Here is a 487,587-nt window from a genome sequence, read left to right on the forward strand (position 1 = left end):
GGTTTAAATGGCTATTTCGTTTTTGTTTTTTTTGTTTTTTTTTAATTAACTAGTTTTAAAAATGGAAAAAATAGTAAGTGCACATGGTAGAAAATTCAAACGGTACAGAAGCCTCTTCCCCTTTCAGACCAGGCAGCCACTGCTAATATTTTCTTTTGATTCCTTCCAGAACACAAGTATATGGCTATCTCCTTTCAAATGTGTCGCCATCCCCAAATTGGGTCATCTGCCCTCCCGCCTCAGCTCCCCCTTTATCATGTATCTTGGAGATGACCTCACATCAGCATGTGTGGATGTACGGCATTCTTTTAGATGGCTGCCTGGTGTTCTGTGTGTTATACCGGCACCCCGTAATTATTCTATCGGCCACGATGGAAGGATATGGCGGTTGTTTCCAGTCTTTTGCTGTGACGAACAATTCTGCAGTGAACATCTGTGTGTATGTCTTTGAGTACGTGTGCAACCATGTCTATAGAACACATTCCTAGAAGTGGAATTATCTCCTTGAAAAATATTTGCATTTAAAATTTTATAGATTTTGCCAATTGACCACCAAAGGTGGTACCTATTGATACTCTCATCAGTGACTGCCCCCCATTTCCCTCGTTGTTCACACTAGGTTTATTGCACTTTTAAAATATTTGCCAAGGTGAGCAATAGGCTTTAAAAGTAGAATTTCATTCTAATTTTCATCTTTTAAATTTTGAGTACAATTTATTCTTTTCCACATGAAAAAAGAGCTACTTGAATTCTATGAGCAGATGGTTCACATCGTTTTCCTATTTCTATTGGATTATTGGTCTTTTTCTTATGGATTGCAAATGATTTTTATCCTTCTTGCACATGACCAGTTAATCTCTGGTTATAATATGCCAGGACCCCATAGATTCTGTGCCTTCCTTCGATATCTTTCTGAAATAATTCATACTTTTTGCACGTAAAAGAAGCAAGTCAAAATTCTAGTTCCTTAATTCCTTACAGTTTTCATCTTCTAGTGCTGGCCTCGGCCCTACTTTTTTTTTTTTTTTTGAAATGGGTTCTCGCTCTGTCGCCCAGGCTGGAGTGCAGTGGCGTGATCTCGGCTCACTGCAACCTCTGCCTCCCAGGTTCAAGTGATTCTCCTGCCTCAGCCTCTTGAGTTGCTGGGACTATAGTTGTGTGCCACTGCGCCTAGCTAATTTTTGTATTTTTAGTAGAGATGGGGTTTTGCCATGGTCGCCAGGCTGGTCTTGAATTCCTGACCTCAAGTGATCTACCCGTCTCAGCTTCCGAAAGTGTTGGGATTACAGGCATAAGCCATTATGCCCAGCTTCTCTGCCCTACCTTTTAAAATGTGTAAATCTCGGCCGGGCACGATGGCTCACGCCTGTAATCCCCGCACTTTGGGAGGCCGAGGCGGGTGGATCATCTGAGGTCAGGAGTTCGAGACCAGCTTGGCCGACATGGTGAAACCCTGTCTGTACTAAAAATACAAAAATTAGCTGGGCGTGGTGACAGGTGCCGGTAATCCCAGCTACTCAGGAGGCTGAGGCACGAGAATCACTTGAACCCGGTGGTGGAGGTTGCAGTGAGCCGAGATCGTGCCACTGCACTCCAGCCTGGGCAACAGAGCAAGACTCTGTCTCAAAAAAAAAAAAAAAAAAATGAAAAGTGTAAATCTCTTAGGCTCACAGTGAGAAACTACAAGCTGTATTGCTTGTGCATTTATAAAGGACCTCAGAGACCATTTACCAATCCCTTCATTTACAAGTGAGGAAGCTGAGGCTCAGAGATCTTAGGTGCCCCACCCAGGATCATGGCTCAGCTACATGAGGTGGCACAAGATTTACATTTTATTTTTCTGTTTGTTTGAGACGGTCTTGCTCTGATGCCCAGACTGGAGTGCAGTGGCCTGAACACAACTCACTGTAGCCTCGACCTTCTGGGCTCAAGCAATCCTCCTGCTTCAGCCTCTTGAGTAGCTGGGACCACAGAGGTGTGCCACCATGCCTGGCTAACTTTTAAAATTTTTTGTAGAGATGGGCTCTCACCATGTTGCCCAAGCTGGTCTCAAACTCCTGGGTTCCAGCAATCCTCCTGCCTCTGCCTCCCAAAGTGCTGGGATTACAGGTGTGAGCCACCGTACTTGGCCCATATTGGATTTTTTTTTGTTACCCATTATTTAATTGCACATTTTTTCTTTACTGCCAACTTTTAAGGTGAATTGGCCATTACTAGCTGTGATTGTAGAATTTTTGAATAGAGACACGCTTCTTAGAAAGCTGGCTGTGCCAAATGCCCAGCTGCAGAGGAAATCTCAACTCCACATATAGAGTTCTGATCTTCCCTTTCTAGTTCTACCATTAGCACTGAAAAGATTCCTTTAAGAATTTCCTTTCTTGTCTACCGTTCTGCTACAAGGAGTATAATTTTACACTGAGTTTTTGCCTTAGATACTCATCAGACTTTTATTCTATTTGTCATTGAGAAAACAGAACTTTTTGTTAACTCAATATTTTTCTAACTCTTTAAAATTTTATTTTTATTTTTTCAATAAACATTATTGTGTATATATGAGGTTTACAACATGATGTTATGGGATACCTGTAGATAGTAAAACAGTTACTATAGTGAAGCAGATTAATGTATCTATTACTTCACATAGTTACTTTTTTGGTGACAATAGCTAAAATTTACTTATTTGACAAAAATTTCTAATACAATACAACTTTAATACCCATAATCCTCATGTTGTACTTTAGATTTCTAGACTTGTTCATTCACTAAATCTGCTACTTTTTTTTTTTTTCTTTGAGAGAGGGTCTTGCTCTGTAGCTCAGGGTGCAGTGCAGTAGTGTTAATAAGGCTCACTGTAGCCTTGACTTCTGTGCTCAAGCAGTCCTCTCACCTTAGCCTCCTGAGTAGCTGAGACTACAGGTGTGTGCTGCCACACATGGCTAATTTTTATATTTTTTGTAGAGATTGGGTCTCGCTATGTCTTGAACTACTGGGCTTAAGTGGTCCTCCCACCTTGGGCTCCCAAAATGCTGAGATTACAGGCTATGAGCATATCTGCTACTTTGTATCCTTTGACCTACATCGCCCCATTTCCCCCCATCCCACCCAACATGCATGGTAGCCACTGTTTTATTCTCTATCTCTGTATAGTTGACCTTTTTTTTTTTTTTCCTAGATTCTACATATAAGTGAGAGCATGCAATATTTTTGTTTCTGTGTCTGGCTTATTTTACTTAGCATAAGGTCCTCCAGGTCCATCCATGTTGTGACAAATGGCAGGATCTCCTTTTTTAAGGCTGAATAATATTCCATTATGTATACATACCGTATTTTCTTTATCCATTCATCAGTCAGTAGATGCTAAGGTTGTTTCCATATTTTGGCTATTGCGAATGATGCTGCAACGAATGTAGGAGTGCAGATATATTTATGTGGTGGTGATTTCATCTCCTTTGGGTATATATCCAAAAGAGGGATTGCAGAGTCGTATGATAGTTCTATTTCTAATTTTTTTTTTTAGGAACCTCCATACTGTTTTCCATAATGGCTGTACCAATCTATATCTCCACCATCAGTGTACTAAGGTTCCCTTTTCTCCACACCCTTGCCAGAATTTTTTATCTCTTGCCCTTTTTTTTTTTTTTTTTTTTTTTTTTTGAGACAGGGCCTTACTCTGTCACCCAGGCTGGAGTGCAGTGGCACAATCTCGGCTCACTCCAACCTCCGCCTCACAGGTTCAAGCAATTCTCCTGCTTCAGCCTCCTGAGTAGCTGGGATTACAGGCATGGGCTACCACGCCTGGCTAATTTTTATATTTTTGGTAGAGACGAGGTTTTGCCATATAGGACAGGCTGGCTTGAACTCCTGGTCTCAAGTGATCCACTGTGTCTCAGCCTCCCAAAGTGCTGGGATTATAGGTGTTAGCCACCTCACCCGGCCTTGACTTTTTGATAACAGCCATTCTAACAGGAGTGAGACAATATCTCATAGTGGTTTTAACTTGCATTTCCCTGATGACTGGTGATGTTGAGCACCTTCCCATATATCTGTTGGCCATTTTTATGTCTTCTTTGGAGAAATGTCTGTTCAGGTCCTTTGCCCATTTTTAAATTAGGTTGTTTGTTTTTCTGCTATTGAGTTGTAAGACTGTGAATTCCCTTTATGAGGCCTTTCACTTACAGTATAAAATAATGCTTTAGACAAACATTATGAGAGCTTTAGAGTCATTTATCTAATTGTCTAGAAGATAAGTATAGTTAAAAACACTTGGATTCTAGACATGTTATATAGAATAGACACACAGTTGCGAGAATCTTTTTCTTTCTATAGGGTCTCATTCTGTCACCCAGGTTGGAGTGCAGTGGCATAGGCATGGCTCACTGCAGCCTTGAACTCCTGAGCTCTAATGATCCTCTCCCCTCAGCCTCCCAAGTAGCTGGGGCTACAGGCGCAAGCTACCATGCCTGGCTAATTTTCATGTTCTTTTTGGACAAGAACTCAGCAAGGTTAGTTTGGTAAAGCTCAGCTGGTTGGAAATTTGAGGAATTTGAAGTTGATTTGTTTTGATCCTTGCTCTCTCTTGGACTGACACCATTAGCACAAGTTCTTCTCCCTTTTACTTCCCCTAGCAGATTTTGCAGATAACTCTTGACTTTACTTTGACATAGAATAAAGCATTTCTTTTTTAGAAGAAAAGGTTTAGGAAATTACTTTTATTCTGGACTTGGCTTCGGATGAATTGTATGACCTTGGGGGAAATTCCATATAACAAATTCCTTGTGCCTCCTTTTCCTGAAGAACAAATAGGATATTCTACTTTAAACTAATATTTAGAATATTAAAATATAAACTTTAATTTTGGATCTTAAATGAGGCTGATATTCACAATCATGGAATGGGTTTTTAAACCTCCAGTGAGAAAATGGTGATACTAATTAGCTAGGACCCTTTAGGTTGCAAGGGAAAGAAAACCAGCAAAATCCAGTTTAAGCCACAAAGGGAAATTTATTGACTCATACAAATGAGAAATCCAAGTGGGTGATTATGGCTTCAAACATGGCTGAGTCAGGAATTCAGGTGATGTTATCAGCTCTATCCCTCACCCTCCATTTTTCAACTCTTGTTTACCTCTGCCTGGCTTTATTCAAGCCTTCATGATCTATATAGCTCAAGATCCTAGAGGAAGAGAGGCAACATTTCCCTTTTAGTGCCCATGTGTCAGATCTTAGGGAAGATTTGGATTGGTCCAGCTTAGGACACTTGCCTATACCTCAACTAATAACCGTGGCTTGGAGAACGGGGTGCTCCAGTGGGCCAGCCAGTGTGTGGGCCCATCTCTTTGACAGAGGGAGATTTGGGGCACCATGATAGACAACTGCTCCAGGATCCTATGGAGTCAGATGAGGATACTTCTGTTGTTTCTAGACAAAGAGGAAGGGATGCTGACCAGGCCAGACCAATAGAGGTCCACTTTAAAGGCTTTTGGGTGAAATATGAGTGTATCAGCTATCTATTTATTCAATGTTTATACACGTTTTTGTCTGCCTCCATAAATCAAACTTGTACATCTGCTCACCTTTAATTTTTTTTCACTATAAAGCTTAATCCCCATTGTGTAGAAGCAGCACCTAATATGCCTGCCAAGATATGGTATTAATATAGAAATGTGTATTAGGCTAGAGAGGTAGAAGTAAGAAGATGATTTTTATTTTTAGCTTCTGGTAGCATAGAGACATATTTATAATAGTTTTTCTTGGCCTCATTCATCATATAATTTAGAAAAGGTCTTAACTATTTTTAAAAATTATGCAAGTAGTACAAAAGGGCAAAAAGTGAAAATGAAACTCCCTCTATCCCTCCCATCCCCAGGAATAAGACAGTTACTTCTATTTAATATAGCATTCCAGAAACATCCTTTGTATTTGCAAGAATATACGTATACTTTACATAAACCTATGGGCTCATTCTCTTATGTCTGCTGTGCACTTTGCTTTTTTCACCTAGTACCATATTATGGAGGTGACCTCCCTTGTCAGCACAGTAGAGCACCTTCATTCTTTTTAACACACAATGTTCTATAGTGTGAATGTGACCAGATTTATGTAAATCATTCCTCATCAGAGAACTTTAAGGCACTTTACAATGCGTTCCTCCTTTTTCTTCTCTCCTCTCTGCAGCAAACCTGGCATGACCAGAGGACCTGCGGCTTTGAGTTGGGCCAGGCATTGCCCATTGATGGTAGATGCAGCAGATGCAGCCATGAGGGATTTCCCAGAAGGAGCAACATTTCTCCAAGGCTGAGTTAGAGCCAGAGTCTGGTCCTGAGACTGCCCCACCCACAGCCCTCCCTGTGGTTAACCAGGAAGGTGGCTCATTGTTGGGTGGTTTGGCAAGTGTCTGAGAAAATCGCAAGGTGTAATGACCTCCTCTCTAGCTTGTGGCCACACACTAGGGTACCTATACTAATTTCACAAGATGACAGCAGCAGCTTCTGGTCTCTAGCTCTGTGAGTTGGCTCTCTGGTGTTACTTTTTATTTTATTTTATTTTATTAATTTATTTATTTGAGACAGAGTCTCACTCTGTTGCCCAGGCTGCAGTGCAGTGGTGCAGTGGTATCTCTGCTGAATGTGCAACTTCTGCCTCATGGGTTCAAGTGATTCTTGTGCCTCAGCCTCTTGAGTAGCTGGGGTTACAGGCATGTGCCACCATGCCCAGCTTTTTGTAATTTTTGTAGAGGCTGCCTTTCCAGACAGTCTTATTTCAAGTCTTTATTTCAATAAGCAAAGCCATAAGGAGAGAGCAATGCAGAGAGAGGAATCTGAGGAAAACCAAGAGAAATGAGACAGCTTCTGGTCTTTTTACCTAGGTCATCTCAACTCTAGCTGACATCCAGCCAGGAGACTCTAGGAGCTGGGGCATCTTTCCTTTGGCCTGAAAGCTGAAGGGAGTGAAGCAGGGAAGGGAGTAGGAAGGACTATTTAGAGAAATAGTTTCACCATGTTGGCCAGGCTGGTCTTGAACTCCTGGCCTCAAGTTATCCTCATGCCTTGGCCTCCCAAAGTGCTGGGATTACAGGTGTGGGCCACTGTGCCTGGCCCCTGGTGTCCTTTATCTGTTTGCAAATATCAGCACAGATTTCTGGACTATGGTGATGGCAGGGGAACTAACTGACATTTAGTTTGAAAATGCTCATATCCGATGTAATTCCCTCAAGTGTCTGTCTGTTTCTTGTCACCTAATCCCTAAGACTGTCTGAAAAAGGCAGCAGGTTAGAGAGATAGTGACCGGGATGGGCTGACAGGGCAGCCCTAAGGCCAATGAGTCAAGAAGGCATCATAATTCTTCCTTCTCTCTGACCTCTGCCTCCGAATAGTCCTTCCCATGCTCGTCCTTGCTTCACTCTCTTCAGCTTTCAGGCCAAAGGAAAGATGCCCCTGCTCCTGGAGTCTCCTGGCCAGATGTCAGCTAGAGTTGAGATGACCTAAGTAAAAAGACCAGAAACTGTCTCATTTCTCTTGGTTTTCCTCAGATTCCTCTCTCTGCATTGCTTTCTCCTCATGGCTTTGCTTATTGAAATTCTTGTCTTTCTTCTTCTTCTTTTTTTTTTTTTTTTTTTTTTTTGAGACAGAGTCTCACTCTGTCGCCCAGGCTGGAGTGCAGTGGCACGATCCCAGCTCACTTCAACCTGTGCCTCCTGGGTTCAAGCAGTTCTCCTGCCTCAGCCTTCCCCCAGTAGCTGGGATTACAGGCACCCACCATCATGCCCAGCTAATTATTTTTTTGGTACTTTTGTAGAGATGGGGTTTCACTATGTTGGCCAGGCTGGTCTTGAACTCCTGATGTCAGGTGATCCACCTGCCTTGCCTCCCAAAGTGCTGGGATTACAGGCGTGAGCCACAGTGCCTGGCCAAAATTCTTGTCCTTCTAAACACAGCTCTGATGCCCCCATGATGGTGTCTCTGGTCATCTAAGTGAAAAGGGGGTCCTTCATCTTTGCTGCATGTGTTGCTGCCCATTGTTCCCTCACTGGAGCCCTGGACGTTCTTGGAGGTGCGGGATAGATAAGCTTTGTCTCTTCCATACTGGACCATCCTACCTCCCCTAAGTGAGGCTCAGCAGGTGCCGTATTCTTGGCCCATAGCAGATATTCAATATATTTGTTGAAACAGTGAATCTGTCTGGTTCAAGATCTGCTGTGGAGACTTGGACTTAGTTTCACAATTAAATTGCTAACTTTTTAAAAAGTCATTCATTTATTTCCTGTGTTGCTGTTTGACTTCTGGGGATGCTTTCACATTAAAAAAAAATTGTCTTTTCAAATAGAGCCAGGCATGGCAGCTTGTGCCTGTAGTCCCAGCTACTGGGGAGGCTCAGGCTGGAGGACTGCTTGAGCCCAGGAATTTGAGTCCAAAATAGTGATACCCCTTCTCTAAAAAACAAAACAAAACATAACAGAACAAAACACCCTCCACCCAATCCCCTAGTAGATCTTAAAACCTTCAGATCTTAGGGGATGTAACTGCAGGAACAGGTTGTATGTAAGTCTAAAATGTTTTGTAAATTCTAAAGTCAGAGGAAAAAGAAAAAAAACGTAAAAAGACCCCAGGAAATAGCATCTTGCCCTGTGAGGGGCTGGGCCAATCCCCATCTTACCGCAATATAGTTTTGGGTCCTGGAAGCCCTCCTGAGTATCTCTCCAGCATAAGGAAGAAGCTGCAATTATGACAACAATGGCACTACTTTATCTCCCTAGGCTGAGCACAGAGATCTCAGGGAGGCTGAGGGGCAGGCGGAGCAATGCACGTGGGTGTGGGTTGTGTACTGGAATGTGCGCCATAAAAAAGGTTCTGTTTGTTTTCTTTCTTGACACAGATGCAAATGGCAGCCCTTGAGGCCTTTGTTAAAGCAGACATTTACTCCCGGGGTTCTCTGTCTGGGACATTGCCTCCTTCTGCTCCCTGGATGATGCCTGAAACATGCCACAAAAGCTGTCTTTGGCTTTTGATTGTCTTCTGAAAACACTCCAACCCTTTTATTTGGGTTTTTGAGACCTCCCCCACCAACCCAACCCTGGCTCTGATAATGGTTAGAATGGTAAGTGTAGAAAGCAACAGGAAAATCTGCTTGCTATTCTTGTAAGTGAAAAGGATCATGATTTCTCTTATTTCCACAGACCTCTCGCAAAATTTCTGTGACTTCTATTTGGAGACCAATTTCTGTTTATGATAGCTCTCCCCTTAGGGAAGTTCTAATTGACCTTCACATCTTCACTTTCTTTATGAAAGCCATCATGTGGTTTAGGGCCTTTTCCCTTTATTTATTCTTTTAAGACCTTATATGTAACTAAACTTTTTCTCCCCTCCAGAAAAAAGTACATGCTCATTAAAGAAAATTAGGAAAAACAAATAAGTTTAATGAAAATAAAACCAGTCATAATTTTAAAACACTTTAAAAATATTTTGGGGTATTTATTTTTGAATATTATTACTTAATTATTATTTTCACACTGGTTTGTATCTTGCTTTCTTCTCTACTCAGCTTGACATTTGAGAGCATTTTCTTTTTGAGACCGGGGTCTCACTCTGTTGCCTAGGCTGGAGTGCAGTGTTGCAATCATGGCTCACTGCAGCCTTGATTGCATCACTGCAGCCTTGATCTCCTGGGCTCATACAATCCTCTCACCTCAGCCTCCCAAGTAGCTGGGACTACAGGCGTGTGCCATCACACCTGGCTAATTTTTGTATTTTTTGTAGAGACGGGGGTCTCATCATGTTGCCCAGGCTGGTCTTCAACTCCTGGTCTCAAGCAATCCACTAGCCTCGGCCTCCCAAAGTGGTAGGTGTGAGCCACTGTGCCTGGTCAAGAGTGTTTTCCACCTCAATAAGATACTTTATTAACACTTTAGATGTTGCAGAGTGTTCAATCCATAAGAAGTTGTATGGCTTACTTTAAACTTTCCCCTTTTGCTAGACATTTAGATAGTTTTCATGCTTGCCACTAAATCTTTGCTTTTTCTCTTTCCTTGGGATTCAGTCTCAAAATTGGATTACTAGGTAAGAGAGAATAGCAGTCTTTTTATATTGCGATAAAATATACATAACATAAAACTTACTATTTTAGCCATTTTTAAGTGTACTTTTCAGTGGCATTAAGTATATTCACATTATTCAACAATCATTACCATCATCTATCCCCATAAATTTTTCATCTTCTCAAACTGAAACACTATACCAATTAAACAATAACTCCCCATTTCCTTCTTTCCCCAGCCCCTGGCAAGCACCATTCTACTTTTTGTCTCTATGAATTTGACTACTTCACATAAGTGGGATCACACAATATTTGTGCTTTTGTAACTGGCTTATTTCACTTACATAATGTCTTCAAGGTTCATCCATGTTGTAGAATGTGTCAGAATTTCACTCCTTTTTAGGATGAATGATATTCCATTGTATGTATATACCATGAATGGACACTTAGATTGTTTTCACCTGTTGGCTATTGTGAATAATGCTGCTATGAACATTACTGTACAAATATCCAGGCCCTTACTTTCAATTCATTCACCCAAAAGTCACAACACTTCCTCTTAAGTAAGAAGTGTATACCCAAAAGTAGAGTTGCTGGAACAGATGGTAATTCTATGTTTAATTTATCCATGAACCTCCACACTGTTTTCCACAGTGGCTGCACCATTTCCCATTCTCTCCAGCAATGTATGAGGGGTCCAATTGCTCCATATGCTTGCCAATACTTGTTATTTTATGTGTGTTTTATATTTTTTTGGTAATAGCCATTCTAATAGGTGTGAAGTGATATCTCATTGTGGTTTTGATTAGCATTTCCCTAATAATTAATGATATTGAGCATCTTTTCATGTGCTTATTGACATCTGTATATCTTCTTTGGAGAAATGTTTATTCAATTTTTTTTTTTGAGACATGGTCTTGTTCTGTCACCCAGGCTAAAGTACAGGAGTGCCATCATGGTTCACTGCAGCCTTGACCTCCTGGGCCCAAGTGATCTTCCCATCTCAGCCTCCCAAGTAGCTGGGACACAGGCATGCACCACCACACCTGGCTAAATTTTTTTATTTTATGTAGAGACTGGGTCTTGCTGTATTGTCCAGGCTGGTCTTGAAATCCCGGGCTCGAGTGATTCCCTTGCCTTGGCCTCCCAAAGTGCTGGGATTATAGGTGGGAGCCACTGAGCCTGGCCTAAGTTTTTTGCCCATTTTTTCACCAAGACATTTACATGTATAAATTTAATATTTAAGAGATTAAAATGTATAACACAAACATTCATATAAATGAGAAATGGACATATTAAAAAGCATATTAGATAGCATTAAACTATTATAACATCAAACTTCTGGTATACAACAAATAATGAATATAGAGAGTGTTAAATACCTTTGTTAGAAAGTTTGATGAGTTAATCAGGTAAACGAACAGAATTTATGACAGGTAAACATAGTGCACATGTTATTTTTAAATTCCAGACAAAAGCATTTAAAAGAAAAAGTTTTAGGCCTAAAAATGTCAGTAACTTTATGAAAGTAGAAATCTGACAGACCATATTTTCCAAACTCTGTGAAATGACAGTAGAAATGTCAGTAAAAGTGAAATCAACAAGTAATATCTAGCCACATGGAAATTTTATTTAAGATCAACTTAAGTAACTATTGGGTTAATATGAAAATTAAAGCTAAGAATATTTTACAAAGTCATGGAAGTACTTAAGAGGAAGTCTTGTGACTGGAGTGAAAAGACTTTAATTCATTTAATTACTTCTTTTTAAAAAAATTTTAATTTTATTTTGGGTTCAGAGGTACACATGCAGGTTTTGTTACATGGATATATTGTATAATGCTGAGGTTTGGGGTAGAAATGATCCTGCTACCCAGATAGTGAGCATAGTACCCAATAGGTAGTTTTTCAAGTCTCTCTCCCCTCCCTCCTTCTGTAGTAGTTGCCAGTGTCCATTGTTTCCATATGTGTACTCAATGTTTAGTTCCCACTTGTAAGTGAGAACATGCAGTATTTGGTTTTCTGTTCCTGTCTTAATTCATTTAGGATAATGGCCTCCATCTGCTTCCATGTTGCTGCAAAGGACATGATTTCATTCTTTTTTATGGCTGCATAATATTCCATGGTGTGTATGTGCCATGTTTTCTTTATCCAATCCACCACTAATGGGCATCTAGATTGATTCCATGTCTTTGCTATTATGAGTAGGGTGGTGACGAACACACAAGTGCATGTGTCTTTTGGTTGAATGATTTATTTTCTTTTGGGTATACACCCAGTAATGGGATTGCTGGGTCAAATGGTAGTTCTGTTTTCAGTTCTTTGAGAAATCTCCAAACTGCTTTCCATAGAAGTTGTACTAATTTACATTCCCACCAACAGTGCACAAGCATTCCCTTTTCTCCGCAACCTCACCAACATCTGTTATTTTTTGACTTTTTAGTAATAGTCATTCTGATTGGTGTGAGATGGTATCTCATTGTGGTTTTAATTTGCATTTCTCTAATGATTAATGATGTGGAGCATTTTTTCATGTTTGTTGGCCACTTGTATGTCTTCTTTTGAGAAGTGTCTGTTCATGTCCTTTGCCCACTTTTTAATGAGGTTGTTTTTTGCTTTTTGAATTAAGTTTTTTATAGATTCTGGATATTAGACCTTTGTCTGATGCATAGTTTGTGAATATTTTCTCTCATTCTGTAGGTTGTCTGTTTACTCTGTTGATAGTTGTTTTTTTTTGTTTTTTTTTTTTTTGCCATGAAGAAGCTCTTGAGTTTAATTAGGTCCCACTTGTCTATTCTTGGTTTTGTTGCAATTGCTTTTCAAAACTTCATCATAAAATCTTTGCCAAGGCCTATGTCCAGAATGGCACTTCCTAGGTTTTCCTCTAAGATTTTTATATTTTTAGGTCTTACAGTTAAGTCTTTAACCCATCTTGAGTTGATTTTTGTATATGGCAAAAGGTAGGAGTCCAGTTTCATTCTTTTGTGTATGGCCAGCCAGTTAGCCCAGCACCATTTATTGAATAAGAATGTATTGCTTATTTTTGTTGACTTTGTGAAGATCAGATGGTTACAGGTGTGTGGCTTTATTTCTAGGTTGTCTGTCCTGTTCCATTGGTCTATGTGTCTGTTTTTGTGCCAGTACCATGCTGTTTTGGTTACTGTAGCCTTGTAGTGTAGTTTGAAGTTGTGTAATTTGATACCTCTGGCTTTATTCTTTTTGCTTATTTGCCCATTTTTGAATTGAGTTTGTTGTTGTCATTGTTGTTGCTATTGTTGTTAAATTGTAATTCCTTATATATTCTGGATATTATCTCCTTATCAGGTATATGATTTGCAAATATTTTCTCCACATTGCAGGTTACATTTTCACTCTGTTGATAGTGTCCTTTTGTTTATTACAAACAAAATATTTAATTTTGATGAAGTCCAATTTATCTGTTTTTTTTCTTGTGTTGTCTGTGCTTTTCATGTCATATCCAAGAAGTCATTGCCAAATCTAATGTCATGAAAATTTTTCCCCTGTTTTCTTCTAGAGTTTTATAGTTTAAATTCTTATGTTTTGGTGTTTGATCCATTTTTGGTTAATTTTTGTATATGGTATAAGGTAAGGATCCCACTTCATTCTTTTGCATGTGGATATTTAGTTTTTCCAGCATCATTTGTTGAAAAGACTGTTGTTTCCCCATTAAATAGTCTTGACACCCTTGTCAAAAATTATTTGATTATTTATTAAAGGGATTATTTCTGGGATATCAATTATTTTCCATTGGTCTTTATGTCTGTCCTTATGTCAAAATCATATTGTTTTCATTACTGTCGCTTTGTAGTATGTTTTGAAATCAGGAAGTGTAGGTCCTTTAACTTTGTTCTTCTTTTTCAAGATTGTTTTGGCTATTTAGGATCTGTTGATATTTCATATGAATTTTAGGATTTTTCTTCCTCCTTCATTTTTGAAGGATAATTTTGTAGATATAAAATTCTTGGTTAATGGTCTTTTTCTTTTGTCACTTTAAATATGTCATCCCACTGCCTTCTGGCCCCCATGATTTCTGATGAGAAATCCGCTGTTAATCTTATTGCAGATCCATTGTAGATGATGTGTGGCTTTTCCTGCTTTCAAAATTCTCTTTGTCTTTTGAAAATTTGGTGATAATGTGTCTAGGTGCAGGTCTCTTTGAATTTATTCTACTTGAATTTTGTGAAGCTTCTTGAATGTGTAGGTTAATGTTTTTCATAAAATTTAGACATTTTAGCTATTATTTTATCAAATATTCTTTCCATCTCTTTCTTCCCTCTTCTGAGACTTCCAGTGGGTGCATATTGGTATACTTGATGGCACTCCACATGTCGCTGAAGTTCTGTTCATTTTTGTTGTTCTTTCTGTTCCTCAAATTGTATAATCTTAATTGACTTACCTTCAAGTTTACTGTTCTTTCTTCTGCCTGACCAAATCTGATGTTAAGTCCCTCTAATGAATTTTTTATTTCAGTTATTGTACTTTTCAACTCTAGAATTTCTATTTTTTTTTTGTTTGTTTGTTTTTACTATTTCTAGCTCTCTCTCTCTTTTTTTTAATTTTAATTTTTTAGATAGAGTGTCACTCCAGCCTGCGTGACAGAGTGAGACTCCGTCTCAAAAAAAAGGAAAAGAAGAGAAAGAAAATGGTTAAATCTCAGTAACAACAGCAAGCTTTGTGGCATTTTAACTTGCCTTAGTCTCATTCCTCTATCCCCATACTCATGGTTGCTCTGAAAACTAATAGCCACACACTGCAGCCTCCACCTTTCGGGTTCAAGCAATTTTCCTGCCTGATTTCTAGCTCCTTATTGATCATTCTTATATTTTTCTTTAGACATGGTTTCCTGTAGTTCTTTGCATATATTTAAAATAGTTGATGTAATGTCTTTATCTATTAATAGTAAATCTAATGTATCAACTTCCTTCCAAGGTCAGCCAGAGGTAAGAACTTAAGGTCTTTTTGGGTCTTTCCTGGGCATTTACATAGTACCGGGTATGTGCACATCCCTATGCACATGTAATCTTCTAGTTTCCAGAGAATATGTGGAGCTTTTCAAACCACCAATGGATATCTCATTTGCCAGCTTTTCCTTTTAATTTTTTTGGTTCACATATTGCTTGTTTGTTTGCCCCAACTGTTATCACTGCCTCAGACAGCTGTGATCTTAAACAATTGCTACTATTTTTGACAAATGTTCCAGGGCAAAGGCTATTTGCACTGAGATCTGAGACTGGTCAAAGATAAAAACTCTGAGTGGGTTTTTCCAGATAACTTCCAGGTAGGTAAAATAATGACAGTTCTATGTGAATTAAGATTTGGAGAAGCTCCAACCTTTTTCTGTGCCCTTTAGAGGCTGCTAGGCTACTGTTTTTCACAATAATTGTGTGGCTATTGGTTTTCAGAGCAACCATGAGTATGGGGATAGAGGAATGAGACGAAGGCAAGTTAAAATGCCACAAAGCTTGCTGTTGTTATTGAGGTTTAACCATTTTCTTTCTTTTCCTTTTTTTTTGAGATGGAGTCTCACTCTGTTGCTCAGGCTGGAGTTCAGTGGTGCAATCTCAGCTCACTGCAACCTCTGCCTCCTGGGTTCATGCGATTCTTCTCCCTCAGCCTTCCAAGTAGCTGGGACTACAGGTGCATGCCACCATGCCTGGCTAATTTTTGTATTTTTAGTAGAGACGGGGTTTCACCATATTGGCCAGGCTGGTCTTGAACTCCTGACCTCATGATCCACTCGCCTCAGCTTCCCAAAGTGCTGGGATTACAGGTGTGAGCCACCATGCCTGGTCTTAACCATTTTCTTAAATAAACACTCCCCAGATTATTGCAAGCCTTTGGTTAATTACCAGGTTCTGAAAAAGTTGGTTTTGACAATTTTTGGTGTTCTTATGGTATTTATATAGAGGGGAAGATTTCCAGAGGTCCTTGCTCTGTCATTTCTGCTGATGTTACTGCTTCCATTGCTTCTTGAAATTTGTTTGTTGACAGGAAATCAGATGGTAATTTGATTCTTGTTAATTTTAGGTACTTTGTTTTTAGGCATTATGAACTTTTACCATATGTCCAGGTTGGTCCTTTCATTCAAGGACACGTGCATTTCCTCAGCTGTAGGAAATTTTCTTCTATCATTTCTTTAATGAGTTCCTCTCTTAGATTCTCTTTCTTCTGGATGTACCCTGCATATCTTTGTTATACGTTTAATCTCTTTATCCTGTTATTTTTTCTGGAGGAGTTTCTCTACTCTACCTCTTTGCTAAGTCTGTCTTATGCTGTGTCTATCTGCTGTTCAGCCCACCTGCTGGGTTTTGATGACTTTCATTTTTGAAGGTTAGTTCTTTTCTTAGTTGTAATTCATCCTCTCTGTCACAGTAAGGGTTTTCTTCAGATCTTTGGTGGTTTATGATTGTGTATTCCTTTCTGATTTGAGAGGCCCAGAAGGTGTGTCTGAGAATGCACTGCCTCTGGCGGTAGGGCAGGACGTGGGGCCGGGCAGGTGAGTCAGTGGAGTCTTCTGGCCAAGATGCTTCCCCTCCTTTTGGGTGAGGCCAACCACCAGAAGCATTGCCCTCTTTCTCTGTGCAAACACTAGGTGTGGACGCCTCTGGGGCTTGCTGTGCCTACTGTTTGGCCTGCATGTGCATGTGTGTGTTTGTGTACATGTGTGTTTGTGTGCTTGTGCATGAGAGCACCTGCCCGACGGTCCTACTGTGATGTCCCACCAGCTGTGATCGTGGCCCAGAACCACCCTGGTCTGCACAAGCTCCCAATATCCTCTTCATCTGATTTAAGGAGTCATCCCCACTCCATGCAACTGCCTCTCTTGGATGTGATTTGTATTCATTACTCTGATTTGATCTGTCTTCTGTCTTTCAGGAATGGCTCATTATTTCTGGCTAGATGCTGCCTTTCTTTATTTACCTTCACTGTTTCCAATTCACTTATTTAAAATTATTTTCTGTTATTTCTAGTGACTTGGTGTGGGAGAGTATAGGCTGTGGCGTGTCTTCAGTCACCCTTCTTTATTCACCCTTCTCAGGTGATTTTGTCAAAGTCATTTGAGGTTTTCCTGTGGACTATGAATTCAGAGAAACTACTCATTGATAATCAGAGGAGGAGATAACTTTTGCCCCCAATATCTTTGTAAATGTTGAGAATTTCAAACCTGAAGGCAGAGAAAGCATGGCTTTGGGCCATCCACTTCACTAAAATGCAAACTTTCCTTATCCACAGTTAAGGGCTACTTTCCCTCAGAAGCTTCTCTTGCTGCCGACTACCTCGTTGCTGAAGAACTTCAGTGGCCTAACCTAAGACGGCACCTCCTTGGCTGAGGGCCACTGTTTTAAAGCTTTGCAATTTTCGGGAGCGGTCTGGGTGGAGTCTTGTAACTGCACCCCGAAAGATTTCCCACGCACTGGCTGCATTGATGGCTGTTGGTGTCTGCGGTTCTCTGTTTCGGCCCATGAAGGCAGAAGCATTGCTTGTGTTGAGAAAGCCCTGACTCACCCCGCAGCCTCTGGCTGTGGTTTGCTCACCTGTGTTTCTAGACCTCTGGGGCTTGCATTTTTGTGAATTATTTCAAGTTCATTCCTGTTCCTCGGGCTCACCTCTGTGCAAGTGCTTGCTTGCCCTGCATGCCTAAAATGGCAGAAGGACCTCAACTCCACCTGATAAACTTGTCAGTAATTGTTTGTTCTAGGCTTTTCCGGCACTACTGCATTATCATCTCCATGTTTGTGCAACGTAGTCATAAAGATACGTTGTACTTCTCTGGAACTTTCCCCTGAGGAACTTCTGAACATCTAAAGAGGATAGTTTTGTAATCCTTGTAATTTTCCAGTCTGAGGTAAATGTTTCTTTGTTAATTTTTAAGGAAATGACTATGACTTTGATGATAGCACCCTGAGCTTTTAATTTTACCGTGAAACAGAAGAACTCTGTATCCTGAGCCTGTGTAGAAATGAGGCATATCATACTTATAGGTGTCTGGATATGTGTACAGGCATCTTTCACTTAATGATATTTTGGCAAAGTTGACTACAGGCTATTTGTCATAAAACTTATTCTATTTCCTGAAATATTTTTTTATATGAAATTAAAGATATATTTTTCCAGAAGAAAAACTTCTAACAGAAAATGTCCAGATTTTGTGAGGCAGGACTAAGGAGAGAGTTTAGCTCTATGGTGTCTAAAATGGTAGTTCTTGTTTTTGTTCTTATTTTTATTTTGAGATGGCGTTTCGCTCTTGTTGCCCAGGCTGGCATGCAGTGATGTGATTTCAGCTCACTGCAACCTCTGTCTCCTAGATTCAAGTGATTCTCCTGCCTCAGCCTCCCAAGTAACCGGGATTACAGGCACTCACCACCATGCCCGGGCAATTTTGTATTTTTAGTAGAGTTGGGGTTTCACCATGTTGGTCAGGCTGGTCTTGAACTCCTCACCTCAAGTGATCTGCCCACCTCGGCCTCCCAAAGTGCTAGGATTACAGGTGTGAGCCATGGGACCAGGCCTAGAATGGTAGTTCTTAGCCATGTCTGCACACTAGAATCACTTGGAAAGCTTTTTGAAAAATAGCGGTGCTTGCAATCTTCAAAGACTGGGAGCAGACCAGTGCTGCCTGGGTCTGGGGTAAGGATGGGGGCTAACTACACATTGGCACTAGGAGACTTGTTGGGGAGAAGGGAAGGTTCTACATATTCTAGATTGTGCTGCTGGTTGTACAACTATATATCTTAATAAAAAATCATTACACTTACAAGGGTGAATTTTATGGTATGCAAATTATATCTCAAAAAAACTCATAAAAAAGCCTGCCTAGGTGTCACTTCAGAGTAATTAAGTCAGAATCTCTACAGGTAGAACCTTGGCAATTTTTTCAAAAGTTTCCTAAGTGCAGCCTGGGGAGGAATAACCACTAGCCTAAAACCTTGTTTGCCTTAGTAAGACAATCCTGCCCTAAGGCCAAGAACCTTCCAAACAAATACTACTTAGTAATGCAATGTGGTTTCTTTGAGTATCCCTTAGAGTAATTAAGGCTCCTAAGACTTAGATATGAAGATGGCTGATGCATTCGGGGGAAACTCCACTTCTCACGTGCCTGGTGATTATCTGCCTAGTCAGGGCCAGGATGAGGGTAAGGCAAGTGAAACACTCACTTTGGGCACAAAATTTAAGGGGGATACCAAAAAAAGCTCAATAAATGAGGTAAATACTATTGTAGGGCAATCAAAATTGGTAAAAAAAAAATATTGATGAGGAACAGAATATCAACATATTAAATAAAGGCAGGATCCTTCTAGTCTCCCCAAGAAGGTGTGGTATCTGTCCTCTCCTCCTCAGAGTCAGGGCCACATTTAGCTGGTTCTGTAAGAAGGGCCTGATGGCTGTCTGGGCCTGAAACAGGAGGACTCACCCCCAGTCCTTGCTGCTGCTGTTGTGCCTGTGGGCGCACAGATGTCCTGTCTTTCTTCTTGTTGGAAGATAAGGAAGCCAGCTTTCTGGGGACCCATGGGTTTCTGAAATACCACAAATGTGCACTGAGCCCTGACTGGGTAGTAAGAAACAATTCCTTACTCTCCTTTTTTCTCCCCAGGGCACAGGAGAGTGGGCGTGGTCTTCAAGGTTGTCTGTGCTTCTGTCTGTGTTCTGTAGGCCTCTGTCTCTCTATAAAGAATCCCTTCTTGGTATCCAAACTTGGAGCTAGAAAATAAGTCTCTATTTAATAAATTTATGATCTCATCCAGGGGATAGATCTAGGTTTTCTGGAATGTGAAGCCTATCTCATTTTGGAGGGTTTCCTTAAGAAAAAGAATACAAATTTATAAATACAAAATTAAATTTGGGGCTTTGGAAGGGGCCCCTTGCAAATGAAGGGCACTTAAGCTACATTACCCTTATGGCAAAATTGTCTCCGATCTCACCTTAATATTTTATTTTCCTTATAGCATTGCAGGATTTCTTTCTGCAATTCACAGCTCCATCTGCCCAGAGACCTTAGGAGTATGTCTCAAGTCTTGTCTTTCGATTTCTTTTTTTCTTTTTTCTTTTTTTTTTTTTGAGATGGAGTCTCGCTCTGTGGCCCAGGCTGGAGTGCAGTGGCGTGATCTCAGCTCACTGCAACCTCCGCCTCCCAGGTTCACACCATTCTCCTGCCTCAGCCTCTCCAATTAGCTGGGACTACAGGCGCCTGCCACCACGCCCGGCTGATTTTTTTGTATTTTTAGTAGAGATGGGGTTTCACCGTGGTCTCAATCTCCTGACCTCGTGATCCACCCGCCTCAGCCTCCCGGATGGCTGGGATTACAAGCATGAGCCACCGTGCCTGGCTGTCTTTCAATTTCATAATTCCAAAAGCCCTAGTATTTTTTCTTTTGTGAGATAGTGAAATACTTCAGAGAACTAGTTACAGCATCAAACTGGCTGATTTTATATCCTGGCTCTGCCAAACTACTTGTATGAGTTGGGAAAATTATTTAGTCTTTTTGCCTCTATTTTGGGCTCTGATCTTACCTCATAGGTTTTGTTGGGGAAGGACTAAATGAGATAATGTGTATGTGGGGTGAAGAACAATCCTGGACAGATAGAAGACAATAAATGTTAGGTAGTGTATTAGCCAGGATTCTTGGTTGTAGGCAACAGAAACTTACTCTGGTTTCCTTAAGTGGAAAAGGAAATTATTGGATGGATGTTAGTTCACAGAATTGACAGGAAGTTTGGAAAAGCAGATGCTGAAAATAGGCAAGTACTAAGAGAGGCCAGGCAGCAGAAATAATCTGATGAAGGCATTCTGTTGCTGCTGCTGGACCCACATACCACTGCTGGATTCTGCCATTGCTGCAACCCTAATTTACCCACCTCTTCTTCATGGGGTCCCTTACTTAAGATTCAAAATCAATGGTAATCCCAACTTGCTGAGTCCCAAGGTTAGAGAGATGCAGTTCTCTCCACGTTAAATTCTGTAGTAGAAGTTGGGGTGTCTTACAGTGAGGGATTCTACCCAAATAGGAAGATGGTGTGGTTGTTAGGGAACAGAAATCCCCCAAACTAATCCTATTGTTTCTGTAGTGATTCCGTTACTGTATTATTAATAGTTAATGCCTAATAGAACTATGCTGCAGTATGAGATTCTGCCAGTAGGTGCCACTCTTTGACATGAGCATGTACCTTAACCTCTTAACTCCTCAAAAGTAATTGGCTATTTTTTCCACTGAAATCAAACTGTGATGATCAATTCTTAGGTTACAGAAAATGGATTCAGATGGTCTATTCTTAGGTTACAGAAAGTGGATTAAGTTCTCTTAAGTGAAAGCTTGCTGTCCATAAATTTATGTTAATTCTTTGGTACCTATTGCTATTTACCTGACAATAAATAAGAGCATCTAATAAATTAAACAGTGGAAAATCACAGTACAGCTAATTTTTTTATGATGTGCTTTCAGAATTATAATATTATATTGCTTCTATATAAAATATTATTTTCTGCTAGAAGTATTTTCCTGGAACATGATGGAATTAGATCAGTGAAACATGGCATTTCCCAAAGGCCAGGCATAGGTTGGTGTTATTTGAAGAGCACTGTGAAAACATAAGTTCTCCAAAGGCGAGTATTCCATCTCCTGTTTATCAGTGCATACTCTGCGTAGTTCTCAATACATAGTAGGTACACAGTTAGCTGTTAAATAAATGGGGGAAGGAAGGAATGAGCATCGAAGGTTGTAGGTGCAGTACTGCCTGGTCCCATGTGAGAATCATTGCCAGTCTGAAAAGTCCTTAACCTTGAGCTTTGACTCAGGTCCCAGTTTATGGGTGTGATTTCTTTCCATTCATTTATTTGTTTGCTATTTTTTTCATATCTTCAACCAAAATACACTGATTACTTACCAGACAGCAGCACTATGCTGAGTACAGCTGGGAGGATTTGTCAGCAGAGTCTCTTGCCTTTGTAGATTTCATGTTTGAGTTTAGGAACAGACACACAAAGAGAACTACAAAACAGTGGGGTCAACTCAAGGATAGAAATATGTAAATGGTATTAGGACAATTCAGAAGAAGGGTGCCTCCCCCAGCCTGGGAGGGTCAGAGATGATCTTTAGGAGGATAGAAACCTAAACTGAATTTTAAAGGGATTCTTCAAAATATCTGACATGTACATAAAAATCAATGTACATTTTAATTGGTCTCATAGGTTTGATATTGTAGACATCACTATGAAGTGAAGAACCTAGTGCAGTGCCTGGAACATGGTAGCTGCTCAGTAATGAACAGTTGTGGGTTAGTTAATTAATTAAAGAATACTTGTACTATCTAGGCTGGTGTAATCCACAGCATGCTTTTAAATATGGGATTGATTTTCTAGTACACATGAATTGAAACTTATGGATTTAATTCCCACATCATCTGGTTAGTTATACACACAGGAAAAGCTTCTGTTTTAAGGTCACAAAATTGAACCTCAAAGCCCATCTGATCCCAAGAACGCAGCAGTAGAGTGCAATGGCTTATGACAAATCTATCATCAGTACTAGAAAAAGTGAGGAACGGTGTGGGTGTCCCTATCCTCGTCAGGTTCCCATCTATGTGGGCATCGGTGTGGAAGATATTCTTTATTTCGAAGACAGAAAATCAACAAATAGCTATGCTGGAAGGGCCAACTAGAATACTTATTAATTAGATTAAGATTACATTTTTATTCCCTACAATGAATGCTTACATCTATTCCTACAATAAAGAGCCCCCAAAGAAATCTTGATTAAAATCTATTAGCATATGGAAGTATATTTGCCTTGCTGCAAAGGGAAAATGTTGTCTTAAAGTTTTTTCTTTTGATATATGAAAAAATGCTAAACATTACTAATCATTAGAGAAATGCAAATTAAAACCACAATGAGATATCATCTCACACCAGTCATTATGTTTATTACTAAAAAGTCAAAAAGCAACAGATGTTGGGGAGGATGCGAACAAAAGGGAATGCTTATACTCTGTTGGTAGGAATATAAATGAGTCCAACCTTTATGGAAAACAGTATGGAGATTTCTCAAAGAACTGAAAATAGATCTACCATTGGATCCAGCAATCCTGCTGCTGAGTATCTACCAAAGGAAAATAAACCATTATGTAAAAAAGTTACATGCACTTGTGTGTTCATTGCAGCACTATTCACAATAGCAAAACTATGGAATCAGGCTGTGTGTAGTGGCTCATGCCTGTAATCTCAGCACTTTGGGAGACCAAAGTGGAAGGATCCCTTGAAGCCAGGAGTTCAAGACCAGTCTGGGCAACTGAACAAGACTTTATCTCTATAAAAAATAAAAGATTAGCTGGGTGTGGTGGCCCATACCTGTAGTCCTATACCTGTAGCCCTAGCTGCTTGGGAAGCTGAAGCAGAAGGATTGCTTGAGCTTGGGAGTTCAAGGTTATAGTGAGCTATATTCAGGGCACTGCACTCCAGCCTGGGCAACAGAGTGAGACCTTTTCTTTAAAAAAAAAAAAAAAAAAAAAATCAGCCGGGTGCGGTGGCTCACGCCTGTAAACCCAGCACTTTGGGAGGCCGAGGTGGGCAGATCACAAGGTCAGGAGATCGAGACCATCCTGGCTAACACGGTGAAACCCCATCTCTACTAAAAATACAAAAAATTAGCTGGGCATGGTGGTGGGCACCTGTAGTCCCAGCTACTCAAAAGGCTGAGGCAGGAGAATGGTGTGAACCTGGGAGGCGGAGCTTGCAGTGAGCCGAGATCGCACCACCGCACTCCAGCATGGGCAACAGAGCGAGACTCTGTCTCAAAAAAAAAAAAAAAAAAAAATCAATCAACTTTAGTGTCCATCAACAGATGATTGGATATAAAGAAAATGTGGTATATATATATAATGGAATACTATTCAGCCATAAAAAAAGAATGAAATCATGTTTTTGTGGCAGCATAGATGGACCTGGTATACTCAGCACAGAGTTATGCTCAAGTGTTTCATAATGATAGAATAATAATAGCTATCAGCATTGGAAAAATACCATTACCTGGAGAGATATAATACATTTTTGTGATTATTTCCAATTATATGTAATATCAGATTATTTCCTGTATTTATTTGTTTTGAGTGAAGAGAGCTGTTTTAAAAGCAAGAGAATACTCCCTCCTTCATTGTATTTAAAGTCTCTTGGCATTAACTACTATCTCCTGATGACTTTCAAATTCATATTTCTAACACAGGCCTCTCTCACCAACTCCAGGCTCCTCTACTCAACTGCCCTATCCATTTTTTTTTTTTTTTGGAGATAGAGTCTCACTCTGTCGCCCAAGCTGGAGTACAGTGGTGCAATCTCGGCTCACTGCAACCATCTGCCTCCTGGATTCAAGCAATTCTACTGCCTCAGCCTCCCGTGTAGCTGGGATTACAGACGGCACCACCACGTCTGGCTAATTTTTTTGTATTTTTAGTAGAGTTGGGGTTTCACTATGTTGGCCAGGCTGGTCTCGAACTCCTAACCTCAAGTGATCCACCCACCTCGGCCTCCCAAAGTGCTGGGATTACAGGCATGAGCCACTGCGCTTGGCCCCTTATCCAACATTTCTATCTGGATGCTGGCCTTAAACTTCACATGTCGGTATAAAATCTTATTCCACCCACAGCCTTCCCCATGTCCGTTGCTAGAAATTGTCTTTTTGGTTGCATTTGGAAACCCCTTTCCTTCCTTGTATCTCACATCCAACCCATCCAGAAAGCCTGTTGGCCCTCCCTTCCAAGTTTATGTATAGTCTGACCACTGGTCACTTCTCCACTGCAGCCACCCTGGCCCCAGCCTTTATTGCCTCCAGCCTAGCTTACTGGTCTCCCTGCATCTGGCCTCCGACTGCATTCTTAACAGAATTCAGAGTGAGCTTTTAAAAACACACATCGGATTGCGTCACTCTTCTGATATATCATCCTTCTGTTCAGGGTTTTTGCACTGTTCATTCGCTTTGCCGGGAAATCTCTTTGCCCTGATATCCCTGTAGCTAACTCCCTCACTTCCTTCAAGCTTTTGCTCATCGGTCAGGTTTTCAATGAGGCCTATTTTAAATTGCAGCCACTTTCCCTCAAGCACTCCCAGTCTCCCTCGCCCTGCTCTGCCTTCCACAGCACTTGTGCCCCCCTAAACCACGATATAATTGCTGAATTTCTGTGCTCGTTGTTTGCTGCCTGCTCTCTCTCATACACAGTATGCTCCCCAAGGACATGAGCCCTTATCTCTTGCAGTCACTGATGCAGTCCAAGCTCCAGGAATGGTCCCTGCCACCTAGTAAGCACTCAGTCAGTACTGAGCAGCAAAGTGAATGAATGAATAAAGGGGATGCCCCTGAAGGGGAAATATGAAGACATGGAAACCCAAGGACATGAAGGGGAAACTGCTTACTTGGCAGTTTTGCAGTCTTGGTAGGTGCACAGACAAAAGAAGTTCTTCAAATTGTCTCAGTCCTTCCTGAGTGATGCTCATCCTAGAGAAACCGTGGCTTGAAGTGGCTTGATATTCATGGCCTGTGCCCCAGTTTAGGAGACTCCACAGAGTTGTCCCTCCAGCTCATGTGATCTGCCCTCATCTGTCACCTGGAGCTTGCACTGTGCTTGGGCAGGGCTTGAAATGGGGAGTCCTGGGACACCGTTCTTTTTTTATGAGGCTTTGGGATGGTTCCCATTTGTTTGACAAGCAGAGATAAACAGCTATTGCCTTAAATAAGTTCCAATTAGTGAGGGAGAAAGAAACCATTATAATTCAGGGACATGAGTGCCCTGTAGCACGAGGAAAATTGATTGCAGTGTGTGATGGAACACAGCAAGGGCTGGCACTAACAGACCCTGGGGAGGCCAGCAGCGTCTCCCAGGGATGTGATGTCCCAGCAGGGTCTTGGAGCACAAATGAGAACAAGTCAGACAAAGAAGGATGGGAAAGGCATCTCAGATAAAGTGAGCGGCATATGCAAAGACAGGAGATGCCAGCAAGGGGGTGGGACCACAAGCAGCCCAGGCAGATGGCTGGCGCAGGGTGGAAGGAGAGGGTGGTCAGACCTGAGGCTGAGAGGGGGGCAGGCCATGTCCTGGGGGGCCTTGTTTGTCTTTCTAAGGAGCCAGGACCTGGTACTATGGAAAGCCACTGCAGAATTGTAGGCAAGGGAGGGACACGGTCAAATTTGGTTTTAGAAAGATCATTTTGGACAAGCTAGATTTGGTTAGGACGTGATCAATGTCTGAATTAAGATAATAGCAAGGGAAACAGAGAAGCAGAGATATCTGGAGATATTATGCAGGTAGAATTGGTAGGACAGTGTACTCTGTCTGTCCGATACAGGCCATGAGGGAAAGAAGAGTCAAGTATGACCCCCAGGTGTCTGGCTTGGGTAACAGAATAGATTTCTGAATTAGGAGAAGGAAAGGGCTTCACGGAAAGATGCTGAGGTCAGTTTGTAACATGTGGACTTCAAAATGCAATGAGTGGCCAGGCACACTGGCTCACACCTGTAATCTCCACACTTTGGGAGGCTGAGGCAAGAGGATTACCTGAGGTCAGGAGTTCGAGACCAGCCTGGCCAACATGGTGAAACCCCGTCCCTACTAAAAATACAAAAATTAGCCGGGGCATGGTGGCATGTGCCTGTAATCCCAGCTACTTGGGAGGCCGAGGCAGGAGAATCCCTTGAACCCAGGAGGCGGAGGTTGGAGTGCGCCTAGATCACTCCACTGCACTCCAGCCTAGGTGACAGAGGGAGACTATGTCAAAATAACAAAACAAACAAAAAAGCCAACAACAACAAGTAATGGGGCATCTGTCTTAGTCTGTTTGGGCTGCTCTAACAAAAGGCCATAAGCAGAATGCCTTGTCACCAACAGAAATAGATTTCTCACAGTTCTGAAGCCTGGGAAGTTCAAAATCAAGGCAGATTTGGGGTCTGCTGAGGGCCTACATTCTAGTTCACAGATGGCGCCTTCTAGCTGTGTCTGTACATGGTGAGAGAGTGAGTTAGTTCTCTGGGGTCCCCCGTCTTTTTTTTTTTTTTTTGAGATGGAGTTTTGCTTCTCTTGCCCAGGCTGGAGTGCAATGGTGCAATCTCGGCTCACTGCAACCTCCACCTCCCAGATACAAGTGATTCTTCTGTCTCAGCCTCCCAAGTATCTCAGATTACAGGCATGCGCCACCCATGCCTGGCTATTTTTTTCTGTATTTAGTAGAGATGGGGTTTCACCATGTTAGTTAGGCTGGTTGAGAACTCCTGACCTCAGGTGATCCATTGGCCTCAGCCTCCCAAAGTGCTAGGATAACAGGCGTGTGCCACCACGCCTGGCCTGGGGTCCCTTTTATAATGACATGAATCCTATTCACTTCCCAAAGACCCCATCTTTTAATAATATCACATTAGGGGTTAGAATTTTAACATATGAATTTTTGGGGGGGATATAAACATTCAGACCGTAGCAACGTCCATCTTGAAATATCCAGCAGGAAGTGGGGTCTTTGAGGGGGACCCCGCTTCCTTGGGGGAGTAGGGTCCTTCCTCAAAGGGGGAGTCTGGGTGGAGGAGTAGGTGGGCTCACTGATGGAGAAAGCCTCTGGGACTACTGAGTCTCTTCCTGTCCATCATTCCTAAGGCATAACAGGGTAACCTGGGCCTCCTTCACAAATGTTGGCTTGCTCTGGCCTCACTGATTCTGCTTCATCTTGGCTTCTGACACTGCCTGACTAAGATCTTGCTTGGGGACATGGGGGAAAGTGAGGTTCCAGAATGTGGGAGAGGGAAATCCACTGGTGATCTCTTAGCTTGCCTAACCCCTCTGTCTGGAAAGCTCCTCACTCAAATATCTCTGTAGCTCATTCCCCATCTCCTTCTTCTTCTTATTTATTTATTTATTTATTTTTGAAATGGAGTCTTGTTCCCAGGATGGAATGCAGTGGCATGATCTCGGCTCACTGCAAACTTTGCCTCCCAGGTTCAAGCAGTTCTCCTGCCTCAGCCTCCTGAGTAGCTGGGATTACAGTGTGCGCCACCACACCCGGCTAATTTTTGTATTTTTAGTAGAAACTATTGGCCAGGCTGGTCTCGAACTCCTAGCCTCAAGTGATCCACCCGCCTTGGCCTCCCAGAGTGCTGGGATTACAGGCGTGAGCCACTGTGCCTGGCCTCATTCCCCAACCTCTTTCAAGCTTTGGGTCAGAAGTCATGTTTTCAATGAGGCCTGGGTTAAATGGGGTTATTAGAAAGCCTGCAGTTGTCAGGAGCTATAGTGACTTGAGGCTCTGCTAGTCCCCATTAATACACCTTTTTTTTGGTAAATAGAGTATTTTTACAGATAGAGTTCTCTGAGAGGGACTTGGTGGTGGGGGAATTCTGTGAGTTCCATCCATTTCATCATAACTCAAGGGGTGAAAGTTGAGACAAACATATAACAGCCGTGTACTCAGCTGGCAGCTGCTTGGGTCATCATTACAGCCCCCTACCTGAGCTTTCTCCCTTGGTAGGTTAATGGCTGAGGGGTGTGTGGCCTTGTGCCCTGCAAGTGAGCTTTGATCCATTTTTATAGCAATGTATTTCTACCCTGGAAAGTTCCGTAGCTCTCCAGTTCCACACTAGCAGGAAGGGCTCCGATTGCTGAAGACAGGTGGGAACTCTTGACTTAGAGCCAGATATCCTTCTCCACTCCTGTCCCTCTCCTGTTCCCTAATTGGGAATTTCCTGGGGGTTTATCTTGGTAGGTTAGTGTCACAGGTGACATCTTGTATGAGGACAAATTAGTATAGGAGGGAGAAGTATATATCTTTCACAGTATATTCACTGTAGCAATGGCCTCCTTAAGATATAGCTACACATCTTTATGTAATTTTCTTTCCAGGGGCAATACCCACCTCCCTCACTGACACTGTCAATGGCGTCTCCAGTTAGTTATTTCCCACTCCACGTCACAGCAGTGAGGATGGGCTCCTCTGCCATCTGTTTTCTTCACCAGGTACATGGGAGAAGCAATGTGGGTGATCCCAGTGCTGTCCTTCAGTGGAGCTCATGAAGGGGCTGACAGATGAATTCTAGATCCACCAGGAGGGATTTTGGTTAAAAGGAGGGCTGCATTATCAGTCAGAGTTGTTAGTCCTGAGGAGGCTGTGGGCTTCTTTTTCTCTAGACCTTGACAAATAAAATAGCTTATTATTAGATAGGAATGCATACTCCCCTCTGAGAGCTGGAAGAAGGCTTGAAGGATCTCTTTGGGAACACTGCTCCCCTGTGGCTATTTTTGTTTTTGTTTTGACTTAAGGGAGCCAACGTTCAGCAAAGGCTGAGGTAGCAGAAGAATCTATTTATGGCACGTATGTTGTGAAAAACAGAATCAGGGCAAGAGCAGATTTTCTCCTCTGGAATGGCAGTTTTCAAGGCTGTAAATTGTGAAATAGCCTAAAGAAGGAAGTGCCCTCAGTTTGATTCATATCTAAACCCTCTTTCCGTGCTTATAAAAGATGATGAGCCCAGGGTCAGGGCAAAGGATGGCTTTTGGCTTGATGACACAGTTGTCAAATATTTTGTACAGGTTACAGGACATGCTTGGTGCAGCTTTCAAAGGTTCCTGACCCGCTAAATTCCATTCCTCGCTCTTGCTAAACAGTCCCAGAGAAAGCACAGGAATATGAAAATCGTAGGCTAGAGGGAGGCAAGCACTGCTGAGCAGTGGATAGAGCCAGAGCCAAACGAGAGGATTTTTCTGTACTGCCTGAGTAAACTATTTTTCTTGATGAAACTTTGAGATTATTCCAGCCCTTACCAATCTTTCTGACGAATTTTTATTAGCTGTTGCTTCAAAGTTTTAAATTTGTTTTTACACTCTAAAATGAAATGTTGTGAAAAACCCAGGAGAACAATGAGCAGAAGCCCGCGTGCTTCCTGGCCACTCTCTGTCTGCGCCATGCTGTTGGATGGTATATTACACATTGAGATGAACTGCTGTATGGGAAAGGCCACCTCATCAGTGGCGTGGAAAGAGCTCAGGGAGGTTTGAAATCATCTGAGCCTGGGGTAGTCAGGTCTGGGCAGGAGGGATTTGAGCTGGGCTTTAATAGGGCGTCTTTGGTCCAGAGGAAGTGAACGAGGAAGGCCTTTGAAGAAATGGGGATGTTTTAAGTGAAAGCACAGAGGTGGGAAAGCGAAGGGTTGACTTAGGCAGTAATGAATGGCCAAGAACAGTGGAGGATGAGGCTGGAATAGTAAATTGGACCAGGCAGACGGTCTCAAAGGCCAAGAGTTTGGTCTTTAGCACACAGGTAGGGAAAGCTAATGAGAGGTTTCTGAATAGGGGATTGCCTCCACGGTGCTCAGACATTTCGTGTTGAGGTAGTCTCTGAAGTTCCTTCCTTCCCTAGATACCCTGGTTGTCCTTATCCTCAAGAGGTGGAGTCTATTTCCCTTCTCATCTGGGTTGGCCTTTGTGACTTTCTTTACTGTTGCAGAAATTACATTCTAGGACTTCTTTTTTTTTTTTTTTTTTTGAGATGGAGTTTTGCTCTGTCACCCAGGCTGGAGTGCAGTGGTGCAATCTTGGCTCACTGCAACCTCTGCCTCGTGGGCTCAAGCGATTTTCGTTGCTCAGTGTCTCAAGTAGCTGGGATTACAGGCTTGTGCCACCATGCCTGGCTAATTTTTGCATTTTTAGTAGAGACGGCATTTTGCCATGTTGGCCAGGCTGGTCTCAAACTCCTGGCTTCAAGTGATCCGCCTACCTCAGCCTCCCAAAGTGTTGGGATTACAGGCGTGAGCCACCACACCCGGCCTATATTCTAGGACTTCTAAGACCAGGTCATAAGAAGCCTTGCAGCTCCCTCCTAGGTCCCTCTGAATGCTCAATCTGGGGATGCTCCGTCTTGGAACCCGGCCACCCTGGGAGAAGCCCAAGACATATGGAGAGGACATGTGTTTATGCTCCGGTTGACAGCTTTATCTGAGCTCCTCCGCCATCCCAGTGCAGAGTGAAAGACAGAAACTGGATCCTTGATTATATACTCAAGTCACTAAATAAAATTTGACCCCAACTTCCAGTTACAGGAGCTAGTGGATCAGTTTTATTGTTTCCAGCCAGTTTGGGTTTATTTTTCTGTTTCTTGCAACTACATGCATTCTAAATGATACAAAGTAGTACTGGTTATAAACCCAAGTGCCAGTTCTCACCTCTTAACTGTGTGATGAGGAAATGTCTCTGGACTGGCTTCCTTATTGCTCTATCTTTAAGGGATGTTTTATGTGGCTGATTTTCAGTTGCCCTAAAATATTCCATTTATTTTGCTCCAGATAAAAGTACTTATCCCTCTGAAACCTTGTTCTGTGCAAGGTTCAAGAAGTTTCTCTCCTTGAACTGTCAACTATTAACACAACATTTTAGAACTACTTCCTTTTTATTTGCTTTATGCATTAAAGTCATCTCACCCTTCATTTCACATATAATACTTATTCTCAAATGTCTACTTTTTCTCAATAATGCCAATCTCACTAAAAAACAAACAAACGAATGAAATCCTCCATATAGAGGAAGGATGTCCTTGTTTGAAAATACAAGTGTCTAATCATAGGAAAATTTTTACCCAATTTAAGCCAATAAATTAGATCTTAGTTAAAAATCAATGTTGACAGAATTTGGATATAGTAAGTTTGGATGACGATCCCTTGGGTCTAATTAATTGTGGTTAAGCTGACTTTTAAGGCTGTGAACTTGCAACCCTGGGATCTGTCTCTGAATCCCTAATAACTTACCAAGATAGGCATCCAGTGACACCTAGATGCTGAGCTCTCTCCTGAACTTCCTGGACTCCCCCTCTCCAGGGATTTTTAAGGAGGTGTATTAGTCTGTTTTGCATTGCTATAAAGGAATGCCTGAGACTGGGTAATTTATAAAGAAAAGAGGTTTATTTGGCTCCAGGTTCTGCAGGCTGTACAACAAGCATGGCATGAGCATCTGCTTCTGGTGAGTCCCCAGGAAACTTACAATCATGGCAGAAAGTGAAGGAGGAGCAGGCTGTCACGTGGTGAGAGAGGGAGCAAGAGAGGTGGCACGGTCTTTTAAACAACCAGCTCTCACGTGACCTAATAGAGCAAGAACTCATTACCACAAGGAAAGCACTAACACATTCATCATGGGTCCACCCTCATGACCCAAACACTTCCCACTAGGCCCACCTCCAACATGAAGGATCACATTTCAACGTGAGATTTGTAGAGGACAGATATCCAAACTATATTAGGAGGTATCTGGGAATTTTCTCAATTCTGCAACATAGTAAATTAAAAGATGTGTGGGTCTTATGAAATATAACAAATCTCATGTCCAAAACAGTTACTAGGCTAGAAAAAATATTGTCTTGGGCCTCTGAGACGTTCTGCAATTGCCATCCTTTGTAGTCATACCTGGAGTGCTAGAAACCCTCATTCTCTCATTTTCCCTGCACTGTGAAGGAAGGGGCAGGGGTCAGTGCCATGGTTAGGAAGCTCTCGTTTAGAGACAGAAACCTCACAAATTCAGATGCCAAGTCCTGACACATCTGTCCATCTCCATCCTGCCGCAGGGCTTCTTCTGTATTCCATCTTCGTGTTAAGGGAATCAGAACTGCACCTCCTTGAAAGCTTCCCTCCTGTAAATACATTCTAGTTCAATCTCAGAGCATTTAGGAGCAGGGGACTTGAGTTCTAGGGAATCTGACTTTTCAGCCCCTTGAATTTGGGAAAGTCACTTGATATAGTTTTCATACATGTAAAATAATCTCTACCTCCCCAGGGCTGTGGGATGAAATAAATAAGGCACTTTGAAAACTGGGAAGCACTAGGTCTGCATCTCAGCCACTTTGTGTTCTCTTCACTTTTTCAAAGAGGAACATTTTTGATGAATGCTTGAAACCATTAAAAGTGAACACCCATTAAAACAAAAGCCAGCTTTGGCTCATTGCAAGTAAATCGTTTTTATAAATCATAGGCCCAGATGGCCTATCTCCTCTTACTAGCCCGAGTAATTTTTGAAGGGAAAAGGACGAAGGAGTAAATAGCAAGGTATGGAGAAAGGAGGAGTAAAAGGAGGAGAAGCCCCCAGTAGCTGCTCTGCAGCTTGTCTGCACATTAGGTTGGCAACTCAGAAATTATTTGGTTAATTTGGTGGTTGTAGACAGACACCAGATAATTACAAGGGGGAACATTAGCTTTGGGACATGAGTTGCCCAGATTGGCTGTCTAGAATGATCTAATTATCAAGCAAAGCAGCAACTTTTCATTTCACTTGAGGCTACAGAGAGTTATAGTTTGTTTTGTGTCACTGAGATCAATGTTTAGAAACATACAGTGTATTTCTGGTTTAGTGCTAGAAGAGTTTTTTTTGTTTTGTTTTGTTTTTAATGGAGTTTTCCTTAGCAAGTTCAGTTTAGAGAGAATACTGCAGCAAATTTCTAGGCCCTCATTTTATTTCCATCACAGAATGTATGCTTTTGATGTTGCCCATGCATTTAGTTATGGATTATTTAACACCACCATATATTCTAAACTTTCCCTTCCTCTCATTTCATTAGTGATGGGAGGAAGATTACAGCCTACAATCACAGTCTTCATAAAAAAGAAAAGGGAAATTGGTTGCTTCCTCTCTTATTTATTCATCTTCTCTGACTTCTTACATTTCCCAAATTACCTTCTGGGTTGTGTGCCCACCGGGGTGGTTAGCATTCTATTGATGTGGGAGTCCATTTCCTGCTTGCTGGGCCTTCTAACTGGAGTGCCACATTGCTTTCTTTAAATCAAACCTCTTAGAGCAGTCCAGCTAAGAGTAGGAGTAGCAGTACTTACGGGCCTGACTTGCATTCAACTTAAATTCACTGCAGCTACATGTTCTGTGCCGTTAAAATGGCGGCCTATTATTCCAAGGGTCGGAGAAAGCACAGCAGAAAGCAGCAACATAAAGTAACTCTGCAGTGTATTGTTCTCCGGGCAAAAGGGTTTCGAATCCAAGGGCACAACAAAAGAGTAGAGAGAAAGTGCTTTTTGTCACCCTGGAGAAAAAACTCCCCTCTTTGCCAAAACTCCCCTCTACTTGGAAAGGATGAAGAGCTTTTACGATGTTGATAAAAGAGCAAGGAAATATGGTTCCATTCCCATGTCAGGACCTGCTATTTCTTGGTGGGTGCGGAAGGGCACTTGTGTGCATTCAGTCAATTATAGGAAAGGAGCATTTACCAGCAGAAGTGTGGCATGCTCGGAAGAGGCATACAGCCTTCCTTTCCCACCAAACATAAAATGGACAGTTTGGTAGAGGGGAATTTGTTCATTTTAACAGGACAGTAGCCGCAGTGTTCTAATTTCCATTGTATTCTTGATTTAAATTACCCTCCCTTAATAAGAAAAGCCTGCCCAATGTAATGAGTAATGAAATCATTGGCATTAGAAGGACTGTAGATTTCAGATTGCAGGGAGGTCCAGGATTTAAATTAAAATTTAGGTCATTAGAGAAAAGCCCAATAATATGTTTCACATGGATCAGTCTCGGTTTTTTCTTTTTTAGCACAGTGGTTCTCAAACCTTACGTACGCCAGAATCACTTGGGGGTCTTATTAAAACACAAATGGAAGGAGAATGTTAGTGTCTACTTCACAGATCAGTAGCTCTCAAAACTTTGGTGTGCATCAGAAACACCTGGAGGGCTTGCTAACCCACAGGTTACTGAGACCCTCCTGCCACTGTTTGTTTCAGCAGGGCTGAGGTAGGGCCTGGGAATTTGCTTTTCTAACAAGTTCTCAGGTGAGGCTGCTGTTACTGACGTGGGAAACATTTGAGAAACATTGACAGGGCAGGGCTAGTTAAAACATCTGAAACCCTGCCCTGACTTGTATGAAATCTGCTATAAAGTAAAAAGTGGAGTTTTTGGCCGACTGCTTGCTAGTTGGACTTAAGAAGACTGGCATGTGTTGGTCAAGCTGATAGACTCAGTTCACATTTGAATTCCAATTGCTACAAACAATGTCAGAGAAAAGATTCTTTTACACACCCTGGGAAAGAGATACAAGGAAAAATATATTTTATATGTATGTCTATATTTTTATAAAATTCATAAATATATATTTATAAATATGTAAAAATATATATTTGGGGTATATTTATAAATATGTAAACATATATATTGGGGGGCTTTGAGAATGGTAAAGATATAAATTGGCACAATAATTTCATATAAGCCCTGTGCAATAGAAACGTTTTCTTCTCCTAATTTTCCCTTCATAATTTTGAATTATTTGAATCTACAAATAACTTATTTATAAGTAGGGTTAGATTTGAGAATGTATTATACTCTGTGCTGTTCCTAGGATAAGCCTTGGGGTTTTTTGTTCCTAAAATGCCTCTTCAGTTAACAGAATACCCCTCTGCACCAGGTCTCAGGAATTTGGAGATTTGTATCTCTGGCTAAATTGTAACAAAGGCAGGCAGAGAATATGCCCAGAATTTGGCCTTCCACAATGCACACTGTAGTATCATAGCATGATGGGAGTGGAAGAAGACTAGAGGCCATCTCTTTCAATCTGCTCTTTCCACAGATAGGTAGACCCAGCCTGGAGTGTTTGAAGGAGGTGTCTTTGTGGCAAACTGCATGGTTCTCACATGGCCCACTGGTGATGGGTCTGGACACAGGGAGAAATGCGGTATAAAGGGCCAGCCCGTCCTGCTGCCCTGCTCGTGCTGGCGCCACATTCGACACATGGCCGTGCCTGTGCAACCTGGTGTGTGGAGGCAGGGCATTCAGGTTTTGAGAAGAGAACATCATTGGATCTGGCAGCGAAAACGTGAAACACCATCCCTCGGGCTTCTCTGAGTCTGTAGTCTCATCGGGAGGCCAGCCAACTTGCTGTCTGCTATTGAGTGTGGGCGAGGAAGTGGGAGGAAAGCACTGGGTGATGAGAGAGTGGGAGGACAGAGAAAGCCTGAGGAGTGGAAAATGTGTTGAAGAGGGTGAGGAAAAGGCAAGAGAGCCCCAACTTAAAATACACAACTTAAAAGACTCTGCCACCAGCAGTGGACCAACTCCTAACAATCCTTACTGGCTCTGGGCCTGCTGGCCCTCAGGTATAGCCCCTGCTTTGTGCCACAGAGAGTCAACCCGCAGGGCGCATTTCCCAGGCTGCCTCTGCATGGCGTGTCCACTGGTGGGATTGAAAGGTTGGGGGAAAGGAGGGGCCAGGGAATCCCACTTCCCCTCCCCAGGTGGCCGCTCCGGCAGGTACCAGACGAGACCTTAGAGACTCAGCCTCCTCAGGCTGCCCTGGACTTCCACAATTCCAGCTCCTCTCTTTGTCTTCCACCCCATGGTTGGTAGCCGCTTTTTCCTGAGCTCAGTTCCCTCTTCATCTGTAGAAATAATTCCCGGCATTAAGCTCTTTCTATTGTAAATACTTAAAATAGTTACTGTTTTATTGGTTAGATCCTGACTGATACAGGTTAGAATTATTATTTTCAGTGAATTTATGAGGAAACAGGATTATATAGGTTAAGTAACTTGTCCAAGGTCATCACAACTAGCAAATGATGGAATCAGTATCAAAATATAAGACTGCAGAGCTCATACTCTCAACACAATACTCTGTGGCCTCTCACAGTGAGTTTGAGGGAATTCAGAAAAAGGAAGACAAGAAATATCTTTATGTATAAAACAGTGGTAATAAAAACAGTGGTGTGAAAACGTTGCTTTGACCTCAAGAAATTAGGTAATCTCTGTGTTAAGGTGGGTGTACGTGTCTGTGCCCGGTGTTCCAGGGTCCTAAATCTTGAGGAATTAATTCAGCTCAGGCATTGGTGCTAGTCTTTTATTATTCCTCATTTTCTCAGTTGATCACAAAGGGTTACTTATTTCCACTTATCTAGTTGCAGTTTGTGAAAATGTGGCCTGAACCTTGCTTTGGAACTCAGGTTGCTATAGAAACCTTTGACTGGAGGTGAGGGATCACGAAGATTTATTAATGAGAATTTCCCCGCTTTACCTCTGGGCTCAGTCTATGTGAGATTCCCAGAAAGGCTCATTAGTTTTTGTATTAGGGTCCTCCAGAGAGACAGAACCAATTGTGCGTGTGTGTGTGCAGGGGCGCGTGTGTGTGCGCGTATGTGTGTGTGTGTATGTGTGTTTTTAAAGGAATTGGCTCATGTGATTATCGAGGCCGACAAGTCATAAGATGTGCAGTTGGCAAGCTGGAGACCCAGGTGAGCTGATGGTGTAGTTCCAGACAGAATGCCGGCAGGCTTGAGACCCAGAAAGAGCTGATGTTTAGTTTGAGTCTGAAGGCAGGAAAGAACTGATGTCCCAGCTCAAGGCATTTAGGAAGGAGGAGTTCCTTTTTATTCTCTGTTGGGTCAGCTTGTTTGCTCTGTTTCAATTGATAGGATGAGGCCCACCCATGTTGGGAAGGGCAACCCACTTTACTCAGTCTACCCATTTCAATGTTAATCTCATCTGGAAACACCTTCACAGATAGAACCAGAATAAGACTTGACCAAATGTATGGGCACCCTGAGGCCAGGCAAGTTGACACCATTAATCATCACAGTTTTCATTACAGAAGGCTAACTTTTCAGCCAAGTAGTTTTGTAACAAAAGCTGATGATTCTGTCCTCAATCAACCCTACAGAACTCTGGTCTTCAGGCTTCAGAGGAGAGCATATACTTGAGTTAATTGCTGCCTGGCTCCTTCCTTGAGCCCTGTCTTGAATTGATGGGTATCAGAGTCACTTGATATTTGAAAGATAGAGGGCAGTGGTTCTCAAGGAGCAGTCCCCAGAGCAGCAGCATCAGTTTAAGAATTTTTAGAAATGCACATTCTTGGGACTTACCCAGACCTACTGAAACAGAAATCCTGTTAAGTTGGGCCCAGCACTCTGTGTCTTAACAAGCCCTCCCAATTGATTCTGATGCATGTGCAAATTAAAAACCCAGTGGTCCAGGCTATGGCAGTGTTTCTCAAACCAGAAGGTCAGCAAATGCATTTTTGGGGAAATGAAATTTTGCTAACAGAATAAAAAATGAAATGTTAAATTTTTTTTTGTTTGTTTTTTAAAGATAGCATCTGGCTATAGTTCCCAGGCTGGACTTGAATTTCTGGGTTCAGGTGATCCTCCCACCTCAGCCTCCCAAGTAGCTGGGACTGCAGGCATGTGCCAGCACACCTGGCTGAAAATGAAATGTTTTATTTTTGGCAAAAATCCCCAAAAGTGAATATAAATATATTCTAGGTAACCTAAAATGATCAGTTAATAAACAACTACTGCCATATTTTTCCTTTTCCATAGTTTGTGTGTGTACTTCTTTTTGTGCTGGTATAGAGTAGAATTACTTTGCCATAGGTTAATGAGCCTCATTTGTGCTAAGTGAAGACTGGGTGAATAATGTTGTTGCAGGTGTTTGAACTTATAAAAGTGATGGAAAATTGAGGCATCACCTAGTTTGACACTATATGCACGTCAAACATGAGTGACCTGTGCCATAGCTATCAATGTTTTTGCAAGTGTGATTTGGTTTCAGCAAATAGCATCATTTCCCATACCAATTTAATGTTTGTAGCTTGATTTTATTGATTTTGCAGTTTTGAATATGTTTAATTTGTAAGGTTATTTTGACTTTATTATTACTTGTATATCTAAGCCTAAAGACCTTACACTGAAATTTCTATGTGCATATATTTAAGTAATATATAATGAAAATAATTTAAATTAACTTTGGAGTCTATATAAATTTGTTTTTGTTTCTTTTTAAAGGAATCTGTTTTGGTATCAGTAAGGATGGGATAACTTATATAGCAATATACAAACAAATTTCAGTTACTTAACTCAATAGCAGTTGAGGGAATTTTGCTAATTGAGGTCACTCAGTGACCCAGGCTGACTGAGGCTTCATTTTGACTTGAACATTCTTTTAAAAAATATTGCATTCAAATATAATCCACACATAGTCACAATATGCCACAATAAAGGGTATAATTCAGTGTTGCTTAGTATATTCACATAGGTATACAATCTAATCTCTCACTGCTGTCTAATTTGAGAACATTTTTGTCATCCTGAAAAGAAGCCCTGTGGCTACTGGCAGTTACTCTCTATTTTCCCTACTCCCTAACCCCTAGCAACCACTAATTTGCTTTCTGTCTCTGTGGATTTACCTATTCTGGATATTTCACATAAATGAAAGCATACAACACATGGCCTCTTATGTCTGGCTTCTTCTACCTAGAATAATGGTTTCAAGGCTCATCTATGTGTTGTTTTGTTTTTTGAGACAGAGTCTTGGTCTGTCACCCAAGCTGGTGTACAGTGGAGTGATCTCAGCTCACAGCAACCTTTGCCTCCCAGGTTCAAGCAATTCTCCTGCCTCAGCCTCTGTAGTAGCTGGGATTACAGGCATGCGCCACCACGCCCCGCTTAATTTTCGTATTTTCAGTAAAGTCGAAGTTTCACCATGTTGGCCATGGTGGTCTCAAACTGAGCTCAGGTGATCCACCTGCCTTGGCCTCCCAGAGTGCTGGGATCACAGGCATGAGCCACTGCACCCACCCTAAATCTCATCTATGTTATAGCATGGATGAGGACTTCATTCCCTTTTTATTGCTAAATAATATTTCATCTTATTGATGCACCACATTTTGTTTATCCTCATTTATCAATTGATGGACATTTGGGTTGTTTCCACCTTTTGGCTATTGTGAATAATGCTGCTATGAACATTCATGTGTACATTTTGTGCAAACTTATGTTCTTAATTCTCTTGGGTATATACCTGGGGTGAAATTGCTGAGTCATAAGATAATTCTACTTTTGAGGAACTGCCAAACTGTTTTCTACAGTGGCTGCACCATTTTACATCAGCAGTGCATAAAGGCTCTAATTTCCCTACATCCTCTCCGATAGCTGTTGTTGTCCTTTTTGATTATAGTCATCTTAGTAAGTGTGGTTTTGATTTGCATTTCCCTAATAACGAATGATGTTAAACAACTTTTCATGTGCTTATTGGCCATTTATATATTTTCTTGGGATAAATCACCATTCAGATCCTCTTGTTTATTTTTTAATTGGGTTAACCTGTGAGATTTAAAAAAATATATATATATGTTCTGGATGGTAGATCCTTATCAGACATGATTTGAAAATTCTTTCTGTAGGCTGTCTTTTCACTTTGTTGATAGTGTCCTTTGATGCACAGAAGTTTTTAATTTTTACGAAGTCCAGTGTATTTTTAATTTGGTTGCTTATGTTTTAGGTGTCATAGCTAAGAAACTTGTTAAGCATCTTTGATAAATGTTATGGCAAAATGTACCCTGGTTTTGAAGCTTCCACCTGGTAGCTCCACGTATTACTGATGATCACATTTTGTTGGCCACAGAATGCCACATAGTTTCACCTAAAAGGGCAGAGAAGCACAAATCTTGACATGTTTCTGGAAATGGGGAAACTACAAATATTTGGTAAATAGCCCCCTAGTGACTGCCATGATTTAGCTCATGTTTTGGAATCATCAAAATTGGAATCACCTAAAAACAACATATCTGGTTTATATTAGAATCAAAAGATTTGTCTTCACTGAAATACTAGATCTAATGTCTTTGCCTTTTCTCAAGGGCCTTTAGGATAAATGGTCAAATGAAAAGTTTTATATCTTCAGCAAGTTTGGCCCAAAGTATACTCTTTGTTGTGTTACTTGGTGCCTCTTATGTAAGGAAATGCATGGCAATTCTTCTTAGAATTTAGCAACAGGAAGATATTTATTTCTAGATAAACTTATGTGCTTTCCTTTTGTTTTAGAATGGGAAATACGCTTCTATTTTTACTTTTGTTGCTAGGAAGCTCAGAGCTGAAATTAATGACCACCTCATATCTTCCCAGTATAGCTAACACCCTCTTCTGAAATATTAAGATCTTTTTTTCTTATACATTTAACTGTCTGTCATGCTTTTATTCTGCACTACCTCATTTTTTTTGGTTAGTATATAAATCATAAATAAATTACAAATTTGATTACATTTTACAAATACTACTTGGAGAAATATGCTTAATTTTCAAATTTACAGCTTATTCTGCTATGTGTATCAAAAATACAATAATTTAAGATGCAAAAATGCAACATGACTAAGGGTTTGAGAAAATGGATAGAGGCATCTTTTAGAGTAGACAATTTGTATAATACTCTCAATTTACACTTTTGTGTATATGGGGTAGTTTGGTAATTATAAGTCTCAAAAATGTGCATGCCTTTAGACTCAAAATTGAACTTCTGGGTATTTATCTTAAGAAATAATTTGGAATGTGGGCAAAAATTAAAGACTAATAGCAATATAGTAGCTAATGCTTTTTAAGCTCCTAGTGGCCAGGCGCGGTGGCTCACGCTTGTAATCCCAGCACTTTGGGAGGCTGAGGCAGGCGGATCACTTGAGGTCGGGAGTTTGAGACCAGCCTGGCCAACATGGTGAAACCCTGTCTCTACTAAAAATACAGAAATTAGCCGGGTGTGGTTGCACACGACTGTAATCCCAGCTACTTGGGAGGCTGCGGCACGAGTATTGCTTGAACCTGAGAGGCGGAGGTTGCAGTGAGCTGAGATGTCATGCCACTGCCCTCCAGCCTAAGCCATAGAATTAATAAGCTACTAGTTAGTGCTTTATATGTATTGTATCATTTAAAATGTAGGCACCACTATTATCCCATTTAACACACGAGAAACCCAAGGCTCAAAGAAGTTAAACTCATCTCTTCATTCTAGTACTGAGTTCCAAGTCCCAGGAAACCCCCCAGTCCTGAGCAAGTGGAATGGCTGGTCACCTGTTCCTGCTCTGGTGGGCACTCTCATCTCATGCCCTCCACTCAGGCTCTGAGCCAAAGCAGTGCCAACCTTTCCAGGTGAGCTCTGCTTTTCATAACCACCTAACCCAGTGTGGGGAGGGAAGGGGGAAGCAAACTACATCAGTGTCTTCTCCAGGGCTAAAGTACCAAGGAGAAATATTTTTCCTTTTTCCATGCCTTTTGTTTGGAAGAAGGAAGATAGCTCTAAGCCCGATGGTATCATGATTTCTCTTTTATTTTGCTCTGAGCTGTCCAAATGGCCTTATATATGTTCAATGTTCTAATCTATGGGAGAGTTATGGGTAATCTTGCTGAGTAGTACATTTATTTAATGTTCCTGAACCATAATATATGTCTGTATGTTAGAGGCCTGCCAGCCAGCTTCTCAATGTGACTTACCTTCCGTGGGGTTTTGTGAAAAGTTGACCTGGATTTTGCTTAAATGGCTTTAGAAATGGAATCCATCAAAAATATATTTCTTCCTGTCTCTCTCTTTCTAAATTACTGTTTGATCTTGTCATAGTCTGCTAAATCTTGGCACTTGCTTCAAGTTGCACATCACCCTTTTTACATGGTTTGACAGATATAACCAACTTTCATTTGAAATACATACAATATATCAAACATTATTGGTTATATATAACACCATTGCACATATGTAACTCATTTTTTAAATTTAGTGCATCAACATAAAAAGGAATGAATTAACGGCATTTGCAGTGACCTGGATGAGATTGGAGACTATTATTCTAAGCGAAGTAACTCAGGAATGGAAAACCAAACATCATATGTTCTCACTGATATGTGGGAGCTAAGCTATGAGGACGCAAAGGCATAAGAATGATACAGTGGACTTTGGGGACTTGGGAAGCATGGGAGGGGGGCGAGGGATAAAAGACTACCAATATGGTGCAGTGTATACTGCTTGGGTGATGGGTGCACCAAAATATCACAAATCACCACTAAAGAACTTACTCGTGTAACCAGGCCATGTGTGGTGGCTCATGCCTGTAATCCCAGAACTTTGGGAGGCCAAGGCGGGTGGATCACTTGAAGTCAGGAGTTCAAGACCAGCCTGGCCAACATGGCAAAACCCTGTCTCTACTAAAAATACAAAAATTGGCTGGGTGGCGCTTGCCTGTAGTCCCAGCTATTTGGGAGGCTGAGGCAGGTGAATCGCTTGAACCCAGAAGGCAGAGATTGCAGTGAGCCAAGATCGTGCAACTGCACTCCAGCCTGGGCAACAGAGAGAGACTCTGTCTCAAAAAAAAAAAAAAGAAAAAGAAAAAAGGAACTTACTCAAGTAACCAAATACCACCTGTACCCCCAATAACCTGTGGAAAAATAAAAAATAAATAAATTTAGTGGATCAAAAGTTTATCTATTCATTTGCAAAAATGCCATCTTTACCCATCAATTCCCACTGAATGATACACAGCTGACCCAAATTATTTAAACAAAAGTGTCTTTGATCTGTTAAAAAAGCATAAGAACCAAAGCTCCATTCCCAAGCTGCAGTAAGATCTAGTTTGTCAGACAGAACTAAAGATTCAAGGCCAAGGGTTGTGTTAGGGATGATAGGATTGTATATTCTCTTTACAAAAACAGAAATTAGCCAGGGCACAGTGGCTCACACCTGTAATCCCAACACTATGTGAGGCCAAGGTGAGAGGATTGCTTGAGGCCAGGAGTTTGAGACTAGCTTAGGCAACATAGCAAGACCCTGTCTCTGTAAAAAATTTAATAATTAGCCAGAGATGGTGGTGGGCACCTGTAGTCCTAGCTACTTAGGAGGTTGAGGCAGGAGGATTGCTTGAGTCCAGGAGTTTGAGGTTGCAGTGAATTATGATCATGCCACTGCACTCCAGCCTGGGCGACAGAGCGAGACCCTGTCTCTGGAAAAAAAAAAAAGAAAGAAAAGAAAAAAAGACACTGGACATCATAATTGACCAGAATGGGACTAAACATTTGCCCTCCTTTTGCTATAGCTACTCACTTGGGAAAAACTGATTTCATTAGGCAGAATTTCCCCAGCCCTGTACTTTCTTCAGATAGCCTTGGTATGTTAGGAAATGTTTGTATTTACCAGAGACTAAATGGCTGTTTTTTCTCTAAAACTTGTAACATTTCCTTCAAAAGGTGAATGCAAGACAACTAGCCCCTCCCTGCAATTTGCTGAGCTAGTGTACTGGTAATATGGGCCAAAGACTGTGATCTCGTTCTAGAAACACCTGGCTGGTTACAGACACACAGGAAGAAAAATTGGGTAAACACAACTAGCTTTCCGTCAAGTTCTGGTGGGGGCCACCCTCACCACTTCGACTGAGAAGACACAGTTTCCTCCCAGAAAGTTCTGGGGGGTAGAGGAGTGAGTATCCTGGAACTTGGAACCATTGGCACCTCTCTTACCTGCGCCCTTAAGAAACGTTTCTCTTCCATTTCCGGTTCCTTTTGGAGGAATGCTGTGGTTTTAATGCTAATGACTCAGCAAACATTAATTCTTTTCCTTAGTTATGGATGCTTTTGCTCCTTTTAATTTCTAATCTTATTTCCCAAAGATTTTCCCCACCTCAGCCCCCCACCACAGCAGGAATAACTTTATTTAGAAAAAATATTGGGGACGGGCACGGTGGCTCACACCTGTAATCCCAGCACGTTGGAAGGCCGAGGCGGGCAGATCATGAGGTCAGCAGTTCGAGGCCAGCCTGGCCAACATAGTGAAACTTTGTCTTTACTAAAAATACAAAAAAATTAGCCGGGCATGGTGGCAGGTGCCTGTAGTCCCAGCTACTTGGGAGGCTGTGGCAGGAGAATTGCTTGAAGTCAGGAGGCGGAGGTTGCAGTGAGCTGAGACTGCGCCATTGCACTCTAGCCTGGGTGACAGAGAAAGACTGTCTCAAAACAAAAAAAAGAAAAACTACTGGGTACTTTCTAAATGAGTAAGATCTACTTTATATCTTTAAACCTTCACTGTCGGCAGACCTTGTCCAGTTACCGAGAGTGAGGCCACCTAACCTGATGGCCTTCTTTCTACCCACCTGAAAATCTCTTTTGTTACCCATTTCCTCTCCCCTCCTCATATCTGAGGAGCAGAAGTGTCCATCTTCTTTACATAGTTAATATTTTCCTCTGGATCTTCTGTCATCTCCCACCACGCCTCTTTTGGACCTTGCAGAGTCCCTTTTCTCTGTATCTTTAGTCTCGTGTTTTCATTCTTTCCTTCTCCACTGAGTCCTCATCCTACAAACAAGTTCCAGCCTCCAACTTTTATATTTTTTAATTTTTTTTTTCAAGGCAAGGTCTGTCTTTGTCACCCAGGCTGGAGGGCAGTGTCATGATCACAGGTCACCATAGCTTTGACCTCCCAGGCTCAAGCGATTCTCCCACCTCAGCCTCCGGAGTAGCTAGGACCACAGGTCTGTGCCACCATGCCTGGGTAATTTACTTTTACTTTCTGTAGAGACAGCGTCTCCTTGTGTTGCCCAGGCTGGTCTCAAACTCCTGGGCTGAAGTGATCCTCCAGCCTCAGCCTCCCAAAGTGCTGAAATTACAGGTGTGAGCCACTGCATCTGGCCAGCTTTCACATTTTAAGGAAGTCACCTGCTCCATTGTTGCTGCCCTTTCAAGCTACTCCCCTTCCCTTCATTGCCAATCTTCTCCCTGTGTTATCTGGAACATTCCATCCTTCCAGACCCTGCTCAATTGCTCAAAAGCCTCCAGGTGGGAAGGACCTTGTGCTGCTGCTCTCTGCTCCCTCTTTACCAAAATCTCTCTTCCTCCACAGGAAAAACTCATCCTCAAGACAGCCTGCCCGTCCCCCAGTCCTTATGACAGTGTGCTAAATCCAAGAGGAAAAACCCAAGGTCAAGTTTTCCCTTAGTAGAGCCACCAATGGGAACAGTAGTCTGTCTGATCCCTGCATTGGTTGACCTGTTCAACTTAGGCGTCTTCCAAGGACAGATGCTAGTTGGGGATGAGGTTGGTGAATAGTTAAATCTGAAATTACATTAAGAAAAGAAACAGTAACTCCTTTAGCAAGGAATCTAGTCCAGTTTCAGGGAGTTACTAGGCTTCCTGTATCATGTGGCTTAGCATTTGGTTTCTATCCATTTAATTTCTATCTTGGGTCTGGCTGTGGTGGGTAGGGGAAGGATCTCCCAGTATAAAAGAGGAGCTACACTGGTCTTTAATGGATCTTTTGTTACTCAAAGAAGGGCTCTGGGCATTCTGTTAAATATTAAGATTCTTTCTGTTTCATTTAATTGCTGTTTCTCAGCATCCTGTGACCCTATAATTTGTTCAGGACAGTTCTTCCTTGACCACTATAGGATGTCAGGTATCCTTGTTTTCCTCATGTCTCAGTGGCCCCTTTGGGGCCGCTGACAACAATGGTTGAGAAGACACTATTTTCCCATAAATGTTTACATGCTGTGGCAGGCAGAATTCTCAGATGACCCCCAATGACCCACCCCAGTATGTAGTCTGCTCTCCCTGAGTGTGGGAAGCACCTGTGAGTATGATGCTATTATGATTGTATTCTATGAGATGGTAAAAGGGAGAGTATCCTGGTGGACTTGATCTAATCTGATGAGCCCTCTAAAAGCAGAGAGTTTTCTCTGGCTCGTTCCGAAAAACAAACTCAGATTTGAAACAAAAGAAGAATTTGACACGGAATTGCTTATTTGAAGGTAGAGGCCACATGGCAATGGATGTAGGTGGCTCTCTGGGAGCTGAGAGCTGGACCCCAGTCTTACAAGAAAATAAATTCTGCCAATAACCAGTGAGCTTAGGCAAGGACTCTGAGCCCCAGATAAGAGGTGAACAGACAACCTTGTTCTATGCCTGGACTTCTGGCCTACAGAACTGTGAGATAATAAGTTTGTGGTAACTTGTTGCACAGCAACAGAAAACTAACACCTATGTGTTTGTCTTTTAAAAGCATACAGATTTCTTCAATACATTGTAATGTTCTCAATTGTCAGATTGGCCTTTGCTTCATGATGGTGTCTATCACCATGCCCCGGGTGATGTCTAGTGGCAGAACTCAGCTAATACTTGTCTAGTGAATGAATGACATTTTAAGGTTCACCTGGGTGGAGAAGGCGGGGGTGGGGGTGGGGGTGGGGGAGAGTAATAAACATTCTTTAAAGTTATCCCAATTCAGCTGAACAACATTTGTTTAGTATCTACTTCATTCAAGGCACTAATTTAATGTGTTTCATCCTGATTTCTTTCAGCGGCTGCAGGTTTTTCATTAAAATTGATTTTTCCTGGACTTTCCTGAAAGGTTTCTTTCTTTGGCAAGGATTTAACAAGAGCCATATCAGCATATAATTTTATTTGTGTTGTCTTATCAACACCCTGCAGCATGTGTACAGTCTACCAGACTGTTTGAAATGGCAAAGTAATCGCTTTTTTTTTTTTTTTTTGGAGACAGCGTCTCTGTCTGTTGCCCAGGCTGGAGTGCAATGGCGTGATCTTGGCTCACTGCAACCTCCACCTCCTGTGATCAAGCGATTCTCCTGCCTCAGCCTTTCTAGTGGCTGGGATTACAGGGGCCCGCCACCACGCCCGGCTAATTTTTGTATTTTTAGTAGAGATGGGGTTTTGCCGTGTTGGCCAGGCTGGTCTCGAATTCCTGACCTCAGGTGATCTGCCTGCCTCAGCATCCCAAAGTGCTGGGATTACAGGCTTGAGCCACTGTGCTCAGCCCAATAACTTTATCATTGTTTTTTCTAATTCCCACTGTAGACTCAGGGCCCTGCGGCAGGACAGAAAGCCAATGGTATCTGAGGCGATGACTGACCATGAATTTGGCCACACCACTGCTCCTCATCCTTGGACATGGTATGGAGTGATTTAGGGTTTGATCCTGGAGTTAGAGTGCTTCAATTCCAGTTGCTGCTCTACTCCATACTGGGACATGCCTTTGCTTCCCTACTTGAGCAATGGAATAATAGTATTACCTCAGGGCATGGCTGAGGAGTAAGCGAGGTCATGCAATGTAGAGAGTTTAGCATAGTGCCTGGCATAAGGTAGCTCTCAAATATTAGCTATTATTGCTCTTATAAAATGTGAAAAGTTGATTCTTGTAAATTCCAAGAACTGAGCTTTTGCTTCTATAGTTGGTACTGCAAAAGCAATAGGTGTTTGGTTTTCCAAATATAAAATGGCATATTAATTACACTTTTTCAAATGAAACATCCTTTTGGATTTTCTCATACCAGCTCCTCTTAGGAGGGGCAGGCTCCCTTGCTTGAGAATCACTGGTCCTGGGCCTGGATAAGAGTAACTGTAACTGCCTCCAGAGTCATCCAAGTTTCCAGGTCACCAGGACCTTCCCCCAGCCCTGGAGCTCAAACTAACGAAACCAGTCTGTTAGGAAACTAGAGGGGGCTGTCTTTTACAGATGTGGGTAGCCTGGGGAATTTTGGCTTGTCCAGAGGAAACCAGGTTCAGGCTGTTGGCCCTAAGTTCTTGCAAAATCAAGTGCTGCCTTTTGTGGGTATGTGGTGTGGATGTTCTTAGAGATAAGAGCCAGGTAGGAGAGGCCATGCAGAAATCCGGTTTCAGAACTCCATAAGAACTAGGGGAGGCTGCTCTTCTCAGGAGAGTGAAACAGTCTTCCCACAGAAGGTGAGCTGGAGGCTGAGTGTCATGCCTTACACCTGTAATCCCAACACTTTGGGAAGCCGAGATGGGAGGATTGCTTGAGGATGGGACTTTGAGACCAGCCTGGGCAACAACAAAGGGGGACCCCCATCTCTACAAAAACTAAACAATTAGCTGGGTATGATGGTATGCACCTGTAGTCCCGGCTAGTCAGGAGGCCGAGGCGGGAAGACTGCTTGAGACTAGGAGGTCAAGACTGGAGTGACCCATGATCTTGTCACTGCACTCCAGCCTGGGTGACAGAGTGAGACCTTGTCTCAGAAAAAAAGAAGGCAAGCTGGGAACATTGTGAGGTTTGTTTCTCTGTAGAGCATGGAGGAAGGGAAATAATTTGGTGCCAGGGAAACACGCTTACTGCTCTTTCAGAACTTTGTTTTGAAATGGCATCTAGATTTCAGCAACGTGCTCGCACTTGAAAAATGAAAACATTGGACAGAGTTGGTGTTTACGAGTGTGAACTTGCTCTGGCATTTAGTGTAATTTTTTTGGCTACGTAACTGCCATTCTTCCCATCTGCTCCCCGAAGCAAATCTTTGCGAAAGAGGAGTTCCAGCTGGAGGAGATTTTAGTTGCTTGGTTCAAAATATGCTGCTGGTGGGAGAGGGAAGGGGTTTCCCTGTCTCCATCTGAGAAGTGTTACATGGAGACTTACCTGTTAACAGGAATGAAGAAAGGAACTATGAATTTGCAACCACAGAGATCAATGTGATGTGGACACATTTGGATTTTTCTTGGGGGTAATTAGGGTTTAGCCCAGGCTCCTCCTGGTGGGAGGATGCTCTCACCAAGCCCCAAGCAAGGGCTTTAGAAGTGTGTGCTTACTTTCCCTGGGTCTTAATTAGGGGCCTAGGTGGCTTGTTAAATCCCAAATACCTTCTGTGTAATAGTTTCTGACCTTCACTAGAATGCTTGTTTTTTGAAGAGAGAAGTGCTGTATTGGGGGCCCTTGTAGGGGTTACTGAAATTCAGGTAATCGACAAGTAATATTTTAGAATAAGCATTCACAAGATTGCATGTGACATACTTGTACTACAAAAAAAATCCACTGTTGATCTGAAATTTGAATTTAACTTGGGTCCTGTTCTGTTTTGTTTTGGCTGAATCTGGCAACACTAGTTCCGTGGGGCCAGGTGACCTGAGCTGGGGTGAGGTAGCAAATGCCAGGATGATAGAGTTCATTTCCTGGCAGTTTCTGATGGTGGCTTGTGATAAGAAAGTGGCACCAAGGAGCTGCCTTCCTGAGAAGTCTGCTAAATTACACAAAGCTGTTTGGAATAAGAAAGGAGCCAATAACCTGATTAAGAGCACCCTTGCATTTCTTCCACATCGGGCAATGGGAAATTGCCTGGGAGGATCCAGCCTTTACCATCAACCTTTCCTTCTTGGAGGACCAGCTCCAGTGGCTTTGACCAGTTGTGTGGTGGCCTGGCATGCTGTCATCTGTGCTAGCCACTTTCCTATAATGTCTGCTCTCATGCTTCCAGCGAAGAGGGGGGAACCAAAATGTTGTTGTTTTGAGGGCTGATAGCAGGGAGTCAAATCAGAAATCCTGTGTGAAGGTTAGTGTAACTGGGATATTGAAGAATGTAGTGAGAAGGGAAACTCCATAGCCAGACAGACCTGGTTTCAAAGACTGGGACCAGCACTTGCTGGTTGTTGGATCTTGGAACAAGGGCTCAGTTTTCTGGTCTCTGAAATGGGGTTGCTAGTGATGCTTACCTCACAAGGTTGTGCTGAGGGTTAAAAGAGCTAGTATAGTCAAGGCTTTACATAGTGTGTGTTATTCGGTACAAGACGAATTAATGACAGTGCTTCCTCATCAACATGTGAGTTCTAGGTACTCCATGTCACCTACATGCTCATGTTTGTCTTTTAAATCTTGCCACTTGCCCATTGAAATAGGATATCTTGCATGCCTCCTTTTTGACGGAGAGCTGGCTGGCCTCTGAGGCTCCTTCTAGAAGGACTCTGGAGTTTCTTGGCATCATAATCAATGGCTGCACTTGACCTTATTGGCGGCAGCTCCAATATGGGGGTAGGGTTTTGGGTTCCTCATTATTTCATGACCTTCTACTCCAAACCTCTACATATCAACATTAAATATCAGTACATGCAGCGTGATTGCTCTGCAAAGCCAGCTTCAGACAAGCTCCTAAGCTCCCAGTCGGACTGCGGCCCCAGGTCCCTGAGTAAAGATCTTGGGAGCCACCACTGGGCCAGATGAGAAGTACTTGAGAGACCCCGCATGACCAGCCTCTCCTGGCAGGAGTCCCCAAAGTCTTTGGAGCACAGACTGTGTAAGAACGCAAATAAAACAAATACAGAAGCCATTCTGCACGTGTCAGCATTTACAAGAATGGTACTCTTAATATTCTATAGATGGCTCTGTGGCTCATGGAATGTGTCGATGTATGTATTGCAATAAAGGAAGCATGGGTAGATTAAAGGGCAGATTTAATGGAATGGCTAGGCTTTTAGAAAGGAAGTTAAAAGAAAGTTCCAGTGAGATTTTCACATAATTGATTACACACGAGGATGGAGGAGGCTTGTTTAGTGGGCTGGCACACAGGCTGTGGGCCGTAGAGGCCGAGGCTGCCCAGGAATTCAGGCCCTGGGAGAGGCAGTGCCGGTGCAGGTCCCTCGGCCTCATCGGCCTATTCCTTTACCTGGCAGCTGCATCCAGCCTTGCTGCTCGGCCTGCCGCTGCCCCCAGAGAGTCAGCTGGCTGGTGGGTTGGCTGACAGCAGTGTTGTGTGCTGAATTCCTTTCCAAGGAGGAGGAGGAGATGCCAGCTATTCCATACATCATCCTCTGCCACCTGCCAAGGAGGCGAGATACTGCTGGGGAGAAAACAGCTTTTACTCATTCCTTTGTATTTGGGCCTGAATACCAGCCAGAAGCAGTGGGGTTTGGTTAATAAGTCAGTCGCAAATCATGCTAATGGAAGTGCTGTGTAGAACATCAGGGCTGGGGAGTGTGTGATTGTTGAGAATTTCAGGCAGGGTGTTATCCTCCCCAGTGTTCCACTTAAGGAGCTCCTCTGCTGCAATCACATCATTGTGGCTGGGTGTGAGCAGCCTGCTCTGACAGGAAAGGACAGGCAAGGTTCAGGGTGGGGAGCACTCGGAGGTCTGTTAGCAGAGGGTTAGCAGGGACAAGCTGTTGGCCTGGTCTCTTGAGTAGTGAACCCAGATGGTAGAGACAGTTTGCTGAATGCACAAAGACCAAGAAGAGCAGGACAGTTACAAGTGCCACCCTCAAACTCCATCAGACGGTGCTAGGTGAGGTTTCCCTTGGACTTATACCATCTGACAAGATGGCCAAATTAGACATCATACGCAAAGAAAGGGCCCACCATGTTCAGGGAGAAATCTTTCAGTCCTGGGGCATAGAGGTTTGCCATTGTGTTCCCTCTGCCTGACTTTGGTGCGTCCTGGCACTCAGCTCTCACAGGTGGCCAAGGTCTGAGTTTCATGTTGCTCCCATCTGTCCCTTTCGCCTGGAGAACCTATTATACTCCATGACCTGCTGACATTCTCCTCCAGCAGGTAATGTGTGGTGCTAGAGGGCCTTGATTTTATCAGTGATATCAGAGGTGTACTGGAGACAGAAGAGTCGCCCATAGCAGAATGGCTCATGGCGAAACCTGCAGAGGTTATCTGAATGATTCCTTCCTGGTTTACATGAGCTATCTTTAGGAAAGCAGGGGCTTTCATTTTTCCACTAACCATTGCCCAAATGCCTCTCCTTTCCCACCTTGCCCCAAACACACACCTGCACCCCTCCTTGGCTCCCTTCTTCTCTCCCTAGGCGACTAGATTAGTAAATCTGAGTTAAATACACTTGAAAGGGCCTTGGTGTTTTTTAAGCCGTGGTGCTGAACCAGCTTCTCCTGCTGCCTGCCCTCCTGAGTCATTGCCCGGCCTAGCTGCCAGTAAGAGTTGGGAGGAGGGAAAGGTGACTAATAACAAGCACGGGGGAATCTTTAGCCTGGAGAGCGATTTTCCTGCTTTCTTTACACCAAGTCATTGTGTGGAAGGAATGTGTGTGTGTGTGTGTGTGTGTGTGTGTGTGTACGTGCTGGGTCCTTTTCCAAAAGCAAGTGCTTTCTCAGCATCACCTGGGGCCCTTGCCACAGGAGGATGTTCTGAGGTCATGCTCTTTTCCTTCTTGTTGTCAGACTCAAGTCCAACATTAGCTTTGTTGTTCTAGCCAGATGAGGAAGGAGACCATTTGGAAGTCATTTTTCACCATGTTCTTGGGCTTACTAATCCGATCATCTCTCTGGTCAGATCAAAGGTGATCATTAAGTGTACCAAATTCTTCACACAGGACTTTTGCCCTTTTTTCAAATTTCTGTTTCTCCAAAACTGTAAAAATGAGCATAGTTGCCTTCAAAATGAAAGTCCCTCCACAAATAACCCTAATGGAAAGGAAAACAACATCCTTCGGTACACTCCTTGCTTTCTGGGCCCTCAGAGAAGGGATCGGTTTGGGAGAAAGGGATTGTGTATCCAAACTGGACACCTCCAGCCAGAAAAGAGGATCTGTGCCTTTATTTATACTGTATTTACACAACTCGGTGACCATTGAAGAAGTCTGTTTAATGAAATGCTGGACTCGTTTTTAGATGGGCCTGTTGGAATCATTATGAGTAAAAACGTGTAGAGATTTATTTTCCTTCTCCCAGAGGTCTCTTGGAGGTCCCTGAAGATAAATATTTGCATGGTTTCCAGTTTATACTTCCCCAGCCTAATGTGGTGCTGAGGCAAGTGGTTTGCCTCCTTTCACTGAGCTTGTTAACATGCACAGGACCCCTGTCCTCCCAGGGTGGGCTGTGACATTCTAACCCTGCCTCAGAGACAGTGCCTGGGTGGGCAGCCACTTGGCCAACCTATAGGCTAGTGCAGGCATGGGCTTGTTGCTGTTCCAAGCAACCACACGTGGTAGTTGGTGGAGTGGACCAGCTTGAATCTGATGGTTTACCTTGCGTTCGTGAAGCCAAGTCCTGCGTGAATCTGCATGGCTGCCCCAGTGTTATGGAATGTGGGGGCAGTGGACATAATTATCAAGTGTCCTGAGAAATGCAAATCTCTGGAATTCTCAGTGTTCTCTTTGGGAAGCTGATTTACACTTTCTTTTCAATTGTTTTCCCTTCAGACCCTTAATCCAAAACCAGGAGATGTTACCAAAGACATGGTTTAAACAATTTTTTTGATTGGTCTTTGTCTCCTTTCTTGGTTTAAAGTGAGGGGACAAGGAATTGCAGGGTGTTTCATGTTTATACTATATGCATTTTATTTAACTACAAATTAGGAAAGTAGATCCAAGGTTACTGCATAAAAGACATGACTGGTTATTTTAGAGTATGTTATTAGCATAAAATGGGGTGAGGAAGAGGTCTGGGACTGTTCAATTTATTTTGTGGCTCCCTACTGGAGCACAGCACAGATCTTAGAAATTGATGTCTGAATAAATTTAAGAAATATTTTCATCCCAGAGTCAAAATGTTCTTTACCATAAGGTAGCGATAGTATTTAACCTAAGAAATACAATATGCTCATGTCTAATCTTCAGTTGGGTACACAAATTCATGGACAGGCTTAAGGAAGACTGAAGTCACCTTTCATTCAGGGATTTGGGAAAAGGTTATGGCAGCTTTAATTCAGCATTATAGATATGTCAGTCTAACTATGTATTGCCCCTGCAAGCATGGCTACTGCATCTTGCAAGATTTCGCAGCTGACTTTTTTAGCTTGTTGTTGGATATCCAGGGCTGAATGCTGTCATGAAATTCTGCTCCTTGGTAGCTCACCATCCACTGTATGTGAATTGTCCCTAAGCGAGAAAACAGAGTGCAGCAGGCCAGTGGACATTTTGAGAAACTGGCTGACCAGCAGACATTCTGGCGCCAGCAGGACACCAGTGGGAACTGAAGGTCTTTGTACCAGGAATAAAACAGTGCTTCTTCCTTGAAGGAGAGGGAGCCTTGGCACTTGGAAAACCCTTGGTAGGAATTGGGTAATGAAACTTGAGGGAAGGGCCTGGAGACTGGTGAGTAGCTCTATGTGTAACCCGGGAGAGGAATTTCTTCTCCTGGGTGAAACAAGGGATGTAGGGATGAGACGAGAGTGGGGACAATAGCTGAAAGTGTCGGTCAAGAGGTGTCCTCTCTGGGTGGAAACCCTCTCGTTTTCAGTGAAATCTCTGAGGAAGTGCTTCATGGCAGCAGATTTTGAGAACCAGTGAAAGGGCTGCGTTTTGCATCAGAGTCGGTGGGGCAACTAAAAGAATCACAGGCAGATGCAGGGCCTGGGAATTGGCACGATTCAGGGGTAGGGGAGTGAGGAGGAGTTTCGGACATTCCTAGACTGCAGAATTGGTGGATTCAAGACAATTTCACCCAGATCTTACAGGGCAAAGAGATCCACACCTGACATGCCGGTCATGTGTTTGAAACAAGGTCCACAAGCAACCCCGTGGGTCCATTCTGTTTTCCCCGAAGAATACTGAATGGGACGGGAGGTTCCCGGGGAGCGTGCTTTGACCCTGGGACAGCGCATGGGAGGAAGGCCCGGCACAGTCTGGCTGCCCGGGGGTCTTGTCGTCTGGGGGCGGCGGAGAGCGCCAAGGCAGCCAAAAGAAGCGTGTGTCGTGGAGCAGCGGTGGGCACGGGGGACACTGGGGGGAGCAGCGGCGGGCATCTGGAGGCATTGGGGGACAGCGGGGGACATTGAGGGGCAGTGAGGGCAGTGGGGGCGGCCGCGTTGTCGGCGGTGGGCGGCGCCGGGGGAGCCGCGCTCGGGGACAGCTGGCGGCTCAATGGCAGCATCGAGAACGGTGACGAATTCTGCAAATAACAGCTGCGGAGCAATCGTTATGTTTGGACAACGTGGGAAGGGCCATTGTTCACAAATTGTTCTCTTCAACAACACCTGCATGCACAGATAATAATCCATTGTCGGTCTCCGGCTTCAAAGACAAAAGGCAGCCGCGGAGGGAGGAGTCAGCAGAGCCTGGAGATAACAGGACCACCTCAGGACCATTTTGCAACGGGGGAGAGTGCAAACGAGGACTCCAAGTCGCGTCCCGGGTCTGCCGCGACGGTCGCTCACCGCAGGGGTCTCCTTCCTTTGCTGGCAGCGAGTGCGACCTCTTTTATCCTAGCAGGCCACCACCTTCGCAGCAGCAAACATCATTTCCTATGCAGTTGCAAAGCGTGCTCCCTTGCAATCAGCGATCAATACTGGCAAAGTGGCTCCAGGATAGGAAAGGTCGCACGTGTGTTTGTAAATCGAAAGGTTTATGAGGCGCAGGTGGTCGTGCTCCGCGGAGATTGTGGTATTAGCATGTCAAAGACAAAACGGAACCAACGTATACAGGCACAGAGGCTCTTCCTGGGGCTCCGGGAAAGCTTGGCACAACCCTCTTGAGCCTTCCGTTTAAAATGAAACGCTGGCGCCAGATGTGGCCACCACATTGCTGATAAATCCAGTACCTTCCGTTTGTGCAATGCTTTGTGATTTAAGCTTAAGTAGTTTTGCTTACTTCTCTCATTTGAGCCTTATAAAGACAGTGTGAAGTCTGTAGTGAGTAAAAGCCCTATTTTAACAGAAAAGGAACCAAGGGACCAAGTTGGAACTTGAATCTGGGGTCTACTGATGTTCCATTCACTACCCTACTTGGTATAACTGCACATCAGGTTATTTGGATTTTATTTTTTTCTTTTTCAGCCTTTATTCAGTAGCTACTACCAGATTAGGTAATAGGCACATAGAGACATGAGACATATATTCCCTACCTTGCTATGCTGTTCAACATAGTAGCACATGGTAATTTAAATTTAATGAAAATTCAATAAAATTTAAAATTAAGTTTCTCAGTACGACTAACCATATTTAAAGTGCTCAGAAGCCATATGTGCCTAGTGGCTACTGTATTGGGCAGGGCAGAAAGTTCTACCGGGCTGCACTGTGTCTAGAGGCTAACAATCTAATGAAGATTAAAGACAGTCTCACTTCTTTTCTGTCCTATTTGCTACATCCTTGCAGTTCATTTGTTCCTTGGTACATGTGTGCCTCTTACTTTCTAAAAGACAGCCTGAGCAGTTTCCGGCTTTATTGAGGTCAAATGTACATGCAATGGATGCATCCATTCTCATGCACAAGTCAATGAGTTTTGACTCGTGAACAGTTGTGTGAACACCACCATAATCGAGACACAGGACATTTATATTTTAGCAAAATATTCCCTGTGTCCTTTCCCACTCATTCTGTTACCGGAAAGGGGTCCCGATCCAGACCCCAAGAGAGGGTTCTTGGATCTCGCACAAGGAAGAATTCAGGGCAGGTCCGTAAAGTGAAAGCAAGTTTATTGAGAAAGTAAAAGAATAAAAGAATGGCTACTCCATAGAGCAGCCCCGAGGGCTGCTGATTGCCCATTTTTATGGTTATTTCTTGATTATATGCTAAACAAGGGGTGGATTATTCAGGCCTCCCCTTTATAGACCATATAGGGTAACTTCTGACGTTGTGGTGGCATTTGTAAACTTATGGCACAGGTAGGAGCGTAGCAGTGTGGACTCCCAGAGGTCACTCTCCTAGTCATCTTGGTTTTGGTGGGTTTTGGCCAGCTTCTTTACTGCAACCCGTTTTATTAGCAAGCTCTTTATGACCTGTATCTTATGCTGACATCCTGTCTCATTCTGTGACCTAGAATGCTTTAACTATCTGGGAATGCAGCCCAGCAGGTCTCAGCTTCATTTCTACCCAGTCTCTATTCAAGATGGAGTTGCTCTGGTTCAAATACCTCTGACAATTCCTCCCCCCAACCGTTGTTCAGGCAAGACTGCCCTATTTTCTGTCATTATATATTAAATTTTAGTTTCTAGAGTTTTAAATAAATGGAATTATATAATATTTATTCTTTTATCTGGCTTATTTCCCTCAGCATAATGTTTTTGAGATTCATCCATGTTGTTGCATGTATCAGGAGTACCTTTTTATTGCTGAGTAATATTCTTTTGTATGGATATATCACAATTTGTTTATTCACTCACCTGTTGATAGACATTGGGGTCGTTTCCAGTTTTGGCTATTATGAATAAAGTTGTTATGAACATTTACATACCAGCTTTGTGAGGACATGTTTCCATTTCCTAAGAGTGGAATTGCTGGGTCATATGGTAAATATATGTTTACCTGCATAAGAAACTACCAAACTGTTTCCAAAATGGCTATGACATTTTGCCTCCTGTTTGGCAAGGCTGCAGGATACAAGGTCAACATATAAAAATCAATTCTATTTCTATATGATAGCTATGAACTGTCTATTTCAGAAATAGAATTTTTAAAAGCATCATTTATAGAAGCATAAAAATATGCAATAGGGTGAAATTTAGCAAAATATGTGTATGCTCTGAACATTGAAAATGACAAAATACTACTGAGAAAAATTTTAAAAGACCTAAATAAGTGGAGAGAAATATACTGTGCTCACAAATTGGAAAGTTGATCTTCTTTTTATTTTTTTACTCATTGAGAGAGGGTTCTTGCTATGTTGTCCAGGCGGGTCTCAAACTTCTGGACTCCAGCAATCTTCCCACTTCTGGCTCCTGAGTAGTTAGGATCACAGGTGTGAGCCAACACACATAGCCCTAAAACTTGATCATCTTTTTTTTTTTGTTCTTTCTTTCCATGACAGGGTCTCACTCTATCTCCCAGGCTGGAGTACAGTGGCACTCTCATGGCTCACTGCAGCCTCAACCTCCCAGGATCAAGCAGTCCTCCCACCTCAGCTTCCCGAGTAGCTGGGACCACGGGCATGTGCCACCATACCCAGTTAATTATTTTTATTTTTGGTAAAGATGGGATTTCACTATGTTGCCCAGGCTGGTCTTGAATTCCTGGGCTCAAATGATCCACCCACCTCAGCCTCCCAAAGTGCTGAGATTATAGGCATGAACCGCTGCACCTGGCCTTGATATTTTTAAGACGTCATTTCTCCTCAGATTTTTTTTTTTTTTTTTTGGTGAAACTGACAAACTGTTTCTAAAGTTTACATGGAAATCCAAAGTCTCTAAAATAGTCAAAAAAAGAAAAGAACAAAGTTGGGAGATTTACAGGGCTGAATCTGAAGACAGAAAGCTATGATAATAAAAATGGTATGGTTCTGGTACAAAGAGATTCTAGACAGAAGGTATTGGAGGAGAGCTGGAGGAGGAAAAGATATAGTTCTATGGGAGAGAATAAAAACAGCAGCTTTGGGCTGGGGATTTGTGGGGAGAACAGAAAGGCGTAATAGGGATTTTTACTAATTTGCTTGCTGTCTCTGGTATGTGATATAATTCTTCCTCTGGTGACAACCCTAAATCTTCAGTAAAGTTCTTAAGGTCAGAGGATGCTTAGGTTAAGTAAAATTTCCATAGAAATCCACGGAAGGTAGAACCAAGATAGTAGACTCAGATGAAGGAAGGGGGATTGAGGGGCAGGGAATATCAAGAAGACATAATAAGATCCAGAAGTATAAATACCATAGTAAGTAAGTGCCTGAAGTAAGATGAGGCATTTTATAAAAGCATGGGAAGGCTTTTGAATGTTCCAAGCTGTGGAAGGAGAGTTAATACCATAGTCAGCCAGGTTCTCTATGTCTAGGTGAAAACTTTTTTTTTCTTTTCTTTTTTGAGACAGAGACTCACTCTGTCATCCAGGCTAAAGTGCAGTGGCGTGATTTCGGCTCACTGCAACCTCCATCTCCCAGGTTCAAGTTTCTCCTGCTTCAGCTACCTGAGTAGCTGGAATTACAGGCGCCTGCCACCATGCCCCACTAATTTTTGTATTTTTAGTAGAGACGGGGTTTCACCATGTTGGCCAGGCTGGTCTTGAACTCCTGACCTCAATTGATCCGCTCGCCTCAGCCTCCCAAAGTGCTGGGATTACAGGCGTGAGCCACCGCGCCCGGCCAGACCTGTTCTTATGTGAAGAAGAATTTCTGAATCCAGGGCTGGTATCTTACAACTCTAGGGCCACCATTTTCAGGTTCTCTGAATTCCAGTGAAAGCTGGTCCCCGGAGATGTGCAGCCCACCTCAGCAGCCCACGTTGACTGAGTCTGAGAGCGAGCATTTTACAAAAGGTTATGGAGTGTGAAGTTTATAGTACAATCTTCAGAATTACATATTGTCTCTTTTATGTTCCTCAGCTGTGTCCCTAAAATACGTTCCTTACTTTCCAAACTTCTCAAAGACCCACCAGGAAGTACAGGGAAGGGACACAGTGTGGCCATATTATAAAATGGGGCTCACAAAAGGAATGATCTTTTTTACCTTCAATCTTCTCCAATTTGAGGAGTCAGAAAAAGGAAGGAGCTCTCTTATTGACACAGCCTGGATTAAACTGCATGTCTAGTTCTATTGTACATAGGTTTCAATTTCGTATTTCAAACCACTTACGAAGTGTTCTCCATCTGGACATTCCAAATAACGAGGTATGTCCAATGCAGAAAGTAAAGCACTTTTACTGCTTTTCAATATTCAGCATTCTTTTCTCCTTCTATAGGGTCGGTACCCTGATTTCCCTCTGGAGAATCACCCTCACCCTCACTCCTGGTGGAGCTGGCTCTTCTTCCAGTACTGAAGTGGCTCACTGCCACTTGGCCCAGGGACAACGGGCGTTATATTCCTTGGCTTTTCTGACTGGTTCCCAGGTGGGCACATGACCTAAGTTGGGCCAATCAGAGCTTATCTCATAACTCTGTGGAAAAGACTTCCTGGAAAGCCACGCTAAACTGAGAAGCATTGTCAATAACTCCTTTCTCCCCCTTTAAGTTAGTTTAGGTCCAGTTTTGTATTACTTCAAAACAAAACAACTCTAGCTGAAACACTGAACTTTTTAGCACCTCCTCTAAACCCATCCCAACTCCCTGTATTTGTTGTTAAAGTGGCATGACTATTGTTTGGGTCTTGGGATAAGTTAACTGCCAAAACAAATGACTCCAAAAAGTGAGCAGCTTACCACAGTAAGCCATGGAAAGCTTCAGTGGTGTTCCTGTTTTGTGGGCAGGCTTCCATGCAGTCATTCGGGGACCCAGGCTACTTCAGTCTTGTGGATATGGCCTTCTCTTCAGCCTCAGCAACCTCTTCATCAGGAGAATGGGGAAGGAGAGCAGAGAAGCATGTGTGGGAGGGTGTCATGGACCAGGCCTGGATGGGGAGCACATTACTTCTGTTCACAGTCTTTGCTCAGAACTCAATTATATGGTACATCCAATCTCATGGGAGGCTGGAAGAAGTGTCCTTGCTGTGGGCCCAGGAGGGAGCAGGAACTAAAGCTGCAAGATATGTGTAGTCATTGTTATTTGTTCCCCTACTTGAGTTATTGTATTCAGCCAGCCACCAAGTCCTGTTAGTTTTTACTTAGCAATGTCTCTGTCATCTTTGCTTTCTCCCCGCCACTTCCTGAATCCAGCCCAATGCTTTCTCTCCTCTGTTTCATCCCATTCTGCATTCCCCTCTGCCAGACTCCTCAAGGGCAGCTGCTGCATTTTCCAGCTTTGTATTCTCAGTTGCTTGCAGGCACCTCATAAGCATCAAGAAATATTTGCGCTGTGAAAACCTGACAGACTCATCTTCCTTAAACACCAATTTCAGCATGTCATTCCCTTGCTGAGAAATCTTCAGGAGATCTTGTATGTGCCCATCAACCCCATATTTGTCTGCCTGCCTTTAAGGATGCAGGCTCTTCCTTGCATCGTACTCTACAACCTTCTCCTCTGCACCCCGGGCCCAACTCCAAACCAAGTGGGTCCTGGCTTCTGGGAGCCTGAACGCATCACTATGCCTCTCCTGAAATACTCTCCTCATTTTCCTCCTCCCTCTGTCATTCCAAATACCATCTTCTCTCGAGGCCTGCCCAAGCCTTGCCTCCTCCACAAAGGTTTCCCTTTATGTTCCTGCTTTCTCTAACAGCCCCTCCTCTGAACTCTGGCAGCCGGTATTGTTGGTAACCAGGATACTCTGTCTTGACTTTGAGAGAGCCCTGAATGCAAATGATGTGCCCTGTTGCTAGACTCTTTGGACTCAGATGCCTGACATGAAAAAGAGACGAAGAAGGAGCTGCCTCGATTGCAGGGATGTGGGCAGAGATCAGTCCTTTAGTACCACACCTCCTGCTCCAGTATCTTCTTGCAGCCCTCTGAAGAGTAGAGTTTAAAAACTATTGATTAAATCCAATCCTTTCATTTTACAGATGAAGAAACTGAGGTATTCAGAGAGGCAAACTTGCCTAAGATCCTGGTTGCTTAGTGTCAGAATCAGAACCTATACCTCCTGACTCTTAGTGCTGGTCTTCTTTCCTACCAGCTGCCTCCTCTATATTCTAGCTTGCTTTTGGTCTCTGGTACACTGTGTAAGAGACAATAAACACTATAGGGCATAACTTGCCTGGTAGCCGTATCCATGGCTGAAATTTACACGATAGTGAATGCCTCATTCATACTTGTTGATTTGAATTCATAACAGAGGGTTTGAAATCTAGTGAAGTTAGCCAAGGTCTGTGACTAAAACTATGAACTCATTTTATATACATATAGACAAAGATTAGAAGGGAACACAGAAAAAAACTAATTAGATATCTGGCAGGACCCCAGGTGAGTTTCTTTTATTTGTGCCAGATGTAAGGTAACAATGTAATGAAATTAACTGGGGTCCAAATATTCTCTATGCTTTTTTTTTTTCTTTTTTTTTTTTTTTTGAGACGGGGTCTCGCTCTGTCTCCCAGGCTGGAGTGCAGTGGCGGCGCCATCTCGGCTCACTGCAAGCTCCACCTCCCAGGTTCATGCCATTCTCCTGCCTCAGCCTCTCCGAGTAGCTGGGACTACAGGCGCCCGCCACCATGTCCGGCTAATTTTTTTTGTATTTTTAGTAGAGACGGGGTTTCACCATGGTCTCGATCTCCTGACCTCATGATCTGCCCACCTCGGCCTCCCAAAGTGCTGGGATTACAAGCGTGAGCCACCGCGCCTGGCCTTCTCTATGCTTTTAATGCAACTGAGGAGAGCCTTTTTTTCTTTTGCTCTGATTTCAGAGTTTACTGATTCCAGTATTCTATCTTCTCTGAAGTTTCCCTCTAATCTTTCTTTTTTCCATTCAAAACCTCCTCAGGCATTTGACAGTCTAATTCATACCAGAAATTTATGATTAATAATATCAGTAAAATGAAACTTGTAATTATTTACACCATAATTTTAAACATGGTGAAGCATTTGCAAAAGCAAGGACTTTGCCTGAAGGGTTTTAATGTGCAGACTCCACATCGATATGCAACATGAATAAATCCCTTTAGATAAGATGGCTGTTGGATCTCAAAGGTGGAAAATTCTTCAGTTATGTCCAGTAATAATATAAATCAATTTTTCAAAGAGAGAACATCCCCCAAAGGACAGAGAACAAAGGCAAGAAGGAGGCTGCTTTGAAAACTGGCTCAAAAGAGATATGGGCTAGGCATGGCATGTGTCTGAGAACAGGCCATGCTCAAGCCAAGGGGTATGAAGATGCTGGCATCTCAGAGCTGACAACTTTGGAAACAGAAGATTCCATGCTTTTTCTTCACTAGAATCTGGGACAAGGACCTGGAGCTGAATGTCTGAGAGAGAGATTGGCTTGATGTATTTTTTCTTAACTCTTTTTTTTCTGGAGACAGAGCCTCAATCTGTTGCCCAGGCTGGAGTGCAGTGGTGTCATCATGACTCACTGCAGCTGTGACCTCCTGGGCTCAAGCGATCCTCCCACTTCAGCCTCCCAGGTAGCTGGAACTACAGGCATGGGCCACCATGCCCCACCTCTCAATTCTTAAGAGGCAAGTTTGAAGAGCTATTATAAGGAAAATTCGCCAGATCACAATCTGGTACCAAAGGGGCAGGGGTGGGAAATACTACTTTCAAATACTTTAAATCACAAGGAAACTGAAAAGTCATCTACAAGTACTTCTTATGGTCCTTGTTTAGAATCTTGTTGCAGAGACCTTGCTGGATGGGAGCCAAGGCTGCATGGGAGGTTGGGCAGTTTGTGTACTGCACAGAGGCCCAAGCTGAGGTAGTGAGTACAAAGTGAAATCCAGCCTGGTTCCACCTACTAGGTGGCATGAGGCTGTCTCAGCCCAAAGGAAGGGCAATTTCTTTTCAATTTATTCAAAGTTGGTTTGCTAAGCCAAGTACCCACATGATGTAATCTTTTTAAATTTGTGCAAAGGCACTGAGTAAACTCATAGTAGCCCAGAAAAGGGAAGGGGAAGCAGAAAAACATCCCCAAGCTAATGAAAGGCCAGAGGTGAACATTTGTTTTTTAATTTTTTTAGAGGTGGGATCTCACTGTATTGCCTAGGCTGGTCTTGAACTCCTGGCCTCAAGTGATTTTTCCTACCTCAGCCTCCCAAATAGTTGCTATTACAGGTGTGAGCCACTGTGCGCAGCTCTCAGAGGTAAACATTTGACCTAAGCTCAATCAAGCCATTGGCTGACTGTGACCTATATAGCCCGCTCAAAAAGTTTAGCTGGGTCTATCACGTGTTACTTGGGAATTTGAAGTCCAAAACATGGTAAGAAGTTACTAGTCGGAGCAGGGGAAAAAGGTGAAAAGATGCTAGGTGATAGTTCCAGGACCCTAGCCTGCTAAATCATGGATAAATTGCTGAAGTTAAAAGCCTGCAAAGCTATGAGTGAGCAGGGGAGGCCAGCTCACAGAGATGGAGAAAGCAGCAGAAACATGGAGGGGAACAGCTCTATTTAGTGGCGGGGACCAAACAGAGGGAAGCTTGAGACTTTCTGCTGCTAATGACTCTAAGGCCACCTCAGATACAGAACATGCTGAAGCTCTAGTTCCCATGAGGATTGGCTGTGCTATGATTCAGTTGCCAGATCTTGTGACATCCCTGCATTCTTCCTTACTACTTATTTATTCTTAGAGCAGCTCTGCCCCTTCTTCCCTTCACCCCTCTGCCCCGACAATCAAGTTCAGTGGATCTCTGTTCTTTCCACCCCAACAATGTGACCCATAGTAGGGGTCTGAATAGTACTCCTTGAATTGAACTGGTAAAATCTGTAAATATCATAGGAATTTTTTTTTAAAAGGGAAAGTACAATGTAATTTGCTGTGGTCAAGTAAGGCTTCATAGAAGAACTAGAACTTTAAGGTAGGGGAAGGGAAGAGGGAGATGTTCCAGGCCTGAGATGGAGCACGCTAAATTATTCTAGGTCATGCCAAGAAAAAGGCTGGTTAGACAGCAGTAATTTGAGATTGCTTGGGAATGCTGAAGGCCTGAGAGTCCTCTCTTGATTCTTCTGGCTGCCAACAACAACCCCCCTCCCATCTCCCCAAGTCATCATCTGGATTAGTCTGACCCCCAAACTCAGAAAAGACAAAGAGTGACTACTAAAGAAATCTCACTATGCCATGGAAGATGGAAAGGTAAAATTGTGCTGTAATAATCCTGCAGACAGAATAAGTGTTGTAGTGGATTATTATGTTGTCTAAAAACAGTCTTTGTGAATAGTGAATGACATTTGTGAAATTTTCGGCTATTTACTTTGCAGTGCTTCCATTTCCATTCTATTTGGAGTGATGGTTTCTCTTTTCCGACACCTCCCCTCTTCCTTCAACTTGGCAGTGGGGGATAACCTGACAGGGTGTATTGAGGAATCCTTTCAAGGTACAGCCACTCAAAGTTCTCCAGAATTCTGGAAAATTCCACTTCTTCAGTTGCATATGAGTGTGCATGTGACAGGAGGAGAGAGAGAGAGAGAGAATGAGACTGAATGAGAGTTAGAAAGACAGAACATCACTGGCCAGCTGGCATGGAGAGAAACATTTGTGAAGAGGCATTTGTGAAGAAACAGCCCAAGGGTTGGGGAAATACTTGAGGATAAAGTAAAATCCTTTAATGTGCTTCAGCTTTGCAGAGCAAACCTCAGTGTGCTGGTGCAGCCTTCTAAAACCTCAACTTTCACAGCATCTTAATTTTTAATATTTCATGCCAAAAAATAGGTCATATACCCTTGGTACAATATTTAATATTTCTATGTGTTCATCATGAATACTAAATGGCTTTTTCACTCCTATGTCCCAGCCCGTCAGGATCTTTCTTTGGAGACAACTTTTCTTTTTTTTTTTTTCACTTAACTTCCAAAGATTGTATCAACCAGCATGTGTGTCCTTTTTCTTTTCCTTTTAAATGCAAATGACAGCATGCTGTGTACATCATTTTATACTGACATTTATGTTTTTACTACTTTATATATATCTTGGAGATAAGTTCAGGATTTATAGTTTTTTGTTTTGTTTTGTTTTGTTTTTAACAACTACATGGTATTCCATTCTGTGAATGTGCCATCATTTGTTTAACTTGTTTCTGTTGGGAGCTATGGACTGAAGTGTGTACTTCCCAAAATTCATATGTTGAAGTTCTTACCACTAGTTCTTCAGAATAAGACTGTATTTGAAGATAGGTCTTTAAAGAGGTAACTAAGGTTAAATTAGGTGATTGAGTGGCCCCTAGTCCAGTATGACTGGTGTCCTTTTAAGAAGAGGAGATTAGGACACAGGCACACACAGAGGAAAGACCATGTGAAGACACAGGAAGATGCTGATCTATAAGCCAAGAAGAGATGTCGGCATATTAATGGAAGGCTGTGCCTGAGTCCACAAGAAGACTGGCTGATCCCAGATTCAGAGCATTGTTGAGTTTGCCTTGACTGAGGTTTCATTGCAAAAATATTGTAGGTGTACCTAGAGACATCATCCACCTTTACAGGAACAGAGTGTATGACTGATTCTGTGCAGTTTGCAAAGAATGTTGTGTGTCTGAGAGTTGCTTTTGTAGAAACATAACACTGTTTGTGCAGGTTATTGTGGGAAGAGACAGAAAGCTCCCACCCACCTTTGAGAATGGCAGGCCACTGATACCCGGAACACATGTTGAATGGCAGGTTGCCTTTGATCATTTTGGATCTTTCTCCTGAAGTTGCACAGCATGTGGCAGAATTGGAAAGGGAAACACAGCCTGCTGGACTTCAAAGTGTGTGTTCTCAGCCACCTCATTTTACTGCTTGGTGATAAAAATAACCTAGGATACTTCTGATTATTCAGTCCAGAGCACTGTCATGTAAAATGGCAAAAAAAAAGTATTATAAAAGATTGCTAGTTTCCCTAAGATAGGAGTTTTTCTACCCAGGCATCAAGGATCCCAAGAATCCTTGAAAATTGCATATAACATTTGGGTTTATGTTAATATCTGGAATTGTTTTTTCATGATCAGAGCCCCTAACTTCCCATAGAATTGTAAAGGGTCCATCTGTGCCTATTGCCCAGAAATGTTTAGTGCTGTTTCAGAAAACCAACTGTAGATCCTCCCTTTTCCCTCCTAGGCCATTTTCCAAGACATCAACATGTAAGTTTTATTTAAACATTTATTTAGATGTAAATAGAAACTGTCATTGTTCTCATTTTGCTCTACAAGGAATGGAAGTGCAAAGAGGTTAAGATGATTCAGCACCAGTGTGTTCGTCCGTTTGCATTGCTATAAAGGAATATCGGACTCTGGGTAATTTATAAAGAAAAGCGGTATATTTGGCTCACAGTTCTGAGGGCTGTACAAACAAGGCACCAGCATCTGTTTGGCTTCTGGTGAGGCGCAGGGAGCTCTTAGTCATGGTGGAAGGGAAGGGGAACAGGAATGTCACATGGTAAGAAAGGAAGCGAGAGAGGGAGGGAGGAGGTGCTAGTCTCTTTTTGGTAGAGTCTTTTTTTTTTAAATTATTATACTTTAGGTTTTAGGATACATGTGCACAATGTGCAGGTTTGTTACATATGTATCCATGTGCCATGTTGTTTTGCTGCACCCATTAACTCGTCATTTAGCATTAGGTATATCTCCTAATGCTGTCCCTCCCCCCTCCCCCCACCCCACAACAGTCCCCGGAGTGTGATGTTCCCCTTCCTGTGTCCATGAGTTCTCATTGTTCAATTCCCACCTATGAGTGAGAACATACAGTGTTTGGTTTTTTGTCCTTGCGATAGTTTACTGAGAATGATGGTTTCCAGTTTCATCCATGTCCCTACAAAGGACATGAGCTCATCATTTTTTATGGCTGCATAGTATTCCATGGTGTATATGTGCCACATTTTCTTAATCCAGTCTATCGTTGTTGGACATTTGGGTTGGTTCCAAGTCTTTGATATTGTGAATAGTGCCACAATAAACATACGTGTGCATGTGTCTTTATAGCAGCATGATTTATAGTCCTTTGGGTATATACCCAGTAATGGGATGGCTGGGTCAAATGGCATTTCTAGTTCTAGATCCCTGAGGAATTGCCACACTGACTTCCACAGTGGTTGAACTAGTTTACAGTCCCACCAACAGTGTAAAAGTGTTCCTGTTTCTCCACATCCTCTCCAGCACCTGTTGTTTCCTGACTTTTTAATGATGGCCATTCTAACTGGTGTGAGATGGTATCTCACTGTGGTTTTGATTTGCATTTCTCTGATGGCCAGTGATGATGAGCATTTTTTCATGTGTTTTTTGGCTGCATAAATGTCTCCTTCTGAGAAGTGTCTGTTCATGTCGTTCGCCCACTTTTTGATGGGGTTGTTTGTTTTTTTCTTGTAAATTTGTTTGAGTTCATTGTAGATTCTGGATATTAGCCCTTTGTCAGATGAGTAGGTTGGCTAGTCTCTTTTAAACAACCAATCTCATTACAGCAGGGAGGGCACCGAGTGCCTATGAGGGATCTGCCCCCATGACCCAAACACCTCCCACCAGGCCCCACCTCCAACATTGCGGATTACATATCAACATGAGATTTGCAGGGGACAGAGATCTAAAATGTTTCAACTAGGAATCCTGGTGCATGGTCCTGCCTCTGAAACTGCTCTTTGCCCAGGGTCTGTCATCTCTACTTGTAAACTCTTGGTTACATTTTCTGGCCAGGCTTCCAACTCTTCCTAAAAGTGCCTCCCATTTTTCTGCCTTTGTGCTTTCTGCTCGAGCCATTTGCTTTTGGGAGCTTTTCAATTCTACCCACCCTGCGAGGCCCAGCCAGGGCTGACGTCCTCTGAGCAGCTTCTGTAACTATTCCAGTGGAAAGTGTTCTTCTCTTCCTCCATATTAGGATGGTACCTAACTCTATATGAGCTGTCACAGCATGAACCTTGAGTCATTTCTCACATTCTTTTCTAAAGCCATCACCTGTACCTTGTGTTTGTAGCCGGTGATTGCCAGGCACAGCCATCAGGGCTTTGTGGAAAGGGAACAATGAGTATCATATTTCTTAGGCTCCTGCTGAGGCAGGTCCCTCTATCTCCCTTGAGGTCACCCTTGTTTCCGAGAGTCCCTGGGGTGGCTCGTGTGTGGCCTGCGCAGGGTCCCCTTCCTCCTGCCCTGACTCTGGCTGGTGGTGGGGGCTCCTCCTGAGGCCCCCCGGCTCCCAGAGCTCTGGGAACTTGCTGCCTGATGACAGCACCAGGGCCGCCCTGAGCTGAGGCCGCTTTGCCTGTTCTACTCATGCTGCAGCAGTCCCTCGGCAGGCTGACCCAAGTTGGCCTCTCAGCTGGGTCGGGGGGAATCCCTGATCTTCACCTCTGTTTTGTTCTTTGTTTCATGGGTTCAGAGCAGTGAGACCTGGCTCCCAATGGCTTACAAATTTTTAGGCCAACCACTCTTTCCATCTTATTTGGTGTTCCTAGAATGCAGCTGGTTGTCCAGGGCACTATATCCTCTGATTCCAGGTCTCAGTCACTGATCCAGGTTATATATGCCTAACTCTCTTTCTCTTCGGGCGGACTCTTTCCTAGGAGACCTATTGGTAATAATATGCTGGGGGCAGGCACTGGCTATAGGCTTTGCCCCTTGACCTTACAGAAACCTTGCAATAACCTTATGAAGTCGATAGAAGGAGGAAGCACTAGGCTGGGGATCGGGAAGCCTGGAAGCCCTCTGGTAGCTTTCCAGTTGCTGTTGTTTTTAGTTTAATATATTACTTTCTTCAACTGAAATGATTCAAGAAGCCCAGCATATAAAACAAATATGGCTGGAGCTGCTCTGGATGCAAACAGGGTCAATGTGAGGACTCCTACAACTCAGCCACCCTTTCCCTGGGCAGCTGGGCCCTGAGTTTTTTCTGGGGAAGTACAGCCAAAACACAGCTCCCAGAGCACCCAGTCTCACCCAGAACACAGGGGAGCTCCTGGGTACATCAGAGGGTACATTACCCACCCAGAAGGGATGCAAGTTCATTTTCACACAGGCCAACAAGAAACCCAGTTTTATCTGGTGGTGATTTACTCTTTCTCTCTCTCCCCAGCCACTTCTCTTGAGCAGAGTCTCCAGCCTCTGTGGGTTTAATCTCTTACTCATCCTCCACCTCCCCTCCAGCTCCTTTAGCTGACACTCTTTCCTCCTGGCAGATGATCACCACAAGCCTTTAAGGGGTGATAAAATGAGCCGGGAAATAATCAGAGGCCCCAAGGCTGCTTTAGGTGATGTTTGTTGGGTCTCACCCCCACTTCCTCGGAGCTTCAGGTTTTCCATTCAAGCCCACGGATGCCACACCCGGGGCATTCCAGCTGAGCTCTCTGTAGCTAGCTGAGCCAGAGTTTGTAGACAGCTGGAGAAAAAAATGTGCTGAAGAAGCAAGACCTCCATGCTGTCATCCTGTTGAGACTCACCCCAATAGCCTCAGCAGGCTCTAGCTTTAGTGGGTGCTGAGATGGTCTGCCCTGAGCAGTGAAAAATGTCGGGGGAGTGAGCAACAACAAAAGCCTGTGTCCTTTCGCTCATTCCATCCCGGAGTTGAGAATGACTGCAGAATGAGCAACTATCCAGGATACAGGATATACTTGTCAAAGTGAGAAAGGTACCTATAGGCCATTTGGAATGACTCATGAGATTCCTACCTGATAAAGGAATGTCTCCGCCCTTCCTGGATATGTATTAGGGGATGCTTAACTCTAGAAAACCCTCCTCAAATGCCACAGATGGCAAACTCCAGGCTGTGTGTGTTTTCCAAGTAGGGAAAACCAAGGATATAGAAGGCGAGCTGCATTCTAAAATGATACTGAGACACATGTTTTCAAGTGCAGATTCTGGATTAAAATAGTATTAAATGAAATAAGCAGGAGGCTATTGGCTTGAGGCTAAGTCTGTACTTTGAGTCTCTAATTAACAAACTGCAACCTAGTTTAGTAAGTAAACAAATTGGAAATCTAATATGAGCATAACAGTGGAGTCTCAGCCAATCACAAGCAGCCATGCTTTAGCCAATCACAGGAAGCTGATTGATCAGACCATGTCCAAACAAGACTAATGCTGAGATGTAACCAATAAAGCTCTTTCTGTCCTTTACTTCCTGTTCTGTTTATAAATACTGCCCACAGTGCAGAGTGAAGTTCTCTGAATCTCTTCTAGTTGAGTGCTGCCCAATTCATGGATCATTCTTTGCTTCCAAAAACTCTGTTAAATTTAATTTATCAAAAGCTTTTCTTTTAAAAATGTCTGTTGGCTGGGCGCAGTGGCTCATGCCTGTAATCTCAGCAGTTTGGAGGCTGAGGTGGGCGGATAATGAGGTCAGGAGATCAAGACCATCCTAGCCAGCATGGTGAAACCCTGTCTCTACTAAAAATACAAAAAAATTAGGCAGGTGTGGTGGCACACACCTGTAGTCCCACCTATTCGGGAGGCTGAGGCAGGAGAATTGCTTGAACCTGGGAGGTGGAGGCTGCAGTGACCTGAGATCACACCACTGCACTGCAGCCTGGTGACAGTGAGACTCTGTCTCAACAAACAAACAAACAAACAAACAAAAAAGCTGTTGACTCTGGCGAGACTGTTCTTAAGAGTGTGGCCACTTGTCTGCTCTTCCTGAAACTCCATGACTGATGATGCTTTTCATGGCCCCTCCTTGGCTGGAAGCTCTGGGCCCTTGATGAGTAACCATAAGTCACATTTCCATAGCAGTTTGTAGTTCTAGAAGCGCTTTCTCATATTTACTGGGCAGTGTTAAGTGCAGATAATGGAGATCACTTAAGTAGTTTAAGCAGAAAAGGACTGATATAAGGAATTAGGTACTTACAACATGGCTGTAAGGGCTGGAGGAGCAGGCTTCCGCATGGGCCTCCAGGATGATTCCCACAGCTGTGTTCCAGAACTGGCCTGCCATGACAGCATCTGCCTCTGCCACAATCAGGAAGCCACTGCCAGAAATGTTGGGTCCAAGAATGCATTACCTATGTTTTGAGTTGGAGATCAGTGCTGTTGGCTCCATAGCCATGTGACTGCAGCTCTGATCTATACTAGCAGAATGCATACTTCATCCCTGCCCCTCTCCCTTCTCAGCTATCTACATTTCAGCCCTGTTCAAGGATATTTGATTGGTAGAACCCAAATCACCTAGGAGACGTAGTTGCAAGGGAGTATGGAAACTAGGTTTTAGCCTGCTAGTCTCTTCAGTACAGGAAGGTACACTAGAAAGCTGGACTAGACATACATTCTGCATCTGCCATCCCATAGATACCTCACTTAATATTTGCAGAAAATCTAGAGAGCGACAGGAGAGGTGTTAGCCTCATTCAGCACATGAATAAAGAGGGGAGTAATGAGACTAGAAGAGAATGGCAGGGAGACAGAAAGACCCAGACTGTTGCTTTGAGCAAATGATATTCGTGTTGGGGGTTGAAGAGTGTTAGGGGTTAAACTAGATGAAGGGCTGAGCAGGAACAATATTCTAGGCAGGAGGAATGCTTGCACGTAAAGGTGCTGAGACTGGAGGGAACATGATACAGTCATGGAACTGAAAGACAAAGGGGGCGTGACTGTAGAGGGGGCAAAGTGGCTGCAAAATGAGGCTAGAGAAGCACCAGAGAGAGACAGGCAAGCACCAGAGAGAGAAAGGCAAGCCCCATTAAGAATTTGGTCTTTTTCCTAGCGCAATGGGAAGGCATTCAAAGGTTTATAGATGGGAAAGCTGTGTATGGGACTCGATCATGTTTGCACTACAGGGTCACTGGCTGTTCTGTGTCTCCTGACTCCATGCATGTACTCACCATAGTCCACAATTTGTCACCAAACGGTCACTCTCCTGTATTACTAAAGTGGTTTCATTTTTGCATCATTCCCACTTCTTTACTCCAAGCAACAGGAGGAAAAAACAACAGCAAGAGAAGGTCTACAAATCTGGGAAGGTATAAATAGGAGTTTTTGCATTTGTATAAATAAAAGCCTCTGAAGGAAACCATTAATTTCCTCTGTAGCTGCTTTGGAATGTTAGTGAGGGCATTTTGGTGTGAACTGTTTGAAAATGCTTCTACATATTGTTCTGTGGGTGGAGATCAACGAGGTATGGAAATGAATCAGCAAGCAGGGCCTCTGATGGTGCTTCTGGTCCTGCAAAAATTGACTGGTTGCTGGGCTGCCTCGGCTCTCCACCGTGAGGGACAGGTGCTGTTTCAGCTTGGTGGAGTGGCTTCTCTCCTCCTGCCAGTCAGCAACCCAGGGGCTTGGGAACATATGGTTGAGGCCTGTTTCAAAGAGATAAAAAATCAGAAATTTTAAAAACCTGTCAGATGTACAACTTTACTCCGAAAAGGTCGCACCTTTTTGAAGGAACCTGCCCCTGAGAGTCTCAGGACTCAGCTTCCACCTGAAGCTAGCCAACTCTGCTAGCACCTTCTTCACCAAGTATGAACGCAGTGTATGAACACGGTATCCGGCACAGTTTCACCTAGCTGGGGACCTAGGCTCTGAGTCCTAGCTTCCTAACCAGGCTGTGAGCGCTTTGAAGGAAGGGCTCACTCCATTTATATCTTCATATTCCTTAAACACCTAGGTCAGTGGATTCATAGTCTGAGCTCAGAATATTCACTAATCCCGAGACTGTTGGCTTTCTGTGGTCATGGTTGCCATTGGGTGGGGCGTCCATGGACCCCAGGCTAAGCACTTTGTTTACGCTAAGTTCCCAACAGTGCTGCTCAGCAGTGGACCTCTTTCTGATTCTCTCGAGCCTGTACACTGAGGGGTTGTCCACATTGCCCCTGAGAGCAGTGGGCAGGCACAGGAAGTGTGCTTTGTGAGGTCACCCGTGGGGACAGTGAGTGGAAGCAGCTGCAGTCCTCATGGGCCGCCAGCCTCCCGCTTCCTGCAGAGGCGCCCAGAACTGGAGCTGCTCTGCGCATGCACTTGGAGGCACGGTATGAACAACCGCAGAAATGCCGGCCAACTATGCCAGTTCCCAGAGCCCAGCGTTCTCCCCGCTGCTCTTTCATTGGTTTCCCAGGAAAGCTGCTGAGGGCGGGAGCCCCAGATGCACAGTTTGGCTCATAAGCGGGCTGCCTTTCACATCCACCACTACCCACCCAGGGAGAGCACTGGATTGTGGCAAATGGGAGCTCTTTGTGTGAGCAACCAAGGTGTGTTGGGTTTGGTGCCCCAAGGCAAACTTCTTTGCTCAACTGAAACAGCCCCCTGGTCATCTCTGCTTCTCTATCTATAGCCACCCTGTGAGAATAAAAACTCCAGAGAGTACTTTCTATTTATATTTAGGGAATTCTAAAAGAAATGTACAGGAAGCCAAAGGATTATCCGTGTTTGTCCTTAGACAAAGAGATAACAATGAAATTTTTAAAACCCTAAAAGATTAATGAAATAAAACGTTATAGATAGATACAGCAGTCAAATTCAAAGAAACAGTCAATAGTGGTTACCAGGGTCTGGGGGAGAGGGGAATGGGGAGCTATTATTTAATGAATATGAACTTTGAGTTTGGAAAGATGAAAAATTTCTGAAGATGGATAGTGGTGATGTTTGCACAGCAGTGTGAATGGACTTAATGCCGCTGAACTATACACTTAAAAACAGTTAAAATAGTAAATTGTATGTTGTGTATATTTTCCCATAATAAAAAATTTTTCAGAAACCATTATGAACAGAGCATTGTCTCAATGAGGAGACACTAAGCTTGTTCACTTTTATCTTGGGTGCTGTCTGTGTATGTGTATTTATATTAAAAGTAACCAGTTTCCTGAAAACACAAAACCCATTCCTGGCCAACAGGCTCTTTTCCTGTGCTTTTGTGCATTCTGAAGCTGTCTCCATAGTGTGTTGGTCAGGAAGTGGGTGACTCATGGGGCCTTTATGACAGACCCTTGAGTCACACACACACACACACACACACACACACACACACACACACACACACACGTGAGTCACCCCTACAGGCTTCTAGGACAGGCAGCGATTCAGATGCCAGAGTGATGTGCCTGGGGCATGGTGGGAGGCAGCCTGGGGCCCATTGCCAGGCACATTCCTGGGGAGCCTCTCCCATGGTTTAGTAATAAATGGAAGCTGTGGCCACAGCCCCCAGCTCCAGGCCCAGCAATAGCTGTTTCTCTGGCTTTTTAAGGACAACCTGAATGGTGGCAGTAGGGGAGAGCAGTTGGTATTGGAAATGCCCAGTGGCCCCTGGGCTGCTGTGAGTGGCACCTGTTTCACGAGCCTCTCCACACCCTGGCCATGTGAGTGGCACTGGGTGTAGGCCTCTGAATCTGCTGGTGTGTGGTGGCAAGAGCACGTCAATCACAGGGTGGTCTTACATCTTCCTGGGGGTTGTCAGTCGGGTTGGGAGCCACCCGATATATATGAATATATTGTTCATATATTATATGAACAAATGGAGGACTGGTCTAGACCTTAGGAGACCTGGTTTAGACTTTGATCTGCCACTAGCTTGTTTTGTTACCATGGTGAATCACATAAACTCTCTGGCCTTGGGTTCCTTGTCTTTAAAGTGAGGGAGTTGGGCTAGATCAGGATTGGCTGGCACACAGCTCCTGTGCCACCCGTCCCTCCAGTTCCTGAGGCAACAATGTTCACTGCCCTCTGAGCCCACACGGCAGCTCCTGGTCCTTCTTAGACGGCCTTCTGTTTCTATTCTCAGTTGGAGTTAGCATCGGAAATGACACCTATTTGCTATCCTAAAAGCTGATGTGTTGGTTTTCAACCTTGCCTATAAATTAGAATCACTGAAGAGCTTTTACCAAATACAGGTGTCTGAATCCTACCCATATGGATTCTGATTTAATTATTCTGGGATGAGACCCAGGCATTGATAAATTTTAAAAGCTCTCTAGGTGATTCCAGTGTGTAGCCAGGAATGAGGGCCACTGGACGAGATGACCACTACAGGGGCCTAAAAGTCAATCACTTTGTGATCAGCTGTTGGCATGAAGATGACAGGAATGATTGGGCTGGTTGAGCCGAGCTCTGCTGGCAAGAACATTAGGGGATCAGGAGACCTGGTTCTCATTTCTAGTTTGCATTCCTAATTTGCTTGTGATTTTGGGTGAGTTATTTATTCTTTTTAGCTTTAGTTGCCACATGTATAAACTGGGAGTAATAATCTCTTCAGCTTCCTACCTCACCATATTCTTAAGAGGAAGAAAGAAATGTTAATAGATGTATAAGAGAAAAGTGCTACAGAAAGTGCTACGTAAATTATTCCATTTTTATAACCCACATACCCCAAAATACTCTTCTAAAATTTGAAATATAAAAGTTTGAATCCATCCCTTGTGGGGAATTATGAAGATTCAGTGAGGTGGCATATATGACAGTCCCTAGCACAATGCCTGGTAGGTGTGCAAGCAATGCTTGTTTGAATGAACATTTTGATGGAGGTTACTGAAACAACAAATCACAAATAGAGTTCTGTGTGCCTTCAAAGGAAGAGGAAGCTCATTTCTGAGGCTGTTTTGTTAGAACTGGTCTTTTATTTGAGTTTTCTAATGTAAAAAATTATGCATGTAATGCCTGAAATATTCTCAGTATGAAATATCCAGGCTGGGCACAGTGGCTCATGCACTTTGGGAGGCTGAGGCAGGCAGATCTTCTGAGCGCAGGAGTTCAAGACCAGCCTGGGCAACATGGCCAAACCCTGTTTCTACAAAAAATTAGCTGGGTGTGATGGTGCACGCCTGTAGTCCCAGCTACTCAGGAGGCTGAGCTGGAAAGATTGCTTGAGCTGCCCAGGAGGTGGATATTGCAGTGAGCCACGACTGCACCACTGTACGGCAGCCTGGGCAATGGAGTGAGACCCTGTCTGAAAAAAAAATCAAATGATAAATAAAAAGGGCAAAATTTGAAAGCCCTCTTAACCTCCTCCACCCCACCACTCCCCTCTCCAGAAGCAATCACTGATGGTGATTGAAGTGTATCTGTTCAAGCTCTGTATGTTTACAATACACAGCCCCATATTAAATATTTTTAGAAATGGGATCGTACTGTTATTCTGCATTTTGCTTAACAATATGTTTTAGGGCTCTTTCCATGATCTCTGGCAAGTTACTTAATCCTTCATGCCTTAGTTTCCGCATCTGTAAATGGGGATAATAATATAAGATCATTATAACGATTTGTAAAGTGCTTAAAATAGTGACTACCACTATTCCATGGTTAAGCTCACAATAACTCTTACAGAAATTTTCTTCCCCTCAATAAATGTCTATTAGGTAACAATTTAAAAATAAAAATTTCTGTATTCTCATTTGTGCTGGACTTAGATCGGATTGTAAAAAATACCATCAAGTCGAAATTTGGTAAAGAGTTTGTTTTGAAAGTAGGTAGATAGGTTACTGACCTTTCATATTTCACATAATGAATGATGGACCCAAGAGCATCCTTAGAGACCTTCATTCAACTTCTGCAGCTCGGTTTCTCTGCTGGAAAGTGAGGTATGATATTATCCACTAGGCAAGAGGTGCCGGGGAAACTGGACTCAAAGTGGTGACCAGCTCACGGTGGGCAGCTGGTGATGCCCCAAAGCATTGGCCTGCATGGCTGTAGAGCATTAGGTCGTGACCTTGTTTCCAACCTCTCTCGGGGTTTTCTGAGGGAAGGTACAAAAGAGGTGAAAGTGTTGGCATTTTGCCTCTAGGAAGAATTTTGATTAAGGATAAACATATTCCAAGATGCTGTGAAGTTGAAGTCACATGAATGCTAAGTGATTTCTTGGCATCAGAAATCAATCTCTTTCATGTCAGTCCTAAAAAAATAAACACTTTTACCTTCTTTGGTACCAGGAATAGCCAGAGAGGCTTCAGCTATTACAGCAAAAGCTTTTAAAATAATTACTTCTAGAATACGATAATATTAATGATTAGCTTTGTGTGAAAATTGAAGAGATAAGTAGTTAAATACTAGGAATAATAAATCTTGGAAGTGTCATTGTGTAATAAGTTTGCCCTTTAAAAGTATCACTTTTCAATGATTTTGTTCATAGTGAATCGTTCAGAAAAAATTAAATTCTTCACTGAATCCTTTTTCTATGATTAAGGTGACTTCTTAAAGTGATCTTTGATTTTCATACATTAGAGTCAGATTCCTTCAAAACAAGATTTTGTTTTAAATGGTAATTGCACTCTCATTTATGTCAGTCCTAAAATAGTGCTTAAATAGTACCTTTCTATGTTCTGGCCACTATGCATGCACAATCTTATTAACTCTGCAAATAGCCCTATGGAGTGAGTATCACTATTACCACCCCATACTAGAGACGGAGAAACTGAGGCTTAAAGAGGTTAAGAAAGCCAGATCTGCCTATTTGGGAACAAAATTTTCTAACTGGTTGTTCCATGAGCCAGAGAATTATGTTAATGAGATAAATTACTGCAAGGGTCTGGATTTGCCACATTGTCAGATTAACCCCCTGAATCACCAGTTATGTACAGTAAAAAGTGTGTGTGTAAACAAATGAAGGATAAATGGGGTGGGAGGAATGGAAATCTGGTAGACCTTAAAAAATACAACTGTACTGGAAAAGCTGCCTCTCCAAGTGACTTGCTTTTCCCGGGGCACAGATTGGCTCAGAGAGGGTGGAGGCAGCTGGCAGCTTCTCTCGGCAAACAGGGCTGGCTGTGGGGAGGCCCTTGGGAAGAGCAAATCCCTGTCTGCTGGGAATGTTGGTTTTGTAATTAAATTAAGGGTAAGGGAAACTATACTGAAAATTCTGCTTGGTGGTTCAGAATTTGAACTTCACTGCTTCTGTTCATTGTTGCTGCAGCTAGTATAATAAAATCAGAATTTTTTTTGTGTTTTTTTTTTTTTGAGACCAGAGTCTCGCTTTGTTGCCCAGGCTGGAGTGCAGTGGCACGATCTCAGCTCACTGCAAACTCAGCCTCCTGGGTTCACGCCATTCTCCTGCCTCAGCCTCCCGAGTAGCAGGGACTACAGGCACCTGCCACCACGCCCAGCTAATTTCTTTTTGTATTTTTAGTAGAGACGGGGTTTCACCACATTAGCCAGGATGGTCTCAATCTCCTGACCTCGTGATCTGCCCGCCTCGGCCTCCCAAAGTGCTGGGATTACAGGCATGAGCCACCGCACCCAGCCTCAACAGACTGTTTTCTAATTTTAAATTCATGAGACTCAGTTGAGACAGTCAAGTGACCTAGCTGGCATTTTTTATATATGTATTATTTACATGCAAATATAAATGTAGAATGGTATGCCATAAAATTCATGTAAGTACATGATAAGAACATTTAAATGATTTTAAAAAGTACAAAGTAACAAGAGAAGTTCCTTTGTTAATGGTGACAACATTAACAGGTTTTTGTGTTCTATCCTGAAACATTTATGTATATACCAGCCATATCCATCTCCATGTTTAACAAAAGGAGCCGGGCAATGAAAGGCACAGACGCTGTGGTCCAGTAAGGGGCAATTCCCAGGGCAGAATGAACCTTGCAGTTTTTCCTGGCTTGATGAACATCGCATGTGACTGCTTTCCATCCCTGTTGTGAGAAGCCTTCATGGGCTTGTATTGAGAAGGCAGCCTTTTGCTACTAATATCAACCAAGGGCAATGTACATGATATTACCTAATCAAATATAACTCTTATGGGGTTGATTAGAGAAAACTGGTAGTCAATTAACTCTGAGAAGCATTTAACGAAGCACAAGATTATAAGCTGAACTCAGGAATGGCAGCCTTTGCTGAAAGGGTTAGGATGGTTTCCTTTTTTTTTTCCCCCCGAAAAACCTCAGGCTCTCTTTAAAAATATGATAAAATTCATGACATAAAATTTACCATCAGAGACATTTAGTACATTCTCAATGGTGTGCAACCATCAGTGTGATCTAGTTCCAAAATATTTTCATCACCCCAAAAGGAAACCTTGTATCTGTTAGGAGTCACTCTGATTTCTCTCTCCCCTCAGTCCTTGTTAACCAGGAATCTGCTTCTATCTCTGTGGATTTGCCGATTTGGCATTTCACAGAATCATACAATATGTGGCCTTCTGTGACTTGAAAACACATAATATTTTCAAGCTTCATCAATGTTGTTGCATGTCTCAGCACTTTATTCCTTTTCCTGGCTGAAAAGTGTGGCTAAATGTGGCATGGATAGCCACCTTGTAAAATCCATTAATCAGTCGATGGCCTATTTCTAAATATTGCTGTAAACCTTGGATTGAAGGGAGCCTCCTGCATGGGAGTTTTAAAATCACAAAATCATGAACTGTCAACAATCTCCTTAGGTCAGCAATTAAGTATGCCAAAAAATAAATTGTTTAAAAATCATCAGGTCCCTGCTACTAACAGCCGATAGTGCTCTGAAAGGTAAAAGGCGGAAGGACTTGACCAGAATGTAGGGGCTTTAGGATTTGTGACAATAGTGATCTGTCTTCTTACACCACTAACCTCCCCTGCAGCCCCTCTTGGGTGATAGGCCCTGAAACAACCAAGCTGCTGAAATAATCCCCTGAGTCTTGAGTCAGATGGAGCAGAATGGTCGCTCCTTACAGGGCAGCTTATGGAAGGGGCAGCCACAGGCACCTCAGGTGATGCTGGCTCCCTCGTTACTGCAGAGATGTGCTTCCCTTTTCTGTGTATCATTAGAAAAAAACCCAGAAAACATCCTCCTCTTTGAACAAAAGATTTAAGAATTTCTCTTGTGAATAAGATATTGCTGGCTGCTTACTTCAACCTAGATCTTTACTGTGGTTGTATGTGTGTTTAGAACCATCTAGACGGGGATTAGCAAGAAACTCTTTAAGAATTCATGTGCTGGCTAATGATGGAAAATCCCAGGATTTAAAAGGATCAGGGGAAAAACCGCCTGACTTGCTTTCCAGACAGATGCAAAATCTTCACCTTCCCTAAAATTAAAGTGTTGAGTCCCGTGGTGGGGCAGGGAGTGAAGGAAGGCCAAGCCCTGGGAGCAGGAAGATATGTCAAATTGCTGAGACCTCGGTGGCCCTGAGCATTGTTTGAGAGAAGAAACCTGACAAGGAATAATTGATTGCCCCCTCTTCCTCCCCAGCTTGTCTCAGCTTTTCCATACTTAGCATTTTAAAGACTTGAACAAGAAAGGAGAGCCTGCAGGGAGCCGAAATCAGTGTAGCTGGCCTTTCATATCCTCGAGTTCTGCATCCCTGGATTCAACCAACCGAGGATTGAAAATATTTGAAAAAGAGAACTGTGTCTATACTGAACATGTACAGACTTTTTTCCTAGTCATTATTTCCCAAACAATATACTACAACTATTTACACAGCATTGACATTGTAATAGGTATTGTAAGTAATCCAGAGATGATTTAAAGTATACGAGAGGATGTATATATGTTATATGCAAATACTACACCATTTTATAGAGGGAACTTAAGCATCCTTGAATTTTGGTATCTGAGGTTGCGGGTCCAGGAAACGATCAGACAGTGAGGGATGACTGTCTAGGCAACAAGAAAAAGGGCATCCTGAAAGGGGGCCTAAGGCCTGCTTTCTGTACTTTTGATGGTGTAAATCTGATGCTCTGGAGAGATTGTTTTTTGTTTCCCCAGCCAACTGTGCCCTCCTCACCCACGTCCATTTCTCTCTCTTGTCATTTATCCACCCCTTCTTTTCCTTTCAAGTCCTTCTCAAAATCCTGACAGTTACATCCCTCCTTGGCTAAGATATTCACTAGCAGGTGGGGCTTTCTTCCTTCTCCATGGATCACAGCTGCCCATGACCAATACATCAAGTTCCATATCCGTTGTCTTTCCAAGGCCTCTAGGTCAAGGCCAGCTAGTGCAGAAGGAGGAAAATACTTTCTGGTTACCTGTCTTTAGCTTTAAAGTTTCTGGAATATTAAAAACAATCAGCACAGGCTTTTGTACAGCATGTTTTTGAGACCCACTTGAGAATTTAGGTGGGGTTCGAAGAAACCAAATGTCTGGCCTATCCCAGGGGATATTAGTCACCCAAATGATGTTTCAGGATATAAAAACATATTAGACAAGTTCATACATGGGAGTGTCAGACTGGCCACTCCTTGTTGAAGCTTGAGGTTTTGAAATTCTGATCTACTTTCTCAAAGAGTTTGTTTGTTTTAAAACTAAAAAGGCCAATGGAGAAGAATTCTGGGAACTTTTTGAAAGTAACTTTTTTACTAAGGTGTAATAACAATTGAGAAAAAGGGAAGGGGAGTGCAAGAAAAAGGTAGGCATGACAAATATAGGCGTAGACCCCAAACATCATCTCTGCATTAACTTGTGCACCATCTGCAGTTGGACGGCTGGGTTGGACTCTGGTCTTTGTATGTCAGGAGAGACTGAGAAAAATTTTAGAGAAAGACAAGCCTGGAGCCAAAGGGGCCATGGGGCTTTGGTATATACAAAAGGGGTTGCATTAGTATAATCTCAAGTTCTGAAAAGTTGGGCCTCTTCACAGAGTAAATTGCTGGACTTATTAAAGGCTATGAAGCAAATCAGTTGCCCCAAAGGCCCTGGAAAAGTTGACAGGCTCTTAGTCACCAAATTCCAGAAGACTCAAGCAAGAAAGCCCTTGAGTCCTGATGGGACTAGATTCAGCCAATTAGAAAAAATGTTTCTGTGTATAGAGACTGCTCAAATGTAAACGAAAAGATCCCAAATAATTGTGCAGGTTGGACAAGGAGACCTTCTAAAAGAAAAAGTGGCTTTTATTAAAAAAAAAAAAAAAAAAGAAAAAAGCTTATATTCTCCCAAGTCAGCATTGAGAGATGATTCCAGCAGCTAATGTTCCCGTTCCTCTGGAGTTGCACCATCCATTATGGAAGCCATTAGCCACACATAGTTACTGAGCACTCCAAATTGATGTGCATTGTGAGTATAATATACACACTGGATTTCAAAGACTTACCATGAAAAAAAAGAACGTAAGATGTCTCATCAATAATTTTTTCATGTGGATTTGTTAAAGTAACATTTTAGAAATACTGGGTAAAAACTATACTAAGATTAATTTCACCCCTTAAGTTATTTTAACATGGCTACCAGAAAATGTAAGACTTACTTATGTGGCTTATGTTATATTCTTATTGAACAGCATTGCTTTAGAGTCCTTTGTTAATAATCACTCATAGTCATGCTTAAGGGGAATGCTTCTCCTTTGTTAACATCAACACAAGCATGTGTAGTATGGGCCTACAGCATGTCTAGAATGCCTGAAAGTTGATTTACTGAAGGTCAGGGTCATGCCACTAGGGCAGAAACACAGAGGGTCTTGTTGATGAAAGCAATGGATTTTAACCTTTCTGGAGCTGCTTTAATTATGAGCCAGCTCCCCTCGCTTGCAGGGTTCTAGTAAGAGAAGTATCTAATAGTAGCATTGGGTTCTATCATTTATAGTACCTAGAACAGTGTCCATAGTAGACACTTTATAAGCATTCACTATTACACTTTTCTCAATAAAAATGAAACTCTATATAAATGGGTTTCCCTGACACTAATAGAATTCCCCATGAGTGTTTTTGCCCCAGTTTTTAAATGTAGGGAACAATGGCCTCTACTTTGCCTATCTATGAGCTGTCAGGGCCTGCTATTGACTGAGTCTGGTACTTGAACCAATGCTGGAATGCAGATGCTCTTTCTAGGGAGTAAGATTTGGACACAGTCTGTGGTTCCCCATTCCACTCGCTGGGTGCCTGGGATGGATCTTATTTCTGGGGCACTTACTTAAGCATTTGATGTAGTCTCCTTGTCTTACTTCCCTCATGTCCTCTCTGAGACCCTTGTCCTTTTTTGCTCTGGACATGTTGGGTCATGGTGTTTGTCATGCTTTGGATCCCCCTTTAGCTGAAATGCCACCCCACCAATCACATGGCCCCTGCTCAATAAATGTGGCCATGTCCAATGGCAATTAATTTAAAATAATACAGAAATTTGGTTTTTAGCCAGCTATTAGTAACTAGGTACTGTGGATCTCAACCATTCACCAACTATTAAGATCATCCAGAGCAGTGGCTCTGAATGAGAGAGAAACTTTGTAATGACCTGGGTGCATCTTCAAAGGACCCATTCTTAGAAATCCCGGGACCCATTCTTAGAAATCCTGATTTCATGGGTCTGGGGTGCTACCTTGGGATCTGTACTTTTAAAAAGATCCCAAAGGCCGGGTGTGGTGCCTCATACGTATAATACCAGCACTTTGGGAGGCCAAGGTGGGAGGATTACTTGAGCCCAGGAGTTCAAGACTAGCCTGGGCAACATGATGAAACCTTGTCTCTGCTAAAAATACAAAAAATTAGCTGGGTGTGGTATTGCATGCCTGTAGTCCCAGCTACTCGGGAGGCTGAGGTAGGAGGATCACTTGAGCCTGGGAGGCAAAGGTTGCAGTGAGCTGAGATAGCATCACTGCACACCAGCATGGGTGACAGATGAGACCATGTCTCAACAACAACAACAACAACAACAAAAATCTCCCAATATGACTCAGGTGAATGCACTTGATTAAGAATTACAAGTGAGATAACAATGGGAATACATATTTTCTATCATTTTGGGTGTTAAATAATTTTTGGTGTGAAGATTAGATGGCTAATATTTTAGTTCAAACTTCACAGCATAACCATTTGTAGATTTTATAAATTAGCATACTCCCTGGCACATAGCAAGCAATAACTAAAAGATTGCTGAATTGATGACTGTCTTAGTCCATTTGCACTGCTGTAACAAAATGACTGAGACTGGGCAATTTGTAAAGAACAGAAATTTATTTCTCACATTTCTGGAGACTGGGAAGTCCAAGATCAGAACAGCAGTGAATTTGGTGTCTGGTGAGGATCTTCTTACTGAGTCCTCACGTGGTAGAAGAGTGGAAGAGCAAAAAGTGGACTAGGCTAGTTCCATTCAGCCCTTTATAAGGCACTAATCCATTCATGAGCCCTCACTGAAGTGGCATCATTGTCTGGAGTAAATACCTGGGGTTCATCCTCTCATGCAGAGAAAGTTAATAACATGGACGTACACACATGGAGTGACTTAAAGAGTAGAAAGTTTAATAGGCAGAAGAAAGGGGAGAGGAGAGTAGCTCTCTTTCTTGTGAAAGAAAGCTCTCTGATAGGGAAAAGTGGCAGACTGCATCAGATTTTATAGGCAAGGTTGAGGAGGCAGTGTCTGATTTACATAGGGCCCACAGATTGGTTCAACCCGGTGTCACGTTTGTTTATTATTATTTTTTTAATTATACTTTAAGTTCTAGGGTACATATGCACAACGTGCAGGTTTGTTACATAGGTATACATATGCCATGTTGGTTTGCTGCACCCATCAACTCATCATTTACATTAGGTATTTCTCCTAATGCTATCCCTCCCCCAAACCCCTACCCCCCGACAGGCCCCGGTGTGTGATGTTCCCCACCCTGTGTCCAAGTGTTCTCATTGTTTAATTCCCACCTATGAGTGAGAACATGCGATGTTTGATTTTCTGTCCTTGTGATAGTTTGTGGAGAATGATGGTTTCCAGCTTCATCCATGTCCCTACAAAGGACATGAACTCATCCTTTTCTATGGCTGCATAGTATTCCATGGTGTATGTGTGCCACATTTTCTTAATCCAGTCTATCATTGATAGACATTTGGGTTGGTTCCAAGTCTTTGCTATTGTGAATAGTGCTGCAATAAACATATGCGTGCATGTGTCTTTAGAGTAGCATGATTTATAATCCTTTGGGTATATACCCAGTAATGGGATTGCTGAGTCAAATGGTATTTCTAGTTCTGGATCCTTGAGGAATCGCCACACTGTCTTCCACAATGGTTGAACTAATTTACACTCCCACCAACAGTGTAAAAGTGTTCGTATTTCTCCACATCCACTCCAGCATCTGTTGTTTCCTGACTTTTTAATGATTGCCATTCTAACTGGTGTGAGATGGTATCTCATTGTGGTTTTGATTTGCATTTCTCTGATGATCAGTGATGATGGGCATTTTTTCATGTGTCCGTTGGCACATAAATGTCTTCTTTTGAGAAGTATCTTTTCATATCCTTTGCCCACTTTTTGATGGGGCTGTTTGTTTTTTTCGTGTAAATTTGTTTAAGTTTTTTGTAGATTCTGGATATTAGCCCTTTGTCAGATGGGTAGATTGCAAAAATTTTCTCCCATTCTGTAGGTTGCCTGTTCACTCTGATGGTAGTTTCTTTTGCTGTGCAGAAGCTCTTTAGTTTAATTAGATCCCATCTGTCGATTTTGGCTTTTGTTGCCATTGTTTTGGTGTTTTAGTCATGAAGACTTTGCCCATGCTTATGTCCTGAATGGTATTGCCTAGGTTTTCTTCTATGGTTTTTATGGTTTTAGATCAACATTTAAGTCTTTAATCCATCTTGAATTAATTTTTGTATAAGTTGTAAGGAAGGGATCGGGTTTCAGCTTTCTACATATGGCTAGCCAGTTTTCCCAGCACCATTTATTAAATAGGGAATCCTTTCCCATTGTTGTTTTTGTCAGGTTTGTCAAAGATCAGATGGTTGTAGATGTGTGGTGTTATTTCTGAGGCCTCTGTTCTGTTCCATTGATCTATATCTCTGTTTTGGTACAAGTACCATGCTGTTTTGGTTACTGTAGCCTTGTAGTATAGTTTGAAGTCAGGTAGCGTGATGCCTCCAGCTTTGTTCTTTTCGCTTAGGATTGTCTTGGCAATGCGGGCTCTTTTTTGGCTCCATATGAACTTTAAAGTAGTTTTTTCCAATTCTGTGAAGAAAGTCATTGGTAGCTTGATGGGGATGGCATTGAATCTATAAATTACCTTGGGCAGTATGGCCATTTTCACAATATTGATTCTTCCTATCCATGAGCATGGAACGTTCTTCCATTTGTTCGTGTCCTCTTTTATTTCATTGAGCAGTGGTTTGTAGTTCTCCTTGAAGAGGTCCTTCACATCCCTTGTAAGTTGCATTCCTAGGTATTTTATTCTCTTTGTAGCAATTGTGAATGGGAGTTCACTCATGATTTGGCTCTCTGTCTGTCATTGGTGTATCAGAATGCTTGTGATTTTTGCACATTGATTTTGTATCCTGAGACTTTGCTGAAGTTGCTTATCAGCTTAAGGAGATACTGGGCTGAGACAATGGGGTTTTCTAGATATACAATCATGTCATATGCAAACAGAAACAATTTGGCTACCTCTTTTCCTAATTGAATACCCTTTATTTCTTTCTCTTGCCTGATTGCCCTGGCCAGAACTTCCAACACTATGTTGAATAGGAGTGGTGAGAGAGGGCATCCCTGTCTTTTGCCAGTTTTCAAATGGAATGCTTCCAGTTTTTGCCCATTCAGTATGATATTGGCTGTGGGTTTGTCATAAATAGTTCTTATTATTTTGAAATATGTTCCATCAATACCTAGTTTATTGAGAGTTTTTAGCATGAAGGGCTGTTGAATTTTGTCAAAGGCCTTTTCTGCATCTATTGAGATGACATGTGTTTTTTGTCATTGGTTCTGTTTATGTGATGGATTATGTTTATTGATTTGCATATGTTGAACCAGCCTTGCATCCCAGGGATGAAGCCAACTTGATCGTGGTGGATAAGCTTTTTGATGTGCTGCTGGATTCGGTTTGCCAGTATTTTATTGAGGATTTTTGCATCGATGTTCATCAGGGATATTGGTCTAAAATTCTCTTTTTTTTGTTGTGTCTCTGCCAGGCTTTGGTATCAGGATGATGCTGGCCTCATAAAATGAGTTAGGGAGGATTCCCTCTTTTTCTATTGATTGGAATAGTTTCAGAAGGAATGGTACCAGCTCCTCTTTGTACCTCTGATAGAATTTGGCTGTGAATCCATCTGGTCCTGGACTTTTTTTGGTTGGTAGGCTATTAATTATTGCCTCAATTTCAGAGCCTGTTATTGGTCTATTCAGAGATTCAACTTCTTCCTGGCTTAGTCTTGGGAGGGTGTATGTGTCCAGGAATTTATCCATTTCTTCTAGATGTTCTAGTTTATTTGCATGGAGGTGTTTATAGTATTCTCTGATAGTAGTTTGTATTTCTGTGGGATCGGTGGTGATATCCCCTTTATCATTTTTTATTGCATCTATATGAGTCTTCTCTCTTTTCTCCTTTATTAGTCTTGCTAGTGGTCTATCAGTTTTGTTGATCTTTTCAAAAAATCAGCTTCTGGATTCATTGATTTTTTTTGAAGGGTTTTTTGTGTCTCTATCTCCTTCAGTTCTGCTCTGATCTTAGTTATTTCTTGCCTTCTGCTAGCTTTTGAATTTGTTTGCTCTTGCTTCTCTAGTTCTTTTAATTGTGATATTAAGGTGTCAATTTTTAGATCTTTCCTGCTTTCCCTTGTGGGCATTTAGTGCTACAAATTTCCCTCTACACACTGCTTTAAATGTGTCCCAGAGATTCTGATACGTTGTGTCTTTGTTCTCATTGGTTTCAAAGAACATCTTTATTTCTACCTTCATTTTGTTATTTACCCACTAGTCATTCAGGAGCAGGTTGTTCAGTTTCCATGTACTTGTGTGGTTTTGAGTGAGTTTCTTAATCCTGAGTTCTAGTTTGATTGCACTGTGGTCTGAGAGACAGTTTGTTGTGATTTCTGTTCTTTTACATTTGTTGAGGAGTGCTTTACTTCCAATTATGTGGTCAACTTTAGATTAAATGTGATGTGGTGCTGAGAAGAATGTATATTCTGTTGATTTGGGGTGGAGAGTTCTGTAGAGGTCTATTAGGTCTGCTTTGTGCAGAGCTGAGTTCAAGTCCTGGATATTCTTGTTAACCTTCTGTCTCATCGATCTCATATTAACAGTGGGGTGTTAAAGTCTCCCATTATTATTGTGTAGGAGTCTAAGTCTCTTTGTAGGTCTCTTAGGACTTGCTTTATGAATCTAGGTGCTCCTGTATTGGGTGCATATATATTTAGGATAGTTAGCTCTTCTTGTTGAATTGATCCCTTTACCATTATGTAACGGCCTTCTTTGTCTCTTTTGATCTTTGTTGGTTTAAAGTCTGTTTTATCAGAGACTAGGATTGTAACCCCTCCTTTTTTTTGCTTTCCATTTGTTTGGTAGATCTTCCTGCATTCCTTTATTTTGAGCCTATGTGTGTCTGCACATGAGATGGGTCTCCCGAGTATAGCACACTGATGTGTCTTGACTCTTTATCCAATTTGCCAGTCTGTGTCTATTAAAAGACATTAAATGCCCCCATTAAAGGGGGCATTTAGCCCGTTTACATTTAAGGTTAATATTGTTATGTTTTAATTTGATCCTGTCATTATGATGTTAGCTGGTTATTTTGCCCATTAATTGATGCAGTTTCTTAATAGCATTGATGGCCTTTACCATGTGGCATGTTTTTGCAATGGCTAGTACCGGTTTTTCCCTTCCATGTGCTTCCTTCAGGAGCTCTTGTAAGGCAGGCCTGGTGGTGACAAAAGCTCTCAGCATTTGCTTGTCTGTAAAGGATTTTATTTCTCCTTCACTTATGAAGCTTAGTTTGGCTGGATATGAAATTCTGGGTTGAAAATTCTTTCCTTTCAGAACGTTGAATATTGGCCCCCCACTCTCTTCTGGCTTGTAGGGTTTCTGCCGAGAGATCCGCTGTTAGTCTGATGGGCTTCCCTTTTTAGGTAAGCTGACCTTTCTTTCTGGCTGTGCTTAACATTTTTTCCTTCATCTCAACTTTGGTCAATCTGACAATTATGTGTCTTGGGGTTGCTCTTCTTGAGGAGTATCTTTGTGGTGTTCTCTGTATTACCTGGATTTGAATGTTGGCCTGCCTTGCTAGGTTGGGGAAGTTCTCCTGGATAATACCCTGCGGAGTGTTTTCCAACCTGGTTCCATTCTCCCCATCACTTTCAGGTACACCAATCAAATGTAGATTTGGTTTGTTCACATAGTCCCATATTTCTTGGAGGCTTTGTTCATTTCTTTTTACTCTTTTTTTCTCTAATCTTGTCCTCTCACTTTATTTCATTCATTTGATCTTCAATCACTGATATCCTTTCTTCCATTTGATCAAATCGTCTATTGAAGCTTGTGCATGTGTCCTGAAGTTCTCGTGCCATAGTTTTCAGCTCCATCAGGTTATTTAAGTTATTCTCTACACTGTTTATTCTAGTTAGCCATTTGTCTAACCTTTTTTTGAAGATTTTTAGCTTCCTTGTGATGGGTTAAAACATGCTTCTTTAGCTCAGAGAAGTTTGTTATTACCTACCTTCTGAAGCCTATTTCTGTCAACTCGTCATTTTCCGTCCAGCTTTGTTCCGTTGCTGGCAAGGAGCTGCAATCCTTTGGAAGAGAAGAAGTGTTCTAGTTTTTACAATTTTCAGCTTTTCTGCTCTGGTTTTTCCCCATCTTTGTGGTTTTATCTACCTTTGGTCTTTGATGATAGTGACCTACAGATGGGGTTTTGGTGTGGATGTCCTTTTTGTTAATGTTGATGCTATTCCTTTCTGTTTGTTAGTTTTCCTTCTAACAGTCAGGTCCCTCAGCTGCAGGTCTGTTGGAGTTTGCTGGAGGTCCACTCCAGTCCCTGTTTGCCTGGGTATCACCAGTGGAGGCTGCAGAACAGCAAATATTGCAGATCAGCAAATACTGCAGAACAGCAAATATTGCTGCCTGATTCTTCCTCTGGAAGCTTCATCCCAGAGGGGCACCCACCTATATTAGGTGTCTGTCGGCTCCTACTGGGAGGTGTCTCCCAGTTAGGCTACATGGGGGTCAGGGACCCACTTGAGGAGGCAGTCTGTCCATTCTCAGAGCTCAAACACTTGTGCTGGGAGAACCACTGCTCTCTTCAGAGTTGTCAGACAGGGATGTTTAAGTCTGCAGAAGTTGTCTGCTGCCTTTTGTTCAGCTATGCCCTGCCCACAGAGGTGGAGTCTATAGAGGCAGTAGGCCTTGCTGAGCTGTGGTGGGCTCTGCCCAGTTCGAGCTTCCCGGCCACTTTGTTTACCTACTCAAGCCTCAGCAATGGTGGATGCCCCTCGCCCCACCAGGCTGCAACCTCACAGGTTGATCTCAGAGTGCTGCACTAGCAGTGAGCAGGGCTCCATGGATGTGGGACTTACCACGCCAGGCATGGGAGAGAATCTCCTGGTCTGCTGGTTGCTAAGACCATGGGAAAAGTGCAGTATTTGTGGGAGTGTACCAATTTTCCAGGTCCAGTCTGTCATGGCTTCCCTTGACTAGGAAAGGGAAATCCCCTGACCCCTGTGCTTCCTGGGTGAGGTGACGCCCTGCCCTGCTTCTCTTTGCCCTCCGTGGGCTGCACCCACTGTCCAACCAGTTTCAATGAGATGAACCAGTTACCTCAGTTGGAAGCACAGAAATCACCCCTCTTCTGTGTCGATCATGCTGGGAGCTGCAGACCCGAGCTGTTCCTATTCGGCCATCTTGGTATGTTTATATATGGAGCAGTGAAGGCTGGTCATCCCCATCCTAATTTTATTATGCAAATGGGCTTTCCACTTGGCTGGTGCCACCTTGTCTGCTCCTTACTGTACATATGGCTGGCAAAGAGAAGATGGAGCCACCATTTTGATCATGCTTAGTCCCAGATAGCATTTTTTTCCTATTGGCACAACCATGAGCATTCGCCTGTGCAAGCCTCCAGCTTGCTTGTTTATGTCTACAGCTCAATTTTACAGGCTTCTCTTTGTTAGAAAAGAAAATGATTTGGGGACTGCTTTTCATTAAAAGGAAAACCTTACTGAGGACTTCCTTACCCTCACTATCTGCCTAAATAATTTCTTTTTAACTCCTGTATCATGATGACTTAATCACTTCCCAGAAGGCCCCTTCTCTTAACACCACCAAAGGGGGATTACATTTCCATCCAGGAATTTTGGGGCAGATTCAGACAATAGCAATAAATGTGAATATCAAGTACATATTTGTAGAGAAAATATTTTTAAAATGTATTTTATAAAGTGTTTTTCAAGATACCTTTTTAAAATTTATTTTTAATTTTTATAGATTTAGTGAGTATAATGGCAGATATCTTTTTTCTTTTTCTTTTTTTTTTTTTTTTTTTTTTTCCCGAGACAGAGTCTTGCTCTGTTGCCCAGGCTGGAGTGCAGTGGCACGATCTTGGCTCACTGCAACCTCTGCCTCCCAGGTCCAAGTGATTCTCCTGCCTCAGCCTCCAGAGTACCTGGGACTACAGGCGTGTGCCACCATGCCCAGCAAATTTTTGTATTTTTAGTAGAGATGGGGTTTCACCGTGTTAGCCAGGATGGTCTTGATCTCCTGACCTTGTGATCTGCCTGCCTTGGCCTCCCAAAGTGCTGGGATTACAGGTGTGAGCCACTGCACCCAGCTAGATTTCTTTGATGTGCAGATTTCTTACATTTCTCCTGCCCTTCTGCCTTTTGGAGTCTCTAGTGTCTATTATTCCACTCTGCATGTCCATGTATGCCCATCATTTAGCTCCCACTTACAAGTGAAAACGTGCAGCATTTGCTGTCTGTTTCTGTTATTTCACTTAGGATAATGGCCTCCAATCCCATCTATGTTGCTGCAAAGTACATGATTTCTTTCTTTTTTATGGCTGAGTAGTATTCCATAGCATATATATATATATATATATATATATAAAATGTAATTTAAATATCATATATATATATTACATTTAAAAATTATTTTATTTTAATTTTAAGTTCTGGGATACATGTGCAGGATGTGCAGGTTTGTTACATAGGTAAACGTGTGCCATGGTGGTTTGTGCACCTATCAACCCAATACCTAGGTATTAAGCAGCCTGCACGCATTAGCTATTTATCCTGATGCTCCCTCTCCCCCAACCCCGATAGGCCCCAGTGTGTGGTGTTCCCCTCGCTGTGTCCATATGTTCTCATTGTTTAGCTCTCACTTATAAGTGAGAATATGAGTATATACTACATTTTTAAAATTCAGTCCTCCATTGATGGATACTTAGATTGATTCCATATCTTTGCTATTGTGAATAGTGCTGTGATAAACATGCAAGTGTGGAATTTTTTTGATATAATGATTTTTCCCCCTTTGGGTATATACCCAGTATTGGGATTGCTGGATAGAATAGTGGTTCTATTTTTAGTTCTTTGAGAAGTCTCCATACTGTTTTACATAAAGGTTGTACCAATTTACATTCCCACAAAGAGAGTAAAAGTTCCTTTTTCTCTGCATCTTTACCAACATCTGTTGTTTTTTTCAACTTCTTAATGATAGTCATTCTGACTGGTGTAGTATGTTATCTTATTGTGGTTTTAATTTGCATTTCTCTGATCATTAGTGATGAGCGTTTCTTCATGTTTGTTGGCTGCTTATATGCCTTCTTTTGAAAAATGTTTGTTCTTGTCCTCTGGCCCACCTTTTAGTGGTGCTATTTGTTTTTTCTTGTTGAGTTCCTTGTAGATTCTGGATATTAGCCCTTTGTTGGATGCATAGTTTGCAAATATTTTTTCCCATTTTGCAGGTTGTCTCTTTATTCTGCTGATTGCTTCTTTTGCTGTGCAGAAGCTTTTTAACTTAATTAAGTCTCATTTGTCTATTTTTGTTTTTGTTGTGTTTGCTTTTGAGGACTTAGTCATAAATTCTTTGCCTACAGCCAATGTCCAGAAGAGTTTTTCCTAAGCTTTTGTCTAGGAATTTTAGTCTTGGGCCTTAAATTCTTCTTGAGTTAATTTTTGTCTATGGTGAGAGGTATGGGTCCAGTTTCATTCTTCTGCATATGGCTATCCAATCTTCCCAGTACCATCTATTGAACAGGGTATCCTTTTTCCAGTGTGTATTTTTGTTGACTTTGTCGAAGATCTGTTGGTTGTAGGTAGGTGGCTTTATTTTTGGGTTCTCTATTCTGTTCCATTGATCTATGTGTCTATTTTTATACCAGTACCATGCTGTTTTGGTTACTATAGCCTTGTAATATAATTTGAAATCAGGTAATTTGATTTTGATGCCTTCAGCTTTACTCTTTTTTCTTAGGATTGCTTAGGAGCTATTTGAGTTCTTTTTTGGTTCCATATGAATTTGAGGTTTCTTTTCTCTTTCTTTTTTTTTTGAGACAGAGTCTTGCTCTGTCACCCAGGCTGGAGTGCAGTGGCACGATCTCAGCTCACTGCAAGCTCCGCCTTCCGGGTTCATGCCATTCTCCTGCCTCAGCCTCCCGAGTAGCTGGGACTACAGGCACCCACCACCACACCTGGCTAATTTTTTTTGTATTTTTAGTAGAGATGGGGTTTCACCACGTTAGCCAGGATGGTCTCTATCTCCTGACCTCATGATCCGCCCGTCTCGGCCTCCCGAAGTGCTGGGATTACAGGCGTGAGCCACCGCGCCCAGACGAGGATTCTTTTTTCTAATTCTGTGAAACATGATGTTGGTAATTTGATAGGGATTGCATTGAATCTGTAGATTGCTTTGGACAGTATGGTCACTTTAACAATGATTTCAAGATATCTTTAGCTTTAAAAATGTATTAAGCATGTAACTATAGTTAATAATAATGAATTGTATTTTTCAAAATTGCTAAGAGAGTAGATTTTAAATGTTCCCACCATAAAAAAATGCTAAGCAGATGAGGTGATGGATATACTAATTAGTTTGATTTACTCATTCCATAATGTATACATATATCAAAGTATTGCATTGTACCCCATGAATATATATATTATTTGTCAATTAAAAATAAAAATTTAAATATGTATTGAATGTTTCCATCAAATTTCATATGCCTTAAATAAGTGAGAACTGTGCCTCTGAAGAGTCTGGCAGGTGGCCCCTTGGAGGAGGCCACCTTCAGAGCTGTCTCCTCAAAGAAGACGTGGATGGGATAGTTCATTTGTTTTTGAACACAGAAAGGATACAGCTGTAGGGGGGGCCTTATCAACAAGCAGTCCCACTCTGCAGCAGTTAATTGCCACTTCCTGTCTAGAGAATGCAGCACAATAGACTGAGCCCATCTGCTGTTTGCATCCCCCATGCCACCCACATGGGCATTGTTTAAGGTGGTGGAGGTCTAACAAGCAAGACTGACAGGGAGTCTGCCAGTGGGAGACTGGTCCCTGGGTCTCTGTTAGCCCCAGGAATGGTTTCCACAGGTCAGGCTGACCTTCTGTGGCTGCCCTGCAAAGGGCCACACCTGTGCCTGCAAATACAGCTGCTGGCGTCTTCACACGGCTCAGCTCCCTGACCTGTAAACCTCTAACCGGAATGTTCTTTGGTGGTTAGGTCTGATGTTTCTGTTACAGGAAAAGGTTCCCAGTCCAGACCCCAAGAGAGGGTTCTTGGATCTTGTGCAAGAGAGAATTCAGGGCGAGTCTGCAGTGCAAAGTGAAAGCAAGTTTATTAAGAAAGTAAAATAATAAAAGAATGGCTATTCCATAGACATAGCAGCCTCGAGAGCCGCTGGTTGCCCATTTTTATGGTTATTTCTTGATGATATGCTGCACAAGGGATGGATTATTCATGCCTCCCCTATTTAGACCATATAGGGCAACCTCCTGATGTTGCCATGGCATTTGTAAACTGTCATGGCACTGGTGGGAGTGTAGCAGTGAGGACGCCCAGAGGTCACTCTCGTCACTATTTTGGTTTTGGTAGCTTTTGGCCAGCTCCTTAACTGCAACCTGTTTTATCAGCAAGGTCTTCATGATCTGTATTTTGTGCTGACCTCCTATCTCATCCTGTGACTTAGAATGCCTTAACCACCTGGAAATGCAGCCCGGTAGACGTCAGCCTCACTTTACCCAGCTCCTATTCAAGATGGAGCTGCTCTGGTTCACATGCCTCTGACATTTCCAGGCTGCTTTGTGTAGACTTTTAAAGAACAAACAACCCACGAACCTATCTAAAAACAGTTGAACTGATGCAAATTCTAAAAATGACTGAAAAATATCCTTTATGGGGTAGGAGCCCTGTCCAAAGCAGTGCTTTCAAGGGCCCTGTGGGAAATCCACACCCACGTAGTTAGCTGGTTGCATCTCTTTACCCACATTAGATGGTGATTTTAATTTGTTTTTAACTTAGCAAGAATTTGTTCAGTGATGTTTCACTTTCACCAACCTCCATGTCAGAGAAGGAAGACGGGTCACGTTCTCAAATTGTCCTTCCTTTTTACTCTTTCATAAACGTCCTGTTGTCCCCTTCCCTTTCTCCCCTGCTCAGCCATGTCCTTGCTCCCTTCCAAGCCTTCAGGAGTCTTTGTATCTGCAAAGAAATGGGAGCTCAAATTAGTTAGGCAGGTCAACAGAGGCAGAATGAGGAACAGGGGTGGGCAGAGTTTCCACAAGTGGCTTTGCACGTCCCTGAGCTGCACCTTGCACCAGCAATCCCCTACCTATGCTTCACTGCCAATGACAGCGGGTCAGTGCAAAATAATCCAGGAACCACTGGCTGCCCAGGGGCTGCTGCTGCCTTTTGCTCAAATGAACATTATTCTCTGCTGGGAGCAGGGAGTCTACAAGCATGGATGAAAACATCATGTCTCAGATTCAGAATTTGAGAAGGAGCAAGAAAGGAAGTCATCACAGACACAGAAGTATTGGGAACCTGAACGAACTTATGTAGTGGACATTGGAGCATTCTTTCTTTTGGTGCTGGCATTCCCAGTTTTAGAAGGGACACTGTTGAGTCAACATATTTATCAGGTACTAGCTATGTGTCAGGCTTCTGTGCTAGCTGCTGAGGTGCTGTGAGTGACAGTCCTGCTTTCACAGAGCTCATAGTTGAGAGCAGTAGTCTCCAAACGTTAGTCATTTTACATCCCTATAGGCAAAACATTGAGCTGAACTATTCTGTTTTTTATTTACAAATTATGTAATATATTGCTATATTATGCATATCAAGTAAAATGATTTGTGTACATTACAAAATGGACAGGCAAAATAAATTAATCCAGAGGAGATACAAATGTCTATATCTATATAAATTTCTAATATTTTCTTCTCACCCTCCAATGGCTTATTTTGCACAAGTTCTGGGATGCAGGCACCCACTGTAGAGATGACAGATGGGATTAAGAGTGTGATCTAGTGTGAGATTTTCTGAGTTCTGATTTTGGCTCCAGCCCATACTTTTTGTGTGACCTAGGATGTGTTTCTTAAGTGCTCAGTCTAAGTTTCTCCATGTATAAAACAGGTTTTATAATAATACTTTCGTTAGGGTTTTAGTGAAGATGGAATGAGGTGATGCATGTAAAGTGCTTAGTAGTCTTCCTGGCATTTGGAAAGAGTGCAATAAATGTTATTATTTTGATTATTACAGTCTCTTCAGAGAGAAAAACACTAACCAACTAAGTAATTTCAACTGTGGTGAGTACCATGCAGGGCTAGTCTAGGATGCCAGGAGGGTGTATTGGAAAGACTTCACCTAGTCAGTTTTGAGCTGTGTTTGGAGTTCAGGAGGGAGCCAGGGTTAGAGCAGGGGCAGAACATTCCCAGCTGAGAAACAGCACCTGCGAAGGCTGAGGCAGGAGATAACTTAACTCCTTGGGGGAGGAGACAAGGGCCAGTGAGAAGGGAAGAACACTAACAGGTCCAATAGGAGAAGCAGGCTGGCTGGAGACCATGCAGGGCTTCGTGGACATTGTATCCATGAAGGATCTGTTACTAAAGCCAAAACCCATTCGCAGTCATTTCAGCAGAAAAAGGAGTTTATCAGAGGATATGAGGATACTTTCAAAATTTCTAGAGGGCCAGAAAGTCAGGCTTGTAGGCCAGGAGGTCAGAACAAGGCTCAAACCAACCACACCCTGGGAGTGAGTCAGAAAGGGTCTCTGCAGCTGCCTCCAAGTCTAGACCCCCTCAGCACAGCTCATGCCATTGTTGCCCCTAGGAGCTGGACACACCACTGCCACCCTTTCTAGCAAATGGATTCTGCACAGTTGGCTTGCTCATGGGCTCAATTCCAAATGAAGCTGTTTGTTAGACTATCTGATTGGCAGAGCCTGGGTCACATGGTGAGGTCTAGCTGCAAGGGAATCAGGGAAAGTCAGTTTTCTGGCTTCAGCTGTGGGGAGGTAAGAACCCCTAAGGTGTGAAAGTCCCCAAATATGGGAATGATGTCAAGGATTTTGGGCTTAACTGCTTTCACATCATCACATGGTCTGCTGTGGTCAGGAGGGCTGGAGAGGGGCAGAGAGGGTCAATCATCTTTGTAGAAATAAAAAAGAATAAACAAGCCTCAAAAAACCAAACCCCAAACCCAGCCATTTGGGAAATTAAAAAATGCTACCTCCTGAAAACTTTGTCCATTTATTTGCAATAAGTCTAACAAACCCTCTCAAGAGGTGGTGCTCAAGAGAGCTGTGCAGTGGGTTTGGATGAATGTGCAACCAACGCTGAACAAATATCCCTATTAAAGGGCGTGTTGTTCCAGGTTACAGTTTCTCTCAAGCTAAGGGCAGATCCTTTCTCTCAAAGACACAAACTGGAAAGCCCTGACTCAGGTGCCCAAATTAGGTTTGTAGGGTCAAGGATTGGAAGGACCCAACAGGACAGAAGTATGAGATGGAAGCATTTTGGCATGTCCAGAGGGAGATGGGTTAAGGAAGCAAGATGAAGGTCGGGCAGAGAAGCTGCTTTCTTAAGAAAAAGCTGGCAGGCACAGTGGCTCATGCCTATAATCCCAGCACTTTGGGAGGCCGAGGCTGGTGGATCACCTGAGGTCAAGAGTTTGAGACCAGCCTGACCAACATGGAGAAACCTTGTCTCTATTAAAAATACAAAATTAGTCGGGCGTGGTGGCACATGCCTGTTATCCCAGCTAATTGGGAGGCTGAAGCAAGAGAATTGCTTGAACCTGGGAAGCAGAGGTTGCGGTGAGCTGAGACTGTGCCATTGCACTCCAGCCTGGGCAACAAGAGCAAAATTCCATCTCAGAAAAAAAAAAAAAAAGAAGAAAAAGCTGCATTTTTTCTTAAAGCAACTCCTAATGAGATCATGATTTTCATTGATACAAGAAGCTGGTTGAGTTGGCAGAGTGTTTTTTTGTATTAACAGAAACAAATTACAGCTTAATTCAGATAATAAATAATGCACTTCTAAACACAAAGCAAAATGTACTAAACAAATGGCTGTGGAATAGAAGGTCAAAATGAAACTGTGGTAAGATGATTTCTATGCAGCTCAATATTTTCTGTTTATAGCCTGACTTGGAGCCAAAAATAGGATTCTCATTCAGTTGTATTATTAAAAATAAAATGATCTAGTAATTTAAAAATGGAAGTCTGATGAATCCTCTAGTATTATGTATATAATACAGGCATGTCAAGAGAGAAGATCTTAACTATTTTAACGATTTAATAAAAACCAGAATTTCTTAACTGATTATCTAGCAAGTTAAAAACATTGCACACCACTTAAACGTAACAAACTTTTTCTTATCCACATACCTACACACATGCCACCTGACATCATTTGACTGTGTTTTTGGTATCAGCATCCCTCTGAGACTTGTACTAATTTTATTTCAGTGCTTTTCTTCTAAAACGGTGGTTCTTAAACTTTTGGGGAGCTCATAAATCCCTTTAGTATTTGACTGTCTCCCTTAAAAATTGCAGTCTCATCTTACTCCTGCAACAAATTTCAAGGAGTTTCATGGACCCCCAATTAAACTTCTGCCTTAAACCTCAGCTTTCTCCCCATAAATCATGTCAAAGAGAGACAGGGAGCTCAGGCTGGTGTTGGTGATGATACCTGCAAGGATGGAAAGTCCCCACTGGGACTGCTTGTATGTAGTCCCCTGAAATACTGGATTCAGTGGTGCCAGCTTAATGGCCAGGAGAAGTTTTGTACCAGGAACTAACCGATTAGTTTTTTTTGTTCGTTTTTTTTCTTTGAAACAGGGTCTTGTTCTGTCACCCATGCTGGAGTACAGTGTACAATCTTGGCTCACTGCAGCTTCAGCCCCCTGGGCTCAAGCGATCCTCCCACCTCAGCCTCCCAACTAGCTGGGACTGCAGGCATGCACCACCAAGCCCAGCTAATTTTTGTATTTTTTGCAGAGACAAGATTTGCCATGTTGTCCAGGCTGGTCTCAAATGCCTAAGCTCAAGCGATCTACCCACCTCGGCCTCCCAAAGTGCTGGGATTATAGGCCTGAGACACTGCACTGGCCTGATTAGTTTTTAATAAATATAGTGTGCTAGGTAGAATGGAAGTGGAAATGGCTACAGCACTGCTGCCTTCTGGCTGCCTGGGACCCTCTATGTCTGCCCCACCTCCATAACAAAACAGACCCTGCCAGCACCACTACAACGCCTTCCCCCTAGGAATCCTGCGGTGTTAGTGCTTTTGAAACATACATTCTTGTTAAGTTCTTAATGATGAAGAATAGCTTCCTCATTGAGTTTCTACTTCTAAGTATACACATGCATTTTGAGAGGAAAGAGCTTTTATGTTTTAACTCAAAGGGTGTCTAATGGCAAAGTCCTCTCTGACTGGTCTGGGCACAGGGGACAGCAATTGGGAGCAGAGTTTGGGGATGGGTCCTTTCTAAAATCCCTAAAACTCCTGAACAGAAGATAGTCATTTAATTGCAAAATTACACATAAGGATGAAAATGAAATACCTTTTTGGAGGATTAACAGGAAATATAAATTTCTATAAGGAGGTAGTGGATGTTCTTTTCCAAAGAGGTTGTGGTAAGGCTTCAAGGTTTCAGGTAAAAAGTCTGGTTCTAATCCTGATTCTGCATTTTACTAATTCAGTAGAGATAGAGGAAATTTAAAAGGGCTCCTCAAAAAGTTCAGGCCTCACTTTGTGGCTTTAAGTTTTGAATATTGCCAGTGTAGCCATGGCAGTAATTTTGGGAAAATTTCCAACTTCCTGAGCCCACTTTCCTCATCTGTAAAATGACACACCTGCCTCCCAGTGTTGTTATGTGGAATTAAGGAAATAATACCTGCTATGTATTTAATCAGGTCTAAGGTTCTTATTTCCACCCATACTTTAGAAAGTTCTCTGAAATTGGGATGGCATCCAGGGGTCTAGACAACCCCAGTTTTATGGGGCCTGAACTTTATATTATTCAGGGACCTTTATAAAAAAGATAAAATAATACGTGCAAAATTAGGTAAGAACATGAATATTTGTTTAAATGGGAAAATCACAACAAACCACAAATTTTAAAAAGCTGATATAAATCACAAACAACATAAAATACCATAAAAATACCATAATATTTGTAAAAATTAACTGCCTGGCCCACTTCTGTTATACTTCTTTGCCCTGCATTTTTGGAGGGGAGTGGGCTGTATGACAATGAATTCATTATGTCTGTTTTCTATAGAGAGAATAGACAGTTCAGTCTTCCTTCTCAATGGTTGATGAAAATTTATTTTTTACTATCAACAGTAAAATGTGTGTTTTCCAGCTTCACAACTATTTTTGGTAATGTCATATAAATCTTGAGAGTTTTTTTGTTAAATTTGGGGAAAACCTCTATGAAGTTTCTTTCCTATATGAACTATGAGATTTGGGAAAATTCTCCACAGACCAGCTTCTGGCTTACACACTTCACACCTTGTTTATTTTCTGCTACCCAGGCCATATGCTGCTGGCGAGTGTGGTGGGATGTGTTTATATTGGATGCAACCTGGAGCCCTGCACCAGAGCATCTTACTGCCAGGAGAGCTGGTGTGGTGGAGGGGAGAAGCAGTGAAGCCATTTCTATCCCAGCATGCCCAGCAGTAAGTTAACTGCACAGACCACATGGAAACGTCCCACTAAACCCAGAGTAAATGTATCCCCAGCTCAACTTCCCCTTTAATAGGATCCCCAAGTTGCCCATGGCCACTCCAGTGCCACCCTCGTAAGGGGAAGTGTGACAGAGGGGAAGTCAGAGTGGAAAGAGACCGTGGTCTAACCGATTGCAGTTAAAATATCTTTTGCAAATTTTACAAAAATATATGGCCACGTGAACACACTGCTGGCCCCTCTCCCAGAACATTGGAAGGGCTCATGCAAATGAGGGGCCCTGAGGCTGAAACTCTCTTAGCTTCCCAGTAAATACACCCTGGATGGCATCCTTCAATTAATCGGCAGTAGGTTTGCTCTCCTGCTGGGCGTGTTACAGTTGGTGGCAACTTAGATTTGGTATCATATATGTAAAGCACCCCATACGGTGCCTGGCACACACTGGAGGCTCACTAAGTGTTCCTTCCTCCCTTCCCTTGGTGAAAAATCAGCAAACAGAGCTCCATCCCTGGCAGGGGACTATGTCCTTCAAGTGTGTTATTGAAGAATCAGCCTTGTAGAATTTGGTATTCCATTAGTTTGCCTATAAAAATTTTAAATTGCAGTTTTTGAATTTATGGATCTTAGTTCAAGGTCAATAAAAAGTGATTGATGGGTAACCAGCGTGTGCCCAGGGACAGAAGTTGTCCTCCTGTTGCTTTGTCAGTGGTCGATGATAATGTACTCGTTTCCAGCCAACCACTAAAAAGGCAAGCCCATCTCTAAGAAACAGAAGAAAAAAGAACAAAATGGACTACGCTGTATTAAAGACACCCGAGTTCTGTAGAAGAGAGTTTTCCCAGAATCAGCCCAACACTGCCCTATCACCTACCTGAGGGGCATGTGCCAGACAGTCTGAGCTCATCAGATTCAGGACATGAGGAAAGTCGTCTTGGTTTTCCTTTCTATTCTCCCTTCTTCCCTTCACTCTTTCCTTTCCTCCATCTTGTCCACATTTTCTAGGTTGCTTACTGTCACTTTCTGAAACAAGAAAAAGATTCCACTTTTCATTGCTTGTTAATGTTGAATGACTCCCCATTCCCTCGAAGCTATTAATAAAGAAGTAGGGCACGGAGTGCTGAAATGCAGCTGTGTGTCACTTAACGATGTAGATATGTTCTATGAAGTGCATTGTCAGGCGATTTCTTTGTGCAAACATCATAGAGTGTACTTGCATAGCTCTAGATGGTACTGCCTACTACACACCTGGGCTATGTGGTATAGCCTATTGCTCCTAGGCTATAAAACTGTACAGCATGTTACTGTACTGAATATACTATAGGCAGTTGTAACACAATGATCAGTATTTGTGTGTCTAAACAGAAAAGGTTATAGTATAAAAGATAAAAAATGATATACTTGTAAGGACACTTAACCATGAGTGGAGCTTACAGGACTGGAAGTTGCTCTGGGTGAGTCAGTGAGTAAGTGGTGAGTGATTGTGAGGGCCTGGGACATTACTGTACATTACTGTAGACTTTATAAACACAGCACACTCAGGCTACACTAAATTCATTTTACTTTTTTTTTGAGACAGTCTCACTCTGTCGTTCAGGCTGGAGTGCAGTGGCATGATCTTGGCTCACTGCAACCTCTGCCTCCTGGGTTCAAGTGATTCTCCTGCCTCACCCTCTGCAGCAGCTGGGCTTACAGTTGCCCACCACCATGCCTGGCTAATTTTTGTATTTTTAGTAGAAATGAGGTTTCACCATGTTGGCCAGGCTTGTCTCAAACTCTTGAACTCAAGTGATCTGCCTGCCTTAGCCTCCCAAAATGCTGGGATTACAGGCGTGAGCCACTGTGCCTGGCCTAAATTTATTTTAAAACTCTTCTTTCTTCAATAATAAATTAACCTTAGCTTACTGTAACTTTTTCACTTTATAAACTTTTTAATGTTTTAAACTTCTTTTGGAATAACATTTAGCTTTAAACACAAAGGCATTGTACAGCTTTGCAAAAATATTTTCTTTATATCCTTATTCTATACATTTTTTCATTAAATAATTTATTATTATTATTTTTACTTTTAAACTTTTTTGTTAAAAACTAAGACAACTACACACACATTAGCCTAGGCCTAATCATCGGGGTCAGGATCATCAATATGTCATCAGGGGATAGGAATTTTTCAGCTCTATTCTAATCTTATGGCATCACCATCATACATGCAGTCTGTTGTTGCCTGATGTCATTGCGTGGCACATGACTGCAGGGGGTGTGGGAAGCCCATTTCTGAGTCAGTTAGAAGGCATATATATTTTCTTCCTTTGCTGTCACTTTATGTTTGTAATTCTGAGGCTCTCTACACGGTTCACTTGGGACTGTATGTTAAGACTGCTGTTAACTATAAAACAGGTTAAACTGTATTTCAGAGTAGGCATAATTTATGAGGGTGTTATTTCAGGAACAATGATAGGGATTGTGAATAGTCAAGATTCATTCTAGAATGAGCAAGAAATTTGCTGGAAAAAAGAGGTGTAATGAAAAAGGAAGCCTCTTTCTACTTCTGATGAGGAGCTTGGTATGTCTGTAATTTGATTTTGTAACAATTGTTTTCCCTGAAGTAATTTGGATGCTACATTAGTCTGATTATTATGATTTCCTGTTTAGAACCCAGATACCTTCTCAATATGTCCCCAATAGCATATTTCTGGAAATGACTTCAACCAATTACATTAGCTCTCATCCCCTTGGTTTCTATGTGGTTCACCAGACAGGAATCAGGCTGCCCGAGTGTGCAACCCAGATAGCAAGAGGCAGTTGGTAGAGAGAGTTTGAAATTGCCCTGAGATACTGTGTGGTCTGCAGGTGGGTCCAAGTGAAGGAATGTGATGCAGCTGAGGCCTCAGGGCTGGGGCCGGGGGGCATATTTTTGATGTCTGAAATATCTTGACCAACTGGTCTTTCAGGGATAATTTTGATGACCATGTTTCATCTGGTGCCGGGTCTACTTCTGGTGCTTGACTCATGAAGGTATCAGTGGTGACAAGGATAATGAAATTTATCTTCAAACCTACTCCCCTTCAATGTAGTAGATGTAAGCACTGGGACAAATCTGAGAAGAGTCTTCAGCATCTCCTTAAGGTTACTACTATTATGGGTAACAGTGCTGTATCATTTACAAAACCGTAGCCATATTGTGCAGCAGTTATTATTATTCCTGTTTTACAGATTTGTAAACTGAGGCACAGAGAGGTTCAGATATATACTAATTTTGCCTACTGAGTGAGCAGTGGAGGTGGGATTTGACCCCAAATCAAATCATCCAAATCATCCCGTGCCCAACTTCTCCGCTAATGATGTCATGCCCTGTGCTGCATCGGTGGAGGGGCTTTATGGGAGAGTGACAGGAGCCTTCAGCCCCTTCTGTGGTACCCCTTGCACTCTGTGAATCCACCAAGGGAGGAACACACTCCAAGACTGCCCCAAAGGGGTATGTGCCCTTGTCTGCACAGATGCTGGCTGTCACAGGACTGAGGAATTTCCCCAGGGGGAGATTTTCCCAACCACTACATTAACCTGTTCAAAGATCCTGTCCAACTCTGCAAGATTAGCCGAGATCTGAGGCATTTAGCATGGAGAGAACACATTCTTCTAAAGAGTCATTTCAGCCATTCTACCTGTGCACGTCTGAGTTTAAAAAAGGTGAGAGAAAGAGGGCAAACCTACTTCAAAGCGGCCTATTTGGCAGTTGACCATTGGAAAGCTAATGATGACAAAAACTGAAAACAGGAGGCACTCTCTTATCTTGTCTTGTCTTCTAGATGTGCATAAGAAATGCAAAGGCACTATGGAACTCGATAAAACACTCAGCCTGCAAGAATGTAGTGGGGGACAAGATACTCAGAAAGTAGAGACTGTCTTATTTATGGGATGAGGTCTCACTTTGCTCCCCAGGCTGGAGTGCAGTGGTGCAATCATAGCTCGCTGTAGCCATGAACTCCTAGGCTCAAGTGATTCTCCTACACCAGCCTCATGAGTAGCTAGGACTACAGTGCATGCCACCATGGCCACTAATTTTTTAATAAATATTTTGTAGAGACAGGGTCCTGCTCTATTGTCTAGACTGGCTTCAAACTCCTGGCCTCAAGCGATCCTCCTGCCTCAGCTTGGTTGCTGAGGCAACAGGGGCACGACACTGGTCTTGGCCAACATTTTAAACTATTTGGCAAAACCAATTCTTTTGCTACTTCCCTACTGCACTCAGGATGGGGACACAGGAGCTGGGAGAAATTTCACCAAGGAAGAAGTGGTTATGTACAGCACAGACAATAGGCTGGCAGGTTTCATTTCCCCCCAGTCCTATAAAAGAAAGCATGTAACTTGAAACCAGTTTAATGAAGTAACTCCAGGATTCCAGTAGCTGGTTACTCTGGGCCAGAAAGCCTGGAACCACCAAGATTCCTAAGGATGTGGTGGACAGGGGCTGGGCACCCACGAGGCTGCAGCAGCTGTCAGCCATTATCCCTAAAATAATGCTCTTCCAGGCCTGGGAGCACAGAGGCCTTTGAGAAGGTCAGTGAGTGCAGCTGCCAGTCACAGCTTCAGTGGCTTTGCGCAGCTGGGCTCCACTCTGGAATCTGGAATCCTCAGTGCAAACTGTCAGGGCTAAGTGTCTGTGCTGGGGCTGCTGAGAGGCAAAATGAGTCCTTTGGGATTTGAAATCTAGCAGTTTTGGATTAGGTGAGACTAGGAGTTCTCTGGTTTTAGCTGAGTCCAAGGTGCTTATGTATGGGCAAGAAGTTCTCCCTTCCAATGAATGAAACCTGTGCATTGCCCCATCCTGCCCTTCCACAGGGGCACAAAAGGCTGCTGGCACAACATGCTGTTGGTGTGGGTGAGGTCGGGGATTTTGGAGTCAGATCAGCCTGGTTTCAAATCCTGCGGTCCCTCCACTTCTGTGATCTCGGCAAATTACTTAACTAGTTTTGTACTATTGTTTCTTTCCTTCCTTCCTTTTGATCTCTGTAAATCACTTAAATTTTTTTGAACTACTGTTTCATTTCCTTCCTTCCTTCCTTCCTTCCTTCCTTCCTTCCTTCCTTCCTTCCTTCCTTCCTTCCTCTCTCTCTGTCACTCTCTCGCTCACTCTCTCTCTCTCGTCTCACTCTTCACCCAGGCTGGAGCGCAGTGGCATGATCTTGGTTCACTGCAACCTCCTCCTCCCAGGCTCAAGCCATTCTCATGCCTCAGCTGCCCCTCCGACACAACAGCTGGTTAATTTTTGTATTTCAGTAGAGACGGGGTTTCACCATGTTGGCCAGGCTGGTCTGGAAATCCCGACCTCAAGTGATCTGCCCACCTCAGCCTCCCAAAGTGCTGGAATTACAGGCGTGAGCGACCGCACCCGGCTGATCAGGTTTATATTCTGTAAATGGGACGCCTTCTAATTATTGCTTGTAAACTGTGGAATGACTGAAGTGATCTTAACATTTCAGTTAACCAACGCAACAAGTAATGCAGCTGTGTGATTTTGAGACAAGTTACTTAGCCCCTCTGTGCCTCAGTTTCCTTATCTGTTCATAAAACAAGTATTTTAGACTAGAGATTATTTTCATTCCTAAATTTTGTGATGTTATAGGGCTGTGTCTGAGTGAAATTTCACAGAGGAAAGGATGTGCCTCTCAATGGCTGCCATAGCTCATATTGTGGCTTTTATATTTGAAAAGAGACTTTCATTTTGGAAGGTGGGCGTGGTGGTGGTGATGTCCTGCAGTTTGAAGGAACAGGGCTAACCATCAGAGGGCCTGGATTAGGTACTGGCTCCACTATTTAGTGGCCAGAAAACCTTATAGGCAGCATCGTTCCCTGGAAATAAAGCTCCCCTGGATACTATCTGTTCTGTATGAGCATCTGTTCCTCTTCCATGAAATGGACATAACTGTCAGTACCTTATCTGTTGACTTCCCAAGGTGGAGTGAGAATCACATTAAATCGTTTACTGAGCTTGCGCTATGCAGAAGATTTTTGGCATTTTGGTGATATAAACCATAGGTGTGCATTTAGCTCAAAAGATTCTATGCTATGATTCTAATGAACTCTTAAACTCTTTAGATCCCAATTTTACACTGGAGCAGTGACTGTGCTTCTTGGCTGATCTCTTGGCTCTCCCTCTCCTCCATGTCCTTCCTCCACCTTCTAAAGGACGAACTCTTCCTTGCTTAATAGCAACCACAGTCCACAATTTATATTCCAGAGCTTTTCTCACTTGCTAATAAATAACTTCCATTGTTTCTATAACAAGGGAAGTAAGCAAATGACTTGAGGGGCACAGAGGTGAGTTCCAAGTTCAGTATAGGCCTGCCAGGAGTTGGCTTTCCATGAGCAAAACCCAAATTTTCATTCAGATAAGAGTATTAGCTCAGAAATCAGAACAGCTACTGATCCTCAGTGGGCAACATGAATTAGGCATAAATAAATAAATAGGCTGATGGTTTTAGTTTTTAAATCAAAAGGAAATAATGACTATTTCAAACTAAATGTATGGACTCTTCCTGTTTTTTTCCTCTGATATAAAATTCCATAGGTCTTGCTCATTCTTGTTGGTGATCCAATTTGAAGTACCAATAGATTAAATGATTTTCCTAAACTGGTGAGTGTCTCTCACAAAATCCATCAGAGCTGGGGCCTGATCCCTGGGCTCTGTTCCTAATGACCATCCTACATGTCTCTATAAATAGACCATTATCAAATGCTTTTTACTGAGCTTGGATTGGATGACAATCATGACTCTCAATTTTCCTTCCTTCCCTCTCATCTGATTTTAAATTATCTCTGACAGTCAGGATGTGATAAGTCTACTGTGTTCAGAGTTCAGAGTTCTGAACACAATTTTCCAACATAAGGAAGGCTAGAAATACATATTTCAGACAAAACGTGGAAATCCTACCAACTGCTGGTGAATTCCCTTTGAGTTTCTCTCTTCCCTTTCAGGAAACGTTCCTTGGGTCTCCTGTCCTTGTTAGCACCAGCTTCTCCGGTCTGGTTCCAAATGATCACCTTGGCAACATCACTTCCCACGGTACACAAAGCTTTGGACAGCCAGTCTCTATTTTGCCTTAATCGCCTATATGTTGGCCAGTAGGGTACAGAAGTCCATGACCTTGCTCATCCCAGCTTTGTTTTGTCCAACCTCTTTTGTGCAAAGAGGAAAACCAGGATTTTAAATCATGCACTGGGCTGTGCTGACACAGTGCCCAGCAAAATAAATCACAACCCCTTTATTTTAGAGCAGCCGGAAATGGACACTTTTAATGGACAGGGGAGTCTGGCCAAAACAGGACTGGGATGAGACAGGATCATCATTTTAGAATGCTGATTTTGGAGGGAGAATGTCACTTCTCTGTTTTTATACATCCTGAGTTTTCTTCCCTTATAGGCAGTTGCTGAGCTGAAGGTGTTTCAGCAGCAAGCATCCCACTCTGATCTGCATGCTGACTGCACAGACTGGGCAAAGTCTGTATCTTTCCAATCTGTGTGCAGACAGGCTAATTTGTCATTAGCTCTGCAAAAGTCATGAGAGGAGGTTTAATTTAATAAATTAAAATATAATCCCCAAACACAAGTTTATAACCAACATTTTCATGTGCATCGAGCAAGGCTTTTTCACTTAGTTGTAAAGGGGAAAAGGACTAACACTTATACTGAGGGCCCACTAAGTCTCACAACATTATGAGACAGGTATTATTTTGTCCCAACACTTAGCTCTTCTGGGCATTGTGCCAAATGGTGGTGGTGATGATGGGTGTTGATACTGGCAAGCAGCAGGAAAGGGGTTTCAAAGACTGCCTGCCACTGAGTCATCCTGGGAGGCATCTCTGGATAAATGGGTATGACCAACAGCACTGTGATGGTCAAGGGTACCAGCATGACACCCATATAACTCCATCAAATTATGTTGGACTCAATTTTGTGCCTACGTTGAGGGATAATGTTGATTCAATCACTCATATCTTGCAGTAACATCTTTTTTTTTTTTTTTTTTGAGACAGAGTCTTGCTTTGTTGCCAGGCTGGAGTGCAGTGGCGCGATCTCGGCTCAGTGCAACCTCCACCTCCTGGGTTCAAGGGATTCCCCTGCCTCAGCCTCCCGAGTAGCTGGGACTACAAGCACGTGCCAACACGCCTGGCTAATTTTTTGTATTTTAGTAGAGATGGGGTTTCACCATGTTGGCCAGGATGGTCTCAATCTCCTGACCTGGTGATCCGCCCGCCTCGGCCTCCTAAAGTGCTGAGATTACAGGCGTGAGCCACCACACCCGGTCACACCATGATTTTTAAAATAAGATCAGGTTTCAATGTCTCTGAGGGTATCAGATTCATCAAAGGGGCTTGGACACTTGAGTATGGATGCACCCATGAAACCTGACTTTCCATTTTGTCTGGCTGATAACAGCTTGGGGGTGGGAGAAAAAGATCATCCTCTGCAGAAAAGATCTACACCCAAGAGGCAGTAAGGTATAGCAGTTATAAGCACAGATTTAGGGTATAGAATTTGGATTCAGATTGAGGTTTATCATCCAAATTCTCTTACTTATTTCATGTGTGACATTAGGTGAGTTATTTAACCTCTTGATGCCTCACTTTCTTCAGCTATGAAACTGAGATGATATATATAGTGCTTATCTTCCATAGGAGTTACAAATATTAAGTGAATTAATATATATAAAACATTTAAAGCAGTGCCTGGGCAGCCAGTCTCTATTTTTCCTTTATTGGCTATATGTTAGCCAATAGGGTACAGAAGTCCATGACCCTACTCATTCCAGCTTTGTTTTGTCCAAACTCTTGTGCAAAGAGGATAACCAGGATTTTAAATTATGTGCTGAGTTGTGCTGGCATAGTACCCGGCAAAATAAATCACAACTCCTTTATTTCAGAGCAGCCGGAAATGGACACCTTTAATGGACAGGGGAGTCCATTTAGCAACATCAATATGTATTTGCTATTATTGTTGTTATGACACCGGTATCAGTTTACTGGGGCTCCCACAGACTAGGTGGCTTAAATAATATAAATTGTTTTTGCACAGTTTTGAAGACTAGGCATCCAAGATCAATGTGTCAATAGGGTTGGTTCCTTTAAGGGTCCACAAGAGAAGGATGTGTTCCAAGCCTTTCTCCTTGGCTTGAAGATGACCATCTTTCCCTGTCTTTTCATATCATCTTTCTTCTGCATGCATCAGTGTCCCAATTTCCTCTTCTTATAAGGACACCAGTCATATTGGATTTGGGCTCACTCTTGACCCTATCTTCAGAAAGGTCACATTTTGAGGTACTAAGGTTTAAGACCCCAATGTATGAATCTTTGGGGTACGTAATTCTGCCTGTAATAGTGCCTAAGCAAGGCTTTTGGTGAAACTCACTTTCAGAGTAAATTTTGTTCTTACAGTGTTGCCTGTTTTTTCCTTTTTTGAGTAATCATTGTAAATTTTCTGCCTTTCTCATATTATCCCCTACTTTTAAACTATTTAAAAAAATCTAAATAAGTATCTTGGTCAAAGTTCTATAGATGCTGAGCTGGGTGTGGTTTTGGCATCTGTAGTCCCAGTTACTTGGGAGGCTGAGGTGGGAGGATCTCTTGAGCCCAGGGGTCCAAGAGCAGCCTGGGCAACATAGTGAGAGCTTATCTCTTAAAAAGAAAACAAACATTCTATGGATGTTGAATAGAATGGATTCAATGGTATCTTCCCCATAGGAAAAAATCCATGAAATGGATTTTTTTTTTTTTTACCATTCAGATGGTAACCTAATATCAAAATTTAGGGACAGGGTCATTTTAGTACATTTAAACTTTTTTGTTGGATCCAGCTTTATTATGTTATTATTGATAAGAACCATAAGTAATCACTTTTTCAATGGATTTCTTAATTAATTCAGTTAAAAAATGCTATGTCACTCCAGTCACTAAATGTTGGTGGCCTGCATGATTCATTACCTGTGTTTGTGAGCAGGGACTGGTCAGGTCTGGCGAGTACTAGGGGAATTCACCTGGGATTTGACTGGTCCACAGATTAGCCACTCAGGCTGTGTGTGTTAGGTAAGAGTTTTTGAGTGGCAAATATCAGAAATCAACTCCAGTTAGCTTAAGCAGAAAAAGGACTATATTGGGAGGATACTGGGAAATCTCACTGAATCCCAGGAATCACTAAAGTCCCAGGCCCCCAGGAGGCTGAGGACCAGGGTAGGAGTTTTGGGCGTTTGTCGGGTCTCTTCCATTTGTCCCTCCAGCTCCACTCTCTTTCTTTCTCTCCTGCTCGGTGCTTCCATGGACTGTATTGATGGGCGTTATGAACTGTAGCAATAGGCTCCTGTGCCCTTTGACTTCTGGTTGTGTTTGGGCAGTGATGTGTTTTGTCAGGAGATCAGAGGAAGAAAGGGGAGTGAGGCCAACAGTTCATCTCCTACCTTGGCTCCTACCTTGGGTAATGCCTTGGGCTAGTCAAGTCCCTTGGCCAGTAGTCACAGGTTGTCTGCAGATGGCCTTCTGGGCATGACTTTCTCCTTCCAAGCTCTAGTAACCACTCCTGTGTTTTATCCCTTTGGCCCTAGATGTGATAACAGCTCTGCTTTTCCCATCCCCAGGGTACTGTACTATCCCTTATGGTTTCTCTACACCTTGATTAGTTCTATGCTGGGCTATGTTGGAGCTTGAAGCAAAAGGAAGTATCAGTGATATGGTTTGGATCAGTGTCCCTACCCAAATCTCATGTTCAACTGTAATCCCAAGTATTGGAGGTGGGGACTGGTGGGAGGTGATTGGGTCATGGGGGTGGAGTTCTCATGAATGGGTTAGCACTGTCCCCTCAGTGCTGTTCTCATGACAGTGACTGGGTGAGTTATGAGATCTGGTTGTTTAAAAGTTTATGGCACCTCCCCTCTCTCTTCCTTCTGCACTCGTCCTGTGAAGTGCGTTGCTCTCCCTTCACCTTCCACCATGACTGAAAGTTTCCTGAGGCCTCCCCAGAAGTTGAACAGAGGCCAGCCTCATGCTTCCTGTACAGCCCACAGAACTGTGAGCCAATTAAACCTCTTTTCTTTATAAATTATCCAGTCTCAAGTATTTCTTTATAGCAATGTGAGAATAGACAAGTACAATCAGTAATACTAATCCTTTGTTTAAAATGTTAATATTTTGTTCATCATAGATTTTTAAAAGTAATTTTGACTTTAAAAAATTATTACATTGAAGTATTATTTATCTTGATTGCTAAAATTTTTGGTGTCCCCTTAAAATTTTTTACCTTGCAGCAATTACATCACTCACTTTACTGTAGTCCTAGACTGGCACTACACTTTTGTAAATCATCCCTTTATAAAACCCTCCTCTCCTGTGAGCTATGATCACACCACTGCACTCCAGGCTTGGCAACAAAGCGAGACCTCATCTCTAAAAAAACTAAACAAAAACGCTTCTCTCTGAGCAAGCAATTTGTTTACTGATAGGACTCTGATTGATATAAATGTCTTCTCTCAAAAGCATAGATTGTAAATCATTGGCCCTTAGGCAATATTTTATCAAGAGACATAATTTATTTGGCCTGTACAGTTTTGAAATTTAGTTGATCACTTTTAAAAGTCAGAGACCTTCATATAAAAATCTAGATTTCTGGTTTCTCTTGAAAAAAGAAAAAGTCAGACAACATGGCAACACAGATTCCTTTCCTGCATGGCAACAATTGGGAGAAGCTGAGTAGCAGCTTCTTTGGCCTGAGCACGTCTCTCCAAATGGACGTAGTCCCCACCACTCCCTATTACCTCCCCACAACACTGAGACTTACTGTTAGTCAACATTTTTTTTTAATCACAGTGGTTCTGTTTTTTTTTATTATTATTATTATCATGCCTGGCCTGCTTGCCTAGCTGACTCCTATAGGCTGCTGAGTTTGAGACACTTGCTCTAGTTCTTTGCTGTTATTAGGACTCCATTCCCAACCTATGCAACTTCCAGCTCAAGTTCTACCTTCCCAGGATGATGAATCAGATTGGCTCAACTTGAGGCAGATATCCATTTCAGCACCAAGCAACAAACCCAGGGGCCAGGATCTTGTGTGAGCACCTGCTAGGGGCCCACCCTTGATAGTGGAGAGTGGGGATTTCCAGAAGAGAGGAATTGTATCTGTAGGCCATAGGAGAGGGACCTACCACACTGCAGTGCTGGCTCTTGAACAAAAGTGTAATAGTGGATGCATTTTATAATTTATTTAATCTTGAATTGTTCAGAGTAAATACCAGATAATGTCCCATTCAGCAGATTCTGCAGATTAAATGCTTCCAAGTACAAAAATGGTAAAAATGAATGCAATTTAAAATGTATTCTTTCTGTAAGCAACATCTGTAAGAAGGGAGTAGGGACGTATTCACAAGCCACAGTCTGGTCCTCGAAAAGTCCATGTAAGACAGATCTATTTTGGTCTAGTTTGAGGCTGATGGTCTAATATGGCTCTTGCGCATCTGCCATACCCAGGCTAAAGATGGTCAACGTGTGGACCCATGAATCCATCTCTTGCCTGGCTCATTGCAGACATTGCTAATATGCTGCAGAACTCCTTACTACTAAGCTTCAGGATTCTTCTCAACACAGTTTTCCAAGCCACCAGTACTGAGCAGGTGGCACATGAAGTGAAACCCATTTGCCACCCCTGCCTGGAGGCTTCCGGGGTGACTTATCATGGAGCTTCCTTGAGCTACTGGAGCCAGCATTTTATTGCATGTGTGAAAACCGGGATGGAGGCTGCTCTGCTGAGCAGATTAGAAGCAGCTCCCCCTCAAGTCCTCAAGATAACGCCCCCATCTGTGATCTTGTTACAAACCCAAGGAGCCTGCTCTAAACCCTTTCCCCTGAGAAGCCTCAATTGGACACAGGATGACTTCTTGTTTAGTTCTAAGGCAGGGAAGCGATTCTCTTGGGCCACAGTTGGGAAGGCATGCGAACAACCACAGGCCTCTGGAGTCAGACAGCCCCTAAGGGGACTTTTCAGGTCCAGAAAGCATTTATTCCTGAGTCCTGAGCAGGGGCCAGCCAAGGAAACACCAACGGCAAAGGCTGTTTTCTTCATTCCCAGTTCCCCAGGCCTCCATCCACTGCAGTGCAGTGGCTGACTGACTCGGCAGGCTTCCAGACACCAATATTGCAAAACTGGTTATAAAGCCAAGCCTGATCTCTTTATGCCTTCCCTCCTCTCGACTCCCTGCTTCCTGATAGTTTAGTAAATAATCAAATTTAGATGGATTTTGTTTGAATGAGGAACCTCAGAATTAAACGTTTGCTCCCCCTTAGGGCTTTTGTGTGGGAAGATGTCCTATTATTTAGGGGTCACCTTTTGACTTCATCAATGCCCTTTCATGTCAGCTGCTCCATACCCTCTGCTTTGAGAAAGAGCCTGGAACAGACATGAGGAGACCTGAGCTGCCTCCACCAGGCTGGGTGCCCTGTGCCAGCCCCTGGCCTCTCCAGCATTCAGGCATCTTGTCTTTAAAATGGAGGGGTGAAGATTGCTGGTGCCTAAGTTCCCTTTCAGCTCTCAAAGCTATCATTCTAAGCTCTGACCCTTCTCCATCACTTAAAAGTAAGGATAAACAATACTGAGACTTCCTGTGTGCTTGGAAGGGCACTAGGAGTTTTACATACATTCTTTCACTTAGTTCTTACAGAAAAAAATGAAGCAGTTACTTCACGTTATACCCATGTATCAGGTAGTATTTGGTGCAGCTGCTTACACAGAATGCCCTGAAAAATAGTGGCTTAGATAAGATAGAAGGGTTTTTTTTCTCCCCCACTGGAGGCTTTTTATTTAAAAAGAAAAAAAAATAGAGTTTTTCTCCTATGTGAAAAACAAAACGTCTGGAGGTGGGCCCGGCCACTGTTGTTTCAATGGCTCCACAGTGTCATCAAGACGTCTACCTTTCTCCTTCACCATCCTTGGCATGTAACTTCAAGGTTACTTCTTGGTCCAAGATAGCAGCAGTAGCTGTAGTCATCACATCTCTGTTTCAGGTAGCAGAAAGCAGGAAGGGATGGTAAAAGGGCCATCTTCTTTTGTTCCTAGAAATCCGAATACTTCGGCTTACATTTCATTGGTCAGAACTCACATGTTACGTATTCATATCTAGCTGCAAAGAGAGGCTGAGAAATGCAGTCTTATTGCTTCTCAGTCACAATGTAACACAGGTAAATATTTGAGTTCTGTCATAAGACAAAAAAATGAGAGTAGATATTAGAATAGATACCACCAGTTTCTTCACATTACCTTTGACCAATGAGGAAGCAGGGTACACAGAGGTTAAACAACTAGCCCTTTATTTTATTTATTTTTTATTTCAACAGCTTTTGGGGAACAGGTGGTTTTGGGTAACATGGATAAGTTCTTTAGTGGTGATTTCTGAGATTTTGGTACACCCATCACCCAAGCAGTGTACACTGTACCCAGTATGTAGTCTTTTATCCCTCACTCCCCTCCCCCCACCCTGAGTCCCTGAAGTCCATTATATCATTCTTTTGCCTTTGCATCCTCATAGCTTAGCTCCCACTTAGAAATGAGAACATATGATGTTTGGTTTTCCATTCCTAAGTTACTTCACTTAGAATAACGGTCTCCAGCTCCATCCAGGTTGCTGCAAATGCCATTATTTGGTTCTGTTTTATGGCCCATTAGTATTCCATGGTGTATGTATACCACATTTTCTTTATCCACTCGCTGACAACCAGCCTTTTAGAGATGTGCTTGGTGGCTGAGGCAGGTGTGGCCCCGGGCAGCCTACGTCCAGAGCCTGTGCTCTTACGTGCTGCGCCATTTGTCCTCCCTGGCGTTCCCTTGCTGCTGCTTTTCCCTTCTTATCAGAAGCTTCATGCAGTCTCCTTGGCTCTAAATTTAGTTCTCCCTCTCTATCAGGAAAGCCTTATTGAGGCTTCATGTTCAACCACCTCCAAAAGGCAGGAAAATTGGGCAGGACTACAAGCCCACAGTGTGACTGCCCTTCAGCCAGGGTCCTCCTGTTACCTGTGGAAGGTACAGTACACCTGTGGAGTCTCCTCTGGCCCCCAGGCTCAGTCCTCATTCCAGATATCCTTGGTCCCTCCCCAGTTCCGCATCCCTTAGTTCCCTCCATGATGTTCCCAAACACTGCGGAGTGCTCTCAATTCTGGTCCTGGAATAAATTGTTGCCTCTCTTCTTGAGGCGCTCTTATTTGAGAAGATGAAGGGATAATTTTTCTGACTAAAATTTTAGGTGGCAGGGTTTCCCCCCCTTTTTGTAAGTTGGGGATGCTTCCCAAATTAAGCTCTTAAAATCATGTTACAGAGGACTCCTAGTCAGGTTGGTTTGTCACTAAAGCCACTGCCAGGAGCGGTCTCCTCCCTGTCTCTTCCTGTCTATTCAGTGTGATCTAAGAGCTAGACACGCAGAATGTGTTAGGGGACCGGCAGCATCTGCATTACCTGGGAGTTACTAGGAATGTAGGATTTCAGCACCCCACACCGGGCTCCCTCCCTCCCACCTCCTCCTGGACCTACTGAACCAAACCTGCAGTTTTACAGGGTCCCCAGGTGATTTTTATATACATCACAGGCTTGAAAAACACTGACCCAGAAAATCTAGGCAGTTGGATTTCTAATGAGTCGTTATGAACTAAAAAAATTCACCTAAGAGTATGCTTATTAAATTCATTGTTTGTTTTAGAAGACACTGAATTGAGAAAAAGAGCAAGTAAAAATTAGGTACTGAGATTTAAAAATTGCTGTTTATGGTACAGTCTTGGTCCTCATGATCTATCCAGTGTATTATGCAAATATCAGCAGTTCATTGACTGATTGATATATTAGGATGCAGAACCAGAAGAGAGTAGATAGAAATTCTCATGCTTACATTTCACCTTAAGATTCCCTTGTAAAATTACCCAAATCAGTGCACTTTTCAGTCTCCAAATGACTTTTGCAAACCATATAAGCTTGGCATTTGGGGTTCAGGTAATTGGCCAGTTTTGCTAGGAGACTGCCTAAAGCACCATTGTCTAAACAACTATTTTAGTTTAAGGATACAATCTAGATTTAAAAGCCAACATGTGACTCACTTTAAGATTGTTAAAAGCTCAGAGGAGAGAGCTGTTGTACTCTTGATCTTGTTATTTTTGTATCCTATCATGGATTTCAGACAACTGAAAGAACAACAGAGCTATTTATTTCTATGAGCCCAGGCTTAAATTGTGGAGAGCCTCAAAGAATTTCATTTGACACTTTAAAAATACTTCCCCCACCCCAGATTCTTCATGAACTGAGAGGCTTATGCAGAGATTTTATACTTACGCAGGCAGCAGGCTGTAGTGGTTAAAAGCATGGGCTGCAGAATCTGACCGTCTGGGTTTAAACCCAACTTTTATCAACTCTGCAAGGTGGGGAAAATAACCTACCGTCTCTAGGGCTGTCGTGATAATTGAGTGAATAAAGACTAACCCAGGTGGTGGCTGCCCTGTCGTAAGCATTTGCTGTTACTACATCTTCCTACAATACCTAAATGTCTGGCTCCCTCTTTTTATTTTGCACATGAGGACATGGAGAAGGAGAGGTTCAAGGTCCGTCTGCTGCCTGGCCTGGGAGGGATCCTTCCTTGCCAGCACTCCCTGTTCTCCCAGGGCAGCTCTGTGCTGAGTCAGCACCCACCCAGCAGCTGTGTGGGAATTCTTTCCCTCCCACTGCATTTCACACAAATGTCCTTGGGTCCCCAGGTAGGGCCAATGACAAGAACAGAATCTGAGGTTGATTCAGGTGCCGTTTGAACATTGACATCCCCCCTCCCACTCTGCTTACCTGGAGCTGTTTTCACCTTTTCACCCTGGGTGGGTGGTGTATGGTCTGGGATGTTGCTGGAAACCCAGCTGGTCTGTGACATCTGAGAGACAAGGACGGCTACCTCAGCTGTCATTAACAGCAGAACACTTCTAATTGACTACAAACTACTCCTTCCCCAGGGTTTTGATAATTCCTCCCACCAATTATAGCACTTTACTCAGATTAACTAATTAATCCTCACCATATGCCCCAGAGACAAAATTAAAGATAATTCTTTCATAACTGTAAAGCACCTTTTATCTAAGGATTACTAACACTGATGCATTTGTCTCCCATGACAACATCGCAAGTTTCAGAGATGACAAGGAAAATCTTCATTACCATTTCAAGAACTGGGAACAAAGAAAAATACCGTTCCGGGACACAGAGGGGGAGATGCGGGTAGCTGAACAGAAACTTTTGAAGATTACCATGGGAATACACCTGTGAACTTCCAGGTGGGGCTATGTCCGCATCTGGTCCGTTTTCTTTATGTTGTTTACAATTTCCAGGGATCGTATCCATGATAAGGAACAAGAGCTGGTTCACAGGCTAGTGAAGCATATGTTTGACTTCCTAAAGAACCTTCTGTTTTCTACTTGCCCACTGGTCCCCATCACGCTGTTGCCCTGTCGTCTGCATTTGCCAAAGTTCTGTTTGTGATCTAGATGAAATGAAGCTGATAGCCACATGCTACGGGAAGGAGAGAACCTGAAAAAGACATTATAAACTGAGAATCCTTAAAGAGGAGAGTGGGAGAGGCAGGGTGGAGAATGGGAGAGAGGAAGGGAAAGAAGTCAGTCTGCCAAAGTTCTGGAATCCTCATTTGGGGTAAACGAAGGGAAAAGAGGGGTCTGCACTCTGTAGCCCAATATTAGGTTTGCTATGATTTCTTTGTAATTCCCTTGGCAGCAGATTAATTTTACTTGACTTGGCAGCACAGACAGCTGCTACTGAGCTGCAGCCGAGGCTGGGAACTACATCATTGTGCATTATACCATGGGCGCTTCATAAAGGGGATCTCAAAAACACTCAGGGAGGCACAAATGGTCATTTTAGATACACTTCTCTCATTTTGGCCAAGCAGTTGCATTTGTTCTAAGATTATTGGTGCAAACAACATGCTGGGTGTTGGTAGTGATTTGCTGGTTTCTCTTCATGACCGACAGCTGTGACTGGAGCTCAGCACCCTGGACCTTCAGGATCTGGTGCTGGTGAGTTTGCTGCAGCCGACAAGCAGCTTGACAGGAGCTTTCTCCAGGCCTCTTGGGAATAGGAGTATCAGAAGGAAGAGCTCTTGATCAACTTCAAATTCAAGAAAGAGAAGTGAACAAATAAATAAAACTTAAACTTTACACTTTTCTAGGGATTTAAAATGGTATCATAGGTCCATGATCTCATTTGAGCCTCATGACAAGCAGATGAGGCTGCACAGTGAATGAACACCTCTTATTTTGCCAGCCCAGTATCCCTTTCTTTTGGATACTGACTTTTCCCCCATTGTGTTCTGGTGGGGCTGCCAGTCACAGGACAGTCCCACCTCTGGGATCCCTTCCCTCCCCCACCCCCAACGTTGAGCAGATGGCTCCGGCTAGGCCACTGAATTCTTTTTGCTGGGTATTTGAATCTTACGGAGAGATGCCCTGGGAGAGAAAGATGTTGGAGTTGTGTATAGAGAATGCCTAGAGCCTGGCTGTTCAGCTCTTCCTTCCATTCTGTGAGTTATTTTAGTTTCCTTCCAGTAAAATTGCCTGAGTTCATGTGGGCTCCCGTCTAGAAATGAAACCCAAATTATAAACACCCCTTAGTTTCCAATTGCCAGGTGTTGAGCCCAGGTCCTCTTATCCCAAGTCAGTGACTCTTCATGATGCTAGGTAAATGCAAAGTCGCACGGGAAATTTAAGGAAGGAAAGAGAGAGAACTGAGAAGTTGAGCAATGCTGGCAATGAAGCCTTTTTTTTTTTTTTTTTTAAAGAAGTCAAGCATCTTTCCCAATAGTGTCATGTCAGGATTCATCCCTGGGAATGCAATTCATTTTTAATGGCAGTTGTGTGAGTTGGCATGTATCCAAGTTCACCCACAGCCAACATGGTCAGGCCAAGCCTCTTTTTAGTTTTATTCTTGTTATGCTTTCGTAGGATGTGTGTTTGCTGGTAGGCTGATTCTTAAGTATATTTACCTACGAGTGTGTCTTTGTGTTTTCTCGACTCTATTGATTTGGCAAACAATCAAAAGTAGCTGGTGCAGTTCAGATGGAGAGGGAGGGAGGTTGTTGGGTGTGGTTAGCAAAAATTTAGCAGCAGGTAAAATTTTGGCAGGTAGGAGAAATCTTTTCAGGTAGTATATATGCTGAGACATATGACTTTGCTTTTTACTGGTTCATATCAAATAAAATTCCAGATTCTGTGCTTATGAATATACATGAATTCTATGTTAAAGGCACAAGGCTCTCTCTCCCTCTTGAGGCTGTTCTGGTACTTTCTGCAGTGGCATGAAATTAAGTGTGGAAGATCTCTTTTGTGAGAGGGATCTCTTCTAGGTAAAACTAAGAGGTACCAAACTGCTGAACTATTAGCCTATTTAGATTATTTCCAGCCGAGGACTTACATCCTAAAGGAAGCCACAGGTAATCTTAAGGCTTTTGGAGTTTCTCATACATGATGGTTGAATGGCTGAGTGAATGAATAAATGGGATAAAGAGTGAGAGGAAGCCTAGAAGCCTAGAATGCTGCAACTAAAAGGGAACCTGGTGGTCACCCAATACAACCCTGCACTAGTTATTCATAGCTGCATAACAGATCACTTCAAATTTCAGTAGCTCAAAACAACAATAATCATTTACTATTTCTCTTATGGTTTCTCTGGGTCAGGAGTTCAGAGCAACTTGGCTGGATAGTCCTGTGTCGAGGTCTCTTATATGGTTGCAGTCATATGTCAGCTGGGCTGTGGTCATCTGAAGGCTTGAATGGGGCTGGGAGCTCTGATTCCCAGGTGGTTCACTCATATAGCTGGCCAGTTGGCACAGGCTGTTGGTGGGAAGTTTCAGCTCCTCTCCATGTGGGCCTCTTCATAGGGCCTCTTCAAAGAGCTGCGGGTGTCCTTCGGTGTGGCAGACAGCTTTCCCTTGGGCAAGTGATGCAAGAGAACAAGCCAGAAGCTGCAATGTCTTTTATGACCCAGTGTTGGATGTCACATACCATCACTTAAACAGCCTTCTATTGTTCAGGCACCCCTGGTATGCGGGAGGGAACTACACAGGGTGCAAACACCAAGCCAGGATCACCAGGACTATCTTGGAGGCTGACTACCACAACCCCTTCTCTTTCTTCCAGTTTTATTGAGGTATAATTAACAAACAAAATTGTGTCTATTTAAGGTGTACAATGTGATGACTTGATAAGTGTATACATTTTGAAATGATTACTACAGTCAAGTTAGTTAGCACATCTATCATTCACATAGTTATTATTTTTGCATGTGTGGTGAGAACATTTAAGAGCAACTCTCTTAGCAAATTTCAAGTATACAATACAATATTATTAATTATAGTCACAATGCTGTACATGAGATCCCCAGAATATATTCATCTTACAACTGATAGTTTGTACCTTTTGACCAACATGTCCCCATTCCCCCTACCTTCTATGAGTTCTCCATGAGTTTGACTCTTTTAGATTATAAATATAAATGAGATCATGCAATATTTGTCTTTCTCTGACTTATTTCACTTAGCATAATGCCTTCCATCTCATCCATGTTGTTACAAATGATAGGATTTCCTTCTTTTTTATGGCAGAATAATGTTTTCATGACATAAGTATATCATGGAACATAATATTTTAAGACAGATAAAAAGGATAAAGAAATAAAATTGATACATATATACTCACCACCCTGTTCAAGAAATAAAAGAGTATCAATTCAGTTGACCGCCCCCACCCCATATACCTGCCCTGATTGCATCTCCCTCTTCCTCCATCCCTTTATCCTTAGGAAACCATGTTCTGAATTTTGTGTTTAGGCTGCTGTGCATTCTTTTATACTTCCACTACAAGTTTATGTATCTTTATATGTGGTGTTGTTTGGCATATTTTGAAACTTTCTGTATGGCATCATCCTGTATGATTCTTTCACAACCTACTGTTTTTATTCAGAACTATATCTGTGATATCCATCTATGCTAATCTATATAGCTCTAATGTATTTTTTATTTATATTTTTATGTTTCAAAGACAGGGTCTCACTCTGTAGCCCAGGCTGGAGTGCAGCAGTGCAATCATAGCTCACTGAAGCCTCAAACTCCTGAGCTCAAGCAATCCTCCTTCCTCAGCCTCCCAAGTAGCTGGGACTGCAAGCTAATTCATTTATTTTAATGACTATACAAGTGGTCCCCAACTTACAGTGGTTTGACTTTGGATGTTTTAATTTAGGATGGTATGAAGGCAATATACATTCATTATGCTCCTCGACTACGATGAAGTTACATCTAGTCAAACCCATCATAAACTGAGAATATCGTAAGTTGAAAATGCACTCTTATGATATTTTCAACCCAATAATGGCTTTATCAAGATGTAATCCCATCATAAGTTGAGGAGCATCTGTATAGTATTTCACTGTATGAACAAATAATTTGTTTATCCATTCTCCAGCTGATTGACATTCAGGTTGCATATAATTGTTTTTGCAATTACACACATTAATTACTACGAGTGTTCTTGTAAACTCTCCTTGTAGCCTTGTACAAGAGTTTTTCTAGGGTATAGGTCTAAATGTGGAATGGATGGATCATATGATATGCACAGCTTCAGCTTTACTCAGTCGTGTCAGTTTGTTTTCCAAAATGGTTGCACTCATTTATACAACTACCAGTAGTGATGGAATTCCATTGCTCTTGATTCTAGTAATGTTAAACTAAAAATTTCATGCAAAGCTGATGGATATGAAATGGTATCTATTTATGGTTTTAATTTCCTTTTCCCTGACTATTAATGAGGCTCAGCATTTTTTTCCCTTACATTTGGCCATTTGGGTTTCTTCTTCTGAGCAATTTTTGTTTATATATTTTGCAAATTTTTCTATTACAATTTTTTTCTTATTCTTTTGAAAGAATTATTCATAGATCCTGGATACTACTTTTTGTCAGTTATATATGTTACCAACATTTTTTCCTGTTTGATGCTTGTCCTTTTTACTTTTTTGTTGTCTTTGTTGAGTAAAATTTTAAAGTTAATGCAATTAAATATATCAGTCTTTTCCTTTAGGGGTTGTTTACTATGGCAGAGACTACTGGTGTTCACTCAAATTCACCCCTTCTTTCTTTTATAGTAGAGTGAAGCGGACTGTGGCTGTGGAGTACGTCTGGAAGTAATGTGTGCAAAGTCTACTTCACTTGTATCAGAGGAAATCTCTTTCTAAATGTCCACTCTTTCTCCCTGCAGTGGCCTGAAATGGCAGCAACCAGAGAGCCTGGGAAACCTCACACTGAGGTACTCAGAGCTGCCAGCCACCTGCATCTGCCACTACCTGCAACTGCTGGCCCGGAGGCCTTTGCTGAACTGGGAGGGAGATGTAACTGCCTTTGTTTTCTCAGCTGTTGAATTATGGGGTCTTTCAGTTATTGCAGCTTAGCCTACTGAGGTCACAAAGACATTTTCTGTTTTCTTCCGAGAATTTGAAGTTTTGCTTCTTACATTTGGGTCTTTAATCTGCCTGGAGTTGATTCTCATTATGGTCAAAAGTTATACTTTTAAAAAAATGGATTACCAACTGTTCCAGTACCCAATATTTTTCTTTTTTTCTCCCAGATGAATGAGGCCCAGAGAGGTTAAGACACTTTGTCAAGATCACACAGCTGGTTAGTGAATTATAGGTTGTATGGAGAGCTGGCATTTATGATAGTCTTCCCCAAAGCCTTACAAAGCAGGAATTATCATTAGTATTTGATTTTACATAGAAGAAAATCAATGCCATACTGACAAGGTGAGCAAGTCATCTCCATGCCCTGGCTCCTCCTGTTGTGCCCTTTTACTGTGTGACCATGCCATGGAGAGATAATTAAACCTAATCAAATCTAGTAAGTATTTATTAAGCACCTCCCATATGCAAAGCTCTGTGATAAGTGCTGTAGGCACACCAAGGTGAGTAAGGCACAGGGACACAGCCACTGATCCAGGGACCTTACAATCTGGTCAGAAATAAGGCAGAGCCACTTAGGAGTCTGAGAGAGAAAAAGGAGCTGTGGAGTTTGGGTTGTGTGTGTGAGAACGCGTTCTGCTCAGGGGATGAGGAAAGTCCTTGTGATATTTGAGAGCCCATCAGGCAGTCTGGGGGAAGAGTTTCCTAGGGGCAAGGAACTGTTTGAACAAAAGCACACAGGCCGGGTTGGGTGCAGTACTCCTGGCACTGTAATTACGCGTGTAATCCCAGTACTTTGGGAGGCCGAGGCGGGCGGATCACCTGCGATCAGGAGTTCAAGACCAGCCTGGCCAACATGGTGAAACCCCGTCTCTACTAAAATACAAAAATTAGCTGGGTGTGGTGGCACCCGCCTGTAGTCCCAGCTACTTGGGAAGCTGAGGCAGGAGAATCACTTGAGCCCAGGAGGTGGAGGTTGCAGTGAACCAAGATCGCACCACTGCACTCCAGCCTGGGTGACAAAACAAGACTCCATCTCAAAAAAGAAAAAAAGAAAAGCACACAGGCTGGAAAGCCCAAGGCATGCTTAGGGTACTGGCAGGAGTTGAGTTTGATTGGAGCGAGGTTGGGTGAGGGGCTGTGGGAGGTGAAGCTGGACTGGACCCAGCTGCATCTACCATCCAGCTGTTTCTATGAAAAAGCGGTAATGGCGACCAGGCATGTGGGCACCTCAGGTTACAGGGATTGCAGGTAAAAAACTTGTGGGAGTCAGTAAAATCATTTTTGCTTTAATCACCTTTTAAAATGTTAGTACAGCGTCTATATCACTATATTTGGGTAGGGTTTTCAAACTTTATAGAACCTTATATGAAAAGCAATTCAGGAGGTTGCAAAAGACATGATCGTCTTAGGAATCCTTTCCCAGAGCCAGCATCACCTCTTGTGGAGCTGGCATTATGTGTGTCCATTCACAGACCTTTAGAGACATGGCTATATCTCAAGCTTAGTATCAGTTCCTTCCAGCAGATTTTCATAGCTCTCTGAATTTCTTCACCATCTTGTGCTTATAAACTTTATAACTTGACTGGTATTCTTCAGAAAAAGCCTTATTCATTGTTAGGTCCCCAAAGCCTGTGTCCCCTACCAGGCACAGAGCAGGTGCTCACACACATTTGGGGAATGAGTAGCAGATGTTGGGAGGGACTAAGGAATGAATTCCTCAATGCTGCATGTGGCGACTGCTGTGGAGCAGCTGTGCACAGGACAGGCAAGACAGGATGCCCACGTGACTGCCTTCTGCTGACATGGCAGGAGGCCAGAAAGAATTCCTGAAACTCTTTGTTTGTTTGTTTGTTTGTTTGAGACGGAGTCTCACTTTGTTGCCCAGGCTGCAGCGCAATGGTGTGATCTCGGCTCACTGTAACCTCTGCTTCCTGGGTTTAAGTGATTCTCCTGCCTCAGCCTCCTGAATAGCTGGGATTATAGGCGCTCGCCACCATGCCCAGCTAATTTTTGTATTTTTAGTAGAGACGGGATTTCACCACGTTGGCCAGGCTGGTCTCGAACTCCTGACCTCAGGTGATTTGCCTGCCTTGGCCTTCCAAAGTGCTGGGATTACAGGTGGAGCCACTGCACCTGGCTGAGTTCCTGAAACTCGGCGTTAATTCAGATCCACATCCAGGTGCTATCACAGAGACTTGGCCTATACAACATAGAGGTTTATTTCTCTTCCACGTTGAAGTCCAAGGCAGTCTGCGGCTTGGCTTGCTAGAGTTGTCAGAGACCTAGGCTCCTTGTACTCTGTGGCTCCGCCATCCTGGGGGGTGTCGCCTTACCCACAAACTGCTCCATCACATCCACATTCTAGGCAAAAAGAAGGGGGAGAGGAGGAAGGGAAGGACATGATGCTTGTAGTAAGTGCACATCTTGGAGGTGCACATATCCCTTCTGCTCATACCCTGTTAGCCAGAACCTAGTCATGTGGCTACGCCTCACTGCAAAGGAAGATGGGAGATGTGTAGTTTTTTTCTGGATGGCCAGTATCAAGTAAATGATCCAAGTTATGGATTATTCCTTGGAAAGGGGGAATAGATATCCATGAACAACTTGCCATTCCCACCACAAGCTGATTTTATCTAATGTAGTTCAGATGCATGTACTCAAGTAGGCAGAGAGGCAGATAGTCTAGTCTGGTTGGATAGAAAGGATTTACTTGAACACATGTTTCAGTTTTGGCTAAAAGCCACAGCCTGCAATGCACCAAAAGTAGCATTGTCTTCAAATACAAAGATCAGTGGCTGTTCTTATTAGTTTGGTTTGGTCATTACGAATCTTCCAGCACCTCCCAAGAGTAAAGGAAATGGTCAGTCGCATAGGCTGGTGCATCACGACCTTAAGAACAATAGTGACGTGAAGGAGGAGAAACAGCATTTCAGAACTTGTGTAAGTGTATCATTGGGCGTATTCCTTTTTGTGTGATTGGTCCTCTCGTGACATTTTCTACTTAAGGGGGCACAGCACAACCAGTATTGGTAGTTGTCCACCAACTCTGGTCTCCTCTTCCTTTCGGCTACGATTCCACGTGGTGGAATTTCATGCTGCCATTAAAATTTTACACTGTTGAAGAAAATGTATTGAAGTAGGGAAATGCTCACAATATAACAGTAAGTGCAACAAAGCAGAATACTCAGGGGCCTGCAGGCCTTCTGTGACCTGAGTCTCTCCAATCCCCAACTCTCACCCCATTTCTGACCACATTGCCCCTTATTCACTCCACTCCAGCCACCCTGGACTCCTGAACGTTTCTCCAACATGTCCAGTCTTTGCAGCCCTGGGACTTGGCTCTTGCTGGTCCCCTCTGTCTGAAACAGTGCCCTGAGATACTGCATGGCTGCTCCTTCACTTTCTTCAGTCTCTGTTTGCATCTCACTTTATCAGCAAGGTGGTCCCTAACTAGTCCATATAAAGATAGTAACCTCGCCTCACCTGATCTGCTGTACCCCATGCTCCAGCCTTTTACCCTGCCTTTTTACCCTACTCTCTATCGCCACCTGGCACATGACATACACTCATGTTTATTCACTTATCCTCTATCTTCCCATGAGGATTGCAGCTCCCTGAGGACAGGAACTTTGTTCGTTTTTGTATCTGTAACACATGGTAGGCCATCAATCAACATTGTGAGATAGATGGATAACATATGTGACTATGATCAACAATAGTATAAGACTTTTGTACAAAAACCTCATTCCAACGAACGAGGAGGTGATATACCAGATGTTAACTGTGGTTGCTCTTGGATGGCTGGATTGCTGATGATTTTGATTTTTTCATTACACTTTTCTACAGTTTTGAAACTTTTATGGTAAATACGTTATAATGAGAGAGAAATCAATATGTTGTTATTATTTTAAAATTCCACTATTTACAACAATCACTAATACCTATGCTGGTCAAATGTTCAAAATTGTAGAACAATTTTTTTTTTTTTTTAAGAGAGAGTCTTGCACTGTCACACAGGCTGGAGTACAGCGATGTGATCAGAGCTCACTACAGCCTCAGACTCCTGGGCTCAAGTGATCCTTCTGTCTCGGCCTCCTGATTAGCTGGGACTATAGGTGTGCATCACTACACCCTGCTAATTTTTTAATTTTAATTTTTTACAGACAGGATCTCACTACGTTGCCCAGGCTGGTCTTGAATGCCTGGCCTCAAGCAATCCTCCCAAAGTGCTGGGATTACAAGTGTGAGCCAACACATCCAGCTGCAATTCTATTTTTTTTTTTAGAAGTTCTCACTTTTTCCATTTGACAAATCTGGTGACTCTTCCACAGAGCTACATTTTATCAGCTACTGCCTCCTGGTATTTCCTTCCTCTGCCTGTTCCACTTCAACAAGCACCTCGAGGCTGCGAAATTTCTTTCTGGGCTCTACATCATTTACAAAAGAGGCTTATTACTCTCTGCATCTAGTGTGTTTGGCCCAGTGCCAGAGAGATCTGCCAAGCCTTCCTTCTCCTCGTTCTCCCCAGCCCAGCCTCTTCCTGGAGTTCCTTCCTGGGACCTGCAGTGCCAGGTGCTGGGGGAGATGAGGGAGTGGCCTTTCAAGTCCATCAGGCCTCCAAGGCAGAAGGTGAAGGTTACTTGCGGGGATTAGCTGAAAACAGAGGAGCCTGATTTGGGACAATGCATTAATTCCCTGAAGAGAGTTTATCACAGGAGCTACCTCCACAAAGTCCCACCTGCATTGGGATCTGCAGCTAGCCCTGAGAGGAAAACATATCCCAGCAGCCATGCGAACTGAGAGAATCTTTCCTTAAAAGAGAAGTGACTCTTGGCTCAAAACCTTAGGGTTCCCTTTATGGGTCTCCTCACATTTCTTCCTAGTGTGGAATACCCAGCCACACAAGGTGAACGAAGGGTTATCATTCAGAACAGACACTATTGTTTCACTTGCCACAGCACCTCATTTATTTAAAAATAATGATCTAAATACAAAGAGTAGCCATCCTCTTGAAAACTAGACGCACATCCATAATGACCAGCGGGTGCACAGGCCTGGGCTTGAAGGAAGGAAATCATCAGAAACAACAGGATAATGCTCCTCCCTCAGGGCATGGGTAGTGGTGAGCATTTTCAAGGTGAGGTGGATGACATTCAGTTATTATTTATAGACCCAGTGGGGAGGGCTTTGGGGCTGCTAGGAAGCCTGTGGCAGTCGGGGACAGCATGGGCTTTGTTTGAGCAAAGATACCTAAGCCCTGGGTATTGGGATGGAGTACCCGCCCCAGGCCAGCAGCTCCAGTGCACGCCCAGGAGGAAGCTTCCTCTTGCTGGCCTCTTAAACATGGCTTGCAATAGCAATAGTTGTGCCTTCTTAGAATGTTCAGCAGTGTGCTTAGGAATCTTGGGTGTCTGAACCATAGCTGCCCAGAAAAGAACTTCAACATGCACCCTTTGTCCTAGGCCAATCTCTACTTCCATTTCAAAATCCACAGACCTCCAAATTGGGTCCCTCCTCTGCAGTCTGAACACAGTGGGGTATGTCTTTATTTATCACCCTCCATATTGTATAAGAATGATCAGATCAGGTGTCTGTTTCCCTTACTAGAGAGCAGAGTCCTTAGAAGTAGCACCTGATGTTAACTCATATTTGTAGATCTAGTGCCTGGCACACATAGGTGCTCAGTTAATAGTTCATGAATCGATTTGTGGAGTCTGTCTTTGAAAAGCTCATTTTAAAACATTCCAAATGATGGTGATTCCTTAGAAAAGTTGCTTTCCTTTTTCTTTCCTTTTTTTTTTTTTTGAGACAGAGTCTCACTCTGTCACCAGGCTGGAGTGCAGGGGCGTGATCTTGGCTCACTGCAATCTCCGCCTCCCGGGTTCACGCCATTCTCCTGCCTCAGCCTCCCGAGTAGCTGGGACTACAGGCACCCACCACCACGCCCAGCTAATTTTTTGTATTTTTAGTAGAGAGGGGATTTCACCATGTTAGCCAGGATGATGTCGATTTCCTGACCTCATGATCTGCCTGCCTCAGCCTCCCAAAGTGCTGGGATTACAGGCACGAGCCACTGCATGCCTGGCCATTTTCCTTTTTCTTTTGAGACGGGGTGTCGCTCTGTTGCCTAAGCTGGAGTGCAGTGGCGCAATCATAGTTCATGGCAGCCTCAACTTTCCGGGCTCAAGTATCCTCCTACCATGCCTGGCTAATTTTTGTATTTTTTGTAGAGACAGGGTTTTGCCACGTTTCCCAGGCTGGTCTCAAACTCCCGAACTCAAGCGATCTACCTGCCTTGGCCTTCCAAAGTGCTGGTATTATAGGCATGAGCCACTGCCTCCAGCCTGGAAAAGTTTTTTATTTAGGGCAACATTCATGGGGCTATTTCTCAGGAATTATCTAGTTCTGAATCTTTAAATGCTGAAGAGGGAGAGGATCTCTAGGTCATCGGGACACTCAGGACCTCAGATGGGGTTTGTTAGTATTATTTGATACAATGATTATCACAATAGAAATTTCTTACGTCTTCAGCACTTCACAATTTATTATTTATTTTTACTTATTTATTTGTTTATTTATTTTTGAGACAGAGTCTTGCTCTGTGGCCCAAGCTAGAGTGCAGTGGCCTGATCCTGGCTCACTGCAGCCTTGAACTCCTGGGCTCAAACAGATCCTCCCACCTTAGCCTCCCAAGTATCTGAGGCTACAGGTACACACCACCATGCCCTGCTAATTTTTAAATTTTTTTTTTTGTAGAAACAGGGTTTCTAAACATACAAAAATTAGCATGTTTCCCATACTAATTTCAAACTCCTGGGCTCAAGTGATCTCCTGCTTTGGCCTCCCAAGTGCTGGGATTACAGGTATGAACCACCACGCCTGGCCTACTTGACAATTTAAAACCCTTTCAATTTTATTGTCACATATTATCAAGTGTACTTCTAATCTCTATGTCTGGCGAGACATATTTTTAAATCTTATAAAAATCAGATGACCTTGGCAAAATGTGGTGGCTCACAATTTTGGGAGGCCGAAGCTTGAGCCCAGGAGTTCAAGACCAGTCTGGGCACTGTAGGGAGAACTCATCTCTATTTAAAAAAAAAGAAAAAGAAAAAGCTGGGTGTGGTGGTATGCTCCTATAGTCCCAGCTGCTCAGGAGGCTGAAGTGAGATGATAGATTGAGCCCAGGAGTTTGAGGCTGCAGTGAGCTATGATCGTGCCACCGTACTCTAGCCTGTGTGACAAAGTGAGACCCTGTCTCAAAAAGAAAAAAAAAATAGGCTTTGTGACTTGTCTGAAAGCTATATTTTTAGAATTAAGTACCACGTTGCATGCACTTGACACATTTATTGCATACCTACTATATGCTAGGCACTGTGGAAGGCACTGGAGATACAGAGATGGAAAATTATGATCCTTCTCATATTCAGTGCATCGATACAAAGTGATGAGGACTCTATTAAAGGTGTCATTAATGACTCTAGGAGCAATAAGCAAGAGGGCTTGATAATGCCTGGAGAGATATGAGGGAGGTGTTAGACCAAGATGATGGTAATGTGGATGAAGATGGGGATGGGGATGATCTCATCAGCAATATACAGTGCTTACCAAGTGCCAGGCACTGTTCTGGGCGTTTGCACATATTAACTCACTTGATCCTCACAACCACCCTATGAGATAGGGGCTCTTAATATTTCCATTTTACAGATAAGGAAAAATGAGGCATGCAGAGAGTAGGTAAATTGCTCAAGATTGCACCAGCAAGTGGTAGATATTGTCTACTATTTCTTGAATTTCTGAAACTCAAGAGCAAAACAGCAATGATAATACTGGCAAAGAATGGGGCCATCTGCTGCCGCCAAAACCCACTTTCCCTGGTCCCCTTCCTGAGATGCAGCCCATTTATTTCTTGAGCCAATCCTTGAGTTTGGCAGGGCCCTTCCTGTCCACACAGTGAACCTGGTTTGTGGCACTGGCCCCAGGTATCCAAACGGTCCACCGTGGATAGAGGGTCATGGTTAAGATCTGGGATTTCAAATCAGACAAACTTGGGCTGGACTTCTGGCTCTGTCCATTCTCAGCTATATGACCTCTGAGCCTTAGCTTTACCATCTATAAAATAGAGATAACAGCCATGTCTGTGCCTCTATGGCCTCTCATGTCAGCAGCTTTTTGCCCACCCCACACCCCTCACACAAGACGAGGCCCCTGAACTAAACAGACACTGAAAGGAAGCCAACCTGGAGGCCTGCGGAGCTCCCTGGCATGATTGGAGCCATTGTTCTGTCGCTGGGGAGGGCCTTCTGGAAGAGAGGGCAGAGGGCTGCAGCGCCTTCGGCAGACATCTGCCTCAGAGATTTCCTCTGCCTTGCTGTTTGGAGACATAAGCTTTTCCTTCAGAGGGTGAAGTACGTGGAGTTGAAAGAAACTACTTCACGGAAACAACAGTTGTGACTGGCAGGAGGGCTGGCAAGAGGCCTGGAAGCGGGCTCAGCCCAGGGTTGCGTCCCTGGGGTGCACCTCAGAGAACTTGGGCCAACAGCATGCTCTCTGTTTATTCAGGGGTTTCCTCACTGAACCCTCTGAGGAAACAGCTTTGTAAGGAAAGGGAAAACATATGGGTGAGACAAGGTACTCGGTGGCCCAACGGAGCCCAAGTGGCTGCCTACAAATTGGCTCCTATCTTGATACCAAGGGGGGAGAGGATCTCTCCAGTTCCTGCCCTGCGTGGGCTCAGGGCCAGTTATACAGTGCCAGGCCCTTGTGAGTGGCTGGCCTATGGCCACTGCCTTCTGGGAGACCTGGTACCTTTAGGGAGGTCCATTTACTCTTCCAGGCCTTTCAGGCCCCTTCAGTCATTTCTGAGAGGCATTAACTTGCCTGTTTGTAACAGAAATATCCATCTCTTCACTCACTTTGCTCCACCTCTTCTTCATCCTTGGTGGGAAGAGGTTTTTAAAGCATAAAAATATACCAAAATTATGCTGCGAAAGGTTATAATATTAGCAGGTGAGATGTTTGTTTTTCTAATAAGGGCTTTACTTGGAGAAAAGAATTGGCTGGGCGTGGTGGCTCACACCTGTAATCCCAGCACTTTGGGAGGCCAAGGTGGGTGGATCGCCTGAGACCAGGAGTTCGAGACCAGCCTGGCCAATGTGAAACCCCGTTTCTATTAAAAATACAAAAATTAGCCGGGCGTGATGGGGAGTGCCTGTAATCTCAGCTCAGGAGGGTGAAGCAGGAGAATTGCTTGAACCCCAGAGGCAGAGATTGCAGTGAGCTGAGATCACGCCATTGCACTCCAGCTTGGGTGACAGGGCAAGACTTCATCTCAAAAAAATAAATAAATAAAATTTATGCCTCTTTCCCAGAACAAAGGGCAGGCTTCAGGGACCTCATGGCTGTGAGGTCTTGGTGATGCTGGTGATGAGTTAGGTAGGCATGAGCAAAGCTGAGGGTGAAAGGAGGGAGGGAGACTAAGGAAGCAGGACTTGCTCATATTCAGAGTTTGACCCCATATGGACTGCAGTAAGTCCATCCTTACTGGAAGTCCATACTTACTGGAAATTATTTTACCATCCTCTGGGCACTCAGCTACCTGTGATCAGCTACAGAAAACATTGGGTTCTTTCGGGAATTGGACTGTGGTGTCTAGGGGAGGATGGAACAGCACGGTCTCTCTTGATTCAACATCCCTGGTGTCTCCCACATGCCAGCAGCACGCTTCATGCGAGAAGAGACCAAGGAGCTGAGTGCCTCACGCTCTTGCTGAGGAGACAGTAACCACAGTAACAGTCACAGCAGCGATTGAAGGGTGATAGAAGTGAGAGCTTCCAGTGGGGGTGGTCAAGAGAGACTTCACAGAGAGGCAGGTCTTCCCCTGGCCTCAAAGAATGGCAGGACAGAAATGGAATGGGACGCAGTGCCCGGACAGGGAGAGGATCTCCAGGGACACAGCTGCCTAGAGCTGGTTTTAAGTGTGGCTGTAGCAAGGTCTCTGAGGGAGAGCTTAACTCTGCCTTGAGATCCTTCTTTCACCATGGACTACTGGCCCTTGATCAATCAGTGCACACGACTGGACCCAGGACTCAAGGCTCAACTGAAGGGCCTGGGCCAGCCTGGGTTTTAGGGGCCAGGAGATTCTCTGGGCTCTGGGCTTCTTGGCATCCTGTTATAGAAGCACCATTTATACATTTATATTGAAAAATAAGCGCAACGGAGGGAGATCTGATGCCCTCAACAAAGCTCAGAAAGACTTTTCTGGTTGAAGAAATAAGCATTGCACACACCACAAGTGCAAAGCCTTCTGCCCAGACCCTTTGATGGAGAGCTGTGCTGAGCAGAGGGCAGGGGGTTGTGGTACAGGCTGGGCTGCGATCGGCTGGGCTCAGTATGCAGCAGTGTTCCGAGAGTGTGGGTTCTGCTGGTGCCCAGATGGCTTCGGGGCTCCTGGTAAACTTCTCCAGCTCTGATTTTCAGGTCTGCAATCCTCTTGCTGCCCCCTTCAAGGGCTTCCACCAGAGGCGGCACAACGTAGCCTGGACTGTTCTACTCTGGGCCTCACCTCCCACTCCACCCACCTTGTTTATCCGACGTTCTTCCCACGGGGACATTAAACCTCCCAGAAATATTAATATGTTTGATTTTTTTCTCCTTTGTAGCTATTTAAAAAATGTTCTCCTTTTTGTTTTCTCCTTTAAGAATTTATGGGAAAGAAGGATCTTGGAATGGTTGGTGCAGATAATGAGAAAAGATTGGGAGCTTGTTACAATGTCAGGAAATTGGGAAGAAGAAATACTTCTTTCTCTTTGTCATTACAGCCAGTGGAGAAACAGTTTACAGCCATTCCGAGAAATGTGAGCAATGTGGAGGGATTTATGCAGCTCAGTAGCCGGGTGCATCCTATACATACCTCATAAGGTATACTGTAGAAATCTTCACCAGAAGATTTTATAAATAATCAGGAATATCATTTTGAAATGAGAGAAATGTGCCAGAGATGGATCTTACACTATTTGAGCTAGGATTTGCTATGATGCCTACAGTGTACATGGCAAAGTTGGTGTCAGAACTGAGAATACTCTGGTCTACAGGATCCAAGGGGAAGAATCCAGAGAGGAAGGATTTTTCACCAGTTGAACAGTGGTCCTTGGGTCCAGTGCTTGATTCTGCTTTAATAAGACCATTATTGCCATGTTCTCCTACACTGTGGACTGTTTAGAATTTACAAAGTGTGCTTCTAATAACACATTTAATGTGTGCTCTGATAACACATTATTCCATTTCTAGGTTTCTTTTTGAAATCTGAGCATGTTTAACTCAATTTCTCTGTGTAGGATCTGTGTTAAGGTCTTTGCATGTTTAGTAGAATTCTATTTCCAACTGGAAAAATATTTTTAGCAGAATCTTTTTTTTTTTTTTTTTAAGACAGAGTCTTGCTCTGTTGCTCAGGCTGGAGTGCAGTGGCGCGATCTTGGCTCACTGCAATCTCCGCCTCCCGGGTTCACACCATTCTCCTGCCTCAGACTCCTGAGTAGCTGGGACTACAGGCGCCCGCCACTAAGCCCGGCTAATTTTTTTGTATTTTTAGTAGAGATGGGGTTTCACCGTGTTAGCCAGGATGGTCTCGATTTCCTGACCTCATGATCTGCCCACCTTGGCCTCCCAAAGTGCTAGGATTACAGGCTTGAGCCACCGCACCCGGCGGCAGAATCTTTTCTTTGTCTTCCTTTTATTAAAAAAAATCAAAATGAAGCCTTTTCAGTGCAAAATTTTCAGAAAAATAGCTCTCTTTTCCATTGCCACATTGTGCAGAGAACATGCATGTCTTGAATCTGCCTCTACTCTTCAATGCATGGCAGCTACCTTAGTTCTGGTTCTTATCATCTCTTTCATTATTGTAATTACATGGCTACTTTTCTTACCTCCATTCTCATTCCCCTTCCTATACATCAACCACACTATTGTTAAATTGAACTTTGAAAGTACAGGTCTAAGAAAGTTGACAACACACAGCCAATGATGTGTAGAAGCAAGCAATCTCATAGATGTTGCAGGAATGAATTAGCGCAGCCTCTTCGAAAGGCAATATAGTAATGTCTATCAAAGGTACAAGTATGGTCACCCTTTGACTCAAAGTTCCACTTCTAGGAAATTATTTTACAGATATTCTTGTACCTGAAAAGATGTATGTGTAAGGATGTTCATTACAGCATTGTTTATAATGACAAAATATTGGGAACAAGGTAAAGGACCATTGGTAGGAGCTATCCAACTTGGGAGTTGGATAATGGAATTTGCAAAGGCCATCTACTGGTTGCTACCCCAGCATTCATTCCCTCATGCTCCTCCTAAGTATTGATTGGTGTTGACCTCACTCTTATCTCCAGGGGTGGACACCAACTGGTGGAAGCCACTCACTCAATCCATCATATTTCCCTGGCCACAGTAACTGTTTCATATATAATGACAGGTCTAAGTAGAATGAATCAGAATGGATATGACGCTTGAAATAGTTGTAGCCACATGGGTAAATCCTGGAGCTTCTGGGAGGCCTGAAGTTGGAGACACTCATGGAAGCATAGCCTGCTGATGTCAAGCTGGGTGGCATGCTGACATTGGGTGAATTCCCTTTTGGTTTTGGTTTTAACTGGTGAGAAGTGAGTTGTCTTTCACAATAAAGACCCTAAGTGCTTAAAAAAAAAAAAAAAAAAAAGCCAAGTGGCCGTGAAAGAAAATTAGGTGGATCTTCTTGTGTCCCTGTGAATGATGTCCGTGATACTTTATAAAATAAAGGTATTATACAATGAATATAGAATATATTCTCTTTTATATAAATAAAGAGCTGTGAAAATGGGTGAGTGCCTATGTGTACACGTGCATGTGTGTGATGTATATAAATGGCTTCAGCTAGCCTATGTAATACCTTTGTTTTCTGATTTTTTTTTCTTTTCTTTTTTTGAGACAGAGTCTTGCTCACTCTGTCCCCCAGGCTGGAGTGCAGTGGTGCGATCTCGGCTAACTGCAACCTCTGTCTCCCGGGTTTAAGTGATTCTCTTGTCTCAGCCTCCCAAGTACCTGGGACTATAGGCGCCCATCACCACACCCAGCTTATTTTTGTACTTTTAGTAGAGACGGGGTTTCACCATGTTGGCCAGGCTGGTCTTGAACTTCTGACCTCAGGTGATCCATCTGCCTCGGCTTCCCAAAATGCTGGGACTACAGGCTTGAGCCACCATGCCCTGCCACATGTAGTACCTTTGAACAAATTAGGAAAAATGTCCTCTCTGGTATATGCAGCCCCATGCCAGTGGCAAGCAAGTGTGCAATGGATTTTAACCTCCTCTAGTCTCCTTGACTGGTGGCCTCATGCAGTATACAACCTGCACAATAGTATGCTGTGGTCATTTGTGTATAAATATATATGCCTGCCTGTGATGCTTCTGGTTGGATATATGTAAAACTAGAAAGAAAGATTGCTTCTAGGATGGGAAGATGGGGAGCTTGGTAGTAGGAGGTGGAAAGGAGGCTTATCTCCATACCCCATTTGGAGAGTGTTTAATGTTACTATGTTCACAAACTGTTTTTCAAAACTAGTTTATTTAAATAAACGAAAGGAAAGCAAACGAAAAATGACAGGTTTTTTTGTTTTGTTTTGTTTAAACCACAGGTTTGATCTCAGTTACTCCCTTACTTGAAGAAGGCTTCGATGATTCCTCATGGAGAAATCCCAGATACTTCTGCACATGATTCAAAGGTCCCTTACAACCGGCTTCAGCCTGCCTTCCAAGCCCTGTCTCTCGCCTCTCCCTTCCTTCACGCCGTGCTTCAGCGAGGTAGGAATGCTTGTGATTCGCCTTCCAGGTCAAGATGATTGGCCCCTCTGCCTTCACATACGCTGTTCCCTCTGCTGTTCCCCATGCTGCACCCAGGGAGCCACCCTTCACCCGCCAGGAACTTCCTGCCCTGGGTGAACCCATAGTGCTTTGTGCCTTTCTCTTTCTTGCCACTTGCCACATTTTACTGTAGTTATTTGTTTATAATTACAAATATAAACCTGCTACTCTAGGAGTAAGCTCTTCGAGGGACCTGTGTCTCCCTGGACCTATGACAGTCAGTGCTTGTGACACTATGGGAATAGGCGCCTCATAGCTGTTCCATGAATGAATGGAGGTGGCTTCAGATTCCAGCTGTCTTTTTACTAAGCTGCTCTATCCCTTTCAGATTTCTTTCTTTCTTCTTCTTCTTTTTTTTTTTTTTTTTTTTTTTTTTTTACAGCTGCAAATTCTTATCTATTCTTTGCCTCTCGGCCCAGTAGCAATTAACCAGGTTGTAGCAGATCTAGAGTTTCCAGCTCAGCCCGGATTGTGTTTCCTTGCCCTTAGCAGCTCAGGGGAATCTTTTTTCACTTCACGAAGGATGCATCTGAGATTCAGAGCAGGTCCAATGACCCTTTTATTAATTGTTTGTCTGCTCCGACATGCACAGTCTGTCATGAAGTATTCATCCAGTTCAGAAAATTGAAAAAGCCAGGGAGAAGAGAAAGAGAAGGGAATTTGTGAGAATAGAGTCAGTCACTTCGGCATCTATCCCACTCAGCAGTCTTGCCCCCTTGGTGAGCCTCTTAACCTAGAGACTTGTTCACGAGCTATTCCGTTGGAGCTGTCTTTCCCTTTAAATAATAATCAGGCCCAGTAGAAACCTGCGATGAGTACATGAAATCAGCGAGGCTGAGACTTTCCAGGAAACAGACTCAGGGAGGCAATGGCTAACTCATTCACACAGAGGCACTAACCAGGCTTGCCCAGGGAGGACCAAACCACCTGGGGGCTGACCACGGCTGGGAGCATCCTAGGTGATCAGGAAGACCTGGTGGTGGTTGACTGGCTGATAGATAAGGAAAATGATGAGCCACTAAACCCATTTCTGGAGCAAGGATTGGTAGAGGGTGCTCGCTGTTGAGGTCTGGGGAAGATAAGGTGGCCAAGGAGTCAAACAGCAGGTTCAGGGCTACTACTAACCTATATAGTGTCTTTGATTAAATCAGAAAAAAAGCAGCCCTTTGGGGCTGAAAGGACCCCTAGAGCACAAGGCTTGCAAGTTGGAAGCACCTCTGTCCAAAGAAAGAAGGTTCATTACTCTGGGTAGACACAGCCCCATGCCGCCAGGCACCTAGATCCCGGCTCCCATTTGCCTTTTCAGTTGGTAGCTGTTATATAGCACATCAACTGCACAACCATACCTGTGGCGTACACGGTATCGTAGTTCTGAGGGCATTGGGAAAGGAAAGGTGAGAGAAAAGTGAACTGATTATGGGTAGCAGATTATAACTAGCATTGTTTAGGGTTGTTTATTTTTAAACTGTGGAACTCCCTATTAGAATCACCTAAGATACTTGATGGGTAAGAACACATATTCCTGGGACTCACCTCAGACCAACTCGATCAGACGCTTTGAATGGTGAGGTCCAGCAGTCTGGATTTTTAACCAGCCCCCTAGGTGCTTCTAGTGCCCACTAAAGCTTAAGAACTGCTGGTGTAGCAACTCTTCCATCAGAAGTCCTTGGGGCTGGGCATGGTGGCTCAGCTTGTAATCCCAGCACTTTGGGAGGCTGAGGCGGGCGGATCACCTGAGGTCAGGAGTTCAAGACCATCCTGGCCAACATGGTGAAACCCCGTCTCTACTAAAAATACAAAAATTAACTGGGCATGGTGGCGGGTGCCTGTAGTCTCAACTACGCAGGAGGCTGAGGCAAGAGAATCGCTTGATTCTCCTGGAGAATCAAGGAGGTGGAGGTTGCAATGAGCTGAGATCGCACCACTGCACTCCAGCCTGGGTGACACAGTGAGACTCCAACTAAAAAAAAAAAAAAAGTCCTTGAGATCTGTCCATCTGGGAATCTAGAACTATCTGACTGGACCGAGAAAAAGCGATCCATCCATTCCCTGAGCTCTGCAGTGTCCACTCCTCACATGTCCTTGAGACATTTCCTAGAGGTTGCTTCTCTGGAGTTTGTGGCTGATGTAATTGTTTTTCCTGGCTCTACTGCTTTGCTATTTCTAAGAAACACCTTTAAAAGTAACAGCTTTTGGCCAGGCACTGTGGCTCATGCCTGTAATCCCAGCACTTTGGGAGGCCGTGGTGGGCAGATCACGAGGTCAAGAGATTGAGACCATCCTGGCCAACATGGTGAAACCCCGTCTCTACTAAAAATACAAAAATTAGCCGGGCATGGTGGTGTGTGCTTGTAATCCTAGCTACTCAGGAGGCTGAGGCAGGAGAATCACTTGAACCTGGGAGGCAGAGGTTGCAGTGAGCCAACATCACACCACTGCACTCCAGCCTGGATGACAGAGTGAGACTCTTGTCTCAAAAAAAAAAAAAAAAAAGTAACAGCTTTTAGGATAAAAACTCTAGGAATCTTGAAACAGAGAGTAGTACGACTTAGAATTCCACACTCACCCTTCCTTCTTTGGCTCCTTTCCTGTCTACTGGTCCTATGATAGAGAATGTTTCAAGTTGATCCATTTCAAGGAAATTGCCTGGAGATGCTGCATTTTCATTTGGTTTCCAGCCTGTATGAAAGTTAAGTTACATTTTGCTGAATTCCAAATGTCCAATTTGCTTTGTTGAACTGCTTATTTCTGCTATTTTGAGTAATGCTTGAAATATGAATGTGGGGCCGGGCTTTCGTTCCTGTAATTCCAGCACTTTGGGAGGTTGAGGTGGGCAGAGCCCTTGAGCCCAGGAGTTGGAAATCAACCTGGGCAATGTGGTAAAACCCCATCGCTACAAAAAATACCAAAATTAGCCACATATGGTGGTGCATGCCTGTAATCTCAGCTACTCGGGAGGCTGAGGCCAAGGATTGCTTGAGCCTGGGAGGTGGAGGTTGCAGTGAGCTGAGATTGCACCATTGCACTCCAGCCTGGATGACAGAGCAAGACCCTGTTTCTAAAAAATAAAAAGTATTAAAAAAATAAAGAAATACGAATGTGATCAGCCCATGCCCGGCCATCTTTCTTTTATTTAGAGAGTTTTGCTGGATCAGTGAAATTTTAGCTGAAACCATAGTGCTTACAGCTTATGTTGCAGGCACCCACTGTTCTGGGCCACAGGTCAGTGCTTATGTAACTCCCTCCCTTGGGGGATGAAGTCATTCGTAGATGCTGTTCACATTGTTGCTCTTGTGCCAAGCAGGGTACAAGATACACTAGTGTGAGAGGTTGAGCCCATGCCCTGACTTCAGGAAATTTCATCTCAGCACTTGTTTTGCAGTATGGTAGCCACCAGCCACGTGTGACTATGGAGCACTTCACATATGCTTAGTCCAGATGGAGATGTTCAGTAAGGGTCAAATACACACTGGATAACGAGGACCTAGTAGGGGGAAAAAGCATGTATAATATCTCATGAGCAATTGTTTTATATTACATGTTGAAATAATATTTTGGCTATACTAGATTAAATAAAATATATTATTAAAATTAATTTCAGGCCAGGTGCGGTGGCTCACACCTGTAATCCCAGCATTTTGGGAGGCCGAGGTAGGCAGATCACCTGAGGTCAGAAGTTCGAGAGCAGCCTGACCAACATGGAGAAACCCTGTCTCTACTAAAAATACAAAATTAGCCAGGTGTGGTGGCGCATGCCTGTAATCCCAGCTACTCGGGAGGCTGAGGCAGGAGAATCCCTTGAATCAGGGAGGAGGAGGTTGCAGTGAGCCGAGATTGCACCATTGCACTCCAGCCTGGGCAACAAGAGTGAACTCCATCTCAAAAAATAATAATAATAATAATTTCATCTGTTTTTTTCTTCTTTAATGAGACTACTAGAAAATTCAAAATTAATATATGGCTGGCACTATATTACTATTAGACCATACTTGTCTAGAGGGTGAGAAAGATAAGTCCTTGATGGTCGTGAAGCAGTGTGATTACTGTTGGGACGGGGAAGGAGAGGGTGAGCTAGGAGCAGTTCGAAAGGGCCTTAACTGAGCTTTGGCAGCTAGGGAAAGGCTTCCGGGAGGAGATGATATCTATTTCAGATGATGAGTAGGAGTGAAGTGAAGAGTGAGATGGTGAGGAGTGTAGGAGGCAGTGGGGTGCAGTGTGTTTGGGGAGCTGTAAGCAGTTCAGCATGGCTGTAGTGGAGTGTGGGGGAAGTGGGGAGAAATAGGCTGGAGGGTAGGAAGGGCCAGGCCGTGCAGATGGGAGACCCTTTCTTTCTGCTGGGGCGAGCTATGACCTCCTTTTCCTGGAAATGGGATTGGAGTTGTTAGAGATGAATGGATATTTGGTTTCCTTTCCACCTGGCCTGGGCAACCGAGTTGAGGAGGAAATGCTCAGCAGTACTGAGGGTGGGGAAAAGTGTTTAAATTTTTGCCCCTTTTCCCAAGGGTAGAACTGATGAGTTAGAGCAATTCTTACCAATGAGATGAATTCTATCTTTATGGAAGTTGGAATCTTTGGAATATTCCAAATATATTAATATTTTGAATATATTAGGTTAAATAAGATATTAAAATTAATTTCAAATTCAAATTAATTTTAAATTAATTTGATTTCATTAAAATCTGGCATATCCAGATTTTAGCCTATTTTATTGTCAGAGGAGGTGTGATTTGCAATAACAATGCTCTTAAAAAGGATTACCATCATCATCATCATCATCTTCATCATCATCATCTTCATCATCATCATCCTTTTGAAGCAAAAGAATCCAAAAGGAGTAACAGGGATGACATTTAAGGTTCAGAATTCTATAGGGATGGTATAGCCCAGGTCATAAAGCAAGGATATTGTACTATTTTATCATCTTGTAGGGTGCAATGCATCCAGAAGATAAAGGCCAAAGATTATGCATCAGAGAACCACCAGAATCTTTCTGTTCTTGCAGGGAGCATCTTTACTCACATGGCTATAGTCATCGAAATTCCAACCAAGTAATAAACTAAATGCCTGGGTGTGGGATGTTCAGAAGTTTCACTTCTGTGTGTGGTTTGGCTTTGCTCTTAACACACAGGAAAATTGTTAGCATCTGACAGTTCACTAATCTGGAAATGGTTAGTTTGCACATTGCCTTCTTTGCCTTGGGGTTTCTCTGGGGGAAGGTGGGAGGGCAGATTTTGTCCAGAGCAGTTTCCCACAGATGAATGTTCTTTGGCCCTGGAAGGCTCACAGCTGCATTACTTCTACCTAAGAAGAGGAGATTCTCCAAGGAAGGGGAAGTTTTTAGACGATTGTTCATTTATTCTTCCCATTTATTGAGCACTTACTATGTGCCAGGGCCTATACTAGTCACTGAGAATAGATAGATGAGTTAAAGGGGAGCCCTTACTCCACTGAGCTAATAATCAGGTCAGAGAGACTAACATAGAATGAAATAAGTTGGCTATGGTGTGGTTCAATGTTATAGGAAAGTTATGCACAGCAAGCTCTGCAAGCCCAAGGGAGGAAGACATTCAAATTCCATGTGGATGGGGGAGAAAGGGCAAGAGAGTCTTCACCTAGGAGGTAACATTTCAGCTGGGCCCTGAAACATGAGCAGAAGAAGGTAGACATAGTGGGAAGGCTACCGAGGTGGTATGAAAGCACAGGGCTTGCCTGGAGAGTGGTGGGCCTGTGCATAAAGTGTTGAGGGATGAGACTGGACAGATAGGGGCTGGAAGAGCCGGGAAGAACCTGGAATGGCATCCCTATGGATGTGGGCTTCTTCCAACTTTTCAGTTGGAGGGTGACAAGATCCAGTGTCTTTTTGAAAGGACTCCAGCAGTGCTGAAGCCTAAATTGGAAGGGAAGGAATACTCAACAGTCTGGGGCCAGGTGAGCTGGAAAACTACACCTGTCTGCAATTCCTTCCTCCTCTCTGGAAAATGTCCAGCAAGTCCCTTGGACCACCAGGCAAAAGTGAGATTCTTAGAGTGGAATAACCTTCTAGCTCCTTAAACAGGTAGCCTATGGGGCACGTGTCATTGGGATTCACAGACAACTTACCCTTTGTCTGCTCATGACAGACTTTCCCTTTGTCCACACTCCAGGGTTAGAAAGAGCCTTAGTCACCAAGTTGGATGGTTCATTGCATCCCACCGTCCAGCCCACTGGGGCCAAAGTTGCCTGGCCGGGGCTTGGAGAGCCTGGCCCTTTCCTGGTGCCTGTGTCTTTAGGGCTGGCTGGGAGGCTGGACTGTCTCCACTGATGTGATGCTGGCCTTTATAACCACTGCGAAGTGGCAGGAACCTTCGTGAAACGTGAAGTTTCCGTTGGCCGCCTGCCACTGTTCCCACTGCACACTGACGCTCCACCCGAGGCAGGATGCCCCACCCTGCGGAGTGGTTGGAAGTGATAAATACATTTGTTTTTGAATTAAAACCTTTCCTGGCATGGGGAGGAAATGCATCTGCAGCTGGCCTGGTCTCACTGCTCCCCAAGCCTCCCCAAGCAGGCTGCCATGCCAGCCTGCTCTCCGTGAGCCTGGCTTTTGCACTGGAGGCCTGGGTAATGATTACATTGGCTTACTAGAGCCCAATACTCCAAGGGCAGGGGCACTGGGATGAAAGGCCGTCGAAACAGCTTATCAACATCAAAGCTACCCTAATCACACCACTCCAGTTATCAAAGCCCAGCCCAACCCTGCTCCTCATGTCCCTTATTACGGCAATATGCCCTGTTTATTTCCACCCTGTGAGTGGCAGGAAGTCAGATGGTCCCCAGATACCCCTCAGGAGGCTGGACACTTACCCAGCTGGCGAAGCAACATTTATTTCACTCTTCACCTGCTTAGCAAAGTTGAGCAATCGGGTGCCTTTTTAAGAGGTTTCTGTGAACTCCAAACCCCAGATGCAGCCGTGACAGTAGGAGTGCCGATGGCAGGAGCAGGTGTGCCCAGGGAGATGGATGGGGTGGGTGAAACTAGGACAGGCCTTCCCTGGCCGCTCCACAGGGCAACTGGCTGCCTGTGTTGTGAGCACTCTTGTACAACACATCCATGGACAGGTGTTTGCTAAGCAACCTACATGTGCCAAGTACTATTGTCCATTTTGTGAGCGAGAAACTATAGTTTTAATTTAAGCTGCATTGTATGGTAATAATGAGGAAATTGTTTGGCTAGCCAATTCTCTTTGGTTGATACATACTGGCTAATTTCTGGGGAGACAGAAATTATGATATTAACAATCATTTGCTCTTTATTGTCCCAGCCTGGTAAGATATGTTATCCTTCAATGAAAAACACAACCCAAAAGTTTACCCTTAGTTGTCTGTTTAGGTATCACTTAAAGAGGGCTGAGGGCTATGGATTTGCTGAATTAACAAACAGTGTAATATTGCAGTTAAGATAGTTCAGTCTGGAGACACATCAACTGGGTTCAGATCCTCCCAAAGCTGTGTGACTTTGGGCAAGTTACTCCACTTTCTCGAAGCTCGATTTCTGCATCTGTAAAAGGGAGACACAAATATGACCAACCTCATTAGGTCATTGTGAGAATTAAAAGAAAGCCCAAGAAAAGGTACTGAATGACTATTCAGTAATATTATTAAGTGCCTACTCTGTGCTAGGAGTAATAGAGGAGAATATAGTCCCTATCTGCAGGTGTTCCAAGTCTAGTGGGAAAAATAGGTATTGACACAGGATGCTAAGCATGGAGGAAATACAGGCATGTACAAAATCCCTTCCAACCTGAGTATCTAACTTCATGGAGAAATCAAGGAGGGATTTGCAGAGAAGGCAACTTTTAGCTAAACATTGAAGGGTGGTTAGGAGTTCACCAGATGCAAAAAGATCTGAAAGAAACTTCTGGACAGTGACAACAGCTTTTACAAAGGCAAAGATGCAGGAAAGAGCATGGCCCAATCTGGGAACTGTAGGAACTGATAGAAGAGGAAAAATTTTTAAGGATAAAATTGTGATTTTCATAGAATTATAAATTGTGTATAAAATATTTTATTTAACTCAATTCATGAGAAAGCAAGTAAGATATTAGAAATAGTTCAAAGAAAAATCCAAAGATGCCCATATATAGGTGATCAGAAATGCTGAACAGAATTTAAAAATAGATGCAAAAGTGGTCCATATCTACAGGGCAATAATTTACTGCATCTTGAGGGATGCATTTATACATTTAAGGCCAAAAATCATTTGCATCACTTTCACTAATTTATAACTTCTAGTAATAAAATATAAAATGGCACAGAACAAGGGAAATTGAAGATAGCCTGGTAGGGAGCATTGGACCGGACACCCAAGAATCTTAATTTCACACTTCAAAGTCTTCCACGATTTTTCCTGACAGAGTGGGTTCTTTTTATTGGAGAACCAGAGGGCAGGGTGGGGAGGGGATGAGAGCGAATGGAGGCCTGAACTATGGGCGGGGACCAAATCACAAGGAGCCTCGCTGGCCATTCCGGGGGGTCTGAGTTTTATTCTGCAGCCCACAGTGTGAAGGATGGATGCAGTGGTGCTGAGGCTGGAAGACTGGTCCCAGGGGAGCAGTGAGGAGGTCCTGAACCAAGGTGGCAAGAATGGAGATGGAGGCATGGGGTTGAACTGGGTATGAAGCAAAGGGGATGTCCAGGGTGTCTTAGGTTTCAGGAGGAGAGGTAGATGACCAGGTCATCTGAGGGGGCTCTAAGGAAGAGCTTTTCTTTATGTGCACCCCATGGGTGATGTTTTCTTGGGAGGCCTTCATTGCATTTGTTGGAAATTTGGACCTTCAACTCTGCCCAGACTTCTCAAAGACAAGGAATTTTCTTATAGGTAGCTTTCTTGGAAAAGAATGTACATCTTGATTTTCTCTCTTGGTTTATCTAAATACTCTGATTTCCAAAATATAGCAATTTCTATCCCAAATCCATCTGGATCTCTTGATTCAAATAAAGAGATTGGAATGTTTTCTCTAATTGCCCCTGTAAATACACACACACGCACGCACGCATGCACGCACGCACGCACGCATGCACGCACGCACCCACCCTATCCATTCTCCTCCCTTCTCTGTGACTTCCCCAAATGATATCAGCTGGCTCCCTTGTCCTCTGTCCTGATTGGGTTTGGTGCCTGGAGAGTGGGATGAGAGAGAGGTTAGAGTCATGTTTATTTCGCCAGCCTCTGCCTGCTTTGGTGTTGTGCTGGCACAGCTGTGGTGGTCTCTGATGACAGCTGTTGCTGGGCTTCAGGGCTCCGGTAGGCTCCACAACACCTTCTTTTCCATCTCCTCTCAGGCTTAGGGGTATGTTACGGGTTGAATTATGTCCCACCCAAATTCATATGTTGAAGTCCTAACCCCCAGTACCTCAGAATGTGATCTTATCTGGAAACAGGGTCGTTGAAGATGTAGTTAGTTAAGATGAGGTCATTCTGGAGCAGTGTGGGCCCCAATCTTCTCTTATGAGAACTGTTATGTTCCTGGTCTTTATATGCTTATCTGAGTTGTTTTGTATTGGAATTGTTGTTTACGTAAACTTGGGAGTAGTATTATAGAGAGCAGTTTGCATTTTTTTAGCCCACAACTACTACAAATGGCAGCAGGCCAGAGCAAGAGATGGTAGTAGAAAACACACACACAACCCTACTGCTGCCTTCCAGGGTGGCGAAGCTCTTGCACGTTAATGCCTACAGTCTGGGTGACTTCCTGGGCAAGCTAGGCCCTCATACTTCCATCTCCATATTGGGACCACATCTGTGTAGGGGCCTTCACCTTAAGCTCCGGGAAAAGCAATATTAGATCTAACAGACACACTTGTCTGTCTCCAGCCTTAGCGTATTAGAAGGGCTTGTTGTATGCTGTGGAGTGTCGCATTCCAACGGCCACTGCAAGTTGAAAACACAAGTATCTCATTATCCCACAGCCCTTTTCTCTCCTTCACACTAGTGTCTGAACAAAGGTTAGACTGTATTCTTTGGCTGGGTTTCCAGATTTCTCCTCTGACCAGTAGAGAATGAAAAGATCTCTTCTTAGCTTAGTAGTCTCATTTATTTTCTCCACTCAGGAAAAGACACATCACCAGTTAATATCAGAGGTGATAAAGTGACACTTGGGCAAGGTCATACAAATGGCAGATATCCACACTGTTAATTTTCTCAGAGCTGAAATGTCACCATCTGTTCTTTTAAATGTGTGTGGCACTTTGTATTTAAAAGCCTATTCAACATATCCCATTCTAGAACTTTCTGTCTACAGAATGTTGTGCCAAACAGGTGGGTCTGTGGTGGTAAGAGAATCCTCACAGCAGTACAATACGGTACAAGACAGCAGGACAATAAAGTTTACAATAGAAATTTCTTCCATATTGGGATGTAAGCCAGCTTTTCCAGTAGTTTTCAAAATAGTTATTTTCATAAAAACTCTCTTGCCTATCAGAGTAGCATTGATCCTGCCCCAGTTTACCAGGCAGCTTTTCCCTGGCCAAGGCATTCCCTGATATATTAATATAAATATTATAATAACCAGGCAAATACTTTTTATTTTTACTTTTTATTTTTGGCAGATGATTCTGGCTTCCCATTTTGAAGAGTATAATAACACTTATGTATGTATATTTATTTTTGATAAATAATAAAATAATAATAAATATATATTTATTTTTGAGACAGGATCTCACTCTGTCATCCACGCTGGAGTACAGTGGCACAGTCCTAGCTCAGTGCAATCTCAAAGCCCTGGGCTCAAGCAGTCCTCCAGTCTCAGCCTCCCAGAAACTGGGGCTCCAAGTATGTGTCACCATGTCCAGCTAATTTTTAAATGATTTTTTATAGAGATGGGGGTCTCACCACATTGCCCTGGCTAGTCTTAAATTCCTGGGCTCAAGTGATCCTCCTACCTCAGCCTCCCAAAATGCTGGGATTACAGGCATGTGCCACCATGCTTGACCACAAAACTCTTTTTTATTCTGTGTGTGTGTGTGTGTGTGTGTGTGTGTGTGTGTGTGTGTGTGTGTGACAAAGTCTTACTCTGTCACCCAGGCTGGAGTGCAGTGGTGCAATCATGGCTCACTGCAGCCTTGAACTCCCGGGCTCAAGTGATCCTCCTGCCCCAGCCTCCTGAGTAGCTGGGACCACAGGCGCAAGCCATCATGCCGGACTAATTTTTTAACTTTTTGTGGAGATGGAATTTCACCATGTTGCCCAGGCTGGTCTCGAACTCCTGGCCTCAAGCAATCCTCCTGCCTCAGCCTCCCAAAGATCTAGGATAACTGGCATGACTCACTGTACCTGATGCTAAAATTCCTTTTAAAAGGCAGTGGTGCTATGTCCATTTGACATTTTGAAGATGGAATGACCAAAGTGTAGAAAACCCTGGTCTTTGAAAATGCAAGTGATTCTTCACTCAGCAAATAGATCCAATCCTTCACAAACAAAAATTTCAGTGCAATCCAAACAAAAGTTGAATAGAAAGAATAGTCAAAGGCATTCCCTTTTGCCCAGCCCTAACAGATCCCATGTCCTGAGCACATGGCTCAGTTCTCATGGCTGTGGCTCAGCCACACTGGCCAAACCCAGCACCCTCAGGGGTCCCTCCCCAGGCCTCATTTGCATGCCAGGGGAGAGACTGGCTTGTTCTGTGAAGCCACTGTCTACTCAGGAGCTGAGGCTGTGCCCCTCTTCTGGTGGCTCCTGGATTTACCTTAGCCCAGCCTCGTGTGTGCCAGGGGTGGAGGCAGCAGCAGATTGTACCAGGCTCTTGCACCTTCTTCACATATTTACACAGTGGACTCATTCCTTATGGCTGCCATGACAAATCACTACAAACGTGGTGGCTTAAAAACAACTGATGTTTCTTCTATCACAGTTCTGGAGGCCAGATGTCCGAAATCAAGGTATTGGCAGGGTTGGTTCCTTCTGGAGGCTCTGAGGGAGAAAGCACCCCAGGCCTCTCTCCCAGATTCTGGTGTTTGCTGTCACCCCTTGGCCTTCTTTGGCTTGTAGATGCATCACTCTGATCCCTGCTTCTGCCCTCACACAGCCTTCTCCTCCACATGTATCTACAAATTTCCCTCTTATGAGAATACCAGTCACTGGACTAGAACCCACGCTAATCCAGTGTAATCTCAAATTCACCTGATCACATGTGAAAGACCCCATTTCCAGACAAGGCATATTCACAGCTACCAGGGGTTAGGCCGTCAACATAACTTGCGGGGGGACACAGTTACACCCAGTACACACATCACAGCCTTTCTAAAGAGCCACAGCATTTTAGAATTGAAGAGCAATTTCAAACGTGTCCAAGAGTCAAATCCCGCCTCCCCACCCTCCTGGGTTAGGTGCTGATTACATTCAATCAGTTTCCTTATCAGCAGGGTGAGGGAGACAGTAGTGCCTGCCCTGTGAGTTTATGTGAGGATTAGCTGGGGCAATACACATGAAACGGCGCCTGGCACAGAGCAAGCTGCAATGCATGTTACATAATCTTCTAACAGCCTCCAGATATGTGCAGTCAGACTCACAGAAACCAGTCGGTGTTCCATAGGATCCTTGACAAGAAAAAAATGACTTTCATGCTGGTCTGGAAAACAGAATTAAGCTTTTGGGATCAAGAATAAGTGCTAGTCAGGAACAGGCATGGTGGCTCACGCCTGTAATCCCACACTTTGGGAGGCTGAGGCAGGTGGATCACGAGGTCAGGAGATCGAGACCATCCTGGCTAACACAGTGAAACTCCGTCTCTACTAAAAATACAAAAAAAATTAGCTGGGCGTGGTGGCAGGTGCCTGTAGTCCCGGCTAGTACAAAAGAAGCTGCTGGCTGCCCACCCAGTTGGTACTTTCCTTGTTAACAGGACCCCTGAGTAGTCCAAGATGCCTTTGCTAGCAGGGCTGGCTAGTGACATCCAAGCAGTAGGGATGGGGGCTTCCAAGACCACTCTTTAAAGGAAGCCTATTCATCTGACAGGGCCGTTTTACAACCAACCTACCAACCCCATCCAGAGGTGGGTGTGTGTGTGTGAGCTTTCATCTAAACACAGGGCAGGTTGGTTAATCTTTGAAGTCCCTAATTAGGAGCCTATCTTCCAGGGCATGGTGAGTACATTTGCAGGGCTCTGCTTGGAGTCCAGTCTCCAAACATGGCTGAAGACCACCACTTGAATCTACACATGGTCTGTTAATTAGCATAAGAGATTTTCATGGACAAAACGTGGGTTCGCTACAGATACTGTAAAGGTAAAGGCACCTCTCCCCTTGCATTAATGGATGGCCAGCTTAACCCCCTTTGCAGCAGTGTTGTGGAAGGGGCTGTAGTTGTGTTCTGGGCCCCAACAGATAGCAGAGGATTCAGTCAGTAACGCCACTGGAATTTGAACTGACCCTGCTGCTGGAGCTTATACGTTTTTGTGCCTGCTTATTCATAAATGTTGGTATGTGTGGCAGAATTCTGAATGAAATCTGCCTTCATTTTCACACACCTCCTCACAGTAGGTCATTGGGGAGGGGAACTGTGGCTTTTATAGACCTCTAGCTATTGAAGATGGCCATTATCTGCCAAAAATGAACCTGACAGATGTGAATAGCCAAATTGACTTGGGTCAGTTGTCAGCAGCCTGGCCGCCATGTTTGGATGGGCAACTGTCCCACAGTTGTGTTTACTTAGAGCAGAAGGGGATATTGGTCTAAGCAGTGGCAATGGTTTCTTTCTCCTGCCAGTTTGGAATTCAGGCTGAGAAATAGGAGTCTCAGGCGCTACTTACTGCTGAAGTGGAGGGAATGTAAGCCCACGAGTGATGAGGAGGCCATGTGGATGGCCAGGGAAGAAAGATGGTCTGCCGAGAGAAAAAGAGGGAGTGCACATGCAGGCAGGGATAGAGACCACGGGGCCCCACCAAGAGGGAGAGTGTGAGGGGCAGGAGTGAGGCTGCAGGGAGCTCCCGTGGCTCCTGCTGGCTTTCTGGTTCCAGGTTTTCAGCTCCTTGGGATCATCTGACTGGTCTTCCTGCCCTGAGGTTCCAGGATACACTCCTGTATCCCTACAATAAATGACTCCCTATTATTGATTAAGTCAGGTGTGCCCATCTGAACTCATTCAGGTGACCCTAATGAAGGCAGCACTAAGCTCAGAGAGCAGAGGTCACTTGGGGCCAGTTTTGTCAGGTTTAAAGAAGTAAATAAAGACTCTGAAGGTACACAACATAGTCAGTATCCAGGTAGAAAACGTGCACACCTATGGCATGCTTCATTAGAGAATAAATTAGTGGAAATATGTTTACTAAAGAGAGTAGTTTTGATTATGTATTATATTAGAGTACATAGTTAAATCATCTACTATGTTAGGTCCCAGCTCTCTTTTCTCTTGATGTAATTAGCTATTAGTTTTATGTTAAGCCTTATTGCTGTTTTGTTTTGTTTTGTTTTTAAATCCACCAGCATTTAAAGAAAAGAAAAAGCTGGGCTATAATGGAGAGAACACGAAAGATTAGGCTGTGTTGAGAACACCAAATTCTAACTAAACATCTATTCTGGGCAGCCTAGTATAGTGGAAAGCACTAATTCTGAGCTGAGAGGCCCACGTCAAGTTTTGGTTTAGTCTCTTCCTCAGAGTTCTCAGGCAAATAATTTCATCTTGTTTGGGCTTTTCTAGATGGTCTGTAAAACAAAGGGGCTGGAGTAGATATACTTTAAGATCTCCTGTAGCTCCTAAGGGCTATGATGTAGGATGTGCTGGGCATCATGCTATATTTGGTGGCCAACAGAAAAATGGGGACGATCCCAGGCCCTCATGGAGGTCAGTGTTCAGCAGGTAAAATATGCATACAACCTTATTTAGTTTACAAAGAGACAAAACACTACAGGAAAACATTTAACTTCCTCCAATAATTGTTGACTTAAAATACAAACTAAATACCTTTGAAATTGGATGCTGAGAGCTTGATCATCTAAGTAAAGAAAGATCATCTAAAATAAAGGTAAGGCAAGGGCCCAAGAATACCTCCTCTTCACAGTTAGGGACCTTAGTTTTCCTTCCTTCTGTATTCCTAAAAATAAACAACCAGATAGAACTCTTTTGCTTCCCTCCACCCCAAATCACCACATTTAACTTTTCACATGGGAGAATCAGCCATTTAATGGAAAATCTGAATTTCTCATGGAGGTTGAAACATAATAATGGGAGAATTAAATCACAAGGCACCGAACAAGTATCCTCTGCTCCCTTAGAGAGACTAGGTCTCTTTTGTGTAGAATTCATTTGAAAAATGGGATACTGTGTGCCTACCCCACTTGCTTATTATTATGAACATTAACACAATAGGCAATTTAATTCTATTAATGATAATTTAATAATTTACCAAAAAAAATTTAATGCACAGGAGCCCTCCTTTATCCCCAATTTTTACATGAAGAAATGAGGCCCAGGGAAGTGAATCAGTTAACCTAAGGCCACACATTTGGTGCCTGGCAGATCCAAGGTTAGAACCATCCATCTATATAAGCCCAGAAAATCCAGCAGACTCCATGGACTACAGGCAAGCAGATTTCTGCAGAGCACATGTGAAATCTACATAGTGGGACAAAGCTTTTGATTAAACATGGCAGACCTAAGCTTCTGCCTTCCAAAACCCCAACTAAAAATTCTAGTAGAGGAATAAAAAGGTACCAGTGCACAAAACCAGATACCAACTAAAAATTCTAGTAGAGGAATAAAAAGGTACCAGTGCACAAAACCGGATACCCTGGAAGAGGAGCTACACAGATTTTGAATTGGCTCCATGGTGTAGACAGATGGAAAGCAGGTGGAGGGGTGGTGATTGGTTTAGTCTTCAGAGGGCATTCCAAGGAGGAGTGCGCCATACCCGCCCTTTTCCTCCCAGCAGAACCTCAGAAAGGTTGAGGTTCTGGGGCACCAAATGCTGCAGGAGGCAGGAAGGAGTTGGGCAACTGAATGCAGGGGGCTGCTTAGAAGTCTGGAATTAGATCCCTAAGTATTCTCCCCAACTGGGCAACCACACAATTCCTCTCCCTCCCCTTCCTCTGCCACCTGCTTGCATAAGGCTGGAAGTTTTTCTCTAGAGATGTGGAACCAAAAAGGCTATGAACATAGCCACATTAGCACAGAGGAGGGCAGGAGTGAGGTTTGGAGCTGGTACTGGGGGAAAGTGAAAGTCAGCACTGACAATGATTGAATGGAGATGATGACACCAGCCAGCCCCTGCCTGTTTGGCAGCCAGGCAGGCATCCTCTCCAGCCAGAGAGCAGGGATTCTGTCTGCCGTGGGGGAACTGAGCTGTAGAGAGAAGACCAACCAAAGTCCATTTGGGGCCCTACTCTGAAAAGGCTGCCTCAGTATTAGGTTTCTGTTAGTGAAATTCCCAGGTGACAAGCCTGCCCATGTGTCTCAAAGCAAACCCATGAATCAGAGTTTTGGATCTTTGTCTTCAATATGAATGGGCATGTGAGGGCCACCTGATTCTGGAGGAAGGCTTCAACATAAAAGAGATCAAAATCATTCAACAGGGAAAAAATACTTAGGAGGAACAAACAATTAAAGGGAACAGAATTTATAAATTTATAAACATACAAAAACTTCTTTGATATTGGTAGGGAGATAAGAGAGGGTGTTGTACCCATGAATCCAGAATGGGATGCTTTAATTCAGAAATCATCAAAGGACAAGAAAGAAAGGTCTTAAAAGCCCTAAATAAATAAATAAATAAATAAATAATAAAAAAAAAAAAAAACTCCCAGAAAAAATGAACAAAAAATGTGGACAACAGGGAAGAAATGATAAGAAAATGAAAGGATTGGTCCTGGAGGGCTAACATTCACCTAAAAGGAATTCCAGAAAGACAAAATAAAGAAAATGAAAGTGAAAGAATGGGCAAAGAAATATTACCAGAATATTTCTTGTGAATTTGAAAAGACCCACGCCAGCTTATACCACTTTGAAATTTCAGAAACCATGAATGAAGAGAAGACTCTAAACATTTCCCTAGAGAGATAAAACAGGTTCTGTTCAGAGGAACAGAAAGTAGAAGGGCATAGGATTTCTCAGTAGCAACCCTGCATAACAAGACAAAGGAAGTAAAATTATAGTGCACTCCTGTCCTCAGCATTGAGCAATTATCTAATCATGGAAACACAGAGGATAGATTTAACCAAAAATTATAATTTGTCTATATCGAGAGAATAGAGGGAGGCAAAATATGGAGGAAGGTGTAAGAAAGAGTCTCCTAGCCTAATGGGAAGCTTATTGATGTCCCTACTGGATAAATCAATAGCAGCACAAGCATTTTATTTAGAAATTTGAAGGAGAATATAAGAAACAGCTGAAAGGGGACAGGTCAGGGGAGGAAAGCAGGAGGCTGGCTTTGTCTTTTCCATGATAAGACTTGGACTTTCTAAATCACTTGCATGGACTACATGATAAGATCCCTGTAAGGACTTTGAAGAAAAGATTCCTTTTTTAAATTCCCTGATCTGATTGCTTCGACTTCTTGGAGGACGCAGACTGACCCTCGCTATCTTACAACCTCTTCATTAATAGGGGATCTGGGTTCCCCTCGCTTGGGGGTATAGGACTTGTCTCTTGGAACAATGAGAAAAATAAGACTCCAATGGGGCCTTATGCCTGCGCTCATAAAGGCAGATAAAATATATGAACTTTGTTCATTGTTCTCATGGGGATATTTACACAGAGTTCTTTTCCCTCTTGCTGTTTATCTTTTGGCTGGGGTTCTAAGCGGAATGGACTCAGGTGGTGAGTAACGGCTGATTCTCATTGTTCCCCTCCCTTGGTGACACACCCTGAGCCTGTAACCCAGCAGCAGCTTTCGTGCCATGTCTACTGTCCAGTGGAGTAAAGCTAGTCTTGCCTTTGATGTCCTACTGGTTGTAAGGATATTTTTTTTCTTTTTTTCTTTCTTTCTTTTTTTTTTTTTTTTTTTTGAGACAGAGTCTCGCTCTGTTGCCCAGGCTGGAGTGCAGTGGTGCAATCTCAACTCACTGCAACCTGTGCCTCCTGGGTTCAAGCGATTCTCCTGCCTCAGCCTCCTGAGTAACTGGGATTACAGGCACATGCCACCATGCCCAGCTAATTTTTGTATTTTTAGTAGAGACGGGGTTTTACCATGTTGGTCAGACTGATCTCGAACTCCTGACCTCGTGATCCACCCACCTCTGCCTCCCAAAGTGCTGGGATTACAGGCGTGAGCTAGTGCGCCGGCTGATTTTTTTTTTCTTGACATTAACATGAACGTGGGTTTATAAAAATCAACGCGGGACAAATATATTATGAAGAATGAAAGCTTAGGAGTTAAATGTAATGGAAATAAATCCTTGGAAAAGTTGGAGTGAATGAGTGGGGGAAGCTAGATTAGGCAATGAATTATTGTGGTTCTCTACTGCTGTTTTGTTTTGGTTTGTGTTTTGGATTCTAAGCTATGAGAATCTTACAATTTAGATTTTAATAGACCTCTTAGAACTGCTATAGCTCAAGGAAAAGAAGGAATTAAAATATATTCTGCCAATTCTATCTCTTCGGAGTTTGTGTTCTCAAACCTACAAGCAGTGTCTCCTTCCTGTAAATCACAAATTCCTGGAATGCCTCATAAAAGGGTCATCTTCCTTGGACCTTTTATCTGGTGGGAGCCAGCCGTGTGCACCACTGAAGGGAGGAAAGGAGGATGCTGCCAACCGTGATCAGTGACCTTCGGGAGAAGCAGAGGCCACGCCTCCCAGCAAAGGAGTGGCCCTCTGCCAGGACACAGGGCTCACTGCCTTCTGCCTCGGCTTCCTTCTCCTCCCCTTGGTGCTTCCTTTCTTTTCCCATTAGAGCTTGAAGTCCATTTTCATCTGATTAAGAGAAGGAGCCCTCACAGACTGCACCTCCCAGGAATGGCCTAGGCTCCATTCCATGAGCTCCCTCCCTCTCTCTCCTCTGCTACCTCCTCCTCCTCCTCTGCCACCTCCTCTTCCTCCTCCTCCTCCAGCTCGGCTCCTCTTCCTCCTGCTTCTCCTCTTTTTCCTCCTCCTTTTCTCTCTCCCTCTCCCCCCCCCCTTTTTATAAGATCTAATAAATACATTTTTCAGTTAACTGCTGAATCGTTTAAGGAAAATAGATGTGTACCTCTATAGTTTTGTTGAGAATAGGGGAGATGGGGAATTTATATTTCCTCAACATGTTTTATTTACAATCCTCCTGGTGCTTGAGAAGAAAAACACATGAAGACTGCCCTTGGATAAGATCCGTGCTGAGTTTAATCAAGTGCACTCCGGTCTAGCTCAGCCTCAAACCAAAGTGTGTGGGAGCAGAACTTGCAGCGAAAGCCACGTTTGATTAAGAACACTCATTAACATTTGAAAAGCAAATCCGTGTCTCCACTGGGCTTCTACATGTCCGATTTCAAGAAGCTTATCCAGGCCCTGACTTTCTCTTCCGGAAGACCCCTCTCATGACTGTTTCTGCATCTGCCAACAAAATTAATTGTCCTCATCTCTTGCACACTGACAGTCTAGAAAATTCTAGAAGATGCTGATGTTTTTTGGTGTTTACCACAAACAAAAGGCCAATGCTTTCAGCAGCTGCCCAGCCAGAGGGGTTTCGGAGTAAGTTTCAACAAATCCAACTTGAATTACAGGCCACCTTCTCTCTCTGGGGCTGCCCAATCTTCTTATCAGTAACCTCAGCTTCTGAGGCCAAGTAGGGTATTTTACTTGTCAAAGTAAGTTTGCTTCCTTAAGAAAAAAGGCAAAATAATGCACCACTTTCTTACCTGATGGGAAAATAAATCTTCAGTTTGCAGTTTGGGGAAAATGGTATGGTGTTTTACATCTTGCAGAGTTTTATGTTGCATTTACAGTATTGATTATGGAATGCAAAAATTTTCTCGTTTCTTAATGCAAAGAAACTAAGGACAAGAGAAGTTCTGTCCCATTCAGTTCATACAATATTTCTTAAACATAACTGGCATCAGGATTACCTGGAATACCCAGGCATCCTGATTCCATAGGACCCCATTTAGAGAAACACTGACCCTTATAAGTGTCACAAAATTGGAAACGGCCTTGAAGGTCCTGATTCCCACCCTTCATTCTACAGAGGGAAGACTAGTCCAGAAACCCGAAGAGGTTCTCCCAGGCTCCTATATCCCACACAGCTCCTGATGCTCACCAGAGGCAGAATCAGGCCCAGATTTTGGTCCTGGGCCCTCTAGGTGTCCTGCCCTGCCCAGCAGCCCTGGCTGTTCTGCAACCTCATTTATTTCCTGCTCTCTTCCTCTCGCCCCTGCCCCACAGTTGCTTCTTCCTCCCTGGTCCCTGTTCTTAGTCTAACCAGAACCCTTAACTTGGGTCTTTCCTTTTCTCTGATTTCATCCTACTCCTGGCCCTGCCCATTTTACCATACTTTCTTATGTTATACAAAGTTGCATGGCATTGAAGTGATGAGAGCCCCCTTTCTTCTACCTGGTGAACTCCTACTTATTCTCAAAACCGAACTCAACTTTTATTTTCTTTACATTTTTTTGAGACACTGTCAAACTCGGTTAATTTGTCCCCTCTCCTAAAATTTTATGTGAAAATGGTATTTATATAGACAGCACTGTATTTAATTAATTTTTGTTTGGCTTCTAGTGGCTTCTCCACTAGAGCATGAGCTCTTTGAAGGCAGGCACCCTACCCTAATAGATCACTCTATCATTGTATTCCTCCGTGATTAGCTATTCTGGTTAAGTATTGTTGTAGGGGGAAAAAAACCCTCAAAACTTAGTGCCCTAAAACAAAAAATATTATTTAATTGGTACATGAATCTACAATGTGGGCAGGGCTCAGCAGGGATGGCTCATCTGTGCTCCATGCAGCATCAGCTGGGGCAGCTCCAGTGGGGCTGAAGTATCTCCTTTCAAAATGTCTTACCTACCTGGCTGGCAAGTTTTTGCAAATTGTCAGTTTCTCTCTGTATGGGTTTCTTCACAGGGCAGCTTGGGCTTCCTTATACGATGGTGTCTGGGTTCTAAAGGTGAGAATCCCTGGAGAAAAGGCCAAATGTCTCAAACCTTTGCAGCATCAGAAAGAGCAGTAGCTCCTGAGGGATTCTAGATTAGATTTCTTGAATTTTCTCTTTTAGATAGTTATCTATAGTTTTCTCAATTGTTTTGGATATATGAAAGTTTTCATACAATTGGGAAAGAAATGGATTCAGAGAATCCCAAGATACATTCCCTTCTTATTCTGAGACACCAGTGTGTGGGCCTTAGGCATGAAAGGAAGACTTACTTTTAACAGTTTTCCCTTTTGTACACTTTAGGTTTAGTACCATGTACAAATCCTATACAAGTATCTTTCTTTTTTTAATTATACTTTAAGTTTTAGGGTACATGTGCACAACGTGCAGGTTTGTTACATATATATACATGTGCCATGTTGGTGTGCTACACCCGTTAACTTGTCATTTAGCATTAGATATATCTCCTAATGCTATCCCTCCCCACTCCCCCCACCCCACAACAGGCCCCAGTGTGTGATGTTCTCCTTCCTGTGTCCATGTGTTCTCATTGTTCAGTTCTCACCTATGAGTGAGAGCATGCGGTGTTTGGTTTTTTTGTCCTTGCGATAGTTTGCTGAGAATGATGGTTTCCAGCTTCATCCATGTCCCTACAAAGGACATGAACTGTGGCACAAGTATCTATTTTTTAAGTGTTTAAATTATAAAATGAAATTTAAATAAAAATTGTACATAATGGGCATGATGGCTGCAACTTTCAAATGATTCAGAAAGAATAGTAAATGTGTATGAAGATTATGTACCTAGGTATACATATACACATACACAGAGAAAGAGAACGAGGCTGGTTGCAGTGGCTCATGACTAATCCCAACACTTTGGAATGCTGAAGCAGGTGGATTGCTTGAGCTCAGGAGTTGGAGACCAGCCTGGACAACATGGTGAAATGCCATCTTTACAAAAAGTATAAAAAATTAGCCAAGTGTGGTGGTGCATACCTGTAGTCCCAGCTACTTAGGGGGCTGAGGGTAGAAGGATCACTTGAGCCCAGGAGGTGAAGGCTGCATTGAGCCGAGACTGCACTACTGCACTCCAGCCTGGGTGACAAAGTGAGACCCTGTCTCAAAAAAAAAAAAAAAGAAAGAAAAAAAGAAATGAGAAAGCAAGTGGGCAAAATGTTAATGGTAGGTGAATCTGGGGAAAGGGTGCACATGTGTACTTAGTGCTATTATTCTTTGTGCCTGCAAGTTTTCTGTAAGTTTGACATTTTCCAATAAAAAGTTTTCAAAAATCACGACAAAATGAAAGTGGGCCACAGCTGCTGGGCTACCAGCATAATGGCTTGTTTTTGGGAAGGAAGAGTGTTCTGAGCCATTCTCTTTGTTACTTGCTTGATACAAATTTAGGTTTTCATTCACAGACCCTTTTAAAATCATTTCCTGGAGCAAATTCTTTGATGAGTTTAACAATAACAATAATCAGAAAATCATGGTTAATGCAATAATTATCTCAAAATTGGCAGCATCAAGTTTAGCAAGTGACATCATGAACAGTTCTATGAACTTTGAATGTGTTGAACTTTGTCTCCTTGGTTTTTAACTGGCAAATTCCGTAAGAGAGGAAAGGAAACTCACATTTACTTAGCATTTCCTAAGACAGGCACTGTGCAAAGGGTTCTAAGTAGATTATCTCATTTACTGCTCTCGAAACCCTTTCAGACAGATGTTACCATTCCCGGTTTTACAATTCAGGAAATGGAGACTCATGCAGTGGTTGTCTCAATGCTGATGCTCTTGGCTGCAAGTAAGAAACTTCCATTTGACTAACTCAAACAGCAAGGGTGTTCATTATCTCACATGACACAAGTCTAGGAGCAAGAAGAAAGGATTGAGTACATGCCAGGGATTCTGCTAGCCCCAGCAATATGAAGATGAGTAAGACCTAGCTCCTGTTCATGGGGGAACTCACATAGGGATAGAAAGGTAGGCAGATCCACAGTCTGTAGATTTGTTCATAGTGCGATTAGCTGGTAGTCTATCTTTATTTTTATAGGCACATGTGATTCTTATTAAATAAACACATGGCTTACAGACAGCTATTAAATAAGTCATTGCTTTTTAAGAGAAATATTTATTTGTGCTTCAAACCAATGATGTATTTTCTCATCAAGATTAATAATATTTCTGTATATCTACATATGACTTTATTGGCATGCATTTTGTATAATCTTACATCATCTTGCTTTTTTGGCCTTATTTGCAAATAGGGCAATTTTCTGGTCATAAGAATCATGTTCATGTTAGATCAAAAAAACAGTTTGAGTCATTTTAACACTTTTATTATGAAAAATATTTTTAAAATAAGTATTTCATCTATTTTATTGCAGATAATTCTTTCCTTTGCACAAAAACTATTATTAGTCTCATGAAAAATAGATGTGTTTAGAACTAGCCCCATGATACATCACTGTCATTCTTCAAAAGTTCACATCTGATATCCTGTTCAAATTCTTGATTTTTTTTCTCATAGTTTTCTACAAGCCTCTCTTTATTAGACTCCAGCTTTTGTTGTTTTCTACTTTTTCTTAAACTTGTGTTGTAGAAAGCACGTTGGATTAGCAACCAGGAGACTTTAATACTAGTTTTAGTTTAGTACAATTTGTTCTGCACTTTGGCCTCAGCTTAATAAAACAAGATGTTTGACCTGGGTCAGAGATGAAAAAAAAAATTTTTTTCCTCCCTGCAGCTCTAACTCTGATTGGTAGTAACTGCCTGAATGACTTGTTTGCATTTCCAGGATAAACCCTATTTGGTCATAATGCATTGTCCTTCTTATATGTTATTGGATTAAATTTGCTAAAATTTTGTTCAGAATTCTTGAGTCTTATTTATGAAGAATATGGGTCTGTAGTTTTCTTGCAGTGTCTTTCTGGATTTTGTTATTGTACTAATTCTGGCCTCATGCAGTATTGGAAAGTATTCCCTTCTCTTTACTTTTCTGGGAAAGTTTGTGTATAATTGGTATTTTTTTTTTCTTAAATGTTTGATAAAATCCCCAAGTGAAGGAATTTGAGTCTGGAGCTTTCTTTGTGGGAAGATTTTAAACTACAAATTCAATTTATTTAACAGAGCTATTTAGGTTATCTGTTTCTTCTTGAGTAAGCTTTTTTAAGTGGGACTAGGGCAGTATTTGGTCTATGGTTAATTTCACCCAGTGCCAAGTGAACGCCCTTTTGTGTAGTCTGCCTGACACCCTGTGAGTTATGAGGTCTGGCTGGTGAGAACAGGCATTGTTCCCAGCCCTAGGTGAGCTTCCTGTACTCCTTATTCCTTAATTTTTTTCAGGTAATTCTTTCCTACTCTCAGGCAGTTTCTTCTCATGTATATTGAACAAATAGTCAACTGAATATTTAGGAGGATCCTCTGCAGATTTCCAGAGTCCTCCCTCTGCAGCTCTCTCCTCTCTGGTATTCCACCCTGTGAGTTCTAGCTACCTCGGTCTCCCCAGTTTCCTCTACTCAGAGAGACAGCTGACTCCATCTGGGTTTCCCCTCCTTGCACTGTGGCCTGGAAACTCTCAATGCAGTAAGCTGGGAAAATCTTAGGGCTCATCTCATCTGTTATCCCATCTTTCAGGGATCACTGCCCTTCATTGCCTGATATCCAATGTCTTGAGAACTATTGTTTCATATATTTTGTCTGATTTTTTAGTTGTTTCGAGTAGAAGAATAAGTTCAGTTTCTGATCATCCATCTTGGTCTATAACGGACATCTCCAGATTGGATAATTTTTAGAAGTTCATTTAAAATTGTGATTCCAGACCTCCAAAATCACCTTCTTTGGGTGATTTTTAGATAGACTTTGGTTACTTAAATTATGTTTTTAATTTTGTGTTTGACAGTTTCTTCATTCTAATATCTGCTGTCCTACAGATAGGTTTTGGCATTCTGCTTGCTTCAGAAAAGTCCAGGCCGGGCGCGGTGGCTCACGCTTGTAATCCCAGCACTTTGGGAGGCCGAGGCGGGTGGATCACGAGGTCAGGAGATCGAGACCACGGTGAAACCCTGCCTCTACTAAAAAAAATACAAAAAAATTAGCCGGGCGTGGTGGCGGCTGCCTGTAGTCCCAGCTACTCGGAGAGGCTGAGGCAGGAGAATGGCGTGAACCCGGGAGGCGGAGCTTGCAGTGAGCCGAGATCGCACCACTGCACTCCAGCCTCGGCGACAGAGCGAGACTCCGTCTCAAAAACAAACAAACAAGCAAACAAACAAAAAAAAAACAACAGAAAAATCCAAAGCACTTCCACCTGTCTCTGTGTGCCCCCTGGCATGGAGGAGGGCAGACATCCACGATGTTCCACAGGTGACCCTTCTGAGGCGAGAGGAGTATGTGATTTCTTCAAGGTAGAATATTTCAGTAGTAGCAGAATTCTAGAAATTGATTAAGGTACTTGACCCTTGGGTCAGAGAACTGAACCACCCTGTTTCTGCATAAAGTCACCTTTTGGGTACCCAGGACATTTTAATCTTATTGGCATTCAGTCTGCAAATAAAGCTAACTCACAAGTAAATCCATTAAACACATTTTTAAGAGAATACTTGGAAGTTTCCTATCCTGCTGATGTCTAAAATTTCAAAATCAACTAGTCATTTATTTGGGTAAAGCAATCCTCTTCTAAGCATTTCTTCTATAATCCAGTTGCATCTCAGGGAAATAATATAAGTTAACATTCTATTTTAATTAACTACTTAGATTTTTTTTTTCCTAAAATAACAGGAACAGGTGAAAACCCTCGTGTCGGTAAGCAGGGTATAAAAGGTGGGGAAAAGCATCTGGAGATGGCTGTACCTGTGAGTCAGCTTTATTTGCAGACTGAATGCCAACAAGATTAAAATGTCCTGGGCACCCAAAAGATGACTTTATGCAGAAAGAGCACGGCTCAGGTCTCTGACTCAAGGAGTAAATCACCTTAATCAATTTTTAGAATTCTGTTGTTACTGAAATGTTCTACTTGCACAAATCACATACTTCTCTGGCCTCAAAAGGGTCATCTATGAATCAGGGTGGATGTCTGCCATCCTCCATGCCAAAGGACACACACAGACAGGTGGAAGTGCTTTGGATTCTTCAGAGGCAAGATGCAGACCCAAAATATGTGTAGGATGCATTGTCAGCTTTTTGCTCATGATTGGAACAAGGCTGCAGACTTAATAATCAAGTTTCATCCCTCCGTCAATGGATGAAGAGTCATCTTGGGGACAAGAACAAGATCTCATTTAGTTATCTAGGTATTTTGGGTGACACTTGGTTTTTTAAGGAAGGGATGATTTCTGCATTCCTGTGTACTTCTTTCTTAAAGTCAACCTGAAATGAAGTCTCAGAATCCTCATGTCATTTTGTTTTCTAAACAAGTAAAGTGGAAGTCAATAGCTCCAGGGACCTTTGCCACACAAAAAGAGACACCCAGCCAGGTGCAGGAGCTCATGCCTGTAATCCAAGCACTTTGGGAGGCCAAGGCAGGTGGATCACCTGAGGCCAGGAGTTCAAGACCAGCTTGGCCAACATGGTGAAACTCTGTCTTTACTAAAAATACAAAAATTAGCCGGGTGTGGTGGCAGGTGCCTGTAATCCCAGCTACTCTGGAGGCTGAGGCAGGAGAATCGCTTGAACCTGGGTGCCGAGATGGTGCCATTCTACTCCAGCCTAGGCAACAAGAGTGAAACTCTGTCTAAAAAAATAAATAAAAATAAAACAAGTTTTAAAAAAATCCCATATTTGTGCTCCCAAAGTGGTCACTAAACTTTGAAATCCATCTCACAGGGTTTGGTGGGGTGGGAGTGGGGGGAACTAAAATTCCATATGGAAAGGAGATGGAAGGTGGTCCATGAGCCTCTGGTTTTAGGTATCCTTCATGGGCAATTATCCTGTCTACTATTGGGGCTTGATGAGGTGAGGTGAAGTCAGAGCAGAAGAAATGGACCCCTGCCTCCAAGAAATAATAATCTTAGTCATTAAGTTAGCATTTTCACAATCTTTTACCTTTTTTGATAGAAAGCTAGAAGACAAGACCCAGAGGACACAGGGAGCACAATTATTCCGTACTGCAAGGCATAATTGAGTCAGACTCACATTGATGTACATCACATTCACTGGGGGACTTTTGTAAAACGTCGGATTTCCAGCCACTACTCCAAGAGATTCTAATTCAGAAAGGCTGGGATAGGGCCCTCAGCCTTCATTTTTAACAAAGGCCCAGTGTTTCTGATGTCTGCCTCACTTTTAGAAAGATTGACGTAGGTCTTTTAAGCTACAGTCAATGACTCTACTGGATGGTCCAAGTGTTTCCTAGGAGAGAAGCTTTTCAGGAAATGGGAGAACTGTAATAATTGAGGCACAAAAAAATTACTGAGGCTGGGCACAGTGGCTCACACCTTTAATCCCAGCACTTTGGGAGGCCAAGGCAGGCAGATCAGGAATTCGAGACCAGCCTGGCCAACGTGGTGAAACCCTGTTTCTACTAAAAATACAAAAATTAGCCAGGCGTGATGGTGCATGCCTGTAATCCCAGCTACTCGAGAGGCTGAGGCATGAAAATCACTTGAACCCTGGAGGCAGAGGTTGCAGTGAGCCGAGATCATGCCACTACACTCTAGCCTGGGCAACAGAGCGAGACTCTGTCTCAAAAAAATAATAATAAAATAAAAAGAATAACTGAAAACATCCACTGGCAGGCAAACATGGAAGGTGATTCTGTAAAGAGAAGAGGGTGCTGGGACTCTCTGATGACCACAGCTTCCTCTTCTCCTGTGGTCCTTTGTCCTCAAGCCGCAGGCATGGGCCACTCCAGGCTCTGGGTGACACAGACAATGTTAAGATGGTGCAGGTATCACAGAGAATCAGAATACCCTCTGTCTTAGTAGGAGGACTTGGAACTCGATCACGTTCATCTGCCAAACAAAAGCAAGACCTGTGACTGAAGTCACCAGCGGCCAAACTTATACAGCTCTCCTACAAAGAGAGGTGGAAGCAAGGGCAGCCAGAAAGTCATGGGAGAGCCCTGCCTGTGGATAATGAGCCAGGGTGAGGTCTGAGCTTGGCAACCTTTCTGCTGGGCACTCATGAGGCCTGTTGGCAAAACCTCGCATGCTGGGGCTGGGAGCTGGGCCAGGCTGGCCTGTTCTATTAGACTGAGAGACAAAGAAAAATCTAGCCAAGGCTAGAAGGTCTTACTTTGGACTAGGGTCATTTTTTGGCAACCACACTAGGCCTTAATTTCATATGGACATGGAGGGAGCTATATTAGAAGGGAGCTCCCTGAGGGTCCTCCATGCCATCTTGTTCTGTGATTGAATGAAATAAACAGGACAAAGTCCTTGGTGAACTGGAAGCTGCTCCTCATGTGCACATTTTCATGTCCCCAACGTGATCTCAGGGCATGTTGGTATTCAATAGGCGCCATACCCTTCTTCGGACACGTGTTGGGAGGCAATGAGGGCAACCCTCAGAACATGCGGTAGAGTGGGTGGTGCTGTGTGTGAGTCTATGTGTGTCTCTGAATGTGTGTGACTGTGTGTGTGAATGTGTGTGTGTGTTTTTAACCTAGTTTTGCTCATGAGGAGCTGCCAACAGGAAGAAGGAAGGATTATTTTGCCACAAGGAGAGCTTGAGTTACACAAAGAAATCTCTTTTTAATGCAGTTGCTGGATTTTGTTTCCAGGAATACAGGGCCTTACCCAGGCTTTGTAGCTCCTGCTCCAGTTCCTGCCACCCCCACCCCTGCTCACACACTCTCGTCACCCAGACAATTCCCTCTTGTCCCCTCAACAATTTTATTCATATGGATCCTCAAACAGGTTCCTTTCTCATGGCTCTTCTTTGAAAATCTCTGAACCACACTTGAGACCCTCAGTGGCCAGGAAGCCACTCAGGGCCTCTCTGGCTTCTCTTGCAGGCTCTGTTTGTTTCCGCATCATCTGAGGTGCGATGGTCTTCCCAAAGCAGTCTTGCCTCTTCTAGTGACTATTTGCTCAGGCTGCCATCTCTTTTGCTTGCTGCTATCAAGAAGGGCCTTTAAAAATACTATCTCCCAGGGGCCGGGCGCGGTGGCTCACCCTTGTAATCCCAGCACTTTGGGAGGCTGAGGCGGGCGGATCACCAGGTCAGGAGATCGAGACCACGGTGAAACCCCGTCTCTACTAAAAAAAAATAAAAAAAAATAGCCGGGCGTGGTGGTGGGCGCCTGTAGTCCCAGCTACTCGGAGAGGCTGAGGCAAGAGAATGGCGTGAACCTGGGAGGTGGAGCTTGCAGTGAGCCGAGATTGCGCCACTGCACTCCAGCCTGGGCAACAGAGCGAGACTCCGTCTCAAAAAAAAAAAAAAAAAAAAAATACTATCTCCCAGGAAAGATGTGTCAGGCTGAGCTTGGCATCAGTGGAGTGGCTGTGGACATTCTGGGGAGATGAGGTAGAGTGAGGAAGGGGAGAGGCGAGGCTACTCAGGCCTTGTAAGGACCAGAGAGCAGAGAGGAGCAGAGCCTGAGGCAGAACAAGGGTAATGGATGGGCTTTGCAGGTCTGGGCAAATCAGGTTAATGTTGCTGTGGGTTTGTACTTTCATCAGAGGTGTTATGAACTCCAGCAATTTAAACACACTTGTTTTACAATATCTTCCATAGCCAGAAATGGCTTATGGATTATTGACTGTTTTTGATTATCTACATCTGTTTTTATATGAACCGGGGCATGTTTATGCTCAAGTCCTCATCAAGACTGTTTGGGACGTAACAGCAAATGTACCTGAGTCAGGGGAAGAAGAAAGGGGGAATGTCTCATAGGATACAAGGCTGTATCACGATGGTAGGAATGTTGCCGAGGCCCCACAGGAGTCCAGAACCAGAAAGGACAGAGCATCCGTGGGCAGGGCAGCCATCTTCTCAGTCTCTGTGGATAGGGACACACGGGGTCTGGTGACTCTTTGTCTCTTGTTCTATTTGTCCTCCTTTTTCTTCTGAGATATAGATGGCCTACATTGCCTGGGTTTACAGGTGCTCTGAATCACAATTCAATTCTCAGGAGAGAGAATTTAGCTCAGCTTGGTTAGGTGTCCACTCCTGGTCCAACTGCCTCTGGCAGAGCGGGGGATAGGTGATGATGTGTAAATATGGCCACCGGGTGCCATAGCTGTGAGAGGAGGTATTTCTCAGAGAAAGCAGATCACTCTGGGCTGGAGAGGTATCCCAGATGTGTCTATTATAGCTGTTCAAAAATACGTGTAACCTCTGCATGCCTTTTTCTCTCTTAATACCCACATTAATCATTTGCTCAGCTGGTTTCTCCTCCATGTTGAAAGTTCCTGGAGGCCAGGGATTTGGTCTGTCCAGTGCTAGAAGCCAGCAGGTTGACTTATACGATGTTCTGCATCTTATGAGAGTTTGCAATAGAGAATATAAGCAGGATATTTAACATCTTTTCAAACTTGTGCTTCACCAAGGTTAGACACATCTTGTTCTGTTCTAAAATTTAGAATCAGTAGAATTTTAAGAGACTTGTGATTTGCACAAGGATGAGACTTGTTCCTAATCCAAAATTACAATAATATTGTAAGAGGCTTTCTCTGATACTAACCTAGGGGAAAAGGGCAGCTATTAGTAGTGACAATGTTATGAGCTTCCCCATCTGGCGGCCAGGTTCAAGGACCTCACATAACGACCTGCACCTGGAGAAATTAAGTAATGAAGAAACTAGGAGACATGCTTTTGCGGGAATTGTTGGCAGAGCTGAGACACAAAGGAGATCCTCTGCTCAGATCTTGTGCTCTGGCCTCTGGTTGGCCCCTCGTGGGTATCAGTGCAGACAAGATTGTGTTGTGAGATGTTCCTCATAGACAACAATGCCCTCATAGGCAAGAAAATCAACTTTGGGGCTGCTTGCTCTTGCAAACTGTGTGACCTTTCTAATATGATACAACCACCAGGCAAAGAGAGTTCCATTTTAGAAAAGAGACCAAATTATCGCAGCAAGCAATATTATATCACTAAAGTTGACCAAAGTTATTTGACCTTAAATATTTGTTCCCTGTAACCACTTAAAGGAGCAAGATACTATAGAGGAACGAGTTAAGCTTCATATAGCTGAGAATACACTGATAAAGTTGTTGATGGCTATTTTTTTGTTTGTTTGTTTGTTATTGGGTGGTCATCTTGCAAAAATTGTTGATGGCTATTTTTTTTTTTTTTTTGTCATTGGGTGGTCATCTTGCAGGTTGCTTCTGTCAAAAACCTTTGTTTCAAATTCTAATATTTGAGTGGTAGGCTTGGCTTATTGACCCTGTTCAAGAGAATGAATGCGTATCAGTTCCACGGAAGGCAAATTTAGATTCAGACAGCCTTAGGTCAGATCACAGCCCCTGAACATAACTATATATAGCAAAAGGCTGATATCAAGCTCTGTGCTGGTAAGGCAGGTATCTGTCTTGTCCCCAGCACCACTCCTGCATCTGGAACCCCTAGCACACTAACCCAAGGAAATGCTGACACATCTCGCTCACTCCACTACCCAGCTCACCTAAGTGACCTCAGAGGTGTCTGCTGATCCTGGAGATGGGTCGTCGTCGTCCCTGTCCCCCGCCTGTCCTGGAGGCACGCTGGAAAGCCACAAATAGGCCTTCGTAGCAGCAAGAGGCAGCAGAACAGCACCACTGCAATGTTGTCATCACTCTTGGTGTCTCAAGCTCTTTCCATCCTCAGCCACTCTGTTCAGGTTTGGGTCCTTCAAACTGATTCTCAAGTGTGGCCCCAGTGATAAGAGCCAGAGGTGTTGCTGTCTTCATTGCAGCAATTTTAAGGCAAGTCAAGAGTGATTCAGGCTCTTTCTGTTGATAGCAGGTTGTGAGGAAGATGATGTGGCAGGCACTGTGAGGGGCTGACCTTGAGGGTATCTGGAGTAGGAATGTTGTACAGCTTGTGTGCTCAGGAGCAGGCAAAGGGAAGATAAACAGAGATGAAGATGTGGTTGGTCAGGGCACAGTGATCCTCCCTGACGACCTCCATCTCTTTATACCCTATCATCAGCATCTTGAGGCAGGGAAGGGCTTGAAATGTCATATAGTCCAGTAACCTACTAGATACTTATATCCTATCTATTCCATACCTGTGGTGGAATACTTCCAGGAGTGGGCAACTCAATATCTTCCATAGCAGTCTATCTCTGGAGACGATAGCTAGAAAGTGCTACATGTCCAAAAGTAGGGGAATGGTTGAATGTGTAATGTCCATGTGGGATATTATGCAGCTGCTGAAAATAATATCTTCAAGGAATTTGAAAATGATATGTAAAGATACTATAAATACTAAGTGAGAAAACCAGGAACTAAAACTATTTATAATACACAATTCCACATTTGTGAAAATTTGTGTGTGGGTATATGTGCTTATAGAAACATATGTATATTTGCATCAGAAAGACTAAGCCAGGCTGGATGTGATGGCTCATGCCTGTAATCCCAGCATTTTGGGAGGATGAGGCAAGAGGATCGTTTGAGACCAGGAGTTGAAGACCAGCCTGGGCAAAAAAGCAAGACCCCACGTTTACAAAAAATTAAAAAATTGGCTGGGCATCATGGCACTTGGGAGGCTGAGGTGGGAGGATCACTGGAGCCCAAGAGTTTGAGGCTGCAGTGAGCTTTGGTCATGCCATTGCATTCCAGCCTGGGCAACACAGTGAGATCCTGTCTCAAAAAAAAAAAAAAAAGACTAAGCTAATCTATGGGTTGAATCACAGGTAACTTTGTTGTGGGAGACACTGTTGGGGGCAACTGAAAAGCCATCTCCTTATCCTTGCTGGTCTTCTATTGTATAGGCTGGAAAAGCAGATAGTTTTTTTCTAGCCTCTCTTGCAGCCAGAATTGGCCATATAACCCAGTGTGGCCAATGAAATATACAAGGACATCTGAGAAATTATTTTCTTTTCTTTTTTTCTTTTGAGACAGGGTCCCGTTGTTGCCCAGGCTGGAGTGCACTGGCCCAGTCATAGCTTACTGCAGCCTTGAAGTGTTGGACTCAAGTAATCCTTCCACTTTAGCCTCCCCAGTAGCTGGGACTACAGGCGCTCGCCACCACACTTGGCTAATTTTTGTATTGTGTGTAGAGACAAGTTTCTGCCATGTTGCCCAGGCTGGTCTTGAACTCCTGCACTCAGGTGATCCACCCACCTTGGGCTCCCAAAGGGTTAGGATTACAGGCGTGAGCCGCCGCCACACCTGGCCCATTTATTTTCTTTTCTGACAAAATTATAGCACCATTAAGGAAAAGGTCCTCTTTGCTACCTTGGCTACCCTCTTGCTGTCACCCTCCTCCCTCACTTTGAGTGCAGTCTTGTGCTGTTAGAACTTCAGCAGCCATCTTGTGACCATAAGGCCACAGACAGAAGGATGAGGCCAACATTGAGGATGGTGGAGAAGAAGGTTGGAGAGCCTTAACCACAGGCTACTTCTAGACTTCTTTTTAAGTAGCAAAAATTTTTCTTTGGTTAAGTCATTATTAATCAGGTTTTCTGTTACTTACAGTTAAATCAGTACTAATGGGCACATCGGGTTTCTTCATTATACATTACTCCAGTTTCTCCTTGAAGTATCCACTCACTGTCCTGAGTTCACTCCTCAGAGCCAGACATGACAAGCCCAGTCTTTCTCCATGCAGCAGAATTGTAGATGTTTATAGATAATTCTTGAGTCACTCTGAAGCTTATTGATATGGTTTCGATGTTTGTCCCCTCCAAATCTCATGTTGACATGTGATCCCAAATGTTGGAGGTCATGGTGGAGCCTGGTGGGAGGTATTTGCTTCATGGGGGTGGATCCCTCATGAACGGCTTAGTGTGCCCTCCCAGTAGTAATGCCTTCCCTTCATGTGAGATTTGATTGTTACAGAGTCTGGGATTTCCTCCTCTGTCTTGCTTTCGCCTCACCATGTGACACACCTGTTCCCTGTTTGCCTTTCACCATGATTGTAAGCTTCCTGAGGCCCTCACTCCAGAGGCAGATGCTGGTGCCATACTTCTTGTACAGTCTGTAAAACTGCGAGCCAAAATAAATCTTCTCTCCTTATAAATTACCTGGTTTCAGGTATCCCTTTTTAGCAATGCAAAATGGACTAATACTCTTGTCTTCTCCAGCTAAACAGCACTATTCCTACATTATGCAGTCCGGGGTTCTGTGAATCACACTAGCCATTTATTCTCTGAATGCACTCTGGTTTGCATCCTTCTAACTGGACAATAGGCAGACCTGAAGTTGATATTCCAGGGGTCTAACCAGGAAAAATGGAACTGATTACCTATTCCCTCCTTTGCATCTCATTTTTCTATCAGAACAGCTTCATATTCAGCTTTTCAGGTGCCCTCATCTGAGTTAAACCCCTGACCCCTTTAAATGTGTTTTGCATGGACAGTTTGTTTTATTTTGGTTTATTGATTTATTTTACTATCTCAAGTGCAGGACATTCCCTCATCCTTATTAAGTTTTCTCTTATTAAATTCAGGCTGGCATTCTAGCTTGTTGAGACTTTTGGGGATTCTAATTGGGTGTTTGCTGTTCCTTTCAGCTTCCTGTCCTCCACAAATTTGATAAGCATGCCTCCTGTGTCTTCATTTCAACTCCTTGATAACAAGTGCAACCCAGATGTCAGTTGACGTCACCCTGTCCTTTGAGATTTAAAATAAAATTAACTCGAGCCCCCGTCACACATCCTGTGGGAAGTTAGAGGCCTCCTCCCAAAGATCTTTGCAAAGCTTCAGGGCTTTCATGGTCACTTGTGGTTCCAAGGCCTCCTCCAGCTGGCCTTGGGCTCACACACACCCCACCTCTGACTGCTCTCCTCTTCAGCCCATGCCAACCAGACTCTTTCCTTGATTTCTTTAAGGAAACTGCTCGTGTAAGACATGTGGGTGGGTGGTAGACTTCACTCAGGCCTTGCAGATACAGGGTGCATTTGGAGTGAAGTTGTGGTTGCACAACATGTACTTACATTCAAGTTGTTAGGTATCCTTTTTCTGTCCTGGAAAGCTCCTCAGTAATAACAGCACCAGGACCTTCTCCCTAGCTTTCTTTTTCCAGGTGCTCCTCAAAACTGCCCAGGAAGCCCAGATCCCAAGTTTTCCCATTAACAACCCTTGCCCTGGTCAGGGTTTGGGGAGGAGAGCGGGAAATGGGAAATATAAGGGTAGACCCTGGGCAAATTTGTGAAGGAGTGTTTAAGATGCCCCCAGCCTTCCTTTTTAATTCAAAAGTAAATAATAGATTGCATTTAACCCAACATAATCAAAATATAATTTTACCATGTGTTATGGGCCGAATTGTGTTCCCTCAAGATTCATATGCTGAAGCCCTAAGCCCCAGTGCCTCAGACTGTGGCTGTATTTGAGATAGGGCCTTTAGAGAGATAATTAAGGTAAAATGGGGCTCTTAGGGTGGGCCTGGCTCCAATTTGTCTGATGTTCTTATAAGAAGAGAAAATTTGGACACACAAGAGATAGCAGGGTTGCATGCACACATGGAAAAGACCATGTGAAGAGGTAGCAAGAGGACAGCCATCTGCAGGTGAAGAAGAGAAGCCTCAGGGGCACCAACCCTGCCGGCACCTTGATCTTGGACTTCCAACCTCCTAAGTGGTGAGAAAATAAATTCCTGTTGTTTAAGCCAGCCAATCAGTGGTATTTCGTTATGGCAGTCCTAGTAAACTAATGTGACATGTGATCAACATAAAATATATATATGTTGAGTATTAATGGGTTGAAATGTGGTCCTCCAAAAGTTGTGTCCATGTCCTAACCCCTGGAACCAGTGAATGTGACCTTATTTGGAAGAAGGGTCTTTGCCGATGTAATTAAACTTAGGATCTCAAGGTGAGATCATCCTGGATTATCAGGGTGGGCCCTAAGTCCAATGACAAGTGTCCCTATAAGAGAAGAGGAGGAAATACAGAGACAGAGACGCAAAGGCCATGTGCAGACAGAGGCAGAGATGGGAATTATGCAGCCACAAGCCAGGGAATTCCTGGGGGCGTCCAAGAATTAGGAGGCTCTGTTAACATCTTGGTTTTGGACTTCTGGCCTCCAGAACTGGGAAAGAATAAGTTTTTATCATTTTAAATTACCGAATTTGTGGTTTTTGCAGCAGCCCTGGAAAACTAATATGAGGAGGGATTTTGTGTTCTTTGTTCATTCTTTGAAATGTGGTGCATGTTTTTTATTTCTAGCACAGCTCAATTCAGAATAGCCACATTTCATGCCAGTTTATTTGGGAAGTGATCCCAGGCAGTTGGAGTGAGGGAAGGGATGGAGTCATAGGGCAGGAGGCCAAGATGCACGGTCAAGTCTGCGCCAGCACACCCACCCCTCCCTTGTGCAGCTCACCTTTATGTCCTTATGCCCACAATGGCCAGCGCCTTTCAGGTACAAGGGGGCTCCTGGGGCTGTCACTTAAGCTGGAGTTCCCTCTCAGGGCGGCAACCGTTTCATCCATGTGAAACTCAGAGCCACCTGTGCAGTCTCCCTCAGGGTGCTGGCTGGTGATCCGAGCTGAGCCCTGTGGCTGGGAGGCTGGGAAGTTTCCCCAACGATGACCATATGCTGCCCTTCCCACGACGGAGGATCCGTGTCCACATTCCCACCATTCTTTCCCTCTTGCATTAGTTTTCTAGGGCTGCCGTGACAAAACGCCACAAACTGGGTGGCTTAAACAACAGAAGGTTTTTACCTCACAGTGCTGCAGGCTGGAGGGTGAAGATCAAGGTGCAGGAGCATTGGTTCCTCCCAAGGGCTGTGCAGGAAGGATCTGCTCCACACCTCTCTCCTTCTTCTCCCAGGGCCACTTCACATTGTCTTCCCTCTATGGGTGTTGATCTCCGTGTCCAAATTCTACCCCCACATTCTTTTTTTTTTTTTTTTTTTGAGACGGAGTCTCACTCTGTTGCCCAGGCTGGAGTGCAGTGGTGCCATCTCAGCTCACTGCAACCTCTGCCTCCCGGGTTCAAGCGATTCTCCTGCCTCAGCCTCCTGAGTAGCTGGGACTACAGGCGCCCACAACCACATGTGGCTAATCTTTTGTATTTTTAGTAGAGATGGGGTTTCACTGTGTTAGCCAGGATGGCCTCGCCTCGATCTCCCAACCTTGTGATCTGCCTGCCTCGGCCTCCCAAAGTGCTGGGATTATAGGTGTGAGCCACCATGCCCGGAGTAAATTCCCCCTTTTTATAAGGGTACGAGTCGTATTGGATTAGGGCTCACTTTAATGACCTCATTGTAATTTGATGACATCTGTAAAGACCCTATCTCCAAATAAGATCACATTCTAGGTAGCAGGGGTTAGGGCTTCAATATGTCTTTTTGTGGGGAACACAAATTCAACCTATAATACCTCCTTCTGGTTTCACCTCATTGTCAGACCCAGTGCCCCTGGACTTTCCCTGGAATCTATGGTCTATTTATTTCTCTAAATCTCTATATTTAGTTTCCTCACGTGTAAAATAGGGGCCATCATATTTATTTTACAGTGTTGTAAGGGTTAAATGTGATAAAATATGAGGCCATGCTATACAATATGAGCTGGTGTTCTTGTTGCTTCCCACCAGCACCCCTGCCCTTCATATACCCTGATTAAGAGGTGGGACAATGCTAGCTGGTCCCTGGAATCTGTCACCAGCAACGAAGTAGCCAAAACAGACAGTGTGACATAAATCTAAGATAAAATTGGATTTTTCTAAAGGGAATCCACCAAGGAATAAAGTTAGACAACCAAATATGCAAAACTATAGAAACAGATGAGTGTGTAGGATCCCTATAATGATTTTAACATAGGAAGAATGAGTGCAGATAGTCTTGGCTGGCATGTGGCTATAAAGTGCCCGGGGTTAGCCCATTCCCCTTGCTTCCGTCTTGCCTGCCTCACCTCCCTAATCCCCTAGTGTGGGGTCATTGGCTGGTGCTCATGGCCAAGCTCAGTTCTCCAAATCCTGTGGCCTCATGCATAGCCCGTCACCAAAGGGACTGAGCTTAGCATGGGTGCACCAGCTCGGACTGTTCCCACATCCTCCCAGGGACCAGGGCCAGCCCCTCAGAAGCCTCATGGTCCAACTCAAGGGATTTCAACAGTGCCTGCTCTGTTATGCATCCACCTAGGATCTTTTCTTGAGTGGAAGGAGAAAGTAAAATCTTTTTTTTTTTTTTTTTTTGAGACAGAGTCTCGCCCTGTTGCCAGGCTGGAGTGCAATGGCGTGATCTCGGCTCACTGCAACCTCTGCCTCCTGGGTTCAAGCGATTCTCCTGCCTCAGCCTCCCAAGTAGCTGGGATTATAGGCATGTGCCACTATGCCCAGCTAATTTTGTATTTTTAGTAGAGACATTGTTTCCTCCATGTTGGTCAGGCTGGTCTCGAACTCCCAACCTCAGGTGATCTACTTGCCTCAGACTCCCAAAGTGCTGGGATTATAGGCATGAGCCACCACGCCTGATCAATTAAGTCTCCATTTTAATCTTGTGTAACTGGGCCCATTCTCCCACCCTCACTAGCAGTATGAAAGATTGGAGAGGAGAGGGGAGCACCTGATAAGACCTTGTATGAGGAGGCATCTCTGAAAGCCTTGGGTTGCTTTGCTGTCTTCCCTGAGCTGGGGTAGAGTAGAAAGAATTAGAGGATGGGGAAATTCACTGCAGTATAAAAGCATAAACCTTTGGCCAACATGAAGATTTTCTTAATCTGATTAGGTGCCTGGCATTCAGAATCATTTAATGCCTGTTGTACAAAATGAATAAAAATGTGCTGAACTTCAGCTGCTTAATGGAACAAATAAAATTATAATTTACTAGGCTAATACATCACAAGGAATGGGGCTCTTTCTCTTTGGGGAATCTAGAGACCTGTGATTCAGAGTTCTGAGTCGAAAGACTGATTTGAACACTGAAGAATCCATAACAACAGATAACAAACAGGTCAAAATCCAGCAAAGGGCGCGCTCACCCTTCCCCAAATTCCTCCTCTGTTCTGGTATTTACCATATCTGGAACAACATCAGAACCCTAGTTCTGATGATGTTTTTATAGGATTGACTGGAATGGCAATTACCCTAGAACATTTAACTTTTATTATCCAAGCAATTCCATCTAGAATACATAAAAAGGCAGGAGAAACTGCACTCAACTCCACCTTCCCATTGCTAATTTCCTTCCTTTCTACTCAGTTAATAGGTCTCAAGAGGCTGTGTTAAGACAGTATGTTCAGAAGCTTTCAATTTTTTAAATTCCGTTTGAACATTTTCTACCCAATCTATAATATCACTTCTCCAATAGAAAAGCAACAATTATAATATGGCTATGGCTTTTCTTTGAAAAGGAAAAAGAATGGGGTGGGAGCAAGGGTGGGGCAGAGAGGGGCACGTGGGCTTGAAACTAAGTGAGTACATGTGTGGCCAATACGGACTCACAGAGAGGCAGCCAGGAATATGCTAATATCCCATCTCTCCTGTTCAGTGCCATCTAGCTCCTAGTGATGGGGAAGAGGCAGGAAAGCCTGTCATTAACCTGCTGAAAACTACACCTCAAAGATCATCTTGAACTTGATGTTGATTGAGTATTGATATTAATTTTCCCAACTTATCTTTTGGAGAAGGAGCGTGGACAAATGAACCTGAGGTTATCTTTTTTTTTTGAGACAGAATCTTGCTCTGTCACCCAGGCTGGAGTGCAATGGCATGATCTCTGTTCACTGCCACCTCCGCCTCCCAGGTTCAAGCAATTCTCCTGCCTCAGCCTCCTGAGTAGCTGGGACTACAGGCGCCCACCACCATGCCCGGCTAATTTTTGTATTTTTAGTAGAGACAGGGTATCACAATGTTGGCCAGGCTGGTCTCAAACTCCTGACCAGGTGATCCACCCGCCTCAGCCCCCCAAGGTGCTGGGATTACAGGCCTGAGCCACTGCACCCAGCTGAACCCAAGGATATCAATGGGTTTGAGCTACGGGCACCTGATTCCTGAGCACTGCACACGGATACTGTCACAAAGACACTTAGGCAAAGACAGGTACTACTTCGACACTATGGATTTCACAACCATGGACAGCCACAGAAACCTGTTGTTTGAATGTTCATTGACTAAATACGTGTTAAGAATCCCCTAGCTGATCAAACCTATTTGGGCTTTTTCTGCCTTGTTTGATAAATTCAATATCCAAGGACATTTCCTACCACTCTCCCCCTTGTGTGCTCCAGCACACAAGTAGTATCCTCGCTGTTTCTTGAACATAACCAGGGTGGCTCCCACCCGGGGCTTCTATACTTGACATTCACACCACAGTTTCCCGGAGGGGCCATCCACAGTCTTCTGAGTGGCCGTGATGGCATGGACTGTGGTCATGAGTCCTTCCATGATACCAAAGTTGTCATGGATGACCTCGGCCAGGGGTGCTAAGCAGTTGGTGGTGCAGGAGGCATTGCTGAAGATCTTGAGACTGTTGTCATGCTTCTCATGGTTCACACCCATGACGAACATGGGGGCATCAGCAGAGGGGGCAGAGATGATGACCCTTTTGGCTCCCCCCTGCAAATGAGCCCCAGCCTTCTCCATGGTGGTGAAGACTCCAGTGGACTCCATGACGTACTCAGCACCAGCATCGCCCCACTTGATTTTGGAGGGATCTCGCTCCTGGAAGATGGTGATGGGATTTCCATTGATGACAAGCTTCCCGTTCTCAGCCTTGACGGTGCCATGGAATTTGCCATGGATGGAATCATATTGGAATATGTAAACCATGCAGTTGAGGTCAATGAAGGGGCCATTGATGGCAACAATATCCACTTTACCAGAGTTAAAAGCAGCCCTGGTGACCAGGCGCCCAATACGACCAAATACGTTGACTCTGACCTTCACCTTCCCCATGGTGTCTCAGGGATGTGGCTCGGCTGCCAATGCAAAACAAGATGCGGCTGACTGTCGAACAGGAGGAGCAGAGAGCCTACTTTTGTAATTTTCATAACTACCACAAGCAATGCTTTTTTAAACACATATTTATTTCCAGGTGTAAGTAACAGAAAATAGGAAATTCATTTGATCATTTAGCAAACTTTCATTGAATATTCACTCACTGTACAATAGATCCTATGGTAGGTCTAGGGATTCAAAAATTAATTAAGACATAATTGTTGATTTCAAGGAATTTCTGGCGAGGCATGGTGGCTCATGCCTGTAATCCCAGCACTTTGGGAGACTGAGGCAGGAGGATTGTTTGAGCTCAGGAGTTTGAGACCAGCATGGGCAACATAGCAAGACCTCATCTCTACTAAAATAAAAATAAAAATAAATAGCTGGGTGTGGTGGCACATGCCTGTAGTCACAGCTACTTGGGAGGCTGAAGTGGGAGGATCACTTGAGCAGGGGAAGTCGATGATGCAGTGAGCCCTGATTGTGCCACTGCACTTCAGCCTGGGCGACAGCAAGACCCTATCTCAAAAACAAACAAGCATACAGAAAAACAAACAAAAAACTTCTACTAGGAAAAGAAAAACAAACCAAAGAAAGAACAAATAATATGTGCTATAGTGGAAACCATGTTACATTCATCAGGGTAAAAGGCTAAGCAGCTTTAACAAACAGACCCAACAATTCTGTGGCTTAAAGAAACAATGAATTTATCTTGCCTAACAGTGAGGGTGGGTAGGCAGGATGCTGTGCTTACATAGTCATTGAGGAATCCATATTGCTCCCCTTCCACCCAAAGACTTTGTCCTTCTCTGCATGATTGAGGTAGATTAGATTATTGCTCAAAAATAGTTATTTCCTCTCCTAAACCTCTATAAAAGATGTTTTCTGCTCCTCCTCTTGAATTTGGCCTCCACCATGAGACTTGCTTTGGCCAAGGCAAGGTTGGGAGCAAGTGTGTCTCAAGCAGAATTTTGACACGTGCTTGCACAGCTAGGCTCACCCTCTGCCATCCCTGCCATCACAGTAAGAAGTTCCCCTAGGTAGCTGCTGCCCCTTCAGCTTGGGTCTCAAAATGAACGCTTGTGGAACAGATCAGAACTCAACCCCAGCAAGAGTCAGGCCCTGCCAGACCCATAGCTTGAAGCAGAGCCACTTGGCCAACTCTCCAAGAGAAGAAATGATTCTTATTTTAAGCCTGGGTTTTAGGGTGGCTTGTTACCTAGTGCTAGCTCATTGATGCAATGGTGAGCACTGGGTTTCATAATACATCCATGTTCCAGCTCACAGGAAAGGGACAGAGAGCAGAAAAGCAATGCAGTGAGGTGGGAGTGGCACAAATCACATCTGCTCACGTTCCCCACATGGGCACACAGAGCTGCAAGCTGAGAGTGGGGGTGGTGTGGGAAAATCAGTCTCTGGTAGGGTGGCCATGTATTTACCTACTTCCCTGTTGTTATGGAAGACAGGGAGAATGGATTATTTATTTATTCATTTATTTATTCATTTATTTATTTACTGAGACAGAGTCTTGCTCTGTTGCCAGGCTGGAGTGTAGTGGTGTGATCTCGGCTCACTGCAACCTCCATGTCCCAGGTTCAAGCAATTCTCCTGCCTCAGCCTCCCAAGTAGCTGGGACTACAGTTGCCCGCCACCACGCCCTGCTAATTTTTGTATTTTTAGTAGAGACGGGGTTTCACCATGTTGGCCAGGATGGTCTCGATCTCTTGACCTCATGATCCACTTGCCTGGGCCTCCCAAAGTGCTGGGATTACAGGCATAAGCCACGGCGCCTGGCCAGGGAGAATGGATTTTAGGGGCTAGCTAGCAGTATGTGCTACATGCAAACAACAACCGAAATGGAGAGGTGAAAGGGACCATCGGAAGACATTTCCCAGAAAAACAAAATACTTGGGTTGAGGCCTGGGGGTGTGGAAAAGGCAGGGAGAAGAATTCCAGGCAGAAGAAGCAGTGCACACAAATGGGAAAAATATACAGGAAACTATGGCTTGATGAGGGGGCGGTAAAGAGATTGATGTGATTGGAGTGGCATCGATGGTGCTGGAAGGAGAGCCGGTGTAAGCAGAGGCCTAGCATGATTAAGACATTTGAGCAGCTGAGAGGGCACATAGTTTGTTTTACTTGACTTTCTATCCTGATAGATCTTTATGATCTTTACATAGTCACAGAAAAACATAGAACCGAGGCATAAGTTTTACAGTGTGCCAGAGCTGGTTGTGTGCGCCTTTTCTGTTCTATCTGACTTGTTTTCTCCTAGGAAATGGGAGGTGGGGGTGTGCTCCCACCTGGGTGCCCCCATGTCTTTGACATGGTCCTCACTCCTGCAGCTTCAGGAACCACAGTGCACCTTTTCCAGCTTTCTGCATTGCCAATTCAAACTTCCACCTTCCCTTCTCCAAATGCTATCTGTGAAGCACATACATTTTTCTCCCCACTTCTCTAGCTCCTAACTTCCATGCAGAAACTAAACGAAGTCAGAAGATTACGCTAGACTAAGAAATGGAGATTATAATTTTCAACACCTTAACGGTTGAACTGTAGAAATGCTATAATGCAGCCTGCTATGTGGGGTGCATTATCTGGGAATCATGTCCTGGACAGGTGGATGGATGAACTCTCTAGTCCATTATTAGATATTAGCCCTGTCTCTCGATAAGTTCTTTATGATGTGCCTTGTCTGTTTTGGACTCTGTTTCTGCTTGCTTCCTTTCTCAGTCCTGGCTAACAGAAGCTGGAGCTCACATTTTATGTGGCTTCCTGGTCTTTATTCCTTTCAAGAGCTCTCCACAGGGCAGGGCTTTATAGAGATATGAAATTTATGTGGTATCAGCAGAACCCAGTCCCAGATGTCCCAATGCTGGAAAAATTCTATCAGGCAGGTGCTGCGACGAGTCTGCTTCACTTAGGGCCTGATAAATTGCAGATGTCCAAACATTTGCAACCATCAGCATGAAGTCCGGATACTATCACTCAGGATCCCTAAACTCATCTTCTCAACACTTATAAAACTGCCCAATCTTCAGTATGCTAAGCCAGCGACATTAAGCAAATGGGGAAAATAAAACCTCCTTTTAAGCACATTATTTTCTATAAGAAAGCTATTTTCCATGTGAATTTTTGGAAAAGTTCCCCCTGACATAATGTGCCTGCAGCTATGCCAGGAAGAGGGAGTCGAGAAGCAGCCCTGCTGTCGGTGCCTTCTATAAGCGTTTTGGAAGAAACTCCTGGAAACTGGCTTTCAGACAACACTATGGGTTGGCTTCCTCTGATGATTCTTGGCGGCATCTGAGGAAGCAGAAGAAAGTGGGTTGCTTCTTGGGGGCTGATGGTGCAGCAGTGGGAACTCTAGTCCTTCCGGTCCTGGAGGTGTCCTAAGGGTCACCTGACAAATCCCTCTGCATAAGGAGGGAGGCAGCCCAAGGTGATTCCTCACCCCTCACTGATCACTCTGTGGCCCCTGAGAGCTGACTGGACTAGGAGAAGACCTGACAAAAGGGCCACTGATCTATTGGCTGGCCCATCAACCGAGTTCACCCAATAGGGATAAGGATAGAAACCAGCTGGACCAATCAAAGCCCTTTCTCTCAGGATTTGAATGTAGTAAAGCATCCTGTAAAGCAAACAAACCTGAAGAAAAGTAGAGACAGAGTGAGTGACTGTATCTCACACTGCTGGAGGCCTGGAGTAGGAACCCATGAACTCCCATCACTGAGCTGACAGAGAAATAACCTGGGGGCCAGAGCTGCATAATATTCTAGTCCAGGGCTCTAGCCAGAAAACAGGAAGGACGGCAACAGCTCCTACAGCACTTGCTGCGTGCCAGGCACCGTTCTGAGCACTTTACTTATGTGATCTCATTTAATCCTCACAATAATTCTGTGAGGTAGGTGCTTTTTATCATTCTCTTTTTAAGAGGAGGAAATTGCAAAGAAACTACCTATAGGCATGCCTCGTTTTACTACCTTTTGCTTTACTGTGCTTCACAGAGGCTGTGTTTTTTGCAAATGGACGGTTTGGGCAACTCTTTGTGGAGAAAATCTATCAGTGCCATTTTCCCAACAGCATGGGTTCACTTCATGTCTCTGAGTCACACTTTGGTAATTTTCTCAATATTTTGAACTTTTCATTATTATTATATCTATTATGGTGATCTGTGATCATGTCTTTGATGTTACTATTGTAATCGTTTGGGGGTGTCAAGACCTGTGACCATATAAAATGGCAAACTTAACTGATGAATGTTGTGTGTGTTTTCTGACTCCTCCATCAATAGGCTGTCCCCCCGCCCCCACCCCCCACCATATCTGTTCCTCTCCTCAGGCCTCCCTATTCCCTAATTAGCAATTAGGCTAATTAATAATCCTACAATGGCCTTTGAGTATTTGAGTGAAAAGAAGAGTCGCATATTTCTCCTTTTAAATCAAAACCTAGAAATGATTACGCTTAGTGAGGAAGACATGTCAAAAGCTGAGAAGGCTAAAAATTAGGCCTCTTGCACTAAACAGTTAGCCAAGTTGTGAATGCAAAGGAAAAATTCTTGAGGGAAATTAAAAGGGCTACTTAAGCAAACAAACAAATGATAAGAAAGTGAAACAGGCTTATTGCTGATATGGAGAAAGTTTTCGTGGTCTGGATAGAAGATCAAACCAACCACAACATTCCCTTAAGCCAAAGCCTAATAATCCAGTACAAGACCCTAACTCTCTTCAGTTCTTTGAAAGCTGAGAGAAGTGAGGAAGCTACAGAAGAAAAGTTAGAAGGTAGCAAAGGTTGATTCATGAGTTTTAAGGAAAGAAGCCATTTCCATAACATAATAGTGCAAATTGAAACTGTAAGTGCTGATGTAGAAGCTGCAGCAAGTGATCCAGAAGATCTAGCTAAGATGAAGGTGACTACACTCAACAATAGACTTTCAATCACAAAAACTGCAATTACTTTTGTACCAGCCTAATAGAAGAAATTGCCTTTCACTGGAAGAAGATGCCATCTAGGACTTTCATAGCCAAAGAGAAGTCAATGCCTGGTTTCAAAGCTTCAAAAGATAGGCTGACTCTATAGTTAGGAGTTAATGCATCTGGGTACTTTAAGTTGAAAGCAATGCTCATTACCATTCTGAAAATTTTTGAGCCCTTAAGAAATTATGCTAAAACTCCTCTGCCTGTGCTCTATAAATGGAACAACAAAGCCTGATGACAACACATATGTTTAAAGCATGGTTGGCTAAATATTTCAAGCCCACTGTTGAGATCTACTGCTCAGAAAGAAAGATTCCTTTCAAAATATTACTGCTCACTGACACTTTACCTAGTCACCTAAGAGCTTAATGGATATGTACAAGGAGATTAATGTTGTTTTAATGACTGCTAACACAACATCCATTCCATGGACCGTGGATCAAGGAGTTAATTTGACTTATTACTCAAGAAATACATTTTGTAAGGCTATAGCTGTCATAGATGTTTCTCTGACATATCTGGGCAAAGTAAATTAAAACCTTCTGGAGAGGATTTACAGTTCTAGATGCAATTAAGAACATTCATGATGCATGGAAAGTCAAAATATCAGCATTAATAGGAGTTTGGAAGAAGTTGATTCCAACCGTGATAGATGGCTGAGGGGGGTTCAAGACTTCATTGGAGAAAATAACTACAGATGTGGTAGAAATAGCAAGAGAACTTGAATTAGAAAGGGACCCTGAAGATGTGATGAAATTGTTGCAGTCTCATGATAAAACTTTAACAAATGAAGAGTTGTTTCTTATGGATGAAAAAATAAAGTTGGTTTCTTGATGTATAATCTATTCCTAGTGAAAATGCTGTGAATGCATTGTTGAGATGACAACAAAGGATTTAGAATATTACATAAACTTAGCTAATAAAATAGCTCCAGGATTTGACAGAATTGATTCCAATTTTCAAAGAAGTTCTACTATGGGCAAAATGCTATCAAACACTATTGCATGCTACAGATACATCTTTCATGGAAGGAAGAGTCAGTCAATGTGGCAAACTTCATTGTTATCTGATTTTAAGAAATTGCCACATCCATCCCAATTTTCAGCAACCACCACTCTGATCAGTCGGCAGCCATCAACATTGAGGTAAGACCCTCCACCAGCAAAAACATTATGATTCACTGAAGGCTCAGATGATAGTTAACACTTTTTAGCAATAAAGTGTTTTAAATTAAAATGTGTGCATTTTTTAGACAAAATGCTATTGCATACTTACTAGAGTATAACGTAAACAACTTTTTTTTGAGACAGGGTCTCGTTCTGTCACTCAGGCTGGAGTGCAGTGGCGTGATCTTGGTTCACTACAACCTCTGCTTCCTGGGCTCATGAGATTCTCCTGCCTCAGCCTCCTGAGTAGTTACAACTACAGGTATGTGCCACCAGGCCAGGCTAATTTTTGTATTGTTTTTGTAGAGGCAGGGTTTTGCCATATTGCCCAGACTGGTCTTGGACTCCTGGGCTCAAGCAATCTGACTTACTTTTGTAAAATGCAATAAAATTAATGACCTGGGAAAATAAAATAGGGAAACCAGGTATATAAAGTACATTCCCAATTTTTAAATTATTAGAGTCAATAAACATAAAATTACTTATTTGTTATATGTGTGAATTTGTTATATATGTATAATGTCATCAAGCTTTCTAAACTGCCACTTTCTGTACTTATCTTATAGTAGACTGGTAACAAATATGTAAGCACTTGACAGATTTTTCTTGCCTGCTGCACAGAAAAGCCAATTCACTGAGACAGAAGTATTGCAGTAAAGAAAGAATATAATAAATTCAAAGCTAGCCAAATGGAAAGTTGGGAGCTTATTACTCAAATCAGCCTCCCTGAGAACTCAGAGGCTAGGATTTTTATGAATAATTTGGTAGACAGAGAGCTAGGGAATGGGTTCTGCTGACTGATTGGGGATGAAATTATGAGTGTGGAAAATGGTCCTTGTATGCTGAATTAGCTTCTGGGTGGGAGCCACAGGACCATGGGAAAAATTTAGTTATCAGTCTCAGGTCCAGGTAAAGTCAGTCAGTCACAAAAAAGCAAAAGCCTGAAAAACATCTCAAAAGACCAATCTTAGGTTCTACAATAGTGATGTTATCTATAGAGGCAATGGGGGAAGTCACAAATCTTGTGAATTCTGGCCACATGACTCCTGAGCAGTAAGGGATTATAGAAAAGCAAGCTGGGAAACAATGGTTGGTTATTGTTTAATTATGCCTATATTTTAGCAGAATTCAGGCATCTCTCATTATCCTAATCTTGTGGCCTTTCATTACTCCTACAAAGGTGGTTTCAGTCCCTAAACAAGGAGGAAGTCAGTTTTAGGGAGGGACTATTATCATCGTTTCTTCAAAGTTAAACTATAAACTAAATTCTTCCCATGGCTAGCTTAGCCTATGCCCAGGAATGAACAAGGAGAGCCAGTCTTTGAGGCTAGCAACAAGATTGAGTCAGCTATGCTGGATTTCTCTCACTGTCATAATCATTGCAAAGGTGGCTTCAAATAGATTTCAAAGACACTTTTGGTAGTGTTGTGCTAGATAATATCAACACTTTCTTTCAGTGTCAGTTAAGATATCACTTCCTCCCAGAAGTCTTCCTGACAACCCTTCCCCACCCCACATCTGAAGTAGGTGGTCTCATAGAATCTTGTGTGTCCCCCTATCAGAACACGAACCAAGCTGTGTTTGAAATGGGTCTGCCTTGCTGATTTGGTGGTGCTGCCGTTACCTCTAAGTGTGTCAACCTTTTGCAAACATTCAGGGCTCCAAAGTCGGTAGTCATCACAATCCCTTCTGTAAGCCAGTTGGCCAAAGGACGTAAGTCTGTGTACGTGAAGGAAGAAATGCTGTTTGTCATTAAGTTTAAGATGCCATAATACAAAAATTAGCTGGGCATGGTGGTGGATGCCTGTAATCCCAACTACTCAGGAGGCTGAGGCAGGAAAATCGCTTGGACCCAGGAAGCGAAGGTTGAAGTGAGCCAAGACCGCACCATTGCACTCCAGCCTGGGCAACAAGAACGAAACTCCGGGCCGGGCGCAGTGGCTCACGCTTGTAATCCCAGCACTTTGGGAGGCCAAGGCGGGCGGATCACGAGGTCAGGAAATCGAGACCACGGTGAAACCCCGTCTCTACTAAAAATGCAAAAAATTAGCCAGGCGTGGTGGCGGGCGCCTGTAGTCCCAGCTACTCGGAGAGGCTGAGGCAGGAGAATGGCGTGAACCCAGGAGGCGGAGCTTGCAGTGAGCCGAGATCGTGCCACTGCATTCGAGCCTGGGTGACAGAACGAGACTCCGTCTCCAAAAAAAAAAAAAAACAAAAAAAAACTCCGTCTCAAAAAAAACAAAAAAGTCATGAATTGTAAAGTGCATCCCTAGTTCAGTAATGTGAAAATAACAATTTTAAGACATGGGGCTTGGCATGGTGGTTCAAGCCTATAATCTCAGCACTTTGGGAGGCCAAGGTGAGAGGATCCTTTGAGCCCAGGAGTCCGAGACCAGCGTGGGCAACATAGGGAGAACCTGCCTCTACAAAAAAATAATGAAAATATCAACCAAACATAGTGATGTGAACCTATGGTCCCAACTACTTGGGAGGCTCAGATGGGAGGATCACTTGAGCCTGGGAGGTTGAGCCTGCAGTGATTGTGCCACTGCACTCCAACCTGGGTGACAGAGTATTCCAGAGATGGTAAAGTATGTGTGTCTTTGAATTGATAACATGTGGGTGTTAAAATCTCAATCATCTGTCTTTTGAGTAAAGTCTCAATTGTCTGTGGAGAGAAGATTTTGTAGAAAAGGATAAAACATAAAGTATATTTACATTTACGATTATAAATACCTCTGCCAAAAGAGGGTATTTGTGGCTTCTTGTAATCCTTTGCAGATATTGTCACTAATCTCTCCTTCATTCCTCCAAATTATGCGTGTAGTTGGTATTCTTATTTCCTCATTCCCATCTTATCCCTCAAATAAGTAAAGCCCTGGATACCTGAGTTAGTTATCCAAGACTTTGCAGTGAGTGAGTCAGAGAGGAATGGAATTTCTGTTCTCCTTACCCCCAGGTAGCATTGCCTAGAGCCATGCTGGGAAGATCACTCTGTAAGACAAACCAGGAAACCTAATTAACAGGACAGGTCTGGTCCTGACTCTACATCATTTTCATCTTCATATGGATGACTGATGAGGGGTGGCTATGACAGAGCTATCTGTATTGTCTGATCTGGGAAACTGTTTCTTTGAAAAGCTCATAAATTGACCTATTAAGACTATTATCTGTGTTCCAGAACTAAATAAAAGCCACAGCTGGCGGCTCCAGTAATATGTAAACATGAATCTATATCATTTGAATGTAAAATTGCCCAGAAATCTCTTGATAGACAAATTTTGATGTATGTTTTGCTTATCTATAACTGATCTCATAGCTTCCCTTGCTTACTGGGTATCATTATATAATAATTAGTGTGTTTATATGTGTTGAAGTATCTGCTAACTAGAATGATTTGGGATTTATCCAACTTGATCCAAAAACAAATTTGGCCAGAGCTTTGATAATCCCTGCCTTCTAGGGATATCAATATATAAATAGTTCATATGAATATTTAGGAAGACAACAGACAAATGGCTGCTAAGAATGCCAGGACTTCCAGATAGACTAGTGATGCCAGAAATAACGAGTGGAATCTCAGGAGTGCAGAACATTTAGAAAATTATGGGTCTAGAAAATGTGTTATTTTCCTGATAGTAGAGAAACATGTTGCCATAGAAACAATATTAACGTGACCATTAGAGTCCCGAGTCTTCCCACAAACACTTGTGTAGCCTACATTGAAGCTACCCTCTTACCCTGATAGTACTAACCTGATTTCTGGCTGCTAGGACTCAGGGACTGGGAGGGGGAAGAAGGAGAAAGAAGGCATTTGCCTTGCACCTTCTTTTCTTCATGTCTTTCTCTTCCTGGACCCCCTTCCAGGCAGCAGTGCTCACAAGCTGCCTTATCTAGACCCTACCCAGGCTTGCTCCTTTTCCCCAAGGCCCCCAAGCATCTCAGTGACTTCCCTCCTTTTTGCCCAAATGAAACTCTTATTCCCTCTTGGCAACGGAAAGCAATCAGATTTAATTGATTGGCACCAATCTGTGTTTAACTGATTATTCCCTATATTTGTCTATTCTCTAGGTCTGAATTTTAAAAAATATTTTCCAAACTTTGTCCAGTGGGTGGACTATAGGCAGGGAAACAGTAGTGAAAAATATTTAGTGTGTGTAGAAGGAGGATGATATTTAAACACATACTCATAAACACAACAAAGTATATGAGTTATGATTTTCAGATGTCAAGCAACAGAAACAAATGCTAATTCAAACAATAGAACAAATTCAAACAACAGAAACAAATGCTAATTGATGGCTGTTGGGTAACTCACAGAATCAAAAGGAAAGTTGAACAATTAGACTTAGACAGGAATCGTGAAGTTTGAGTGGAAGAGGAAGATGTGTTCTAAGCAGAACTGATGAGTGATATCTTACCAAATCAACTCCAACAGTCATTTTATCACTTGGTTAAACATTCAGATTCCTGAAGAGCCTCGCTTGGGTCAGAGACCTTCTCCTTAGCTGGGACTGGGCAAGGCACCTTGATTGATGGTCCCAATCAAGGGGAGAAGTCGGTTCACTAGGGTAAAACTAGGGTTCCATTCCTAGAAGAGTGGATGGACACTGGTTGGATGGCTCACTCTCTGCTAAGTGCTGTAGGTGCCAATCTCCTTGACCAGCTGTGCCTGGGATGGTGTCCTCGAGTTCAATCTCCTACTCTCTACTTTTCACAGCTTCTACCCTTTTAGAACCCACAGCTGATCCAAATCAGTTCATACAACAGCTCTTACAAAACAGCAACACTGATAAAGTGCCTAGTTAGCTGGTCCTGCCCCCAGTCCCCACTGTACAGGTCACTGGAAAGTCTGACTGCTTTGTGGGAGCTAAGGGCAATGGACTGGGTTGGTATCCAGGTTGCACTTTTTATTTTGGTCCTCTGGGCAGTGTTCCAGTTAAAATGAGAAAAACAAGATTAATTCTAGTGACGTTTCATCCCCTCATAGAACTATCGAGTCCTTCCTTTGTGACTACCATGGATCTGGCCTCTTAGAATGTGGAAAAACCCTTGCTTTGCCCAAGGTAGCCTTTCTGGCGGGTGGATCTCAGAATTACTGTATTAAACAAAGTCTAATTAATGCCCAACGGAAGGAACAGTGACACAGATTAATATTTAACCTGTTGGAAAGAGTAACTGTGTGTTTGGGGTTTAGTAACAGATCTGCAGCACAGGTTGACTCAGTCTCTGCCTCATCAGCACTCCTTGGGTCACTCTGTTCCCTAGACCACAGTCTTTCCTTGACTTCATTCGCCACCCCTACTCCTCTGTGAGGAACTCAGGAGGAAACATGGAAGGCAAGCCTCAAACTGAGACTCGCTAGCCAAAGGCGGAGCTGAGTTTAAGTTTAATATTTACTCAGCCAGGAAATACTCTAATTAAGCCTTGCTCTTTAAATCTTAAAGCCCCACCCTGGAAGGACAGAAGTGAGCTCTCCCAAAGGGTTTCATCCTGGGGATGAGGAATCCTTTTTCCCCTACATCCAAATATTTCTGAGATGGGGTTAGGCAGGTCTTCTTTCCAAGTTCAAACAGCATAACTAGGATTGTGGGTTGAATTTCCATGGGATACCCAGATGGCTTCCAGAATAAGAGCTGGCTGTGTAGATCCCTAATTCCAGACAACCAGAAAGGATTCACTGAATATCTGGAGCAAAAGGAGATTTTCAATGCAGGGAGGCAGTTTAGTATAAATATAAGAGCTGAAGTCAGATGTCCTGGGTCAAATCCTGGTCCCACCACTGTTTTCTGTGTGACCTTTAAGTGTGACTCATATCTCTAAGCCTTAGTTTCCTCATGGGGAAATTGCAGTAACAGTATCTACTTCATTGGACTCTGGAGAGAATTAAACAAAATAGTCCATGTAAAGTGCTTAGTACATAGTAAGTGCTTAAAGAATATCTGCTATAAGTTATTTGACCATTCATTCAAAAAAAATGACTTGTGCCTAAAATGTACCAAATAATGTGTAAGATAATGGTACATATAAAGATATAATGGTATGTATAAAACTCCTTTTTTCTGAAGAAGCTCACAGTTTAGTGGGGAAGCTAACATAGAAGTTATTCTTCTATGTTGTAATAATTGCAACAATAAAGGTATATAAAAGTACTATTAATGTGCTTATTAAAGGAGAGGGAGTTCCTTCTATGAAGAATTTCGGGAAGCCTTCATGGTGACATTTAAGCTGTGTCTTTAAGAAAGTTTTGGAATTTTTCATACCCAGAAAAGAGGACCAACTATTCCAGAAAGAAGGAACATCCTGAGCAGAAGCACAGCAATGAGAAAAATCTCAGTGTGTTTGGGAAGCAACAGAAAATTTGGCTGGAGTACCAGGGTGCAAGGTGGGTTTGGTAGGCAATGGGGTTGGAAAGTCAAGGTTAAGGATGTCATGGGCCATGTTAAGATGTTTAGACTTTATTTTGCATGATCAGTGTTCCATTTAGGAAGATAATTTTACCGTGGCCATTATGGGGGTATTTACATCATGGGTATTGGCAAGCACTACAAACCTGGCCTTTTTATTCCACAGAGTTGGTTGTTAAACATTTACCAGCATACCACTGCATGTGTACACATGCATGTGAATGTGCACGGACACACACACAGGTACACACACACACACACACAAACACAGCCCCAGGATAGATTTCTTCAATTTTTTAAAATACAGGTGGTGTCACCTTTACCATATGTCTCAGCACAACATGTCAAGGAAAACGCTGTCATGCATGGAAACATTGTAGTATATGCATCATTCAAAATTAGAGTTTCTTACCAAGATATTTATCTGTCTCCCTTTTGCAGTAATGACATTACTAGATATATAGTACTTAGATTTCTCCCCAATCTCCCTTTAAGGAATTCCTTATTGTGAGGGGCCTCACCCAAATAAGAAACCTGTACCTACTTTCTTAAGTGTAGTATTTTTTCCCTATTTTAAGACCACAGTTAAGAGCACTTCTGGCACAGAACCAGAAGTCTTGCCAATTTCCTAGGTCCTTGAAAGAGTAATCACTCAGTAGCCAAGGATAAATTTACATTGGATGACTTTTTTGGCCTTTCTCGCTAACAGAAATATATTTATTAATTCAGTGGCTTCACTGTAATATTATTTCCTTGCTTAGTACAATTAAGCCAAGTGTAAGCTTAAAATAGAATCAAATATTGAATACATACTGTTCTAAGGCTGATGTAATATCTTTCTTTTTGCAAGCTCCAATTGAACATACATATCTAACAGACCAGCCTTACGGTGTTGGTGGGGGTGGGGGCAGCCAATGCTTTAGACTTTTAATCTACTTAATGGGAGAAAGGTTAGACATAATTAAATGTCTTTAAGCTTGAATCTTTCAGTGCAATAAGTAAATGAATTAAGTCTATCCAGGGGATAAAATAGAAACATTTGTCAAGGTAGCAATTTGGAAAGCATAAGTCTCCTTCCAGTCAAACTTAAAATGTCTTGGCAGCTTGGCCAAATGCCTGAAAGATATGTATCAGCCTTAGCATATTCTTAATAATGGCACTCATAAAAAGAGAGGATGAAAAGATGAATTCCCTCTTCTCTGAGCCCCAGGATTTTCCTTTTTATTTTTTTGGTCTCCATATTATCCTATGAACTTGCTGGAAGAATGTTGGAGGTCCCAAAAGCAGCCACACCTTGAGTGGCAAAGGTGAGGCATTCAAACTCGGGCACCCTGAAGAATTTTCTGCACCTGATAGATAGCTAAAATGCAGCATGGAGGACAGGCAAACATTGCTTTGAGAAGATTATATTTTCCTATAAGAAGAAAGCACTTGGTTCCTGAAATGATTAGGTTTCCACTTGGCCAGTAGAGCAGAATTCCAGGAAGGTGCTCGAAAGCATGACATCCTGCTGCCTCAGATCCTATCTAGAGCCACTGTCCCGAGATCCCGGTTCCAGCTCAATGTAGAATTCTCAGTGTTGGTGGAAGCTGACATCAGTCACTCTTCTCTGCTACTTTGCCTGAGAAGACTGTGGTCCAAACAGCTGCCTTTGCTAATGTAGCCTTGCATCCTGGCCCTACGCTGTTCTGCCCTGCCTCTTGACTAGGAAATAATGCATCTACTTGCTAGCCAATAAAACAAACCAGGTACACAAGATTCCTTGCAGATAATTCCCTAAGATAGTACTATGTCTGCAGAGAGATCTGCGCTGCTATGAGCAGTGATCAGAAGGCTAGAGGAAGGGAGTGAGTGATAGGGAAGAAGGGAGGGGGCTCAGTAACCAGGGCCCCACATAAAGACAAATCACATGGTGTCATGTGAAAGTAGCAAGAATTTCCATTAGCTGCTCTGATGCCTTGCCTCTAATATCCCAGAGGTCCCCTCTAACCTAAAATTTTAATGTTGGCCATTTCTTTGCTTCTTAGAATTAGGAAATGGAGGACAGATGGTGACCAAGAGATCTTTCCCCACCTCCACTGCTTGCTCAAGCTCTTGTTTTCTCGTTCTCTCTCTCCTTCTCCCTCTCCCACACATATACAAATGCACATACACATGACAGACCTACACTTGTGTGTGTGTGTGCGTGTGTGTGTGTGTGTGTATGTGTATATATATATATTTTTGTTGTTATTGTTGTTGTTGTTAGACTGAGTCTCGCTCTGTTGCCTAGGCTGGAGTGCAGTGGCATGACCTTGGCTCACCACAACCTCTGCCTCCTGGGTTCAAGCGATTCTCCTGCCTCAGTCTCCTGAGTAGCTGGGACTACAGGCATGCACCACCATGCCCAACTAATTTTTGTATTTTTGGTAGAGATGGGGTTTCACCATGTTGGCCAGGCTGGTCTCGAACTCCTGACCTCGTGATCTGCCTGCCTCGTCCTCCCAAAGTGCTGGGATTACAGGCGTGAGCCACCACTCCCAGCTTGTGTATATATTTATATAAGTCCTGATATTAGAGTTTGTTTCTGATTATGTTTTGCATGTTAACAGATATTTTTCTGGATCTCTGCTTTAAGAACACTGTATTATCCTTTCTAATGATGACCTATGTCTGTGATCTTTCACCTCCATGTTTATTTTGAGCCACTGTTTCTTGATGCTAAGTTTTTAACATTTTACATTTTCAATTCTATCAGTGTGCTCCACATAACAGAACTTGTTCGGGCCAAATACCCATAAAGAGAGTGTTTGCTTAACAATAGCGTAGATTCTCTGTTTCCCTATCGACTCACCTCAAACCCTGGTGAATGGAATATCTTGGCCTCACGAGCTACCTGGTAACCATCAAAATCACCTTATTTGACTGGGGGTACGAGGAGTGGAGGAAGAAGAATATGGTATTTAAGCTGTGATGACCAAGCCAAGGCCTTCCCTGGGCTCAAACTGTATAAGAGACAATTGTCCCAGAGGAAATGCAAGGGTATGCATTTACCATGAGATCCAGAGGATGGAGAGGCAAGTTCCTGAGTGATGCAGGGGAGGGGCAGACAGAACTGCAGTTTGAAGGTGGTTACCCAAGACCAGGGGTCTCCAGGTGGCTCCCCACATGGAAGCCAAAGGATGGCTGTTCCTTTCACCAGCTGGGGAGCTGAATGGCACTACTTTCTGCCCATTCCTGGACCAAGTGCTCCCTATGGCCAGTCCCCATGATGGCATTATCTTTGAATCCCTGGACATCCTATTTCTGGAATGTCTGCCCAGTTTCCTATGGCCTTGAGCATTTTCTTCCCTGTGTTGTAGAGAGGTAACTCAACCCAGTCATCTATTGTACCTTTCCAGCATTGTTTGTGAAGTAACAGATGAAACTAAGAAATGTGTGTGGCTGACACGGTGCCAGAGTGTCTCTGCAGCCATGCATGCCTTTGTCCAGATTAGTGGACATTGCTAGGCCTGAGATACTCGTGAAGGTCCTTGTATTAGTCCATTCTTATGCTGCTGTAAGGACATAACCTGAGACTGGGTAATTTATAAAGGAAAGAGGTTTAATTGACTCGAAGTTCCACACAGCTGGGGAGGCCTCAGGAAACTTACAATCACGGTGGAAGAGGAAGCAAACATGTCCTTCTTCATAAGGCGGCAGGAGAGAGAAGAATGTCAGCCAAGTGAAGGGGGAAGCCCCTTATAAAACCATCAGATCAGCCAGGCGCGGTGGTTCACGCCTGTAATCCCAGCACTTTGGGAGGCCGAGGTGGGTGGATCACGAGGTCAGGAGATCGAGACCATCCTGGCTAACACAGTGAAACCCCGTCTCTACTAAAAAAAAAGCACAAAAAGTTAGCTGGGCGTGGTGGCGGGCACCTGTAGTCTCAGCTACTCAGGAGGCTGAGGCAGGAGAATGGCGTGAACCTGGGAGGCGGAGCTTGCAGTGAGCCGAGATCGTGCCACTGCACTCCAGCCTGGGTGACAGAGCAAGACTCCATCTCAAAAAATAAATAATAAAATAAAACCATCAGATCTCATGAGAACTTACTCATTATCATGAGAAGAGCACGGGGAAACTGTCCCCATGATTCAATTATCTCCCACCAGGTCTCTCCCACCACATGTGGGGATTATGGGAACTACAATTCAAGATGAGATTTGAATGGGGACACAGCCAAACCATATCAGTCCTCATGGATGGGATCCCCAAGAAACAAGCCAGGGATCTGAGCTGCTGAGAATTCAGACACAGGGATGAGCCACCTCATCCTTGTTTTAACAAACCCTGAGTTTGTTAAAAGCCTATGAGAAGCTGCTCATTTCCAGCTGCAACTTTCACATATCCACTCATCCTTAAAAAAAGAGTAGATGAAACTCAAACTCAAAGAACTGGGCTCTTTCATGCCAAAAGTTCCCCAAACCTGTGAAACCCTTCCATGCAGCTTTCTCCACTGGCAGGACTTTGCACTTGGAGGTGATGACCCTGAGCTTGCATCATTTGCAATTTCTATTTAAAGGCAAACCCCAGACAGAGAAATATTTGCCATAAATTGTTACAGCAACGTGACATATGGCTTTTCTGCCACTAAGGTCACACTGCTATCGGCCTCTCACTTCCTCCTCAATTGCTTGTTCATTCCACAAGGTTTCCTCAATTTCAGCAATTCTTGTGGTGCAGATCTGCCTGCCCAGCCATTTATCACCAGTAATAACAAGGAGAGTTGTGATCTTTACATCTCTACACAATGATCTGAGTCTTGGAAGGCTTCCCAAACCCCCTTGCCTCTCTGCCTGGCCAGGAAGGGCCTCTTTTCCTTTCTTAGTGTGACATATCAGCAGTTTAGATGCAGGGCTCTCCCGCTGGGTAGGAGCTTGTAGGTCACAGCGACATCCAACAGATTCATTAACATAGCAATCGCAGGAGAGAATAGAAGGCCAGGCATTCTGGTGAATGCTGAGCCTTGTTCTAAATTCTCATATAGAATCTCCATAGAACCAGGAAGGAGCGAGAGATCTGAGGCTCTGTTTTGCAAAAGAATTTCAGAGAGCCACCAGCTTGGAAATGAAGCTTATCAGGATGGAAAGAAAGCCATGCATTGCAAAGCCCTCCTGCAAACACTCTCAGCTGTGGGGAGAAGGATATTAACTAAAATAACAGCACATGGTAGTCAACAAGTTCCCTAGCTGTAACTTCACTGAAGCAGGTGAAAGTATTTTAAAATGTTGAATGAAGTGGGGGGAGGGGAACCCAAATAAAGTCAAGAATTCCTTTACTCTCTGCCAGTGGTTCTGTGAATTATTCCGTTGGAATACTGTGCCTTCTCTCTAGCCCTGTGTTTCAGAATCAAGGGACCTTCCTGCAACCTACAGACATTTCCATAGATTTTGATGAACCTACCCTGGTGTCAGGGGTGGGAAGAAGGACTTGTTAATCAAAAACAAACAGAGAAAATGCATCTTTTGAGGAAGCAGGGCTGTGTGACTTCATCCATCTGCATCCTGCCTGTGAGTGGGCTTCTAGACAGGCACCCATAGCTGGCTGACACAGTGGCCTACGAGTGTTTGCCTGTCAGGGATAACTCTAGGGTAGTCCACAGCCAACAGAAAGCCTCCACACTTAAGGAAGGTCTGAGCAGTGGGCCATCTTGAACTCATAACCACATTTAGGGAACAAAAGCTATGCATAGAGATTTAAGGAATTAAAAACTCCAAAAAAAAGAACAACAATGGGATTGAAATGAAAGGGGACTGCTTTTTGCTACTGTCAAAGGCATGTGAACCAGAGCAGCTCCATCTTGAATAGGAGCTGGGCAAAATGAGGCTGAGACCTACTGGGCTGAATTCCCAGACAGTTAAGGCATTCTAAGTCACAGGATGAGATAGGAGGCAGCACAAGATACAGGTCATAAAGACCTTGCTGATGAAACAGTTTGCAGTAAAGAAGCCGGCTAAAACCCACCAAAACCAAGATGGCCACGAGAGTGACTTCTGATGGTCCTCACTCCTACACTCCCACCATCACCATGACAGTTTACAAATGCCATGGCAACATCAAGAGGTTACCCTATATGGCCTAAAAAGGGGAGGCATGAATAATCCACCCCTTGTTTAGCATAGCATCAAGAAATAACCATAAAAATAGGCGGCCTGGAGCGGTGGCTTACACCTATAATCCCAGCACTTTGGGAGGCCGAGAAGGGGGGCGTTGATCATGAGGTCAACAGATCAAGACCATCCTGGCCAACATGGTGAAACCCTATCTCTACTAAAAATACAAAAATTAGCCAGGTGTGGTGGCAGGTGCCTGTAGTCCCAGCTACTGGGGAGGCTGAGGCAGGAGAATCGCTTGCACCCGGGAGGTGGAGGTTGCAGTGAGCCGAGATTGTGCCACTGCACTCCAGCCTGGGTGACAGAGTGAGACTCCGTCTCAAAACAAAACAAAACAAAAATAGGCAACCAAGCTCACGCCTGTAATTCCAGCACTTTGGGAAGCCAAAGCGGGTGGATTGCCTGAGATCAGTAGTTCAAGACCAACCTGACTAACATGGTGAAACCCCATCTGTACCAAGAATACAAAAATTAGCCAGGCATGATGGCACACACCTGTAGTCCCAGCTACTGGGGAGGCTGAGGCAGGAGAATCGCTTCAACCTGGGAGGTGGAGGTTACAGTGAGCCAAGATGGCACCACTGCACTCAGCCTGCACAACAGAGCAAGACTCTGTCTCAAAAAAAATAATAATAATAAGCAACCAGCAGCCCTTGGGGCTGCTCTGTCTGTGGAGTAGTCATTCTTTTATTTCTTTACTTTCCTAATAAACTTGCTTTCACTTTACAGACTCGCCCTGAATTCTTTCTTGCATGAGATCCAAGAACCCTCTCCTGGGGTTGGGATCAGGACCCCTTTCCTGTAACATTACAACTACTTTTTTGCCCACAAATTCCAGAAAACTTATGTAACTGTCTTTTGGGTTTTTTTTAAAACTTTTATTTTAGGTTCAATGGTACATGTGCAGGTTTGTCATATAGGTAAATTCATGTCATGGAAGTTTGTTGTACAGATCATTTTGTCACCCAGGTACTAAGCCTAGTACTCAATAGTTATTTTTCTGATCTCTCCCTTTTCCCACCCTCTACCTTCAAGTAGGCCCCAGTGTGTATTGTTCCCCTCTGTGTGTCCATGTGTTCTCATCATGTAGCTCCCACTTATAAGTGAGGACATGTGGTATTTGGTTTTCTGTTCCTGCGTTAGTTTGCTAAGGATGACGGCCTCCAGCTCCATCCATGTCCCTGCAAAGGACAGGATCTCGTTCTTTTTTATGGCTGCACAGTATTCCATGGCATATATGTACTATATTTTCTTTATCCAGTCTACCACTGATGGGCATTTAGGTTGATTCCATCTCTTTGCTATTGTGAATAGTGCTGCAATGAACATACATGTGCATGTGTCTTTATAATAGAACATTGTATATTCCTTTGAGTATATACCCAGTAATGGGATTGGGCCAGCCACTTCCTACAAAAAGAGTGTACTTTACAAGTACAATATTTGGAACTTAAAAAAATCCAACAAACCAATGACCTTTCCTTACTTTGTGACTACATATAATCAAATACGCTAGAAAGTTGCATTTTTGCTTTTGAAGTCATCCTATTTCTCCCACTTTACAGTTTCTTTTGGTGGTGAGTTATTGTAAGGAAACTTGAATGATAGATGTGACTTGCTCTGTACTGGCCTTCCTTCCTTAGTACCGGCTGCTTCTTTTGATCAAAGAGCAAACCAGAGAGGAGCACAGGAGGCAGGAGCAAAGGAGGACCAAATAGCTGCCCCTGGTCCCTCCCTCGGAAGCCCTGCCTCACATTAGTCACATCTCTTTACTCAGAAGGAAGAAGAGTTACCATTTGAGAAAATAAAAGAACTTTTATCTGAGGAATGTGAGTCCTTTTAAATTATCAGGTCCAGAAAGACGTTAAAATGAGACAGCAATTACGTTCCACTACCCACTCTGAGCTATGTATTTATCTCCTGAAACTGCTTATTATTGCCACAAGTAACTATAAATTCACCTAATAGTGCCACACCAGACAGTAAACCCACACCCTATAGCTTAACAATCTATAGCCAATCACTAATCAATGTCATTTCTATAAACTATGAGAATTCCTGACAATAGCTTTGTGTCAGCCCACTCCCAGTCCCCCCTTTTCCTTTAAAAATCCACTTGTAATTGTGTATATATTGAGGGCAATTGAATCTATGCTCCCAAGTTGCAACGCTTAAGTTTGGCCCAAATAAACTACTTATGTTAATTTTGCCTGAGCTCCTTCCCTTTAGGTCGACATGTTTGTTAGTGGCTGAGAGTCGCTGTCTGCTCATGCTATTGATTTAGGTCCCTCTTGTGTCACAGCAAAGGGGGGAGTCGTGGGAGTGGGGAATCGGGGGCTGAGCAGGGTGATTCGGTGTTTGAAAATGAACAAGTTGGGCTTTCTCTTGGAAGTACAGCAAGAATGGTACACACACAAGAATGGTACATGCACAAGAATGGTACACACACAAGAATGGTACAGAGGGCTGGGCGGGTGCGGTGGCTCAAGCCTGTAATCCCAGCACTTTGGGAGGCTGAGGTGAGCGGATCACGAGGTCAGGAGATGTAGACCATCCTGGCTAACACGGTGAAACCCCGTCTCTACTAAAAATACAAAAAAAAAAAAAAAAAAAAAAAAGAATGGTACAGAGGGGTTGGGGAAGAGGAAGGCTCAGGGTCTGCAGCTGCTGAGGGCACAGTCATTCTTGCCACTGGGCCTCCCAAAGGGCCACCAAGCAGGGCTATTGTGTTGTACAACTCCAGGGACCCCATTCACCCTGGGGACTGTCACACTGGCATACTAAGTCTGTGGGTTCCCATTTGGCAGCCTGAGGGGGAGAGGTGACAAGGACAGCGAAAGCCCATAACCCTGCCCCCACCCCCCCACCTCCCTAGCTGGCTTCGACTCAGTCATGCAGCTGGCTGAGTGGCAAGGGCGAAAGTCTCTGAAGGCCGAGATGTGCCCGTGTGGGAGGGACCCTCTTCATGGCTTCACTGCATATTAAACATCTGCCATGTAATTCTATTTCCTGAATAGAGGCCGATGACCAAAAGAAGGCTCATGAATGATGTTTGGAACTTGGCCTTCGAAACTGTACTTCATGCCTTACACATTGCCCCCTAGACATTTCTTTTATACTCTTGGTGCTTCCTCATTTGCGCCAAGTCCATTCGTGTGATGACTGAGTTTGTAGTTTGGGCTCTGGGATAAAGGGCTGGTTCATCACACCCTGAGGGCCTGGAGATTCTCTCAGGTTGCCTCGAATAACAGTAGATGTAAAAACAGACATGGCGGAAAATGGGGATCCCACAAGAGCCCAGGATGGAGGACACCAGCTGCCCACAGAAGAGAGAGTAGAGTTCAGGAGTTGGAATGATCTAAATCTTCTCCAGGGCTTACTTTGTTGCTCCCTCACAGTGACAATTTTGTATCCCCACCATTACAGTGACTGAGCTCTTTTCGTTTTTCCTTGGCTTTTCCCAGCATCCACCCAGTGCCTTGCATTGTGTTTCATACCCTGTGCCTTGGCTCTGTGTCGGCACGTTCAGCTGGCCCTTCACTCAGGGAGAGCCATGGCTTCTGCTTACTTATGGCTTCGGTTCATCTGTGGACTCTCACTGCTCATTGCCAGTGAATCAGTGTTCTTATATGTTCAAACTCCACAATGACAGGCCTGGTTTAAACACCAACAATCTTCTGGATTTCATGCAAAGACACTCACCAGGGCTGGGCACAGTGGCTCATGCCTATAATCCCAGCACTTTGGGAGGCAGAGGTGGGCAGATCACAAGGTCAGGAGTTCGAGACCAGCCTGGCCAATATGGTGAAACCGCGTCTCTACTAAAAATACAAAAATTAGCCAGGCATGGTGGCACATGCCTGTAATCCCAGCTACTAGGGAGGCTGAGGCAGCAGAATTGCTTGAACTTGGAAGGCGGAGGTTGCAGTGAGCCAAGATCACACCACTGCACTCCAGCCTGGGTGACAGAGTGAGACTCCGTCTCAAAAAAAATTAAATAAAGACACTCACCAGTCTGTACATTGCCTTCCTAGACCTGTCCCTTAGCAGGGGGGTTGGGGGTCTTTTCCCTAGAATAAGACTGTGGGCTTGCAGCACTTGATGGTTCCCTCCAGTATACAAAGAAAAGTGTGAAAAGGGAGAAAATGAAATTTTCTACTATTCCACAAAACCCTGGACGCACCCCTGATGCCGAGGCGCCTTGGAAGCCTGCTCTTACAGAGGCCCCTATTACTCATGTGGCATTTCTACCAGCAGAAGATTCTGCAGGTTGTTGGCCTGAAAGCAACGGCCAGCCATCATCTGCCTGCCATTTTGTAAGAAAAAATAATAATAATAATAAAACCAAACCTTTGCTCAAGGCTGTGAATACTAAAATTTGCCAGAGAAAGTGGTGGGAGCTGCATTACTTAAATCTTTTCAAAATTGCCTGAATAAAGCATTTCACTCAGATACACAAAGAATAGACTGGCGCTGACCCTGCGGGGCATCCATAAGATGATCTCAGAGGGTTTTTTCCTGCATCTGATTTCTGTGAAGGAAAAAGGCTGGAGCTGAACCAATGAAACAAAGAAGTAAGTTCATACCCCCTCTCACCCCAAGCCCTTTAATCTCTAGTTGGGCTCTGATTCCAGATCGTTTCTACCAAAGAAGTTGTAAAAGCATCTACACATAATGTCATCCTAAAATATTGTTAGATCATCCTTTCAATTTTAAAAAGAGAAGCATTTCAAATAGCCTTTCGTGCTTCCATTTCTTCTTCCATAATTACTACAGATGTTGTCATGAATGGGCTCTGAGTAAGTCTCCCAATTCCTTCCGGTGCCTCAAAATGCCCTCTGCCTCACAGCAGTCAAAGAGAGTATAAGATATTCCCTTGCACAGCTTTTACAGCATCTGTCATTAAGTAAGGGTTGTTTGCTCTTTGAGATCCAACTAATCACATGGCAGCTTCTCAAGCAAAGCTAGAATCCCCAAAAGTTAACAGCAGAAAGAAATGGGCATCTTTTGCAGGAGGTGTAGCTTTGCTTTCTTTTCTTCTTCTTTTATTAATTCTTTCCTTAGAAAGCAGATAAGGAGGTATTATTTATTGAGAAGGAAGTGTGCGCATTAGCTACCATGGTAACTTATGTTACTATCAGCACTGCCCAGGCCAATTAAAGCCCTTTCATAATGTTCATTTTCTTTCTCTGGCCTGAGAAAGCCACTCAAGTCAGAGACAGATAAGTATCTTACAAGCACGAAGCATCAGGCTTCGTATGTCCCTCTATTGACTTTCCTGGAAATCTTACTGTGCACAATGGAGTTGCATTTTCTTCCAAGTCTCTGGGAGGACCCTGGGCCCTGGACTGTGTCCAGCTCTAGCTGTAGGCAGGGAGAGACCTTCTTATGTGGGATTCAGTCTTGCCACTATGCTCTTCTGCTGTTGCCTCCCAGTTGCTCTGCAGTTAGATTCTATGGATTTCTTCTTTCCCAGGGGTCTTTGTTTAGGCCCAGGAACCTGTTATTATAATCTCTTTGGTGCTAAAACTGCTTGTCCACTGAGATCTATCCATTTATCCATCTACCCTTCCATCTATCCATTCATCCATCCATTTATTACCTACTACATACCAGGTGTTGTATTTGGGTCAGAGATACTGAGATGGATAGGACATTGTTTCTATCCTCAAGAAACTTACAGTTTAATAGGTGAGGCAGACAAAAAAGCTGGTGATTTTATATATGAGCATATAAAATTAACATCATATGAAAGGTTTACAGTAAAATATTTTATTTTCACTTCTGTGGCGCATACCCCGGGTTCTTCTCCCAAGTAAACTTAAGAAATGAATTGACATTCTCCCAGGGCTATGTGTACATGCATATACCCAAGGTATCTGAGTTGGAGTGGACATACAGTAGATGTCTTCTGGACATGGGGACTCTAATTGAAGTGGTGAGGGTACAGAGTCACTCTAGCAGAGACCTTTTGGACCTATGTCCCAGTTTTGGTGCCCTACCAAACATGTTTTCATTCTTTCCAACTCCCATTCGCTCACCTGTGGGTTAACCCTCCTAGGTTACCAGGATATCCATGATGCCTACTAATCCCTAGTTACCTGCTCATCATAAGACTTACTGTTTTCTTAACCACTTCTTTGGAGATGATAGAAGGCACCCTAACATTTGCATTCCAGGTTCTTTGTAGGTCACTTCCATTGCTTCTTTGGGAAGGTTTGACTCCATCCTTCACACTTTATCGACTATAATGGGTATTCATCATAATGTAAAATAATGGACAGGAAGAAAGGCCACATTGGATTAAAAACATGGTTGTCCAACTTGGAGTAATGTAGCTGATGTGCCAGTGGCTTGCAGCCTGGATAAAATACACACTAATAGTGGATTTGTAGTGAATAAAAGTTTGCATACGTTCTTCTGGTATGCACTGGACAGCCGCGCTTGTTAATAGTTGGTGGATTTCTGATTACTCAGTGTCCATGCCATACGAATTCAAAACTATATCAGCTAAAAGTGTTGATATAAATAAGTACTTCAATATAAATAAGTACTTCATGGGACAGCTTTGAATAAAGCATGCCTGTATTTTATGTATTTTAATATAAGCAAGCATATATATTAGGCCTGGGATTTTAAAAGCATCTTCTGAGCCCCTTTAGCCTTTTCTTAAAGTTTCTCAGGGGTGACTTCTTGGGTAAACAATGGGGCCAAGTAGGCAGGGCATTGGTCACCCTCCTCCACTTTGTCAAAGCACCTGCTCTTTTGCGTTGGGTTCTGAGTAGGATTTCTTTTGAAGGAAGTGCTCCATTAATAAGAAAAGTGGTTGAAACTCTATGAAGGTTTTATATTAAATGGTACTCTGGTGGCATGTCTATGGAGACCATGGGGATTCTAGGGGAGGGGCACCTAATTTAGTCTTGGGGGTGTGGCATGGATTAGGAAAGGCTTTCCATAAAAGTGATTCCTGGCCGGGCCCAGTGGCTCACACCTGTAATCCCAGCACTTTGGGAGGCCAAGGCGGTAGGATCACCTGAGGTCAGGAGTTCAAGACCAACCTGACCAACATGGAGAAACCCTGTCTCTACTAAAAATACAAAGTTAGCCAGGTGTGGTGGTGCATGCCTGTAATCCCAGCTACTCGGGAGACTGAGGCAGGAGAATTGCTTCAACTCGGGAGGCGGAGGTTGCAGTGAGCTGAGATCACGCCATTGCACTCCTGCCTGGGCAACAAGAGCGAGACTCCGTCTCAAAAAAAAAAAAAAAAGGTGATTCCTGAGTGTGTGTAGAGTAGAGTAGAACAATTGTGTACCTTCCAGGCAGAGGTAGCAGCATGTGGAAAGCCCCGGAAACAAGGCAAAGAAAATTTAGCTCATTCAGAAAAGTGGCAAGTGGTTCAATATGGCTTGACAGGTTTGGTTGAAGAGAAGCCTGAAGAAGCAAGCGGAGGTTAAGCCTACATTCCTGCCCACTCCACTCTGTCAGTTTCACATCCTTCAACCAATGCTCTGGATCTGGGTGGTGCCTCCCAAACTCTGAACTTCAAACCCAATGCAGGTACCACATGTTTCTCCCTGTCCTTTCTGCACTGCTGAACTTTGACCCCAACCACATGACCTAGCCTAAAAGACTGGACATTGGATCCTGACAGCTCACCTGTCCATTTGCTTTCCGGTAGTCTGCATATACTCATCAACTTTCTGGACTCCTGAGCCCTAGCAAGCCTGAGGCCTGATTTGTCTAAACCAAGTGCTGAACTTCCACCAGAATTGAAAATGCCAGAAGTTTCCTCCCCTTGTGTGCCATTGAGCACCACGATGGCTGCCAGCAAGGGAACTTTGGATCTTCACAAAGAGCTCAGTTCAAAGTCTTTAGAAAGCCGTCCTTTCTGGTGGAGAAACCATAAGTCCTCTACTGCTTATTATGGTCTCCAAATTGTCGATTGTGACAAAGCAAGTTTTGTGTACAGGAAACAACAGCTTCCCTTCTCCTTTGGAGGATCTAAAAAAAATTGATCTTAGATAACAAGCCATAAATAATTACAGAAACACTCAGCCTTTGCCTTTTTTCTTTTAATCTCATAATGGTACTTTAGTAATAACATCAACACTACTATTTCCCTTCAGTTTTCACAGTGAAATAAAATAGCAAGAAAATGTAAATATTATAAATACTTGGTCCTTAAGACTTTGTGAGAAGACATTGTTATTATTCATTGCTGGCTCCTAATTTGCTAATTATGCATCACTGAATGCAAATTTTCCCCCCAAGGAGAAAAAAAGACCATTTTACAGGATGTCACAGGGAGCACAAATTTCCCAGGTATAGGAAGTCCTTGGGTTAAAACTGTGCTTTCCGATGTGAACTATAGATTCAATGTTTAGTTTTAAATATCTAAACTTTAAGTTGTCTCAAGCCATAAAGAAGTTAAAAGTCAAGCCACTCTCTAAACAGAGGTTGGAATTTCTAATCTGTTATTTTTTATGGGACAAAAGGAATGGCTATGCGGTATAAATGTTAAGCTGGCTTACCCTATGTAGCTTTTCTGTGGGAAGTTAGGAATAAAAATATGACCCAACAATGTGAGCAATAAATACTTGCCATGTAGTCAGTGATATTAGACATCTACTGTTTGGAAATGTTCTGGGAAAAAAAGGAGGAGTCACTTTACTGTGAAGAATAAGACTACCATTAACATGAGAAAGAATTTCCTAGATTTGAAGTGAAACATGGTTGATTTAATATTTAACATTGGTGTTATATAGATTTTTAATTTTTTGTTTTTTGTTTTTTGAGATGAAGTCTCACTCTGTAGCCCAGGCTGGAGTGCAGTGGCGTGATCTTAGCTCACCGCAACCTCTGCCTCCCGGGTACGAGCGATTCTCCTGCCACAGCCTCCAGAGTAGTAGGGATTACAGGTGCGCACCACTGTGCTTGGCTAATTTTTTGTATATTTAGTAGAGATGAGGTTTCACCATGTTGGCCAGGCTGGTCTTGAACTCCCAACCTCTGGTAATCCGCCCACTTCGGCCTCCCAAAGTGCTAGAATTACAAGCGCGAGCCACCTCGCCCGGCCTGATTTTTAATATTTTATAACCACGGCAAAACATGATTATAACTTGGATATTATAATGCTGTATAATATGCTGCGACTAAGGAAGCTCATTTTATAAAAATTTTCAAGGTGGAAGCTTCATTTAATGCTCTAAAGCAGTTGTGTAATTGTCCCTTTTATTTAATTAAGCTTATTTGCCTCATAGTAGTAGATCTGATAGCATAAACACCATCTCTATGCCTCCCTATGATGCTTTTGTCATTCATTCATAACATCTGTTGAGCACCTACAAAGGACTAAGCCACTCTGTGAAGCAGGAGAAATCTCTGATAAGTAGGCTGTTGTCTTTGCCCTCCAGAAGTAAAAGATAACTGGAATGGAATGTTTGATGTGCTCTGGTGTAAGTGTGAACAGGGTGCAGAGGAAAAACAAGGCGGTAGGGGGTTGGGTCTAGATGGACAGGGGCCTGGTGTACAGTCCTACAATGTAAGATTGACACATAAAAGATGAGAAGGTGTCATGAAGAAGGCCCTGCACTGGGAATCAGATAGCTTGAGTTTGGCTCCTTGTCCAGCTGCTTACTAGGTTTAGATTAGGACTCTGGGCAATTCACTTCAACTCCATGAGTTTTCTCAGCTATAAAATGGAAGTGATAATGGCTCCTTGGCCATCTCACAAAATGGTGGTTTTAAGGTTTAAATGAGCTGGTGCATATGAACATCTTTTTTAAAAGATTTAAAAGGCTAAGCTATGATATTTGGTAGCCTAGGTGTATTAAATACTTTTTTGACTTACAATATTTTCACCTTACAATGAGTTTATCAGTTGAAAGTGCATTTAATACACCTAACCTACTGCACATTATAGTTTAGGCTAGCCTACCTTAAACATGACACTTACATTAGCCTGTAATTGGGTGGAATCATCTAACACAAAGCCTGTGTTAGAATAAAGTATTGAATTCCCATGTAATTGATTGAACACTGTATATTTTGTTGAAATTGCAATGGTTTTGCACCATCATAAAGTTGAAATATTATAAGTTAAGCCATTACAAGTCAGAGACCATCTCTATATATACACGTGTACATATATATATGTTTACTATATAAGATACATATATATTTATATTATGGGCACTGGCGTTCCGTCCCAAGCATTGTGGCTCCTTTAGGACTTCATAATGAGAGAGGAAGATGAAGAATTTCGAGAGGACTCAGGAGAGATGGATAAGGAAGTAAAAAAAGAATAAAATGAGAAACCCAAGACACCATGTACAATAAACACAGGAAGGGCCCCAGGTGTTTCCTATCTCTACTAAGAACCAAACGAGAAGAAATGGTTTTAAATCCCAGCACAAGAGATTTGGGTCAGGAATAAGGATGATATTGTTTTCTCTAAAGAGCTGTTAAAACATTAAGATGGCCAGAAAAAAAAAATGTTCTGGTTTTCCCCTCTGGGAGCCTTTAAAAATAGGGAGAATGGGCAAGGCGTGGTGGCACATGCCTGTAATCCTAGCACTTTGGGAGGCCAAGGCGGGCAGATCACTTGAGGCCAGGAGTTCAAGATCAGACTGGCCAACATGGCAAAACCCCGTCTCTACTAAAAATACAAAAATTAGCCTGGTGTGGTAGCGTGTGCCTGTAATCCCAGCTACTTGGGAGGCTGAGGCACAAGAATCACCTGAACCAAAGAGGTGGAGATTTCAGTGAGCCAAGATCACGCCACTGGGTGACAGAGTGAGACCCTGTCTAAAAAAAAAAAAAAAAAAAATAGGAAGAATGGTGCTATCTTATGATGGGTAACTGTTCAGTGCCGAGTATATAAAACAGAGGTTAAGTACAAGAAATGCACAGAAAACACTTGGTACAACATTAAATTATTCCTTTGGGGGAGAACTGGAATCCTGAGAATCACATCAGGGCCCCACTCAGCCTCCTGGATGTGGTAGATGGGAAAGATACGCCTTCTCTTCTCTGGACTTCTGTTATTCTTTATTCCTTTGTATAACTTCAGATGTTTTATGTCATCTCTATACAGACTGAGGCCATGAAAGTCATTTGCTTCAAAATGAACCAAACGTGCAACTGCTTTCTCTTAAGCACGTGGGCTGATTTCCATTCTTGGTGGGATTCTATTATTCCATCCCATTGCAACGTAGAGCACCGTACAGGCTTAGTGGACACTGGACTAACACAAGCCTCTACATTACAGCCTTTACTTCCATGCAGTCTAGTTCAGGGATTACTGGTATGTGGCTGGCTAGAAACCAGGAACATTGGGACCTAACGAAAATTCTTAATTTGGCTGTTTTCTGGACTCTATAAAGTGAATAAAGTGAACCAGAATCTTCAAAGCAGCCAGGTACAGATGTAGTCCAAAGAGAATAACCAGCTCAAACATACCTTAAAGACATCATTTGCCCTGTTGGAATTGTTCTGGAATATTTTAGAACTGACACCATGATTAAACCTGGCTTCCATTCCAACCACAGATGAGAGGCTACAAATGGGCAGAGGCCTACGATGGGTTTGCCTGTTGTCTCTAGTGCTGCCATTGCTCCTGCCTCTGCCCTTCTTTGGCTGTGAGAGAAAGAATTCGGGGCCAGAGGATGCACCAATGGGTCCTCTTCTTTCCAGTTGTAATATTTGGATCAGACTCGTTCTTGAAATGGCAATGTTCTTCCTTAAACATATTTCCCATCTGATCACACCATAGCTTGGAGCATGGGATGCTTTTTTCCACCCTCCATGATCAGGGACTCTGCGTCTGTGTTTGTGTAGCCAGCAGAGAAAATGGCAGAAGTAAGAGGAAGTTTCTGTTGTAACTGTCTATTTTTAGTGGCTCATAAACTTCTCAATATTCCTTGGCCTGAAGCTACACATGCTTGGTTTCAGCCCAAAGGGAAGTTATTTTGGAAAGTTTGAGCAAAATCCTCTCCATTGCTGCTTGGGCTGGGTAAAGGAGACAGAAATAAATGGACTTTTGGAAAAACAGGTCTGTGACTCTGGGGCTGGTGTGGAAACTGGCCGCTGGAATCCTACCTGGTGCACCCTCCCCCAGGCTCCCGTTAGAGGAGGGTGCTGACTGAGGTCCTTTAATCAGCTGTCCTTCTAGCCACAGGAAAATGGCATCACCACTGCTGCTGAGGCGAGTTCTGATAGCAGGGTGGTCAACGGGCTACACTGTGGCATGAAAGGAGAATGAACTGGATCCAAACTCAGGAAACCTGTGATCTACACAGACAACTGGCTCTTACTAGTTGTGTGGCCTCAGACAGATCTATTCCCTTCCTCTAGGTTCAGTTGCCTCCTCTATAAAATGAAGTGGTTAGGCCAGTTCTCCAGCAGACACGTTCTAAAGTTCGAATTCTGATATGGAACAAGAGGATAGGAGTAGATTGAAAATACCCAAATAATTGGGGGGATATTCTCTTCATTCTTTGGAGGCAATGCTGGTCAGAAGCCACTGAGACCAAAAGTCAGGCTTTTCCTGAAGCCCACATGAGGGAGAATTTAAAAATTGAGGCTCTGTTTTACAAACGCATAGAATTTCTTGTTTGTGGAGGACAGAGATGCGGGAGAGATCTAAACAAAGGTGATGATTTATAGGCGGTAATTCTGTGTCATTTCCCAGAAGTAAAGCTATTTATCCATCAAAGCAGATGAAAATAAAGCTCAATTCTCCTTCTTCCAAAAATGCAAAACCATTTGTTTATTTATTCATCTATTTCTTCAAACAATAATTATTGAGTGCCCGCTAATTTTCACCTTTTCCTGTTTGAGTGGGAAAGCAAATGGACAGGGGAAGGGAAAGGTAAGGGAAAAAATGGGTTGACACAGAAGATAGAGCTTGGGGCCTAGGGAGTACATTGAACTTGAAAATGATATCCTCCAGGAAGGACCTACAGCATCACTAAACTGAGTGGCCAGATGCCCAGATTATATATTTGTACTTCCCACATGCTTCCAGGTTTCAGAGGCAAATCCCCCAACCCGGCTGACTAGCAAGATGCTGGGCAGGATGCCATCACACCTACATCAGCCTTGTCACTTCCTTGCTCTGTCATTCATTCCCAGGGGACGCTCTGAGTTCCCACACGTCCTCGGCCAGGAAGGTAGGCGTGGACACATCTGTGTGTATCACAGAGCATGGCTGATAAGCACCAGCTGCTGGACCCCATTTGGCCCACAGCACCACATCCTCTTCCCTATCAGCTACTGCAGCAAAACCACAGACCTCATCCAGAGCCAGCTTTTGAGAAAGAAAAGAAGGAATGGTGTGGGGAGCTTGACTGGGTTTCTTGCCAACCAGGCTAGACAGACCTGGTGTTGGTACTGCTGCTGTCAGAAGCTGTAGAGGAGTGGCGGCATCCTTGTTCTGAGGCTTTCGCATGAAACCAAGAGAAAGGAATACCTCTACCTTCATCCCCTGAGAAAGCGATACCAGAGCATTAGAGTGGTCCTTCTCAGGCCTTCCTGTGCATACAAATCACCTAGGGATCTTGTTAGAAGGCAAATGCTCAATCAGCAGGTCTGTGATGGCCCTGGGAGTTTCCGTTTTTAACAAGCTTCTAGGTGATGCCCAGAGAGTTGGTCCATAGACCACACTTTGACTAGCAAGGATCTATGATAGTCTCCCCACCATCCCTCCCCAGTGGTAAGAACACAATCATGAATCAAGCTGGACCAATGAAAACCTCTCAACATGGGCCAAGGGGTGGGCACATGACCCCTGGAAGGCCAATCAGAGTTGTTTTTAGAGAAAAAAAAGGTGGAGGGGTGGGTAGGGGATGGTCAATACAGAACTGAGAAGCAAAGCTCTATCCTCTAGCTGCTAAAGGGTAAGCCAGAGCCACTACTAGTAATGATTCCCATCTCAAGGAGAGAAGATGCAACAGATATGCAAGAAAAGGGGAACAGAGGAACAGAGAGGATCTTGACTGATTCAATGTCCTGGTTCTAGTTGTCCCTAAGGACAGCTCCACCTTCTTGTGGTTTTCCTCCGTGAGTTTGCAAATTGTCCTTTGTTGCTTAAACCAGTGGTTCTCAACCTGACTGCCATTGGGATCTGATGTCAGGGTCTCTCAGCTGGGGAACTGGATTCAATTGGTCTGGGTCTGGGATAGGACTTGGGCATAGGTAGGTTTTAAAGCTCCCCCGGTGATTTGAATGCACTGCCAAGATGGAGACCTGCTGAATTAAGCTCATTCAAGTTGGATATCCATCACAGCGACTGAGAGAGTCTAAAGTGGGTTCTCAGGAACCACTGATCTAGGAGAGGAGTCGGACTCAACAGGAAGGCTGGGACAGACTCCAAGAGCATAGCATCTACAGAGGGCCTGAAGAGAGGGAGGCTGTGGGCAATACTCCAGCTTTCAGTGACCTCTCTGCTCCCTAAACTCTGTGCTGAAAGATGCCCTCTCTGAATCATGTGTAGTGCTCAGTCTTATTTCGGTCTTTGTTTCCAAGGGGTTAGCTCTTGCTTCAGATCCTATGCTCCTTAAGGGCAGGGATGGTATTTGTTGCCTCTTTCCTTTCCTTTCTTCTAAAGCACCAGCCTCTGTTCATTTACTGGCATTCTCACACAGGGGATAAATGGGCATCTGAGCATGTGCCATCATTGGCTGGCTTCAGCTTTCAAACCTGTCTTCCCAACTTCCTCCTTGACTATGAAGAACTCCTAAGGCTGCTGACTGTGTTTTCAGCATGGGTTTGGAGGAGGGGAGCGGAGGCGGAGGTGAAGGCAGAGGTTTATCAAGTGCTTGTTTTATAGTTCAGACCCACATCTTAGTTCAGAGTGGATGGAACATGCCAGAAGTGGGAGATAAAGGGGTTTGTGAATTCCTTTCCCACTTAGGTTCAACAACTTGTTCTCTTGAAATAGAAATAGCTGCTAGCATTTTTTTAGTCCAAGTTCAGGCCCTTTTCTCAGAAATGCAGTTGCCTGTGGAAAACTGACACTCCCTAACGAGTCCTTAACAACTGTCAGCCCCAGAGCAATAGTAATGATTCTGCAGGCTTCTTGCTAAATTCCAGCGATGGTTTCTGCCAGGGCCTGGCAACAGATGTGCACTGGAGCTCTTTGGGTGGTATCCTCTCCCCTTCCCTTGGGAGGACTTGCCCTGGGAGGCTTCCAGGCAGACCTTCCACAGCGGTGTGTGTGAGGAGTCCCAGGGAGTGGGTGTAGAGCTCTCGGGAGCCTCAGGGCAGTTCTCCCTGAACTCAAAGAATCTTAAACGCAATAGGGTCCTGAGCTGACAGTTAAACAGACATGTGCTTTGCCAAGAAAACACACACGCATACACACACACACCTGCACGCTCATTAACATGTAGAAAATCTTCCACAAATGTAAACACTGTCGTTCATTGCATGGATGAAGGCAAGAACATACATAAGACAGCTTCCATCAAAGGTCCTCTAGGAGTCCAGAGCTTAGCTATGGTCTTCTAGACTATTATGCTACTACCCTGCTGTGTGATTTGGGATAGTTCAGTTAATTTGTCTGGGCCTCAGATTTCTCATGGCTAGATATCTGTGGTCCATTCTAGCAACAACATTTTTACAATCTGGCAAATTATTCTTTAAGGTCAATAGTCTTCAAATAATAGATGTGGGAAACTAACTACAATTATTGGAATATTAGGGGACTATTTCCAAGTGACTTGATTCTGCATAGATGTCAATTCTTTTATTTTGTGGAGACTTGGCAGAAACAAAAGGCTAATTGGGAAGAAATTGTAGCCTCCTAGTTGTAGCCTTGGTGTATTAAATAGATCCCCTTTGGCTTAGTGAGATAGAGAATTCGTTTTTTCTAGCTCATTTGAGAATTTTGGTTGTGCTTTGTTTCTCTCTCCCTCCTTCTTCCCCCCGGCTCAATGACAGCCAGAGGTGACCTGTCCCAGCACACCAGGGAAGGACATGGGAATGGGGTGGAGGGAGTCTAGTCAAGTCAACAGCTGCTTACTGCGCATGCTAAAAGGGCACTAGATAAATAGCAAGGGATACCTACCCAGAGAACTGCCCCTCCCAGGCCATTCTGGGAGAACTTCCACCTCCCAGAGGTGGAATCCAGCCAGTACTTCCTAGCTGGCTCTGAAATCGGATGCATGGTTTTCAGTTCTCAGTAGGGGGAGTACATTTAATTTCATGTTCAGAGCCCAAGTTAATTTTTATTAGTATAATCAAATTATTGGTTAATTTTCTTTCTTATAAGTAAAACTCCAAAGTCTTCTAAGATAACATGAAGTAATCCCATGATGCCCTAAATATGTAGAAGTAATAAAGCTTGTATGTTCATTTATCCATCCATAAGTATTTGTTAAATAATAAATGAATTAAAAATTAGTTCTTAATTAACAGAATATATATATTTCCTGTAACTTTCTTTGAACTTTACCATTTTTTAAAAAAAACCTTTAAATGAGAAAACACAAACCAGTGTTGTGTGTAGCACATAAATGTTAGCTATTTTAATTATTTTAATATAGATAATGAATGGAATGCTTCCCCATTCAATACAAATCTGAACCCATCCTTCTATAAGGAGCCCACTCCCAAGATAACAGCTTTAACCCATTCAAGAGGGAAGAGCCCTCATGACCTAATCACCTCTAAAAGGTCCCACCTCTGGGCTGGGCACGATGGCTCACGCCTGTAATCCCAAAACTTTAGGAGGCCGAGGCGGGTGGATCACAAGGTTGGGAGATTGAGACCATCCTGGCTAACACGGTGAAACCCCGTCTTTACTAAAAATACAAAAAATTAGCCGGGAGTGGTGGCATGTGCCTGTAGTCCCAGCTACTCAGAAAGCTGAGGTAGGAGAATTGCTTGAACCTGGGAGGCGGAGGTTGCAGTGCGCCAAGATTGTGCCACTGCACCCCAGCCTGGGCGACAGAGTGAGACTCCGTCTCAAAAAAAAAAAAAAAAGGCCCCATCTCTGAATACTGTCACAATGGCAGCTAAATTTCAACATGAGTAGGAGGAATCAAACATTCAAACCACGCAGAAGGGAAATAGGACAGGTGGTGTGCATTTCATTACTGGTGTCTTCAGAAGCCCTGAGGGTATCTGGTTAATTCCATCAGGACTGAGAGGGTTTGAGGTTGTTTTTAAGAACACTGATAAACAAGGTCTCTTTACAGGGCAGGCACTCCCCTCACCATTTACCCAACCCCTCTCCCTACCTCAACAGTGAGGACAGGGCTCCATCACCCACACTAGCTTTCCTCCTTCCCCCACGCAGGTGGCTGTCCATCTGCAGGGATTAGGCAAACTTTCTGGCTTTACGTTATCCTGGTGTCCCCAAACATGGGCACGAGAGCCACGTCCATTTTAAGGATTGTTTTGCTGTTTCTGAACAGGAAGGCAGGTGACAACCCTTATAAGGTGCATAGAGCCGGGTGATGTGACTGGGGATCAGGGTCCAAATTAGGGTGAGGCAAGTGAGGACAAGGCATGCAAGTGCAGGGCTGGATCTGATCATGTCTTTATTTAACATTTTGATATTTTGTTCATGCTGGAATTTTGCATTAAAATATTCTCTTGCTTTCTGATATTTTGGTACCCCCTTATACTTTGATGAAGTCAACGGTGTTTCAATCACCAGCACTGTCAGATTAGATTTAGTTGTTGAATTGGTGTTATTTTTAACGGTTTCAGAGCAGATCAAGGCCTTGGTATTTGTATAACATGATGATGCATCATTACTTCTGAGTTAACACAGATAAATTAACAGTGCCTGGCGCAGGTTAGGAACTCAACAAGTGTAGGTTTCCTTTCTTCCACTCTCAAGGGTAGAAACGTCTCAAAGCTTGAGGGAATCTTCTCCAGCTTAATGAATATGTCCAAGTGAAATGTGATAGGTGAGTAGGTCTCTGTGGATCTATTCTCCACTGCGATGGAAGGATTGTTTTTACTTCTGATGTAAGAAAACTGTTTGCCTGCCTGTGGCCTCCTATAGCACTTCATCTCTCATGGATTACCGCCCTTCCTCTGCTAGTGCATCTGCTCCCATGTCTGCCTCCCACAGAACTGTGAGTTTCTCTATGCAGGGATGTTGTCTTATCCTGTTTCTCCCTAGCAGTGCCCAGTCTAGACCTGCTCAATAAACGTTTATGACGTGAAGGAATCAGTTGGGTAGTGTTTCTGACATATGCAAAATGTTTTTGGGAGACACCTTATTATGGTGCTTTTTTGCTGGCCTAAACCTTTTGTACCAGAAATTCTTTAACAAATCAGAACCAAATGCATTCTGTGAACGCTATCTAGCTCTCTCTTCCTATATTTCCATTTATGAGTGTTCAATGTATGTAGGGTCTGGCCATTTAGGAAAGTCAGTTTTGGGCCAGACTGCCTGTCACTTGAAACCATTATTTTAGTGATTGAAAGTTTTCTTCAATTAATCAAGACCTTTTGGGTTTCAAGTGACAGAATCCAACTCAAATTAGCTTGAGTAAAAGTGAGAATTAGCTCAAATACCAGAAAAGTCCAGGATGGATGGCTGCTCCAGGAGTTGAAATGATGTAATCAAGCTCCATCTCTCACCTCTGGTGAAGATGGTTTCAAGTATTCTGGGGCTCACATGCAACCTGCTTAGCAACTCCCATTGAGGAAGAGCTTCTTCACGTTAAGTCCACCAGGAAAGTCCTGGGAGAGGACTAAATCATATGCTCGCATGTGAACCCATCACTGGAACCGGAGGTAATGGGCCACCTTGAACAGGCCCAAGTCCTATTCCCACACCTGTGGCAGAGGAGAGGTAAGGGTTAGCTCCAGCTGAACTGTAGGGCCTGAGCCCTCAAGGGAAAGGGGGTCTCCCTTACAGAAGAATAGGGTGGGTTCTGGGCAGGCAGAAACTACAAATGCCTACTACATTCTTGTTTTTTTTTTTTTTTTTGGAGACAGGGTCTCGCTCTGTCGCCCAGGCTGGAGTGCAGTGGCATGATCTCGGCTCCCTGCAACCTCCGCCTCCTGGGTTCCAGTGATTCTTGTGCCTCAGCTGGGACTATAGGTACATGCCACCATGCCTGCCTAATTTTTTTTATTTTTGGTAGAGACAGGATTTCATCATGTTAGCCAGGCTGGTCTCGAACTCCTGACCTCAAGTGATCCACCCGCCTCGGCTTCCCAAAATACTGGGATTACAGGCATGAGCCACCGTGCCCGGCTGCCTCCTACTTTCTTATATCAGACATTGTATTTGTTACATTTGCTTATTTTCCATTTAATTTTCATTTTTGCATTTTGTCTTATTAATGTATCTTCACTTAAGCCACTAAGTAGATTTATAATTAGAGCAGCTTTATACTTTGACTTTAATCTTTTTTTCTCTGGGGGAAATTTTTTCAGGTCTGTTCTTTTATTTTTACCTCCGTATTGATCTGCTTTTCTTGATTTGCCAGTCTCTCCCTTTTCATCCTTGGCTCAGTGGTTGATCTTCATTATCCAGGGTTGATCCTGGGCTTCTGGTTATTGACAGCAGTATCACATGTGTGCTGTGTGCATGCATGCATGCATGCATGGGTGGATGCGTGTGTGTGTGTTGTTTTGAATCTTGACCATCTTCAAATGTCACTTCTAATGACTTAAGCGAGCTGCCTTGTTCCACAAGGCCTGCTTCTGAGAACCCCCAGGTGCATGTGGTCTGGGTGCTCACTGGGGGTGTTTCGGGAAGAAATGCTGATTCTCTGTTCTCACGCCACCAAGCATTTGCATACTGTTATCTGTCTCTGAAATGCCCTTGCCCGGTCTATTTCTACTTGTCCTTCAAGTGTCTAATCAGGCCTCACTTCCTCTAGGAAGCTCCCGGGCCATCCAGTCTGGGCTGGGACAGGGTTTTTTCCTAATCAGCCAGTGCAGCCATTTATAGAGTCAATTGTTTACTGCTGGAGTCATTTCCGATTGGTGAGTTAAAGATCTTGAGTATTACCTGTGGTTACAGCCCCTCCTCTGAGCTCCACTGCATCCCATATATATCCCTATTTGCTCATTATCATGCTGTTTGGTATGCACCTGTTTGTTTATCTTGCTCTCCTAGTAACAGGTGAGCCACTTGAAAATAGGGACTTTATTCCTAGTATTGGAGCTTAATAAACCTAGATAAATGTTTGGGGAATAACCCACCACCTCCACTCAGAGCCTCTTGCACTCTGCCGCAGGTCCCTGCTGTTCCCAGCACACATCCATTCCTGCATCATTGCTATTTGTTTGTGTGTCTCATTTCCCGCACTGCATTGTAAAGTTCCCTGTGCTAACCAAATGGTCTTTATTCGTTTCTGTTATCCGGCCCATGGTACAATGCCTGGCATATGTAGAAGGTGCTAAATAAGTGTAGAAAATATATTTTTAAACTTATGTCTCTTTAACTACTCACAGTGGCAGATTATTATATCCCTTTTTGTTTGTATCTTCTGGAGTGCTTGGCTTTTTTAATGTGATTTTTGTCAACACTTGGTTTAGATATTCCTTAAACGTCCTCGGGTACCAGACTGTTTAGTTGCACAACTAGACTTCTGTTACTCTTCATATTAGGAGGAGAATAAACTCAGAGACAATGAGCACAATCTGGGCATTTTGTCGGTCCCACAGTCCTATTATGTCCTGGGATATGGCTTTATTAGGCACCTTGTGGAGAGTGCCCAAGCCTTTCAGTGAGCTGGGATTCTCAGACCTCAGATGGAATGGGGCTGGATTTGGGGTCCATCAGTGAGGGCAGTGGTAGGTCTGTATCAAGTCCACACTTGTAGGTGGAGAATCCAGAAGTGAGAAGAAGCCAGAGGGTGTCCTGAAAGGGGGTCCTGGAAAGACTCCCAGAGACAATGGGATGCAGCAAGGGCCTTGTCGCTCCACGCTCACGATTGAGTCTAGGGGTGGAGAGGGATTGTCTGGGACCATGAGTGAGCTCTGAAGTAGACAGAAGGAAGCTGGCTCTTGGCTACATGCAGTGGCAAGCCGGGGGGCCACCACAGACATGCCATGTGTGTCAGAGGATATGGATGGAGTAGGCGGAATACCCAAGACAAATGTACCCTGAACTGGTCTCAGCCAGGCTGTCTGTGGGGCCCAGGGTGGAGGCCATGCATGTAGAGACAGGCTGCAGGATAGGCATTGTTGCTCTCTTCTGTGTTCTGAGCAGCCTGGATTCTGACAACAGTGCTCCTCCTCATCCTAGAAGGAGGCAAAGCCAGCTCAAATAAATCTGATGAACAATGTGCCAGCTGCCATTCAGATAAAAGAGCACAGACCAAGCCTGGCTATCCAGTCAGTAATTCACACTCACTGAGTGGCAGTGGGCTCAAAACCTGTGCTGGACAAACTGAGGAAGATCGGGACAAAACGCTAGAGAAGAGAAGATGGGAAAGCTCGCATCTACTTTTTTATAATTGCAAGTGAGTTTAGTAAGATTTCTGAGTATGGAGAAAACAGACTTGAACCACTTTCTTCTCGGAAGGAGACACTTTCTTTCCCAGCCAGTTTACGTCAGAGTAGAAGATGAGGCTTTGATAAAACAATGTCTTTGTTTCCTATGTATATTTCTTTGTTCTGAAAAGAGCACTAATGTGTTTTCATGTTGGGTTCAAAGAAGAGATTGTCCTGGAAAAGTCACAGCTCCTTCGGAAGGGCAACCAGGATGTAAAATCATTTCTACTAAATCTTCACCCCGCCACGCTGGGAATTGAATTTCCTGAACCAGAGTGAACTCTGTGGCTCAGGTGGTTTTTAATTAAAGCAATTTATAGTCAAAGAATGTGCACACATGCAGGTTCACATAAAATCAATGAAGTCAAGAGGGGAAACAGAAAAAACTAATTGAGAAGCATTTATGTGGCAGGGCAAAAAAAATTTTTTTAATTTAATTCTTGTTTAAAATATTTGTATACATGGCCTGCTATCAGCCAAAATTCAAAATGTATTGCATGCTATTTACTATTTTCCCCCTTTCCAGCTCTACTCCTACAAAATAAGGCTAGGTTTCATCCTAGATTAGGCACTACTTGTTATTTTTTCACATTTTAACAAGTATACAGTTTGAATGTCTAACAGAACACATGGAATAATTTGCTGCCACTTTCTTTCAACCAACTCAATGGGAATGAGTTATTAATCAGTGTCCCCTGAAACAAGCTCCACCGTTTTGTCATTTTCATGAAGTTTGCTGGCATATAAATATAACCCCCACATTCTTTTATGAAATACATAAATGCAATAAAATAGTTGCTTTGGTTCTTTCCTGGAGGCAGAAGGAGAAAAATGTCAAACTCTCATTGTTCAGTGTTTCTAACAGACCCCTTTTGTATAACCAGTATGACTTTCCAGCACAAAGTTCTGAACTGCAGATAGTAGCTTAAAAGGCTATCTGAACCCATTCTGTTATGTAGATGAAAGAAAGTCTTTAAAATTAATCTATGGCATCTCTGAATAAAAAAGAAAGGGCGCTCATCCAACTCATTTCCTTGGGCCAAAACAGTGAGCAAGCAGACCAAAAATGCCAAGATTCTGCTGCTCAAAAGCCAGAGTCTGACACGGCGCAAGCACAGCAGATTAGCAACCAGATTTTTACTTCTGACCTGTCACTGTTTGGAAATATGCAACAGCGTGCTATTATTCAGTGTTATCAGTAAACTAAGAGGCAATGTAAGGCATCTGACTAAATAAAGCATAGCATATTAATTAAGAACTGTTTTGTAACAAAATATTATTTTATGAGATGTAAATATTTAATGGAGATAAAATAATCCTTATTTAAAAATTAGACCATCTGTAAGAAGACTCTCTAAACCGGAGGAAGTAACTGAAAAACTGTGTTTGTCAAATTGGGATGAACATACTGGGAAATATGCATGACACATCACACTGGAGTATCGATTTTATTAATAAAATAGTGTCTGTAAATTTATATTACAACAAATATTATATTAAGGAATTCAATGCATACATGACCAAAATGAGATATTTATTTATTATTTTTTAAATTTTTGATTCGGGGGTACATGTGCAGAGTTGTTACATGGATATATTGTTGTGATGCTGACATTTGGGATACAAATGGTCCTGTCGCCCAGGTGGTAGGCATACTACGCAATAGGTAGTTTTTCAGCCCATTCCCCATTTCCTCCCTGTCTCATCTAGTAGTCCCGTGTCTATTGTTCCCATCTTAATGTCTATGTGTAGTCAGCGTTTAGCTCCCACTTATAAGTGAGAATACATGCTATTTGATTTTCTATTCTTGCATTAATTTGCTTAGGATAATGTGACATCCATGTTGCTGGAAAGGAGATGATTTCACTTTTTTATGGCTGCATAGTATTCCATGGTGTCTATATACCACATTTTCTTTATCTGATCCAGCGTTCATGGGCACTTAGGTTGACTCCGTATCTTGGCTATTGTGAATAGCGCTGTGATGAAGATGCAAATGCACGTATCTTTTTGATAGAATAAATTATTTTCCTGTGGTTATACCCAGTCATGGGATTGCTGGGTAGAATGGTAGTTCTGTTTTAAGTTCTTTGAGAAATCCCCAAACTGCTTTCAACAGTCCCAGCTACTTGGGAGGCTGAGGCAGGAGAATGGCGTGAACCCGGGAGGCGGAGCTTGCAGTGAGCCGAGATCGCGCCACTGCACTCCAGCCTGGGCGATGGAGCAAGACTCCATCTCAAAAAAAAAAAAAAAAAAAAAAGAGCACCAAGACCCAGCTAATGCCCTCATTCAGTATTTCTCACATTTGGTTAGTTTATAGACAGCTTTTCATGGAAAAAATTATTAGCCCAAGTGATGACTCAAATTATTTTTTTAAGTAACATTACTTCATTACCATCAAACAAAACTAGTTAGATACTTCTTAGGTTTTTGACCCTTAAACATGCATAATGATAAAATGCATTTATCAATTAAATATCCATAATTATAAAAATCAGTGAAATTCAAATGAGGAATATTTTTAAAATGTGATAAATGATATGGAAACGAAATTGCTGGTGTTGGATTGAATAGGAGGAAGATGTGTTTGGTGGTTTCATGTTTCACTAGCTGGTTGATGCTTTTGATCTGGAATATGATGAGCCATTATTTGAGGTTTAATTGTTCCCATCACTATTATTTTTAGCTCTTATGTTTGTTTTTATCCATTGATCGACTATGTTGATTGTCCAATAAATTTAGTACATTGTCTTGTATACGATGTTGTGTACAGTGTTGCATATGACATTGAAAGTTTAGCACCAGTTCTCTTGGAAACACAAACACAGATAATGAACTCAAGCCAGTATTTAGTTACAAGATGGTCAGCCTGATGGGCCAGAACACTCTGATATGACTTTTCTTAGATCATAATCCAAAGAAAAGCCCCAAATTTAAAAAATTATCTCAGAACTTGTGAATCTCAGTTTGAGAAAACATTACCCTAGCTTACTTCAAGTAGTAATTGATTTAAAAAAAACTTCCAGGATAACAGAAGAAATTGGGTAGTATTTTGTGATTATTATAAGTGAGACTTTGTGACATTGATCTATATTTTCAACACCCATCTTTGGCATGGACTGGCTGATCCTCCTTTAGAGATGGGCACTGCTAAGCCTATTCTGCAGATGAATAAACTGAGGCAGAAAACAGCACTCCAGGGGCATATAGAAAATTGTGGTGAAATTTAGGTTTGAGGTCAAAGTTGTGCCTAACTGAGAGGGAAAGTGAGGGGCAATGACAAAAATTGCTCAGCCTTGGCTTGCTCTGACACTATTTAAGCTGAACCTTTTGTCTTCCTCTAGCTAACCAGGACAAGGCATCCCAGACCACAATGCAGGGAGCCTCATCAGGCACTTGTGCTAAACAGGCACTCCCTGTACCTGACCCCCTGTGTCCTATTCAGCTACAAGTGATGAAATGGAAACTAATCGCTTTTCTGAGACCATGAGAACCAGCAGTCAGCTTGCAAGACGTTATCCTCTTCTAATTATAGGTCCACAAGGGTGACTGCTTGCCAAGGGAAGCTACTATTCTTTCCCAAATGCAGGTGTCCCTTCTTGAACAGCTGCCAGGAGCCCAGCAGCCTTGGAAGCCCTTCAGATAAATAGCACCTGAGGTTACACTGCCTCAGCTGTGGCATGTAGAGACACAACCCTCAGGTATCTGGGCGTGCACTTGCTTTAGTCATAGGGAGACTAGAGAGACTTGTCCTTCAAATCAGACCAACTTATAACCACCTCCCCAAACATCAGGGGAATAGCACCCTAGCCATAGTTACTATTGTAACCAAAGGAAATAACCAGAGCGCCAGACTGTGCCAAGTAGATTCATTATGAGTGGTAAATAAGATAACATTTAGGATTAAACCGAACTTTCCTAGGCTTGAGACTTTTCTGCAACTCCACAGAATAGCACTGGAAAATAATTTCGGTTTTGTAGTTCTTATTATTAACTATGGTCAGGGCTGGAGTCCTGTTTTTAAATTACCAGATTTGACTTGTTTGCATGTTTGAGGTAACCTGCCAAAAGTGGTCACAGAAAACCAGGTTGCTCTCATTCTGCACTTACTATTTTTGTTTTTAGGACCCCAAAAGTGAGCTTAATACATTATTAATAGGAAGTTTGACATATGATCTTTAATAAGGAGCTTTAAAATGTTAGTCAAAGTTTGAAAGCCAAATACTTATAAACATGTTCCTACAGGCATAAAAGAGAGGATGTAAACCAAACTGTTAACAATGATTATCTCAAGGGAGGGGCACTGGACAGGGTGGAAAATGTCACTTTCTGTTTTATACACTTCTATTGTCTAAGTTTCTTTGTTTAATACTGAGCATGTGACTCATACTTTAACTGTTTAAAAACAGTTTTTATTTAGAATAATTTCATTCACATATGAAAAATTAAACTGGATTCACACTCATGTCACAAGCAAGCATGATTCAAGGCATATTAGAATAAGTTGATTTGATCTGATTGACTTCAGGAGGAATTTGTGGAAATAAACCAATGTAATTTAGGGTAGAGCCTCTTCCTACAGCAGGAGGGGTGATTTTTCTCAGTCTCTTCTCATCCAGACCTCTGGATTGAGAAATGGTGTGAAACCAGTCAGATTGCAAGCCCTTGTATGGAACCTTGCTGGCAGTGACTGGTGATTACTGTGCCCCATTAAGGCAGAGGATCCAGCCTCAGTGGAAGCCATGAAATTGCCTCAGCCTCTGCCAAGTGTTTGTTCTACAACTGCATGATTTGTATGCTACTGCAGAACCCTATGAATCCTAGTGTGTTGCGATGTTGAGAAGAAGAATATGCCACTCTCATTTTAATCGAGTTTTCTGGGGAAAGTGCTTGCTAGGATTAGGGAGACTCACACGCTGGGCCTGGCTCTGCCCCTTATCCTTTATGGGCCTCAGTTTCCTTAACTCTATACCTAGGAGAAGACTGAATTTTACATGATCTCTAAGGTCTCTTTTGGCACAAAAATCCTTATGACCTCTGAAGTGATTCATAAACCAAGAATTTTGAGTAGTGAGTACCGTATAGTTCCTTTCTTGTCCTTATTGATTGATGGATTGAGACAGGGTCCCAGACTGGAGTACAATGGGGTGATCATAGCTCACTGTAACGTTGAACTCCTGCGCTTAAGGGATCCTCCTGCCTCAGCCTCCTGAGTAGCTGGGACTATAGGTGCATGCCACTCTGCTCAGCTAATTTTTTTATTTAAAATTTTTTTTTTTTGTGGTAGAGTCAGAGTCTCACTAAATTTCCAGGGCTGATCTCAAACTCCTGGTCTCAAGCAGTCCTCCTGCCTTAGACTCCCAAAGTACTGGGATTATAAGCATAAGCCACCATGCCCAACCTCGTCGTTTTTTAAAAAGCCCAACTTCAAGTAAACATAGCAACTCGGTCATAGTCATATATGTAGTCATATAGGTCTATGTTGTATGTTGTATATGTACGACATGTCAGTCAAAGAAAAGTGAGCCCAACCTGCTTTATAAGGATGGGAGAGGGAGGACCAAGAGACACGGAGGGCTCAGGGTTTCTCATGAAACAAGTATGTATTTGGGATTAAGCTCTTGTACTCCATGCTCCCACATGGAGACAAGTCTGCCTTCAAGTTTCTCTTCATCAGCGCAGCACCTTAGAAATAAGGGCCATGTCACCCATTTTCCTTTAAATTACTCCTAGCTCAGGGGCAGAGGTGGTACAGGGTGGCACCCTCGGTGATGTTCTTCTGGCCAAGCCATTCCTGTTCTGATGGAGCCACTCTGGAGCGAGCGGGTGGGTTCCTGAAGTAAGCTGATGACTCACTCGGTCTTGGCCTGATTCCCTCAGATATGGAATCTGTCCCAAGGAGGTCTTGTGGAGAGTGGGGAAGGGAAACTGGACATGAAGTGCCCAAACTCCTGGTCACTCTATATGTCAGGCTCAACTTGAGTCACTTCCAAGCATGGATGTGATTTGATGATAACCAGCCCATTACATACTACATTGTACAAAATAAGAGAGGTCAGAGTGGCCTTCAGACATCATCCTGAAAGTGAATGCTAACTTGAACACCTCCTCTGACAGCCTTCCCTTCTTTGCTTGTTTCTTTTTCCTTGTTTTATCTAATCTCCAGTTCTTCCTTCTTATCTGACTCATGACTTCCCATGGCACGCATGGATGGACGTTGTGTGTTTTCCTATCTGCAGCTCAGATCCAAAGACAAAAAAACCCAACTGAGCCTTATCTGCCAACCATCCAAGTCTTCCAGGTGTTTCTAAATTCTTTTCTGAATGTCTGTCTCTACGACTAAGAAGTTCTGGGTCTTCTTTTGCAGGCTGTCAATAGATTCCCCCTCATATTTGACAGAAAATCTTTGACCAAAGCTCAGTTTTACTTCTATGAATAAAAGAGATAATTGTGATCAGTGATTAAAACCATATATATACGTGTATATCTATATACACACACATATATATACATATATACGTGTATATATACACACACATATATACATATATGTGTATAGGTATACATATACATACCTATATACATATATACGTGTGTGTGTGTGTGTGTGTGTGTATATATATATATATATTTTTTTTTTTTTTTTTTTTTTGAGAGAGAGAGGATCTTGCCCAAGCTGGAGTTTAATGGTATGATCATGGGTCACTGCTGCCTCGACTTCCCAGGCTCAAGCAACCCTCCCACCTCAGCCTCCTGAGTAGCTGGAACTACAGGAGCATGCCACCACACCCAGTTTGTTTGTTTGTTTGTTTATTAATTATTTTGTAGAGACAGAGTCTTACTATGTTGTTCAGGCTGGTCTTGAACTCCTGAGCTCACTGATCCTCCTGCCTTGACCTCCCAAAGTGCTGGGATTACAGATGTGAGATACCATGCCCAGCTTCTTCCATAGTCTTTGTTTTTGTTTTTGTTTTTTTATAAAGAGATAGAGTCTTGCTCTGTTGTCCCGGCTGGAGTGCAGGGGCATAATCTCGGCTCACTGCAGCCTTGACCTCACCAGCTCAAGCAATCCTTCCTCCCACTTCAGCCTCCCAAGTAGTTGGGACTACAGGGAAGTGCCACCATGCCCAGCTAATTTTTCCGTTTTTATGTTTTGTAGAGACAAGGTCTCACTATGTTGCTCAGGCTGGTCTTGAACACCTGCGCTTAAGCAATCCTCACACCTCAGCCAATACTCTTAAAGATAAAAAAGAAATCACCATTAACTTTCTTCTCTCTAGACCACATAACACAAACTCCCTGTGGCTTTACTTACAAGTCATACCTAATAATTTTGATTATTATTGGAACCCTTGTCAGAAGCCCTATGTGTTTTCTTAAAAGGATGACTAAGATGAGACGGTTTGCTATGTAAGATCTGAGTTTAAAGGAGCAAAAACAAAAACCCCAGCTCTTTGAAAACCATGATTTATATAATGCATTCATTTTCATATAGGCCAACATTATAATGGTTTTTTAAAACAATGTTTCCACATTAGTAGATGATTCTTAATTTTAGGTCATTTTTCTTTTTCCACATTAATATTTCCTTAACTTTTTTTTGGGTGGAAGGATTCTGCCTGAAAGTTAACCATTTTTATTCATCTACTTTTTGCATTAGGTTTTTCTGTTCACAAGGAACAAATACCGTCTTGAGTTATCTAAGCCCATGGGGCTTGTTGTAAGGGTCCTTGTGGACCACAATGGAACCGAGCACCACCAGAAATCTTGGCAGCTTGGCACAGGGCCACTGTCTGGCCTCTCATGTTCATTCATTTGTGTCTCCTCCCGTTCCCCTATTCTCTTTCATTCTGCATTTCTATCTCATTCGTCTCTCTAAAGTGACCACCTTGCTCTGCTCCCTCAAAGCTCCTGTTCTCCGTGGCCTTGGCTTGCACATGCATTTGGCCACAATGATCTCTCTTCTCCTTTCCCCATATCATAACTTTCCAACTTAAGTACTGGTTGCCAACTGGGTCATTCTCTCTTCCAAAGCAAATTCCCAAGAGTGAGGATTTGATAGGACCAGCTCATTTTCTTCATTCCAGCCTGTGGAGTGACTGAGGCTCAAGAGTGACCCAGCACCTTGGGTCAGGTGTTCACCTATGTCCCTCATCATGCTGGGCATGTGAAATTGTCATTCAAAGAACATGCATCTGGGAGCAACTGATCAGGCACTGTGATTGATAAATATCTGGTACATCTTAAGTGAACTGAATAGTTTCCATAGAACTATTCTCCCTACTTTCTGAGAGTGTATTTTCATTATCTCCCAGAATATTAACAATTCTACTAAATTTATTGTCATATAAAAATTGGGGGCATATATTCTAATGCTTTTTATCCACCTAATAAATACTGATATTAAATAAGATTGATTGTAAAAATGAACCCCATGGGACTTTCTTCTGAATATCCCAGGTGGATACTGTCCCATTGAACACTACTACCTGTTGGGTTCAATCCATAAGCCATAACTGTAACTCATACCAAAATAAAGTCAAAGAGTATACTTTTTCTTGATGGGTAACCTATAGAGGCCCAGGTTCTGGGAAGCAGTTGGGAGTGGGGTTTGCTTGCACAGGCTCTGGAGCCAGCCTGCCTAGGATCAAGTCCTGGCTTCAACACTTCTGAGCTGTATGATGTGGGGGGCTTATGTGACCCCGCTGCTCTTCACTTTTCTTGTATATAAAATGGCACCACTAAGAGTATTTATGAGACAGGCTATTATGACGATTTAAAGAATTAACGTAAGATGTTTTGAACAGTATCTACTACAAGGTAAATACTCCACAAAATAGTTACATTGTCACAATTAATTCCATAACCTTTTGTTGAATACCAACTATATAGCTTAAGCTAGTTTCAGGCAGAGTTCTGTGAATTTTACAATCACAGCAGTCTTTTTATTAAGCCATTTTAAAAATTTTATTTTTTTAAATTGACAATAATTGTACATATAACAGATATGTTTCAATACATATAATGTATCGTGGTATAGGGTAATTACCATATTCATCATATCAAACATCATTTCTTTGCTTTGGGAACATTTAATATCCTCTTTCTAGCTATTTGAATCTATATGTTATTGATTGTAGACATCCTACACTGATATAGAACACCAGAATTTATTCCTCCTATCTAGCTGTAATTTTGTATCCTTTAAAAATCTCTCCCTATGGCTGCCTTCCCCCTACTTTTCCGAGCCTCTAGTCACCTCTGCTCTATTTTTTACTTCTATGAGGTCAACTCTTTTTTAGCTTCCACATATGAGCGAGAACATGCGGTGTTTAACTTTCTAGCACAATGGTCTTAAGAAAATGCAGATGGATTTCCTAGTCACTTTCTATCAGTCTATGTGGCCATAATTTTATTATAGAAAGAAATTAGACAAGTTGCTATGCCAAGCTCTTTACAGAATCACATTTGTAATTTTCTGTCATCTTCATATGTATTATTTCATGAATTTCCTATTACGAATATTTCCAGCTGCCTGGGATCAAATTGAGAACAATAGCATTATTTTTACTGTCTTCCAGAATATTAGAGACTTAATTTAATTAATTCCAATGTAAATTTCCTTAATTCAATATAAAATATTTTACAAAGATCGTTCTGTGAATCTTACAGTGATGTTGTTCTTTGCATTTCCCCCACTGCATCACTTCTGGGTGTGGTGACTTGAAGCATAAATATATTGGTGTGAGAGTCTATACTGAAATAGACACACCAGGCCCTCTTGGATCCAAGTTCAATAAAAAAATGAAGTGTGGCGTTGCTAGTGATCATCCTGAACTAAGCTGAAAAAATTCTGCTCTAAGGTTTTGTCAAACTAAATAGACTTATATTGCTAAGTATACATATCAGGTTCACTGCCTCTAAACAGGCAGCCTCTCATAACCTAGTGGTAAACATTTTGATTAGTGAGAAGTGTTTTCACATCTGCTTATTTGAAGCACAAGTGTTTTTCTCCTCCTCACAGAAAAATTGGGATAAGGCAAATATCATCAGCTCCATTCATTTCCACTTGCAGTTTCAGCTAGTATGTAAATACAAGGCTCGGAGGACCAGAAGATGTCTTAAATTAACGCAGTATTATAACTGCGTTGCCCAATGCTAGGGACTGATGGGAAATTGGCATTCCTAATAGAGCTGTGGTGAATATTCATTTTTCCATCTGGAAACTAAGTATGTGTGAATTTAGGAGATTAAAAACTGGTGTGACTTCAGCACTATAACTATATAAACTTTATAGTCTTGAGAGTGAAATTCAAATCAAAAATGTGTTTCTGTAAAAGTATTGAATGAGAACTAGAACTGAAACTAATTAAGTCCATTTGTCAGAAGTAACATAGGGCGCAATTACATTTTAAAGAGAACACAGGTGGGGGATCCAAGACCATACTTTGATCACTATTTTAGAGACCATAGGAACTTGGAGAAGTTCTCCGCTCAGTTCCTCCACAGGATTCCAATTTCAATAAGAGTTGCCAGGATCTCCTTAGAAATACAGAATATTGGAGAAGTGGAAGGAAATAGTAACTGGAAGACACACCTTATGCCATAAATAAAATCCTGTAGTTATAGCATGGAGTGAAAACCTTCTGGGGATCGACAGCTCATTCCTCTCTTAGAATTGCTCTTTAGAAATTAATGGGCTTGGCTTTGTATCTCCAACTGTTCTTCACAAATGAACCAAACTGGGAATCAGTTGGAGTCACTGAAGCTTAACGCAACTCCAGCTATTGTTTACATGGCTCCCATGAAACCCCTGTGCCAAACTGATTAGATTTACAGTTCATTCGATAAGCCTGTCTGCTCATGGCACATAAGGCAGTGAACCTTTTCACAAAATGAAACTAGAGCTGGAGAGGGGGGAAAACACACAAAATCTTTAATGAAGAGGAAGGCTAAGAGACTTTGGTAGAAGATCTTTTAAGTTTGTAGAAGGCCTCCCTTGTATTGGAGCTTGTAGGCTCCACGTTGAATTGACACTTTCGGACTTGTCCTCCTGCCTACCAGAAACTCTACAGTGCCATTTTCAAATTCTTTGCGATCATAGATATGTTTAACGCTAATAATAACTAAGGATTGGAAAAGAATCTTTAAAATAAAGATGAAGTGGGCCAGGGAGCACTGTGTGGATCCGCGGAAGCGATTACCAACCACACAATGTCAGACAGAGCTGCTTTTGTTTCCAGCTATCTCCCATCCCCACCCTAAACAAGAGGCTTCGGGGAAGTGTGTAAAACCTATCCCAGTGGCACATGCCTTGGACCTATTATTGAGTGGTTGGGAATTAGTCATGGAGCCATAAAGTCATCACCCCCAAAACTCTTTTTAGTCCCTTTTTAGCCAGTATAACTGATCTCACTTCTCAAAAAGCATGACTCAATCACTTTGTAGACCCTGGCCTAGCACTGCAGACTTGCCCCCACTGTGACAATGGCAGAGGAAGTGGCCAGCTTCTGAATAGAAGCTGACACCCACCATCAGAAGAGTCCCTTGTGGGAATTTTACGCCATCCATTGCTTCATCACAGACTGCCCTAAAATTAGTGGCTTGAAGCAACAACCATTTTATAAATACCTCTTAATTCTGTGAGTCTGTGATTCAGGTAGGGCTTGGCTGGGTGGTTCTTCTCCATTTAGTGTCAGCGGGGGATACTCTGTTATTCAGCTGGTGGGTAGGCAGGTTTGTAGATTCCAAGATAGCTTTACTTCCACAGCCTTGGCCTGCACAGCTAGAAGGATGGGCTCAGTTGGACCTCTCCCTTTCCATGTGGCCTCATATTCACTCTACCATGGAAGCTGGGCTTCTTACATAGTGGCTCAAGGTTCAAGAATGAGTTCCCAAGAGGCCCAGGAATAAGACATAAGATTTCTTATATTTCAGTCCTGAAATTCCCAGGTCATCATGTCTGCTAATTTCTATTGGTCGAGAAAGTCACTAAGGCCAGTTCAGATTCAAGGGAAAGAGAAGTAGACCCTACTTCTTAATGAGAGGAATGTCAAAAAAATCTGTAGCCGTCTTGAATCTGCCTCACTTTCTTTTGACCTTAGAAAAATAATTCAGTATTCTAAATCAAGTCATTTTTCACATATCTTACCCAAAAATGGAAAAAAAAATAGAAAAAAAATATTCTTTAGAAAAGAAACCCTTACATAATCCCAAATTTTTTTAAAAAAGGCATATTCCTTATTCAAAAGATGCCATATTCTCTGCCAGGCTTGGTTTCTCTTAGAACATAGGCTCTAAATTTGGTTTTGTCGGTGCTCTTCTCCCCACCAACATGGCTTTTACTTTTTTTTTTTTTTTTTTGAGACAGACTCTCACTCTGTCACCCAGGCTGGAGTGCAGTGGCCTGATCTCAGCTGACTGCAACTTCTACCTCCTAAGTTCAAGCAACTGTCATGCCTCAGCCTCCCGAGTAGCTGGGATTACAGGTACCCACCATCACACCTGGCTAATTTTTTGTATTTTTAGTAGAGACGGGGTTTCACCATGTTGGCCAGGCTGGTCTCAAACTCCTGACCTCAAGTGATCTGCCCACCTCAGCCTCCCAAAGTGCTGGGATTACAGATGTGAGCCACTGCGCCTGGCCCATGGCTTTTAATTCTATCATGAACTCAGTACTTAATAATATTCAGTAACACTTGAGAGATCCATTAAATGGAATATATGACTGGGGGTAATAAACTAGCTTTCAAATGGATAACTCTTGGCTGGAAATTTTACTGTCAAGCTTGAATAAATCACAGAGAAAATTGATTAGGTAAAACAATACGTATAGCCCATAAGTATTAAATACTGGGACTCACACATTGGATGCCTCTTCCCATTCCTTGCATCATGGTCTACCATCTCATATTGTAACCATACTCCTTCACATACCTTCTATGTCTCCAGAATTCTATGTACACTATAGTTGTGGCTTTGAAGGATACCATGTCATCCTTGCAGGTGTGAACAGAGGCTGTTTCCTTCAGTCTTTTCATTTTCATTGCAATGAAAAGGCACACTCGTAGGCACACTCATAGGCACACACTTCTTCAAGCTCATAAACCTCAGCCATGTCTGCTATGATACTCAATGCATGCCTTTTCCCAAATATTTTCCTGAGAAGACCTTGCTGGCATTGAGCCTCTTACCATCTGGATATGTACAGTTGGAATAGGGAGAGGGCAGGGTGCAGAGACTGACCCAGTTATTTACCATTGGGTGGGTTGGCTGGGTTGGGCAGTGGAGGGAGAAATGGTTAGAGGAGTCTATCATCTCAACCATTTCCTTTCTAGTTCATGTCACCATGTCTTTGTATGGTGACTAAAGGATGGGACACATTGAAGATGGTAGCTTTATGAGTATCTTGGCACAGTAGACCAAAGAGTGAAACAAATACATTTTCCAGTTTAGGGAATCTACCCCTTCCAGAACCCTGCTGCTTTGTTCAAAGGGCTTCTCAATTTGCAGTCATCATGGCCCCCTTTCCAATCTACCCTCCTCTCCCCATTTTCCCTCCAACCACCCCGAAGTCCTGCTCTAGGAATTTCCATTCTAGATTATGCAGCTCATCTTAACTTTTTCCTCGATATCTTTGGATTGTTGACAGCATTATAGCACCAGAGACTTTGAGTCCAAAATGGTGCCTTGCTAATCAGCTGACTTGATGCAGTTTTTCATTTCCATGAGAATTACTCATCTGGGTAGACAGCATGTACCCTTTGGATAAAGTACACTGTACAGTATGCTCCATTTTAAGAATGTAATGCAAGGATGACACATTTTCTAAAAATAAAACAACAACAACAACAGCAACAACAAAATCCTTTCAACTTCAAAGAAGCCTTCTGGCATAAAAATGATGATTGGTAAAAACCCTTTGGTAACACAGTGATTTTTTGGTAGCTTCTGTACTCTAAGGCCAGTGTTTGGCATCAGGGATAGAAAAATGACCAAGGCATGGTCCCTACTCTGAAGGAACTAAGGATTTAATAGTAGGCATCTAAGTAGGCAAATAAATCACAGTGTCCCTCAATGTGAGATAAGAGAGAGGGATATGCAGACTGTTGACTAGGAAGGGAGAGCTGGGGCAGATGGAAAGAGCATCTACTTAATGCCCACCTTCCTCTTTGAATTTATCGTAAGTGTAACCAAACCTAGATTCTGCTACTTGCTGCCCAAAAGCCAAAACTTGAGAGGCAAGAGTTGGTGGGAGGAAAAGCAGGTTTATTCGGAGATCCAGTAAACAAAGAAGATGGTGGACTAGCATCCTAAAGTACCATATTAAGTCAGTACAAATTTCAGGCTCTTTTTAATGTTAAAGACAGAGGGAAGAAGAGAGGGTTGGGATCAAGATGTGACCAACGACCGCAGACATCTGGACGCCAATGAGGGTCTGAGGAGGTTTGTGTCCTTGGTCAGGTCACAACACTCCTATAAATCTTTAACAAAACATAGTTAATTGTTTACATACTTTTCCTTTAATCCCAGAGTTCGTTGCAAAAACTACATGATTGTTGTTTTTGCATATTTTCTCAGTGCTCTAAAATTATCCTAGCTTACGTGCAGGCTAAAGGCTCCTTAAACAAAAATGGAGTTTGCTATGTTAGTTCTTTTGCTGTTTCACTGTTACATAAGTGGCTGATGGCTGGAGTATAATCTATAGCTATAAATCCTTTTGATTAACATTTGAAAATGTTTCAACTTTGGAGCATATTTTCAAAATACACATAACTCTCAAATTATTTTCCCTGCATTTGAATTATTTTAAAAATACAGATGAGAACTGTTTATAAGCACTAAAGACATTGCTAGCTGACTGTAGTCAGCACATAAAGTCTCAGAGAAATAGATGTATTTTGGTTATTTACAGAGTATAAGTTAAGAAATTCTAAAAGCCCTCCAAAATCAAAGGGGTGACTGTCTCCCATACTCTTACCTCCTTTTCAACCAATGTGGCATTTACCCAACTGTTTCTGTAACCAACAGCAACCAGGGGTGGGTTGGCTACTTGGGGAAAGTAAACTTCTGGGGCAATGGATTGGAGGCTCTATTTCCTAGTAGGGCCCAAGGCTGAAAAAATTCACTCTGGCTTATTGGATTAAGTGGGGGCACAAATCCCCCTAAGTAGCCTTTCTGTGCTTTGCATCCTTCTGTAAGCAGGATGAACAAGTAGCATGTGTTTACGCCTGAACATCCCAACCTAACTGACAACGTGTTACTGGTGTTTTTTTTTCCCCTGCCAGAAAACACATTGGCTCAAGATCACACTTTGCAAACTGCTACAGTTCCTTGTTTGGGAAGCAGGAGATTTGGTCTCCATGGAGAATTTGTCTGCCAAGGCTGAAGAAGGGTTCAATGGAGTGGTCTGGGTTATGAAATCAGAAGTCGGGAAATCCCAAATTTTAATTTGGTCAGAGAGACTGACATTCTTTTTAGGAAAAGTCCCTGCTTTAGTGTCTCCAGATATAAAATTAGGACACTGGCTTTTGCTTTGTGGAGAGGCACTGACTTTAGGGTTTGAAAAGATTTTTGAACATGAAATGTGATGTAAGTATCTGTGAACCCATTTTTCTCCTTTTTCACCAGGGAAAGTTCAGAAATATGTCGTATAATGCAGAAACGTTTGGCCCTTCACTTTTGGGCATGTGATCTGGGACAACAAAGCCATTGCAATAGGGACATTCTTGGCTATTAGGTGGTTCAGATTTCTACGTTCTTTTCCTCCTTTCTTTGTTATTCTATAGAGTAGTGTGTTCACAGGGCAGAATTTATTGCATTGCTTCAAATGTTTTGTTAATGTGCCATAAGAAGGGACCTGTTAAATATAGTGACTATGTAACTTTTCACCTGCCAGTGTCTTGCTTTCCAGATTCAAAAATGTTGAAGAAATTTTAAAGTTCAAGATTTGATTTCCCTATCAAGTGACATGTCCTCATAACTATCCTGTCAGCTTATTTTAAGTAGTATAAGCTGCTTTAATATTAGCAGCACGATGTATTCAAGAAGATAAAGCTCCAAACAAAATAATAAGTTGGCTGTGATTTTGGATAATTCATAGTGCTAACTTTCTCCTTGGCTGAGCAGATTGTGATAAGGACGTGTTCAGTAATGTCCCTGTGCTTTTGTCTCTTTATTCCCCCCAGGCCTCCTAGCTAGCTTGTCCTCTGAACTGTTTGTCTCTTCTGAAGTTCCGGTGGACACAGAGTTTGGGACCCACTGTTACTTCTCCAAATCCTGGCAAAAGACAGAAATGGTTCAGACCCAGAGTGAAGCACCAACTTGTCTCTATGCAGACCTTGGCACCAGGAAACTATCACATGACAGAGATTATAGATGGCCCTTTAACAACATGGGTTTGAACCACGGGGGCCCACTTAAACATGGATTTAAAAAAAAAAAAACTCTCAGATTGAAAATACAGTATTTGCGGGATATGAACCCAGTGAATGCGGAGGACTGACTTTGTCTATATGCGGATTTTCAGGGCTGACTTCAGGGTTTGAGGATGCATGGATTTTGGTTATGTGCAGGGGTCCTGGAACCAATCCCTTGTGTATACCGAGGGATGACTGTATTTGCCAAGCTATAACGATAAGGAATGGTTTATGCTGACCATTTAAATGACGCGAATATGGGGCACAAGTGACCTTATTTGCATATTGCCTCTCCGTATGTTTAATCTCCATTATTTGAAGTCCCCTCGTTTTATTTTCTAGTATGCTTTCTTCACCTACATTTTCACAGCTACTATTTTATTTCAGCGTGCGTTTAATAGTAGACATTGCACTATATACCTCACTTATATAATCTCATTTAATCCTTATAACAACCTGATGAGGTAAGAATTCTGGTATTTTACAGATTAGAAAATTGAGTCTTAGGCCAGGTGAGGTGGTTCACGCCTGTAATCCCAGCACTTTGGGAGGCCAAGGCAGGCAGATCACGAGGTCAGGATTTCGAGACCATGACAAACGTGGTGAAACCCTGTCTCTACTAAAAATACAAAAATTAGCTGGGCATGGTGGCACGCGCCTGTAATCCCAGCTGCTTAGGAGGCTGAGGCAGGAGAATCGCTTGAACCCGGGAGGCGGAGGTTGCAGTGAGCTGAGATTGCACCACTGCACTCCAGCCTGGGTGACAGAGCGAGACTTACTCTAAAAAAAAAAAAAAAAAAATTGAGTCCTAAGGAAGTTGGGTAACTTGCTCCAGGCCCTCAGCCGGGAAGAGGGTGAGGCTAAACTGCCTTCCATGAGTGTTTGCCTTAATCTCACCTGATACACTCCACAGATCACTGGCTTAAGTCCTAACTCAAAATCAGCCTTTTTTTTTTTTTTTTTTCCCACAGGAGATATTTTTATAGAAAGCAATGAATTTTTCTCTTTAAATAACTTAATTTTAAAATGTCTACTCCATGTTTGGTCTTTCAAGAGTGCATTGCGTGTGGCATGAGATGTACATAGCTTCATGTTTGTTTCTAATGAAGGTGGGGATGGAAAACCAAATTTGCCAGGTGGGGATTTCACCCCAGCCTTGTGACTCAGTTTTAGATTTAACTTGATTCATTTAAGGTTGGAGTTTATTTCTGGCTGGCAAAATGTGGCTTCCTGGCTTAGAAAAATTCCCTCAAACAAACTTGAAAAAAGTTTGCCCATCTAAAATGGCAACGTGAAACACTCTACATTTTAATGAGCTCATTGTAAGTGAATCAGAAACTTTCAAATGCAATTTACTTCAAAATAGATCTAGGTGTTAAAATAAGGAACAGCTGGCAGTATGGAGTCTCCTGATCCCAACCAAAGGCAGGTTTGCCCCTATTAAATGGTCTGTGACTTAGAGCGAATGTCACTGTTTTTTTTTTTTTTAAACACAAAATCATTAAGTTTCAGTGTAGAAGAGAAAACTCTGAACCTAATATAAAAAGACAAATAAAAAAACAGTATGGGAAAACTCTATTTCTTTCTCTGGAACAAAAACTCTGCCATTGAATAGTAGAATCCCTAGTCAGAACAGTTTATTAAGTTTAGTTCATGAAACTATAAGTATATTGTGGTCAATGCATAGCTCATAAAAGCCGTTATCTTGAAAGACTGTACACAGGTGGGAGCTCTGGTTTTCATACAACATTCTAAGTGCTTTAGATAACATCAACTCTACTAATCCTTAAGAAAAGGCAACTACTGAGGGGTAGATGACATGTCATTATTTCCACTTTACAGCTGGGAAAACTGAGACATGGAGAGATTAAATGGCCTTGTGGCTAGTGTGGAGCAGAGGCAGGACCCGAAATAAAGAACTTGGGTTCCAGAGACCATGTGCTACCCACTCTCATGGATGACCTCACATTAAAGGGCTCCAGGAAATATGTAAAACTGTTGGGATAATGTAACCACAGAAAGAGAATAAAGAGATGTTTTCAATAACTAGTTTCTTGAGACGGAGTCTTGCTCTGTTGCCCAGGCTGGAGTGCAGTGGTGCGATCTCGGCTCACTGCAACCTCTGCCTCCTGGGTTCAAGCGATTCTTCTGCCTCAGCCTCCTGAGTAGCTGAAATTATGGCATCACCACCACGCCCGGCTCATTTTTATATTTTTAGTAGAGATGGGGTTTCACCAAGTTGGCCAGGCTGGTCTTGAACTCCTGACTTCAGGTGATCTGCCTGCCTCAGCCTCCAGAAGTGCTGGGATTACAGGCATGAGCCACCATGTCCGGCCTAATAACTAGTTTTTATGTTGCATGAAAAAAGCAAATATATTCTCTGCTGTTGGTGATGATGAAGTCAATATAACAGTGAACTTGATAACAAAATGATTAAAGTAGGTCTCAGGGAATGGAAAATATATTAGGCATGACATGGATTCTTTAGACTTCTCCATGAATGACCAATATTCTAAAATTATTTTGAAAGCTCTTCTACAGAGGGTGGGATATAGGACAAATAAATAATTTTATTTTGAAAAGTGTACTGGTAAAACATAAGAATTCAAAAGCTCTCACCTGAGCAAATACCTCTATTCATAGCTTTCACTGCCTTTTAATTAAAAATGTTCAGTTTATAGAAGTTTCTTCTGTGATGTGTTATTTTGTTTTCTAATCAGCCTTTTTTGTTTTTTTAGACACGGTTCTGCCAGTTAACTGGATTTGTAGGGCCCTTCTTGCACCGTGCATGTCTTGTTTTCATAGGCATGTGTGCTAGCACACACACACACATGCCCCATGCCCTATATACTCAGCACACCTTTATCACCAAGCTATCTCTCTCCCTTTGGTTCCAGACAAGTATCTTCCTGTCCCAGATTTTGTTTTCCCCATTAAAACTGTGTACTCCCTGCCCAGGTCTTTAATTTTTAGGGCTCTGAATTCTTTTATTCCTTTGGCCCCAGAGATTGATGTGTCCTCAGCAGATCCAGAATGACCTCTAAACCTCCTTTTTGTAAGATACTTTTGTAAAACACCCAACTCTGTTTTACAATGGAAATAACAACTGAGTCACAAAACTTGATTTTTTTTTTTTTTTTTTTTTTTGAGTCAGAGTCTTGCTCTGTCACCTAGTCTGGAGTGCAGTGGCGCAATCTTGGCTTACTGCAACCTCTGTCTCCCCATTTCAAGTGATTCTCGAGCCTTGGCCTCCCGAGTAGCTGGGATTACAGGCGCCCATCACTAGACCCAGCTAATTTTTGTGTTTTTAGTAGAGACGGGGTGGTGGAGTGGGAGGGTCTCACCATTTTGGCCAGGCTGGTCTCGAACCCCTGATCTCAGGTGATCTGCCCACCTCGCCTCCCAAAGTGCCAGGATTATAAGCGTGAGCCACCGCAACTGGCCAAAACTTGATTGTTATAGTCAGAAGGAGCTGACAATCTTCAAATAAATTATGTCAAGAGTGAGGGTTTGACTCCAAGTATCTTTGGCATCTATGTTAAGAGAGAGTTTGACTCAACTTCAAGTAGGTAGGAGACAGGTGGCAAGTAGGAGCGCTGAGCTAGTAAGTTTTCCATTTGCGACGGGTGCTTGACATATTCTAGAACAAGACTCCCAGCCTTGTTTTTCTTTATCGGAACCTCTTCCCACACAAGCATAATTTGCTTCAGTAATGCTATACATGTAGTTGTGATATTTAAATTTAATATTATTTAGAATTTCAATTTGAGCACAATCTGTGTTTGGGATAAAGTAAATAACTCTGGCCATTCATACATCATCCACTAAACACATCTTGGGAAGACAGGAATGAATGGTCCACAGAATTACTCTTAGAAGCAAGGGGTGATATTCAGAATATCATTTGAATGATATTCTGATGGAATGACATGGGGATACCAAGCTGGTATGACATGGGGATATCCAAGCAGAAGGAGCCCTTGCTGCACCAGGGCTTAAGGGCTTAAACTTTCATTTGCTAGGTTGTGAGGAAGTTGCTTAGTCCTAGGAAAATGGGCAGGGCAGGGATGGTTGCCCGTGAGGAGCTAAGGGCAGCAGCTTTTATCAACCAATTCAGAATATTTCAGCAACCGTTACAGCCAAATCACCGGCTCCTGGCTGAGTACACTCTGCAGTGAGGTTCATTATACTGTGGCTATAATAGTCTGGACCCCATCTCTCTGGAATAGTACCTATTTTACACGAAGGGAAAAGGCTAACTTGCAACTTATTTGCATGAAAAATCACGTTGCAAATACTTCTTAGTTTACTAGATTATTGTCTCCAATAGTTTCTCAATCTTATCAAGATGTATTTGTTAAAACTGTGCTCTCCAAAATCACCTACTGAATTTAAACCCACTGCACCCCACTTTGGACTATAATTGATTGGAGTTATTGATTGGAAAGGAACTGGTACACACCCCTAATACTGATGGACTTACTCGGACAACTGCTACCACCTGTGGGGACCCTTGATGATGTTCACGCAGCTTTTCTGAGTAGCACATGCTGTTCTCTTGAATACTCCTTGAGGTAAAGAAGAGGCCACCCCCTACCCCTGCGCACACACAGCTCCTGCTCTTTCCTGGGGCTGCACCCTGCGTGTATTTCCAATGCAGGGATGTCAGATTCCAAAGAGGGCTCCCCAGGGCATTCCAGAAGGCTTCAGGCCAGCACGTCCCAACCTTTTCATGCCATGGGACCCCTTTGGCAGGCTGCTGAAAACCATGGACCTCTTCTCAGAAGAAGGGTTTTAAATACATAAACCACAAGAGGTTACAAAAAAAGCCAATAATATTGAAATATAGTTAACAAAATGTTTTTAAAAATTTGTGCTAGAGCAATATATGTGCTTCATTATTGACATATAATATCTGGCTGATTGTCTAATAACTACTGTTATTTGAGATATTTGCAACAACTGTGATGTGATGTAAAAACCTATGGTTTCTAGTGATTACTAACTCATAAATACTTATCCTACTGCTACTGTAGTTTGTTGTCTACGTTCATAATGGCAAAACATGCTAAATGTCAGAGGTTAGTGAAAATTAAGATGTAAATTTTTTCTCATCCAAGTTCACAGTACCCTTGAATTAATTATCTCTCCTCGGATTAAGAACCCCTGCAGGATAAGGTTGCCCCTAGGGCCAACACCTCACTGGAGCCCCGCCTCATGTCCTGGAGGCAGGAGTCTTCATGCGACCCACACAGAACTCGGAGCTGTCTCTTGGCCCAGCAGTTCTCCCCACAACTAGTTCTGAAAGTCCGGGGCTAGGAAAGAACGGCATCATCGCCTGAGCTCCTGGCGCCACTTTAAACAACCCATCCTTGACTTGCGTGACTTCTTCCACGAGCTCTCCTGGTCACCTGGGCAAAATCCTAGGTGATCTGGGGGCAAGGCGGAGCTTCGGTTTTCTGAACTGCAAAAAGAAACACCTACCTCATAGGACTGTTAGGATGAATTGAGGTAATGGCTGGGTTGTGTACATTATACAGCACTATCAAGGTGTGTGCTGTGATCATTTTTGAGGGTTAGGTCTTTGAGGACCCAGAACAGTCCCCAAGTGTTGGGCACGCCTTAAGCACTCCACAAACACCTGTAGAGTATGAATGACGTATGCATCTGCACGTGGGCCCACATCTGCAAGAACAGGCTGCTCAGGCAACGAGGCCCGGTGCATCACCTGCACTTTTCTTTATAACGGGTAGTAAAGTCTCCCTCGTTCTGTGCTGCTCGGCAACCACAATTCTCTCCAGAGAGGGCGGCGCAGTGGGGCTGCTTCGCCGCGAGCTCGCCTCCGGGTCTCCCACGTCGTGGCTTCCGGGCAGGTACCGGGCCGCTGGAGACGCCAGAGTCGGCGGGTAAGGTGCGGGCGGTGTGCTGGGCCGCGGGCGCGCAAGGAGGGGCGAGAGGGTGGGGAGGGGCGGGGCCGGCGTCCTCGTCACTTGATAAAACGCCTGCTAGTCTCCAGAGAACAACGGGCTCATTCAGCGGTCGCGAGCTGCCCGCGAGGGGGAGCGGCCGGACCGAGAGCGCGACCCTTCCCGGGGGTGGGGCCGGGCGCAGCGGCGAGAGGAGGCGAAGGTGGCTGCGGCAGCAGCAGCGCGGCAGCCTCGGACCCAGCCCGGAGCGCAGGGCGGTCGCTGCAGGTTCCCGCTCCCCTCCCCGTGCATCCGCCCATGGCCGCCGCGGGGCAGCTGTGCTTGCTCTACCTGTCGGCGGGGCTCCTGCCCCGGCTCGGCGCAGCCTTCAACTTGGACACTCGGGAGGACAACGTGATCCGGAAATATGGAGACCCCGGGAGCCTCTTCGGCTTCTCGCTGGCCATGCACTGGCAACTGCAGCCCGAGGACAAGCGGCTGTGAGTTCCCCGACCCTTCCCACCCCCACCGGGGCGCCGGCCTGCGCGCGAGGAGAGGCGAGGGCGCGCCCTGTTCCCGCCGGCCCCGGGGAGGAGTTGGCCCGTGGGTCGCGCCCGGGCCGGCCGAGGCGCACCCAGCGCCCAGCGCGCTCGGCTCCCCGCCCTGACCCGCCCCGCGCGGCGTCTCACCCCATTCAGCTCGGGAAGGAGGAGAACCCGAGGGCTAGGCTGGGCCCCGGGAGAGTTTACTTTTTTTTCTGTTTTAAACAAAGTGCTTTCCGCCGGTTCTTCCCTCCGGGCATGTTTGCTGGGACCCCGGCAGGTGGCACGCTTTGCTGAGCTTCACGTGTGTGTTTGGGGCTGGGGTGGCGTGCGGGGTCACCGCAGCGCTGCTGTGGGTTTGCAGGGAGCGTAGTTCCAGGATGGTCCAGGCCTTTCCCACACTCACGGTGCACCCCGTCTCCCCAGCAGACTGGCGCGCCCCGCACAAGTTGGAAAGCCACTTTCCATGTGTCCTGCAATGACTTTCCCAGCAAGGCGGGGGCGCTCCTTAGGAGATACTTTTACATGCCTTACAAAAAGAGTGTGTGTGGGGGGGTGGGGCGGGAATTAACCAAGCACCTGTTCGCTGGACTAGATCAGCTGAGAAAACAAGTCTGAGTGATGTGCCCAGCCCCCAAAGTACTCGGCCGCACCGGAGACCCGCTCGGCTCCCGCGTTGGGCGGGCACAGCCGAGGGGTTAAAGCAAAATGTCCGATCTGAGCCTGGACTTTGCAAACAAGGTTTGTAAGGGACAGCCCCCCCACCGTAGCGGTAAACCTCCCAGGAGAAAGAGGAGACCGGCACTACTGGCCTCTCCTTTTATTTCTTAAACAGTGTTTGGTTCCCACATGATTGGCTATTTAAGCCGGAGAGGGTATTTTGGCGCTTAGTCGCCTTAATCGCTATGGGGCTGCATTCTTGATCTGTGCTACTGAAAAATAGGCTGTAGCAACAAAAGGTCTCTCCTCCCCACCCAGGCCTTAAGTTGAACCAAGGACCTTCCAGGACCAACAGACCGGAGAAAGCAAAGTGCAGCCACAGTGAAGAGATTTCGTGTTTAGGAGAGGCGAATGGGATTTCAGAACTGGAGGAAACCTCTGGATTTCAGCAGTTAACAACTTTGGAATTAGTGAATGTTGCAGTCCCTGAATTTTAGTCAGTTTTATTTTTCTGATAACACCTGCTACGTGAAGCACAGAAATTAGCTGGGGATGGGGAGGCCTAGGAGGGTGGTCTGAGGCTGTATGCCTGGCCAGCTGCTTATACTCTGCTTTCTCTCAGAAATAATTGTTGTTAAGCTATAAATCTGAAATGAAAGGTTCCTGTTAACTCAGTTAATGGATGACGTTTATTGTCTCGGAATACTTGGTGTGTAGAATTTGAGCTTGTTAGTGCAGAAATGATTGTGGGCCAGCAGAGGGAATTCATTCTCCTGGGCATTCTCTCTCTGCACCAGAGGCCCACTGAAACCGGTGGCTTCCTTGAAATACTTGTTCAAGCAAAAAGTGTGAAGGGAACGTACTGGGACAAGAAATATCCTGGCAGTGGACATTTGCAAAACGTGACTTTGCCAGGAATCTGTGTCGTGAAGGTTAGCAGCATGCTTGCTAAAACTTGTTACTGCTGCTGGGCTTCTCTGGTATTAGAGCTGAGGCAACTCCTTCCGAGGTAAGGATAAGCCTGCAGTGGGGTCTGATGCCTTCTAGAAATGCTCTTCTTAGCAGCTGACAGAGGGGAGAGGCCCCGTATAAGGAGACTGTATGTTTCCTAGAGTCCAAAGGCAGGGACCACGCTTTAAAGAGGCTATGGTTTATGTCACGTGCTGCCCACCTCCATGCTTTTGTAAAGTGTTCCAGCTTCAGGAATAGCATTGGTCTTCCCAGGAGAACCAGCACACACAGGCCATAGCACAGGTCAGTTGTCACCTTTGACAGTAAAGAATGTGGGTGTAAATGGCAGAGCCAGTAAGACTGAGAAAACTTCTGGACCAGCTTCCTAAACTCCATGGAAAAACTCAGTGGGGGTCTTTCAGGGAGCTGGTGGGAGAGAGACCTAAGCTGAGATTCCTTCTCGGCCTTTTATTAGCAGCTGTTAATTTACTTTGAGCTTTAATTTCTTTATCTGTAAAATGGAGATATTACTGCTTACTGGGGTTATTATGAGGATTAAGAGATAATATGCAAAGTGCTTAATGCCTGCCTGGCAGGGGTACTTGCTGACTAAATGGTAGCTGTTAATGATCATTTAAAAAGCAGTAATTGTGTACCTACTGTGTGTCAGGTACCTTACAAGGTGTCTTAAACATTCTGTGATTCTAAGATTGCCTGAGAGTAAAGCCAAAGGTTATTGTTTTTGGGTAATGATATTTGAAACTCAGTCATGTTTATGAAACCCATATTCAAAGCAACTTAACTTTAATAGGTCTTAATTAGAATTATAACAAAAGTGAGTTTAATGAACAGGGGACTTTGAGGAAGGAGAAGTAAAATATCACATGCATGGGACCGTCAGATAAATGTACGATCACAGAAGACCTATCATAAGTTTTTGTAGTTTAAATTTTCTATAGTGCCTTTAACTATTCAGTCACATTTTAAACTCTAGTAGTTATGACTTTATGACAGAAATAATACTGTGTCAGAGAGCCCCCAAACATGTTGGGTGTTCCTAAAGCTTTGGAGACTATAAAATTGAAGTAGATACCATAAAACTTCATCCAGGTTTTCAGGCTGTATATTAAAGAAGTTTCAGACTCCAAAAGATTACTCAATGGTCAGCCGAGTTGGTCCGCCGAGTGACCGAGGTCAGGGTCTGAGCACCTTGGACTCTTTCATTTCTCTTAGGTAGTTAAGATTGAGTCATTCCCAGAGGTGGAAGGTATGTGATGATAACTGTGGGTATATCCAGCCTATGAATCATCACTCTTAGCTCTTCTGGGAAGAGATAGATCTATATATGATCACAGGGAAGAACCTAGAAGAAGGAGATCTATAAGAGATAGTCTCATGAAGTCATTTTGGATTTCTGCCAACCCTCATTTTCTTCTTTATGGGGTCTCTCTCTGATCACCACTGTCTTCCAGAAATGCTCCAGGCCCGCTGTCTGTTCTGTTCTCACCCTTACTAGGTTTCTTCTTGACTTTTCTCAGACTTGTCATGTTCCATCTCTTAAAATCATATTTTCTGAACTAGAGATCATCTAGTCCAGCTGCCTCTCTTTACAGATGAAGAAGCTGAAGCCGAAAGTTCAGCTTGAGCAGAATCTTAACAGAATGTGGATTTGAATCTCTGACCCATGCTTGTGCCATTTTTAAATGGAAAAGCCAGAAATGTTCTTCAGACCTAGAGAAATCGGCAAGCGTCTGAATTTTGGAAGTGTACTGTATTGTGTTGATTTATCAAACTGCTTCCCATATGCATAGGTCAGGGCTATCTATTTAAATATTGGTGCCTGGACTCTTACTATTGACTCTATTCCAGCTGGCCTTGGAACAAGTTCTGGGTCCGTCCTTCTTTGCCTGCCTCCACCCTATTCCCTTCTGAAAAAGCCCAGTGAAGTGTGGCTATAGCTAGCCAAGAATCAGAGCTGTATTCAGGATGTGTACCTAAGCACTTACTTTCTTGCGTTTATTCACTCGGAGTGCCATGTGGCCCAGGGCCATCTTCCAGGGATTGCTGGGTCACCTTGAATGCTCAGAGTAGAGAAAAAGCCAAAATGGGCAGCGAGACTTACAGGAAGTCTTAGGACTCTGCAAGAAAGCAGAAATAGGCAAGTTTAACACAGGCTGGTGTGAGACCAAGTAATGACAGGGTTGGGGAAAAGAGTCAAAGTATTTATATGGTATAAATAATTTGTTGGGGAAGTCAGGTTAAATGCTTATATAAAAGGATTCCTTTATTATAAAGAAGTGGTTATTCTGTGTTCTCAGTTATATAGACTCTCTTAGCATAACAATATATTGAGATTTAATTTAAGCTTTCATAACCAAATAGTACCAGAATTATGGCGCATGGGTCCCTGAAGACCTCGGCTCAACATATTACTGTGGACAGTGAGGCCAGTGAATTATTTGGTATTTTCAAGAGGGACGGTGAGACAAAACAGAAAATACTGTCGTAAGCTTAGATGACAGGGTCAATTGTGCCTGAAACACTGATTTAGTGCTGAATCAGCCCATTTTAAGAATATAATCATAGCTTAAGAACCAGTTTAAAATTTCCCCATCCTACACTAGAGCAATGTCTTTAACTCCTTTGGATGTCTGTAGCACATTGTATCTGACAATTCTGATGTTTTGTGCTTAACTGTGATCCACTATCTTTAGGACATGATCTAATCTCTCCCAACTGGATTGTAGTTTGTGTGAGGGCAGGGGTCTTACATTCATTTCTTTGCCTCCTAGCTCCTAGCATATGCTTTGCAAATACAATAGAGTCTGATATTAAACACTCAGTTTAACCTGTGACATCAACTCCTCCTGCTGAGGGTGGAGAGAGGGAGAAATCCCTTTAACTCTTTGCCCTTCCTTGCTCAGGCCTCAGTGTCTTCTGCCTCTGAGGAAACGGAAGCTGTAAGCTTAGCAAAGAAATGCGCAAGAAGTTAATTCTTGGTTTTTGATTTTTCAAAGGCGGGGGTTCCAGCTAAGGGCTTTTCATGAGTGATTTTAAATTACACTTGGCTTTTGCCCTAAAGGCAGGCTTTAGAACCTAACCCAAGAAATACAGGCTGACCTACACTGCAGTGGGTACTCGGGACTTGCTGAGGTGGTTGGTTGTTATGAGGCTGGATAGAGAAGGATGACTGTGGAATAGATATCCTTCTGAAAGCAACTTGACAGGGGTGTGGGGGTCAAATGGAAGTGTGCAGTACATGTGTGAAGTCACTTGTGAATTGATAGCGGTAGGTTTATTTCTTCAAGGATAGTAAGGGAATCTTGGATATATTTAACTCTTTTGGTAGGATGGTGGGAAGGCTGCTTGCCTGCTTCAGGGATAAGCCTAGGAGCCATAGCATGGGATCTGGGATCTGTGTAGCACCCCCGCTGGCTCCTGGGAGGATGGTAAAGATTACGTACTGCGGCAGTGGGAAGTGGACGTAGTCTCAGCCCCCAGTGCCCATCTTCCCTTTCTGGGCTTGGGTACAACTCTGGAATCAAATAACTTTATATCTGGAAGGAAGCTTAGGGGTTCTGAAACCTGGCTGGTCTTCAGGGTAACTACTTGGGCAACCTTTTATAAAAGTGTGATTCTCAGCCCAGCCTAGTTCTATTACATCAGTTTCCATAAGTGTGCTCCAAGAATCTGTTCTTAAAGTCTTCTTCGTTTGAGTCAGACTAACTTTCCTCCTTTACACAGAAGGCAGAGTATAATGTGACTAAGAGCAGAGCCTAGAGCCAGGTGGGATCAAACCCTTTTCTGCCATTGACTAGCTATGATTTTGTGCAGGATTCCTAACCTTCCTAGGCCTTCCTGCCTTCAGCTGTGAAGCTATAGTATCCTTGCACATTAGAATAGTCCTGGTCCAGAGTGAGCATTTTATGTTTGTTAAATAGATGAGGAAACCAAGGCTGTAAGAGGTGCAGTGGCCGGGGCATGTCTAGCAAACTTGGTCTTCAATCTGCATCTTCCCTGCTTCCTGGCCTGTGCTGTGTGTGTGCTTTCTCCTTTTAGGTTTGGTTTTCATCACGTTTAAAGGTTTGGTTTTCATCACATTCTCCCTTTCTTCCATTCCATTCTCCAGTTGGAAAGTGCATCTCAGAAGAGCCGCCCGTGCCTTCTACTTAGCAGCCCTTCGTAGCCACTAAGCCATAGATAAATCCCAGTGAGGTCTCAGTGTTCAGAGATGAGTGGACAGATGGGTGCACAGATATGACAGGGCAGTGACTGCGGGCTGGATACCCATGGAGGGTGGGTGGTGCAGTTACAGGATGGGCTTACTGCTAAGGAATACCACCTGTCTGGTTTCCAGGCCTTCTTAGACCTCTGTGACCTTGAAAGCACCCCCACGCCTCCATCCCTAGGAGGCTGGATAACTTGCACAACACCCAGGGCAGGTTTGAAAACGATTTATTTTTCTTAGTTTTTTGCTTGGTACTAATGTTTGCTAGGAAGGAGCTTGTGGATTATTGGTGACAAAACTGCCTAAGGTTGGAAAGTATGTGGGCAAATATGGAAGTAGTGTTTCCTTCACAGGTTTGTTTGTTAAACTGGCATTTAGATTGGCAAACACTGATCTCTTGGAACTAAGTTAAAAGGCTAATTGTTAATTAGCCCTGAAATGGAGCAGGTAGATGGGCCTCTCACCAGTGTAGGTCCCTGTCAACCTAATAACAGGGTTTGATAACCACCATCAAATCTGCTATCTGGCTTTTCTGCTTAGATAAACAAGGCAAGACGATCTCAAACCAGCATATGGATTCCGAGGTTGGCATGTTTGTAGAAGACTGTTTGCAGGTCGCAGTGTGGCAGCAGACCCTCCCCAGTTCAGCCCTATGCCAGATTCCAACGTCGGATTCCACTATCGCTTCATCTCATCCTAAATTGGCAGAAAGACTGTTTATAAAACTAAGTCTCTAAAACCAATTAAATGGTAAAGAAGACTGTTCTGAATTAGGGGGAATGGGAGGAAGTACCACTAAACGCAAGTTACAAAGGGCAAAAACTTGTGACATGGAGCTGTGGGTATCTGCTTGCATGTTTATTTGCCAAGTGGCTAGTATATTTTGCATGTCACACAATCTGAAACTTACTTTTTTGAAAAGCCATTTCAGATATAGTATAAGAAAAGCCTTTGAGAGAAACAGGCTTTCTAAATCTGGGAGTATAGAAATAAAAATAAACTTTGCCATAATTTGAAAGGGACACACTGGTTAGTGATTTGAAGAGTAAGGAAGCACCCAGTAATGCCTCTTTACTGAGAGCTCTATTTGCTTTGCGCGGTGATATCAATGTCATTGTGTTTTCTTCATTTTGGAAAGGAAGTTCATTTGTACTGAGGTGGTTTTAAGTGTGTGTGTGTGTGTGTGTGTGATGCAAATGATAATAAACATTTCAGACCCAGAGGGTAGAATGTCACTGAACCTAAGCCTTCCTGAGCCAAATAACTCCTTTGTCCTTGCAGAATCAGGAGCCCTTCTCTTCAGGATATGCTGCCATTATGATAAAGCATTGTGATGTAAAGTTAACGAGAGGATCCTTATCCAAGTGTATCACAGCCAAGGGGTGGAATGGTTGGCCTCTGGTATGGATGCCCCATTCAGCAGCACTGAGAGTTTGGAGTTGTTCTGTTCTCCTTCCTCCTTGCTGAGGGTAGTAAGAAATCCTCCCTAGGCCCCATTCCCCTGATATATCTTGTGGGTGATGGCCTCTTACTGGCAGTGTGATTATGTATGTCCCTTTAGAACAAAGGTATCGAAACAATAAAAGTTGTGAAATGGAAATGTTTAGAATTCTACAAGGCTCCAGGGAGATTAGAGATAGGTGGGAAAAAAGCCATTGTTTTCCAGTCAAAGGTGCTGAGAACCTGTTGATTGAACCTAAGGAATCCAGCTTTGCCGGGACACAAAACCCAAGAGTTTTGTTTTTTTCTTTTTTTTTTTCTTTTTTGAGACAAGAGTCTCACTCTGTTTGCCCAACCTGGAGTGCAGTGATGCGATTTCAGCTCACTGCAGCCTTGACCTCCTTGGGCTTAGGCAATCCTCCCACCTCTGCCTCCCGAGTAGCTGGGACTACAAGTGTGCAGCACCACACCCAGCAATTTTTTTGTGTTTTTAGTAGAGTTAGAATGTTACCATGTTGGCCAGGCTGGTCTCGAACTCCTGGATTCAGGCAATCAGCCTGGCTTGGCCTCCCAAAGAGTTGGGATTACAAGCGTGAGCCACCATGCCCAGCCCCAAGAGTTTTCAAAAAAGGAAGAGTTCAAAGAGGCTCAGAAATGATCAAGTGGACATGCAGAGACATAATTTTAGGAAAGGGATATCATTAATATTTGCCAGTGAGGCCTCGTTCCTGCTGGTGAGACTAGGCCCAGGTGCCGACTTAAGACGATACTGTGAAAAAGTTGAGAGGTGGCTTAAAGACCTGGGTGATGAATGAAGAAGACTTCCATGAGTTTACAAGTGCAAAGAGATGGGTCTGGGCACTGCTGGGCCTTTTAGAGGCTCAAGGACAGTGGCCTTGGGGAAGGCTGAAGGAGACACCTATTGAATTAGATGGTGCCAAGGCTGAGGGAGGACTCTCGGGAATCCCAGACTAGAGAAGTGTTTTAATGCCAAGAACATGGGAAAGCCATTTCAGATACTGTGTCAGATAAGCCAGCTTAGAAAGAAAAGCACCTTCTAAGGCTTGCCCTATGTTTAGAAAGGGATGCTACAGAGGTTAACTGAGAAGAGGTTGTAGGAATGTGGAAAGGCATTGTGAGGATCCTCATTCAGGATGATCTGGGAGGTAAGCTCTGAGAGACAGTGATCCCTCTCTCCAAGCTTAGCAGCCATGCCAGAAGCCAGCTGAGAAGGTTTTTCAATATCATAGAATCTGTAAGCTCTGTAAGCTCGTTTATTTGTGTGTGCGTACATGTTGATTTATACTTGTTTTCTGTTTTAACCCAAAAGAAATAAGGATTTTTGTCTTTATTTGAACATGCAGGGAACATGCTCTGGACCTGCCAGAGAAACCATGGCCAGCTTTTTGGGGTTTTCCTATAGAAATTGTTCATTCAACAGATATTCACTGAGTATTTACTATGTATTTGGCACTGTTCTAGTGCTGGGGCTACAGCAGCAAACAAAATAGGCAAAATCCCTGCCTATGTTCTGATCGGGGAGACAAACCATAAACAAAAAGATGTATTATGTTAGATAGTAATAATTAATGCAGAAGTGTTAATGCAAGAGAGGGGAGAATGGTTGATGTGATCTGCAAAAATATGAAGTAGAGAGGGAACAGGGAGTGCAGATGGGGAGGGAAGTGGTCAGCAATAGGGCTGCCTGGGAAGACTTTACTGAGAAGGTGAAGCTGCATTCCTGGCAGAGAGAATGGCAAACACAAAGGCCCTGAGGCAGAAGCATGTTCAGGCAAAGCAACGAGTCTCCTTGGAGGAGGCAGATTGTATAGGGCCTTATGGCTCATCAAATGACTGGCTTTTACTCATGAATGAGATGGGGAGCATTGGAAGGTTCTGAGAAGAGTAGGACATGTCCTCACTTGGATTTTAAATGTATTTCTCTGGCCTGCTGCCTTGAGAGTAGACTGAGGACAAAGATAGAAGTAATGATACTGACTAGGAGGCTCCTGTAATAAACAGATAAGAGATGGTGATTTGGACCAATGTGGCAGCAATGAAGATAGTAAAAAGTGCTTGGATTCTGGATATGTCTTGAAAGTAGAGTCAACAGGATTTCCTGGGGACTAGGTATCAGTTGGGACAGACAGAGTAGAGAAGAATGTGTCCAAAGTTTTTGACCTGAGCAGCTGGAAGGACGGAGTTGTATTATGGTTTGGGGAGAGATGTGAGAGGAATAGATTTTGGGGGCAGGGCAGGAGTATGGTTTTAGATGTGTCAGGTTTGGAGTGTCTAGACAGCCAAGTGAGTTGTTTAGGCAGTTGAGTAAGCAGCTGAGTCAATTAAAAAAATTGAATTTAAAAGCCTGAAGTTCAGTTGGAAAGGTTTGATTGGTGATGCGAGTAGAGGAGCCTCTAGGTTGTGTTTAGAATGATGAACTGATGAGGGCACCAAGGACGGGGACCAAGGCCTGAGCCCTATGGTGTCCTTACACATGGAGGTTAGGGAGAGCCCTGGAAACTGACACCCATGGCAGGAGGAGAGATAGGAGGAGAGGGAGTGTGTGGTCCTGGAAGCCACATGATTTGGTTTCAAAAAGGAAGTGAAAGATCAGTTATATCAAATGACACTTACTGAGATTTGATCGCTAGATTGGCAATGTAGAAGCCACTGGCGACCTTGTGAGAGCACTGATGGGGAGGCGTGGGAGCAATGCCTAATTGGAGTGGGTTTGTGAGAGAACAGGAGAGAAGGAATTGGAGACCATAGGAACTCTTGAGGGGTTTTGCTGTAGAGGGGAACAGAGCCATGGCAACTGGAAGGGGAAATAGTGGGTTTTTGTTTCGTTTTGTTTAAGGTGGGAGAAGAGTATAGTGAGCTGGTTTGATGAAGATGATTCAGTCAAAAAGGAAAAGTTAATGCAAGAGAGGGGAGAACTGTTGGTGTGACCTCACCAGCCGAGTAGGTGAGAGGACGTATGTGGGGGAGCTGGCCTGATGACTGGAGCAAGGGTAGCTCATCACAGTCATGAGGAAGAAAGGCCTGATGAGGGGCGCAGATGCAGGTAGGTGGCTAATTGTCCTGGTGGAAGGGCACGAGGTTTTTCCATTGCTTCTAATTTCTCAGTGAATAATAATAAGTCATTAGCCCTGAGTTACTCAGTAGTTGTGTAAAAGTTTGCCTCATTAGGAGTACGAACTTCACTAAGGCAGATGGATGTGGATTTGAATCCCAGCTGCTTTATATTCCATTGATTTTGACGTTGGACAAATTACTTATCTTCATTGGTCAAATGGAGGTACTAATAGCACCTACCTCAAAGGGTTGTGAACATTAAAGGTGAGGATAAAGCACTTAGCAGAGTGCCCGGCATATCCAACCAACATCAGCCTTTACTGTTATGGGTCGCTTAAAGTAAAATATGAACATAATTCCCTCACACTGGGGAGTTTTTGTAGTTCTCTTATCTTTTCAGTCTGGTGGACAACAGAGGTTACCCTTTGGGGGCCAGGTCAAAGGTTAAATTTCCCTATGGAAGACTGCAACTGGAGGGCAGTCCACAGGCCGCTGTGAAGTGTACATTGTTTTGATGAAGACAGGAAGGGGAAATATGGGACTTGGAAGAAGGAAGGGAAGATGGCAACATGTCAAAACTGGCAATCTGCAGACCTTTGTGCTATATTTGAGCTACAGAGAACCATGGCTTTTTATTTTGAGTTCTTACAAGGCTCATTTTAGGTGTAGAGAGAGCTCTTCCCATGTGGGTCTGCAGCACCAGAATTGGGTAGTGCCTTGGATGGCACAGTCCTGGTGTATCCTCCAGGCTGAGTGGTCAGGAGGGTGTTGACTGGGTGTGTGTGATACAGGGTGGAAGCCAGCTCCGGGAATGCAGCAGGAGAGTCAAGGCGGTACTTCCTGTTCCTGCTGGCCTGGTTGATTTGTCTTTGTAATCCTAGTCAATGTATCCAGCGTCTCAGTGCATATATTGAATAAAAAATGACACATGGCCTTGTTGAATTGTCAGGAGTGTAGAAAATGAGGCTAAATCAGCACTTTGGGTTCTAAAATACTGTTGTTTTTCAATCTCTTCTTTCAAGATTATTGGTATAGACCTTGAGGGAAATCTGAGTCCAAAAGGAAATAGAATATCTTTGGAATTTTGCAAAAGTATGAGTCATCGGGGCTTGAGCATCCATTCCCCTGGTGTGCTGCAAATCAGATATGAAACATCTTCCTGAGGTGGCATGGTGGTGGTATAAAAGCTTCATTATAGTACAGAATGAAGTGTGTACTTATATAAAACACAAGTCTCCGAAAATATTGCAAGCTTTTGGTGGTTGCTTTGCACTATGCCTCTACATGTTCACCTGCCTCTGTCATTCAGTGCTTTTGTGAAAATGGCTGGGAAGCATTGACCAGCTCAACCTTTTCTCTCTAGAAGGAAGACTGAGACCCAGAAAAGTCAAGTGACAGTTAGTCGGTGGCAATGTGGGCCCTGAAACCTAGCTGCCCAGTGCCCAGTCCACCTGATGGTATGCCATACACATCTTCCGTTTGGTGAAATAGCCCATTCTTGGAGTTAAACTTGTGCCACATAAATCTTGCCCTTAATAGAACAGTATCTTGGGTTTTTAAATGTCCCCTACATAGTGGGCTGGGAGAGATAGCAAATACAGCCACTGTCACCCCTTCCCCTGCTTACTAGGGCACTCCAAACCACCACAGCACATTTTTTCAGTGGAGTCTCAGAATTCTTTAGGTCAACATTGGTCAGCCTTCACGGTTGTGTGGGTGTTTGCAAATAAGACAGCACCTGTTTGCCCTCCTGGCCTTGCTAAACCCCGTGCATATGGAAGGCACCCTATAAATGTATGCCTGATGGATATGAGTCCTGTTGGTTTGTGAGCTTCTTAAGAATAAGGCTGACATTTTGTTCTTTTTTGGTTCAAATCTAATACATAGAAATGGATATTCAGTAGGTATTTGTTGAGCTCTTAGATTCCCCAAATACATTAAAGGCTTTTAGAGAACAGGAACCAGGGTAACAATTTCTTTAGAATGATCTTTTACACGCTGGTACTTTGAAAAAAAAAAATTGTGGTAAAATATACATAACATAAAATTTATTTTAACCATTTTAAAGTGTATGGTTCAGCATTGTTAAGTATATTCACATCATTTCTTGCCCGGAAATGATGTTGTTTCATATTATGAGGCCATAAAGTATTGATAAGCTAAACAAACTTTAACTCAATATATGATTGTGCTATATCATTTAATACTATATTCTAATGTGTATTAGTGGCAATGAAATTTAAAGGTTAACATATTTATGATACAAGTTGAAATTTAGTCTCATAGCTTATTATGTGTTTTTCCAATCTGGTTAAGGACTGCTATGAGTTGAATTCAGCAGTTGTATACCTGGCACCAACAGCCTTTGAGAAACCAAGTAATTTAAGTTTTTAATTAACAGAAAATTGCAACTGATAAAATGCCTGGCTATATTAGCTTATTTGTCATTTTTATGTTGTTAGTGCTCCTTAACTCTTGGTAGCTTTAAGATGAAACCAAGAGTGGTTTCAGTTGCATTCTGTGTTCTGATTGAAGCTCAGGCTTGATTTGTGGCTTGAAGTTTGAAAGGAAGTGCCTGTTTGTTCAGGGAACACCAATTGGACTAACAGCTGTCCTTTGTAGTAAGGTCATCTTTAGCTTGTCTTGCAAATACTTTCCTTGTTCACTAATCCCTGCTCCCCACCCTGCTTCCTTTAGAGCCATGTTAATCTATTACCTGGGAGCAGCTCTAGATTCTTGAGTTGGTAATGACTAATTTCTCTGTTGCTCTCATCCTGTTGAGTTTAATAGGCTCTCTTTTTTCTTACTGATGTTTTCATGATGAGATTTCTAATAAGCTATTTGGGAGCTATCAGAATAGAAACTAATAAATATTAGCTATCTATTAGCTGTCAGAATAAAAGCTTACTGAGGGTCCTGAACTGTGAGGCCACTGAAGGCAGGGCCTTAGGTCTGATTTATCTGTGTTTGCCTAGAGCTTTAACAGAGCCTGACACTTGTAACTCTTAAAAATATGCTTTAAAATAAATCTAAACTCAGCCAGACATGGTGGCTCATGCCAGTGATCCCAGCACTTTGGAAGGCTGAGGTGGGAGGATGGCCGGAGCCTAGGAACTCAAGGTGAGAGTGAGCTATGATTGTGTCACTGCACTCCCGCATGGGTAACAGAGTGGAGACTCTGTCTCTTAAAAAAAAGAAAAAAAAAAAAATCGAACCTCAGTGCATAAGACACAGGTGTTTTCATCTGTGAACGAGAGTAGACACATTCTAGTAATACCCAATGTTTTTGTGAATTTCTTAACAATTGAAACTATTTTCCACTTGTAGAAGTTGGGAAGGAACTTGGGGAATGGCCTAGAAAGGTAGACCACCACCCTCATTTCATAGAACAAGAAACGGGAGACCTAGGATTTGTCATAGTCCTGTAGCCAGCTACAGGCAGAGCTGTGCCCACAACTCCCTTCTTGTCCTGAGTTGTTTCTGCTTCCTTTCCCACTAGAACCCCATCCCACCCTCACCCCTAAGCAGAGGTCCACCTAGCTAATGTGTCTGTTTTTATAAAATGTCACCAGAAGCTTAAGTACATCGGTTCATGTCCCATCAAACTTGTCCAAATCTCTTTCTCATCATAGAGAGGTACCATCCTGAGTTGCTCAGATGATGAACATTTCTCCATTAGAAACTAGGCTCGGATTTGCCTGTGGCCACAAATCCAGAAGCAGCTGTGTGTTCCCCATGTTGGTCACCAACCCCTGCATCATGTTTCTGAATAAGGAGTCCTGGTTACCGCCACACCCCTCATTCATTGCTTTAGATGAGATGAAAGGCGAGGTGCCTGAGTCAGGCCACGACTCACTGTGCTTGGGTAAACCCAGCTCCTCCCGGTAGGAAGTGATTACCCCAGGCAGGTTGAGCAGTGCCCACAGCATCCAGGACTAAAGCATTTGGACCCTGCAGCTATTTATAAACAGCACTTTACAGTGCTCTTGGTCTGAGTATTGGGACTCCCCTGGAAAGGACAGATTCAATCCTTTCTGAAAGGAGGATAGACGAAGGGTGAGGAGTTCATGTTGGACGTATTTTCATAGCTGAAAGGTTCCCCTGAATGCTGTCAGTGCCATGGATGTTTATAGGGAAGGTTAGAGTTCCTGTCTCTGATGTCATTGCATTTTATGCTGCAGCTCACTTGACTGTGGGACTCCCTAGGAAAGCTTATCTACCTTTTCAGCTGTTGCACCTCTTTTCTTCCATGTAGTTTGGCCTCTGCCTTACATTCACTCTTTATTGTAATGCCCCAGTTGCCAGCACAGTGCCTGGCGCACAGTAGGTACGTGTTTGTGAGCTTGCTTTACTGATGTGTTGTCATGCCTCTGGAACGGGCTGTAAAAATCAATCTTTGACTCTCTTTGCCAGCAACCGCCTACATAAAGAGAGCATGTGTGAGCTTGTTTTATGCAATTATAAGGTTTGCTTCATGACTTGTGGGCGCTGATTTTTTTTTTTTTAACCTCACTATCTCCATCATTTTCTCTGCAAGATTTTCAGTGACCCCCATGTCCGTGGACTGACCTCCATTTTTGAAATTTCATTTTTAATTTATTTTTGAATAGGTAGTACAGTCACATGGTACAAATATTAAAACTACGAAGATGGAATGAAAGTCAACCTCCCACCCTTGATGTCTAGGCATCCTATTATTCCTGGAGGCAACCATTGTTTTACCAGCTTACTGTGAATCTTTCAGAGCTACCTATACATTTACAAGCAAATATGTACGTAGATCTTTTTTACTCATTTGCCATGTAGATTCTTCTGCACCTTGCTCTTTTTCTCTTGGTATGTTTTAATGCCTGTTCAATCTTGTAAACAAAGAGCTTCCTTATTATTTTTAATCTCTGCATAATACTCAGTTTCGAGGATGAACTATGATTTATTTAACCAGTCTGGGTATTCAGAGAATTTCTAATCCTTTGCTGTTAAAAGCAGTGCTGCAGTGAAGAACTTTATGCTCCCCTCATTTCACCTTAAATGGAGGATCAATTAATTCCTCGTGCAGAGTGGCCTGGCCAGTGTTGTTGTTTTTTAATGGTCATGGCTGATTCTGGAGGAGTGGCTGCCCTCATTCCTTTCTATTCTAACCATCTGATAGGACCACAGGCTATGCTATCAGTGGGTTTAGTAGAGTCTTTTCAACAATAGAGTTGCCAGCCTTATGCCCAAGCTGTTGGATCCCTGAAGGCTTCAATGTTTGTGTCCTAGCTGTACTTTATGCTTGTTAAAATGTATGTGTTAAAATTAGAATGGCTTGTTGGAATGTGTAAGATTGTGTATAGTGTTTCATGATTCATCACTGTGTTAAGAGTTTACAAAGTTACTTGACGTTATTTCTTTTTTCTTTTTTCTTTTTTCTTTTTTGAGACAGGGTCTCACACTCTTGCCCAGGCTGGAGTACGAGTGGCACACTCATGGGTCACTGCAACCTCAACCTCCTGGGCTCAGGTGATCCTCCTACCTCGGCCTCCTGAGTACCTGGGACTACAGGCATGCACCACCACGCCTGGCTAATCTTTGTATTTTTTGTAAATATGAGGTTTCACCATGTTGCTCAGGCTGGTCTCAAATTCCTGGGCTCAAGTGATCCTCCCACCTTGGCCCCCAAAGTTCTGGGATTGCAGATGTGAGCCACCGTGTCCGGCTCATCGTTTCATTTGATTCTTGCAACACCCTATGAGAAAATTTAGGTAGAACGATTTCACAGATAATCCATAGTGATACTCAGCTAACGGGTGATACTGCCAGGACTTGAACCCACCATTCTTGTAACTTCCTTGGTATTTCTGATTATGGTTTTGGCCCGCCAGTTTGTTATGGAGCAGAAAAGAAGATGTAAGCTTTCTGGAGGTAGTAGCTGCTACAGGCATACGCTATATTAGCAATAGCAAGTCCAAGTAGGACTGATTCAGTATACACAAAGAAGTACTAGTTGCTAAAATATTGAAATAACTTTCATTCTGGTTGGTACAGGTTGAATATCCCAAATATGAACAACCAAAATCTGAAATGCTCCAAAGCTGGAAACTTTTTGAGTGTTTTTGAGTGCCTGCCAACATGACATGCAAGAGAAACATTCATTGGAGCATTTCGGATTTTGGATTTTTAGATTTGGGATGCTCAGTATTAATGCAAATATTCCAAAATCCCCATCCCCGCCCTCCACCAAAACCAAAAACCCAAAACACTTGTTGTCCCAAGCATTTCAGAAAAATGATACTCAACCTGTAAATAGCTTTGCCCCAAACCCCCTGAGTTTCTTTCTCTACTTCCCTGGCCACTTTTCACATAGGAACCCCCCTAATCGCCACATATTTCCCCCCACAACCCAGCAACTAAAGGAGAAATGCCCTTGTAAGCCAGGAGCCCCTGGATTGTAGCTCCCGTGCTACGGCCACCATCTGTGCTCACTAATTGGTTCCCAAGCCATACTGGTCCCTAAATATTCTTAAATCTCTAAGTGCAGGAATGGAGTAGTAAACAATTTAAACGTTTAGGCATATAACTTGATTTCTGTAGGGGTTTTTTTTTTTTTGAGAGACAGAGTCTTGCTGTCACCCAGGTGGGATCTTGGCTCACTGCAACCTCTGCCTCCCAGGTTCAAGTGATTCTTCTGTCTCAGCCTCCCGAGTAGCTGGGACTACAGGTGCCCACCACCATGCCTGGCTAATTTTTTTGTATTTTTAGTAGAGACAGGGTTTTGCTATGTTGGCCAGGCTGGTCTCGAACTTCTGACCTCAAGTGACTGCCCGCCTCAGCCTCTCAAACTGCTGAGATTACAGGCATGAGCCACTGTGCCCGGCTGGTATTTATACTTTCTAAATTGCCTTTGTTGTTCACAGTATCCTATTGCTAAATCTGTTTTTTTCTTTTCTTTTTCTTTCTTTCTTTTTTTTTTTTTTTAAAAAAAGAAAAGCCCGAAAGACCTCTTTTGGTTTTGCTTTTTGCTTTGTCTTTGTCTTGCCAGCCTCTCAAAATCTGGGTAGCTGGTCTGAGGTGTTGGGACCCAGGACTTGCTCTCTTGTTGCTCCACCATTGGAGCTTCAACCTCAAATTCAAGGTGGTGGCACCTACATTCCAGGCAGCTGAAGAAAGGAACAAAGAACCAAAGAACAGAGCCAAAGGCACATGCATGCCATCTTCTAGGGAAAATTATTGGAAGCAGCAGTGTGATGCTTTGTCACGCGTCCTATTCAGCAGGACTGAGTTGTGTGGCACATCCAGCTAAAGAGGGAGGTTCAGTTGAGTAGTAGTTATTCAGGGTGGCCTTATGCCCAGCTAAAAAGTCTTTTACTATGGGAAAGAGGAGAACTGATATTGGGTGACAGCCAGCACTCTCTGGCAGAGCTACTAAGCCTGTTGTTTCATTTATCTCATTTAGAAAATAAACTGTGACCATATTAATTTCCTTTTCAAAGCATTGAAAAATTTGTATTTCCTAAACTGTTGGAGTAGTAAAATGGGTATGGTGACCCAGCAGGTGTGAGCTCATTAAGTCTACCTTTTCTCTTCTTGTTTTTTATTTAAAATATTTTATTGAAAAATGATGGAATGTAAAGTTGCCTTTTCCTTTGCAGATGAACTATTTGATAACAGGTTTTAAGAAATGAATCTTATTTTTTGAGTTAACACTGATAATATTTATGCTTGGTACACTAGAAATATAAAAACCTGCTTGGTCACAACATGCTAGAATTTAAAATTATTAAAAGTGATGAATTAATGATAAAACTTTATTCCCATAACAGAAATTTACTAAGCATCTACTATGTGCCAAGCACTGTGCAAAGGTCAGGGATGGAAATGGTGAGCTCACAATCCAGTGTGTACAGTTTCCTAGACTTGGTTTCTTGAAAGGAAAACTCACTAGAGATTGGACTCCAAATCACAAATGTCATTTGGCAACTGATAAGTCGGGTATCTGGTAATTCAGAAGCACAGGAAATGATTAAATGCCACATTTGACAAGATCTGGCAGCTGCTTTGTGAAACTGAAAGAACAGGATTGCTTGGAGACAATTATCAGAACTTGGACTTTCATTTTTCCTTGCTGCAGTAGACAGTGTTTTATTGTGGCTCTTTAAGAGATGTCTTAGTGGTATGAATTGCTTGGTCAGCTGAAAAACTTTTCACCTAATTTTATTTTTAATTTTTTTGAGACAGAGTCTCACTCTGTTGCCCAGGCCTGGAGTGCAGTGGTGCAATCTTGGCTCACTGCAACCTCCACCACCCAGGTTCAAGCAATTCTTGTGCCTCGGCCTCCGAAGTAGCTGGGATTACAGGTGTGTGCCACCGTGCCCAGCTAATTTTTGCATTTTTAGTAGAGACCGGGTTTCGCCATGTGGGCCAGGTTGGTCTCAAACTCCTGACCTCAAGTGATCTCCTTGCCTGGGCCTCCCAAAGTGCTGGGATTATAGGTGTGAGGCACCACGCCTAGCCAAATTTTATTTTTATTTTTATTTATTTATTTTTTTATTTTGTGAGATGGAGTCTTACTCTGTCGTCCAGACTGGAGTGCAGTGGTGTGATCTCCGCCTCCCAGGTTCAAGCTATTCTCAGGCCTCAGCCTCCCGAGTAGCTGGGATTGCAGGCGTCCACCACTCCGCCCAGCTAATTTTTGTATTTTTAGTAGAGACGAGGTTTTACCATGTTGACTAGGCTGGCCTCGAACTCCTGATCTCAAGTGATTCGCCCACCTCAGCCTACCAAAGTGCTACGATTACAGGTGTGAGTCACCACACCCAGCCCTAATTTTATTTTAAAATGAGCTAGTTATATATTTATTTCTGTACTTATAAATTTCTGTTGAAGTGGAATTCTTGATCATTTTAAATGCAGGCCAGTTGCTTTTGTGATTTTTATGTTGTTGCTAATGTTATTCTTCTTTCCTTGAGGTTATTGAAATTCTTATGTTGGGAGATAACAAGCAAGTGTTGGTGGACAAGGTCACACCAAAAATAGATCCTAGGGATAGAACCAGAATTCCAGAATTCTTTTCCTGTCTCCTCCTCCATTTTCCTGATCTGACCACTCTTATTAGCGTATTCCATTTAAATAGTTGAAATTGAGGCGTGTGATTTCACATTTTTTCCCCTGGTACATGGTAAAGGCTTTGAGCTGAAGGAGTTGAAAGTTGTGGATGTTAAAAACACATTCTGCTTTGGATGTTCCTTTATTGCATGAGCTCCCTTGCTCTTAATGAGACACACCCATAGTAAAGTGCACTGAGTCAGGTTAAGAACTAGAACCCTCAGGCACAAATGTCACATGAGCATCATATTCACTAGAAAATGGGTTTAGTTCTAGCATGCTCTTTCAAGGAGGCAGGAAAGAAGGCATCTTGTGAAATTTTGGGAAGGCCAGGATAAAATTGCTGGTCTTGGGCTCCAGTAAAAGGTAACAGGTATTCTTTGCCTTTAATTTTGCCTTTAGCACAGATCTCAAAGTACTTAATAGACGTTAGTTATAACTGACCATGCTCTTGTAATAGATTTTTTTTTTAATGAGTAAACTGGGGTGTAGTGATGTCATCAAATCAAGCAGAAAGGAGACTCTCGGTGTAGTGGTTTAGAGCAAGATCTGGGAGCCCGGGAGTGCTAGGCACAACTCCTGGTTTGTCACTTAGCAGCTATGTGACCTTGGACAAGTTACTTGTCTTCTCAGTTTGTGTCCACATTTGTAAAATGGGTGATGGCAATAGTGTCTCTTACATTATTGTCTCTTATATAGTGTCTCATATTATTAGGCAGAGTACCTAATATGAGAGCATAGGAGATGATAGCTGTTGGGGCATTATTAATAATAGCTTGTTTGCCTCCTTTGAAAGTAGGCTATGTTTGCGATTTCTTAGAAGGTTATTAGAAATCTAGTCTTTTGAATGTGAAGTTGTAGTTTATAGTCAAAAGAGAGCCTCAGCCTTTTAACCAACTTTCTGTGTAAACATGAAAATTCCGGGCTGGATTTGTTCCGCTGTGAATTTTAGCTCATACTTGCCCAACTGGATTATCCAGTAAGTATAATTTAAAACTAGAGTTTGGTTTTTCTTCTCCAAACACCCTTAAGGTTACAAAAAAAAGCAGGATCTGCTTCCTGCCCTCAAGGAGTTTATAGCCTAGTAAAGTGAAATTGGGAGAAGTACTTGCCCTTGGAGATGATGAAACTTGAGTTAGGGGTCTTGAAGGCAAAATCGTAGGTAAAGCCTGGAGCTGGAGCTTGGTAATTGACCGTGTTTATAGGGTTGGGGGCAAGGTGGCAGGAAAATGTGAGCAAAGGTGTCAAAGTCCTTGTGTGCCTGGGAAGTGAGAGGAGGAGGGGCAGCTCCTGCTGGATGGCCAGGGTGTGGCTAGATGGAGGAGGAGGGCTCCCAATTGTGGTGGGAAGAATGCTGCACAGTGGGAAGGGCACTGGGCTGGAAGCCCTGCCCATGTCAGGGAATGTCTGAGCCTTGGATTTTTATTTTCTGGAATGAAGATACTTGCCCCCCAATTGCTGAGATATTTGAATAAAAGTATATGCGAAGGATTTTGTAATTATAGAATGTCCTACAAATGTGAGTAGTTCGTTTGCTACTTTTTTGGCGAAGAAAAATATTGGGATGCATGAATAATACCTACCTAAGGTTGTATTCATCCCATTTATTGAATGCCAAGGATACACCAGCTACTGCTCCAGGTGTTGTATTCAGGGAACAGAAGAAGAGTGCCTGTGCCCGTGGAGCTAACAGCATTCTAGGGGAGGAAAGATGGGCAGCTGACTTTCATGATCTCAGGTACTGATGAAGATTGTGAAGATTATTACATCGGGTGAATGTAGGGTGATTTAGAGCTGGTAGCTAGGATGTTCAAGGAAGGGCCTCTGTGAAAAAGGGGATGGTTGGCCGGGTGCGGTGGTTCACGCCTATAATCCCAGCACTTTGGGAGTTTGGGAGTTTGAGACCAGCCTGACTAGCATGGAGAAACCCCATGTCTACTAAAAATACAAAATTAGCCCGGCGTGGTGGCACATGCCTGTAATCCAGGCTACTTGGGAGGCTGAGGCGGGAGAATCACTTGAACCTGGGAGGCACAGGTTGCAGTGAGCCGAGATCATGCCACTGCACTCCAGCCTGGGCAACAAGAGTGAAACTTCCTCTCCAAAAAAAAAAAAGGGATGGTGGAGTTAGCCCTGAGGAATATGAAGGATGCAACCAGCGAAGATGTGAGTCAAGAGTGTTTGGAACCAAAGGAAGCGATTTTGGTGACTCTGAGATGGAAATGAGGCTGCTGTGTTCCAAGGACAGAAATGGAGTCAGTGCGGCAGGAGTGCACACCTGAGGGGGGCGCAGCTGGAGAGGGAGAGAAAGGGCCACTCACCATGGGCCTTGTAGAATGTGGCAGGAATTCAAATTTCATTCCATTGGCCATCGGAACCCACTGGAGGGCTGTAAGCAGAGGAGTGATGTGATACGACCTGAGATGTGCAAAGAACAGCAGTTGCTCTGTGGAGGACGGGCTGGGGTGGAACAACAGTAGAAGCAAACCAGTTAGAATGATGCTGTAGTTGTTCAGGTATGATGTGATGGTGGCTCAGGCCTTTGTTTTAGGGGTTTACAGGAGCTCAGAGCAGTGCAAGTGGCCACCTTTAGGCAAAACACAAATGAAAGGGTTGATCACAAACTGGATTAAAGTTAGCAGTGAGAATACTGAAAAGGAACTACTGAGAAGTGGTCAGAGTAAAATGTGGACGTAGAGCCTGTAGACTTTATTGATGCACTGGACGTGGGATGTAAGGGCAAGTGAAGAATCAGTGATGACTCCTAGGTTTCTGGCCTGAGCACCTGGGTAGATGGTGTACATTTAGTAAGATAGAGAAGGGGTCGGGCATGGTGGCTCAAGCCTGTAATCCCAGCACTTTGGGAGGCTGAGGCAGGTGGATCACTTGAAGCCAGGAGTTTGAGACCAGCCTGGCCAAAGTGGCAAAACTCCATCTCTACTAAATATATATATATTTTGTATGTGTGTGTGTGTGTATATATATAATATATACACATATATTATTTATGTAATTATATATAAATATATTTTTATATATTTATATAATATGCATACATATTTATATAATGTACAAATATATATTTATATTTTATATATTATATATAAATTATTTAAATTTAAATATATAAATATATTCTGTGTATATATAGTGTGTGTATATATACATATATACATATATGTATGTGTGTATATACATATATACATATATACATATACATATGTGTGTGTATATATACATATATACATATACGTATGTGTGTGTATATATATACACACACACACATAATATATATATATACATACACAAAAAAAAATTAGCTGGACGTGGTGGCGCATTCCTGTAATTCCAGCTTCTTGGGATGCTGAGGCAGGAGAATCACTTGAACCTGGGAGGCTGAGGTTGCAGTAAGCTAAGATTGCACCACTGCACTCCAGCCTGGGTGACAGAGCGAGACTCTGTCTCAAAAGAAAAAAATTTTAAAATAAAGATAGGGAAGGAGGCCGGGCACGGTGGTGCAATCCCAGCACTTTGGGAGGCCAAGGCAGGTAGATCAGTTGAGGTCAGGAGTTCAAGACAAGCCTGGCCAACATGTTGAAACCCTCTCTCTACTAAAAATACAAAAATTAGCCTGGTGTGGTGGTGGGCACCTGTAATCCCAGCTACTCGGGAGGCTGAGGCAGGAGAATTGCTTGAACTCAGGAAGCAGAGGTTGCAGTGAGCCAAGATTGCACCACTGCACTTCAGCCTGGGCAACAGAGCGAGACTATCCAAAAAAAAAAAAAAAAGATAGGTAATGCTTATGGCAAGCCTGGCTGGGGGAGAAGCTGAGTTCTATTTTGAATGTATTAAATATGAGATGTTAAGTGGAAATGTTTAGTAGGCAATTGAATATCTGAGTATGGAGTTCAGGAGAGAGGCTGGGACTGAAAAGAGGTGTTTTGAGAGTTATCAGTGAATGGATGGTGTTTCCAGCCACAGGATGAGAACGCAGCTAGAGATGAGGAAAAGGTCTAAGATCTGGTGGAAGAGAGGAGCAACCAGCAAACTCGAGGAGAAATTGGCAAGTATCGACTGACTTGTACATCCAGCCACCTTGCTGTCCTTCCTCCCACTGTTTGGTCTAGTTCCCAACTGAATCTAATTAGAGGGCCAAAAGTGAACTGGATGTGGGAAGTCACAGAGACACTTAGATCTGTCTGCTCTTAAATCAGAGCAGTGAGCCCACAATTTAAATTTCTCGTTGGCCAGGTGTGGTGGCTCATGCCTATAATCCCAGCACTTTGGGAGGCCAAGGCAGGAGAATTGCTTGAGCTCAGGAGTTTGAGACCAGCTGGGCAACATAGCAAAACTCCATCTCTACAAAAAATAGAAAAATTAGCCAGGTGTAGTGGCATGTGCCTGTAGTCCTAGCTACTAGGGAGGCTGAGGCGGGAAGATTGCTTGAGCCTGGGAGGTGGAGGTTGCAGTAGGCTGTGATCACACCACTGCACTCTAGCCTGGGTGACAGAACGAGACTGCCTAAAAAAAAAAAAATTTTTTTTTCTCGTGGGGGCAAGATAGGAATGATCATAGTGGATAGTTTCTAATCTTGCAGAATATACGGGCAGTGGTACATTTTCAGTTAGGGGAAGAAAAAATTAGAAAGGGCTCTCTGCACGGTACCCTCCTAGTGTTACCATTTGAAGCTCCAGCAGTAAAGAGGAGCCCCTGGTGTTTATTCTCACTGCTAAAGTTAATCAAGTTGGTGATCGACCCTTGTTTGTGTTTCGCCTCAAGATGGCCACTTTCACTGTCTGCTCTGAGCTCCTGCAAACTCCTAATAATCCGAGGGACAGAGGGGAGTGGTGGTGTAGTGTTCTGGTATCTACTTTTATGATTCAAAAATCTGTTCTTTTTGAAATCACATGGTACTTAAAGATATGTATATTATCTTCTCTATCGTCTTTTCCTCCATTTTTACTTTGGTAATTTTACCTATTAAGATTGTGAAGGAACTTGGCATTTTAGGGATTTCTTGTAGATGTTGTAATGAAATATGGTTTTGGAATTTGATTTAGAAAGAGGTGGAATGTAGTCCGTTTTCTTTCTCTGGCTTCCCTCAACCTTCCAGTTCTTTACAGGTGGTTCATTGCTTTGATTACCAGAGGCCTTAAATGCAGGCTGCATAGTTGACCATGCAATCTGTGAGGCTCCCTTTGAACCTTTGTCCCTATTTCTGTAAAATTAGGAGCTCAAATGAGATCAAGCTGGGCTTCCGTGATTTCTTCCAGGGAATAGGGACTGGTGGGAGTCAGTGTCAGCAAGTCTTGTCTAAAGGTGTGAGCAGCAACAAAGCAACACAGGAGGCAGGAAAGGACCAGGCTTCATTAATGGAGGTGATGCTTGAGCTGAGATGTAGAGGGGGTTGGGGGCTGGGCACGTGCTTTTTGGAGAATGGGCAGCATTGCACAGTGTGGGAGTGCAAACAGAGCCTGGTGGGCCAGCTCCAGGTGGTGACCCCATCAGTAGGTATAGGGTAATTCTCCTGCATTTTCTCATCTATAAGTAGCCATGTGGGGAATCCAAAAACCAGTTACCAACATTCAAAATTACTAGTGCTGTTAGTTCTGCAAGTGTAAAATTAGAAACAAAGTTCAAGCTTCATCTGCCAAGTTGAAGTTTCCTAAGCATTCTCTCAAAACCCATAATAATGGACTCATTTTGGCATTTGTAACCTGGTAAGTTACAGATAAGGGCATTTGCATTAACTAGAGTTGCCTTTTGAAAATCCTCAGCCCTAGCTTTGGTTTCCCAAATGTGGTGTGGGTATTTGGAGTAAACTGCTGTAAGGCTAAGCTGTTAGTAAGCATTTGATTTTGAGAGTGCTGTTTCCTTTGCAGCTCTTACAAATGCATTACTCAGTAGGAATTGCTGGAAATTAGAATGACTGCCTCCTCTAATAAGTCTAGTTAAGGTGGGGAGGTGGGCCCAGTCACAGCACAGGGCAGAGCAGTCACTTAGCAAGGAGCTCAGGAAATGTTTGCTGAATCAAAGAGTGGAGGAGTGAAAGGTCGTGTTCTCAGCCTGGCAGCTGGCATTTCTGCATCACTTTTACTCAAAGATTTGCAGACAAAACTTTTTGTTTAAAACAATGCTATGTTAATTATAATCTAACTCTTACACAATTTAAAAAAAAAAAATCACAGTACGGGGCTGGGCGCAGTGGCTTATACCTGTAATCCCAGCACTTTGGGAGGCCGAGGCAGGAGGATCGTTTAAGCTCAGGAGTTCGAGACCAGCCTGGGCAACACTGTAAAAGCCCATCTCTACTAAAAATACAAAATATTAGCCAGGTGTGGTGACACACGCCTGTAGTTCCAGCTACTCGGGCTGAGATGGGAGGATTGCTTGAGCCCAGGAGGTGGTTGCAGTGAGCCATGATTACGCACTGCCCTCCAGCCTGGGCAACAGAGCAAAACCCTGTCTCAAAAAGAAAATCACAGTATACATGGAATACAAAGGTTTTTTGTGTTTGTTTTTAAGAACTAGAGCCTTCGGCCGGGCGCGGTGGCTCACGCTTGTAATCCCAGCACTTTGGGAGGCTGAGGCGGGCAGATCACGAGGTCAGGAGATCGAGACCACGGTGAAACCCCGTCTCTACTAAAAATACAAAAAAATTAGCCGGGCTTGGTGGCGGGCGCCTGTAGTCCCAGCTACTCGGAGAGGCTGAGGCAGGAGAATGGTGTGAACCCGGGAGGCGGAGCTTGCAGTGAGCAGAGATCGCGTCACTGCACTCCAGCCTGGGTGACAGAGCGAGACTCTGTCTCAAAAAAAAAAAAAAAGAACTAGAGCTTTCGAAGGAGCATGTGGCTTACTGGTATTGGGCTGAAGGATGATTGCATGGTGCCCATCTGGATAATCCAAGATACTTTCCTGGGCAGGAGCATTGACAGGGATATTCCCTACTTTCTTCCACCTTTAGAGGATTTACTTTAGAAATGGTTTAAGGTTTCTCAAAGTTTTAAGTCTGCTATGTTGGAATTATTAATACTGGAGTTTGTCTTTTAATTGTGTAAATTACTTGGCTTGTTCATTACAAATAACCATTGAATGTCCTGTAAGTGCTAGGCACTGAGCCGGATGCTAGGTGATGCAACAGTGACGAGGACAGGTGTGGCCCCTGCCCCCACGGAGCTGACCTTCTGGGTAGGGAGAAGGACAGTGAGCAAGTGATCTCACACACAGTCGTATAATCACTAACTGTGGCCATTGCTGTGCAGGAAAGGCAAATGATAAGAGGGTGGGACCTGAACTAGCCTGGAAAGTGGGAAGGTTTTGTGTGTTTTTTTTTGTTTTTTTGTTTTTTTTTCTTTTTTTTGAGATGGAGTCTCACTCTTGCCCAGGCTGGAGTGCAGTGGTGCCATCTCGGCTCACTGCAACCTCTGCCTCCTGGGTTCAAGTGATTCTCCTGCCTCAGCCTCCTGAGTAGCTAGGACTACAGGTGCGCGCCACCATGCCCACCTGATTTTTGTATTTTTAGTAGAGATGGGGTTTCACTATGTTGGCCAGGATAGTCTCGATCTCCTGACCTCGTGATCCACCTGCCTCGGGGAAGGTTTTTAAGCAGAGACATGAAGGGGTGAGTGGGAGGATGCCTGGAGGAAAGAAGAAACTGTGCAAAGGTCCTGAGCCGGGAGAGTGCTGGTGGTTGGAGGGGTGTGAAAGAAGCCCAGTGCAGTTCAAGAGTAGAGAGTGATGGAGAGGGTTAACCCAGAACGTGCCCTTTGGAAATACTTAACCTGAAATACTTTTACCTAAGCCATTGTTAGGATCTGAGTTCTTGGTGTCTGAGCACAACTGAATGTGAATAAGAGGCTGTTTGGATTTCCTGCTGTGGATGGCAGGATGCTATTCACAAAGAAGCCTATGTCCTGACCCTCCAGACCTGCTGCTACGTTAGGTTAAATGGCAAAGGAGCATTAGGTTGCAGAAGGAATCAAGGTTGCTCATCAACTGATGTTAAAATCAGGGAAGTATCCTGGATTATCCAAATGGGCCCAGTGGTTCTTGTAATGTGGAAGAGGGAGACTTGAAGATGCTCGCCTGCTGGCTTTACAGATGAAAGAAGGAACCATGAGTCAGGGAAAGTTTTCCTGTTGGGCACTAGGCTTAGTACCTGAGTGACGAAATAATCTGTACAGCAAACCCCGGTGACATGAGTTTTCCTGCATAACAAACCGGCATGTGAACCCCCGAACCAAAAATAAAAGTTAAAAAAAAAGCTGGAAAGGGCAAGGAAACAGATCCTCCCCTAGAACCTTCAGGAAGGAATGCAGCCCAGTGAGACCTGGGTTGGCCTGTGGCCCTAAGAACTATGAGATAGTAAGATAAGATGAAGGCTATTGTAATAACTGTGTTTTAAGCCACTAAGTTTGCGGCCATTTGTTAAAGCAGCAATAGAAAACATTCTGCCTACCCAACTCATCTCGTTGCATAGGTGGGTGTTACCACCAAGTCACTTGGCAGTGACGACCTCTGGTGCTTGCTTTGCTGCTCACAGAGCAGTGGAAGAGTGGCTCTTACTAATCATGCCTCCAGGTAAATATTGCTCAGTAAATACTTATTGAGGGCCTGCCACGTGCCAGACCCTGCTCTCAAACCTTGGGATAACTCCTGGGTGAAAATGGTAAGATGTGTGCCCTCACCAAGTTTCATTCTAGATGCCTCTCAGCCCTGCCCCATGGAGAAGGGCCAGCTTGAGTATGAATTTCACGTCCAGACACCAACCCTGACTGCGACTGCTGCTAAATAGTTGTGAATAGCCGTGACTTTTCCCCGAAAAAGAAAGTCCCTTCCTTATCTTAACTACTTGTAGGAAAACATATATACTGAAATAGTTTCCTTCCAGGTTATTCTGAAATGATTCTTTGGGACTGATAAAATGGGACAAACTGAATACAATAATATTTGCTGAAGCATAGCTCATTACTGCTGGATAGAACTTGTTGTGAGTACAGAGTTCTCAGATGTCTTTTTAGATCTCCAAATCAGTCACCAAAATAAGGAAAATAGTTTTTACATAAAGTACACACACACCAACATGCATATAGGCTAGAAAGCCTGATATGAGGTGTTAGTCTGGTAGATTGATTTCTTGTTCAAAGGGAGAAGAGTTTACAGAGGCAGAGGCACAGGGTTTGGATAAAAGCACAAACAAGCTTTAACGCCTCCTCTGCTTTTCTTCACCAGGTGGAGAAGGCAGGAAAGGGGGGGACCCTTAACTAAAGAGAGGAGAGTAAAGACTGAGCAGTCAAGGCAGGCCACCAGGTTTGCTGAGGGCAGCCAGGAAGTGGTAGAGGGTGTGGACATTCCTTGTTAATCACTGGCCCTTAGAGAGCAGGCACTTCCCCCTGCAGCCAGAGGAGAGACAGTACTTCTGTCAGTGGATACCTGGAGGGTCAAGCTGTGGGAAAGGAGAGGGACTCTTATAAGGCCAGTGAGCTTTGACCAGATGAGCTTACCCTCAGGTATCTTGATCATGTGGAGACTGGCCATATGGCTTCCCAGACCAAAATAACTCACCTGTGCCTGTGAAACCATACCAGGGCCAGATGCGGCCAGATGCAGCTGCACTGTTGAGATTTGAAGCGTGGTGCTATTGAATTCAAGCTGCTGCATCAGTCAGGTTTCTTTGCCAGCTTTCTATCCAAGGCTGGGGTGACCATATCATTCATCTTGCAAACTAGGACACTTTTAATGAAAGGGAGTGGAGTGAATGTTCAATTTTTAGACAACAGGTATGACCTAGGGCTGTCCTGGGGAAACCTGGACACATGGCCAGCCTAGCTAAGGCTAGAAGCGTTAACCATTCCATAGGATGGTCTGATGACCCAAAATGGCTCAGTACAACGTAGCCTGTGTGTGGAAGGGCCCCAGCACCCCCAGGAAGAGAGGGATTGTCCCAGGTGCCCTTGCTAGCATACATGCCCATAACATAGATAGCTCTCTGATGTAGGGGGTCTAGAATAGGTGTTTTCTTTATAATCCAAATACAAAGCAAGATTTATTTTTTACCCCAAAATTATTCCCCTTGTATTTGAATGTTACAAAATTGTTCTCTTATGAGAGCTGCCCTTCTGACTACTTTATTTCGGAATGACACAGTCATCTGTTGTAAACACCTTGGCTAATCTAAAAGGACCTCAATCCATTTTAGTTGGGGATGCTGATAGAGGTTAACTTTGGTTTTAAATAAAAATTAATAATTTAAAGAAGGAGGCAGGCCACTGTGGTGGCTCACACCTATAATCCTAGCACTTTGGGAGGTTGAGGTGGGCAGATCACTTGAGGTCAGGAGTTCGAGACCAGCCTGGCCAACATGGTGAAACCCCATTTCTACTAAAAATACAAAAATTAGCCAGGCATGGTGGCGGGCACCTGTAGTCCCAGCTACTCAGGAGGCTGAAGCAAGAGAATCGATTGAACCTGGGAGGTGGAGGTTGCAGTGAGCTGAGATCACACCACTGCACTTCAGCCTGGGTGACAGAGCGAGAGTCTGTCTCCAGAAAAAAAAAGAGGCAAAGAAATTTAGCTCACATTCAGTACTCATTCCTCAGGATTTAGCATCATAATTGCAAGTACTGGATGTTACAAACTTCAAAACATCCTGGAAATGTTCTAGAAAACTGGGTTAGGCATTGCTCTCTGATGAAGTAATGTCAAAGAAACAGAGTTTGATTAAAATTGCTTGATGAAATACAAATAAGATTATTAAGTGAATGTTTAGTATGTGTGACTTTAAATGTTTGTATAAATTTAAACGATCAAATGTCAGTTGACTTCCATCTGCATTCATAAAGCTTCAATATACGTGTTAGCCAAAAAAAAAGTTTGGAATGTTTTTCCCCATTATATTCTTTTATTTAGGCATACACAATACGTGAGGAGTGGTAGTCACGATAAGAGAGACGTTGTGGTAACAGCTGGGGAAAGGCATCCCCCTTCAAACTGTGGGGGGAACTAGGCTGGGATGAAAATCTGATGCCTGCAAGAAATGATTGTATTTTGACTTGTGGTTCCAGATGGCAAACTAGGTATATGGGTTTGCTTCCTGGCTCCTCAAGGCTCCCTAATAGTTTAGAGATTATGAAGAAGCAGAAAGCAGATGAGATCTGGGCTTATGACCTTAGCAGGGGAAGGAGCCAAGTCTAGAGTTCATCATGTGCCCCTCCCCTGCCCCCCAACCAAGAGTGATCAGGTAAAGCAGGGACCAGGAGAGAGGAGTGGGTCTGGAAGTGAAGGACCACACAGGTCCACGGAGACCAGGTGATTCCATCGTTCCCTACCTCTGTCTGGAGTAGGGGTTGCTGGCACTTAACACCCTGGCTGTGGGGAAAATACCAAATCCATAGCACTTTTGGGGGCAGGGAGATAGGGGAATGTTGACATGTACGTGTTTTACAAAGCTTAAATTGATTACAATGCACAAAAATAAAGAAATTTTTTTTTTTTTTTTTTTTGAGACAGTCTTTCTCTGTCACTCAGGCTGGAGTGCAGTAGTACAATCTTGGCTCCTGAAACCTCCATCTCCGGGGTGCAAGCAATGCTTATGTCTCAGCCTCCCAGATAGCTGGGATTACAGGCGTGAGCCACCGCACCTGGCTGAGAATGAATTCTTTATAGAAGTAGATTAGGCCAAGTCATGACACTAAAAATAAAAAAAATTCCCCAAAACTAGGGCTTCTAGTGTGAATGCTGGGACCCAAGAATTAAGCTGTCCTCAGTCTGGCGTTTGAAGTGATTTGCAATCTGATAACTAGCTGGCTACCCACTCAGCCTAAAGCGAATCCCTGGAGTCAGCAGCCCTACCCAGGACTCCTTTTCAGAATTCCTGCTCAGGGTGAGAGCAAGCCAGAAATGGACCTTTTTATACAACATTCAAAACAAAAGAGAACAGGGATTATCAGGCATGTGATGAGAGCTAGCAGCATAAAAAGCAATGGCCGAAGTAAACCAGCAGAAAAACTATAAGAAACAGATAATCCAGGAACACAAAGAACTGTAGGAAAACTAGGCAAAATGCTTAGAATTTTGGGAACATGTTAAACCCACAGAATAAGATTAGGATCTGTTATGTAAAAGGCACAATCAGAACAAAGAGCTCTTGAAGACTGCAAATGTGACTACTGAAATTAAAAATTTCAGTATAAATAGCAGAAAATACAGTTGAAAAAGAACCACAGAGAAGGAGGGAAAATGAGAGAAAGGGTAGATTAACCCAGGAGGTTCACCACCTGACTAGTTAACAGAGGTTTCAGAAAGAGGACAGAAAACATACAAATGAAACGATCCACACACAATAAAAAAAGTTTCTGGGAAATTCATGTCCTAAGTCTGCGGAGTGACAGAGGTCACACATAGGCTCACCATCATGCTGTTCAGAATGCCTTGGGTAAAGTAGAGAACGTAAAAGTCACCCTCGGTGGAGCACGGTGGTTCATGCACTTTGGGAGGCTGAGGTAGCCGGGGCCTTGAGGCCAGGAGTTCAAGACCAGCCTGGTCAACATGGCAAAACCCCATCTCTAATAAAAGTACAAAAATTAGCCAGGTGTGATGGCGCATGCCTGTAATCCCAGCTACTGGGGTGGCTGAGGCATGAGAAGCATTTGAACCCAGGAGGCAGAGGTTGCAGTGGGCTGAGATCATGCCACTGTACTCCAGCCTGGGCGACAGAGGGAGACTCTGTCTCAAAAAAAAAAAAAAAAAGTTACCCTTTTGAGAATCAGACTAACACCAGAATTTCCACTGGCAACACTGGATACTAGAATTAATTACAGCAGTGCCATCAAGGTTCTGAAGAAAATGTTTTTCAACCTGGAGTTCTACACCCAAACTATCAAGAGCAGCATAAAGACATTTTTGTATATGCAGAGTCACTCAGTTTACCTGTCATATGCTATTAGGACAGTATTTAAGAAAGTAATTCAAACAAGGGGGAACATCAGATCCCAGATCAAATCCAGTCACCCCAGGATAGCCATGAAGGGCTGTTCCAGCATGATCCTGTGTAGCAGGCCTGGCAGAGCATCAGGTCTACATTGCTGCAGAAGGGTCCAGGGGCTCTGAGAAGGGAGGTGTGAGCCAAGATGAGATCCTGATTTAACGCGGGTATGGCTTGGGAGCTTAGAGAAGATTGAGGCTTGGATAAAGGTGAACAATATAAGAAAAAAGAAAGGCAATGAGAAAAGCCAAAGAAAGCAAGAGTCATGGTCCAAATGTGAAGTACACAAAGCAATTGATAGAATGTAAGAATAGCAAGTCTGTTTGACCTTAATGCTAGGAACAGTTTCCTTTGAGGCCGAGGGCTTCTGACACTGCTCCCAGACAGAAAAAGGAAAATCAGAATACAGTTTGGTTCAGCACTGAATAATATTTATTTGGCTATGTAAAAGAATAGATGACTGAATTGTGGTTAAAAGGCAAAATGTAAGTGGTAGTAATAGGTCCTGTAAATGTAAAGGTGTAGCTGGCAGATAGCAAGACATGGAGAAACTAAGAGGAAAGTTTGGAAGGAAGAATCCAAGTGCTCATAGCTTTGTCTCACTAACTAGGGAGTCAAGGTTTTTGTCAAAAGTTGAAGGGAAAATAGAGGTTTAAATCTTTAAAACTCGGAGTAGCAAATAGAGGAACTAAATCTAGTTATTAAACATAGGATGGGAAGTGGCAAGCAGTTTGTTCTTTCCTTTTCATATTATGGGGCCAAAAGTTATTGCCTAAAGCTGATAAATCAATACATATATAATAATCCAGAATTATGGAGAAGTAAATCCAGAATGAAAAGAGGTTTGTCCAGAGTATGGGGCTTGGGATGAATTTGGAATCTGTTGCTTTCTACCGTTAAGTCCTTTATTTTTTATTTCCTATCATTTGTACTTAATACTTTAGCAAAAATTAAATCCTGAGTTTGAAAATGGGTTAAATGTAGAGGTGACACAATTGCCACAGTAATGCTACTTTCTAACTTTTTAGGTCTTAATTTGGACAAACTAAGAAGGCTGTGTTTTAAATTAAGCAATAATAGTGCTCTTGTTCTAATGGTGCAATATTTCATGTTTCCTCTGACCAGCTTGCATAGCTAGGGGCAGAATCTTTAATCCTTGAGGAAATGAATTATTGCCAAAGACAGTGAAGCAAAGCTGCCATTGTCCTTGGAGTTTTAAAATGTCCCAGTGTTTAGAACTTTTGATTTGAAGTATTTATGCAAAAGTATACCATCTCTCTTTGGGGAAGAACTTGAATATATGAAACAGGAGTGTGGCTTACTGAGGAATTTTGAAATAACCTCGTGTTCATAGCACGACAGTGAGTCCTGAGTCTCTGTGCCTAGAGCTCTGATTAGACTCCAAAGACCTGAATTTATATCATATTCCCGGTTACTGTTATATCGTTAGATTTTTACATTCCATTTTAGTATCTCAGTGTTTATTTCTTATCTTTAAAGATGATATTGTGGTTTTGAGTTTTGCCTTTTAAGTGTGGGTTTCTGATATGTTGAAATCCCAAGGCAGTTTTTATTTCGGTGCAGCTTTAAAATTCAGTGGAGGTCATTGTCCACTGGCCGGTTTTGAAATGATCTTAGTTCACACCCAGATTCTTGCCCTTTGTTTAGTTTTTTTTTTTTTTTTTTTTGAGACGGAGTCTCGCTCTGTCGCCCAGGCTGGAGTGCAGTGGCACGATCTCGGCTCACTGCAAGCTCCGCCTCCCGGGTTCGCGCCATTCTCCTGCCTCAGCCTCTCCGAGTAGCTGCCTTTGTTTAGTTTTGCTTGGCCTTGACCAGATATGGGAATAGACCTCTCAGGCTCTGCTCTGTTAATTTCTATCACTTCCCTACAAAGGCCCTAACTCATATCCCTTGGTCCCTGTGGCTCTGAAGGTCGAGTTGTCACATAGCTCTTTCTTCCTTCATACGTACTGGGACGGTCAGTAATGAGTGCTGCAGCTGCCCTGGTCCTAGGAGTTGCTGTGAGCATCCTGGGCACGAGTACCTGCTTTTCACACTGAACCATCTGGGTGGCCTGGGCCCAGTTTTTAGCGTTTAAGGGCCTTGGAGGGAAAGGGGAAGAAAGCTGGAATTTGAGCATGAATTGGATTTTGTGTGGGCTGAGGGTCTTCCTAGGTGTAGACTGTCCCTCCTGGACCTATACCTACTCTGCTAGCTCAGGAGCCAACCATGTCCTGAACATCTTAAACCAGCACCCAGAGCCTAAATGACCTAGATTAGGAAGTAGATAGGTTGCTCTCTGCTGTCATGTTTGGACACAGCTCTATGTACCTTATTTATTGTTCCTGCTAGGCATAGCCTCAGCTAATGGGCTGTGATCTCCTGCCTTTAAGGCTGGTTCCCGGCAGAATTAAGAGCCTTTGCTTGTTTCCCAAACCAGGGAGGGCAGCTTTACCTTGAGGATGAAGGCGCCTCCAGTTGCTGAATGTGGTTGGGGTTACTGTGTTCTCTCATCAAGGTGTAGCTTTACCTTACCTTTCCATGATGGGTTCTGCCACCTTATCGCGGTGGGTCCCAGGAGACCGGGTGTAACCGGAGCAGGGGCGCCCTCTGCTGCTGGGCGTCGGCTCTTCCTCCCGCGGCCGCCCAGGGGATTTGCGAGGGGCAGTGGAACACCCCTGCTTCCTCCATCCCCTGCGGGACCACCCGAGGTGAAGGAAGGACAGTGCCAGGACCACGTGCAGGCGGAGCTCGCCCAGAGGCAGTGCAACAGCTAACGTTATTCTCTGTGGGTACGTTTCTCTTGTTTGCAGGTCTCTTCTCGAATCTGTTGTCCTTTTTCCCCAAACCACCCTGCTGCCCCCATCCTGCCGTGTGGTCTGCTGTCATCTGCAGTAGCCACCTCATGTAAGACACGAGGACCTCTTCTGCAACAGCTTGGTGTGGGCATTTGTGAAATTTTGTCACCACACCCCCCGTAACCAGCCAACAAATTCGAGTTAAATGTCTATTCTTTGTCCCACACATATTAGTTACAGAGAGTGGAGAATAAGTGGCAGAGAGGCTAGGGGAAGCCAACCCACTCTGAGGGACTGGGCATGTAAATGGGACAACCTCCACAGCTTTTTAAACCACAGGACACCCAAAAGCAGCTGTACCCTGCAGGACACAGCAGGCTACAGAAGCCTGGGGCTCAGAGAGTCTCTGACCCTTCGTCCTTTAGCGCTGCTGACCAGGCTGCTGATCCTCGACCCCTTCTTGTCACCCCACTGTGTCCCTCTTCTCTCTTTTCTCTGGCTCCTTCCCTTGCAGCCTTTGCATATGCTGTGTTCCTTATCTGGCCACCTCCAGCCCCGCTGTCATCTCTTAGTGACATCCTCCCTTCCTCTCCAGCAGGTGCTGGTGCCCACAGCACTCTGTTCCATCCTCTCATTGCCTTTAGCTCCCTGTGGTTTCATGACCTCATGACCTGTTCACGGATCAGGCTTCCCCAGGCCAGAGATTGAGGAGTGGGGGCAATTCCTTATTCATCCCAGGAGGCTGTTAATCAGCGTTTGTTGAGTGAATAGATGAAAGAATGTGGGAATGGGATAAACAGGAAATAAGCCTTATGCCTGCCTTAGGTAACTTAGTAGCCACCTTGGGTGTGGGTGAGAAGAGGAAGTGGTTAGGAAGACACACAGTTAAGACACTGGGACTCCTGTGCTGCTTTTTCTAGGCTTCTCTTTGCCGGTGGTTACCTTTACAGGAAATCTCTTACCCAGCCTTCACTCCACCCAACTGCAATAATGCTTTTCTTCCTTCCCTCTACTTGTCTCTATTATCTTAACTTTATCAGCATACAGAACAGTTTTGGTTGTGATGTTTTATTTGTGTAAGTTTTGCCCTTTCAACTAGGTTGTAAACTTGAAATCCCGGGTTTTACTTCCTAAGCAGCTTTGTAAAGAAATGGAGACAACATTGCACCAAGATAATTTTTGTCATGGCCACCCACTAGCTGTGAGATCTTGGGGGATGAGTCATTAAGCTCCTCAAGGCCTCTGTTTATCTGTAAAATTGGAGGACTGGTCTCTCTCAGGGGCTTCCAGTGTGAAAGTCCTGGGGTTCTGGGCCTCTGATCCTGGGACCCCATTTATCCCTTCCAGCGCCCACCACATGACTCCACCTCTGACATCTGCCAAGTACAGTAATTGAACACATTCACCTTACAGTCTAGGCCAGTTCACCTCCCAGGTACTTGTTTGTTGGCGTTCCTGGGATCAGGGACATCACTGGAATAGGTGTGGAGCAGACCTGTAGGGACCCCTGTGGCCCTGGCCTTGCCTCTGTCAAGAAGGTTCAGGCACCAAGGACACTACTCCAGTTCCTAATTTAAGTCTGTGTGTCAGTTCTGTACCTTGGTGTGTGCTGTTTTGTTCCTTCAAATGTAGGGTGGGTTTGGAGGTGGGGGCTGTGACTGTCCAGGGATCTGGGAGGAAGGACAGTGCTGGGGCTATGTGTTCTCCATGAGCCACCCCTCCTTCTCTGTCTGGGCATCATCTGGCCCCCTTCCCTGCTTTCCAGGTACACTTGCCTCCTGTGGCACCTGCTGCATGATATTGGTTTGAAAAAATATGTTAATCCTTTATTGGAATGATTCCTTTATTGGGACCCAACAGGCATGAAGGTAATAGACATTATTTGGTTTGTATTTTCATTTGTTTTGCTTTTGCTTCTGAGATTTGTGGGTTTCTTGACGGCCAGGAGTGGCTTGTTTTCTGTTGTAAGAGTTTGTTGTTTGTACAGGTTCGTGTTCCCAGTCCTTTTCCTCAGCTCCAGCCTTGTTTCCAAAACTCTCAGCTCTTGGTTTATCTCTGTCCAGTCAGGTGTGTGTTCTTTGTCTTTGTTTCTTGTCCTAGTTGTCCCATGAGTCAGCCAGGCCTCAAAGATTGTAAACCTGATGGTGAGTAAAGCTGTTAGCAAAAGAGACCTAGCAACAAGGTTGTTGGATCTCTAAAGAGCCTGTCCAGCTGTGGGATGGTGAAATTTTAAGGACTGTGGATTTGGATTGGGGGCCTCCTTATAGGAGATAAAAACACTCGGTTGGGAAGAAGAAGGAATATTACAGTGCCTAGTACATAAGTGGAACTACACCAGTTGTCCCTGAATCCTTTGTGGGAGACTGATAGGATGAGAGAGGACGAACTCTTGTAATGTGACAAAAGTACAAGGAAGTAAGAACTGACTTGGAAGAACAAATATCAACTTGTACACCTCAAATATATCTGCTTTTTATTTGTCCATTCTACCCTAATAAAACTGGCGGGGAAAAAAAAAATTGGAAAGAGGCCAAGGCTGCAAGTGAATAATTCAGTCGAGTTGTATCTTACTTACCTAAGTTAGGTTCTCTCAATCAGTATATAAACTGAAAATCTAAGATATGGTCAGAATTACCCTTGAAAACTACCTCAGGAAGGCACAGTGTTAGAAACTGACATATTATTGCTTATTACATTTAGTGTGGCCATTTTTTCCTTCCATTGTCACAGGTATTTGGTTTCTTGAGTTTCATATGATATCCCTGGCATCATAGGGGCTTAGAGGTTGTAGTCTATGAAGAGGGTGTCTTTTAAACACCAGATCATACCCAGCAAGAAATGCTCATACTGTGAGAGACAGGCCTATTTTCCTCGTTTCGGTATCCCCTCTTTGGCTTCCCCTGTTTAGTTGTGTTTGTGCGTTTTGCATGAACCAGCCACAGGACTGTACATTTGTTCTCACTCACTGCCTAAGCTGTTGAAGAATTAGTGGACTCCTAGACAAAGAATAATCCCACTATCTCCTAGTTCTGACTGATTTAAATGTTAAATGTATATTAAATTGAAATCTCCAAATTGTTTGTTTCATCAACAGGTTGCTCGTGGGGGCCCCGCGGGCAGGAGCGCTTCCACTGCAGAGAGCCAACAGGACGGGAGGGCTGTACAGCTGCGACATCACCGCCCGGGGGCCATGCACGCGGATCGAATTTGATAACGATGGTGCGTTCCTTTCCCTCACTCAGCCTTCATTCCGGCAGCTTGCCTGTACTGTTGCCATGAGGGAGGAGAGTGGGGACTAACATTTATTCTTGTAGAGAGGACCTCTTTTAATTGCATCAGACTCGACTGTTTTTTATTTGCCCTGAAAATATTTACTTAACTTTATTTAGAAAAATCATACTGGGATGCCGCGTGTTTTGCTGCTCCTCCTAAAGGTGGTTTCTAAACCGATATGGTGTAGGGATGTTGCCACCTAGTGATGTGTTGAGGTTCTGCAGGAGGTTGTGGAAAAACTGATTTCATAGCAATGAAGAGAATGAATGAGCGTATCTTGTATTCATCAGCCAAAAGTTCTCACATGCTGTTAAAATATTTGGGAGAAAGACAGTTTTAAATATCAGACCCCTTTGGAATGAGAGCTGGCTAACAGAGATAAAGTTTTCCCTACTGTCTCAGATAGAGACTTGTTTTGTTAAGGGCTCTGGATTGGTAGAAGATACCATGAGGTAGGCATATTGAAATCCAGTGTACCTGGCTTCTTGTAGGTTGAGCAGAGCAATTAGTGTACTGAGAAGCTAGAGCCAAACCTCATATGATATGTTCAGTCTAAGTAGATTTGCAGATTTGTGTTTATGTTCTTCTCTTGCTTCGTCATCTTTTAGAAATAACATTTATTGGCCAGGTGGCCATGGCTCACACCTGTAATCTTAGCATTTTGGGAGGCTGAGTTGGGTGGATCATTTGAGGTCAGGAGTTGAAGACCAGCCTGGCCAACGTGGTGAAGCCCCATCTCTACTAAAAATACAAAAATTAGCTGGGCATGGTGGTGCACGCCTGTAGTCCTAGCTACTTAGGAGGCTGAGGCATGAGAATTGTTTGAACCTGGGAGGCAGAGGCTGCAGTGAGCCAAAATCGTGCCACTGCACTCCAGCCTGGGTGACACAGCAAGATACCATCTCAAGAAAAGAAAAGAAATAACGTGTTCTTTTATTAGAAAATAATATGTGTTAATTTTAAGAAACTGGTAAAATACACAGACCTGTGAAGAATAAAAAAACCCACTGGCAATCTCAGTATCTAGACTTATTTTTTAACATTTTAGCATTTTTCCTTCTGTCTGAAGTTGTTTAGTTTCATATTTTTGTAATGTTTCAAGATTAAAACTTGTGTCTGTATTGCTACTCATGGAGGAGTGCAAAAATTTGCATATAGGTCACATAGTGGGTTTAAATTGATACCGAAATGAGCACCTGGTGGTGTTTGTGGTCCCCCTCTCTGTGACTAACAGTAACTCTCCTGTTTGGCATTGATACATTGTCAGCTACAAGATCCTAAAGTAAATCTGAGTCTTTTTCTCCCATCTCCAGTAAAGAAAAGAACATTTAATGCTGTTACATAAAAAAAAAAAATTGGGGAGTATATAGAGAAGTACCCATTTTTTGTGTTAGTTTGGATGGTAGCTGGAGTTGTGAATACTAGATTTTACATTGTTGCCTTAAGAGATGTATTTTGGAGGGCTCCCTTAGTCTTACAGTTTCACTTACCTTCTGCATTCAGGACCCTGGGTATCAAGAGAGGGCAAAGGGTATTGTTGGACAAAATAGGTGACTATATAGAGCTAAGTATTTATGTTTCAAATTTTTGAAAGATTCCAAAAACCACTTCTGTTTCCTTGAGATGACAAGTAATTTTTCTGGATTGAGTAAGTGAATTTATCGAGTAGCTGGACTCAGAGTCAAGGCCATTTGGAAACAGTTGCTTGTATTTTTGTTCAGTGATGGTTTCTGGCACGTGCAGTCACTTGGAAGGCTAACTGTGCTCCTTTCTACAGCTGACCCCACGTCAGAAAGCAAGGAAGATCAGTGGATGGGGGTCACCGTCCAGAGCCAAGGTCCAGGGGGCAAGGTCGTGGTAAGTGTAGAGACACATGTTCATCCTATAATGTTGGACTGCTGGTTACATGCCAGCACCAGGCTTACAGCAGGGGACAAAGCAGGGAGCATACATTCTAGTGAACTTATTGCTTTAAAGCAGGAATGGATGTCAAAAGGAAATCAGACTGGGCGTGGTGGCTCATGCCTGTAATCCCAGCACTTTGTGAGGCCGAGGCGGGTGGATCACCTGAGGTCAGGGGTTTGAGACCAGCCTGACCAATATGATGAAACCCCATCTCTACTAAAAATACAAAAATTGGCTGGGCATAGTGGCATGCGCCTGTAATCCCAGCTACTTGGGAGACTGAGACAGGAGAATCACTTGAACCTGGGAGGCAGAGGTTGCAAGAGCAAAACTCCATCTCAAAAAAAAAAAAAAGTAATCAAAGCCTTATGTCTCCTGTGATTCCTGATATACTTTGAAGCAATCACACAACCTACTTTTCTTTAGAACTTTCAGATTTAAATAACTTATTAAAGAACCTTTATTAAATATTCCTAAAACTCTAGATGTCTAGTTTTGTTTTGTTTTTAATACCATCATTTCTGTCCTCGGAATTTTATAGCTTTATAGATAAGTTAGTAAAAATATGGGCATGGTCTTGGAAAGTAATAACCAGGTAGTTTTAACCTCGTTATTTATTCTGAGTTTTTTCAAATAGAAGAGATAGCAAAGAAAAGAGGGTTTGTTAGGTGGATTGGGCTAGATGGTCATGGCAAGGCCTTCCTGGTTGGAATATGATCTTTTTGTTTCCTTCAAAATCTGGTTGCTGTAACGAAATTTATACAGAATTTTGAGAAAAAAAATTTAGTGAACATTGAGTTTTGATATTTAAGGAATGACATTTATGGAAAATTGATTTGATATTATATTTTTAGGCTGTGTTTACATGGAGGGTAGCCATTCATACCCTGTAGAAATTATAGAGATTATTTCTATCTCTTCTGGCCTTGTAATTCTGTCTGCCTTTTAAAAGTAGGCATATTTTGGGAAATAATCTCAGAGCTCAGGGTGTAAGTTAGGACTGATTACAAGGAAATAGTGTGGGGAAAAGGAAATGTCTTTGTTTTAGCTGTGTTTGTTTGATCCCTATGAAAACAGGTCCATGATTTCTCTCTAGAACATAATTACCCACTTTCACACTGATGCTCTGAAGGTTTATACAGCCACTAAAAGCCAATTTGAATTAAGAAAATGAAATAAGGTGTTTCTCTTTGTTTATGTGACAGGTAAATTTACAAATAAATTGCCTATGGATACAGATTGTCATTCAATATTTGGATTGGAGGATTATTCTGAGTGAGAATAAGGCACATTCTAGTTTCTATATGCCTTGATAATGGTCTCCTTAGTGCCACTTTGGGGAATATTTGCTGGTCCGGAATCCAGTCCCAAGATGAGGACATGCTTAATCATCCTCTTTAGAATTAACCTCTGTATTGACCATTTTATTCATAGGTAATTTTTTAACAACAAAGTTTATAGACAATAATGGGCTACTTTCTTCCGTCTGCTTGCAGACATGTGCTCACCGATATGAAAAAAGGCAGCATGTTAACACGAAGCAGGAATCCCGAGACATCTTTGGGCGATGTTATGTCCTGAGCCAGAATCTCAGGATTGAAGATGATATGGATGGGGGAGATTGGAGCTTTTGTGATGGGCGATTGAGAGGCCATGAGAAATTTGGCTCTTGCCAGCAAGGTGTAGCAGCTACTTTTACTAAAGACTTTCATTACATTGTATTTGGAGCCCCGGGTACTTATAACTGGAAAGGTATGACCTTTGTATTTATAGAAATAGAGATTAGAATGTCTCCCTAATTTCTGTAATATGATTTAGTACCATGATTTAGTACATTTTGAGCTAAAATGTGTTCGAAGACATTTGTGTATTATAAAAGTTGGGTAGGATACTAAAAATCTCTAAATGATACGATTTTTAAAAGCTAATAATAGTGGAATGTATGTTTTAGTGTTGACATTCTTTTCCCCTCTACCAGTACTTTACTTTAATTCAGGTAGTTAACTTTTTTTCAGTAGGAATATAATAATTAATATTAGTATTTTTTGCTGTTTTATATTTGTGTGGCTCATGAAGCTAGAAGTGTTAATTTTAAGTTAGTGATCTGAAAACTTAGGATTAAATAATGGTATATACAAATAAGTGTATTAACATGGACATTAATAACAGAGTATTAATATGGACATTTCTCTCTGTATGTGTTATTTTCAAAGGCCTGCTTTGCTAATAATTCAGTAACGTTAGAAGGGCAGATTACAGACAAATTGGGGAATTTTGAGGTATAATTTCAGATATGTGAGGAAAAGTTGTTTGATTATTGTGATGCGAGTAAATGGAGATGTGGAGAGGTAAAGAGAAAATGGCCCACATTTTTTGACTGTGTATGTATAGAAAATGCTATATCATAAAAGACAACCTAACTCTCATCCATGGCGAAGAGAACTGCATCTGATTGGGAAATAAGCCATTTTTGAGAAATTTATTAATATAAGTCACATAACACTTTCACTCATCAGGAAAACTTAGGAAAATGGTCCCTTTTCCATTCAACAATTTGTTTTAATTCTGGTTCTAAATGACTCTTGAACACCTTTCTCTGTGTGCAATCTTCAAGGGTAATTTCCCTTTGCCCCCCACCTCCACCCCAACAGAATCTTCATGTACAGTATTTCCCAGGTTATTTTGACCTAACTGAAATAACATGTTGAATTTAGTTTTATTTTAGCATGAATAAATGCCATATATAGTAAAACAAAACAAAAATACCCACCAATTATGTATATTTTAATTCATGGAAAATATGGTTTACATGCTTTATAAACCCTGACCTAAAATGTTGCCATTTAAAGCCATATAGTGATTTGGGCTTACTATATGAAATCTTATGTTTTAAATTACTAATTGTAAGAATTTTTAAAAGATGAAATCTTGGTTAAAGTGATCTAAAGAAAAGATCAATATGTCTCACTTTTACACTGCAGAAAAAAGACAAATTGAGGCGGGATTACAGAGAATGTAAAATACATATATCAAGTTCATGTCATTTAAAAATTGGTTCTCTGTAGATTTTGCTAACTAAGCAAACCTTCCGTTTTTCATCTAGTTTCATGGCATTATAAAGATAGTTCATGAAAATGCATGGGACATTTTTTTAATGACTCAAATTTCTTTCCCATAAAAATTTACACAAACATATTTAACAACCATAAAAGTCATCTCTGTCCTTCCTTTTTTTCCTCCAAATTTTTTTTCCTGTAACTAGTGATAGCATGGGGGATGTTTATTAGGAACCATTTATTTTCTTTTGTTTCATCTTCATTTTTTTGTTGTTTTTACCATTTCATTCCTTTAGGGATTGTTCGTGTAGAGCAAAAGAATAACACTTTTTTTGACATGAACATCTTTGAAGATGGGCCTTATGAAGTTGGTGGAGAGACTCAGCATGATGAAAGTCTCGTTCCTGTTCCTGCTAACAGTTACTTAGGTAGGAGCAGGCACAGATGGCTGCCTTTGCCCACCTTCTCAGATACCTTGTGTGAAACTCCCTCGCAGGGCCTATGGCCCCTGGACTTCTAGGCTGAGAAGAGGCCAGCTGGGGCCGGGACCTGTGGCCACTTTTGCTGGAATTTGATAAGCTTGGTGATCTAGAGCTGTTAACCCGACTGATGCCTGGGATCCTTTCCTTCTGACTGGGGCTCCCTCAAAGGAGGAAGAAACCTATTATCACCTAAAATCGTCCGTCCTCCCTCCTGCTCAGAAGTCTGTCTCTTGAGCTAATGACAGCCTCCATAACCTGAAACAGGCCATTCATGCAGCCATGAAAATGTGCATGGGTGTTCACAGTAAGCTGAGATCTTTGCTCAGTGCCTCTTTCCAGAGATACTCTTAAGAACTGCATTTAATAAAGTAACTCTTAAGTGGCAAGTCAAGACCTCCAGGTCCTCCCTCTGTGATTGTGGTTCTCTAAGGATTGGCCCTGCTTCTGGATTGGGACCCCATGTCACAGGGCCCCGCAGATGGATAAAAGCTTCCCAGTGGAGGTTGAGCAGTACTGCTAAAGCGGCTTTCAGGACACCTAGACTGTGTCTAAGGGCCAATTCTTAATCCTAAGGCTTGTTTGCATGACTAATGGGCGTCCTAAGTTATTTATGTGCATTATGGTAATTACACAAAGGCTTTTAAAAGCTTTAATTCTTGGTATGAGTTGACATAAAGAATAATTACTGTGCATTTTTTGGAAAAAATGTAAAAAACTTCTAAACCTAAATAGTAACCTGTTTAAAAAAAAAAAAAAAAAGTAGAGAAAAGTACCCAGATGTTAGGATATTACTGGAAGAATGGAAGGTAAAAAAAGGAAAAAACAGGTATAGATATATGAATAATTTCAAGCAATGTGCTAGTAAACACACACTAAGAAGTTGTTCAGTCCGGGCCTGGTGGCTCACGCCTGTAATCCTAACACTTTGGGAGGCTGAGGCGGGCGGATTACTTGAGGCCAGGAGTTCAAGACCAGTCTGGCCAATGCAGCAAAAACCCCTTCTCTACTAAAAATACAAAAATATTAGCCAGGTGTGGTGGTACACATCTGTAGTCCCAGCTACTCAGGAGGCTGAGGTTTGGAGAATCACTTGAGCCTGGGAGGTTGAGGTTGCAGTAAGCTGTGATTGCACCACTGCCCTCCAGTCTGGGCAACAGAGCAGGACCCTGCCTCAGAATGTTTTATTTAGGGATTACTTATGATTAAAATACTTGATTGTAATCGCACTGGCCAAGAAACCAATACTTTGGTCTTTAAGATGGATGGCTGTGGATTTTATAAATTTACTTGCTGTCAGAACATTTGAAAATATGAAGCATTTTTTTTCTCAAACACATTTGCCACTTTTAGAATGGATTTCCTCAAAAGCGAATGCCTGAGAAAGAAATCAAATTCATATTGTTACATTTGGTTTGTCCATGCTGTGTGTGAATCTGTCACTTCAAAAGATCAGAGGGTTTAGGGGAACAAAACAATCTGCTTGAGGTTTTGGAAGCTGGCAATGAGAGCAGCTTGCCGGATGCAGTGGTGGCCTCCTCATCCAGCGAGAACAGCAGTGGCTGTCCTGCCTCTTACCAAGCATAATTACTTTTTCTTCAATTTCTTCCATCCCGTGCATGCGTACAGGCCTGCTGTTTTTGACCAGCGTTTCCTATACAGATCCTGATCAGTTTGTTTATAAAACACGGCCTCCCCAGGAGCAGCCTGACACATTCCCTGATGTGATGATGAATAGCTACCTAGGTTTGTGACCTCTGTGATGACAAATAAATTGGTTGTGGTCATTAAAATTTTTTTTTTTGATCCATACAGAGCATAAATATTTTTATGTTCTATTTTGTTTCCATTGAAGCACACACAAAAGGCATGCGATGGTTGGGGCTCTGTGGCCAGATGGTTGTAAGAGCTAGATTCCATATTGCCCTCTAATCTGATGGCTCATGTTTTTCAATTCACTTCACAATTTGAGAACTGCAACGGTAGTGGTGAAGCTTTTCATAAGTAAAACCCAATAAAGGGGGTGAACTTACATTCTGCATCTGCCTCACCTTTCTATAGAAACATTTACTTAATTTGAATGGTTTTGATATGGGCACTTCTGTTTGCTTTTCACCAGATCTGTCATTTGTAATCTGACATCCTACCTGATGCTTTATAATGGGGGTGTCCTAATGTTTTCTGCCCTCTGAACAAGTGTATAACTGATACCAGTGACAACTTCCTCACCTCTGTTGTTTATACTAGGTTCTCAAATACCATATATCATCAGTCATTGTTTTGTCTGCATGTTTGTGTCTGAGAACTAAGTTGGTCCAACTCAATGAAATGCTATCTATGGTGTATTAGTGATGTTAACATTTGTTTTTGTCTTATTACCAAAGAGATTGATGCCTCTTACCAAGCTTAATTACTTTTTCTTCAATTTTATTTTATTCCTGTAAAAATACTGGTCATTACATTATAGCAGAACCCTGTAACATGCACTCAATTATGCTTCCAGTCAGGTTATATTTTCTGTGTATATGATGTAACATAACCAAATTATTCCTGGATAATTCAGTATCTAGCTTGATCTCCTTTTACCATAGTTCCAATATTAAAATAGGGTGCAAATTGATTCTTAAGATGTATGAATACTTCAAAATTCAAGTTATACGTAGGTGCTTTTCATTAAAAGTCTTAATATCCATAGAAAGCAGTAAGTTAGCTAGTCCCAGGACTTTGTCCTTGTGTCAAATCTGAACTCTGTCACTCATATTATGACTGTGATAGCTGGTGGGAAGGTCAGGAGGAGAGAGGGGTGGGAAGCCAGAGGAAGAGGTAATGATGGAGTTACCAATGTCATAGGCCTAAAATATATGGATTGATGTGAGGGGCTCTATATATTTCGTTTTTCTAGGTTTTTCTTTGGACTCAGGGAAAGGTATTGTTTCTAAAGATGAGATCACTTTTGTATCTGGTGCTCCCAGAGCCAATCACAGTGGAGCCGTGGTTTTGCTAAAGAGAGACATGAAGTCTACACATCTCCTCCCTGAGCACATATTCGATGGAGAAGGTCTGGCCTCTTCATTTGGCTATGATGTGGCAGTGGTGGACCTCAACAAGGATGGGTGAGAAAGCCTCAGGTTATATTATGCTGCAAATCATTGCTGCTTTGACTAGCTTCTATGGGACTTGAGAAGAGTCGTCCTTTCAGGTTCATTGATGTAAAGAATATTTTTACTGCCACATTTTTACCAACCTATCTTTATCATTTCTATGACGGCAGCAGACAGACATTCATATCCCTCCCCAAGGTATAGGATTATATTTTTGATTTTCAGTTTTTACTTACATGTTGGGATCATGAGTCTATGAGAATTAAAATTTGAAAAAAATTAACTCAAAACACTTGCATGATTCTGTTCTATGGTTTCATATGGGGCTGATGGAGCATCAGCTCCTGTTGAAAATAGGGATTGGTGATAAAGTAAAAAACAGATATGTGGCTGTTGGTGTCAGTTGGGGTGGGGTGGAACAGTGAGGTCTTAATGGGAGTCCTGCTGCACTATGGTTCTAACTCGAGGAACTGGCTTTGAGTTCTTGCCCTTAGTATTTTTCTTGGGGCATTTATTATAGGCTACCTTGGTTTTTAAAAAATATTATAATTGAGTCATAAATTCTGGAGTTGAGGGCCTTTCTATTATATCTCTTATGTATCCTTAGTACCTAGACTGGTGTTGCTGGTATGTTAGCTGTTGGTTCACAGCTCTTTCCCCTCATTATGTTTTTAGGTGGCAAGATATAGTTATTGGAGCGCCACAGTATTTTGATAGAGATGGAGAAGTTGGAGGTGCAGTATATGTCTACATGAACCAGCAAGGCAGATGGAATAATGTGAAGCCAATTCGTCTAAATGGAACCAAAGATTCTATGTTTGGCATTGCAGTAAAAAATATTGGAGATATTAATCAAGATGGCTACCCAGGTAGATAATAGATTATGAAATGGCTATGATTTATAGATTATTTGATTGTTTAAATAATAGCACTGCTGGGCACAGTGGCTCACGCCTGTAATCCCAGCACTTTGGGAGGCTGAGGTGGGTGGATCGCCGGAGGTCGGGAGTTCGAGACCAGCCTGACCAACATGGAGAAACTAAAAATACACATTAGCTGGGTGTGGTGGCACATGCCTGTAATACCAGCTACTCCCAGCTTTGGGAAGCTGAGACAGGAGAATTGCTTGAACCCGGGAGGCAGTGGTTGCGATGAGCTGAGATTGCGCCATTGTACTCCAGCCTGGGCAATAGGAGCGAAACTCCATCTCAAAAAAAAAAAAAAAGAAAAAAGCCAAACAAATAAATAATAGTGCTTATGTCATCTTAAAACATTTTACTGGAGTGTTTCTAAAGCGTTTGTTAAAATGTTAAAATGTGATGTTGTCAACAGATATTGCAGTTGGAGCTCCGTATGATGACTTGGGAAAGGTTTTTATCTATCATGGATCTGCAAATGGAATAAATACCAAACCAACACAGGTAACCAAATAACCGGGATTTCTACAGCTAGAGTCTCAACTTCTTGCCCTATAATAAAATATTTAGGTTTAAGTGACTTTTCACACAAATCTTATTTATAAGTCCACAATAGTATAGATTTAAAAAAATGTATTACTAGAAGATACCTTCAAAATAAATATATAAATGCAATGACTTGCTTGTTCTAACTGTAAAATTTCTTAGTTAAGTTAGGAATCAAAGTAATCCAAAGCAAAAGAATGTTATTCTACCCTGACGGCATAAAGAGAGGAAATATGGGCAAACAAAATAGATGACTGTAACTACATGGAGAATGTAGACACCAAAAATTAAAAATTTCTTTTGAGAAAAATAAGACTTGTAGGGAAGGTAGGGAGATTTAGTTTGAAATGGCCTGATTGACTTAATACAATAAACAAGCTCATCAGAAATGGGCTCTTTTCTGCTTTGAGATACTATGTAAATCGAATAACTTTTATGAAATGAAATGTATGAAGTGTTAGATCATATAGAAATTTATGACTCGTATATAATATAATTTACTTATAAGTGAACTCTCAAATTTCAGTTCAAAAGAAACTTGTGTGTCTTTTTCAAAGCATTGTTAAGAAGCTCATGTTGATAGCCTAATGTCCATTCGGATGCCCTGTGTATTTCAGGTTCTCAAGGGTACATCACCTTATTTTGGATATTCAATTGCTGGAAACATGGACCTTGATCGAAATTCCTACCCTGATGTTGCTGTTGGTTCCCTCTCAGATTCAGTAACTATTTTCAGGTCTGTTATCTATGATTTTAGTGTTAAGCATGTTCTATAATCAGGTTACACTAAAATGTTGACCTTTCGGATTGAAATTTGTCATACCTATACTTCAAAGGTTTATATGAATTGTGAAGCTATTTCTTTTTCTTTTGAAGGTAGTAAACAATGTAATAAAAACCTATTTTCTAAAATCTTTTCCTCAAATACTTTAAAACATAGATCCAAGTTAGAATTTTTACTTCATATATTTTTAAAACCTTAATTTTGATGATGAAAAAACAAAACACATATAAAATGTAACAGTACAAAGAACATACAGAAGGAAACCCCCTATAATTCACCATGCATTATTAAACTCCAAGATCTTGATTTCTATTCTTTTATTTTCTGTGATTGGACCATGTATATTTAACAAAACTAAGACCATAATTGTGCATAATTTTGTAACCTGCTTTTATCTCTTTAGGATATATAGTGGACTTTTCCTATGTCACTGAGTACTTTTCCAAAATGAAGTTAACAACTGTCTGTGAGGCATCTTCTGACAGATTCAAAGCTTATTTAACCAACTGCCGGGCTCTCACTGGATGGTTACGTTGCTTCACAATTTTTTTTTGCCCCCATGATATAAAAAGCTGTGGAAAACATTCTTACTTTTGTTTATATCCTGGATTATTTCCTTATTATAAGTTCCTGGATGTGAAATTGATATATGTGCTTCAAGACTTTTGATTCAGTTTCACCAAGATGACCTCCCGAAATGGTTCAAGATTTCCCATCCGTGGCGTTTGAGTCTCCCTTTAACCAGCGCTTTCATCACTGCTGGAAATCACCATTAAAAATTGGAGGATTTTTTTTTGTTTTTTAATTTTCAAAAAGTAGATTTATTTTTTTTTAAAGTTAATAATATAGAATTATAGAAAATCCAGTACATTATTCCCATCTTCCATAAAACTTCTGAGCATTTCTCTACTTTTAGGGTATCATCAAAAGGCTACACTGTAACTTCTGCTGTCTAATCTGGTTTTTATTTAATCTTGGGCTATCTCTCCTTGTCAATACAATAGATGACCTAACTTTTGTCATTTGAATGTTTGCCTCTGTGTGTAATTGATATTTTAATATCCTTACTTTCCTGTCCTCATAAGTAGGTTGACTGTCAACCCTGTACACTTGTTCCCTCTTTACTTGCAGATAGTATGAAAGTAAAATTCAACAACCCTTTGATAAGAAGAGGACTAACCTCCCCTTCTTTTACAAATGAGGCAACTGAGGCTCAGGACTTGGCTTGAGCTTTTAAGGCTGAAGCCTGAGAGACAGAATGTAGCACCTGAATCTTCCCGACTTGAATCCCGTGCATTTTTTCTACTAAATCGTACTAGCACTTCAGGGTAGCTAGTAAATAAACACCAATTTTAAACATGAGGCAGCCAAACTAATAAGACTTATTTTCTATGTTAAACATAATTCATGTATACTTTGCCCTCAAAATTGTGTGTTGTATGTTTAAAAAACAAATCAAAATATGTTCTAGGCAGAAATGTCTGTTAAAATACTACGATGTGTAAAATACTGTATCTGTGGCAACTGATTTTCAAATACTTGTGAATTTTTGCCTTTTAAATATGCTCTCAAAACTTGAGAATGTATCTAGTTAGTATCTTAGAACCTAGCAGCCGTCTAAATGTAAAATAAAAATAGAATGGTAAACAATAAAGGAAAATAGAAAAACAGGGAATGTGGGCAGTATTTGACCCTTTATTGGCCCCCACTTTCACCATGAATGGACTTGTGCTCTCTAGCCTACCAACAGATTGATTCCAGAAGTTTGAGCTAGCTGTTTGGGATTTGGAATGCATTTTCTTATAGAAACACTGTTCTCCAGAATGGCTGGGTTTACCACAAGCCCACCAGAGTCAGCCTAACTGAATCCACGTGGTAATGAAACCCCAGGCCCCATTCTGAGTTCTGGTGGGGAGCGATGGAGGTGGGCCTCCTCACCCACTCATACCCCTCAACCCACCGCATACCTGCATTTCTTGTGCCTGTGGCAGCAGTCGGGCCACAGACCCATGGAGACCCCTGTGGCTGCTGGGAGCAGGGCAGCCAAAACATACGAAAAGATGTTTTCAGATGGTGAACCAGAGTAGGGCATGGAATTGGATTCCAGCTTCTCGAGTGTTTGCGGGGTTGCAGTAGGCAGTGCAGAGATGGGAAGAGGTTTAAAAGTTCAAGTTTTTGGCTTGCAGAGATATTGTGGGGGTAGAAAAGTTGTCAGTCCTGGCAATAGGAAGGCAAAGACTGAAGGTTGTGGGTGGGAGACTCCAAGGGAGGCTGAAGAGTAGGGCAAGTGTTTGTACAATGGAGATTCCCAAGTTCAGGATTGCCTGTATTAATTCACATACTGTAGACACGCTGATCATGAGCATCTCTGGTATTAGGTGTTTATTGGTGTAATTCTTCCAGAGGGTATGTTGGCAAGACTACTCGTAATGAAAAATGCACATATTCTTTGACTCCAAAATTCTGCTGCTAGGAATTTATCCCACCGATAAACTCAAGTGTGTGCACAGATGATGTTTGTGAAAGCAGAAAGCTCAACAAGGTGAATGTTTACCGATTTAGGTACTGGTTAAATAAAGGATGTTACATTGATACAGTGTAACGCCATCAGGTGTGAAAAACAGTGAAGTAGATCTATGTGTATATACAGGACAAGACCTCTGAAATGAATGAGAAAAAGCCACATACAGAGCAATGGCAATTAAGTTCCCATTTAGTTGAAATTATACATATATTTTAATATTTAATTTTAGATAATTTTAACAGACATGTCTGGAAGAACATACAAGGCTACTTGGGTGTTCGGGTGGGAATGGAGACAAAATATTTACTTTGAAACTCTGAAACCGCTACATGTTGCACATGTACTCATAGTGTGTACGTTTTTAAACAAATACTGTATAATGAGGCTCTGCATTGTATACATTTATATCTATTAACAGTTTTCTTCTTCAGCAATGGGGGAAAACGTCAAGTGTATTTTTTTTCCTGTGTTTTTAAGCTGTGCTGGGCAGCTAAGGATGCCATCTAGTATGTGAATTAGTCTCACATTCAAGGTAACAAGAGGCTGAGCTTGTTTTTCACTCCTTTTGTCTTCAGATCCCGGCCTGTGATTAATATTCAGAAAACCATCACAGTAACTCCTAACAGAATTGACCTCCGCCAGAAAACAGCGTGTGGGGCGCCTAGCGGGATATGGTGAGCGTCCCTCTGTCTTGGTGGGATCCCCCTCAGTTTCCCACCTCCACTTCATGATGACTATTGTCCTGAGGAGCCACAGGGAAGATGATGGGAGTGCTGGGCAAAGGAAAGAGGGTCTGTCAAGTGTTTTTATAACATGTTGATCATCAATGGGCAGTGGGGGGACTGGAGAGCTAGGGAACATGTTGGGTTTTTTCCACTGCAATAATAGATCTTTTAAGAAATATGTGTTTGATTTTATTCAGCCTCCAGGTTAAATCCTGTTTTGAATATACTGCTAACCCCGCTGGTTATAATCCTTCAATATGTAAGTACCTACTACCTTTAAAATATGTCTATTTTCTGTCTGCCAGGTTGAAAGTTCTGCATAAATCACGGAAAAATAAAACTGCAGTGGCCAACATGGGTCTGTCAATTCTTGTGTAAAGAATTAAATGTATGTTTTGTCTCCCTTTTAATCAGGAGGGCACAGCACAGTGAGGGAGGGAAAAAACTCCACTTGGTCGCCGTTTGAGTTTTCCAGAGCAGATGGTTTAGGACAGAATGGCTTGGAAAAGTACTTATTTGCTACCACAACCGTTTCCTCCGTTTCTGTCTTTGAAAAGCAGTGTGGAAAATTGATTTTGTGGTTGTGAGGTGGTGGGTGGTGGCTGGTGGTTGTGAAAGGGCAATGGCAGGAGCCAGAGCACAGCACAGAGTTGCTGCCAGGCTGCCTTCTCTTCCCCATGCCCCCTCCTTCCCAGAACACCCGCCCTGTGTTCCCAAGAGCAAGCCCCTAGGGAATCTGCAGGCCGGCCCTGAGAGGTCAGAGACCTGGTCTCTGCTCCTGGTTTCAGCTTCGATACTGACTGACCCACAGGGCAAGTCCCTTAACATTTGAGTTTGTTTTCCTATCCGTTCAGAACAATGCCTAATAGTCATTAGTGCATACAGTTGTGCTGGAGATCAACTGAGAAGACATGAAAAGCAGTTTGTCATTTATTAGATACTGTTCTGCTTCCTTTTTTTGTAATTCAAAATAAGATTTTTTAAAATTTTTGTGGATACATAGTAGGTGTATATATTTATGGGGCAACACAGGATTTTTGACAAGAATTTTGACACCGTTAATGATACTCTTAACAATAGTGGCCATAGTAAGCTCTCCTCTGGCATGTTTTAACAGCAGCCACACTTCTTCAGCTGTGAGTCACCTGACCCCTGGCTCCAGAGTCAAGGCCAGGGGCATAGGAATTCCAAGAAAATCTTTTCTGCAAAGAGGAAGTGAAAAGAATGAGGAAATTCTCATCCCGGGTCCGGCCATGGTCCTGGCAGTTTGGGATTCTAGTGTACTGTATCTGCCACCAAGGGACACTTTGTGAAGAACAAGGTCATTCTGTCCTTTCATATGGTTGTCAGCCTTTACGATACTATGAGGTAATGAGTCCTCTGAAGTGTTCTCCCTGTTATCTAAAGTAGTACTGTTTTCTTTATTTAAAAAGATGTCCCTTAAATATTCCAGAATGTAACTTAATTCAAATAACCTAAAGTTGTTGCTTGAAACAGGAAAAAATAGCCACATAAGGACTAGGGTTGCGAGGATGGTGAAACCTCTCACACCTCACAGCTCTGTTCTTAGCTGTACTCTAATTCTTCTTTAACTTTATATGAAGTTTTATGTAACACTAATGAATGTATCCACTAAGACAACAGAATGAAGATACTGACCTGTGATAAAGTTCAATGAATTATGAAAAGGGACAGTTTAAATAAATGTACTATCTTTAATTTTTTTTAAGTCCCCCTTCACCTGATTCTCACTGTCATAAGCTCAGTTAGCCTTTATCTTTCCAGATTTCCAGCTGTCTGCAGGTGGTTTCTCCGTCTCCCCTTCTGTGGGGTCGTCTCCTGCTGTGTGGTCTCCCCGTGGGACCTGCAGACCTTGCATGAAGCATTCTTAGAGTGGATGGATTATGACTTTGTGCACAGGGGGAGCTGTGGCCTTTCGCTTTGCTTTTTGATGCAGCCGGCATTTTGTCGAATGTAGAAAGCAATTCTTTGTGTGGCTTTTAATGACAAGAAAATGTATACTGTGACTCCTCAGGATCTATCTTCCTTTCAGTATCATTTGTGTTATTTTTACCCAAATGCCATACCTTACACTAGCCCACTTGGATAATGGGCCCTTTGCCAGTGTTTGGAGTGAATTTCAGAGACAACGAGAAAACAGTGATTCTTTGCCTAGGCAGCCAGAGAAAAAGGGGAAACATTTTTATTCTATTCTGATGGCCATTTTTTCAAACCACTCTCAGTTTGACTGTAGATGTGAAATATCATCAGAGCACTCCTTGTCTTCCCCCAAATTAATCACCTATATAAAATACAGACTTTCTCCTAGCTGTAGCACAGCATTTGATGCCATGTGTATTACTTTTATGTAGCTTCTCCATTAACCAAGTGTTTATGGATGGCCTATTATGGGTGGAACTTTCCTTTGAAGACATTCAAAGAACATTTGCTTTCATTGCTTTTACTTCCACAGTAAATTCTAAATGAACTAAGACAGAACTTCTACAAAGCTACATAAGTTAATGCATCTAAAATCTTCTCCCAGTATCCAAGAATGTGAGCTTATTGTTTGACCGGGCTCTTTTAGCTCAGCAGTCCCCAGATGTGGTGCTCCATACATATAGAGATCTATGAGCCGTGATGAGTGTTCTACTTGGCTTGCCCCTCGAGTGGTTAGCAAAGGTGGCCTGCAGAGATTTTAAGATCATGTGGACTGTCGGGAAGGTTAGGGAAGGTTAGAGTGAATCTGGCAGATAAACGGTTTTCCTGCACCCACACGTCCCATACTTTTGCTGTGAGGGGCACTCAGCGTGTGAGCCTTTATCTGGTTCATTGTGAAGCTAGCAGGTCACTTATAAATGGATGATGTCAAGGCTGCAGAGGGCCTAAAATGGGGGAGCATTCCATTTGGTAGCTGTAACATTTAGGAATTCTCCAGATGGACACAAAAATTACTACTGAAACTGTCAGTGTTTCTAAATTTTGGTCTGAATAGCTCACATTCAGCATAAGAATGTCACATCATTTGTGTGTGCGTGTGTGTGCAAGTGGGGAACCAGTTACTCCCACTTCTGTTCATCTGTTCTATAAATCATATGTCTATCAGGTGTTGTGCTAGTTGCTGGGGACTGTGGTGGGGAATAAGACTGATGTGATCCTTGTCCTCGGCTTTGCCCCACTGTCGGAGACAATCAGGAAATGACAGCGTAGTGGGCCTAAGTGTAGAGACTGGAGAGATGGAATACTGTAGGATCGCGAGGAGAGGCCAGGACAGGCTTCCTGGAGGAGGTGAGGTCCAAGCTGAAATCTGAAGGGGAAGGGAGGGCTTAGCCAAGCAGGCCAACACTGCTGGGAAGTGGAAGGGAGAAGAAGGGAAAGACAGCCGGCTGAGGGAAGGAGTGACTCCTGCGGTGGTTAGGAGGCAAGTGAGACCTGGGCATCTAAGACCCTGTAGAAAGCAATTACCTTTTGTGTTTGTGATAGAGACTTAGAAGCTGGTGCTGCCTCTGTCCCTCTCAGTATGACCCCAAGCCTCCCCAGAAAAGGTCTCTTCCAACTCTAAAGTGAATATTAGAATGTGAGTTATTCATTTTCTGTGTTTTCTGTAGCAGATTTTTGTCCTGGAGGTTGCCTTCTCTAGCCCTCTGCACACTTTGGTTTGCTTTCCCTTTTGATGGTTAGTGAGTGCTCAATGAATGTAAGTAATTTAAGTATTGGCCCATGAAAAACAAAGTTAGCAGCCACATCTAATGAACCAACAAAGAATGTGTTCTGAAGTCAAAAAATGAGATTCTGATTGTCCACATCCTAGCTTCCCTCCAGGTTCCATTAGTGTAGGTTATCAAGAACAGGCTGTGCCTTCTAGCCCAGTGCAAGGTAGGCAGTTTGGTTGTGGGAGCTATATTATGTTGATTGACAGGCCCTCCATCCACTCAAAAATATATAATTTACCTTTTAATTCTTTTTTATCTTTATTATTTTTTATTTTTATTTTTTTGAGAAAGTTTTGCTCTTGTTGCCCAGGCTGGAGTGCAATGGCATGAATTTGGCTCACTGCAACCTCTGCCTCCTGGGTTCAAGCGATTCTCCTGCCTCAGCCTCCCGAGTAGCTGGATTACAGGCATGCACCACCAAGCCTAGCTAATTTTTGTATTTTTAGTAAAGACAGGGTTTCACTATGTGGGTCAGGCTGGTCTCAAACTCCTGATCTCAGGTGATCCACCCACCTTGGCCTCCCAGAGTGCTGGGATGACAGGCAGAATTCACTGCACCCGGCCTCTTTTTTATTTGTTAAGGTAAAGGTCTCATCCTACCGTCAAAAGACTTCTCCATCTCTAAAATACATTATTCCTCTGTTTAGACAACTATCCTTTATCAGTGCTTCTTAAAACTTTAATATGTATAAGAATCATCTGGTGATGCTGTTATTAATAAAACAGATTCTGGTTCCGTAGGTGTGACTGGGCCTGAGGTTCTGCATCATCACAGGCCCTCAGGAGATGCTGCTGTTCTAGAGACCTTTCCCAGATAGCAAAGGCACGAGGTCACTTGAATAAGCATTGACTGTTTAAAGGGAGAAAATCAGTTTAGGTCCTCAGGGGGAGTGTTGGATTCCTCTGCTTATCATTAGTATTCTGTGGGTTCATGAACTTCAGCCAGAAACTGATTCTTAATAACTGCTGCTGCCGAAAGGTTTTAACTTATTCTTGAGCTCCCCCAGGTGGCACAATGAAAATTTAACTTTGAAACATTGTTAACAGCAAAAGGAAGGAAAAGACAGCTTGATTTGAACCATCACAATTGTGCAAATGCATATTACCAGGAAATACGAAGAGAAACAATGGCAATGTTTTCTACAAGGAATTAAAATCTTAAAAGGAGGTCAACATGCTCGTGGCTGGATTGTGCATGAATGCACTTACGTTAATACGATTTTAATTTTATCTAGCAATTGTGGGCACACTTGAAGCTGAAAAAGAAAGAAGAAAATCTGGGCTATCCTCAAGAGTTCAGTTTCGAAACCAAGGTTCTGAGCCCAAATATACTCAAGAACTAACTCTGAAGAGGCAGAAACAGAAAGTGTGCATGGAGGAAACCCTGTGGCTACAGGTGAGGGCTGCAGATGGTCACATCTGTTTTATGAAGAGGACAGAAAAAGGTTATATGGTGATATACAGATTTCTGAAATTTATTCTAGCAACCTCTTAATCAATACAAAATCATTGTTTTGGAATTCTCCAATAGCATGTATACCCCACTTAACTCTGACTGCATGCTTTTCATGCAGGATAATATCAGAGATAAACTGCATCCCATTCCCATAACTGCTTCAGTGGAGATCCAAGAGCCAAGCTCTCGTAGGCGAGTGAATTCACTTCCAGAAGTTCTTCCAATTCTGAATTCAGATGAACCCAAGACCGCTCATATTGATGTAAGTCTCTCTGACTTTCATTTTGCCGAAGTTTTTTGCCATTTATGACGCTAAATCAAATGTCTTTGAAGGGAATAGAACTAGTGATTTGCTTTAAAGGCCATTCTTTTGTATTAATATGTTTCTAATGTATGCAAAGTTAGAGAAGACTTGTTTCCCAAATTAGCAATAAACATAAAAACATGAAATACAATTTGGGGCCAGAGCATATTTTCCTTCCTCATTTTTGGTCATTATAACTTATCGAGACTATAAATGGTAGAGCTTATATTCTAACACTGTTTCTCCTTTAGCTGTACATAGAAAGAAAAATACATTGTGTTTTATTTACCATTGAGAACACTGAAATGTAGAAAGTAATATGTTGCTAGTCAGAACATTAAAATCAAGGAATATCAAAATTCAGCAAAGCAAAAAAGTATTATTAGCATACAGTAGTCATTTAGTGCCTAATATAACCTAAGTCATCTTTGGAAGAAAAATGTATATTAGATGGCCTGCGGGATACCTCATATGAGGTGGGGTCTGTTTGCTAGGGGTTTAGGATGGTTAAGATGCAAGGCTAGCCCGGGGAGCTATGACAGCTTGATTTGGCATTATGTTCTTGCTTTCAAAATCTAATTGATGATGAACGGGTGTGGTGGCTCATGCCTGTAATCCCAGAACTTCGGGAGGCTGAGGCAGACAGGTCACTTGAGGCCAGCTTGAGACCAGCCTGGCCAACATGGTGAAACCCCGTCTCTACTGAAAATACAAAAGTTAGCGGGTATGATGGAGCATGCCTGTAATCACAGCTACTCAGGAGGCTGAGGCAGGAGAATCACTTAAACCTGGGAGGTGGAGGTTGCAGTGAGCCGAGATGGCACCACTGCACTCCAGCCTGGGCAAAAAGAGTAAGACTCTATCTCAAAAAAAAATCTAATTGCTGATGAGTGTCTGTCCACTCTGGGGCTCCTGGTACTGGTGCCTTACTGAGGCAGCTTTGCGGAAGTGAGTCCTCACTGTCTCAGGAGCTGATGCTTACATCTGCATATTGTCAATCATTTTTGTCACCAAATATAGTTCCTTATACTTCTGTATACTTTTATGTACTTTTGTTGTTATCCTGTTAATATTTCTTGTGTACATTCCCAGCTCCATAGCTAGAGATGATTTTCTGTTTATTGGTGTGATTATCAAGAACCCATTAGCATGGTGCTAGTATGCCGTTTGCTTACCTGACCTTAAGCTCTCTGTTTCATCATCTCTACAATGAGGATCATAATAATAGTATCTTTTTAGAGGCCTGTTGTGAGGATTAAATGGGTTAAGATATGTAAATCCAGTATTATAATAGTTGGCATCATTATTATTGATACTTCTTTAGAATGGTGGTATCTCCACGTTACCTATGATGAAACTTGGACTCTGAAAGGTTAAGTGACTTGCTAGCTAAGTAAGCGGTAGAGCTGGGTTTCAAACCCAAATCTGTGTGGCTGCTGGGTCACACTCTTCTATACCACACTGCCTCTATGCCCTGGTCAAAGTGTTCTTCAAACACAATTTTACTAAAGGACAGAATGGAAATTTGATGTGTGGTAAAGTACATTTAAAGCTTGAATTCTGCATTGGTAATTGTCACACAGGGAAATGAACTGTGTGGAATAGCCACACATCGATGCCTTCCTGAGTCCTGAATGGTGTAAAATGACAATAGTTTCGTTTTCCTACAGGTGCACTTCTTAAAAGAGGGATGTGGAGACGACAATGTATGTAACAGCAACCTTAAACTAGAATATAAATTTTGCACCCGAGAAGGAAATCAAGACAAATTTTCTTATTTACCGATGTAAGAATCGTTCCGTAGCACTAGCAAAAATGATTCTGGCTTCATGGTGGCTTTGTGTTAAGAAAGTTTACTGGAAATATATTGAGGACTTTGCCTTTTTGTTTTTGTTTTCTTTTTTTTTTTTTAATAGTCAAAAAGGTATACCAGAACTAGTTCTAAAAGATCAGAAGGATATTGCTTTAGAAATAACAGTGACAAACAGCCCTTCCAACCCAAGGAATCCCACAAAAGATGGCGATGATGCCCATGAGGCTAAACTGATTGCAACGTTTCCAGACACTTTGACATATTCTGCATATAGAGAACTGAGGGCTTTCCCTGTAAGTATTGTTAAGAGACCAGCTGAGAGGGGAAAAAACCAACACTGTGTGGCAAATGAGTGGATTGTGACCTAGTGCGTGTTTCTTTTGCAGGAGAAACAGTTGAGTTGTGTTGCCAACCAGAATGGCTCGCAAGCTGACTGTGAGCTTGGAAATCCTTTTAAAAGAAATTCAAGTGTAGGTGATGCCTTCATATACTGTATTTTACTGTTTTAAATACCATTGCAGTGTCTATATGCACGGCCTGTGTTAACAGCTATTTATGTTTTTTTAGGTCACTTTTTATTTGGTTTTAAGTACAACTGAAGTCACCTTTGACACCCCAGATCTGGATATTAATCTGAAGTTAGAAACGTAAGAGTTACATCAACCTCTCCATTCAGAATTATTTCATGAAAACATGGGCAGTCAATGAATTGGCCCTGATCTACCTCATAAAAGAAGTCTAATTGTAGTGAGAAAACTGACTGGTAAAATACAACCCTATTGTTTCCTTTTCATTTTCAGAACAAGCAATCAAGATAATTTGGCTCCAATTACAGCTAAAGCAAAAGTGGTTATTGAACTGCTTTTATCAGTCTCGGGGTAAGTGTTTGTGTTTAGCATAACAAATCAATGTTTGAAAGAACCATTTACAATCCTCACTAAAACTGGTGTTTTTTAATTTGACAGAGTTGCTAAACCTTCCCAGGTGTATTTTGGAGGTACAGTTGTTGGCGAGCAAGCTATGAAATCTGAAGATGAAGTGGGAAGTTTAATAGAGTATGAATTCAGGGTAAGTTGGAGCAGTTGGTCTTTTCATTATACCAAAAGCTGACATATACTAGGTATGGTCTTGGGTATGTCATTTTAATAAATCAGTAATATTAATAAGCATTATAAATAAATCATAGTTAAAAATTAGTTTGCCAGCTTTTAAAGAACATACCGGCTTATAGTAAAAATTTTATCCTCCAGGATGGAGAACAACTGTCACTGTTCAGAATCCAGTTCAGTTTAGAATGTGTTATGATTTATTCCTTCCTCCTTTATAAGGTCATCTTTCTTATTGCTTGTGGTTGAAAGAATATTAATGTATGCCTACCTTTCACAAGCCCAGTTTTGTGGTGAATGTAGATTTGGTATACGCCTGTAGGAAAGGCAGTGATTGGCTCTGAACCATTTCAAAGTAGGCAATCACAGTGACTCTCTTTCCTGTTGAATAAACATAAACACATGGTACGGAGTCCGCTCGTTAACTGACACATGGGTTTAGGTCTGTGTGGCTGAAATCACATTCCTGAAGGCATAGTGACCATTGTGGTGAAAGCCTCAAATGGCAAGCATGGGCCCACCTCTGACTCCGGCAGAATGAAGAGGCTGAATCTTCCTCTGTGTGTCTCTTAGCATTACAGACACAGCTGGGGCAGGTGGTGGTGGTGGTTATGATCTCTATGCAGGTGCAGCTGGAAAAGAAGTCTTCGGGTTCCGGAACAGTCTCGACACCAAGAGGGCTCTTACCTCCTGTGTTTGGCTTCTGCTGCAGGACGTCACTCTGTTCCCAGCTTGGACTCTCAGATTCATGGCTGTCCTAATGGTTTTGCAGAATCTCCTCTGGGACAGAGGCAGCTTCATTTTTGCAGTGGATGGGGTTTTCCAGAAGCAGGTTGTTGGTACACTGCCTTGGCTCAGGCCTTGTCATTGGCCAAGCAGGGTGGTTACAGGGCAGTTCACAAATTCACACATGATTTTCCCTGGGCATATGCTGAGAACATGGTATATCTACACTGCTGATTCTGTTGCATACAGCAGTTGTTCCTAGAACGAGTTAGCTATCATTTGTCCTTTGACCTTTTTGTTTTTATTTACAAAAATCTTTAGGCACAAGTCTTTATTTTGAATGCCCTATCTATAGTCCATTTTTGGAGCCTGTGCTTTTATTATAGGACTCCGCTAGATATTTTAGCATCTTTCTCTTGGTAATAGGAGCTGCTACTTTACATTGAGAAGATGAGACTGAGATAATATGTATTACTTTCTAACAGGTAATTAACTTAGGTAAACCTCTTACAAACCTCGGCACAGCAACCTTGAACATTCAGTGGCCAAAAGAAATTAGCAATGGCAAATGGTTGCTTTATTTGGTGAAAGTAGAATCCAAAGGATTGGAAAAGATAACTTGTGAGCCACAAAACGAGATAAACATCCTGAACCTAAAGGTATGTTGGTAGATTTATCTAATGTCTCTGTAAATGCAAATTAGAGAAACTAACTTTTTGGGGGAAAATCATTACTGTCCCTAGGAAACTGGCATATTCTGGCAGGTTGACTTTCTCTTTGGTTGTCACAATTTCTCTTTTCTAGTTGAGTAACTGAGGCAGGCTGAAGCACTTTTGCTGGTTAGTGACCATTATAGTACATAAGGCAGAGTCATTCAGTGCTTGCTGAGGCAAATGGTATTTTCTGACATTTCATCATGACCCAGTATGTTACATAATAAGGAGAACTGGGGGATGCTCCTGGGTAATAGTAGCTGCTATTACCCAGGGGCCAGCCGGTGTTCACTCCAAGTAGAACCAAACTCATTGGAAAAGATAACGGCATCTTAGCAAGTAACCTTGAAAGCTTTTTATGCTTATTTTTAAAATAGTAATTATTTATTGTGTACTCATTGTGTCTCAGGAACTATGCTAAGCATTTTGTTTTCATTTTCTCATTTCATTCTCTGGATGGTCCTGTGAGGGAGTTTCATTATCCCTACCATTTCACAGATGAGGACATTAAGATTCAGAGAGCAAGTAACTCTGTCACTCAGGTGTTGAGACAGATTCCACATTCAAGCCCTGCTCTGCCTGATGTCAAAGCCTGTACTGTTAACCCCTCTCTCTATACTGCTCCATCTTAGATAACTGGCCTATCATTTGTGTTCCAGTTTGATGAAGGTTTGCATGTTTCTTTCTTTTATTTTAAATTCTAAGGTGACTGGGTATGATCAGTGATCAGAGTTGGTGGCTTATAGCATAATCTTCTACTCATCAATGTTAAAAATCAAGATAATCCATTATTACTAATCTTTGCTATAAGGAAAATGCAATTTTAAAAGTTCTTGTATGGCTTAGTTTTCATTGCTCTGCCCTGAAAGCTATATAATGGGTCTTTTTGCTTCTTTCTCTGTTCAGTGTCACTTATTCCTTCAAGATGTGCTAACTACCATGTTTCAGGAACAGAGCTGGAGGCTAGGGATACAGGAACAAGATTTGATCTCTGATCTCAGCATGCTCACAGTTTGGTGGGGATACAGGGGAACAAAGAAAGCGTATTTCTCTTTCTCTGAGTTTTAAGGTCAGAGTGGGAATAAATTACTTAGTCCTATGAGTAAATCAATAAACTTGAATTTAGAGTGATAATACTTGCTGGTTTTACACTTCTGTGCCTTTGGCAGGAGAGAGGCAAATATTGTTGATTATGTGAACCTGGCACTGTTTGGGAGGGTATGCTCAAGAGGCTTCTGTGGTAGCGACAAAGAATTACATAAATTGGAACTATTTTGGATATAATTTTTTTCAGGAGTCTCACAAATCAAGAAAGAAACGGGAAATTACTGAAAAACAGATAGACGATAACAGAAAATTTTCTTTATTTGCTGAAAGAAAATACCAGACTCTTGTAAGTATTTGAGAGGATGAGGGGAAGGACTTCTTCAGAACAATGTCTTTTGATGACCATTCTTCCTTTTCTCTCTAGAACTGTAGCGTGAATGTGAACTGTGTGAACATCAGATGCCCGCTACGAGGGCTGGACAGCAAGGCGTCTCTTATTTTGCGCTCGAGGTTATGGAACAGCACATTTCTAGAGGTATGACCTTGGCATGAGGCTGTCCCATGGAAGTAATTTGCCTTTGCCTAGGACACTTTTCACTTCCCTAATGCATTCACTAACTGTCTCCAAACAGGAATATTCCAAACTGAACTACTTGGACATTCTCATGCGAGCCTTCATTGACGTGACTGCTGCTGCCGAAAATATCAAGCTGCCAAATGCAGGCACTCAGGTGAGAGGTTCCCCAGCTTCATTCAGGTTCAGAACATGTCTCTTTTCCCTGCACCCCACACTCATGTCCTGAAGTCATGTGCTTTGGTGCTCATTTCCCTCATAGCCCCGTTACGGAGAAAACTGTCTTAAGGTACTGGCACTGCAAGCTGTATTTTAATAGAATCATTGAAAAAAAGAAGTAAATCTAGGGTCATCCAGTTCAGCAGTGCCCATGGTAGGTTTGAGAACTATTGGCTCAATTCAGAGAATGGGTGCACCTCACAGCCCTCTAGAAACCTGTCTCCTACCATCTCTAATGCTGCAGCCATTGGCGTAATGCCCCAGTGATGGCCTGTCCCTTGGCCACCTGTAATTATTAGAAAAGATCTCTTCATAGCTGAATCCTGAACTGAACCTTGTAAGTCCCTGGTTATGCGCCTCAAACAAGTCTAAAATAAGTTCTCTCTCTTGGCCATGTAGCAGCCTCTCAAATAATTGAAGGAAATGGTCATGCCTCCTTGGATGTTTCTTATTCTTCTCAGAGCTTACGCACCCAGCTCTTGAGTTATGCGTCACATTGGGCAGAGGTGAACTGGCTGCTGGCCTCTCCCTTCCTGGGCAATGGGATTCCCACGTGGACAGAGCAGCTGAGGGTGGGGTCTGCTTGGTCCCACTTACCCTGGGGCCTTTACCTCTCAGCATCTTAGCACCACACTTCTGTCAGAGCTGCCTAAAATTTGCTTTTTCAAACCATTGCTGAGCAGCATGTTTGAATTTCTAGCAGCTGCTATTTTTCTGTTAGCGTTCTACCGAAACTGCCAGGTGTTTTCATCAGAATTTGTTGTCAAGCTGTGTTTCCAGTATCCTGTCCTTGAGCTATTTGTAAACATCTAAATGTATGCCTTTAAGTGTATCCTTACATTTTATTTGCTTTGGGTCCATTGTTTCAGTTTGCAAAGTAATTTTGAATCTTGCTTCATCATTTGCTTTCTCAACTTTCTATCCCTGAAAGTTTTAAAAACTGAGAAGCATGTTCTCTATGTCTTCATCCAGGTAATGACGAGTATGTTGAATAGGACTAGGTGTAGAACCTTGTAGTGAACCAATAGTGAAGGGTTCTCTGTGGGAGTCTAGAACCCACAGGGACTGGTATAAAGATCTCGAGGCAGAATGACTGCATGTCATGGTGGGAATCATGAATGGGAATGTTTTGCAAAAGAGACTGGAGAAAGAAATACTGCAAATTACTGTTCTTAGTTAATCTGCCAGTCTGCTTATGGAAATGTTCTGGATTCAGTCATTTAGCTAGCTGAAAATTCAGGGATCCTCCCTAATCATTCTGTTTTCTGAAATATAGCGGTCCTTATGATTTATTATCCAAATAAGAATATATTTTTGTTTTTATTTGGTTTTTTGAGATGGAGTCTTGCTCTGTTACCCAGGCTGGAGTGCACTGGTGCAAACACAGCTCACTGCAGCCTTGAATGCCTGTGCTCAAGCAATCCTCCTGTCTCACCTCCTGAGTAGCTGGGACCACAGGCATGCCACCACGCCCAGCTAGTTTTTCAGTTTTTTTGTATAGCCAGAGTCTCACCATGTTGCCCAGGCTAGTCTTTAACTCCTGGGCTCAAGCAATCCGCCTGCCTCAGCCTCCCAAAATGCTGGGATTATAGGTGTGAGCCACTGCACCCAGCCCCAGGATACATTTGCCTGAGACAAATGCTGTACTGGGCAAGCTGCTGGGATAAGTGGTATCAACCAGCACTGTCCTGGTCTCTCCAGGACATATCAACAGGCATCATAAGGGACTTTCAAATAAACCACACCTTCCCTAAGGATCCTTTCTCTGCATCTACAAAGGCAGCAGGTATAGCTTTCTATAACCGTAAATCAACAACTCTGAAAATCACTGAGATTTCAGAGCTAGACAGAGAACACTTTAGAGGGAAGGGACTAACATTAATGAAGCCTTAATAAAATGTCTACAACTTACTAGATACTTTATACTCTATCATTTAAACTTCAGAAAAATGCCAAGGGTAAACATTGTACTCATTTTACAAACAAGGAAGCAGACTCAGAGAGGGGATATAATTTGAGACCCTTGATTGAAACCCGTAATTGTCTGACTTCAGGGCTTCTGTTCTTTGACTCTGTGACACTTGGTCCCCTTAAAGTCCCCAAATCTCAAATTTAGATAAGAAAACTGAATCCAAGGAAAGCTATCTCCCCCTCATGGTCGTCCGACCAGCAAGTAGAGCTGAGACCAGACCTTGGGTCTGATGTCTCCTCTTCAAGTGCTCTCTTCTTCTGGAAGATGATGGAACTCTGGGGCCCCTCGTGTCCAGTCTAATGACTGGGTCACAAATGAAAATGAGGTTCTCTTGGGCATTTTATGTTCTTAGAGCTTAGAGAACTCATGCCTCCCAGTGGGAATTGATGTCTTCACAAATTGGTAGATTTGTGAATTGGTTACTGGTCTCATATCTAGAACCCATGTCTTTTGAAAATTGAGACATTTTCTTAACCTCTAGTCTTCTGACACCTTTTCTGTTTTCTGTGATTTCTGAAATACAATAGCTCAGATGTCATATCTGCACATTTCTTGAGTAGTTTAAGCTGTAGTTTTTCTGGGCTTTGAAGATCTAAGCTTAATTTGGCTTAAAAAAGCAAAAAAACTTTTTTGTTTCTTTATAACCCAACCAATTTCAAGAGTTTTGTGTTCACCTTTTAATAAAACACAGTTAAACTTTGGGAGGCCAAGGCAGGCGGATTGCTTGAGCCCGGGAGTTAGAGACCAGCCTGGGTAACATAGCAAAACCCTATCTCTACAAAAAAAACACAAAAATTAGCCAGGTGGGGTGGCACATGCCTGTATTCCCAGCTACTTGGGAGGCTGAGGTGAGAGATCACCTCAGCTTAGGAAGTCGAGGCTGCAGTGAGCCAAGATTGTGCCACTACACTCCAGCCAGGACAGCAGAGTGAGACCCTGTCTCAAAACAAACAATAAAAAACACTTTTAAATTAGGACACTATTATAATGAAGTCAGGGAGAGCAGCAGTCACATAATTGAGCCAGGGAAGCCATGCTATATTTTAGCATCAGTTAAATTAAATCCATCTTGTTAATAAACACCTATGAAAGACACAATGTATGCCTTCCCTGTGCTAAATGCTAGAGATGCAAAGTTGGGTAAGATACAGTGTCAACTGTTAAGAATGTCATGCTGTAAGAGACAGAACCAGGAAAACATTGTCAAATTAGCTAGGGAAATTGAGGGGGATTGTTTATTGGTTGTATTTATATTGTCCCCATTTATCCCTAAGGAGGCAAGTAGAGAGTATCCAAGCTTCCTGGCTGTCAAAAATTTTTTTTAAATGACCAAAAAAATGCATAATTCTTCAGGGGAATAAGATTTTCCCTTTTGGTTCTAAATTCGGAGAACAACTTAAGATATGGATCCTTTTATAAGATGGCCTCTTATAAACACCAAGAGTGGATGATGTCCTTAATAGATGATTTTGTAAAAGATATGAAAATCCCTTCATTGGGTGACTTCCTGTACTGAAGTTCAATGAGAACAGTGGGTGGTACATTACAGAGTTAATTTAGAGAAGGTATTTTGGCAGTTGACAAGCTAATGTGGTCTAAGCACTGCTCACTGGTAATCGAATTTAATGCATCAACAGAGCTTATATCCCTCTTCCCCTTATGGGCACATGGTGGATGAGTTTCACAGGTGTGCGTCATCCCCATGGAAATAACTACACTGTAATGAAACCAAAGGTAAGAAATTATTTTTGGAGTTGTAAAGCTCTACAGTAGTTTCCACTCACCTGTTCATCAGTAACAGCTGGTGTGACAAGACAGAACCAGGCTTGGAGCTCTGGGAATCACAGCCCACCCTTTGTCTTCCATCTTTGGCCACCTGGCTCTATGGCCAGCTTCCCCTTGTTCTCAATCCCAGCTGGAGAATGACTGTCATACCAAAAACAAAAACAAAAACAAAAAAACCTTCAGTTGACAGTTTAAGCAAACAACCAATAAAATCTTCCTGACTGGCCTCTCGCCCTCCAGAACCACAGAGCACATCTGCCCTTTAAATGTGTAGCCAACCCAGTCCCTGACTTTGGTCCTCAGTCTTTGATGCCCAGTGAGTTAACAATATGTGGAAGTTCTGGTTTGAATGGTGCCAGGCCTGGGGCTTAGAGCTTCAGCTGGATTCCCATCCACCCTGCCACTCCAGGCTGCAAAATCAAAAATTACTTTGCTCAATTGTTAACAATGTTGGATCCCAACCATTTATGGGGGTGGCTTTCCCCTATTGTCAGCTGTTTTAAAGACACTTGTGCACAGTGTCATTATAATAAAGCTGATTCTCCTTGCCGAAGACCAGTTTCCACTCTCCACTTCCAGATTTATTGGAACTTTTTCTTACAAATGAGGATGGCCCTTCCACATGACCACCTTGCCCTAAGGATACACTGTATACCTTCCTTGTGTTGGATAATAGGGCAACAAAGTTAAACAAGATACAGTTTAGGCTAATTGAAATCATCTATTTGGTTTGTTTCATTGTAGTCAGCTTACCAACCACATAACTATTCTATTGCTTCACTGGTCTGTCCCTGTTTCTTCTTCCCTTCTTTGTAGATGTCCCTGTGCTGAACCCAGTAATCTCTTCCCTGTCAGGGGAGGGAAGGAGAGGGGAAGTGAGCCATGAGGCCACTTTGGGGCTCAGAGCTTGTAGAAAACCTCATTTAGAGCATAACAGGAAACATGGTGGCTGATAAAGGTGTTTTATGCCTGCCTGTTACCATCAGTATAATTGGCTAAATCTCAAGATGTGATTGCTGTCTATTGAATGTTTAAAGAAAAGCAGTTTTACTGCTTTTAAGTATTTTTTGTAAGTCAGGTGGGGTTGAGAAACTGTTTCCTAGAAGTGGAAAGGGAAGTACTTTGATGAGAGATTTTTTTAAAGAAAAACACCACCGCATAGAAGTATTGAAGCACAGTGTAGACATAGCAGCATCCAGGGTTCAATATGGACATAGAATATTTGACTGAAAACACTTCTTAGAAGTTAAATGCTCCCCCTGAGTTTTGTTTCCCTTTACTTTACATTCTCTTAATTCAGAAATATCAGAAACTTCAAACCAGTAGATCTCTAATCAGTGTAGTTTACAAAATCATGTTCACAGTAATCACCAGGTCTTTAGCATGCTTTGAAAAATGGTTCCTGGTATCACAAAAGTTCATTTGCATTCTAAACCCATGTAACTGAGTTGTTGGAATTGCCAGAAGCAGCCTTTTAGGTTTCTGAGTAAACACTATTTCTATTTAATTGATATTTGCAAACTACCCTATGTTTAGAGTTTTAGCTTCTCAGCAGCAGGAGCAACTTAAGCGCTAAGCTGCCTCTGAGTGGGTCCAGGGTCTAGTTTGTTCATATAGCTTTTTGTAGAAGATGGCACCAAGCCATTTCAGGAAATGTTACTGTTTATGAGGGTCTTTAGTGTGATATCCTAAGAAAAAGGTAAAATGGTGTCCATCAGTCATGCAGCCCCATCCCTATTTTTGTATTTCACAACATCTTTAAAGCCCGAATGAGGAATGTTGGCTACTGGTGCCTAAACTGGCCCTTTTCTTTCCATTGCTGAAAATTAATTAAAGTATAGGCCAGGTGAGGTGGCTCATACTCATGATCCCCACACTTTGGGAGGTCAAAGCAGGAGGATCGCTTGAAGCCAGCACTTTGTGAGCAACATAGTGAGACCCTGTCTCAACAAAAAATTTTTTTAAAAATTAGCTATGCGTGGTGGCATGCGCCTGTAGTCCCAGCTATCTGGGAGGCTGAGGTGGGAGGATTACTTGAGCCTGGGAGGTTGAGGCTGCAGTGACCCATGGTCACACCACTTGCACTCCAACCTGGGCAACAGAGTGAGACCCTGTCTCCAAAAAAAAAAAATATATATGATTGTTCTCAAAAAGATACCAGGTTAGATAGAACAGACTGGCTGTTAGATCTATTTAACTGGGTATCTTTTTGAGAGCAATTTGTTTAGATAGATACACAGACTGGCTGTGTATTGATAATTGCTGGAACAGGATGATGAATACATAAGGGTTCATTATACAGTTTACTTGTGTTGATAACAAAATAAATTTTTTTTTAAGATAAATTAATGAAGTAACCACTTTGTCAGAATACAACCCAGCATTTTCAGGATTCTGGGGAAAGATCTTCAAGTAATGTCTCTTGAAGCAATATCCTGTTCAGAGAAAGGATCTTGCATCAGAAAGTCATCTCATCCATTCACAGGCTGCACTGTCCAAAATATATTCAAAAGCAGAATTAGAACCATAAACTCCTGGTGTGAACTCTTGCCGCTGCATGCAGTAATGCTGCTTTCTTTTCTGCCCTGTAGGTTCGTGTGACTGTGTTTCCCTCAAAGACTGTAGCTCAGTATTCAGGAGTACCTTGGTGGATCATCCTAGTGGCTATTCTCGCTGGGATCTTAATGCTTGCTTTATTAGTGTTTATACTATGGAAGGTAAGTCATATCTGGCATTTGAATTTCATAACAAACTTTATTTCATGTTTTAAAAAATGGGAATCAGCACCGATGGTACGTTTTCTTTTTCATTGCTTCCTTTTTTCTAACATTAGGAAACTCTTTTGACATAGCAAATTTGAGGAAAATTTTACCATGAACACCTGTATATTTACCGAATATTTTGTATTTAAAGTATATTATTTGTACACAATAAGTTTCTTCGTCTCTCATACATAATTTAGCATGTTTAGCAAATAACAAATTTAGATTTTATTACTTTAGCATTTTCTTCACCTAAGATTGAAGTCTGGATCTAAGCCAAATTGTTAGGGCGTTGTAATAATCTGAATCTGTATCCCTGCTAATTTCAGTTTCTGTGAAGAATGTTCATAGCAGCCATTGGTGTTGGTTATGCTTACAGCTAGATTCGGAAAAGAGTATGACATGAATGAAGAACTCTATCTCAAGGGGGTCATTATAGCATGTGTCAAACATAAGGAAGGTCTAGGTTCAATATGATGTTCCTCATTAGAATTTGGCCCTTTGACTGTAAATAAAATGTAATATCTTCCCCTGATTCTACCAGTGAAGAGTCTACATTATGAAAAACTGCATATGAGATGGATACAAACTCTTATTGCCCAAAGATAACAACCTAAAAATTTTAGATTATTCCCAGTGAGTGAGAGGCTTACAGTCTCTTATCTGCCATTCCAAAAAGCTCTGAAACCTTGAAGTATATAATGACTTATTTGGCAATAAAACCTGATGTGATGTGAAGAGAGACTACTTCCAAGTCTTTATCCTTTATGATTAATTTCACTTCAGAAATATTAACATTTTGATTATAGTAGCATTAGGTATGCAGTGCATTACTCTTTTTAAAGGACAAAAATTTTGGATTCTCAAACATGTCCAGTCTGGAGGGTTCTGTATGAACCATCAACCCCCTAGGATCAAACTATCCTTTTCTTTTCATTGGATCCAAAAATATAATACATAAGGGTTCGAGATAGTCTTACTTGCAAATATTGAGCATCTGTTTTTGCTTTATTTTTTCAACTGACTTTTGCCAATTTGAGATAATTTTCTGATGTCTTCTAGACACGGGATTGAAGCTTGGTATCTGCTCATGACAAAACTCCTCCTGGTATGGAGTTTTAGCCAGTTTTACCTCTAATGTTTACCTCGGGCAGTAGGTTCCTCTGGCAAACATAGCCAGTCAATATAAAACATTTTTTCAAGGAGATGCCTTGAAGAAAAAAAAAAATTTTGAGACTGGGTCTGTCACTCTGTCACCCAGGCTGGATTGCAGGGGCATGATCATGGCTCACTGCAGCCTTGACCTCCTGGGCTCAAGCAGTCCTCCCACCTCAGCCTCCTGAGTAGCTGGGACTACATGCCACCACATCTAGCTAGTATTTAAATTTTTTTTGTAAAGATGAGGCCTTGCTGTGTTGCCCAGGCTGGTCTTCAACTCCTGGGCTCAAGCAATCCTCCTGCCTTGGCCTTCCAAATTGTTGTAATCACAGATGTGGGCCATTGCACCCGGCCTTGAAAATTATTTCGATATCAAAAACTAAAGTTGGGGTTTGATATTTGAGGATGATGTTGTGTTTTCTGGAAGAGGTCATAAAGATGGTCTTTTTCAGAGCATTGGCAGCCTTTAATGAGGGTGAGACAGCAGTGGATTTAAAGTTAAGAAGCCTAAGCTGTATATAATCTTGGTCAAATCATTCCATCTCCCTGGGGCCTCTGGTTGCCTTGTCTGTTAAATAAGTTGATTGGATTATTAGATGATTTCATTATTTTGGAAGTTTTTATTTTGTTTTTGTTTTTTGAAGCTCTGAAGTATCCAGGCTGTCAAGGGGACTCTAAAATACAGACAACTTATGCAACCCCACATGAGAAGCATTTTTATTACTTTATACTTTTATTCAACTGAATAATATGTTAAAGTCATAGGATTTTAGGGTTAGAACTACACTTCAGTGGCCCTTAAATTGGATTTCGTATAACCATGTAGAGGGCAAAGCTAAACTAGGCAGGATGAAGATCCCCACTTCAACCACAGTAGTTCAGATTGTATCCATTTTAAATATCAGGATTCTGTACAGGATTTTGTTTGCAGGTGAAAAAAAAAAAAGTCCCTTGGGCTGGTCTAAATCACCTTCATTTTGCTAACAAAGATGCTCATGACCAGGCATATTAAGAATGTTGCCAGCCGGGCATGGTGGCTCATGCCTGTAATCCCAGCACTTTGGGAGGCTGTTGGCGGGTGGATCACGAGGTCAGGAGATCGAGACCATCCTGGCTAACACAGTGAAACCCTGCATCTACTAAATATACAAAAAATTAGCTGGGCTTGGTGGTGGGCACCTGTAGTCCCAGCTACTAGGGAGGCTGAGGCAGGAGAATGGTGTGAACCCAGGAGGTGGAGCTTGCAGTGAGCCGAGATCGTGCCACACTGCACTCCAGCCTGGGCAACAGAGTGAGACTCTGTCTCAAAAAAAAAAAAAAAAAGAATGTTGCCAAGTTGGAGGCAGGACCAGGCCTCTTGGTTCCTGGTTCATTCTTCTTCCCACCCTGTTTACTAGCACATATTATTGAAAGCTGCCCAACAAAACTCTGTACTGATGGAAATGTTCTGGAGCTGCAGCATCTAGTATGGTAGCCATTAGTCATGTGTGGCTGTTAGGCACGTGGAATATGGCTGGTTCAATTGAGGCATAGAGTTTTAGATGTAATTTAAATTAATTTTAATCTGAATAGCCTCACAGAGCCAGCAGCTGCCATATATTGTACAAAGTGAATCTAGGCTTTTACCTTCATGAGTTGCTGGACTAGGAATCAGAGTTTTTCAGGAGATTTTATTTGACCAGGTTAAATTTTATAAAAGACAGTTCCATGGCCTTATGAGCTAGATAAAAGTAAATAGGAAAAGTTCTCTATCATTGAAGAAAGGAAATTATAGTAGAAAGTGGAACTATACTTTTATACTCATTTAGAGTGACCTAACCTGAGGAGCATTGGGTCCCTACCATTTAAGGGTTTTATGGTGCTCAGAGTTTGGGAAAATGACAGCAATCATTCTTTCATGATGGTGTATTCGAATTTGTATTGTGATTCACCCCACAGATCCAAAGGCCTCAAGTAAATGGCATTTGTTCCATAAAATTTACTGTAAAAGGCAGAAAAATACCCACAGTATATCTATATTTTATTTGGATTTGTGCTTTTATTTAGAGAATTTATTTTCTAACATTTGTCTCAATAAACTGCCGAAGTCAATCTTTTGCCTCTTTTGAAGTTCATATTCTCCTGCAGGAAGAAACTACCCAAAGCTACAATCAGCAACGTATATACGTTTTCCCTATTAGAATGATTTTTGTCCACAAGATTTCTGTTACAAAGAGAAAAATCAATGAGCTGACTAGTGTCATCCATATAAATATTTGACCAGAGATGTATGGTGAAGGGTGTATTGAATGTGACAACGAAACAATGCAGTGGCTGTTCACTGTTGGTTGACTGAAAGTGGTCTGTTTGTAAACAAGCCACTAGTAGAAAGCAGATTAAAATTTGAGATGTTCTGTTGTTTGGCTCTTATACACAAAACTGTAAAATTGACTAAATACCTTGCTTCCTTGTAGTGTGGTTTCTTCAAGAGAAATAAGAAAGATCATTATGATGCCACATATCACAAGGCTGAGATCCATGCTCAGCCATCTGATAAAGAGAGGCTTACTTCTGATGCATAGTATTGATCTACTTCTGTAATTGGTAATTGATCAATGTTTTTTAATTGCTAGCTGTGGGACCCGCTATGGTTGTGGTGGCTAACTTTAAGAACAACAGCTTGCTATGTGTGTCCCATTAACAGATGTTTCCAAATGTCCACACTGGCTTGCCTTGCTTGGATTTGTTTTATTTTATTTCACTTGAAAGCTCAGTTTTTGTTTTTTTTTTTTTTTTAAATGCACAATCTTTCGTTGCAGGTGAGTTATTTTATGTTCTTGTTAAATATCACCCACAGCAATGAAGAAAATTTGCAATATTTGTACACACAAAATGAGGCTTTTAGCCCTCCATAGTAGCCCAGCTTGCCATGTGTTATTAATTCGGTATGTAGCATTCCACTAGGGAATTCAAAGATGCATAAGAAATCATTCTAGATTTCTTGTTCATTTTGGAATTTTCCACAGATAGAAGCTGTGTCGACCGCCTAATTAACCTGTTGCATGTTGGAAATGTTGTTTCTCTTGGTGAGGCTTCCTCACTGTCATCTTTTTGTTCTCTTTGCTATAAAGTGATGGGGTAAGGCTTGGAATGCTTTTTACTGTTGCTCAGGAATCGTTTTATGCTAGCTAAGCATGCAACTTCCATTTCCTGCATATCTCCTACAGGTCAAAGACCATTACAACAAACTATGACGGGCTTTTATGGCCAACTTCAGAAGATGATCCCTTACCAAAGTTACCTTCCATCTACAAAATTCTAGTACAAAAAATACCCTGAACAGTTTTTACTGCAATATGTTGCGATGGAGTTTGACCATATTTCATGTGTCCAGAGATTTTATCCAACCTTGGATCTCAGTTGATTTTAAATTTAAGTTTCTCTTATTTGGAAATACATGGAAATAGGAATTGCTAGTGATTCCTTTCACCATTTATGTGGGCGCATGAGAGGACAGAATTACTCCTTTAATCCTTTCCATGGCACTATCACGGTGAATCACAACATTGCCATTCAGCTTTACGTATTACCCTTAATTTCCCTCTTTGTTTAAATGGGGTAGACAGCAGTCATATATTGTAATAGATAGGTACTTCGGCTTTTTTTTCTTTTTTTGCACAGAATAATAAATGAATCCATGTAGAAATGACCTGGAACAAAACATCTTGGTCCATTTTGCCTATTGATTTAGTGATAACTATGCATATAATTTTATCTTGCTCCATGGCATTTTTATAACATTCAACATAAATGTCCTGTTACTATTGATGTCACATAATAAACACATTAATCAACCATTCTATTAATATCCTCATTCTTCTAAATTGCATTTTAAAGTTGAAAACACCTTTTTTAAAGAATATATTTCATTTAGAAATGTAATCTCAATTCAAATTTTTTCAGATATATTCTCAGTAAAAATATACTTTGGATCAGATTGAATATTTAAATGAATTTTTTATATATATACACACACACATTAACAATTTAAAGGTAAATGTATTTTTGCAAAAGAAGAGAAATTAGGGAGTGCTCTGAAATTCAGTGTAGTGATACACTTCTCAAGTCCTATGCAGCACATGATTTTTATTGCAGGAAACAGTTACTATGTGATTAATGAAATAGCTTAATTAGAAGCACAATAGCAAATCCAGGCAACATAAATGACCTCCTAGCTAATGAGAGAAGTGATATGTGTACTAGAGCCTCAGAGGAGAGAAAAAGATTATAAAGTTGACCTGTTGGAACACTGGCATATTCAAATAGTAATTTGTAAAATACTTGTGACATGATTTGCATTTTATTAGTGGGAAAGGGGCATGAAATCTTTGGTTTATGCTTTTTAAAAATTATTCTTAATCTAATCTGATAATCAGATGTTTTACATATAATATTGTGATTATTTTTAAATATGGAAGCACTGTTTTCATAAACTCTTAAATTGTTAGTAAAGAGGTAGCCTACATTTGTTAAAAAATGTAAAGAGAAGATGAAAATGGACTTTTCTTCCAGTTTTACAGCTGTTCTCTTCCGTTGATCCCCACTGGCTCTTCTTTCATTTCAACCTCTTGGTTCTTTTTTAAAAGAAAACCATGTCTTTTTCCCCTTAGTCCAGAGGTAGACATAGCTGAACAGAAAGCTTAGACATTCCCATTTAGTGTACTTGCTTCTTTGTGAGATTAATTTCTCTTTCTCTTTCCCTCTTCTCTAGTGTGGATTCTTTAAACGCTCTAGGTACGATGACAGTGTTCCCCGATACCATGCTGTAAGGATCCGGAAAGAAGAGCGAGAGATCAAAGATGAAAAGTATATTGATAACCTTGAAAAAAAACAGTGGATCACAAAGTGGAACGAAAATGAAAGCTACTCATAGGGGGGGCCTAAAAAAAAAAAAAAGCTTCACAGTACCCAAACTGCTTTTTCCAACTCAGAAATTCAATTTGGATTTAAAAGCCTGCTCAATCCCTGAGGACTGATTTTAGAGTGACTACACATAGTACGAACCTACAGTTTTAACTGTGGATATTGTTACGTAGCCTAAGGCTCCTGTTTTGCACAGCCAAATTTAAAACTGTTGGAATGGATTTTTCTTTAACTGCCTTAATTTAACTTCTGGGTTGCCTTTGTTTTTGGCGTGGCTGACTTACATGTATTGGGGAAGGGCCTGCCCAGTTGCACTCAGATAGTGTAGCTGAGGAGGCACCTACACTCACCTGCACTAACAGAGTGGCCGTCCTAACCTCGGGCCTGCTGCGCAGACATCCATCACGTTAGCTGTCCCACATCACAAGACTATGCCATTGGGGGTAGTTGTGTTTCAATGGAAAGTGCTGTCTTAAACTAAATGTGCAATAGAAGGTGATGTTGCCATCCTACTGTCTTTTCCCGTTTCCTAGCTGTGTGAATACCTGCTCACGTCAAACGCATACAGGTTTCATTCTCCCTTTCACTAAAACACACAGGTGCAACAGACTTGAATGCTAGTTATACTTATTTGTATATGGTATTTATTTTTTCTTTTCTTTACAAACCATTTTGTTATTGACTAACAGGCCAAAGAGTCTCCAGTTTACCCTTCAGGTTGGTTTAATCAATCAGAATTAGAGCATGGGAGGTCATCACTTTGACCTAAATTATTTACGGCAAAAAGAAAATCTTTATAAATGTACCAGAGAGAGTTGTTTTAATAACTTATCTATAAATTATAACCTCTCCTTCATGACAACCTCCCCTTCATGACAACCTCCACCCCACAACCCAAAAGGTTTAAGAAATAGAATTATAACTGTAAAGATGTTTATTTCAGGCATTGGATATTTTTTAGTTTAGAAGCCTGCGTAATGTTTCTGGATTTCATACTGTAACATTCAGGAATTCTTTGAGAAAATGGGTTTATTCACTGAACTCTAGTGCAGTTTACTCACTGCTGCACATACTGTATATTCAGGACTTGAAAGAAATGGTGAATACCTATGGTGGATCCAGACCGGTCCAGTATAAGACTACTGAATCTGCTACCAAAACAGTTAATCAGTGAGTCGATGTTCTATTTTTTGTTTTGTTTCCTCCCCTATCTGTATTCCCAAAAATTACTTTGGGGCTAATTTAACAAGAACTTTTGTGTTTTAATTGTAAAAATGGCAGGGGGTGGAATTATTACTCTATACATTCAACAGAGACTGAATAGTTATGAAAGCTGATTTTTTTAAATTACCATGCTTCACAATGTTAAGTTATATGGGGAGCAACAGCAAACAGGTGCTAATTTGTTTCGGATATAATATAAGCAGTGTCTGTCCAACACAGTTTGTAGTGCCACTGTTGTTTTGGGGGGCTTTTTTCTTTTCAGAAATCTTAAACCTTAAGATACTAAGGATGTTGTTTTGGTTGTACTTTGGAATTCTTATTCACAAAATATATTTTGTTTACAAAAATTTCTGCAAAACAGGTTATAACAGTGTTTAAAGTCTCAGTTTCTTGCTTGGGGAACTTGTGTCCCTAATGTGTTTAGATTGCTAAGGAGCTGATATTTTGACAGTGTTTTTAGACCTGTGTTATTAAAAAAAAAAAGATGAATGTCCCAGAAAGGGTGTCGGGAGGGTGGTTCAACAAAGAAAGATGTTATGGTGTTTAAATTTATGGTTGTTAAAAATGTCATCTCAAGTCAAGTCACTGGTCTGTTTGCATTTGATACATTTTTGTACTAACTAACTAGCATTGTAAAATTATTTCGTGATTAGAAATTACCTGTGGATATTTGTATAAAAGTGTGAAATAAATTTTTTATAAAAGTGTTCATTGTTTCATAACACAGCATTGTATATGTGAAGCAAACTCTAAAATTATAAATGACAACCTGAATTGTCTATTTCATCAAACCAAAGTTCAGTGTTTTTATTTTTGGTGTCTCATGTAATCCCAGATCAGCCAAAGATATTAGTGCCAAAGCAATGGGATTGAGGGTTTTTTTTTTTCTGTGTTCACTTTATGTAGGTGATCCTCAAGTCTTTAATTTTCCTTCTTTATGATTAAAAGAAACCTACAGGTATTTAACAACCTACAAATTGGGAGCTGTCTTTGGATTGAATCTTCCTCTTCACTGCCTGTCCTTGTAAGGATAGGGAATTGCTTAGCAATGATAACCTGGCATTAAAAAAAGTTCTGATGGCTAAGCTGCTTCCTTCTTAGAATATGTTTTGGATGTGGGAGCAGGCTAGCTGTGACATGTGTGTGGCAGAATCAACTAGTCAGAAAATATTTTCTTCAAAAGATTTTAGATTTGAGTTTCATGAAACTTCTCTAGCTGGATTATCACAACCTAATAAATACAAGAAAATATATATATATAAATATATATATAAATATATATATATATAAAATGCCTGGACAATATAGTATACCCCGGCCTGAATAAATGTCTACCATATTAGGTAATAGCTTTCCACTATACTTGGCATTACATAAAATCTTGGCCTTCTTGGTTCTTTGAAGATCAAACAGGTGTTTTACCGCCCAAAGAAATATGTGATTGGCACTTAATGATTTGGGCCAGTGGCTGTGAACCTTTTCAGCCTCAGTTCACGTATCGGATATACCCAGATTAAATCACTACAATAATATGTAATCATCATAACCTCATAGAGCCTATCAGCTGTGGTGTGACTAGGGCTATGGCATAAATAACAGACTGTAAGTCATGGCCCATCCAGTCATAGTGCCTGTGATTCCAACACTTCCCCTCCCTCTCAAAAAATACAGGAACGTCTACCAGCAATTGTATTATTACAGGGTTATCCTTGGATCTATTTGGATTCACAGAGGAATCACTGCAAACATTGATACTTCATTACTGGTTGCAAATTAGTTGCTGCAAATTCAGTGTGTCATGCATAGTTATGGTTTATGCTTTTCCCTTGTGGCTGAGAATATTCTAGCATGTGGTGTTGATATAGGTGGGGAATGCTTTAAAGATTGTCCAGACTGCCAGCCATGGTGGCTCATGCCTGTAATCCCAGCATTCTGGGAGGCTGAGGATCCTTGAGACCACAAGTTGAGACCAGCTTGAGCAACATGGCAAGACCCCATCTCTACAAAAAATTTAAAAATTAGCTGGGTGTAGTGGTGTGCACCTGTAGTCCTTGCTACTCGGGAGGCTGTGGTGGGAAGATCGCTTGAGCCTAGGAGTTTGAGGCTGCAGTGAGCTGTGATCATGCCACTGCACTCTGGCCTGGGCAACAGAGTGAGATCCTGTCTCAAAAATTGTCCAAATCAGGGAAGTAAGGATAAGATCAAGCCTTCTACTCTAAATGAAAACATCTTAATGAGAAGCTCATCTCCAGTACACTATCCCACAAAAGGACAATGTGGGAAGACAAACCGGGATTGAAAGACTTGTTTTCAAGGAGGGAAAGAGACACTGTCAGTGGTTGGGTTCCACTTAAGTACATCCACAGGGCTGAGAAAACAGAAACGTGGAAGAGTTTTTTGATCAACTTGGGTAGCATAAAGTAAGTGATTTAAAGGCAGTTCCTTAAGACCAAAGGACAGGGTCCAACCACTTGGAATGAGGAAAAGGCGAGGGTCAAAGAGGTGAAGAAAATGAACTTCAGAATGATTTCAAGAGTGGCTACTGCATGCTAGTGGGCATCTGTTCTTCCCGTAGTTTCTGATTACGGTTAATAGCAAGTTCTTTTTCCCTCCTGTACCTTAAACAGGTTTTGCCAGCTCCAAAAGGCATCTCATCCAGCTGTTGGAAGGTGGGAGAGCTGTACGTTAGGAGCTGAGACCAGGTCTGTGGAGGTGCTACCAACAGACCTCATCTAGGAGGAAAATCATGAGGGGATTCATAGCCAAATCCTCTTGACTCAGGGTAAATGAACTGTAAAACACAAACCAGAGGAAGGAAACTGGTGTGGCCCAGTGCAAGGGTGGACCAGGCACCACAAAGGGCAAAACTAACCAGGTAATGGTTGATGATTACACCAGAGTTGAGAGAGTCAAGTGGTCAAGTGCAATTTTTGTAGCAGTCAGCAAAGCATAAGTGTCTCAATCTTCTCTTGCCTTGGAGCCATCTCTCAGTCATGCTGCCTGTGCTGGGGTTATGGAAACAGTTCCATGCTAGGAGAGGTCAGATAAATTTCTTACTCTTCAGCCTTCTAAAACATGTGCCAAAAATCTCAAGAAACTACAGGGTCAGAATGTGCTACCTTTGTTATCTCAAAGCCTAGCAATCTAAGTTTTCAGTTCACCAACAATCAGTAAGTGGATTTAAGTGAGTGTTCTGTTAAGATCCTGTCATTGTGAGAGGAATGTGATGTAATCAGTATTTTCCAGTTGGAAGCAAACATGTTTAGGGATGTTAAATTAGGCTCTGGGGATATACATAAGACACTGGCTCTGACCTTTTATAGGAAGCTTATCTGAAACTACAGATGGTATTGGCAAGCAAAGTGAATTCACTTTTTACAGGTAGCAGAATTTAAAACCTTAAGATATCAATGATTGACACATAAATTCAATACCTGGCCAGGCATGGTGGCTCACGCCTGTAATCCCAGCACTTTGGGAGGCCGAGGCAGGCAGATCACATAAGGTCAGGAGATTGAGACCAGCCCAACTGACATGGTGAAACCCCGTTTCTACTAAATACAAAAAAATGAGCTGGGTGTGGTGGTGGCACATGCCTGTAATCCCAGCTACTTGGGACGCTGAGGCAGGAGAATCGCTTGGACTGGGAGGCAGAGGTTGCAGTGAGCCAAGACTGCACCACTGCAGTCCAGCCTGGGCAACAAGAGCAAAACTCTGTCTCAAAAAAATAATAATAAAGTCAATACCTGACTCTTCGTGGGCGGAACTTGCCCCTAGAACAACCCCATTCCCAGAAAATTTAGAGTCATTCTCAACCAGGTCTACACATTTAAATCACCAAAGAAATACATATATATTTATTAAAATCCTGATGGCTGGACAATCTGCCACACTGACTACATGAGAATCTGAGTGTGAGACCCAGGAATCAGCGCTGCTTAAAGCTCCCCAGCTGACTCGTAAAGTGCAGCCAGGACTGAGAACTGCTTTAGAGATTACTGGACGTTGTGAATGTTTATCAAAATAATATGCTCACTGTGTGGAATGCCTCATTCCTGTTTGTGGTACTTCCACTGCACCAGTAACAGGAGCTGAGAAGCTAGAGGGCATTTGCTATAGGCAGGGAGGCAGCTGAGCAGTGCATAAGGGCATGTCTCTGGAGCCACACTGCAGGTGTGAATTAGCTTCTCCTCTTAGAACATAACCTTGGGTGAGTTACTGATATCTCTGTGCCCAGTTTCTTGGCCTATAAAATAAGACTGGTTATAGTGCTCAGAGGTTCTTTTTTTTTTTGAGACGGAGTTTTACTCTTGTTGCCCAGGCTGGAGTGCAATGGCACGATCTTGGCTCACTGCAACCTCTGCCTTCTGGGTTCAAGCGATTCTCCTGTATCAGCCTCCCGAGTAGCTGGGATTACAGGCGCCTGCCACCACGCCTGGCTAATTTTTTGTATTTTTAGTAGAGATAGGGTTTCACCATGTTGGCCAGGCTGGTCTCGAACTCCTGACCTCAGATGATCCACCCCTGCTTCGACATCCCGAAGTGCTGGGATTACAGGTGTGAGCCACCGCACCCAGCCCAGAGGTTCTTGTAAAGAGAAAACTGGACCATCTGGAAGTGCTTATTAAATGTTACTTTTATACTTACTCTTGTTTATTATATAGAGCCATAAAATGTTAAAAGGGGAAGGAAGCATGGAAATCTAGTTCTACTTCCTCGTTTCACAGATGGGGAGACACAGTTTATTTTTATTTTCGTCTCCTCATTCTTCAGTGTCCACCAACTTAAGTCTTACTGTGGGTGTTATAACTACAAAAAAAATACGATGAACCTAACTCTTAAAGTCCTTATCAACATAGATCATTTTGAACAACGACAAGAGTGACCTTATTTCTATGTTAAATTCTGTCTCAGCCCTTAATACAGTGACCATAATGCAGTCTTCAGTTGGGGTCAGAAAGATGACAAGATAATCAACAAAGCATCTTGAAATTGCTAAGTACTGATTCTTTGTGTTTTTCCCCCCTGACATGGAAAAGTGTGAAAAGAGCAGATTCTCTTTTTGAATCTTTTCTCAGAGTTCTTTACACACCATCAATTTCTTCGGTTTCCTTTAGTGGGAAGGCAAGCCGCAGTTTTACTGCTTATTACCTTTACTGCTATGCAGAAGAGGAAATGCTCACAGAGCTCATCTTGCACCTGAGTTACACCATGTGTGTTGGAACGGAGTTTGTCACTGGAAGAACAAATTTGAAAACTCCTGCCTCCCACATGTCACAATAATGCATGAACTGCAAGACTATGTAAAGGCAAAAAACAGATATATACATGCATTCTTCCATAGGAAGACTGGGGGACTGCCTGATGCCAAGGTGTCCTCAAATTGCTGATGGAACTGAAGTTCTGGGGTTCTTACCTAACTGAGGAAGCCACTGGTGGTCAGGAAATCTCAGTTAGAGAAGTTAAGAGCAGTCTTTCTCAAAATTTAACATGCCTAAGACTCACCTGAGGATCTTGTTGAGATTCAGGTTCTGATTTAAACGGTCTGGGAAACAGCCTGAGAGTCTACATTGCTAACAAGCTCCAGGTGCTACAATACTACTGCTCTACAGACTACTCTTTGGGTATCAAGGGTCTCTACAGCCAGTCTTATTCAAGTCCCTATTGTGTCACTTTTTACTGTATGACCTGGGCAAGTTTAAATGCCTGATGCTTTAATTCCTTCACCTGTAAAATGGTATAAGGAATAAGATTATAACCTAGGCTACCAAGGATTATACACTACCTTATGTACCTCTACACAACTTCCAAACCCCTAACATGCTCAAATGTGTGGATAAGGACCAACTGGGGTGCAGTTAAGTCTTTGGTTTATCTAAATATATAGCTTTCACCATCTTGACAGGATAGCTGACATTTGTTGTAGGCTGCTCTTACAGGCCATGCTTTTAAGATTCCTGCCCTGTGAGAAGTAAAATCCCATGACAGTGAATAGCATTACAATGGAATGGGAAACAATGTGCCAGTTCTAGTAGCTGTCCCACAGAAGCAGTGACATGTTGATCTGGTTATGAAGACTTATCTAAATCAGTAACAAAACAAACACATTGAACAGGTTCAGGCTGACTTAAAGAGAAGCTTTTGCAATTTGACATTTCCTTTCTCAGGCAGCAATTATTCAGTGTTTCTTTGCCTGTGCCCACTACGAACAACCCAAGTACTCATGCCAGAAAACACATACACATAAGTTAATAAAACTCCTAAGCCACTGTGATACGTATCTGTGGACTGGCTTGCTCTATTCCATACTTTTTCTAGTTGGAAGGGCTGAGGTGCTAAAAATACCTTCCCAAACTCCCTTGCAGCTAGGGTTGTACATATGAATTTTTTATTTTTACGTATTTATTTAGAGACAGGGTCTCACTCCGTAGCCCAGGCTGGAGTGTAGTGGTGCAATCTTGGCTCACTGCAACCTCCACCTCCTGAGTTCAAGTGATTCTCTCACCTCAGCCTCCCAAGTATCAAGTAGCTGCAATTACAGGCACCCACCACCATGCACAGGGCTACCTTTATATTTTTAGTAGAGATGGGGGTTTCAGCATGTTGGCCAAGCTGGTCTCAAACTCCTGACCTCAGGTGATCTGCATGCCTCAGCGTCCCAAAGTGCTGGGATTACAAGAGTGAGCCACTGCACCCAGCCGAAATAAATTTAATTCTATGACTTGCATACCTGTTCACTTGAGATCTGAAAGATGGACTCACGGTGGCTGTTTCTCCTAGCAAGCATGGCACGGAGTCCCAGGATTCAATGTTGAGTGTCTTCCAGCTTTCTGAGCCATCATCAGAGGAGGACTGTGACCTCTTGATTCTGTTTTCTTGACCTTGGATTGCGACTTCAAGTATTTGCCTCAATCCTATTTTGAAAAATAAAAATGAAATCCTAAGCCCCCCAACCAAATAAATGGACCCCCTCTTTGCCACGGGGACCCCAGAGTAATTTTGAAAACCTGAGTTTAAGGGATGCTGCATCTCCCTTTTGTGGTTTTGACACAACAATTGACCAGCATTTCTTCCTGATAAGAGACCACTGACCATGGAGTGGCTCTGGCTAGTCTACATGTGACTGATGAAGGAGCATGAAGCTCCATTGCATATGTGCATATTTCTTCTTTTGTAAATATTCATGATTCCTATTGCTGGCCACTCTGTTCAGCATAGACTCCTGTTCCCTTTGCCCCTCCCTCAAAGTATCTGTTTCTAGCTCCTGGCCAGAGGCTATCCTTCCCAGTGTCAGAAAGGTCACCCTGCCAGTTGCAAACTTTTATGAAAAATAAAGCTCTCCTTTCCAAATTTATAAACTTTGTAACTAACGAATGGGTTCTCCTTGCCTACTGCCCAGATAGAGCCAATTTATCAAGATGGGGGATTGCAATAGAGAAAGAGTTTAATGCATGCCTCTGGGGATTCAGTCAGGATGGTGGGGAAAATTATAAGACGCAAACCTTGGAAGGCCTGGGGGAGATGCATAAGCTCCAGTAATAAACTTGGCTGAAGGCAGCCTTGTCCCCTTAGTTAAGTAAATTAAAGTAGAAACAAAGGAATGTGGGGAGTTTATCTAACTAGCTTGTTTACTCATGTGGTCCTAAGACTAACCTTTGATCAGGTGCTTAACTGCTTTCTACTCAGGAGGTCCACAATGTCAACTACCCTCTAGTGGTGTTTACTCATGACCTTTGTCAATTAATCTTTACTGAATAAATGCAAGTCTCACTGACTGATCAAGGCCGCAGTCGCAACTGTTTACAGCACTCTGCTTGTAGTCTGTAAGCAGCCTGGACGCTCAGCTGGACTGGCAAAGCAGAATATCTGTGTGTCAGTGTACTTTATTCATCCATTGTTGGGTCAGGGTCTGTGGGACAGACCCCACAGCTGGTGCCCTGTGTGGGGATTGCTGTGACGGGAGCACGACAGACCCCCAGAAATGAAGGTGGAGAGGACTGGCAGTCAAGTCAGTAAAACAGTGAGTCATTGGTGCCTGCTTGAGATTACCAAGTTTGGGGGGGATTGTCCAGGCTGAGATTTCATGATGGGACAACACTTATCAGTTCAACAGGGACAGTACATAAAAGTGTTGAAACAGTTACTTAAGGCTAGGGGAGCATCAGTTTTGCAAGCTCAATTAAGAGACCTAATGCAAACTGTTGTCTCACTTAATCCATGGTTCCCAGAAGAAGGACCGCTAGATGTAGAGGTCTGGGAACAAGTAGGGAGAAATCTTAAACAACGTTATGCACAAGGGCCCAGTAACAGCTTTTAACTGGGCTATGGGCTTTAATTAGAGCAGCCCTAGTTCCGTTATACATGGAAGAGCCCAAAAAGGGGAAGGAGGAGGAACCGTCACCTATCTTATCGCCTCCTCTTACCTCAGCCCTGATATCACTGGGCCAAAATAACAAAGAGGAAACAGAGGTTGTGCCTGAGCCACCTCCTCCAATAGATACGAAAAAAAAAAAAAAAAAACGAGATACACTACAGCTATGAAACCCTGTCTTAAGCAGGCAGCATTAAAAGGGGAGCTCTTAGCCTGCCCAATAATGCAAAATCACCAAGGCAATCAGGTACCTAAAGAGTTGTTAAAAAAAAAAGCATTAGAGGCCAAAGCCAGGCGGCTAAGCAAGCAGTAAGCAGAAGGAGAGGCTCCCCAGCGAGGAAGTTCGGCAAACCAGAGCCAGCAAGTTCTCCCAGGAACTCTGTCCACACGGGGGCAGCAGCAACAAAGAGCCCCGCGCAGCGCTCGGAAGTTAGCCTGTTAGGGGCAGGAGGCGCATGCGGGAATGTCGGCCCAGCAGGCAACAGCCACCCTGCAGCGGGGGTAGGAAGTGGCACAGGCAAAAAGCGGCACAGAAAAAAGCAGCGCTTTTGCAAGTGCAACGCAGCTGCCACCTCAGGATCCGTCTGCTCAGCGCTCCAACTCTGCAGGTGGCCCGTGGCAAAATTTCATGTGCTCCTTGTAGACGAGAGACATCCCAAATTATAATTCTATGCTAAGATTTAAGTAAAATTTAAGAATTTGAAAAACCTCTTCCTGATAATGGGCACTGTTATCTCTTTCTTACCCCTAACTGACTCTCTCCAAATCCAATTTAAGTAAAACTGTAACCTCTAAAGGGAGAGAAATTACAAACGGCCCATGAGTTAGTTAAGGAGCAATTAAAGCAAACTTTACTCCCCATTAGAAAAAAACAAAAACAAAAACAAAAAAACTTCCCGATTACAAGGTTGTTCATTTTATGGATAATATTCTACTAACAGCCCTTGGAATTCACCCAGTTTTGTCATTCCCAAAAAGTCTGGGAAATGAAGACTTGCATGACTTACGTGCTATTAATGCTAATTTGCAGCCTATGGGACCCCTTCAACAGGGCCACTCCTCCCCCGTGGTGATTCCTCAAGATTGGCCTATAATCATTATTGACTTAAAAGATTTTTATACGATTCCTCTAGCAGAACAGGACAGAGAAAAATTTGCGTTTACAATACCAGCTATCAATAATGAAAAGCCAGCTTGTCAATTTCATTGCAAAGTGCTTCCTCAAGGAATGCTAAACAGTCCTACCATGTATCAGTATCATGTAAATCAAGCTTTGCTCCCTAGTAGAAAAGAATTTCCTGATTGCAAAATTATTCATTTTATGGATGATATTCTAGCAGCACCAATGGAGCCAATACTTTTAAATTTATATTCCTCTGTCATAAAGAATACAGAACTAAGAGGTTTAATGATTGCACCTAAGAAAGTACGAATGTCCTCTCCTTGGAAATATCTTGGGTACATACTAACTTCCTGGTCAGCAAGACCTCAAAAGGTTAAATACTAGTAACGTATACACCTTAAATGATTATCAGAAATTGGGTGATATTACCTAGCTCCACCCCACTTTGAGGATTCCTACTGATAAACTACAAAATCTGTTTTCTATCTTAAAGGGCAATCCAGCCCTGGATTCTCCCAGATATTTAAGCCCTGAAGGAAAAAGGGAAACTGAGGAAATAGAGCATGCCATCTCTCAGAGGCAGCTAGATCTCATTGATCCATGGTATTCAATTCAGTTGTTTATTTTTCCCACCAAACACCCCCCTACAGGGTTAATAGGACAGATGACCCCAGGGCTACGCTTCCTATAATGGGTTTTTTGCTTACATACCAGGACTAAAACACTGTCTCCGTATATTCAGTTAATTACTAAAGTCATCTATTCAGGCAGCAAATGATGCAATCAGTTGCTAGGTTATGACCCTGATGTCATCAGGATTCCTTTAAGCAAAAAGCAATGAAAATCAGTATTGCCCTTATCAATAGATCTGCGAATAGTTTTCTCCAATTACACAGGACAAATAGAGCACATGCTTCCTGCTGATAAACTCTTTCATTTCTTATCTCATACGCAGGTAATCTTACCCACAAAAATAGTTCACTCCCCCATACCTAATGCTTTAACACTGTTTATTGATGGGTCTGGTAAACATGGAAAAGCGGCAGTCTGGTGGAGACTACACAATTCAATCACTTGATCTGGGTTTACTAGCAATCAGAGAGCTGAGATTGGGGCTCTGATACTGGCCTTGGAAACTTTTTCCACTCAGCCCACAAATATTGTAAGTGACTCGGCTTACTCAGTATATTTGCTACAAAATCTTGAAACAGCTTTAATTAAGTCCACTCTGGAGCCAGCCTTGTGTGCTTTTTTTCTCCGACTTCAGCAATTGCTAGATCAACATACACATCCTATTTTTATTAAACACATTCGAGCCCACAGCTCTCTGCCTGGCTCATTGGCTTATGGCAATGAACAAGCAGCTCTTCAGGTTATGACATCACTGCTTGACCAAGCCACCTAATCGCATCAATTTTTCCACCAAAATTAGGGAAATTTATCTAAACAATTTCAACATATACAAAGGCTGGCTAAACAAATTATCCTACAATGCCCAGATTGCCAGCTCACAGGCACATCCCCTCCTTCCACAGGTATTAACCATAGAGGACTAGAACCTAATCAGTTATGGCAAACAGGTGTTACACACGTCCCTAAATTTGGAAAACTGAGATATGTATGTATCTGTTGATACCAACACCCATTTAATTAGTGCACATGCCCTTCTGGGAGAGTCATTAAACATCGTCTTTTAATCTTTGCACTTATGGGATGGCCCACAAAAATTAAAATGGATAATGGTCCAGCTTATGCCAGCTCACAATTTCAACAATTTAGTCACATGTGGAATATCCAACATTCCACAGGGATCCCATATGACCCCCAAGGACAAGCAATAGAACGTGCCCACTCTTAAAAATATGCTCAAAAAAAACAAAAAAACAGGAAAGAAGGAGTATGGGTAAAAGACCCTGCAACACTATAGGCACAAGCCTTATTTACCCTTAATTTTTTAAATTTAATGACAAATTTCAATCAGCTGTAGAAAAACACTTTGCTAAAACTTCTCAAGGCATAAAACCTGCAGTTTGATGGAAAGATGTAAACAGTAATGTATGGTGTGGTCCAAATGAATTATTAACATGAGGAAGAGGGTATGCTTGTGTTCACACCTCCTCAGGTCCTCTTTGGATTCCAGCATTACGCATCAAACCATACCATGGCATGGCTAGGACCCAACCCGGTACCAAAAAATGAAGGAGTTAACCCTACAAGACCCACAGACCCAGAAGATGCGGCTTCTGTGGATGACACAAGCCCAGACGTTACCTGGGGGATGCTGAAGAAGACAACTCAGGGGGCTGAACAAATCCTGCTCCGGACACAGATAGCATTTACTCCAGATAATTTGTTTCTTGCTATGTTTTCTGTTGTACATTGCAACTCATGTAGGGTATTGATCCTTTTTATGCTCTCGCTTTGTTTGCAACTGGTACCCGCTACACTCTTTTGGGCTCATTATCTTAGATCCGCCTTTCTTTTGCCCTGTCACCTTGGCAGACACTCCCTTCCCAGCGTTTAATAACGTGACTGCTTCGCTAGGAGGGATAGATTTACCCCCAGTGGGGCCCCTCAATAATCTCACACACTGGACTAAAGTGCCAAATAACACTACATAACACTCCACTATCCTCCCACTGTAAGTTATAAAGGTTCTAACCCTTACTGTGTACCTGCCCAAAAACAAGTATGGCTACATCATGGCAAAGGAAATGCCTTAACATTCTTAGCTGCAGGTAGCCTCAAACCAGGCAATGCAATCAATGCTGCTTTCCCAAACATTCCTTCCTGTGCTAAAGAACAGAGCCAGAAAAGTAATGGATTCCACTTTAGCTGGGATGTCTGTCATGGGAAGCAAGCCCATAGTCTCCAGTTAGGCAATTATAACATCTTAAACTGAAGTCCCCATGGCCGATTGCAGGGCAGCCTTACTAATGTCTTCGTCCATCATAGCACCAATCAGTTTCATAGCCATGTCTTGTTGCCCTGTATTTTGGGCCAATGCGGGGATGAGATATCCCAGACCACAAGTAAAGTCCATGCCAACCCAAGGCACCTTATGGTGCCTGGGACATCACAGCACCTCCCTTAACACCTGACATTGGACATGTAATTCCCATTGCAACTATACTACAACCTTTATTCATAATCACACTGATCAATGCCTGATTTGCACTACCCATCCATATGTTTTCCTTATGGGAACCAACATTTCCATTATACCCCAAAACTCCACGTTTGTGACCCAGGTGCAGGGATAGGCTTGGTTTGCCTCATATATCACTCACCACAATATATCTAATTTAAAAATCACTAGTGTCATGGTATTAAGGAGACAATCTGAGGCATTTCTACCAGTCAATTTGACACATGATTGGCAAGGTTCCTCTGCCCTTGCCACCTTAGAACATGCTCTGTCCCAGGTCAGACACAAAAGATTCAGTTACACTTATGGCCTTTATAATCTCAGCCATAGTCATCCTGGCAACTGCTAGCATTGCTGTTGCATCTATTACTGAGTCAATATAAACAGCTAGCTTTGTAGATAATCTGGCCAAAATGTGTCTAGTGAACTTCTCTTACAGCAATGTATGGATCAAAAGATTCTTGCATGACTGTGAGCCCTTGAGGCTGCCTTAGAGTATGTGGGGGAGTGACAAGATGCACTGGCATTCCAAAAGCAATTAAACTGTGACTGGGGCATAAACATATCTGTGTCACTTCTCTACCTTGGAATCAATCAATACATAGTTGGGATGAGGTAAAACAACACCTCTGGGGGACCTTTCATGACAATTTAACAGCAGACATAAAGCAACTTAAAACTAAAATTTGAGAATCCCTTCACACCATAGATCTACACACCCAACAAACAGCCATATAGAAGGGTGTGCAAGATCATCTCTTCTGGTTAGAACCCCACACCTGGGGGTCACTCTTGGACTGGAAAGAATGTTGCTAATTGTACTCATGATTGTATTATGCTATTTGCTAATTCTAGGATGCAAAGCCAGAATAAGAGCAATGACCACCACGCCTGACAAACCTGTTGCCGCATACATGTACACTCTCCAATCAAAAAGACCCGATGCAGATAACAAAAATGGGGGAGATGTGGGGGTTCAGTCAGGATGGTGGGGAAAATTATAAGACACAAACCTTCTTGGAAGGCCTGAGGGGTTTGCATAAGCTCCAGTAATAAACTTGGCTGAAGGCAGCCTTGTCCCCTTAAATAAATTAGAGTAGAAACAAAGGAATGTGGAGAGTTTATCTAACTAGCTTGTTTACTCATGTGGTCCTAAGACTAACCTTTGATTTACCCTGGGTGCTTAACTGCTTTCTACTCAGGAGGTCCACAATGTCAATTACCCTCTAGTGGTGTTTACTCATGACCTTTGTCAATTAATCTTTAATGAATAAATGCAAGTCTGATTGAGGCCGGTTGCATGTTTACAGCACTCTGCTTGGAGTCTGTTAAGTGGCCAGTACACTCAGCTGGACTGGCAAAACAGCATATCTGTGTGTCAGTGTACTTTATTCATCCATTGGTGGATCAGTGTCTGAAGGACAGACCCCTGCGCATGCCCTGTCAGCTAAAGGGGAGATCAGAGTCATTATTCAAATTAGTCTCTCCGAAAATTTGAAGACTTCCGGAGTTTTTTAAGGATAATTTGGTGGGAAGGGGATTAGAGAGTGGAGAGTGCTAATTGGTTGGGTCAGAGATGAAATCATAGTGGGTTGAAGCAGGTTCTTCTTGCTGTCTTCTGTTCCTGGATGGGATCACAGAACTGCTTGAACCAGATTACTGGTCTGTGTGACAACAGCTGGTGCACCAGAATGTGGGGTCTCAAAAATATCTCAAACACCAGTATTAGGTTTTACAATAGTGATGTTATCTCTAGGAGCAACTGGGGAAGTCGGGAATCTTATGGCCTCTATGGACTGCGACCTCCAGTTTATATGTAGGTTCGAAGTTATACTGAGGCTTAAGAAATGCCCTGTGAGATGTGGGCCATGAAGGCTGCACCACTGTCACTCTAGATGAAAACCAGTGTTCCAAACCAAGGAATGATTTCTTTTATTAAGGCCTTAATGGCTTCAGAATCTCTTTTTGTCCAACAAAGAAAAGCCTCAACCCAAGGTATCCACAAACAAGAGTAGGTATTTCAAGTTACCTGCTATCCTTGACATCATAATCAAATCAATTTGCCAGTTCTCTATTGTTCCTCCACCCCCAGTCTGAACTCCTCTGTTAAGTGGGGAGGGCTAGTTTTTGGGTTGTTTTGGGCATAGGAGAGACATTTTTCTATAACCTTCTGAATGGCCTTGTTTATATGTGAACCAGCAACATATTTTTGTATCCATTGGAGGGTGGCATCCCTACCACACTGGGTGGAGTCATGAATACATTCAACAATATCATTCCTAAAATATGCTGGTGCCAGAATTGTTCCTCTCTCATGGTATATCCATCCATCATGAGTCCTCTGATTGGGGTCAAAACCCCAGTTGAGTGCTCTTTTTAGGTCCTCATCTGAGTATATGGGAGGCTCAGGGCCACAATCTGTTTTAGGTAGCAAAGGTATCAATAGCATTTGGGGGCCTTTATCCTTACTATTTTCTTCGTGGCCTCATCTATGCAATATTGTCCTTTGCCACCAAACTATCTGTCTGCTGGTGCCCAAGGCAATGTATTATAGTTACTTCCTGTGGGCTAAAATGGCATTTAATAGGACTAGAGTTTCTCTAGCATGTTTTGTTTTTAATTATCAGAGGTTAGTAGTCCCATTTCTTCCAGATGGCCCCATGAGCATGAAAAACAGAGAAAGCATATCTAGAGTCTGTGTACATGGCCACTTGTGCTCTGTTACCTAGATGGAGGGTTCCAATGAGGGCTCTGAGCTCCGTTTTCAGTGCTAATGTTCTGGAGGGCAGTGCTCTGGCTTCTGTAGTCTGTCAGTGGGTTACCACCACACACCTAGCTTTCTATTGTCCCTGGCCCATAAAGCTGTTCCTGTCAGTGAACATCCCTAGGTCTGGGCTGTCTATGGGTACGTCTGTCAGGTCTGGCCAGCTGGAATGAACTTCTTCAACTGTTTGTAGATAGTTGTGCACAAGTTCAGGTGGCATTCAATGAAGGAGGGGGCAGGATTTAGAGGAGAGATGGCCTTCAGCATTACATTTGGGTTGTCTGAAAGGATGACCTGATACCTGCAGAGTCTCCCAGAGGTCAGCCAGTATCCTCCCTTCTGTTCCAGCAAGGGGAGCACACAGTGGGGTGGGTGCACTGTGGTTGGCTGGCCTGATGTAAACTTTTCTGCTTCCTGGAGGAGGTCACAAGTGGAAGCAACAGCCCAAATGCAGGGAGATCATCCTTTTGTGACAATGTCCAGTTGCTTTGAGAAACAAGCAATGCGTCTTTTAATATTTCCTAGGTCCTGAGTTAACACTCCTAGGCTTATTCTTGTCTCTCAAGCACAAAGAGATCAAAGTGCTGGGGCAGTCAGCAGTTTTCCTTTGATATCAAGGAAAGTCCTCTATCAGTCTCCAGTCCATTCTAGGGGTTATCTCCTCCCCACAAAGCGTTGTACAGAGGCTTGGCAATAAGTCCAAAATTAGAAATCCATATCCAGGAAAATCTGGCCATAACTAAGAAATCTCACAACTGTTGCCAGGTGGTTGGTCTGTCTGCCCTGGTTAAGGTGTCCCGCTGGTCAGGGACCAGGTTCTTCTGCCCTTGGGAGAGCTCGAACCCAAGATATTACTGCAGGCCGAGAAATCAGAGCCTTTTTCTTGGATACCTTGTACCCTAGTTCAGCCAGAAAACTTAGATTCAATATAGTGTTTTGGTCAGACAACTCCTGTGTGGTACTGGCAATTAACATGTCATCAGCATACTGCAATAGAGTCCCATTCTTTAATTGCAAGTCTGGGAGGTCTTTAGCAAGAATTTCCTCAAAGATGGCAGGGGAGTTTTTAAACCCCTGAGGGAGAACTGTCCAACAATACTTTTACTGTGCTTTAGTATCTAGGTCTTCCCATTTAAAAGCAAACAGTTCTTGTGACTCAGGGCTCAGGGGGATGTAAAATAAGGCATCTTTTAAATCTAAGACTGTAAACCAATGGAGTTCACCATTTGGGGTTGTGAGTAAAGTATAGGGATTGGGGGCCACTGAGTAGATATCTTTTACCATTGATTGATAGCCCTCAAATCCTGAAAAAATCTATGTTTCTTAGTCCCAGGCTTCTGAACCAGCAGAATAGGCATGTTACATGAGGACTAGCAAGGCCTAATGAGCCCAAACTGAAGGAAAGCACACAGCAGAGGTTGGATGTCCCTTCTCGCTTGTTGGCTTAACAAGTATTGTTTCAAGCATGGCTACATTGTTCCCACCTGTACCTTCACTTGTACTGGATGGCTGTGTTGGCCCTTCCTGGTCTCCTATCTGCCCATGCTTCCACAGCAACCTGCAGGGCATAGGCTTGTTCTGGAGGGTACTAAAATATTTAGTCATACTGGGCCGAAAGTAACTTCGGCATTTACTTTAGTTATGAGGTCATGTCACAGCAGAGGAATGGGGCATCCAGGCATATATAGGAAGCTGTGCTTCAGGTGGGTTGGCCCAGCTGATATTCTAAGGGTTGAAGGATGGTCTTGTTAAGGTTTCTCCCAAGACCCTGGTCACTTTAACAGTTTCTGAAGAGTTTAGACAGCCAGGTATTTATCACCAAGTAACTAGCCTCAGTGTCCACCAAAAAGTCCAAAAGTTGATTTCCCACGGTCATCACGACCTGGGACTCTTTGTGGGAATATGGAGGGTGCTGCCTGAGTCAGGAGGAACCCCAGGGCCCCATCATTCACGGTCCTTATTCTAGGTATCTTTAACCTCAGACCTCTTGGCTATTTCACGCATCTGGTGAACAGGGAGCGGGTTTTCCTTAACACTGTTCTTTTTACAATGTGGATAGTCTTTCCTCCAGCAGCCTATTAGCTTGCAATAAGTGCACTGCTTGGGACCTACAGTGGGGTGTCACCCTTTGTTGGTCTGGGGCTCAGTAGGTGTCTTACCTGGGATGGAGCATCTGAAGGAGATTCACGCTGTGGTCCTGGGGCCTCTTGAGTCAGAGCCACAGCCAGAAGGTTAGCCTGATGTTTCACCTTTCATTGTTTTTTTAAAAAAATTATCTGCACTGGCAAACACTCTAAAGGTAATCTCCATTAACTGGGACAGGGACATACGCAGAGTCCCATCCATCTTCTCCAACTTTCTCCAAATGCCAGGAGCACTTTGGCTGATAAAGGTCATATTTACCATCTGTCGGTACTTCTATATCATGTCTGTATACCACCTACCCACTTTAAACATCCATTCCAAGAATTCTGAGGGGCTCTCATTAGATTTCTGCCTAACTTCCTGAAACTTATTAAGACCTTTCTAGGCTGGGTGCAGTGGCTTACACATGTAATCCCAGCACTTCGGGAGGCTGAGGCAGGTGGATCACCTGAGGTCAGGAGTTCAACACCAGCCTGGCCAACATGGTGAAACCCCATCTCTACTAAAAATACAAAAAATTAGCCAGGCGAGGTGGTGCATGCCTGTAATGCCAGTTACTCAGGAGGCTGAGGCAGGAGAATCACTTAAACCCAGGAGGCGGAGGTTGCAGTAAGCTAAGATCATGCCATTGTACTCCAGCCTGGGCAACAGAGTGAGACTCTGTCTCAAAAACAAACAAAACAAAACAAAACAAAAAAAACCTTTCTGTTTCAGCACTCCTTTGCAGAGGCCAGCCAGAATACAGTCGCAGTCTTGGTAAGACTAAACCTTGATAAAGCCTTCTCCATTTATGTTCCACTCTCGGTCTAAGGTGGGTACAGCCACCTGTGCAGCCATTCTTACCAGGTTACCTGGGACCTCGTGCATGCGACCAACCTCTTCTCTGGCCTTACCTAGGACCATTCTCTGTTCCTCTGAGGTCAATAAAATGCAAAGGAAATTTTGTATATCTGCCCAAGGTGTGACTGGGTTGCAAATATCAAGAACAAATCTTCCATCCTCCTCAGATTCTCCAAGTATGTGGGTATGTTATCTTTCCAACTAAACTAATTGAAGGTGGAAATGGAGAGTAGACCCAGATAAGCCCCACTGGCTGACCTGTGACAGCATCAATGCCCCCTATAGGAATCTGGTGAAGAGGGAATTGCCTTCCCTGAGCTAGAGGGGCACTCTGGCTGAATTTGGTTTCCTGTCAGAGATGTGGGGGTAGACCATTCCTATTGCTCCTGGATTCTATTCCTGCAAAGGTGGGGAGATCAGAGAAGATGGGGAGATCAGAGAAGATGGGGAGATCAGGGAAGATGGGGACACCGGCTCAGGTGCTCATAGAGCAGCCACAGCTGCCATAGGTAGGAGGAAGAACTGAGGAAACTATGGCCAAGTTGTGTTACAGAGAAAATAAACGGCTTACGAGTCAGTGGGTAACATCCCCAAAATTTCCATTTCTTGAGGATACATGCCAATGGGCTCTCCTCCAGTATAGCAGACATTTGGGTCCCCATACTTCTGTGTTTTTATCACAACTTTGTCTCCAATCTTCAAATAAGAGCCTCCAGTGGTTTGTAGGGACACCCCATCCATCAGATCAAGCCCAAAACAAGTTTTCCGTTTTCTTGGCCTGATAGGAAGCCCAATATGCCAGAGGGTGAACTTGATGGCTTCCCCATGGGTCAAAGAAAGCACATTAAGAGCAGGTGCAGGCATACAGGACGGATTGAGGTATTTCCCTGTTGCGGGAAGTCTGGGACCCCGAATCGAGGGACTGGCTGAACTGGCTGAAGCCATGGCAGAAGAACATAAATTGTGAAGATTTCAAGGACATTTATTAGTTCCCCAAATTAATACTTTTATAATTTCTTATGCCTGTCTTTACTGCAATCTCTGAACATAAATTATTATTTCATGGACGTTTATCACTTCCTCAATCAATACTCCTGTAATTTCCTATGCCTATCTTTAATCTCTTAATCCCGTCATCTTTGTAAGCTGAGGATGTATTTTGCCTCAGGACCCTCTGATGACTGTTATCTGTACAAATTGTTTGTAAAACATGTGTGTTTGAACAATATGAAATCTGGGCACCCTGAAAAGGAACAGGATAACAGCGATTTTCAGGGAACAAGGGAGATAACCATAAGGTCTGACTGCCTGCGGGGCTGGGCAGAACAGAGTCATATTCTTCTTATTGCAGAAAGCAAATAAGAGAAATATCACTGAATTCTTTTCCCAGCAAGGAATAACCCAGGGAAAGGACTGCATTCCCAGGGGAGGTCTATGAACTGCCACTCTGGGAGTGTCTGCCTTATGCAGTAGAAGATAAGGGATGAAATATGCCCTGGTCTCCTGCAGTGCCCTCAGACTTGCTAGCATTAGGAAATTCCAGCCTGGCGAATTCTAGTCAGACCAGTTGTCAGCTCTCAAACCCTGTTTCCCGTTAAGATGTTTATCAATGACAATGCATGCTCAGTGGGACATGGAAACTTATCAGTAATTCTAATTTCGCCCTGGCCTTGTGATCTTGCTCTGCCCCTCTGCCCTCGTGATCTTTTATTGCCTTTTGAAGCATGTGCCCTTTGTGACTTCCTCCCTCTTCATACCCCTCTCCCCTTTTGAAATTCCTAATGAAAACATGCTGGTTTTGTGGCTCATGGGGCATCACGGAACCTGCCAATATGTGATGTCACCCCCAGAGGCCCAGCTGTAAAATTTCTCTCTTTGTACTCTTTCTCTTTATTTCTCAGACTGGCCGACACTTAGGGAAAACAAAAAGGACCTACGTTGAAATATTAGGGGCTGGCCCCCAATATAAAACAGCACATAAAGAGCAGCTGCAGGCATACAAGAGGGATTGAGGTAGTCCCCCAACTGCCACATAGCACCTTATAACCACCCTCCCAAAGTGGATTCTGGAACATGTGTTCCCACTCTTGATCTCAGTATAGAAACCTCTTCACTGTCCAACAGTAGCCATAAGAGGGCGGACGCAACCAAGGTAGGGGGCCACAGTCAAAGCAAAGCAGCTACCACCCCACCACCCACACCTATCTACGGACAGGACAGGTTGAGTGAAACTCTCCAATAATAAATTTTAGATTCCCAGAAAGGCAGAAAATACACACAGAACAGTACACAGACATTAGTTTCTTTGCCAGGGTCCAAATATTGACCTAGCAAGACTAAAATTTGACCCCATTGGCCCCTATCATCTTTGATCCACTGAAGGTGGGGAGGGATGACCTCTGACCAAAAATTCAATTTGTCAGTATTACAAAGCCAGTCTGGTTCCCAGGTAAGAAGGAGATTTAGGGAAAGCACTACATCATCTTTGTTTCAAAGCTAAATTATAAATTCCTCCTATAGTTATCTCAGCCTATGCCCAGGAACGAACAAGGGTGCCTTGGAGGTTAAAGGTAAAATGGTGTTGGTTATGTTAGATCCTTTTCACTCTCTTTTGTTGTGTGTGTGTCTGTGTGTGTGTATGTGTGTGTCCTCTAGCCACATAAATCCTAAACCTGGGTTGTTTTTTTTTTTAAACTTTTAAGTTCTAAGATATATGTGCACAATGTGCAGGTTTGTTACATATGTATACATGCGCCATGTTGCTGTGCTGCACCCATTAACTCGTCATTTACATCAGGTATATCTCCTAATGCTTTCCCTCCCCACTCCCCCCACTTCACAACAGGCCCTGGCATGTGATGTTCCCCCCTTCCTGTGTCCAAGTGTTCTCATTGTTAAATTCCCACCTATGAGTGAGAACATGTGGTGTTCGGTTTTCTGTCCTTGCGATAGTTTGCTGAGAATGATGGTTTCCAGCTTCATCCATGTCCCTACAAAGGACATGAACTCATCCTTTTTTATGGCTGCATAGTATTCCATGGTGTATATGTGCCACATTTTCTTAATCTAGTCTATCATTGATGGAAATTTGGGTTAGTCCCAAGTCTTTGCTATTGTGAATTGTGCAGCAATAAACATACATGTGCATGTGTCTTTATAGCAGCATGATTTATAATCCTTTGGGTATATGCCCAGTAACGGGATGGCTGGGTCAGATGGTATTTCTAGTTCTAGATCCTTGAGGAATTGCCACACTGTCTTCCACAATGGTTGAACTAGTTTTCAGTCCCACCAAGAGTGTAAAACGGTTCTTATTTCTCCACATCCTCTCCAGCACCTGTAGTTTCCTGACTTTTTTTTTTTTTTTTTGAGACGGAGTCTTGCTCTATCCCCCAGGCTGGAGTGCACTGGCGCGATCTCAGCTCACTGCAAGCTCCGCCTCCCAGGTTCACGCCATTCTCCTGCCTCAGCCTCCCCAGTAGCTGGGACTACAGGCGCCTGCCAACACGCCTGGCTAATTTTTTGTATTTTTAGTAGAGACGGGGTTTCACCATGTTAGCCATGATGGTCTCGATCTCCTGACCTCGTGAACTGCCTGCCTCAGCCTCCCAAAGTGCTGGGATTACAGTGTCCTGACTTTTTAATGATCGCCATTCTAACTGGTGTGAGATGGTATCTCATTGTGGTTTTCATTTTCATTTCTCTGACGGCCAGTGAAGATGAGCATTTTTTCACGTGTCTGTTGGCTGCATAAATGTCTTCTTTTGAGAAGTGTCTGTTCATATCCTTCACCCACTTTTTGATGGGGTTGTTTGTTTTCTTGTAAATTTGTTTGAGTTCTTTGTAGATTCTGGATATTAGCCCTTTGTCAGATGAGTAGATTGCAAAAATTTTCTCCCATTCTGTAGGTTGACTGGTCACTCTGATGGTAGTTCCTTTTGCTGTGCAGAAGCTCTTTAGTTTAATTAGATCCCATTTCTCTATTTTGGCTTTTGTTGCCATTGCTTTTGGTGTTTCAGACATGAAGTCCTTGCCCATGCCTATGTCCTGAATGGTATTGCCTAGGTTTTCTTCTAGGGTTTTTATGGTTTTAGACCTAACATTTAAGTCTTTAATCCATCTTGAATTAATTTTTGTATAAGGTGTAAGGAAGGGATCCAGTTTCAGCTTTCTACATATAGCTAGCCAGTTTTCCCGGCACCATTTATTAAATAGGGAATCCTTTCCCACTGTTGTTTTTGTCAGATTTGTCAAAGATCAGATGGTTGTAGATGTGTGGTATTATTTGTGAGGGCTCTGTTCTGTTCCATTGGTCTATATCTCTGTTTCGGTACCAGTACCATGCTGTTTTGGCTACTGTAGCCTTGTAGTATAGTTTGAAGTCAGGTAGTATGATGCCTCCAGCTTTGTTCTTTTGGCTTAGGATTGTCTTGGCAATGCGGGCTCTTTTTTGGCTCCATATGAACTTTAGTTTTTTCCAATTCAGTGAAGAAACTAATTGGTAGCTTGATGGGGATGGCATTGAATCTATAAATTACCTTGGGCAGTATGGCCAATTTCATGATATTGATTCTTCCTATCCATGAGCATGGAATGTTCTTCCATTTGTTTGTGTCCTCTTTTATTTCACTGAGCAGTGGTTTGTAGTTCTCCTTGAAGAGGTCCTTCACATCCCTTGTAAGTTGGATTCCTAGGTATTTTACTCTCCTTGAAGCAATTGTGAATGGGAGTTCACTCATGATTTGGCTCTCTGTTTGTCTGTCATTGGTGTATCAGAATGCTTGTGATTTTTGCGCATTGATTTTGTATCCTGAGATTCTGCTGAAGTTGCTTATCAGCTTAAGGAGATTTTGGGCTGAGACAATGGGATTTTCTAAATATACAATCATGTCATCTGCAGACAGGGACAATTTGACTTCCTCTTTTCCTAATTGAATACCCTTTATTTCTTTCTCCTGCCTGACTGCACTGGCCAGAACTTCCAATACTATGTTGAATAGGAGTGGTGAGAGAGGGCATCCCTGTCTTGTGCCAGTTTTCAAAGGGAATGCTTCCAGTTTTTGCCCATTCAGTATGATATTGGCTGTGGGTTTGTCATAGATAGCTCTTATTATTTTGAGATACATCCCATCAATACCTAATTTATGACAGTTTTTAGCATGAAGTGCTGTTGAATTTTGTCAAAGGCCTTTTCTGCATCTAGTGAGATAATCATGTGGTTTTTGTCTTTGGTTCTGTTTATATGGTGGATTATGTTTATTGATTTGTGTATGTTGAACCAGCCTTGCATCCCAGGGATGAGCCCACTTGATCATGGTGGATAAGCTTTTTGATGTGCTGCTGGATTTGGTTTGCCAGTATTTTATTGGGGATTTTTGCATCAATGTCCATCAGGGATATTGGTCTAAAATTCTCTTTTTTTGTTGTGTCTTTGCCAGGCTTTGGTATCAGGATGATGCTGGCCTCATAAAAGGAGCTAGGGAGGATTCCCTCTTTTTCTATTGATTGGAATAGTTTCAGAAGGAATGGTACCAGCTCTTCCTCATACCACTGGTAGAATTCGGCTGTGAATCCATCTGGTCCTGGACTTTCTTTGGTTGGTAGGCTATTAATTATTGCCTCAATTTCAGAGCCTGTTATTGGTCTATTCAGGGATTCAACTTCTTCCTGGTTTAGTCTTGGGACGGTATGTGTTCAGGAATTTATCCATTTCTTCTAGATTTTCTAGTTTATTTGTGTAGAGGTGTTTATAGTATTCTCTGATGGTAGTTTGTATTTCTGTGGGATCGGTGGTGATATCCCCTTTATCATTTTTTATTACGTCTGTTTGATTCTTCTCTCTTTTCTTCTTTAATTGTCTTGCTAGCAGTCTATCAATTTTGTTGATCTTTCAAAAAACCAGCTCCTGGATTCACTGATTTTTTTGAAGGGTTTTTTGTGTCTCTATCTCCTTCAGCTCTACTCTGATCTTAGTTATTTCTTGCCTTCTGCTAGCTTTTGAATGTGTTTGCTCTTGCTTCTCTAGTTCTTTTAACTGTGATGTTAGGGTGTCAATTTCATATCTTTCCTCTTTTCTCTTGTGGGCATTTAGTGCTATAAATTTCCCTCTACACACTGCTTTGAATGTGTCCCAGAGATTCTGGTATGTTTTGTCTTTGTTCTCATTGGTTTCAAAGAACATCTTTATTTCTGCCTCCATTTCGTTATGTACCCAGTAGTCATTCAGGAGCAGGTTTGTTCAGTTTCCATGTAGTTGAGTGTAAACCTGGGTTTTCTAAGGATAAAAACCTCTGGGCAAGATGGAAGAGCAATCAATGGTCACCCTGAGTTAGGCCTGCTGGACTTCTCTCAGCAATTCCTTTAGGGATCCCCTCCATATATGTAAATATACAACGAAGTAATGACAAAGAGAAGGCCTTCCAAACCACAATTCCAGACCAGATTTCAAACCAGAAGAGCATTTCTTTAAACATGTTCCTTATTCTTCATCCAGCTGGGGAGAGACTGCCACAAACTGAGACTCTTCTTACAATTCCAGGGAGAGCTGGATAGTCCCTGTGATGGGGACACAGATGCCTCTAGAAAGGTCAGTAGATCAGGAGAACAAAGAAGGTTTTGGCAGCACCTGGAATACTCACCAAACCAGGTTATAAGATGTCTTCGAGGAACTATGTCTCCATTGCAATTAGATCCTTGCACTCTGGGTTGGCAGAAGCCTGCCAGCAGAGACAGCACCAGAGGTAGCCCTTAGTCCAAGAGAACTAAGCAGCCACTTGGATTGGCCTGTGGACCTCAAACTGGTGAGGGACTGCCAAACCATAAACAGATGTCCACAAGAGCTATCCCAGACGATCCCCCAGATTTGTAACTGAACAATGGATTCTCCTTGCCCACTGCCCACATAGAGACAATTTATCAAGACAAGGGAATTGAATAAAGAAAGAGTTTACTGCACACAGAGCTGGCTAAAGGGGAGAATTGTTTTATTACTCAAATCAGCCTCCCCCAAAATTCAGAGACAGAGTGTTTAAGGATAATTTGGTGGATAGGGAGTTAAGGAGTGGGAGCGCTGATTAGATGGGTTAGAGATGAAATCATAGGAGGTTCCAGGTGGGTTCTTGCCATCCTGTTCCTGGGTAGGATCACAGAACTGGCTGAACCAGATTACTGATCTGGTTGGTGCCAGCTGGTGCATCAGAATGCAGAGTTTCAAAATATCTTGAACACTTTTACAAACACTGATGTTATTTCTAGGAGCAATTGTGGAAGTCAGGAATCTTGTGGCCTCTAGCTACATAACTCCTAAACCTAACCTTGTGGCTAATTTGTTAGTCTTACAAAGATGGTCTGGTTCCCAGGCAAGAAGGAGATTTCTTTAGGGAAAGCTCTATTATCTTTGTTTCAAAGTTAAACTATAAATTCCTCCTATAGTTACCTCAGTCTACACTCAGGAATGAGCAAGGGTGGCTTGGAGGTTAAAGGTAAAATGGAGTTGGTTATGTTAGATCCCTTTCACTCTCATAATTTTTTTTTTTTTTAATTTGAGACAGAGTCTCACTCTATCACCTAGGCTGGAATGCAGTGGTTTAATCTCAGCTCACTGCAACCTCCGTCTCCTGGGTTCAGGTGATTCTCCTGCCTCAGCCTCCCAAGTAGCTGGGATTACAAGCATGCACCACCAAGCCTGGCTAATTTTTGTATTTTTTTAGAGACAGGGTTTACCATGTTGAGAAGGCTGGTGTTGAACTCCTGACTTCAAGTGATCTGCTCCTGACTTCAAGTACCTCAGCCTCCCAAAGTGCTGCGATAATAGGCATGAGCCACCGCCCACTCTCATTTTTGCAAATGCAGTTTTAACTTAATCATTTTCAGTTGGCAATTTCCAGTGACTGCCTCAGAACTCCCTAGCTGGGTTATTATTTTAGAAATTATTCTCAGTGGTACAGCCTAGACACCACTTTAGTCTATTTTGCTTACATTTAATCAATCTCAATTAAATCTCTTCATGCCAATAATATCTACAGTGGTTTCTATTTTATGCATCAAACTCTGATTGATATGGCCATCCACCCAAAGAAAATGTTATAAGATCTGGGAAATTGAAAGAGAAAATATGTAGACAAAAGGTAAAGTTGTCTTCTTCCAGCTCATTCTGAATTCAAAGAACTTTTACTGCTTTTAAGATCAACTTGATTATTCAAGATATGTCCAATAAGTTTGTTGTTGGACAATTGTGAATTGTTTCTTCTTTTTCCTAAATCTCTAAGAAGGGTGAAAATATGTGTGTACATTACTTAACTAAAAAATAATAAATGGGGTTGGGCCGAGTGGCTCACGCCTGTAATACCAGCACATTGGGAGGCAGGCAGATCACGAAGTCAGGAGTTCAAGACCAGCCTGGTCAATATGGTGAAACCCCCTCTCTACGAAAAATACAAAAATTAGCAGGTTGTGGTGGTGCGTGCCTGTAGTCCCAGCTAGTCGGGATGCTGAGGCAGTGGAATCACTTGAACCTGGGAGGCGGAGGTTGCAGTAAGCTGAGATCGCACCACTGCACTCCAGCCTGGGCAACAGAGTGAGACTCCGTTTCAAAAAATAAATAAATAATAAAAGAGACAGGGTTCAGGACATACCACCCGAAAATATGACTGTAGGAGAATATAGCACTCTAAATTTACCTTGTTAGCATAAAGATTATTTTGAGCTGATTATTTTGCAAAACAGCAGAAACAGGGGAAGCTCTGAAAACAGAGATGCTACCCTTTTGTAAGAGAAATTATACATCTATAAAGGAAATCAACACTTGTAAGGATGGCTTCCACTCTGCACTCTAAAATCACTAGAATCTAATCAATGAAGAAGGTATTGGCATAAATCTACACAACAAACCTTGCTCTTGTTTACCAGGAGTTTCCTGGCCATTATGTCATAATTGAGTCTCCCCCACACCATTGATTTGATTCAGAAAACCATAGTATTTAAGCCTAAAGTGAAAGCCACCTCTTAGAGATTTATCCATTTCTCTGGATTATCTCCCATGTATATAGGAGATGTATGTGTTAATAAACTTCTGTGTGTTTTACTCTTGTTAATCTGTCTTTTGTTCCTAGAGTCTGGGAACTCCCATCAAAAGAAGCAATCAGGAAATGAGAGGAATAAAAGTTAAGTGTAAAGAATCATTATTCTTCAAGTTTTAAAGAATGTCACATTTCGTGAATTGAATGTGTTTATTAAATCCCACTAACAAATTCCAGAAAAATTTAAAAATCTTCAGTTAGTAGAAATTTCTAAGTACAATAAAATATTTCCAGTGTGCAGAATATCAAAATTGGTGATGAATGGGTATGGTTTTTATTTGCCTAGCATCCTATGATGGAGTGTGTGTGTGTGTGTGTGTGTGTTCGTATGTGAGCTGCCTCTCTACTTATTCCCAGTTTCCAGGAGTGGAAACATGGTCCCCCCAGCCAAACAGAGACTATCCTGGTGCTTTTCAAAACTGACTTGGAAAGAGGTCCTCACTACCAAGGTTTTGCCCAGCTAGGACTACTGAAGCCTTGTGCTACTCTATCCATCCGTCATTATGAGGAAGGCAGACACCAAGGAAAGCAGAGCTGAAATAAGGAGAGGAAGCAAAGTGAGGGCAGTACACATTCTGGTGCTTTAGGTCCAACATAACTGAAGAATTTCCAGTGACACTGATAGTGCAGGAGTCAGATAAATGCCTAGAGAGATGGGGTGGGTCGCGGGGAAACCCCACCTTCATGCCAAAGACAGTTTAAAGCCTAAAAGCCAAGCCGCAAGTCAAATCCACAGATTGGATTGAGAACCTGTCTTCCCGCTTGATGCACTGGCCTCTGATCACCAACCTTCACCTATTTTACAGATACCTACCCTTCCCCAATTGGTTTTTTACACAGCCATGCACACCTTTGAGTGATGCCTTTGTTTTGAACTTTTTGCATACTCACAAAACAATCAGCATGCACTCCCCTATTCTGAGCCCCTAAAAGCCCCAGATTCAGCCACACTGGGAAAGAAACCACCCAATTTGGGGTGGGGTACCACCCCTGCATCCCCTCTGCACTAAGAGCCATTATGTTGCTCAGTACAATTCTTCTCCACCCTCCTCACCCTTCAATTGTCAGAATATCCTCATTCTTCTTCGATGCAGAACAAGAACTCGAGAACCACCAAATGCAGGTATGAGCTATAACACAGCCATATGTGCAAGCCAGGTGCAGACTGGGTGCGCTGAGCGGGCAGGTCACCTCCTGCAGCAGGCAGTATGCCCAAACGAGGCCTGGGTGGGGCGGGGGGGGGTCACCAACAGGAGGTCCCTGCTGGCAAAATGACTGAGAAAAATCCTGCATCATTTTCTGGAAACTCATCTGGGATCATCAGAAGGGTGAGTAAATGTGGACCTATGATGCTTCACTTTTTCCCAAGGCTTCTTACCCTCAGACTTTCTTCTGAGGGCAGATGAAGCACCAATCCTCTGATTAGCCAATTAAGGGCAAATGGTACAGCTACAGAGCAATGCTGGGGAGGAACCTGCCACACTCACCCCTGCCCTGTTGCACTCGGGTGTAAGGAATCCTGGCTTTGTTTCCCTTCACAAAGGTCTGGCCATCATCGGGGATCAGAATAAGGTCCTGGGGCAACTGAAGGCATCCAGCCAAGGGCACACCTCGATGTTGCCTTAAGTTCCCAGACCAGCTCCAGTTCCCAACCACCTGTTAGGGTGTCAGCCAAGACTTTGCTGTGGCATTTCCCTTCTTTCTTTCATGGATTGTAATGGCTCCTATCTCTTCTTTTATAATATTAAGGGTGCTGTTGCAAACTACAGAGATATTACTGGGTAGGATGGGCACATGGCCCAGTCATAAAAATGTAATTCAGAACAATGTGGTTTCCATTTATTCTTGGAGGCAGCGAGGAGGCAGTGATTAAGAGTTTTTTTTCCCCATTGAAGGAACTCATTTGCATAAGAGCAAGAGGCTTTTTTACCCCAGGTGCCTACACTTTCCTTGACTTCAGCTGTTTTTTTTTTTCTTTCACCATGTCAGGAGTTAACACAGACCTGCAAATACAGAGAGCTTTCCTATGTGAGAGGTTTTTTTTTTTTTTCCTTTTGGGAGGCACCTTACTGGGCCACATCCCCAAATCTTGGGACTCCCTTTCTCTCCCTTGTTAGAGAAGGATGTGGTTCCACAGCTTCACCTTAGCAGTCTGCAGAGAAACAATGGCAGAGAAACAATGGAGGAATGGCCCAGGCTGCCACTGCCAGTCACTGACTGCAGTTTTGTAAGGCCCACATGGGAGTCAATTTAATGAGTCCATGCACCCTCCTGGGGCACTTTGTTGTCCCAAACTCAATTCCAACCTTCAGGTTGAAACCCCAGAAAAGAAAACTAGATCTTAGATCAGACAACAGCAGAGGTCTAGGGGCACAGCACAGGCAAGTATGACTAATTCCTGACACTTAGGCACCTCCTGCCAGCTTCATGGAAGGAGGTTATGTGTGTATCCAAGGCATAAATGAGGTCTAGGGGACTCGAAGGTTACCAACAGCAAGAGGACAGGCCAGTGCAGATATTCCTACCCTCTAGGCTTCCCTGCTACATGGGTGAAGGCCATATTGGGACCCATGGGCAGCACCTGTCAAGGTTGGTGAAACGTGGGGATATAAGGATGGAAGAAAAAAGAGGATGCATTTTTTTTCCTCTCCCTCATGTACCCTGGGTATTTGCTGGGAAGAGAAATTAAGGGATGCCTTTTTCCCCTCTTTCCAGATGCGTAAAAACCATTTTCAGTCTGTACTTCTCTCCAGTGCATCCTGAATCGTTGGAACTCCTTTGAAAAAAAAAAAAAAAAGCCTTTTTTTCTGTTTCCTTCTCTGTCCTCTCTTTGTGGATGGTTAATCGTGTCTCCATACCACAGGAAACTCCCATTCACATGTATCCCCAAACTGGGATAAGTATAATTTCCCGAAACCTTAAACTGTTTGGCCTAAAAATGAACCAGGAAGAAATTACAGCTCTAACTGAAAAATCTCTTGAGGAGGGACAACTTTTACAGGATGTAGATAACCTCTCTGTCTGCTTCCCCTTCACAGGACTCCAGATAGGACTCCATAGCTCAGGGGAAGGGAACGCAGAAACCTTACATGCCGGCAGAAGGGTAAAAGTTCTTACCAGTGACACTTCCGGCCTCCCTCTCTCTGTAAAAATTGGATGAATGAATGGTAAAAAAAAAAAAAAAAAAAGAAAAAGAAAAAAATCAATGTTTATATAATCTGTAAAGATTTGATTAATGGAAAAAAGATTTGTGAGGCTAGTCTTAACCTATAGCTAATCTGGTATACATGGTGTGTCTTTCTGTATAGTTCTGTCATAAGGTTGAATACCTTAGAATACAACCTGGGCTTAGGATCCCATAAGCCTGCTGTTCAAGCAGGCCAGAAAACTGGATAGTTACAAACTTTGCTACAGGTCTAAGAAAAACAAAAACAAAAACAAAACAACACTGGATGAGGTCTCCATCTTGTTTTACATCCCTGGGAGTTTAACCTTGTAACCACATGGAAGTATTTTCTCTTGCTCTCTGCCATTTTACAATGGCATCCCAGGTTCAGTCCTGCCTTAGGGAATGAGTACTTTCTGGTTAATATCTGTGTGGCTTTTTTTTTTCTTTTTGAGAAGGAGTCTCTGTCACCCAGGCTGGAGTGCAGTGGCATGATCTTGGCTCACTGCAAGCTCCATCTCCCAGGTTCACACCATTCCCCTGCCTCAGCCTCCCAAGTAGCTGGGACTACAGGAGTCCACCACCACGCTCGGCTTATTTTTTGTATTTTTAGTACAGACGGGGTTTCACTGTGTTAGCTAGGATGGTCTCGATCTCCTCACCTTGTGATCCGCCCACCTCAGCCTCCCAAAGTGCTAGGCTTACAGGCGTGAGCCACCATGCCCAGCCCTATCTGTGTGACTTTTACATTTACTTATTCTGTTCTCATCCATCCACAACTTCTAGCTTCCTTTTTTAAATCTTCCTTTCTGTGAGCCACATTTAAAGATTCTAGATTTTCAAAAAACTGCTTACCATCTCTTTGAAAATAATTCATGATACTTATGGTTAAGTCATAACCTTAGTTGAGGTTTGTTAGTTTCACCTGTGAGGGTGCTTTTGGTAAAGTTCAAAAGCCAGAAATATTGGCTGCTTGACCAACTCAAGTAACAAGGGATTTGAAAATATTTCTTAAAAGAGCACCATGGTTAAAAGTCAGCTTATATTAAAAGCAGAGACTAAGTGTGGTGGCTCACGTCTGTAATCCTAGCACTTTGGGAGGTCGAGGCAGGTAGACTGCATGAGCTCAGGAGTTTAAGACCAGCCTGGCCAACATGTCAAAATCCTGTCTCTACTACGAACACAAAAAATTAGCTGGGCATGGTGGCATGCACCTGTAATGTCAGCTACTTGGGAGGCTGAGGCATGAGAATTATTTGAACCCAAGAGGTAGAAGTTGCAGTGAGCTGAGATTGTGCCACTGCACTCCAGCCAGAGCAACAGAGTGAGACTCTGTCTGAAACAAAAAAAAATTGGATATCCTAGCTATAGGTATATTTAAAACACCTTTATGTCTTTTTTTTCTCTTCTTGGATCTTGTTTGGTTGGAAAAAGGTTTTTTTCTTCTCAGTTGACTGAATTATTTTTCTCCACTCAATGCACACATGAGAAGCTTAAGATAATAAGATAGCCTGGGATTCCTTGGGAAAAACAGAGAAGGCACCACAGAATCCATTTTGGGGAAAAATCTGTTTTCCTCAGGGAACCCTAATAATTAAAGTCAGATAGATCCCTCTCAAAATCTGTTTTTGTCTTCAAGCTGTACCTACTTATTAGGCCCTAGAAACGGCATGTTTTCCTATCCCTGTTTTTTGAAGAGCTCCACCCTGGGTCCAGTAACCCAATTAGGAGATTGGCAAGTGAAAAATCTGTCAGGGCCAGGTAGCTGACACCTGTAATCCTGGAACTTTCAGAGGCTGAGGTGGGTGGATCACCTGAGGCCAGGAGTCTGAGACCACCCTGGCCAACATGGTGAAACCCAATCTCTACTAAAAATAGAAAAATTAGCTAGACATAGTGGTGGGTGCCTATAATCTCAGCTACTCAGGAGGCTGAGGCAGGAGAATCACTTGAACCCAGGAGGTGGAGGTTGCAGTGAGCTGAGATCACATCACTGCTCCCCAGCCTGAGCGACACAGTAAGACTGTGTCTCAAAAAAAAAATAAAATCTTATAACTACTGGATCTTCTTCTGTCTGTTAGTTATACATGTGATATGTGTATGATGTTTATATAAAAAAGAGCTCCAATTAATTGGATTAAGTAAAAATAAGCACTTAGATCAAATATTTTTAAAGAAAAATAGAAGCTGTAATGCCTTTTAGTTCATGTGACTTTAATCTTTGAGAAATAAGGCTGACATTAATAGTAGACTAATGTAAGGGTGGAATTTGGCTTTCTCTCTCTTAAACAAGATTTTCGTATAATATAATTAAAGGACAATGAAAGACTTTTGTTTGCCTTGCAAATAAGCTACTGAAAAAAAAGGAAGGGAGAGACAAGAAACAGACTGTTTGGAAACCTAAGTCTTCCCTCTAAATGAGTAAAGGTTTTTGCTTTTTAAAAAAATTTTTGGGCTGACTCTCTTTTCGGACTCAGCCCGCCTGTACCCAGGTCATTAAAGCTTTAATGCTCACACAAAGCCTGTTTGGTGGTCTCTTCACATGGATGTGAGTGAAATTTGGTGCTGTGACTCAGATCGGGGGACCTCCCTTGGGAGATCAATCCCCTGTCCTCCTGCTCTTTGTTCTGTGAGAAAGATCTACCTACGACCTCTGGTCCTCAGACCAACCAGCCCAAGGAACATCTCACCAATTTTAAATCCAGTAAGCGGCCTCTTTTTACTCTCTTCTACAACCTCTCTCACTATCCCTCAACCTCTTTCTCCTTTCAATCTTGGCACCACACTTCAATCTCTCCCTTCTCTTAATTTCAGTTCCTTTCCTTTTCTGGTAGAGATGAAGGAGACATGTTTTATCCGTGGACCGAAAACTCTGGCACCAGTCACAGACTGGGGAAGACAGTCTTCCCTTGGTGTTTAATCACACGGGGACACCTGCCTGATTATTCACCTATGTTTCAGAGGTGTCTGACCACGCGGGGACGCCTGCCTTGGTCCGTCACCCTTAGCAGCAAGTACCACTTTTCTGGGGGGCAAGAACCCCCCAACCCCTTCCCTCCATGTCTCTACCTCTTCTCCGCTTTTCTGGTGGGCAAGAACCCCCCAACCCCTTCTCCTTCACCCTTAGCAGCAAGTACCACTTTTCTAGGGGGCAAGAACCCCCAAACCCCTTCTCCTTCACCCTAAGCAGCAAGTACCACTTTTCTAGGGGGCAAGAACCCCCGAACCCCTTCTCTCTGTGTCTCTACCCCTTTTCTGCTTTTCTGGAGGTCAAGAACCCCCCACCCCCTTCTCTCCGTGTCTCTACTCTCTCTTTTCTCTGGGTTTGTCTCCTTTACTATGGGCAAGCTTCCACCCTCCATTCCCCCCTTCTTCTCCCTTAGCCTGTGTTCTTAAAAACCTAAAACCTCTTCAACAAACAACTGACCTAAAACCTAAATGCCTTATTTTCTTCTGCAATGCCGCTTGACCCCAATACAAACTCGACAGTGGCTCCAAATAGCCAGAAAATAGCACTTTCAATTTTTCCGTCCTACAAGATCTAAATAATTCCTGTCGTAAAATAGGCAAACGGTCTGAGGTGCCTGACGTCCAGGCATTCTTTTACACATCGGTCCCTCCCTAGTTTCTGTTCCCAATGCAACTCGTCCCAAATCTTCCTTCTTTCCCTCCCGCCTGTCCCCGCAGTCCCAACCCCAAGCGTCGCTGAGTCTTTCTAACATTTCCTTTTCTACAGACCCATCTGACCTCTCCCCTCCTCGCCAGGCCGAGCTAGGTCCCAATTCTTCCTCAGCCTCTGCTCCTCCACCCTATAATCCTTTTATCACCTCCCCTCCTCACACCAGGTTTGGCTTACAGTTTCATTCCGAGACTAGCCCTCCCCCACCTGCCCAGCAATTTCCTCTTAAAAAGTCGGCTAGAGCTAAAGGCACAATCAAGGTTAATGCTCCTTTTTCTTTATCCCAAATCAGATAGCGTTTAGGCTCTTTTCCAACAAATATAAAAACCCAGCCCAGTTCATGGCTCGTTTAGCAGCAACCCTGAGATGCCTTACAGCCCTAGACCCTAAAAGGTCAAAAGGCCATCTTCTTCTCAATATACATTTTGTTACCCAATCTGCTCCTGACATTAAATAAAACTCAAAAATTAAATTCCAGCCCTCAAACCCCACAACAGGACTTAATTAACCTCACCTTCAAGGTGTACAATAATAGAGTAGAGGCAGCCAAGTAGCAACATATTTCTGAGTTGCAATTCCTTGCCTCCACTGTGAGACAAACCCCAGCCACATCTCCAGCACACAAAAAGTTCCAAATGCCTAAACCGCAGTGGCCAGGCATTCTTCCAGGTCCACCTCCCCCAGAAGCTTGCTATAAGTGCCAGAAATCTGGCCACCAGGCCAAGGAATGCCCACAGCCCAGAATTCCTCCTAAGCTGCGTCCCATCTGTGCGGGACCCCACTGAAAATCAGACAGTTCAACTCACCTGGCAGCCACTCCCAGAGCCCCTAGAACTCTGGCCCAAGGCTCTCTGACTCCTTCCCAGATCTTCTCGGCTTAGCGGCTGAAGACTGACACTGCCCGATTACCTCAGAAGCCCCCTAGACCATCACAGACGCCGAGCTTCGGGTAACTCTCACAGTGGAAGGAGAAATTTGAACTAAGATAGAAAGGCTCATGGCAGGCCCTCGGAACCTACATCAGGGATGGACCTTTTCTGCTGTCCAGAGTCTCCTGTTGTTGTTCTTAAGATCACCAGACTGGACCCTTTGGATACTGACAGCAGCTCAGCTTGGGCCCAGCACTATTCACAATGGCAAGGACTTGGAACCAACCCAAATGCCCATCAATTATAGACTGGGTAAAGAAAATGTGGCACATATACATCATGGAATACTGTGCAGCCATAATAAAGGATGAGTTCATCTTCTTTGCAGGGACATGGATGAAACTGGAAACCATCATTCTCAGCAAAGTAACACAAGAAGAGAAAACCAAACACCACATGTTCTCACTCATAAGTGGGATTTGAACAATGAGAAGACATGGACACAGGGAGGGGAACATCACACACTGAGGCCTGTTGAGGGGTGGACGGCTGGGGGAGGGATAGCATTAGGAGAAATACCTAATGCAAATGACGAATTGATGGGTGCAGCAAACCAACACGGGACATGTACATGTATGTAACAAACCTGCACGTTGTGCATATGTACCCCAGAACTTAAAGTATAATAATAATAAAAAAGAATGGATCATATGATCAAAGAAATAAAGATACATAACATTAAAAAATTTTTGAGCCATCATTTTAGGTAAATAAATGATTTATGATAACCTGGAATTCTATTTCATAATATCAAGTGTTCTAAATCTTTAACATATTTGATAGGCTTCCCAAAATCAAACTTCAACTTCAAAATTGTCTTTCCTGACTCCTAACTTTTGGCTGCTACAGAGGGCCCCTGAAGCATCCAAAAGAGAAATAAACAGGATTATCTCAAATGTTTAGTTACACAGCATTGTCAAAATAAAAATTATGTTTAACTTCTTCAGGTTATATTTTAGTATATCATATTAAAATACATTCCAAAATTGTACTGGATTTCTAAAATTCTAATGTCTGAGTATATGCTACCAATCATAATTAGAATTACTATGTTAAGTTATTGTAAACCACAATAATAACCAAATTTCTTTGTTAATCCTGTTTTTGACTATAACTACCCTGGACATTTTGTTATTCAGAGACAACGTTGTCTTGTTTTGATCCTTTTCAAAAGACAGTTTATAATCAGCTACAGGACTTTGACAGGTGCTCTTAAAGGTTTCTGATAACTTGGGAGATTGTGACATTGGAATAGAAGAAAACAATATAGGATTCATGAAGAGCTGAACTGCAGAATAAGAGTTAACAGAATGGACTGAACTAATAGAAAACTGAAGTAATCCTTTTTAATTTTTTGCTTAAAACGTTGCTGATCCTTTTGTTTTTTCAAAGCAAGGAAAACTTTTATTTTCAGCTATTTACAACTTTTAACAATTGAGTAAGGTATACACCTGTGAACAAAATTTGGAGCATATTTGTTTCTCTCTGCCTGGTTTCTCCAAAATTTGGAAGCTAGATGTGAATATTCTTAACTTACAGCAATATAATGTTCTGCATAAGTGCAATAAGAATCCATTTTCTTTTGCAACAAGATGCAACTGGAGAAACTGGTTCTTTTACCAAGGCTTTTACTAAAAGGGTGTGGTTCCCTTTAGGGAATCAAACTTGACTTGCAGAGGCAATAAAACTTGCAAGTTTTCCCTTAGGAAAACTTGCCTCATGCCTTGTCTACACAATCTCCGTACAGGTTTGGTGAGTTAGAAATGTCACTTTCTAACAGGGCTAGGAGCCCCAAGTCATCTTGGGCCCTCAAGAAGAGACAAATGTACCCAATTCATAGGTATTTAAGAGTACAAACCCATGGCTGGGCTGGGCTTTAAAAAGTCTCAACTGAGATTCCTTAGAGAACAGGGTTTCATCAGAGCCAATTTTTAAAAGCCTATGTGAAAATAATTATTCTTGCTGCACTTTATGCAAATAATCAGGCCAAGTATGAGACTAAATTCAGTTTTGCAAACAATTCAGTCCTATCATGACTTGTTTTAACAAAAATGAGGACTGGAGAGAGAGCAATTATGTTTCAAAACTTATCATACACTTGTCATTATATTCTAGTCTCATTATTAGTAGTTTTTAAGTTTTTGTCTGCATTTTAGACTAACCCTGCTTATTCCTGGGAACTAACCAGTGATCTCTGGCTGCAGTTCAGAAGAGACAAAAGGGATGGGTAATGTAAAAATATGGATCAATTTTTAAGTTCTGGGCAATCATTCTGCAAATCCTGCCAGGTGACAGGAGTAAATAGGGTGTCTATAACCCAGCAGTTTCGTTTTTGGGAAAATAAGACCAAAGGAGCTAACCAAAGCCAAGCCCATGCACCCAAATCTTAGCAGGCATAACCATAGCCCTCAGTTATCTGGCTGTGTCAGCAGCCTCAGGATTTTGGAGCTGCCCTTAACCTCCCTGTTTTGTTTTGTTTTGATACATGTCCTCTTTTTTTCTTTTTTTTTTTTTTTTCCAAGATGGAGTCTTGCTTGCTCTGTCACCCAGACTGGAGTGCGATGGTGCAATTTCAGCTCACTGCAACCTCCGCCTCCTGGGTTCAAGCAATTCTCCTGCCTCAGCCTCCTAAGTAGCTGGGATTACAGGAATATGCCACCATGCCCAGCTAATTTTTTGTATTTTTAGTAGAGATGGGTTTTGTTTTGTTTTTTTTTTGAGATGGAGTCTTGCTCTGTCACCCAGGCTGGAGTGCAGTGGCGCGATCTTGGCTCACTGCAAGCTCTACCTCCCAGGTTCATGCCATTCTCCTGCCGCAGCCTCCCGAGTAGCTGGGACTACAGGCACCCACAACCACACCTGGCTGATTTTTTGTATTTTTAGTAGAGACGGGGTTTGACCCATGTCAGCCAGGATGGTCTCGATCTCCTGACCTCGTGATCTGCCCGCCTCGGCCTCCCAAAATGCTGGGATTACAGGTGTGAGCCACTGCGCCTGGCCAAGATGGGGTTTCACCATGATGGCCAGGCTGGTCTCAAATGCCTGACCTTATGATCTGCCCATCTCAGGCTCCCAAAGTGCTTGGATTACGGGCATGAGCCACCGTGCCTGGCCTGATATATGTCTTCTAATATGTTTCTTCTTGCCTTCAGGCTATTAAACTCCAAACTGTAATGCAACCGCAGCTTTGGACAATGGCTCCCTTTTACCCGGGACCCTTAAATAGGCCTCTGAGGGAGATCTGACTGCCATCTTCCCAAAACAGCGCCCCCTGTCGCAGGAAGCAGTTAAGATCAGTCTTCATTTCTATTCTAATGGCAGTTAGATGTACCTCCTCAGAGATGGGAATGGATAGCAGCAGGAGGCAGAAAAACACCTAGGCAGGCAGGGACACATACCTGGTGAAACCCCACCTCCAAGCCAAAGACAATTTAAAGCTTGAGAACCGAGTTACAAGTCAAATCCATGAACCAAATTAAGAACCTGTCTTCCAGTTTGGCATGCTTTCCTCTGATTTACCCCTACCCCTCATCTACTTTACATATACCTACCCCTTCCCTAATGGGTTTTTTACAGTCATGCCCACCTTTAATTCATGCCTTTGTTTTAATCTTTTTTTGCATATTCACAAACCAATCAGCACGTACTCCCCTATTCTGAGCCCATAAAAGCCCTGGACTCAGCCGCACTGGGAAAAAACCACCCAACTTCAGGTGGGGAACCACCCCCATGTCCTGCCTCCATTGAGAGCTGTTCTCTCGCTCAATACAATTCTTTTCTGCCCTCCTCACCATTCAATTGTCAGAGTATGCACATTCTTCTTGGACGCAGGACAAGAACTTGGGGACCGTTTTATGTGGGTACGAGCTATAACACAGTGGGGCTGGGGCCCAGGCTGGGTGGGTTGAGGGGCAGGCCACCTCCTAGGGGCAGGTAGTGTGCCTCACCAAAGCCTGGGAGGGAGCATCACCAGCCAGAGGTCCCCAGCTGGCAAAGTGATCGAGAAAAATCCTGCATCAACATCAGACAAAATAGCCTCCAGTTATTTAAAGACGTTTGAACTGAGTTTTTTGTGCTTGAGTGTGAAAGAGGCCTGGCAAATACAAAGCAAAAATCTGTCAACACAAATGTCAGGCCTCTGAGCCCAAGTTAAGCCATCATATCCCCTGTGACCTGGACATACACATCCAGATGGCCGGTTCCTGCCTTAACTGATGACATTCCACCACAAAAGAAGTGAAAATGGCCTGTTCCTGCCTTAACTGATGACACTGTCTTGTGAAATTCCTTCTCCTGGCTCATTCTGGCTCAAAAGCTCCCCCACTGAGTACCTTGTGACCCCCACTCCTGCCCATCAGAGAACAACCCCCCTTTGACTATAATTTTACTTTACTTACCCAAATCTTATAAAATGGCCCCACCCCTATCTCCCTTTGCTGACTCTCTTTTCAGACTCAGCCCGCCTGCACCCAGGTGATTAAAAGCTTTATTGCTCATACAAAGCCTGTTTGGTGGTCTCTTCACACAGACCGAGTGAAAACCATTGCATCTCTGAAAGGATTAACAAAATAAAATAAGTATTTGGTTATTCTGCTCCTCCTTAGTTGGTTTACCCAATGAGCTTCTCCCTTGTAAACCAAAAATAAAATTCGGCTGGGGCAGTGGCTCAGGCCTGTAGTCCCACCACTTTGGGAGGCGAGGTGGGCGAATCATTTGAAGTCGGTAGTTCAAGACCAGCCTGACCAACAGGGTGAAAACCCACCTCTACTAAAATTACAAAAATTAACCGGGTGTGGTGGCACATACCTGCAATCACAGCTACTCGGGAGGCTGAGGTTGGAGAATCACTTCAACCCAGGAGATGGAGGTTGCAGTGAGCTGAGATCATGCCACTACACTCCAGCCTGGGCAACAGAGTGAGACTCTTGTCTCAAAAAATATATATATTCTAAACCTTCCAACCAACTGAATGGACCCCTCCGTTTGGCCAAGAGCATTCCAAAGTTAACCTGAGAAACTAGTTCAGGCCACGATGGGAAGGTGGGGTCAGACATGTCTCATTATTCTCTCCTCCCTTCTGGAATTCAGGTATAGCCGACCAGCAATTAACATTAACATAGAGACTTTACGTCTGACAAAACAGACTGTTTGTAGCCTAAGATACCAACTTGACAAGGAGCAGGCTCTGCAAGAAACTAAAGATTTTATCTCAAAATATATTTCTTGACATATTTTGAAATGGCCCTGCAAAGCTGTCTCTTGTGGGGAAAATCTACATTCTATAGAGAATCCTCTTCCCTTTCCAAGTACTTTCCCTGATTCAGAAGGGAATTAACTAACTCTGGCACCTTTTTAAAGTCTGATAAGAAACATTTACAAGGTTGGGCGCAGTGGCTCATGTCTGTAATCCCAGAACTTTGGGAGGCGGAGGACTCCCAAACTCTGTAAAATATTTGAAGAGATTTATTCTGAGCCAAATATGAGTGACCATGGTCCCGTGACACAGCCCTCAGGAGGTCCTGAGAACATGTGCCCAAGGTGATTGGGGCACAGCTTGGTTTTATATGTTTTAGGGAGGCATGAGACATCAATCAAATACATTTAAGAAATACATTGGTTTAGTCCTGAAAGGTAGGACAATTCAAAGTTGGGGCTTCCAGGCTACAGGTAAATTTAAACATTTTCTGATTTACAATTGGTTGAGTTTATCTAAAGACCTGAGATCACAGAAAGGAAATGTTCAGGTTAAGATAAAGGATTGTGGAGATCAAGGTTTTTTTTGAAGTTTTATTGTGGCTGCCCTCAGAGACAACAGATAACAAACTTTCCTATTCAGATCTTTAAAAGGTGCTAGACTTTAAGTTAATCTTTTTAAGATTGGGAGGGCCTGGAAGTAAAAGATCTAGCTATGTTAATAGAGATTCTTTAATGATGCAAATTTTCCCCCACAAAAGACAGATTTGCGGGGCCATTTCAAGATATGGCAAAGAAACATGTTTTGGGGTAAAATATTTTGCCTTTTCTTCCTTGTCATGTAGTGTTATTCCAGAGTCAGGGTGAAAAGTAAGTCTTGATATATAGGGTTAAATAAAACCCATCTGATGAGAATTTATGGTTTGTAGGGCATGACTCCCCAGAATTCTTAGATAGGAATTTGGGCAAGATAAAAAAATCAGAATTTACTCCTCAGTAGCATCACATGACAGATAGCAGGTCCTGAAATAAATTGAAGTGTTTTACTCCAAAACATATTTTTTTGACATATTTTGAACTGGCCCTGCAAAGCTATTTCTTCCAGGGAAAATCTATATTCTGTAGAGGATCCCCTTCCCTTTCCAGATTTTTCCTTTTAAGGTCTGACACCTTTTCAGGTCTGATAAGAGACATTTACCATCTGTTCTCTCTGAAGTCTGCTACGTGGGGCCTTTATCTGTGTAATAAGAACCTTGGTCCCCACAACCCCTTGTCTTAACCCAGACACTCCTTTCAATTGATCCTGGGTCTTGAGATAGTAACTTAACTCTTTCAACCAATTGCCAGTCAGAAAATCTTTGACTCTCCTATAACCTGAAAGCCCCCTCCTGCCACAAGTTTCCCAACCCCCCTATATTATGTCTTAAAGTTGTCCTGCCTTTTCAGACCAAAGCAGTGTATGCTTTACATGTACTGAGTGATGTCTGCCTGCAACTTCTGTTCCCCTAAAAATGTATACAATCAAGCTATAACCCAACCACCTTGGGCACATGTTTTCAGGACCTCTTGAGACTGTGCCTCAGGCCTTGGTCACTCACATTTGGCTCGGAATAAATCTCTTGAAATATTTTACAGAGTTTGAGTCTTTTTTTTAATCAACAGTTCAAATAAATTTTTAAAACTTTTAATGTGCCCAAATTTATCTTTTAACATTACCAGTCTCAGTTTGTGAAAGTCTAGAGTTCTCCCTGTCCATGTCTGTAAATTCTTGAGGCTCATAGTCTCATTTATTGTCCCCCCACCCCACCACCACTCAGACTCTTTATGTGCAAAGTATATCTCTATTGCCACAAACTCTCATAAAAAATTCATCCTTTCCTCCAATTTTCACAAAAGCACAACACGTAAAAGATTCAGTATCCAATAATCTCTCTTTTTTTTGCAAACTTTACTGAAGGTTTGGGTTATAAGGAGCGCTCACGTTGTGAACAGTCTTTGCAATCTTCTGCTTCCTCCCCTTCCCCTTCGCTCTACAAAGTGAATTCCTCTCCTAGCTTCCTGTAAAGCTGTTCTGAGCCTTCCCTAGAGATCTCTCCTTCCACCCCAGCAGCATTTCAAAGCACTTACTCCAGATAAAAACTATGTTTTTGCTAAATAAATCCTGGTGAATAGGATGCCCTCATATCACTACACAAGTAATTACCTGAATCAAAGTACCCTTTAAACAAAGAAGGCAAATGTATATGGAGAAAAATTACGCTTCAGTGGAATATTATGTATTGTTTAGAGCACAACTTTTCAGCGTATCTGATTCTGATTCACTGTCTTTGAGCTATTTTACAACTCTGTAAATTGCAGATAAATGGTAACAACGCACATAATTCTTACCTATACATGTGCAAATAAATCTGTCAGGTAGAAGGGCAACCCTCCCTGATTCCCAAGGAAAGAGCCAGTTTTACAGCCTTTGCAAATTTTTCTGAATTCCTGTTTTTTCACTTCTCCTTTGAACTGGCTGTAATATCTTTACTGGTTCCCTCATTTAATTAATGTACTAAATAAAATTTTTGACACGTTGTTGTAGCTGCGTGAGAGTCATTATTTTACCTTTTTTGAGAATTATCTTTCCAGCATATCAAAAAGGGTTCTAGGGTAGGAAATGATAGCACACTCAAAAGCGAAATTGATTAATTGATAAAGGGACTATTTACAGGAGTGTGGGCAGAATTAAACCTCCAGGGCTGGTGAGCACCCAATCAGTAACAGGGAAAAATCAGTACTATCTCTAGGGATACTGGACAAAGGTAGGAAGCTGTGGCCACACTCAGAGGAACACAAATTATAGCTTGGAAGAAAAGAATCAGGGGGAAAAAATATCATGACTTTTCTTTCCTTTTGTCTTCCGAACCTCATGAAGCCAGAGGGTACTGGGGACAAGGTGACACAGTCTAGCTTGTTTTCTATTGCTTTTTCCATTCCTTTCAGTCACATCAGTCCAACATGGATCACAAATTCTCAGTGAATTTACAGGGGCTGGCTCATGTCTGCTATGTAAAAATTTTTTTATAGAAGCTTACAGTACGATTATACTTTATATCTACATGTGTGTCAGTCTGTTAGTGGTGCTGTAACAAAATATTTCAGTCTGGGTAATTTATAAATGACAGAAATTAGTTTTCTTACAGTTCTAGAGGCTGGGAAGTTCAAGATCAAGATGCCAGAATTCAGTGTCTCGTAAGGGCTTTCTTGCTGTGTCCTCATGTAACCATCCAATAGGTTTTTCTTGCCTGCTGCCCAGATAGAGCCAATTTATCAAGACAAAGAGTTTAGTGCATGTGGAGCTGGCTAAACAGAAGATGAGTTTTATTACTACTCAAATCAACCTCCCGAAAATTCAGGGGCTAGAGTTTTTTTTAAAGATAGTTTGGCAGACAGCAAGCTAGAGAATGGGGAATGCTGATTGGTTGGGTCAGGAATAAAATTATAGGGAGTCATAGCTGTCATCTTATGCTGAGTCAGTTTCTGGGTGGGGGCCACAAGACCAGATGTGTCATTTTACTTATCTGTGTGGTTCTAGCTGGTCCATTGGAATTCAGGATTTGAAAAATAACTCAAACACCAATGTTAGGTTTTATAATAGCAATGTTATCTATAGGAGCAATTGTGGAGGTTGGTGATCTTGTGGACTCTGGCTGCATGACTCCTGAGCTATAATTTCTAATCTTCTAGTTAATTTGTTAGTTTATTTTTTGAGACAAAGTCTCGCTCTGTCACACAGGCAGAAATGCAGTGGCAGGATCTTGGCTCACTGCAAACTACACTTCCTGGGCTGAAGTGATGCTCCCCACGAAGCACTACAGGCATGTGCCACCATGCCCAGCTAATTTTGTTCATTTTTTGTAGAGACAAGGTCTACGTTGCCCAGGCTGGTCTCGAACTCCTAGACTTATGCAATCCTCCCAATTTGGCCTCCCAAAGTGCTGGGATTACAGGCGTGAGCCATTATGCCCTGCCTAATCTGTTAGTTTAACAAAGGTGGTCTGGTCCCCAGGAAAGCTGGGGATTTGTTTCATGGAGGAGCTGTTATCATCTTTGTTTCAAAGTTAATATATAATCTAAATTCCTCCCAAAGTTAGTTTGGCCTATGCCCATGAATAAATAACGGCAGCTTGGAAGTGAGAAGCAGATGGAGTTAGTTAGGTCAGATCTCTTTCACTGTCAAAATTTTCTCACTGTTACAATTTTTCAAAGGCAGTTTCACTCACATGGTAGAAGAGATGGTAGGAACAGACTTACACCCTCAGGCCCTTTTATAAGGCTCTGCCCTCATGACTTAATTCCCTCCTAAAGGCCCCACCTCTTAATACTATCATATTGATAATTAAGTGTCAACACAGAAATTTTAGGGGACACATTCAGACCATAACAACAGAGAAGTAATACAGCTCTTTACTAAAGTCCTTAAAGGTTCTCTCCAGTTTCTGGACCCTAAGTCTTTGACTAAGCAGCAAAAGTTGACACCATTTAATATGTGTTTTTATATGCACATTCTCTGTATATTGGTTGAAGCATGGTGAATATACTTTGGAGAAAGGAAAAAGCACTTTATACAACAGTTGATTCCTTCCTGAGGGAAAAAAATCTTGCTAAAATAGTCTCAAGGTTTCTGCTGGGCCTTTGTACTTTCACGCAAATTGATGTTCAGCTGAGCATCTTGACATGCTCAGGCAGAAAGCAGCAAAATTGCAAACAGGGATTAAGGGAGCTGAATAATGCTGTGCATGATAAAGTGACAAGACTTTGGAGCTCAGGGAATAATCTAGAAGGAAGGAGATTAGAAAGGAGGAGGCAACCTGAGAGGCTGGAGTAGAGCTGTGGAAATGTTTGAGGGACTATTTTAAGAATGTGTAATATTCAACTTGAAATTGTTTTCTTCTTTCCAACTTAGGTCCCGCAGAAGAAGGGTGGGAAGAAGAAGGGGGCCATTCAGCCATCAATGAGGTGGTGACACCATCAACATTCCCAAGCACATCCCATTGAAATGGACTTCAAGAAGTGCGCCCCTCGGGCACTCAGCAAAGATATCTGGAAATTTGCCAAGAAAGAGATTGGAACTCCAGATGCACACACTGATACCAGGTTTGACGAAGCTGTCTGGGCCAAAAGAATAATGTCCCGTATGGTATCCACGTGTGGTTGTCCAGAAAAACATAATGCGGATGCAGATTCACTGAAATGTGAAAGGAAAATATCATGGGCCCCAAAATCACTGAGCTAAAGGGAAAATTCAAGCTGGGAACTGCTCAAGGCAAACCTGACTCCCATTCTATTCAAAGTCATCCCTCTGCTGAGACAGATGCATATCTGATTGCCTCCTTGGGAAAGGTTTATCAGAAACTCCAAAGACTGCAACCATTTGTCTCTCACCTACTTATAACCTGGAAGCCTTCCTCCCTGCTTCAAGTTGTCCCACCTTTCTGGCAGGAACCAATGTACTTCTTACATATAGACTGATGTCTCCTGTCTCCCTGTATAAAACCAAGCTGTGCACCCACCACCTTGGGCACGTGTCCTCAGGACTTCCTGAGGCTGTGTCACAGGCACGCGTCCTCAACCTTGTCAAGATAAACTTTATACATTAACTGAGACTTGTCTCAAACTTTCAGGGTTCACAAAACTATGTACCCGTTACACTTTCTAAAACCAACAGTTAGTGTGGGAGAAGAACTGCTGATACTCGAATACATCGAATAAAGTTATAAAACCGCCAAAACCCGTTTTCTCTCAAACTTTTGGTAAAATGTGCTTCAGGGAAAACACAGGTTAGTAGTTCTGATAAAATCTTAATAAAAAAATAATTTTAAAAAGCAATAATGGTAAAAATAAATCCCATTTATTATCTGGTATGCCCCCGGCATTGTGCTAACACAGATAGCTCTACTACCCATGTCACAGCAACTGAGACAGATATTATGCTCCTTTTTCAGGTAAAGAGACGGAGGCTCAGAGAGGTTAAACAGCTCACTCAAAGGCACACAGCCAGTACATGGCAGTACATCTCTTCTCCTGTGGCCGCCGTTGCGGTGATACTATTTAGGGCCACACGTCCCAGTGTTCAGCATTCGTATTTACGTACCACTGTTCGGCAAGCGGGGACTCCTGAAGCTCTCTGACCCTGGAAAATGTGTGGCTTGCGTCACAGAGGAGCGTTTCTGGAACGCGCTCGCAGCACCACACCGCGGTGTGTGCAAGCGGAACGCCGCCCTGTCTTTGAGCCTTTTGGCTGAGACTGGGAGGGCAGAGAAAGCAGGAGGTGGGATTTGTTTCAAAAGGGTGCGGGAAGGGGACGCTCCACACCGCCTCGCCTCTTAGTGTCCCCAGTCCCGTCACCCGACGTGTACGGGGACGGCCGACACGCGCACCCCACACCTCGGCGGCTGGGGCGGGATCTGGGCGCGGGCTGCGGCCTGGCGCGTGCTCCGCATCTCCTTCCCCGCGAGGCTGGGCGGGACTGCAGCGAGGGGGTGGGCCCCGCGAGCGCCCGCCCCTCTTCTCTCCCCGCCTCCTTCCCGCTCCGCGTCCCGCCCAGCGGCGCAGGGGGCCGGGCTCCGGCGAAAGGGTGGGGGCCGCGCCGGTGACAGCCGTCCCCCGCCCCTGCTGCCCGCCACGTCCCTCACGTACCACTCGGCAGACGCGCGGGGAAACCTGGCGCCCGGGTTGTGGCTTCTCTAGCGGGACTCGGCATGAGGCTGGCGCGGCTACTTCGCGGAGCCGCTTTGGCCGGCCCGGGCCCGGGGCTGGGCACCGCTGGCCCCAGCCGCAGCTTCAGCTCGGACTCGGGCTCCAGCCCGGCGTCCGAGCGCGGCGTTCCGGGCCAGGTGGACTTCTACGCGCGCTTCTCGCCGTCCCCGCTCTCCATGAAGCAGTTCCTGGACTTCGGTGAGTGCGGCCCGGACCTCGGGCCTTTGTGCGCGGTCCCGGGCGGGGAGCTGCGGCCGCTGCCCCAGGCCCGGTCGGCGCCGGCTAGCTCTCGCCTGAGGCGCACCCCTCCTCCTCAGCGTTTCCGCCCCCAGCGCCTTAGGTGTTTCCTTCCTCCCTCCGAGGTGCCGGCGCTGGCTGGCGGCGTAAATAACGGTGGGCGTGTGGCTTTGACGGTATTGTTGAAAACAAACCAGCTGGGCCGCCGAATGACCTCCCGCCTGCCGGCGCACGTGTGCAGGTGCGCGCTCGGCCAGGCCCCTTCCGAGGAGTCGGGCCCGGGTGGGAGGCCGAGCGTGCGCACCCCCGAGAATCGCGTTTGGATTCCGCGCAGTGATGATGAATGCCCAGTTTTGCATATGATGATTTCATAGAATTGGCGTGATAATAGGGAAGGCAGATTATAACTGGCCCAGGGTTTCTTAGAATGTTTTCCTTGCCAGTGGCTTAAAACTGCACCAACAGCACATTTCTTCATCAGCAAGTAAGTCTTGAGCACGTGTTGAGTGCATGAGGACAAGATGCTGTGAAGTTTACCACATTATCTTGGTTTTCTCTAGAAGCTGTTCAACAAATTGCAGAAGGAATTGCATAATTAGGCGTTTTAACTTTTACATCCCACTTCCCATGTGAAGGCAGTGAGGGGAAAAGGGAAAACCTTAATTCATAAACTTTGAGTACAAAGGTTATCTTCTGCATTGTGACTTCTGTATTGAATGATACCTGCATGGTTGGCAACTTTGTCTTAAAACTGTGGTAGTGGCATAATTTTTGGCTCAAAGCCTTAGGTTTTTGTTTTTACTTTAAAAAGACCCTAGTTTGAGGAAGGGGCGAATTTGGTGGTATTCATAAGTATGCCATAAAACTTTTACAAGCTGTTTTCCTTTAATATCTTAATTTCTACTGTTGACAATCTAGTTTTTGCTAACGTTTTCTCTGCTAAAGCAGCAAGAATAGTAAGTTTAAAATGCATTACTGGAATAATAAGACCTTTTAGTTTAATTTTAAATGGAGCTGTTTGCCAAAGGACATTCTACAACGATTCTACTTAGGGAGTGATATGGGATCCTGATATGGGAGTGTAGAGGGGTCAGGAGACTTTCCAGTAACCACACAATTGAATAGGACCTACTTGAAGATGGTGCCGACAGGCAGTGGTGAATTTTGCTTTCTGTTGCTTGAAAGCTTTCCTCTGCACTTTTTTTTCCCGTGTGTGTGTGTGTGTGTGTGTGTGTGTGTGTGTATGTATATATACGTATATATGTATATATTTTTTTAATAGAAATGGGGTCTCACTATGTTGCCCAGGCTGGTCTCAAACTCCTGGGCTCAAGCCGTCCTCCCACCTCCGCCTCCCAAAGTGGTGACAGGTGTGAGCCACCACGCCCGGACTGCACTTACTCTGCTTATGGTAATTAGCATTAGTGGTTCTATATGGAATCAGTGAGTCTTCCTATGCAAACATCAAAATTTTCCTCTTTCTTTTGAGACAGGGTTTTACTCTGTCACCCAGGCTGGAGTGCAGTGGTGTTATCATAGCTCACTGTAACCTCAAATTTCTGCCTGAGCCTCCCAAGGCTAGAACTACAGGCAAGCACCACCATGCCCAGCTATTTTTTATTTTCTATAAATATGAGGTCTCATTGTGTTGCCCAGGCTGGTCTTGAACCCCTCAAGCCTGGGCCTTGCAAAGTGCTAGGATTATAGGCATGAACCACTGTGCCTGGCCCCCTGCTTTTAATTTATTTTTTTTTTGAGGCTAGTCAAGTAAAGCAGTGGGAGTGGAGAAGGAACAAAGAAATCTGTAACCGGTTGTGATCAGTTAGTTGTAAATACCACTGCATTCGGACCGGCTTAAAGTTTCTGTTTCTTAGACAGGCATTTACTCTTTTTAAACCTAGAGTTAGAAAACAGATTTTCTAAATGATAGCAGCAACAGAGTGTACAGGATAGACTTTTCCAGGTTCTGCTGTTAATTTTATAAAGCCTTGCTCAGACATGCCCAGGTTACCTAACTTCTAAAATGGGTGATCACTTTAAGGATGCAAATTAGGGAGACAAGAGTATCGTAATTGCTGTACAGAGCCATTGGAATGTCAGTAATTGGAAGGTCATAAATCTGGAGACTGGGTTATCTCATCCCTCACCTCCCACAGGCAGGGATATCTTTGCCTCCTATTCCCTGCCCCATCGTGGTGATTCTGTCCCTCTGGCCTTGCCAGATAACTTCCTCTCTATTTCTGTCTGCCTCTTGCCTTCTGTTTCCTTATGGCTTTTACTTACTGCTTTACCCATCATGTTTGGTTTCAGGATCAGTGAATGCTTGTGAAAAGACCTCATTTATGTTTCTGCGGCAAGAGCTGCCTGTCAGACTGGCAAATATAATGAAAGAAATAAGTCTTCTTCCAGATAATCTTCTCAGGACACCATCCGTTCAATTGGTACAAAGCTGGTAAGATTCTCATCTTGTGTTTGCAATTCGATGGAGTTGTGGACTTTATGCAAGGTTACAGCAAATGCTTTTTTTACTCTTCGGTGGAATCTTTTTTTTTTTTTTTTTTTTTTTTTGAGACAGAGTCTTGCTCTGTCGCCCAGGTGGAGTGCAGTGGCACGATCTCGCCTAACTGCAAGCTCCGCCTCCTGGGTTCAAGCAATTCTCCTGCCTCAGCCTCCCGAGTGACTGGGATTACAGGCACCTGCCACCACGCCCAGCTAATTTTTGTATTTTTAATAGAGACGGGGTTTCACCATGTTGGCCAGGATGATCTCGGTCTCCTGACCTCATGATCCGCCCACCTCGGCCTCCCAAAGTGCTGGGATTACAGGCGTGAGCCACCGTGCCCGACCAGAATCTTAAGGTAGTAGCAGTATTCTTTTTTTGGCTGGGGGTGGGTGGGGAACAATGTATTTGGGCTTGTGCCCTGAATTGTGGACTCCACAACTCCTTGATTTTGAGAAAACCAATCAGAACTGCACTGAAATACAGATGCTAAATTTAGGATTTATGTTAATATATCTTCAAGGATGTTGTAAGAAAAATGTCTACAATTTGTTGATGACTAGGTATTTATGTATATTGCCTTTAATCCCTTCAACAACCTTGCACAGTGGGTATGATTCTCTCCATTTTATTCATTGTTATTATTTTTATTTACTTTTTTTTTTTTTTGAAATGGAGTCTTGCTCTGTTGCTCAGGCTGGAGTGCAATGGCATGATCTTGGCTCACTGCAACCTCTGTCTCCTGGGTTCAAGCGATTCTCCTGCCTTAGCCTCCAGAGTAGCTGGGATTACAGGCACCTGCCACCATGCCTGGCTAATTTTTGTATTTTTAGTAGAGACAGAGGTTTCACCATGTTGGCCAGGCTGGTCTCAAACTCCTGACCTCAGGTGATCCTCTCACCTTGGCTTCCCAAAGTGCTGGGAATTACAGGCATGAGCCACTGCTCCTGGCCTTTTTACTTATTTTTTTGAGACAGGTTCTTACTCTGTCACCCAGGTTGGAGTGCAGTGGCGATCACAGCTCAGCTCACTGCAACCTCCACCTCCCTGGCTCAGGTGATCCTCCCACCTCAGCCTCCTGAGTAGCTGGGACCACAAGCACATGCCACGCCCAGCTAATTTTTGTATTTTTTTTAGCAGAGATGGGGTTTTTCCATGTTGCCTAGCCTGGCCTCAAACTCCAGAGGTCAAGGGATTTGCCCACCTGGGCCTCTCAAAGTGCAGGGATTGTGGGCATGAGTCATTGTGCCCAGCCTGTTTATTATTTTTTAAATTAATTTATTTTCTTTTTAGAGACAGGTCTCCATCACCCAGGCTAGAGTGCAGTAGTGTGATCATGGCTCACTGCAGTCTTGACCTCCTGGGCTCAAGAGATCCTCCTGCCTTAGCCTCCCGAGCAGCTGGGACCACAGCCATGTGCCACCATACCTGACCAATTCTTTTATTTTTTTGTAGAGATGGAGGTCTCACTTTTTTGCCCAGGCAGGTTGTGAACTCCTGGGCTCAAGCAGTCCTCTCACCTTGGCTTCCCAAAGTGTTGGGATTACAGACATGAGCCACTGCACCTGGCAGGTTAACTCTGTACAGATGAGGATGCTGAGGCACATAAAGGTTAAATCTTTTGCATAAGGCAGTACCATTGATAGTGGAGTTGGGATTCAAACCCCCATTTGTCCATCTCTGCTATACCATGCTATAGTCGGAATGATGAAATATATGAAAGGTATACGTATTTTTAATAAACCGTGTTTATTGAAGGGTATCTTTTTATAAATTACAAAAGTTAAAACGTTTATTTTTCTGTTTTAAAACAATTAGAAGTTTTTGGAATTGTGTAGAAAAAGTGTGATCTCTTCCCAAAGATAAGTAGAGATGTTAAGGGTATACACTCATGGAGCCACCTATATATAGCCTTCGTTAATGTTACTGATTTAAAAGTGTTGTTCTTTTAAGCACTATACGCTTCAAACAAATGAGTTGCCCAGAGTTAAGTCTTAAATGGAAAAGGTCTAGCTGCAGGGCATTTCCCAGTTATGATTCATGGAGATTCATTTCTTTTTGTAGGCATTATAGTGTATGGGAGAAGTTGATCTAATCTCAGTTTAAAACAGCAAAATATGACTGCTATTATATATGATAATCAGATGCTATCTAGTCCACGTATGGAATAGTTATAAGTGTGGATTAAATGGGAAGCATTTGTTTAGTAATTATGATGGGATATAAAGGAGAAAATATAATATTCCATGGAAGATTTTTCCTGTTTTTAAAAAATTCTTCATTAGACGTAGAATATGCTGCTTTTTGAAGCTTATCAGTCATGAAGTCTGATCGGTGCCTGTTGTAGGTACTCAAATATCTCTTGGATGGAGAGTGTAGTTGTTCTTGCCAATTAAGAGGAAATTAAGGGTTAAAGCAAAGCAGCAGCTGGTATCAGAATCCCTTAACTTTGGAATGCAGTAAGACATATTGCTTGTCAGAAACAGCTTTCCAAACCAACAGATGGAATTACAGGTTTTTAAAGCACTTTCATTGCTCCTAGATGCCTGCTAAGTTAGGGCAGTTGCAGATAAAGTGCTTACAGCCAAGTGGAGCAGATCCCTTACACTGTCGAAGAAAGTAATTCAGTGGTAACAAGTTATTTTTAGCTCCGGCCCCACAGTGCCATTGTACTTGCCTGCAAGACCATCAGAAAATCATTTGGCCTTCCTTATTTTGCTCATTCCTTAACAGATGCTTTGATACTTTGAATTGTTAGATAAATTTAAAATCTACATTTTTATTACTTTTGTGTTTTTTGTTCAAAGAACTACGTAGTAGATTATAGGCTTTCAATAAATACTTGTTAGTTGGACATAAATATGTAAAATTAAGGTTTTAAAGCACAGATATTTAAGATACAGTCTTAGAGCAAGAGAGGCTGTCATCCTTTTACTGATAATAAGACAAATTAAGTCATTTGCCCAAGATCACATAGTTACTGGTGACAGATCTCAGCATGATCGGTATATATACTCTAATGTACAGTGGTAAATTAAAAAAAATTAAAAGCCGTTTTAGAATGTAGAACTTAGAATAGAAAATCTTAAAATTCTTAAATTTGACCTATGCTTTTAGGAGAAAATGTGCACCTTTTACCATTTGTTCCCAGCACTTTGCTTGAATGTGCATGAGTGTAAAAATTCTACTTCAACCATAATTTATAGCCGTATTCTAAATTAAAAATTATAAAATGCTAAAAATAGCTTTTGAGCTAATTTTCATGATATTGAACTTTCAGAATATAAAAGAATGAACTTACCCTACTGATCTGCATTTTAGGTATATCCAGAGTCTTCAGGAGCTTCTTGATTTTAAGGACAAAAGTGCTGAGGATGCTAAAGCTATTTATGAGTAAGTTCACTATTTTGACCCTATTCTTAAACCTATTATTAGGTCACTTGGGGGAAATTGATTAACTTTTAGGTTGCTACTACTTTAGAACATGTGATATATGTGACTATAGCAGCTCATACAGGCAGGACAAACAACAATCAGTAAATTTGACTAGGCATAAGAAATACTTCATGTTCCTCTTTAACAAAAGACAAAGTTCAGGTATGATGATCAATGGAAATGTAGGTGTGGCCTCAGTGCCAGTTGGACTGTTCACCTGGAGGGTGCATGCTCCTTCTAATGGACAACCACCTTCAGCCCCAGCTGATCTTTGCCATATGAAAATACTGCCCATATCATCTGATTGTTTTCTGATTTGAAAGGAAAGCTACAAGTCTAGATTTGTAATGTAAAATCTCTCACTTTTGAAAGATTGGCAACTAATTAAAACATTTTTTAAAACACAGAAGGCCTATAAAAACATGGTTGCAGGTCTCTAGTTTATGCTGTATGGCCTGTAAGATGATGTAAGTAATATGACAAATTTAATAACCCATATTCCAGAATTGGTAAACCAAAGTATTTGGCTTATGCAGCTACCTGTTTATTGCAGTGAAGGGTACTGAGAATGTAATGACCATCACTTGTCCTCAGTTAGTTACACATGTTTTTTGGACTGTCTTTAAAGTGAACAGTAACACTTCATTTTTTTAAACATGATTTTAATCTGAAAATAACTTCAGCAAGAGTTTACTCCTTGCCTAGGTATTGAGCAGACTTTACATGAATGATGTTTTTTAATCTTTAAAACAATTCATTGAAATAATGCTGTTTGTGCACAAAGAGGGTAAGTAGCTTAAGGTTACATAGTTAGCAAATGGTGGAATCCAAGCAGTCTTACTTTAAAAGTAAACATTATGTTATAGGTAGAGCCTTCTGAAAACAGTCATTCAGAGCTGTGGAAAATAAGTAGTCAAGCAGAATAATACAGATTTGTGTTTCTTTGAAGCAGAAAGAAATAAATTAATAAAGGAGTGACTAGAATGATGAGTTGTTTGTTGTTTTCAAAGAGTTTCCTTGTTTGTATTCTGGTTTAACAGTTGTGTTTTGAAGCTCATTACTAACTAGGAATTCCAAAAATGTTTTAAGCCGTGGAAACATCATTGGAATAAGTTAATAGTACTCAGGATGATGACTTTGAATAGGAAAGCACTCATTTGGAAGTGTAAATTCAGATGGGTTATGTTAGAAAATTGGTTTTGTTACTGCATAATTAAGACTTCTTGGGCAGGGCACGGTAGCTCACGCCTGTAATCCCCGCACTTTGGGAGGTTGAGGCAGGCGGATCATCTGAGGTCGGGAGTTCGAGACCAGCCTGACCAACATGGAGAAACCCTGTCTGTACTAAAAATACAAAATCAGCCAGGCGTGGTGGTGCATGCCTGTAATCCCAGCTACTCAGGAAGGCTGAGGCAGTAGAATTGCTTGAACTCAGGAGGTGGAGGTTGCAGTGAGCCGAGATCGCGCCATTGCACTTCAGCCTGGGCAACAAGAGCAAAATTCCATCTCAAAAAAAAAAAAAAAAACTTATTTTCTCTTTTAGTTCTTTAACCATGCAATGTCTTCTAAGTGACAGAGATGGGAAGGCTAGATGATTTGAAGATTTGTCTTTTAATACAATTGTTTACTTTTCCTCTCCCATTTTATAAACTCATAGGATGAGTGAAATGAGAATTCTTTTCTGTTTTTCTGTCCTAAGTGTTTCCTTCTCTCTCTTTGAACCCTAGGGAATAGTTCCAAAACAGGCAGGCTTTATTGGCTCATTCATCTTGATTCCTTGCAGAGCAGAGCAGGTGTTCTCTAGAGGCGAGTGCTTTGTCTTCTCCTATGCAGAATGTCTCCGGAATACCATCCTCTTAGCCAGTGCTCAGATGATCTTAGTTGATAGCAGTTAAAACCATTAACATTTTTTGGATTATGTTTTGTGGCAGCCTTACTCTTAGGAAGCCAAGAAAAGAATTAAATCTTGAAAGTTTTATTTTGGAGGTCCATATACTTTCATAGATTTGGTATATTTATGATCTGAAATACATTTAAGTAAGTATAGGAAAACATGAACTGATCTCCCTTTTACTAAATTACGGATTTTTTGTCTAGCATAGTTGGTTAAACTTATATTTTTGTATTAAGTTTACTTGTCAAAATATTTGGCTGTTTTGACAGATGGGTTTGTTTAGCTTTACAGATACTGTGATACGCATCAGAAACCGACACAATGATGTCATTCCCACAATGGCCCAGGGTGTGATTGAATACAAGGAGAGCTTTGGGGTGGATCCTGTCACCAGCCAGAATGTTCAGTACTTTTTGGATCGATTCTACATGAGTCGCATTTCAATTAGAATGTTACTCAATCAGCACTGTAAGTGTCCTGAGTCAAGAGAAGAAGCTAAATGAGATGTGTTGGCATATTTTAAATTTATTTAGGAAACTTCCCTTTAGGTAGAAAATTTAGTTTTTTATCTTTTGGCTAATTAAGAAAAGTAAATAGACTGCCATCAAGAAAGGTGTTTTTATTGAATGTAAAATACTATGTTTATCCTAAAGGAAAATATTTGTTCTTTTTGGTACAATTTAAACAGTATTCAGATTTGGAAAAGAGCATTAGGTGGTTTAGCTTATTTTATTGGTTTTTTCCTTTTTGGATAGCTTTATTGTTTGGTGGAAAAGGCAAAGGAAGTCCATCTCATCGAAAGCACATTGGAAGCATAAATCCAAACTGCAATGTAGTTGAAGTTATTAAAGGTAAATACTGACATTTCTTCTTTCAAAAAAGATACAAAAATCAAAATTATTGTTATTTCTTACTATTAAAACATCTATTTGTATCATGAGATAAAATGGTAGGCACAAATGCATGGGTTTGAAAATAACCTTATAGTATTATTTGTGCATTATGTATAGTATGACTATTTTATTGATAGAATTATTTGTTAGGCAAAGTTTGGTGATACTATAGAGGATATCTTTTTTGTTTTGTTTTGTTTTGTTTGAGACAGAGTCTCACTCTGTTGCCCAGGCTGGAGTGCAGTGGTGTGATCTCAGCTCACTGCAGCCTCTGCCTCCTGAGTTCAAGCGATTGTCTTGCCTCAGCCTCCTCAGTAGCTGGGATTACAGATGCTCAACACTACGCCTGGCTAGTTTTTGTATCTTTAGTGCAGACAGGGTTTTACCATGTTGGCCAGGCTGGTCTGGAAACTCCTGCCTGCCTGCCTGCCTCGGCCTCCCAAAGAGCTGGGATTACAGGCGTGAGCCACTGAGCCCAGCTGAGGGTATCTTTCACTTAAAAAAGAATTGAAGTCCCTACTGCCCTGTTTCTAATTCCTAACACTATGAGCAGTAATTCGTAACAATTTGGTTTGAATCATTTCACACTTTTTTCTATTTATACCACTTGTACACATACACAATTGATGTTGGTCTTACATTGTTGTTTTTAGAAAATGGGGTGCTCTATGTTTTTTTCTACAAGTTTACAGACATCTTGCTGTTCAATACATCTGGATATACTCCAAGGTTTTGAATGGCTCTATGGAATGTATCAGTATGTGTTAATTCATTCTCCTGTTGATGCACACTTAGGTTGTTTTAATTTTTTTCTGTTACCACCAATACCAGCAGTACTGCCGTGAACATCCTTAAATACGTGCTCACTTTTGCTAGTATTTCAGAGGGTGAGATTCCTAGAATTAAAAACATTTAAATGCATATAAAATTTTGGTATCTCCAGAAAGGTTTCAAACAATGGATAAGAGTGTTTCCTAACCAACTCTTAAGTTTTGTTACATAGATAGCAAATGTTTTCTCCAACCTGTTATTTTTCTTTTTTACATTGTTGTTGTTAGTGTCTTTTTAGCATACAGACTTTTACATTTTTTTTGTAGTTATATTTGTCATTCATTGTTTATAGCTATTCAGCTTTGTCATGTCACACTTAGACTTTCCCTGGGCCAGGGACAGTGGCTCATGCCTATAATCCCAGCACTTTGGGAGGCTGAGGCGAGTGGATCACCTGAGGTCAGGAGTTCGAGACCAGCCTGGCCAACATGGTGGAACCCCATCTGTACTGAAAATACAAAAATTAGCTGGGCGTGGTGACCCGCGCCTACCTGGTCCCAGCTACTTCGGAGGCTGAGGCAGGAGAATCACTTGAACCAGGGAGGTGGAGGCTGCAGTGAGCCGAGATAGCACCACCACACTCCAGCCTGGTTGACTGAGACTCCATCGCAAAGAAAAAAAAAAAAGGAAAGGCTTTCCCTGGTTGGGGGCAGTGGTTCATGCCTGTAATCCTAGCACCAAGGCAGGAGGATGGCTTGAGCCCAGGAGTTGGAGACAAACCTGAGCAATATAGCAAGACCATGTCTCTACCCAAAAAAAAAAAAAAAAAAGCAAAGACTTTCACCAAACTATCAAAGTATATTTTCTTCTCTAGAGAGTTTAAGACTTTGATTTGTCAATACTATTGCCATCTTTACGCATGAAAGCACGAAAGAGAAGTGTATTTATTAAATCCTTTTTTGTTTTGTTTTGATTCACACTAGATGGCTATGAAAATGCTAGGCGTCTGTGTGATTTGTATTATATTAACTCTCCCGAACTAGAACTTGAAGAACTAAATGGTAAGCCTGATGTTGTCTTTTTCTCAATAATTAGTGATTTGATTACTTGATAAGGGATAAGAATTTAAATGTTTTAATGGAAGATGACTTTTTCATCAACTTCTTTGGCTATGAAGGCTAAAGGATAGTAATCATGTAAAAAATGTATCTATAAACATGTAATTGAGTCAGATTCTTTACGAAAAGATTTGGCTTTTTGTGCCTCATTTTCTTTATTTTTAATTGATAACTTTGATTCTTTGCTTATTTTTTATTTTCTGTTTAGTCATAGAAAATGATGCCAAGAAAGTTACATTTGACTTTTACATGCACTTCAATAATGTAAGACTTACCCTTTTTCTACTTCCTGAGTTGTAAATAATTTTCTGTTGTTGAGGACATAGAAAGACTGGGGTTGTAAAAGAGGAAAGAAAGATGCTCATCTATTTGAGAATCTGTTTGTCTCTGATGGTTTTCTTTTTACCCTGATTAGTGCCTTTTGGACAAAAAGGGTTTAGATGCCTTGAAAGGGGATTGATGAGTCTCTTTTTCCTGAAAGCATGGTAGCTTGACAGAGAAAAACATTTCCTAAGATGACACTTTAAGAAGGTGTGGTGGGAAGAATAAAACAAAATAGGCTTTTACTAAGCTGTATTCTGGACCTTAGAGTGAGAGAGCAGTGAAGTTACACAATTGAAAATAGCATTGCTTGGTGGTTTTCTAAAGCCATATTAACTCCTTTGAGCCATGATGGTAGCATAGCATTTGGTAAATAACAATCACAATGTACAAGTGATAGTTTGCAAACCTGAACTGTTGTGAGCAATTTCCAGATGTCCCATTTTTGTTCCCAAGGGGGAGTTTATTCAGAGGAAGGTCTGATTTATTGGTTGCATTAGAATTTGAAGATATCATGAGTCTTAATCGTTTGTTCTACTAAATGTCTGTTTTACACACACTCCTATCACCACCCCCAGTGGGGCTCCTATTAAGTGTTTAAATGTAGAATTAATTACTGTCTCGAGAAATTGATGCTAGCTCATATTTTTTTATTCAGCTTTATATCCATTGAAATGCCTGAAATAAAACAATATTCCGCCCAGGTGAAACATTTTGAAAATGGCTTAAAGAATGTATGGGCTGGGCGCAGTGGCTCACGTCTATAATCCCAGCACTTTGGGAGGCCGAGGTGGGCGGCTCACAAGGTCAGGAGTTTGAGACAAGCCTGGCCAATATGGTGAAACCCCGTGTCTACTAAAAATAGAAAAATCAGCCAGGCGTGGTGGTTGGCGCCTGTAATCCCAGCTACTCGGGAGGCTGAGGCAGGAGAATTGCTTGAACCTGGGAAGTGAAGGTTGCTGTGAGCCAAGATTGCGCCACTGCACTCCAGTCTGGGCAACAGAGCAAGACTCCGTCTCAAAAAAAAAAAAAAAGAATGTATGCATGTGAATTGGACTGTGGAATTTATAGACTTTAACCTTCTCTATTTGGAAAGTAAAATTCCTACCCAAAAGTTGAGTGATCTTTAAAAAGACTTTACCATCCTAGAGAAAAATGGGCGCATGGGTTGGTTCGATTGTTATGTAGGATTGTGAGAAGTGACCACAGGACTCTTGTCATCGTCAGTTGTAAATATTTGTGGGTATGGGTTCAAACACTAATACATTGAAGAAATGGTGCGGCAGTTCTCCCCCAGATAATACTGTCCTCCATAGTTAATGTTTTCTTTTCATCACTACACAGTTTATTCTTAAAAATGCTTTAAGCACATCTCTCTGTACTTTCATATTTTTCTCTTCTGCTCTGTAGCAAAATCACCAGGACAGCCAATACAAGTGGTTTATGTACCATCCCATCTCTATCACATGGTGTTTGAACTTTTCAAGGTTTGTAAAATAGTATTACATAACCTTTACCAGTACTTTTCTGAGGTTAGGAATCTGCTCTGAAAGCCAAATATTCCACTAGGTTCTCCTATTAAGAAGTGCCATTTCATGTCAGTATCATATCACATTGCTGGAGATCAGCCTTTTATCAACACAGGGAGACACCTCCATGTAGTGGTGAGCTCAGATTATGGAGTCAGAAAGACCTGGGTTTGAATCCCAATTATGGCACTTAATATGTGTGTGACCTTGGGCAAGTCACTCAACCTCTCTGAGCCTCAGTTTCCTTTTCTGTAAAACAAGAGTACTGTCCAGGATTGTTTATGACTATTGGGAATAACATACTAAGTGTCCAGTACAGTGGCAACGTATTACATATAGGTGCTCAATAAAGTTATCTTTACGTTTTTATAAAACAATATTTAGAAGAGTGATTCTCAACTTGCTACCCTCAAAGGACCAGAATTCTTTTTTTGGTCTGGCTTTTCTTGGGAGGGGGAGGTCATTTATATTGACTTACAGGGTTTCTGCTGTTATCTTTGCTCTTTACAACAAATTTTGAAAACCAGTTATGCCAATAATATTGAGAGTATCTTTTTTCCCCGCCAATGATACTTGCTGGTTGACAGGAAAATGGGTGAGGAGTGAGGGGCACAGGTCCTGGTGGGTGAAAATGATTGCCCTCTATCAGAAGCTTGTAGTCTCTCTTTAGTTCTGTTTCATCAGCCAGCAGCAAACTAGAAGAGAGAGGGGGTGGCTTTCAATCTGATAATGTAAAGGAAAAGTGCACTGAAACACACAGAAACTGACCGAATATCTTAGAACAGCACCAGAATGTTCTTTCTTCCAAGACAGCAAAAATGTATTTAATACCTTACAAAATCTTTTTAAAAATATTTATTTTATTTTTTGTAGAGTTGAGGTCTCACTCTGTTACCCAGGCTGCCCTTGAACTCCTGGCCTCAAGCAGTCCTGCCTTGGATTCCCAAAGTGTTGGGATTACAGGCATAAACCACTGCACCTAGCCCCAAAATCTTTTTATCCAAGTGGTTAAACAAGTAGTGATGGGCACTTAAAATATTAACACGAATTTTTTCCTTGAAATTCCAGTGGCATAAAGATCTTGTGCCCCATGATTGAGGCATTCCATATTATATTGTACGTAATGTCAGTAATAATGGCTTTCACCTGGAACCTAATCTTAAACTGCCTTTGGTGGAAATGATGGAATCTCCTCCATAAGGGGACTCAATCGCAGTTGCTGTGCCAGGACCACACACTCTTACTTCCAAATTCAGATGCCTTTTTAGTTACATCTAGTTTGTATCATTTTCTACTGCAATGCTGAATGTCATGATATTGTTTAAGGCTTCTGATATGTTGGCACTGTGTACCCTATTTCCTTTAGAAATTAGTCAAAGCAGCTTTACAATGTCAGTACCCTTAATTTCAAACTAGAGATAAAGGGATTCATTGCTCCATCAAATACGATCATCGCTGTTACTACTATATGAAAAAAATTATTTTCCTTTAAAGAAATTTATGACAGTTTTTTAAATAGTTCTAAAAATAGAGCTGAAACTACATTTTCAAAAATGTTTTGCCCATCATTTACTAAAATTATAAAAGTGTTTGAACAGAGTTTTCTGCTTTAATGCAACTAATTAAAAGTGTTTTGAAGTCTGACTTTGGAAAATATGCAGAATTTAGTTGGAATCTTTAGGTCAGAATATCCTTCAAATCCCCCCCAGATTGACTCCATTAAAAAAAAAAAACTTTAAATGTGGTTATAAGAATTGTGATTCTTTGGCATATTTCCATCAAATTTAAAAACTTCAAATAGTGCATATGTACTTGAAAATTACACTTTCTCTTTTCTAAAAAGCTGTATTTTTAATACAACCCTAATATATTTCAGAATGCAATGAGAGCCACTATGGAACACCATGCCAACAGAGGTGTTTATCCCCCTATTCAAGTTCATGTCACGCTGGGTAATGAGGATTTGACTGTGAAGGTAAATGTGTTTGGTGGGTTTTTTTTTTTTTTTAATTGATGTACAGACATGCAAAGGTAATCATACGCATAATTTCTAAAAGACATAATGTACTCTCAGGGGAAAAGAATCTTGTCTGTAATAGATAATAAGCATATTGCTTCATTGAGCTGGTGAATTATAGTTATCCCTTGAGTCTTTTCTATGCAGGTCCCCCGTCAAGGTGATTCAAATTAAAATAAATCTTGGAGACAGACAATTCATCATTAATATCTCTTTGATAAGTAAGGTCTAAAATTTTTGGGTAGTTGCAGTATTATGGAGATAGTATTTAATATATAATTTAAAAAATTTTAAAACAATGCTTTTTAGTCTACTTTGTTTCGTTTGATTCAATGACGTAGGTAATTTTATCCTCCCTTACACAGGTGAGGAGACTAAGACACAGTGATTAGCTCAGGATCACACAGGGCAGAAATGCTATGGGACATGATATCCAGTCTTCTGTCCCCAGTGCTAGGCCTTTTCTATTACATTGTTCAGGTGGCTCAGTTTCTTCTTTTACATTTTATTAAAAATTGTTTTCTGTCACCCAGGCTGGAGTGCGGTGGTGTGATCATTGCTCACTGTGACCTGGAACTCCTGGGCTCAAGCGATCCTCCTCCCATAGCTTCCAGAGTAACTGGGACTGCAGGCTGTAGGCATGCAAGCCTGGCTAATTAAAAGAATTTTTTGGGAGGTAGAGACTAGGTCTCACTTTGTTGCACAGGCTGATCTCAAAACCCCTGGCCTCAAGTGATCCTCCCACCTTGGCCTCCCAAAGCACTAGTATTACAGGTGTGAGCCACTGTGCCTGGCCCCAGTTTAAGAGTATGATAGTGTTTTTCTTTTTTAATAATCATTTAAAAATTTATATTAAAGTAATAAATGCAGAGACTATAAAAATTCAAATGTATCAGTTCCTGGCCCTTTGTGGGCCTCATTATTCAGAGATTCTTAGTCTTTCTTTCTTTTTTTTTTTTTTTTTTTTTTTTTTGAGATGGAGTCTTGCTCTGTCGCCCCAGGGTGGAATGCGATAGTGTGATCTCAGCCCACTGTAACCTCTGCCTCCCGAGTTCAGGCGATTCTCCTGCCTCAGCCTCCTGAGTAGCTGGGATGACAGGCACCCGCCACTCCACCTAGCTAATTTTTTGTGTTTTAGTAAAGACAGGGTTTCACCATATTGGCCAGGCTGGTCTCGAACTCCTGACCTCGTGTTATCCGCCTGCCTCGGCCTCCCAAAGTGCTGGGATTACAGGCATGAGCTAGTGCGCCTGGCCTAATGTTTACATTTTAAACAGTAAATATTACCTTTCTGTTGTAGTAGTTGAGGAGTTAGCTCTCTTTAATAGAGCACCTGCTCCCCTCCCCTCCCCTAGCCCAAGGGCCACTTTCCCTATACTATTATCCCAATATTTAAGTTTGTATATGAAATTCGAAGTTGAGAATAATCATCTTGCAAAATTTTGAAGGCATCCATTGTTCCTTTTTTAAAAAAGGTACAATTCAGTGGAATTCATAAAGTTATTCAAGTATTGCCACTGTCTCATTTTAGAACATTTTCATCAGTCCTAAGAAAAAACACAAGTACTCCGTCAGGCACAGCGGCTCATGCCTGTAATCCCAGCACTTTAGGAGGCCAAGTCGGGCAGATTGCCTGAGGTAAGGCGTTTAAGACTAACCTGACCAACATGGTGAAACCCCATCTCTACAAAAAATACAAAAAATTAGCTGGGCGTGGTGGCAGGTGCCTGTAATCCCAGCTATTCGGGAGGCTGAGGCAAGAGAATCGCTTGAACCCAGGAGCAAAGGTTGCAGTGAGCTGAGATAGCACCACTGCACTCCAGCCTGGGTGACAGATCGAGACTCCGTCTGAAAAAAAGGAAAATACCCAGTACCTGTGAAGTCACTTCCCATTTTTCTGTCTTCTAGCACTTGGCAACCACTGATCTATTTTCCGTTTGTGTTTTTCTCTTTCTGGGCATTTGATATAAATTTAATCGTGCAGTATGTGGTCTTTTGTTACTGACTTCTTTCACTTAGTATGTTATAGTATGCATTTGTACTTCGTTCCTTTTTATGACCGAATGATATTCTGTTAAATGGATATAACACCTTTGGGTTATCCATTCATTGGTTGATAGACATTTGGTTTGTTTCTATTTTTTGGTTATTATAAATAATACGGCTATGAACGTTTGTGTACAAATTATTGTGTGAACATGTGTTTCAGTTATCTTATGTATATACCTAGGAATTGAATTGCTGAATCATAGGAAACTCTGTTTAACTTGAGAAGCTGCCAAACTGTTTTCCAAAGGACCTGCACCATTTTGCATTCTCATCAACAGTGTGTAAAGGTTCCTGTTTTTCCTCGTCCTTGTCAACAATTGTAGTCTGTCTTTTTTATTGTAGACATTATTGTGAGTGTGAAGTGGTATCTCATTGTGGTTTTTATTTGCATTTGTCTAATGACTGTGATGTTGAGCATCTTTTCATTTGCTGATTGGCCATTTGTGTATCTTTGAAGAAATGTAGATTAAGATCCTTTTTTCAGTTTTAAAATTGGCTATTTGTCTTTTATTGTTGAGTTGTAAGGGTTCTCTCTCTTATGTATATGTGTATATAGGGATTCTATGTGTGTGTCTATATATATATATACACACCCTATATATATTCTATTTGTGTGTATATATTCTATGTGTGTGTGTGTATATATATGTATATATACACCCCTATATATATATAGGGGTTACTAGTCCCTGATGAGATGTATGATTTGCATGTATATTCTCCCATTCCGTGGGTTCTTTTCACTTTCTTGATAGTGTCCTTTGAAGTACAAAGTTGTGTTTTTTTGTTTTTTGCTTTTTTAAATAGAGATGGGGTCTCGCTATGTTGTCCAGGCTGGTCTTGAACTTCTGAACTTAAGCAGTCCTCCCACCTTGGCCTCCAACAGTACTGGGATTACAGGTGTGAGCCACCACACCCAGCGAAAATTTTTAGTTTTGAAAATTTTCAATTTTTATTCACATTGCATGTGATTTCAGCTTTATGTCTAAGAAACCATTGCCTACTCCAAAGTCTTGACAATTTATGCCAATGTTTCTAAGAGTTTTATAGTTTTAGGTTTTACATATAGGTCTTTGATCCATTTTGAGTTAATTTTTGTACATGGTTTGAGGTAGAGGTTCATCTTCATTCTTTTGCATGTGGATATCCAGTTGTCCCAGTACCATTTGTGAAAAACCTATTCTTTCCCCATTCAGTTGCCCTGTCACCCTTGTCAAAAATCAATTGCTCATAAATGTATGGGGTTTATTTCTGGATTCTCAGTTCTATTTCATTGATGTGTGTATCTCTTGTTATGCAAGTACTTAATGCCTGTCTCAATGATTGTAGCTTTAATTGCAAGTGTGAGTCCTACAACTTCTTTTTCAAGATTATTTTGGCCATTATGGGTTCTTGCATTTCCATGGGTTTTAGGATCAGCTTGTCAATTTCTGCAAAAAACAATGCCAGCTAGAATTTTGATGGGCATCATTTGGGAAGTGTTGCCATCTTAGAGTTAACAATATTAACTCTTCTAATTCATGAACACAAGACATCTTTACACTTAATAACACAGGGCATCTTTATAGGTCTTCTTTGCTTTCAATAATGTTTTGTGGCTTTTAGTGTACAAGTCTTGGACTTTTAAATGTATTCCTAAGTATTATTTTTGATGCTATTGTAATGGAATTGTTCTCTTAATTCCATTTTTTGGATTGCTTATTATATCCTAGTGGATAGGAATATAACTGATTTTTTTGTACTGATCTTGTATCCTGCATCCTTGCCAGATGTCTTTATTAGCGCTAGTAAATTTTTGTGGATTACTTAGAATTTTCTATATAAATGATCATGTCTCTGCAAAAAGATGTAAGTGTGGCTAGAACCTCTAGTACAATGTTGAATAGAAGTGCTGACAGGAGACATCCTTGTCTTTTTTCTGATACTAAGGGGGAGAACTTTTTGTCTTTCACTATTAAGTATGATGTTAGCTCTGATTTTTTTCATAGATACCCTTTATCAGATTGAGGAAGTTTGCCTGTATTCTTAGTTTGAGTGTTTTTATCATGAAAGGATGTTCAATTTTGTCAAGTGCTTTTTCTGTGAAGATTAAAATGATTGTGTGGTTTGTTCTTTGTTCTATTAAGTAGTGTATTACGTTGCTTTTTCTGTATCAAACCAACCTTGCATTCTTGGGATAAGTCTCAATTTTTTTATGGTTTATGTTGTTTTGTTGAGGATTTTTACATTGATGTTCATAAGGTATGTTTATTGGTCTGTAGTTTCTTGTGATGTGTTTGGTTTTAGTATCAGGATGACACTGGCTTTATAGAATGAGTAGGGAATTTCCCTCTCTTTCTATATTTTGGAAGAGTTTTTGAAGGATTGGTATTCTTTCAATGTTTGGTAGAACACAACAGTGAAGACTTCTGGGCCTGAGCTTGTCTTTGTGGGAAGACTGTTGATTACTAGTTCAATCTCTATTTGTTATATATTCAGATTTATGGTTAGATATTTATAAATATAAATAATAGGTCAGGCACGGTGGCTTAACTCTTGTAACCTCAGCACTTTGGGAAGCCGAGGCAGGTGGATCACCTGAGGTCAGGAGTTTGAGACTAGCCTGGCCAACATGGCAAAACTCCATCTCTACTAAAAATACAAAAATTAGCCAGGCACGGTGGTGTGTGCCTGTAATCCCAGCTACTCGAGAGGCTGAGGCAGGAGAATCACTTGAATCTGGGAGGCAGAGGTTGCAGTAAGCTGAGATTGTGCCATTGCACTCTAGCCTGGGTGGCAGATCAAGACTCTGTCTCAAATAATAATTAAATAAATAAATATAAATAATACATTTGATATCTATTCAGATTGTCCATTTCTTCCTGAGCTCCTGAGCTGTGTCTATAGTTTGTGTGTGTTTTTTTGTTTGTTTGTTTTTTGAGACAGAGTCTCGCTCTGTCGCCCAGGCTGGAGTGCAGTGGCAGGATCTCAGCTCACTACAAGCTCTGCCTCCCAAGTTCACGCCATTCTCCTGCCTCAGCCTCTCGAGTAGCTAGGACTACAGGCGCCTGCCACCACGCCTGGCTAATTTTTTTATTTTTAGTAGAGACGGGGTTTCACCGTGTTAGCCAGGATGGTCTCGATCTCCTGACCTCGTGATCCGCCTGCCTTGGCCTCCCCAAAGTGCTGGGATTACAGGCATGAGCCACCACGCCCAGCCTATAGTTTGTGTTTTTATAGGAATTTGTCCATTTCATTTAAGTTACCTAATTATTACACACAATTGTTCATAGTATTCCCTAATAATCCTTTTTATTTTTGTAAGATTGGCAGTGATGTCCCCACTTTCATTCCTGGTTTTATAAATTTGAGTCTTCTTTTTTTTTTTCTTGGTCAATATAGCTAAGTATCAATTTTGTTAATCTTTCTAAAGAACCAATTTTTTATTTCATTGATTTTCTCCATTTTTCTATTCTGTATTTCATTAATTACACTCTGGGCTTTATTATAATTTCCTTCCTTCTGCTTGCTTTGGTGTTACTTTGCTCCTGTTTTTCTAGTTTCTTAAGGTGAAAGTTTTGGTTATTCATTTGGGACATTTTACAACTATAAATTTTACTCTAAGCACTGCTTTATCTATATCTTACAAGTTTTTAATGTTTTCATTTTCATTCATCTCAAAGTATTTTCTAGTTTCCTTTTGGATTTTTTCCATTGGTTAATAGGATTGTGTTGTTTAATTGCCACATACTTGTGAATTTCCCATGTTTTCTCTTAATCATTTAAATTTCATTCTGTTGTGATTGGAAACATACTTTGTATGATTTCAAGTATACATCTATTGAGATTTGTTTTATGGCCTAACATAGGGTCTGTCCTGGAGAATGTTCCATGTGTACTTGAGAAAAGTGTGCATTCTGCTGTTGTTGAATGTTCTACAGATAGCTATTAGGTTTAGTTGGTTTGCCGTGTTGTACAAGCTTGTCTTTCCTTGTTGATCTTGTAATTGTTATATCCATTGTTGAAAGTGGAGTAATGAAGTCATCTCCAATTATTGTTGAATTGTCTATTTCTCCCTTCAGTTCTATCAGTTTTGCTTCATGTATTTTGGAGCTTTGTTGAGTAGATACATGTTTTTAATTATTTTATCTTTTTTGTGTATTAACCTTATATCATTAAAAAATGTACTATTTTGTCTCGTAACAATTTTTGTTTTAAAGTATATTTTGTTTGAAGTTAGTGTAACCATCCCAACTCTTTTTGTTTCTGTTTTCATAGTGTATCTTTCCAGACTCTTACTTTAAACCTCTTTCTGCCTTTCAGTCTAAAATGTGTCTCTTTATAGCATATAGTTAGAATTTAAAACCATTCTGCCAATGTCCACCTTTTAATTGGAATGTTCAGATCAATTACATTTAGTGTAATTACTATTAATGTAATTAACAGTAATTTTGGTTTATGTTTGCCATTTTGTCTTCAATATATGTCATATCGTTTTTTATTATTTCTCCATTATCACTGTCTTTTGTTAAAATGATATTTTGTATTATATCATTTTAATTTCGTTCTTGTTTTTGTTACTATATTTCTTTGAGTTTTTAAAGTAATTATCCTTGGGGATTACAATTAACACCTTAATTTATAATCTAGTTCAGATTAATACCAATTTGCTTTCAATAGTATACACTGACTTTTGTCCTAAATAGGCCTTTTCCCCTCCCAACCCATCCTTTGTGCTGTTATTGTCATATAACATACATTTTTGTACATTGTGTGCCTGTCTACAGAGATTTATAATTATTGTTCTATTCAATTGTCTTTTAAATCAGATAGGACACAAAAAGAGTTACAAACAAAATATATACTCATATTATCCTTTATATTTACTTTTGTAATAACTTTTACTGGCACTGTTTATTTCTAAACGTGGATTCAATGTATTGTCTAATATCCGTTTGTTTCAGCCTGAAGGATTCCCTTTGGTATTTCTTGATAGCCCATGTCTGTCAGTGATGATCTCTCTCAGTTTTTGCTTATCTGGAAATGTCTTAATTTCTCCTTCATTTTTGAAGGATAGTTTTGCTGGTTATAGAATTCTTGTTGATAGTCTTTTTCTTTTAGCACTTTGGAGTATGTTATCTCACTGCCTTCCAGCCTCCATGGTTTGGATGAGAAATCAGCTGTTACAATCTTATTGAATATTGCCCATATGTGATGAGTCATTTCTCTTTCTGTTTCTGACTGGATAATTTCAGTTGACCTGTCTTCACTATCACTGATTCTTTTCTTTCACATGCTCAAACATGCTGCTGAAACCCTCTAGTGAAATTTTCATTTCATTTATTTTTCATTTCATTTATTGTACTTCTTAATTCCAGAATTTCAACTTAGTTCTCTTATATAATATCTATCCTGTTTTTTCACCTTTGCTAAATCTTGATGCATATCATTTTTATTGCCCTATATTTTATTATTGTAACATTTAAAATTTTATATTTTGAGACATCCTCATACTTTAGTTCTTTAGTGTTTGTTTACGGAGTCTGAGTTTACTGACTCAGGTATAGTTTATTGACTGATTTTTCCTTGCCTGTGTATGGGCAATACTTTTTTGTTTTTTTCATATCTTGTTATTTTTGTAGAAAACTGGACATTTAAAATAATATATTTTGACAGCTCTGGAGATCAGATACTGCCCTCTCCCCAGGGTTGTTTTTGTTGTTGTTTCGTAATTTTTTTTTTTTTGGAGTTAATTCTTTTAAGTTTGAATTCTTTGTTGTGTGTGGCCTTTGAAGTCTCTGCTCGTTTAGCTAAGTGGTCAGCTAATGACTGGAATGAGATTTCCTCAAATACCTGGAATCAGTAAGTTTCCCAGTCTTTGCCAAGGGACTCTGTGTGTGTATAGAAGTGTTTAGGAGAGTATCTTCAACACTCAGCCAGGCAGTTGACAACTGTGCCTTAACCTTTAGGTCCTGCTCGCATAGAGCAGTTAGGGCCTTCTCATGTCTTTCCTGAGCATGACCCTGGGCATGAGTATGGCCTTCCAGATTCCTAGGAGATAGCTGAGTTTTTCAAGCCCCTATGGCTATCTCATTCCCTAGACCTTCCTGTTAAGCTTTTTGGTTAGCCTTATTGTTTGCCCTAGCTGTTGTCCAGTTCCTCCTGCAGCCCTCAAATTAATCAGTTACTTCTAATTGTTTTTGACAGATGTTTCCAGGGATGGGGGTGGGGTGCAAGACTTTTGTACTGGGGAGCTCAGAGTCAGGTCAAATAAATACAGTCTTAGCGGCTACCAGGCTGCTGGTTTCACTCTGATTGCATATTGATTGGAGGGAGGGGGAGCAGATGGGAGCAAGTTAAAATGCTTACTGTTCTTATAGGGATTCAGTTGTTTTACTTGAATAAATGTTCCCCAGATTGCTGCATACCTTTAGTTAATTTCCAGAATTCTGTCAAAGTTGATTCTTCATGATTTTTGCACTGCCCCCCAGCCTTTTTTTTTTGGTGCTTTGATAGACTTTTGCAGGTTCTTTCTCTCCTATTTTTGCTGATGTCACTCCTGCTGTTCTTTTTGAGAAGACAACATTTATTACAATTCCTCTTCCTTTTTATGTGACCAGTTTTAGTTGTCTACTTTTGTTTAACTGGAGTTTCTAACTTTTTTTTTTAAGCTGTGTTCTGAAGTTTCAGTGATGTGACTTGGTGTGAGCCTTTTCTTACTTATTGGGCTGTGGTCTTTGAACTTCCCATTATTTTCTTGATATTTTCCTTTTCACTGTGTGTTTAGTCTCTTTCTGATAGTAATATTAGGAGGATGTTGGGCTTCATGACATCATACCCTGTTTTTTATCTTTTTTCTCCTGTTTTTTGTCGCTTCAACTTTTTATTCTATTCTGTGAGATTTCCTTGACTTCAGATTCCCAGCCCTTCTATTCAACTTTTATTTCCATTATCTTACAAATTTCCAAGAACCCTTATTTTTAAAATTAATCCCTTTTTAGAATTCTGCTCTAGTTTTATTTTATTGCTCTGAGGATATCCATGTTTTTTTTTTTTTTTTAATTAAGTTGCCTCTGCACCCTGCATTGTCCATTTCCTGAGTTTCCTTTTGTCTGTTTCTCTCTTGTTTGTTCATTTTAAAGAGGTAGGCACAAATAAGTCGATAAATGGCAGTGCCATCTGTTTGCTGTAAAAACAATATGAATGTATCACTTTTTTTTTTTTTAGCTCAGATGCTAATGTGTGTCTATTTTTCGGTTAGTTATGTGTCAGCTACTTGCCCATTAAGGTTTACAGTCAAGAAAAGACCCATTGGTCTTCTGGTTTGGGGTTTAAGTTGTGCTGCAGCATGTTCTTTTTTGTACCTTTTTCTGCTTCTATTAGAAGTGCTTTATTTAGCATTTTGGTCTGCAGCTGCTTTCTATTGCTATTACCCGTCATTGCATGGATCCAGGTTTACTGAGTTCTTAGACTCTCAGAAGAGATTACTTCTGTGCTGGTGGATGGGCTTCGCTTAGGGAATCCGTCTTTATGATGTAAAGAAAAATTCGTAATGACCCAGCAATCCCACTCCTATGTCTATACCTCAAAGGATTGAGAATATTTAGGCAAAAACTTACACACAAATACTCATAGTGGCACTATTCACAATAGCGTACAGGTAGAAACAACCCAAATATCTATCAGCTAATGAATAGATAAATAAAATGTGGTATGTCCATACAGTGGAATGTTATTTGGCCACGAAAGGAATGAAATACTGATATATGCTACAAACTGGTTGTTATAACATTGAAGACATTATGCTAAGTGAAAGAAGCCAGTCACAAAAGGCCACATATTATATGATTTTATTTACATGAAATGTCCAGAATAGGCAAATATATAGGGACAGAAAGTAGATTAGTGGTTGCCTAGGGACGTAACCACTAAAGGAGCTAGGGTTTCTTTTGGAGGTGATGAAAATATTCTAAAATTGACTGTGGTAATGGTTGCACATATCTATGAATATATTAAAAACCAATTATATACTTTAAGTGCATTAATTACATGGTACGTAAATTATTTTTATCTTTTTTGAGATGGAGTCTCCCTCTGTTGCCCAGGCTGGAGTGCGATGGCATGATCTCAGCTCACTGCAGGCTCTGCCTCCCAGGTTCAAGCGATTCTCCTGCCTCAGCCTCCCTAGTAGCTGGGACTACAGGTGCCTGCTACCACACCTGGCTAATTCTTGTATTTTTAGTAGAGATGGGGTTTCGCCATGTTGGCCAGGCTGGTCTCGAGCTGCTGACCTCAAGTGATCAATCTGCCTCTGCCTCCCAAAGTGCTGGGATTACAGGCATGAGCCACTGAGTCCAGCCTGCTCTGTAAATTATATCTGAATAAAGCTGTTTAAAATAAAATAGGCTTGTAAAGGTCTCAAAAAGAGTGTTCTAGAAGCCTGCTATGTTAATTATATTTGAATAAAGCTGTTTAAAATAAAATAGAAAGGCTTGTAAAGGTCTCAAAAAGACTGTTTTAGAAGTCCTGTCTGTATTAGGCTCTGCCTTCACCTGTTGTTTCTGTTCCTCACATCCAAGGTCACATGAAGGCATTTCCTCTTGCAGCCTCTCTTTACATGTTAAATTCTTGCTTTTTCTTCAGTCGAGCTTTGATCCCCATTACTTACCCTAGACTTTCAGAATCAAGGCTTGGTTTTTTTCTTTCCCATTTTTTTTTAGCTTGTTCAAATTATTGATATTTTTTACCTTTTATCCTCCTGCTAAAAATCCTATACAAAAGTTGTTGTTTCTGTCTTACAGCCCTAGCTGCTCTTTCAATTCTGTGTTTAGTATATAATCTATAAATAACCTATGTGTTATAGCCACATGTCTTTTGTTTTGTTTTTTTATAGACGGAGTGTTATTCTCTCACCCAGGCTGGAATGCAGTGGCAGAATCTCGGCTCGCAGCGACCTCTCTTTCCCGGGTTCAAGCAGTTTTCCTGTCTCAGCCTCCCGAGTAGTGGGGATTACAGGCGCGTGCCACCACACCTGACTAATTTTTGTATTTTTAGTAGAGACGGAGTTTCACCATGTTGGCCAGGCTGGTCTTGAACTCCTGACCTCAAGTGATCTGCCCACCTCAGCCACCCAAAGTGCTGGGATTACAGGTGTGAGCCACAGTGCCCAGCCTACATGTCATTTAAATTAAAACTTAAATGTCTTGGTTCATTTATTGTTGATGATTTTACAAACTTAACAGTGAAAACGCTGTTGGCTAAGAAACTTTAGGAGCTCCAGGTGAATACAGGGAATGTCCTGGCTTTAGAGCTGTCATCTAGTCAGTAGTGGTTCATCTGGGCCTAGAGTTCACATGAATTAACCTAGGGAGCCTAGTATTACCGGGAACAGGAAGTTAGGGGTGGCAGCTCTTGGTTAGATGACATTGACAAGTGGTGCTTTTGTGCACTGAAAAGAAAACTTTAAAAATAATGGGCAAACTTCTCTTCCTTGGCCTTCCTGTTGACATTACTTATCTCTTATTATCTTAATAAGGTTTCGTGTTAGTTTTCACATCTCTCTTTCAATACATTTGTCATCAAAGGTGCCATTCTTCTTGCCTTGAATATATACAGATTAAATATCTGTCTCTCCATTATTCCCTCCCTCCCTTTTCCTGAAGAACTTGGATCCTCCAATAATCTATTACTGCTCTTTTGGAAACTCTTTTGCCTACTTTAAAATCCACTGGCTCCAGTTTATTGTATTGTTGGCTGCAAACAAAGTACTACTTTGACTGTAGTTTCTAACTCTATGCCTGTGGCTTAGTTTGCCCTTTACCTCTAGCGAGATAATGCTTCTCACATCCTCTCTGTCCTGTCTGCTTAGCCCCTCTTATTCTCCCATGCAGCCTGAGGCTGGAAATGACCTATTTTGTACTTGCCAGGTTGTTGTTACAGTCTCCCTGGCCAAAAGGTTAAGGAAAACCAGGAAGTATTTACTCAAGTCTGCCTTTTTATCTCAGTGTCTATTCTAATATGTTCTTTACTCCCTTCATGTATTTATAGAATACACATACTTCTTATTCATGTTACTAGCAAATGTGCAGCAGAGCATTGAATTAAAGGATGAATAATTAAGAAATTGATGGATTTCTCAAAATACCCAGAGTTCTTTATTCATCTTACTAAAATAAATTGCTTTACAGGGCCAAGAGCAATTTCAAGCATAATGCTACATAAAAGTTTTTTGTTTTTTTTTTTTTAACTGAGCAGAGTCTCGCTCTGTCACCCAGGCTAGAGTGCAGTGGCGCAACCTTGGCTCACTGCAACATCCTCCTGGATTCAAGAGGTTCTTGTGCCTCAGCCTCCCGAGTAGCTGAGACTACAGGCGTGCACCATGAGGCCTGGCTAATTTTTGTATTTTTAGTAGAGACAGGGTTTTGCCATGTTGGCCAGGCTGGTATCGAACTGCTGACCTCAAGTGATTCGCCCGCCTTAGCCTCCCAAAGTGCTGGGTTTATAGGTGTAAGCCACCATACCGAGCCACAAGTTCCTAGTAAAGTCCTTGTATACTTTATTATTGATGGTGTAATTACTTAATTTTAGATGTATTAGAGGCAGATCTTTCAATGGCATTTCAAGGCAGTTTTTTTAGTTACAAAAATCAAAATATCTACATAATTACCATTATAAAGGTAATATACATATACTGTAAAAATTTTTAAATATATAAAAACTCAACTATAAGCCATTCAGCCTATTGACTTTTAATACATATTATTCAGTACTATTTTAATCTATATATACATAAATTAAAAGCAGATTTCTTTGTATATGACAACTATATTATAGGCAGTGAAATCAATTCAGATTCTGTGACAAAGGAAAATGGCTGTGTAGATTAGAATACAAGCTGGATAGTAGCTAGGAAAATAAGTCCATGTTAACTTTGAAGGAAAAGAAAAATTATACGTAAATAGCTAAATTTGATTTGCCATACTGTTTATTTGAGTTGAAAAATGATATAAAAATGTAAAGACCTACATGCCTTACGAACACATCAGAAAGTTTTCTGGGGTTCTAGGCTGTAAAATTGCTTGTAGATGCAAACACAAAGTAGCGCTTCTTTTTCTCCCTGAAAATGAAAATTATACTGTTTTTTTCCTGTTAAAGTAATTGTGAAGAAAATTCAGAAACTGAAAACCCCAAACAAGAAGAGAAAATTACTCATTCTACAGACAATAAAATTGGATATCATTTCAGACCTTTTTATAATAGAATTTTTACAGAGTATTATAAATGCTTCTTTGTAACTATTTTTGCTGCTTAACAATATCTCTTATGCCAGTATATAGAGTTCTATATAATATCTAATTAATGGTTAACAATATTCTATTTTAGAATGTACTTTCTTTTACTTAACTAATCCCCTGTTTAGGTTGTTTACTTTTAGGTATTCTTCACCAAGCTGTGATGGATGTTCTTATATATACTTTGCATGCTTTTCTGCTTATTTTCTTAGGATAAATTTCTGGAAGTGACATTGTTGTGTGAAAGGTACATGCATTTTTTTTTTTTTAATAGAGGCAGGGTTTTATTCTGTCACCCAGGTTGGAGTACAGTGGTGAGATCATAGCTCACTACAGCCTCGAACTCCTGGGCTGAAGTGATCCTTCTGCCTCAGCCTCCCAAGTAGTTGGGATTACAGGCGTGCACTACCACATCTGGCTAATTTTAAATTTTTTTTTTTTTTTTTTTGTAGAGACAGAGTCTCACTATATTGCCCAGGCTGGTCTGGAACTGCTGGGCCCAAGTGATCCCCCTTTTATGGCCTCCCAAAGTGTTGGGATTATATGAGCCACCACACCCACCCAATATATGCATTTCTTTTTTTGTTTGTTTTTGTTGTTTTAATTTAGAGACAGTGGCTCACTCTGTCACCCAGGCTGAAGTACAGTGGTGCAGTCATAGCTCACTATAGCCTCCACCTCCTGGGCTCAAGTGATACTCCTTCCTCAGCCTCCCAAGTAGCTGGGATCACAATTGTATGCCACCATGCCCAGCTAATTTTAGAAAATTTTTTGTAGCTATGGGGTCTTACTCTGTTGTGCAGGCTGATCTCAAACTCCTGGCTTCAAGTGATTCTCTTGTCTCAGTCTCCCAAAGTGTTGAGATTATAAGCGTGAATCACCAAGCCCAGCCTAGTACATGCATTTTTAATTTTTTTTTTTTTTTTTTTTGGAGAAGGAGTCTTGCTCTGTCACCCAGGCTGGAGAGCAGTGGTACGATCTTGGCTCATTGTAACCTCCATCTCCTGGGTTCAAGCAGTTGTTCTGCCTCAGCCTCCCAAGTAGCTGGGACTACAGGCATGTGCCACCACACCTGTCTAATTGTTATATTTTTAGTAGAGATGGGGTTTTGCTCTGTCGGCCAAACTGGTCTTGAACTCCTGACCTCAAGTGATTCAACCACTTCTGCCTCCCAAAGTGCTGAGATTACAGGTGTGCATGTTTAATTTGCTTCTAGTCACCACACTGCCCACCAGAAAGGAATAACAGATTTATAGTTACATTCAAGGTAGGGTTAACTTGTGCCCAGTTCTGTGCTATAATGCACTGTTAATGAGACTCCTGGAAATATACAAAGCCACAGCAGTATTATGATGGAGTTTATGTATTAGAGTTTCACATATTAGAGGAGTTGGGTTGGGTTCAACAGTGCGGGAAATGCTTATATTGGCAACTTGGATTGTGTTGTATTCATTTTCAAAAGCAGCACTCAGGCTGGGCGCGGTGGCTCATGCATGTAATCCCAGCACTTTGGGAGGCCAAGGCGGGCAGATCATGAGGTCAGGAGAACGAGACCATCCTGGCTAACATGGTGAAACCCCGCCTCTACTAAAAAAAATTAGCCGGGCTTGGTGGCGGGCGCCTGTAGTCCTAGCTACTTGGGAGGCTGAGGGAGGAGAATGGCATGAAGCCCGGAAGCAGAGGTTGCAGTGAGCTGAGATCGCACCACTGCACTCCAGCCTGGGCGACAAAGCGAGACTGTCTCAAAAAAAAAAAAAAAAAAAAAACAGACGCTCTCCCACCAGCAGTTAAACTGTGATGCTATGAGTAAGTGTTGATATTTTGCTGTTTTGAGGATTTGGGCATAGAGCTTGATCCTTTTCTTACCTTAGATGAGTGACCGAGGAGGTGGTGTTCCTTTGAGGAAAATTGACAGACTCTTCAACTACATGTATTCAACTGCACCGAGACCTCGTGTTGAGACCTCCCGCGCGGTGCCGCTGGTATGTTATCAAGAAATAATGAAGTGTGTTTTTGTGAATTGCCTTCCACATGCTCTAGCTGTCAAATAAGTAAGTTAAGCCGTCATGTAGGGTACTCTACAAGGAAGAAGGAAGCTCTTAGAAACACACACTTTCCCCTAAATTTAAACAGCCTTCAGAAAACTTTTTTTTTCCAACTGAAATGGGCACGAGACAGAGATTTGGAGTTCTTGTTACAAAGTTTGATCGTGATATAGCAGTAGTTTTCCTGTGTGAAACCGTATTTTGAAATATGGTTAACCACATTATTTCTAATGTGGGGAATAAATTAGTGGTTTTAATAGTGTTTGGTCAACACTGAATTACTTTTTAGTGTTGACTTTTTTCTCAAGTATTTGTCATTAGAATGATCTCATATCCTAGACTGAAAAATAAGACTAAAATTCTAATCTGTTCAATCACCAACCTGAAGGCTTAAATTATAATTGCTTTGATGGTGTTTTTATTCATCTTAGCCCCACCTATTTTCAGGTTTAACAGGGTCAACTTTTGAATTGACTCCATCCTTATCTTTATGTTCTAACTCCCCCACAAAAAGTATGTTACCAAAATTTTGTCTGTAATTCTAGAAGAACTCTATTCTTTTAGGCTTGGAAACTTCTCTGACATTTCCAGTAGAATTATGCTGTAACATGATGGGATATAGTATAAGATAGATCTATTTTAGACCCCTTCCTAGGAAGTTACTAGGACTTTATTCTGATAGTTTTGTGTCTGGAATTGGTGGGTTCTTGGTCTTGCTGACTTCAAGAATGAAGCCGCAGACCCTCACGATGGGTGTTACAGTTCTTAAAGATGGTATGTCCAGAGTTCCTTCAGATGTGTCCAGAGTTTCTTCCTCCCAGTGGGTTCATGGTTTCGCTGGCTTCAAGAGTGAAGCTGCAGACCTTCGCAGTGAGTGTTACAGCTCATAAAGGTGGTGCGTCTGGAGTTGTGTGTTCCTCTTAGTGGGTTCATGGTCTTGCTGGCTTCAGGAGTGAAGCTGCAGACCTTCGTGGTGGGTGTTACAGCTCATAAAGGTGGCACGTCCGGAGTTGTTTGTTCCTCCGGGTGGGTTCATGGTCTCACTGGCTTCAGGAATGAAGCTGCAGACCTTCGCAGTGAGTGTTACAGCTCATAAAGGTAGTGCAGACCCAAAGAGAGAGCAGCAGAAAGATTTATCATGAAGAGCAAAAGAACAAAGCTTCCACAGCCTGGAAGGGGACCACAGCGGCTTACTGCTGCTGGCTCGGGTGGCCTGCTTTTATTCCCTTATCTGGCCCCACCCACATCCTGCTGATTGGTCTATTTTATAGAGAGCTGATTGGTCCGTTTTACAGAGAGCTGATTGGTCCGTTTTTACAGAGTGCTGATTGGTATGTTTACAAACCTTTAGCTAGATACAGAGTGCTGATTGGTGCATTTACAATCCTTTAGATAACAAAAGTTCTCCAAGTCCCCACCCGATTAGCTAGACAAAGAGCGCTGATTGGTGCGTTTACAAACCTTTAGCTAGACAGAAAAGTTCTCCAAGTCCCCACGTGACCCAGAAGCCCAGCCAGCTTCATCTCTCAGTTTTACCTGATGCATAGCACAAATTCTATGGCTACAGCTGTACTATAGTTGAAATGCTTGCTCTAGTAATGTCCTCCAATTCAGATACATGGTCTCCAGGAGTTGGCATCCATATGTCAAGGGGCAGACAGACAATGTCAAATGATAAACATGAGCATCTTTTCACAAGTCTAGTTTTATCCTAAAAAGTAGAGGGAGAGAAGGGAGCTGCTGTTTTTGTAGTAAACGAATATTGTAGAATTTTTGTGGAGAGTGGCATAGTGAGCTAGTCTAGACTCTGGATCTAAACTCTTTGGTTCTGTTCCTGATACTGCTGCATCTTAGATGTGCAGCCTTGGGAAAATTATTGACCTCTGGATGCGACAGATTCCCCAGTTAGAAAAATGGAGTTATTGTGAGAATTAAGTGAGTTGATATATGTAAAAATGCTGTTTGTAGTGCCTGGCTCATGGTAAATGCCATGTAAGTGTTTGTTATTTTAGGTTGTAAAATGTGTGTGAATATTTAAGAAAATAGGAGGCTTGACCTGGAACAGGCTCCCCCATAAATCTACATGCCGTTAACAAGGCTAAGACTGTTACTAATTTCTTGCAGAGCCTCCTTTCTGCTGACATCGCTTTGTAGATGGTCCCAGTCAGCAGGCAGTAGAGTAGCTGGAGAAAGGCCAGCTGATGCCCACAGGGGTGGCTTTCTTGTCTACCTGGTTACTGAGGGCTTCTTCCCTGTGGATACCTTCTGGTGGGTCTTTGCATGGATAGGCTATCTTCACACTGTAAGTCCAGAGAGGAACATCCACACATCTCTCTTCCAGACCTCCTTCTCATCCTTCACTCAGTTTTGTTCTTTCCAGGTCCTTAACAAGCCAGCCACTTGTTTTGCCACTGCCTATGCTGGAAGGGTTTACTTTCACCGCTTTCTTTCAGGCCTGCCCTCCAACCCTGAGAGGGATTGTAGTAGAAAAACGGCAGCCTACTTTCAGATGGTGATAGCACATGGGGTAGATCCATCAGTGGACTAGGCCCATGTTGTTTTTCTTCCCTGTTAACTGCTTATAGGGGAAGCCGTATGAGTCAGCCCATAAGTGTGGTCAAGAGAGAGCACGTGGTAAAGTAGGTCAGGTATTGTGGGAACCTGAGCCACCTGCTCATACAGTTTTCTTGGGGCCACTTCTGAGACCAGTTAATGTATCGGTCAGAGTCACAACAGGAAGGAGGTAGCTCACTCAAATTATGAAGGAAGGCCTTTTTACAAAGAAACTAATTACATAGATGTAGGTAAAGATAGCACAGGAACCCAGGGCTAGCAGTAGCAAAGCTGTCACCACCTTGGTTCATGAGGGATGAGGAGAAGGCAAAGTTATCAGAACCCAGAGGAAGGGAAAGCTGCAGAGTAGCTGCTTACTCTCCAGGGGCCCGGCTTGCCCAAGGCAACCTCAGGGAAGGAACCAGGGGAGTAAATGCCCTGCCTTGACTCCCTCTGAACTCCTGCTGGGTTTTCCAAGACACGCTGTAAGCAGAGGGCTTGGGAATCCAGTGACATAATCCAGGTTAGCCTCCCAGGGCAGGGAGGTGTGGAAATGGAATAGTTGATTTGCATGGGCAAACAGAGACTCTGGGTAGAAAAGTCAAGTTGTAGTTGGTGGAGTTAGGTAAAGCTGGAGCCTGGATTTGTGAATAGCACTCTGATTCTTGAGTCCACACAAGCTGATAGTCAGCATGCTATATGGAATGTCATTAAACATATGACTTGGTAATAAAAACCATTTTCCCATTTATCCAGGTGTTTTGTTTTGTATTAGGAATTGGTAGGATTTATCCAGATAAAGAGGCTATTCTGGATACTGGGAACAAAATGAACAGACACGGAATGATATGTTTAAGTAACGTAAGAGCAAGAGGCATAGTTGTGCTGGACTGGAAAGTGGGAGGCAGAGACCTGATCTTACCAGGTCTAGAAAGCTCTTTTTAGAAGCTTAGGTTTTGATTTCTAAGACAGCGGGATGGGGGTGGTGGGAGTGGTGGTATGTTTTGAAGATTTTTAAGTGGAAAAGTGACCTGTCAGTGAGAATTAAGAAAGTAGATCTATATTAGAGATGTCTCCAGGCTCAGAACATGGCTGGAAATTTATGATATGAAGTCATGAGATATATTTATTAGGCTGCAACAAGCCATGTTCTACTCTTGCTCGTAAAAGAGATAACCTATTTTATATGATATTGCCAAGAGCAGTATTGAGATACCATGTCCGGAATTGGTTCCTTCTGGTGGGTTCTTGGTCTCGCTGACTTCAAGAATGAAGCCATGGACCCTCGTGATGAGTGTTACAGTTCTTAAAGATGGTGTGCCTGGAGTTTGTTCCTTCAGATGTTCAGATGTGTCTGGAGTTTCTTCCTTCCAGTGGGTTTGTGGTCTCGCTTGACTTCAGGAGTGAAGCCACAGACCTTCGCAGTGAGTGTTACAGCTCTTAAAGTTGGCGCGTCTGGAGTTGTTTGTTCCTCCTGGTGGGTTCGTGGTCTCGCTGACTTCAGGAGTGAAGCTGCAGACCTTCGTGGTGAGTGTTACAACTCATAAAGGTAGTGCAGACCCAAAGAGTGAGCAGCAGCAAGATTTATTGTGAAGAGCGAAAGAACAAAGCTTCCATAGCGTGGAAGGGGACCCGAGCAGGTTGCCACTGGTAGCTGGGGTGGCCAGCTTTTATTCCCTTATTTGGCCCCGCCCATGTCCTGCTGATAGGTCGATTTTACAGAGTGCTGATTGGTGCGTTTTTACAGAGTGCTGATTGGTGCGTATACAAACCTTTAGCTAGACACAGTGCTGATTGGTGCATTTTTACAGAGTGCTGATTGGTGCATTTACAATCTTTTAGCTAGACAGAAAAGTTATCCAAGTCCCCACCCAACCCAGAAGCCCAGCCAGCTTCACCTCTCAATTCCCCCTCTAAACAGGACACCCCAACTGTTGTTGAGAATTGGGCGATGACTGCTGTAGCTACTTCCTGCTGGATAGGGGCAAAGAAGGGGCCCTGTAGTTGTAGTGTCCTCCAGAGGGGAACTCTTTAGGCCAGTGAAAGGGCCAGCGGGTTGGTCCAGGGGTCCTCGGTAGAAGTTGTTAGTTGAGTTCATTTGGGGTTCCATTTGTAAGACCATCTGTAGTTTGATGGCCTTGGTTCTAGAGGAAACAAATTTGACAAGGAGGTTAAAAATACACAGCCCGAAGGTGGGTAATAGCAAGATGGCTGTCACAGGACCTACAAAGGGGAGAAGCCATGTTGCCCAACTCCAGAGGTTGGTAGAAGAGTTTGAAAGGTGTTGTCTGATTTCAGAAGACTTTTCCTGTAAATGCCGGGCGGCATTTACATGTACTATCCCTGACTCGTTAGCGTAAAAACAACATTCTTCCCCTAAGAAGGTGCAGAGTCCTCCGTTCTCAGCAGTGAGGAGGTCTAGGCCTCGGCGGTTTTGGAGAGTCACTGCTGCCAAAGAGTCTATTTGGGATTGTAGAGTGAGGATAAATTTTGTTATTTCTTGCACACTGTCTGAGAAATCCTTTGAGAGTGTGTGGTGGTAGGATAATGAAGTAGATAAACTGGCTATTCTGGTGTAGCAGTGGCCATTTCTAACTCTATAAGTAGGGTTATTAGTTGTATGGCCCTGCGCTGACAGACTTGAGCTTTGAGGGGAACTGATAGGGTCTGATTTCCATAAGATTAGAAGTTAGGATAATTTATGTTACACTGTTAACTTTTAGCAAACTTTACTTTTGTTGAAAACCTTGTAAGTTTGAGATTTCAATTATTCTTTGCCATTAATAAGACCTTGTTCAGTCCCTATTAACTTAAAATTGGTATAGATGGCTCCTTCCTGATTCTGTAAGTACTTTAAGGTTTGGCTGAGTGCAAACAGCTCACATGTTTGAGCAGACCAATTATTAGGCAATTTTCCTAACTCTGCTTCTACAAGAGTTTCCTTATCACTTACTGAATACCCATTGTGTCTTTTTCCCTTAATCGTCTGGGAGGAAACATCTATGGTCCTGTCCTGAAGGGAGTTCCTCCTGTGTCTGGTCGGACCTTCAGATTTAGATCCCCTGTTAGGAAACCTGCTGGGTTAAGGATTTTTGATAGGAAAGCTACGGGTTGTCAGTGGCCTCAGTGCTTTCGGGCTGTGCCCTTGTTTACACTGACAACAAGGTGGTATTGGAGTGTTACAGGGTTACAGAGAAGACCTTCAATTATCAGTTATAGGTTTTAAATTTACCCTGGCTTCTAAAGGAATAGGGTACACTGTTTTTTCTTTACTACTTCTATCTCTCTTACTGTTTGACTTCTTTGTCTCTCTCTTTCTGACTCCCTCTTTGTCTGTCTCTTCCTCTCTCTTTTTGACTTTGTCTCTCTCTCTCTCTGACTCCCTCTTTGTCTCTGTCTCTTCCTCTCTCTGTCTCTGACTTTGTCTCTTTCTTTCTCTGTGACTCCCTCTTTGTTTCTCTCTTCCTCTCTCTGTCTCTCTCTCTGACTTTCTTTTTCTCTCTTTCCTTTCTGTTGGTCTTTCCCTGCTTCTGCCAGCTGCTTATGCTGCTCTTCTCCCCTCTCCTGGAGAAGTCCACAGACCAAGAACCCACTGGAAGGAACCAATTCCGGACACAATATGATCGAGCAGGCCAGCAAGGAAAAGCAATATACTTTTTCCAGACCAACCACAAGTCATTTTATAGAAAGAATAAAGAGTTTTAAATGACCAGAGGGAAGTCAGCTGATACAGTACTCAAGTAAACCTCAGCTTAATCATTATTAATGCTTAAATATTAATTATATTAAATATAATGCATCTCTCAGATGCAGGCTCTGATAGCCCCAGGGTACTCAATGGCATCTATCTTAATTAGAAAAGTATTTCAGTGTGTGGCTCTCTGAATAGAATTTTGTTTTTCTCATCAAACAGGCTGGTTTTGGTTATGGATTGCCCATATCACGTCTTTACGCACAATACTTCCAAGGAGACCTGAAGCTGTATTCCCTAGAGGGTTACGGGACAGATGCAGTTATCTACATTAAGGTAATAGCTGTAGTCTTCTTAATTTAATATTTCTTTTGGTGATAAGAACAGGTGCCCATACTTAACTGTAATGAAATTTAACTCTACCACATGCTGTTTAAATAGAAAAAAAACCATGGTTTTTTGCCTGGGATCTCACCCATTTTGATAGATGATCCCCTCAACTATGGGGAAAGAGATTTGTATCCTGGAGTGATCAGGACTCTGGCTATTAATAGGAAAAAAATCGGATTAAAGTAGAGAATCATAAGTTATATATCATACAAGTTTAATTTTAACATAAAACACATGAATGGACATTGATACACCAAACTTTGATGTACTGCCAAGGCTTTTTCTTTGTATATGGGTCTGCAGATTGGAGTGTCACGTCTTTTGTGCAGAAGCTGTACTGACAGTGCATCATTTTAGTTTCTTTAAACCAACAAGTGCATACTTTTTTTGGACTTTCATTCAGTCCTTTACAGATACCTCCTGACTGATTTGACAGCAAGTTTTATGTGACTTTCCTTCATGAGTCTTTCCAAAACATTCATCTTAGTTTTCAAGGAAACATTCCCTTTTTTATTCTTTGCTTATGTAATGAATTTTGTAATTATAATGACAGAACTGTACAAACAGATTTGGGAACAAGCACAAGTGACTCTTGGTAAGCATATAGCTTACCTGATGGACACAGAAGCACTTAGTCTGCTTGCCTGGAGTGTTCAATGCATTAAAGAAGGATCCACACATTTTACATGGTTGGAAAAACACTAGGTTCCATCATTCTCCTTCTTCAGCTAGCTGGTGGCTGTTTATGCCTGATTTAGTGACTCTAGTTTCTTGTTCTGGCCACTAGATGGCATCTATTTTATAGGAAATGTTGAAGAATTTATATTGGAAAAAATATCTGAAAAGACTAAATTCTTTCTAGATGGTATTTTTTGTTTGTTTTTTTAACCATGTCAATTGCGAGGAAAAAGGGCAACATCAGTGCAATTTTTTTTTTTTTTTTGAGACGGAGTCTCACTCTGTCACCTAAACTGGAGTGCAATGGCATGATCTTGGCTCACTGCAACCTCCGCCTCCCGGGTTCACGCTGTTCTCCTGCCTCAGCCTCCCAAATAGCTGGGATTACAGGCGCCTGACTAATTTTTGTATTTTTAGTAGAGATGGGGTTTGACCATGTTGGCCAGGCTGATCTCGAACTCCTGACCTCAGGTGATCTGCTTGCCTTGGCCTCCCAAAGTGCTGGGATTACAGGCATGAGCCACCACACCTGGCCCAATGCAATATTTTTATGATGAAATGTAACATTTTGATCTAGCCCATGAGTGTCCAATCTTATGGCTTCCCTGGGCCACAGTGGAGGAACAGCTGTCTTGTGCCACACATAAAATAGCTAACGATAGCTGATGAGCTTAAAAAAAATTGCAAAAAAAAACTCATAATATTTTAAGAAAGTTTACAAATGTGTTGAGCTTCATTCAGAGCTATCCTGGGCCGCATGCAGCCTGTGGGCCGTGGATTGGACAAGCTTGGTCTAGCCTATAGATCAAGAAATTCTGGAATATTTAGAGAGAATATGGAGGTGAAATGTTTTTAGTTCTACCTTAGAGAAAATAGAAGATAAGACATCTTAGAGAATGATTAAAATTGTTAACATCAAAGACTTTAGCATTATCAGAATGAGATTTTCTGGTTCAGGATGTTCTGCATCTTAGGAAATGCCTTTGGCCTGGGATGGAAATACTACTGAAAAATCCTAACTTGAAGAAGATAACCAGAAATGTAGTTTATCTCACGTTCCAGTGACTTATGGGAAGCTGAAATACAATGGAGAATTACTGGTAATAATATATCGAAAACATGAAATCATGCATGATGCAGAAATCTTGTGCACAGTGACTGAAATTGGAGGCTGGAGAAGACACAGGTTCAAACCCAGGGCCAATAAATATTCATGAAAAAGCTAAGATGCCTTAGACATAGATTTCTATTTATTAATGATGTTATAATGAGTTTTTAAATTTTTATGTATTTATAGAGACAATGTCTTGCTTTGTTGCCAGGCTGGAGTGCAGTGGTACAATCATAATTCACTACAGCCTTGAACCCCTGGGCTTCAAGTGATCCTCCTCTCTCGGTCTCCCAAGTAGTTAGGACTACACCCGTGTGCCACCATGTCCAGCTGATATTTTTATTTTTTGTAGAGACAGGATCTTGCTATGTTGCCCAGGCTGGTCTCCAACTCCTGGGCTCAAGCAGTCTTCCTGTGTAAGCCTCCCAAAGCACTGGAATTATAGGCATAAGCCACCGTGCCTGGCTTGTGATGAGTTTTTTTAAAGCACAGTGACTATGCTGAAAAAAACACTATTTCTTCTAGTAAATAATTAAAATAGAGTTCGTTAAATTTATATACATATATTAAGATACATACATCAGTTTGTATGCTTTTACATTTAACCAACTTCTTCAGTTAGCCAACTCTGATCTGGGTCATGTTTTGTGTAAAATTTCAATCCGGCAGCATCCAGGATGGCTGGGGAATTGCTGTAAGCAACAAACTCAGTCAACCTGCACATCAGTCAGTGCCATAGATTTAATAAATAACATGTTTCAAATATACATACCATTTAAAAGTATATTTAGGTGGTATAAGGATTAATAAGATACTAGTAGAATATTATTTAATTTGTTGTAACCTTTTTACCATTCTCTATTTTCTCAAATAATGAATTCTAAAAAATGCCAGACTTAATAGGTCTTAGGTTTTTTTTTTCAGGCTCTGTCAACAGACTCAATAGAAAGACTCCCAGTGTATAACAAAGCTGCCTGGAAGCATTACAACACCAACCACGAGGCTGATGACTGGTGCGTCCCCAGCAGAGAACCCAAAGACATGACGACATTCCGCAGTGCCTAGACACACTTGGGACATCCGGAAAATCCAAATGTGGCTTTTGTATTAAATTTGGAAGGTATGGTGTTCAGAACTATATTATACCAAATACTTCATTTGTCGTTTTCACAAAACTATTTGAGTAGAATAAATGGAAACTGAATTCCACTTGTGCCCGTTAAACCTCCTAAAGGATGAAATTGCACCTATTTTACACTTATATTTTCACAGTTAATTGAACATATTTTTAAACAACTGTAGTTTTGGTCAACTTTTCGCTTTGTGGTAGACTTCAGAAGTGTGGAAATCTTCGGGTTTCTATAGGAAACTAGTTTTTTTTTAAGAAATACTTTCATTTATGTTTGCTAGAAACATTTTCTAAATGATAGTGATTAGCTGGTTAGCCATCTTCCTGTTATTTGGAGGAGTTCTGCCATCTTTTATTCGGTAGTGACAGCTGTAATATGGTCTTCATGTTTATCAGTGACTTGACTACAAGTAAAGCAGAAAACAGTTGCCCTGTAATCACAGAACCAGCCACCCTTCGGCGTCTACGTGCATTGTCTTAGCTCTGAGGTTAATTTATCATTTTTAAATTTTATTGTAAAGAAGTGTAATGACTAACTCTCTGTGGATCTATGCCAAAATCATGGGCCATCTGTTCTAAGTGTACTTGTGATTAATGCAAGGGGAAATTTTTATACTGAAAACAAACAAACAAACTAGCAGCTACTAAAATAGAGAAGAAATTGAGGGCAAAGTAGTATGTCTCCAAAACTGAACTGATTGCTTGTTGAGATTACCTAGAAAGCTTTTGGAAAAAAGTAGAGCTTTTCTGCATCCTACTCCAGATATACTGAATCAGAATCCCTAGGACTAGAGCCTAGAAATCTCACTTTTAAAATGCTTCCTAGGTAAGTCTGATGCCTACCTTAGGTTGGGAACCACTCTTTCAAAGTAAATAGTGATGACACAGCATTTGCTAAAGTAACAGATCTGTAGGTTTTGGTTGCCACCTATTTAAAGTCATTTATAGACGCGAGGAGACAGAAACTGAATCCCACACCTGGTGCAATTAGAAGCATAATTAGAAGCAGAGAACAAAATGCCACCTAACCTAACCAAAGCATCAGAGCCATCATTGCACATGTCTTTTTTTCTTTTTTTTTTTTTTCAGGACAGGGTCTCGCTCTTTTGCCCGGGATGGAGTGCAGTGGCATGGTCAAGGCTCATTGCAGCTTCAATCTTCTGGGCTCAAGTAATCCTTCCACCTCAGCCTCCCATATAGCTGGAACTACAGTTGTGCACTACCACACCTGGCTAATTTTTTGATTTCTTGTAGAGATGAGGTCTCAGTATGTTCCCAGGCTACTGTTGAACTCCTGAGCTCAAGAAATCCTCCTGCCTGAGTCTCTGAAAGTGCTGGGATTACAGGCGTGAGCCACCACACCTGGCCTATTGCACAAGTCTTGACAAACAACATAGATTTTCTAAAACTATCCAGATTTCATTATCAGGGAAAAGTTTGCTTAGGTTTATTACAGCTGTCCTTTGCATTCATATGGTAATTTGTACTTTACAAATACTTTGATATATTATAACTCTATTGGTCTTTGAAACAAAGCGATACAGTGTAGGTGGTATCATTCTCTTTCTCACTCAGTGTGGCCCAGAGTTGCTCAGAATTGGAGCAGAGCCTGAGATGTATCTGCAGATCCTGTCATCAGCTGGCAAGTCCGGGAGACTGTGTCATTTAGAGACTGTGTTGTTAGTTACCCCTCAACATCTTCTAAGGTGGCAGGAAATACATTGGAAATAACATTTTAAAGTAAAAATTTTTAAGTTTAAAGAAGAGTTTTGCCACTTAAACAGAGGAGCTTTGTCTGGAAAATACACTGAGTTGAAACACTTCATCCTTGGAAGGATTATACAAGATGAACAGTTGTGATAACTGTGTAGATTAGAGGGATGTGAACGGGCAGTTAGTCCAGCGCCCTCATTTAAGAGGCCAAGATCCTGATTCAGAGGAGGCATCCTTTGCCCAGAGCTGCTTAGCTAACCTGACCAAATGTTGGGAAAAATGTCTCACCCAACCCACTATTCCTTAATTATGGATTTTATGAAAAACAATAGAACATGTTAATGAGTAATTTATATTAGTTCGATGTATTACAATTTTTTAGCTTTAAATTACACTTTTCTTATAATGATGAAATGTTTTAGAATCCTTTGAATCTAAGTATTTGTTTCCTAAATGAAACATTTGTACAACATTTGATGTTTTTACTTACGAAATATTCTCCTCCCCCAAGAAAATTTAAACTTTTTCTCTCTATTTAAAAGCTAAGAAATGTTTTAAAGGAAAAATGAAATTATCTTCCTTTAGCTTATTTTTAAGGTAAAACAGCTTTTTACTCTGTTGTGGTAATGGACAGAAAATTACATACGAAAATATTCTGGGAGAGCTTTCTCCTAGTTGGTTTTAAATCATTGTGCTATCTGAAAGATTTTTAGATTTTATAGCAGCTAATTTGTCCACCAGCATTAATGTAACACACTGTAGTTATGAAAATATATTGAAGGAGAAGAAGTGGACACGAAGTAATTTTTGTAACCTGAGCAGTTAATGAATGTGCCAACATTTTCTAGGAAGGGACAGCAAGAATATTCTGCTCTGTAGTTAAAATACTGGCTGGCTTTTGATGTCTTCATGCTTAATTGTGATCACTTTCTTGCACTGTGATGTTTTTACGTGAATATGTTGAAGTAGAAGTCTACCATATTATTTTATAAAATGTTTTCTGTATGGCAATAAACTGAAAACATGGATCAACCCTTCTTTTGAAAATAAACTGAGTCAATTTAGCTTTTTAAAAATATAATCATCTCTTTTAAATAGAATCCTCTTCCACCATCAAGGCTCAATATTTTGTAAGCATCCAAAAAATTGGTAATTAGGGGGCTTGCACTTAATTTCACTATCTTCAGTAGAGAGGAACTGTTTGGAACTTAGATTTCCAATGTGTATATTCTAATGGAGAAAGCAAGAGGTAGAGTTTGTATGTTTGACTTACCTTAGATTTTTATTTTCCATACATACCACAGATGATTGACTTGTTGCATAAATGAAGATCTTCTGTTGTGTGCTTTTCAAACACTGTAAATAAATTTGAAATTTGAATAACTTTCCACAGCATAACTGTAAAAAAAAAAAAAAAGGTCTTAATTTAACCAGCATTACCCTCTGCTTGTACCAATTGAATGGCAGAACTAAACTCCTATAGTCAAAGATAAATTCCTATCCTATTTCTAATTGATGGGATATAGGCACCACAATTTCCCTTCATTGTTGAAGCCAACAAGTTCCGTAACAGAACTCCAGAGGTAAATAGCTGGGGAAACTATTAGTTTTAAGGTCCCACTGTAGCTCTGTGAATGACTAATCAGAGGAAGCCAAAAATCAGCCAACCAATTTCAGTTATGTCTTTAATTGTGATGTAAGTGTGAAGTTTCTACATATGGGTAATCAGGGTTGAGTTAGGTAGTTTGCAAACATGACTTTTGCTGGAGGAACTTTTAATCATGTCTTATTAATTTCTGGTCCCAATAATTTTCTTACAGTCAAACCCAATGCACTTGAAAAATAATATAATTAATACTGTGTGAAGAATTTTTTGCATGTTAAAAAAAGCAAACTACTAGTTTGCTTAGTTCTGGCATTCATAAACTACCGCACCTTCTGTTCTATTGACATGTTTGGAAAAAAGAATTGAACATATGTACCACCCCGCTCTTTCTAGTCTCCACAGTTCTTTAGCAATTGCTAACCATAGGTTTTTAATAGCAAAAGACAAGATTGTCAGTTTTTAGTGCAAAACTACTCTTTTTGGTTGACTTGGAAAAGCTGTTGTTTATATTGGGAATTGTGACAGCTGTCTTTTACTTTGTTAAATTAGAAATTATTTAGCAAAAATACAGAGTTTCACCCCAGTAAAATAAACTTCCACGTGAGAGTTGTGTTCATTCAAGGGTTATTTTTTGAGAGAGGAAGTACATTTCCTGCATTTGTCACAGATAATATCAGAAATTTTGTTGTTTTGATTAAAATGTTGCCATCTACTTATAAGTTAAAAATGCTGAGAAGGTTTTTTTTGGAAACAGTTTATGAAGCCAGGACATTTTTAAGTTTGACTCAAATATAAAAAGCCACAGTATTCTTGCCATGGTTTTGTACTTAGATGTCTCTTATTATGGGATTCAGAATGTAACAGTTATAGTACTGCATGAAAATACTTAACGCAGTTCTGCAGTTACAGTATTGCGTGAAAATGCAGTATGGTATGAAATTATTTGTCCAAAACTGTACTCCAGAAATGGAGCCCATATGATTTTATAACTATAAAATAGGATGGAACAGAGAAAAGCATGTCTGTATTACAGTATAAACATATCTGGTTTAATATGAACTATTTCTTTTCATCTCTTTACTCCCAATATCTCCATAATGCCCAGTATGTAGTAGGCACCTGTAATTGTGAAGCAGCCTCGTTGTCTGGGGTAAATACCAAGGTTCTTGGTCTCATGGCCAAGGAGATCGAGGTCGCAGACACACACAGTTTGGAGCAGGAGTTTAATAGGCAAAAGGAAATAACAGCTCTCTGTTACAGAGAAGGGTCCCAAGCAGGTTGCCAAGTTGCCGTAAAAATGTCAGGGTTTTTATAAATGGGCTAGCGAGGAGGGGGCTCGTGAGGAGGGGATGTCTTACCTTCCTAGGGTCCGAGGACGCTTTAGTTGGGACCAGGTGTGCTATCTGTACAGAGCAGAGCTTTTTATCAGCTCTTATCCCATTCCCTGACCACATAAGGCTCTTAGACTCTTAGTCTATGTTTCTTTGTCCAGCTTATCTGGAAGGGAGAGTTTCTGTGTCTGTTCCCATACATCTTGCAGCTGCAGGCATTCCCCCTAGTCTGCTTTTAGCTTCCTTATCTTAGTGCCCCTAAAGGGAAAGGAATGTGCTTATTAAGGGTTTTACTGGAGTTAACTGCATGAGGTCAAAAAGGGAGCTATTTTTGAGCTGCTGGTTGTTAAAAGTTTTCTGCCAGGGACTCGCTTTACCCTAACTGTCTACCTAAATTCTTTCTGCCTTCTATAACAATTGTATGCTCAGTAAATACATAAGGAATAATAAACTTAATAACATTTTTTTTCCATTCTCAAAATACTTAAATGACTCAGTACAACAAAGAAACTATGAGTAGTAACCAGCGCAAAACTAGCAAAAGGATGAAATACACAAGAAAATGAGAGAATTTAAGAGGAGTAGCAAAACAGCACTGCTAAAGTTTTGGGTTTATTTTAAAGTTTAAAATAGAAGTAAACAAGCAAACACGCTGATAATGGTTAGGCTTTCTGTCCCCACTGCACAAATCTCATCTTGAATTATAATCTCCACATGTTAAGGGAGAGACCAAATGAAAGGAATTGGATCATGGGAGTGGTTTCTCCCATGCTGCTCTCGTGATAGTGAGTTCCCATGAGATCTGATGGTTTTATAAGTATTTGGTAGTTCCTCCTGCATTTATTCTTCGTGCTGCCCTGTGAAGAGGTGCCATCCACCATGATTGTGAGTTTCTGGAGGCTTCTCCAGCCATGCAGAACTGTGAGTCAATCCTCTTTTTATTATAAATTACCCCGTCTCGGGCAGTTCTTTATAGCAGTATGGGGACGGACTAATACTCACTGGGTTAGCTGGGGTAAGTAAAGCCACAGCCGTGGCAGCAACCAGCTGGTGGGTGTGCCTTGATGGAGGCTTTGCAGGCTGCAGCAGAAGGGACCCTTCAGATGAACCTCCAGTCAGGAAAGGAAAAGGCCCAAATAAACAGTATTTTGATTTTTTTTTTTTAAAAGGACATAACTACCAATAGAGATTTAAAATAATCATAAGAATACCATTAACTTTATGATAAAAATTTTGTAAGTGGGGAAGAAATGGATATATTTCTAGGAAAACAGTAGAAGATCCATCTAAGATTTTGACAATTTAAATCAACCACTGAAGAAATTGAATCAGTAATCACAAGTCCACCTCGCCAAAAGACAATTTTTGAAAGATGAATGTTACCAAAACATCAAGAAACTGATAATTCCTATCTTATAGAAACTTTGAAATGAGAGAAAGCTACCCAACCCATTTCAGAAAGTTAGTAAAATCTCAAAGCTACACTTGAGCAAAGACTGTGAAATATTAATAGACCAATCTTGTTTATGAACATAGATGGAAAAATTGCCGATGAAATATTGGCACATTGAATGTAGCAGTGCATAAAATATTGTATCATGAGCAAAAGGAGACTCCCAGGAACAGGAGGATGTTTTAATAAAAATATGTAATTTACCTCTGTACAGATTAAAGGAGAAAAACTATATGATCACATCAACAGAAACAGGAAATTCGGTTTTTTGGGGGGGATAATTGTAAAAGTGCTTAACTCACTTATATAAGCCATTAGTGGACGTTACAATAAACCTTGTATAGTGGCAGATATAAGACAGACATACTGGAATTATCTTTGGGGTTGGATCCACGGGCCTGCCATGGAAAATTTGTTGAGTAGTATGTCCAAGGCGTCACCATTTGCCAGACGTTGCAAGTGTCACCATTTGCAAGGTGTTAACAAAAAGTTACCTGCCTATGGATTCCCCTTTCTAACTCTGACCTATTATTTTGGAACATAGAGGAAAGAAACATCTGATGTTTCTGTGTTTGGGTAAACATTAGGCTTATAAAAGGGCCTAGGGTTTTTTTGTTTGGTAAACCATTGCCTTTCCTGCTTTGGTGTGGCAAATCTTCCTTTGGAGAAAAAAGTCCCTTTCATCTTAAAACCAACTCTCGGTGACCAACAAAAGCAACAAATAGGAACCACCACCATTTAAGAACCATCAGGTGATGCCTCATTTGCTGTGGTGCACAGCTGAACTTGATTGTTGCTCTTGGATCAGGGTTGGCTTGATAAGGACTCACTTAACCAATGGAAAGTAAGGTTAAATCTTTGTAAGCAATGCTTCTGATGCGAATCACCTGGAGATCTTGAGAAACTGCAGACTGGTTCAGCAGGTCTGGAGTGGGGCCTGAGATTCTGCATTTCTAACAAGTTTCCTGGTGATATTAATGCTGCTGGTCTGTGAGCCATACTTTGAGTAGCAAAGGACTAAAGGTTGTGAGATAAACTGCTTTTAGCAGCCCGAAGGGCCAACTGGAAAGACGAGACCAGTTGCAGAGCAAATGGCGAGACAGATCTGGTAATCTGATTCTTAGAGTACTTAAAAAAGATAAGAAGGATCTGTTCCTGATATCCAGGGTACTTGGTGGATGTGTCCATGACCTCGAGATCGAAAACCCATTAGTTTAATCTTTGTGAAATCTGAATTTTAAGGACCTTACCCAGTGAACATGTAACTAGTGGGAATCCTGAAAACTGGCTAATGCAAGGAAGTGATACCCATGTGTGATGCTTATCTTTGTATCCATTTCATGGGGAAGGTCATGGAAGACGACAGCAAACTTGAGTGGTTAATGAGAGCTTTACTAACGTTGTCTGCTCCAGGCAATAAGTGAAGTCTCTGGCAGTGGGAAGCATGGACCCAAGACCGAAAGCTCTGGCACTTTATAGCAGTGGTAGGGGGTGGATAGGACTTAGTGTGGCCCCTTAAAGAGCAAGGTCCAAGTGATTTTCTCTGGTGAATGTCGATGTGGATCTATTCTCCGGGGTTAGATCCAGGCAGGTAACATCAAAGTCAGTTGGTAAGACCTCTTATGCCTGTGAATGGAAGGCCTTGATAAAACTTCATTATTAATGTTTTGCATCCATTTAGCAGATGACTATAGTCATTTCACATAATCTAATACATGAACATCCTGTATGGGTGACTGCTGAGGGTTTAACGAAGGAGAGTCCATTTATAATTTGGCTGGTAAGGTGGATGCTTCTGTCACTACTGATGGGCAAGGATATTAACATCAATATCTAAAAAAATTCTGAGAATTGGATTATAATGTGTTAAATTTCTAGGCCAATTTGAGGAGAATTTAACAATGGTGAGCTTTTCAATTAATGAACATGGCATATATCTTTTTTTGGTGGGGTGGGGACAGAGTCTTCCTCTGTTACCCAGGCTGGAGTTCAGTAGCATGATCTTGGCTCACTGCAACTTTTGCCTCCTGAGTTGAAGCAATTCTCCTGTCTCAGCCTCCCCAGTAGCTGGGATTACAGGCGAGTGCCATCACACCTGACTAATTTTCATATTTTTAGTAGAGACAGGGTGTCACCACCTCAAGGCATCCACCTGCCTTGGCCTCCCAAAGTGCTGGGATTTATAGGCATGAGTCACCACACCTGGCCAAACATAGCCTACATCTTCCTTTACATAGATTGCCTTTGATTCCTTTCATTGTTATTTTGTAGTTTTCAGCTTACAGATCCCGCGCATATTTTGTTAGACTTAAACCTAAGTATTTCCTTTTTTTTTTTTTTGATGACTTACAAATTTTTTAGATGTTTTTCCTTTTCAGCGTTCATTGCCAATACATTGCACCGTTTGAATCTCCAGTTCAGAAAAATCATGGCCTCTGGAGTTTTACTGAGGACTAGAGATAGCTAAATAACATAGTTCCACCTTATTCACTTGGTCTTTGATGTGGTGTCCATAATTGAGTAAATGGCAGTATGTCCAGTGCAACATCATGCTGCCATGAACTTGACTTTGCCCTCTTGTCTAGCCCTCTCCATTTAGACTACTTGGAAGGGTCAGCAGTAAAATTTCACTGGCCCAGTCCAGGGCTGCTTGAGTGTTACTGTTTTGTGCCACAATATGTTGTGGCCAGACTACTTTTCCAGTTTTGAGATTATTTTGGAGCTTTATATTGGGTATGTTATTTTCCAAGTATCATTAGGGGCATTGATCTCTGATGCCCTTTTCTTTCTTATCTTCCAAATGGCAGGCAGTAAATGGCTTATTAAGCAAGTGTAAGGTTCAAGATCTCAGCCCCAAAGATATATTTGTAGATGCCAGGCTTAACATTCCTGAGGCTCTCAGAGAAAACTTTTCCCTCTATAGACTCCCCATTTTAAGAAGGAGGCATGGGGCTTGGTTGGCCCATTTAGTTAGTGACGCACCTATATTACTCTCCTTGGCATCTTACCCCCAGCCCATCCATTGGGTTGTGTCAGTCTTTTATTTCTAAGTGAGGATCCAGTCAACAGAAGGCACAAGAGATAGAACCAAATACCATAATGCCTCCTTCTATTCCACTATGAACAGTCAAGGACACTGGAGGCCTCCGGGTGGGACACATATGCGTTCAGGAGCCTCTGAGCTTAAAGATGTGTGAGTGGAGCCAACTAGACTGCCCAGGTTTGGTCTACACTGTACATTTTTTTTTCTTTTTTTCTTTTTTTTGTTGAGGCAGAGTCTTATTCTGTTGCCCAGGCCAGAGTGTAGTGGCATGATCTCGGCTCACTGCAACCTCCGCTTCCTGGGTTCAAGTGATTGTCCTGCCTCAGCCTCCAAGTAGCTGGGACTACAGGTGCCCACCACCATGTCCAGCTAATTTTTGTATTTTTAGTAGAGACAGGGTTTCACCATGTTGGCCAGGCTGGTCTCAAACTCCTGAGCTCAAGTGATCCTCCTGCCTTGGCTTCCCAAAGTGTTGGGATTGCAGGCATGAACCACTGTGCTCAGCCTCTCTGTAAATCTTGAGTCGGCACTGAGCTCATGAAAGCTGTGCTGAATGGGTTTCTTTAGATTTTCATTTTCATGTTTGCCCCATTTATGCTAATAGTAATTACTGGAAAATACATTCACCTACTTTGCTTCTCTCTGACCAACATAGGGGCAGGATCTGTGGAAAGACATTTACCACCTGTTTGAAAAGGTCAGCGTGCTGATATTCACTAACTACTACCCCCACAACTCCCCCTCCCCAAACCTGATAGATGCTATAATTTCTGCAGTCCAATCACTATTCTTCCCAAACCCCATGAGCCAGATTTTATACGTACTTTGTGTGACCATAAAACTCTGTACTATTATAAAACCATTTAATTTTGTAGATATCTTCAATGGTGGCATCACTGGGTCCTCTCTTGGATAGCATAGTCCTATGACTAAATGGGTCAGTGGTTGATCAGGCTTCATGAGAATATGATCCCTGGGAGAAATATACAGCTAATTTAACAACAAATGACTGTCCTAATTCTGGAGACCTGGGAGGTATTGGTAAGAGTATAGTGATCATAAGCAGACATTGGGTGCTTTAAGGTAAACTGTGCGAAGATCTCCTCTCTCTTAGAACTTAATCAAACTCTTGGCATCCACAGAAGGCTAGGAGGATGTAATGAATACTTACATTTTTGTGGAAGCCCACAACATTTTGAATGGCCTTTCTATACTTTAGTGAACCTCCATGTTATGAACCTTACTTTCTCAAGTCTCTTTTGCTGCTAGGAGGCGGACAGTAACTTTGGTAATTAGAAATATCTGCACTCAGCAACATGCAGCACAAGTTCTGTGCTGTCGTCCATATGCTGTCATGAGTTTTGCCATATGTATCATCTGGCTTTCAGAGGACCTTTCATGGTTGCCAGGTCAAGTTCCTGATACAGAAGTGGCATCAGTGCTGGTGTTAATGGCTGCAGTAAAGTCAAATTCCTAGATTTTAGTGCTCTGTGGTAGCAGAGAGAATGGTGGTAGTTTATTTTTTCTTTCCTTTTTTTTTTTTTTTTTAAAAAAAAAACTTTTTCATGTTGAAGTTCACATGACCTACAACTAACCATTTTAAAGTATAATTCAGTGGCATTCAGTACATCCACAGTGTGCGATCACCACCTCTTATCTAGTTCCAAAACATTTTTATCATCCTAAAAGGAAACCCTGCACCCATTAAACAGTGGTGGTTTCTCTATCATCCCACTTTTGTAGCATGCTTTGGGGTCTTATTCCTGGGATCTTTCTCCACAGTGGTATAATTATATAAGGGTGGAAATATAAAAGAGTAAGCCTTTAGAAACAGTTTGTGTCTAAATTAGCTCTCAGGCATATTGTCTTCAAAGGAATGTTTTAAACCAGCCAAAGACTAACATCAACATGCTTACATTTTGAGTCCAAAATTAAAATCCAAAATAGTGAGCCAAGCATGGTGGCTCACGCCTATAATCCCATCTACTCCAGAGGCTGAGGTGTGATAGAATTTCTTGAACCTAGGAGTTGCAGTGAGCTATGATTGTGCCGCTGCACTCCAGCCTGGGTGACAGAGTGAGATTGCTTCTAAAACAAAAATTTGAAATAATAAGTGCATTGATTTTTTTTTATATAGAATCAAACAATTGTGAAAATATAATTGGCTAAGTTTCATATACAGTTCTTTCTAAAACTCCTGCTGCTCTCTTAGATGTAGTTTGAACCAGCCAAGGATGATGGCTTCAACATGCCTCTAGTTGTCTTGCCACTCCAGGGCCTGACTCAAACCGAAATAAGACTTGCTGTTACCCTGAGACAAGCCAACTCTCATTGCTTTGGCAACCACTACAGCTACAGGTTGTTGCATCATGCCAAGCTCTGTGTTCTTTCTAACTAGTAGAGTGGAGTGGGATGGTAACATGATGGTGAACCCAAAACAATGGTACTAGGAAGGAGGTTGGCCAAACTCAGAGTGGAGGCTGACCCTATATCTGGTTGTAGCAGAGTCGGTCCTAGGGGAACAGGCTCAGCAGCAGCAAGGATGCAAGGACCAGAAGGCAGCAGGGGAAGGAAAAGGAGCAGGGGGTAGGGGAACTTTAGGAGCAGAGTAGTGTTGATAACTGGCATCTGGAACCTACAGTTTCCAGTTCAGAGCAGTACACCATACTCAGTGTATACTTACACTCCAAGACATTTCCTGGGCAGTGGTCTAGAAATGATATTTTTAAAAGGAGCTGTGTTTCAGTGTTAGACTGCAGTTATCCAAGCAATACCAGATAGTGTGCAGTTTTTGTAGTATAAGGTAAAAATCTGGATAATAAAGATTATTAATAACAGTTTTAGTTAATACTTGACTGACGTTGAGACTCTTGATGCAAAAAGGTAAGTAGAAGAGAAGGCTGTAAACTCAAGACCATCATACCCTGTGGGGAATTTACAATCTAAATATAACAAACATATAGAGTGAGATAGGAGAAAAGAAATGGGATTGGTAATGATATTGCTGGTACTAAAGTCTATTTAGGAAATGGAAATATATAGCAAGAGGAGTCAGCTACTTCTTGGGCATTGATCAAAGAAAAATACACAAACATATGGAAGGAAATAAACGTCGTTTTAGTTTATAACATTTTCCTCTGATTCTACGTGATTATATAGCTAGTCTACTCTTCCACCCCCAAGATTCTGGGGTATTTTGGCTAATGTTATTTACAATGTCCATAAACTCAGAAGAAGTTAGTATTAACGGGGATATGAAAGAACCTCCAGTTATTGTGCAAGAAATTTTAAATTTCCATCATGTTAAATTGAACAACTGTTTATCGTTCACTCTGCTGTAAGTCTATGTGAAACCAAATCCACGGATTTACCAATGGCCATTTTACCACCTCCAAACTATGTTTTATTTTTTTGAATTGTATCTATTTCCTTATTCAATTTTCTTCTGTTTGATTAAAATCCTTCATGTTCTCCTGCATCATATGTCACTCATTTTTGTGTGAGCCACTGAGACCCTCTGAGAAAAAATTCAAAGCTACCCACTGTATGATTGTTCATTCACTGAACATGTAATTTTTGAGTGCCTACTGCATACTAAGCATTATGAAAGGCACTGAAATGGAAAAGACTAAGACATCCACCATCCACAGATGGGCTTTTGTAGGTCCTGGAATTGAATTTGTCTTTTCTTTCCCCTATCATTTAACAGCCACTCAGGACGTTGGTAATTGGATATTTTCATAAACCACATTAAATTGTATAATTCTGAATTTCTATACTGGAAAATTATAAAGTCCCAAATCAATGAAGATAAACTTACTACATTATGCAAAACTAAAAATATGCTTGACTTAGAAGTTTTATTTTCTAAGGAGACAGAGTTAATAATGGACACTTTTGAAATAGCACCCTAAATGCAATGCACCTTTAGTTTCCAATCAGCAGATAGCAGCACTTGATTCCAATTCAAAGAGAAAGTTAGGATGGTGTTCTGTGTGAATGCTATCTATGACAAGGACATTCAACTTCCAGAAAATGATTCTTAAGTGGAAATTGGGCACATTCTAATTGGAGATTGTCTGGTTTGTCTTAGAAAGGGGAGCGCTGCTGTACATTGGTCAGGTACATTTAATTAAGGTAAAAGACAGCTTTTCCTCCTCATCAGTGTAAACAACTAGACTTCTTGCTGTTAAATATCATATTAAACACAATCTGAAATTTTACTTACTATAAAGAAAATAAGATTTTATGCTTTTTTGATTAACTTTTCTCAGGTGCATTCTAAGTGAAGTGAATTTGATTTATTGCAATTGGAGTATTACTGCTGCAGGCACAAAACTATCCACTGCACTCAATAAAATAAAGACCACACAGAAGAAATTATTAGAGTCCAAACAACCCAGAGAAGTAGAAGGAAATGCTCTAAGGAAGGAAATGGCAGACACTAAGTTTCTAAAACGGACATACATGTTTCCTTAAGTGCACATCATCATTGGAACACGTGATTATCCTGCTGTGTATACTTGCAGTATTGTCCCAAAAGTAAGCTCAATTAACCACCTGGCAAATGCAGTAGATGGGCCCTATGCTAAACCTGTAGTTGTTGAGAACTACAGAAAAAGCATTCACTTTTTTTTTTTTTTTTTTTTTTTTGGAGATGGAGTCTCTTTCTGTCACCAGGCTGGAGTGCAGTGGTGTGATCTCAGCTCACTGCAACCTCTGGCTCCTAGGTTCAAATGATTCTTGTGCCTCAGCCTCCCAAGTAGCTGGGACTGCAAGTGCTCGCCACCATGCCTGGCTAATTTTTGTATTTTTAGTAGAGACAGGGTTTCACCATGTTGGTCTGGCTGGTCTCAGACTCCTGACCTCAAGTGATCTGCCCGCCTCAGCCTCCCAAGGTGCTGGAATTACAGGCGTGAGCCACTGCACCCAGCCAGCATTCACTTTTAATCTGTAATATTCTAGCTGAATTATGTCTTGTTCATCTAGTATATCCTTTGCTGTGAATTCTATAATACAGGATTTCAGGTTTATGTCCACTCAACAGTGACTCTTCTTGGTTTCTCTTCTCCAAAATGTATCTACTGCATGAATCATCCCTCTTGTTCTGCAGTCACTATTTGAAAAATAGGTATCCAGTATGTTTAGGCACTGCCTGCCCCTACGATGCCTCCCAGGGCTCTGAGTGTGGGCATACCAGATCTCCTTGCAGGGCCAGCACCAGCCACCATGGTGGGGGGCTCCTTCCTGTGCCTAGGTTTTTGAAACACCACATCTTTTCTTTTGTTCTCCAGTCCTGGGTGGGACTGAAAACTTATTTTCCTCACAATCACCTTTTGGTTTTTCAGTTTTGTATTATCTGTGTAATCAATTTCCTACATCAAATTATCTATATTTGATTTTTTTCTTTTTTCTTTGAGATGGAGTCTCACTCTGTTGCCCAGGCTGGAGTGCAGTGGTGCAATCTCGGCTCACTGCAACCTCTGCCCCCCGGGTTTAAGCGATTCTCCTGCCTCAGCCTCCCAAGTAGCTGGGATTACAGGCACCCGTCACCATGCCCATCTAATTTTTGTATTTTCAGTACAGATGGGGTTTCACCATGTTGGCCAGGCTGGTCTCAAACTCCTGACCTCAGGTGATCCGCCCTCCTTGGCCTCCCATAGTGCTGGGATTACAGGCATGAGCCACTGCACCCAGCCTCTATTTAAAATTCTTAATTTCCATTTTCCTTATTTGATTAATACAGCTGTAAAAATAGCAAACGTATCTAAAGTGTTATTTCAGTGGCAAAGGAAGGTTTTTATTTTGTAGAATTTATGTGTGATTTTAAGTGAAATATTTGTTTGGATCTTGGGGTTTTGGTAGCATAATAAAATCAGAGACTTAGGGTTACAGAAGGGAAAAAATCCTCAACCTCACATTCAGCAATGGTTTAGATCCATGAACAGGTTGATAGTCAAATCCTGAGTATAAAAATACTTTGCATTCTATCAACTTCTTCTCAAATTACTAGTAAGAACTTCGTATTTTATGATTCTCTCATTGACTGTTTTAATCTTTTCCTTAAATAAAACCAGGAGCAGAAACCTCAAAAGTACCAGAAATCAACCAGGATGAAATAATGTGCATAGTCCTTTAACCACTAAATAAATTGAATTTGTAATTTTAAAACTTCAAAAAAGGAATCTCCAGACCCACATGGTTTCACTGAAGAATTCTATCAAACATTTAAAAAAAAAAGTTACCAGTTTCATACATTAAGTATGTAAAAAAAAAAAATTAATGTTAGTTTACACAATCTTTTCCTCAAAATAGAACAGGAGGGAAACACTTCCCAACTCATTTTATAAGACTAGTTTTACCGTGATGCCAAAACCAAATGCAATACAAAAAAGAAAACTACAGATTAATATTTCTCATGAACTTAGAGGCAAAACTCCCCCCAAAATATTAAATCCAATAATGTATAACAAGAAGTACACGTCATGACCAAATGTGATTTATCCCATCTAAGCAAGGATGGTTCAAGATTCAAAAATCAATTAGTGTAATCATAGAAACAGGCTGAGGAAGAGAAATCATATGATAATATCAATTGACATAGAAGAAGCATTTGACAAAATTCACATCTATTCAAAATAGCCAGTGGTCCCCACATTGGGATCCGATGGTGCTGACTCCCCTCAGGCACCTTTTCCCATCTTTGATACTCCCTGATGTAAGAATAATGCTTTTTCATATCTCATCTTGTAAATCAGTGAGTCAGAATTCATAAGAAATACATGGCTAGAAATGGAATAAATCAAACATATTTACCATATCATAATTATCCAAGTCACAATTTTAAAAGGTGTTTTCTCACAGAGAAGAGTATTTCTCTAAATATATAATGTAGTTGGAAAATTCATAATTACTCCTATGGTACACACTTTATTGGCCTAAGCTAGTAAAGACCGTTTCTCTTCCTAAGATCCACCATTATACATTAACATTTGAATGATTATTTTCATTATGCAGCCAAGATAGCAATTCCCAGATCCAATGCTAAGGCACTTCCTGGCTAAAGCTGAAACTCTTAAGAGCAATTAACTAATTCCTGAGTTAATATTGTTTAGACATAAGCCTCTAGAACTAAATAAACTAATGTATGTACAATGCTTAGCACATTTCCTGCATATAATACTCAATATATGATAGTAATTAGTATCGCTGTCATAAACTAACAATGTCAAGAGGTTTTTTTACATTGATTAGAAGGTTTGTTTTTTTTTAAACATTTTCAAGCTAAGCATAAATTTCTCAAACCCATGGTCAAAGGTGATAGGAACACTGTGTTCTCTTAAGTCCAGCCACCACTCTATCCAAAATTCAATTTTGAGATGTACTAATAGTTTTTCTGTGTATTTAGCCAAATACATGCTGTACATGCATGTCAGTAAAAGAAAATGCTACCAGTAGTGTTTTTTTGTTTGTTTTTTTGTTTTTGTTTTTGTTTTTGAGACGGAGTTTTGCTGTTACTGTCCAGGCTGGAGTGCAATGGCGTGATCTCAGCCCACTGCAACCTCTGCCTCCCGGGTTCAAGCATTTCTCCTTCCTCAGCCCCCTAGTAGCTGGGATTACAGGGGCGTGCCACCACACCTGGCTAATTTTTGTATTTTTAGTAGAGACAGGGTTTCACCATGTTGGCCAGGTTGGTCTTGAACTCATGACCTCAGGTGATCCGCCCGCCTTGGCCTTCCAAAGTGCTGGGATTACAGGCGTGGGCCACCGCACCTGGTCCAGCTAGTGTTTTAATTAAAGCCTTTGCTACAGAAAAGTTGTGTCACTTGGGTACTCTGGGAAGCAGATGCTGAGATAGGAATGTAAAAGGTTTATTGGAGGGTAAGGAAACAATTTAGAAATGAATTGTGGAGGAAGCAGTATTGGGCATAGAGAACCTCACACCATGATGCAGAGCTGAGTCTTGACCAACAGGAGGAGCTCAGGAGCGAAGACTGCCCATGGGGACACCCACTCAGAGCAGAAATGGCTGGTACCTGGCCCTGCTCAGTCATTGGCAGGGACTTCCCTAGAGGGGTGTGGCCTTGGGTTGAAAGCTGAAGCACACAGCTTGAAGGAACTGACAGATGGAGCTTATCAGCTAATTCGCATTCTTTACAGCTAAACTATACATTCTTTCTTGAGGGGAAATCTGAGCAGTACACCTCCATGACTTTAGAAGAAATGCTGGAGAAGACAAATAGTAGTAAAATCCTTATCCTTATTTGACCGTTTTTGCTGCTAATTCCTTTTTTTTCTTTAAGAGATGGAGTCTCACTGTCACCCAGGCTGGAGTGCAGTGGCACAATGATGGCTCACTGCAGCCTCAACCAGAGCTCAAACAATCCTCCCACCTCAGCCTCCTGAGTATCTGAGATTACAGGTGTACCACCACGCCCACCTTTGATTTTTTTACTTATTCCCTATCAGATAGTCTCCTATCTGGACTATCTGAAGGGTGGTTTTAAAGACATATTTCTGTGGAATACCTACCCACTTAAAAATGTGTAATAATGATGCCAGCAGGGAAGTGTGGCTGGGGCTGCATACTCCATGGAGCCAGGGGGAGCCCTTCTCCTTCTGAGTTGGGACAGGAACTCCCAGTGCTGCTGCAGCCACCCAAACCGCAGCTGTAGACCCAGGCCTCCTGCTCTATGGAGCAGGCAGGAGCCCCGCCCTCCTGGGCTCCTCAAACTGCAGCTGTGGATCCAAGCCTCCCTGTGTTCTTGGGGGAGCCAAGAACAGGCAGGATCTGCCCTCCTGGGTGCAGATGCAGCTGCCGCACCCACAGCTGCAGATATGGGTCTCCTGCTCCAGGAAGCAGGCAGGAGCTGTGGACAAGCAGGAGCCCTGCCCCTTCCAAGTTGATGGGGTGGGAGCTCGTGGGTGCAGCTGTGACCACCCTCCCAAGTGTAGAACCCAGGAATCTCTGCAGCCTGTGCCCTCAGGGGTCCCAGGAAGGACCCCCCCCAACCCCCATCCCTGCAGGTTCAGGGGTGTCTGCTCAGAGTCCTGAATGGAAGGGGTGAGTCCCCGGTAAGTCCCCACCTTCCAGCCAGGGAGGGCCTGAAGACTGGGGGCCAGGCTGCCAGTGGCTGCCAGTCCCTCCAACAGGTGGGGACTCATGCTCTTCCGTGCTGCTCATGGCCGCCTATGGACCAATCAGCCTGTACTTCCTCCCCTCTGAGGTCCATAAAAGCCCTGGGCTCAGCCAGAGCAGGGCAGAGGATGATGGGATGACCAGCTGCAGAGAGGAGTACTCTACTGATAACTGGAGATGATGGGTGACCAGCTGCAGAGAGAAACTGCTAGCAGAGAGGAGCTACCCTCTGCTGAGAGCTTCAGAGACCTGCAGACATCTGAATGACTTGCCTGCAGAGAGGAGCCTCTCTTTCCAGGGCCTTCTCTCCGCTGAGAGCTGAACACCCAATGGGATAATCTGCCTACAGAGAGGAGCCACCCACTCCTCTGAGCTGTTCTAACACAATAAAACTCTTCTGCACCCTTCACTTGTCTGCATACCTCATTCTTCCCTGGATGGAGGACAAGAATTCAGGCACCATGGCCATAGAGGTTTCTGGCCAGAAAAATTGACACCCCAGAGATCCTGAAACAATCTATTTCTAATTCAGAAACACAAAAAGATTTCATAAAAATTAAGGTAATAGATAACATTTTTCTGAATTTTAAGTTGTATTAATTTCTCATAAATTTGATGCCTCATGACATATCTGTTAAGTATTAGTACACAACAGTGATGAACAGTCAGGAATAGCTGTTTACACTTTTTCTTGGACATAACTTTGCCTAGTCTAGCTGCAGACCCTGCACGGAGTTTGCTCCTGTGTCGGTGGAGTGGCCGCCTAGATCCCACACTTGTTCACTGACGTGCTCCCTCCCACAAGGGGTTGAGCACAGCAGGCCAAGTAGACAGGGTGCCCCTGCTGGGAGTCTGGCAAAAGGGCTGAGAGAAATCTTGCATCACTGCCAGCGTTGGATTCAGTATTTCATGTTTTTCTGAAAAAAAATGCTTAGTATTCTGAAAACAGCAGCACTGTTTGAGTTGTTCAGTCACTAGAACAAAATTTAGAACTTCTCTACTGCCATTAAAATTAAATACTAGAGGCCAGGTGTGGTGGCTTATGCTTGTAATCCCAGCACTTTGGGAGGCCGAGGCGGATGGATCACCTGAGGTCGGGAGTTCAAGACCAGCCTGACCAACATGGAGAAACCCCGTCTCTACTAAAAATACAAAATTAGCCGGGTGTGGTGGTGCGTGCCTGTAATTCCAGCCACTTGGGAGGCTGAGGCAGGAGAATCGCTTGACCTTGGGAGGCAGAGGTTGCAGTGAGCCGAGATTGCACCATTGCACTCCAGCCTGGGCAATAAGAGTGAAACTGTCTCAAAAAAAAAAAAAATTAATTAATAGAAGCAAAATACTGCTTCACCAAGGGTAATATGCAAAATCATCTTTACACTAATTATGTGGACACTTTTTGAAACAAATCAGTTATGCAAAAGAATCAGTTATTGGTCAGTTAACTAAATTGGCTATATAATGAGACTTATTTAATTACAAGTTTAGGGAAGTAGAGCTTGTGGTACCCTGTAAAAATGAACATCTTTCTTAAATTAGCAAGTCCATGTCCTAAGTCTTATTTTGCTACATGCTGCATTTATTCAACAAACATTTAGGGAGTGCCTACAACAGAAGAGGCACTATGGGGACACAGCTGCGAACAGGCACTTTATAGAAGAAAGCCAGATAGCCAAATGCCATGTAAGTAGGTGCTGAACCTGCTTAGTAATCAAGGAAGTACAAATTAAGACCACCTTGAGGTACTACTACTTTATATCCCTTAGAATAAAGTCCTAACAAAGCCAAATGTGAGAATATGAATCAATGTGAACTCTCATACATTATAATGCATGTGTAAATTTATAAAATCACTTTCAAAACCAATTTAGCTGTTTTTTTGTAAAGTTACACATTGAAATAACTTGTGACCTAAAACTCTACCCCTAGACATACATTCTAGGAAAATTTGTACATATTCGGAATGCTAATAACAAAACAACTGGAAATACTCTCAAAACCCAATGACGTGAAATAAATAAGTTTTGATATATTTATCCAGCGAAATAATATACAGCAGTTAATGAACTATAGCTACACACATGGATGAATCTTAGGAACATAATTTTGAGTGGAAAAAACTCCCAAGAGACTGATACTGTATGATATCTCCATAAACTAAAAAAACCAAAACTAACAAAACAATGCTCAGGTATATGAAAACTTACATTTTTTGAAAGGTGAGGGGATGATAAATGCAAAATTCAGGCTAATGGTTGCATGGATGGGATAGGGAAAACCACATAGGTGAATGAATGGTATTGTTCAAGTTGAAGGTTTTGTGAGAAATAGGTTCATAGAGGTTCATATTATGCTACATAATTATATGTGATGGGTTATTTTTTAATTTAGAAATATTTTAAAATTATTAGGTTAATTTTAAAAGCAATAAAATAATGCTCCCCCTTGAATAGCATACTTCTGCATCTAAATTGGCTAGTGGTAGGACTGACAGTGGAATGCATATTTTCTTTCAGGGTAGTGTCTTGGAAAGTCAACTTCAAAACAGAAGAAAAACAACATGGCATACAGTATCCTTTCCCAATAAGATGTTCTTTTTCTTTGTAATTTATTAAAAAAAAGACTGGTCATTTTATTTATTTATTTTGGGACAGAGTCTCACTCTGTCGCCCAGGCTGGAGTGCAGTGGCGTGATCTCAGCTCACTGCAGCCTCCGCTTCCTGGGTTCAAGCGATTCTCCTGCCTCAGCGTCCTGAGTGGCTAGGATTACAGGCATCTGCCACCACACATGGCTGATTTTCTTTGTATTTTTAGTAGGGATGGGTTTTCAACATGTTGGCCAGGCTGGTTTCAAACTCCTGACCTCAAGTCATCTGCCCACCTTGGCCTCCCAAAGTGCTAAGATTACAGGCATGAGCCACCACGCCTGGCCAGTTATTTTAAAATTCAAATAATACTTAAGAAAATTAAATAGATAAAATTATTAAAAATGTTTTATTAAAGAGATAATTCTTATTAAATGAAATAATTTATATTAAATAAATATTATTCCCCTCTTCTTAGTCCATTTTGTGCTGCTATAACAGAAGATTTCAGACTGAGTAATCTATAAAGAATGAAAATTTATTCTCTCTCAGTTCTGGAGGATGAAAGTCCAAGAGCAAGCCACTGGCAGGTTAGGGCCTGGTCTCTCTGCTTCCAAGATGGCACCTAGAACACTGTGTCATCTGAGGGGAGGACTATCATATCCTTATATGGCAGAACAGCGAGACAGCAAACCAACTCCTGCAGGCCATTTTTCTAATGGCAACCTATTCATGAGGGCGATCCCTCATGACCTAAACACCTCCCATTAAGCCCCATCTCCCAGTGCTGTTGCATGGGGGATTAAGCTTCCAACACATGAGTTAAGAGGGGAACAAACATTCAAACCATAGCATCCTCTGAACCTCTGAACTTCTATAATTCCATGCCCCAGATATAATGACTGTGAATATTTTTGTGCATTATTCCTAACATTTTCTGTGTATATGCAAACATACGTATATTTATACACATTAAACACATAACTTTATTTTAAAAAAACCTGTTTGCTGAAAACTATTTGGCAATAACCTATTCCTTTACTTACAAAACATATTTCATGTTAGAACCCATAAATCACCCTTAATACTTTTAGGGGTTATATAGTTTTCCATTGTAATAGATATGATTTAAACACTCATTTGATCACAGTTATTTAGGTTATTGCAATGTAACAGGACAGTAAATGAGACTGTCAGTTTTAGGGGAGGCTTCCAAGTCTGCAAATGAAAGGATCCAACTACCCCTACATTCTATAGTGAGATGGTAGACTAGGTAGGTAGGACTTACTATACAAAGGAGGCCTTTATAAACTGGCTTAGGACCCTGAAGTCATCATTCATCTTAAGATATAAAATTATTCAAGTGTATAAGATTGAAAAAGAAAAGTTAAGATTTTAGAATGAGATATTTTGAAAAATGCTAAAGACAAAAATAAGGGGTCTTTTTTAGTTTACCCAAAAGTAGATGGCAAGGATACATTGGTCCAATGTTTGGACAATGATGGCAACAAGCAATAAAGATTAAAACATTCCATTCCTACTTTGCTTCACTTTCATAATCATCATCTGGTAGGAAAGAGTAGAAGTAAAATTGTTCTGTGAGAACTGAAGCCAAAGATGAATAAAGAAGAAAAGAATAATAGTGCAAACCATGATTCTCTAAAATAATTTGTCTCTGCACCTGGAAAAGTTACGTTTGGAGCAGAATTATGAAATCTTCAAGCTATTGGCTCAGGTGAGCAGATACCTTAGATGAATTCCCTGGCAACAGAATTAAGGAGCGCTGAGAAAATTTGTTTGGGAGAGTTCTTAGAAAATGCACCTGGAAGGAGTTGGGGCAGGTAGGACTGACCAAAGTAAGAAGCTTTTCTACAGTGTGGCTGCAGCTGAGGTCCCAGCTGATCCTTCTGGGAGTTCCAGAGTTGGGGATGGCTCTTCAGAGTTGTGCCACATTGAGGCTAGAGAAGTGAGCCATTTTATTCCTGCATCAGCGAGCACTGGGAAGGGTGTGACTTTGGGTAAAGAAATTATGGTCTGCAGCTAATATCCCCAGCAGCTTGGGGTTAGATGCATCGACCCTATAGAGCAACTCTGGATGAAGTGCTGCAGTATCCGCTATAAGAAGTAATGCAGGTTTTTCTTCCTAGTACTCATACATTTCTGTTTTAAGCCCTCATCTTTGCACGACTTTCACCGCTTGTATGCTTCCTTCAGGCTTACAGGAAATCATTCTGCCACCCCCTGCCCCCCACTGCACTGGGGAAAGCAGGGCCTTGTGAGGTTGTCTTGGGCTGCTGGGATACATCATGTGGACATTTGCACTCATTCTGCTCCTTCTGGGCAGGAGAAAACCCTCAAGCTTTGCCTTATTCACCAGGGGTGCCCACATTCTCTCCTGTTCTTGGATTTCCAACTGTCTCGAGGATTTCTCCTCTGTCTTCCCATAGTCTGAACAAATTTCCATAGCTCAGTGGACCAGGGGTGGAGCTGAAGGGAAGCAGAGGACCAGGAAAAGCAGACACTCTGCCCATAACTCATTTTCCCCCATTAAATTTTTGTGCTTGAATTATCTCTAGGCCTAGTTTTGGGTTTTTTTTTGTCTAAAAGCATAAGCTTCAGAAATTTTAGAAGCTCTTTCTTTGGTTTTCTGCTGTAACAGTCTTTCCCTGAGGCAATGAATGCATCGACTAAAGGAATAAAAGGCAAAGAGTAAAAAATTCAGAGAAGGATTTCTCAGGTAATATCTCAAAATATTATCCCGCCACAATTACACCCAAGGATATTGACAGGCTCTGTGATGAGATCCATGAAAGCTTATAATAGCCTTTGATGGCTCATGAAAAAGGGAAAAGGATCAGATGATCAAAGTCAGGGAAAAGTCTCAATTTCATTTAAAGAAGGAAGAAAGAGGATGCTGCAAATTATAGATTGGCAACCCTAATGTTCTACATGAAGAACATTCCAGACAAAACTGATCTCAGGCCAGGCAGGTGGCTCACACCTGTAATCCCAGCACTTTGGGAGGCCCAGGTGGATGGATCATTTGAGGTCAGGAGTTCAAGACCAGCCTGGCCAACATGGCAAAACCCTGTCTCTACTAAAAATACAAAAATTAGCCGGGCGGTAGTGGCGTGCACCTGTAATCCTAGCTACTCAGGAGGCTGAGGCAGGAGAATCGCTTGAGCCTGGTAGGTGGAGGTTGTGTTGAGCCAAGATCACATCACTGCACTCCAGTCTGGATGACAGAGTGAAACCCTGTCTCAAACAAGCAAAACAAAACTCATTTATTTTTTTGATAGTTTGTCTTGGTCAGACAAAGGCTGTTGAAATAGGTATCTGGACTTCAGCAAATAACTGGATGGTCTCCTGAAATATCATGAATAAGATGTAAGAATGGGAACCAGAAGACAGAAGCGCAGGTAGATTTATAATACAGTGAACAACCATGCCCAAAGAGGACTGGAACGTGGCCACAGTAAAGTGATCAAGATAGAGGGGACTGTGGAAACGATGGCATGTGAGGGAAGTTGGACAGAACTGAGGATATGAAGCCTGGAGAAGAAAAGCCTCAGGGAACCTAGGGTAATCTGAAATTGAGACCCGTCATCCTATGCAGGCTCATTCTGTGGGTCTTGGATATGGTTTAGCTCTGTCTCCCCACTCAAATCTCATGTTGAATTATAATCCCCAGTATTGGAAGTGGGACTTGGTGGGAGGTGACTGGATCATGGGCTGGATTTCTTATGTAGTGTAACACCATCCCCTTGGTGCTGTCTTCATGATAGTGAGTGAGTTCTTGCAAGATCTCGTCATTTAAAAGTGTGTGTCGCTCCCCACCTCACACTCTTGTTCCTGCTCTCACCGTGTGAAGTGCCTGCTCTCCCTTTGCCTTACACCATAAGTAAAAGCTTTCTGAGGCCTCCCCAGAAGCAGATGTCACAGTGCTTCCTGTACAGCCTGCAGAACCGTGAGCCAGTTACATCTCTTTTATTTATAAGCTACCGAGTCTAGGTACTTCTTTATGGTAATGCAAGAATGGTCTAATACAGGCTCAAAGGAAAAAAACACTAGAACAAATTTCTGATGGTTAGAACATGTCAGCTGGGCACAGTGGCTCACTCCTGTAATCCCAGCACTTTGGGAAGCCAAGGCAGGCAGATCACTTAAAGCCAGGAGTTCAAGACCAGACTGGCCAACATGGCAAAACCCCATCTCTACTAAAAATACAAAAATTCGCTGGGCATGTGTGATGGTTAATACTGAGTGTCAACTTGATTGGATTGAAGGATGCAAGTATTGATCCTGGGTGTGTCTGTGAGGGTGTTGCCAAAGAAGATTAACATTTGAGTCAGTGGGCTGGGAAAGGCAGACCCACCCTTAATCTGGGTGGGCACCATCTTATCAGCTGTCAGTGTGGCTAGAATATAAAGCAGGCAGAGAAACGTGAAAAGACTAGATTGGCTTATCCCCTCAGCCTACATCTTTCTCCCAAGCTGGATGCTTCCTGCCCTTGAACATCGGACTCCAAATTCTTCAGTTTTGGGACTTGAACTGGCTTTCCTTGCCCCTTAGCTTGCAGATAGCCTGTTGTGGGACCTTGTGATCATGTGAGTTAATACTTAATAAACTCCCCTTTTATATATATAATATATGTTTATATATTATATATATATGTTTATATATCATATATGTTTATATATTATATATAATATATGTTTGTATGTTATATATAATATATGTTTATATGTTATATATAATATATGTTTATATGTTATATATATGTTTATGTTATATATATGTTTATATGTTATATATAATATATGTTTATATGTTATATATAGTAATAGATAGATAGATAGATAGATAGATAGATAGATAGATAGATAGATAGATCGATAGATCTCCTATTAGTTCTGTCCCTCTAGAGAAGCCTGGCTAGTACAGCATGATGATGCATGCCTGTAATCCCAGCTACTTGGGAGGCTGAGGCAGGAGAATTGCTTGAACCCAGGAGGTGGAGGTTGCAGTGAACAGAGATCATGCCACTGCACTTCAGCCTGGGCGACAGAGTGAGACTCTGTTTAAAAAAAAAAAAAAAAAAGAATTTGTTTCAAAAACAAAACAATCACATGAAAACCTGGGCTGTTGTGAGGTAATAAGCTTAACAGCAGTGTGATGCCATAGTGGAGATTCATTCATTCCACTAAGTGTACAGAGTGCCTACCCTCCACTCACAGAGAAATAGAGAATGAGGTCAGATGACTTCTGAGAGCTGCCACAGTTCTGAGCAGCTATGATTCCACTCCTAGAAAATGCAAGTGCTAAGCCAAAACCAAGTGAATTGCCATTTTTTGTTTTTTACCAAAATGTTTTACGTTTTACAGAAAAACCAGTGATTCAGAAAGAGGTTTATAAAAGCCTGTGGATGCACTCAGAGTCAATTTTATCGCTCATGATTGGCAATATTAATAGAAGCACTAATAAAAGTTATGATATGTAGTAATAAAACACCTAAGCACACACTCATAAATCATATTCCCACAGGATTTGCTAGGGCAGGTTGTTTTTCCCTTGTGATTGAAGACAGAACAAATTTTACACTAAACTTAGCTTTTCCCCAGGAGACCCATAAACCTCAGTACAGGCTAAAGACTGGAGTAAAGCCATGTTGTTTCAAAGATAAAACACCAATGAACATATAGATATGAAAAAAAAGTGACATTCTAGACTTACACAATGGAAATGTTTAGTCATCATACTTCATAGCATAAGAGCACAGCAGGTTGCTCATTGGGCACTCCTAACTTAAAATTCCATAGGTTGATTTTCTACCATTCAGTTCTGCTAAGATCCTAAACCAAAATTTGATGGGAAATTAAAACTTATATAGCTTTGGTGATGGCTGTTGTTTTTGCAGCTACTTACCCCTGCTTTCTGGTATTAGAGCCTTTCTTTCTCTGTTCCTCTCTGGAACTCCTCCTCCCACATGTGATGGAGCTACCAATCATCAGATCTCCTCTGCCTCTGGGGTGCGACTCAGGCTGGCAAATCAGAGTTCTTCATCCACTTGGGCTATGACTGGCCCTGGGTGGTTATCTGATCCAAGGAAGTCCAGAATCCTTTTGCAGGGATTATTAGAGATGCTAAGAGCATGGTTGGGGAAAGCTTATCTCCGGAGATGATACACTAGAGCAGGAGTTCCCCAGCCGCCAGGGGCCACATACGGGCACCAGTCTGTGGCCTGTAAGGAACCCGGCTGCACAGCAGGAGGTGAGCAGCAGGCAAGTGAGCGTTACTGCCTAAGCTCTGCCTCCTATCAGTTCAGTGGTAGCATTAACTTCTCATAGAAGGGTGAACCTCATTGTGAACTGCGCATATGAGGGATCTAGGTTGCATGTTCCTTAGGAAAATCTAATGCCTAATGATCTGAGGTGGAACAATTTCATCCCAAAACCATCCCCCAAACACCATCCATGGAAAAATTATCTTCCACGAAACCAGTCCCTGGTTCCAAAAAGGTTGGGAACTGCTGCACTAGATATCATTTGAGTGGAGATGCTGGGGTCCCATCCTTGCCACCATAAGGAGAGAGCTTCCCTGGGGGTAAACCAATGGAGAGGAAGGCAGAGCTGAGAATAAGAAGGAAGGGGCAGGGCCAGGTGCGGTGGCTCATGCCCGTAATCCCAGCACTTCGGGAGGCCGAGGTGGGCAGATCACCTGAGGTCAGGAGTTCAAGACCAGCCTGACCAACAGAAACCTTGTCTCTGTTTCAAAATTAGCTGGGCGTGGTGTTGTGCACCTCTAATCCCAGCTACTCGGGAGGCTGAGGCAGGAGAATCACTTGAACCCAGGAGGCAGAGGTTGCAGTGAGCCGAGATCGTGCCATTGCACTCCAGCCTGGGCAACAAGAGTGAAACTCTGTCTCAAAAAAAAAAAAAAAAAAAAAGCTGGGGGCGGGGGAGGGATAAAAGCCTGATAATGTCTTTTGAATGCTTGAATCCAGGGAGAAAACATGGAGATATGAATGACTCTGTGGAGCAGAACCCACCTTCTCCCAGCTCAGCTTTGGACTGTGAGGTGACAGAGAAATGAACGTTTGTTGTGCTAAGCCACTGATATTTTGAGTCATAACAGCTGTTAGCATCAACGAATCTGACTAATACAGTAGCCCACCATATGACTGTTCACTAGCATGTCTAAAATTCAAGGGCTGTGATCAACCACTCTCCCCGTCCCCACTCTGACAGTTAATTGACCTGTGAATTTGCCTTTTATGTAAATTCTCTTTCTATCCTTACTGCATTATTGTCTTTCAGCCTTTGTTTGGTTTCCTGACAGATGTAATTGTCCTGTGTGTCCTTTCTCCAGGCAGAGTGATGTTCCTGGAATGTTCATCTAATCATATCATGCGTCTGTTTGTAACTTTCTCCCTTCAACCTTATCTCCTGCTAGTCCCTGCTATACCTCTCTATGCTTGGAACGTATTTTTCTTATGCCCTTGTTTTCCAAGGACTGAATCTGACTCATCTTTTGGGGCTCTGTGTAAATATCCCTTTATCCAGTAAGCCTGCCTTGAACATTTAGTCTGGTCTAATCCTAATCTGGTGCCTCTGCTATGAACTCCCATAGTACTTTCTATTTGTCTTAATGGAGCACTTATGACACCTTATTTACATTGCTTAATTGTCTGTTTCCCCTCTCTGGATTTGAGGTATAAAGACTTGGGCATTGCATTCCCAGGGCCTTGTACAATGCCTGGCACACAGCAAAAAAATATATAGATATGTTTTATGTGTATGTATCTATATATGTCATATAGATCATATGTACATATATGTGCTTAATGACATGAATGAATCAGTGACAAAGAGAAAATAAACACAAACATCACAAAGATCCTCCTCCCATGCAAGTGTTGTAACTGATGTCTAAAGGTAGTGAGTCTGCAGCGGGTAAAAACATTTCCTAGAAATCTTTCAAAATCTTTCAAAATGCAGTCATGTATTGGATTCTTTCTAACATTTTTTTCTTTCATTGGCTTGGGAGATTATAATATCTCTGGAAGATAAAAATATCTTTGGCTTGGGGCAAAATAATTTATAGTTAAGCAACTAAGTTTATTTATTTTTTGGATTCTGAGTGTGATTAGTTGCTGAGGCTCATTTATTATCTGAAATGTAAGTAGTTAAAAGTTTTCAATAGCCTAAGTAAGATATGTGCTACTTTTCAATTTGACTTTGCTTTTGAAGGTAGAGTGACATTAGTAATAATGGGGGTGGTAAATAAAAAGGAATTTATATACCTAAAATTTCTGTTGACATATTGGTATTGCCAGCATAGTTATTTCGGAGAAGAGGGAAGCTTTTTAAGGAATGAAATGAAATAACTGTTCTTGTCTCTGTAGTTTGGCAATCCATATAAGACACAATATCCATTATTTTAAAGATACAGTTTTGAAATTAACATGTTGCAGGGCGCAGTGGCTCACACCTGTAATCCCAACACTTTGGGAGGCTGAGGCAGGAGGATCACTTGAGCCCAGGGGTTTGAGACCAGCCTGGACAACATGGTGAGACCCTGTCTCTACTAAAAATAAAAAAATTAGCCCAGTGCGATAGTGCATTCCTGTAGTCCCAGCTTCTCAGTAGGCTGAGGTGGGAAGATTGCTTGAACCTGGCGGTTGAGGCTGCAGTGGGCTATGATCATGCCACTGCACTTAAAAAAAAAAAAGAAAAGAAATTAATGTCACACCTTCTTTTGGGGTAGGTCATTAATGTATTTAAGAAATCAATAAAAAACAAGATAAACTAATATACAGAGATTGTTGAAATGTCTTATAGAAGGCACAGTAAAATACAACGGTATCCAGTCCCTTTCTTTCTCAGCTCCGAACACTTATGAAAGACATACAACATCAATTTCTACAGAAAAGAAAACCCCACACAAATCCATTCTTGCAGAATTCTAAAAGATAGAGAAAAAAAGAGGGGAGAGAATGAGAATCTGAAAAAGCTTCAACACTGCCATAGGAATTTTGTCCCAGGCCCAGTAACATGGTTATACAAATCATTTCAGATGTAGAGGATTGAATGATGCACACGGCTGAGAACATTGTCTGAAAGAATAGTATCTAAACCTGCATCCAGGGCCACCTGTGGATTGTCACAAGCTCTGATCTTGGCCCATTCACTCTTCATTTCTCATGGTTTCAATTCAACATTCAGACATTTTCTGCAATACAGGTTTCACAAAGCATTATGTTCGTCAGGGAAATACTTCAGTGGAACATAAAATACTCTGTTGTGCCAAAGCAACAGCAGCTGGTGGAGTTTATAGAAATGAGCAGAACCCAATATGATGAATTATAAACATGCTTATGTTTAACGCAAGCACTGACATAAAAGAGGCAACAGAACACAGAACATGCTTCTATTTTTTTTTTTTGGAGACGGAGTCTCGCTCTGTTGCCCAGGCTGGAGTGCAGTGGCGTGAACTCGGCTCACTGCAAGCTCCGCCTCCCGGGTTCACGCCATTCTCCTGCCTCAGCCTCTCCGAGTAGCTGGGACTACAGGCGCCCGCCACCACGCCCGGCTAATATTTTTGTATTTTTAGTAGAGACGGGGTTTCACCGTGGTCTCAATCTCCTGACCTCGTGATCCGCTTGTCTCGGCCTCCCAAAGTGCTGGGATTACAAGCGTGAGCCACCGCGCCCGGCCACATGCTTCTATTTAGCTCAAAAAATATGTACAGTATCAAGAAAGCCATACATAGTCCTTAAAAGATCTAGGAAATTCACATACTAGACCATATTTTGTTCTCTCTTCCCTCGGACATCAGATGTGAGATGGAGTAAGGACCTCCTTAGAGGCCTGTGGGCTCCCTGAAGCATGGAAATTAAGGAAAATCTTGAGTTCCTTCAAGTTCCAGGCACCTAGTTAGCCCTGAGAAGTAAATAAGCAACTTGATGAGCAAGAAGGTAGCCTAAAGCAAGAGCCAAGGAAGCTAGAATCAAGGGATATTTGGTTCCCCTACACAAACCAAAGATAACATTGTAACATATGTCTCCAAGTTGTTTTTCAGAAACTGAACCCTCACCAAACAGATCTGCTTGCACATCTACCTGCATGTAGACCTCAGATAAGGGAGATCGGGGGCCTGAACTCTGACTACCATCTTTTGTTCTAAATTTCTTCCCCCAGGGTGTGGAGAAAGTCACACCCATGAGCTGGACCTAACATTCTTTTCTGCTGACCCCAAATTCTTAAACCTTCTCAAACCAATTGCAAATCAGAAAGTCTTTGAATCTGTCTATGACCTATAAGCCCCTGCTTCAAGATATCCTGCACTTTAAGGCCAAAACCAATGTGTAACCTTGATTTATGGTTTTGATTTATGGTTTTGGCCATAAATCATTGATTTATTATTTTGCCTATAGCTTCTGCTTTCCTGAAATTTACCCCTGCTTTACAAACCCTTACCTGCTAGTCATAGGGAAGGTCAAGGTTTAAGCGTTAGCTTAGCTACCTGAGCCTCCTTGCTTGGCGCCCTGCCAATAAAACACCTTCCTTTCTCCTGCTGCAAACCACTGTGTAGATATCTGGTCTCACGGTGCTGGGCTAATAGAACCCATTTCAGTTCTATAACAGGTTTGAGGGTTAAGATAATTCTTTCTTTTCCTTTATGACATAAAATCATCACTCCTGTCTGCAGTAGCCTTTTCTCTTTTTCCCCCGATCCCTGCCCCCCGCCTTCCCTTTCACCCTCTACTTCATGGTGCAAAATTGTCAGTAGGTACCAAGCAAGAGTAATGTGTTTGATATATGGCCTTGGTTATATAAACATCTTTGAATAATATATAACTATTTCTGGGTGAGTTGATGTTGGAAACCCGTGTTCATAGGATCATACTATCACATCTCACTCTATTTCTTACCCTTCTCACCTAATACTAGATTTCCCAGCCCTCTTCATGTTGTTGTATGTAACTCTGGTTCATTATTTCTGACTAACAGAGTATTCCATAGTATACCTCCATCAGATTTAACATCTCCATTCCCACCCACGATAAACTTACATTGCCTCTAAATCTCTACTGTCTTAATGTTGTGGGCCATGGTGGCTCATGCCTGTAATCCCAGCACTTTGGGAGGCTGAGTTGGGAGGACTTCTTGAGCTCAGGAGTTCAAGACCATCCTGGGCAACATAGGGAGACCCAATCCCTACCAAACATAAAAATAAAAAATAAATTAGCCAGGTGTGGTGGTGCATGCCTGTGGTCCCAGCTACTGGGGAGTCTAAGATGGAAAGATTGCTGGAGCCTTGAGGAGGTTGAGGCTGCAGTGAGCCTTCATCATACCACTGCACTCTAGCCTGGGCAACAGAGCAAGACCCCCACTCAAAAAAAAAAAAATGTGATGGGCACCTTTCACCTTTGTACATGTGATATGGACAGGAGGCAGGGAAATACTGGGTAGAAGAGGGTGGTCCCCAGCGAGGGCTACACCCTCAGTCCTGGACCTGTGGCCCAAAGTGAGAACATGCATTTCTGTTTTCCTGCCTGAATGTTCCCTTTTTATTTATTTATTTATTTATTTATTTTTTGAGACGGAGTCTCGCCCTGTTGCCCAGGCTGGAGTGCAGTGGTGCAATCTCGGCTCACTGCAAGCTCCGCCTTCCGGGTTCACGCCATTCTCCTGCCTCAGCCTCTCCAAGTAGCTGGGACTACAGGCGGCCGCCACCACACCCGGCTAATTTTTTTTATTTTTAGTAGAGACAGGGTTTCACCGTGGTCTGGATCTCCTGACCTCGTGATCCGCCCACCTCGGCCTCCCAAAGTGCTGGGATTACAAGCGTGAGCCACCGCGCCCAGCCAATGTTCCCTTTTTAAAAAGCACCCTGCCCCTTCCCACCCCCCATCCTGTACCCATAAAAACCTCACAGGCCCCACTGGTGGAGGGGCAGAGCGGCAGAAAAAGGAAGAAAAGAAGTAGCCAGACGTCAGAGAGAAGCAGCTTGACTTCAGAGGGATGGTTTGACAGTGAGATCTCAGAGAAGAGTTAAGCCGGGGAAGACCATCTTCCCAATCCAGCCCCCTATCCTGCCGAGAGCCACTGCCACCACTCAGTAAAATCCTCCACATTCACCACCCTTCAATTTGTTCGTGTGACCTGATTCTTCCTGGATGCCAAACAAGAGCTTGGGATACAGAGGGCTGTCACACTGAGCTATGAAACATTTAGCCGTCTGCAGACAGCAAAGCTAAGAGAAAACACTGTAACACTCCCTCTGGGGCGTCAGGAGTCACAGGCAACCCCTAGGTGCTGCTGCAGGCCTGCATGGAGTTCTGCTCCTGCCGGTTGGCCAGAAGTGCTCATCCTGGCCTCTGTACCCTTTCATCTGTGTGCTCCCCCTCCCATGAAGGTTTGAAAGCTGTGTGGGCTGAGTAAATGAGCCAACCCTTTGGCTAGTCCTGTGAGGAGGTCAAGGGAAGTATTCGGTTTCACATTCACCTCCTGAACAATCTGTGTGTGAGTTGTTCTAAGGAAGGTGAGAAGGATTGATTGGTTATTTGATATATAAATACTTCATTCCAAAGTGGCTGCACAAGCCTACTACTCCCCAACCTTCAACAGTAAATGAGGGTTGCCCTTCCCCACATCCTCACTAACACTTGGGATCATATGACTTTCCAATTTTAGCAATACTATCTTATGGTTTTAATTTGTATTTTGCTTATTTACTTGTGATTTTGGATCTTTTCGTAAAAACTGTGTACTTGGGCTTCCCCTCTGTAAACCTATTTATATTCTTGACCTATTTTTATATTGGACAATCTTGTATTTTTTCTTATTGATCTGCTACAATACTTCAAATTACCCTAGTTCTGCACTGCTCCATATGGTAACCACTAGCCACAGATGGCTATTTAAATGTAAATGAATTCAAACTAAAAATTCAGTTGTTCATTTGCACTATCCCCATTTCTAGTGCTCGGTAACCTAGTGTGGATAGTGACTACCATATTGGAGAGTACAGACAGAAAACATTTCATCATTACAGAAAGCTCTGTCTTCTCCCAAATGATCATCCAACTGTCTTATCTACCATGTCCTTCATTGAATAATGATCCTTAATATTCATATGGTCGTATCAATTATTTTTTACCCTCTCATGGAATATTTTTTTTTTTTTTTGAGACAGGGCCTCATTCTGTCTTTCAGGCTGGAGTATAGTGGCGCAATCTCGGTTCACTGCAACCTCCACCTCCCAGGTTCAAGCAATTCTCGTGCCTCAGCCTCATGAGTAGCTGGGACTACAGGTGCGTACCACCATATCTGGCTAATTTTTTATTTTTTGGTAGAGATGGGGTTTTGCCATGTTTTGGCCGGGCCGATTTTGAACTCCTGACCTGAAGTGATCCTCCCACCTTGGCTTCCCAAAGTGCTGGGATTATAGGCATGAGCCACTGCGCTCGGCCACCCTCTTGTGGAACGTTAAGAAGTCCTTCTCCATCCCCAAGTACTCAAAAAATATTCTTCTACATATTCTATGTTCACTTCATAGCTTTACCTTTCACATGTAGGTCTTTGATCCATTTGGAAGTCATCTTTATATATAGGGTGACAAAGTTTCAGCTTTATTTTTCTATATATAATGGGCCAATTTTCCAAATGCCATCTGTTAAACAATGTACCCCTTTCTTGCTGTTTTGTGGGGCCATCTCTATCAAATAACAAATTACCATATAAACGTGTCTGTTTTGAGTTTTCTATTTTCTATTTCATTCCATCCCATCCCATCCTATGTCATTCTATTCCACAGTTTGTTTGGCTTGTGCCAGATGTGTACCGATTGTTGCGTTGTTTACTAGAAGACATAGTCCTCTCTTAAAGCAGGTTCTCGTAATTATGATTCAGTATTCATTCTCTTTCATTTTCACTAACAGAACCTTCCTTCTCTGCTTGTTCATGTGCACTTAACATCCACCATTGTGGACTGGCCTCCCAGTTTTGTTTGGGACACCAATATATATACTCAGCCAAAATACTCATTTTCTCAGACCCTTGCAGCAGAGGTTAGCCATGTGGTAAGGTTATAAATAATGAGATGGAGACAAAATTTCCTAGGGTGATTTTTGTTTCCTGAGTAAAAAGATCTCACAGAAAGTCATTCTTCTGTTCTCCCTTTCCTTCTTTTCTTGCCTAGAATGTAGACAATATTCTGAGGTAACACACATGGGGACAAAGGTATATATCCTAAGGATATAAGGACAGGAAAACTCAAAGAACCTCTATGACTGGTAGCGTTGTTTAGCTGTCAATATCAACCCAGCTGTCTCTTGGCCTGTAGCATGAGTTAAATCATCCCTTGTCTATGCAACTCTTATGGTAGGGCTTTCTGATATTTGTATACGAATACACTTCTGACACAGCCTACCTTTCCCCTTCTTTTCTGAAATTGCTTTACTTAAATTTTTCTATATAAACTTAAGAATAAAGTATTCAGGTCTCTTAAAAACCTTCCCTTGAGGCCGGATGTGGTGGCTCACACCTGTAATCCCAGCACTTTGGGAGGCCGAGGCAGGTGGATTGTCTGGGGTAAGGAGTTCGAGACCAGCCTGGCCAACATGGTGAAACCCCATCTACTAAAAATACAAAAATTAGCTGGGCATGGCAGCAGGCGCCTGTAATCCCAGCTATAGGGAGGCTGAGGCAGGAGAATCACTTGAACCCAGGAGGTGGAGGTTGCAGTGAGCTGAGATCGTGTCATTGCACTCTGCTCCAGCCTGTGTGATAGAGTGAGACTCTGTCTAAAAAAAAAAAAAAAAAACAAAAAACAAAAAACCTTCCCTTGGAATTTTGATTGGAATTGCATTAAACTTATAGATTAATATAGGAAAAAGGGGACTCTTTACAATAATAAGTCATCCCAACTGTAAATATGGTGTATTGCTCCATTTATTTAGATCCTTCATGAAAGAATTTTAGTGAGTTTTTTTGGTAAAGATCCAGTGCATGCTTTGTTGGGCTAATTTGTGATGGAACATCCAGTACAAAATGCTTATTGCATTTTGCCAGTTCTAATATGTACTTTGTTTCATTTTGCTTTACATTTGAACATGTCTGCCATGTGGATTCATCTTTAGGTTAATGACATCTAATAGTCATTGTTGGCAGTTGGCAGTGTTCCCTCCACCTGTCTCCTTTGTGGTACACAAAATAATGATGCATTAGAACATAGATGGTTTTGGCCGGGCACGGTGGCTCACACCTGTAATCCCAGCACTTTGGGAGGCCGAGGCGGGCAGATCACGAGGTTAGGAGATCAAGACCATCCTGGCCAACATGGTGAAACCCCGTCTCTACTAAAAATACAAAAATTAGCCGGGTGTGGTGGCATGCACCTGTAGTCCCAGCTACTCGGGAGGCTGAGGCAGGAGAATCGCTTGAGCCCAGGAGGCCGGAGGTTGCAGTGAGCTGAGATTGCACCACTGCACTCCAGCCTGGGCGACAGAATGAGACTCCGTCTCAAAAAAAAAAAAAAAAAAAGGAACATAGATGGTTTTGATTCAAATAAATATAGTATACATTTTTATTTAATATTTTTTCCTTTTTAGAGACAAAGTCTCACCCTGTTGCCCAGGCTGGAATGCAGTGGAGCAGTCATAACTCACTCCAGCCTCACACTTCTGGGCTCAAGCGATCCTCCTGTCTCAGCCTCCCAAGTAGCTGGGACTATAGGCATGCACCACCATGCTTGGCTAATTAAAAAAATTTTTTTTGTAGAGATAGAGCCTCACTATGTTGCCCAGGCTGGTCTTAAATTCCTGGTCTCAAGTGATCCTCCCGCCATGGCCTTCCAAAGCACTGGGATTACAAGTGTGAACCAATGAGCCTGGCCCTATTTGATATTTTGTATTTGTTGATTTTCTTTCTTTTCTTTTTTTGGTCCATTTTCTTGACACTTCCAATTGATCAAAATCAAAACTGATCATTTTCTAGAAATGCTTATTAACTTTCCAAATTATTGTATGCACTGCTGATTCTGATAATTTAGCATTCTTTAGCTAATTTAGCTAATTTAGAATTCTTTAGCTAATTTAGAATTCTTAGCATTCTAAGAGCATTCCTACATTTTTTGTAGATAAAGCCAGTCTATTTTTTTGTTTTGCTTGTAGTTTTTTTAATTAAAGTTTTTTGAAAAGTACAATATGTAACAAACTCCCATAAGCCAGCCTCACAGTTGAACAAATATTGACATTTTATATTTGCTTCAATTCAATTTTCTTCTCTTTTTAATAAAAATATAATAAAGTTTTTATTTTATGTATTAGCTTAATTTATTTTATTTAATAATAAAATTATTATGATCAATGAAAATTTCGTACTTCTCTTTTTCCTTTCTCATATCTCACCCTCCCAGTATTGTTTTATGGATTTTAAAATTTTGCCTGTATGACATCTTTAGTTTATGATTTTTTTTTGTTTTTTTTGAGACGGAGCCTTGCTCTGTTGTCCAGGCTAGAGTGCAGTGGCACGATCTCGGCTCACTGCAACCTCCACCTCCTGGGTTCAAGCAATTCTCCTGCTTCAGTCTCCCAAGTAGCTGGGATTACAGGCACACTCCAACAGGCCTGGCTAATTTTTGTATATTTAGTAGAGTTGGAGTTTCACTATGTTGGCCAGGCTGGTCTCGAACTCCTGAGAGCTCAGGTCATCTGCCCGCCTCAGCCTCCCAAAGTGCTGGGATTACAGGCATGAGCCAACGCGCCTGGCCAAGTCTATGATATTTCTGAAATTTTCATTCAATATTATGTTTTTTAGTTCTTGCTGTGTTGGAAGATATAGATGTAATCTATTTATTTTATTATTATTATTATTATTTTTTGGAGACTGAGTCTTGCTCTGTTGCCCAGGCTGGAGTGCAATGACGCAATCTCAGCTCACTGCAAACTCTGCCTCTCAGGTTCAAGCAATTCCCCTGCCTCAGCCTCCTGAGCAGCTGGGATTACAGGTGCGCACCATCATGCCTAGCTAATTTTTGTATTTTTAGTAGAGGCAGGGTTTCACCATGTTGACCAGGCTGGTCTCAAACTCCTGACCTCAAGTGATCTGCCTGCCTTGGCCTCCCAAAGTGCTGGGATGACAGGCGTGAACCACCGTGCCCAGCCATAATCTACTTATTTTAACGTCTGGATAGTATTTTATAAATTCCTTTACTGAGAGACTTTTGGATTATTTCCACTCATTTGTTATTACAGTCATTGCTGCAGTGAACTTTGAACATGTTTCCTTTTTCATGTTCAGGTACAAAGAATTCCTCAATCCTACCTTCTAGTCTCTTGATTAAGGCAATCTATTCTTAAAATGCAAAAAAAAAAGGTAAGTTTTTTTATTATTTTCAAAAAGAAAATACATAATTTATAAAAACTCTAAGGAAACTTTACTCTCTTTGTATGAAGTAACTGCAGTGCATTAGTGCATTATAATGAACAGTCATCGTAATTGCATTTCATGAAGGAACTCGTATCAGAATGTCAACATTCTTTATTTCATTGAAAACTAATTGTCTAAAATACTCCCTGCTTTTCTCCCCCAAATCAAGCAAACCTAAAATGTAGACTTGCATAACTCTGTTTCATCAGAAATAGTGAAATCTCACTATATGTGTTTAAGTCTGCAGTATCACTGCATTGTTCAATATATAAATCTAGTATTTATCTGAACACTTATACCCTATATATGTTTCTATATACTATAGAAACAGTAGGATTTACATGACTGCATATTTATTTCACAGTAAAATTTATATAAAAATGTCTTTCATTCCTATAATCTTATTCTTACCATACTTTCTTAGATTCTGTATTTGTCTATTTGGCATCTATTTATCACACTGCCAATTGTATTACCTTTTTTGGGAGGCTGGGGGATGAGACAGAGTCTTGCTCTGTTGCCCAGGCTGGAGGGCAATGGTGCGTTCTTGGCTCAGTGTAACCTCCCACTCCCGGGTTCAAGTGATTCTCCTGCCTCCACCTCCCGAGTAGCTGGCATTACAGGCACCTGCCACCACACCTGGCTAATATTTGTACTTTTAGTAGAGATGAGTTTTTGCCATGTTAGCCAGACTAGTCTCAAACTGCTGGCCTCAAGTGATTTACCTTCCTTGGCCTCCCGAAGTGCCGGGATTATAGGCGTGAGCCACCGCACCCTGTATTAACTATTTTTCTGTTTTTTGTGTTCTTGATGCTCTGGCATTTGGGGGGCCTTACAGACCCCGGGAGAGACTGCCTCTCCCAGGGCTAATTCCTAAACATAGTGAACAAATGACTTGGGAGTATGCCTTTCATATGCAAGCCAACTGCTCTCTTCAACCTCACACACCAACCCAATATTTCCTCTTCCCCGCATCATTCCAGGGCCTGTCACCGGTCCACCAGGTGCCACCCCAATAGCTCAAAGCCCACCAGAATTATTCACACTAGCCAATCTTAAACTGCTTCCCCTGCCTTGCCTTGGCTTTCCTGTGGAAACCCAGTAAAAGCTGTGACATAGGCTCTCCCCTGGCTCCTTTCTGCCTCCTAACCAAAACTGATGTTTCCCTTGTGGCCCCACATGGTGTGGTTTCGCCTTTTCTGTTGGGAAATGTAAGTAAGAAATTCTTCTTCCAGTGGCCTTGGCCTCTCCATGTCAGCACACGGTCATCTCCACAAATTAGAATCCCTTGAACACAAATGAGGCATATCTACAGAAGGTCTGTATCTTCACCTGTTTTGCTTTGCTATAAAGGAATGCCAGAGGCTGGGCAATCTATAAAGAAAGGGGGTTTATTTGGCTCATGGTTCTTCAGGCTATACAGGAAGCATGGCACTAGCATGCGCTTCTAGTGAGGGCCTCAGCCTGCTTTCAGTCCCGGAGGAAGGCGAAGGGAGCCCACATTACATGGCGAGAGAGGGCGGCAGAGAGAGGGGGAGGAAGGTGCCAGGCTCTTTTAAACAATGATATTCTCGAGGTGACTTAAAGAGCAAAAACTCAGCCGGGCACGGTGGCTCATGCCTGTAATTCCAGCACTTTGGGAGGCTGAGGTGGGTGGATCACCTGAAGTCAGGAGTTTGAGACCAGCCTGGTCAACATGGTGAAACCCCCATCTCTACTAAAAATACAAAAATTAGCTGGGCGTGGTGGTGGGCACCTGCAATCCCAGCTACTCAGGAGGTTGAGACAGGAGAATCGCTTGAACCTGGGAGGCAGAGGTTGCAGTGAGCTGAGATCGCACCACTGCCCTCCAGCCTGGGTGGCGGAGCAAGACTCTGTCTCAAAAAAAAAAAAAAAAAAAAGCAAGAACTCATTCATTACCATAAGGACAGCACCAAGACATTTCATGAGGGATCTACCTCATGGTCCATACATCTCCCACCAGGCCCCACCTCCATCAATGGGCATCACATTTTAACATGAGGCTTGGAAGGGACAAACATCCAGATGATGTCAGTCTACTACCCTCCACCCTCCAATGCAAACAAAATAAAAAAGCACGTAGAAAAAAACTCAAACTGTACCAAAGGGTAAACAGTAAGTCCCCTTCCTACTCCAGAACTTAAGTTCCTCAGAATCCCTGGCTCAGTTTATAATACATAAGCTGTTTATATAACTGTTTATGTTATTGCAGGATTTCAATAACACTTATGAGAAAGAAGAGTCTAGAATGGGTTAATGAATCTGCAGTAGAACTGACTCAAGTGATTTCTGTATAAGGCAGCTTTGTGGATAACTTTTAAAAAACGGTTCATGTTTCCAGGTATTCCTTAGTTCCCACTTCGACCTGCTCCGGAGCAGCTCCCGGACGCTGGCAGTTTGGTGCTCTGTTCTGGAACACACTGTCTGATGAAGGACCCTTCACTGCTCAGTTAGAACATTTCACATGCTCCCCACTAAACATCCACAGGGTTCACTTATTCTGCCTATTTCTCTTCACTGGATATTCCTTTAATGCCTACCAAAACAGCCTCAGTTGGCCCCGTACCTGATACACCTTAACCCATTTAAAATTATTCTTTTATCAAGAATAAATAAATGTTGGGACTCTTTGGTCTACAGACTTCTTTATCATCCTTAGGATATTTAGAAATAGTATAATCAATAATTTTTGTTTTTCTCCTATTTTAATCCACTTTTCTGTAGATTTACATTTAAGTCATCATAATTTAGTTGATTTAAGTAAATACATAACTTAGTACTTTCATTCTGATCTGCTCTCTTTTCTACTTCTACATCAGTAGGCTGCATTTTTTTTTTAATTGAGATGGAGTCTCGCTCTGTTGTCCAGGCTAGAGTGCAGTGGCGCAATCTTGGCTCACTGCAACCTCCACCTCCCAGGTTCAAGCAATTCTCGTGCCTCAGCCTCCCGAGTAGCTGGGACTACAGGTGCACACCACCACGCCCAGCTAATTTTCTTGTATTTTTAGTAGAGATGGCATTTCACCATGTTGGCCAAGCTGGTCTCAAACTCCTGACCTCAGGTGATCCACCCTCCTCGGCCTCCCACAGTTCTGGGATTACAGGCATGAGCCACTGCGCCCGGCCTGCATTTATTTTTTTTTTTTAAATGGAGTAGGGAGAAAGCTGATAAAAATCAATATTAAGTTAAAGAAATAAATTCCTTTATGTTTGGTTGATTTTCATAATTGCTACTTGGATAGAAACAGCCATATAAGCAACTGGTGATCAACCAACCTGCCCAAGTATGGGCCCAAGAAAGAAACACCATGGACTGCTGCCATGGTCAGAGATGGCACTTTTATTTAAAAGAGTAACTCATGAAGAAAATGGCGTTTTATTATCATGAATGAATTGACTTAGGTGACGCTACTCGTTACTACAAAGCCAAAAATAAACAAGTGAAGAAAACAAATTAAAATGAACCTTTAACTGCCCTTTTATCTTCTTGCTGACATACATTTCCAAAGACATAAAATCCTCCTCCCTCTGAAGTCAGTGGGAGGAAAAAACTGTTTTTGAAAATTATTAACTGAATTTCTGCTGAAATATTAACATGTAGAAAATATTATTTCTTTGGTGGAATTAATCATATAGGTAAAACCTATATAATGGTCTTTATCTGTAAAAGAGCTCATATTCAGGATAATATGTAGCATAAAACTAGGAAATATCTATACTTAAATCTTATTGAGAGGTGAAGCTGGCTGGGCTTCTGGGTCGGGTGGGGACTTGGAGAACTTTTCTGTCTAGCTAAAGGATTGTAAATGCACCAATCAGTGCTGTGTGTCTAGCTAAAGGTTTGTAAACGCACCAATCAGCACTCTGTGTCTAGCTAATCGGGTAGGAGACTTGGAGAATTTTTGTGTCTAGCTAAAGGATTGTAAATGCACCAGTCAGCACTCTGTGTCTAGCTAAAAGTTTGGAATTTTAATGATTCAACATGTAAATTAAACGTTCTTATATTTGCATTTAAAACTGGCATCACACCGTATCAAGATGAAGGTAGAAATGCTGATAATCTATAATTTTAACTTGGAATGGCATCAAATAGCACGTAAAAACGTCATGACAAGGTGAGAGAGAAACTGCAGAAGAAAAGAAAAAACATATTTTAGTACCTTTTAAAAAAAATTTTATTTAAAAAAAAATAGAAACAAGGTCTCACTATGCTGTGCAGACTGGTCTCAAACTCCTGTGTTCAAGTGATCCTTTCACTTCAGCCTCCCAAAATGTGAGGCCTTTTGCTCCAAAAGCAGGATTACAGGCATGAGCCACCATGCCTAGCCGAGTATCTTTAATGGCAAATTTTTCCTGCTTTTGGAGCAAAAGGCTTCACATTTTCATTTTGCACTGGCCTTAAACACTATGTAGCCAGCCGTGGAGGGAGCTACACAGTTACATGAATTCGGGAGCCACCTATATCCTGAATGACCTGTGTGCTCACTCTCCAAAGGGCCTGGCTAATGGAGTCCCTGTTCTTCCTGTGAAGTTTGGGCACCTGATTTTTCTAGGTTCCCATGTGTCTTAGCCACGTGTCTGAGGTCCCCACTTCCTTATTACTACGAGATGATTTATAATAGACTTGCCTAATCGGAGACAACCAGAGTTCTCTATTCTTTGCGATTAAAAGCACCTAACATAAAACCACAAAATATGCTATGATTTTTGTTCAGTAAATTATGTAGAATTATTTTCATTCTCAAAATAAGTGATGCTAACTTAAATATGCTATATGCTATGGTTTGAATATGGTTGCCCCCACCAAAACTCATTTCGAGGCTTGGTCTCCAGTGTAACAGTGTTGAGAAATGGTGGTATTTTTAAGGGACATTGGGTCATGAGGGATCCACCTTCATGAAGGGATTAATGCCATCTTTTGGGTATGGGTTCTTGCTCTCCAAAAACAAACAAACAAACAAAATCAGCAAAATGGGTGAGGGAATCTAATGCTGTCATCACACTTTTGCCCTAAGGGACTCCAGCCTTTATGTGGGCTTTAGGGGAGACATGTCAGGAATGAGCACAATCATTGTGGGTTTAGTCTACATAGACAGGGCATAGCAGTCAACACTGACTGAGTCAGCAGTGACATTTGCCTCAGCAACAGATGACTAGGTGGAAGGTGAAACAAATGTGAGGATATGGACCAAGGAGGTAGGACTGGATTATGGAAATCAGTGGACAAACCATAAAGCCGAAGAAATATTCCAAATGGGCAATGTGATAGAGGCCACGGACTACTGCCAGGAAATTTTTTTTGTCTTTAAACTTTATCCTGTTTGATTTTCCTCTTGACAAAGGATAGAAGGGTACTTACTGGAGAATGTAAACATTTTAGTATGGTTAAGTTATGGGCAGTATCTACTGTGAACAGAAATTGAGACTCACTGGAGAAGATGTCTTTTATTCATATGTGTATATTTAGGTTTGATGTGAGTTTAGACAATATGTCTAACTTTGGGCCCTCCTTCCTGGTCCTGAAAAGCAATACCCCAACCAAAACTACCTGAGAACTCAGCCTGCTCATTGGCAGATGAGGTCAGCAAAGGCAAATGGCTACACAGAAGACTCAGACAAAGACTGAGAGAAAAAACTATATATATGGTTTGATTGATAGATAGTATGTTTACAGACCCAAACAATTGTTTGGAAATGTAATAGCTGGCAGCTCTTTGCTTCCTTGGTTTGTTCAGGGTGTTTTGCTTAAATACCACAGGGATGTGCTTGGAGCATGTGGCCTTCTGCTCACAGCCAACCACAATGAGGCATTAGTCTTTTACACGGAGAGGTAATCTGCTTTTGTTAGAGGTGATCATATGTTAAAAATAGAAATAGGAAGAGTTTAGATAATGTAGGGGCCAAGGGCCCTCTAAAGGTTTGCTGAAAATCACTGACATGAGGCTAATTGATTAATAGGAGAAAGGGCATGCAAATTTATTTCACATGGATACACAGTAGCCTTGAGAATGAAAATCCAAATATACAGGGGAAGCTGTCCTTCCCTCCCTCCCTCTCTCCTTCCCTTCCTTCCTTCCTTCCCTTCCTTCCCTCCTTCCCTCCCTTCTTCTCTCTTTCTCTGTTTCTTTCTTTCTTTCTCTGTTTCTCTTTATTTCTTTTCTTTCTTTCTTTCTCTCTCTTTCTTTCTCTCTTTCTTTCTTTCTTTCTTTCTTTCTTTTTTTCTTTCTTTCCTTGTCTCTCTCTCTCTCCCTCCCTCCCTCCCTCCCTTCCTTCCTTCCTTCCTTCCTCTCTCTCTCCTTCTCTCTTTCTCTTTCTTCTTTTGAGACAGAGTCTTGATCTGTTTCCCAGGCTGTAGTGTAGTGGCATCATAACTCACTGTAGCCTCAACTTCCTGGGCTCAAGCAATCCTCTCACCTTAGCCTCCCAAGTTTCTGGTACTATAGGCATGAATCACCACCACACCTGGCTAATTCTTTTTTCATTTTTGTGGAGACAGGGTCTTTCTATGTTGCCCAGGCTTAATCCCAAACTCCTGGCCTCAAGTGATCTTCCCACCTCGGCCTCCCAAAGTACTGGGATTACAGGTGTAAGGTGCCACATCTGGTAACTTGTCCATTTTTTTTTTTTTTTTTTTTTTGAGACAGAGTCTCACCCTGTCGCCCAGGCTAGAGTGCAGTGGCACGATCTCGGCTCACTGCAAGCTCTGCCTCCCGGGTTCACACCATTATCCTGCCTCAGTCTCCTGAACAGCTGGGACTACAGGCACCCGCCACCATGCCCAGCTAATTTTTTTGTCTTTTTAGTAGAGACAGGGTTTCACCATGTTGACCAGGCTGGTCTCAAACTCCTGACCTCAGGTGATCTGCCTGCCTCGGCCTTCCAAAGTGTTGGGATTACAGGCATGAGCCACTGTACCCTGTCCCAGATCATTTATTTATGGCCAGTTTTTATACAAAAAGGCGGAAGAAACATTAGAGTAATATTTTTAGGTTTTATGGCTGGCTTTTGGGAAAATGTATTCTGGTTTCTACAACCTGCCTTGGGGAGGAAGAATTCTAGTTTCTACAGCTGGCCTTGGGAGAGAATGGGACTGAGAGACGGGAGGGCAGAAGAGCAGAGAAAACCTTTGCTTCTGAGGCTGCTGGTGAGCCTTTCATTTGGGGTATTATTTTCTAAGCCCCAACAATAATGTCATAAGTAACAAATCCAAAAGAAAGTGAGAGATGTTTGAGTGGTTTAGGCCAATTATGAAAGTCAGTGGTTTTGGAGATTAGATTTCCACAAAACATCCCCCATCGGCACTGCTGTTGGGGAAGAATACAGAGCTGAATGGAGCATCTATGGTGTTGTTTGTCTGATTGTAGGAAAAAAAGGATGTGTTATTAACGTTAAGACTTTTAGAATTGACCAATACCTTGAGACTGCATGTGCTTTTTCTTTTTTGTTGTGCAAATGGCTTACACTGTTGAGTTTAATCTCTTATGTGGGTACTTGGTGTGAAGATGGAATATCAATTATGTAATTAGGAAGGTGGCGGGGGCGCAGTTATAGAGGAAGCTGAGCTGTGAGTAGGGTGTAGGAGTGGCTGTGAAAACCCTAAGGCAGAGGTTCTCAAAGTGGTGTCCCTGGACTAGCAACATCGGCATCTCCTGGGAACTTGCTAAAATGCAGGATCTGGGACCCCACCCCAGACCTACTGAATCAGAAACTCTCAGCGCAGGACCCAGTGGCTCTGTTGCCTTTTAACAAGCCCTCCAGGTGAGTCTGATGTGCTAGGAAGTTTGAGAGCTTTGAGCCAGTGAGAGAATGAGCTGGGCCTAGTGTGTTCATAGAAACTTCCTGACAGGGTGGCCGGTCCCATCCTCAAGTGTGTCCCATGATCTTGGGCTCCCTCCCTCAGGCACTTTGTGCCAAGGTACTGGCTTTCTTCTCCTCTTTCTCCTTTTCCTTTTCCTTCTCCTCCTCCTCCCACTCCATCTCCTCCTCCTCCCACTCCTCCTCCTCCTCCTTCTTCTCTTTCTCCTCCTCTTCCTCTTCCTTTTCCTCCTCCTCCTCCCACTCCTTCTCTTCCTTCTTTTTCTCCTCCTCCTTCTCCTCCTTCTTCTTCTCTGCTGAGATTTAGGAAATTTAAGTGTCAAATCTTTTCTCTTAGGACATCATCCGTTTTCATACTCAGTGAACTAAAATAAGATTATCCCAAAATTTGCCTATTCAAGAGGAGCTTTGGAAGGAGGTAGCACTCAGTAACTCTGATTGTACATAGGAAAGCGCTGGGAGTCTTCCCTTCCATTAAACTGTAGTTCTTTTTGGAATGTCATGTTTGTTATAAGCCATTATCCAAATGGTGATATTGCATTAGCTGTCACATTGGTGTTATGGACATTGGGGCTGAAAAGGTGACTGTTAGCCATTGCCATGTAGCTGTCACCTCATAATGGTGGCAGTTTTATAAATATTAGATTACTACCTCACCTCCTTTCATCCATTTGTCAAATACTTGAGTCATTCAAACTTAACGCCCACACGTTTGAAGTTGTACTCCAGGAAAAACATACTCACCATCAGTCCCAAGCCTAGATCTGCAGGAGTGGGGCGTGGCCATGAGCCCTGTGCTTCCGAGGGCTGTGCTGAGTCCTCTTTTAGCCTCAAGGCATCTCTTCTAGCCCCTGGGCCCTGGAATCTCCTGCCCAAATACGCGGAGTGCACATCCAGGCCTAAGCAGGTCTCCTCCTTAGGTCCATCTTCCTGGGGACAGGCCACATCTCCAGTGTGTGCACCCCCAGACTTAAGGGGTGGCCAAGGGGCAGCTGCTTGCTGGGAAGGGGGACCTAGCTTGGATGTATGGGCTGGAATGTCCACATTCATGTGTGCAAGGACAGAGCTGAGGATGGGGAGAAAATGGGACAGGCCTTTGGTTAAGGGCCAGTTCTCCCTACCCCACCGTGAGAAACTCTGAGGAGTTCAATAATTCTAAATTCCAGCCTGGCTCCCTAAAGCATTATGAAGAACAGAGTACGTTTGGTTTAACAGTTTAATAGCTTGATTTATAATTCTAAATATTTAGACAAATTGTATGTGGGCCTCTGTTAGCATTCTTGCCCTCAGGCCCCACAAATGTCAAGGGTGGGCTAGCCACCCACAGTGACTCATGTGCTCCCCCATTATATGAAACTTGAAGCTTCAGGTCCCATTACTGAGTTCTATGAGTGCCATCTTCGGAGAATGGTTAACATCAAAGGGCATGACAGGTGTACAGCAAAGCAGACTTGGAGATGCCCCGAGGGCATGAGGAGGCATCCAGCTCTTATGGCTACAGCAAACACCTGCTGTAGGTAAGAAAGGAGAGGTGACCAGGGACAGGACAGGAAGAGAGACTTTAAAAATGTACCAGAAAAGAACTTCAAGGAATATAACAAGGAGTTGGGCTGCTGCGACATAAAATCAGCCAGCACCTCTGTCTGTAGTGTTTCAGGACTGACTAGGATAACATAATAGTTAAATAGTTCAGGTTCTAAAAACATATGCCTGGGGCTTAAATCCTGGCTCTGATGGTCATTAGTTGTGTGGCTTGGGCCTTTTTTTTAACCTCCTCTGTGCCTTAGTTTCCTGTGTGTAACATGGGAATGGTAATAGTGCTTACTTTACAGGGTGGTTGTGAGGATTAAATAAAATGAAACACACAGAGTATAGAGTGCCTAGCACATTTCAAGTACTCAGTAAATCAGAGTTGTGATTACTATTAGTCTTCGTGGAAAATGTTTGCCTATATGGATAATAAGCACAGTTTAAAGTGAAAAGCAAACTCTTCAATGAATGGGTTAGCTCTGAGCCACAGGATAAATACAACTTGAACTTGAGAAAGTCTCACAGCCAAAGGAGCAATGGCTTCCTTTTCCAATGTGAAGGACTGCTTTCGAATCATCTGGAAAATGCAAATGAGAATTTTAATAACTTTTCATCTTATTCCATACTTATTACACATAGGAGTGTGATGTCAGTCAGTATAATGCTAGCTTTAGCCTCACAGAGCCCAGGTTTACATCCTAACTTTACTATTTGCTGTAGGACCCTAAACAAATTACTTAACTTTTTTATGCCCTTGGTTTTCTTATCTGTAAAATACAGATAACATTACTATGACAGTACTAATACTAATACCCAGTACATAGGCTTGTTGTGAGGATTACATTCGGTGGTGTGCTGGAACTAGCTCATACCATGGGAGACTCAATGGTTAAATTTTTAGGATTTTATAAGCCAATTTTTAAACACTGGGTATCTTGACATTAGCCGTGATGAGAGTATTTACACTAGAGAAATCAGCAAAAACTACATATCATGCCCTTTCCCCCAGAAATCCATTTACCAGCACTGCACTGATGACATTGGATAAACATTTAAAAGGCTTAGCAATGTACACAGCACAAAATAGGCTTTTTTTTTTTTTTTTTTTTTTTGGAGATAGAGTCTCATTCTGTGGCCCAGGCTGGAGTGCAGTGGCACGATCTCAGCTCACTGCAACCTCTGCCTCCCGGGTTCAAGTGGTTCTCCTGGAGTAGTTGGAACTACAGGTGCTCGCCACCACGCCTGGCTAATTTCTGTATTTTTAGTAGAGACAGGGTTTCACCATTTTGGCCAGGCTATTCTTGAACTCCTGACCTCAAGTGATCCACCCGCCTTGGCCTCCTAAAGTGCTGGGATTACAGGCGTAAGCCACTGTGCCTGGCCGAAAGCTGTTGCTTTATTGTGCTCTTAATACATGTTTACATCTATTTGAGGCACTGTATAACGCCACTACTGAAAGAGGATGGTTGTGCCTATGGTGCTCCAAGAGAAAACGACTTAGCCTGTGTCTAGAGGACAGGACAAGGAACGTGTTGTCATCATAGCCATACAGACTGGAGCAGTGGTCACTGCAACCTTCTCCATCTCTGTTAGACTCTTTTATTCATCTTTATTTCCCCTAGATTCAGCACAGTACCTGGCAGAAAGGATGTTTGTTGGATACATGATTGAATAAATCAGTTTGATCATGCAGTAGTAAAATAATGTATATGACTGGTCAGATGTCACACCAAAAACCTGATTTTTAAAACATTTCACCGACTGGTTGATTGAGTCAGGCTACTGTGGAAAAACTTAGCCAAAGTACTCATTTCTATAGTTTCTTCCCTTTGTAAACATGTACCTTTAACAATGAAGCAAATAACACCTTTTAAAATACTAAATAAGATAGCATAATTGCACAGTGTGCACTGCCCCAACTGGATTATTATAATTTACTGAAGGGTTTGCTGTGGATAGATAATAATATGCAAAATAGATAAAGACACAACAGAAAAAAGACTTCTTATATATGTCTGTTGAAGAGTGATTCTCATACAAAAGGAGTTTAAATTAGATGACAACTTAATTAACATATTTGCTATTTTTGTTTTGTTTCAATTTTTTTGGCATTGTTTCATCTGAGAGAAGGACGCTAGAAATGAAAAGAAAAAGGAAATGGTGCTCTGTGGTGGAATATTTATATTACTCTTTGCAAACAAAAATCCTCTTTTTTTCTTTCTAATTTGACAGTCTCATAGAGGCACCAAGTAATCTGTTTGGAACTGCTTGGATGATACTCAAGAAAAGGAGAATTTTGAATTATGGGAATCTTTAGATAAACACATCGAAGGCAAAAGCAACTTGATGCAGTTGCTTCAGGTAGAGTTTAGACTGGAGGGATGAATTTTGTTAGCCTGCCTGTGATTTTTAGTAATTACAATATAGCTTGTTTCAGTGCTCCTCAGACTAGCATGCATAAGAATTCCCTAAAGAGCTCATTAAAATGTTGATTCTTAGTCTCTGTCCCCAGAGATTTTGCTTCAAGTCAGAGAGACCAAAACCTTGCGTTTCCTTTTTTTTTTTTTTTGAGATGGTGTTTTGCTCATGTTACCCAGGCTGGAGTGCAATGGTGCGATCTCAGCTCACTATAACCTCTGCCTCCCAGGTTCAAGCAATTCTTCTGCCTCAGCCTCCCAAGTTGCTGGGATTACAGGCATGTGCCACCACGTCTGGCTGATTTTGTATTTTTAGTAGAGATGGGGTTTCACCATGTTGGTCAGGCTGGTCTCAAACTCCTGACCTCAGGTGATCCACCCGCCTTGACCTCCCAAAGTGTTGGGATTACAGGAGTGAACCACCATGCTCAGCCTAACGTGTTCCCAGGTGATGCTGATGCTGCTGGTACATGAATCAGACTTTGAGTAGCACAATTTAGAGGCCAATAAGGAGCATACTGCCATAGCCCATGAAGGAGGACGGTGATTTCCAAACACAGATGAGCTTTAGAATCAGCACCTAGTGAGTTTTTTGTGTGTTTATTTACAGAATCTAGATATAAGCCCACATCAGACTTGCTAAATCAGAGTCTCGGGAGGGGGCCCAGGAAATATGATGGATTGGACACACTGTGAAGTTGAAGGACCCTTGTGGTGATCACTCTTGGTAAGCCAGCTTCTTGGTCAGGACAGATGGGACTTTGAGGCTACCACATTGAGGAGCATATGCTGAAAAGAGGAAAGCTGTCAAATTCAAGTAAGAAACTGCTCAAAAAATAATGCAGGCATGTCAAAAAGGACACAGGGGGCAACTAATGGCCAAAGTAGTGCTAATTCAAGGACTAAAATAAACTGATAGCATTTCATTATAGCCCTCAGAAAAAAGTTAACTATCCATGAGTCCATACTGACATAAATAAATAATTGAATGAATGAGTAAAAAATAAATAAAGGAAAAGAGACACTTCATCCTTAAGAAAGAATTTCAATTAATAAATGTAAAAGGAGTGCGGAAACTGGAAACTCACTATGAAGCAAGCTCTACCGTAATAATTGTTGCAGGCAAGATCCATTGATGGATGCTAAAATTAGTAGATAAAAATTTGATGAGAAACAGAATAGTTGCAGAGTTTCAAAGTCTTTACCACAAGATATTTGTTAGTTTCTAAGGGAAATACCGTAACTTCACAACAAAGAAACGCAGCAGACACTACCTTTACCAAGAATCAAGGTGAATATCACCAATAATAAGACATATTCTCACGTACCCACTGACATGATGCACCAAGAAGGAAGGTCACACCACTTTGTAATATTCGTACCAGAAATGTTTTATTTTGATCTAATCATGAGAAAATGCCAGGCAAACCTAAATTGAGGTACTGAACAGTAACCTTCAAAAGTTTCAAAGTCATGAATGACAAAGAAAAATTTAGAAACTGTCATGGATTGAAGAAGACTAAGAAGAAATGAAAACTGCATGCAACGTGGGATGCTGACTTGGATTCTGGACCAGAAAAAGGATCTTAGTAGGAAACCTGATAAAATTTAAATAAGGTCCACAGTTGAGTTAACAGTATTATAACAGTGTTAATTTCCAGGTTTTGCTAATTGTCCTATGGTTAGATGGTAAGATGTTAGCCTTAAGGGAAGGTCAGTGAAAGATATATATTAGTAACTCTGTCTTAGTTTTGCATCTTTTCTGTAAGTTTAAGATCATCTCAAAACAGAAAAATTTTAAATGTTGAATAGAGGAGGGAGATTCCAAGATGGCCAAATAGGAACAGCTCCAGTCTGCAGCTCCCAGTGTAAGTGACGCAGAAGACGGGTGATTTCTGCATTTCCAACTGAGGTACTGGGTTCATCTCACTAGGGCTTATCAGACAGTGGGTACAGCCCACAGAGCAGGGCGGGGCATCACCTCACCTGGGAAGCACAAGGGGTCGGGGAATTCCCTTTCCTAGCAAAGGGAAGCCATGACAGGCGGTACCTGGAAAATCGGGACACTCCCATCCTAATACTGCGCTTTTCCAACGGCCTTAGCAAACTGCACACCAGGAGATTATATCCTGCACCTGGCTTGGAGGGTCCCATGCCCATGGAGCCTCTCTCACTGCTAGCACAGCAGTCTGAGATTGAACTACAAGGCCACAGCAAGGCTGGGGGAGAGGCGTCTGCCATTGCTGAGGCTTGAGTAGGTAAACAAAGCTGCCAGGAAGCTCGAACTGGGTGAAGCCCGCCGCAGCTCAAGGAGGCCTGCCTGCATCTGTAGACTCCACCTCTGGGGGCAGGACATAGCTGAACAAAAGGCAACAGAAACTTCTACAGACTTAAACGTCCCTGTCTGACAGCTTTGAAGAGAGTAGTGATTCTCCCAGCACGGAGTTTGAGATCTGAGAACAGACAGACTGCCTCCTCAAGTGGGTCCCTGACCCCCAAGTGGCCTAACTGGGAGACACCTCCTAGTAGGGGCCGACTGACACCTCATACAGCTGGGTGCCCCTCTAAGACGAAGCTTCCAGAGGAAGGATCAGGCAGCAACATCTGCCGTTCTGCAATATTTGCTGTTCTGCAGCTTCTGCTGGTGATACCCAGGCAAACAGGGTCGGGAGTGGACCTCCAGCAAACTCCAACAGATCTGCAGCTGACGGTCCTGACTGTTAGAAGGAAAACTAAAAGAAAGGACATCCACACCAAAACCCCATCTGTAGGTCACCATCATCAAAGACCAAAGGTAGATAAAACCAAAAAGATCAGGAGAAACCAGAGCAGAAAAACTGAAAATTCTAAAAATCAGAGCACCTCTTCTCCTCCAAAGGAACACAGCTCCTCGCCCACAATGGAACAAAGCTGGACGGAGAATGACTTTGACGAGTTGAGAGAAGAAGGCTTCAGATGATTGGTAATAACAAACTTCTCCGAGCTAAAAGAGGATATTCGAACCCATCGCAAAGAAGCTAAAAACCTTGAAAAAAAATTAGATGAATGGCTAACTAGAATAAAGAGCATAGAGAAGTCCTTAAATGACCTGATGGAGCTGAAAGCCATGGCACCAGAACTACGTGACACATGCGCAAGCTTCAGTAGCTGATTTGATCAAGTGGAAGAAAGGGTATCAGTGATTGAAGATCAAATGAATGAAATGAAGCAAGAACAGAAGTTTAGAGAACAAAGAGTAAAAAGAAATGAACAAAGCCTCCAAGAAATATGGGACTATGTGAAAAGACCAAATCTACGTCCGATTAATGTACCTGAAAGTGGCGGGGAGAATGGAACCAAGTTGGAAAACACTCTTCAGGATATTATCCAGGAGAACTTCCACAACCTAGCGAGGCAGGCCAACATTCAAATTCAGGAAATACAGAGAACGCCACAAAGATACTCCTCGAGAAGAGCAACTCCAAGACACATCATTGTCAGATTCACCAAAGTTGAAATGAAGGAAAAAATATTAAGGGAAGCCAGAGAGAAAGGTCAGGTTACCCACAAAGGGAAGCCCATCAGACTAACAGCTGATCTCTCAGCAGAAACTCTACAAGCCAGAAGAGAGTGGGGGCCAATATTCAACATTCTTAAAAAAAAAAAAAAAGAATTTTCAACCCAGAATTTAATATCCAGCCAAATTAAGCTTCATAAGTGAAGGAGAAATAAATTCCTTTACAGACAAGCAAATGCTGAGAGATTTTGTCACCACCAGGCCTGCCTTACAAGAGCTCCTGAAGGAAGCACTAAACATGGAAAGGAACAACCAGTACCAGCCACTGCAAAAACATGCCAACTCGTAAAGACCATCAATGCTAGCAAGAAACTGCATCAACTAACGGGCAAAAAAACCAGCTAACATCATAATGACAGGATCAAATTCACACATAACGATATTAACCTTAAATGTAAATGGGCTAAATGCTCCAATTAAAAGACACAGACTGACAAATTGGATAAAGAGTCAAGATCCATTAGTGTGCTATATTCAGGAGACCCGTCTCACGTGCAGAGACACACATAGGCTCAAAATAAATGGATGGAGGAAGATCTACCAAGCAAATGGGAAACAAAAAAAAAGCAGGGGTTGCAATCCTAGTCTCTTATAAAACAGACTTTAAACCAACAAAGATCAAAAGAGACAAAGAAGGCCATTACATAATGGTAAAGGGATCAATTCAACAAGAAGAGCTAACTATCCTAAATAAATAGGCACTCAATATAGGAGCACCCAGATTCATAAAGCAAGTCCTTAGAGACCTACAAAGAGACTTAGACTCCCACACAATAATAATGGGAGACTTTAACACCCCACTGTCAACATTAGACAGATCAATGAGACAGAAAGTTAACAAGGATATCCACGAATTGAACTCAGCTGTGCACCAAGTGGACCTAATAGACATCTACAGAACTCCACCCCAAATCAACAGAATATACATTCTTCTCAGCACCACATCACACTTATTCCAAAACTGACCACATAGTTGGAAGTAAAGCACTCCTCAGCAAATGTAAAAGAACAGAGATTATAACAAACTGTCTCTCAGACCACAGTGCAATCAAACTAGAACTGAGCATTAAGAAACTCACTCAAAACCGCTCCACTACATGGAAACTGAACAACCCGCTCCTGAATGACTACTGCATACATAACAAAATGAAGGCAGAAATAAAGATGTTCTTTGAAACCAATGAGAACAAAGACACAACGTATCAGAATCTCTGGGACACATTTAAAGCAGTGTGTAGAGGGAAATTTATAGCACTAAATGCACACAAGAGAAAGCAGGAAAGATCTAAAATTGACACCCTAACATCATAATTAAAAGAACTAGAGAAGCAAGAGCAAACACATTCAAAAGCTAGCAGAAGGCAGCAAATAACTAAGATCAGAGCAGAAATGGAGGAGATAGAGACACAAAAAACCCTTCAAAAAATCAATGAATCCAGGAGCTGGTTTTTTGAAAAGATCAACAAAATTGATAGACTGCTAGCAAGACTAATAAAGAAGAAAAGAGAGAAGAATCAAATAGATGCAATAAAAAATGGTAAAGGGGATATCACCACTGATCTCACAGAAATACAAACTACCATCAGAGAATACTATAAACACCTCTATGCAAATAAACTAGTAAATCTAGAAGCAATGGATAAATTCCTGGACACCTACACCCTCCCAAGACTAAACCAGGAAGAAGTTGAATCTCTGAATAGACCAATAACAGGCTCTGAAATTGAGGCAATAATTAATACCAACCAAAAAAAGTCCAGGACCAGATGGATTCACAGCCAAATTCTACCAGAGGTACAAAGAGGAGCTGGTACCATTCCTTCTGAAACTATTCCAATCAATAGAAAAAGAGGAATCCTCCCTAATTCATTTTATGAGGGCAACATCATCCTAATACCAAAGCCTGGCAGAGACACAACAAAAAACGAGAATTTTAGACCAATATCCCTGATGAACATCGATGCAAAAATCCTTAATAAAATACTGGCAAACCGAATCCAGCAGCATATCAAAAAGCTTATCCACCACGACCAAGTTGGCTTCATCCCTGGGATGCAAGCCTCGTTCAACATACACAAATCAATAAATGTAATCCATCATATAAACAGAACCAAGGACAAAAACCACATGATTATCTCAGTAGATGCAGAAAAGGCCTTTGACAAAATTCAACAGCCCTTCATGCTAAAAACTCTCAATAAACTAGGAATAGATAGGATGTATCTCAAAATAATAAGAGCTATTTATGACAAGCCCACAGCCAATATCATACTGAACGGGCAAATACTAGAAGCATTCCCTTTGAAAACTGACACAAGACAGGGATGCCCTCTCTCACCACTCCTATTCAACATAGTGTTGGAAGTTCTGGCCAGGGCAATCAGGCAGGAGAAAGGAATAAAGGGTATTCATTTAGGAAAAGCGGAAGTCAAATTGTCTCTGTTTGCAGATGACATGATTATATATTTAGAAAACCTCATCATCTCAGCCCAAAATCTCCTTAAACTGATAAGCTTAAGTATCTCAGGATACAAAATCAATGTGCAAAAATCACAAGCATTCCTATACACCAATAACAGACAAACAGAGAGCCAAATCATGAGTGAACTCCCATTCACAATTGCTTCAAAGAGAATAAAATACCTAGGAATCCAACTTACAAGGGATGTGAAGGACCTCTTCAAGGAGAACTACAAATCACTGCTCAATGAAATAAAAGAGGACACAAACAAATGGAAGAACATTCCATGTTCATGGATAGGAAGAATCAATATTGTGAAAATGGCCATACTGCCCAAGGTAATTTATAGATTCAATGCCATCTCCATCAAGCTACCAATGACTTTCTTCACAGAATTGGAAAAAACTACTTTAAAGTTCATATGGAACCAAAAAAGAGCCCACATTGCCAAGACAATCCTAAGCCAAAAGAACAAAGCTGGAGGCATCACGCTACCTGACTTCAAACTATGCTACAAGGCTACAGTAACCAAAACAGCATGGTACTGGTACCAAAACAGCATGGTACTGGTACCAAAACAGAGGTATAGACCAATGGAACAGAACAGAGCCCTCGGAAATAATGCCACATATCTACAACCATCTGATCTTTCACAAACCTGACAAAAACAAGGAATAGGGAAAGGATTCCCTATTTAATAAATGGTGCTGGGAAAACTGGCTAGCCATATGTAGAAAGCTGAAACTGGATCCCTTCCTTACACCTAATATAAAAATTAATTTGCCAGGCGCAGTGGCTCGTGCCTGTAATCCCAGCACTTTGGGAAGCTGAGGTGCGTGGATCACCTGAGGTAAGGAGTTTGAGACCAGCCTGACCAACATGGTGAAACTCCATCTCTACTACAAATACAAATATCAGCCGGGCATGGTCATGGGCACCTGTAATCCCAGCTATTTGGGAGGCTAAGTAACGAGAATTGCTTGAACCTGGGAAGTGGAGGTTGCAGTAAGCCAAGATCGTGCCACTGCACTCCTGCCTAGGCAACAAGAGCGAGACTCCATCTCAAAAAAAAAAAAATTTAATTCAAGATGGATTAAAGACTTAAATATTAGACCTAACACCATAAAAACCCTAGAAGAAAACTTAGGCAATACCATTCAGGCCATAGGCATGGGCAAGGACTTCATGACTAAAATACCAAAAGCAATGGCAATAAAAGCCAAAATTGAGAAATGGTATCTAATTAAACTAAAGAGCTTCTGCGCAGCAAAAGAAACTACCATCGGAGTGAACAGGCAGCCTACAGAATGGGAGAAAATTTTTACAATCCACCCATCTGACAAAGGGCTAATATCCAGAATCACAAAAAACTTAAACAAATTTACAAGAAAAAACCCCATCAAAAAGTGGGCAAAGGATATGAACAGACACTTCTCAAAAGAAGACATTTATGCAGCCAATAGACACATGAAAAAATGCTCATCACTGGCCATCAGAGAAATGCAAATCAAAACCACAATGAGATACCATCTCACACCAGTTAGAATGGCAATCATTAAAAAGTCAGGAAACAACAGGTGCTGGAGAGGATGTGGAGAAATAGGAACACTTTTACACTGTTGGTGGGACTGTAAACTAGTTCAACCATTGTAGAAGACAGTGTGGCGATTCCTCAGGGATCTAGAACTAGAAATACCATTTGACCCCGCCATCCCTTTACTGGGCATATACTCAAAGGATTATAAATCTTGCCACTAAAAAGACACATGCACATGTATGTTTATTGTGGCACTATTCACAATAGCAAAGACTTGGAACCAACCCAAATGTCCATCAATGATAGACCGGACTAAGAAAATGTGGCATATAGAATATTATGCAGCCATAAAAAATGATAAGTTCTTGTCCTTTGTAGGGACATGGATGAAGCTAGAAACCATCATTCTGAGCAAACTATCGCAAGGACAGGAAAGCAAACACCACATGTTCTCACTCATAGGTGGGAATTGAACAATGAGAACACTTGGACACAGGATGGGGAACATCACACGCCAGGGCCTGTCGTGGGGTGGGGGGCTGGAGGAGGGATAGCATTAGGAGATATACCTAATGTAAATGACGAGTTAATGGGTGCGGCACACCAACATGGCGCATGTATACATATGTAACAAACCTGCGTATTGTGCACATGTACCCTAGAACTTAAAGTATAATAATAATTTTTTTTTTTAATGTCAGTGCGCCCTGCCTCGTGGAAAACCCAGTTGCCTAAGCAACTCTACAGCCTCCCTACCTGGCTATGGATAAGCTGCAAGGACAGTTTCACCCGAGAGGTTACCTAATAGCAGGCAGAGAAGGCAATACACGCACGAAAGCCTGTGAGCTGCAGGGGATTGGGATTTTGTTAGCTATACTCAGTACTGCCTTGTCATCCCCTTTCCCCAAGCCACTATCCCATAGATGAATAACAACAAGCATGGGAGTCCTCAAAGACTCCACAGGCAGAATATCCTGGATTTTGGATGATATGGGGAACTTCTGTAGCTCCTGACCCACCTTTTGGAGCTCCCCCGCTATCCAGCCTGCAGCCTTGCCCACCTGGTGGCTGGAGTCAGCAGACTTCTGCAGCCTGGCAAAGCCCTTCTCCCATTTTGTGGACTGGATGAGGCCCATGGGCTCTGCTTTAAGGTGATCATCTGTCCCAAGGACCAGCTTTAAAACTCTTTCTTTAGAGAGCATTTTATTGAATACAAACTCTTTAGGCAGCATTGTTCACATTTCCCAGTGTTGAACAAATGGTGGTTTTTAGTCACACATTCATGGTTCCAGGTCTTGCTGATTCGCTTCCAGTGACCCATTTTAGGAACCTTTTGCTAATCCCACTAATAGAAAGAGCTCATTCCACTCCTTTGGTTATTTCACATTCACAAGGCCAGGCTTACATTTTATTTAACTTTCTTTTCATGTAAGAAGGTGAAAAAGTGCTAAGCTATATTTTCTAAGCTCTTGGTTCATTTCTTGGTCATTCTGGAAGCAGCATGGTGGTGAAACGGGAGAGTTCCCTGAACCCCTTTGCCTGATGTTTGACACGGGTGTGGCTTGTCTGTTTGGTCACCATCCCTTCAAACCCTTACGGGATGGGGAGCAGGCAGCTGGACAAGTGCAGGAGCCCAAGTGGGCGTGTGTTACAGTGTGCCCTTTTAGCCTTGCTGTCCACGGACAGCTTGAGTGTTGGCCAGCTCAGTGGACCCTATGCCTTTCTGTAAGGGCAGAGGGCCAGTGTGACAGCTTTCTGTATCCCAAACTCTTGTCCAGCATCCTGGGAGAAGTGGGTCACACATGATCTTGAAGGATGAATGCAGGGGTTTTGTTGTGGTAAAGGTGACTCTCAGTGGGATGAATGCGGAACCAGAAGTGGGGATGGAGTGGGAAGATGATCTTAACCTGGAGTTTGGCCATCCAGCAGCCAAACTCCTTTCTAACCACCCCCAGCTGAACTTCTTTCAGTGTTCAGGCACTCCTTCTCTTCTCTCTTTCTCTGCCACGTTGTTCTGCTGTTCATCTGCTTGTCTCCTCATCTGCTCATCTGCTCCTGGAGCTTGGGGTTCAGGGTTTATATGGGTACAGGATAGGGGGGTGTGATGGCAGGCCAAAAGGCCACTTTTTGGGCACGAAAACAGGAATGCCTGTTCCCACTTAGGGCTGCAGGTCTCCAGGCTTAAGGGTGGGGCTTCTGCCAGGGAACCACCCTCTTCTACCCAGTGTTTCCCTGTCTCTTGTCCGTATTAGTGGGAACTAGCAGAAGCTGCAGAGAGAGATTAAATTGGGTTTGGTTTCTGGTTGTGACGTTTATTAATAATCTGACCTGGCATAAGTCTTTTTAGGCTTTTGAGTCTCAATGTCCCTGACTACAAAAAGCCATGAATAATACATGTAATCTTGGATTACATAAAATAATGTCTCTGTAGCATTAGAAAATAAATCTCTCATTTATCAGATATAATAAAAATGATCTAAAACTCATCCAACCTTAGTGAAGAAGGGAATGTACAAGTAAAAGGAGTCTTGCACAGAGCGGAAGCTGCCTCCAGACCCACACATACTTTATTTGGCCAGGACTGGCCTTTCTTTGGACTGAAAAGGAAAGGAACTAAACCAAGAGCCAGGTCTCATTAAGACTAAATTATTTGTGTCCTGTTTAGATATTAAATGATAAACTTCCTTTTGTTGCTAACTTTTTTTTACTAAGACTGTTTTTAAATTTCTGTTGGGTAACTTTTAACCTTAACTGACTGGAAGTCATTAATTACGTTTTTGGTAAGAAATGCAGTGGAGCACATAAGGTTTATGTCTAAATAGTTCTTAGTTGTAAATTATATCACCCATGTTGTGGGGGTGGTGGGTTTTTGTTTGCATATTTTTATGTTTTTCCATACTCTTTATATACATTGAAAAGCTCCAAGTGAAGGAAAAAAACATTGAATCCGTTTTCCTCCCAGCAACTACTGATTTTTAGAGTAAAGAAGTAACTTTGGCTTGTTTTTGACTCAAATCTAGCATGAAGCTTGGTTTCTTCGAAGACACAAACACTTTAAACATGAGAGATATTCAATAAAGATGAGTCATCTTTCCCTGGATCTTTATAGTTTGTCTTCCGTAAACATCACCTTATTTGTATGTGAAGCTTTATTATCTGCACTGAATTCACTACAGATTGTTTCCATTTTTCTCTCTTTAAGACCTGACATTATCCTCAAGTGCAATTAGGTAGCTTTATTTTAGAACAGTGGTTTCAGAATCTCTAAGTATTTTTTACACTAAAACGATTTACTGAGCCTCCATATGATAGTGGCGGAATCCCACATTATGAAAATACAGAGCAATAAGCTACTATACATTCAACATTGTTTTTAGCTGTAAACCCTTGTTATCTTATAGGAGCCTGACTGATGTGGTAGTGAGGTGTGGGGTGGGGGACACATTCTACAGTCCTATGATTAAGTCTCAGCTTGTGGTGAGCCTGTGCCCCTGGGCTGTGACCTTTACAAGTGCTTCTCAGGTCTCCCCCGTGCTCATCCCTTAGAGGAGCCTAGAAGATTGGAGTTGAGTATTTTTCTTCCCCAGGTTGATTAGGCTCTGGCAAAACCCAGTTAGGTTAGGCCCTGGTAAAATAGCTTCCCTGGAAGGCAAGCTTTTGTTAAAGAGAACAAAGCCTCTAGTATATTGCAAAATAGTTCCCCCATGCGACTGTATGTGATGGCTCATGCCTGTAATCCCAACACTTTGGGAGGCTGAGGCAGGAGGATCACTTCTTGAGGCCAGGAGTTCAAGAACAGCCTTATTGGGCAACATGGCAAAATCTTCTCTTTACCAAAAATACAAAAATGGTCTTATAACCTGGCCTCTAAATAAATAATAAAAATTAAAGATAAAATTTTAAAAAAGTAATTCCCCCACCCACACATGAGGGGAAGTTTTTCTCTGACCTTCACCTGAGAGTTTGATGAGACTCTTGGATGTAAGACTCAAGAAAAGTGTGGGGGCCCTCCTAAGACTGGGTTCACCCAGAGTTTTTAACTCCCAAGCTCATTCACATTGAGGCTCCAGCAATTTGTCAATTACAGTTTGTGTTCCTACTGGTATTGCCACGAGTGCTGGCCTTTTATTCCTGGGCTTCTGTTCTTGGTAAGTTGTGATTCTCTACATCCTCCTGTCTTGCAAATTTTCTGGGAGGTGGTTTGCCCTGTGACCTCAATTCTCTGATAGATCTAAGAATAATTGTTTTGTTTCGTTATTTTTATTATTTATTATTATTGTTAAATGGAGACGGGGTCTCACTATGTTGCCTAGGCTGATCTTAAACTCCTGGGCTCAAGTGACCTCCACACCTTAGCCTCCCAAAGTGCTGGAATTACAGGCATGAGCCACCGTGCCTGGTCAGAAGAATTGTTGATTTTTGGTTTGTTCAGCTTGTTTCTTGTTGTGAGGATGAGAATGATGACTTCCAAGCTCTTTTCATATTGAACCAGAAACCAGAAGTGTCTCGATACTGCTTTTAAATGAATTTGGATGGTAATACTTATAAGAGCATCTGCCTATATTTTTTAACTTGTGGTTTTTATTATGTGCAGGTTGTATTGTTTAATATTAATTTACAGATAAAATCTGATACACTTATGGACTCATAGATTTCTTACAATTACTGAAGGAGTGAAAAGCATGACACTCCAAAATATCTTGCTCTGGCATATTGACTATTTTGAGTTAAAGGCACTTGAAAAATAGCAGGTGCAAGAAGATCACTCTGACCTTTCTTCAGTTTCTTAAAAGCAGGAGATGAAATTCCCATGTGAAAGATGCTCTCCCTATGCCAGAAGGGAAGCATTATTCTTATCTTCAAGGATAAGAAGTTGAGGCTGAAGGAAATCTGTACAGTCTTAGCCCATTCTAAGTTGCTATAAAGGAATGCCTGAAACTGGGTAATTTATAAGGAAAGAAGTTTATTTGGCTTTTGATTCTGCAGACTGTGCAAGAAACATGATGCCAGCATCTTCTTCTGGTGAGGCCCTCAGGCTGCTTCCACTCATGGTGGAAGGTAAAGGGGAACTGGCATGTGCAGAGATAACATGGGGAGAGAGGAAGCAAGAGAGAAGGGGAAAGTGCCTGGCTCCTTCTAACAGCCAGCTCTTGTGGGTACTAATCAAGTTGAGAACTAACTCACACCACCCCACCACCTCCCAGGGAGGGCATTAATCTATTTATAAGAGACCCACCCCTGTGACGAAAACACTTCTCATTAGGCTCCACCTCCAACACTGGGGACGAAATTTCAACATGAGATTTGGTGAAAACAAACCATGTTGCAGGAAGTCAGGGACCCCGAATGGAGGGACTGGCTGGAGCCACAGCAGAGGAACATAAATTGTGAAGATTCCATGGACAGTTATCACTTCCCTAATAATACTCTTATAATAAATTTCTTACGTCTGTCTTACTTTAATCTCTTAATCCTGTTATCTTCTTAAGCTGAGGATGTATGTCACCTCAGGATCACTGTGATGATTGTGTTAACTGTACAAATTGATTGTAAAATGTGTGTTTGAACAATATGAAATCAGTGCACCTTGAAAAAGAACAGAATAACAGCAATTTTTAGGGAACAAGGGAAGACAACCATAAGGTCTCACTGCCTGCAGGGTTGGGCAAAAAGAGCCATATTTTTCTTCTTGCAGAGAGCCTATAAACGGACATGCAAGTAGGAGAGATATCACTAAATTCTTTTTCTAGCAAGGAATATTAAGACCCTAGGAAAATAATTGCATTCCTGAGGGGAGGTCTATAAACGGCCGCTCTGAGAGTGTCTGTCTTATGGGTTGAGATAAGGACCGACATACACCCTGGTCTCCTGCAGTACTCTCAGGCTTATTAGGGTGGGGAAAAAACCACTCCCTGGTAAATTTTAGGTCAGACTGGTTCTCTGCTCTCGAACCCTGTTTTCCGTTGTTTAAGGTGTTTATCAAGACAATATGTGCACAGCTGAACATAGACCCTTATCAGGAGTTTTTGATTTCGCCCTTTGCCTTGTGATCCTTGCTTTGCCCTTTGCCTTGTGATCTTTATTGGCCTCAGAAACATGTGATCTTTGTTCTCCTTTCTGCCCTTTGAAGCATGTGATCTTTGTGACCTATTCCCTGTTCATACACCTCCTCCCCTTTTGAAGTCCTTAATAAAAACCTGGTTTTGTGGCTCAGGTGGGCATCACGGTCCTACCACTATGTGATGTCACCCCCCCAGCAGCCCAGCTATAAAATACCTCTCTTTGTACTCTTTCTCTTTATTTCTCAGACCGCCAATACTTAGGGAAAATAGAAAAAACCTACGCTGAAATATTGGGGGCGTGTTCCCCTGATAAAACCACATCCAAACTATAGCACAAATCTAATTTCACTAACCCTTATCTTCCTGGCCATTTCACCCAAGTAACTACCCTAGCCCAAGCCCCTTTGCTTTCTCACATTTTCATAATTTACTACTCTTTGTTCCATTCAGTATGTAAGTGTTCAACCCTAACTGCATCTTTGGGCCTTCATTTTCTTATGAGGGCTCCTGTGCCATATGAAACATGGATTAAATAAATTTGTATGCTTTTCTTCTGTTGATCTGTCTTATGTCAATTTAATTCTCAGCATCCCACAACTGAAAAAATCTCTAAGAGGGTAGAGGTAAAATTTTGCCTCCCCTACATTACCCCACATGCTAGGGGAACCAATGTTTTAAAGTACACTAAAAGCTCATAATTTTGAATCAATTGTGAGAAAAGCATCCATTCAGTAAATTCTGAAAAGAGATGACCTCAACATGAATACAATTCTATTAGTTTCAAACAGGGCAATGTAGGGTACTTTAACAGGCTCTCCTGGCTCCAAACATCTCCTTCCCCAAGCCCTACCTGTCTAAAATATCTATGTAATCAATCCCTTTGGAATAAGTTATTGAAGGCTTTTTGTTAAGGAGCAACTCCTTTTCTGGGAAGGGAACACTTTCAAACTACACACGCTTTAGCTGGATTTGACCAGCTGAATCATTAGATTTCATGAATCTAATGATCTAAGTTGCCCTCTAGCAGAAACGTGAGGGAATGAGATACAGAGGATGTTCTGATGCTGCATGGGGGTTCTGCTAATTGAGGAGTCTGGTAACCAGCTTAGGCAACCAGAGAAAATTGAGAAAGGTGAGGGGTGAGAGCAAGAGAGGGACTGACCCCGGGCCCAGGGTTCCATGGATCAGAGATTCCAGGATTGCTTACTAATGTCTGAATGGATTAAAGGGGATGGTTTGTAATTAACATGTCAGTGTATCAATCGAAGTAAAGTTGCTTTCTCTCTCTCTCTCTCTTTTTTTTTTTTTTTTTGGAGATGGAGCCTTGCTTTATCACCCAGACTAGAGGGCAGTAGCATGATCTTGGCTCACTGCAACCTCTGCCTCCCGGGTTCAAGCAATTCTCCTGCCTCAGCCTCCCTAGTAGCTGGGACTACAGGTGCACTCCACCACACCCCGCTAATTTTTTTTGTATTTTAGCAGAGACAAGGTTTCACTGTGTTGCCCAGGCTGGTCTTGCACTCCTGACCTCAGGCGATCCACCTGCCTCAGCCTCCCAAAGTGCTAAGATTACAGGCGTGAGCCACAGCACCCGGACAAGCCTGATTTTGCTTGTCTCTGAATGATAATTTGACCTCCTTAATCATATTGTTCTTTTAATAGGCTAACATCTCCCTTGAAATTTTATTTAGACTGCTCACATGTGACAGCCTCAAGGACACTTCTGCTTGGTGGGGGCAGCCCTGGTCGAAGCAGGTCCTCAACTTCAAATCTGTGGACACTTTGGGTTTCCTGTGGATTCCTGCTCCAGCCTCTCTTTGTCCAGGCACTTTCTTCAGTTCTCTTTTGTTCCATTCCCTGCAGGTGCAGGGTCTCTGCCCTGTTGCTCTAATAAGCCCAAGCCAGAGTTCCAGCTCTGGACTCACCTGTCTGGCAAGGGAGGAAGGACAAGAATAAATATTCTTTGCTTTCATGAGCTCTGTAGATGGTAGTGATATAAATAAGCTTGATAATGGTATACAAAAGACAAAAATGAGATTCATACTGACGTTGGGGGGTTGGTATGGGTATGATGATAATGTGACCCTACAAGATGAGGGAACTACAAGGTGAGGAAGTGAAATTGACATTTCATCAGGAATGTTCCTCCATTCTGATCAGCAGCTAGGGTTGGGGCTTATGGTTTTCAGTATAGTGTCGCTGTGCTTACAGTAGGCTCTACCCTCTCCCAGTAGACCTCCAGGCAGAGGGGTGCAGGAGCTGTCTTGTGACAGCTGACTGTTACAGTTTAAGAATTTTGCAATCTGGTGGTCAAGCACAGCCATTATTCAAGCTTAAATTATATGCCATTATTGTATAAATTATATAAAAATTATATATTGAAAACAAAGGTAATAAATACTCAAAAGCCATCAATTCCTGATTGTCTTACTACACTTTGCTGCTGTTCTTGAGGTTATTTGGTGCCTGTCTGGGGGAAATACCACATAATCATGTACTGCTGCACGTCCTTCCCAACTCCACATTCAGTGACGTCAGCCATGAAATCAGCTGCAGTTGGAGTTTTTACACCGTGGAATTACAAATATTGAAAGCCAGGGCTTGATTTATTATTTTTTTGATTGTGTAGACTTAAGAAATGGTTGAACCATGGAATGCTATGTAGTCATAAAAAGAATGAAATTATGTCCTTTGCAGCAACATAGATGCAGCTGGAATCCATTATCCTAAGCAAATTAATGCAAGAACAGAAAACCAATACCGCATGTTACTTGTAATTGGGAGCTAGACATGAGTTACATATGGACATAAAGATGGGAACAATAAACAATAGGGACTATGAGAAGGGAGAGAGAGGGAGAGGTGCAGGGGCTGAAAAACTACCTATAGGGTACTGTGTTTACCACCTGTGTGATGGGATCATTCGTATCCCAAACCTAAGCATCAGGCAACATGCCCATGTAATAAACCTGCATGTGTACACTCTGAATCTAAAATAAAAGTTGAAATTATTTTTTACAAAGGTATTGAAGAAAAATGTTAATGCAGATTAAACATGTGTCTATGGTTGTTACAATGGGAATAGTACAAACACCAAGAGAATATTCTAGTTTTGAAAAACTATTATTTGATTCAGTACGAGGAAGTCACTCACATCAATGGTGAATGAGTGAAGTTCCAACATACATTTTCATTATCTTTCTTTTGCCTTACTCATTAAAGTAAATGAAAGCATCAACCAAAACTCATGGTGGAACTGCACTCAAAGATACAGTTATAAGATATTTACCAGCAAACAGCTGCCAGGAGGCCACAATTCACTCTAAAAATTCAGTTCTGATTAGCCAGCACTGCCCTCTGTGGATGAGAGGGAGCTTTTGTTTATTGTACAAAATCTTAAAAAGGTATCGATAAGCAAAAATAAAGTAAAAAATCCCTGTAATTTCTCCACCAAGAGATAACATGACTCATATGCATATACATATTTTCAAACAAATATCGAATTATAGCTATAAAGGGAAGACTTTTTAAAATTGTGTATGTGTGTAAAAGAGTATTTGGAGAGCATCTTTCCATGTTATTCAGTTTTCTACTAAAATCTCATTTGTAATTATTCCATAGAAGGCTGTTGTACTGTTTATAACTTATTTCACCAGTCCTCAATGATTGAACATTTGGATCGTTCCCAATTTGTGGCAATTAAAAATACAACCTTAGGAAAATAAATAAATAAAACAAACAAGTGACAAATAAAAAAGACAACCCTACAAAGCATTTCTTTGCAGCTAAATAATACATCCTTTGTTTTCCTTAGGAGAAATTTCTAGAAAAAAGATACATGTATGACTAGGCCTTTTTCTCCTCTTTTCTCTTTTTTTTTTCTTTAGGGAATGCCATCCCAGTTCTATACTAAGTCTTTAAAAGACCTCTCCTAATAAACTGGAAGCTTCATGTGGGCAGGGACTGTGTCTGCAAGTTCATCCCTCTAGCTTCAACCTGTGGCCCAGTGCCTGATGTGGGGACATATTCAATGCATATTTGCTGAATGTAAGAAGGAAAGAGGAAGGGCTGGTGTATTAGTTTGCCAGGGCTAACAACACAGTATCACAGACCAGGTGGTTTCAACAGCAGAAATTTATTTCCTCACAGTTCTAAAGGCTAGTAGGAGTCTGAGGTCAAGTTGTCAACAGGCTTGTTTCTTCCAGGTTTCTGTCTCTTCTGTTCTGGACTTGTAGATGACCAGCTTCTCCCTCTCTCTTCACATGGTCGTTCCTCTGTGTCTATGTCCTTATCTCTTCTTCTTAATAAGGGCACCAATCATATTGGATTAAGGCCCATCCTGATGGCCTCCTCATTTTAACTTAATTGCCCTTGAAAGATTCCTTTTCCAAATACAGTCACATTTTCACAGGACTTGAACATACGAATTTTGCAGGAGACCTAATTTAGCCCACACAGTTGTGCAGATTGCCATGTGGGGTTGTGGTAAGTTAGAGCCAAAAAGGATGAATGTCTTTGGAGACCAAAGTAATGAATTTTCTTGAGACAGAGTCTTACTCTGTGACCTAGGGGCTAGAGTGCAGTGTCAAATCACAGCTCACTGCAGCCTCCACCTCCCAGGCTCAAGCGATCCTCCTGAGACAGCCAGGTGGGAGGGAGTCCTGGAGAAACTCCAACCAGCCTGCCTATTGAGGTGGAGCCTCGGAAGTTCACTGCATTTGCAGCAGGGAGGAGCCTGGCCCCTCCGCTTCTTGGGTGGAATCTGGGATTCAAATGCTGGGCAGGAAGCGCTCTAGCTGGGACTCTGGCCTAGTGAGAGTCCCCGTTTCCCCCTTTTCTTCCTTTAACCCAATAAAACCTTGGCCATAGGATGGACAAGGACCCCGTCTTTAGCTGAACTAAGGAAAAGTTCTGCAACATTCCTACCTCAGCCTCCTGAGTAGCTGGGGACCACACACAGGTTTATGACACCATATCTGGCTTTTTTTTTTTTTTAACCTCTTGTAGGAATGAGGTTAGTAAGCTTTTAAAACGCATTGCCTTGCTGGGCGTGGTAGCGCACGCCTGTAATCCCAGCACTTTGGGAGGCCGAGGCGGGCAGATCTTCTGAGGCAGGGAGTTTGAGACCAGCCTGGCCATCATGGAGAAACCCTGTCTCTACTAAAAATACAAAATTAGCTGGTCATGGTGGCATGCACCTGTAATCCCAGCTACTTGGGAGGCTGAGGTGGGAGAATTGCTTGAACCCAGGAGGCAGAGGTTGCAAAGAGCCGAGATCATGCCATTGCACTCCAACCTGGGCAATGAGAGCAAAACTCTGCCTCAAAAAAAAAAAAAAAAAAAAAAATTTGCCTTGCTTTATATGTTGGTTTTGAAATGTCTGATGCCAGTCTAATTCTTTTACCTTTGTAAGTTGTTTGATCTTTTTTTCCCGGAGGCTTGAGAGTTTCTTTCTTCTTTCTTTCTTTCTTTTTTGAAATCTAATAGTTTTCTAGGGTTCTACCTTGGAGTATGATCCTTCTGGGTAAATTTTTCCCGTTACTCAGTGATCTCTAGGAATGTGTAGACATAGGTCTTTTCCCACTCTATAAAGTTATCTTGAATTATAGTTTTAGATATTGGCTGTGTCTCATTGTTCTGTTTTTTCTTCTTCAGGAACTCTGAAAGCACAGAAATTATTATTATTATTACTGGCCTGTCTTCCAGGTCTGCTACTCTTCCTCTGGCCCTTTTTCCTTCTTCACTTATGCCTTTCTTATTCTCCTCATAGTTTGCCTGCTTTTCTTCAATGCCTCTTACTAACTTTTAATTTGAGTCTATTCTAGTAACTTTTAATTTAAGCCTATTCTTGTTTTATCAGAGGAGAATTTTTCTCAGTTGATATAATTGAAATTCCATTTCCTGGCTTTTGTTATAGCTGCATATGGACTTCATTTTCCATTTGTTAATTTTTATGGTATGAAGATGTTTTCAAACTTTTTGGTTTAATGGCATCATCTTATGTTGGTATTGCAAAGTCCAGGTCTTTGGCAGGATATTTTGGTTTGATTTGCTGGGATAGAGAGAGTTGTGAATCCTCTTTTTTCTTGCAGGAACCTAAAATTTCCGTCTTTTCTTTTTTAACTCTTCCCACCTAATGCCAAAGAATGTTTTTTTTCTTTCCTTTTTTGTTTCTTTTGTTCTTTCCCAGAACTTTTGGGTTTCAACGATTGCCCCCTTTAAATTGCCCAGACTTCCAAGTTCCTTCCTGAAGTCCATGCCCTGATCTCAGACTAGGGTGGACCTAGACTTTCTGGTGTTAAATCAAACTCAGGATCCTTCACAAGCTTCCCTATTTTGCCTTCCCTGCAGTCTCTAGGTTTGCTTTTGTTTGCCCTAAGGGCTAGGGTGTGGTGAGGGAATAAGAAATTGTGTTCTGAGGTCTGATTATTCTCTTTCTATTCATAATTATTTTGAAGTTTGGACATTCTGTCTTTAGGTTATGCTGAAGGTGTGGCTTGCATATAAATTCACTTTTTGTCCTTTGTTTGGATCCATGAAGAGGCAGGTAGCTATGGTGCTGCTGTTGCCTGAGCCTACCCTGAAGCCCCTTAATCTCACTTTTGTTAAAAATTGTAGCAGAAGTGCAATTTGTCTACCAGATTCCATTTTTCTCTCATTCTTCCTTGATAACAAAACCCCAGTTTGCAAAGGAAGAATCAGATATGCAGCGTTGGCATTTTAAAATCTAATTTCTAGGCTGCTGTGACCAAGTAGCACAGTTTGGTCAAACAGACATAAGCAGAAATCAATGGGGTGGGGTTTGTGGAAAAGTCTGAGTGTCTATGGAAATGGTCAGACTGAGCTAGCAAAGCCCTTTGCCCTTTTCTTTCCCTCATTTTTCTTCCTGGATCACTCAGACATAACACCGGGAGAGGCAGCAGTTATCTTGTGGCCATAAGCATGAAAGCCAAAAGCTAAGGATGATGGAACAGAAAAACAGTAGGAGCCTGAATATTTGAGGAGCTGGATCAGCTCTGGATTTCCTCTTCCCAGATTTCTGGTAATGTAAGAAATATAAACCTCTTTCTTCATTAAGGCCTGATGTTTTAGGTCTCTGTTTAGGGCTGTATATACGATCAATACTTTGATTTACTGATGATGCATTTCCTCCTTTGCATTGACAAGATTATCATTTCCACAGCTCAACTTGTCTAGGGTCCCACTAACCTACTACACATGCTGTTTCTTATGTCTCAGTTATATGTTAAAAGGCTCAAGATTTACATCAATAGAGGAGTACAGAGGAAACATTCCTGTAGGTATCTTTCTCCAGTAGTCTATACAGATGTTGGAAATAAATTTTCGGTGCCACAAAAGAAATAGCACTCAAACATAAATTTAATTTTCTCAGCAAGGCAATTTTACTTCTATAGAAGGGTGTGTCTCGCAGATGGAGCAATGGCGAGAACACACCCGAACAAGGGAGGGGAAGGGGTTCTTATCCTTGACACAGGTAGCCCTTACTGCTGTGTCATTCCCCTGTTGGCTAGGGTTGGACCACACAGTCTAAGCTAATTCCGATTGGCTATTTTAAAAAGAGCAGGGGTACAAGCTGGAGTGGCAGGGTGACTAGTTTGGTGGGAAGGACAGTTACAGAACAGGTGACTCAGGGTGGCTAAGAACTGAGCAGGTGACCAGGGTGACTAAGGTCAGAGCAGGTGATAGAAGCTAGGAGGGGGTTTATTTACTAAAACTAGGGGCAAGGAGACGTAAAGAATGAGGAAGTTAAACTTTAAAATGAAGAACAAAGAACAAGAGAGCTGAACATACTGATACATTAGTTCTTTGGAGAGGATCTCAGAACTCATTTTACTTAACAATTTACTGGCTAAAACCTTTGAAGAGGAATTTATTATATCCTACACAGACACAGAAAGTTTTGTTGTGAAGAAAGAGATTTAAATTTTTAAATTTTTAATTTGTATAAATGTAAGCGGTGCAGTTTTGTTACATGGATATATTATGTAGTAGTGAAGTCTGGGCTTTTCATGTAATCATCGTTCAAATAATGTACATTGTACCCATTAGGTAGTCTCCCATCTCTCACCCACTCTCACCCTCTCACCCTTCCAAGGGAACTAGAAAAAGGAAGACATTTTTAATACTCACATATTCCTAGAAAACAGAAGCAGGGCCTCTAGGGAAGCAGCCCCAGGGTGGTCAGAAAGCAGAGGGAATGAGAGAGAAACGTGGGAAAGGGCCTTAATTGTGGTTGTCTCCAGAAGGAACAGGCAAGACAGAGTGAGCAGGTTTAGAATGAACTATTTTGAATAATTTCAGCAAGGTCCGGGGCAACGGGGCTGTCCCTAGTTGCCTGGTACCTGGCCCAGGGGTTATTAGGAGAGGGATACAGTTTCACAGAGTATAAGAACCAAATAAAAAAGGTGGTTGGTAATGTAGGCCCTGAATTGGTTGGTTTGCATAGGAAAGGTGCAAACATTTGCTATCTCTGGAAATTAGCTAACCCTGTGAAGGACAAATCCTCCAGGTCAGCAAGTCCCTGGATGTGAAAGCTTCAAATTCAGAAACTAGAAAAGCATGGGTTTCACAAATACTACTGCAATGACCTCAGTTTCTTGTAAAGACCATCTGATAAAACATTCTTGTCAGATATAAGCTAATTCATAAGGTAATTCTGTATTCTGTAGTGCTCTCTACTAAGTACACATATTACAATTTACATCACCATCACATACTAACACAGCTTCTGGTTTTAGGCTCTCCGCCATGTGAGTCCTCAATAAATAGAGCTTAATGAATGCTATAGAGCCTTTCAATAAAAAACTAAATGCCACCAATGACAGCACAGTTAATCAGTGGCAAAACCGGGAACTGATCTTAGGCTTCTTGCCTCCAAATGCATTGTTATCCAGTAAGATTATGCTTTGCCAGAGCAAAATTCTATGCAGCTGCTCTTGAGAAAGCCTCAATAATAAACCTTAGGTAATAATTGTCTCACTTCTGGTCTAAAATCAGGAACCTATTTAAAGGACTGACTCTGGGAAATTTGAGAGAAGCTCCAGGAAGAGTTTTCTCCACTTCTGTTTTCTGGACTTGCAATGTCTTATTGAATTCTTTCCCAAATATGAATCATAGCAAGCCTCATTGAATCTAGAAATCTGGTAGTCTTGGAGGCATCAGTAATAACTGCAAACCAGCAACAATTAGGAAAATCCCAACACCCTGAGCTGATGGTTTCTCTATTTTTTTTGGCAATGCAACCAAGTTTAAGAGACCCAAAGCAACTTTCAAGGTCATATCTTTATTTGTTGCCAGTTGAGCCACTTATATCTCCACTTCCTAGAACAGAAAACCCCCAGTAATGATCTGTGAACCATAAATCTTGTGATTCAGTTCTTTGATTACTTTTCTCGATCTAAACTATATATACCCTTTATGATTTAATTTTGAACTCAAGTGGCCTACTCTTGCTGCTTAGCTATGGATAGGAGCTTGGGTATGTGTCTAAAATGTTACTTTAACGATGTTTGAATCTCGCATCCACTCTCACCTCATAGGAAATTATGGCCTCTTTGTATGGGTGCTCTGCAGCTGCCACCAGTTGTCAACCAGCCATGATGAAGACTGTTTTATTCATTGGCTACCAGTCAGGCTATTGTCATTTGTATTTCCAGCAGAAGGAAGAAATGTCATTTTATTTTATATATACATATATATGTGTGTGTGTGTGTATGTATATATATATAGATAGAGAGAGAGAGAGAGAGAGAGAGAGAGACGGAGTAAGCTCCTACAATATTTGTCTCCCTGTGCCTGGCTTACTTCACTTAACATAATGTCCCCTAGCTTCATCCGTGCTGCTTCAAATGACATAATTTCCTGATTTTTAAAAGCTGAATAGCATTCCATCGTGTATATATAACACATTTACAAAATCTGTACATTCATTGTTGGATGCTCAGGTTTTTTCCGTGTCTTAGCTATTGTAAAAAATGCTGCAGTAAACATGGGAGTGCAGACATCTCTTCAGCATACTGATTTCAATTCCTTTGAGTATATACCCACTAGTGGGCTTGCTGGATCATATGGTGGTTTTGTTTTTATTTTTTTGAGGAACCTCCATATTGTTGTCCAAAATGGCTGTACTAATTTACAATACCAGTGTATCAGAGTTTCTTTCTCTCCACATCCTCACCAACACTTGTTTTGGTCATAGCAGATTTAATAGGTGTGAAATGATATCTCATTGTGTGTTATTTGCATTTCTCTGATGATTAGAGATGTTGAGCATTTTTTAATTTATCTGTTGGCCATTTGCACGTCTTCTTTCGAGAGACATCTGGTTGAGTCTCTTGCCCATTTTAAAATTGGAGTCTTTGTTTTCTTGTTTTTGAGTAGTTTGAGTTCCTTGTATATTTTGGATATTAACACCTTATTTGATGTATAATTTGCAAATATTTTCTCCATCTGTGGGTTGCCTCTTTGCTCTATTGTTTCTTTTGTTGTGAAGAAGCTTTTTAGTTTTATGCAATCCCATTTGTTGAGTTTTTTTAATTTCATTGCCAAGGCTTAGATTTAAAAAAAAAATTATTTAGAGACAGGGTCTTGCTCTCTCAACCAGGCTACAGTGCAGTGGCACAATCAGACCCCACCGCAGCCTTCAACTCCTGGGCTCAAGTGATTCTCCCACGTTAGATTCCAGCTGGGCAGCTGGAACTAAAGTCTCATGCCACTGTGCCCAGCTAAAAATTGCTTAAATTTGTAAATTTTACACAGATTTTAAAGAAAAATAACGATGACTTAAAATTTTCATATTCTAGGATCTCCAGTGTTGCTCAAAAGGAACATTTCCATAATTTGAACTACCTGCAAAAATATTGACAATTATAATTTAATTTATGAAATCAAACATACTATACTTGAACTTTCAGTTGAGTGAAAAAATGTTAAGTTTACTGTCGATATTTACACATGGAAATTTAGTTTGCTAAATTTATGAAGTTTTAATTAATGTTATCTTAGTAATGTGTGAATATTTGGAGATATGTCAATTGCCTGAAAGTTTATAAATTTGATTTTAGACAAAGTACAAATAGTGAACATTCTTTTCCTCACACAGAATTTCCCTTGGGCATTAAATAAATAATTAAAGAAATAGGCATTAAAAAAATTAAGGTTTTCTTAAATGTCTTAAACACTAAAAAATAAACGAAATCAATATTGCAATGATTGCAAAACTGATCGGTTCACTTGGTTTTAGAAGTATTTGTATGGTGTATTTATTTTTAAATTTTCTTTATATTTCTATTCTTTTTCAGGCTAACCTCTCACACTCTTGAAGGTTATAAGAGGGATTGATAGTCCATGATTCAGGTCTTGACATAAAAGGCATGAACGTCCCTCCCAAGGTGAGTTATTTGAGTCTGTCATCCAATTGGATGAACTTTGTTAATAGTTATACTTCTTACATTGCCTCAGGAGCTACAAAATGCTAACATGTTGACTTTGATCCATAGAGATGTTTTGATTTTTTGTGATGTAGATGTTCCTGCAAAATGACTTATCTTCATAGGAAGAATGATAAAAAATCTAATTCCCTGTCATGTTTTGGGTGTCTTTTTTTTTTTAAAGCACAACTTAATAGCTTTTCTTTGCAACTGTTGTTCTGAGTATCTTTTCCTTATCATATATTGTAGGATAAGTTTATTTTGCAATTACTTGTTTTGCGTCATCCTAGTCTTTGTTAAATCTAAAGACCTTGAACAAATTTGGTTTTCTTTCTCATCAACCACTAAGACCCATAAGATTTTGTCACCTTTATATATCACTACTGTAAATAATTATGTTATAATTATGAATAACTGATATCTGATAATTATATGAATAAATAATATATACATCATTCAAAGATAAAGTTTTTATTCTTTAGGAATTTTCAAGCTAAAATAACCAAAATAGATTGGAATGTATCTATAAGTTAATGCTTTTTTTTTAAGCTCTTAACATATTTAGGCCTCAGTTGCTCCCTCAGAGGATTATAATACTTCTTCCATCTATTGGTTTTTTTTTTTTTTGGTTGTTATAAAAATAACTTGAACTATAGGTTGTGAAGATTCTTTGTAAATTACTGTCTAAATGATTGTATTTGATATAATGACTATTCTTGATATAGCACACACCGATAATGTAATAAACCAATAAATCTGAGCACACGTGAATCATAAGGGGTAATTACATCTCTTTTTATCTGTGTGTCTATGGTGAAGCACGAATGCAGAAGAGAAAGAGAAGAGGCAATGTTTCTGTCTTAGAATAATAGTTTATCATTATCCTTAGGATATCCCTAGCAAGTTACAATGAAAGTGAAGATAGGTAACACAGTAAAAACTTAAATACATTTCAGAGAAGGGAAAACAAGATAAAAATTTGGAGAAAGATGAATTCTCAATAAATATTTATTTCATGAGTTAATTAATTGACAAATTAATTGGATAGGAGAGTAGAAAGTCAGCCGCCATTTTTCTCTTACTATTTATATGGGAAACCTCCAGAAAGATAAGCACCATGGGTTGGCAGAAGTGGGAGTCTTGGTAAGGAGAGCATACATGACTTTGAAAGAGACAAAAAGTATTCTTGCAATGTTAGTAGGTCTGCAGAGAGGAAGACAAATGTAGATCCTTCCCAGAACTATTGATTTTATATTCGTTATCTCTGAATCAGTTGAGCCTCTCATTTTAGTCATTCTCCTCCCTTTTCAAGCTGTTTAAAATTTGAAATTAGCATCATACATCAGAACAAACTCTCTTGCTAAGTCATAGCTCTCCTTTATGTGTTCAGTGATTGTATTTTTATCCATGAATCACCAGTTCTCTAGATGACATACCTTCCTTCCTCCACTCCTTGCTAAGTAAATTTGTTTATTTCACCATTTGTTCTCTTCACAGTCTAAATGTCAAGCACATTCTCATAATTATTGAGGATTTGTGATTTTTAAATAATGACCCCAAAAGGCTGCTGAGATCTCCCTATCCAAGCACACCTCGTTTACTTGTGCTTTGCTTCATTACCCTTCACGGATATTGCATTTTTTACAAGTTGAAGATTTGTGGCAACCCTTCATTGAGCAAGTCCATCAGTATCATTTTTCTTTCTTTTTTTTTTTTTTTTTTTAAAAAAAGAAGGTTCTTTTCTTTGTATTTTTGCAATATCATTCAATAAAAAGCAGTAGAAACATAACAGTCTTAATATTAAGTTTACAATGGAATATTTGAACAAAAAATCTGTACACATAATTTACAGCAATTTTATGTGGTAAATCCACTGATTGTTAAAAAATGTTCTTTATAAATCGCTCTGCTGCATTAAATCTTGGAGTATTATAAAGAATGCACCTAGCTCTATTTACAAATGTTAGCAGCAGAACATACCCAAGTCATACAGCATCAAAGCACGTTACCAGCGGCAAATCCACATGGGTCTTCAGCAGCCTCAATTCTTGCCTCCTCAGAAGAAATAATTCGACTGAGAGGCATGAGGCAGAAGGAGAGACTGAGGCGAGTTTTAGAGTGGGAGTGAAATTTGTTATAAAGCTTTAGCACAGGAATAAAAGGAAGTAAAGTACACTTGGAAGAAGGCCAAGTGGGCAACTGGAGAGATTAAGTGCGCTGTTTGACCTTTGACTTGGGATTTTCTATGTTGGCATACTTCCCAGGTCTTGCATCTCTTCTCGCCTGATTCTTCCCTTGGGGTGTGCTGTCCACATGCACAGTGGCCTGCCAGCACTTGGGAGGTGAGCATGTGCATTGTGTTTATTGGAGTTGTACGCATGTTCACTTGAGGCATTCTTCCCTTACTAGTTGAATGTCCCTTGGAGGTCATATACCAGTTAAATTCCACCATTTTGTCTCTTAATAAACATGCTTAAGCCCAATCACCCAACTCCCGAGATCTTATCAGGAAGCTGCTGATCACTAGGCTCAGGTTTTTCTATCTGTTGGGAAACTGCCTTTCCCTGGCCCTGGCTATGACTAATTATTATTTAGAGAGACAGTTAACAACCTCCCTGAGCATCACGTGATGGTCGCCTGACATTCCTGGTGTGTGTGCCAGGGGAGGGCCCTCTCCTGTCCTGCTCATGCCTGACTAGCTACCTACTGTAACACAGGTACCAAATGAAGAATGTAAACTTCCATAAAACCCGTCAGTTTAACAGCTCAACTTAACATGTTTGTTCAGAGCCCTGTCTGACATATTGATAAAGGGCCAAAAATTAAGTTTCCATAAAGATAATAAAGGTTTCTGACTCTGACACTGCTTTGCCAGATACCTGTAAAGAAAGATTACTCTCAGTTGGTCACATGAATTACATGGTTAAATCCAAAACAACCCATCTGACAAGTGGCAACTTAAAATACTTGTGGAAAATCCATTTCAGTATACTTGTCAGTTTACCTTGGAGCATGGTAGGGGATTAAAGCAAAGTTTGCCACAAGCCTGCTTTAAGTTTGAGCTTCCTTGGATTTAGCCCCATTTACAATTTAAAACATGCAAAATACACTCACTATACATGAAATTAATGTTCTTTAAGAAAATAAGGCTTGACTAACAATTTATTGTGAGATGATGAACTATTAGCAAAGAAGCCCCCAGGTGCAAGTGCGCACACGTGCTTGGCACCTGATCAGCCTTCCACCAGACCTGGGAGGAGCTGTTTCTTTTGGTGGCCGCAGGTGGCGCAGTTAGCTCATGACCCAGATGTCTCTCAAGGGTTCAGTGAAACTTCAAATCGAATTCGTCCTGCACTCTGCAGTCCACGCGTGTAACTTTGATGGGTGCCAGGGCATGTTTCAAAGTCGTCCTGTGAGCCTGGCTGGGGCTGGGGGCTGCTCTCTGCGGATTTGAGGTCTGCAGGGTGGATATCTTGGCAAATCACATCCTCCTTCAGCCGGAGGATCCCAGAAATGCGGAGCCACTTCCAGAGTCTGATTTTCTGGTCCACGACTATGCTTCTTAAATGTACTGGGAGTCTGGGTTGAATGCCAGGTGGCCGCATGTGTCTTGGGACGTCTTTAGTGTGGCACCACAGGCAATCGTGTCTGCCTCCTCCTCAGGACGCTCCCCTCTGCAGAAGTCGTCGGCACTGTGGATGCAGCTTCCTTTCCATCAGAACTTCCCGATGAAGATTTTCTCTCTTCCAAAGTCCTGGGTGAGTTTTCTTTTATTTTGCCATTTCTTTGTCAAACTCTGGTTCTCATTTTATCTTCCGCTGCCCTCCTCTCGTCTGAACGCCTAGAACGGAGCTCAGGGCCTTCGGGAGGGGCAAAGCCCTCGGGCTGCGGGCTACCGGCCAGGCCCCGGGGTTCCTGCGCCTCTCACGGGCTGTGCGCCGGCGTCCAAGACGCCACCTTGCGGGGACAGCGGGCGGGGACTTCGCGGGCCCGGTGCCATTTTTCCAACAGCGTGTGCTCACTTTGTCACATTTTGGTAATTCTCACAATATTTCACATTTCCCACCATTATTTTATCTGCGTGGTGATGATCTGTGATCAGTGGTCTTTCATGGTGCTATTAGTAATTGGGGGAACCACAAACCACGCCCATAGCAGATGGCAAACTTGATTGATAAATGTGTGTGCTCAGACAGCTCCACTCACTGGCTGCTTCCTGTCTTTCTCTCTCTGTCTCTCTTTCTTCTCGGCCTCCCAATTCCCTGAGACAGAACAATATTGAAATTGGGCCAATTAATAACCTTATAGTGGCCTCTAAGTGTTCAAGTGAAAGGAAGATCTCACCTCTCTCACTTTAATCAAAAGCTAGAACTGATTAAGCTTGCTGAGGAGGGTATGTTGGAAGCCAAGATTGGCCAAAAGCTAGGACCCTTGCATCAAACAGCCAAGTTGTGAATGCAAAAGAAAAATTGTTGAGGGAAACTAAAAATGCTACTCTAGTAAGCACTAGAATGATAAGAAAGTGAAGCAGCCTTATTGCTGATATGGAGGAGGTCTGAGTGTTCTGGAGAGACTATCAAACCAGCCGTAACATTCCCTTCAGCCAAAGTCTAATCCAGAGCAAGGCCCTAACTCTCTTCAATTCTATCAAGGCTGAGAGAGGTAAGGAAGCTGCAGAAGAAAAGTTTGAAGCTGCTAGAGGTGGGTCCATGAGGTTTAAGGAAAGAAGACATCTCTATAACATAAAAGTGCAAGGTGAAGCAGCAGTGCTGAGGGAGAAGCTGCAACAAGCTATCCAGAAGATCCAGTTAAGATCATTGATGAAGGTGGCTACCCTAAACAACAAATTTTCAATTTAGAAAAAACAGCCTTCTATTGGAAAAAGATGCCATCTAAAACTTTCAGAGTTAGAGAGGAGAAGCCAATGGCTTCAAGGCTCCAAAGGACAGGCTGACTCTCTTGTGAAGGGCTAACACAGCTGGTGACTTTAAGTTGAAGCCAAGGCTCACATATTATTCTGAAAATCCTAGGGCCCTAAAAAATTAAGCTAAATCTATTCTGCTTGTGTTTTATAAATAGAACAACAATGCTCGGATGACAGCACATCTGTTTAAATCATGGTTAACTGAATATTTTAAGCCCACTGTTGAGATCTACTGCTCAGAAAAAAATAGTTCTTTCAAAATGTTCCTGCTGATTGACAGTGCACGTAGTCACTCAAGAGCTCTAAGGGAGATGTACAAGGAGATTAACATGATTTTCATGCCTGCTAACACAATATCCATTCTGCAGTCCATGGATTCAGGAGTAACTTTGACTCCCCAGTCTTATTTGAGAAATACATTTTGTAAGGCTGTAGCTGCTATAGATAGTGATTCCTCTGATGTATCTGGGCAAAGTAAATAGAAAACCTTCTGGAAAGGATTCACCATTCTAGATGCCATTAAGAACGTTAGTGATTCATGGGAGGAAGTCAAAATATCAACATGAACAGGAGTTTGGGTGTTGATTCCAACCTTCATGGATGACTTTGAGGGATTTAAGACTTCAATAAAGGAGATAACTGTAGATGTGATAGAAATAGAAAGGGAACTAGAATTAGAAATGAAGCCTGGAGATGTGACTGAGTTGCTACAATCTCATGATAAAATTTGAACAGATGGGGAGTTACTTCTTAAGGATAAGCAAAGAAAGTGGTTTCTT

The 487,587-nt window shown here is 42.2% G+C and overlaps 3 protein-coding genes and 2 long non-coding RNA genes across 12 annotated transcripts; 2 read left to right on the forward strand and 3 right to left on the reverse strand.

Annotated features, from left to right (window-relative positions):
- Window positions 1-132,210: 132,210 nt before the first annotated feature.
- Window positions 132,211-178,951, reverse strand: LOC115832285 (glyceraldehyde-3-phosphate dehydrogenase-like). Its single transcript, XM_030802307.1, has 4 exons — window positions 178,266-178,951; window positions 142,674-142,722; window positions 135,031-135,233; window positions 132,211-132,414 (listed from the first exon to the last, which is right to left on the reverse strand). The coding sequence occupies exons 1-4, from the start codon at window positions 178,863-178,865 to the stop codon at window positions 132,211-132,213; spliced, it is 1,056 nt and encodes a 351-aa protein (XP_030658167.1). The 5' UTR covers window positions 178,866-178,951.
- Window positions 178,952-241,469: 62,518 nt separating this feature from the next.
- ITGA6 (integrin subunit alpha 6) lies at window positions 241,470-320,717 on the forward strand. Of its 4 annotated transcripts, XM_003253713.4 has the most exons (26): window positions 241,476-241,885; window positions 280,237-280,361; window positions 282,193-282,272; window positions 283,817-284,072; window positions 285,673-285,804; window positions 288,758-288,968; window positions 289,632-289,825; window positions 290,289-290,377; window positions 291,037-291,155; window positions 294,303-294,401; window positions 294,650-294,711; window positions 299,401-299,561; window positions 299,740-299,883; window positions 301,596-301,711; window positions 301,842-302,031; window positions 302,125-302,208; window positions 302,306-302,385; window positions 302,539-302,616; window positions 302,704-302,806; window positions 304,056-304,229; window positions 305,578-305,676; window positions 305,755-305,865; window positions 305,963-306,061; window positions 312,472-312,597; window positions 316,254-316,383; window positions 318,551-320,717. In XM_003253713.4, exons 1-25 carry the CDS (start codon window positions 241,704-241,706, stop codon window positions 316,359-316,361), a joined length of 3,222 nt encoding a protein of 1,073 aa, XP_003253761.1. In that variant the 5' UTR covers window positions 241,476-241,703; the 3' UTR covers window positions 316,362-316,383; window positions 318,551-320,717. The 4 variants fall into 4 exon arrangements, with proteins under 4 accessions (XP_030660001.1, XP_003253761.1, XP_003253762.1 ...); XM_003253714.4 differs by lacking the exon at window positions 316,254-316,383; XM_030804141.1 differs by lacking the exons at window positions 282,193-282,272; window positions 316,254-316,383 and having other exon boundaries at window positions 241,470-241,885.
- Window positions 278,968-281,073, reverse strand: LOC105738514. The gene is made up of 2 exons (XR_001114333.2): window positions 280,523-281,073; window positions 278,968-279,280 (listed from the first exon to the last, which is right to left on the reverse strand). It is a non-coding gene; the product is annotated as an uncharacterized LOC105738514 (long non-coding RNA).
- Window positions 309,065-367,601, reverse strand: LOC115832523. The gene is made up of 3 exons (XR_004028043.1): window positions 367,043-367,601; window positions 326,657-326,840; window positions 309,065-310,021 (listed from the first exon to the last, which is right to left on the reverse strand). It is a non-coding gene; the product is annotated as an uncharacterized LOC115832523 (long non-coding RNA).
- On the forward strand, window positions 366,924-486,498 carry PDK1 (pyruvate dehydrogenase kinase 1). Of its 5 annotated transcripts, XR_004028042.1 has the most exons (13): window positions 366,924-367,300; window positions 369,650-369,791; window positions 373,161-373,232; window positions 375,452-375,636; window positions 375,924-376,019; window positions 377,816-377,893; window positions 379,682-379,758; window positions 381,677-381,775; window positions 397,008-397,118; window positions 403,648-403,761; window positions 406,529-406,724; window positions 481,756-481,845; window positions 484,149-486,498. XR_004028042.1 is itself a non-coding variant. In XM_003253717.3 (11 exons), the coding sequence occupies exons 1-11, from the start codon at window positions 367,105-367,107 to the stop codon at window positions 406,667-406,669; spliced, it is 1,311 nt and encodes a 436-aa protein (XP_003253765.1). In that variant the 5' UTR covers window positions 366,924-367,104; the 3' UTR covers window positions 406,670-409,826. The 5 variants fall into 5 exon arrangements, 2 of the variants coding, with proteins under 2 accessions (XP_003253765.1, XP_030660002.1); XR_004028041.1 differs by lacking the exon at window positions 484,149-486,498 and having other exon boundaries at window positions 481,756-482,309; XR_001114329.2 differs by lacking the exons at window positions 481,756-481,845; window positions 484,149-486,498 and adding an exon at window positions 408,309-409,522.
- Window positions 486,499-487,587: the final 1,089 nt, after the last annotated feature.

The sequence above is a fragment of the Nomascus leucogenys genome, chromosome 22a (genome assembly GCF_006542625.1).
Source record: "Nomascus leucogenys isolate Asia chromosome 22a, Asia_NLE_v1, whole genome shotgun sequence".
Lineage (NCBI taxonomy): Eukaryota > Metazoa > Chordata > Mammalia > Primates > Hylobatidae > Nomascus > Nomascus leucogenys.

Excerpts from the sequence above, each read along its gene's own strand:
- PDK1 (XM_003253717.3), top strand. The coding sequence starts at position 367,105 with ATGAGGCTGGCGCGGCTACTTCGCGGAGCCGCTTTGGCCGGCCCGGGC. Across the intron at positions 369,792-373,160 it reads GTTCAATTGGTACAAAGCTG|GTATATCCAGAGTCTTCAGG; the intron begins GTAAGATTCTCA and ends TCTGCATTTTAG. Across the intron at positions 397,119-403,647 it reads CCTCCCGCGCGGTGCCGCTG|GCTGGTTTTGGTTATGGATT; the intron begins GTATGTTATCAA and ends CTCATCAAACAG.
- LOC115832285 (XM_030802307.1), bottom strand. The coding sequence starts at position 178,865 with ATGGGGAAGGTGAAGGTCAGAGTCAACGTATTTGGTCGTATTGGGCGC. Across the intron at positions 135,234-142,673 it reads AGATGATGATGATGATGATG|TCCACAGTGTAGGAGAACAT; the intron begins GTAATCCTTTTT and ends AATTCTAAACAG. Across the intron at positions 132,415-135,030 it reads CAAATCCTAGCTCAAATAGT|GAAAAGCTTATGTCTCCAAA; the intron begins GTAAGATCCATC and ends CACCCTCTGAAG.
- ITGA6 (XM_003253714.4), top strand. The coding sequence starts at position 241,704 with ATGGCCGCCGCGGGGCAGCTGTGCTTGCTCTACCTGTCGGCGGGGCTC. Across the intron at positions 288,969-289,631 it reads GTGGACCTCAACAAGGATGG|GTGGCAAGATATAGTTATTG; the intron begins GTGAGAAAGCCT and ends TTATGTTTTTAG. Across the intron at positions 291,156-294,302 it reads GATTCAGTAACTATTTTCAG|ATCCCGGCCTGTGATTAATA; the intron begins GTCTGTTATCTA and ends TTTTGTCTTCAG.